The sequence below is a fragment of the Peromyscus maniculatus genome, chromosome 21 (assembly GCF_049852395.1).
Source record: "Peromyscus maniculatus bairdii isolate BWxNUB_F1_BW_parent chromosome 21, HU_Pman_BW_mat_3.1, whole genome shotgun sequence".
Lineage (NCBI taxonomy): Eukaryota > Metazoa > Chordata > Mammalia > Rodentia > Cricetidae > Peromyscus > Peromyscus maniculatus.
Genome location: NC_134872.1, coordinates 41,802,801 through 42,379,516, shown reverse-complemented (window position 1 = coordinate 42,379,516; position 576,716 = coordinate 41,802,801). Strand labels below are relative to the sequence as shown.

The following is a 576,716-nucleotide window of genomic DNA, read 5'->3' as shown; positions in this document are numbered from 1 at the left end:
TCACGGGGCTGTAAGCAAGGACTCCTTACGACATATGCTCTCCTTCTCCAGTTACTGATCAGGGTTATTACTTGCTAGAAATGGGCGACTCTCTTGAGCTAAACGTCTGCATTTGTCTTTGTTTCCTAATATTGTAATATTTGCTGTTTGGTTTTTAAAAGTTTGCCTAATTTTAGGCAAAGTGGAGCCAATGGACGGAATAAAATACAGACTTGTGACTGCTATCGCTAGCACATCAGTTTCTACCAGGGCCTGACTCGTCGGTTCTGTTACCGGGTGTCAGAGCTTTGGTTATTCAGGTATTTAAAAGCTGATTGTTGAGCCGTCCAGAATAGAACTGTGTCCACGATCACATCTGTCTCTACTTTTTTGTTCAAGCCTTTTGATCAGGTTCTTACATTAAAAAGGGATTTGAGCTGGCTGAGTTCCTGGGGGGTGGGGAGTGCGTAAAAAGAAAGAATACCCCCCCCCCAAATTCTTCCAAACATTTGAACAATGGTTCCCTCTTGTGGCCACGATTCAGGACTGCTATTCAGGAGCTTGAGGAATGTGAAAAGTCTCTCTTGATGCTCAGACTTCTGTGCAACCCACTGTTCACCTGCATTTGGAAGCCCTCCTCTGGGCCCAGGCCCCCTGCTCCTATTTACAGCACCGTTTAGGTTTTGTAGACTGGGGAGGCAGTGGAACCTGGCCACTCTGTTTTCACTGTTGCCCTTATGTAGAGAAAATCTTCCTTCTGAGCATGGTGTCCATACTTTAGGAAAAATTTGAAATTGTTAATGAGTAGTTGGAGGAAAGGCTGTCTAGCTTTCATTATAGGGTTCAGAAATGTATTTAAACTCTGCAACTCACAGCATTCATGATATCCTGAGGGAGCATTTCTGGTGTAGAATTAAGTCTAGACTGTGCTTTTTTCATTCAGCACTTTTCTCTTTAGGGGTGAAAGCTTACAACTCTACCAGTTGCTCACAGATGATCCTCCCAAGCACCTTGCATCTATTCTTCCATAGGCTTATTTGAAATTGATTTTTGGAGGTGACGCCACCTCCTTTGTTGGATTACTGGGAGAAAGCTTGTTCTAACACAGCATCTGTCAACAGCCCACATACTGGTCCTCTCAGTGTTGAGCCATGCTCAGAGCAGGGACTGCCAGAAAATGACCCTTTAGTCTTTTTGTTGTCGGTGGTGGGGTTTTGTTATTGTTGTTTTTCTCTCCCTTTAAGATTATATTTAATGTAGAAGTAAACTGTTGTGACATGGACAAGAATCTGCTCTTACATACATGTGACTTTAAATATTGAGGAAAGATTGTAGCTTTCTGTGCAAGACTGGTGCAATATTTTTCTGTGTGTGTTACAACTCTGGGTATTAAAACACCCTCTTTAATGATGTCCTAAGGACCCCATTTAAGGAATGAAAGCACTTGTATTTGTCAAGGCATTTTCAAGCCACAATTTCTATTTATCTCAGGGTTTGTTTGTAAGTTTAATGTGATAAACAATTTTCAGTGTGGAAATAAATGCAACCTCACCTGTCCTGAACCACATGATCAGTTGCCAAGAGTCAAGAATACAGAGCCTTCGTAATTATTATTTCTTGTATTTGTTCTTGTACCTTTGGACATATAATGTGTATGTATGAGGACACATACATGGCATGGTATGCATGCTAAAGTCAGAGAACAACTTCAGGAGTCAATTCTCTCCTTCTATTATATGCATTCCAGGGATTGACACATTATGCAGGCATACTCATGTGTAATTATTTGTGCATTACCTTTTCCTTTGATTCCAAACAAAGCATTCTTATACTCCTTGGCCTACCTTTGGTTCAGGCATCAAAACATGAGGTGTCTCCTTCACTTTATTGCCAACTCTGCTCAGGTACTCTCCACACACTTTACCAATGAGCCTCAATTTTTTTTAAGAAAGGTATATTTTTTGTTACTAAGAAAATGACAGGTGGTAAATTTTTAAGCATCTCCTCCCTGCAGTATGAATCATGTCAAAAGCTCAAATAACAGAAGATCACTAGTAAGTAGAAAATAAGACTACTTCAGTTTAATAGTTATCACAGACTTCAACACTGAAAACAATGACTTTTTTCCTTCAAATAGTGAACTTGAAAACAATACGACTTCCTGTCATTGTTTTTGACAGCTCCTTTCTGTTTTATGCATGCTGGGAGGTGTCCTCTGTGGCCCCTTTGTCAGGTGACACATGTGTGGCCAGAAGCTCTCCAAAGAGTTAATGTCCAATCTCCTCTGATTCCTTGCCCTCTTTGTTCAATAGAAAAACATAAGATTAAATGGAGTCATAGTCCTGACAGTTTTTCCACAAGCACTTGCATATTAGCAGCCTGTGGATATTAAAAAAAATTCATTACCGTCATCTGAGTTTTACATGAAACACACCTTCAAACTCAGTGTCTCTCTATGTTTGCTTGCCCCTCTCTATCTCTGCCCTCTATGTCTCTGTCTCTCTCCCTCTGTCTCTGTCTCTCTTCCTGCCCCAAATGAGATTAGCAATCTAATTCATTTGCACAAGAATAATAACAAACACAAATCCATCTGGCTCTTCATTTTCTTTCTCTTAAGAGATCCACAGAAGCCCTTGAAAGTTAGCAATAAATAAATAGATAGATAAACAAATAAATTAATACAGAAGGAAGAAAAGTGCAACCTGGAGAATCCAAACTTTAGATTTAAGGATCCACTCAAATTTTATTTTATTTTATTTTTTTTTTTTTTTTGGTTTTTCCGAGACAGGGTTTCTGTGTGTAGCTTTGCGCCTTTCCTGGAACTCACTTGGTAGCCCAGGCTGGCCTCGAACTCACAAAGATCCGCCTGCCTCTGCCTCCCGAGTGCTGGGATTAAAGGCGTGCGCCACCACCGCCCGGCTGGATCCACTCAAATTTTAAATGAAGCATTCAGAGTCTAGGACTATTAGATATTTGCAAGCTTTTTATTTTTTTAACTGAAGTTTAGAAACAGTTCAGAAACTGATTGTTTAGTCAATGATTCAATAAAGGACATTTTTAAAATAATTCATTTATTTTTATTTTATGTGAATTAGTGTTTTGCATGCATGCATGTCTGTGTGAGGATGCCAGATCCCCTGGAACTTGAGTTACAGACATGTGAGCTGCCATGTGGGTGCTGAAGATTAAACCCAGGTCCTCTGGAAGAGCAGCCAGTGCTCCTAATACCTGAGCCACCTCTCTAGCCTCCATAAAGGATATTTTTTTAACAACAGAAAAATACATGGAGCAAAACCCCAGGAAGAATATTTTTAAAAAGATCTTTGCCTATTGCCTTCTATGCTTTAGAAAATGGCAGGGACATCTCCATGTGTTGCCCCTTGATGTGATTGGAGCAGCTGAGCGTACCTTTCCCAGCACAAGTTCACTGGAGCTCACCATGGTCTGTCTGTCCTTCAGGTCAGATTCACCTCTTCTAAGAGACTTCCTTGATTTCCCATACAAGCATGAACAGCTCTGTCATTTAAGCTCTCATTAGGCATTGTCTGATTTTCATTTGCTTTATTTTGAATTTGATTGCTTTTTAACATGGCTCTGTCTCCAGGTTGTAGCTCCCATGGAGTTAAGAATTCTTACACTTGTTTGTCTTTTAAGCAGCACTCCACAAATGTCAATTGACCAAACAAACCTAAATCTAACAGAAAGTAGCATGATTAAACAAGAGTTGATTTTTTCTCCTACAGACCAATAATTTCTTATAGCAACAGAGGCAGGATTAGAGGTGCTGAGCGGCGGAGTTGAGCTGCTTCCACCCTGCTGGAGATGAAGGCAGGCCCAGGAGGAAGGCAAAACTCCCCCTGCTCACCCCTCTAAGTTCAATCCCCCATAAAGTTTCCAGAATGCTGATATAAGACCATAATCCTAGATTAATATGAGGAGAAAAACATGTATTTCTTACTAGTATTCTTTTGGCCAGCTACTTCCCTGCTTCCTGCTCTCCTTGGTGAAGGAGGCTCCTGATAGTGTAGTGACCAGAAGACCCTGAAAATCTTTTTTCATTAGCATAGTGCTAAAGCCTTTTGTCTTAACCTTCCCAGTAGAAGAGGGGATCAATTCACAGGAAGATCTAAGACTGTTTTCCCACTCTTCCCCATTCAACTGTTGAAGCCCTAGGAGGAAAATCAGGTGGCAAAGTCCATTCTAAAAGAGGGTTTCAGAGCAACTCTGTTCTTTTCATTTCACCTCAAGAGAGGAAGAAGAAAAGACAAGCAAGTGACTAAAACCAGGAAGGTGACTACAGAAAACCTGGTTGCTGTCAGCTGGCTGTGACCTCGGACACCAAGACTAGGACAGAAAAAAACCTGCCACTAATCTATTCTTGGCAGAAACTGTTCTTTTGGGTGAGTAAGAAGCCGCCTACTAGCCTTTTTTTTTCTTCTCATCTTCTAGATAAAAATGAGTGTTTAAAAACTGTGCTAAAATTTTCAAAAACACCTTAAAAAGATTCCATTACTTAAAGTGATTTGGATAATTGTGTTCAATGGTAGCCATTATTTAAAAATATAATTAGTTGCTGAACTCAGAGAAGGAGGGAAATTTCTGCAGGTGTTTCTCATTATTTGCTATGCATACAAAATATCTGCATAAATTACCATTATTATTCCAATGTATACTAAGAGACAATAAAGCATTAGCAAGCAAAGAAGAATGCTGTTGACCCACAGACTGCGAGGGAGGCCTGGATGCACAGTAATAGTGTGCTGGCCTTCGGCGCTACTGCTGCACATGTGCAGCCATTCAGGATTGAAAGGAACAATTTTGCACCTGTAACAATATTACATATGGAGCATAACTCCATCAGAAAGATATTGAAAACAGGAGAGGGGGGCGGGGACAACAAAACAAGTAGACAGGAGCGATGCAAGCTGCCATTGTTTCTAAGGTTGGCACATGCTGCAGGTAGATGTGGGGAATTTCTTTGAGTATAAAGCCTTCATAGAACACACACCTGATTTTTTTAAGTATATGGTACATTTCACATTTTTTCTCTTATGCTATTTCTGGGTTTGGGTGTCAGTGCTGGTGTTAGTATGGTTCAACAGAGGTTTATGTATAGATGGAAACATTCCATGTCAGCAGCCACCAGCCAGATATGGCTAGTAGAAACTATCAGAGAGCACATGGGAGAGTTAATTCTATTGAATTCCTCTTGTCAGTAAAATTATATTTTTTTTTCAGTACTTACTTCTTACTAGGCACAGGGCTAATATTTCATTGCTATACCAATCCTGAAGTTAGCGCTCTCATGGTGAGATGAGAGGCTGTAGAAATTACATGTTTGGAAGACTAGAAAGATGACTCAGTGGTTACAGGAACATTCTGCTCTTGTAGAGGACCTGAATTCTGTGCCTTGTATCATGTCAAGTGGCTCACAACTGCTTGTAACTTTAGCTGCAGAAGATCTGACATCTTCTGTCTGTCTTGATGTCATCAGGCCAGACTGTAAAGGGTCAGGGTAAAATCTGGGCATTCTCAGTCCTCTTCTTTCCCATGACATTTTTGTGTAGAATGAAGGAACAGCCCTTGAGTTCATTCTGCTTACCCAATATGCGTAGAACTCTGTAGGCCTACAGCATGTGGTAAGTGAATGACTTAAGAAAGCTTCTCATTGGAAGTGAAGAACTGATCCAATGATGGGGGAATGTCTTTCTGCATGCTGTGAAAATATGTTTCTCTGATTGGTTGATAAATAAAGCCGTTTGTCTTATGACAAGGCAGCTTAGAGGCAGGCAGAAAATCCAAAGAGATAGAGAAGGTGAAAGGCAGAACGGAGGAGATGCTGCTAGCCATGAGAAGCAAGATGTAAAGTACCAATAAGCCATGAGCCCCGTGGCAAAGTATAGATTTATAGAAATGGGTTAATTTAAGACATAAGGACATAAGATAACATAAGACATAAGATAACAAGAAGCCTACCATGGCCATGGTTTAAAAATAATATTAGCCTGTGTGTGTTCATTTGGGTATGAGCAGCTGTGGGACCAGCTGGTAAGAGAAATTTGTCCTGACTGCGGGCCAGGCGGTGCTGTAGGATGTTCTGTATGGCAAATGTGTTGCTCTGATTGGTCAATAAATAAAACACTGATTGGCCCGTGGCTAGGCAGGAAGTATAGGCGGGACTAACAGAGAGGAAAAAAGAGAGAACAGGAAGGCAGAAAGAGTCACTGCCAGCCGCCACCATGAAAAGCCACATGTGAAGATGCCGGTAAGCCACGAGCTACGTGGCAAGGTATAGATTTATGGAAATGGATTAATTTAAGCTATAAGATCAGTTAGCAAGAAGCCTGCCACGGCCATACAGTTTGTAAACAATATAAGTCTCTGTGTTTACTTGGTTGGGTCTGAGCAGCTGTGGGACCGGCGGGTAACAAAGATTTGTCCTGACTGTGGGCAAGGCAGGAAAACTCTAGCTACAAGGTGGGACACAGGAAAGCTATCAGCTACAATCCAACTTTTTTTTCAACTTTTGTTTTGGCTATTTTCTTGTTTTTACCTTTTTGGAACAGGATTTTGCTGTGTATTACAGCTTGACCTGGAACAAAAATGCTGCCTTAGCCTCTTGCATGCTGGGATTACAGGTATGCCCAGTCATATTGGACTTGATCAAACTTTTGACAAAAGAAAAACAAAACAAGGTCAAGAGGAGTGGAGTTCAAACATGTGAACACTCAGCAAACTGAGAACCAAAGTCACTGTGCTTATAACTGTGTCAAAAATATCAAAGAACATGTCATAGAACAAACACTCATGAAATGGTATGTCTCCATCCCTGGGGAAATCAAGTGCAGTGTCCAAAAAGGAAGTCATGGTTGATACATGAGAGTCCATGATTTGATGACAAAGAGCAAGTAAAAAAATCTATGCATGGCAAAAATAATGCTTTGTCATCTACTTTCCCCAGACTCTTGCTTCAGCAACCAGCAAGCCCTCTCATTCAAATAAGGAGTGAAGCTAAGGTGTTGGTTAAGGGAACTAGGAAGGCAGAAGATTGCTCAGATCCTGTTTGGGACTTCCATACTGCCACTGGGTGTTAAAAAAGACATGTTTGGGTCTTGCAGCCACAGCCTTAGGTATTTTCTTTGAGATTCTATGCCTGTACATATTTTTTTTAACTAGGAAGAAGACAGAGTTCAGCAAGTAGAAAAAGATTTCCTTTTTGCATGAATTGTGTTCTAGTCCCTTTGTACATATTAAGTAAAGTTGTTCTCTCAAAATTTCAAAAAGGTTCAGTAACTTGTCCAAAGACACATAACTACTCCATTATGAAATCAAGATCTATGCTCAGCTCTATTAAGTGTGAAGAATTGATACTGTACTGCTTAAAACTCTGAAGCTAATCTAGTCTGAATTTTGATGAACAACACATTTTGAGTTTCAAAGACCCAAACTTTTTATTTTCATTTCCTTTGCTGTGCTAAAACACTCTGACAAAAGCAATGCAAGGGGAAAGTGCCTCATTTGGTTCATAGTTCTATGTCACAGTGAAGTCAAAGTAACAGGAACACCGAACAGCCGGTCACATCAGTCAAGAGAAAGTGAATGCATGCTAGTTTGTGCTCAGATAATTCTCTCCACTTTTATACAGTTTAGGATTCCCTTCCTAGGGGATGGTGCCCCCGACAGTAGGTGGTTTTCCCACAACAATTAACATAATCAGGATAACAATAGACATGCTCACAATCCAACCTAATCTAAACAAAATCTCATTGAGCCTCTCTTCCCAAGTGACCCTAGATTGTGTCAAACTGACAATTAAATGAACCACCACACTAACCAACTCATCAGTCTTGTGTAACATGCCTCAAAATCTTTGCTGGCTCTGTTCCTCCAAAGCAAATAAATATACACTCTCTGTCCCTGTTTATAACTCTTCCATTTCCCACAAAACACCCCTCATTTATTATTCCCAACTTCACAGGGGCACTACATCAATAGGCCTAGCCACTCTGCTGTGTTCAAAGCTGTGTACTGCCTCTCAGTCAATTGTCTAGGTGTTTGTGTCCTTTGCCCAGCACCCAAGGGTTCATTCTATTCCTGTTCCTTTTTGTGTTTCCAAAAACTGACAAAACACCTGCACAGTGGGTGCTTATACATTGGTTGAATCTAGAAACACTAGAACCACACAGCAAATTCACATAAATGCTAATAAATCCTACCCTAAACCAAGCTGCATTTTCCTTCACATTGAAAGTACCATGGGGTGTACTTATTAGTTACTTTTGTTGTGAACAAAACACCTGACAGAAACAATTTGAGGAAGAATAAATTTATTTTAACTCACAACCCCAGAAGGTTTATTTCATAGTTGCTTGCCCCTGGGCTTGGATAAGATATCACAGAAGCAGAATCATATGCCCAGGGGCCAGAGGGAATGACAGGATGTCAGTTGACATCCTCAAAGGCCTTCTCTACTGACCTGCTTCTTCTACAAGCTAGATTCTGACTATCAAAATACCAAAAGTAGCTTCTAAAAGTAGCACCATCACCCCCCTATTGAACAAGTGTTCAAATCATGACCGCATAGGGGGCATTTCAGATTCAAATCACAACAGTAACCTGGCAATAATCATGCCATGGCATGATGATAGTGACCTCCTTCTTTACAGTCAAGCCAACTCTATTATTTTTCCCTATGAGACTACGAACCCTTTAAAATAAATGTCTCATTAATATCAAAATGGCATGTATGCCAGAACACAAACTCTGGAACCAGACTGCCTCATTCATGCCCTAAGTTTTACTTCCACTAACTGGAGTTCAAATCTTAACTTACAAAATGGACTGAGTGCTAACACAGAGTTATGACTGCCACTGGAAGGGAAATTTAATGTTACCCTAGAAATGAGAGGTATGGCCTGCCACACAGAACTACAGAAAGAAGATTCCTATACAGTCAAGAGGCAAAACCAGTATTGTAAAGTTGAGCCAGAACTTTCACTGTGGCTTTTATGGCAAAGCCAGTGGAAGCTTAGGGTAAAGGAGTTAAGTTTTGTGGAATATTGTTTTAAGATGTGTGACATTCATTTATGCTGTGGAGTATTTGTTTAATGATGCAAAGATATGTTGCATTCTTTTATGTTGTGTTTGTTTAACTTTGTGAAGCTTTGTTACTTTGCCTGTCTAAAACACCTGATTGGTCTAATAAAGAGCTGAACAGCCAATAGAAAGGCAGGAGAAGGGAGAGACAGAGCTGGCAAGCAGAGAGAAAAAATAGGAGGAGAAATCTGGGAAGAGAAGAGAAAGGAGCAAAAAAAGAAGAAAGAAAAGAAGACATCAAGATCCAGCCACCCAGCTACACAGCAAGCCACAGAGTAAGAAAGGTATATAAAAATTGAAAAACATAAAAGCCCAGAGGCGAGAGGTAGATGGGATAATTTAAGTTAAGAAAAGCTGGCTAGAAACAAGCCAAGCTACAGCCAGGTATTTATAAGAAAGAATAAGCCTCCATGTATGTATTTATTTGGGAGCCGGGTGGTGGGCCCCGCAAAAGAGCCAAAAAAGTAAAACAAAAACCCTACAGTTAAAAAAAAAACCTACAGTTAATAATGGCAAATATGAGAATTTTCAGTGGGCTTTTAGCTGCAGGAGTAGCCTCTATTGTTTCGTGTCTGATTCTGAAGAAGAAATATTACTTAAGGTGTGAGTTAGATAGAAGGGATACTTGGGGGGAACAGTCTAGGGATTAGTTGCATGCAAAAGACACCCCTAGTGCTAACTCTTTGTTAACTCTAAAAATTACTGTCCCTAGAAGGGGCAGTCTTTCTATCAGCAACATTCTTAAGATTCAAAGCATCATAAGGTACATAGAATAAAACACATGGCATTAAACAAACTAGTCAATTTGACTTGCTTTCCTTATCTGTAAACTGGACACAATAATAAGCATGACATCAGAGTTGCTGTGGGGTTAAATTAATTAATATAGAGAGTACACAGAACAGAGTGTGACATGTAGGGAATATGATATTAAAATCATAGATATTTGTCACTGCAGTACTTCGTAATGACTCCCAAAGGGACAAGAATGCTTTGAAAGTTCTGAATGCATGCATGAATGTCAGAATGAGTGTGAGTGCTCTTGTGATTATGTAATGCCTTTCTGTTAAGGAACTTACATTTCTAAATTCTTAGAAAGATAAAATGAATTCTTAAGCTAAATTGGAACCAAAGTAAAGAGGAATCACTCCAGACAAGGAGATTCTCAGGTTCTGCAGCATCTGCTGCTGTCTTCCTACAGGGCTGCTTCCAGGCCGTCTATCTCTGTCCCAAAATTTAAGGCAGACATTTGTCTTTCAGGTTTCTCCTGGCATCATAGAAGTCACCAAATGAAACATAATTTTTCCCATCCATAACCCAGTGAGGTTTAGTTGGACTGAGTAGCATTCTCAGTTTGAAAGAGAAAATTTGCATCTTTAGACATCAGTAACACCGAGAAATAAGTAGGTGTTATTTAGGCCTCTGTTAGCATCTGTGTAATGAAAACGGAAGCAACATCATCGGTCTTTTCTTCTGCTGTTACCGTTCAGTGAAATCTAGCAGGCTCTTCTTGTTATGGACATAGGGCATACCCAGCCTCTACATTTCTGATTGTCTGAGGAAGGCCTTGCTGTGGCTAGAGCTGGCATCAAGCTCATGAGTGTTGCCTGCCTTCACCTCAAGTGCTGGGACTCTATCTGTGTACCACCACACTCACCCCTGGGCTCTACTTCCAACAATTCTGGCATTTTGGATGTAAAGATGCTTAGAGATAAATAAGTGGATAATATTTATTAGTTAGCCCTCCGGGTTCCTAAAGAACAAAACAAATTCCAGGGTCCCACCAGCCATCTCTTATTTATAATCTCTAGAAAACATTCACTTGTATAGATTTAGAACTCCTTGATATCCAGATGAATACAAGCACTTTATTATCAATAATACAAAAGATCCTCATGGAGCAACAGAGCCTGAAGATATCTGTCACCTGTACCTTGATATCAACAGCACAGAAAAGACCATCTATAGATCAGCTGATCTTCCTCTTCACAGGTGTCATAACTATTAACAATAAAAATTCAGTGAAAACCCCAGACTTGCCCACCTCTCCATTTGTGACTTTGAACATAGAATTTAAAATGTTTCTCTATCCTTCTCTGCAGGATGAGAAAGTTAAACCTAATGCTCACAATCTTACATCTCATGGTTTTATGAAGGAAAGTACAATGACTTTACTAACCAGCTACAAGGCACTTTAGCACATCCAACTGATCATGCCATTCCACATGAGCCCAGGATAGAAGGAAACCAGCAGCTTGGTGACCTCATAAAGTCACTCTTCATGACTTTAATCTTTCTAAAAGTTTTCAAGTTATTTCCTATAACAAGAGGCTTAATTTAAAAATGAGTTGAGTTATAGGCCTTTATATAGCATTCATTTCTACACACTTGAAATAGGAAATGTTAGCTATTTAATCAGTCAGGTTTGTAATTTAGTTTGTAAACTCAGAGACCATATCTAGGTTTTACATAATATTGATTACATGATCAGGGCTCATTAAAGGATAATAATTTTAAAATCACATCTAAGTGTTAACATTTTCTAGCTAATTTCCTTTCCATGTGAATGCTTCATATTTTAATATATCACCATTTCTCCTAGTTATTTATTTATTTGCTCTAGAAAACCAGTGAGAATTAATCTAGAATTATGACAAAATTAATGAAAATTTAAATGAAAGTCTAATCTTATTGGAATTTCATTTTTGATGACATAATAATAGGCTTATATAGCACCTTTCATCTATGGACCTCTAAGCACTTTACAAACATTAGTTAATTCCTACAACAATCCTGTGAGGTTGGCAATTATAATCAGCCCATTATGTAAATCAGAGAAGTGCATCACAGGGAGGTTAAGTTCCTCAGGCAATAGGAAAACCAGTGGCAGAGCCAGCATCAGACCACCAGCTCGGTGGGCCTGGCACTTCACACTAAGAGAACCTCATAGGAAGCCTACCGTCCTTGTTGGTAGCCAAGAAAGGCTGCTGTTCAAAAGATATAGGTCTCAAAGGCATATTTATTGCTCTCACCTTATCACCAACCAACATGGATTGTGAAAGACCAGGAAAAGAGCATGGAAGAGAGGAGCCTGCCTTGAGACATGGAGAAAACCAGTTTCCTCGTGCATTTACTCAGCAATGTTTGACTCTACCCAAGGAGGCTATGTGGTGTCTCGCTTTCACCAGCTATATTATCTTGCTTCCTTCAATATAAAGAGAGAAACATTAACCCAAATACTAATGAGGACATTGCTTGTATTGACAGAATTAGTTAGGCAGTGCTTATTGTGTATTGGGAATGATGCACAGTATTTTGCACGTAACCTCATGTAACCTTTATAATATCTCTATATAATATACTAGTCATTGCTGTGTAGCAATTTATCTTAAAACCCAGTGACTTAACACTAAATTTATTCTTGCTTATATGTGCCTGAGTCAAGTGGCTTAAGCTACAGACTGGATCCTGATCTGCCCCAGCAATGTCTACTCCTCTTTAGAGAGTGGGTAGCTGACTCCTGTTTACTTGTAGCCAGCATCACATCTGTAGCTACCCTAGTGGCTACGTAAGTTATGTGGCCAGTCTCAAAGCTGTATCCAAGAGCACTCTGTACTGTATAAGACCAACCAGTTTGAACCACTAAACCCAAGATACATGGTGTAGAAAAGTCAACTCTGTGAATGAAGTTGGTGGGGAAAGAGCGAATACTTTTAATGCTGTTGTCAGTGTTCTTGTTTCTGTTATGTAGATGGAAAAGCAAGCTGGACCAGGACTGATGAGCAAGTTAGGTTTCTGTGTTTCCCAGGCCCAGCTCCACCGCTGCCACTCTTTAAGGGCCACATACATTGTGGGCTGTTTTCTCATTGCTCAGATCAAACACTGTGCAGCTCCCCTTCTTTGCTAGAGACTGACGAAGATCTAAATTACAAGGCCACAGACCTCTCTGTCCTAGTTACAGCTGAAGCAGGACTGAGCAGCCTTTGTTTTATTCCATGCCCACAGTTCCCCGTGGCACCAAGAAGCCCCGAGCCGTCTTCAAGCCTTCATCACCGGTGCATTTAAGCCATTAAAGTAGCCTGCTACATTTCAAACGATGACGCCAATGACTCACAGAAAGTGCTTTAGCTCTGCATGTATGAATTAATCATTCCAGCTAACTAGACATAGAGTTCACCTAGGGTCTCTGACCTACTCCAGATAAATATTAAACGGATCAGCCTTTCTCAGTGGACTCAATGCAAATTACCAACAGTCCCTGGGTCAAAGATCTAAGAGGCGATCAGAAGTTTAAATGAATCAGACCCTAAGGGCGAACAAGAATTTTATTACTGGAGTGAATATTGCACATGGATCCACATGCAGCGCTCTCCTCCAGCGTTGGCAGGGATGACAGGAAGGGTAACATGGACAGTTTCAAACCTTGTGCTTTTTCTGGCTGCTGTAATATTTTGTAGTTACTCTGTAGAACTACGAATGTGAGAAGAGACAAAAATTTGTAACTTTTTATTAGCATAGCTATAACTGGTTTCAAAGGAGATAATAAGGTTTTATTTGGGAAGCTATGAGATGGATGGGAGCTGCAACATCCTCTGTTTGCTTTTCAAATTCCATGCTGTAGAGTGCAAGGATTCCCTGGCAGGGCTACATGAGCAGCTGCAGGGGAAACACAGAGGTGGAGGTACCATGCCCTTGGCCTCCCCTTATTCAACTACAGCAGCTGCATTTTGATCTGCTTGAACAAACGAACACTCAGAACACATGAACACAATCACACTCAGATAAAATATTCTGTTCCTGAAAACCAAAAATGGATTAAAAACCCATTGGTTTGATAATGTCTTCTTCTGATATAGTATTCATATTTTTTAGACCAAGCAACTATATTCATTCTAAATATGACCTGAATATTTATTTATTTAATGTTGGGTTCTTTATATATCAGCAAAGAGTAGGGTACTCATTGCTATGTTGTTTTGGTGGTGGTGTTTTTCTTTTTTCTAAAACATCCCATTTTGTTTTGGTTGCTTTAATCTTAGTGTTCTCATTTCCTTATATTCAGTATCAAAATTGCTATTTTACCCCAGCCTAGGGATGAGCATGTCTGGTATCATTGCAAACAAATAATCTAACTGGGGATAGGAGAGGAAAACAATGCAGTTTCTGAGATTTAGGAATAGGTGTGTTGTACTGAATTTCTGCAGTCTTCTGTATCAAAATCCTTGTAGGTTTTCCTTTGGAAGCCTGATCACTGTCCTTTAGGGGATAGGAATTTCCTAGCACCCACACTAAAGATCAGTAAAACACAAAGGGCTCTTTACAATCATTTCTAATCTTCATCTCTTCTAGGAAGATGCTAGAGAACAGAAGCACAATCTGGTCCTTGGTGTAGGAACTGCTCTGCATCTGTTTGCATGTGGATACTATGAGATCCTGTAGAAAGATAGGGTAGGTCTTCTTGGAGAATTCTTCCACTTTCCCTTTCTATAAAATATTCCAATCCTCTTTCTTCTATCACCATACAAATAATTCCTCACATCATTTACCCTCAGTTTCCTGGTTTTCTGAATTATGCCATCACTGGATCAGAGCAAGGAGGATCAACTATAACCTCTGGTGCTATCAAATTGCTCCCACATCTTTGGTGCCCTAGCTAGTGAAATCTCTGAGATACATAAGATACTGTCTTAATCAGGGTTTGCTACTGATGTGATAAACCATGACTTGCGGAGGAAAGGGTTTATTCCATTCTACAGTTTGTAGTCTATCATACACAAAGCCTGGGAAGAAACTCAAGGCAGGAACTAAAGCAGTGACAATGTCGGAGTAGCTTACTAGCTTGTTCCTTCTGGCTTGCTCAGACTGCTTTCTTATAGTACCAAGGATGACCAGCCCATGGGTGGCTCCACCCACAGTGACCTGGGCTCTCACACTTTAATCATAAATCAAGAAAATGCTCCCATAGGCTTGCCCACAGGCCAATCTTTGACAGTTTCTTGACTGAAGTTCCTTCTTCCTAAATGACTCTAGCTTGTGTCAAGTTGACATAAAACTAGTCAACACAGTTACTGAGGATTCAGATTTTATGAGGATATCAGTGAAACGTCTTACATCTGCTGCCATTTACAAATAAGATTTTGTGATGGCTCAGTAACATTTTAGCAATATTTAACAAAACTAGTTAGACTACGTTTCTAGTGCCTTAAACATGTGGTCTATATTGACTTTTATTAAATAGAATATTTTCACTCTTATGTGACACCAACATAGGTCTAGTTGAGATCCTATTAATTATATGATTTACTTATTCAACTATGAGTCTATGTGAAAGTCTGAAAACTACTAACTCTGAAAACTACTAACTCCTGGACTGATAGGAGTGGGTGTCACCATAACTCCTCATGTCTGTTTGAGCATCACTAGTTTTGAGTACTTAGGGTAGCATCAAGTGATTTATAGTTTCTTTAAGTCTTTAATAATAATATAAATCTATAAGTAGTTTCTATAGAGTCTTTCTCTTATGGCCATGCACCTGTACAATGATACAACAATCAGAAAACAACATGAATAATTCTACTGCTTTGGGGAACAGCCTCTAACCTGTAACTGATAGGATTTGGGGTAAGTACACCCCAGTTCCATCACCCTTTAGGAGGCATAACTCTGAGGTGCATGGTCTGCAGTAGCATCCAGAGTCCTTGCTCTATTACTGTGAGAAAACATCATGACCAAAAGCAACTGAGAGAAGAAATCGTCTACTGGATTTGCAATTCTAAGTTACAGTTCTTTATTGTGCAAATCAGACAAGAACTTCCACATCCACAGTTAAGAGCAGAGACAGGATGACTGCGGGGATCTTTGTTTGCTTGCTTCCTGCTGGAGTTCAGCTTTATTACTACTTCTCCATGACTGCACAATTCATGGAATGGTGCCATTCGCAGTGGGCTGGGTCTTCTTATATAAATGAACATTCAAGACAACCCCTCATCCCCAACACACACGTATACCCACTGGCCAACCTGATCTAGACAATCCTTCATTAAGGCTCTTCCCAGGTGATTCTAGGTTGTACCAAATTGACATTTAAAAGAAACAAGCACAGTCTCCCAAGGGGACAAAACTGCAGCTGCTCACACTGAAAAGACGCATAGTTCTATGTCCTTGCTGTCCTCTTCCTTTCCCTCATTTTCTCCCCACATTTCCTTCTGGCATTTTCTAGGATCAACTCGCAAATAAACTACATGTACTCAGTCCTTGTCTCACAATTTGCTTCTGAGGTCACTCAAACTAGATGCTACTCTAAGTCTCAGGTCCATCCTTGATAAATGGAGGGCAACACTAATTTTCTTCTAGTCTTATCAAGATGAATGAACCACTATCTGTGTCAATCAACAGTACTTACCATTACTATCAGCTCGTGAAGGCACTTCAGAAGACATACTTGCTCATGGCAGGTTCCTATCATCTTGTTTCCAGACCTCAATAATCAGGCTCTCTGTCACTTCATACACCACTCATTTCAAGGAAGGCATGGTCTTGCTCTTTCTCTAATATGCCAAGGGACAGTCCTTACACTATCAGTTTCCTCATGGAGGTATCTACATGGGTTTCCCCACCCCTCCATATATCCTTGCAGAAATATGACCTGACCAATAACCATTTCATTGACCATGCAGGGATCCTTGTTTGTTTCTTTCTGCCAGAGTTCAGCTCAGTTTCTTTCTTTCTTTTTTTAACAAATCAATTAGAATTTTAATGTGTTCTGCCCATAAAAACACAAGAACACAAAAATATACAACATTGGGGGAATATTTTCCAAAAGTGTAACAGATAAAGGGATGGCATCCTAACTGTATGGCACAGTCCCTGGAGGCCATACACCATGGTGAGTCACACCCTCACCCCTGTGTCAGACATCCTGTGGTATGGACAGACATAGTGTACATGTCACTTTCTCATCGTGGCAACAAAATACCCAAGATAAACAGCTTAAGGGTGGGAAGATTCACTTTGGTTCAAGGTCACAGAGGATTTAGCCCATGGTCTGTTGGCTCCTTTGTTGCAGGGCCTACATGAGGCAGAGGAAAACTGCTCACTTTATGATAGCCAGGAAGCAGAGGTAGCAGCAGGAAGGGGCCAGGGACAAGAAAAACCTTCCAAAGACATGTCCTTCAGTGAACTGCTTTCTCTAGGCAGGCTCCATCTCCTAATCATCCATTCAATATGACTCATCATCACTCTTCTAGAGAAGAATTTATTGGTCTCATGATCCTATCACCTTCTGGTTGTATTACTATCAGCTCAGTTTCTATGTCTGTAGGTACCACTGTCTATGAGACCCTGTGTGTCCCCTTCCCTTTTGCTTCACTTCCTTGTTTTCATTATGGTCCTTACTTTCACTAGAGTAAAATGCCCACAAGTGCAAAGTTCATATTCTTGTGTTCCCTTCTTTCTTCCTGATTGAATATACAGAAATTACAGAGAATTTTTTTTAGAGATGTGATCTTATGTGGTTTAAACTGGTCATGTATCAGCACATTCAACTTTACAAAGTATCATTTACTAAGTGAATGGAGGCTTGTTCATCACATACTTTTTGTGCACTCTTAATATTAAAATTTATTGATTCAGTGACTCTTCTCAGATTGTGGCTATAATGGTCTAGAGTCTCAACTGTTCAATGATGGTCCAAGTTGTTAAAGCGCTGTAGTTTGGAACTGGTTGTGATGAAATGTTTACACCATGGTAACTGACAAACACTGGAAATCAAGACCTTTCTCTTTGAGAAGCAGCTTTCTACACACAGAGATGGTAACTTAGAGTCCAGTGTAACCAAGACTGCTTTCAGATGGGCTAGACCTTAACTTTGAAGTGTGAAGAAAGTGAAAATTGAACAATCTATCATCCTTGTCACCAATGGGACTTTATATTGATAGTGAAGGAGTATCCCTGTCTTAGTTAGGGTTTCTATTGCTTTGAAGAGATACTATGACCACAGCAACTCTTATAAAGGGAAACATTTCATTGGAGTATCTTACAGTTCAGAGGTTTAGTCCATTATCATCATGGCAGGACATGGCTGCAGACAGGCAGACATGGTGCTGGAGATGGAACTGAGAGTTCTACATCTTGATCCGCAGGCAACAGGAAGTGAACTGTCTTCCACACTGGATATAGCTTGAGCATAGGAGACCTCCAAGTCCACCCTCACAGTGACACACTTTCTCCAAATAGGCAAAACCCACTCCAACGAAGTCATAATTCCTAATAGTGCCATTGGGAGCCATTTTCTTTCAAACCATCACAATACCCAGACATTTATTATTATTATTAATAACATTCCCTCTGAAGCTATGTTGTCCCATACATACATTTCTGCTATTGCTCACATGACACCAGGTTTTCAATGTTAATACATGAACAGCTCTTTAAGGCAAAGAACAGTTCATCTTTATGATCCCCTGCGCTAACAAAATTTTTCCATGGAGCAGCTGATGGTTGGTTAAAAAGATTGTCTATTGGCTCAGCTGTTAAAGACACCCACTGCCAATGCTGAGGATCCTTATTTATTCCCTGAATCCCACGTGACATAAGGACAAAACTGATTTCCTAATTGTCCTCTGATCACTACAGGCATGCAATGGCATGCACATGCATGTGTATGTGCACACCCACACCTGCACCCATGCACTAAATAAAATGTAAAAAAAAAAAATCATTCTAATGCTGTGGGACGGTCTGTATGTCAAATTGCTCTGATTGGTCAATAAATAAAACACTGATTGGCCGGTGGCCAGGCAGGAAGTAGGTGGGAGAAGGATAGAGGAGAATTGTGGGAAGCAGAAGGCTGAGGCGGAGAGACACTGCAGCCGCCGCCATGACCAGCAGCATGTGAAGACGCCAGCAAGCCACCAGCCACGTGGCAAGGTATAGACTTATGGAAATGGATTAATTTAAGCTATAAGAAGAGTTAGCAAGAAGCCTGCCACGGCCATACAGTTTGTAAGCAATATAAGTCTCTGTGTTTACTTGGTTGGGTCTGAGCGGCTGTGGCGGGTGACAAAGATTTGTCCTGACTATGGGCAAGGCAGGAAAACTCTAGCTACAAATGGCGCCCAACGTGTTGGCAAGAGTTTCCACCTAAAACCTGAGAAAAGATTCTAAAACGGAACTAAACACAGCTTCCTAATTGTCTCTCTCAAATGAGCGGCAGCCTGCTGGTTTGAGCTACTGGCGGGTTCCTAGCATGCAAGCTCGATCTGCAGTATGGCGGGAATGAGGCCTCTGCAAGTGGCACATTAAGCTGCGTGGTGGATTTAGCCTTTGCTAGTACAAAACAAAAAGAGTTTTCTGGGCTACACGCTGCTTGGATAAAAGCATAGACCCACGATGGCTCCCAGAGCTGGCGGAAAACGTACCACTGCCATGTTGCGAAGCTGAAGTGGGCGGAGCCAGCAGCCACAGCGCCATTTCAGGCTTAGAAGGCTGCAGTTTAAAGCAATAGGCTCAAGGTAATATAAAACATAAGCCACATAAAGATGGCTACCACACAGAGAATCTGGATAATGTTCTCTTTGATATTCGTAACTGAAGAGAAACATTTGATTGCAAAAGCTGTTGAGTTATGCCAAAATGTGTGTTTTAAAGGTACCTTAACTTCAAAATTTGGATGTAAGGATATGTTGCTTTGGAAAAGAGGCTCTGCTTTTGTTTCCACAGAAAGCCAGAGGTTATGGATTTGTTCCAGATTAAGATACATCAGGTTTGACCAGCCAAGACCACCTGAAAGGTCTCCGATGACACCATGGCCCAGATGATCCAACATCCAGAATTGTTTCAAGGCAACTGGCTCAGACGATACGATCTCACAGACTACTCCATGATCCTAAAATTTTCTTTGTGTCCCCATAAGATACAGCGCCCCCCTCCAGCAGGAAGTAGTAAGAGAAGCTACGCCCAAATTCCCAAATATACCAAGCTGACTTTGGAGGTGTGTAAAAGTTAAAACCTTCCTTTAAAAAAAAAAAAGAAAGGGGAAGTGCTGTGGGACGGTCTGTATGTCAAATTGCTCTGATTGGTCAATAAATAAAACACTGATTGGCCGGTGGCCAGGCAGGAAGTAGGTGGGAGAAGGATAGAGGAGAATTGTGGGAAGCAGAAGGCTGAGGCGGAGAGACACTGCAGCCGCCGCCATGACCAGCAGCATGTGAAGACGCCAGCAAGCCACCAGCCACGTGGCAAGGTATAGACTTATGGAAATGGATTAATTTAAGCTATAAGAAGAGTTAGCAAGAAGCCTGCCACGGCCATACAGTTTGTAAGCAATATAAGTCTCTGTGTTTACTTGGTTGGGTCTGAGCGGCTGTGGCGGGTGACAAAGATTTGTCCTGACTATGGGCAAGGCAGGAAAACTCTAGCTACATTCTAAAGATTGGTTATAAAGATTAAAGCAAAAAGTAAGTCCCTATATAACTAACTTACCCAAAATTCTTTCATTCATAACAACCTAAATAGTGAATTAAAGTCCAGCCTCACCTTGGGTTTTTAATTACTTCTATAAAAACAACCAAGTACTTAAATGACTACATTGATTCTCTTTGTATAAGTCCTTAGGGCAGGGGTTTTCAAGATAAAAATCTAAGTCAGTTTTAGAACCACTAAGCTATATGATGAAGAATGAAATTTCTAGTGATCTTCCACATCATTAGTACAAGAACAGTTTGGTAGAATTCTGTGGGACACTTTTGTCTTTAGATAAGCATTGAGGGTGTTGTAGTTTGAATGAGAATGCCCCTAGAGGTTCATATGTTTGGATACTTGGTCCACAGTTGAGAGAACTATTTGGGAAGGATTGAGAGGTGTGGCCTTGAGGGGAGGGATGTGTCACTAGGGGCAGGCTTTCAGGTTTCAAAGACTCACCATTTTGAGTGAGCTCTCACTGTCTCCTGCTTGAGGTTTGAGATGTGAGCTCACAACTGCTCCTGCTGCCATACCTTTGCTCTGCCATCATGGACTCTTAAACTCTGTAACTATAAGCACAATTAAAATGCTTTCTTTGATAAATTGCTCTTGTCTTGGTGTTTTATAACAGCACTAAGAAGTAACTAAGACAGTGGGTAAAGTAGGAGAGACAATGTGATAATAAACAAACCTTGAAAATATGATTACAGTAAGTGATTTTCCTATAAGCCTTCATTTAATGCACAGGTGTGGGTCCCTTGGGTAGCCTCCTCCAATCACCATCAATCGACTTCACAGTGGCTGGAACTGACAAATCACTCCATTCAAGTTGCAGGAGAAACTGGAAAAAGGGCATCTTTTAGTGGAACATGGAATAGGAAACCATTCTCATTTACATATGGCAAGTCTCTGCTGCAACATGGTTAAATATCATCAGGGATTCTACATGAGACTTCATTTTATAGGAAACCTCACTGATACAGATCATTGGAAACAATACAACTTTTGTTTTTGTTTCTCATACAGGGTCTCACTCCATGTCCTGGCTCATCTGGAATTTGCTCTGTTGACCAGACTGGCCTCAAACTGACAGAGATCCACTTACCTTTGTGATCTCCCATTACTTTTCATAAGAGTAGAAGTTTGTTTGCAGCCCAACAGATAATCATGTATACCATCACCACTCCTCATTAGGAAAGCCTGCCTCCCTTTCATAGACTGGTTTTCCTAGCATCTAGTAAGCAGCCGTTGGAGCTTCCAAAACAAACCTGATACTGGGCAAGATGTTCCTCACTAGTTGAAAAGAAATAGGTTCATTTTCCTCTGTTAATGAGGAAATATGATCTGTGATCTAGGGTTAGTCCCACAGTCTTGTGTTGGTGAAGTGAGATGCAGAAGCCCTGCTGTGGGACTGAAAAGCACGTGACTGTGGGTGACAATGGAGAGTCATTGCATTCACTCTAGAATCCAGTATCACTCAGCTCATGTGTGAGACAATGAAAATATAAACCTTTGAAGTATATTATCCATTTGTGTGTTTTAAGTTATTTATCCATGCTTTCAACATGCATCTACTAAGAAACTCATTGATGTTAGGTACAGTGTTGACCATAGTCAGACAATTTCTGTGCTTTTCCAGATCTCCTCTATAATTTAATCTCGAATAATGTTGGACACCCTTTCTTGATGTAAACACATGTTCTCTCGTTTTGTAACCTTCCAAGGAAACATGGTGGTAAAAGGCAAGCCTGTGGAAGGCTTCTAGGAAGTATACAAAAACATGGAGTTGGGGGGATTAAATTGTTTTTATAACAAAGAGCCATTTTAAAGGGTTTCCCCATGGCAGATGAAGGGAAAGAGCTCTGGGACCCAGAAAGAAGTGGAGGTAGGACAAGTTTTCCAGAGTGAAACTCCTGATCCCTAGAACAAACATACCAGCAAGTCTGGTACAGAGAAAACAGAGGAGAAGTTGCAGTTGCACTGGAGTCTGACCTGTAAGTTTATGTCATTTTCCCTTTGTAGTTTCTGGTTCATCAAAGGTAGAACCTAGACAGTTGTTGCACAGTTGTTCTACACAGTACAGTTGTGCATTGGTTAGCAAACAAGATCAAGAGTTCACTGAAGCTAGTTTATGACTTAGGTCAGTATGCTCTGCATGTCAGTCACTGAGAGAACAAAGACCAGGATAGAGTCATGGGTAGGATAAACGTGATCCAGACTGAACCAGAGGCAGTGTCCTGAGCAGGAGTAACAAGCAAAATTACCTTTCTTGGAAACATTGAATGACATGAAACAGGACTTTACTCCAGGGACAGAATAAATCAAATAAACCACTTGACCGGTAAAGAAAAGAGGAACCCCAGACACTGGGGAAACAGATACTGGTGATGATAATTTGAATTAAGTTCTATAAGGGTGGTTAAGTGTCACAAAGCAATGTAGGGCATGCTGAAAACATTTGGCATAGCACACTGTCTAAATGCATCATGAAGACAGGGATCCTGCCACGTTCGATTTGAAGTAATTCAGACAGATTAATTCTCTTCTGACATTGACATAAAATGGTGAATTCTGATGAATGTAGTTAATGGTGACTTCAAGTGTTTGCAAAAGAAACTTGGAAATCTGTTTGGGATTATTATAATTCTGATTTTAGCTATCTCTATTAATCTTCTGTAGATCTTTCCTCATCCTCTAGGCCACCCCATCCTCAAATGATCCTTACTGACATCTCTCTTCTTCCTGCCTGGCTTTAAGGACAAGCTTCTCTTCTAACTCAATTCTGCTCAATGTCTTCTAGAGTTGAGAGGTTTGACTCTGGAGATAGTCTAATCACTTTACACGAGACAGTGAGAAAGGGGTGTGATGGCATCTGTCATCAGTGCCAACTGCGTGCCATGGTTTGAGTGTGGAATGTTGCCCGGATGCTTCTGTGTTTGAACATTTAGTTCCCCGCTAGTGCACAGTTAGGAAAGGTTGTGGACACTGTAACAGGTGGAGCCTCATTGGGGGAGGTGGGGTCACTGGAGGGGCCACTTAGTTTCTGTAGTTCAGCCTTACACCCTGTTCACACACTGCTGCCTGACTGTGGACACAGTGTGCCAGCTCCAAGTACTCCTTCGGCCTTGCTGTCCCTATCAGGGTGGTCTGTATTTCTACTTAAATCATGAGCTAAAATAAACCTTTTCTTCCTAAGTTGTTTCTCATCAGGTGCTTGGTCTCAACAACACAAAAATGTAACTTCAACAGTTTAGGATGCACAATGTTGACCACTAGGTTCTTAAGGTCTTCTCTAAGTTTAAGAATACACAAGAAAAATCTTATCCATAGCCACAAGAAAAAACAGACCTCTGTTAATCTTGTTACCCTGGCAGCTTGTCACCCATTCAGGGAAATATCTTGTGTAGCCTTTTCAATGATATTAGAAAAAAAGTTTGTCAATAAAGTTTACTGTTACTGGCTTCAAGTTCTTGTAATGATTGTGAACATGTAAGTGCTCTTTGCCTGCAAGTCACATGTCAACTACTTCCTAGGTCAAAAGACTAACAGAGGCTTTCGACTGGATGAAGTGTCCCGGAGATATTTTACAGTCTCATCAGAGGACCAGCTAAGAGAGATGAGACTCTCTAGTAGATGCTTCCATGTACTCAGAACTGGAGAGACCTGACCAGAGTTTTTAATGATAAATCTTCCAGTCTAAAGTGAGAAGAACAAATTATGAATGAAGATACTGAAAAGCAGAACATGATCTGAGAGGTCAGTGAGACAGCAGGGCAGGCCTCTGGAGAGGTTAGTGACCTCAGAGCAGAGACAGCAGGGCAGTCTCTTGCCAGTGACTAGAATCTGACTGTTTTCTTGAATCTGAGGATGGTTCATGAATATTGTCTCTGGCTTCTTGAACTCTCATTGCATGTTCAGTGAACTTCCCATTATATAAGAACATTGAAGACAGTGTTTCAAAATCAAATAACTAAAAATAAAGCTTCCTCACTCACACCAGTCCTGCAACACAAAAGTCAAGGCACAGGAGCACGTGATCCAAGAGCAGACAGAATACAGAGATGATCTGGAGCATGCGAGCTGAAGTCAGACATCTGTTTCAGTCCTAGCTCTACGGCTCACCACAGTCTAATCTCAACCCAGACTCTGGGACACTGAGAATCACATCTGCAGCCACGATGTAAAGATGAGCTTCTCTCTCATGTTTGGGTTTGACCTGCACACACCCAGGATTCTGTGGGTATCTTGAGGTAGAATCTCCTTCTCTCTTGAAGGAGAACCTTCAACAACGAAATGCCCATGGGAGCTGCAGAGATCACTCAACTGGCAAAGTGCTTGCCATAAAAGCATGAGAACCTGAGTTCGGGTCCCCAGCACCCCTGTAAGTAGGGAAGTGTACACAGGAGGACTCTTGGGCCAGCCAGTCTAGCCAAATCAGTGAGTTACAGGCTTGTGGGGAGATCTGACCTAAGAAAAATTGAGGTGGAGATGACATCAGCCTCCAGCCTCCATATGCTTGCAGACACACACACACACACACACACACACACACACACACACACACACACACACACACTGAATTTTTACCAAGTAGGGAAGCAGAACTATCTGGAACAAGTGGGTCATTCAGGGGGGCCTTGAGATTAAGAGCTTACCATAGTCCCTGTGGTGAGCAGTCACTTAACCATGCCTTCCTTATCACAAGCAGCACACACACACATCACACACAAATGTACTTGGTGGGGTGTGACAAGTATCTTCTGGGTGAAGGGCTAAATTTCTGGCAATGTGGCTCTCACTGTGGTCTTCTGATCTCCACTATACTGAGATAGAACAGGGGAGACCTCCTGGGGTTGAATACAGTCATAAACACCCACTATCTATGAGACAGTGGGCAAGTTGCTTGGTTTTTTTTTTTTTTTTGTATCAGTTTCCCAGCCATAAATTAAGGACAATGGCAATGTCTATGAAATGGAGTGATTAGGGAAATGAATGTAATCCAAAAGAGAAGTACTTAGAATCATGTTTGTTGCATAAGTACTTTCTAACCTTTATGTGAATAAATGTATAAAATCAGCATAACTTTATGATTGCTATTTATCAATGACTCAGCATGATTTTATAAAAATGATATGCTTTTCTTCTAACTACATACTGAGTGTGTGAGAGAGTATATAATTAGCGATGTCTGGAAGTTCACGAAGCCCAACATGTCAGTTACTTTTCTTTTTCCTGTGGCCAACCAGCCAACCCCCACAAAAAACAACTTAATGAGGCTTTTTCCTTGTTCATAGTCCAGGAATATGGTCCGTCATTGCAGGAACAATGTGGCAGAAGCAACTACTCAATTTTGTGTCCACAGTTAGAAAACCTATCAGGTTCATGGCCTACCCCAAGTGGCCTACTTCTTCCAGCAAAGCTCTGCCTGTTAAGAGGCTCTACAACCTCCACAACAGCACTATCAGATGGGAACCAAGTGTTCAAACGTGAACCCATGGCAAACATTTAGTATTCAAAACAATGCCCAGTAATTAAACTAGCATGGACAAGAAACAGTAAAACTTTCTAGAGAAAGCAAAGCAAAGAAAAGGAGGTAAAACGCACAGAAAGTAAATTCAGGACTCTCCATCAGTCCAGGCTGGTCACCGAATCCTGAATATGACACCAACTTCTGTAACCCACTCACTCAGTCACCAGAGCGCCAACTCCTATAGCTCCTACTGGTCAGCAGATACTGAGTATGAAGCAGCTTACATTTTGCACCCAGTTAAGAAGATGAATTCTGAGAGAACTGAGGAAAACTGCACATGGGGCCTGTGTCATATTCCTCTGTTTCTCTTGCCTGGCTGTGCATCTGTTGGGATGGGGAAGGAAGGGCAAGGTGTTCTCTGTGTCCAGCAAGATCTCAATAGAAAGATTTTGGTCCTAACATGACAAAGATTTTGGAAATCCTGCAGAAACTCAGTAGCTAACTGGGCCTGGTGGTATATGTCTGTCATCTAGGTAAACAGGAGGCTGAGACAAAATCACAAGTTTGCAGCTAGCTAGAGCTTCATAGCTAGATCCCTTTTCAGGAGAAAAAAATAAAAAGAGAGAAAAGGGATAACTACTGTGTCTTCACATTTTTGTGCCTGGTGGAGGCTAAAAGCTTTTTCAATAATATCTGTAGAAAGCTAGCTCCATGAAATGCATGTTATTGTGTTGTTTGTGTTCTTATATCTTTCTCCCAACTGTGACGTTTTAATAGCAAATAGCTTTCAAAAGAAGTTCAATTGTCACTGATAGAAGGTAAACACAGAAGTAACCAAAATGGAACAAATGTCTTCTTTGTCTTTTATTTTAAAGTAGTAGATATTACTTATACAGATGGGCTTTATGTTCATAGCTGTATATAACATATTTTGTCATGTCCATACACACACACACACACACACACCCTCATTACACTGTCTTATTCCCTTTCCACTTCCGGTGGTCCCTTTCATCTTCCCAGCTGGTTCCACTAAGGCATGTCTTTGTGTGTAACCCAAATGAGCTGCATTAGGTTGGTTTATAACAGCATGTATGTGGGATTTTACAGGAGCATTTTCTTCACTACTGAAGAAAATCCACCGTCCCTGCAACCCAGCAACCATCACCTGTATATAAATCCCTAGGGAGGTATGGGGGCTCCGGAGTTCCTGCCCTCTCTATAGCAGTGTGTCCTGTCTGCAGACCCAGTTTTAAGCAAGTCCCTTGCAGATAATCCTAACTGCGTGGGGCTCAGGCATGCAATAGCCATCCTCCCTTTACATTCTTGTACCCCCTCTTTTGTTATTCTCTGAGCTTGGGTGGTGTGTGGGGTGTCTAGACGTCTCATTTAGAGCTGAGCACTCAGATGTCACTTATTCTCATACATTGATCAGCTCTGAAATTACCATTGCCCACTGCAAATGGAAGTTTCTGTGACCAAAGCTGACAAGAGCAATGATCTGTGGGTATGAACACAGTTATTAAGACGGTATTCTGACAGGCACATTGCATTTTTATAGAGTTTTACTAATATTTATTAATTGTATGACACGATGGGTTTTTAATGACATCTTACATACACATAACATATTTTAATCTACTCACCCACCTCTCTCCCCCAGTGACAATGCCAGCAGGCACAGGTCATCTTCTGGAGGGAGACACTGCTGTCAGTTCTTGCCAAACATACTTGAGCACAATTGTTACAGCTTCTGTGGGGCACTGTGCAGATGGGCAGGGTCGTTGACAGAAAGGACAGTGGTAACTGTAACAGTGACTGTAACAATGTTTCATTCCTGTGTGATCCAGATGGAGCAGCTCACTAGATTTACATTCTATATTTTTCCACAATGCTTTCTTGCCATAAGTATTAAAAGTTCTACCCTCCCCCAGAAGAAGTAGTGAATGTGGCCATTCTACAGATGAAGAAACAGATTTTTGCAGGGGGTGAATCCTTATGATGCAACATTGAAGACCACCCCCTCCACTACATACCTTATTCTCTCAACAATTCACTTATTAAGAAAATATGTAGCCCTTTGGTCATGTAGTCTTTTAGTAGCCTTACACAGGCTGAACCACCCCTAGGTATGAGTGACATCTGTGGATACATATAGTACCCTGGGGAAACTGGGCAATGCTGTTTCTAAAGACTCAGAAAACAAATACATCTGTAAGGCAACCATAAAACAGACCTTTTAGTATTGATAGACAAAGACTGCTAAGGAGTCAGACCTGGAGCCCTGAAAATCAACATCTGTTGAGGAGGTGACCAATAAGAGCTTTATTGGTGCAAATTCATTGGAGGATGCAAGGCTATAGATCATCACAGCTGTATAATCCTCTAGTGTCCATGAGCTAAAGCCCACAAGCTTTCTAATTTTCAGCTTCCAATTCTGGCAGGCCAAGGAGAGCTGAGTAGAGTGAAGGGGAAGAAACTATGGTGCTAACTGCTTTGACTTCATTCTTTTTGGAGTGCTAAAGGAGAGAGACCTCAGTAATTACTCATGGTCCCACCCAGCACACTGGGATACCAGACAGGGAATTCAGCACAAGCACAAGCACATTTCTCAGAGGAACCAAACCTCTCATCATCCAAGACTCCAACGCTGAAAGGAATACACACAAAGTCTAAATCACAGCTTGCCAGAGAAGAGAATTCTATGCAGGCAGAAGTCAGCTAATCTCATAATGTGTTTTTGTGTGCTAAGTGATATTTCAGCTTGTAAGTTGTCTGAGCCTCATGCACTGGATTGCCACCAGCCTCCAGAATGGTAAGAAAAGAAAATGATCACTTATGTATCTTGGTGGCTTATCGCAGAACACGGAAGAATTAATGTATTTATTCTTTCTTCTGAGATTAAATGTAATTGCTTTAAAAAGATAATCATGCCATTGTTTGAATTGTATGCATTTCTTATGAAGTGCTAAGACATTTTCCTGTAGCCTGACAAAGCGTATAGTCTCTTATCCTCATTTCCCTGTGGATAAATACTTTGTTAATTAATAAAGTATTATGTGAGCACTTAGTGTCTGCATTTAACAGTGTGAGGATTTCATTCAGATTATGATAATAGATTGTTCACATCATTTCTTGCATTAATTACAACTTCTTTCTGTGATTTCATGGCAAACACTCTCTGTGAAAACAGAGGGCTTTTGGATTATATACTCTTGTTAGACTGCAGAAGGACCACTAGAAAAATATTATTATATGGAAGACCTCTCCCTAGGACTTGGATCAAAAGACAGAAATGGAGATTCAATTATTGCAAATCTTAGAGGCAACGCAATTAGTCTGCCCTACTTGAATCAAAACCAAGCAAGTTGGGAATTTTTCTAGAAGCTGATATATCTTAGGAACAATTTATGAAATTGGTATTCTACATCATGATACCTTAGGCATAATTATGAGAGAAAAATTAAAAGGTTTCCTCGTAATTGGAAAATGAGGAATTCAAATGAAGCAAATATGTGGTGTGGGTATAAATCTCAGGCCTCAGGTGTGCAGGAAACTTTACTTTTTTTATTTTCTCAAATCAACTTAAATCTGACTCCTCCTACTATGCTGCTGGTGTAATCATAATTATTATGCCTCACCCCCAGTGTTGAGATCTTAGATAACTGCTAGAAATAAAGAAAACTTGCATCATCACGAGGCAGTACGCAATGCTCAAGACCTCAGATTTGAATATGTTGTATCCATGCTTGGGCTATTTGACATACTGTGGAATGCAGAGAACCTCACATGTGCCTTGCAGGAGTGATCCTCCCAGCTACATCTCCTAAAAGCATTCCCTTGTCACTCTACAGAGGAGAGACCTCTTACACTGCTTCATGCTATCCTGCTCTGCATCTTGCCTGTTGTTAGAAACGTTTCCTTTCTTCCCTGCCTGCTCTTTAACTCTTGAGACTTCTCTTGGTCAAGTGAACAAGTTCCAGGCAATGGAAGACATCTTCCAGGCCAAAACATCTCAGAAGAATGTTTGCAAGAGAATAAATCATGCACATCAAATAAAGTTGAGAGAGTTGAATACAAAGGGCAAGCAGATACAAATGATTATCTTGATAGCAAATCCTAGAACACACATTATTTTCCAAAGACACAAACTTTTTCTAATGTACCATAAATTTTTTTTTGTACCATAAAATTCCACTGTTACTATTCGATGCAAAAAGAGAAATTATTTGTATAAACAAGACTATTACAGGTTCAAAATTTACAAAGGCCTAAAGTTGATGTTTTAGAGTAGCGGTTCTCAAACTGTGGGTCTTGACCCTCAGATAGCACAATCCTTTCATGGAGGTTGCCTAAGGACATCGCATAGCAGATATTTACATTATGATTCTTAACAGTGGAAAATTACTGTTATGAAGTAGCAACAAAAATAATTTTATGTTTGGGGGTCATCACAACATGGGGAACTATATTAAAGGGTTGTAGCATTAGAAAGGTTGAGAACCATTGTTTTACAGGGTCATGCAATAAAAAAATTCATGTGTATTTCATGTGATGAAATTTGTTTACCAAATTGCTGGCATTTGGTTTCATTCCTCCAAATATCCCCATGAGTATAACTTGTGAAATTAAGAAGCATATTTTCCCTACTATTGTATGTCCACCCTTATTACCATTCTTCTTGTTCCTGTTTTTTTTAGAACCCCTCAAGATGGGCCAATGTCAACAGGCAGCTCATGTTACTTGGGTATACCTCTTGTCCATCATGTCTATTCAGCTCCCATATCTGTGCCTATAGATTTTATAAAACAAAAATACAGAAAAGTCTTCTAACATTGAGTGTTGGATAAATGATGAAGAAAGCATTAGTGCTAAGTGTGTCCCAAATATTGCCTGGATCAAACTTGCTTTTAAAAAGACATTAAATGCCGCTCAAAAGCCTGTGTTAAAGGCCTGGTGCCCAGAGTGGTGCTGGTGGGAGGTGGCAGAACCTTCTAAAGGAAAGGCCTTCTGGGATGTCACTAGGCCATAGAGGATGGGGTTGTGAGGCCCAGTTCCCTGTTCCTCATCTCTTCCTGCTTTGGCCACTAGAAAGGCAGTTTCTCTCTACCCTCTGGTCCCTCCATGATGCACTGTTTTATTACAAGCATAGATTTGCCTTGGGAACTGTGAGTCAAAACCAACCTTAAAGAGAAAAAATTTTATTTGAATGTTTTCATCTGCATTTTAAAAATAAACTATGGATTCTACATTCCTGACCACCCTTAACTGACAGCCTTCCTAATATCCTAGGTCACTGCTTCTTTTGTTACTAACCTTTCCTATTTCCCACCACAGAAAACTATGCCACATTTCTGGTCAATGAACATGAAGTATCAATGAAGCACAGGGAATATGTACTGGTGACCTTATAAACCTGCAGCTCATAATACAATAATATCTTATGCAGTTAAAACTTAAGGCAACCATGGAGTACTTTCATAACAACAAAATAAAATTAGAAAAAAAAACTATTGGAGTTAATGTGAAAGAGTCTTCAGAGGAAAGGCATTTGGGCTGAATATCTCAAAATCTCAGAAACATACGTCAACCATACTCTGAGGACCTCAGCCATTTTAGAAGTGGGAAGCTGCTCAGAAGGCAGAATCTGACAGTGTCAGGACTGCACATTCAGGATGCCAGCAGAGTTCAGAGGAGACATTGCTCAGAAGATAGTTCTGGTCAGGTAATAAAAGAGTCTGAAGAGTTTATAAAATAACAGGCATTTCAAGTTGAAGAAATGAAATGAGGACACTTTCCTCAGGGCAGTCAAAGTGTGGTGTGTGTGTGTGTGTGTGGTATGTGTGTTAAACTCAATATTACTAGATGTAATAAGGCAAGAGTATTGAACAGTACTCTACAGAGATTACTCTGCAGATCCATCTGGGACACAGAAGATGCTGTGAAGGAAAGTGTGACTGGGAAAGCAAGCTGTCAACATAAGCAGTTGTGCTTGTTGAGCCATTGACATGGCTAAGATGTTGATTCCATGTAAAGGCTCTTAACTGGCATACACATGGCCCTGGGGTTCAAAAATATGTAAAGTGAAATATCTTTCAGAGAAAAGAAGCAGTATACTGAATATTACACAATCTTTGCTGGTAAAGAGTAATATAAAGAATATAACAATAACAAATTACTGAGGTTGCAGAGAAAGGTGAACCTTGATCTACTATTGGATTGGTGAGATTGTGAACGAGTCCAACCGCTATGGAAATCAATATGGAGGTTCTTCAAAAACCTAAAAACAGAACCATCATGTGATCTAACTCCACCCCTTCTGGAAATACACAGAGACTCTAAGTCAGTACTCAATAGCAATTCTGCAGCACCATTCACAATAACCAAACTATGTATTCAACCTATCAAGGGATGAATTAATAATGAAAATGTGGTGTATACACTCAGTAAAACTTTATATATCTGTAATAAGAAGAAAGTTATGTCACTTGCAGGAAAATTGATACATTATCCTGTTAACTGAAATAAGCTAGTCTCACAAAAACAAACAGGGTATATTTTCTTTCTTATGTGAAATTCAGGCACAATAAAAGGACATGAAAAAGGAAGAATATTTGAGATGTGAAGGGATAAGTGGGGAAAACAGAGCTGGGATGTGGTTCGGCAGTATAAGCACATACTACTCTTGCAAAGGACCTGAGTTTGTTTCCAGAACCCACATTGGGCAACTCAAAACAACCTAAACACGGCAGAAGAAAAAAGAGCCTAGGTAAGGAATGCATAGAATTTTGAACAAGAAAAACAGACTAGTTGCTTTGTTATGGACTGAACAAAACAAAATCAGCAGATTAGAAGCAAAGACATGTGTGAGGGGGCACTGAGGAAGACTTGTGGGGGTGGTTGACATCAACTTCTGCTGAGTTTGAGACCATTCAAAGTTTGTTCTCTCCACATCAATGCCTATATTTAACAGAAGGACAGGCACTGGGTAAGAAGAAGGACAGTAACTCACCCTATAACATACAGTGCACACAGTAGTCAGGTTAACAAAGAAGAAAGCAGAAAATAGTTTTCAAGGGTAGGATTACAGGCCTGTGCAACCATACTCTACTCTCTCTCTCTTTTAAATTGACTCTGAACACCACCCTGCATCACTGGCCTGAGAGATTAAAGGCATGGTGTAAGTGCATTGGGAACTTAGCACACCAGATACTGGGTTGTTAGCTGAACATGTTTGACTTACGCTATTTCTCTGGGGGTCACACAGTTACTCACATAGTGAAAAAATCCTGCATGTACTGCCTTCTTTTTCCTGTCTCAATTCTCTGCAGGAATCATGTGCCCAATAGATTTGCAGTTCATCTTTATGCACAGATATGGTTTTGGGAAATCCAAGCTGAGATACTCACCTTCAGTTGAGGGCTTATCCAACTCCGGTTGAGTCTTTCAGATACATGGAGGTAATAAGGAATGAAAAGTAACAGAGACTTGCTGAGTAGAAGTGGAAGGAAAGCAGGACCTCTCTTCACTCAAGCAGAGATTTCTCCAGCAGTATTGTAGGCAACTTACTCAGACAGGAGGCCTCTGCAGGAAGAATTGGTTCCTAGTCATTTTGCCTCCAGAGCAACCTGCAAAGAATACACTTAGTAACCCAAAATTTCTTGTGCATTGTAAAGTGTGCCACTTGGGGAAAGGATAGCTACTAATGATCTAGACTAATGATATTTGAGTATATGAGGTTTATTTTTATTTTTTAAAAAAGTACATTCGTGGGAGTCCAAGTATCTACTAACTACTTAGAAAAAAAAAATGTCAAGAACTCAGAATTTATCTATTGTTATATACAAATACCCTTTGGTACTTAAAGCATGGAGTGGTTTTAGTATGGCAGCCACACCATCTTGCTTACACTGTGGGCAGAAAGGGAGGGTACCTCTATGAGGAGCTCAATACTTCCCCGAAACCCTAGACATGTTTATGGGCTACGCTTATGTTCCAGTGTCAGCCATAGCTGCAGTTTATGATTTTCAGCTAGGTACATTGCCATCCATAGCAAGGAAGACAGGATGGAACGGTTAATATTAAGTCAACACTGGTCAGACAGTGGTGGCATATGCCTTTAATCCCAGCACTGGGGAGGCAGAGGCAGATGGATCTCTGTGAGTTTGAGGCCATCCCAGTCTACAGAGCTAGTTCCAGGACAACCAGAGCTACACTGAAAAACCCTGTCTCTAAAAAGAAACAACAACAAAAAATGTCAATGCTAGCTGGGCGGTGGTGGCGCACGCCTTTAATCCCAGCACTTGGGAGGCAGAAGCAGGAGGATCTCTGTGAGTTCGAGGCCCGCCTGGGCTACAGAGTGAGTTCCAGGAAAGGCACAAAGCTACACAGAGAAACCCTGTCTCGAAAACAAACAAAATGTCAATGCTTCACTGTCTTCCACATGAGGTATTTCTAAAACCCAATTGCCTCAGAGCTACCTGGAGCACCCTTCAAAGATCATTTGTAGAACAAATTTCTGAATAATAGACCACAGGAATAAGTATGTGGCTCTTCTAGTAACTTTATGCCCTTTAAGGCCAACAACATTGTGTTTGTTTGGTGGGGGAAGGCATCAACAGAAACTAGTATGTGGCTAATATAAAAATAAGAAGACTAAAACTGTCCAATGATATCTTAAGGGATAAAAGGATCTAGAAACAGACAGACAGATGGACAGAAGTAATAGACTTCAAAAAAGTAAGAGAAGCTGTAGAGATAATTTCTAGAGTCCAGTAATGAATGGTGTTTCCACTCACATTCACAGCCTTGAAACTTAATTACAGAAGAAATGCGCTTTCCCACAATCCTCCAGAAGTTCCCATCCATTTTCTAAGAATGAGGCTGTGTGACTTTCAGGACTGAAAATGAAGTTCCTAACTTACAAACTTCCCATTTTAATTGTAGGAAGATTGCACTTGCCATGGCATCCTGCCTGTGCACACATTAGGTATGTGCGTCCATGTTCACATGTGTATGCACATAGGAGGAAACCCACACCTGCCAATGAGTAGCATCCTGTAGGTCAGCCATTCCAGAGCCAGCACTTACTTTCCCCTTTCTATGGAATCAGACATGCCTGACAAACCATTCCCCTGAACGTCCCTCCAAAGTTTACTTCAAAGTAATGAATAACACTCCCACTGAGATATGACATCATTATGCTTCCGATGTTTATACTTTCTGTAATATGTGCAGTAACACTTTGGATCCCCCCATAGACAACAAAATGCCTGTGTTGTGAGTGACTGACTGACTTCTGAGCCAAGCATCCTCCATCTTAGGGAGTTCAGCTGTGTCCTCTTGCAAAGGATGATCCCATCTTTGTTTGTTGACTGTTTACATCCCTTTGTGGAAGGGTACAGAGGGTCACAGAACTCTCTTCTGAGCCTACAGATGTTCCCACCTGTTGTATGCACTTCTGCCTTAACTGCGCATGGCCTGGGGGAAGTGCTAGGTAATGCAGGCCAGGGAAGATTAGGGGAGGGTGGCTGCATCCATGCAGCTGTGGAGAAGCCCTCATCTTTGTTGGATAAAGGCTTTCCAAGTTTGGCCTGCTTAGGGGGAGAAACAGCATATTCCTGTAAGTTAAACTGTCATCTAGACTCTATAATGAAGCCTGATGAACTCATTGATTCCTCAGTGTGAACTTTGACAGAATCATGCCTTGGTTTGTCATTGGGTAGACATGTAGAAGGGTAACTTGGTTTATGCCTCCCCCAAGGGAGGGATTTTAGCAACAGACGGTGACAGAATAATAATTCTTCCTAGATTCCTAACTCTTCTTTTCTCTATATGCATCTGTGTCTCTTCCTACATATACAGCATACACAGGACAATGTTAGAAATACCCACTTTCTATACATAATGAGAAATCAGGGTATCCATTGGGACAATGCTAAGACATGCTTGCCCATACATTACTATTCCAGCTGTAAGGATGGCATTTACATGATATTTATTGCTTCTTCTGATAGGTAGAGGGCATGCACCTCTTTATGTCAGGTGCTTTCAAGAAGAACTGCTTGAGGGCATGCTGATGGCACAAAAAAACTTCCAAACAAATTTCTAGATTTTATTGTCAAAAACTGGTCTGCCCATATTGGTACAGCTTCTCATATTCCAAAATGACAATAGGAGGTATTTCTATAGGCATGTCTAACAGAATACAGTGGTGGTTGCAGACTATGGTAGAGTTTCATTGTGTTACCTCACTGTCTTAAAAGAAAAATAAACCTGAAATGAGGATTTATTGTTGTTTTATTCTGTTCTGCACGGGCACTTCTGGAAGACCTACATTTAAAGTTTACTTCCGGGATGGTTGAGCAGAGTTGCATCAAAGTTTCTGTAGTACTAAGCATGACAACAAATGTTCTAGGTCTCCTGATACATCACCTATATTAACTGTGATCTCACAATCTGACACAAATGCCCATAGGAAAAATCACAGCCTATATCTCTTCTGTATCATGTAATAAGCATTGCTGCAGATATAATATGCATTAGTTAATTGGGTCTAACTATTTCATCTGAGAAATTTTAAATATTTACCTTCTAGTCAAAGCAGCTTCCTAGGCAGAGAGCCCCATAAATGAAGGCTTGATGTTAAGTTGACCATAAGAAATTGTTATTTATGGGCTGGAGAGATGGTTCAGGTGTTAAGAGCATTTGCTGCTTGCTCTTGAAGAGGACAGGAGTCAGATTCCCAGTATCCATGTCAAGCAGCTTACAACCACCTGGAACTTGAGCTCTAGAGAATCCGGTGCTCTCTTCTGGCTTCCACAGGTAACCACACACATGTAAGCGCGTGCACACGCGCGCGCGCGTGCGCACACACACACACACACACACACACACACATTAAATAAATATTTCATTTTAGTTTTTCATTGGAAATAGATTTTTAACTATAACATGTTCTGATTATAATTTCCCCTCCCTCTACTCCTCTCAGTTTCTCCCCAGAACCCTTTCATCCAGATCCACCCCCATTCTGTCTCTCACTAGAAAATCAACAGACATCTAAGGTATAATTATAAAATAAAATATAATATAATAAGATAAAATGAAAACAAACAAATCAGAATAGGAAAAAAACAAACAGAAGGAAGAGAATCCAAGAAAAGGCACAAGAAAAGGATATATAGAGATGCAGAGAATCACTCCTTCACAGAATCTGGAGGCCCCTAAAAACACAAAACTGGGAGCTATAATACATGCAAAGGACCCATAGGATAAAAATTAAAAATAAAATTAAATTTTAAAAAGAGAGAGAAAAGAAGAAAGAAAGAGAGAGAGAAAGAGAGAGAGAGAGAGAGAGAGAGAGAGAGAGAGAGGGAAGGAGGGAGGGAGGGAGGGAGGGAGGGAGGGAGGGAGGGAGGGAGGGAGGGAGGGAGGGAAGGAAGGAAGGAAGGAAGGAAGGAAGGAAGGAAGGAAGGAAGGAAGGAAGGAAGGAAGGAAGGAAGGAAGGAAGGAAGGGAAGGAAGCCCTGACATGACATTATGAGACAAAGAACCTCCAAAGATACCATGGAGTTCATTAAAAAAATGTTTGAGATATTCAGCTTAGCTGAAAAAAAATAAATAAATCTTAAAAGAAACTTTCAATTAAAAAAAATGTCAGAAGTGGGTAAAAAAAATGAAAAAGACTACTTCATTTGTCTCATTTAAATACTTGGCTCTAACTACAAAATAACTTTGGATAAATTTTAACTGCCCCTCGATTTTAACTCAGAAGGGAACCAGGGAAAACACTCAATTTTATAGTTATAGAAAGAGATATAGTATTGCATAGATCTCAGAGAGCTCTAGCTCCCAACTGTGGCTCTTCCACTCCCAGGGTCTTGCATTAGCTCTTCGGAGGAGCCCTGTGGTACTCACTGTGACTTTCATGGATTCTGTGATTCTGAGAACAGATTTTCATGAGAAAGATGAACATGTGTCCGTGTTGCATATGGGTAAACAGGAGCCACCTGTGATTGAATGACTTCCTGTTTTCACCACCTCAGGAGTGGCAGTCTGCAGACCATCAACCTCAAATTGATTTAGCTCTGACTGCCTCAGTCTGGTCTGTGGCTGCTCCCAAGCAAACAAAATGCCAGTCTCCACTCTGCTGTCCCTTTCTTTCTCACCTCGACAGTGGGACAAATAATCATATCTGCTTCATCCAGTTGTCATGGAGATTGAGATAGATTTACATACATGAAGTATTTGGAATACTATGTGTATCAGAAAAACACTACACACATTAGCTATTATTAGAATCTTTACTCAAAAGCTTCCTGTTATGCGAGACACTTTGATGAAGGAGCTTGCACCTGAATTGTATTACAATGAGTTTTTCATACACAAGAAAATAACAGTATGAAAATATAACAAGGGGTGGATGCCGAGTAGGTGTGTAACATCCTGCAGGAAAGGAGGTCTCATGTGCCACCATCCATGGACTCCATCCACATTCCTCTTGCTTTATTGTCTCATGCTGGCCTGAAGAATAATGTTAAAGAATCATGGAAAAGCCAGAATGTTTATCACAGCACCTGGAAGCAAGCATGCTGTGGGCAGGTGCTGAGAATATCCTCTCCATTCCTGGTGCCAGAACACCTCAGCCCTTGCACAGCCACCAAGCTGGACTTGGACCCTACAGTGGTAGCCCCTGCCAACCCAGCATGCCTGTTTGCTGGTGCTGTGTTGTAGGAATGGAGATTATAAAATGAGTACTCTGGCTGCTTACCACAACCTGTGCTTTCTACACAGCCAGTGGATGTGAGCTGCTGATCTCTGAGCTCATACCTCTTGCAGGAGGGCCAGGTATGAAATGCTCAGGCTGTCAGATTTGGTGAGTCAATTACCAACAGACTGTTCCTTCTAAAGATCACAAACGATAACTAAAGAAGATTGCTGTCTGTCCAATGTCCTGTATAAAAGGTCACATGTACTTCACCAGCTACATATCTCACTGTTTTATATGTCAATCACCAAAAACACTTGATTCTCTGGTGACCAACACTTTTCTTCTGGGTTATAACCTTCAAAGTTGAAGCTCTTTCTTTGGGATCCCTGGGAAGCTGGAGAGTCAATCAGATGGTGGATGAGTCATGAAATATCAAACCCAGGGTCAGAGGAAGGGGTCATTTCTATTATTTGCAGCTGTTTGTTCTTAGTCACCCACAGAAATGGAGACCCTCATTGGAAAAGATAGAAAGTTTGCATGAAAAAACAATAAAACATTGGATTATGGTTATGTTGGGTGATAAGATAAAGTGCTGTTTTAAATGGAAAGATTAGTGAGGGTGGATTGAGGAGAAATTCAGAGAACTAGATAAGGCTCAGAACATAAGTTTGCCTAACCTAGAAACTACATCCACACAGGCTGGAAAAGCACAGTGTTTCATTCATAAGACAAGGGTTCAGGAGTTTTTCTTGAATGAATATATAATAATTCCTTAAAGAAATTAATCAAATCAGACATTTTAAGCTTCCATTATTTTCCATAAGAAAAAAATAGTGTAAACATGCATTAGAATAATTTTAACAAATGACACTTAGTCTTAAGTTCATTTTGTGAAATAAAACTGGTATTTTAAAAAGAATAAATGAAAAATAGGGTTAACAATGTAAAATTAATGTATTCATGAGTGAGCAGAACTAATTGGTATGCAGTCCCCTTTTAATATATATATAATATATGTTTTGAATTTATGTCTTTAACATCTATATATATGTGTATATATATATACATATATAATAGAGATGTGTGTGTGTACTTATACACACATATATGTCCTAAGGTTCAAAGAGAAGAATTTTCATGGCCTCTTTGTAACACTTCTCTAGATTTTCTGAAAGTTGGTTGGAATTCCCATTGATGCTTGTTAAGGGATCAGTGTACCTGAAAATTCATTTGTTGGAAAACTAACCCCAATGTGACAAGTATTGAGGGGTGCTAAATGCCTGGGGAATAGATTTGTGATGTAAGGATGTGTTTTGTGTCTCTTCACATCCTCCAGCAACAGACGCTACACAAGTTAGTTCTGTGTTATATATCCAGGTATTGTAGCAGGACATACTTTTTCTCAAACTGTCAGCTAGGCATAGGGTAGAGTCACCTGAGTCTCAACTGAGTGATCGCCCAGATCCTATTGGATTTTGGGCTTGTCTGTGGGAGACTGTCTTGTTTCTTAATTGATATAGGAAGACCCAGGTCACTGTAGGGAGTGCCATCCCCTGGCATTTGGTTCTGGGCTGTATAAGAATGCTAGGTAAGCACAGGTCTGTGAACGAACCAGCAAGCAACATTCCCACTGCTGCTCTTCCTTTGGCTATAAGTGTTTTCTTGCTTGAAAGTTAGGCTGTATAGAATAGCAGCAGACCTGCTTTCAAATTCTTCCTTAAGTTTCTCCCCCGACTTCCCCCAATGAAACTGTAAATAAGCTGAAATAAACTATTTCTTCCAATAAGTTACACATGGTCAGAGTGTTTTATCACTGCAATAGAATGAAATTAGAAAACAGATTAAAACTATACCCAATCCAGGATTGCAGAATTCCCAAGCCTGGAGAACTCAGAATTAAACAGACTTTTTCATTGTTGTGTCTCTTCTCAGAATCTTGAACCAAAAGTCTTACCAGTCTTTGACAGCAACCTGTCATTTGGAAAATTCATTTCCAAATCTGAGAGTACACACCTCTGAAGGGACCACCATGGTTGGAGGAGTGCTAAAAAGAGACCCCAGAGAGTCTCTTCTTTGAATCTTAGGATATACTAATAGACTTCACTGAACAGTAGGTATTGTTTTATATGAAACACTCCAAAATACTGTTTGAAATTTTAGCTGTCATATATGTAAAGCATATTATTGCTTGTAATTATTAAAGAAAAAACTGAAAGTGGTTACAGGCTCCACCCAAAGCTATACAGTCAGTATATTATTCAGATAGATTTTAAACAAACATCTATTTTAATTTGGTGTCTTCTCTGTTATTTTATACAATAAAGGAATCTTCCTGCATAAGTATTATTGGGTGTCCAAGATCCTCACTGTACATATTCTTCTATCCTATAGAATTGAATTAATTAATAACATTAAGGGATATTCCTGACACATTTAATACTTGCTTTTAGAGGCTAGTGTTAAAAGCAGACTGATAAGGAAAACAGTGGAATAAAATAATTCCATACAAGGCAGGAAATAACCAGATTTGGTTGCTGAGTAAGACTTGAAAATTATCTTCCTGACTACATTAAAACCCCAGCTTCTGACTTCCCCTGCATTGTTACCTAGCCAGATTCAGATTTGATTTAACAGGCATCAGCTAAAGAAAAAACATCTACAAACCATCTCTGCAATACTGAAGGCCGCAGACACCTTTTGTACCCAAGTGCCATCTGCACAGGCCTCACTTTGCTATCCTATAAAAGCCTCTGTATCTCTAGTCCTTGAGCTACTACTTGCAAATTACAGTCTAAGCTTATTTTGTGGTGGGAACAGTCCCTACTACTTTACCTTGGCCTTCATTTTTGTATTTACTGGCATGGGTTGCACAAAGCAATGAATTTCGTTTTTCAGCATAATTCTTTTAAGTCATTCATTCATTCATTTATTTGTTTGTTTATTATTTTCAGTGTGTAAGCATGCATAAGTACAGATGCTGGTGGTGGCCATCAGATAGCATCAAAATCCCTGTAGCTGAGTTAGGTTGAGGCACAGGATAATGAGCACACTCTGCTCAACATTCTACTTGTTAGACTTTCATATCAGCATCATCCTTTAGGAAGCCTTCCTTGAGGAGGCTGTAGCCTTTCAGTTTAGATACAATTCGGCACATCCAGCTGCAGTGGGAAGTCAGTAGTGGATGTAATTGATATATGAATCAGTGGGCTTCAGTAAAGGCAGAGCATCTCTGGCAGTGTGTTTGGGTTTTACCTGAACAGTTGAATGCTTGGACAGAAGAAAAGGAATGGATATTCAAAGAAGAGGGTTTCTTCAACATAATACTCTCAGATTCATCTACTCCACTGGGACTCCCGGGGCTCTAGGCTGCTAGCATTTTGATTGGAACTGTACCATAAGCTCTTTTTGGTTTTATTCTGCCAGTCTATACTGCAGATACAGACTTTTCCCTCTATAATTATGTGGGCCAACTTTCCTCGATAGACAGACAGACATAATGTTCATAGAATGTTTTACTGGTTTTGTTCCTCTAGAGAGTCTTGACTAATCCATCAGCCAAAACAGTTTGTGAACCAAGCCCACATGTTTTCTATTTCCAATTATTAAGTATATTAGTTTCAATTCTATACCCATGTGTTAAAAACCAGCCCCAAGGTGTACCTGTAGACACAGTGGGGTCTCTAAGATAGATTTGCAAGTTCCTATTGTATCAAAGGGGTCACGATGCCACTTTGCAGCCATTTGATTTCAGTGCTATCTGTGATTGTATACATAAGAGCCATCAAAAGACCTTAATGTGCTCTCCAGAGTTACTTTGCCAATTAGCCATAAGGCCCTTCAGGGAAAGACTAGGTAAATTGCTACTGTGTGTCCTGGCTGCTGAGTTGCAGGATAGTTCATCAAGGGATTTAGAAAACCCTTTCATTAAAAAATAGAGCTGCTACCTACCTGGTCTAAGAACTGTTCCTGTGTGCAGCAGAATGAAGAATTCTTTCATTTATTTTTCACATAAATCTTCTTGGATATTCACTTTCTTTGAGGTAAGATTTCATGTAGCCCAGGCTAGCTTCACATTCACTATATATCCAAGTTGGTCATCTTCCTGATCCTCTTGCTTTTCCCCCCTCCCCACACCTACTGAGAATGTAGATCTGCATCACCATGCCTGGCTTGACTTTTGATCTTTGATTGTTATAGTAGGCAAACAGGACTCTTATTGGCTGCACACCCACCTTCCTCTTGGGTACACTGCACTATATATACCTTTGTCAGAGATACTGCAGATTGAAGCCATCTGATTCATACTGGCCTTGATTCTCACCTTGTAATTGCATCTAATTTGGTGTTATACTCTCTGTCCTGGTTCCCAATTATCCCCAATGTCATAGACAACTCCACTCCTATAAATAGCAGGAAATCATTCCACTGGGCTTCTCAATGATGCCAGTGTCCCTCTCCAAGGGGTTCCTTACCATGCTTGTGATGGAAATGTCTTCAAGTCTCTTCTGAGGAATAGAGTTAGCTAGAAGGTTTTCTGGTCTGTCAGATTATATTTAATAAATTCACTTTCAGCACAGTTTTCTATACTTCTAAATCCTACTCAGTACATGTGGGTCTCCATGTCTGCCTTATTTAGTCAATTATTTCTAACCTTAAGGAGCCATCCCAGGTCAGGAATGATAAGAACAAGAAAGCCAAGAAGAGAAAGAAATCCTTTCCCATTTTTAATTGATTCTTTGTATTATTCTGTATGCTGCTTGTACAATACAATAGCCACTAAAGCCACATGACAAGTTAGAGTTAAATGAATTTTAATTAAATCAAATTTAAAAGCCAATTTTTCAGTCACACTAGCCTCTTTCTAAGTGCCCAGCAGCCATTTACTACTAACATCCGCCTTATTGGACAGAGAAAAGAGAAGATTTTCTTCACAGAAAATTCTCAGGAAGTACTGCTCTACATCGTTATAAAACTCTGTCAGTCTAACACCATTGTTAGTGATTATTGATTTAGCCATGACACTATTACCAGTTCTTCACAATTCTTTCTAACAATAACTCTCTGAGCAGTACCATCAGTACCACAGAAAGAAATCTCAGCAAATGAAGCCATTTCTCTGATTCCATATTCATGGTGCTCCAAAGGCTCATGGGTAGGAATCTTGGCCCTCACCTTATCAATGCTGAGGTTTTAAGGAACCTCTAAGATGTAGGACTTAAGATAGTTGGATCCTTATGAGCAGTGCCTACAGTACAGAAGGAAAAACTGATATTGATCTTGTAGAGTAAGTTAGCACTCACAAGGGAGACTCATAAAAAGACAAATGTGATCCCTAAAATAACTCTGGTTTCCTGCAGGGCCCAGTGATTCCTCTCACATGCATTTCCACCGTGATACCAAGTATTGTAATGAAGTCAACAAAGCCCCCCACACCTTGACAAAAGAAAAGCAGCTACTTGATTTTGCAATTCTAGCCTCCAAAACTGTGAGCTCTTTTGTGTACATATTACCCAGCTTCAGGCATTTTGGTGTAGCAACAGCAAATGGGCTAATTAGAAAAATAAAATTCCTTGGGTTTACATAGCCAATAGCATTAGCTCTGGAAGGCACATTCAGGTCATTTGTCTCCAAAACCACTCCATTTTGTTGGCCACACACTTTTCTATTGACTCAGATTTCTCTCTTATTACACATATTGATATTACTTCAACTAGAGCACAGCACAAAAAGCTCCTATCACTTCTTACCAGCTCATTAAGTTATGACCCCAGCAATTGATCAATCCCTTAATGAGGTCAGAACTCTTATGACCTTCCAAAGGCTTCACCTTTGACTACTGCTGCATGAGGAACAAAGCCTTTCACCCTTCTGAATACTGCCCCAGGAGGGCCGAGCCTTCCACCCCTCCTAACACTGCCCCAGGAGGGCAGAGCCTTGCACCCCTCCTAACACTGCCCCAGGAGGACAGAGCCTTCCACCCTTCTGAACATTGCTCCAGGAGGGCAGAGCCCAAACACAGGAAATTTGGGAACCACAGCATCAATTAAATGTATTTTTTTTTCTACTAGAAAATTCTAGGACCAGGTGGTTTTACCTGAGAATTGTGCTGGACAGTTAACACCAATATCTCACAAAGAAACTTTCTACCTTATGTACAATGATACTAAGTCCCTGTCACCAAAACTGAAGACATCATTCAGAACAGTACAGATAAGTAACACTTAATACAGATTCAGAAATTCTCAACAGTGTTGTCAATCAAACCTAGGAATACATAAATACTGTGTAATTATAAAAGGTGGAATTTATATCAGGAGGACTAACGTTTCCTCATTTTAAAACTTAGTTCAATGCTAAAGTAATCAGGATTGTGAAGTATTGTGACAGACATACAGACAGACAGATTTTTTTTCTGTACAATATATTATCCATAAATGCTGTCTAAATTTAAACTTTAATTAATTAAATGGGATGTGATTAACAATTCAGTTCTTTACTTAGAGTTAGCACATTTTTAGTTACTGAAAATTTTTATTATATTTTTTAATCTTTAATTAAAATATAAATACACCATTTCGCCCTTCCCTTGCCCCTCTTCAACCCCTCCACCCCATTTCCTTTCAAATTCATGGTATCTTATAGATGTAACAAAAACAATTTAAAATATATTTTTATATAAAATGTACATGCAGCTCACTCAGTCTATTTAGTGTTGCTTGTGTATGATTTTTAGGACTGGATACTTGACATTTAATAACTAATTAGGGGGTTCATCCCTGGGCAGGACTAATTCTTCTCAAAGCAGATATTAATTGCCTATGGCCTCTCAGCTAGGGGTAGGGCCTGGGGAGATTTCCCCGAACCACATTCCACGGCAAACTATGAACTAACTGTCATAGTGTCAGAAGGTGCTATGCAAGATGCCAAAGGAGGAAAGCAGTAAGTACTCCTACCCAGCTGTGGAGCCTGTGAACTCCAACAATGACCAGCATGGTGAAATATCTCTTAAGATACGATAGTAGCTAGCACATATATCTTGGCAGTAACCAACATCTGTCTAATTGGACTTAAGATATGCTTAACAGGAAAAAAATTATGTGTGGTACTGGAAACCTGGCCAGTTACCCCTGACTGGGGAGGTCATGGATCTTAGAGGATTACCTACTAGCGCCAGTTTTTCAAACCAGTACAAGTTCCAATTGCATTCTACTCATCCTTACACCCACACACGAGTGCGGCTCTCACCCTTCGTCAAACAAGCTTCTTTCTGCAGCAGATGGAGTTATCACATTTTAAATTCTCACCATCTACATGTGATAGCAACTGACTCAGTACTGAACACTTCTGCATAGCACATATCCATCATTTCCAAAGTCCTGTGGGGCAGCACTGATAGCTGCAGCTTACATCACATACAGCAATGTTGTATTCCCCAAATCGAGTCTGGTTGAGAACAATTTCTTACCTTGTAGGTTTTTTTATTCTCTCCTGTTTAAATGACTTTGTTGATAAATAATACTTAAAACAAAACAAGTTGATTTCACCTGAAAAAAAGACCACTAATTTATATTAGTGCCCATTTCCCTTTGAAATCTTCTTACAACAGCACTTATGAGACTCTGAAGCTAAGTGCCCTGTGGGCCTTGTGCCCCACTGTGCAAATCCTATAGAGAAAGAGTAGCTTCTGAGAGTGAAGGGTAAAGTAAGACAGAGTTTGGGCAAATTGGTATGTAAATATTGGGCATTAATTTAGAAACAAAGGTGGTTTTGACAGTAAAGTGCCAATATTTCAAGCTCATTTGAGGATAAAACACACAGCTGATTGAATCAAAGGCATTCAAATGGGGGGTTGTTTCCACCACTGTGTCACTAGAGAATAAGAAAAAAGTAAAAGAAAATATTCTATTGATATGTGTTGTCACTAGGGTCTGCTTTTCTGCAGTCATCTCTTTCATGGATTTGATTGTTTTATGTCACCCTGGTGAACAATACTGCAAATGTTAAGACCACTTAGAATTCAAACACAAAGAAGCTAAGGAAAGTCTGGCTTTCTTGTCAATCAGCATCTTCTGCTTAGATTGGAGACTTCAAAATTAACTCAAACAGTGTAAAAAGAAAAAAGTATCAGACACAATGTATCACTGGCAGCTTCATAAAAGGCTTCTTATGGCTCATCAGAGTAAATTTCCTGTCAAAATACTTCCTGCTCTAAGTGAGGTTATCTATTCACATGAACACCTGACTTAGAAAATAAATCGGGGCACAGTAAGAAAGATGCCTGACTTCTGCGGCCATTCACCTTGTCGCTACCATTAACTTCCAAAAATATATTTCATTCTTTCTGGCTGCTCCACATAACTCATTAACATCACAATTGCCAGCAATAATTACCAGAAGTGAATGAAGAAAATCATGAAAGAGTTGAATTACGACTTAATGGAAGAAGAGAGGGATGACAATCTGAATCAACAGTCCAAGATGCTGCCAAGACCCCTCCTTGCCAGAAAAAAAAGAAACATATAGTGATTGTGTTTCCTGGACTCTGTGGTGTTTACAAATGAGAATTCTCAGACAGTAAACTTTCAGAATATTCTGAGCTTAATGGATGCTGTGAATAGGATAAACTTAAGAATATCTTCTCAGCAATCTAAAACTGTGAATTATAAAATGCATTTTCAAAATCATTCTGTGCTAGTTAGAAGACCTAGACACAATGGAACACTTCTTGAAACTTCAAAGGTTTGAGCTCTCTGAGACATATCTGCTCTGCCTGAGGATTTCATGGCTGTTTATTTTAGCAGATGCCTCTTAATTGGAGTTGATTTTCACTTCCGGAGAAAACTGAATATATCCTACACCATACACACCTGGAAAATCTTTAGTGTCACAGCTTAGAGAACAATATCTTGTGGGATAGGTACCTGCAACAAAGAATCATCGACCTAAAAATGTCAGTGAACCAGGGATGAAGAATGATTTATAACAGTGAAAGAACCTGAAAGATTATTATGACAAATATCAGAGCTCTCTTAGATGGGGAGAGGGTGACTCAGTAGTAGAATTCTCACATGGCATGTGCCAAGTCCTGAGTTTGATCCCCAGCACTGCAAGAAACAAAAAGCAGAAGCGTAATAGACACAGCCCTTATTAACAAAAAGAGCAAGAGAACTCTGAACAAGGCTTTAGAAATGAGTGCACTGTTTTATGAGAGAATGATTTCTTTTGCAATTCTGAGAGCAAGCTAAAGACAAGATGTGGAAGTGCTACAAGAGGCGTTACTCCAGCCGTGTTTTACCATGTGCCAAAATACTGACAAACATGAATATTTAGCTAGCTGGGGTCAGAGCTTTGGTTTGCCTTCTCATTGTCACTGTTATTGCTTGAATCTATGACCTGAACTATTACGGAAACAGCAAGTGGACTCTCACATCATCCAGGGGTATATGGATAGGATATAGAAGTAGAGTTCTCAAATGAAAAGTTTCAGGTTTGTGGCTCAAGGGGGGGGGGGGGGCCGACACTGAGGCAGATTATCCTTTGGGGGTAAGAGATTAATTGGTAGACTTATCAACAGCACAGACAAACAGCAGTGTACCAGAGCTGAGGAGAGTTCAGGACCACATGGCAAAGTGTGTGACGTATCTTACAGGTTTCAGAGTATGTGGGGATGCTCTATACCAAGTCATTGATGAGGAGCCCATAGTCAAGCCATCTCTGATTATGCTTAGATATGAGCAGAGAAAGGGCAAGAGTCTAGACAAACAAGTCACTTTAGTTCTTGAAAGCAACATACTACAGTTTTGGGAATTGCCACAATTCATCCAAAATGGAAGAACTTTAAAAAATGGCATGACCCTGGCTGACATTCTACATCAATGGCATCAGTAAGCACCACCTGACAGGTTTGCTAAGAACACCAGCTCACATTCTACCCCATCATTTCTGACTCGGTAAGAGTAGGATGGAGTCTGAGACTCTCTCTCCCTCCCTCCCTCCCTCCCTCCCTCCCTCCCTCCCTCCCTCCCTCCCTCCCTCTTTTCCTCCCTCCCTTCTTCTTTTCCTCCCTCCCTCCCTCCCTCCCTCCGTGTGTGTGTGTGTGTGTGTGTGTGTGTGTGTGTGTGTGTGTGTGTGACTGATAGTTCACAATTCTGAGAGATGGGCTCATAGGTCTTTCTTGAGAAATCTAGAGCAAGAGGAAAGAGCTGGCCAGATGAACAACAGAATGTAAGCCTTGAGTGGCCAGTGTGATAGAATTAATCTGCACTGTTGGAGTTCAGGGGTGAAGATGAATGGGTGAGTCCCAGCATGGTGCAGTTTTAAGTTCTACCCCAAAGGAACCAGCAAGGAAAAAAGAGATATTGGCAGCAGAGGTTACAGGTATTACTAGATTCACAAAGACAAGAGGAAGTAGGAGATTGGCTGTAATAAAAATGTGTTTTCTTCATTAAGGCAGCAACCAGTGACTGAAGAGAACATGGTATTTCCTATGACCCACTTAAGTGATTTCAGAATTTTCATTTTAAAGCACATGCCAAATTTCAAGGGCACTCCCTGGGGAAACATTTCTCCATAGCCCACCTTCCTTCATCACTACTGAAAAAGGTCAGCTATGAGATTTCAAAGAAAAATGTTAAACAAATTAAATCTCTATTTAGTTCAGTTTATTGGAGCACAGAGTGATTCCACCACTCATTGCACACATAGTCCTGTTAGCTAAAGCAATGTGAGCAAGGAAGTTAGAGAGCTTCCCTGGGCAGCTACAGCCCTGACATGGAGACAACCATAACAGCTAATGTTTGAGACAGACATCATCTAACAACCTCAGGTACCAGAGTTACGACTGACTGCACTGCAGCAGCACCATGGGGTTTGTACAATTTTAAATACAATTTACAGAAGACAACAATATGTGTATATAATAGAAATACATAGATTGCATGCTGCCTGTATACATAACAAGAGATCCATAATACATACATCATACAGGTACTATATATACATAAGCAATACACATAATGTGACTCAAAAAAGATTCAGCATCACTGTTTGACAGTGCTTCCGGTAGCTTCACACGTCAAATTTGCTTAATTCATGTAACATCTCTCTTTTAGGCATGGGGCAGGGCCAGGGTCTTCCTATAGCCTAAGCTGTCCTTGCCCTCTTGTTCCTCCCCCTTCACCTCCTGAGTTCTGGGATTACAGCTAAGTACTGCCATGCTTAGTAAACAACTCTCTTTTTATGAGAAGTAACATTAAATTCTTGTGAGATATTTTAGGGGTTCATCTGAAGCCTTTTAAGTTCATTTGAGGTAAAAATATTTTAATTTAGAATTTCATTTTCAAAGGTTGCCAAAAATATGTCTAAAGGCTTCAGACACTTGATTAAAGTAAGATCACAGGTCACCATAAAACAGTCCTTTTAACTAGAATGGTAGCTAACAGGTTTCAAAAACAAAGAAGGTTATAAAGTTGGAGAGTAAAACTTTAGTTTATCTCAGAGTGGATGCCTGTTTCATCAGAGACCTAACAAGAGACAGACTTAAGCATGGACATTATCTTGATAAAAACACCCTGATTTTTTTCTAGGCTTAAAAATATACTTTGAGCCGGGCGTTGGTGGCGCACGCCTTTAATCCCAGCACTTGGGAGGCAGAGCCAGGCGGATCTCTGTGAGTTCGAGGCCAGCCTGGGCTACCAAGTGAGCTCCAGGAAAGGCGCAAAGCTACACAGAGAAACCCTGTCTCGAAAAACCAAATATATATATATATATATATACTTTGAAAGATATATTTTTTAATCTCTCTTTAAAAGCAAATTTATTTATTTATTTATTTATTTATTTTTTTTTTTTTTGTGTGTGTGTGTGTGTGTGATTTATTAGAAATGTTTACAGGCTGTGGTCCAGCTAATCCAATAATGGTGGGCTATGATTAGAAAGTTTGAGAACCTAAAAGTTGCTCAGTCCACAAGGCTGGGTATCTCAGCTGGTCTTCTGTAGATGCTGGGATTCTGAAGAAGTATGCTCTAATTCCAATGAAGGAATGGACTGGCTAGTCAGGTGAGAGTAGGCATGCAAAGAGTAAAAGCTTCCTTCTTCCCTGTCCTTATATAGGCTTCCAGAAGAAGGTGTGTCCTAGATTAAAAGGGTGTTTTTCTGCTTCAAGATCCAAGTCAAGATCCACATCAAAGGTGTGTGTCTTCCTACCTCAAAAGTCCAGACTAGAAGTGGATTCATCAACACAAAAATTATTTCATAGGTGTTCCCTCCATTTTTCGATTTCATAGGTGTGCCCTCCATTTTTTGATTGTAGTTAATTCCACATGTAGTCAAGCTGACAATGAAGAATAACCACCACATTGGAGATAGACCAGTATCAATGAGCCCCAGAAACAAAATCCTTTTATCCCCACCCCACATCAACTGCACTGGGGATACAGACGTGCATAGAGCCATGCACACCAACTGCACTGGGGTTACAGATATGCATATAACCTTGCTCATCTTCTTATGTTGATTTGGGGAAGTTGACTTCATGTCCTCATGAAAAGTAAAATAATGTATTTATTTATTTTTGAAGATTTTATTTTTAAATATGTGTGTATGTGTGTTTGTCTATAAGAGTGCTATGTCCACAGAGGCTAGAAGATAGCATTGGATCACCTGGAACTGGACTTATAGGCAGTTGTGAGTGACGCAATGTGGGTGCTAGAAACTAAACTTGGATCCTTCAGAAGAGCAAAGTGTGCTCTTAACCACAGATGTGCCTTTCTATGCCCCAAAACACAGTTTTCAAGTCTTGTTCTTTGAACAGAGAAGACAGAAGTTGGCTTTTGCATTAGTATACTTTTGATGTCAGTGTTCAATTTAAAACCTCATCAATAATTCCTCTCAAATCTTAGTCAGCCTGAGCATGCAGTTGCTTCCCAAGAAGCCTCGTCCATAAACTTTCACCTTTCTTAAACAGATTGAGTTTGCCTTATACTTTTCTTCTTTCTCATGTGCAACAAGCAGTAATTCTTTTACCATATATATATATATATATATATATATATATATATATATATATATGTGTGTGTGTGTGTGTGTGTGTGTGTGTGTGTGTGTGTGTGTGTATGTTTGTGCCAGCCAATTCTGTTGAAACTGGTCTGTCCTGAGAAAGTTCTGGGAAATGGCTGCTCTGTCACTATTTAGTGTGTGCTTACTGGCCTTTATTTACATGTTTTTCTGAATTCAAACAACTTCCTTGGATCATTGCTTTCTTTGTTACATTCATGTCTAAAGGTACACTGAAACTATCTACAGTATTAAACTGTAGTCCACCCCATTCTTTAAGGTCCTCAAGTCCCACGTCTCCCAGACAGATCTACATAGGTTGACAAAGTTGGCATGCACCTGAATTTCTAGCATCTCTTGCCTTGTGTTTGGGATGTCATGAAGTAAAATGAGTATTATTTGAATACCAGAACTACAGTGTTGTAATAATCCCTATGATTACCTGCATGGCTATTCCTCGACACACAGAAGGGTAGCGTATATAGTGCAGATACATGGGCAAAGGAAAAATTCAAATCTAAGACATGATGAAGGAGACATGGTGATGTATCATCATGTTACTCAGAACAACTTGTAAATTTCTGGAATTTTCCATTTAAAATATCAGGCATGCAGTTAACTGCTGCTGCCTCATGAGAAAGTGAACCCATCAATAAGGGAGGAAGGACTGCCTCACACTGTGATTCTGGAAAGGGTCTCACTATGTAATCAGTGAGAGTTCTACATGAGAAACCGAAATAGTGTGTGTGTGTGTGTGTGTGTGTGTGTGTGTGTGTGTAATATGTAAATGACATGTACGTTTGTACATATGGCATATCTATATTCATGTATATGGTATGCTTATATATAGCATTGATGTGTATTACATATGTGGATATCTGTATATTAAATGCATGAAGATATATAAATTGACTTAAATGGCTGTAGGGCCTGGCTAGACACTGGGGGAGATCATTTAGGAGGCAAGTCTAAAAATGACAGCATGTGAGCTGAGGCTGAAGTTCTCGGGGATTTCTCCTCCAGGAAGCCTCGGTTCTGCTCCTAATGCACTCACTGGTTGGGTCAGGCTCACTTGAATTATTGATAATGGCTTCATTTACTTCACATTGCTAGTTACAGACATTGCCCCACCTATATGTCTAGCACCACCTAGTGTGTTGACATTTAAAATTGAGTATCAGGGCAACATTATCATAGCACTTAAATGTCTTCATACCGCTTGGCACAGGATGTTGGCCCCTGAAATCCATCCTAAAAGAACTATGGAGAGACACAACTTTTTTAAAACAAAACTTAAATCTTTATTTAGTTTCAGTTATAACAATTACAAGTGAACATGATGGAACAAATCTATAATATCAGCACACAGGAGGGTGAGCATAAGGATCATGAGTTCAAGGCTAGATTGGGCCATTATAATAAGACTCTGTCTCAACAATAAAAGTAATATTAATAGATTTTCACTGAGATATTTCTGTTTCTATAGAATGGCATTTATGACTTCCTTCCTTAAACAATGAGGGAAGTCAAAATAATATTTATTTACTTAATTTATTTATTCTTTTATAATTGTATACATGTATATAATATCTTTTGATAAAATCTACGCTTCACTCCCACTCTACTCCGAGTCCTACGCTCTTCATATCCCTCTTCTATCTTCATACCCTCGGCTTCTTTCTTTTCTCTTCTTTCCTCCCTCCCTCCCTCCCTCCCTCCGTCCCTCCCTCCCTCCCTCCCTCTCTCCCTTTCTCTTTGACTAGCCCACTGAGTCCAGTTAGGTGTACAACTTCTGATTCATGTTATGACTTGCGGTGATTATTACAGTGGCCCAGCTCTATTCCTTGTCACAGGCAAGCTCACAGCACCCAGAAAAACTACTTTCTTGGTAGCTTCAAGGCAAAGTCATTTGTGAGTCACTGACTAAGAAGTTGAGATTAATGAAAAGAGAAAAACAGTTACAGGGGTAAATCTGCAGATTGTGGTTATTTACCTCTTTTTGCTACAATATTTCCCAAGAATTCTATGGGAAGCATATATTTTTAAGCACTGAAAAATAAACATTATAATATATATGTTTAAAACAACTGTGAGAAACATTTTAAAGTACCAATAAAAGCAAAAACAACTTTGTAATTAAACTAACTACAGCACTCAAAATATGACAACATAATTTGTATTTATCACCATGTTGTGATGTTAGTTTAGTGAATAACATATCATACAGTGTCTAATATTAGGCCCTCTCAGCTGAGTGTTAGAGATTAAAGGCCTGAGTTCCACTACAGGAAGAACCAGTAAAGACCCAAACAAATACAGCACATACACCCTCCTTAGTAATGGTGGGACTTGGAGAGACATCTACTACTGACATTGTGCTCACCAGGCCCAAGAAAGCTCAATCTGGCTGGATCTGTTCAAAATCACCCAAAGCAGGATAGCTGTTCTCTTGAATCTGGCTTTCTGATGGGAAAAGGATCGCTTCCCCATGAATCCAGAGGAAGCAAAACTGCTTGTCACTCTCCAAAGGTTTCTGTAACTTGGCTTGCAGCCAGGAAAGACCATGCTTAGCTCTAGCTCAGTATGTATCAAACTGTCTTATTTTCAGCCCCAGGCAAGACTGCTCAGTTCAGCGGGACCTTGACTTAACCTTAGTGTTAAGGTGCGACACATGCACAGGGCAAACCAACTGGTCTTTTAAAATTCCTTCTGTATTCCCTGTGGCTGATTAAGTACATTGAATATCTTTTATGGATGAGGCTCTATCTCTTGCTTTTTCCTGGTTCACTCCTTGTCCTCTTCCCCTCCCCTGCCAAATCCCACATTTTAGATTTAAATATGAGAGTAGAGAACAGATAGTTGGGTTTAGAAAATCCCGCTTGGCCTCCAGGGTAGGACCCATTCTTGGGCACTCTCCATGCTTTCCTTACAATGTGCTTTTGGACATTTTCCCAAATATAATGAAGGACCAGTGTATGTGTGGCTGCTGTCTGTTGTGAACACACTTCTTTTTATGAAGTCAAGGGACTTAAAATAATTAACAAGCCAGGATTCAAGCAGCCTCAATTTTCTCACTCTCATTCAGGCATACTTTATTGAATTACATTCAAATCTCCACTTTAACTTTAGTAGGGTTTACAATTGGATGTTCTCTCTTAGTTTTGTCCCACAGGTGTAGGTTACATTGATATTAACCTGCATCACTCATTTTAAAACTGCAGAGAACGACATACTGTATTTGATAGGAATTCCAACCATGCCCCCATGGTTGGGACACTTAGTCATTGGTCATTTCTGGGTCATACGTCCTGCATGACCCATGACCCCGTGGCTGCGTGGTTGTGTAATCAACGTGCTCTATGCACATGTGTAGAATAGCCACATGGGCCTGTGTGCTCAGGTGCAACTTGGCCTTTAAAAGACAGCCCCCATGTTCCCTCACCCTCTTCACATACGTATCCTTTCAGCAGGCCTGATCACATCTATCCTTTCCTCCTCGTCTTAATAAAACTCTTGTTAGTGGATTTTTGTGTGACTTTTCCTCGAAGGGTAAGAGAACCACTAGAAAACATCAGTATTCCTCTCTAAGTTGCAGCTGTTCTGAACACCAAAGGCTTTGCTGTATGGTGATATTTTATTTGTACTGAAATGTGATTTTATTTGTATGTTAATAAATAAAGTTGCCTGGGGGTCAGAGCTAATAGCAAGCCATAGCAGAAGCTGGGCAGTGGTGGTGCACGCCTTTAATCCCAGTACTTGGGAGGCAGAGCTAGGCAGATCTCTGTATGTTCAAGGATACAGCCAACATGGAGAAACACACCTTTAATCTCAATACCAACCATAGAAGACCTGGAGGTCTGTATAGATGGGCAATGATGAAGGAGGTCATGTGGTTGTGTTTACAACCAATGAGAAGGCAGAACAGAAACTCAATAAAAGAACAGACACACAGAAGTAGGTCTCTTTCTGAGGGGAAGGACAACAGCGGCAGCAAAGGGTAAGTAAGGGTTTTTAGCTCTTAGCTACTGCTCTGACCTCTTGGGCTTTTAACTCTGCAATTGGCTCTGTGTTTCTTATTTAATAAGATTGTTCATCTACATTTGGTGCCCAACATGAGGCAAGAGTTTGCACCTAAAACCTGAGAAAAAAGATTCTAAAATGGAGTTAAAAACAGCTTCCTAGTTGTCTCTCTCAAGTTAGTAGCTGACTGGTACCTCCAGCAGGCCTGAGTTGTTCGTAGCACCAGCTTTAAGCAAATAGCTCCAGCTGTGGGTAACCGCTTGTAACTATGGTCAGTCAGGCCTGGGGCCTAGGCCGAGCTGGGCCTGAGCTAGGGAGCCGGGCCTGCTGCCTGGGGGAAACCAGACCCACCGCCAAGCTAAACAGAGCAGTTTTTAATGAATTCTTGCCATGAAAGGATCAATTAATGAACTTACTTTTAAAGAGCAACAACTTGTTTAGAAATGTTTTACATTGCTATGGATTTTAGTTTATTGATACAAATTAAAGTTAATTTTGTTATACTGTATGTATATTTCTACTGTTGTTTGAGGTATTATGTTTATATAACTCATTTAAATTGTAATGGATAATTAAGAAATACAGATTAATAATTAGTCATCTATGATAATCATACCCATAGCCATGTTAGTTAAGTCTTCTAGGTATACATAGATATATTTCAGGTAGATAGGTAATCTTCAAACACTTCAAAGACCTACAGAATATGGCATTTAAAATGTTTTAAAAATTTAGACTTTCTGGACAGTGAGACATGTCTGCTCCTGGCAGCACTGATTTACTTCAGAGAGGAGGATGAGTATCAAAGACACTCTATATGGAGTTTATCTTCACCCTGGCAAAAATAGCCATTTGGGCAAGAAACTGTTCTTGCCTGGACTGCTTGATCGACTGGACATGCAGGAAGGTGACCACTGAACTTCGCTTGGCAAAATGGTCCTTCAGGTTCCTGCTTCGCAGAGGAAACTGCCACACATTCTACAGGGCACTGAGAAAAGTGACTGAGATATTCTAGGCCTGTGGGCTGAAGACAGATGCCACAACTTTACAGAAGAACTTTGGATGACTGCCCAGGCTTCCAGTTGTCTCTGTCCACTCTCACAAGATTCTCAAAAGTTGCTTGCATCCTTCTCCCATTTCTCAGGTAGTATTATATCCTTCTGGGGTCTTTGATGTAGTTGAAGACTAGTTATAATTTTCCTTAGTTATGATAAAAGATAAGTTAGATATGAAACCTTAGACTCACAAATATAGAATAGATAGGATATCTTGTTTAATTTTGGCAAATACAAATAGACTAGTTATTATAAATAGACTAGATATTATAATTGTAATTCTTGCTTGATAATTGTTTTGTTATCTGTAATTTTACTATGTGAAAGTTAAATATTCCTTTTTGAAAAAAAGAAAAGGGGAAGTGCTGTAGGATGTTCTGTATGTCAAATATGTTGCTCTGATTGATTAATAAATAAAACACTGATTGGCCAGTAGCCAGGCAGGAAGTATAGGTGGGACAAGCAGAGAAGAGAATTCTGGGAAGTGGAAGGCTGAGGCAGAGGGACACTGCCAGACACTGCCATGAAAAGTGAGATGTAAGAAACCAGTAAGCCACAAGCCACGTGGCAATTTATAGACTAATAGATATGGGTTAATTTAAGATATAAGAACTAGATAACAAGAAGCCTACCATGGCCATACAGTTTGTAAGTAATATAAGTCTCTGTGTGTTTACTTGGTTGGGTCTGAGCAGCTGTGCGACTGGAGGGTGAGAGAGATTTGTCCTGACCATTGGCCAGGCAGGACCAGGAAAACTCTAGCTACATTTCTGTATGGAGGAGCATAGCCCAGATTAGCCTTGAACTTGAAATCTTCCTGTCTCAGCCTCTGGATTCTGGCTGGTATGTAGCACCATGCCAGCCTCCTGAACTTCTTTATTCATAGTCTTAATCTGAGTTTTTTTAGTCTCCTCTTTGCTAGTCAGGCCCCAATATTTAATAATGAGTCTCCCCAGGAAGGTTTTAGGGAATTCCTTGGCTTTGGTGATTTTTTTTTTTTTGGCCCAGTTTGTATTGAATTCTGTGATATGCAAAGTGATAAGGCAGTTGCCAATATAACTAGATACTGGCGGATACAATCTGCACTGGTCTAATCCCCTCCTCCTGAGGGTGGGTGGGTCTAGGGAGCAGAAAAGGAATCACTCTGTTAGTTTTCATCATAGAACAACAACAACAACAAAAAATCAGTGAATGTTTGTGACTGTAACTAAAGCACAGATAGTTGATTGTAAGAAAACCAAAAATATGCTGGTCCCAAGTGTTAGGATTCTGTCCTTATCACATCATCAGCCTGCAACAACGTCCCAGCCTAAAAAGCGGGCGTGCCCTCCCACAGGCCCTCTTTCCATATTTTCTCTGTCCTCCACGTGGTCTCTCTCTCTCCCTCCCTCCCTCCCTCCCTCCCTCCCTCCCTCTCTCTCTCTCTCTCTCTCTCTCTCTCTCTCTCTCTCCTAATAAAGCTCTAAAAAACGTAACCATGGCTTGTAATTCTTCCACCACCGCAGCATTCAGAGCTCCCTTCTGGCCAACTACTAACCCTTTCACTAAGAAAGCAGGTTAACCTAACTGGGTCTGTTAAGGGGAGCGGTGAGAGGAAGGAGAAAGTGGAGTTATGGATCTTGGAGAAGCACAGTGACATATTGTCAGAGCTGAATGTTCTCTAAAAATTCACGTAACCACTCATCCCATGGCATCTGAAGGAGAATGCAAGCTCTCCTGTGGCACACACCAGTTAGCCTCTACAAGGCACCCTTGTGTATTCCTGAGCAGGTGACCAATTTAAGACATGCACAGGACTGGGAGATGCATCAGCAGATTCATCTGCCGCACAAATGTGAAAACCAGAGACCCTGTCCCCACAGGCTGGGTGTGGCAGCCTGCCTGTAATTTCAGCAAAGGTGGAAGTGGAGACAGCGTTTCTGTAGTAAGCTAGCCAAACCAGCTCAGTGGTTTCCTTCAGCTTCAGGAAGGACTCCTCCATAATGTATGAAAGGGGAACGATACAGGAAGACAATGGACATCAACCTCAGGCATCCACACACTTGAACACATGTGCATGCACACCCCCCCACACACATGTACACACACAAACATCAATATACACAGGAACTCACACAACACATAAAAATAAAGAAGAGGATGAAGATTAGAAGAAGACCTCATCCTCCACAAACGTGAGATAAGTGTTCATGGTGTTTAATTAAAGCTGCTATGTTTATTATGTATTATTCCCACTGTAGGAAGCATGATTTCCCAGGCTGTAACTTAACAGGAAGTACAAACAAAGCCCATGCAAATGGATCTGGGACATTTGTCTTAAAACTAATACTCTTTTCAAAAATTATTATCCACTGTCAGGACAAATGGCTAACTGAGGTACCTATTTAACATACCAAAGCACTCTAGCTGCCAGGCTCTCTCAGCCTCACAAGTGCCTGTTACAGAGTCCTGGCTCCTCTCAGCAAGTCTCACCACTGTCCCCTACCCTAAACCTCCTCAGAGGCTTCCCTTCCCCCTGCTACTGGTTACCATGGAAACTGCTGTTTTGGCCACATGTTTTCTTTATCCGCTTGGTCCTCTGCTCCTGGCTCCTGGTCCCCTCTCTTTGCTCCCTGTCTCTTCTCTGCCTCTCTAACTCAGCCCATCCCCTCTCATGGCCTGGTCCATTCCACTGGCCACGTTCAGCCTGCTACTTTCTCTCTCTGCTCTGTAATCTTCTAAATGCCCCTGGCTGAACTCTTCTTTATACCTTCGTTAAAATTCTTGTCCTCAACCACACCTAGGAGCAGTCATCCCCCATTTTCACTCACCCACTATGTTTCACAAGCCAGTTGTTTTACCTAGGGGCAAAGATGTGACTTTCTACATGGAAGGGCCTTCTGAAAATAAAGCTCTAGATGCATCCCTTGAACAAAGCTGTTTCTCCTGTGCCAAGCTATTCTGGAATACATGCAGCAGGGGAGAAAACATTACTTATAAATGGAGAAATAAATCTTTGAAAGCAAGAGATATCTATCTCCTCTTCAGTTCATCTCTGCAAATATCTTTTTTTCTCATTTTGCTTGTAAAATGGGAAATGATGTCACTATCTTGGTTTCTTTTTGTGACTAACTACATAATCCATCCTTTCAGCATGTAAATCTTTCTCTCTGATCTGCAGTTCCTCATGGCCTCTGTAATAAAACAAGGAAATCAACTCGATGTGTCTCAACTATACCATACTTTTTGATATGCCTGTTCAAAGTCATTTTTCGGCTCCTTGACACTGCAGATTCTTGATATATGCAATAGCACTTTTATAGCGATGAATTATATTTGCTGGATAGACTCTGATGACTTGTATAGTGATTTGTAATACGTGTCTATGAAAGCAACCATACAGGAATAGATTGCATTATAAAAACCATATTTGATGCCTCAATCAACCCATTCATTATCATTTTGAACATCCTACCACATGTAGGTCAGAGCTTCTATGGGTTGGAAAATTATGAGCTTTTGATTATTCTGTAGGCCCAATGAAATAGCAATATCACATAAAAGATTCTTGGCTTTAACTACTATAGTCATATAGGTTGTCTGAGTAGAAATAGATGGATCAGTTCCTTGATGAGAATATTTGCACACGTGATTACTGGAGAAGGCAGCATGTTAAAGGGGTTGGGGCATATTCTGGGGTCAAAATAAATAAAACTGAGTCCTTTCTCTGTTTTCTTTTTAGAGAAGAGTGAGAATGAAAGTGTGGTGATCTACTTTGTTAGTCATTGACAAATATTTATAAAATTGATTAGAGATCAAAGGTATCATAAATTGCCATGAATCCTGCAACAGTAGCAGTTATTCATCAAATATCTCAGATCTCACTGTGTGTTTTGGTGTGTGTATCTACCTATCTTGATTTTAATGTGGTTTTTCCCTCTAGAGGCTCATGTGGTAGATGATTGGTCCTCAGTTTACCAACATAAAGGTGGTGGGACCTCCTACAAGTGAAACCACAGACCTTTTGGGACACTGTACTCAGAAAGGCCAAAAAGGGTGCTCATGGACCCTTGACTTAACTTTCATAAAAGCATGTTGTTTTACAAGCCCATTCCTGGTACTTGAAATCCTCTCTGACTTTCACTGTGGCAGCATAATTTCTTCTTACACATCCTTCTGCTGTGTGGTGCCATATAAGCTAAGCTGATACCAGAGATATGGCTCTCTTATATTTATAAAGTTACCCAGTCCTAAGTATTTCATTATAATAATAAAATGCTCTAACCCCTAGCAAAAATAATTTAAAAGTGGTCAATAGAGCCAAGCTTTAAGAAGTAAAGGAAAAGCATTTACCCTATACTTATCCCTTTTCACTATGATGTGTTAGGGGGTTGCAGGTTTAGTAGAGCTAGAAATGATGACTTTGTCATTCATGTTCTATCCCCAGTTCAACAGTCTGGCACGTGCTAGTGACTGTGATTTAAAGATGGGTAGTTTCATCTCTTCAAGAGGGTAAGCCCCCCAAATGGAGTTGTCCAGAGGTGAAATTTTGAGAGGTAGGACCTAATTGCAGTGTTAGGGTAAGTTTTGTCAATTTGGCATGAAGTAGGATCATCTGGGAAGATCAGCTCAATGAGGAATTGTCTGGATTATGGTAGTCTGTTTATATGTCTGTAATAGATGGTCATAATTACATTGACTAAGTTAGGAAGATCCAACAGTGTGGGCAGCACCATTCCCTAGGCAGGGAATTCTGGACTGTGTAAGCACAAGAACAAGCTCAGAACTAACAGACATGCATTCATTTATTTTCTCTATTCTTTACTGTGGATGGGTAACAAATTCCCCTCTGTTGTGCCCAGATCATGACCCCCAGAAAGGCCACCGAACACAAACATGCCAGAATGCAAAAGCAAGGTTTAATTCAGGATATAAAAGCCTAGGCAGGGACTTCGGCTAATACATCCAACACAGTGAAGGCTAGAGGAAGTGCCCGCCTGTCTGCAAGCTCAGTTTTTAAAGGCAAAAGCCACAAGGTTACATCATTTAGGGGTGCTAGTATGGGTACAATTCTGATTGGCTCGCTTCTAGGGGCTTTTTAGAAATCATGGCTTAATCTTATTTCTAAGGGGGTGGTTGCCCACCATCATTTCTCATTGGCTGCCCTCAGGTGGGGACATTTCTCTTGTCAGTTACTCTGGAAACCAGGGAAAGGACATTCCATAGTCCAGCAGTCATTTCCTTGTGACTGCCTTGTGACTCTGTACTTTTACACTTCCTGGTTTCTGGAATCTGAACTGACTGGTTTCAGTAACTAATGGCCTATTCCTAAAAGGAGAAATCTTAGGCCTTAGTTTTAGGGTCAAAGCATTTTGGTCTTATTTCTAAGATGGCTCATTTTGGTCTCACACCTCAAGTGCCTTGAGGAGATTTCTATCAGGGTCCAGAACAGATGCTACAAGCGGCTAAGGATACTAATCTGAGGGACATCAAATGAATCTAAACACACCGAGTTCTTTAGTCCATTCACTGTATTCTTGTAAGCCAATTCTATCTACACAGTTTCAGCCCTGTCCTCACATTCAGCATCTCGGTGTCCAGTTTTCCTGTCCTTATAGTCCCGTCCCCCCCCCCCCCCCCCCCCCGCTCCCTGTCCTCATAGTTTTAGTAAGCTTTTATGCTTTTGACTTGATCCTCCTCCTCCTCAGTCCCTTCATCCTCCATCTATATCCTTCCTGGCTCCTTACCCCTGACCCTAATAAACTCTACAAGAGATCTGCTTTTCCCTCTTCTCTCAGCCACGTGGTTCTGTGTTGCCTCTGGAATTCCCCTCCAGTCCTTACTGCACCTGGTTATGCAAAAATCCCTATTGTCCTCAGTCAATCTCTCTGCTATGCCCTTAGGCCTGAAGGAAGTGGATGGTCTGAGCTTCATTCATTTGCACAAGAAACAAAGCCTGCTTGTCTCCTAGGCTCAGCAGGGGAGTTAATTTCCTAGAGGTTAAGCAGTTCTGAGGAGCTGAACTGTTCACCAAATGGTCTGGGAATATTTGGGCACACAAGAATTTCATAGCAGAAGACAGCTGAAACAGTAAAAGCTGGATAACACCAAATATTCATAATAACTGACTTGTCTTTTGACAGACGCTTGGCCAGTCAAAGTATAGCTTTAATACACAGCTGACTCTCTCTAATATATTCTTATGGCCAGCAAGAGATGGGATATGACTAGCTACTTCAAGCTCTTGCCTTGAGTTCCTTGTAACATAGAATTGAAAGTCAAAAAACTCTTCTTCCCTAGAGTTGTTTTGTTGGGGTATTTTATCTTATCTACAGCAGAGCAGTAGAAATGAAATTAGAACCCAAAGTCACTTAGGTCACTGAGTGTGTACCTCCCAAACATGTAGTGGAGTCCTCTCCATCCTTTCTTCTCTGAGAAGAGATGTCTGCTTGCTTCTTCATGTGCTCTCACTAGAACATGCCACTGACCATTGCCCTCACCAAAGGCCAAATTAATGGAGCTACACAATGTTAACTTTGGAACAATGAACCAAATAAGCATTCTCATTATTTTCCTAAGATATTGCACTAGAATCATGCAGAATTGACTAATGCATTAGAGCTTACAAGTATATGTGGGATATGTGAATATCTCAGTTTAAAACTGTTTAAAATGAGAACAGTCATTTAAATATGCCACATATATTATTCACGCCTGCCTCATTGCAATTAACTAACTGATAGGGGGAACTTCCTTTTCTGTATTAAGAAACATTTTTTAATTTAATTTACATACCAAAGATCCTCCTCTTCCCTTCTCCTGTCCCTCCAACCTCCCCCTCCCAACCCACCCCCATTCCCTCTACAAGAAGGTAAGGCCTCCCATGAGGAGGTACCCCATGAGAGTCCAAGCCCCTCCAATAGGGGGAACTTCTAAAGAGGAAGAGGTTTGTTTTGTTCATAGTTATGGAGGTCCACTGTCTGCACAGCGCATCACAGTTGAAGTGCTAGGAAGCACCTCTTGATAGTGTCATCTTAAGGGCAATATCAATGGTAGGAATTTAGGATGTGGACAGGTTGGTGCAACAACATTACATCAAAACCAGGGAGCACAAAAAGATGGGTCCTACAGGCCTTTCTAGAACACACTCCTAATGAGCAAAGGACCTCACTTGTCACATCTTTTAAAAGTTCTGTTATCTCACAATGGTACTATGTTGGGGACTAATCATTTAACATATGAAGCTTTGAGAGACCATGAATCACATTCTGACCAGAGAACATATTAACAAATGTTTACCAAAATGTCTCTATCTAGTCTTTAACTAATTATTATGTGGACCTGCAGTAACCATGTTGAAAGAGAAAAAACAGAATTGGTTTTAAAGGCAGGAACAGCAATAATAAAAGACTGATGGGAACACAGACACTACAGAATTAATTTAGGAAAACCAGTGACAAATAAGCATGTTAGGGGACTCTCGTGATGAAGGGTTCACAACACGCCCCCACGGACGCATCTACCAGGCGGACACTTCGGCCTAGCCAGTTCCAGGTCAGGATAGGCATTTCCGGGTCAAGGCGTCTTTCGTGACCAGGATCCATGACGTTTTCATGGCCACGTAAGTGCGCAACGTGGCCATGTGATTTACGCCCATGCATGGAGTAGTGGCATGACCTGGCCACACCCAGCCTTTTAAAAACTGAGTGCCATGTTCCCGGTTCCTTCTTCTTCTCCACGCACGTGTCTCTCCCACAGGCCTGCACACTCTCTATCCCTTTATCTCTAATAAAACTCTTATAAGCAGATTCTGTCGTGTTTCATGACATTTCCTTGCAGGGTAAGAACACAATGCGGCTAAATAACTAACATTTTGGTGCCGAGACCGAGAGGGCGCTTCCGGGGGGCCCTGCACCTGGTAACCCATGAACCGGGGAATCTGCTCTGTACGCGACAGACCGCTCTCCATTCGCCTAAACGGCATCCAAATTGCATCCAACACCGCTTTCTTCGATTGGTGAGTCCCCCCATTTTTTGACCAGCATAAACGGTTTCCTGAATCTGTGAGACCGACCGTTGATCGTCCAGCGCCTCACAAGTATTCTTGAGACCGGGGGAACCCCGACCATGGTCTTCATTGGCTACGGTCAGCCCCTATCGCAGGCCTAAGATTTCTAGCCATCTCCTATGTCTGCAGCCTGAGATATTTCTCACGTTGGGACCACCGCCTTTGGGTGCATCCTGGGAGCCACGTGAGGCCGACACGTCCCAGCTTGACAAAGTGGCAGACGCTGTCTGGATTCCTGGGGAATCCTTTCCTCACCGTGGAGGGGGACCTTGCTTCTGTGGCTGACGAGCCAAGGAGCAGCCTGTGCCTGGCATCCGTCCTTGGCCTTGGGGACACCTGGGGCCTTGGCTCCAGATCACATTTTTTATTTATTTATTTATTTTTCTGCCTCTCCACTGCAGACATGGGAAACAAGGCTTCCAACCCTGTTAGTCCTTCCTCTCTGTTAGGCTATCTTGCTGAAGCTTTAAAACCTCTTAGTTTAATGCCTTGCATAAAGATTTCTAAGCTAACTCATCTATGTTCAAAAAAGTAGCCAAAGTATGCTTTAGAAAATAACAAAAAATGGCTGCCGAGCAGCTCCTTGGATCCCGATATTTTACGGGAGCTATCTAATCACTGTCAGCGTTCAGGCAAACGTAAAGAGTTGCCCTATGCGATAGTGTTTTTTCTTTCTCAGTGCTAAACCGTCTCTTCTAGATTCTTTTTCTCCTGCTCATATGCTGTTAGCTATGCCTAAACCGGAGGATTCTCTGACTCCAGAATCTGTAACTTTAGACCCTGCTAATGAACCTCCACCTATTCGACCTCCGGCTCCAACTCCTAGAACAACTGTTCCTTTCGCTCCCCCTCCAGACTCTTCCTCTTCTAAAGCTGTTTCTTCCTCGGCAGCGGCTGCTTCCAAAGGCCCTACCCTGGCTCCAAACTTCACTCCCCCTACCACCCGCTCTCGAGCTGCTAAATCAGCTGATTGCAGCCATCCAGACCCTTCCACTGTTCTCCCTTTGCGAAAGGTGGCAGGTGTGGATGGACTGATTAAAGTTCATGTTCCATTCTCTCTAGCAGAACTCTCTCAGATAGAAAGTAAGCTGGGTTCTTACACTTCTAATTCTGCTTCCTTTATTAAACCGTTTCACTATATAACTCAATCTTATAGTCTCACCTTTCATGATATATTCATGATACTTTCTAATAATTTACTTCTTGTGGAGCACAGACGGGTATGGGAGCAGGCTAGGACTCATGCAGACGAAATTCATCAAACTAACCTTTCACACCCTCCAGGAACTGAGGTGGTTCCTGACCGAGAACCACACTGGGATATATAACACCTAGGGTGGCTGTCTAGCCAGAGATAGGTTTATTACCTGTCTCCTGACAGGTCTCAGTAAGGCTGCCCTAAAACCAGTAAACTGTGAAAAACTAAAAATGGTAATTCAGGATAAGGACGAAAATCCATCTCACTTCTTAGAGCGGCTCACCAAGGCTCTACTTCAGTTCACCAGCTTAGACCCGGAGAGCCCTGAGGGCAGGCAGCTGCTAATGACCCACGTTGTCTCTCAGAGCTTCCCTGACATTAGAGATAAACTTAAACGTTTGGAGAATGGCCCTCTGACTCCACAGGCAGATATGCTGGCGATAGCATTTAAGGTGCACCATGGTAGAGATGAAAAAGCCCATAAAAGGAGCTGCCAGATGCTGGCAAGCACCGTCCGACCGGCTCCCCAAAAGCCATCTGGTCCCTGTTTCAAGTGCGGGAGAGAAGGCCACTGGGCACGGGCGTGCACCACCGGCTCACAAAGGGCACCAGTAAAGCCCTGTCCAAAATGCTACCAAGAGGGTCACTGGTCAGCTGACTGTCCTAATGTCCCAAGTGACATAGGAACGCCAGACGAAGACAACCACGACCCTCTGGCTGACTTTGTAGGCTTGGCTTACAGCGAGGACTGACGCTGCCTGGTTTCCGCCCCAGCCACTCCCATCTCACACAGGGAACCAAGGGCAATAATTAAAGTGAATGGGCACCCCATCTTGTTCCTTTGGACACCGGAGCTACCTACTCTGTCCTGAGAGTTTTGGGGGCCCACCTCTCCTGCTCGTCTCCCTATTGTCAGGGTTGGGGGACAGCCTTATCTACCTCAGCAGACACCACCACTTAATTGCATTTCAGAGGCATCCCTCTCACACACACATTCTTAGTGGCGCCAAGCTGCCCTGTACCTTTAATGGGGAGGGATCTCTTAGCTAAGGTAGGAGCATCCATTTCTTTCGCTCCACACATTCGCCTCATCCCAGACGTGCCAGCAGCAGCCCCTCTACTCCTCCTCCTAGCCAATAACTCTTCTGACTCTAACAATTTTTTTCCCTTACCAGCTTCTCAGATAGACCCAAAAGTCTGGGATACCCAAAATCCTTCTATTGCTAGACACCATCAGCCTGATGTTATCCAGCTACAAGATCCTGCCAGGTATATCACCCAAGCTCAGTACCCTCTCTCACTCCAGAGCCTGAGAGGACTTAAGCCCATCATTTCTGACCTCCTCAGGAAAAAGCTGCTCTGCCTAACCTCTTCACCTTTTAACACCCCCATACTTGCAGTTAAAAAGTCTAATGGAACCTACCGCCTGGTTCAAGACCTCCGGCTCATTAACTCTGCAGTGGTCCCTCTCCATCCTGTAGTGCCTAACCCTTACACTCTCCTATCCACTATCCCTTCAGGAACCTCTCACTTCTCAGTTTTAGATCTCAAAGACGCCTTCTTTTCTATTCCTCTCAGTCCTGTCTCAAAATATCTTTGCTTTCACCTGGACTGACCCTGACACTCACCGGTCCACACAGCTGACCTGGACTGTTCTGGCACAGGGATTCAGAGACAGTCCACACCTATTTGGTCAGGCTCTGGCCTCTGACCTGCTTTCTCTGTCTCTCCCTGGTTCTAAACTAATACAGTATGTAGATGATATTTTACTCTGTAGCCCATCTTTACAGGTTAGCCAGACTAACACCTCTGCTTTCCTAAATTTCTTATCCAGCCGGGGTTACAGAAAGAAATTTACTTCTAAAGTTCAGCTGTCAACTCCCCAGGTCACCTATTTAGGTCTATCCATTACTCCAACTCACAAGGCTATTACTGTAGACAGAAAACATCTAATCCAGTCCCTCACAGTCCCTTCCACTAAACAGGAGATCCTGTCTTTCCTAGGAATAGCTTGGGTTCCGTCTTTCTCTCTCCTTGCTCGCCCCTTATATGAGGCAGTTCAGGGCTCGCCACATGAGCCCCTTCTTCATCCTGTCACTAAACCTTTCCAAAGGCTCCAGTAGGCTCTTCTTCAGGCTCCCGTGCTCCATCTCCCAGACTTAACTCGTCCCTTCTCCCTTTATGTAGCAGAGAAAGAAGGATTTGCCCTGGGAACTCTAGGGCATCAGCTGGGACCCTCCTTTGCACCTGTAGCCTATCTGTCAAAGAAGCTAGACCTATGGGGCTGGAGAGATGGCTCAGAGGTTAAGAGCACTGACTGTTCTTCCAAAGGTCCTGAGTTCAATTCCCAGCAACCACATGGTGGCTCACAACCATCTGTAATGAGATCTGGCACCCTCTTCTGTATACATAATAAATAAATAAATCTTAAAAAGAAGAAGAAGAAGAAGAAGAAGAAGAAGAAGAAGAAGAAGAAGAAGAAGAAGAAGAAGAAGAAGAAGAAGAAGCTGCTAGACCTTACCAGTCAGGGCTGGGCACCTTGTACCCGTGCCTTAGCAGCTGCAGAGCTCCTTACTCGGGAATCAAAGAAGCTAAGTTTTGGGTCATCCATTACTGTTTTCTCCACCATAATCTGTCCCATCTTTTAACTTATAAAGGCTTACAAACTTTACCTCCTTCCTGAGTTTTTTCTCTCCAGGTGGCATTACTAGAGGATGCCACACTTACTTTCTGGACTTGTCCACCTCTTAATATTTCAAGCCTCCTCCCTCAACCTAACGCTGACTATTCTCCTTCTCATTCCTGCACTGAAACCTTAGAAGAGCTGTTACCTCACACATACAGGAGGGCACATTGCCTCAGGCTACTTATACCTGGTACACAGATGGCAGCTCCTTCCTATATGAAGGGACCCGTAAGGCGGGCTATGCCATAGTGTCAGACACTGAGGTGATAGAAGCACAGGCATTACCCACACACACCACTAACCAACAGACTGAGCTGATAGTTCTCACCCGTGCCTTCCAATTGGCACAGGGACAATCTCTAAATGTTTACACGGACTCCAAATATGCTTTTCATATCCTCCTGTCCCACGCTGCTATTTGGAGGGAGCATGGACTTCTCACAGCAAAAGAAGGATCCATATCTAACTCAGGTCAAATAATGGCCATGTTGGAGGCTTCCCACCTCCCCAGGGCTATAGAAATTGTCCACTGCTGGTCTCATCAGACTGACAGCTCCATCATCTCTAGGGGAAACAACTGGGCTGACCAGGCAGCCAGAACAGCGGCCCTCCAAGGCCACGTCTCACCTTACCCACCACAGGGAATCCATACAGTACAGCCTACACCCTCACAGGAAACTCCAGACACCAGACAAATTCTTTCCTATCTACACCAACTCTTTCATCCCAATAATCTTGCTCTGTCTCAATTCGTAAAATCTCACCTGCAGCCCACCTCTGAGGATTTACAGTTTTTAAGAACTATTACTGCCTCTTGTGAGATCTGCCAAAAAAACAGATCCCAATACCAAGTACAGGAGTCAGCCTTTTCCCACCCACCAGGCTAGAGGTTCCCTTCCAGGGACTGACTGGCAGCTTGATTTTACCCATATGCCCACCATCAGAAAAATTAAATATCTCCTCCTGATGGTGGACTCATTTTCGAACTGGGTGGAGGCATTTCTGGTCTCTAATAAGCGGGCTCAGACAGTTGCAGACCTCCTTCTCTGAGAAATTATTCCTCGGTTTGGAGTCCCTGCTTCTCTCCAGTCTGATAATGGACCAGAGTTCACTTCCCAGATTTCTCAGACACTAGCTAAGGCCCTTAATATCTCATGGAATTTCCATATCCCATACCGCCCCCAATCCTCAGGAAAGGTGGAGTGTACCAACCAGTCTTTAAAAACTATTCTTATTAAGATGTCACAGGAACTTCATCTCAACTTGGTAAGATTATTGCCTCTAGCTCTCCTCAGGCTCAGGGCTCTCCCTAAAAAGCCTCTTTCAATCTCTCCGTTTGAACTAATGTATGGAAGGCCAGTTCTAACACCAGGTCTTTTTTCCAAGCCTCCAACTGTTCCAGATAGCCTGTTAACTCCTCTTTTATGTCACCTAAGGTCTATTCTATGGAGCTATGCAGACTGTTCATTACCTCAGCCGTGTGACAATCCTTGCCCACCTCCAATACACATTGGGGATCAGGTTCTTCTTTCCCCTCTGGGTCAGCGTCTTTCACCTCTTTCCCCTAAGTGGCAGGGACCCTTCAAAGTAACTCTTGTAACCCCCACAGCTGCTAAACTCGAGGGCTTTCCTCACTGGGTCCACCTGTCTCACCTAAAACCTTTTATCTCACCTCCATCCCAGAAAAATCTCTCTTCATATACAACGAATCAAACAGGGCCTCTCACTCTCAAGCTCCAGAGGACATCAGGATCCACTGCCTTGTCACCAATTCCAGAGGAATAAGGTATCACCCCTTCCTTTCCCAACCAGGGCCACACAGAGCCGGAGGCAAAAAGGACCATCAAAAATATCCAGGCAGTAAGGAATAATGTAATACAACAATTTATCATTGTTCAATACTCAGCAACTGATGTGTGTTTCCTAAATGCTAACTTAATAAGGGAAACAGGTGCCTTAAATAAACTATCTCCAGCAAGGCTTGCCTAAGGAAAACAGGTGCCTTAAATAAACTACCTCTAATAAGGCTTGTCTCAGGTAGAAATTAAGCAGAGTACTAAGGCCAGATCTACCTCAGGTAAATGTCACATGCCTCTATCTGGGCAGGCCAGATCTACCTCAGACAAATGCCAACTCCAAAATAAAATAATGATTCTTTCTCTCTAAGCTCTTTCTATGTCAACAGTATCTTGTCAAACAGAAGGTCCCCAGCCACAGCACGGATGGACAGCTGCAGAATGAGGGGATGGCAGAACGTCATTCCAGGACCTCCTCCGTCATCCCAGGACTTCACAAGATACCCCTCATCCCCCCAAGAGCCAACCAATGCCCACTATTCAGCTAGAAGCAGTCTTTGAGAGAAACATCGCCCCCATACCCAGTCAACTACATTTTTTTTTTCTTTTTCAAAAAGAAAAGAGTCAGGGATGAAGGGTTCACAACATGCCCCCACAGACACATATACCAGGTGGACACTTCCACCTAGCCAGTTCCAGGTCAGGATAGGCATTTCTGGGTCAGGACATCTCTCGTAACCAGGATACCCGGCGGACCTGAACACCTCCGCCTAGCCAGTTCCAGGTCAAGATAGCCATTTCCGGGTCAAGGCGTCTCGCGTGACCAGGATCCATGATGTTTTCATGGCCATGTAAGCGCGCAACGTGGCCATGTGATCTACACCCATGTGTGGAGTAGTGACATGACCTGGCCACACCCAGCCTTTTAAAAAAATGAGCGCCATGTTCCTGGTTCCTTCTTCTTCTCCATGCACGTGTCTCTCCCACAGGCCTGCACTCTCTCTATCCCTTTATCTCTAATAAAACTCTTATAAGCAGATTCTGTCGTGTTTCGTGACATTTCCTTGCAGGGTAAGAACACAATGCGGCTAAATAACTAACACATGAGCCTCAACCTGTAGAAGAAGTGGAAATCAAAGCAAGGAATGTGAAATACATCTTAAATGTCCAGTTTTGTGTGTGTGTGTGTGTGTGTGTGTGTGTGTTTTTAAGATTAAGACAAATAAATGGTCCATGCACAGAGAAAAAACTCTGTTGCATCAAAAATTCTCTGAAAGGGAGAGATGTCAGACTTTGCTTGTGAGACAAAAATGAGCCATCTTAGAAATAAGACCAAAATGCTTTCACCCTAAAACTAAGGCCTAAGATTTCTCCTTTTAGGAATAGGCCATTAGTTACTGAAACCAGTCAGTTCAGATTCCAGAAACCAGGAAGTGTAAAAGTACAGAGTCACAAGGCAGTCACAAGGAAATGACTGCTGCACTATGGAATGTCCTCTCCCTGGTTTCCACAGTAACTGACAAGAGAAATGTCCCCACCTGAGGGCAGCCAATGAGAAATGATGGTGGGCAACCACCCCCTTAGAAATAAGATTAAGCCATGATTTCTAGAAAGCCCCTAGAAGTGAGCCAATCAGAATTGTACCCATACTAGCACCCCTAAATGATGTAACCTTGTGGCTTTTGCCTTTAAAAACTGAGCTTGCAGACAGGCAGGCACTTCCTCCAGCCTCCACTGCATTGGATCTGTTGGCCGAAGTCCCTGCCTAGGCTTGTATTGCTTTTGGATATCCAGAATTAAACCTTGCTTTTGCATTCTGGCATGTTCGTCTTTGGTGGTCTCTCTTGGGGTTGCAATCTGGGCACAACATGCTGACAAAGGAAGCCAAAGGCAAGAAAAACTGTGTTCAAAAAATTAGAAGACAGTATGATGCAAGACTTCATTAAGTAGATAACATAAATAGATAGAAATTAACCAAATAATGGCTGGAGAGTTTGCTCAGTTGTTCAAGTCCTTGTTTTTTTTTTTTTTTTTTTTTGAGGATCTGAGCTCAGCCCTCAACACCTGGACCCAGTGGCTCACCCTCACCTGTATCTCCATCTCCAGTGGGTCTGATTCCCTTTTTTTGCCTCCACATGCATCTGCAGACACATGGCATTCACTTGCACAGTCACACATATATTCACATACATAAAAGTGGCCAGGCATGGTGACACAGGCCTTTGAACCCAGCATTTGAAATACAAAGGCAGGCTGATCTCTGTGAATTCAAGGCCATCTTGATCTACATAGTGAGTTCCAGGCAATGTAGGACTACATAGTGAGAATCTGCCTCAATAAATAAATAATAAATAAATAGATAGATAAATAAATAGATAGATACCTATATTAACACAAATGTACAGAATATTAAATCTTCTTTCTTCTCAACTGATTTAAAAGTTGCATGTAACAATAATCATGATACTATATTTGTGGGCTGAGAAGATATAAAGGTATATTGCAGTAATAACACATAAGGTGGAGTGAATAAATCTGTGTGGGACAGTTTCTGTGTTTCATTGCCCTTGAGTGGGGTGGGAACTGAACACACAGTGGTACTGAGGAGCTTATTCTTATCTCTAGGAAACCATCACTTAGGTACTGAATAGGAAAGTCACTGAAGAAAACCTGAGTGAGTTTTGAAAAGAATTGTTAAAACTAAGATACATAGGGAGGAGGGGACTGGACCTGCCTCAATGGAATCTACCAGGCTGGGCTGACTCCCCAGAGGAGACCTTGCCCTGGAGGAGGTGGGAATGGGGGGGGTGGATTCGGGAGGAAGCCTGAGGGGTAGGAGGATGGAGGACAGGGGAATCTGTGGCTGACATGTAAAATTAAATTAATTATAAAATAAAAATATTTAAAAAGAAGAAAGAAATAAGAATCCAGCTTTTTTAAAAAAAAAGATACAAGCAACCAGAAACATTGGTTAAAAGAAAAATTCAAACAGATTGTAAATGAAGGCATAACTGTTCACATGATTGAAAATATTGATATTTTATTATAGATTTACTTAAGATTGTTACTCATGGGCTGGAGAGATGGCTCAGAGGTTAAGAGCACTGGCTGTTCTTCCAGAGGTCATGAGTTCAATTCCCAGCAACCACATGGTGGCTTACAACCATCCATAATGAGATCTGGTGCCCTTTCTGACATGCAGGTGTATATGCAGACAGAACACTGTTTACATAATAAATAAATAAATCTTTTAAAAAAAAGATTGTTACTCATACTAATAGCTAAGTAAAAATTATATCACTGAGAAATGGAGATCAAGAGGTTAAGCCCCAAATCTCCATCCCACCCCATATTAACCAGTAACTATTTTTGAGTATGCCATTAGGGAGCTACATCTTAGCAAGAGGAAATGAACATGGAAAGTGTCACCTGTGGTGAGAATAGATAAAATGCTTTATCTTTATCCATCTAGTACTGCTTCTAACAGTGAAAATGATGAGTTTTAAAGTGTGTTTCATTGTATGTGTGTGTGTATGTGCCTGCATGTGTGCATGCATGAGTGTGTACATGGGGGTGCTCATGGAGGCCAGAGCAAGACCCCCTGGAACTAAAGTGACAGGTAGAATGTCACCTCCAGTCTCCTGCAAGAACTCTTTGCTATCCCAGCCTCTGAGCCATGTCCAGTCCCCTTGAATGACACTTCAATTTGATTTCAATTATATTTTGAAAATGAAGTTAATCTTTGATAATAACTACAAAGACAACTTCTACAGTTTCAGATTTGGCAGTGACTAGGAGAAGAAACCAAAAGAAAAGGATAAAACTATTGTTCCATTGGCAAGATAAGAGAGGTCAGGACTTATACCAGGGTAACCATTTAGCCCTGAGCCTCAGGCCTTGCTCTAATCTTCCATTCTCTACTGGTTGGCTGACAGCTTCATTTTTCTTAGCATCAACAATTATTAAAAAGCTTCCTGAATTTATGAATCTACCTCAAAAATTCAGGCCTTCTTCCTATGGAAAAGATGCTTTTGCTGTATCCATACTCCATCAAGATGACTCCAATAATTATGGTTAAATATCTTGGTCATTTGGACCAAAGGACTATGAAGATTAGTCACTGGGATTTCAATTCCTGAAGCTTCATCCAGTGTGGTTTTCTTATGCAGATAGAAAGGTTGGTTGTGTTACACTGAGCTTTTTTTTTTTTTTTAAGATTGGAAAGATTTAGAGAAATAGACAATTGTTATGAAGGCTGGAGTTTATACAACTGAGTGGAGATAATGCTAGCTTTAATAAAAATAGCAAGCAGTATCACTCCAGCACCAATAATTCAAGAAAATCACTTTCCCATTTCTCCATCCCATTATCTTGTATCATCACTCTTCCTATTCCTTTATCATCCTTTGCTTATATTGAGAAATATTATCTTCTAGTAAGTTGTCTTGGTTATCAGCAGTAGCAGAAGTTACTAGAAAAACTGGCAAGAAGCAAAGTGAATGCCTCTTTTGTTAAATAACTGTAACCCCGCAAAAGAAACCACTGAATGGGGAATAGCAGATGTCAGTATGGATGGTAGCTGTTGACCTGGCACAAGTCTCCAAACACTACTCAGAGATGCTTATAACTGACTCTTTGAGGATGCACTATTTCCCTCATATAACCACATTTTCTTAAGACCCACAAGACAATGGACTTTTACCTATGATAGCTGTACAGGTTGTTCTTGTTACATATAAACTTAAAGCACACGGCATGAGGTTTTGATAACAGAATTGTTTGTTAGATTTATTGTTAATAGTAGCTGTGGTGATAATCTAATTGTACTGAATTATTATTTTGATTGTATGTTAATAAATAAAGTTGTCTGGGAGTCAGAGCTATTAGAGCCATAGCAAGAGTGTGGCGGTGGTGGCACACGCCTTTAATCCCATAGATATCTGTGTGTTCAGGGTCAGAGCTATTAGAGCCATAGCAAGAGTGTGGCGGTGGTGGCACACGCCTTTAATCCCATAAGATCTCTGTGTGTTCAGGGATACAGCCAGCATTGGAGACATATGCCTTTAAGACCTAGGGGGCTGTACATTCAGACAGTGACGAGGCAGTCATGTGTTTGGGTTTACAACCAATGAGAAGGCAGAACAACATACTTTAAAAAAACGAACCGACAGGAAGTAGGTCTCTTTTCGCGAAGCTGGGACAGCAGGAGGAAGGGTGAGATTTTAGCTCTGAGCTCTGACTTCTCGGCTCTCTCTTTTACATTGTTTCTGTGTTTCTTATTTAATAAGACGGTTGGTTACATCTACATCTGGCGCCCAACGTGACAAGAATCCATTAAAAACTGCTTGGCTTGGCAGCAGGTCCGCTTTCCCGCAAGGGCGGCAGGCGGCCCGCGGCGGCGGCGGCGGCAGCGGCGGCAGCGGCGACACACGGCGGCCGGCGGCGATCGGCTTCTTAGTCCGAGCTGCCGGCGTCCTAGTCCGGGTAGCAACTTCTAGCCCGGGCCTAGGTCTGTGAGCAGCTTGCCTAAAGCCGGTGCTACAAACAACTCAGACCTGCCCTGCCGAACAGGGCCCTGCCTGTAAAGCCAACGCACGTGGTCGGAGCTTAAGGAAGCCAGACCCAAGCCTTGACTCGGCACAAGAGGGAACACATGGCTGCATTTAAGCTTTAGCTGGCTACGCTTTCTTGTGCGTTCTCTCTTTCCTCTCTCTCTCTCTCTCTCTCTCTCTCTCTCTCTCTCTCTCTCTCTCTCTCTGGATTTACACCTGGGACACTAGGTGGCTGCTTTGAAAATCCCCTCGGATTTCTACTGTTCTACGCAGATTTGGTAAGTCATAATATATCAGATATTTTAAAGGAAACTATCTAAAAGAGAATTTTTTCCACATTAAAAAACAAATGGGTTTTATGTGTACATTGGAAGAAAATTGGTTTTTGTTCGAAATTTTAGGCAGTCTGGCAATGGAACAACTATATAATATTAGTATTGGTGGAATTATGCACCTTATCACTATAATTATCCACATTTTAATATTTAAAAAGATAGTCAATTTAAGTGCCAGGATAACAGCTTTAGAAGAACTTGTTAAACCTGTAAAAATTCAGACAGAAGAAATCAACAGTGAAGTTGTTTCAAGTCGGGATCATAAGGTTGCAGAAAGAAAGCCTGTTTTCACACAGTCACCCTTAATTTATCCTGTAACTGTACAGCAGATGCCTGATCAAATGGCTACACAAAATACTTGGGCTCCAATTGAAATGTTGGATTTAAAAAGGTTTAAGGAGGCAATAGTATCTTATGGCATGCATTCCCCATATGTAAAGCAAATGTTAAACACTTGGTAAACATATAATAGGATAGTACCACAGGACTGGCGGGACCTCGCACAAGGTGTTCTGGAACCCAGCCAGAGACTTCAATTTCTGACTTGGTTTAAGGAGGAGGCTAAAAACATAGAAAAACAATGGAGGGATAAAGGAATACAAGTTTGCCAGGATCAGCTTATGGGCGAGGGCCAATATGCTTCAGCACAAGCACAATGTTTATATGATGTCCAAACCCTAATTTTATGTCGAACGGCAGCCTTGAATGCATGGGACAAAGTTGAGGAACCAGGAAAAAAATCTGAGTCATTTACAAAGGTGAAGCAAGGCCCAAAAGAGTCTTTTACAGATTTTTTACAAAGACTGGCTTCAGCAGTAAAGAGAATGGACTCGGATTCAGAAGCTGGTAAGGCAATAATTGAATCTTTGGCCTTTGAGAATGCGAATGCAGCATGCAAAAGAATAATCAGGCCATTAAGGGCAAGATCTGCACCTATGGAAGATTGGATTAGAGAAACAATTAATGTTGAAGCTGATGAGCATGATGATACATGGGTAGGAGAAGTAATTTCAAAAGGTTTGAGGAGTGTTAGATGTTTTGGATGTGGAAAGCAAGGACATTTGAAAAGGGACTGTAGACAGGTCATTCCCAGAAACAATGTTTCTTCAAGGAACAATGGCAACAGAATGCCCCTTCCTTCTGGAGTATGCAGAAGGTGTGGTAAAGGAAAACACTGGACCAACGAATGTAGATCAACAAAGGACAGACAGGGTAATCCTTTGCCTCAGTCTTCGGGAAACTCCCAGAGGGGCCTCAGGCAGGCCCCCAGTGCAAATCCAGTTCAAACCTTTCCTGCAGCCATAGAGGAAATGCCTGCTCTGGAGAGCGATTAAATAACCAAATGCCTATTGGAATAAATCATGCTGGTCAGGATGATGAAACAGAGAGAATAGAAAATTCAGGAGAAAACATAAAGAAAATTTTTTGGCAAACTTCTATTAATGAACAAAGACCAAAATTAACAATAAAAATAAATGGTGTTTTGTTGTCTGGTCTGGTAGACACAGGTGCGGACGTTACCATAATTGCACCAGAATTTTGGCATCCAACTTGGCCTCTTCAGGAGGTAAACGTTCAACTGTTAGGAATTGGGACATTATCTCAGGTGAAACAGAGTGCAAGATGGCTCGAATGTATAGGTCCAGAAGGACAGAGAGGAAAATTAAAACCATATGTGGCTAACATAACTATGAACCTGTGGGGTCGAGACTTGTTGCAACAATGGAATACTCAGATTAACATCCCTCCAATCTCAGAAACAAATCATAAACTAGCACATGTTACTGAGAGAAATATTAGAAGATATTGTTCTAATGAGTGGTCACCAGCCATCCACATTATACAAGAACAGGGCACAATAACTGATGATCTTCCAAAGACACCAACAGCTCTACCTTTAAAATGGTTAACAGACAAGCCTGTATGGGTCCAGCAATGGCCTTTAACAACAGAGAAACTCCAGGCTTTAGAAGAGCTGGTAGAAGAACAGTTAAATGCTCAGCATATTGAAGAATCAACCAGCCCTTGGAATTCTCCTGTATTTGTTATTAAAAAGAAATCTGGTAAATGGAGAATGGTAACAGACCTTAGGGCAATTAACAAAGTAATTCAGCCAATGGGTTCTCTACAATCTGGGATGCCTTTGCCTACTCTGTTACCAAAAGGATGGCCTCTCATAGTTATTGATTTAAAAGACTGTTTCTTTTCAATACCCTTACAAGAAAAAGACAAAGAAAGATTTGCTTTTACAGTGCCTACTTATAATAATTCTCAACCGGTTAAAAGATTTCAATGGAGGGTCCTCCCACAGGGAATGTTGAATAGCCCAACTCTGTGCCAATATTTTGTACAACAGCCATTGGAAGTGATACGTAAAAAATTTCCTAAATCTATAATTTATCATTATATGGACGATATTTTACTAGCTGACTCAAATGCAGATACTTTAGAAATAATGTTTGAAGAAGTAAAGAAAATTTTGCCTCGCTGGGGATTACAAATTGCTCCTGAAAAGATACAAAGAGGAGATTCTATTAATTATTTAGGATATAAAATAGAGCTACAAAAAATTAGACCCCAAAAGGTGCAAATTCGGAGAGATAGACTACAGACTCTTAATGACTTTCAAAGATTATTTGGAGATATTTCTCATCTACGAACTATTGTTGGGGTAAAAAATGATGAACTGACTAATTTGTTCAAAACCTTAGAAGGTGACAAGGACTTAAATAGTCCAAGAGAATTATCACCTGAAGCTGAGAAAGAATTAGCCTTGGTAGAAAAGAAAGTGCATGAAGGACACGTGAATCGTATTGATCCAAAGCTGGATTGCATTTTGGTTATCTTACCTTCTAGGCGTTCTCCTACTGGAATATTAATGCAGAGGGAAGATATTATATTGGAATGGATATTTTTACCAAATAAACCAAATAAAAAATTAAAAACTTATGTGGAAAAAATCTCTGACTTGATTTACAAAGGAAAAATGAGACTTCGTCAATTAGCAGGCATAGACCCAGCAGAAATTGTCGTACCATTAACTAAGGAGGACATTGAAAAATTATGGACAGAAAGTGAACCTTGGCAAAGAGCTTGCAGTAATTTTTTGGGAGAAATTAACAGCAAATATCCCAAAAGCAATAGAATTGATCTTATAAAGAGAGCTGATTGGATCTTGCCTCGAATTGTACGGCAAAAACCCATATCTGGAGTTCGTACATTTTATACAGATGCCAACAAAGAAGGAAAGGCAGGTTACAAATCAGAAAATTTAAGTAAAGTGGTTCAAAGTCCGTATAATTCAGTTCAAAAATCAGAATTGTATGCTATTCTGTTGGTATTAATGGATTTTTCAGAACCTCTCAACATAGTAACTGACTCTCAGTATGCTGAAAGAGTGGTGTTACATATTGAGACTGCAGAATTTATCCCTGATGCTTCAGAATTAACTTCACTATTTATTCAATTACAAGATACAATCAGGAAAAGGAATCATCCTTTATATATAACTCACATTCGATCCCATACTGGTCTGCCAGGCCCTCTAGCACAAGGCAATGATGAGATTGATAAATTATTGATAGGAAATGTGCTGGAGGCCTCAGAATTTCATAAAAAACATCACGTTAATAGTAAAGGTTTAAAAAAGGATTTTTCCATAACCTGGCAACAAGCCAAAGAAATAGTAAAGAAATGTCCTACTTGTTCCTTCTACAATCAAACGCCATTACCAGCAGGATGTAACCCAAAGGGTACTCAGAGAAATGAGATCTGGCAGATGGACGTGTTTCACTTCGCAGAATTTGGAAAATTGAAATATGTACACCACACTATCGATACTTATTCAGGATTTCAATGGGCAACTGCTTTGAGTTCTGAAAAAGCTGATTCTGTAATCACTCATTTGCTAGAAGTTATGGCCATCATGGGTATACCTGCACAAATCAAAACTGACAATGCTCCATCATATGTCTCTGTTAAAATGAAACAGTTTTTTGCTTATTACAATATAAAGCATATTACAGGCATACCACATAATCCTACAGGTCAAGCAGTTATAGAAAGATCAAACAGAACTCTAAAGGATATGCTAAATAAACAGAAATGGGTAACAAAAACCCCCAGAAATAGACTGCATAATGCTCTTCTAACTTTGAATTTTCTGAATGCCAATGAGAAAGGAACAACAGCTGCAGAGAGACATTGGATAATAGAAAAAACTACAGAATTAAATCAGCCTATATACTTTAAGGACGTGCTGACCTCAGAATGGAAACCAGGGTATGTATTACATTGGGGACGTGGTTTTGCTTTTGTTTCTACAGGAGAAGATAAGCTGTGGGTACCATCAAAATTGATAAAGGTTCGATTTGAACAAGAGAGACCTCTTAATTAGAGGAGGTGATAGTTCATCAACCAGCACGAACATCCAATTTAAACTAACTTGTATCAATAAAACATGCCTTTTCATTTCATCAGATAATAACTTGCCAAAAAGGAACATCCCCAAAATTAGCCTTGGGGAAAGGTTTTTGTTTTTGTCTTTTAGGAGAATGAAGGTTAAGGAATCTGAAGAACACTGGACAAATGAGACAACTGAAGAAAAGGGACAAATCATCTATCCCAAGAAACAGAGTGAAACGGTGTATGGGTATATATTATCTAAAAAAATTTTTATGTCTTCCTAAATGTTTGTTTCTGCTTTTCTCTAAAAATTTAACACTCTTGGTTTTCTAATAGTCCCAGTTCAATTAAAATTTAAAGCTGACTTTGAAGTTGGAGAATGGCTCTCTCCTTCTTTAAAATCAAGCAGGTTGTTAAAAGGAAAATGCAAACTCCCTGTATCATGCCAGAATAAGAGCCATCTTCTGCTATGGTACAGGACAAAAGCAAAATTAATTAAGGGACTATTCTATTACTAATCTCAACTCTTTGATTCTATTCTGATTCTTTAAACTTTTCTTAAAGTATGAATTTTATATCAAAATTTACAAGATTAACATATAAAGATATATAGATATATATACATTTTAAACTTTGTTAAGATATGAATGGTCACATAGAGTACTAACTAATTCTAGAAAAAAGGCTAGCTGCATATATATGTTTTTGTGTTCGAGTCTCTTATCAGTTTTCTGCAGGAAATCATGGCCAGGCCTAACATCAACTGAAGTCTCCAGAAAGAAGATGGGGCCCCACAACAACAACAATTCCACGTGGACAATAATAATATCATTAAGCTGACAAACATCATCCATAGATTAGCTTTGAACTATAAGATGCTCAGAGCAAATTTGAGATGACTAGCTGAGATGATCCAGTCTCAAAGACTTGAGATAAACCCTAAACTTTGGCATTATACACAGACTGGATAATGAAGGATATAGTTACCTCTCCTAGAATTTGACAATTAACCTAAAATTTTTCTTTCAGGATAAAGAAAACTTCGCCCATACCCAGCAGGAAGCAATTTTAAGAATACGACGCCCACATTCCCAAAGAGGTGGTGTGGGGCGTGTGGTTTTTTGGTCTTTTTAATGGGTTTTGGGTCTGGGATAATTTTCAGTGTTTAGGGGGGTTGGTTACAAGTTATTGTCAAGGGTTAGGAAAAAGGTTAAGCAAAGGAGATTAGATTTAAGGTTCTTGTTTAAAAAAAAAAAGAGAGAAAGAAAGAAAAGAAAAAGACAATTACTAGTTTTAAATACTTTACATTGGATTGAATTGTTTTATATTGTATACAAATTTGAAACTGATATTGTTAGAAAATGCTATATGTATATTTCTAATTGTATTTATTCCATCCATTTAACAATGTAATGCAAATTTCTGATCCTTGAATGTTATTATTATCAACTATTAGGATATAAAGAAATGAAAGCTAGTAGTTAGACATTATCATAGAACTTGTAGTCATATTAGATATGTTTTAAAAATTGAGCAGAGATGTTTTAGACAGGTCATCTTCAAACCCTTCAGAGATCTACAGAATATGGCATTTAAAATGTTTTAATAACTTAGAAAATTTTTCTTTTTTGAGACATGTCGGCTCCTGGCAGTACCAATCTACTTTAGAGAAAATATGGGCATTGAAGAAACTGCATATGGAGTCAACTTTCATTCTGGCAAAAGTTAGCCACTGGACAACAAAGTATCCTCTAATCAACAGGACAAAATGGACAGACAGATCACGAAACAAGGGACTACTGATTCTTGCCAAAACAAGTATGGTTATGGCTTTATCAAAAGGCATCTTCTGAGGCCAGGACAATATGGCCCCATCCCTGAAGTGGCCTTCGCATCCGGAAAAGGTACGGTGCCCTTTTCTTCGAAGGCAGCTTAACAAGCAGAGGGCCGATGGATTCTGTTGTACAATGGAACAGCAGCTGAAAGCTCATGCCTCTCAAAAGTAGACTGGCATTTAATAGAGGGATGTGGAGAAGAAGGGGATGCTGAGATGAAGCCATATATACACAGCCAAGAAGAATGGACAGCTGAATTAAAAAACTGTCAACAATTTCCAGAATTTAAAATCCTGAATCATGACAGGACACTAGTGGAATTCAGGTGTTTCTGGTACGTGGACTGCTCTCACCCAATGTGAGGTTGAACTGTTGACCTTGTGTACATCCTACTTCACAAATGAGTCTGTCAGATACACTAAGCCTATAGGCTGAAGATGATGCCCCAACACTGCGGAGAAACCTCAGGTGACTGCCCAGGCAGCTGGCTGTTTCTGTCAACTCACAAAATTTTTTGGAAGTTGCTTGCATGCACTTCCTGTTTTTATTTTTGTTAGCTAATATTATTCCCTTCTTGGGTCTCTGAGGGAGTTGAAGATTAGTTAGTTATGGTTGAAGATTAGTTAGTTATAGTTGAACATTAATTAGGATAGAAAGTACATTAGATACATCTTGGAATTACCAAAATAGGATAGATAATGGAATTATTTTCTCTGATTTGTCAAATACCTGTTTAGGTATTTATTACTTGTATATATTGTATATAGTTATTGTACTTTTGTATATAGTTTTTCTTTTGTTAGTTATAACCTTTTGCTTTCTTTTTCTTTTTATTAAAATAGAAAAGGGGAAATGTGGTGATAATCTAATTGTACTGAATTATTATTTTGATTGTATGTTAATAAATAAAGTTGTCTGGGAGTCAGAGCTATTAGAGCCATAGCAAGAGTGTGGCAGTGGTGGCACACGCCTTTAATCCCATAGATATCTGTGTGTTCAGGGTCAGAGCTATTAGAGCCATAGCAAGAGTGTGGCGGTGGTGGCACACGCCTTTAATCCCATAAGATCTCTGTGTGTTCAGGGATACAGCCAGCATTGGAGACATATGCCTTTAAGACCTAGGGGGCTGTACATTCAGACAGTGACGAGGCAGTCATGTGTTTGGGTTTACAACCAATGAGAAGGCAGAACAACATACTTTAAAAAAACGAACCGACAGGAAGTAGGTCTCTTTTCGCGAAGCTGGGACAGCAGGAGGAAGGGTGAGATTTTAGCTCTGAGCTCTGACTTCTCGGCTCTCTCTTTTACATTGTTTCTGTGTTTCTTATTTAATAAGACGGTTGGTTACATCTACAAGTAGCTTCTTACCCTACTGAAAAAATTATGACTGGCTCCTCTCAATGGGAGAAGCTAATTTATATTAGTAGGTACTCTGGTTAAAGGACATTACACAGGTATCCCTGACTTATGATCATTCCACTTACAAATTTTGGACTGCACACATGATATGCATTCAGTAAAAGCCATTTTTCAAAGCTGGAAGCCTAATCCTTTCTAGGCTGGTGATATTCAGGGCAACCATCTTCAGATACTGGGCACTGAGCCACAGTTTCCAGACTACTGTGTGACCATGGGGTAAAAAGCTGAGACTCCATATGCTGGTCAGTTTTAGGTCAACTTGACACACACTAGAGTTACTTGGAAAGAGGTAACCTCAACTGAGAAAATGCCTTCATCAGATTAGCCTATAAACAAGCCCTAGTGCCTTTTCTAGACTGATGATAGTTGCGGGGGAGCCCAGTTCACCATGGATGGTGCCAACCTTGGGAAGTTAGTCCTGATGCTATAAGAAAGCAGGCTGAAAGTGCAAAGGAAACTCCCAGGAATCTTCAAGGATGACCCCACTAAGACTGCTAGCAACAGGGGATACATAGCCTGAACTGGCCATCTCCTGTGACCAGATGAGACTTCCAGTGGAGGGACTGGAACAACAACCCAGCCACATAACATTTGAACTACAGTCTGTCCTGCCTATGAGGTATGCTGGGGTAAAAATGTTACAGAGATCGTGAGAGTGGCCAACCAATGATTGTTCCAGCGTGAGACCCATGCCATGAGATTGAGCCCACCCCTGACACTGCCTGGAGTGCCAGGTCCTAGAGGCTGGATAGCTCAGAGTCCTAGAATAGAACCAAACATGATTGGAGAAAATAAAATGCCAATGGAATGATGCCTAATGATATTCTGCTATACTCATAGACTGGTGTGTAGCTCAATTGTCATCAGAGAGGCTTCATCTAGCAACTGGTGGAAAGAGCCACAGAGACCCACAATTAGGCTGAGTGAGCTCCGGAAGTTCTGCTGAAGAGAGGGAGGAAGGTTTATAGGAGCCAGAGGGGTTGAAGACATCACAAGAAAAGCCACAGAATCAACTAATCTGGATTCATAGGAGTTCACAGAGACTGAACCGGCAACCAGGGAGCCTGCATCAACTCACCTAGGGACACTGCATATATGTTACAGTTGTGTAGCTTGGTCTTCTTGTGACTCCTAAAAGTGGGAGCAAGGGCTGTCTCTCTTTTGCTGGCTTTTAGGGTCCTATTTCTCACACTGGTTTCCTTGCCCAGCTTTAATATAAGGTGAAGTAATTAGTCTTACTGCAGCTTGATTTGCCATGTTTTGTTGATACCCATGGGATGCCTGCACCTTTTTGAATAGAAATGGAAGAGGAGTGGACAAGGGAAGGGGCAGAGAGAAGGTGGGAGAGGGGACTGGGAGGAGAAGAGGGAGGGGAAACTGCAGTTGGAATGTAAAATAAATAAATACTAAAAAAGAAAGAGAAAGAAAACAGGATGAACAAGTCAGAATAGCAAGCCAGTAAGCAGCCCTCCTCCATGGCCTCTGCTTCAGTTCCTGCCTCCAGCTTCCTGCCTTGAGTTCCTGACCTGACTTCCCAGGATGGTGGACTTCAAGCTATAAGATAAAATAAACCCTTTTCTCTCCAGGTTGCTTTATTTATGTTGTTCTCTTGCAGTGATAAAAATCCTAGCTGAGACACCCCAGAAAGCCATATGGTTGGGAAGCAATGTTCAATAAGTCAGAAGTATAAAGGCACATTTATTTATTTATTTATTTATTTATTTATTTATTTATTTATTTATTTATTTATTTATTCATTCATTCATTCATTCATTCATTCATTCATTCATTTATTTGTTTTGGTTTTTCGAGACAGTTTCTCTGTGTAGTTTTGGTGCCTGTCCTGGATCTCACTCTATAGACCAGGCTGGCCTCGAACTCAGAGAGGTCCCCCTGGCTCTGTCTCCCGAGTGCTGGGATTAAAGGCATTTGCCACCACTGCCCAGCTAAAGTCACATTTTATTTATGAAAAATTTCAGTTATGATTCTGACATAATGTGGAGTGTTTCAGAATATAACTTCATCATAACTTAGGTGACTGTATTATCACTCAGTTGTATTTTCTTTGTAATCCTATGAAGAAGGCAAAACTACTTTCACCATCCCTACCTATGGCTGAGGGAGCAGTTTATAGCAACGTGAAGTCATGTTCTCAGGTTGATGTAATAGTTGTAGGACAGATACTGATGGAATCCTGGACCGTTTCTTTAGCTACCACTAACACATTACCTAAACACCTAGAAACTGCTGAACATCACTTGAGATTTCTAAGTAGTCTTGGACTGGAGAGCTTTCTTGCTTGCAAAACTAAAGCACTACAATGTCAGTCTCATTCCTGGAGGAAGTGCTAATCATGGTAAAGCAATACTGCCTTTGTCTGACAAGAAACTCACTGTCCCACTTTGGCCAAGTTTGCCAGGACGCAGAGTCCGAGGGGAGTTAGAGGGGACACCATTTTGATTTCTCAGTGCATATTCTTAAGATCAATACATACAGAAGAAAAAGGAAGGACAGGCCAAAGGAGACATGAGATTGTTGTGAGGACTCAGTAAAGGCCTCACCCACTCCAAGTGGAGCCTGAGGCTGGGTCATTCAGAGTCACTGACCAGGTCCTTGTACATGAATATGAACCAGTCACTCTATAACATGTCAGCTGTGCTGTAAGAAGACTATTGCTTTGAAAAAGGATTCCCAAGAGTCATTTCCAAAGACAGCTCAAGGCATTCCACTGTTGGGTCCTCACACCTCTGGGAGAAAGTAACCCTGATTCCTAAGGGACTGGAGGGCATCAGAGCAGTAACAAGTGCATTGACCAGTTGATACTGAAACCGTATGGTGATGTGGGCAGGGGAGAGATGCCCCACTCCCACCCCTCCCCATCTGTGGCAGGTGGGAGAGCTGGCCCTGAGGTCAGAGGAGTGGAAGAGTTGTCCCTGTCCCTGCAGCATTTTTCAGAGTGGCTCCTGCACCTCACCTACCTGGGCAACACAGTAGAGCTGGCCCTGATGGTGTGGGTGTGCAAGAGCTGACCCTGAGGACCTGAAAGTAGGAGAACTGGCCCCACACCTTGCTCATCCCTTCAGGGGGTGAACCAGCCAGGGCAGTGCTGGAGAGCTCACCCTGGTGGTAACGACAAGGGAGAGCTGGCAGGCTGACCAACCCTGCAACTACCCAGGCCCAGAACCAGGGTTATGAGTTAGCCCACCCTAACATCCACCTCATCTGTGATCTGCTGGAGCATGTGAAGTGGCCAGTACTGCAGACCCAAAGCTACAGGATCTCCATGACACAGGAACAACAGGATATCCAAGCGGAGTCCCAGTGAGGGCCCAGCATCCATAGTGTAGCAGAAATCAGAGGCCTTGAACCAGACCAATGACTCTTTGCAATGTACACTCGCAATTAAAGATATATGGATAAAAGGGCTTACCACATGATTCACTGTGTCACATGACAGCTTCTATGATGAGACTGATTTTTTTCCTTTTTGTTTTGTTTTTTTCTTTCTTTCTCTTAAATTTTATTTTATTTCATTTTGGGGTGGGGAAGAACAGAGAGCAGATACAAAGGGACGGGGAAATGAGTGGGGGTGAGATACATGATGTGAAAGACACAAAGAATAAAGTTAAAATAAAATGAAATAAAAATGCAAAAAAAGAAAATTTCCTACAGGCTTTCTTACAGCTAAATCTGATTTAGTCAGTTTCTCAGTTCAGGCTCCCACCTCTCAGATGACTCCAGCTCTGACACAAAACTAGCCAGGACTAGAGTGTTAGCGAAACCAGGTGGCTCTCTCCTAATTACATATTTTAATTAATTGGTCTGATCAGTGCTTGCCATAAAGGCCAGCTACCACTGAGAATGTCATTTTAGTGACCTTTAATGCCATCTGCTGAAGCTGGCTCTGGGAGCTGACCTGACTGCTAGCTAACTTTGTGACTGCTTTGCAGCCTACCTGTCCTGTCTGTATGTCTAGTCTGTCGATTTTATGATTATATTACACAATGAAATGGGCTTCTGTTTCTGTTTTTGTTTTTTTTTTTCAGATTATATTTATAACATGTCTTACTTCCCATTCCTTTCTCCAAACCCTCCCTTCTATGCCTCCTATCTCTCAAATCAACGCCCCCTTTCATTAACTGTTACTACGTGCATATATGTGTAAGTACACACACACACACACACACACTACTAAATACAACCTGCTCAGTCCATATAATGCTACCTGAGTATATGTGCCAGGGCTAACCCTTTGGCACTGGACAACCAACCAGTGTGCTGCTCTTCCACGGGGAGGGCCGTTTCTCCCACTCCTAGTTTTCCGTAGTCACCTGTAGTTCTTTGTCTAGAGTTGAGGCCTCGCTGGCTTTTCCACATCCAGTTTGGCACGTTCATTACTGTCATCAGTTCTGTTCACATTTGGTGGTCATGTCAGTGAGACTGTACAGATAAAACTAGGAGATAAAAATCTCACAGGATTTGGTGGTCATGTTGGTGAGACTGTACGGATATAACTAGGAGATAAAGTTTCACAGGAAACTCTCTGACCCTCTGGCTCTTAAAATCCTCTCTCCCTCTTCTGCAGTGTTCCCTGAGCCTTGGGTAAGGCTGTGTTTTGTAGATGTATCCCCTGGGACTGGGCTCCACAACTTTGCATTTCGATTGGTTACAGTTTTCTGTGGTGGCCTCTGTCTGTTAAAAAGAGAAGTTTCCTTGATGAATATTGAAGACTACACATATCTGTTGGTATAAGGTCAAATGTTTGTAGATTGTTGGTAGGGATTACACTGGTTTACAGAATCATTGTTTGTAGCGTCTCCTACAATAACCATGATTTTGCTAGCACTGAGTAGTTAGCTTAAGTGTCCAGTATCAGGCATAGTATCCTTCTTGTTGAGCTTTAAATCCATTAGGGAGCATTTGGTTACTGCCAAGATATCCTTGCTGTGACTGTACCTGTGGGGTTATTGTGCCACGCTGGTCATTGATGTGGGTCACAGGCACCATATCTGGGTAGAACTGCTGGTTGCCTTCCTCCTTTGGAAACATGCACAATATTTCTGGTACCATAGAGTTTTCAGGTCAGTTCCAGCTCAGTAGTCTCCACTTCCCGTTTCTAAAGTGCACAGTGTCTTCAGAAATGGAAGCTTACCTTTTACCCTGGGGGTGGGGAGGTCCAAGGACAGCAGCAATAGATTGTATGTTCTGAGAATTGCTTAGATAGCCCCGACTCTTGTCTTTTTTTCAATCACTCAGGCAGTTGTAACACTTCCCTTCTGTTTTGGCTCACTGAGTATAACTGGGGAGGGTGGAGTGAGTGGAGCCCCACCAGCAGATGCTTTTCCTCACAAACCATTTGGCAGTGCTCCTGCTGTTTGAAAACTCCTGATAACATTCATTTTTCCCTCTCCCCACTTGTTTTCCTTTCTTGGCCAATTCTCTGTGTTGATCCTTGAAATGCAATTTTTCAGCATAGAAAAGAAAAGTCCGCCTGTTCTGGCTGTGCAAGGAAAAAAAAAATTGACGGGGTGGGTTTTTTTTATTCCTCCTTTTTAACTACAGAATTTGTGGCCTGAATAATGCCTACAGCTTCCTCTGGCTACATAACAAAGGATACAAAAGTTCATTTTCTACACAGTGAAACATACCTCTTTGTATGCCATAGCTCTAGAAAGAGATACTCTCATCTGCAGATGAGGAAGCTGAGGTATGCAGCCCTCCCCATTAACACTCAAAATGTGCACAACAGTCTATGTAGAAGAGCCAGGTCCAAACCAGGTGGACTGGCTATCAATACCTCAGGCTGTTTACCCAGCATTCTATACTGCCTTTTAGCTAAAGCCTAGAGATATTTTGTCAAACCATAATGGAGTCAAATATATCAATATTATTTATGCACAATGTTTATATTTGTTTAGAAATTACTATTAGAGCAAGGGAAGCTTGGTTGATTTGAATCAATGAGTAATCTAATTTCAGTGATTTTCCTTTCTTCCACAAATCAAAGACCAAGGATATGCCTATGTATTTTCTTGCATAATGGTAAGAGCCCCAAGTGAGAGAGCCATGAATGTGAAACAATTTTAGCCACAGTGAGTAAAATGTGATACAAATAGAAACCCTTTCACTGAACTAGTATCTTACATTCACTAGAAACCTCTAACGGAGTTATCAGTAGTGTGTGCTAGCTGCCATTGTTGGAAGTGCTGTGCTGTAAAACTGTAATGAAGGCTTGTGTACACTAGATGGCAGGAGTGTCACATAAGTCCCCAGCCTAAGTGCAGTCTTTAAGAATGAAAGCAAAAGTAATCATGTCAAAGCAGGACACAAGATGTGAGCCCAGAACTGATAATAGATCTACTTCTCTGATTTCTGGTCAGAGGCTAGCACCTATGTTGACCCCATGAAGAAGGACTCACTAGCAACCCCTGAAGGAATTCAGCCCACTAGAGAATACAACTAATAGGAGCTGTTCCCGAAAGATAGCCCTCAAATACCCCTACCCTGACCTGTGCGGTTAGACATCACTTTCTGTTCCTTGAATAGCTGGTATCATTGTGGATAACTCAATAGAAATTCAGGAAAATATACATAGTTTATATGCAATTACACACCAAAGCAGTCAATTTCATATAATCCTAACACTATATGAGTAAATATAACCATATAAATTTTTACAACTATAGATAAATATATAGTAGATACCATGCATTTGTTTTGCTTCATAATAGAAGGGATTATAGTTGTAAAACAACAGCTTTGGGGATGCAAATGAAAATTTGTCTTAATAGACATGTGTTTATTTAATACTAAATGTCCCTGCCTTTTCTCTCCTGTAAGAAATGCATCTTCTGAAATTTGACACATTCAATCCAAGGCAAATGCTCTATAATAAAGTCTTCAGTGAACCAAGCATGGTGACTCAGGCCTTTAACTCCATAACTCAGAAGGCTGAGGCAAGCAGACCATGCCAGCCAAGAGTAGTCTGTGATACATAGTGTGTATCTGTCTTGGAGGAAGAGGAGATGGAGAGAAAAGGAAAACCAAGATTTCAGTGACTCTTTCTTCCTCACTAGAATGGGATTTGAAACAATTGAAAGAAAAATAGTAAGTCTCCATTTTGCAGAATCCAGGAAGACAGATTCAGTCCTGGCATTCCCTGGGGAAATCCCAACTCTATTGCCTTCTACACAAAAGCTATTTCACACACATTAGCCACTGAAAAGCTTTTGTAACGTCATTTTGGCCTGAACTACCATGTATGCACAAGAGCCGGCTTATGGTAATTAAATTCATGGGCAGTGCCAACTGTTCAGATGACTGTACCAGCTCACAGGCTGGGGACCAAAATAGTGTTTATCTCTTTCATTTTCTCTTGGTCTCCTACAGCTTTAACCAGACACTCCAAGACTGCTGGTGCTCCAATTTATCTTGCTACAACTATTCATTAACAAGACAATAATTATGACATGACATAGGCTTACAGGACAATCCTTTTTGTTTATTTCCTTGAAGATGAAGGAAAAAAAGAAAAAGAAAAACATAAAGCTTCTGTGAAACCTTGTACTGACTAGAAACTCTGAGTTAGTGTTCTGGGCAATGTTTGATAAAAAATGATTGATTCTGAAATGTGCTCATAAAACTCTCCTTGAAGAAATAGAAGAAATCTTTAATTCAGAGAACATCATGTTTAAAAGTGGTTCTCTTGCCTTTTAAACAAGTTTATGATTATATACCTCTTATTTACTTTGTAGTTATGCCTTGCTTCCTTCCTCCCTGCATTCTTTACAAAATGATGAGTCCTCTAATGAGTTCCACATCAGTTACTATATAAGGACCATACTAAGGAAGTCAGAAGAAAAGGCAAAGAACTCTTTCCCAGTGATCTAGAGGAGACTGGAAGCACAGGAAAGTGTTCTTCTAGATTGGAGGAGCTGTGGAAACTTACAACATCCCCAGCTTTTTGTTGTCATTATGCTCTACACAACCTTCAGCTTCCAGAAAAGTCTGTGAATTGAGGAACTGAGATGTAAAGATGATGAGGAACTTGTTCAAAACTATGGAGGCTTTTTCTACAGCAAAATACTGTGAAGGATAGCTGCTTTCCGTATGTCGTGACATCTTGAACCAGAGCCACTTGTGGTGACCCTCATGAGACCTGTGCACATTAACATTCCTTCATAGAAAAAGGAGATAAAGTCATGAGATCTTCTGTGAGAGTCTCATTAGCCCTTCCCAATCCCAACATTCCATAAGATGTAAAAACTTGACTGGGTGGCATCTCTGTTTTTGAGTCACCTCTGCTCCTGAACGCAAGCCCCCAAACTCTTGGTTTACCAAGCTAGATTCAGGTGGAATTTCTTCCCTCTCTGTGTGAGAGAACAGTCCATTCTTTATCTATGCCTGGAAAAGTCATGTAAGAGTTTGTATTTAGATGCTTTTCTTTGATGTCTAGTCACAAGAAGATATCTGGACATTGTCCCTATTTTAAAACTAAGTTTTATCAAGCTATTTGCTAACTTCCTAGACCAGACGGCATAATAGACCAGGTAAAACATGTTCTTTTTTATGGTGTTTGGCTTTATATATATGGTGTTTAGTTTATATAAACTTTCTGACTTTTAAAAAGAACTCAAAACCAAAATTGGTATTTTTAAAACTATATGCTTATGAGTAAAGGACTAAAGCAGTCCAGTAGTAGTGTTTAAATTTTTTCTTGAATGCACACACACAAAATAAATTCCATAGACCAAAAAATAGCTACCACAGGTGAGTCCAATATTGTTGGGTTTTTTTTTTTAACTCTTTTGGGGGGCCTCCACCCAACTCCCAAATAAATCACACATGGAGGTTTGTTCTTACTTATGAAGGTCTGGCCTTAGCTTGGCTTAGTTTCTAGTCAGCTTTCCTTAACTTTAATTATCCCATCTACCTTTTGCCTCTGGGCTTTTACTGTTCTCTTACTTCTGTAGCTGGGTGACTGGCCCCTGGTGTCCTCCTCCTTTGGCTGCTCAATCATAGATCTCTCCTCCCAGTTTTCTCCTATGTATTCTCTCTGCCTGCCAGCCCCGCCTATCCTTTCTCCTGCCTTGCTATTGGCCAGTTCTTTATTAAACCATCAGTTGTTTTACATAGGCACAGTAACACAGCTTTGCAGAGTTAAACAAATGCAACATGAACAAAAGTAACACATCTTAAAATATTCTACTACAGGCCAATGAGAGTTTGTGGGCAGAGGGAAGGCACTACCTGTGGTGTGGGAGGATCGGTAAGAAAGGCCTGTTCCCCAGGATCCAAACCAAAGTCCCACAGTAATGTAAGCCTATGGGTCTTGAACATGTTTTGTCTGAAAGTTGAGATTCACCCTTAATCTTGAAGATATGAATAGAGGTAAACATTAATCTGGGACCTCCAAGTACCTCAGTCAGTAGCGGAGATCCAACATAAGCCATTCAGATAAACTTTAACAAGTGCTATGTTCTGGTTTCATAGTGTTTAGGTAATTATGTACAGTGATGAGGGATGAATGGTAGAGATCTGTGCCACCAGTTCTCGTCAGTTGTCCTAGTAGTTACTCCTTAATCCATAACCAGTTATCTCACATATCCTTAAGTAACCAGAGTCCTGAACAACACACATATATTCCTGGTACCCCACAAGCAATGAGGTCATGAAGACAGACATGTCTTATCCCTGCTCCATGATGGCTTTGAGAGTAACTTGGTATCTGGGGTTAGAAATACCTGTTCACTCATCCAGATATCAGGTGATGACAACCCAGGCTATTGCTGATCAGCCAGAACAATTGCACAGAGAGTAATCCATGTGGTCCATGATTCTTCATAAAATGATGTCAGATTCCAAAGAGAACCAAGTAGAAGCTGTCAACTCTTATTAACTGGCCTCAGATTTCATATACTATCAAGTTCTATACAGTAACAAGTTTATTCAGAGCCAAGGGTAAAAGACAGAAGCCCTACCTCTCTATGGAACAAATAAATATTAAAATCACACATATGAAGAACATGAGGGACAAGAAAGAATGTGGTAATCATTGCACTATGAGCTCTGCCTTACCAAGCTCAGGCAATTTCCCAAATCACTCTTAGTCATACACTTTCACACTTCCAAAAGTAAACACTGAATTACTATCACACTAATGTAATTTGTGTTATTATGCTCTTCTGATATTTATTCAGTGTATCTAGAGTTTTTCTGGTCCTGCCTGGCCCACAGTCAGGACAAATCTCTCTCACCCGCCAGTCCCACAGCTACTCAGACGCAACCAAGTGAACACACAGAGACTTATATTATTTATAAACTGCATGGCTGTGGCAGGTTTCTAGCTAGCTGTTCTTATATCTTAAATTAACCCATTTCTATTAATCTATAAATTGCCACGTGGCTCGTGGCTTACCAGTATTTTAACATCTTATGGCGGTGGCTGGCAGCATCTCTCTGCCTCAGCCTTCCACTTCCCAGAATTCTCTTCTCTGCTTGTCACGCCTATACTTCCTGCCTGGCTACTGGCCAATCAGCATTTTATTTATACAGAGCGATATCCACAGCAATTCCAGGTAAACATATCAATAAGAAAAAAAATTTCATTTTGAAAATGGATGTAAAGGCCAGGGAGATGGTTCAGCAGGTAAGAGGACCGGCTGTGCAAGTGTGTAGGTCAGGGCTGAGTCCAGTAGCCAAGTAAAGAGCAAGTGTGACCAGGAGCTTCTGCGGCCTTATGACTAAGAGGGATGAAACACGAGGATTTCTGGGACCTGCTGGCTGCCAGCCTACCTGTGGATTCAGTGAAAGAGCCTGACTCAAAAAGGATAAGGCAGCCAGGCAGTGGTGGTGCATGCCTTTAATCCTAGCACTCGGGAGGCAGAGGCAGGTGGATCTCTGTGAGTTCGAGGCCAGCCTGGTCTACAAAGTGAGTTTCAAGAAAGGCACAAAGCTACACAGAGAAACCCTGTCTCAAAAAACCAAAAAAAAAAAAAAAAAAAGATAAGGCAGAAACTAATTGAGCAAGACACCCTACGTGTTCTTTTGGCCTCTGCACATGTGAGGTCATGTGCATAATACATACATACACACACAAACACACCTGATAAACATACACACACAAACCGGATACTTGTTAATTGATTAACTATAATGTGATCTTAAATCTTGACACATCTGATCATCTGATATTCTTAACATTTCTAGAAGATAATGTTTAGAATATGTCTATTCAGACATTTAGAGAACTTCACTGTAGCCAACCATTAGTATTGTGTAGGAATATGCATTTGAGACATTTTATATTAGGCTGAATGTCTCTTCCTAATGTTTGAACAAGGGAAGAACATTTTGTTGTCCCCCAATGAGCTCTAAGATAAAACACATAAGTACGTAGTGATAAAATCTAACTGGACTACAGGACATCTGTGTGATTTATTATCTCAATGAGTGACTCACGACTTTCTCACTGAACAGTTTTGTTTTGAAGTATAAGATACTATCTTGGACTAAATCAAATCCTAATAAAGGCAAGACTCAAAGTATAATCACTGGTAACACTCAACATTATCGTATTTGACATGAGCAAATGGCCAACCTCCTTTTAGGTGGAGCTTAATTATCAGGGTTGCCAGATAAAACACTCTGAAAGGCACTATTGGCCAAAGACTTTAAAGATAGCTGTGGCAGAACAACAGAAACAGGGATGAAATGAAATGTTCAGGAGATTTTGTCTCAATCACTAAGAAATATAAATGTGTTTATGAAAAGAACATCTTGATATGTGTTTTCTGTATTTATTCTAAATAAGCAATTATTAAATATTGCCATAAAATGGATAATCCGTATAGCTCTATATCTATCAAAGAAATAGTAAGCCTCCAAAGTAGAAGGTTCCAGGCTCATGTGGGTTCACTTATTATTTCAACTGCTGTGGAACAATCTTTTTGCACACTGTGAATATATGTTGCTCTCATTGGTTTAATAAAGGGCTAAATGGCCAATAGCTAGGCATGTAGAGGTTAGGCAGGACAATGGCCAAAGAGAGAGGCTAGGAAGAAGAAGGGTAGAGTCACCAGCAGATGCAGAGGAAGCAGGAGACTTACATGCTGTACTGAAAAAGGGTACTGCCACTTGCTAGAGTATAGATAAGAAATAAGGGTTAATTTAAGTTGTAAGAGCTAGTTGGTAGCAGTCTTAAGCTATCTGCTGAGCATTTATAGTTAATAATAAGTCTCTGTGTGGTAGAGAGCTGGGAGCTGGCTGGCAAGACAGAGCTGACTGGTGGGACAGAAAAACTCCACCTATATTCAACTGAATATTTAAGAAGTTCATGAACTTTATCCTATATCTTCTGATATATAGAAGTAGAGGGAGGGTTTCCTGACTCAAAGCACCTGTCACTTGAATGGAACTGTGCCACAACATGAAAATACACACCACCCTTCTGGCATGTCTGTTCCTTGAATCACAAGAGGCAATGTAAATTAGTTGGTAAATATGGAAGTGTGGCTTAATATCAGTTTTCATTGTTTAGTAAAAGTGTGTTCTATGTTGAGGTGATGGTTTACAGGAAGAAAGATCTTCAAAGGGAAAGCAGGCTGCCAGCTGTTCTTGCAAACAGTGTTTCTACTGAATAGAATTAGGTTTGTGAGTGCATTTGTACTTATGACCTTAAAAACATTATGTTAGAGCAAGCATATCTTATATGCAGATGTTTCATTTTTAAGTATTTTCATTTCAAATATTTCCATAAGTTCACAGATATAAATAACTTTTAAGATCTGTATAGAAAAAGAGGGACATTCCAATATGATTGATTTGGAATCTGGCTGGGTGAGCCACATTCTAGTCTCATTGTCAACTGGCATATTTAGTAGTACTTATTGTTGCCGGGAAATTGCTTCCTTTCTGATGACTAGAGAAGGAGCTGAAGTTTTTTTAGTCTGGATGCAGGAACATGTTAATGTTCTCTTTGAGCATACAAGAATGTGTTTTTCTAAGTTAAATCACCAGACTTCCCTGTGTCAGCTGTCATTTCATGATGGTGTCTTTCTCAAGCTAGCTTTCCTTGACTGTGGGTCCTTGCTTTCAGGGATAACTTTAGCCATAGTTCAGTTCCTCCTTACCCCTAGGAAAAGGGCTAATCTCTGTGCTGGCTGTTTTTCTCATTGCTGCGATGAGATCCCTGAAAGAAGTAAGGCAGGGAGGATTTACTGTGGGCCATGATTCAGGTCCTGACAGGAAAGGTGAGTCAGAGCTCATGAGTGTGGCAGCTGGAGATAACTGCTTACACAGCAGTGAGCCAGGGATCTCAGAGGCCAGGTTAGGGCTGGGGCTAGTCTATAACCCCAAAGGCCTTCCCCTACTGACCCACTTCTTTCAGGGAGGCTTACCTCATAAAATTTCCAGAACCTCCCAAAATATTACAGTCAGCGGGAGCAAGTGTTCAAAATGACCCTGTTGGGGCGCAGCGGGGTTCCTACGCAAACAGCAAAGGCTTATGAAAGGAATATAACTGAAGGTAAAGAATGCTGGGAAAGCCAGTTCATTCCCTCCACCAGGGTTCCCACTTCATTCAGCCTGCAGAATCGCCCAACTGTCTTAACAGCTTGTTTTGTTTTGGTCTACCCTTAAAATCAGTCCCAGTCCTTGAGCATTGTCGCTTTCTATTGACTTTTAAAAACCCTGAGTCATCTCTCTGACTCCCTGTGATCACCTTCCATAGATGACGCCGATACTCACTGTACTATCACAAGTTGTAACAGTACAACTTTACATCTTTACAGGCCTCTGTAAAGATCTTTTCAGGGGAGGACTCAGAGTCTGAGAAATCACAAAGTTTGTCTCAAAGCAATCCAGGAAACAATTTGTAGGCGCAATACAAGAAGGCCGACCAGATTTGTCTGTTGTGCTCAAAGCTCAGATGCCAACATGCATTGAATTCACCTTGAGGAGAGGTAGGTTAGAGCCCCCACTAAGGTCCAGATACAGTTGCTGTGGTCTGGGAACCACACTCTGAGACCCCCTGTTTCAGACCTGGGGGGCACCATGCCCAAGCATGTCACTGTGCTCACCACAGAGCCTCACACCAGACCAGACAGATACCACTAAAAACTGTATGAGAAGGAGAGGGGACTGTTTTCAAAGTGCCCTTAATTCATTCTCTCTCTCTCTCTCTCTCTCTCTCTCTCTCTCTCTCTCTCTCTCTCTCTCTCTCTCTCTCTCTCTCCCTCCCTCCCTCCCTCCCTCCCCCCTCCCTCCCCCCCCTCCCCCTCCATCCCTCTCTCTCTCTCTCTCTCTCTCTCTCTCTCTGAATTCTTGCCAGGAAGCACAAGCTTTCTCTCAATTGTCATCCTGCTATAATGTCCTCAGACAGAAGTGGTGCCAGCCAGACTGTGGGGGAAGGGGACTGGTGGGCTTGTGCTGACTAACTGTATCCCCCAGTGTGGCTGCTCTCTCAGCAGGCTTCCTGCAACTGGCCTCCACAGGAAACTCCAGCCAGACTCTCAGAAGCCATATTTTTAGTAAGAAAATAATCACTGTTGTTAAATGTGTTTGATTTTTGCTTTAGATTTAAATGCAGGCTTATTTGAAAAGGCACCAAGGCCAAAAGAAAAACAAACAGCCCTGCTTGCTGGAGAAATACTGTCTTATTAAAAGAGAGCTTGAGCAGAATTTTAATACTATGTGCCAGCGAATATTTTAACAAACATTCACAAGAATTAATTAATCCATGAGCTTGATTTTACAAGAACCAGTGGAAAAGAATAAGAGTCACACAGGAGGTAGAATGGGAGCCTTAAGTGGGGAGAACGTATTTAAGATAAGAAACTGTTGATAGGAACTGAATGGGAACACACTGTAGAGCCTCTGAGAGCCAGGCAGATCCCAGCCTCTCAGCAAATTTCACAAGACAGGAGGAGATCTGAGTCCATGAAATTCCCAACTAGGCATCCATTACCGTGCTCAGATAGATTTAGAGTCACTAGGCCCAACAGTACCCACTCTTCATTCAGAGGACTACTCCGAAGCCTGGTCCTCAAAACAAGAGCTTAATGGCATATTTTACGTTTTCCCTTTAGGAAGAAAGTACTGATGCCACCATGGCCCAAATGGATGCGTTTTGAGGTTTTGTAATGTTTTTCTTGATGCTTGTAAACAAATTGTTTGTAACATTTTAGGGAAAAAGTGATTTGAGAAGTCAAGTCTTTGTGTTAAAATGACAGGTCTCAGGCTAGAGAGATGGCTCAGTGGTTAAGAGTGCTTCCTGCTCTGTCAGAGAACTGGAGTTTGGTTCCCAGAAACTGCACTGGGTAATTCAGAACTGCCTGTAACTCCAATTTCAGTGTTTCTGATGCCCTCTTCTGGTGTTCACTGTACACACATGCATGCAGCATACCTTCACACAGACACACACACACACAAAGACACACACACACAAAAGTAAAAATAGTCATAAACCTAAAATTAAATGTCTCAGAAAGAAATAAAAATCAATCATTTGAAAAATACTAAAAATAAAAATCTTACAAAGGAAAATCCCAGGAAAAATCTGGTGTTATCAGAACATTTGACCAAAACTTCAAGTCCTACATCACCGGCAGCTCTACCTACTCATTTTGTGATAAAGTATAAAGTGAATACCAAAATCAGGACAGGCTAATGGGAAAGCTGTAAGCCCATCTCAACTATTCACATGCATGGAAAAGCTGTAAGTGATTGATGACTGGGACAATGCCAACAATGTGTGGCAAAATTATCCACTGCCCAGCCTGAGTCTATTCAGGGTGCACAAAGTACATGAAATTAGAAGATCCTTTAGTATGACTCAAGCCAGATGAAAGAGTATGAACATATACAGAGAAGCTTCCAATAGTTTCTTGTCTATTTGTGATTAAAAAACCACATTAACCAGAAGCAGATTGCTGCTCCTTTAGCATGGTGAAGATATTGAGTGCTGCTTCCTACTTATTAGGTGGATCCTCCTTTCTCTTATAATTGGTATCAGTCTAGCCTATAAAACAGTTAGCACATTTCCCATTATGTTGCATTGTGGCTGGTTGTCCAGGAAATGTAGAAGCGGGTGCCCTGGGTGGGGATGTGCTGTTGCTAACCTAAGACAGATCAGGAACTCAGCAAGTATAGGAAGTATAGCAAGTACAGCTAAGGAAATAAACTTCAGGGCCCCTCACTCCAAGATTCTCTCCCAGGTTGCTGTGTAAGAGATTCCACAATGTGTTTTATTGAAATATCAGCTTGTCACTCTACTTTAAGTCACCATCTAAGCAAGCAGACCCTCTCTAAATTGTTCTCTTCTCTGTGTTTGGCACACATCACTTTCTAACCTGTCAGCCTTTGTGTGCACAGCCTTATCAGGTGATGTCAGAGTGACACAGGAGGCGGCCAGCAGCACTGACTCGGTAAGCCATGCATGCTTCAGTAAGCTGTGCGTGCTGAAATGAATCACTGCAGAAAGGAGCATGAGAAACTCAGCCCTGAAATTTCATATAGATTTCTTTCACTTCCCATACCACCTTAGGAGAAATGGGACCTAATGATGTAGTTACGAAGAAAAAAGGAAGTTGGTGAACTAGAGAGGATTAAAAATCAGATCAGTGTTGACAGGAAAGTTGAATCTTCACTCATGCTGAGTTTAAACTGCTTTCCATGTCTTAAATAGCCTGCCTTCTTTTTTATTATTATTATTAAGAGATTTTTTTATTCATTTTACATAGCAACCACAAATTCCCCTCTCTTCCCTCTTCCTCCCCCCAGCTTTCCCCCCAAAACCACCCCCTATTCCCACCTCCTCCAAGGCAAGGTCTCCCATGGGGAGTCAGCAGAGCCTGGTACATTCAGTTGAGGCAGGTCCAAGCCCCTCCTCTCTGCACCAAGGCTACACAAAGTGTCCCACCATAGGCACTGGGCTCCAAAAAGCCGGCTCATGCACCAGGAACGGGTCCTGATCCCACTGCCTGGGGCCCCCCTAAACAGTTCAAGCTAATCAACTGTCTGGCCTCTCCAGAGGGCCTAGTCCAGTACCATGGGGGCTCCTCAGCTAATGGCCCACAGTTCATGTGTTTCCACTAGTTTTAGCCTGCCTTCTTGCTTCATTCAGAAGCTTTGGACCTTAGCACAGACATAAATTGGGCAGGAAACCTTCACCCTTTAAAGGGATCATACGGTAAACCCTCATAAGCCAGACATGGGTGTTTGGGTATAATTGCAAACACTCAGAGTGTCCCAGTGGGAATGGATCTTGATTTTGTTAGACACTCAGGATGCTGCAAAATTTCCTTTTGGCAAGCTGAGGATAATTAGAAAATTACAGCTGTGTGAACTAAACATAACTTTTAAAACTAAATACCAGCAATCCTATTCTGGGAAGATTCCCCTTACATTGTATTGTCTATGGTGGAAATCTATATCCAGTCAGTTAATTTCTATCCTGTCTCTGTTGGGGTTAGGGCCTTGAACTGCCTTTCCCTTGTTTGGGTGTTTGGGTGATGTCTCTTTGCAGACAGTGACTTGAAAAATTGAGTAAATCTTTTTAATGGCCCCTTCTAAGTATTTTCAAAGAAAATGTCAGTTGACACTCACTCACTGATTGAAGCTTATTGATAAAGGAGTAAATGATAACTGAAATTAATCATAAATATATAAATGAATACATCCCCATTTTGGTGTTTTAAAAACTAATAATAATAATATAATATACACTTATTTTATATAATTATGCATGTAAAAATATAATAAAAAGACATAATTATACCTAATGTCACCACTAAAAGAAAATTCATTATTTATAGTTTTATGAAAAGTTTGTCTTTTATAGTTACAGTGATAGGGATAAACAGGGTCTCCACATACAAGGCACATGCTCTACCAATGAGCTGCCTGTCTGCCCTCAGGTTTTTGAGACAGGTCTCACTGTGTGTCCTGGCTTGGCTCCACTCCCATGTCATGCCTGGCACTTCCGCCCTTGCTCAGTCCTCAGCCTCAGTGCTGAGCTGTCCAGATTCACTGCAGCCACATTGTGTCTTCTTTCTATAGCTCTTCCTTAGTGCTAGACTTAGAATTTCTTTGAGACCATGCTTCTAGAGTACATTTTTGTTTGTTTGTATAATAAAATAATATACATTCATTTTGCATAATTAGGACATGTAAAGATATAATAAGAGTATGAGCCATAAGGCTTGAGTTTCTTCCTTGTCTTTTTATTGATCGCTTCTCTTATTTGACAATTTCACACATGTATTTGACACATTTGGTTAGTCTCTCTCACTTGTCCTCTCTTATCTCCCTCTCACCCCTATAAATGTCCCACACCCCAATCAGTCCCTTTGCCCCAGATTCATGACTTTTGGTTTGGTTTTATGATACATTTAGTTTAACCAGGGTCATCTGTGTGAGCATTGGATGGGAACTATCCACTGGAGCCTGGAGGAGTCTGAGTGGCTACACATCTAAATGTAATTATTCTCCCTCTCCTGAATCTGTCAGCAGCAAACAGTATAGCAATGATAGGTAGGGCTCTGTGCCTTCCTCCTCCATGCTAGACTGTCAACGAGCCTATTTTGTGCAGGCTGCAGCTGCTGAGTCTGGACTGCAATGACTATGTCTGTCCAGGAGATGGCATTCCACAGCCCTTCTTCTTTTTATTCCCTCCTTTGCTGTGTTCTCTGAGCTGCAGAGGGATGGTACAAAGATCTTACTTAGGGCTAAGCCCACTGACCACTTATTCTCAGCACCTAATGCAGCCATGAGTAGAGACTGTTCACTGCAAAGAGAAGCTTCCCTGATTAAAACTGAGAGCAGCATCTGCCTATGGCTGTGAAAATATTCAGAAGGGAGTTTGACACTATGTCAGTTCAGCAAAAGAACAGTATTGAGTTCCTATCTCGAACCTGTGATCTTCCCTGCCATGAGTTTTTTTAACAGTTTTACGGTAAATGGTATGGATTCCTTCCTGTGGAGTAGGGAGGGCTCAGATCCAATCAGAGAGCAGTTGGTTACCCTCATAAAAGTAGTATCGTCACTTTTTTTTTTTTTTTTTGCTATTGCATTCATTTCTGTTCCTCTTACACTGGGCAGATCTGCATACAATCCCCTCAGGTAGTCATCTTCAAATTGGACTATGGGGATTACTGAGTTCCTAAGTGGGCACTGATATGTGGACATTTTTGAAAACCAAATTTCAAATGCTCAGTCTCTGTATATGTTAAGGTACTTGAAAATGTTACACACAAATTCACCCTTCTTACTTCCCTTTTAAAAATGTCCTCCAAGTTTAATGGCCCTTCATGCTTTAAGTTGCTTGGTTACATTGTACAGGTTGAAAAGCCTCCATCTACTGCATTCAATAAAGAGCCATTTATTTATATTTATTCATTTCATTTTCCTAATATTTTATTAATTGTTTGAGAACTCCATACAATGTTTTTTTGTATATATTCATTCACCCCTGAATACTCCCATTACCACCCTCTCCACCTTCCCATTCCTTCCCACTTAACTTTGAGATTGCTATTTTTTCTTCTTTCTCTATACAGTCTGGTTGACCAGCTAGCCTTGGGCGTAGGGGCTGCCCTGGTGTATGGCCAGATTATCAGGATAGGTTGCTACACTATTATAGGGAGCGCACCAGAGATGACCACTTCATAGCAAACTGAAAGTCTCTATTCCAGCCAGCTGGAACTGTACTCACGTGTTTAGAGACACAAGTGTAGCCCTGAGCATGAGAACAATAGGTGTTTAAAGGCAAACATTGCATCCTGGTATCTAATTCTGCAGCAGTAGGGGGAGGTTTTGTGCAAACAAAGAAATTTAACAGTACCTAAGATAAGTTAGCTGAGGCAGCTTGACCTAGGCTTCCTAAAATAGAGTTGGGTAATTTTCCATGGGATTCTCCACCAAGGCAATCAAATTCTAGTTAAACCTAAAATGGCCTCAACAAGAATATATGATGGAGGAACCTTTGCACTACCTTTTCCTGCTATGACATCATTAAAGAAAACTGACTCTTCCTCCCAGTCTTAGTTAGGGTTTCTATTGTTGTGAAGAGACACCATGACTACAGCAACTCTTATAAAGGAAGACATTTAACTGAAGTGGTGGTTTACAGTTCAGAGGTTAAGTCCATTATCATCATGGCAGGGAGCATGGTGGTGTGCAAGCAGATATGGTTCTGACTACATCTTGATCAGAAGGCAACAGGGAATGGACTGTGACACTGAGCAAAAGAGACCTCAAACCCTGCCACCACGGTCACACACTTCCTTCAACAAGGCCACACCTGCCCATAGTGCCACTCCCTATGAGCTTATGCGGCCCATTCAAACTATCGCACTCCCCCAGCAGCCATCAAATGCCAGTAGCTCCTCAGCTAGTGGTGGGACTTTGTGCTCATTCTCCCCCCTCTAATCTGGGTTTTTGTCTGCCTTGAGCTTGCAGAGGTCTTGTGCATGATATCACAATCGCTATGAATTCATAAGTACTTCTGTCTTGTTGTGTCTGGAAAACATTGTTTCCTTGATGTCATCTATTACCTTCAGCTCTTGGAATCTTTCCACCCCTCCTTCCAGGAAGATCTCTGAGCCTTGGAGTAGTGATGCAATGTGAATGTCCCGATCAGAACTGAGCACTCCACAGTCTTTTATTCTCTGCTTGTTAAACAGTTTCTAAATGCTAGTCCTGAGAACATTAAGTTTAAGTGAAAAACAGCAACCCCTTTCTCAGAACAGGAATTTCTTCATTCTTTGCTTTACTCTACTTATCTGAGTCCATGCTCCTGTGGGGTCCTATACCAGACATGGAAAATTGGACAATAGTAGAAGATTTCTGGATGTACAATGACTGCCCCCCCCCAAAAAAAAAACAAGACACAACAAACAAAATCTTTCAAAATTGCATGCACAATTAATTGGGTTTCTGGCAGTGCTCAGGCATGATACAGTGGGTCGCCGCAGGCCTGGTTGTGAACAGCTGCACTTTGCATCATGCCCACCCTCACAATGACAGCAGCATTTGAAGAACACCTCAGCTCAGATTTAAGATCATTGTACATTATATAGCAGGATTTTTACTGTACATACAAGTGTTTTCCCTTATGGATACAATTTTTTTAATTTATAAAGCAAAGACCTTAACATTTTCTTACCTGTAGTCATTCATTAGCATGTAATTACTAACTTGGTGTGTCTTTGGAGTCTTTTGTGTTAAAATGTTTAATTTTTAAAACTTGCTGTTTGAATTGCTGACTTGAGTTTCATATAAGTAGTTAAAAGAATATTGGTTTGGGTTGTGACAGAATTTTCAACAACTTCTGGTATAGTCATAAACATGCATCTGTTGTTTGTCCTCGTCTGTGTGGGAAGTGGTGCTCTGTGTACTGACATGAGATGAAGACAGCAGGGCTGAGAAGCACTGGAGATGCTCCTGTCTTAGTAATGTTTCCTCTGTATGATAATCACCACAGGCAAAAGCAATGTCGGAGGAAAGGCTGCTTAAAACCCTCAAGTCACTGAAGGAAGTCAGAGCAGGAACTCAAGGCAGAAACCAGGAGGCAAAAACTAAAGCAGAGACCATGGAGAAATGCTGATGACTATCTTATGGCCCTGGGTTGTTCAGCCTGCTTTCTTAAACCACCCAGGACCACAGCACATGTGTGGGGCCTCCCACATCAACGATTACTTGAGGAAATGGACTAAGACTTGCTCACAGGTAAGCTTTACTTTTACATAAGTAAAGTTTATAGAGACATTGTCTCAACTGACATTCCCTCTTCCTAGATGACTCCAGCTTGTTCTGAGTTGACATAAAATTAACCAACACACTCTCTCACTCTGTGTCATATATTGTTGTGCCCAGGTCATGCAAGACCCCCAAGTAAGACCACCACAGAGCCAATATCCGATGCAAACACACAGAGGTTGTTTAGTAACAAAACAAGCAAGCTTGGTCTGCCATCCAACATCCAACACAGCAGGTGGAGGAGGACGCCCAAGCACTCACTATATGCAGCTTGCAATTGGATGAGGGGTGTAGGGGTGAGGTAGTTCTTTGAAGTTACTGGCTGAACTATAAGCATGAGGTTACTGATGGCTAACAGAATTCAGGGTATCTACAGACACATACATTTTTACTCCATATGTTCTGCTTTATTTGAACCCAGGACATATACATTCAGATTTATTGTTCCAGTCCTACTCTTTTCTGAGTTCAACTTCTGGTCAGTTGACCCATTACTCCTCATATCTTGTTTTTCCAAGTCCAGGATACACAGATTTATTGTCCCAGCCTTATCTTCCCCATAAGTTCAACTTCTGGTCTGTTCTAAAACTACTGGTCAGCAAATACCAGAGAGGAGGTGAGGGGAGTGTCTCTTAAGATGGCTACTGATTTTTCCCTTTCAATATCAAATATTTACCCAAGATTTAATTCTATATATAAAAGTAAATGAACATAACCATCCCATTAGTGTGTAAATTTGCTTTCATTTTAGAAAATGGTCAAATTACATGTGCATGAAAGAATTATTTTGAAAGAGATTTCTTTATGGTTTGCTATTAATAAATCTGATTTGAATATCTACTTCATGTATTTTAATAGCTGGGGTCATGAAACATTTTCACAAGTAAAAAAGTATAACAGTGGAAAAAGCATAAGAAGTTATGGGTTCATTGAGTTTTCAGTAATGTGTTTACAGGTCACTGTCAAATTTTGTTTTCAGGACTTGGCTAACTTACAAAGAACTGTAGGGCATTGCTGGTCACATAACTCATTCCTTGTCTACTATGGCTGCTGGGCACATTTCTAAAGAAAATTCAAATGGGAATCAAGCCAGTCTGAACCCTGTGTTTATGAACTGGTGAGGAAGTTATCACATATTCATGAAAAATTTATCTCTACAGAAAGTATAAAACACTTATATTGATTATTTATCAATATTTATAATGTATATGTCACTTTTTCTGACCATGTACCCATAATTATAAAAGTAATTTGATTTGGATTTTTATATTCTAACGAGGACTATGGGGGTCCAGCCCCTCACTAGTCCCCTCTCAGGGTCCAGGAAGAATCTACAACCATCTGATAATTAATCTTTGATGATATGAAATGAATCTATGTACATGAAACTCCTTAGTCCATATACTTTATTCTTCTGTGTCAGTTCTCTCTATACACAGCTTCTATTCTGCTCTCATGCCTAGTTCCTTTCTTGGCTGATTTCTCTCTACCTTTATCTGTTGTCCCCTCTAAGTTTTATCTTAATTTTCTCATCTTAGTTCTTCCCCATCTAGGTTCTCTTCCATCTAGTTCTTTCCCATCTTAGCTCCTCTCCCATCTCCTTCTTTCTCAACTTGTTCTTCCCCATCTGGCTCTTCCTCATCTTCCATCTTGTTCCTCTGGTACTCTCTGTTAGCCCTTCAATCTAGTCCTTCCCCATCTAGTTTGTTCCTCTCCAGTTCTTACCCATCTAGTTCTTCTGTTCTCTTTTCTCTGTCTCATCCTCAAGTTCTCTAGTCAAAATCCTCCTTCTTTCTCTCAGTCTCCTTATTCTCTCAGTTCTCCCCAAGTCTCTCAGGAATCCAGTTATAAACCCAAGCAATAGCAATCCTCTGGCTGAGCAAGGTCACCAGGCTTGAATTCTACGGGGTCATAAAGGCAGGTAAGAATTTTCCTCAGGCAATGACCATCAGGCTTTCTTTTACAACCCAAAATGGGAATGGTAAAAGAGGAGGTCAACTGAGTGCTAATGACCAGTTAGTATATCAAAAGCAGGATCTATGTGCTCAGTTTGCATTCCTAGTTATTAGGTAAAAAGTTAGGGGTCTATTAGTAAGGTTGTACAAGAAAGGAGGGTCTCACCCTGAATTGCACAAGGAAGCTGCCACTCGGATTAGGGGGTTGCCCAGCCTGCCGCCCTTGCAGGAAACCGGACCTGTCACCAAGCCAAGTGGTTTTTAATGGATTCTTGTCACGTTGGGTGTCAGATGTAGATGTAACCAACCATCTTATTAAATAAGAAACACAGAACCGATGTAAAAGAGAAAGCCGAGAGGTCAGAGCTCAGAGCTAAAATCTTACCCTTCCTTCTGTGTGCTCCTAGCTTCCCGAAAGAGACCTAGTTCCTGTGTGTATGTCTTTTCATAGTCTTTTGTTCTGCCTTCTCATTGGTTGCAAACCCAAACATGTGACTGCCTCGTCACTGTCTGTATGTACAGCCCCTCAGGTCTTAAAGGCATATGTCTCCAATGCTGGCTGTATCCCCGAACACACAGAGATCTACCTAGCTCTTCTACCAAGTGCTGGGATTAAAGGCGTGTGCCACCACCGCCACACTCTTGCTATGGCTCTAATAGCTCTGGCCCCCGGGCAACTTTATTTATTAACATACAATCAAAATCACATTTCAGTACAATTAGAATACCACCACAAAAGCTATTCTCCTTGACCTAGGAGACAGGTGTTGGTTTGTTTGGCCTTGTATGCTAGATAGGTAGTTCAGATAAATACACTGTTAGGAATTCTTGGAAGCACACAAGAAAATCATTTTAGGAACCAGCTAACATATATTTATACAAAAGCTGAAATATCACTTCTTAAGAAAGACTTCTTAAGCCATGGCTTGACTTTTGGAGAAGTCCTTGACTTCTCCAAGTAGTAGCTTTTGTGATAGTAGCTGAATTCCATTACATTTTCCTGTGGCTTGCAGCAATATTCAAAATTAATAAAATATTTAAATTTAATTTTTTTGTTCAGCTATTTGCAGGTATTGTAATGAGTAGTCAGTTGAAACCTTTTAAATATAACTTTTTGTAATTACAATACCTTTTAATTTGTGAAGTGACACTGAAGGCAGAGATGGAGTCCTTATAAAATATTTTACGAATATTAAAAGAATGGTGGTGAAGAGTAACCAAAGCACATCTGTGTGTTTCTGAAGTTCTGTTACTAAAGCCCCATGCGTCTTTCTATGATGAAAGTCAGAATGAGAATGGAATAGAGTAAGAGAACATACATGGCATTTGGTTTTGCTCATTATAAAGTGTAATGTGTATATTAATCAAATTTAAGTAGTGTTTTTCTAATGGGTTTTTTAAAAAACTCACTTGTGATTAAAAAAATTTTATTTATAGGTAAAAATGGGCATTCAAGAAATGTCAAAATAAGACAAATATGGGATTTTTCAATCCTATTTACAGATTAGCAAAGGGATAAAAACTCAACATTGTCTTTTCTGATCTGTTGTGCTCTTACATGAATGTGGGTTATAAAATGTGTTTACTGTAATCCATATTTATTCAAAAGTGTGCCATCCATGAAGAGGATTTCAGCAGAAAAGTAGCAACATCTGGAGTATGCTTATACATATCACTTAATCTGTCCATAATTTCCTAGATGAGAGAGTAAGACGTTGGAGCTTGGTCTCCTCCTTTCTCTACTCTGCATGCCCTGAGACTTTACTACAGCCCTGAATTAAGTTGCCATCTATCACCATGCCTGTAATTTAAAATATGCATCCATACTCCTCCTATCTTGTGATAGTTTTAGTTTTCAACTCAATACAATCTAGAACTATCTGACAAGAGACTGTCATGAGGGACTGTGTGCGTGCGCACACCTGTGTGTGCGCGTGCGTGCATGCGTGAGAGAGAGAGAGAGAGAGAGAGAGAGAGAGAGAGAGAGAGAGAGAGAGAGAGAGAGAGATCTTGTTACATTGATTGAGGTGAGAATGCCTGCTCATTGTATGGCACCATTTTTGATTTGGATCCTGGACTGTGTAAGTAAAGAAGTAAAGAGTGGGGTCTGAACACAAGGAAACCTGTCCACATTCATTTCTCTGCTCTTAATTGTGGATGTGATTGGTTGCTTTCCTGCAATGATGAACTGTGACCTGGAATTGTGAGTTAAAATAAATGCTTTCTCCACTCAGTGGCTTTTTGTCAGAGTACCTTATCACAACAATAGAAATGAAACTAGAACATCTCTCTATGAGCCCTTAAAAAAAAAAAAAAAGAAAATATAGAATTTACATAAGCATATAAGACCCGACAAGAACTATTATCTCTTTTCATATTCTGTATCTTAGTCAGTCCCCTCTCTTCTCACTAGTTGCTTAAGCCAGAGACAAATATAATTTTTTAAAAGATAAAATCCATGGGAGATATGGAATAGGAAATTGATTTTGAAGATTAAAGAGAAAAGCAATACTGACTCTTAAATGTCAAAAATCCTACTTGTGTGTGTTTTATGGACAATAGCACATTGTAGATTTAATTTTCTATATATAAAAGGTATGTCAAATTTTCATATGCCAGCAGTTAGTCTTTGTAATTATTTATATATGATGAGAATTTCTAAGATATCAAGCTTAGTTTTGCAAAGTTAACACTGAAGTTTTACATCAACAATAAACAGCAACAACAAAACCCACTGAAAGCCTCCTGAGACTAGCCCATCTTACCTGTATCTGTGTCTCAGAGGCACATGTTGTCATGACCTTTGCATTTCCTATACCTTAGCCTCCATTTATATACTGTGGAGTAGTGATATTATCTATGCTTCATTTTTTTAAGTCATGAGATACCTCATGTAGATAAAAAATTTAAACTACGAAATGATACAGTTTTTAAATTTTCATGGTTATTTTCATCTTTGAATTTCTTCAATCAAAAACATTCCTTGAATATCCAGTCAGTGACAGGTGTGCCTGTAAATTTTCCAGCACAGGAATGAAATTAAAAGAGGAAGCCCTTACTTTGAAAAATTGTACCTTTTGGTTGCACTAACAGAACACACAGTTAAGCAAATGAACCGTGTACAAGAGCTGTGGCTGCTTTTAGTGTAAGGGAATAATGCAGCCACATTAGCTGCCGAGGAATCCAGTTGACAGTTCTTGGAGACCAGGCCCCAGCTGCCTCTAACATTCCTGCAGAATGTTCTCTTCTCAGTCCCTTTTGTTCCAGGTCAACAGAGCTCTCCCAGGGCCAGCACTGCCCCCTCTACTCCCTCTCAGCAGGATCCACCGTGTCCCTTGTGTTCTGGCCATTGTGACCTCTTTACTGAGCCTTGAACCTGCCAAGCATGTTCCCTCCTTAGAGCGTTGGTGTTGTTTTTTCCTCCGTACTGCTGTCTCTGTGTGGGAATGGACAGCTCCCCTGCCCTTACAATCTTTCCTCCTTGTTAGTCTTGTCAATAAAACCTAATCTGATCACCCTGTTTGAAATATCATACTGTCTTCCTTCTCCAACCTTAAGTTATCAACCTACTTTGCTCTATTTTTTTCCTAAAATAAACTGGTGTACTCTGATTATTTCTACCTGTTCTACAAAGGAAAAGCTCCGAAGGCCTCTGAATCACAGATGCACTGCAGTTCCTAAGGACTGTTGAATTCAGCTGGAATGTTTTCCCAAACAAGACTCTTTGTTTCACTGTTGCCATCTCACTGAACCCCAACCATAAGTAATGCATATATGTATGTAATGTGTACATGTATATGATACGTATGTGTATGTGTGTATATGTATGTAATGCACACATGTATGCATATGTACTGCATAACAAATCACAAACCAAGTGGACTGGGTAATGTTTAGTCTTGACTCTCAATTTGATTGGGTTGAGAAACACCTAGGAGATTAGTAAAGTCAAATCTGGGTTTGTCAGAGAGCATTTCTAGAAACATTATATTATGAAAGTCAAAAATCTAATGAATAGTTTTAATCTACTGATGGGTTCAAAATTTGAAAAGACTTTTTTTGAGACAAGGTTTTCTCTGTGTAGAACTAGCTCTATAGACCAGATTGGCTTCAAGCTCAGATATCCACTTGCCTCTGCCTCTTGAGTGCTGGAAATAAAGGCGGATGCCAACATGACTTCCTAAAACTTGAATACACTATTAGAAAGAGGTAGGACTGCAAGAGGTAGAATGTGAGCTACACTGCCACTCCCACCCTACCCTTGAGGACAGGAACCTGTCTGCTTCCTCTCTTCCATGAGATGAATGGCCTCCTCTTTCGTACGTTCTGCCATGATTTGCTGCTTTGCCATAAACCCAGAAACATGGAGCTCAGCTATTATGGAAGATCATGGAAAACACAGGGTGACAGTAACAGCAGAGTGGAGAAACAGAGGGCAACAGTGCAAAGTGACCACATGGATCTAGTCACGAGTCCAAGGTGGGGCAAGGGGATTCAGAAGCTTCTCCAAAAGAAAATTGAAGAACATGTTAAAATATGGAAAGATTGGGCTGGAGAGATTGTTCAGTGGTTAAGATCACTTGCTGATTTTCCAGAGGACACTAATTCTATTCACAGCACCCACATGGCAGCTCACAACTGTCTGTGACTCAAGTTCCAGGAGATCCAACTTCCTCTTTCCCACTCTATGGTCACCACAGACATGTATGTGGTGCACAGACATACATACAGGCAAAACATTCACATACATCTATATGCAATAAAGTAAGGATTCCCCAGATCACAACTTGACAAAAGTTAATATTGTGAAAATGGCCATGTGAATGTAATCCCAACAAAATCTCAGACATTCTTCACAAAACTAGAGCCAACAACTATAAAATTCCTATGGAAGTGCAAAGACTCCCAGTATCCACAGCAGTCCTGAGATAAAAGGGGAAGTTCTGACGATAATACAATAGCTGTTTGCAAGCTCTACCACAGAGTCACAGCGATAAAACCTGCAGGGCAGAGGCACAAGCAGACACAGAATAGAATAGAGGACCCAGAACAAAGCTATCTGATTTTTAGCAAAACTATGCATTGGAGTAAAGAAAGCCCTTTTACCATTTATACTTGAAAAAATGGATACACTCACAAAAGAATGAAATTGCTGAGATAGCGACTAAGAAATCTATCTTACTCACAATAATTATGAAAACTAAACACCTAGGAATAAATTTGTCCAAGAAAGCACATGACATATGTGATAGAAATTACAAAATATTGATGAGAAAAGCTGAAGAAAAGTGTAAGAATTGGAAACTTCCTGTGTTCACAGATTGGAACAATGACATTGTTAAAATGTCCACACAACAGCTTCAAGCTTCAACTAGCCCTGTCAAAATACCAGGAACTTTCTTCATAGAACCAGAAACAGCAAACCTACAATTCATATAGAAGCACAAAAGATCCAAAAGAGCCAAATTAAGTTTTAGTAAAAAGAAAAAAGCTAGAACATCATATATCTGAGCGGAAGACATACTGCTCAGCTCTAGTAACCAGGACACCATGGGGCTGACAAACAACTGACATAACCCTAGAGAAAATGGAAGCCACTGTCCACAACTACAACCAACTGATTCACAGCACAGGCACCAACAACCATGAAAGGACAAGCTGACGATGCTGGAGAAATTGGGACTTGTATGTAGAAGATTGAAGCTAAACATTTAAACCTCACCACTTGCAAAAAATGAACTCAAAATCAATTCAATACCTGAAATTATAAAACAAATAAACAAAAGACACTTTGAGAAAACATAATAAATATTTCAAGAAACTGGTATACACAAATGGAACCCCAAAAGTACAAGGCAGGTAACAGAAAAATAGAGAAATATGATTATGTCAAACCACAAAGGAGACAATCAACTGGCTGAAGAAAAAGACCTACAGGATGGAGGGAATTAAAGAGGAATTCACCTAATAATATATTAATATGTGGAAAACATTAGGAACTAAAAAAATAGAAACATTTCCAACTAAAAATGGATAGGTGACCTGAATAGATAGCTCTCAGAAGAAGATAAACAGATGAGCAACAGTGACCTAAAAAGGCTCAGTATTACTTGTGATGGCTGCAGTGCAAATCAAAATCATAGTAAGATCTCTTACCCCTTTAAATGGCTATCACCAAAAAAGAAAAACAACAGCTCAAAACCAGCCAGTTCTTACGGCGACATCTTCTCAGTTGAGACTTCCTTGCTCCAATAACTGTCTTGTGTCAAGTTGACATAGAACTAGCCAGCACACATGCCTTCTACTGCCATCTGTTTGCCTTGCAAGAGAGGAGTCAGAGGAAAGAACTCATATACCATGTGATAAAGAAAGTACAGATGTCAGACATCATAGAAAATAATAAGCAAGCTTCTAAAAAATATAAATCTAATGTAGTACAGTAAACCTACTTTTGCATATACATCCAAAGGAAATGACGTCATCACATTAAAGAGACTGCTGAAATCTCACAAGAATGTAGCACTCTTTATTACAGGTAAATGGATAAATAAAATGCACACACACACACACACACACACACACACACACACACACATATATATATATGGAATATTATTCAATGGTTAAAAGGATGAACTCATCTCCTTAAAGGCACATGGATGGAAGTAGAAGGTTTCTGTGTTGGCTAGTTTTATGTCATCTTGATACTAGCAAGAGTTATTAGAGCAAGGGAGCCTCAATTGAGGAAAATGCCTCCATAACATGCAGCTATAAGAAAACCTTAGGGCATTTTTAAAATTAGTGACTAATAGTGGAGGGCCCAGCCCATTTTTGGGTGGGGCCACTCCTAGGCTAGTAGCCCTGGATTTTATAATAAAGCAAGCCATGGGGAACAAGCCAGTGAGCAACACTCCTCTATGGCTCCTGTCTTCAGGTTCTAGTCCTGCTTGAATTCCTGTACTGATTTCATTCAACAACGGATTAAGGTGTGTAAGTCCTTTCCTCCTCAACTTGCTTTTGTTAATGGTGTTTCAACATAGCAATAGTAACCCTAATTAGGACAGCATAATTCCAAGTAAAATATGGCAGGTAGAGAAAGACAAACGCTATATGTTTTCTCTCATCTGTGGAAGTTAAAATTTTCAAAGGTGAACCTATAATAGGAGTAGAGAGGAGTAAGTCCAGCTAGCAGGAGGATGGAGACAAGTTTGGTAAGGTTTACCAAAGCACAGTTGGGTAGGTAGAATTGCTTCTACAATTACATATTCTAGTAATGTAATTACAGATTGAAATTACATATTGTATATTTTATAAATATCTGGGAGAAACGAGTTCCATGCAATGAAATAATGATAAGAGGAATATACAAATTACTTTCATTTGATCATTACACATTGTCTACCTTTTTGAAATAGTATATGTAATTTATCCCATAAGTAAACCAAGAGTTTCTGGAGTCACACTGTCCAAAACCATGACAAACCAAGAGAAAGAGTGAGAGTTCTAAATTGAAAAAAAAAGAAAGAAAGAAAGAAAAAGAAAAAGAAAAGAAAAAGAAAAGAAAAAGAAAAAGAAAAAGAAAAAGAAAAAGAAAAGCCCAGTTCATCTAGAATACTGTCTTTGATTTGTATTTTTAAATGAATTAATGGGAAGGTGACAGAACCAGAGAAATTTGTCACAAAAAACTTACCTGAAGAATGATGGAATCTTTCTGTTGTCTTTAAATTTAGAAGAGAATTTTTTTACAGATGAATCAGTAAAAAATGAGCAAAATTTAAACAGGCACTTTACAGAACAGGATATCTAAGTGGCCAAGAAATACTTTAAAAGATATTCAACCCATTAGCAATCAGTGAACTGCAATTTAAAACCAATCTAAAAATTTTCAGGATATGTTAAATTAAATAACTGATAGTGAAAGTTTCTATAAGGATGTGGAACACTTCTCATAAAATGTTGAAAGGATTATAAATGGATCAATTGTTTTAGAACATAATTTTCATTAGAATTAAATATAAATTCACTAAATGGTCCAATAATTCCAGTGTATGCATCCAAAATAATATGTATCCATATATCTACACAATGTCTTATGAGAAAGAAATTGTAAATTCAGTAATTATAAGTGTGTATCAATACTGTAATGGGTAACTACTGGTAAAATTAGACTGTGATTATCACAGAGTAAAAATGATGCAAGAGATGTCACAGATGAGTCTTATAAGCAAGACTTTAGTGTAAGAAGAGAGATAAACCATTCACGACAGGATTTCATGCATATGGAATTCAGTGTTAGGGCAGACTCCATCTCTTGTAGTCAGGACCTTTGGAGGAGAGTGAGGCGGTGATGAGAGGGGCCGTGCAGGGTACACAGGTGCCTGCTTTTATGGTTGTATGGAAATTACTGCTCCATTCATATTGTCACAATTCCTTGAAAAGTCTGCTTGCAGTGTAGGAACTTCTTATGTGTATTACAATACAATGGTGTGCAATAAAAATAAAGTGCATCAAAATAAAGCATATGTGTTCCAAATTTGAGTAAAAATTTTAAAAATCATAAGACTGTGACTTTTTGTTGTTCACTTGCCCTGAATGTTTCCCTGAGTGAGTAACTGGCAGAGGTCATGCTTGGGACAGGCAGCCCTGTGAAGCCTGAGATTGTATCTGCTCAGGCTACGTTGGGCTTTGAGAGATGAGTGCCCAGAAGGCAGCTCCCCTTTGCCCTTTCTTGGCATCTATTACCTGCTTATTTTATGTTTCTTTCCTGTTGAGAGATCTCTGGCATTAACAACAAATAAACAGGGAGCTGCAGCCTCCACAAACACATACCTCAGGTTATCCCTTTGTGATGGAGCATATGATTTTTTTTATTAATTCTTGTTCTTTTGATTTCAAGGGAAGGCAAAAGGCACTGCTTTGGATACTCCTATTGCTGAAGACTCTGCTGTCAATTTGCCAATGATGGAAGAGCTTGACTTTTCTTAAGTATATGATAATTATAATGATGGCCATGCTCATTTGTCCAACATCTTATGAAACATTCTGTATGCATTATGCACTTGTTCTTCATAGAAGTCCTGTCAAAGAAAGTGGGACAGGGTTTATTATCTCCATTATATTCAAGAGGAAAGAGTTCCAGGGACATCTTGCAGAATAACTGCTTTATCTGAAATGAGTAGGGGACAGGGAAGCTTTAATATCATTGTCTGTTTTGATTTCCCTGGAGGCAGCTTCTTAGCCAAGGACACATCTGCAAAGAATTTTCTTAGGAGAAGAAAATATCAGACAAGGAGTGGAGAAGGGAGAGAGGATAGGGAAGTGTACCACAGAGGGATGAATTATCAAGGCCTACCTCTATAGGTTATATGAATTTCTGCTCTGTATACCAGAATCATTCATGCACTTTGGAATTATCCCACCAAAACAGTAAAAGAGCTAAACCCTGGGTATAGTCTCACTCATGCTAGGGCTCAAACTTTATGGCAGTTATGGCCTGTTGCTTTGATAGACAAAGACTGGTTTGAAGATCAAACATGTTGTCAGGCAGAGATGCAGGTGTTGATAGTTAAAATCCAGAATAAAGACCATTTTCTCTCTCTCTCTCTCTCTCTCTCTCTCTCTCTCTCTCTCTCTCTCTCTCTCTCTCTCTGTGAATGTGTGTATTATGTGTGAGAAATTACCTCTGTGGAACTTGTGAATGAATGTACTTCCTGTTAAAAATGGGTGCCTTCTCTCTGCATGTTCTGTTTCTCCCTCCTTATATAAGATCATCATGGTGAGGGACTTCAGAGGTGCACATGATTATGGTCCAATAAAAGCTATGAGCTTTTTCTGAATTCCTGGGGAAAAATTCCCACTTTATCCTGATGGATGTGAAGGAAGAAGACAGTGTTGTCCATCAGATGCTGGAAGTCATCTTGACCTTAAAAAGACAGCCCATCTGGAGATGAAGCCTATGATGTGGAAGGTGTGACATGCCATAGTTCTTTGGTAGCATTATAAATCCCTGACAAAGGAGAATCTGAATCAGGCTTAAAAAATGGTACTTCTTGGCTAAGGAAAATAATTCTCTTTTGTAGCTAGAGTTTTCCTGCCTTGCCCACAGTCAGGACAAGTCTTTGTCACCCACCTGTCCCACAGCCACTCAGACCCAACCAAGTAATCACAGAGACTTATATTGTTTACAAACTGTATGGTTGTGGCAGGCTTCCTGCTAACTGTTCTTATAGCTTAAATTAATCCATTTCCATAAATCTATATCTGGCCATGTGGCTCGTGGCTTACCAGCATCTTCACATGTGGCTTGTCATGGTGGCGGCTGGCAGTGACTCCTTCTGCCTTCCTGTTCTTTCTTTTCTCTTCTCTGTTAGTCCCGCCTATACTTCCTGCCTAGCCACTGGCCAATCAGTGTTTTATTTATTGACCAGTCAGAGCAACACATTTGCCATATATCCCACAGCACTTTTTAATGTTTGGCAAAACAAATCTTTTGTTTACAAGGGATTGGAAGACAACTGGTAAGAATCAGTTCTCTCCTTCTACCACATGGATCTCAGACACTGAACTCAAAGACCTCTTCACAATAAGCCATCTCTATGGCCCTACTGTGCAGGGATTCTGACAGATCTGAGATGTGTATCATCTGGCAAGGGGCACTTTGCTTTCTTTTATTTTTAATTTTATTTGTTTTTATTTTATGTGCATTAGCGTTTTACCTGCACGCATGTCTTGTGAGGGTGTCAGACACTGGAGTTGCAGACAGTTGTGAGTTGCCATGTGGGTCCTGGGAATTGAACCCAGGTCCTTTGGAAGAGCAGTCAGTGCTCTTAACTGCTGAGCCATCTCTCCAGCCCAGCACCATCTTTTCTAATAGCCATTCTTCTTTACTATGTCACTGGGAAAAATACTTCCAATTACATTAGAATATATTTTACAATCTCTCTTTTTTTTAAAAAAAAATTATACTTAAAAAAAGACAGCTTTTTAGATATAGTTTGTTTTTATAGCATTCATTAGAAATGGCATCTAGTGAGAGTAAATTAAGCTATAACCTATTCTCATTCAGAAATAAGATCTTCTGAAGTCGTTTCACCTATATCATTATAAACTCTAATATACTTTAACCCCAAAACAACTTTAGGAGGAAAAGATTTATTTGGTTCACACATCAAGACACAATCCATAACTGAGAAAAGTCAGGGCAGGACTTGAAGCTGAAAGAATGGAGAAAAGCTCACTGTCTCATGTTCAGCTGCCTTTCTTATCTAGCCCAAGCCTGCCTGTGTAGGGCTAGTGCTGCCCACAGTAGACTGAAGTCCCCTCCTGAGAGTATTACAGGCCAATCTGACTATGTAATTTCTTTAGTTGAGGCTCCCATTCCCAGGTGATTCCAGGTTCTATCAAGTTTAGAATAAAAATAAGACAAACAGAATGAATATTTTAAAAATGTACATAAAAGACTTTATGAGGAAAGTTTGGACTTGAGTGTTATACTGAAAAGAAGGATAGGTAACATGCACAATAATAAAAGTAAGTAATATTTTAAAAGTTCTCAAATTATATAGAGTATGTTTACAAAGCAGTAAGGAAATGTCTTTTAATTTTACATAATAAGATTTTGTAATTAAGGAAGCATAAAAAAGAAATTAAACTGCCATACCAAGAATAAAATGAATGTATTTAACTTGTCACAATCATAATCACACACACACACACACACACACACACACACACACACACACACCCCTTTGAGTAAAGTCCAGGCAATCAAATAATCAAACATGCAAATTATGGTTCTACTAACGAAAAGGACATATATGTTAACAATCATATTAATGGTAGCAAGACTTAATCTCAAAAGTGTATATATCAGTGACTTATTTTTTAATGAACAATATTTTCTAAATACCTAGTAACAGTAAACTGCCAAAAGTTTACATTTTGTAAACATTCATATCCGTATTTACTATGTGAACTACTATATTTATTTGCCTAGATAAGCTATGTTACACTGTAATGAAAGTTTATCCCCAGATTACCGAGTCTGAAACATTAAAGTACAGACATTATTTCTAGTTTGCGTGTCTTGGGTATCAGCTGACTGTCTGGCCCCACAACCTGAAAGGTGACTGAGTAAGGAACCATCTCTACCACCCCCTAACCCTCCGGGAAACACACATTCTCTTGTTGATATCATTCCAACTCAATGAGTAATCCATCTTCTCCCAAAGATAAGCCAGTGTGAACACTGGTTTCCACACCAGCCTCATTGTCAGAGGTGTTCTTCAGTTCCAGCCTTTGACTGGTCCAAATATCCATCAAACAGATAACCAATCTGCTCTAATCTCTCCCCACATCCTAGAGTTGGGAAAGAACTGGGTGACTTCCACAGTCTCCCATGGAGAAGGGAAGAGTTGTGAGCACATTAATGCTCCCATTAACAGCGACTTTGATCTTATGTAGACTGCACTCACTCGCCATGCCCTCATTCAGCTCCCAGGGCCTCAGTCACTCTTGTCTCCCTCTACCAGGTGGGAGATTTCCTTCCTGTTAATGTTCTCTCTGCCATTTTTTAAAGTGGGTTTTCAAGCATCTGCTCTCTTAAGGGCTGCATGGCTCTCCATCTGTCAGCTTGTCCCCTGCCTGTGGAATTTTGGAACCCTAAAGACTGCAATGTTTTAAATAATCACACACACTTTCCTGTCAGATTTGTGCATTTTGTAAAAGTAAATCAGGATTTAAAACTTTTCCTATATTTTCTCTCAGCCTTATTAGTTTCTTTTTTTCTTGATCTGTGGCATTTCTTTACTTTTCTACCCTATATCTTTTGTCCCTAACTGGACAACCAGAGCAATAGTTTTGAGGCATGCACTAAATCTGGGCTTTGTCCTGATTATATTTATCAGCTGTTGGAAAGTGCCTTCTTAACTCTTTTTTCTTGGGGCTTGGTGTCTGGAATCAATAATCTTTTTCACTAATATAAGGCCTTGAATTTCTGTACTTTATTCATTTTTACTTATGGTCCACATAATTCTTTCCAAATCTCACATTGGTCTCATAATGACTTGCTAAATGCAGCCAATGGCCTCATCTCAGGCCACCAAGTATCATGTGCATTTTTGCTATGGTCTGACATATCTTCCTAGATTATGCATACACTTTTATCACTCTCTGATGTCCAAATATTAAATTTACACCACATATTTTAGAGGTTTTGGAAGTTTTTAGACAAGCCCCCGGGAGTACCACCTTCTTTACTGATGTGCCTAGACACTTGAACCAGGGTAGAAAAGAAATCTTCAGATCTCAGAGGGTTTATGTATAAAGATTGATTTTCATGGGTTTGTACAATAGTCTGCTGCTGGTTAGTGACTTTCTTGGTTAGCAGACCTTCATGAACTTACCTCACAGTTCTGGTCTGATGAGGCTCATCGTTTACAGCAGCAGAAAGCTCTGAAGGCTGACAGAAGATGTGGCGAGTGTGAAGGGCTACATGAGTTTAGAGCTCTCTCTGTCAGAATATGTGAGCGCTGAATATACCACCTCCTACAGGCAGAGGCATCTGATATGTTATGAACCTAAATAGTTAAAAGCTAGTCATTGCAGGGCTGGAGAGATGGCTCAGAGGTTAAGAGCACTGGCTGCTCTTCCAGAGGTCCTGAGTTCAATTCCCAGCAACCATATGGTGGCTCACAATCATCTGTAATCATATCTGGTGCCCTCTTCTGGCCTGTAGTCATACACATGCTGTATACATAATAAATAAATAAATCTTAAAAAAAAAAAGCTAGTCATTACAATGAAATTTTGTTCTCTCATTATTCAAACTCTTATTAAAAACAGATTTCCATATTTTGGTTCTGATGGAAATGCCTGTCGTTTTTAGTCTTTTAAATTATTTAGGCTGTTGGGATGGAGAGTTGGTTGGCTCTCACCCCAATTTTTCCCCCAGGGCACTCTTAAGCAGGGAGAAATGAGAAATATTCAGATAGAAATATATATAGAGAGACACAGATAGAAACACAAGATAGCCTCGGGAGGGTCTGGGTCAAAACCCACCAGCTCCTTTTGTCTCTTCTAAAGGGCTATTTATAGAAATGCTAAGGGGTGGAGCAAAAGATCTCCCCCTAGCACAGCCAAGTGCAGACCCTTCCAAACTTATGTGGTCAATCCATCCCCTTATGCAGCCCTTCTGTGTAAAGCAAGCACAGATCTCACTAAAAAACCTCTATGAACCCCAACAGCTCAGCTGTTAAAAACACTGGCTGCTCTTGCAGAGGATCCAGGTTCAATTCCCAGCATTCACACAGCAGCTCACAACACATGCAACTCCAGTTCCAGGGGATACAAATCACTTATCTGACCTTCACAGGGACCAAGCATACACATAGTGCGCACGTGCGCGTACACACACACACACACACACACACACACACACACACACACACACCATGCAGGCAAAAACACTCATACACATAAAATAAATATATATAAAACGTTAGACATTTTAATCAGTATCAAAATGTGGAAATCTGTTTTCTAATAAGTGTTTTCAGATGGTATTAAAGTAAAATAATTGTCACCTTGCTACAAGTAAAATCATTCCAGAAAGAACACATGCCTTAGTGCTCCAGCTATATGCACCGGAACACATATGTCTGTGCTGTATGTCACAGGAGAACATGCCACAGAAAAGTGAAAGATGTTGACTTCAATCAGCGACTTTGAGCTTGGTGACCAGGCTTTGACTTTTCCACGTGATCTGCGTTCTCTGTGCTCATGTCTCGCCTTAGGCCTCCTGATTCACATCACACAGACTTTGAGAATGGAGTCATTACAGCCATGTAAAAAAAAGCAGTGGGTAAATCAAGACGTGCTGTGAGTTTTGTGAGCGAGTGAACAGGCAGCAGCAGGTTAGAGGCTGTTCAAATTTTGTCTCAGTGAACAGTTGTGTGGAGAATAAAGGGTTTGGATCATGAGAAAAGAACATTTCAATGCAGTTTATTATCTTTTAACTCTTTAGGCTCATAATAACATTTCTGCCTTCTTCCTGAATGCCATAAACATAAATGTTAGTTATTCTATAAATATAACATGCTATACATAACTGTTTTCTTTTCTTTTTTCTCTTTTTGGTTTTTCAAGGCAGGGTTTCTCTGTGTAGCCCTGGCAGTTCTGGAACTCACTCTGTGACTAGGCTGGCCTTGAACTCACAGAGATCTGCTTGCCTTTGTCTCCCAGGGTCTGGAATTAAAGGTGTGTGCCACCAACCCACCACTGTTTAAGTAAGAGAGTCTAAAGATTGTGTTAGGAGTGCGAAGGCTCAATGGATAAAGACACTTGCTGCCAAGTGCCATGGCCACAGTCCCATCTCCAGAACCCATAGAGCTTAATGGAAGAAAGACTCTCCAAGTCCTTCTCTGACCTCTGCATGTCTTCCATGGAATGTGCACACACACATCCAACCTTTCCCACACACATACACACACAAAGGAGATTATTATAATATTTTTTAATGCTTAAGGGACGAGAGCATAGCTCAGCGTTAAAAGCATATACTGTCTTGCAGAGGACCAGGGTTCAGTTCCCCAGCACTCACCACAAGTGGCTTACAATTGCCTGTAACTCCAGTTTCAGAAACTCTGGCCTCTGAGGACCCCTGTAACCACATGCATATACTCAACGCACCCATATCCATATTTATATAAATAAAAAGTGATAAACTATCCAGGCATGGTGGCATACACCTTTAATACCAGCACTCAGGAGGCAGAGGCCGGCTGACCTCTGTGAGTTAGAGGCTACCTTACTTCATATAGAAAACTGAAGGCTAGGCAGGGCTATATAGTCAGACTCTTTCTCAAAAAAAAAAAAACATAAAAAATAAAATAAATCTTTAAAATATTTTCCTTTTAATTTATTAAAAATTAATCTATTTTTGTTTTTATTTTTTTAATCTTAAGCTTATCTATTTATTTTATACCCTGACCACAGTTTTTTCCCCCATTCCCTCCCCTGCACTTTCCCTCTCCCCACCACCCCCAATCCACTCCTTCCCTGTTTCTGTTCAAAAAAGGACAGGCCTCCCATGGAAATCAACAAAACATGGCATATCAAACTGCAGTAAGACCAAGCACCTCCTCTCCTATTAAGGCTGGGCAAGGTGACCTAGTATGAGGACTAGGTTCTTAAAAGCCAGAAAAAGATTTAGAGAAGCCCCTACTCTCACTGTTAAGAGTCCCAAAAGAAGAACAAGCTACACACTGTCGCATATATGTAGTGTGCCTAGGTCAGACCATGCAGGCTCCCTGGTTGTTGGTTCAGGCTCTGTGAGCTCCTGTGAGCCCAGGTTAGTTGATTCTGTGGGTTTTCTTGTGATGTTCTGGACACTTCTGGCTCCTCTCTTCAGCAGGATTCCCTGAGCACTGCTTAATATTTTACTCTAGGTCTCTGTGTAATGGGTGGCTGTTTGAGCCATACCCTGAAGCACCGCCCCTAGAGAGGCAACTGTAGCTGTTACACCTGCCTATGACTTTGAGGTACCTGCCCCTGGGGCATGGCCACCGGGGAATCTTAAGACCTGGGATGCAAGTATGTGGTTCTCTCTTGGCTACCTCATGTTTTGGATGCTGAGATCTTGGACCAAGCCGTTCAGCTTGGGACATAGCTCAGCTTTCCTGGACCCTATGATAAATCTCTCGTGATTGTGAGTTAACCCCCAGATAAATTCCTTTAATCATTAAGCTGATTCTCTGTGTTGCTAGGGATTTAATCACATTATCTCTGTATCTGTTTCTGTCAGTTGTTGGGTGAAGTCTCTCTGATGACAATTGGGCTAGGTACCAATCTATGAATATAGAAAATATAGTTAGGCATCATTTCATTGACATTTTTTTTCCATTTGTTTGGTTATATCCTTGTTCTCTGTGCCATGCAGCCTCTGGGTTCTGCCACTCCAGGCAGTGTCAGGGGTGTGCTCTCTTGGCCAATGGGTCTCAGGCTGAACCGATCATTGTCTGACCACGCCCTCAATCTCTGCACCACTCTTACCCCAGCCCATCCCACAGGCTGGACAGACTTTAGGCCAAAAGTTATGTAGATGGGTTGGTGTCCCAGTCCCTCCACTGGAAGTCTTTCCTGGTCACAGGAGATGGCCAGTTCAGGCTACATGTCCACTCTTGTTATAAGTCTTAGCTGGGGTCATTCTTGTAGATACCTGGGAGTTTTCCTTGCACCACGTTTCTACATGACCCTGAAATGACCTCCTTTCCAGTCAGCTCTTTCAGTACTCTCCCTGTCCATATTCCCACAATCCAATCCCTCATGTTCCCATCCCCAACTGCATCGAGTCCACCCATGAAATCAACTTTAATTTCTCCTCCTTAGGGAGATCAGAGCATACCCCTTGAGCCCTCCTTGTTACCTAGCCTCTCTGGGTCTGTGGATTGTAGCATGGTCATCCCTTACTTTACAGCTAATATCCACTTACAAGTAAGGACACACCATGTTTGTCCTTCTGGGTCAGGCCACCTCACCCAGGATGACCCTTTCTATCTCCATCTATTTGCCTGCAAATTTCATGATGTCATTATTTTTAACAGCTGAATAATACTTCCTTGTGTAAATGCACCACACCCTATTCATTCATTCTTTGGTTGAGGGACATCTAGGTTGTTTCCTGGTTTTGGCTATTACAAACAAAGCTGCTAAGAACAGCTGAACAAGTGTCCTTGTGGTATGATTGAGCATTCTTTAGATATAAGCCCAAGAGTGGTATAGCTGGGTTTTGAGGTAGATAGATTCTTTACTTTCTGAGAAACTACCATATTGATTTCCAAAATGACTGTATAAGAATGCACTCCCATCATCAATGGAGTAGTGCTCCCCTTGCCCCCTCAGCATGAGCTGCCACTTGTGTCTTTGATCTCAGCCATTTTGACAGGTGTAAGATGAAACCAGAGAGTCACCCCATCCTCATTTCCATGATGGCCAAAGATGCTGAACACCTCTTCCAGTGTTTCTCAGCCATTTGAGATTACTCCTCTGAGAACTCTGTCTAGATCTATAACCCATTTCTCAATTGGACTACCTGGTTTTCTGATGTCTAGTTCCCCGAGCACTTCACATATCCTGGAAATCAGCAATCTGCCAGATGTGGGGTTGGTGAAGATCCTCTCCCACTCTGTAGGCTTCCAGCCCATCTACCTCCCCTCTTTCCTAGATCCCCTCCTTCTTCATTTCCTCTTCAGAAAAGAGCAGAGCTCCGAGAGGTGACAGCAAACAGAACAAAACAAGTACAATAAGACAAGGCAAAAGTCCCCATATCAAGGCTAGATAAGGCAACCCAATAGGAAGAAAAGAGTCTCAGGACAGGCAAAAGGGTCAGAGATACACCTGCTCCCACTGTTAAGAGTCCCCCCAAAACACCAAGCTAACAGCCATAACATATTCACAGAGAACCTGATGCAGACCCATGCAGGCCCTGTGCTTCAGTCTCTATGAGCCCATATAAGTCCTGCTTAGTTGATTCAGTGGGCCATGTTCTTCTGGTGACCTCCATCCCCTCTGATTCCTATAATCTTACCTTCCTTTGGAGGGGAGGTCCTGATCTCTGAGGGGAGAGGATAAACAGAGACTTCCAATATAGACTCTTTCTTTCTCTGCATAATGTCTGGCTGTGGGTCTCTGTGTCCACTCCCTTCTGGACTGAACAAAAAAAATCATCCTGAGTAAAGTAACCCAGACCCAGAAAGACAAATATGATATGTATTCACTTATAAGTAGATATTAGCTATTAAGTGAAGGATAATCAAGCTACAATCCACAGACTCAACAGGTTAGATTAAGAGGAAGGCTGGGGGGTACACTCATTGAGCTACCTGGGAAGGGGGAGTAGAATAGATGGGAGTGGAAGGGGATAGGAGTGGGAGGGATCAGGTTGTAGGGAGACATGGAGGAAGAGAGTGCTGGGAGAGATAGCTGGAATTGGGAGACATTGGAAGGGTGGTGTGGAAACTTAGTACACTGGAAACTTCCAGGAACCTATGAGGGTGACTCTAATGAGGGCTCCTAGTAATGGAGGACATGGGGTCTGAACTGGCCATCTTTTGTAACCAGGCAAGGCTTCCAGTGGTGGGACTAGGTTGCGTTTGGTTGAATTGTTGGCCAAGGGAGGTCCCATGGAGATCCCTAAATAACTCAGGCTGCTGCTAAGACAAAAGTCCCTCTCTGAAAGCTGACAGCATGGCCTCATTGCCAAGGACAACATCTACACTGCTCATTAAATGTAGAGAGGTTGAGCTCATAGAGCCTTTACCCCTACATTCTAGTTTTGTTGTCATGAGAAGGTACTCTGCAGGCTATGGAAAGAGAAACCTGGACATCAACTGAGCCACGAACCCATCAACATACAGGTGACCCCAAAGCAGTTGTATTGGAAAGTCTTTACCCAGTGTGGAAGATGGCTTCCCTGTACCAGCAAAGAGCCCCAGTCATCTAGTTTTCCCTAGCCTATACATATTATTCTCTCCCCGAGGCTAGGAAGCCATATACAAGTAGGGCAGAATTGAATACAAGTGGCTGAGAGGAGCAGTTGGGATGTCATGTGAGGGACCAATGACCCTCCTGTCCATTCCTACTAGAGCTGATGTTAATAACTCACAGGCTCAATGATAATGGACTCTTGCAAGTAGGCATAGTGATCATAAAGATGACAGCAGCTTGGAGCAGAGGAGAGTGCCTTACAATGAGTAGGGATTTTGCTACACACTGTGAGCAACACTTTGTAAAATGGTGGGGAGCACAAAGAGGAAAATTGGTAGAAAGTCAAGGTAAAAGGCAGTTATACAATAGACCCTAGATCATTTTATAAAGTGTCACTGCAGTTGCATTGCAGCCTGTTAGGTAACATGACATTCTCTATTTCAGCTGAATGTTGTCCATGGAGAATAGGTCTGCAATGTTTAAGAACCATAAGTTGAAACTTTTAGAAAGACCTTTATTATAAATATATCATTGCCCTTTAATATGGAAAAGTTTCCAGAGAATGTGCCTTGTTTATCTTATGACTTCAGAAATAATTTGTCCACATACAATGACTCAACAGATTTGAGAAGCTTTGAAGGTGGTCTACAAAAGATGAGCTGCCATAAATATTTTATCAGAAGACTTAAGTCTCAAAGGAAAAGAATGAAGGTAATCTTTCCAGACTACTTTAGGAATTCAACATCAAGAAGTGTTCATAGTTTAAGAAGTATTGATCCACAAAAGAGCAGAGGTACAAAGGCAGTGTCATAAGGGCATTTGACTTGGACAATTCAGACTGAAGTGTTGCTTTTGAATTAGCTGTTAGGCCTTAGGAAAGTCAGGTCTATTCTGTGTATACCACATTTGCTTTTCCAGGGTGACTGCATCACCTTTATGGTCTTCATCAGCATTGTTGTTCTAAAAGGTACTAGATTTTATATCACTTTACTATGCTCAATTTTGAACTGATATATCACTAGAGTCACATTGGTCCCTTGGTGACTAGCTCACAGGATAACTTTCGGTACATTTGACGCTGCTACATAGGGAAAAAGTCACCATTTATTGAGGTGTTACAAAGTGCCAGCCATTCTATAATCAGCAAATTGAAAAAAATAATGTTCCAGAATCACTTCTTCCAGTTCACATAGAAACAACATTGAGACAGAAAAAACAAAACCTTCAAAAGTTGACTCACTTTAAATTAAAGTGGCTACCAGAGTAGAAAAGAATTAGAAGCAGAAGCCATTCAAAGAAAGTAAATGTTGAGCTACATTTGGGAGAAGCCGAGTGATACAATGAGGAAAGGGAAAAGAGGGGCTGAGTTAAGGATCTAAGCAAAGATACAGCTTCATTGAATCATTTAGAGGGTTGTTATTGAAGAAGTTGGCATTGTGGAACCCCCAGCTATGTTTCTTTCTTCAGTCTTCACTCTCTTAGCAGTCCATCATATTCAGAAAATATGAATGTGTCCAAGCAGTCTATAAAGAGAAGAGAGGTCCATGCTGGATGCCATGAAACATACAAGGCAGCAGTAAAATGCCTGCCTTAAGGACTACTCTGATTTAGAAGGGAATGAAAGCTATGCAATATTTACAAGTAATGAATACTACTTAACAAACTTTTAAAATGTTTATCTTAAATTCTGTTTAATTAAAATGTATGTGTATGGGTGTTTTGCCTGCTTTCATGTTTGTGCATCACTTGCATGGCTGGTGCCTGAGGAGACAAGAAGATGCTGCTGGATCTCCTGGGACTGGAGTTACAGAGGGTTGGGGCCACCACATGGGTGTTGGGAATTGAACCTAGGTTCTCTGCAAGAGCAGAAATTTCTCCTGACAGCTGATTCATCTCTGCAGGCCCCAAGAAAATTACTATTCGTGAGAACAGGCTGAGATTGAAAAAGAAGACATGTATAGATGCTGCATGAAAAACTATCCAACAGAGAATTTGCATAGTACTGCTACAATTCAGGAAGGAGGATTACCAAGCTAGAGGCCTGAACTGAAGGAAAGGAATCATATATCTGATTACCAACACTCAGATTCTATAGTCCCTGTCTCTCCAGCATGGTTGCTCAGCCTCTCTCCCCTATACCCATGTTTTTAGTTCTCTCAGTGATGATGCTATTACCATCCACAGCCGCTCTGGAGATCTGTTCTCGTCTTCTGCTAAAACATTGGGCCTAAGCACATACAAAGGAGCAGCAGGAAACTCTGGAAAGACTTTCTTGTGTGAAAGTCTAAAAACAGAAACCTAGAGTCTAGAGAAGAGAAAGAGGGTGTAAGTATCACTGCCTTCATCTGTACTGCGCTAAAGAAAACACTGAACTGTCTTTCTCTCCAGGGATCAGAAAGAAATGGGTTTTCAGGAGAAACAAAAACATTTTCTAGGGTCCAAGTTTCTTTCATGTGCACAAAAACGCATGTGTGCCATTTGTATAAGTGTGTTAGGGTAGGTACACCTGTGCATATGGGGAGGCCCACGGAAGACACCAGGCCTCTTGCGCTATCAATATATGCCTTGTTCTGTGAAACACTGTCCTGTTTTTGGTTTGTTTGTTTCCATGCTTATGAGTTTGTGGTGTACATCCATGTGGGTATTCATATACCCATGTGTGTGGACTCATATATGTGCAGCTGTGTTCATGTGTGTAGAGGCCTGAGGTTGATGTGGGAGTAATCTATCAATCATTCTTCCATCTTATTCTTTGAGGCAGGATCTTTCAATAGACCCAAAGCTAGCCTATAAGGATAATTTTATTAGCAGCTTGCTCCAGGAATCCTGTCTTCCCCATCTTCCTAGACCAGACTTACATGTGGGCTGCCATGCCCACCTGGCATTTAGCTAGGTTCTGGGGATCCAAACTCTGGTCTTCTTGCTTTCCTGAAGGAGCTTTGACTGCTGTACCATCTCTCCAGTTCCAAAGATGGTTGTTTACCAAACCTGGTACTATGCTGGAGGCTAGCAAGCCCCAGTTATTGTCCTGCCTCCACTCTCCCACAGTGCTATGGTTATACCCTGTGACTATTGTACACATGCGGCTATATCTATTTGACATTTCTTGGTTTTCACATGGGTCCTACTAAGTTGAATACAGGTCCTTCTGTCAGCACAGAAAGTGCAATTACCTGCTGATACCTCTTCCCAGGCCAGGTTCAATTCCTCCAAGACATATTCTAAACCTTATTTTAAAAGTTTATTCTGAACACAGATCACACATATTTAAGCCAAAGGAAATGGAGATCTGAAGGCAGAGGGAGTAAGTATTCATTCAAGGAATTAGACTTAATTTAAAATGGTCTTAGAACACATTTTTATAGTGTATAATATTTTACTACTTCATTAAAACAAAGTGACAGTTTGGCCTTAGAATTTAGTGTCAGAAAAGATTGTCATCTCCTCATCACTCAAATGCTCATTGCTTTTGCAAGGTGGTGTCTCAAAGTCTACTTAAGTCAGAGATTGATTAACTGCTTATAGGACTAGGACATATCCTACCTTTACATAATCCCCAATTTTTGTCATTCTAATGCATTTTGAATCTGATTATTAAAACTATAAATCCAGAAATGTACAACGTCATCAGAAATAATTTGGGAAACATACCAGACTTCATTCTAATAATTGCATCACTTATATTATTTTATATTTGTAAGTTTTAATCCATGTGTAAATAGCTTAAAATGGAAAGATTACTTTATAAATGTGTCGTGGAACAGAGCCTTCACTCATCATTCACTTATCACAACATTCATACATCCAGTAACATGCAGTTCATTTAGGTTAATAGTCATCCCACTGGTGAATAGGGCTTCTCTATTAAACTATTTATATCTTAAGAAAATGAATGCCTGGTCAGACTGGGATGGGACCTTGTGTTCATAGTGAACACTTATAGGTTTATGAAAAATAGTGAAACATACAGTTTTGAAATTTGAAGAATCTAATTTGGACCTGGGGAGATGGTTCAGTTGTAAAGTGTTTATCATACAAGTGTGAGGATCTGCATTTGGATACACAGAACCCACACAGAAAGCCTGCATGGCATTGCATGTCTGTAAATCTCAACACTATGTGTAGGATCACAGAGACAAGAGAACTTCTGGGGCTCACTGACTAGCCAGCTTATCTAAATTAGGAAGCTCCAGGTTCAGTGAGAGGTGGCATCAAAAGACAAGGTGGAGAGCCACTGAAGAGCATACGTGTAGTGCACACATAAAAAGATGAATATGTGCAGAGAAAGATGGGAGAGAGAGAATGTAGTTAATAGCAAACATTTCCTATTAAATAATTTGAAGAAGGGAATCTATGTGGGGGTCTCTACAGACACCAGGGTTGGCATAGTAATGCTTGGTGTGAGGCAAGAAGAAAGTTCTGTTCATCATGACTCAGTATCTGGTGCTGATTCATCCTTCTGGAGTCTGACACTGGCAGTTTGTTTTAGACATATTTAAGTACAGTATGATTTTGGAAAAAAGTTTCCTGGTGACAACTCAATCCCACGTGCAAAATAAAACTTAAGGCATGACTACATCAAAACCCTTTGCAAGGTACATATGACCTCTTCCATAAAGGAGAGTTCTATAAATTGACTAAGAAACACTGCTCAAGATAAAGGTCTAAGAAGAATGATTGAGATAAGCATAAGAGTCTTGGGTAGTCAGGTGTGGCCTGGCTCTATAGGTCTTCAGTCAATTAACTACATCCATTCTGAGCCTTCTGGGTAGAAAGCAGGTTACACATCTCTTTTACTGAGGAGACAACCCTGTTTGTTTAACATTCCTGGATTCCCCAGTGCTTATCTGTGAACACAAGGGCCTTATGCCCTCCACAAATCTGGATCACAACTTCTCTTTACTTTCCCCATTCAAATATAGAGGAAAGTGCTCAAAATATCCCTCTAGTTCCAATTTCAGTGGAAACTAACCGAGAGCCTTTTCCTTCCCCCAACACACCCACATTTAGGACATCTACCAACAAGGGAATCAAGAGACTGGAGAGCAAAGTGAACAGTAATGAATGGGGGATGATGTCAGTGTTGACACTTGCTCCACACAGAGACCTGCCATAGGCTAATTCTATTCATTTGTTCACTCATTTCATCAATCATTGCTTAGTGCTTCCTATGTGCTGCTTAGCTTTCCATGAAGGCTTCATGAAATAAGGCCATAAGCTTTCAAGCTCAGTGGGTTGGGAATTTAGCTTAGTGGTAGAATGCTTGCCTAGTAAGTGCAAGGCCCTGGGTTCAGGCCTCAGCACTGAAGCAGGAGGGTGGGAAGATAAAAAAACAAAGACTCCCCGCAAAAAACTACCAAGGTAACTAGCTTACAAGCTCAAGGTTTCATTTAAAAAAAATAAGGGAGGGATTCTAACCCTCACAGGACTCCGGAGAAACCCCCAACCCCTCGCTGTGCAGCCAAAGGCACCCACCAGGAGCCTGCCCAGTGCCATAGGCACTATAATGATCTCTTTCTGATGAGAAAGCATGGCCCAGCCCAGCACCAGGGTGACGTGAGTAGGACAAGGGGTCTACACACAGGCCTGGGCACTCTACTCCAGGCTTCAAGAAGACAACACAGGCCTACCTGGTTCCTCACAACACCAGCCAGGTGGACACTATTTGTGGACTAATCTTTTACACTGTGTGAATATATGTCACTGCAATTGATTTAATAAAGAAACTGACAGGCCAATAGCTGGACAGGATAAAGTTAGGGGGAGAACCAGACTAAAGACATTGGGAAGAAGAAGGATGGAACTAAAGTAGTCACTAGCCAGACACAGAAAGGAAATAGGATATGCAAGGTGAAAAAGAGGTAGTGCCACATGGCAGAATGTAGATTAATACAAATGGATTAATTTAGGTTGTAAGAGTTAGTAATAAGCCTGAGCTATCAGCCAAATAATTATAATTAATATTAAGTCTCCATATCGATTATTTGGGAACTGGGGGGTAGAAAAGAGAACTCTGACTACAACTAATAGTAAAAACTATTAGTATTTAAAGGAGAGAGAGAGAGAGAGAGAGAGAGAGAGAGAGAGAGAGAGAGAGAGAGAGAGAGAGAGAGATTCAGATCCCGTAGACAGAGAGGAAGGGAATTGGCTGAGATGGAGGAAGCTGACCCCTTGACCAGTGGCAGCACACAGGAAAGCTAGCCCTGCACTTTGTCTGGGCAGCACAGCAGAGATCACCCTGTTGATGAGAGCACAGGTGAGCCAATACTGAGAATGAGGTGAGTCCTAGCCCTCACCCCTCATCTCCACATAGCAGCATGGGCAGGGGAGAGATGCTCCCCACTGCCACCCCTCCCCTGCCAACCCATCAATGCCTAAGGCAGATGGGAGAGCTGACCCTGCTTCCCACAACCTGCAACACTCGGGAGAGCAGACCTTGCACTTCACCAAGGCAGCACAAGAGAGCCAACCCTATTAGAAGAGGTGTGGGTGAGCCAGCCTCAACATTGTGAGCACGGGAGAGCTCTCCCTGCTTTTCTCCAGTCTTGGAGTGGTATAGGTGGGGGAATGATGCCCCCCTCTTGCCCACCAATGCCTGAGGCAGGTGAGAGAGCTGACCCTGTATTCATAAGAGTGGGAGAACTATCCCTGACCACCACCAGCTGCAACATTCAACATTTGGGAGTGCAGGCCCTGAACCTTGCCAGGGCAGCACAATAGAGCCAATCCTGTTTGTGCAGGTGTGGGTGAGCCAGCCCCAAAGCTGTAAGCATGGGAGAGCAGTCCCCATTTCACATGTGGCAGACCAACCCAATAGCTACCCAGGCCCAGACTCAAGGTTATGACTTGGCCTGCCCCATCATCCACCCCATCTATAATCTGCTGGATCATTTGAAGGGACTTGACCTGAAGACCCAAAGCTGCAGGATGTCCACAATACAGGGCAGCAACAGGATATCCAGGAGAAGCACTAGTGAGGGCCCAGCATCAATAGTATACTGGAAACCAAAGGCCTCAACACCGGACCAATGATTCTTTGCAATGAACACTTGCAAGTAAAGACATACGGACAAAAGGGTTTACAGCATGACTCACTGTGTCACACTGCAGTTTCCACAAAAAGATTTTTAAGTTTTTCCCTCATTTCGTTTTATTTTTTTTTCTTTTCCTTTTTCTCTCTTAAATTTTGTTCATTTGGGGAGTGTGCAGGGGTGGAGAGTAGATAATGAAGGGACAGGAAAATGAATGGTATCAAGATATGTGATATAAAAGACATAGAATAAAAATAAATTAATAAGTTGGTGTTGATGGGATAATAATTATGATAACTAATATTTATTTTTTCCATAAAATAATTTTGCCTGTTCATTGCGCTAAGGACTCTGTAAGCTGCCTGGAATACACTGGGGAACAAACAATGTAAATTGAGATAATTACTTTGTTTGCTTAAAGGTGCACAGGTGAGCAGAGCTCAGATGCTATACAACTGAGGGGTGGCCAGTGAGCAAAATAAGCACCAGGAGATGAGGTCACTCTGATCAAACACAGTCACAGAAGAATGCCATATGTGGGGGACTTTTCTAGAAAGTTCCCTGAGCATAAGATTTTGGGGCAGTGAGAAATGAACTGTGGGAGATAGATGAAACCAGAGGCACCATGAGGAGTTACAGAATCCAAGTGGGCAGTGGCTCTGAGCCATCAAATCACTTGGAAGACATTCCATGGAGTCCCTCAGGATGTGGTAGAGAAACCTTGAACCAGGGTTGTAAGCAGATGGAGAAACTTGAGGATATTGCAAATAAATTCAGTAATGACTCAGTCCAGGCAGGTCCATTCCCCCCTCCCAGACCGAGCCAAGTGTCCCTGCATAAGTCCCAGGATTGCCTGGACTGAGTCTACCAGGTCAACCCCGGTCCTCGGGGGAGACCTTGATCTGGAGGAGGTGGGAATGGGGGGTGGGCTGGGGGGAGGGGTGGGCGAGAGGGGGAGAACAGGGGATTCTGTGGCTATTATGTTGAACTGAATGGTGTTGTAAAATAATAATAATAATAATAATAATAAAAAAACCAAAAAAAAAATTCAGTAATGAAACAGAAGCTCAAAGAAAAAGTACAGCTGGGTGCAGTGGCACACACCTGCAATCCCAGCATCGAAGGTGGACACAAGAATCAGAAGTTCAAGCTCTTTCTTAGCTATATTAGAAGCTCAAGGCTAACCTAAGCTGGATGAGACCCTGTTTCAAAAGATAAGGATGGGGAAAAAAAAAACAAAAAATAGACAAATCAAAAACAAGGATTCGATACATATTTAGATCTTAGATACAGACTGGAAGGCTTCTTGGGGTCTAACAAAGGTGACAGATATGAGAGGCAGAGTGACAGCAGACCCACAGCTGGATTCTGGAAGCATGGGAATCTAGAAAGTGCACTCCTGGTGGAGACACTTACAATAACTGAGACAGGGCATTCAGCAGCCCTGTCTGTAGCATCTCTGAACAGGAGAATAGTACCTGAAGGAAGGGGATTAAAAAATGTGGCCAGGAAAGGCTTTTCTGTCCCAAACCAGAAAGTCTGATGTCTTATAAATTTGTGGAGCCAAAAAAATTAAGAAGCAATTAACTGACAGTATTGAGGATAGCACAACCAAAACAATTCAGAAATATTTGAACTGAAATATCTTCATTTGTTTATAAAATTAAGTTATGGGGTGGAGAGATGGCTTAGAAATTAAAAGCACTGTTTGATCTTCCAGAGGTCCCGAGTTCACTTCCCAGCAAGCACATCGGTGGCTCACAACCATCTGTGGTGAGATCTGGTGCCCTCTTATGGCATGCAGGCAGAACACTGTATACATAATAAATAGGTAGATCTTTTTTTAAAAAAAGAAAATTAAGTTATTACTGATTTAAAAGGACACGTCTTGATAGGGTGGTTGAAAAAACAGATCATACATGTCTAATATGGAAAAGGCAGTAATTAAAGACTATAAGATTTACAGTCTCTCTTTTGAGGAAATTTTCATGTGAAGAAAGGATGAAAGTTTGCACCAATCAAGGAAAGGGATTCCTCATGATCATGAGTGTGGGGTGTTATTAGTTTGAAGGAAAGAACCAGCAAAAATGAGGAGTGAAGCTGTAGGATACAAGGGCAAGGAAATTGGGATAGATTCTGAAAGCAACTCATGAAAGTGTGGCTGGCTCTGTGATACTTGCTGTATACAAGGTTTTACTCTATAACTTAGCCTGGGCTTCAATTTATGACCCTCCTGCCTCAGCCTCCCATGTGCTGGGATTACAGGCATGCACTAATACAGAAACAGAGCCATTAATCTGTATCGGGAACAAATCTTTTATGGGATAAAAAGAAAAAAAAATAGGATGGGGAAGCTACAAGGACTGGACAGGATGGGTAGAATTATAAACTCTGAGAGATTAGGAAATTAAGGTTAATTACCATAGAATTCCCATGAGTGCGGGTTTCTAGACATTTTAAAATTACACCTTTTTTAAATTGGCTTTATAAGTCAGGATCCAATTAAGGGATTTCATTATGATATTTTCATACTTAATTAGTATCATACTCCAATTATATTCCCCTCTTACTACACACAAACCCTTCCCATGGCTCCAACTTCTATATGAGAGACCAGAGTAGAGGGTTAAAAACTGAAGAGGTACAGGGGGCATACTATTGAGCTTCTTATGACAGGATAGCTTCACAAGGCCATTATGATGAGACTTAATGCATAAGTGATGGGGCTTAATGACTTTAACTCCTTAAGTAGGCTCAGCATTGTGGAATAGGAGTAAGGCATAGAATGTGACTTGATCCTGTGACTGAACCCTTATGAAAATTGTTCAAGAATCAAGGATGTTATTGGATAAGTTCCTGTACATTCAACAACCCACTACCCAACAATCACCTCAGATTCATTAGCTAGCTTCTTAAGATGTACAAACAAAGCAAAGTAATAGTCTTCTACATTTATTCAGTCCTTATAGCAATTTAGTGACTACTATGTTTGCTTTCACAGTTAACTCACTGACATCACAGAATTATGAGTAGGTGGTTGTTCTGGTTAATGTTGTTGTTCAGGCAGCTTGCTCCTTTTTCCACTTTTGTTCAGTCCTAGACCCCAGCCCATCAAGATGGTGACATTCACATTCAGGATGAGTTTCTCCACACTTGGTTAATCTAGAACTGCACTAATACACACACACACACACACACACACACACACACACACACACACACACACATCCATGACTCACTAGTGGCATTTCTTAAGCTAACTAAGTAGACTAACAAAATTAACTATCACAGTGGTACTATGGTTGTTTTCAAACAGATGAGGTTGGCTGCGACCCAAGTACATGCTTATTTATCCCCTCTTCCCTTTCTCGCCTTCTCCCTCTCTCTGTCCTTCAGGGGTCTTCATCAATAAGCCCTTGAAATAAGTGACACATGTAATTGCTTGGAAGAATCAGAAGAGCAGACAGTTTTTCTGTTTAATGACAGCAATGGAGGCTTCTGTTGAAGCATGTGTAATGAGGGTACCCTGGACACCGGATTGTACTAGTTATTTGATTAAGTTTGAATGGGTCTTTATTTACTATTGCAACATAATCCTACCACCCTGACTATGCAAGAAGTACAAAGCAGGATGCAATAGTGGATCATAGGCGGTAAGTGCCTCCTCATTTTTCCTTTGAAATGCTCAGATGAGTACAAATGTGGCTTTTAGGAACTGGCTGCCAAGTGATGGAAGTCATGTCTTGGACAGTGACCTAAAACCCAAGGATTTTCTGTGACCATGTTAGACATCTGTAGTGGATCTTTAACTCTCTTTCTTGTTGCGCATGAGTGGCCTAAAATTTATTTTCAATATAGAATGACACATAGTTACTATACATTTTTCAGAATTTGAATTCGGTAAGAGAGTTATTCACTGTCCGTGTCATGCACCTTTATGCAAGTCAATTATTGTTTATAACTTTTTGAAATAAGCCATTGGAAATTATAAGCTGATTGACTCCAAATTCACTTTTTTAAAGTGGACAGCCACTCAACACAAGAGTCAGTAATATTTACTGTATTTGAATAACTTTGTATTAGGAATATGTGGAGGTCAATCTTTATTTTCAACTTGGCTGGATTTGGCTTGCCTCTGAGGGTATTACCAGAACATTAACGGAGAAGGGATGCCTGCCCCCACAAATGTCAATGGCATTGTTGTAGATGAACTGTCTTATTAAATAAGAAACACAGAGCCAAATGCAGAGTTAAAAGCCCAAAAGGTCAGAGCAGTAGCTAAGAGCTGAGACTAAAACCCTTTCTTACCCTTTGCTGCAGCTATCGTCCTTCCCCTCAGAAAGAGACCTACTTCCCGTGTATCTGTCTTTTTATTGACTTTCTGTTCTGCCTTCTCATTGGTTGTAAACCCAACCACATGACCTCCTCGTCACTGCCTGTCTGTACAGACCTCCAGGTCTTCTATGGTTGGTACTGAGATTAATGGCATGTGTCTGCATGCTGGCTGTATCCTTGAAAACACAGAGATCTGTCTGTCATGTGATCTGGATTAAAGGTGTGTGTCACCATTGCCCAGCTTCTGCTATGGCTTGCTATTAGCTCTGACTCCCAGGCAACTTTATTTATTAACATACAAATAAAATCACATTTCAGTACAAATAAAATATCACCTTACATCATCACACGGGCTAGGGCCCCCAGATGAAATATCATTGAAAAGGGAGTACTGTATGACTTTTCTTGGGGAGACATACAACAGACCAAAGAAACCATTTTACTCAAGTCTACCTCAGTGAACCAGTGAAAGGACCCACACAGCTGTGTCATTGAGAAGAAGCCTACAGAGTCTTGATAATGAATAACAAAAGCTGTATCTCTGCAGGCATCTTGGTGGTCAAAGCTCAGCTTGCAAGATACTGCAAATATGATTTGTGTTTGAATTCGGCGACATTCTGTGGTACTGTTCTGCAAGTCAATCAGTGAGCTTTACCTGTGTCAGTTTTACCTAGAGCCTTCCAGTTTAACATATCTAACGCTATAGGGATTTTGTGCCTTGTCTTACATTGTAGAGTCCAAAATATGATCCCTTTATAAATATGGCCTCTCCAAAAGGGCTTTAGGTTGTGTTATAGGGTTATGCTATTGCATTGTTTAGGCCACAGAGATCCTTCTCCATTGTGGAGAAGGATTTGCAATAAAATGAGTTGGTGTTCTTTTAGTCCATCAGTGGGAAATTTTCCTTTAAGGAAAAGATGAGGTTTAGGACAGGTGACAAAGAAAACACCTGCCTCTCAGAATGCATTTCTGTTTTGGATTTGAAGATGACAAAATACAGTTAAGAGGGTTCAGAGCGCTTCAACTCCCAAGGTGGTCATGCTCTAATAGTGTACTTTGGTCTCTGGTGCTACAACCACTTAGGAATAGCAATGCGTCTTTGAGCAGAGCTTAGAGATCCTGGAACTCAAGACCAAAGTAATGAATGATATCTTCTTATGAAAGACATCCAGTCAGAAAAAACGAAAGAAGAGGCTTTGTGGGGTTAGGGGTGGGGTCGGGGGGACGGAGATCCAAGGTGAATTTAGGACAAGGATGTTGTGCCTAGCACTAGCCTTGACTTGTTCTGAGCATTGGAGAAAAGATTAAAATATTAAACGGTACATGGTTGACTTCTTTTGCCAAGGAATCTAAACTGCCTTTTGGGTTTCCATTATTAAGCTGCTGTATGGCTTCTTTTCTAGCAAGTGAGGCCAGATCAAAGAGTTTTTGGGTTTTTTTTTCATGCTGAGCGTCAAGCCACTTCCCACGGGCAGAGGCAGCCCGGGTTTTCTTGGGCGCCAGGCACCACTGAAGCAGAAGCAGGGACTCCCCCATCTCTCTCTCCTGGCTACGCCCAAGAGGGAGCCAGCGGAGCTCAGCTGTGCGCGTGCGTGTGTGTGTGTGTGTGGGGGGGGGGGGCACGTAGGGGGTTTCCCTACAAGGAACAACGAGCTCCTGACAGAAGCATTTGCTAGGGTGGAGGGGGTAGGGAGAGTGAGGGTGCACCGCTGGCCAGCAGCGGTAACCCGCAGGAAAAAGGACACGCAGCCAGAGCCTCACGAGGTGGCCACCCACCGGGAATCCCGGGCCCGCCCACCCCCGCGTGTGGCGGGCGGATCTGGAATCTCAACACAAAGGGAATCCTCGGTGGCAGGAAATGCATCACGAAGAACAGAACTAGGGGCGGGAACAAGGAGCCGCCTCCTTTCTCTCTTCACCCCGCCCTCACGGAACCCAGGACCACAGCGAGGAAACCCCTAGAGTCCTTCATCACCCCCAGAATCCCCGGGGATTCTAGCAAAGAGCCCTTGCCAGATGTTTGGGGGCCGCTTACACCTGCTGCCACGCCCGAATGAATCCTGGAGGCGGGGACCCAGAGGTCCCTGCAGTGCCTCAGACACCTGTTCGCGTTTCCCTCCTTCCTTTCCGGGTGCAGTAGCACCTGGGCTTCTGTTTGTTCTTATCTCCTGGGCTCGTAACTTTCCCTTTCCTCTTTGTCAGGGTTTCAGTGGAGCCTGGGCTCGCATGTGTCTTTGCCCTCTCACAGGGATGCACCCCAGATTTGGGTGGCTTTCCTTAGCATAATGTAGGAAAAGAGGGAGTCCCCTCGTGAGCCGGGGGAAAGCGGCAGAGACCGCTTTAGTTTTCTGAGACACCTGCAGTTCCTGGCACTAGGCCAGTGGCGGGGGGTTGGGTGGAGGTGGAGCTTAGAGCCGATACGCTGGGGGTGCGCGTGGGGGGGGGGGGTCGTATTGAAGCTGCTTTTACACTGAAAACTCAACTCTGTTACTTCCATGTATTTTGTAAATCAATAAAAACAGCAAACTTTTCGAGAACCACTCTAAGCATATTTCACAGAAGAGTGGAAAACTATTGCGGATTTAAGCGGATATTTTTTTTTTCTCCTTTTAGTTTGTGTGGGTTGGGGAGAGCACGGAGAATTTGGCCAAGGGAGGGTACCTGAATTCTCTTTTAGAGCTGAGGAAGGAGAGGTCGCAAAACCTCAAGCTTGGGTCGGTTTTCCAGTGCTAGGGAGACCCTGGTGATCGAGGGGTGGTGGTGGTAGGCAGCCAGCTGACTTGGACCTGGGGATGGCAGGTGTACCGGAAGGGGGACACATCCCTCCAAAGCCTCAGGCTGTCTTTGCTACCTAGGACACCACCATGGGGGCCTCCCCCTCCCAAGTTCTAGGCGGAGGCGGGTTACCTGCGGTGACCTATCTCCTCCCCTCCAGGACACCACACCCACGGGACTCTGGTCTCCAGGGAGAGGGACCGAGCGGGAACAAAGGGGTCTTTGTTCCCGGCTCCAGGGGGGCGGGAGTTGGGCTGGCTAGCGTTTTTCCTTTTCTCAGCGTCCCTGGGGTACTCGAGGCTTAGCGCCACGGTTTTCCCAGGTAGGGCGCCGTCCTCCGAGACCCTAGAACTCAGGTCAGGGCGCGGCGCCCAGGGCCACCGTGGGCTTTCGCAGGGTCTACTGAGAGACCCTAGGGGTGTCTGGGGGTGTCGCTGAAGAAGGAGGAAGGGACGGAGCCTGGAAGGAGGCGGGTTCAGAGTGCTGATCCCGGGCTTCTCTGGCCACGGCTCAGCGGCCGGGGAGTACCTCCTTCTGTTGCCATCCACCCCACTTCCTTGCCTGGCCCCATCCTCTGCACGCCTGGCCCCCCGCCCCTGCCGTCATCACGCTCCCGGTGGCTTCTCCCAGCTTGGTACTTTCCTGCAGAGCCATCCTTCTGGACAAACTTTGATGGGGAATTTCACACCGAGCTGGAAAAATGCCGGTTATGAAAGGATTACTGGCTCCTCAGAACACCTTCCTGGACACCATCGCCACCCGTTTCGACGGAACACGTAAGTAGGGCTTGCCCGAGTTGCCAATTTCCCTAGGATGGTTTTTCTCTTGGAGTTTTGCTCCGGCTTCTCTGATTTCATGCGCACAATTCTTTGCCTTCTTTTCTTGCCAGAGTAGCCAGGGGAGGAAAGGAAACAAAATAAAACAAGACCCCCCCCCAAAAAAAAAAATCATAAAAGCATTTGGTATTCTTATAGATGATTCCCTTGATTGCCTAGGTTTGGAACACAAATCTAAAGAATGATGGACAAGGGGTTCGCGGTGGGACCTGTACTGTGTGGTGCCTTGAGGAGCTTGGCGCAGGGGGGGATGCTGTGCACTTTATTTTTTTCTGGAGTTCCGAGGCTGCCCGGGTTAGAGTTTGGAGGCTTTCCAGACTCCTCTGACTTCCCATTCGAGTTTAAGAAATCCTGAGTAATCAGCCTGGTTAGGTGTGAGCTGTCCGGAGACTTTCTGATTACTGGGAGTTTGTCAGAATCTCGCCTCTTAACGCTGAAATTAACACGACACTCGAGGAAAGACTATTGAGGAAGGAGGACTTGGGCGTTGTGAAGACTGACTCCACCACAGGGGAAGTTTCAGAGTTTTGTGAAGATAAATAGTATTGAATATCTGACTTCTTTGGTTGGACTGGAAAAAATGTTCATGCAAATATGGTGTTTTGTGTCTTTCTGGAAATAGCCTGTGATCTTTCAGGACCACGGTCAGATCCTCGCTCCTTTAGGCTCCTTCTGCTGGAGCCTGGGGATCTTGCAGTTGGTTTTTAGCTCTGTCCCTAACAAATGCTGTCAGTAGGGTCCACCAGAATATCCATGTCCTCATTGTAGGCAGCTTCTGTGAGCTCTTGTCCCCTTTCCCGTCTGTTATACAAGACTCATCTCCTGAAGCCTGTATGGAATTTAACATTTACTTCCACTTCCACATGGGCACTCTGGATTCTCGAACCCTTCTAGGGTGGGACACAAGATTTCAACCTTTTGGAAGACTTGAGCAAGTTTTGTATGACAGAAGGGTGAAATACTTTTTAAAATTTGTTTGGCTTTTATTTTTGAAATCCAACCTAATCAAGGCTAATGTGACTCTTTGCTCTTTTTTTTTTTTTTTTTTTTTTTTTTTTTTTTTGCAGCTGTTCTTTTAAAATAACCTTTAGAGTTACCCACTTTTTCCCTTTTCATATTACTTGGTGTTAGGAAGTTTGTATGAATCAGATACTGCTACTAGAGATTTGTGTTTTATTAGGTGACAATAAGAGAAATTATTTGAGGTCAAGTTCAAGTCCTTGGCCAATGCCACCACCAGCAAAAATCGGCACTATTGTCTCTAGCTGCTCTAACCAGGATCCCTGAAGAGCAGTTCTGAGCAGATGGCAGTTCTTAAAGTTGAATATTCCAAACCAAGGTGCTCTAAACATGGGTCCTGCATGCATGTTTTGAAGGTTGAATAGAGTGTGGTGCATACTAAATCATCCCAGCAGAATCCTGGGAACCACTGCAGAGACACATTTGGATTTCATTTGCTAATCAAAAAGGCCATAGTGTGAGGATGTGGCCTCTTTCTGACTCTCATGATGAGCAGGAGTGCACATGTGGAGAGATAGATGTGTGTGTGTGTGTGTGTGTGTGTGTGTGTGTGTGTGTGTGTGTGTGTAGAAAAATTTAAATCCTTATTTGAGAAGCTCATCATATGTCAACATTTAGCACAATTAAAAAAAATTATCTAAAACTATTTGGTGACCATGCCTGCTCTGTGCTCCCAGAATCTTGAGGATTCTTGGAGAGATCCAGTCTGCATGAAATCACAGTATTGCCAACTAGTGAGAAACATGAAGATTGGCAGTGGAAAGATTTTGTTTACAGAATTTAATGGATACCTTTTCTCTCAAGAAACTCCATTACAAAAAAGATTGTTATTTTTTCACTTAATCTTTTTTTTTATTGCAGGATCACTTGAATAATCTGAAATTTAAGTAAATTCTCAGTCACAGAATTTACTAAATTTAGAATTGTGAGACTATCACTTTTCCAGCTAAAGGGTTAGTTTATCTTATTATGACATGTTTTCTTGTTGACACAATTTTATTAAATAGTGCTAGCCTTGAAACTTTTTCCTGTGAACATTCTCCTTTCTCTTGATCCATGCGTTAAAGTCATTTTTTGAAAGACAAGGCTATATGCAAGTTTTAAAGCATCAAAAGTGTCACCTTTGCAATTAAAAACTGCTGAATTATTCATATTGCTACTTTATTCTGTGTATACTGAGTTGACTGTTCATTTCTACTTCATTTCTGGAGTATGTTTTATAGCTATTCTCATGTATGTTTTAGTAGTCTTATTTTAATAAAAATAAAGAGAAAAAACATCCTGGCAAAATTTCCCCTTCTAACCTAAAGAATGCACAGATTTTTATTACCCTTCCTGATTTACTATTGAATTTAAAATGTTATAAGAACTCAGGGCATCATCTACAAGTCTCTCCAGCGGAAAAAAATTATTCCCATCCAGAAATCTACAGCATAGTCCTACAATTTATAGTATGACAGGGCAACAGAAAAGAAATTAGTTGTGTTACTCAATGATGTTCTGCTGATTTGACAATCAAATTTTCTTTCCTTTCATTTTCAAGTATGTAATTTATAAACATTACTGGAAAATAAATATTGCTTATATAAAATTATAACTAAAGTATACATGTTGAAACATCTAGTTTGTTTAACTAGAGTATAATGAGACAGAGAAACCAAGAATCCTTCAGTTGTTGGATCCATATGCTCCATTTATGGAGGAAAAAATTATAATAAATTATTTGATTCATTACATGGACTAACACTTCTAACTTAAATCACACAGGCACATATAACTGTCATCATACCTAATATATAGCTCATGCTTACATAGCTACTTTTATTAATTGTGTTTAGTACATTATAACTTTTCTGAATCAATATTGGCTTTAAGTATGTTAATATTATCAAAATGTTAAAGAGAAAATATAACAACAAAACACTTAAGGACATATTTAGAAAAAATCCCTAGTATTTTAAGTATGAATATTTGTCACTAAGTACCATTTGATGAAAGGTTATTTTTCTTTTTTGGAAGATATAAAGACATGTCCATTTCAAGCATTTATGGTGCATTAGCCTATATTTTCCAGCCTTATCTAAAGTTGGACAGAATGCTTCTTTCTCTTTGTGGTTACTAAGACAAATTGTAACCTGATGTACCCCATCAATGAGGTGGTGCCTAACATCTTCAAAACAAAGGTGAAACTCATTAATATTTGTATATATTTATGTAGTCTTATAAAGCCTGATCAAAAGATCTAAAGAAATTTATTAATGTTGAAATGCTTTCTTTGTGGAGGCAGTTTTCAATGTGGGTTTTATTGTTGTTATTATTATTTTATTTTTTTCATGTTGGAAGTGCAGGAAGAAACACAGTGCACCTAATGCTGGGCAAGGGCACAGTAAGGTAGGACAGAAGCCAGCATAGCTCCTCTGAAGCCTTGCTGCTTTGGAGAATGTCACTTGGAGGCCAATAAAAAGTAGTGCACTTTATTATGTGTGAGCCTGTTGGTAAAGTTTGTGTGAGGGAAACAGCCTGGCACTCTGCTTCCTGAAGTTCACAAAGATTTGTGCTCTTTGGTTTTGCTTTTTTTTTTTTTTTAACCTGTTCTTAATATAGACTCTTGTATTTCTGGTATCTCTGCTTAGGAACCAAGTGTCCTATGTTAGTGTTCTATTTCTGTGTAATAATCATCACAACATAGAAGTTTATCACCTCCCCTTTGTAGTTGTGGTGTCTGTCTAAGCGTGGATCAGCTGAGTCCTCTTCTGGGAGGCCCACAAAGACATAAACAAGTTGTCAGCTGGACCTGTGGTCTCATCTGAGGCCTGAAGTCCCCTTTCAGCCTAAAACAGTGGTTGGCAGACTTGTAACTTTATAAATGAGGTCCTGTTTTTCTTGCCATCTGTCAGCCAGGCACTCCTCTTAACAGGTAGAGCCTGCCCTGCATTACTTCCCCACAGCCTCTCCAATGCATGGTCTCATAAGAGAACAGTTACTTCTTTAAGATCAGCAAGAGAGTCTCTAGAAGAAGTTCCTCTAAGTCTGGACCATTCAAGATAATCTCCTTTCCGATGAACGCAAGACCAGCTCAGTGCTCATCTTAATTATATCCTTAACCTGTGCCTCATCTGCATATTCATGTGTTTGCTGATATTCCAGGGAAGAGATTCCATGGGGTATGTATGTATAAGTCAGACTCTTAGGATCCATGTGGGAATTCCTCCTGCCACAGCTGGTGTCTCTTCACCATTGTACTAGCCTACTGAGCCTCACACCTGCTAGTTCACAAAGCAGGTTTTTGAGCACATTCTGCTAATTCAGTACGTAGGATGCCATGCTGATTTTACATCTGAAACCTTTAGGAACATAAGGTCTAACTTATGGGAAAGTTTGCTCTCACTCTGACTATGGTGTGTGTATGAAGCAGCCTAGGACATGCTGGTATAAGCTGTCTTCCTTCTCCTCTCATGTAGATGCAATGTGGGAGATGGGGAAATGTTCTGAAAATGAGTCTCAAGTCTCCTGGGTATAGGGAGGATGCCCTGAACCCCCTTGAGAGCTGGAGGTACCTGTACTTGAGCCTCCGCGGGATGTAGAAGCAAGAATAAGGCATCTGTAAGGAGCAGCACCCAAGGCCAGTCTGCACAGTTTAAGGTGACTTGACTGTTTTTTTACCATGGTAATGAAGATTCTAACTAAGCTAGTTTCTGTATGAACTCGGTGGAAGGTGCTTTTCTCCCTTCCTCCTACCTCTCTGTTTCATATTCAAGAAACTCTGCAGGGTGCACTCTTGCTTTGAGGGTGGTTGTATTAAACTGAATTATGTTTTTAAATTTAAGCTTTGTTTCACTTTATCAGAGAGTCAGAGGAAGAAAAGGGGAAAGAAGAGGGTGGGGCAGAAGGAGAGAGGAAGGGGAAGAGACTATGCATTCACTCTCTTGGGTTCTTTGCCTTTAAAAGGTTTTAGACAGTCCCATACATTTTCTACAATGTACAGAACATTTGGATTACAAGAAATAGACTTATGTCTTTACCAGAAATGCATTTCTTTTGATAATATATTCAAATAATTAAAAAGTTGTATAGTCTTTAAAGAATGATATCAGATAATTTTATTTTGACAACATTATAACAACACAAAAATTGCATATAATAGGTTAAAAGTAGCATTATGCCCACACTTCCTTTAGGCTTTGAATTTGGCTTTACCTTCAAGCCAACAGTCACAGACAGAGGCATCTTGTCACTGAGTTTAGCTGAGAACAAAGGCCTGTGTGTGAGTGTGTGGATGGTCCTAGGTTACCTGTTCCTGAGATGTCCTAGATTTGACATACTTCTGAGAAGACATATTCTGCATGAAGAAAGGAGTACCTCATCCGTTGTCTTACCTTTCTAATAATGCTTACCTGACATTATTTATATACAAAGCATTGGGATAAATCAAGCTTGTCTTTTTCTCAAAGGGTGCAAAATGGCATAGACACAAACTGTTATAATTTAGGTCAGAAAGGGCTAAGAGTATTAGTTATGCTGAGAAGTCTTTATACAATAACTAACACCTGAATAGGAAAGTTTATAGATCATAACATCCAAACCCATTCCATTGATTGTGCCAATTTCTGAAACACTTGCCACTGACATTTAGATGGATTTTTCAGGGAAAAAAACATACCACCAAGAATAAGAAGGGGCAAGATAGAGGTTGGTGGATGATAGAAACCAGGTAGACCAATTATAGAATGTCTTTAAATCCAGATTACTCTGTCAGAACCTAATTATACTTCTTTGTTTGGTTATGGGCCTCATAGACTGATGTGGTCATTTTCTGAAAGAAATGCCCATTTTCTTCCACACCCACCCAAGGGAGTTAACTTATAGCTAGAAGAAGAAAGTGTTGATTTCTGGTTGCAGCCTTGACTACTCTTCTCCAGGGTAGTTGACACCTGCATTCTACTGTAGAGTTCTCCTGGGATGAAGAAAAGAGATTGCACGTTTGCTGAAATTCAGTCTTGGTGACCCTGATGGCAGGTGTGCTAGCATTCAGTCCCTGGATGCCTGCTGGATGACGTCTACAGCTGAAAGGCACAGAATCATGACGGCCACACACAGTACGCTTCTCCCAGTGTGCATTTGCCAGCAACATTCACACTCTTAAGTTTTTAATCCATTTTGGTTTATTGGAGCCTAGAAACAAAACAGATAAGACCACAGTTTTGCCTATGGCATCATTCAAATTTAACAACTGGAACAACTGAGGAGTTTTCTCAGTCATCTCACTCAGATGTATTTCCTAGCTTGTAAATTCTGTGGAAGACAGATCTTGCATTCTTCTGCTTCTGTTAATGCAGCTATCTGTCTCCCTTAAGCCCTTCAAAGTCACTTGTCCCCAGACAGACTAATAATCTTTTCTAGCTCATCAAGCATATTTGTCTTGTTTTGTTTTCGGGCCCTATTCTTAGCAATACTGTCCACCTGAATGACTCCAGTTTAGAAAATTAAGTTAGCCTTTACTGCCCACATTTGTAGTTGGTTTATAGTTCTTTTATATTTTTGCTACAGGAATATCACAATTTGACCCCTCATGTCCTGTCCTGTGTTAATTTGAGTCCTCCCTTTCTCATCTTTATGGTCATGAACTCACTCTAACTAGACTCCAAGGCCAGTGGTTTCTTCTCCCATTCCTGTCCTGTCAGTTCCCTTATACTCAGAGTGACTTCTATGAGGAGTCACATGACTTGCTTATGTCTGTCCATTGGCTTACTATTACCTCTTGGATGACACCCAAAGATCTCAGTATTAACCAGAGTTGAAGATGATGCTGCAGCACAATTCATCTGCTCATTCAGACCTTGATGACTTGAAACAAAAGATTTCCTGTGAACACCGAGACCTACCCTAAAAGTTTCTCTGAGAGGTTCCCAGAGTACCAGGGGTCTTCCTCTGCTTAAAAATGACCTGCTCATCTCTCTAATCTGCTCTTCTAGGCTTTCATTGTTCAGTATCCACCTATGAACTCTGGGAAGCCCTGACTCTTCCCATTCTTGAACTTACAACAGAGCCTTTGCTCTATACTTACCTAAACAGTAAAAGAATTTGAAGTTCCTTGAAGGCAAGAGTCAGATTTTAGATACTTAACATTTGTCATCAATAGTTAACTAGTATTCTTTTACCTAGGATTCTATGATTACATTAGTTATGAAATGATCCTGTAGGATAGATCCAGAATAAACATATTTATTGTTATATCTACATGGATGCTAAGCAGGTTCCCATCTGTCTATTCTGGCTACAACCCAAAGCCTAGAAGGCATCTCCTTTTTTAGTTAAAGTTGACAAAATGCAAGCTTAGACTTCTACCACATCTCATGAGCCTGTGACCTGTTTGCAGTGTCACACTACCACTGTATGTGTGTGCAGCATCTGGAAACAATGTAAACACTGGGGGCTGCATGATATCATTTCTAGTTTCTTCCCTTTCCAAAAAAGATTGATCCTTTAATTGTAGCCATTTTTCAGCTTATGCTGTTTCCCTTCCTTCTACTGGGTTATGATTTAAGTACTTGTCACTGAAAAAGTCTTTTAAATTGGTATTTAAGACTCACATTTGGACGTAAAATTGTATTCACTGTGCAAAGCAGCTTTACTCATCAAATAAAATCTACTGTCCATGAAAAAGAAATCCACTTTCTTTGAGATTTGATGCTTAGAATTTGCTGATGTGTTGACTTTAGTGTATCCTTGTGATTTTTTTTATTGTGAAGCTAATCTCCTTCTGAAGGTATTTTGAGTCTTATAACTTTATAGTGACATCATTTGTATTTATACCTTGTATGAGTCTTATAAAGGAAAAATTTCTACCTATTTTCAGTTTCCTTTTATGAAAAGAAACTATACTGTCCTGTGTCCAGCACTATTGACATCTCTTAGCAGAAATCCTTTCACTTTTCTCCTCAGTGACTTTACAGGACGAAATGAGCATGCTTGGTTCTCTCGCTCTCAAATGTAATCCAGAGTTTCCTTTGTTCTATTAGGTCTTCTGCACAGACATCTTGACTGTACTTGTCATCCAAATGAGCTTCCTGTTTCAGTTATTGAACTAAAGAAACTGGAGACCAGAGCATGTATCATTCTTGCTGTTTTATTTGATTTTCTAGAGGGATGGATCTATGTAAGAGTTCAGCTGTTGTCAAAGTTTTGAGGATCCAGGTTGATAAGTGGACTGCCCTCCAATTTGTAACTAGGGATATTTCTTCCGTGGAAAGAATAACATAGAAGATAAACTTGGTTATACTTTTAACTTGAACACACAGGTAAATATTTCTGCTGTGAATTTGTGACTGGCAGAAGGGAGTTACGGTCTATAAGACAGAAATCCCATGGTATAACTTAGACTGCCTTGGGTTGAATTACAGCTCCATCATCTGAAAATAATGATCCTATAACTGGTCTTGACAAGCCCATGCTTCTCAATTTTAGGGAACTGATTAGATAAGCAGCCAGTGCTCTTGTCTACATGTACAGTGCTCACATTACCATCAAGAAGCTGTCTTCTTCCATATAAGGTGGCTTATTTGAAGATAATAAGTGTCTAGCACTTCCATAGAATTTGTCTTAAATATTGCTTTTTTATGTTACTAGATCTCTCTCTCTCTCTCTCTCTCTCTCTCTCTCTCTCTCTCTCTCTCTCTCTCTCTCTCTCTCCTTCCCTTATTCTCTCTACCTTTCTTTCTTTCTTACTTTTTTTTGTTTGTTTTGCAGGTTTTCTCTGTGTAGATGTGGCTGTCCCAGAACTCACTTTATAGATCATGCTGGTCTTGAACTCACAGAGATCTATCTGCCTCTGCCTCCTGAGTGCTGGGAGTAAAGCTCTGCAACACCACTGCCTGGCTGTAATTGGATTCTTTACGCTATAAAATACCAAACACTTTCTTGGTACCATGGATTTCGCATCCCTCCCATGTTAATTGATAGTTTGACTGTTATATGGATGGATTAATCAGGTTTTCTGTTAAGCTTTGTAGATTTCTGTGTCACGCTCTGTCCTTTCTCACTCTGAAATCACCTTAAGTATTATTTTATGAATCAAACTTGGCATATTTGACTCTTATCCTCTGTTAGTAAGCTCTGCAATCTCATTTGCTCAGTTTGAGGTTAAGGATTAAAGTATGTTCTTAACAAATTCCTATCCAATTTCCACAACAATTCATCGGATGTCAGGCTCATCACATTTTGTGTTCCTCTGTGTTTTTTAAACTTCTGTTAAAGTTTACCAACTTTTTCTCATATGTTATGTGCTGGTTAGTTTTTCTTCAACTTGACACAAAGTAGAGTCACCTGTGTAGAGGGAAACCTCAATTGAAGAATCACCTCGACAAGACTGGCCTCTAGGCAAGTTTGTGGGACATTTTCTTAATTAATGATTGGTATTCAAGAGCCCAGGCTACTATAGATGGTGCCATCCCTGAGCAGATGGTCCTGGGAGGGTTAAGAAAGCAGGCCCCAAGGAAGCCATGAAGCAGTAAGCAGTTTTCCTCTGTGGTTTCCTCCTCTACTCCTGCTGGATTTCTTGCCTGTACTTCCTTAGATGATGGACTGTCATCAAGATGTGAAAGCCAAGTAAGTGTTTACAGTGCTGAAAATCCTAGCCAAGACCTTTCTGAGTATTTCTATTGTTTTTGGAGAGTTTCAATAAAATTCTTACAAATTTCCTGCTGATTTTATTCCTGGAAATTTGATCTTTGGGGCTGAGCAATGGCTCAGTCAGGGAAGTACTTTCTGTGTGAGTCTGAAGACTTGAATTGTATCCCCAGAATCTACATAAAAAATTGGGCCTGGTGACACACGTGTAATCCCAGCACTTTTGTGGGGATGGGGTGTGGTGGTAGGGGTGGAAACAGACAGTCCCTGGTGCAGGCTAGTCAGCCAGTCTAGTCCAATTGGCAAGTTCCTGATCCCAGTGAGAAACCCTGCCTCAAAACCATGTGAATGACCCCTGAATGATGCGCTAAGCTGACCTCTGTCTTCGTGCACACACACACACACACACACATACACACACACACACACACACACAGAGAAAGTTTTTTTTTGTAATTGCTTCTTGAGCAGAATCTTTTCTTGCATTGTTGTCTTCAAATTAATCATGTTTATTTCTAGAAGGTTATTGATTTCTATACTTTTATTTTTATCTTAACCAGACAGATTAATGATGTTGTAAATTATTGGGAGAGTTATAATTTTGTAGTTTCTTCCTTGGGGTTTCTAAGTTAAAAAACAATACAAACTCAAGTAATATGATATTGAGTTTATATTTTCTGTGTCATAACTCTTCTCCTTTCCCCTAATTTTTCCTATTGCCTAAACAACTGTTTTAAGACACATGTTGAAACATAGTGCCCATAAAGGAAAATTTTCTTGTTCCTAAATTTAATTAAAGCTATTTTACTTTTTAAAAATACATGTTTTCCTACTTTAAAATTTTTTATTTTATATTGATATTTAAGACACTTTGCCCTATTTTCATATTTTGCCAAGTCTTTTCATTAATTGTCTTCTGATTATCTATCAGAGCAATTCTTTTGGTTTCTCTCAAGACAAAAGTGCCACTATCACTCCCTAGGATACACCTTTGCCATGATGGTCGCTGTTGTGCTTCATGAGCTTTACAGTTGAGTGGATCTATTGATTTCTTTTCTCCCTTGGCAGTTTGCATCATACCATCAGCTACTGTGGGAGCTAGTCCTCAGGGAGGAAGCGTTTGGGTTAGCTCCTGTCTAATTCCTCCAAGTCCTGGGTCCAAATTTTGTGGTGTCTTCAATAATAGTCTTACCTTCGAGCGCTGGGAAGCAACTAATATAGTTTTGTGGCTCTCTTGGATTCTCCCAACCAATAACTCTAGGAGAGATTTCCTATGCCTGGCTCTGAGGTTTTGTTAGATAGTGTAAGGATCTTGAGGGGCACATTTTCACCCCATGTGGCATAACTCCATTTAAACTATATATTATATATTTGTTACATGATATATTTATATATTTAAGTAAACATAAAATAATACCTCCCAATGGTTTTTTCAAATATCCTCCTTTCTTTTCTCTCTGTATTATCCTCCCTTAATTTGAATAATTTCAAGCTTCAAAATGGCTGTAGAAAAATAATTCTAAGAATTCATCAATACAATTGCCCAAAATAAAAATATTAGTTTTCATTTTATTTATAATATTATTTTATAATAATATAAATAAAATTCATTTTATTTATAATATAGTATTGTATTATTTTACTACTTAGTTCCTACTTTCATTCTCAAGCCATTCTCTGGTCATTGTATTTTACTTCATAAAGATATTTTCTCAGTCATTTGGACTAAACTTGACTTTTGGCCAAGCTCAAAATTAAACTTCTAAAATAATATTTTTTAAAATTATTTTCAAGGGACATTGATAGGCAAGGGAAAGTTATTCTATACTTTTAGTTGTTAATAAAATATTAAGATGAATATTCAACACATATATAATTCTGATACCTCTTTATTTCTGTTCATGGAATGAGTTGGCCTATTTTATTTTTCTCACTTGGGAGACAAGAAGCCAATGATCCTAGAGAGGAAGTGTCATTTTTTACTAGTTACATTTATTTGTGTGTGTGCGTATGCACATGTCTGTACATGTGTAGGTAATAGGACAATTTGTGGGAGTCATTTCTCTCATATTATTAAGCGGGTTTCAGGGACTGAATTCAGGTCATTAGTCTGTCCTAGGCCTGAGGTTGTGTTTTTAAATGGCAAAACTCATGCTCTTACTTCTCTGCTTTTACTTTCAATAAATTTTTATTTGGATACTGAAGAGGTAGCTCAGTGGCTAACAGTGCTTGCCGATTTTTGAGAAGACAATGCTGTGAATGTGTTGCGCTGATTGGTTGATAAATAAAAAGCTGATTTCCAGTAGCCAGGCAAGAAGTATAGGTGGAGTAAACGAACAAGGAGAATTCTGGGAAGAGGAAGGCTGAGTCAGGACACACCAGTCCGCTGTCCAGAGAGCACCATGTTATGGCACACAGGTAAAGCCATGGAACATGTGGTGACATATAGATTAACAGAAATGGGCTGAGTTTAAATGTAAGAGCTAGTCAGTGGTAGGCCTGAGCTAATGGCCGAACAGTTTCAATTAATATAAGCTTCTGTATGATTATCTTCTAAGTGGCTGCAGGGTCTGTGGGGCTGGGCAGGACTGGAGAAAACTTCAGCTACAAGACGGGAGTTCAATTGCCAGTACCCACTTCAGGTGGCTCAGAACCACCACATGTAAGTCCAACTCCAGGGGACCTGACTCCCTCTTCTGGCCTCTACAGGCACTGTACACACACACACACACACACACACACACACACACACACACACACACACACACAAAAAAAAAAAAAAAAATAAATAAATAAATAAAAATAAATCTTAAAAAAAGAATTGAAATTTGAATCCAGTGCTCTACTTGGTATTTCCATCCACATTTGTTCATTTCATTATCATAAGGTTCCATGCCAGCCTGAGTTGCAGAATGATACCTTCAAAGTCATCAGGGTGAGCTGTTGGCACAGGGTAGCAAGCCCACTCACCACAAGACCTAGTCCTCTAAGCTTGAGTCTCTGCTGAAGGCACACCAGCCATGGAGCCAGCGGCAAGTGGCCAGAGGGTGTATCTGACTTCCACATCTTTCAGATGTTGTAATTCACATGTATAATAATCATGAATGTTCTCTGCTGTGTGTATCTGTTTCATTTGTTCCCCACAGCAACATGAGCTGGGCATGGTTGTTTCACGCTATTGCAGTTGTTCTCAATCTTCCTAATACTGAGACCCTTTAATACACTTCCTCATGTTGTGACCTGCAGCCATAAAATTACTTTTGTTGTTACTTCATAACTGTAACTTTGCTACTGTTGTGAATCATAATGTCAATATCTGCAGAATATCTGATACACAACCTCCATTGGGGTCACAACCCACAGGTTGAGATCCACTGGTCTATTGTATATTCTTGTATTTATCCCCATTCTACAGATGAAGATCCAGAATTAATTGGCTTACATTTACTGAGCAGATGAGTGTCAGGAAGAATTGAGGTAACTTGTCCTCCTTGCTAGACCTGTGGTATTTTTGTTTGTTTTTGTTTTTTATCTGGTTTTCTTCTATTCTTGGTCTGTGGGTTGTCCAGCCTCTGGTTCTTGGCACTCCAGACAATGTCAGGAGTGGACTCCCTCTTGAGGCATGTGTCTCAAGCTGGACTAGTCATTGGTTGGTCACTCCCCCAATTTCTGGCCCACCTTTACCTCACAGCATATCTTGTAGACAGGACAAATTGTAGGTCGAAGGGTTTGTAGCTGGGTTGGTGTCCAAATTTCTCCACTGGAAGTCTTGCCTGGTTACAGGAGATGGCTGGTGCAGGCCCCATATTCTCCCTTACTAGGAATCTTAGGTAGTCCCTTGTAGATTCCTGGGAGTTTCCATTGCACCTGAGATTCCCATCAATTTCATTTGTCTCTCCCAGTACTCTCTCCCTCCATTTTCACTCCATCTGCGCCCTTGCTCCCTCCTGTTCCTATCCACAACCCCCCACACCACAGTCCTCCCGCAATAACTGTTCTATTTCCCCTGCCCAGAAAGACTGAGCCCTCCTTGTTTCTTAGGTTCTCTGGGTCTGTGGACTGTAGCACAATTATCCTTTACAGCTAATGCTCAATTATAAGGGAGTACATACCATGTTTTTCTTTCTGGGGCTGGATTATCTCACTCACTCAGGATGATTTTTTCTAGTTCTATCCATTTGCTTGCAAATTTCATGGTTATTTTTTAATAGCTGAATAGTACTCTATTGTGTAAATGTACCACATTTTCTTTATCCATTCTTTTGTTGAGGGACATCTAAGTTGTTTCTGTTTTCTGAATATTACAAATAAAGCTGCTGTGAACATAGCTGAGCAACTGTTCTTGTGGGAGAATGGAGTGTCCCTTGGGTATATGCCCAGAAGTGGTATAGCTGGAGCTTGAGGTAGATTTATTCCAATTTTTCGGAGAAACCACCATATTGATTTCCATAGTTTCTGTACAAACAGGCATTCCCATCAGCAATGGAAGAGTGTTACCCTTACTCCACATCCTTGACAGTTTGAGTTGTTGCTTGTGTTATGGTTATTAGCCATTCTGACAGGTATAAGATGGAATCTCAGTGTAATTTTAATTTGCATTTCCCTGATGGCTAAGGATGTCTTAATCATTTGAGATTTCTCTGTTAAGAATTCTCTGTTTAGAACTATACCCATCTTTTAAAAAAAAATTGGATTATTTGGTTTGTTGGTGTCTAGTTTCTTGAGTTCTTTATGTATTTTGGAAATTAGCCCTATGTCAGACATGGAATTAGTGAAAATCTTTTCCCACTCTGTAGGCTGCTGTTTTGTACTGTTGATGGTGCCCTTTGCCTTTCAGAAGCTTTTTAGTTTCATGGGGTCTTATTTATTAATTGTTGATCTTGGTGCCTGTGCTGTTGGTGTTCTGTTCAGAAAGTTGTACCCTGAGCCAATGCATTCAAGGCTAGTTCTCATTTTCTCTTCTAACAGGTTCAGTATATCTGGATTTATGCTGAGGTCTTTGATCCACTTGGACTTGAGTTTTGTGCAGAGCAATAGATATGGACCTATTTCCATTCTTGTACATGCCGACATCCAGTTAGTCGAGCAACATTTGTTGAAGATCCTTTCTTTCTTTCTTTTTTTTTTTCATTTTATAATTCTGGCTTCTTTGTAAAAATTTAAGTGTTCATAGATGTGTGAATGTGAGTTTTATTACTACAGCTCTGTGGTACCACTTGAAATCAGGGATGGTTAAAACCTTCAGAAGTTCTTTTATTATACAGGATTGTTTTAGCTATCCTGGGGTTTTTGTTTTTTTTCATATGAAGTTGAATATTGTTCTTTAGAAGCCTGTAAAGAATTTTGTTGGAATTTTGATGGGGATTTTATTGAATTTGTAGATTGCTTTTGGTAAGATGGTCATTTTCCCTATGTTTAAACTACCTATCAATGAGCATAGGAAATCCTTTCCATCTTTTGTTATAGTTTTCAATTTCAAACTTCAAAGCCTTGCAGTTTTTTTTTTATCATAGAGGCCTTTCACTTGCTTTATTAGGGTTAATATTTTATATTTGCAGCTATTGTGTAGGGTATTGTATCCCTGGTTATTGTCTCAGTACATTTGTTGTTTGCATATAGGAGGGCTATTGATTATTCTCTTTTTGAGTTAATCAGCCACTTCACTGAAGATGTTTATCTGCTGTAGGCATTTCCTGGTACAATTTCGGGGTTGCTTATGTATACTATCATATCATCTGCAAATAATGATACCTTAATTTCTTCCTTTTGGATTTGGATCCTCTTGATCTCCTTTAGTGCTCCTATTGCTCTAGCTAGAACTTCAAGTACTATATTGAATAGATATGGTCAGAATGGACAGCCTTGTCTTGTTCCTGATTTTAGTGGAGTTGCTTTGAGTTTCTCTTCATTTAATTTGATGTTGGCTATTGGCTTGCTATAAATTGCCTTTATTATGTTTAGGTATGTTCCCTGTATTTCTGATCTCTCCAAGGCTTATCATAAAGGGATGGTAGATTTTGTCAAAGGCTTTATCAGCATCAAATGAAATCATCATATATTTTTTTTTCTTTCAGTTTGTTTATATGGTTGATTACACTGACAGATTTTTGTATGTTGAGCCATCCCTGAATCTCTGGGATGAAACCTGTTTAATCATGGTGGATGGAATTTTTGATGTGTTCTTGGATATAATTGCAAGTATTTTATTGAGTATTTTTGCATGAGTGTTAATGAGGGAAATTAGTCTGTAATTCTCTTTCTTTCTTGAATCTTTGTGTGATTTGGGTATCAGGGTAACTGAAGCCTCATAAAAGGAACTTAGCAATGTTCCTTCTGTTTCTGCTTTGTAGAATAAATTGAGAAGTATTGGTATTATCTCTTCTTTGAAAGTCTGGTAAAATTCTGTGCTAAAACAGTATGGCCCTGGCCTTTTTTTGGTTGGAAGACTTTTAATGACTACTTCTATTTCCTTAGGGGTTATAGGTCCATTTAAATTGCTTATGTGATCTTGGTTTAACTTGGTATCTATTAAGAAAATTGTCCATTTCTTTTAGGTTTTCCAATTTTGTGGAGTACATGTTTTTGAAGAATGTTGTAGAATAATATTTTAAGAAGTGTTACATTTGTTTATGCTGTGGAATATTTGTTTGATGATGCAAAGATGTATTACATTCTTTTATGTTGTATTTGTTTAACTCTGTGAGGCTGTGTTACTTTGCCTGTCTAAAATACCTGATGGTCTAATAAAGAGCTAAATGGCCAATAGCAGGGCTGGATAAAGGATAGGCGGGGCTGGCAGAGAGAATATATAGAAGGAGAGATCTGGGAGAAAAAGAAGAAAGAGCAAGAGAACAAGGAAAAGAGGATTCTAGGGGTCAGCCACACAGCCACACAGCCAGCCATGGAGTAAGAGTGAAAGTGAGATACACAGAAGTAAGAAAAGGAAAAAGCCCAGAGGCAAAAGGTAGATGGAATAACTTAAAGTTAAGAAAAATTGGCAAAAACAAACCAAGATAAGGCTGGGCATTCATAAGAAAGAATAAGTCTCCCTGTGTGTATTTATTTGGGAGGTAGGTGATCGACCCCCCAAAAAAGCAAAAACAAACAATCGAAGTATGACCTAATGGTTATTTGGACTTCCTTGGTGTCTGTTGTTATGTCTTTTTGTTTCTGATTTTGTTAATTTGGATATTCTCTCTCTTCCTTTTAGTTAGTTTGGATAAGGGTTTACCTATCTTGTTGATTTTCTTAAAGAACCAACTCTTTGTTTTACTGATTCTTTGTATTGTTCTCTTTGTTTCTATTGTATTGATTTCAGCCCTGAGTTTGATTATTTCCTGTTGTCTACTCTCCTTGGGTGTGTTTGCTTCTTTTTGTCCTAGAGATTTTAGGCATGCTGTTAACCTGCTGGTATGAGATCTCTGCAATTTCTTTATGAAGGTACCTAGTGCTGTGAACTTACCTCTTCGTAACCACTTTCATACCCATAAGTTTGGATATGTTGTGCCTTCGTTTTCATTAAATTCTAGGAAGTCTTTAATTTATTTCTTTATTTCTGCCTTTTCCTAACAGTCATTCAGTAGATAGTTGTTCAGTTTCCATGAATTTGTACGCTTTCTGCTGTTTCTGCGATTGTTGAAATCCAGCTTTAATCTGTGGTGGGTCTGATATAATACAACGGGTGTTCTTGTATCTGTTCAGACTTGCTTTGTCACCTAGTATGTTGTCAGTTTTGGAGAAATTTCTGTGAGAAGCTGAGAAGGAAGGTATATTCTTTTGTGTTTGGGTGAAATATTCTATAGATATCTGCTAGATCCACTTGAGTCATAGCATCTGTTACTTCCATGATTTCTCTGTTTAGCTTTCATCTGGATGACCTGTCCAATTGTGAGAGTGGGATATTGAAGTCTCACAAAACTTATATTTCTCTTATAAATGTGGGTGGCCTTGCAGTTGTGGCATAGATGTTTAGGATTGAGACGTCATCTCAGTGGAACTTTTCCTTTGGTGAGTATAAAGTGTCCCTCCCCATGTCTTTTGATTAATTTTGGTTGGATGTCTATTTTATTAGATACTAGAATGACTACGCGAACTTTCTTCTTGTGTACATTTGCTTGGGAATTCTCTTTCTAACTCTTTACTCTGAGGTAATGGCTATCTTTGATGTTGAGGTGTTTTCTTTGTATGCAGCAGAAGGATGGGTCCTGTTTTCAAATCCATTGTTAGCCTGTTTCTTCTTGGATAATTGAGTCCATTTATATGAGAGATATCAATTGAGAGATATCAATGACCAATGATTGTTGATTCTTGTTATTTTGTTGTTGTTGTTAGTTGTGTGTGTGTGTGTGTGTGTGTGTGTGTGTGTGTGTGTGTGTGTGTGTGTGTGTGAATTTTTCTTCTTAGGGTTTTGCTGGTATGAGATTATTTATTTCCTCTGTGTTCATGGGTGTATTTTACTTCCGTGGGTTGAAGTTTTCCTTCTAGTACCTTCTGTAAGGCTGGATTTGTGGATAGATATGTGTTAAATTTGGCTTTGTCATGGAATGTCTTATTTTCTCTATCTTTGGTGATTGAAAGTTTTACTGGGTATACTAGTCTGAGCTGGCATCCGTGGTCTCTCAAGAGTCTGCAAGACATCTGTCCAGACCCTTTTGGCTTTTAGAGTCTCCTTTGAGAAGCCAAGTGTAATTCTAATAGGTCTGACTTCATATGTTAATTGGCCTTTTTCCCTTTCAGCTTTTAATATTTTTTTTTGTTCTGTATGTTTAATGTTTTGATTATTATGTGGTGAGGGGACTTTTTATCTAGTCCAATCTATTTGGTGTTGTATAGGCATCTCCTTATTTAGGTTAGGAAAATTTTCTTCTATGATTTTATTGAAAATACTTTCTGGGCCTTTGAACTAGGAACCTTTTTCTATTCCTATTATTCTTACATTTGTTTTTGTTTTTGTTTTTTTTTTCATGGTGTCCCAGATTTCCTGGATGTTTTCTGTCAGGAACTTTTTAGATTTAACATTTTCTTTGATGGATGTATCAGTTTCTTCTATGCCTGAAATTCTCTCTTCCATCTCTTGTATTCTGTTGGTAATGTTTTCATCTGTACTTCCTGTTTGCTTACTTAGGTTTTCCATCTCTAGAATTCCCTCAGTTTGTGTTTTCTTTATTGCTTCTATTTCTGTTTTCAGGTCTTGAACAGTTTGATTCATTCCTTTTACCTGTTTTTTTTTTTCTTAGCTTTCTTTAAGGGATTTGTTAATTTCCTCCGATTGTTTTGTGTTTTCCCAGATTTCTTTAAGGCATTTATTCATTTTCTCTTCAAGGACTTCTATGATCTTCATAAAGTTGGTTTAAAGGTTATTTTCTTCTGCTTCAGCTGTGTTGGAATTTTCTGGGGTTGCTGTAATAGGATAGCTGGGCTCTTGTGGTGTCAGATTGCCCTGGCTATTGATTGTGTTCTTCTACTGGCATCTAGGTGTCTGGGTTTGAGATAAACATAGGTCCTAGAGCAAATTTCTGAATTTGTGTTTGTTGGATAAGGGTTTTGTTCTTTGGTTTCTGTTTCTTCTTTGGCCTTCTGGTCTTTGTGGTCTGTATTTCTGGTGGCCAGTGTGACCTTTAATCTAGCAGAGGGTCTCCATCAGAGTTGGGGGCTGGACCTCTAGTAGTAGCATGGCTGTTGGTCCATCAGGGGATCTTTGCTCTTCTGACTGGTGTGGTCTACACCTGAGCTGTGGGTATTTGCCTGCATAGGGCGAGAGCATAGCAGCAGGAGCAGGTGGGTGGTAGGTGTAGGTGGGAATGGGTGAGGAGCTATGAGAGGCCTGGATCTTTGGGCTCTGAACTGAGGTAGTGGGATGGTTCAAATGGCAGGTGGGCTACCTGTTCTGGCTGGTGTGTCCTGCACCTGAGAAGTGGATGTCTGCTAGTGTAGTGGCCTGTTCATAGAAGTGGGATTGGGTAGGTGGAGGTAGGGGTGATGCCAGGGCTTTGGGTCTTTGGGCTTGAAACTGAGGTAGTGGGAAGGTTCAGAGTGCAGATGGGTGCTCTTACCTGTTCTGACTGGCCTAGGCCTGTGTTTTTTAAAAATCATATCATATTGTTGCCAGAAAGGGTTGGAGAGGGAAAAATCAAAAGATTCACCCAATCAACCTCATGGGCAAAGGAGCACATTGTTTTTACTAGTGTGTTTGTGTCACAGCTTACTCCACCTAGGCTATAAAACAAGACCTTGACTCAATAAAGCAATAATAATAATGAAATACAATAAACCAGGGAATATGGTTCTACTCTCCTGTCATTATGAGGCATTGCTGCACTGTTGCTTTCATGGCTTTTAATAATTAGTAAGCTCCCATTAATGAAATGTTTAAGGCATGAAAGGTACAAAGTATCCAGGTTCTAGCATTTACTTCTACCTTTATATGGTTATAAGTTCATTTGCATTTGTAAGAAACCATAGAGATGCCATATATTCCTCATCCTATTTCTCTACGTAGTAGTGTCATAACCAGAAAACTATCAAGACTATTTATTTGCATATTTCAGTTTTAATCAATTTATACATGCATATTTGTGTATGTGTATTTAATTTTATACCATTTAATTCTATGTGTATATTCTTAGAATGGCCACCACAGTCAAGCTGCAGAACCATTTCCCCACATAGAGCTCTTGTCCCATTCTTTTATAGCCATAGTAGCCTCCCTTTTAAATCCATGACTGTTACTAGTGTGTGTTCACTCTGTAATTTTGTGATGACACAGCCATACATGGTAAATGCTTTTGAGGTCGCTATTTTACTTCGATATCAATCTTCAGATTCCTACAAGTGGATACATAGTTCATTCCCCCTTATTGCTAGGTAGGAGTCTTCCCATGCAGCTTAGCTCCCCTTTGCCATTTATTATTCATATGCAGTAAGTTGTAAGGACTTGCAGCTCCAGGGGGTTAAGAAGGCTTGGTTTCAAATGTTGAAACACCCTAAAAGAGCCAATAGAACAAGGCAGATGTGTGCAGCTTAACCATTAGAATGATGGAATGTGTGCTTGAACATTGTTCCAGTCACACGTTAGTGATTCTCAAATATGAAAGGTGAGAAGTAACAGCTTTCTGCAAGTGTTCAAAGAAGGTAACTCATTAACAAGTTTCCTCTGGAAAAGTCCTGGACCTACTGAATTCTCATCTTCTAAATGAAAACAGAACAGTTAAGTATAATTAAGAAATCAAAGGGGTTTTTATTATCTCAAGACTGCTTTTAATGCATCTGTCAACACCTTGAGGGGCCTAGCACACACCTCTACCTCTTTGTCCCTCTCTATCCCTCTTCTTTACACATAGTGTTTGCATCAGCTTTCCTTTGATGAATTAGTTTGTGATTGAAAAAAGTCTATAAACATCAGATTTATTGCCTCAACATTGTATAATTGAATGAGAACCTCTCAGCCAAAGTTTATTCAAACTTTTTATGGAAATGGTTCCTTCCTTGTATTTAGATGAACTCTAGGTCCAGTTCCACAGCATTTCTGGTCAATAGAAAGCATTTCTGGTAATAGAAAGATCTTTTAATTTCTATAGTTTTAAAAAAGAAACTGAGTTAGTTAATAGAGACTGTTAGTAAACTGCAAAAGCTCTGGGTTTCGTGTCCCGGGTTTCGGCACCAAAATGTTAGTAAATTGATGGCTGAAACTGCGAGGAGACAGTTCAGCCCTAGAGGGCGAGGTATCCCGGACACCTCAGAGCTACTTAGGACAAGAGCTCTGCCCTGAAGGTGTCCCGGACACCTGAAGCTGTTTAGCACAGCTCTGATGGCTGAGACTGCAAAGGAACAGCCCAAACCTTGGAAAGGAAGATTTTCTGACTTCTCGGGAGAGTCGGGCCTGGAACTGCTTCAGCAAGGAAGGGTATCCTGACTCAGGAAGGTCAGGATATACCTGGTATGATGGCATGATGGGGGATGGTTTCCCCGCAGGACACAGCAATCCTGCTCCTCTCCTGGAGAACCACAATCTCTGGCTCAGTGTTACCAGCTCTTTCTTGCTCAGTCCACTATGGGACGTCCCAGCAAGGTTCTTCTGTTCAGCTCCCCCTTGCTCAATCCACTATGGGACGTCCCAGCAAGGTTCTTCTGTTCAGCTCCCCCTTGCTCAGTCCACTATGCGATGTCCCAGCAAGGTTCTTCTGTTCAGCTGTCAATGAAGGTCTTCACCCAATACTCTTTTGAGAAAGAGGTTTATTTGGGAAGGAGTAGTCCAGGAGAGTAGCTGCCTCTACCAGGGTGGAGAGAACAGCTCACAACTGACCAGGCAGGGCAGTTTATATAGGATGTCTAGGGGGCAGAGTCAACTGTGATTGGTTAGTTTATTTTCTTCCCAGGGATTGGCCAGTTTTGTGAGCAAGGGGCAGAGATGGTCCTGATTTCAGGGCCAAACTGTGTTTCTTTCACTGGCCTTTCTTGGCTTTTTGACACTACCTCTAAGGCCAGGGCACAGTTCTTTCACTGACTCTGATTCTAGGGGCGAAGAGTGATATTTTGGTACTAGTTTCAGAGTCAGGGCATATTTCCTTGGTTCTGGGTTTGGGGATAAAGTGTTCACTTCTCTGGCTCAGGTCCCAAACACAGGCTGTGTTTCTTTCCCTGGTCCTGGGCCCTAGGGCCAGAATTCTACTGTCCTGCTCTGAGATTGGTTGATTTCACAAGTCAGTTGGACAGGGGCAGAGATGGCTCTGATCTGAGCCAAACTGTGTTTCTCTCACTGGCCTTACTTAGCTTTCTGTCACTACCTCTAAGGCCAGGGCACATTTCATTCACTGACTCTGATTCTAGGCGCCAAGAGTGTTTTTTGGTACTGGTTTCAGAGTCAGGGCATGTTTCCTTGGTTCATTTCTCTGGCCCAGGTCCCAAACACAGGCTGTGTTTCTTTCCCTGGTTCTGGGCCCTAGGGCCAGGATTCTACTGTCCTGCTCTGTGATTGGTTGTTTTCATAAGTCAGTTGGACAGGGGCAGAGATGGCTCTGATCTGTGCTAAAACTGTGTTTCTCTCATTGGCTTTATCTGAGCCATCCTTCCCTAATTCTGGGCTCCAGGTTCAGGGTGGGTTTCTCTAGCCAGCCCCCTTTCCCTACAGAGACTCAGTGCCCAGTAGTGTAGTGGTTTCTTCTTGTATTTGCTGTTCAAGTGGTCAGACTGTCCTGGATACCTAGAGTGACATTATCACTAAATGTTAATTACAGAGCTTCAGTTTCATCTGTGATGAACATGGATGCAGGAGAAAAGAGATGGGGCAGCGAGGTTTTTAGTGGAAATGTACTGAAGGTAAGATGTCATTGGCATGCATGCCTCATAAAGCTGACGGGGTCATTCTACTCAACCACTGCTGGATTCTGGTGAGATGGCTGGTGAACCATCTCACTGTTACATCTTTGGAGTATGACATTGTCTTTGGGGTCATGAAAAGTGATTCCACATTTTCTTACGTTCTTAAACTTTATCCTTTACACAGGCATGCAGAGAGACACAGATACAGAGAAACATACAGACACAGACTCACAGATGCATATGCACATCCATACATATACTCACTGCTCCATAGTATTTATTACTTATCTTGTTCCTTTGGCTCGGATGATGATATCCATGTCTAGTTTATGACTCTTTTCACATTATTATTGTTAATTGTCAACTTGATACAGTTCAAAAGTCATCTGAGAGGAAAGCCATGATGAAGAGCATGTCTGTGGAGGACTGTCTTAATATTAATTACTGTACGAGGGCCCATCCCACTGTGAGTGGTACCACCCATACATAGGTAGACCAGGGCTGAATAAGAGAGCTGAAGAAAAGAAAACCCTCAACAAGTGGTGTTCTCTATGGTTTCTGCTTCACATTGCTGCCTTTTTGTTCCTGCCCTGACTTTCCTCAATGATAGGTGTGACCTGGAAATGTAACCTCAAATAAACCCTCTTACCACATCTCGCATGGATTGGTCCTGGAAATCTGACTAGGGTAGTGAGAGCATGAAGAAAGGACAGACACACAGATGGAAGAGCTTGGCTCAGGTGGACTGTACTCAATCTGATGGAGTGGCACCAACTATCCAACAACTGAGAAACTCGGTACTTGTATTATATACAGCAGAGTGAGGAGTTACCTAGTCTTCAAGGGAGGTATCTGTAGGGGACCATCTTAGGTTACAACCATCAGGGAAGAAGCTGTCTTTTTGCACACACTGATCAATCATTTGTAAACTCCTGTACTTGCATACACCATCAACATTTGCCATCCCTCTGAGTCTCATCATAGGGAAAGGCCCTGCCAAATTCTCCTGGGTCTTAGGTATTGGTCCTTGCCAAGGCCATGCTCATGTCAAACTATATATAGTCACTCAGGACTTCATTTGTTCTTTACACATCCACTCAAGGCTTCCTCTGATTCTCACACCCTTTCTTTCTTCTAAGTTGCCATTGGTCAGAGTGTTTTATCACGGTAACAGAAAAATAATTAGAACACAGTCCACTGGACATCCAGACTGCATCTCCAGCTTTTCTAAAGACATCATAGAGGAAGGACCTTTCTGTCACAATCTCTCTTTACATCATTACTGTGTTTCTTGAGTTTAGCAGGCTGACCATAGCCCTGGTTTTCATACTGGCTTCCACAAATTTCCTGAGGGTATTCTTCAAGTGTTTCACTGAAGACATTCTACATGAGCTTGAGACAAGAACTAAGACTCATCTCCCTCTTAAAAACCCAGTCCTTAAATCCTCTTCCCGACCTTTCAGAACATTGGTATCAATGAAGAGCTAAGACTATAAAAATCAGTTTTTTGTTGTTTTAAATTTTTGTAATGATTTATTTTTTTTTATGTGCATTTGTGTTTTGCCTGCATATATGTCAATGTGAGGGTGTCAGATCCCCTGGAACTGGAGTTACAGACAGTTGTGAGCTGCCATGCGGGTGGTGGGAATTAAAACTGGGTCTGCTGGAAGAGCAGCTGGTGCTCTTAACTGCAGAGCCAACTCTTCAGCTCTGAAGACAGGTTTTTGCTTAGTTCATTTGAGTATGTTGTGTTGACTCTTGTCTCCCTGCCCAAGTTAGGTTTCTGTTGCTGTGGTAATGTGCCAAACAAAACCAACTTAGAGGACAAAGCAGTTTATTTGGTTTACAGATACAGTCCATTATTGGAGTAAGTCTAGGCAGGAACATGGAGGCAGGAATGAGGAGACCATCATGGAACTCTGCTTAGTGGATTGCTTTCCAGCCCATATTTTGCCTTCTTATATAGTCAAGGCCTACCTCTTAGGGATGGTTCTGCTCACAGTGCGCTCCTCTGTCAATTAGCAATCAAGAGAATGCACCCACACATGTCCCCAGGCTAATCTGATGGAGTCCATTTTTCAGCTGAGGCTCCCTCTTCCCAGGTGTGTCAAATTGGCATTAAAACTAACTAGTTAAAAATGTGGAGATATCAAAACCTGCTATGATAAAACTTCAACAGAAATGGAACTAGAGTGTATCCATTTTATTACTCTGTTATATTAAAACCTTCTTGAATTTTATTACTGGTGAGATTATAGCAATGTTTCATTATGAAAACATTACATATTTCTCATGTATTTTCCCCAAGTACTCTTACTGACTTGAGAAGGAACCAGATGTGTTCCTGTTTGTGAGCCCGTCAGAAGACTCATATATTCATGTGCTCCAACTTTACAACCTCTGTGGGATACTTTATCTTATAAAGAAACATAAGATTTAAGAAAATCAAATCCCCCTTTTAATTTCTCAGAGACTTCTTTACTGGCTTAGAGTTTTCTGGGTTGAATTATGTCCCTTGAAGAACATAACTCATATTTTGCTGTTAGACATTTATCCTTGATTATCTATTTCTCAATGGTTGGGGATAAAAACTAAAAAAAAAAAATTATGAGAAAAAAATGAATGACCCTTGATTACGATTTATTTTTCATATTGTTGTGTGTTAAGAGTTAATATGGTAAAGATGTGTCAATTTCTCCATTTCCTTAATATGCAAGTATTAGTAGCTTGAATCGATAAATAAATGAACCTATTATGATTCAGATGCTGTGAGTGACAACTCCTCTCCTCTGATTACTAGAGTTACTTAACACATTTCATGTGTGTTTTTAAGTCAGTGCTGTGATATCTTCTGCAGGAAGGAGGGAGGCAGGCTTATTATTTCCACTGAAATATACAATCAACTCACAACACAGAACAGCTAATGGTTCCCCAAAAAACTGTGAAGCTAAGATTTTTGTAAACTAGAAAAAAATCACCTTCCATGTACTTTTGCTAAGTGGGTTTTTCTCTGTGATAAGCTGTTGAAGACCTTCAGCTTGAGTAGGGATAGGGACTTGATAGTGTCTGCACTCAGTATGTGACAGTGTATTAATCTTCTCTGAATATGCTAATTCCCCTTCTAAGTCATGGAGGGAGTAGGCCTCAGGAAGGCTTCTCATCTTTGCAGATAGTTACTGTCAGTGGATTGCTGATTTCTTTCTTAACAAAACCTATTACTTCACAGTAATGGCAATATCACTACTATCTTCCTTAGTTGGGCAACATAAAAATGAAAACTATTTTTGAAATAGCAAAAGGTTTTAGCACCTAGATTAAACTCAAAATTCTACTATCTAGATTAAAATTAAAATTCTAATTTCTATTATCTAGATTAAAATTAAGTTTCTACTATCTAGATTGAAATTAAAATTCTAACACCTAATTGAAAGTTAAAATTCTGTTATTTAGATTAAAATTAAATGTCTACTTCCTAGATAAAATTCTAGTTACTAGGTTAAAATAAAAACGCTCATACCTAGTACTAAATTGTAAACTTACTTTTGGAGCTATGTACAGTTTGGAAAAAGAGCTAGGTCTTGCAGACAATCATTATGAAATAACTTTATTCTTTATTATCTTTTCTTTATTGCCTGTCTTCCTCACCAGCATCCATATACCTTGAAAACAATTTTGTGTTTTTAATGATTGTTCCTTAGATGCCTTAGAAAGCACCGAATCCATAGTAGATATACTAACAACTGTTGAATATTCTTAGCCTGATACATACAAACAGGAATTTTAGGAGATGTTTTTATTCATTTAGCTAGAGGTTTTCAAACTATACAGCCATGTGTGTCAGAATCCGATGCTACCATCTTTATCACTGCTGCCACTGACACCACCCTCACGGCCATCATCTCACTTCTCTCTTACAGACTTCTTACACAACATCAGTCTCTTTTCTAATAATGTTTGATTTATGGTCTCATTAAAACCATACAACAAGCTTACTTGGTATAATCCTCATCTTCTTTACAAACATAGAATTTAAAACAGCAAAACAGAAAAATTTAGGCATTTGTCTCTTCTGAAAAAGAAACACAATTAGACTTGGCTTATTGCACATATGGTCTTTTATTGTGGTTATGGTAGGAAGTGACTCCACACCACATCCATCCTTTTGGTTGTACAAGAAGGATTTTTTTTTTTTTGGAAGGAAGGGTATCCAAGGATTACATCCAAAGCCTTGTGCATATCAAACATATGCTTGCCACAGAGATAACCCAGCATAACAGTTCTATTTGTTTCTATTTTCATTGCTTTCATTCCAATTGCTCAACTACTGGTATCTTTGGAGGTATAAGGTGTTGAAAGGGAAGTAAAATGTTATTTAAGTTAGATTAACCAAGAGAATAAACATACACACCAACATGGAAGCATACCATACCGCACCCCTACATATCACACCACATAACTCACAGACACACCACACACCACACATTCCACACCACACACTTCTCTCACATACTCACCACATCACACACTTAGATATCTCAATATCAATAAACCTAGGAATAGGGATTTATTTCTAATTAGGCAACTCTTCACCCATGCTGCATATCCAGATTGCCCAACTTCCTGCAAACTGCACATTCCCAGGTTCCATCACAGAACTATTAAGTCATAATATCTTAGGAGGGGCCCAGGCATCTGATTAAAGAAAAACAAGTGCCATGTTGTGTTTTTTGTACACAAATTGTTTCAACACTTGATATAGATCTGGGAAGTGGTGACTTGAAGGCCTAGTCTCCTGAGCAGCAGATATCATGTACTCCTTTGGCAGAGCAGATGGAGCTAAAATAATGGCTGCCTGGACAACTCCCATGTTTTCACAGTTGTATGCAGTGGGTATTCATTGAGTATCTAATATTTGTCATAAGGTATGTAAGATCCTACACATCCTCAAATACAGAAATATGGAAATAGCTCCAGCAATAAACCTGTTTTATTTTTTCTTTAAATTGAAATCCCAAAGTAAATACTTTATGTCTACAAAACACTCAGTTGTTCACCTTGTAGTTTTTTGTTCACCATCAAATGTTGCATGAAAGTGAAGGACTGAGAACAGAAGAATAAAAATGTACATGTCACAGATGTGTGAGTTACTCGCCTTTTCTGATTAGTGAGAGTGCTAGTTGGTTTTCTGTCAAGAGTGATCTAGGAAGAGTCAACCTAATTTAGAAAAATGCCTCCATCACATTGGCTGGTAGGCATTTTGTTGATTGATGATTGATATGGGAAGTCCCAGCCTTCTGTAGGTAGTTCCACCCCTTAGCAGATTGTCCTGCATTATATAAGAAAGTAGGCTGAGTTATATAAGAAAGCAGGCTGAGCAAGCCATGAGAAAGCAAACCAGTAAACAGTTGTCTTCATGGATTCTGCTTCAGTTCCTGCCCTGAATTCCCTCAGTGATAAACTGTATTGGGAATCACAAAATGAAACAGCCTCTTTTCTTCCCAAGTTGGTTTTGGTCAGTATTTGTCACAGCAATAGAAAGCAGACTGGAACAGTGAGAAGGCAATGGAATTTGAAAAATCAGTATCTACACGAGTTCACCTAAAAGCAAAGAATTCTGTGCACAGTTATAGTTATTTTTGACTGTTACATTTTACATATTTCCTTACTTATCCTTAAAGAAAACAAACATCTTTCTTTCCCAGGGTTTACTTAAGTGCTAATTCCTGGCATCAGTGTTTGTAAGAGTTTGCATCTGAGCATTTCTACAGGAGTCTTATTCATCTTTCCATCTGTGCTGCCATCTAATATCTCTGTGTTACACAGTCATGCAGCTCCACAATGATGTGGTCAGTGGCCAAGTTCATCTGCAGAGATGGTCCTGTAAAATCAGAAAAGAGCTGAAAAATGTACCATGGCTTACTATTTTGCCTTGCCTATATTTAGATAACTTGGCGTCTCAAATACTTAACCCTGTATTACTATTGCCTGCTGTATTCATGGCATTAGCAGGCTATGAAGGTCTGTGGTTACCTAGAACTAACAGGTATTTCTAGAGCCTAGTAGTTCAGTAGGCAGTACCAGCTACATCTGCATAAATATACACAAGCTTAATGTTGCATGCTCAGAGTATGTACCGGAGGTTAGACAGCATGTGACTCTACTTCTTTTTTTTTTGCCACATCACCATCCCTACCCTACTCATTATTCTGAATATATTTCCCAATTTTCCCTTTTCATACCATCTTATTCTTTCCTCTGATTTCTGGGCTAAACAATTAAGAGAACTGTAAAGAACAGAAACTATCCTGTGGCAGGTAACATTTTCCTTCACTTTCTCTACAGCTTACTTCTTAGCTGCATGAAATAGATCTCCTCCTTGTTTAGAAGTGTTTTAACATCTGATGTCTGTCTTTGGACCTCGGAAAGCAGCTGTGCAAACATATTTGAATAAGATAGCTCTTTACAAAACACAGTGTATTAGCCATTTTTCTGTGGTTGTGATAAAATATCATGACCAAAAACAACTTATAGAAGGAAGAGTTTATTGGGGTATATGGTTCTAGAAAGAGAGTCCATAATGGTGGGGATAGGCATGGTGGCAGGCAGCTGAAGCAGGAGACTGAGAAATCACACCTTCAACTGCAAACAGGAATTAGAGAGAGCAAACTGAAATGTGATGAGGCTATGAACACTTGAAGCTGCCCCAATAATGTGCCTTCTCCAGCAAGGACACACCACCTCCCAAAATAGCCCTGCCAACTGGGGCTGAGTACTCAAATATTGGAGTCTCTGAGGAACATTTATTAGTCAAATTATTACTCACAGATATAATGGCTTCCTCATTACTGTTGCTAAGATCCCACCGAAGGAACATATGAGCATTAGGAATTGTGAATCATCATTTAGCAAGCTCACAAGCCTGAGTCTCCCCTGCCTTTAGGGAAGAGGAATGTAGCATGGAGCCAACCAGGCTAGTATTCATTGAGGATTTCCTTTAAATGTTCTGATTAGGTCCTTCTTTGAAACTTAACTGTCACGTTTCTCATGAGTTTATTTTTCTACCGTGTCTTAGTCTGTGTCCTTGGACTGAAGAGATTGCTCAGTGATTCAGAGTTTTACTGTTCTTAAGGGACCTGAGTTTGGTTCTCAGTACCCACATCAGTGGTTCACAACTGTCTGCAACTCCAGCTCCAGGGAATCTGACATCTTCTGACCCCTATGGGCCCACACGTGATATACATTCTCTCACACACATGCACTTAAATAAAAATGCTTCTAAAAGTCTTGAAGAACACCATATCCCTTATTTGACTCACATTGCTTCTGCCACATGAATTTAGAATATTAGTAAAACGTGTTAACTATTTTCAAGGTGGAGCCTAGCATGTGAAATGGCCTCATTAATAAATACCGGAGATTGTGGTAATGGAGAGATGCATATCACTTACATTATTTTAATGCCTGTGTAGTAAAATATTTCTCCCAGATTTTCTCTCACTTCCTCTTTTGAATAGGAATTTTTAGATCCACCGCAATTGTTTCATTTCTGTTAATTAAAAATTAATATGCTTCTATTAATGAAGAGATAAGTCTCTTAGAAATAGATTTGTGTATTTATTATATAGAGTCTTTCACAATTAGTCAGAATATGTTGTACTTTTGTTGTTGTTATTGTTTTCCTTTTCTCTAATGGTACATTTGGTCTCTTCATTCTGAATGCAATGCTTTGAGTTTTAAAGGACAAATACTTTCTAATCCAAGCCCTGCTAATAATGTCACCACTATGCAATGACTTTTAGAATACTATCTTCACGTTTACTCATTTCTCTAAGAAATCAGTCATTTGAAACATCTCTAATAACTTTTGTAATTTTGTTGGTGATGTTTTCCTGTGTTAATTTTATTTCAAGCTGGTATATAAAATGACAACACATATTTTATACTTTATGTGATGCTAAGTAGTTGACAGGCTATTTTAATGCTTATATTTTTATAAACTCTGCGTAGAACATGAGGACTAATTCTTGTGCAGTTTCTAGTGTGCATTTCTTTACAGCTCCTGTAATGAAAGTTTGTCATCTTGATTCCTCTGGTGAGCATATATTTATCCAACTAACTCAAAGGCTGAATGTAAACTGTGTTCACTAATATTCTCTGTGACATTTGAAAAGGAAAAAAAAATCTGTGAGCTATTTATATTTGTATTTAAATCCAAGTCTAAGTTCTTGTATGGTACTCACACTTAGTATTAGATAGTTTCCTTAACTACTGAATTGTAAGCCACTGTGTGGGAATTTAGGTTCAATTTTGATACAGTATATTCTTTAGAAATAATGCCCTCAAATGATAAAAACTCAAATTATGATGTCAATACTTTCTCTGAACTAGTTTCCTGTGATGATTAGAATTTTCTGAGAAAATGTGTGCGGCTGAGTTTGGGGTGATATATTTGTTCACCTCTGGAACTTTATATTTTCTAGAGTTTTATCTCCAAGTCCACCTAGAATGCCTTTTTGATTTTGATTTTTGTGTAAACATCTGAACAGACCTGAAGTTTACCTTCTATAACTTCTTAAAGGCAAGAAGCCCAATCTTGGAGAGGTACGGCTGACTAGACCCTTGCTTTCTGGCATTTCCTGTGTTTGCTCTGTGGAAGAACACATGGGAGAATGCTTGACTTTGAGGGTCCCATATATTTTGTGTAGATTTTTCATCCATGGGTAGACATTTAAGATTACAGACATCTTAGAAGTATGAAGTTTGCCTTCCTGTACAACAGAGACTAAGAGCTGTCTGCAGTATTTTTTTTTCTTTCTTTGTAAATTACCATTTTGTAAAGTTGAAGTTCTACAAAGGCAGGACAGTGGAAACAGAACGATGAAAAGAACAGCATAAGACATCTTCAGGTTTCACACGGGATTTGGACTCTTCCTGATGTCCTGTGAGTGGCAGCATCTACCTCAGCAAAACATTTCCTAAAATCTAGTCTCCGCATTTTCAGCTAGACATCAATATTCTTGGTGATTGGTTAGGCTTTAAACCTTTATTGAATGTTATGAGGATCCTGTGGGCACCCCTGCTTCTCAAGCTATGGTTTGAGGCAGAAGCCCTGTTTATTATAATCTGTAAAGTCGGGGAGAGTAGTGCTCCTTTTATTTTCACCTTAGCAAGTGGTACAACTTACTGCGTGGGTGTTCTGTCTGGGATTTGGGCTGAGTTTCAATTATCCAGTTCTAGTATCCAAAGTAACAAAAAACAGTCTTCTGTATGTACACTCTACATGAATAAATCTGTTGTTGTTTTGTGGCCAGTTATATCCTGGGGATAGAGTGAAGTTCCTTTCTGGGAGCTTGAGGTTTATCCTGTAATATTCCCAGGACTCCCTGGAACCAGACAATTAATGTAAGCAGAGAACTATTTGTAATCATACCTTATCTGACTGTGATCACCTTTTATATACCATATGGTGTATGAGAGAATGTATACCTTCTTCCTGGTGAAACATGAGAAACTAGTCTATAGCGCTGTTTGAATTCTTCATTTTTGCCAACTCAGAAGTTTGTTTGTTTCTTCCCAACTCAGAGCAATGACATTTATGGAACACATGCTGTAGGCCAGGTGCTGTTCTAGGTACCAGGAATACATTGTGAATAATATGGAAAAAGTTCCTGCCTTTCTGATTTTATTCTGACAACCCTTGGGGATGAGGTTAAAGCACACAAGCAAGATCAGTGCAGGGAGTATGCTCAGCATCAAGGAAACCAAGAGACATGAGTGGAGAAAAGGTTGGCATGGGAGAGTCAGAAAGGGGCTTCTGAGGAAGGCGACATTTAATGAGAACAAGGCAGCAACAGAAATACTGAGGAGACATCTGAAGCAAGAGTGAACAAGGGTGTAGGTGAGAGAAGAAGCTATGGTATCAGGCAAGACCTGAGGATAAGAAAGGCAACCTGAGCAATGCCAGGTTCAGTGATTTAAATCATGATAAGTCCTAAAGACCATACTGCATCTATTATCCCATCAATTAATGATAGGGAAAAACAATGATTGCTTTTTTGTCTTATGGAATTGAACATGGGGCTTACATGCTAGGCAAATGCTGCACCATCGAGCTGCATCCTCTACCTTCTTTCTACACTTTTCTTTGAGATAGAATCTTAGGCTGGGCTAGAACTTACTGTAGCACAGAATATTCTTTTTTTTTTTTTTTTTTTTTTTGGTTTTTCGAGACAGGGTTTCTCTGTGTAGCTTTGCGCCTTTCCTGGAACTCGCTTTGGAGACCAGGCTGGCCTCGAACTCACAGAGATCCGCCTGCCTCTGCCTCCCGAGTGCTGGGATTAAAGGCGTGCGCCACCACCGCCCGGCCTTAAATTTTTAATTTCTTTATTTTGTATACAGCATGTATGACCAGAAGAGGGCACCAGATCTCGTTACAGACGGTTGTGAGCCACCATGTGGTTGCTGGGAATTGAACTCAGGACCTCTGGAGGAGCAGTCAGTACTCTTAACCGCTGAGCCATCTCTCCAGCCCTAGCACAGAATATTCTTGAACTGTGATTCTCCTATCTCAGCCTCTTGACTATCTTGGAAAATAGATGTGCACTGAGCCTGGCTGCATCTCATTTATTTCAACAAAACTTTAGAACATAAATTCATGGGTTTGTTTGGATATTAGGCCTTGTCTTCACCATACACTGTGCTATAGAAAGTGTCTAACTAGACAGTACGGGAACCTGCACATACTTCAATACCACAGTGAACATCCTAGTTGAAGCAAGAACATTACGAGATTGGAAACAATGGAAAGATATGAAAACACTGGTGTTGTGGGTCCTAGTTGCTTCTAATGTACCAGATAAGTTCTATGTTGCTTTTCCCAGATTCTTTTGGGACTGTTTTCTGTCTTTAGGGTCAACGGAGAAGCTGATAGGAAACTATGCTTCTTCCTGACCTTAACATAGGTATTAGGAGTATTGAGGATATTGATGTCATTATTCTTGTCTCTCAGTTGGACTAGAGCAAACTGACTGAGCAGGAAATCCTTCATATCTGATTTTTTGTTAACATTATCTTTTAATTACTTAATTTCATAACTTTATTTCAACCTATCCTATGCCATGTGTCTATTCCTGAATAGTTCTAGTTGGTTCTCATTATTAGGTGGAATTCCAGTTGATCAAGTTCATGAGAACTGAGCTAGGAAACACTGAACCATTTCTTTCAAGGGAGATATGGGGTTTAGCTCCTGCAAGTATCTAGCCTAACAAAAAGTTGCCCATAATTTAGTTTTGTCTATGTTTATAGTTAAAGGGGTGCTAATATTTGTTGTTTATATGTCATTGTTGAACATAAAACTAACAACGTAGTCATCTCAAGCTCATCTGTACATTCATTCCCCTCCTCCCAAAGTGCATTGCATTCTTGTGCTTAGAAACTATAGATAGTGCCTCAATGTTAAACTTGGAGCCCAATTCAATAGCAAATTCGCCATTTAAAGGAACAAAAGAAAAATCCTACTGAATAGACATTGAAATGATACCTATCTCCAGCGAGAGTGGAAAGAAAAAGGCTGATCCTGGCTTCGTTCATCCTAAGATGGGAACACATACACACCAAGTGACTCAGATCTCACTGGGCACGTGTAAGTGACTGCACAATCTCCACACATACTGACTTTGTGGTTACAAAGGTTTCAGTGAGTAGGCACATTTGCAGCTAAGGATCCAGGAATAGTAAAGATTGACTATAAATTGCTCCATCTATGGAGAACATTATTAGGTAAATAAGAGAGCTATTATCTTTTCCCACTCTCTTCAAATTAATGATTTTTTTGAAAAACAGTAGAAAAACTTTATTCAAAGTGAAATGACAGTACAGATAACAAAGGAATACAGTGGGACACATGGGTAAAGGCACTCAGGGGTCCTGATTATTGTTTGAGGCTTCCTTTTGTTAAGCTCAGGAGAAAGACCACCTTTAGAAACCAAATTCATGATTCCTTATGGATATTACTATCCAGTCAGTACTTCCATTTATTGTTAGTCATAGGCAAATAACTCTGTGTAAGATTTACTATCATTTATCAAGCAAAGCATGGCAGTGCACACCTTTAACCCCAGCACTCAGAGGCTGAGGCAGGCCGGTCTCTGTGAAGTCGAGGGCAGCCTGGCTTACAAAGTGAGTGCCAAGATACCCATCACTGTTACACAGAGAAACCCTGTCTCAACCCCCACCCCAAAATTCACTTTTAAAAGTAATGAATATCCTAATTATTCATGTGGTAGTGTGGTTGCCTGCTTAAAAATTCTTTGAAATAAATAAAATTGACTTAAACTTTTTTGTTTACTATCAATTAAAATGAAAAGTGCTCATAATTAATGCTATCTTAACATGGTTTTAAAATGCAGTTAATGGGAGTCATCCATCTTCTGACATAGTTAATTTAGTTCTTGCCACGCTTGTAGCTGCTGAATTTGAATGTCATTATGTATTACAAGAACATGCTTTGCAACACCATTTTCTTTTTCTAAATATCAAAGTTAGTGGGACACTTTCTCAGTATATTCTTAGTTCTTGGTCCATTTATCAGTATTAATTCACTAATTCATGGCATCTAATAGTACTGAATAGCACAGGGAAGTAAATATTGTGCTTGGGTAGCTTATTCCAGGACATTGTGAAGTTGACTGTTAGTAAGACTGAGAAATGATTCTTCTTTAAAATGTTATTGATTTATGTTATATTTTCTTCTTTGGGAATTTTTTATTGATGTATCTGTGGAAAACTGAAACCTATGGCCACTTCAACTGGCCATTTCCTTTCACACGGGAATAGTTAGAAAGAATTGACATTCTTTCAATCTCTTGATCTTTAGCCTCTAACTCAGTGTTTCAGCCATAAGCCTGATAGCTGCTCTTTCAAATCACTGTTACATATTGTTGAAGATGTAGCTGAAATAGAAAGATGTATCTTATGGTGATATTTTATTTGTGCTGAAATGTGATTTTATTTGTATGTTAATAAGTAAAGTTGCCTGGAGATCAGAGGTCAAAGGGAGCCATAAGCAGAGTCAGAGGGTGGTAGCACATGCCCTTAATCTGATCACATGGCAGGCAGAGTCTCAGTGTGGTCAAGGACACAGCCAAATGTGGTAAAAGGAGCCTTTAATCCCAGTACTCACCATAGAGACCTGGAGGTCTGTATAGACAGGCAGTGATGAGGAAGTCATGCCGCTGGGCTTAGAGTCAATGAGAAAGCAGAACAAGAAAGCAAGAAAAGCACAGAATAGGCTGGAAGAGGTCTCTCACTCTGGGGAAGCTACTGCTGGTGGTAACCTAAAGCTAGTCATGGCTCTTGCTCTGATTTCTTTGGCTATTAACTCTTTATTTGGCTCTGTGTTTATTTAATAAGAGTGTTTAGAAGTTAACCTACAGTGTCTTGCTTGTCTTCAAGACATCTATGACATAGGAAGTGAGCTAAGGTTGACATGACTGGGACATAGCTAAGAAGGCCACGTAATACAGAATCTCATTCCAGTGCTATGAATGGACAGATGAAGGGAGCTGCTTTGTAGGAAGAAAGGGTACAGGACCATTTAGACTGCAGCTTGAACCCTGAGTGTGATCTACTAAGTGGAAAGGAAGTGTGTCTCCCAGTTTTATTATAGCAAGGCAAATAATATGGAAGAAAATTTGGGAAGGATGGAATGATAATTTGACCAGGGTGATTCAGACCTTGCATGCCAGGTGGCATAGTGATGTGATAGTGACAGTAATATGAATTCAGTGAATCTGGAGTGCTGAGACACTAGAGGAAAAATAATCGGTTAGGGATTGTGTGTATGGTATAAAGGAGGCAGACGAGCAAATCTAACACAGATGATGAGTGGCAGTGAGGAGCATTATTCAGAAAAGCTGTTTGCAGTGTGATGCTTTTCCTTTAACTGAAAGAGTCTTTGATGCAGGTTCTGGGCTTTTATGTAGTATTTATTTCTGATAAATGGTCAATTTTGTTCTGGTTTTTACTTGTAATGGGAGAATGTCTGCAGAGTTAGTAAGATACAATATATGTAAACATTTTTAAAAATAATAAGGACAAATATTTCCTTAGCTATGAAGCTATGATGGCAATAATTTAGTTTTCCCTGGTCATTTAGAAAGATATTTTGTTAGTATGGATCTGCATGTCAACATCAAGAATATTACTTATCGCACAACTTACATCTCTAACGAGGCTGATTAATCGAATTAAGTGGAAATACACGGTTGTATATTTTACTTCATCAGTAGTTTAACTGATTCAGTAACCAAGTATAGGAGTAAATTTTGAACTGAACATTGCTGCTAGTTCTTTCCCCTCAAGATAAAAGTTAGCTAGGGCAGTCTGGGATGCCCAGTACACATGTAACTTAAAAGTGAAGTTCTTCTTCATCACAGGTGTTTTAGAAGACTGGATAGATGCTTTATGAGCAAATTTAATAAGAGGTGGTCATGAAACATGAAATATCTTTGAATATATTTTTAGGGAAACATGAAATATTTTTGAATAGATTTTTAGTGGATTTAATAATAAAATAATGGTATTAGAAGTAATAGAACCAACCATTCTCCTTATTACTCTTCAAAAATATGATAACATACACTGCTATTTAAACAAAGCTCAAGAGAAACATTGGAATGTTTGTTCAGAGATATGGAAATTCTAGGAAAAGAAGTTTCTATCCATGAAGGTTAGAGTCTATTCTCAATCTGAGACCATAGTGGTGGCTACAGTACAAATGGAAATCAATCTCATTTGTTGTTGAAGTCCATAATCAGGAAATGGGAAGACTTCTAACAGTAGACTTCCCATTAAAAGAAGGATTATTTACCAGACATCCTCACTGTTATTTTACCTTCCTCCCTCCTCTTTCCATATTAATCTTCCTATACTCCCTAATGAAAGCCCACTCCTGATTTTCTCCTCCAAATAACTTGTATCCTGTTACTCCCTTCCTGATTGCTCCTTCCATTGTCTCCCTCTACTTTTCTTGTTTCTCCCGGTTATATACTCACATCTAGAGATGTGTGCTAGGAAATGCAGATGAGAGAGAACATGTGACATTGTTTTTCTGGGTCTCATTTATGATTTTTTTCTAGTTGCTTCCATTTACCTGCAAATTTCATGATTTCATCTTGAAATTGTCATGATTTCATTTTTCTTTACAGGTGCATAATATTCTGGAATGTATATTATCATATTTTTTCATTATCTATTTGACAGTCGAATGACATTTATATATATATATTTTCCATTTCCCAGCAATTGCGAATAACGTGGCAGTGCACATTGCTAAGCCAGTGTCTGTGGAGTGGGATGCCAGTCTACTGGGCGTACATGAAGGAGGGTATAGATGAGTTACATGGTGGACTATTTTTAGCTTTTTGAGAGTTCTCTACACTGACTTCCAAAAAGGCTGGACAAGTTTACAATCTCAGCAGCAGTGAATGAGAATTCCCTTTCCCCCACATCTTCTCCAGCACTTGTTCTTTTGTTGATCTTCTCCTTTCTGTTTGGGGAAAGACAAAAGCTTGAAGTTGTTTTCATTTGTATTTCCCTAATTGCAAAGGACAATGAACACTTTTCTAAGATGTTTCTTAACCATTTTTTATTTCTTATTTGAGAACTCTGTTCACATCTGAAGCCCGTTTTTTTTTTTTTTTTTTTTTTTTTTATGTGTTGTTTTTCTGAGTTCTTTGTAGATTCTGGACAATAATCTTCTGTCAGATGTGTAGATAGCAAAGAGTCTTCAATCTCTGTGGGCTTCCTCTTCAGTCAATTGATTATTTCCTTAGCTGTTAAAAAGCTTTTTAGTGTTTGGAGGTCCCTCTATTCAATTGTTGGCTTTGATGCCTAGGGAAATGGATTCCTATTCAGAAAGTCCTTTCCTACATCTCTATCACATAGGCTATTGCTTGTTTTTTTTTCCCCCTAGAAGGTTTCACAAGGTCTTTGATTCATTTGGAGTTAGTCTATGTGCAAGGTGACAGGTGCAGGTGTATCTTCATTCTTCTGCACGTGGACACTCAGTTTTCCCAGCACCGTTCGTTGTCTTTTCTGTGTATTATTTGTTTACCTAAAACTACATATAACACGTTTAAGTCTGTGTATACATATACCTATATGCTGTAAATGAAAACTTCCCTTGTGGGCTGATAATACTCTCTCCAAGAGCTATAGACCATCTAACAAAAATCCCAACACCAGCCCCGAGAAGCTCCCTTTTGAGTTGTTCGTCAGGGTTGTGCAAGAGACTCCCAAACTATAGGGTATTGCTGTTGCATTTGTTGCCTCACAGATGTTGATGGTAAACTATTGCTGACACCACAGATTTTGGACACAGGACCCAGAGGATCTAAAAAGGATCTGACCTGAAAGCCTCCTCCAAGGACTAGCTTTCACGAGGACGTGCCTCTAGGTTTCCAACAGAGGGAAACAACCAACAGTCCTACTCAGCTGTGAGGCCTATGAACTATAACCAGCATAATGTGATATCCAAGGCTGCCGTAGTAGCCCACGTACCTTGTTGGTAACTGACAGCTCTCTAATTGGAGTTAAGTTCACTCAACAAGAGTGATATCATTCCTAGCTCTGTAAACCTAGCCAACTACCAAGGACTAGTAAAATCATGGATCTTGGAAGAGAACTTAATAACCACTACTTTACTAAATCAGCATAATCCCTAACATGGTCTAAAAACCCATAGACAAGTGTAGTCCTCACCCTTCATCAAGGAAATGTCTCCTTGCAACAGACAATGATTACTATAGAAAACCACAACTGATTAAAATGCAGAGAACAAGTGACCTTGAGGTTCCCATCCTTGACACATTTACCACACAACTCCAGTACCTACTTCTCAGAAAGATTGTAATAGGCAGAGGAACAGGAAGTCTGCTCTGAGATTTCATCCTCTAGGAATGTCAGAGAAGCTGCATGCAGAGAGTCATCAACATGGCTGCATACACAAGGACCATACCAACAGACATGCTAACATGCAGCCATACACAAGGACCATACCAACAGACATGCTAACATGCAGCCATACACAAGGACCATACCAACAGACATGCTAACATGCTTGGGGAAAATCTCATGGGACCTCAACCCAAGACAAAGACAAGCAGGCAGGAAGAGAAATAGTCTTCCTTAGGGAAGAGCCCTGAAATTGCTTAACCAATACCAAATAGTCAGCCTGAAGTCATATATACACAAGTAAAATTATGCAGACTCAGAAAGTAGTATTTACATATTTAGAAATAAATGTATGTAACAGCAATTAATATATAGTGGCCATGAATTTGAGAGAGAGCAGGGAGGGACTGGAGGGAGAAAAGGGAAGTGGGAGAACAGTGTAATTACATCTTAATTCAATAAAATATTAAAAAGAACAATCATTTAATAAAACCTAAAGCATGGGTTAGTTTCTGACAGAAAACTGATGTTTTTATACATGCCCAGAATGAGAGAACAAAGGGTAATCGGTGGCACTCAGTACCACTTTTCTTACATGACATCAACTGCTCAATGTTAAACCCTCAAAATATTTCTAAACCCCACGTGCTGTCCCAGTGCTTGAGAGGTTGAAGCAGCATGCTGTAGCAGGAATCTTAGAGAGCCTTACTAATAAAATCAAGCCTGAGCTAAGTATTGGGGTGAACTGGAAGATCAAAGAACCAGAACAAGCCACAGCTATCTCACCTTGCCAACTTCTCTGCTGGTCTTGTTTCCTCAGACCGGATGCTTCTATGTCCTCATCCCAATGGCTCTCAGCTGAACTGTTGCTCGAAAGCCTGAAGCTTAACCAGCTAAAAGCTTAACCAGCCAAATGCTTCTAGTTTCTAGTCCTCACGCCTTATATACCTTTCTGCTTTCTACCACCACTCCCTGGAATTAAAGGCTTGCTTTCTGGGATTAAAGGCATGATGAGTCACCATGCCTGTCTGTATCCTTGAACACATGGATTTCTGCCTCTGGAATGCTAGGATTAAAGGTGTGTGCTACCACTGCCTATCCTTTATGTTTAATATTGTGGATGCTCTGTCTTTGACCCCAGATAAGTTTATTAGCATGCACAATATTTGGGGGAATCCAATACCACAGCATGCTCACATGTTTGAAGCTGAAAAGGATACGTGATAAGATCCTGTCTCAAAAAAGATTGTTTTTAAAGCTAAAATCAAGTGCTATGCTTCAGAATCAATCTTGTTAATGGAAAAATTCAGAGAAAATATTTGATCAGAGTAGAATAAAAGACTATAAAATTGACTTTATCTTTCCTCTGCCTATTTTCAGAGCTTCTTAAAAGTGATCCAGTATGGCCTGTATTTGCTTATAGAGCCACACAGGCTTTTTCAATTGTGATGAAAGTGTTCTGAAGTGTGTATCACATGTGTTCACAGAGATACTCTTTATTGATGCCATTATCACTAAGTACACCAGAAATTGTCAAAATAGAAACTAGTCTTTTCCCAAGACTATTGCTCTTTTTGAAATTAGCAATCACCAGTGATATCAGAGTAAGAAGCAATGACCAATTTTATGAAGTTCAATCTTTGGAAAAGTGAGTCTCATCTTAGACAGGTTCCTATGTCTTTCCATTTGAATTCAGGCCTCAAAATTGCTCGCGAAACCTTAAAATTATGTTCATTGTACTCACACAGCAAGTTGTGTCAAAAGTTACCAAAAGTTGTTTGTTTTCATTTTGGTTTTTCTTTGTCTTTTAAATCCGCTCAAACATTGCATTATATGGTATGCATAAAGACTTTTTGCAAAATATATTTATATATGATCATACCAAATTGATAATATATATTGCAATGAATACCTATACTTATAAATGATGGCTCTGTACAATTACCTGAACAATAACAGAAGATAATGATACTGGCTAGAGGAAATGCAATATAATAGAAAGCAAATTCTTTTTTTTTTTTTTTAAATTTGAGGACATTTTAGCTGTATATGTAGCAACTGCTTTTAAACATTCAAACAAAATTAGAAAAATGTAATATTTAATAAAGCTGTGTGTGTGTGTGTGTGTGTGAGAGAGAGAGAGAGAGAGAGAGAGAGAGAGAGAGAGAGAGAGAGAGAGAGAGAGAGAGAGAGAGAGAAAGGTGGGGGTAGGAGGGAGAGAGATCATCTCTTGGGCAATGTTAGGCAAACACTTTAGCACTTAGCTACATCCCCAACCTTAGGGCTAGTATAGATGTTTTCTAGATAGTTTAGCTTTGAAGAACTTAATCTAGAATTTATTCTAGTTCGTGCCATAAAATAATCATGGTATCAAGTTTTAAACTGATTTTTATGTTTTTAATTGAAATCTAGTAATGTGTATTCTATGAGAATTTTCTGAGTGTGTGAGTCAATGAAATTTTAGTTAACGTAAAAAGCTTTGATCCTATCACCACAGTTCAGTTTTAAAGCATTTTTGTTTCCCACCACTTTGTGAGAAATTAGCTCATGTTGTAAACCTGGGAAACTTCTGATTTTATTCTTTCTCTATGAATTTGTGATTTGTGGATGTTCACACCAATGAAATCATTGAATGTAGTCTTTTTCATCTAGTTTCTTTCAGTTAATATGTTTTCAGGTTAATTTGTGTAGTAGGATGTATCAATATTCTGTTTCTTTCTGTTGTCAGTCAGCAGTCTGTTACATAGACATGCTGTGATTGGTTTTTCAACACACCAGTTAGCAGTCATTTGAGTTGTTCCCAATTTGGAGCTCTTTTTATTATTTATTTACCACTTGAGTGCATGTCTATGTATGCACACCTGCTTGAATGCATGCACACATGTCATGGCATGCGTGTGGAGGTCAGAACAGCTTGTAGAAGTCAGTTCTCTACATCCCTCATGTGCATCCCAGAGGTTAAACTCAGGTTGTCGGCTTTGGCAACAAGCACCTTTATGAGCCAAGTCATCTTGTTGGCCCCAGTTTGGAAATATAATAAGCAGTACTGCTATGAATTCTCACATCCAAATCTTTGCATTTACCTCAGGCAGTTCCTAGGAGTGGTATTACTGGGTCGTTTGACATTTGTTTATCTTCTTGTACTAACAGGCTGTATTCTAGGTTGGTCATACAATTTTACATTTCTACTATTAAAATAGGAGTACTTCAGTTTGTTTACATTATTGACAAATACTTTATTGTCTGTGTTCAGTTTATATCTATTCAAGTGGATATGTAATGATAGCTGGTGATTTTAATTTGTATTTTCCTAATGAAAAAAAGCTATTGCACACTCTCTGTATACTTATTAGATGTCGATAACTTTTGAAATATTTCAAGTTAGATGAAGATTGTTTGCTGGTCTTTTGCATTATTGCATTATAAGAGATACAAGTCCTTTGCTAGATAAAAGATTTACAGATAACTTCTTTCTATATAAAAGAATGTAAGTTTATGTGATATTTTGTTTTCATGCATAATCTTAATTTGGGAAGAAAGTACCGCTTAGACCGCAACCTGAAAGAGGGTTATTATCTATCACTGGCTATAATTGACAGTCTGTAAGTTGTCATTCCTATGATTTGTTTGCTATTTCTCTTTGAAGGAGACTTGAATCTTATTGAAAACACTGAATCAATATTATTTAAACTCCTATATCCTATTTACTGATGATTCTACCAAAGCAATTATTATGTATTTTCTCATTTATTCTAAAAATGTAACCATTGTTGAAAATATTCTTTGAAGTTTTTCTTTGTATCCTGAACCAGTTTTCAGTGCCCGACCTGTGCAAGCACACACGTGTATGAGTGCACACACACACACACACACACACACACACACACACACACACACACCCCTGAGTGTAATTGTCTTTGCTTCAGAATGTGAGAGTTAGCATTGTGTCAATTGTGGAGCTCACCTTACAGTTGCTAGGCTCACTTTCACTGCTAAGGTGAGTGTCAGGTGGAAAAATAACAATTTAGTGAAAATAAAAATCCAAAACAATGAAATCCATCAGCAAATATGCTTTAAGAAGACAACATGAAGTCTAAAGGTTCTAAAGAACTGGGTGAATCAATATTAACCTGCTGGGATGAGGAATTCCTGAATCATCTTCTCAGGTGATCTGGGGGAAGTGGCTGCTTGGGCACAATCCTCTGGGTGCCTCCTCCCAGTTTCTTTGGGGCAGAGTACTCCTCTTTTCAAATAGAAGAAACAAAAAGTTTTTTGACCTGCCATTGTTAGCGTGAGATGAGTGTCCTTTCTACTTGAATATGCCTTTTGTTTCATTTACAAAAGTCTTTCCTGAAGAAGACCTTGAATGAACACCTGGCATTTCATCAATTATTGTGCTGCTACAGGGTGCTTCTCCTGAGTCTTTTGTTCATGGATTGAAAGGGCAGAGCATAAACAGACCACTTCTCTGTGCCTTGCCTTCACCAGATGTAGATGTGGGGGCAGGGAAAGCAGCACAAATTTGATATTCTGTTGAAGGATAAGCTTTTTAAGAAAAAAAAATATATACCTTTCTTACAGATGTAACATACATTCACACTAAATGTTTTACTTAAGTCACTTTGTAAGGAACTGTGTTGAAGTGAAATTCATAGGAGCATTCAATAAATATCAAATTAATTTGGAGTAATGGAATGTTGAACTGATTGTACAAAGACCTGAGAAAAGATCCTTCTCCTGGGTCTAATCCAATACTTTGAGTCCTCATCCCTCTTAAAGGGAACTTCTTTTTGCAACAAAGAAAGCATTCCAGAAAACCACAACCAGTCAGAATGCAGAATTGTGGGGCCCAGTCCTAAAGTGCATACCTACACTACAGCTGCTGCATCTAAGGCTCGGGGATCATGCTGGAAGAAGAGACAAAAAGGGTTATAAGGACCAGAGAATAGTTCATGGGAACTGCCTCCTGAGCATGTCAGCAGCTACAACTATAAAGTGTCACCAATGTGACTACCTAAACATTTGTTAAACAGGGATGATAGTAGACTAACATGAAGTGGGGAAGCCCATGAAACCTCAGCCCTACACAAAGAATGATGGTCAATTAAGAAATCCTGAGAACAGGCAAGTGTCTTCCCCTGGGGAAAACACACCAATTAGTTACTCTATACCAAGTGGTCAGACATGAAAATATACACACAAGTAATACTATATATACCAGGTAGTTTATGTTTAGGAATAATATTCCTAAATATGTATGCATATGTATATGCATAAACATTTAATAATAATTAATGAAAATAAAAAAAGACCATGAATTAGAAACAGAACAAGAAAGGGGATATGAGAGAATTTTGAGCAAGGAAAGCAAAGGTGTAAATGATGTAATTATAATCTCAAAAAATGACAGAAATAATTTTAAAACATCAAGTTTCTGAGATGAAATCGTGAAAGGTGATGTTGTTCTGTTTGCTGTGAATATGTGTTGCTCTGATTGGTTGATAATAAAGCTGTTTGGCCAATGGTGAGGCAGAATAGGGTTAGGTGGGATATTCTAACTAGAAAGGAGGAAGGAGAAATGCAGAACAGAGCAGATGCTGCTAGCTGCTGTCAGAAAAAACAAGATGTAAAGGTCCTGGTAAGCCACAAGCAACATGACAAAGTGTAGATTTATAGAAATGGGTTAATTTAAGATGTAGGGGCTTGCTACCAAGAAGTCTGCTATGGCTGTATTTTAAAAATAATATAAGCCAGTGTATGTTTATTTGGGTCTGTGGCTGCGGGACTGGTAGGTGAGAGAGATTTGTCCTGACCATGAGCCAGGCAGGACACAGGAAAACTTCTGGCAACAAATGGCACCAAAACATGGGGCAAGAATTTCCACCCAAAACCTGAGGAAGTTTAAAAAAAAAAAAAAAAAAGCTAAAACTCAGCTAAAAACAGCTTCCTAGTTGTGTTTCTCAGGCAAGCCATGAGCTACAGTATGGTGAGTTCGCAGGCATGTGGGCTTGACCTGTAGCATGGCGGGTTCCTGTCTCAGTACACAGAGGTGTCTCCAAACCATGCAGTATGCTGCATAATGGATCTAGCTTTTGTTAGTACACACACACACACACACACACACACACACACACACACACACACACACAAACAGTTTTCTGGGCTACACGCTGCTAGATTAGAGGCATGGACCCACTGCCTCCCAAAGTCAGCAGAGACTATGACTCCCAGAGCTGACGGTAAATTATCTCCACCATGTTGAAAAGCTGAGATGGGCAGAGTCAAAGCTGCCACTTCAGTACTATCCATGCTGTAGTTTAAAGCAATAGATATACAATAAGACAGATTCAAATAAAATAAAACTCTATAAACAGTTTACATTATATGTAAAAATGTATGTAGGCTTGGAAGAGAGAGGAAAAAGAAATATATGCAGTTATATAAATAAATAGTTTTAAAAAGTAAAGTCTTTTAAAAAGACAGTAAAAGTAATATAAAAAATAAGCCGCATAAAGATGGATATTACACAGAGAATCTGGATTGTGTTGTCTTTGGGATTTTTAACTGCAGAAAGACATTTGATTGCAATGGCTGCTGAGTTAAACCAATATGTATGTATATTTTAAAGATATCTTGACTTCAAAATGTGTGTCTAAGGATATGTTGCTTTGGAAAAGAGGTTCTGCTTTTGTTTCCACAGAAGATGAGAACCTGTGGCTAATATTGTTTGATCAGCCAAGACCCCCTGAAAGGTCTCTGATGATACCATGGCCCAGATGATCCAACATCCAAAAACAGCTTCAAGGCAACTGGCTCAAACAATGCAGCCTCACAGACGACTCTAGTCAGGACTTGACCATAATTCCTAACTTTCTCAGGATCCCTCAAATTCCCAAAATATTGTTTAAAAATGTTTATTTCTATTTAAAACAGGTTGATTATAAATGCAATCTCTTTCTAAAGAAGAAAAGGGTTTAGATAATATAGATATGATAGGATGAAAAGGTAGATTAATGAACCTACTTTTAAAGAGCAACACATATTCACAGCATTCGGAACGACATCACCCATCAAAATTGGATTTCCTCTAAGAGGGAGGAAGGGGGATAGTGCATAATTTTTCAGTGGAGACACTCAAGGAATTTTATACACCCGCCCTACATTTCCATCCAACACCATGAAGGTTTGGTTGAACACTTTATGAAGCATAAGAGATAATTCTCCCAGTCAATTCTCCCATTGCTTCATGTGGTGCATGAACAAACTGGCATGGTTGCATTTGAATAAAACTTTAGTTTTGGACAGTGAAGTTGGAATCCAATATCATTTTCCTTTGTCATTAAATAAATATTCATTGTATGTTTTCTGTTTTATAGCAACCTAAAAATAATTAGGGGAAAAAAAAAACTTGTGTTGTAGACTATACAAAAGCAGTCCATGAGTCAAAATTAGCTAACATTTGTTATACAAAGAATAAACTGAAAAACTTAAAACTCAAATTAACACAACTTTTCAAAAATGTAAAGGTAATGGTAATGAATCAACATACATAACAGTTTGATCATGATGTAGGTTCATATATTCATGAGTAGATACTGGTAAATAAAAATGTATAAAATAGTAACAAAACAATAGATTCCTACTATAATAGCAGGGAAGCCATGCTTGGCTAAGGAAACTGATCCTTTTTTTTTTTTTTTTTTTTTTTTTTGATGGCAGTTACTACATCAGAGCGTACTGGCTGCTTTACATATAATACCAACCTCCACATGAAAAGTCAAAACCACCTTTGATGGTGAGGACTGCCAGAGCTTGTCTTTACCAAACTCACAGTAAATGCCCAGAAAGTTTGGTACCAATGATTTCCTGGGTTCTTGAGAAGGAATATCATTTAGAGTTCACCTGTTACCTGCCATTCAGAAGCCTTTTAATACAAGCTGGAGGACACATATAGGGTTTCCTTTGTTACATATTTTTAAATTCCACATGTAATATAATAGTGTTTCAGATTCTTTCAACCCAACCTTTTGAGAACACATTAATTTGCTTGCACCTACTGTGGGTTGAATAAGTTACTGTGAGTCTATATGACAGGCCTACTTATAAAATGACTCACTTATATACTTATCTTTTCTTTATCTTTACAATTATTATTTACTTCCAGGTGCCATTAAATATATATTTTGAATCCAGAGACACAATAATAGGTAAAATTTTATGTTGTATATAAGCTAATAAAATTGGTAATATGTTTTCTATTTTCAATAATTGTTTTTGTCATTATTATTATTTTTTCTTTAATGGGCTTTAGATGATGTTTTAAAGTACAATCTTTACCATAGTATCTGTCTAGGTATACCCATGGCCTCTTATTGTGGAGTATGTAGAAGCTTACAGTGTTTCTGTGAAGTGCTTGATCATAGGTGTGTTGTATGTTGTGACCATATGACATGCATCTCAACTATGGAAACGATGTAGCTAAAGACAGTACATAAGTGAGTGAGTGTGGTTGTGTTCAAGGAAAACATAGAACATATGTTGGTCTCATATGGGCCAGCAGCCCCAGCATCTTTGTTGGTTAGCTCCTGTTCTGTAGTATCTTGTGATTGTCTCAGAACATTTGGCATTTACAGCGAAATTAGGAGCCCATGGTTTTCTTGCAGTATTAACTTATATCAATGCTGTGTGTTGATGAACTAGCGTTTTTAAATTGTTAGGTTTTTTTTATAGTATGTATATTTTTGAAGAAAAGGATTCTGTTATCAGGGAAGTTGGGGCTCCCTCTTTGTGTTGTTAGTCTCATTAATAAAATAATATAATAGTGAACTCAGAAGGAAGTTTAAGGATAATTTCATTAGAGTTTAAAAGAAAAGTCAGGCAAGCTGTAAATTTCAGCTGCCTCGAAGAGGGAGATGGAGAAGAAGAAGAGAGAAAATAATGTTATTTGAATTTAGGGAAGTAGCCATATGGCAACAAGGAGGTAGTTTCAGAGAAAGAATAAAACAGCTCAAACCCCTACAGGAAGCATACTTCTGCTGACTCCAAAGGAAAAGACAGAAGAAAAAGGAGAAGATACACCTTTCTGACTCAGAAAGATAAGGAGACCTAAAAGAGATCGTAGCACAGGAGCAGGCCTTCTGGGAAGAAAGACAACATTATCTCATGAACAGGATAATTAGCCATCGTATTTCTCTATTACAGTTTAAAGTGAATTAGCCTTCCTCTGCCATGTAATCGACAGGCTCAGCTGGATTAGTAGGCTTGGAATGTTAGGTTTCCACCCAAGGCCAAGAAATTCTGTTCTTTGTCTAGATAGAATCACTTTCCTGTACTGGGCCTCAGTAGAGCCCTGACCTGAGCCACTGCTGTAATTCTACATGTTTTCCTTTTTCCATAAAGTATGGATCATGCTTATAACCCAGTATATTTGAGTGACTAGATAAATCATTGTCTCCCTAAATATTGGACCAAGCTTTTTATTCAAAACTTGCAGATTAAAAATTCTAACATGCCAGCCAAACCAAAGGTACTTGGTAGAAGAAACTTCAGTAGTTAAATGCAATGCTGCATTGTTCTGTGTTAGACTGGGAAAAACATTTATAAATCCATATGCTCTATTACCATATGCATAATTATAAATAGTCATTTCTTCCTCAACATACTATTAGATGCTAAATTCTGAGTTGATTAGATTTTCATGAATTAATTTATAAATATAAACTTTTAATTTATTTTTAATATTAAATTATAAATATTTTCTATGAGGCTTATTTAGTTTATAATAGTTTTCTAAACAATTCTTGTATGTCAATTTTCCTTTTTAAAGGGTCACTTTAGTTCTCAGAATATTGATTTTTTAAAATTATTTACAAATTATAAAGCACTTCATATTGTGGACTACCTGAATAAGATTTGATTCTATAATTTCAGCTTTTTGACTTGCTTCTGATTTACTAAATAATTGGTGGGAAGACACCTTTTAGAAGGTTATAATGAATTCAATTTCTTATGGAGAAACGTTTGTTGCTTAATTTTCAGGAATTTGTAATTCATGTCTACAAACCAAAAATTTTGTGTAATTTAGCGTCTCCTGTCTGGTTCATAGGTACCTATAGAAATTTACCTGGCAAGGTTCCATTATCAAGTGTTAATGACTTTGCTGTTAATCACAGAATTATTGCAGCATGCCAGTTAGTGAGCTAATAGTAAAGTAGCTTAAAGTTTAAAAGTATGAAAGGGTGAAATTGGAAAGAATATGAGAGAACTGAAAATATAAAAACACAAAAAAATGGAGGCTGGAAAGGTGGTTAAGAGCATGTACTGCTTTTGTAGAAGACATGAATTCAGTTCCCAGCACCCACCCCAGGGCTTACAACCAACTGTAACTCCAGTTCCAGAAGATCTGAGGTCCTCTTATGGCCATTGTTGGCACTGCACACACAGTACACACACACACACACACACACACACACACACACACACACACACACACACACACACACACAAAAAAAAACACTCATACACATAAAATAAAATAAATTTATTTTAAAAGATAAACCAAGAACAAATTTCATCATATTTGTACTGCTGAAATTTTACATGTTAATTGCCACAAATACAAATAAATACAAAACCAATCTATCAGGTTTGTGAAAGGATATATAGCCACTGACTACAATTTAAAAATACATTAATGAATACCAATTCCTTATAAAAGTTGAATGTGTGAACAGTTCCCAAAGTAGTCTTCACTAAACCTTCTGCAAGGCTGAATAAGTGATTAGAACATCAGTGACTGTGGAGAGTTAGGGATGTTGCAAGGCCAGAGACAGGTAATCTTGGGTCATCCTTATCCCTCTTAATAACCATGTATTACCCTCATCTGTGTCTGACCTGACAGCCTTGTGACCACTGGGTGAATCATTTGGAGTGTACAAAGCACTGGTTTTCCTTTGGAATGTATTAATTTAGCAGACAGCTAGATTCCACCAACTCAAAAACTGAAGCCGACAGCAGAGTTTGCCCAACTTTGCTGTAACCTGCCTCTCTAATGTTTCCAACAATATTTCAGGAAAGTGACATGACTTATGTGTTTTTTTTTTTTTTTGTCCTGTTACTATGAAAACTTCATTAAACAGCTTCCACATTTTAACATTGAATTTAGGGTGACTTTAATTCTTTGTTCCCAGGTCATGGTCATTCATATTTATCTCCAGACTAAACTACCTCTTATCCCTTTTACGGTGAAGGTTGTTTTTGTGTCTATAAATGCTTACTTAGTAAATGCTGATGACTATTTGAGTAATATCTTTTAGGCAGAACTGCCGCAGGGCTAGCCAAGGTAGCCTAGTAAAGGGCAATTATGAACTTCATCTTGGCTGAGTGGAAACCTGAAACAAAATCAACATGTCTGTGAAGTCTGGTTTCAAAGCAAATGTCTTACAACTGACAAGCACCTGATTTTCACTGATTGCCATAACTGTTGGAACTAATCAATGATTTCTTCCCCTTTGTCTGCTGTAGAAATTCTAAGACAGAGTGTGTTTGCTGTCCTCTGTATTTCTAAGCAGCAGTCCCTGTGGGCCACAGTCTCTTTTCCTCGAGCTCCAGGGGAGACCCAGGTACTTAAGAGTGGAAACCGAATAGCAGCTTTGGTGCACACAGCCAGCCTCAGCTAGCCCCAGCCCAGGCGTCGGTAGCCACAGGTAGCCCCAGCCCAGGCATCGGTACTCACAGCCAGCCCCACTTGTAGTTAGCCAGGATGCTTGTCTCTGGTTCTGATGACTGTTGTTTGCTTTGTTTGTGGGTTTCCAAGAGGAAATATTTTAAATAGTGAATAAACAACCCAAGTGAAATTGTTTGACCTCTTACTAGGCGTAAGGCGTAAAATAGATAAATCTGGATGTTATGAGTAGAATTTTCCCCTTGTGAGGTCTATGCATCCCATTCATTTATAGTCAAGGTATTATCAGATGTATGGGCAGGAAGTCCAGAGTCTTTAATGGGAAACGTGGAAGTGGTAATATTTTGGCTTTCAAAACATGTAAGAAATGGCTGAGGATACTGTTGAGCATGGGAAGAGGTTCTCTTCCCTCTTTGAATCCTCACTTATAATCTCCCAAACATGCTTCTCTTAAAAGCAAGGCTAAGTCTACATGTTTATGATCTTACTTTAACTTTCCTATGCTTCATTTATTTACGCATGAGTGTATAGTGTATGTGCATGCATGTGTAGGGTTGTGACCCTTGTTTGTGGGTATTGGAGGTGGGAGTCGGGAGTCATCCTATCGTTCTCTTCCCTATTCCTTGGAGACAAGTCTCCCCCTGACCCTGGAGTTAACTCATTTTCAACTAGATTGGCAACCCACAAGTTCCAGAGACACTCTCGTCTCTGCCTTCCAGAGTTTGTATTGCAGGTACTCAGGAAACCATGATGGTTTGGGATGTAGATGCTGGAATCTGAACTCAGGTCCTAATGGTTTCAAGCAACTGCCCACAGAGAACCCTTCAGCCCTTCTATTTTATTTTTAAAGAATTCAAAGTACAGGCACTCATGGTTTTGAGCTAGATTTCAAAAGTGTTAGTCACATGCCTTGTTTCTAATTTTATTGTTTGTATAATCTGTGTGTTAGATGACTTTTAGGAAGTAGTATGATCATATCCCAAAGTTTTCAAGGGAAAATACATCTTCAAAAAGATGAAAATATATAGACCATTGAAAAATGCTTTTAAATTATAAATTATGAGTACATAAAATTTAAATAGTGCACACATGTAAAACTGAAAAACAGCCTTCCAAATCTGTGAATTTGTGCATGTGCATATGTGTGTCTGCACACACACACACACACACACACACACACACACACACACACACACACGCACACACACCTGCTAATCCCTCTGCAAAAGGACTAGTAAGCATTCCTGAAAGGTTTTCATGATGCTATTGCATTTACACACACAATAAAAATGGCCTCTATCTTCAGTGTGTTGCAGTTTCTTATTTATTGTGGCTGTTTCTATGCTGTCTTAGTCAGTGTTTTAATTGTGATGAAACACCATGCCCAAAAGCAACTTGGAGAAGAAAGAATTTGTTTCATTTAACATGTCCAAGTCACAGTCTATCACTAAGGGAAGTCAGGACAGGATCCTGGAGGCAAGAACTGAAGTGGAAGCCATGGAGGAATGCTGCTTACTGACTTGCTCTCCGTGGCTTGCTTGCTCAGCCTGTTTTCTCATAGGCCTAGGACCACCTGCTCAGGGATGGCACCACCTACAATGTGCTGGGTCCTCCCACACCAATCATTAATTAAAAAAACACCCACAGACTTTCCTACCTGGCAATCTGGTGGAGGACATTTTTTTTTAAGTGAAGTACCCTCTTCCCAAATGTCTCTCGTTTGTGTCAAGTTGACAAAGCACTAGCTAGCATATATGCTAATATATGTGTCGACTTTTTTTTTTTTAACACTTTAATATAGTATCTTATAATAAGGGCAATATGTGCAAATTAGCATAGTTCTTCCACAGTATTACAGAATATTTGATAGAATGAGTGTATGTCGTGGTTTGTAAGAGAACTGTGCCTCCAAATGCTTGTGTTTGAACACTTGGTTTCCATATGGTGGTGCTACTTTGAGGAGATTGTGGAGTCTTGCTGGAACAAGAACCACTCAAGGCAGATGGTGACTTTTTTTTTTTAACAGCATGGCCCCACTTCCTGTTTTTCCTCTCTGCTTCCTGTATGCAGATAAAATGTTATGTTCTTCCTGATACCAGGTTTGCTTCCTTGCCTTCCCACCATAATGGGACATACCCCCTCTGGAATCATAAGCCAACATAACTCTTTCCACCCTAAGTCACTTTGGTTGTAGCATTTATCAGCGTGATAGAAAATAAATCAGAACAGTGTATAATTTGTCAAATTTTGCCTTTTTGTATGTACTAAGGTTTTAGTTTTTATTACTGAAAAATGTTGAAGTAAACCTAACTTTATTTGGAACTTGTGAACATCTATTAAATAGTCCTAAAAATGGCAGTATTAGATTACAGTGTGTTGTTAGTCAATATGCCAGTGGTCTCTTTTTTGTTGTGTTAATTATATGATCCCACTAAAGATCTATGAGACTATTCACTTCCTAATAGGGTGCACACTGTATTTCATAAGCTTTCTAATGTTTGCTACTATTATGAACAAAAAATGACATATGATTTGATGAATCTAATTAATGACATTGAAATTTTGTTTACTATTAATTGACCATTGACGTAATTCCTTCCTACCCGTGTTTTATGTGCAATTGTTTATTTATTTTTTTTGTGGGAGTGAGGTCTTTCAAAGGCTAAGTAAAATACAGATTTCTTTTTTTGATATTCCTTTGTTACCTCCTTCTTGGATTCGTGGTAGAGGAATGTAACCACAGCTTTCAGCTTTTCCCTCTCGCTGGTCAGTGTTTTACTGTTTCCTTATGACTCCTTTCTGCTGCACTCAGCAGGACTGACCCCATGAGCTTAAAATGTCCAAGTCAGAATTCTTACTTTGGTGGAATGGATTCATGTCTGGTTTTGTTCTTCAAAAAAGTAACAAACACAGTAATTATCAGCCCAAAGAGCTAGTATCTCAGAATGGTTACTTCAATGGTCTGTATTTTCTTAAGAATTCCTATATTTTAGGGTTGCCGATGGTTTTCTTTGAAATGATCTTAATTCTGATAGAGTCCTATATTTTACAAGCCAAAGTTGATATCATTAAAAGATTATTTTTATTCCTTATTTGACTCAAAGCTTTAGATTTTCAGACATATGGCATTTTCAAAAATAATAATGAGGGCATCTTTAACTCCAACATGTAATGCATACTTCTTCACAAAACCTGTAATTTAATACTCCACACAGAATATTGTCCTCAAGGAGTGGATACTGATTCGATTAGTCAAGTTTCTGCATCCAGACACTAGTCTAGGCCCATCTGCTGTGTATCTTCAAAGAAATTTATCATTGTCCCAATTACCATTGTTCTTCTGTATTTACATTATTTCTTCATGTGTCTGTTCCAAGGGTACTATCAAGTGCAGAGATGTGCTGTACTGGCCATGCTCCTTCTACAGGTGGTAGGGAGACAGGGCCTCACCCTGTATCTCAAATGGATCTTTAACTCTTCTTCTGCCTTCACTTCTACAGTGCTGGGGTCACAGGTGGGTGATACAGTGTCTGACTCCATTTTCCAACTTGACCCAAGAAGATCATATTTCTCTTATTGCTGACAAAATTTATCTCTGGTTAAACAAATAATGCATTTAGTTGATGTAATTATGATTTTTAAAGTTGTACCTTTCTTATTTTCTAAAGCCTTAGCTTGGATTTGAAGTTTAATTCTTTCTATCTAGCTATCTATCATCTATCTATCTATCTATCTATCTATCTATCTATCTATCTATCTATCTATCTATCTATCTATCATCTATATTCATCCAAATTGATTCTAATGAAAGAGACAATTTGTGTGTTTCAATCTGAAATGCCTGTAGCAGTGTGTTGAGAAATGGTCTATGAACTTGCTAAAGCTTAAGCCAATAAAATATTATTAGAAACAGCATTCATCATGTCTTCCACTGCTCTAAGTGCAGGATTACCAACAACTGCCATAATAAATTTAACACATTCACACAGCCTTCTAGAAAGATCTATTAATAGAGGCACAAAATGTGTTTTATTTTAGAGCTCTGAGAATAAGCATTTTACTTTAAAAGCCAACGTTAGTGTCATTCAAAGATAATTTTTATTCTTTATTTGACTAAAGTTTTAGATTCTCAGATATATACCATTTTCAAAATAACAATGAGGGCATCTTCTGCCTCCAACATGTAATGCACACTTCTTCACAAAACCTGCAATTTAATACTCAGCACAGAGAATGTCTGCAAGGATTGGATACTGATTAAATTATTGAGGTTTCTGTACCTAAACAAATGATAGTTGTCTTTTGTACTTCCTTGGGCTCCAAGCTCTCCTTCCACATGTCCTCTGACTTCCACATGTACACTTTGGCACACATTCACCCATATTCACATACACATACACACACACACACACACACACACACACACACACACACAAATAGAATGATAAGTAGGCAGACTTTTAAATGGGTCACTGTCTATGACCTTCTGCAGTTATTTCTACACATAAGATTTTGTTCTTCAACTACTTTGTGGGCTCTGTTGAGAAATTCAACCAAGTTCTTTGAAATTCTCTATTTTATTTTATTTTATTTATTGGTTTTTCAAGACAGGGTTTCTCTGTGTACTTTTGGTGCCTGTCCTGGATCTCACTCTGTAGACCAGGTTGGCCTCGAACTCACAGAGATCCTCCTGGCTCTGCCTACCAAGTGCTGGGATTAAAGGCATGAGCTACCATCACCCGGCTTGAAATTCTCTATTTTAGACTGGCTAAATTAACACTTCATATTCCACAGACTTAATTTTAATTTAGTGGGAAATAAGAAAGGTGATAAACAGGGTCTATCTTGTCTCATACCAGTTATGAGACGCAACCCACTCAAAAGTCTGGTCTTCCTGTTCCCAGCAACAGGAAGAGATGGCAAGAGAAAAAGGGCCCCAGAGACCCTGAGCTCAAACCTGCAGCAACACACTTCCAAATAGTGAACCGCTTCCCAAAAATAAAAGCTACTTCTGAACACACGCTTTTAGCTGTCATCAACATCAAACAAAAGCCATTTCTTTAGATAGAATTTCAGTTGCTGCAGCATGAGAGGACACATGGCTCGTCCAGTCCTTTCTAGCATCCTTCAGAACAGATCAGACAGGTGATTCTAATGTTTTTAAGGCTCACTCTATTGTTTTGTTCAAGTGTGCACCATATATGCCTAGTTTTATACCATGTCCAAATTGTTTTCTAATGTCTTAAAAATGCCCCTTCACAACAACAGAACTTATTTACAAAGCACTTTATATTTTACAGCAAACTTTATATCTACCACCTCATTTGATTTTTACATAGACAAATACAATCGTAAAAAGTAAGTGTTGTTTCTTAAGGAATGTTCCCAGAGTGTCTTTACCTTTAAAGGTAAAGTAAGATCCCTTCCTTGATAGGCTCCTGTTCAGAGCCTCTTTGTAACACCACCATTTTTTTTTTCCAGTTTAACACTCGGTACCAAAGACAACAGTCTGCAAAGTTTTAGGGCTGTTGTAACAACCTTCTCTGACCAATTTTAGTCAGAGGGGTCAGTGGCTATTTGTTCAATCAGAAGACCTTGTATTCTACCACATTTCTCAAAGAGTTTTCAACTCAGCTATCTCATTTGATCTTTGTACATACATGAAAGTCAAAAAACAAGACACAATCATGTCTTAGCTTATGCAGCCTTGTACCTTTTGGATCTAACACAGTACCTGAGAACTAAGAAATACTACAGAAATGACGTCAGCCTAAAAGAAACAGATAGGACAAGGAAACCAGTGGTGGAAATGGAAGCATGGCGTATTCAGTTGGGAATGGGGCTAAGATTGACCCCTAAGTCTTCCTTGTGTGGGGCACTGACACACTTCCAGCCCTGTCCAACCAAAGTGGGGAGACAGAAAAGAGGATTCCATGTCAGACCTGCTAGAAAGAACCACAAGTCATACTACAAGCTGAGGCATATGGGTACTAAAAATGAGAGGAGATTACTAGTTATCCGATATCTATCTGCCTATAACCAGCCTACTATGAGCCTCATGTTTATACAGAAGAATCATAAAGTTGGGGAACACACTGAAGGCATAGAGAACTGAGGACATTCAAAGCGATTTTACCCTCCTCTCAAATAAGTACTTCACACAGGGTTGCTGTACTTGCTTCATTATGGTGGTATTTTATTTGTACTGAAATGTGATTTTCATTGTATGTTAATAAATAAAGTTGCCTGGCGGTCAGAGCTATTAGAGCCATAGCAAGAGCACGGTGGTGGTGGCGCATGCCTTTAATCCCAGCACTTGGTAGAAGAGCTAGGTAGATCTTTGTGTGTTCAGGGATACAGCCAGCATTGGAGACATACGCCTTTAAGACCTGGAGGGCGGTACTTACAGGCAGTGACGAGACAGTCATGTGTTTGGGTTTACAACCAATGAGAAGGCAGAACAGAAAGACTATTTAAAGACAGACACAGAGGAAGTAGCTCTCTTTCGGGAAGCTAGGAGCATTGCAGGAGGTAAGATTTTAGCTCTGAGCTCTGACCTCTGGGCTTTCTCTTTTACATTGGTTCTGTGTTTCTTATTTTAATAAGACAGTTGGTTACATCTACACTTCATGGCATCCTGCTAATGTACGGAGTCTTACTGCTGCTCGTCACTAATCAAGCTGGTAGAAATAAAGCATGTGTTCAGCTCAGCTTAATTCTCCTTCCCCTCTTTCCCCTGGCAGGGCGCTTTTAGAAGAGTAAGTTCCACAACTGTTAGACACACGTTTTTAATGGATCAGTTCACTGACATTACATAAATGATGAGAAACATGAGAGAAAGGGCCAACTTTTCAATCATACACTAAAAGAATATTCCCCAAATTATAAATGTGTATTCTCAGCTTGGAATGGTAAAAGTTCTTCTAACTGCTGCATACATTCCCACATACATATTAAATGCACGTAGACATATTTTTCAAGTATCACTTGGCAGCATATATCTCACCATTATAAATATTATGAATGATCATCTCTCTTCAGGTATATTCTAATATATCTGAAGTTGTTTAATCACTGAGAGTTTTGTTGAACATGCTAGGTGTGCTACTAATGCCAAGTAATATATGATATATTATAATCCAGTCTATAACATGAGCAACCCTGTCTGTCCAAGAAAGTAAGCATTATTTAGCTGGTTTCCTGATATGACACCACAGTTAAGAATGAGTGGGTTTATAGTAAAGCATTGTTTCTTTAAATTGTCAGACTATGACTTGCCATGTGGTATGTTAGCACAAGTTTTTACATAACAACTCATTCAATGAACCCCTAACCCTAGTAATTAGGGAGAGCCATTTATTCTATACCTCACCCTAGAAACCAGTTCTACCCAGGTTCCAGAGGTAACAACTGATTAAAGATGATTGGCTTTCCACAAGAGAATTTCTCACAGGTACACTGTTAACAATGACTAAAATGCGTATCCAGACTGAGGGTTTGTGCTGGAACCCCAGCCTATGCAGGCTAAGCAACTAACTTCAAAGCTCTGGGACATAGGGAGAGCTGTTCTCAGAAGAGGTATGGGTGAATAATTCATAGTTTACTCATTTTTAGATACCTACTTTTAATGATGATGGAGAAATAACTAACAATTTATTAAATATTTATGTATACTGAAGTTTTATATTAAAAAACAAAGTCAGCACTTCTTCAGATTACTAAAAGCCCTACAGCTCACAACCAAAGTCACAAAACTTTTCTGTGCAGACACTTGGATATCCACTTTTTCTGTATCTGGATGAATGCTTCATTGCAGTTAGTTAATGTGATTTTCAACACATTAAGATTTCTTATTCTACATTTATCTTAGAATATTCAAATTAACTATGGCTTAGTTATGTCTTGATCATATTATTTTTGTTACACACTTGATTTTCACCAATAGGATACACTAGTGCCATCAAACAACTGTACTTTCAGCTGCAAGTTTCTCTAACCTGGAGATGGGAAGTTACATGCTATTTGCACAGCAAGAGTGCAATGGTGAAATTCTGCCCATGGATTCATGCTGTTTGATTAATTTACCCTCAGGTTTGGCAGGAATGTCAGCAAAATGTTTTCAAAGTTGTAAGAAAAATATATTAACAATTATGTGAATGATTATCAATAGTAACAACAAAGGGCACAGCTCAGAAGGATGAGGTGAGGACTGTAGCGAGAGCTGGGGGTAGTAATCAAAATACTTTGTATAAATGTATGAAATTTCCAAGAAATAAATAAAAAATCATAAAAATTACATTAGGTATTCATATACACAGCTAAGAACACCTTTATCCCAACATGTTTATACATTCTTCTTTAATTTCATTTCTACTTAATAAATGTTTAAAATCTAAAATAAATGTTTAAAATCCAAATGATGTTTTTAAACTGGGGCGGGGGGAGGATAATTTTGTGCCTTATGCTATTTATCTCTAAAGCCCTTCTCACCCAAGGATGGTGGTGTTTCTATGCCACAGGTGCCAGCCTTACAGCCAAGGATGGTGGTGGTTCTGTGCCACAGTCGCCAGCATTTTAGCTTAGTATTGCCAAACACCATAGTGAGTGTAAAGTTGAATGCTTGGAATAGAAATATAAACTTGAATGTTTGAAAAAAATATGTAACACTTCCAGATGCTACACAGCAAACTCTGGGTATATCCTTAACGATGTTGCTTTTTTTCAGTGTTATGTCACTAATCCAGGCACCACATCTTAATTCAGTAATTTCTTAGGCAATTGAAGAGCTATCCAGACTGATTTTATCCATCAGAACATCCACCCAAGACAGAATAGGCAAAATGCAAGGTCAATTTATTGTTTGACAGATTCATCACTAATTTAAAAGATAAAACTGGCCATATTATATTAACTTCATAAACATGTTTTCTGAGCCAAATTAGTGAGTCGGGAGATTTGGGTAAAAATAATCTCTCCTCTGAATTAGAAGAGCAAGTGCAAAAGGCTTCATTGAGAGGATGAACATATGTCCTGGTTCGTTTGGGTCCATCTTGTCTTATACCTGTTTTCCTGGCATTCTTTCTGGTTTAGCTTAGCATCTATGAAAACTTTCTAGCTTTTAAGGATAAACTATTATGATTTAGTTAGCAAAATGAGCTGAAGTCGGTTTTATGGACTTTTTGCTTATTGTTTCTGCTAGTCTGGACTGTGCAAGGGGAATTGTCCAGTAACATTTCTCATTTTAATATACAGTTGAATACCAATAACCAAACTATCTGCATTTCCAGGCTTTTCTAAGTCCACCCCCTTTAAAGGAAACAGAGCATGGGTAGTCTCACTCTGTAGAGAGTAGTCTAGACTGTGTTGTAGCTTTGTGACTCAAGTTTGTAGCATATGGCATCATTTGGGGAACTTTTATATTTTGCATTAAATGCTTTAGGTCACAATGACAGAGGGAAATGAATGCTTCATGAAATATTAGATTGGAAAGTTCTTTTAAAAATTGATAAGTAGTAACTTGAAAAAGTTTGTTGACATTTTCCACCTATTATGGGGACTATACACATGCCATTATTCTCTCATCAGCCAGAAGATTCAAACTTGCTGAAAACCAAAAACATCATGTGCGGTTGGAGAAATGTCTCAGTGGTTAAGAGTACTTGCTCCTCTTTCAGAGGACTCAACTTCAGTTCCCACCATCGACCCAGTGGCTCTCAACTGCCTATTCCTTTAGATCCACGTGATAAAATGCCCTCTATTGGTTTTCACAGGCATCTCCAAACACATGTGGCACACACAGAGAGACACAAAGACACACACAAACCTACAGAAACATACATATTTGATAAAATAAAATATTTAAAAAATTAGTGCTTCAAAATTAGTAAGAATTAAAGAACAGAATGGCAAAACCTCATTAAAATTTCAAGTACATAACAAACTGTTATTTTTGCAAACAGTGCTTGCAGGCCAGAACATACAGTTGTGGAGTCTCACCAAAGGACACAGCAGACTAAACAAAGAACACTCCATTAGTGTACGACATTTAACTTGGAATATTGTAATTGCACTTTGAAATATCTCGAATTATGGGGGGTGTTTGCTAGAGCTCCTTATATTAATTGAATATATTTATATATTTTGACATGCTTAAATTTCTAAAAGTTACAATACAGACAAATTGTTGGTGCTTTTTTTGTTTTTAAATCATAGCATATTTTTGTATAGGGAAATTATTCTAAACAAAAATAAAAAACAGTATCCATGAGAAGATTTACATGTTGTAGCCAGAAATTTTCCTGTGTCCTGCCTGGCCTGCAGTTGGGACATATCTCTCCGACTCATGTCCCAAAGCTGCTTAGTCTCGCATAAACACACAGAGGCTTATATTATTTACAAACTTGATGGCCTATGGCTCAAGCTTCTCACTAGCTAGCTCTTATAACTTAACCCATTTCTATTTATCTTTAAGTAGCCACATGGCTTCGTGGCTTACCTGTACTTTCACATCTTACATCACACTGTCTCTTCTACCTCTCCTCTTCCTCTCTCTCCAGTTGGAATGTGCTACCTAACCTTATTCTGCCTCACCATTGGCCAAACAGCTTTATTTATCAACCAATCAGAGCAACACATATTCACAGCATACAGAAAGATATCCCACAGCAACATGTTCAAAATGCTAAAGTTGAAAAATACTCCATGCACCACAATTTGCTTTTTGCTAATCAGGAAACTTAGTCTTCATAGAAAAAAATGCTTTTCATTCATAGACCATACACTGTGTGAGAAGTAAGTTAGAAATGTCTGCAATTCAAATATATATTCCATGCATTGGTAATGTAAAGTAGAAGTACTAAAAACAATTAAAAAATACAAGTTAATGCATTTATAATACAGTAATGCTGACATTTTAGTAGAGGTGAAAACAGCTAAGAAATGTCTAAAACACACAAACATGTTAAGCTTTCTTGCTTGTATTGATACTGAGCTAACTTCAGTAAAAATTTAAAGTACCTCATAATACTATTTTAAGTTCCCTAAATGCTTTAGTATATCTTCTTTTTTTAAAAAACTTGGGGCATCTTTGATTAAAAACAAAATAATGAGATTGTTATATATCTGAATGAATGTTGCCCACGTTGTAGCTACTGTTAACATAAACTTTGGGAAGTGTGTTAAGAGATTAAGAAACAAAATAAAACAATGAAACCAAAACAAACAATCAAAAAGGAAGTATATTGATGTTTACTTACTGTGTTAATTCTAACTTTAGAAAGACTTTTATTTTAGAATATTGAATAGACTATTGTAGTAGTTTACCGATATGTGGTATAAAAATTGTCACTTTTTATTTGCTTTTAAAATTATATAATTAGGTAGGAGAGATGTCCTAGTGAACAAGAGCACACAGTTCTCATACAGAGGACTTGAGCTTGATTTTTAGCATTATGTCAGATGGTCCAGGGGATCCAATGGCCTCTTAGCCACCTGAACTCATGTGTACATACCCATACACAGATACATGTGCATGCATATAGTTATTGCTCCCACATATTGTTAACTACAGATTAAAAGGTGAGCAGATGCCCTCTCTGCTCTAATGGACACAGCCAGAAGAAGTCAGGTTCCACCGTGATGTTCTGATGTTACTGTTTTCTCTTCTGTGATCTTGTTAACAGAACTGAATAGATGGGATCGCTGGAGGAGCTGTCTATTCCACACCAAGGCGTTTTCACATTTGGCTTTCACCCTTTTTTAACCTAAGACATTTTTATGGAATCTTCTTTATAGCATATAAAATGGCATAAAAAAGCAAGCATTTACTGATAATATATCATGAAGAAACTTACTTTAAAACAATTCCTGAGAATATATATAATTTTACTATTGAAAGCAAATTGTATACCAGTAAGATGGATGTTGTTTATTTATATAATATAAATCTTGACTGAATATTTGATACTGCAGGGAAAAGAGCACTTTCAATTTTTTTTTTCAGAATTTGTTGATGCTTTGATTTTACGCTTGCTGAGATGTAAGTGTACATAAGTACATAGTATAAAATTGGCAGGGGTATACTTAGGACTACTTTAGAAATTACTGGAAATTCTGTTCCATCATTAATTCCTTTAATGCTTTTAATCCATTTAAGATTTTCTATGAGAGTCAAGTAAACAACTTAAATAGCAATTTTAAGGTAAGTAAAAAGTCTAACAATACAATTCAAAAACTCGGTAGTTTGATTCCTACATGTTGACTAATGATGTAGGAAAATGTTACAAAGTATCTTTTGCAATTAAAGAATTATGTTTCTGTAAGAGCAGTAAACCTTGTCTATGTAAGTTAAAGCACTGCAGTTTTTAAGGTGCAAGAATATCAAATCTAAGCCTAGGCTTGAGGTGTCCCAGGCAGCAATGATCCTGCTGCACTCTGTGACAACAGGCACAGTGCAGAATTCTCATGGTGTGTTCAGAACCCTGCAGTGAGGTCACACTGAGTCACACGTGACAGCACTGCTACAAACACCTTAGCTTCATTCAGTGTTTGATTGTTAGTTCAATTTGGTCATTGAACATTCAGAAACCTTTTGCTGTTGCCAAAATTTTTACAACCCCTGCATTCAGTTGCAAAACCTCATCTGGTGTTGGGGCCCGCTGTTTGCAATGCTGTTATTCACACCACAGCAGTTTTTGGGGATGGCTATACAGAACCTCTGGAGCTAGCAGCCTCAGCCATTGATGTTCCAAATGATGGCTTCAAGCTTTGGTACCCTTTTTGCGAACAGAGAGAGGAGAGACATCCTGAATGGATTTCAAAAACCTGTTTCTATGTATGGTTATTGGTTTTATTTCCCTTTTAAAAAATCTGTATTTTGAACAAAATAATTTATTTAAACTATTTAAAATATTTTTATTCTATTATTTTATTCTTTAGTGCTAAAGGTCCAATGTAGGGTCCTATACAAGTTTTACATGTGCTCTATCACTGAGGTATGTCCTTCATTCTTAATTAAAACAATTAATTTAAACAAATTCAGAGAAATACTGGGGATGAGGAAGAGAGCTGTAACCTCTTTAATGAGGGCTGAGTAGTTTTTTTTTAATTTTATAATTTAATTTAATTTTACATATAAGCCATGGATTCCCTTGTTCTCCCCCACCCTCCCGCTTCCCCCCAGCCCACGCCCCATTCCCATCTCCTCCAGGGCAAAGACTCCCCTGAGGATTGAGATCAACCTGGTAGATTCAGTCCAGGCAGGTCCAGTCCCCTCCTCCCAGGCTGAGCCAAGTGTCCCTGCATAAGCCCCAGGTTTCAAATAGCCAACTCATGCACTGAGTATAGGACCAGGTCCCACTGCCTGGATGCCTCTCAAACAGATCAAGCTAATCAACTGTCTCACTTATGCAGAGGGCCTGATCCAGTTGGGGGCTCCTCAGCTACTGGTTCATAGTTCATGTGTTTCCATTCATTTGGCTATTTGTCCCTGTGCTTTATTCAACCTTGGTCTCAACAATTCTCACTCATACAAACCCTCCTCTTTCTCGCCAATTGGACTCCTGGAGCTCCACCTGGGGCCTGGCCGTGGATCTCTGCATCCGGTTCCCTCAGTCATTTGATGGGGTTTCTAGCATGACAATTAGGGTGTTTGGCCATCCTATCACCAGAGTAGGTCAGTTCAGGCTGGCTTTCGACCATTGCCAGTAGTCTATTGTGGAGGTATCTTTGTGGATTTCTGTGGACCTCTCTAGCACTTTGCTTCTTCCTAATTTCATATGGTCTTCATTTATCATGGTCTTTTATTCCTTGTTCTCCCTCTCTGTTCTTGATCCAGCTGGGATCTCCTGCTACCCTAAGCTCTCTTTCCCTTGACCCTTGCCCTTCATTACCCCACTCACGTCCATGACGTTCATGTAGATCTCATCCATTTCTCTGTCATTGGGCAATCCCTGTGTCCTTCTTGGGGTGCAGTAAGGAGGCAGAAGTTATGACAGCTAATTTGACAGACATTGGAATGGCAAATACCATGAATACAGGGGAGTTGGGGGGTGGTGGCTAGAAGTCATGAACTGGGTTGTTGAAATGGGAAATCAACTTACCTAAATAACATGTCTTTTTGGGACCATAGACAGTGTAGATCAGCATCTCTCAAACTGTGTCATGACCCCTTTGAGGGGTCAAACAACCTTTTCACAGGGGTTGCCTAAGACAATCAGAAAACATATATATTTACATTATGATTCATAACAGTAGCATAATTACAGTTATGAAGTAGCAATGAAAATAATTTTATGCTTGGAGGTCAGCAACATGAGGAGCTGTATTAAAGGGTCAAAGCATTAATAAGATTGAAAAGCACTGGTCTAGAGTATTAAAATGGAAGTTAAGTAATATCGGTATCATGTCTAAGGAAATATATCATGTTTTTTTCTTAATCATTTTAAGACAATTTAAAAATTTTATGAAGTATTTTGAGATTCTTGGAAATAAGCACTGTAGGGATAGACCTTTGTCAGGCCCTTCCTATAACAATAAACACAAATAGGCAGCTAGACTATGCCAGTAAAAATAAACACACTGGAACTCAGTTACCTCATTTTATTCATGAATGATGGCTTATATTTCCAGCAGTATGCCAAGCTGTGTACAGGAAAGTCAAAGACAGATGTCTCAAACACCATGATTTTTTCATCCAATAGGTGAAAATACAGAGACTGTTCATCACCAAATCTTCATTTTTTATGGGAAATTCAAGATATTCAATGTCCTTAATTCCAATTTGCAATTCTTAAAATTATTGATGATGGAGTTCAGAAATCTCCAGAAGATGCAGTCTTCGTGTGTTTATATGCTAATAATACGTTAAAAAATGTCAATTGCCACATATTGCAGAAATTAATTTTCTAAAATTCTGGTTCAACTTAAAATATTAGTTGTTAATTGTTCTTATAAATATAGCAAGGAAAGAATTATGAATCAATGTCATCAATCAATTTAAAAATGTTCCTGTCAATTTATAAGTAATACCTTATTTTTAGTCACTATAAAGGTATACAGCTAATGTTTCAGATATCATTAATTTTCCTATTGTTGATCTTCAGTGTATAGTAAAATACACAGATGATCTGGTCAGAAAATGTCCGAATATTATTGAAGAATAAATTTGTATCTTCCCCATCACTCCATACATTAATACTCTAATTCTACCTGGATGTATATTTTCAAGGACTTGAGATGTTGAAAATACCTGGGCATGGTCTAGCCCACCTACCTTCCGAGTTCTTATGAAACTAAATGGAAGGATGGTGATTTTATTATCCCATAGAAACCTGTTTTCTAGTGAGCGAAAGAGGGAGTAGATCTGCATGAAAGTGGAGGAGGAGGAGAACTGGAAGGAGCAGAGGGAAGGGAAACTATAATCAGGATATATTATATAAGAAAATTTTTTTCAGTGAATGGGGGTGAGGAGACAAACCCTTTTTGAGAGAAAAAATCCTCTGCAAATCAGGAAGAGTCCACTTGTTAGTGAGAACATGGAGCCCCATGGAGCACAGGCTGTGATAGACAAGTGAGGACATGGAGCACCATGGAGCACAGGCTGTGATGGACAAGTGAGAACATGGAGCCCCATGGAGCACAGGCTGTGATAGACAAGTGAGGACATGGAGCCCCATGGAGCACAGGCTGTTATACAAAAGTAAGGACATGGAGCCCCATGGAGCACAGGCTGTGATGGATAAATGAGGACATGGAGCCCCATGAAGCACAGGCTGTGATGGACAAGTGAGGACATGGAGACCCATGGAGCACTGGCTGTGATGAACAAGTGAGGACTTGGAGACCCATGGAGCACAGGCTGTGATGGACAAGTGAGAACATGGAGCCCCATGGAGCACAGGCTGTGATAGACAAGTGAGGAAGGACATGGAGCCCCATGCAGCACAGGCTGTTATATAAAAGCGAGGACATGGAGCCCCATGGAGCACAGGCTGTGATGGACAAGTGAGGACATGGAGCCCCATGGAGCACAGGCTGTGATGGATAAGTGAGGACATGGAGCCCCATGGAGCATAGGCTGTGATGGACAAGTGAGGACATGGAGCCCCATGGAGCACAGGCTGTTATACAAAAGTGAAGACATGGAGCTCCATGGAGCACAGGCTGTGATGGACAAGTGAGGTCCATGGGTACTAAAGATTTCAAAGGAGGCTTCTTGGCTAACCTGGGCTTTTTCCTTTTTTCAATGATAATAGTCCTGAAGGGAGATTGGTTTCCCCCAGTTTGTATTGTAATCTTCCCATGGATGAGAAGAATATGGAATGAGAACCTGAATTTGACCTTTTGGAAGAATTCAGAGATAAAGACAGGGATCAGGAGAGGTTAGGTCTGTACTTTGCACTCCAAAGGTGCTTTTTCTTATTTCTCTTCTTCACAGACAGTACCACAAGTTCTGACTGGAAAGAACTGTTCTTCATTCAGTCCTGAGACCACAAGTAAGGAAATGAATTTTAAAAAAGTGTGTGTATGTGTGTGTGTGTGCTTGCATGCCTGCTTACTAATAAAAATAAATAATTAAAACACATTTTTTCACTTGGGTGAATAACATATTTCTTACAGCCAATGTTATTTCACTTTCTGAGGATAAAGAAGTGTGATCATTTAGCAATTAATGCTGACCAGTTTAAGAAAGGACTTGGGCCATTTTAAAATAGAATAGAATCTTGCTGGCAAAGCTAATTTAATCTCACAGAGTTTGGTGGGTTACTTAACACCTACCCAGAGAGTGGCTATTACATTTTAAAGCATTCAAACCAGTCATGTGGACTGTTTCAAATTATCCAAGAGATTTGAATTCCCTTGCAGCAGTAAGCAAATGATTGTTTCTTCACATCTGCTCCAAGTAAACAGCAGAGCCCCGTCTGCTGGACCCTGAACACAAAGTGGTTTTGCATATTGGGAGGTGTGTAGTCAATAGGAACATGAAACCCAGGAGAGGCACTGACTCCAGCTGCCATTGTGTGAAGTCAAAGACTTCACCCACATGCTTGTTTAAGACCTGCTAGATTCATGTTTCTGCTGGCAGGTGACTGATGAGTTGTGTGCCCTCTGCTCTCACGATTACTATAACCTGGGCTGAGGAGGAGGGAAAGAAGGCCTCAAATTTTAAGCTCAAAGAAGAAAGTTTTGGAGGAGGTTTTGCATATGCTGAGGCTGCAGGTGGGAAGCAAGCTGCTTGCATACCAGGCCTTCCTTCACTGTGGCTCTCTCTGCCTCTGCTGGCCTTCTCTTTCTTTCTAGAATGTTGACTTTGAAGTGGGCACTCCCTAAGATCACTCCTAGTTCTAATAAAATATCTTGTGGGGATTTCCCTTTTCTCTCCAGGGAAGCCTTTAGCATTCTGTGGGTGAAGAGTCAAACATTCACATTAAAAATGACCAGAGGAGAACAAGAAACAAGAAGGGACACAAGACAGCCCATGGTGGCTTCTCTTCTACTTCTGCTCACTTTTATCCCTCATTATTTGATTTTCTCCCATTATATTTCCCAAATGTGTGAAATGAATCTGTATCTGCTGAGATCCTGTCTAGCCATGAGATAACTAGCATCCTGATGACTGACTCGTCTTCTACCCCCAGGTTGCTCAAGTCCTTGGCTTGTTGCTCCCATTTCATGTAGAGCATGAGATGTGAGGTGATTCATTTACATATTTAGTTTCTTTTGTATGATACTTTTAAAAGTATGTATTTTTTAAAATTTTGTTGTCTTCAAAATTATTATAAATGTATGAGCCCCAATACACTGTAAAATTCATGCTGTGCCGTCATAGGAGATTAAATTTCATAAACCAGTCAAAATCATTAGAGCAATAGCACCATCTCCTAGGTCCAAACCAGAATCATTCACATACCTTAGTAAGTCAAATGAGAATTAGAAGTGAGTGATTCTGGTGAGAATATGATAGCAGGTTCCCCTGACAGCACCACCTAAGCTCTGTTAGTGTTGGACCCCGGGAATGCAGTGAGCTCCTCTCATCTGCACTGGCAGCTCTGTTCACCACCACAGGGAAGCCAGACCATGTCAATGAAATATTTCTGTGGTACTCAGTTCTCAAACAGGTTAGAAAAAGTGTCCTAGTTAGTTAAACTGTCAACTTGACACAGCCTAGATTCACCAGAGAAGGGACTCTCAGTTGGGAGATTAGATTGTCCTATGGGTGTGTCTGTGGGTTATTGCTGTGACTGTTAATTGATTTGGCGAGCCCAGTTTATTGTGGGTAGCAACATCCCTAGGCAGATGGTCCTGGGATGTGTGAGAGAACTAGCTGAACATTAGCTGGGGACTGCACAAGTGAGCTAGCAAGCAAGCAACTTTCCTCCACAGTTTCTGTTTCAAAGTTTTCCTTGAGATCTTTTCCTGACTTCCCCCAGTGATGGACTGTATCCTGTAAGCTGAAAGAAACCCTTTTCTTCCTTAAGTTGCTTTTGATCATCCTGTTTGCCATAGCAGCAGAATGAAACTAGAAGAGTGCTGGACCTGTGCACTTGGTTCACAGTGTTGCTTCTCTTGGAACTGAATTACCACCTTCTTTATCGAGATATGGATAGCTTTGAGGTACTAATTTCCCCTGTGATTGCAGGTATAAATTGTCTCAAATATCATGACCATACTTTTCTTAATAAGTACCCTCAAAGGATGGTCCTAGACCTCGTTTAGAACTGAGTAGCCTTACCAACAACCTATAGCTGCTGGAACTGGTCTTGGAGCCCAGCCCTCTTACCCCTAAAGTCTATTATCATGCCTGGAAAATGCACTCTTTTCCAAGCCCCAACATGAAAACTAATTCTTTCCAACACACCCTGACCTCGTGTTTGGCCTTTTTTGTTGCAAACACTGTACATTCCTGGGTAGTGATTTTCTTCTTTCCCTCTTTTAAACCATCTGACCATCTCTCTGGAAAATCCTGAAACAGACTGTCCACATGTCCCAAGGCATCCATTATGGTATGTTTCTCACAGCTGAGGCTCATATCATTTGACTTGGCCTAATTTTTCTTTTTTTACCTTGGTTTATCACAGACTCAGCACTGAGGAAAAGGACAAGAGGAGTTCTTAGAAAGGTAACTAGAAAGGCTCTGCCAAGCATATAATTAATTCATTTTGAGCAAATCAGCAGTTCACTTATGTCATGTTGGACATTTTATATAGCTGTTTTTGTTTTTGTTGTTGTTGTTAACATTTGAGTTAAATAGCACAACATATTCATTTCTATAGCCTACAAACCACAGACTTTCAGGCCTCCCAAGAAAATCCTCAAGAACATTTCTTCCAACCCCTTTATTTAATCAATGAGAAAATTAAAGGCTAAGGGAGTTCTGAGTTGCTTAAAACCAAAGAGCAATGTCTTTACCTTTTCCTGGTGTCTAGTCTTCTATCTTCTTATCAGTGGCTTTGAGTGTGGAGGCTATGGGTCTTCTTCCTACCTGGATAGGAATCCCTGTAGTATCCCTTTCTGGAGATTGTGCTCCTCATGCACATGGTAGAGAAATCCATCTTCTCTTGAGGCAGCTAATTCTGTGTAAACTAAAAGGAATATTCTCCCTACTGACTGCTGGTGGCCATGTCAGAGGGGCAGCAGATGGCAATTGACTTCCGGGGATCGGCCCACCAGAAAACAAAACTCGGATGGGTGAATCTCAGACAGGCAAGGCCCCGAGAGCCTCAGCCCCAGAATGCTGTTGCTGTGTCTTTGCGTGTTTGCCACTGCCATTTTTCTCTGGTATCTGGCATGGTGTGAATGGGTGTGAGGAAGTTACCATTGTCCTTAATGCAGTATGATCATCTCTTGGAAATATCCCATTCTACTAGGCATTTTTACCTGTGAATTATTATGAAGATGATTTTCTCTTATGCTGCACTGTTTAACTGAAACAATGATTTTATACAATAATAATGTTAATTTAAATAGAATTTGATGATTGGGGTTTTTAAATAAATATAGTTAGGGATTATGATTGTGGTTAGTTTAGTAGAAAAATTAACAGAGGTAAAGATAGGATAAAATATTGCCCCTGCCTCTGATAAAGCAGAGGATAAAAAACAAAACACAGAAGTGTCACAGAGCTAAACACATGAGTTTCTAATGAGGAGCCATATAGAATATGGCTTGGGTTTATAATTAAGAAAAACAGTTGAGACCCAGTAGCCCAGCTAGCTTAAATTCTTTTAATCTTAATGTTGGGAGATGTGTTCACAGGTTTTGGAGTGTATCATAGCTGAAAATAAGCTTTGAAAATGACATAAAGTTAGACTAAGATGTTCTTGTTAAATAACTTTGAGGTAAAAACCCAAGAAGATAAGCTATAGTTTAGAAAGGCACGTAGTTGAGTGAGGAACTCATTAAGGTCAGGGAACAAGAACAATGCCTCCCAATTATTATTAGCTGACTTGCCTTTTTGCTAGGATGGATTGGTGACCAAAGGTGATGATAAATTCCTTGTGTCCATTTGTACCCTCAACTTCCTAATATAAAAAAACAAAACAAAACAAAATCTGTTGATAAGTGGGTATGCACCATAAGGATTTAAAATAGAGTTGACTGGTTCTTTTTCATATATAAAAGTTTAGATTTGTGATTCTTCTAAGATATCTTATAAGATTACCTTTTGAGATAAATAATAAAATGGTCCTTTCTTTGTAATCACAACATGCAGCCTGCCAGCAAAAGAACTACCTGAGAAAAGTATCCTGCTTGCTCACACTCTGTTAATAAGTTGCTTGAACATGAATACACATGGGTTCTTGGGATAACTTATTTTCACCTCTAATACATAAAATGTTTAATCCTGTAAGGAATATGGAAAACATGCTTTTTATAAACTTGTATTTACTGTAATCATTCAATTAAAAAATAGAATGTAACCACATTGTAATATTCATGTTGCTTAAAAGATTTTGCTGGGTTATGTAATCTGGAAGGGAAAAGTAAAGTGAGTTAGAGGGAAAACATCAAGAATGAGAGAAAGAATACACCAGGAAAGATACAGAGAATTGAAACTATAGAAGACTAAAGAGAATACAGAAGGAAACCATCAAGAGAGTGTGTGAGTATCTTTCCCCTTACCCCCACAAGATAAAGAAGTCATAGTATGCTGACTCTGTGGATTCTCTTTGAGCCCTGTGCTTCTGGAGGATGGTCCTCATTGCAGCAGTAACTGACCCTGTAGAGCATAGTAGTGCTGCCCATTACTTAATACAAAGGTGTCTCAGACCCCTCTGTTTGAATATTTCCTCCTTTCTAGCCATTTTAAGTCTGTGAGCCTGTCAATTGCAAGGCTTTAAAGGCATCTACAGACTTTCCACTGTTTACCTCCATAACAGTTTCCTCTGTTTTGAATTCTATAACTTCTTCCTGGATACTTTCCCTTGGGTATAAAACAAGCATCCAACTTAATACCAACAATCAAGTTTTTGATTCTATATTCCCCTGCCCTAGTCTTCTTAATCTCATGAGATTTTACAGGTTGAACACCAAAAGTTATACTCTTGTGGCTTTTTCTCTTTGGTTGCCCATTTAAACCACCAGCCTCATTCTTGGTTCTTTCTTAAAATTCCTTCCGGAAGCCTACAAATTCTTATTCATTTTCTCTGCTTCCATCCTAGCCCAGGCCATTAGTTTTTGCATAGACAGCTTCCCTGCTCCTAACCCATTTGCTGATTGACAGCCTATTCTCTATGGAGCATGTGGGACATAAATCAACCCACATCATTCCATTGCTAACAACATCCAGCAACTTCCTCAATGGGTTCTGGGTGATCCTGAATGAGGGGGTCACCGCTTTCTTTCTGGCTTTATTTCCTATTCCCTTTCATGTTCTGTCTCCTCTCTGTTTGCCCCCTTACTGTCCCTGAAGTATGCCATGTGAATGTCTACCAACAGGCTTCTGCATTCTTGGTTCCTTCTATTTGACACACACTTTCCTCTGAAAAGTCACACTCACTCTCTCAGTTGCTTTCAGCTCTGTTTTCACTTTCTCGGAAAGACATTGCTGACCCTGGTCCCCAGAACACACTTCCCACTTGACAGATTTGTTTCCAAGCATGTCTTACTGCCTGACAATCACAATTGCATTTTCCACAAAAATAAGCTCAAGGAAACCTGGGAGCTTCATCTTATTTTGGATATTTTTTTTGTGGTTTCTGTAGTACTTGTGGCTGCAAAGTGTAGACACTTTTGGTAATTGTTTGTTACTCACTATTCACCCTCAGCTCTTAACTTGTGAATCTTCTTATTCTCTATTCCTTTTGAAGTGAGAGAATTTGCCCTTTATAGTGGTAGTTATTATAATTTTAGTATGGGACATTATGCCAAGTTGATAAGAATCTTCTTAAATATGGATTTTGACATTTGTGCTAATTTATGATGATTCTTTCTATGAGTCATTAACTACCATTTAGTAAACATTTATGTGGCCTTCACTCAGCCACATGTTCTGTGTTACTTCTCCTAATCCTTACTATGACTCTGAGAGTTACTATTAGAAATTCTTCCACTTGTCTTGATGTTACAGAAAGGAAATTGTGCTCAGAATGAGTTAAATATGTTGCAGTGCACCAGTAAGTCCTAGCATAAGCCACACATATGTGTCATCCCTCTAACTACTGTGGTTAGGTTAGTGAGATATGGCTCTGCATAACACTTAGAAGCTGTACCTGTGTGATGCTGATCAAGTTGTTCTCTTCCTCATAACACAGTGAGGATCATATCAAAACAAAAGGCATTGTTAGGCTGTTTAGACAGTACTGGTAGCATGCTCAATGAGTGGTATGATAGTAGAACATAAGAATTAGTAAAACCAAGGCTAGAGAGATGCCTCCAGTGGTTAAGGGCCCTCACTGCTCTTCTGGCTTTGATTTTCAGCACCTGCATTGAATGACTCACAACTGTCTGTAATTTCTAGCTCCAAGAGACTAGACACCTCTGGTTTCCTTTGTGCACATATACATATGTAGACACATACACCTAAATAATTTAAAAAAGAATTAATAGATCTAAAACTTGCATGATTTTTTCAACTATCAAATAATACATATCCTTTGCTCAAGATTGGTATAGCTGGGTCTTGAGGTAGATTGATTTCCAATTTTTTGAGAAACCACCATACTGATTTCCAAAGTGGCTGTACAAGTTTGCACTCCCACCAAGAGTGTAGGCATGTTCCCCTTGCTCCACATCCTCTCTAACATAGGCTATTATTAGCGTTTTTTTTTTTTTTTTTTTTTTTTTTTTTTTAATCTTAGCCATTCTGATAGGTGTAAGATGGTATCTGAGAGTCATTTGATTTGCAATTCCCTGATAGCTAAGGATGCTGAACAATTCTTTAAGTATCTTGGCCAACTGAGATTCTTCTGTTGAGAATTCTCTGTTTAGATCTGTACCTCATGTTTTAGTTGGATTATTTGGTATTTTGATGTCTAGTTTCTTGAATTCTTTATATATTTTGGAGATCAGCCCTCTGTCAGATGTGGGGTCTATGAAGATCTTTTCCCATTCTGTAGGCTCCAATTTTGCCTTATAGAAGCTTTTCAGTTTCAGGAGGTCCCATTTATTAATTGTCAATCTCAGTGTCGGTGCTACTGGTGTTATATTCAGGAAGTAGTCTCCTGTGCCAATATGTTCAAGGCTACTTCCCGCTTTCTCTTCTATCAGGTTCAGTGTACCTGGATTTATGTTGAGATCTTGAGTTTTGTGCAGAGTGATAGATATGGCTCTATTTGCACTCTTTTACATGTGATCATCCAGTTATACTACCACTATTTGTTGAAGATGCTTTTTCTTTTGTCTTGTATAATTTTGGCTTTGTAAAAAAAAAATTAGGTGTTCATAAGTATGTGGATTTATGCCAGGGTCTTTGATTCAATTCCATTGATCCACCTGTCTGTTTTTATGCCAATACCATGATGTTTTTATTACTATAGCTCTATAGTAGAGCTGGAAGTCAGGAATGGTGATACCTCCAGAAGTTCCTTTATTATACAGAATTATTTTAGCTATCTTGGGTTTTTTGTATTTCCATATAAAGCTGAGTATTGTTGTTTCAAGGTCTGTAAAGAATTTTGTTGGAATTTTGATGGGAATTGCATTTAATCTGTAGATTGTGTTTGGTAAGATTGCCATGTTTACTACATTAATCCTACCTATCCATGAGCATGGGGGATCTTTCCATTTTCTGATATCCTCTTCAATTTCTTTCTTCAAAGACTTAAAGTTCTTGTCATACAGGCTTTTTACTTGTTTGGTTAGAGGTACCCTAAGATATTTTATATTATTTGTGGTTATTTAAAGGGTATGGTTTCTCTGGTTCCTTTCTTGGCCCATTTATCATTTGTATAGAGGAGGGCTACTGATTTTTTTAATTAATCTTTTATCCAGCCACATTACTAAAGGTGTTTGTCAGATGTAGGAGTTTCCTGGTAGAATTTTGGGGTCACTCATGTATACATACTATCATATCATCTGCAAGTAGTGAAAGTTTGACTTCTTCCTTCCCAATTTGTATCCCCTTGATATTTTTCCCCTTATTTCTTTAGCTAGACCTTTGAGCACTATATTGAATATATATGGAGAGAGTAAACAGCCTTATCTGGTTCCTGATTTTAGTGGAGTCGCTTTGAGTTTCTCTCCATTTAATTTGACGTTGGCTATCAGCTTGCTGTATATTGCCTTTATTATGTTTTGGTATGTTCCCTGTATCCCTGATCTCTCCAGAAACTTTATCATGACGAGGTGTTGGATTTTTTCAAAGACTTTTTCAGCATTTAATGAGATGATAATGTGGTTTTTCTTTCAGTTTTTTTACATGGTGAATTACATTGAAAGATTTTTGTATGTTGAACCATCCCTATATCTCGGGGATGAAGACTACTTGATTATAATGAATGGTTTCCTTTTAATGCATTCTTGGATTTAGTTGCTTGGCAAAAATTCTTGACAACAAATTCTCTGTATTTACCTTATTATGTACCCCAATTGAATTCATGAATCTCTAGGCCTTTTCCCTAGATGATAGAACTATTGATTTCTTCAAGTACAGCCACACTCTTACTCAGATAAGTACTCTCAGTATATGAGAATTGCTTCACATAGGAGGTCAATAACTTCATTTCCTCTCTTCCCACAATGGACCAGGCCAATTGCTAACCAACTTAAGGATGGGTGAGGAGACATATGGTCAATGTTACAGACAGCACATCCTTTCTCACTTTCCCCTTCTCAACATGCTTCTCTCAACCCCTCCATGGTTTTTTGTAATACTTCCTCAATAAATTGAGTATATCCTTCTCTTTGCCTAAAGGTCTGTCTTCATTGAAAGCTGGGTTGCAACATGTGCCATATAGCTCTGAACATATTGACACTGGTGATGGTAGTAGGGTTAGCCAACCACTTCTTGTATATCCATCAATCACATTTTCATGGCTGAGGTGATTTCCCAACTCCTCCATTCTCTCTCTCCCTCCCTCCCTCCCTCCCTCTCTCCCTCCTTCTCTCTCTCTCTCTCTCCCCCCCCCCCCCCCCGTTATACATGTTGAAGCATCTTGGCCTGGAAGATGATTATTTTGAATTGGACTAACTTGAGTGTGTGGTAATTAGTTCAAATGCCCTAACACCTGAACCCACTGTTGCTAGTGCTCCATGTGCCCATTTTCTCTTGCATGGAGACCTACACTTAATCTGCTCAGGGTCATCTTTCTCTCTGTTTCTCCTCATGATGGACCCAAGATGGATTGGGGTCTCTTACTCTACTCAGCACTACCTGTAGGACCTGCTTCTCATTGCTCATTTGGTAGTAATCATGTAGTAGTTGTACAGCTTTCCTTTCCCTTCCTCTAAAATCAGATTCATAATAAAAGGACTGACATTGCTTTCATTGGGATCCTTTGAGAGAAGCTGTCTCTTCCATCGCCCTCGGCACCGCCCTCAGCACCTCCCTGCCCTCGGCACCGCCCTGCCCTGGGCACTGCCTTCAGTACAACCACTGTTTCTATGAGGCTGAAGTTATCTCATAAGCAGATGAAATTATAAGCAATTCTTACAAAGTGTCAGTAAACTACAAACAAACCTGCTTTTGAAGGCAGCCAGAGCCAAATGGGAACTGCGAAATCAGTAGTAATTTAGAATAAAATGAGCACATTTGTAATGAATCATTTAGGGATTCAGAAACCAGATCCTCTGATAATTAGAATGAACAGTTTTGCTAATAACCCTTCTCCATGTTTCTTGAACCTGCTAGATCTACCTTTCACAAACAGCTTGAATTTTTATCACTTTCCCACCAAGTTTTACGCTTTCTCAATGCTTGTTGACTACTGGAATAGTTTTGCCCACTCTATTATAGCCAGTGAATAGAAGGAAAAAGTAATAAAAACAAAATTAATTTTAGGGTCGGTTGAGGCAGGTTCTCTTTCTGGGATAAATTGTTGATTTTATTCAAGAACTTTGGATGGAACTAATGCTATGTCACATTTACCCCAAATGGAAGATATTCTGCTTTGTGTCTCCTAGTTATGATCTGTCTACTGGTAGACCTTGGGCTCTCTACTTAAAGAAGTCCTATGTATCCTCTCTATCTTTTGGGCCTTAAAAACTAGCAAATTGTACCAGCAGCCCAGAATTTAAGCAAATATTTAGTTATTTTCATCAGTACAAAACCTTCCTTGGCATTTATGTGGTCTTAGCTGTTTTAGCCTCTTCTTCGTTACAGTTCTATGATGGTCTTAGCTGTTTTAGCCTCTTCTTCATTACAGTTCTATGATGATGACATGTGTCCCTCAAGAAAATGTAAGCTGCCTGCTCCCAAGTGTAATTTAGCACCTGTTCCCAAGTGTAGTTTAGCAGTGGTCAGAGTGCTGTTCTCAAGGAAATGAATATCCACAGGATTGATTTTTCTACTTGGCCTCTAGGATTGTACCATGACAACAATCTAGAGGCACTCTGGGAAGGTTAAGCAGTTTGGTAGCATGGCTGGCGGTATTGAAAAACAACAGACTGTCGACTGCTGCTGCTGCTGTCCAGGTAGTAGTCTGGGATAGAGATTGCCTTTAATGTCTCTGGGATCATTTCTTCATCTTTCAGTAGAGAATATTGACAAAAAATAAAACTCATGAGATTATCAAGTGATTAAATGATAAATGGATAGAACAGTATACTCTATGAGGCTAAGATTGTATACATTATTACTTTTGGTAATTAAGTAGAATGAAAACCAATTGCCTGTGTTTGAGAAAAGTCTATTCCAGTTTATTTAGATTTGTGGCTTAAGAAATTTGAATAGTTATAATTAGCACAAACATGACTTTCTGCAAGTACATATTTTTAAGAGCTTTATTTTAATATAATGTGTTGTTTATTTTTTCTTTACATCTGAATAGTTAACCCAGAATCTCCCATGATAACTACATTATTCACTATTACACATTCCTCCCCCAAATCTATATTCTAAGAAAAATGCATACTTTTTTGTGTTTAAGAAATCCTGGTGTAACAAGTTTAAACCAGACAAAACTCTAGCATGGATAAGGGAAAGTGACCAAGAAAACCTACTTGTAATCAAAAGTTGCATGCAATTTGACAGCTACTGGGAGAGGGAACATCACTTTTCTCCAATGGAGTGTCATTGAGTATATCATCCCCCACTTCAGGGCAAGTTCCATACCCAGGAGTAGCTAAGCAACAAAGAACAGACTCCATGATTGCTGTGTGCTTTTGTTGTGTTGTGTTATTTTTTTCATCTTATTGGGTTTTTCTGTTTTGATTTTATTCATTTATTTATTATTAATTAATTAACTAATTAATTAATTAATTTATTTCAAGAGAGAAAACATGATATTGAGCAAGTAGAGAGATTAGGAGGACCTGAGAGAAGTTGAGGGAGGAGAAAGAATATGATCACAATCTATTGCATGAAAAAATTTAAATTACAAAAGAAAGAAATACTTGTGCAATATTTACCGAGTTACAGAAATGTTCCAAGGCTGTTGTAAGCACTGGATCATTTAACCCTTATTACAGCTTTACAAATCAGTGCTATTATCCTTATTTTGCAGTTATGTAAGTTGAAACACAAAATACTTAATTACTCAAACTTCTATAAATTTGAGCTGGATTAACCCAAGTGAGTTGCCTTCAGAGTCTGTGCTTATGGGTATCAGCTATGGGAAGAAAATTTTAAAGCCAGAGTTTGTTTCACCTAAGTTTACCTAAGTTGTGTAGCCAGTCTGGGTTTTTTTGGACTGACACGGTCCCCTCACTACCCTGAGGACCAAGGCATTTAGCAGGACTTCCCTTTGGTGTGTCTTGTTCTTGTTTCTTGCTAAGGAGAGAACCTAGGTAAAGTCATCCTGGATTTCCAGCTGTTCTTCTGCTGGTACTGAGGATTTTTTGATTGAGAGTAAAGGAAGCCCTGTAGGGAGGTAGTGGAAGGCCATGTGCCTCCTAACACCCTCACCTATGGAAATTAAGAGTATTGACATTGACAGAATTAAGTGTTTTGTCAGTAAATATAAATTAGATGTTGATATCGTACCCTTGGCATTCTGAATTCCTTTAAACATCAAGATTCAAAGTGGTTTCACTCAGCATAAATTCACAATCTATAAAGCTCAGGCCAAAGTTTTATCATTTACATTCTTTATTCTTCTTTTGATGGAGAAATTAATTCTTAATTTTAGTAAATTTCTTTTTAAATTATGTATTATTATTGTGTGTGCATTGTGTGTTTGTAGAGGAATACCATGATGCATGTGTGCACATCCAAGGACAACTTTGTTGAGCTAGTTCTTTCCTGGTACTCCTTGGAACTGAATAGAAGTCATCAGGCTTGCACAGCAAGCAGCTTCATCTGATGAACCATCTTGTTGGCCCAATTTTATTACATTGTAAGACTTCATTAATCATAATAAACCACCTAGAATTAAGAGACTTCTTTTTGGGCTTCAAGTGGTTTATCAGTGTTCTTAAAGAAGTTGATGGATTTATTTGTCTTCTCTCTTCAGAGATTACCACTACTCCTTGAATGGGCTTCTGCTCTTAGAATAACCCTAGACAATGGTGGTAGTTTGAAAAGTCCCAGACCTTCCCAGATTGCTGCGGGCCGCAGGAATATCATAAGAACTCAACTGGTTATGGCAAAGTCACTACCTGGAGGGATCAGGGAATTCCTCCAGAGGAAGCCAAATCCCAAGGAGTTTTTGGTGTTACTTGGCTGTCTTCTGTTATGAAAATCATGTGTGCCTTCATAGTTTTCCCAATTGATTTTTCCCTGAGAAGGGCTAACAGTGTGGACTGATCACTCTCTGGACATACACATTCCAGGTATTTGGAGAACAGCCTCAGGAAAGGCTTTCCCTGGAATCAGATATCTCCCTTGGCCACTTTCAAGGACTAGCAGTAATAACAGTCCACATGCAAGTCTCCTGATTTAAGATAAATTCCACAAGGAGACACCACCTAGGTCAGGTGGACGTTAAGTAATAGCTTTACACATTGAGCTTGGACCCTCCTTTCTTACAGCCTTACCAACTTTATAGACCTCTAACTCCTTACCTAACCACTTCTAGGAATATTTAGGTAACCTTCTGTGCTAACAGCTATGCTCAGCCAGAACTCCCAGTTCAAGCCTCCCTGTAATTATCATTATTGGTAGCATCAGGCCAGGTCCATCACCAGATGGAGGAAAGTACCTTATCAGAGATACCTCTGTACTCTCTAAGAACAGACTTAAGCATCCAGGTTACCTGTTTGAGAAGGCCTGGTGGATGTGTCAATTAAGCCTATTCTTATCACCCCTCCATTTGACCCTGGAAGCCTGGCTTTGCACTGCTAAGGAAATACTGCTTGTAAGTTTATATATACCAGAACTCCCAGGGCAGGAGAACACTGAGAAGAGAGAAGAGAATGGAAGAACTAGATGGGTAAGAGGAACAAACTGAGATGGGGAAGAAGTAGATTGAAGGGCTACAGCAGAATACTAGAGGAACGAGATGGAAGATGAGGAAGAGCCAGATGAGAGAGAAGGAGACGGGAGAGGAGATGATATGGGAAGGAACAAGATGGATGAGAACCTAGAAGGGGCAGAACTAGATGAAGGAATTAAGATAGAACCTAGAGGGGATCGCAGACAAGTGTAGAGAGAAATCAGGCTAAAGATGACCTAATTATGAGAGCAGAATATAAGCTTATAACTGTCACAGAATAATAAAGTATATGGACTAAGGAGTTTTGTGTACATAGATTCATTTCTTCTCATCAAAGATTAATTATCAGCTGGTTGTAGATTCTTCCTGGACCCTGGGAGGGGACTATCGAGGGGCTGGACCCCTATAGTCCTCGATACCAGATGGCATTTCTCTGTCACTGGTGGCTCCACCTCTGCTCAGCTCCTTCATTGTGTCTATTTTCTGAGACTTCACCAGGCTGCAGTCAGGAGGCACCAATTCTCCCTCAGGATGCAGTAATGGCTTCTACTCCCATTGAGACCTATTGCCTTCTGCTTCTCTAGCTCTGAGCTGGCTGTTGTAGAGTTTGCTGGGCCTACTATACCCAGTGTCTTAAACATTTATTTTATCTAGAAATCTAAGACAAAGATGTTGGCAGGACCAACCTGCTCTGAAGATTCTAGAGGTTAGAGGCATGTTTCTGGGTTTCTCTCAGCTTCTGTAGGTGCTTTTTAGTGGCAGCATGACTTTAGTCTTCAGATAGCATGCTCCTGGTGTGTGTGTGTGTGTGTGTGTGTGTGTGTGTGTGAATGTCTCCTTGATATAATGATATAAATATGATATAAAGTCATATTGTATTAGATGCCCACCCAATCCCAAGTATGGCATCTTTCTAACTGAATTTTCTATAGGCCATTTCCAAATAAGGTGATATCTGAGTCACCAGGGGTTATTATGCTACAACTTGAATTGGAGATGGGGCACCAACTTCTGCTCATTTTGGAAAGCTACACTGCCTCCCTTACTAAGCCCCAAGTACCTGGAGGTGCCCCAACCTTTGCTAGCATTATCTCCATGAGGAGCATGAGAGTCCCCCTTTTCTTCCACACAGTTGAGTAGCTGCCCCCTGAAGTCTTTTGAGTCTCCCCTCCACGCTGATGTCTCCCCTGATCACATTATTCATGATCACGCTGCTGTCCTTCCTTCAGTCCCCTTCTTCATCATTGTTCCTTTCCCTACTGGACTCAGTAGCTTCTGCTGTACTTCCTAACTTTCCTGCCCCTGCCCCTGGTCTGCAGAAGCTGACTGTGTTGTTTGTGTTTGTCTTGCTCTGGCCCTGACCCTGTGGTGTTGGCCTAGTGAAAGACTTTTTATTTTATTCTTCTGTGTTTCAAACATGCAAAACACTGTTTGAGACTCAGTAGTAGCTCAAAAAAAAAAAAAAAACAACCTGTGCTGATTGTTGTTATGTCAACTTGAGAAAAGCTTGAGTCATCGGGAAGAGGAACACTCAACTGAGAAAATGGCCCCGTCAGATTGGGAAAGCCTGTGGTATATTTTCTTGACTGGTGATTGGTATGGGAGGGCCCAGTTCCCTACGGGTGATGTCACACCACACATGGCATGGTGGTCCTCAGTGCTGTAAAGAAGCAGGATGAACAAGTGACGTGGAACAAACTGGTAAATAGTCTCCCTCCTTGGCCTCTACATCAGCTCCTCCCTCCAAGTTCCTGCCCTTGCCCTGACTTCCTTCCTTCCTTCCTTCACTGATGGAGTGTAATTTGGAACTGTGAACAAAGTAAACCCTTTTGTCTCCAGTTTGCCTTTAGTCATGGTATTTTATTACAGCAAAGCAACCCTAACTAAGACAATCACATCTTTGCTAGCTTAAACATATGGGAGCTGGAAGGTTGGTGGAGGCCAAAACACACCCTGAAATATTTCCTTGATCTCTAGGACTTAGCCTTGGAATTCCTATACCAGGAGTCCAAAGGCCATGTCAGTGGTGACAGCATATCTTGGTGGAACTTTTCATCCCCATCTCCTGGAATCGGCTCCTTCAGGGAAGGCAGGAACCTCATTTGACTGCTTATACTCTTACTTGACACATGAAGAAGTGTCACTGGGACCACAGAGGAACTGGATCTCAGGACTCACTGTGACTTTTCTACTTACATCAGAAGTGAAGAGCTTCTAAAGTGACCACAAAGTGCTGCTAGAGACATTTTTCTGACTTAATTGGAGTGAATGAGGTTAAGACAGTCCTCAGATGTCACATCCAGTTACCTTAATAATCACATCAAGGCCTCTGCTGGGCTCCTGATAGCCTATGTCAGGAGAATTTCCAAGGAGAACCTTGGAGATAGCCCAGCCCCTGTGTGTTTCTTGGTCTTACAACCCACATTGATATATAATGAGCTGTTTGTTATTAGCATCTGTTTTGTAGAATGTGGAGTCTAACAAGAGTAAATACACTTTCTTTATGAATTGCTGTTTTTTTATTCTGGCCTCCTGCAGATATAGACACACAGTAGATATGTGATCAGAACTTGCCAGGTTCCAGGTAAAACTGCAGGGCCATCTGGGAGCACAGCTCGCAAACATCACATAGGCTGCATGAGCACCTTGGTTTCATTGGCACAGAACTCACTCTTCAGTCTCATGATGCCTTACAAAGATCACTGAAAGACTGCTTTAAGCAGTTGACCTATAGGTGAAAAGTTGGTAGCTCATAGAAGTGTTTGGAAGGGGTAATCTGGCCTACAGTGAAGCCTTCAGTGTGGAAATAGTTCATCCACAAATCGACAATGAATGAGACTGCAAAGAAGGAGTGGTTACACAGTTGATACAATGTAGCATCAACTTTCAGCCATGTTCACTCATGGATAGCAATGTTATGCATGACTGGACAGGAAAAGACAGGATGAGTATGGGGAGGGGGGTATCTATTGACCGTGGCAGCACATTTAATCCTTCAGTCCACCATGAGCAATAAACTTGTCTCAGTCCTTGTTTGGCAACCTATCACGTGCTTCCTGAACAATGGTGCCCTCTCCCCAAACCCTGATAGTGCTGCCCACATGAGTCTGTTCAGAGGAAAGTACTGGTCCTCTGATTTTTGATCAGAATGTATTCTCCCACAGTGGAGACATATCAGGGATTCCAAGAAGCCCAAGCTCCAGGACATTGCTGTTACACAGCCTACAATCATCTATGTTTGTAAGATTTTCAAAAGGTCCATGCCAGAAGCCTGGAGTCACAGGTTTCCCCGAGACTGAAATAAGAGGTCTCAAGTTCAAGTTCTGTCTGGAAAAATTAGCAAAAACTCATCTTAGTAAAATTTCTAGCTGTAGATATAGAGCAATAGATCAGTGATAGAACACTTTTCTGGCATTTATGAGCACCTAGGTTTAATCTCTAGATTTTATACATGTATATATGTATATATCTTCCTGCATTCACATACATAGTGGTTTCATGTGATGTTATCCCCCATTCTGTTTCCCTTCTGCCATACTTTCTTGCATGTATGTGCAGGCAGTTTGGAGTCACATCTAAGTAGGGCTTGCATTGAGAACATATATATTTAGTTTATCTTATACTGGCTATACTTACCTAGTTTAAGAAGAAATAAATCAGTACCAAAATCAATGCTCCAAATAGCTGTAGGAGGCATTTAGGATAATATCTACAAAGAATAGTAAAAGACAGTCTCTGCGTTCTGCTTTCTCAGGAAGAAACAGCTACATTTTCAATCCCTATAGAATCAAGTGATGACAGAGGGCACAGTCGTACCCCTCTCCCTCTTTCTTTCTTTAAAGAGCTGGTAGCAGGTACCAGGATGGGTAATTCTGCTATGAAATTAGCAAGTCCAAATGCAGGTTATCAGAATAGAGGCTCACATTACACAACAACTCTATTCTAATACCTTTACCTAAAACTGAATTTTCATTCAGTCAAAATTATCTGCTGCTTCCCTGTGTGATCTACTGCAGGAGGACTTTGCTCCTTGCACCATCGCCATGAGCTCTCCCTCAGCAGGAAGTCATCTCTTGAGCCTCTCCTCTTTAAAAGCTGCCATATTGCTTACTTCCTCAGCACTCTGATAAAACTCAAGGCAGAAGCAACTTAAGAGGTTGATTCGGCTCATGGCTTCAGAGATGATTGACTTTTGAGTGAAGAAAGCGTAGCAGAGTTTATGGGCAACAGAAGCATGTGGCTGAGGAATGGAAAGATTGCATCTAAATCAGGGAACCTGAATTAGAATCAAGTGCTGGTGACACCTTCAGTGCCCATGCAGTAATCTACTTCCAGCAGGTCTTACCTCCAGTGTGGCTACAGCTTCACACATGGCACAAGTCAGGCACTGGACGTTCAAACATAAGATGAGGGTATTGTGGATTCAAACTATAACATACTGATCCTCTTCCCTAAAGGCCAGGGCTACTGCATAATGAAAAGTACACTTAGTCCAACTTCAAGAGGATCTATTATTTTAATATTTCCAATGCTTTTCAAAAGTCCAGAGTTTCTACTGGGACTCAAAGCAGTATCTCTGCTGCAGTACTATAAAATAAAATAAAATGAACCCAAACAACAAAAACAAACCAAAGTAACTTATATGACTCTAATATACAATAGCACAGCACAGGCATTCCCACAGTCTCATTCTAAATGAAGAAACCAAGAGGAAAGAAAAGAAAGACTGGACCAAAGCAAGACTGAAGCCCAGCATGGAAACATTAAGCCTTACAGCTCAAATATGATGTGTAAGTATGAATTAGGATCATCTGCACTCAAAGGTATTTGGAAAGCCCACCCCTGTGGAACTGCAAGTTTTAGCACATATGGTCTTTCTGTTGCAATGACACCATGCCATGTCTGCAGCTTTCCTTAGCAGGTGTTCTGTGTCCCTGGAATCTCTAGCACACTGGGGTCAACATTACACTTGAGCTTTACTTAAAGCCTTATGCACCATATCACCTTGTTATGTGGTCTCTGTGTAGTATCCTGTACTAATTCATATTTTCTAACACCACAGGGTTTTCTCTGGTGCTATGTGCCTGCAAAACATACCATGTGGGTGTTTCTAAGTTCTGCCAACAACTACAGGAAGAGCCAGGACTCCTGGACTGCTGATGTAATCTGAGTAACACTGCAAGTCAACCCAGAAAATCACTCCCCTATATGGCTTCTCTCTAGTGGGCTGCCATTTAGTCTTTCTCATTTAAGTCACTCTTTTCTTAAAGGAAAATCACTCCAGTGCTCTTTCTACATGGCACCTGTGCTGATGTCCCAGCCCAAAGGGAGTGGCTTCTCTTAGTGGTGCCAGACTTTTCAGATCATCTGCTTTTCCACACTCAACCACACTCAACTTCAACTTTAAATGTTGCATACTCAATTTTCAGACCAAACTGCATTGTTTTTATATCATTATGTTATCCTCCCAGCCTCCCAGCCCTCACTGTAAACCTGGCTGAAAGTAGCAGTCAGTAGTCATGCCATAACCCGAATGTTGTGCTCTCTTGGAATCTCTTCCTTCAAACTAGTCAGTCCATTACTTCTGGGTTTAGCCTCACTCCAACTTTCAAAACATGCAAAAACCAGAACCAGATTGTTAGAGTATAACACAGGTGGCTCACTGTTCTTGAGGGACCTTGTTCCATCCCCAAACCTCAGGACACAGCCTCTCCCTACCGTCTGTATTTCCATCAGCTTTCTTGTTTCTGAGCTCCCAGAGGAACTGCCAGTTGAGTTCTGCTTATGCATTCTAGGGCCTCTCTAGCTTGGTAAACTTAGCTACATTCCTCTATAAAACCAGTTCTAACAGCCTGAGAACCATGAGTCAGTTTCATTATAGGCCAAACCCCATTTCTCTGGTACCAGTTTTCTGTATTGGTTGTTTTTTCTTCTTCTTCTTTTTAATTGTTATTAAGAAATTTTCTATTCATTTTACATACCAACCACAGATCCCCCCTCCTCCCTCTTCCTGCTCCCCAGCCTTTCCCCCTCCCCCCAACGCATTCCTCATTCCCACCTCTTCCAAGTCAAGTCTCTCATAGGAAGTCAGCAGAGCTTGGTACATTCGGTTGAGGCAGGTCCAAGCCCCTCTCCACTGCACCAAGGCTGTGAAAGGGGTCACACCTTACACACTGGGCTCCAAAAAGCCCACTCATGCACTAAGGATGGATCTTGATCCCCTGCCTGGGGGCCCCCCAAACAGTTCAAGCTAGACAACTGTCTCATGTATCCAGAGGGCCTAGTACAGTCCCACGGGGGCTCCACAGCTATTGGTCCACAGTTCATGGGTTTCCACTATTGTGGCTGGTCATCTCTGTACATTTTCCCATCATGATCTCCATGCTTGTAGAATCCTTCCTCTCTCTTATTGATTGGACTCCTAAAGCTCAGCCTGGCAGCCAGCCATTGATCTCTTCATCTGCTTCCATCAGCAACTAGATGAAGGTTCTCTGATGACAGGGTATTCACTAATCTGGTTACTGGAGCAGACCAGTTCATGTACCCTCTCAACTATTGCTAGTAGTCTAAGGTGGGATCATCCTTGTAGATTCCTGGGAACTTCCCTAGAACTCTGTTTCTTCCTATTCCCGTGACTTCTTCATTTCTCATTGTATCTCTTTCCTTGCTCTCCCACTCTGTCCCTGTTCTAACTCAAACCTCCCATTTCCTTACCCTCCATTCTTTGCCTTCCATTACCCCCCCGCTCCCAGTTTGCTCTTGTAGATCTCATCTATTTCTCCTTCACTGGGCTATCTATGTGTCTCTCTTAGGGTCCTCCTTGTTAGCTATCTTCTCTGGAGCCATGGGTTATAGTCTGGTTATCCTTTGCTTTACAGCTAGTATCCACTTATGAGTACATACCATGTTTGTCCTTCTGAGTCTCAGTTACCTCACTCAGGATGATATTTTCTAGTTCTATCCATTTGCCTGTAAATTTCATATTATTGCTTTTTACTGCTGAGTAGTACTCTATTGTGTGTATGTACCACAATTTCTTTATTCATTCTTTGGTTGAAGGTCATCTAGGTTGTTTCCAGGTCCTGGCTATTACAAATAATACTGCTACGAACATAGTTGAGCATGTGTCTTTGTTGTATGATTGAGCATTCCTTGGGTATATGCCCAGGAGTGGTATAGCTGGGTCTTGAGGTAGATTGATTCCCAATTTTCTGAGAAACTGCCATACTGATTTCCAAAGTGGCTGTACAAGGTTGCATTCCCACCAACAGTGGAGGAGTGTTCCCCTTGCTCCACATCCTCTCCAACATAAGCTGTCTTTAGCGTTTTTTGATCATAGCCATTCTGACAGATGTAAGATGGGAGCTCAGAGTCATTTTGATTTGCATTTCCCTGATGACTAAGGATGTTGAGCATGTATTGCTTGTTTTTACACGGCTATAACAAAAGCTTAAACTTGACAGATGCTTAAGAAAGGAAGGAATTATTTTGATTTTTGGGGTGTTTCAGTTATTCATACAAGAATGGCACACCAGAGTTCATGGCAGTGGAAGTGTAGAAACACTAGCAGAAACCACTCCCATGGTAGTGGATAAGGAATTAGAGTGCTAGCCTGAAACAGAGGTCCCTATGGCCACTTGGGTCCAACCCTGTAAGGGCTCCACAGCTTCAAAAGAGCCCAACAAACTTAGGGTCAAGTCTTCAAATCATGAACCAATGAACAATTCAGATTCATCCCCAGTCATAATATGTTGAGGTCATACATGTATACACATGTATACATGCATATAATGAATAGAAGTACTAGAAAGAGAGCCAGGGAGAGCCTGACTATGTCTAAAGCTGTAGTCACTGTAAGTGCAATTCTTAAAGCCAAGACCAAACTGATCCAGGGAATGGTTAAGTGTCTCTAAATTTTAAATACTTATTTCCTTTTCTTCTCTCTCAAGTCTTTCTGTATGAGCTTCCACGTTGAATTTGTGCATTAAGTCTGTTTGTTTTGACCTGGATCCTAATAGACAGCTTTTTATATGAAGTTTTAGTGTATACCTCTGCCATTTGTCTCTGCCATTCATTTCTAAATCACAGTGCTGGAGTAGGTTAGGTTTATGATTCATTATCTCTGTCTCTGGTTCTTGCTTTACCAAGTAGAAGTGTGACATCATACCCTAGTCCCTCCGTGGTTCAGTTCTTCAGTGGTTCATCACTTATAATCACTGATCACCTTCTTCAGTTTATTTGAGAATTTTATAAATCAATTTCTGCCTTTTTAAAAGTTGCACCATTATTCCACATTATTAATTTCATCTTAAATATTTTAATGTTTGTTACCTTTTCTGAGATAGAGTCATGCAAAGTGAGGCTTGAGAAAGATGGGAAAAAATAATATATTTGAAACCATATTTGGTATAGAAGAGTAAATGATAGCAGATTAAGATGATATGAGTGACCCACCATGTGTTGACTTTTACTTCCCTCTGGGAGAATGTATGCATCCTTAAAAGATAGGATTTACACTGATGTTAAAATTAGTTGAATTGACTTTATCTTAGTGGTTTCAAAAATCATGTTTTCCCTTTTGTGGAAAATAGCGTGATCTAACCACAACTTTTTCATGAATATTAAATAGACAAATTCTGACACATTCTAATAGTTAGTGAATGATATATTCCTATTTAGAACTTACTTAACCTTATTCTAGCTGTTAGGTTTGTTTGTTTGTTTGTTTGTTTGTTTGTTTGTTTGTTTGTTTGTTTTGAGACACTTGGCAATAGTTCACTGAAAGTTGCTGAGAAACCTACTCACTGATGGCTATTTTGCATACCTGAACCATGTTATTTGAAAAGTTGGCCTATGTTTAAATAAACAGTTCACCATAATCTTTAAATACAGTTGTTTCTTCTATAAAACACTGATTCCCACAAGAATTTTTATGATGAAGACTCACTTTTGGTTTTATCTTTGACTTAGTGACCTTTTGTTTTCTTCCACCGAAGTAGGAATTGCTGGTCATCCCAAAGGAAATGTGTTGCTGGAGGGCTTCTCTCCAGGTTCCCCAAGCCCCGCAGTCCCACAATCCACTTATAAAATAATCATTCAGACGCTTATATCACTTATAAACTGTATGGCCGTGGCAGGCTTCTTGCTAACTGTTCTTTTATCTTAAATTAACCCATTTTTATAAATCTATACTTTGCCACGTGGCTGGTGGCTTCTCAGCGTCTTTACATGCTCTTCTCCTCGCGGTGGCTGCAGTGTCTCTCCTCAGCCTTCCCTTCCCAGAATTCTCCTCTCTCCTTGTCCCACCTACTTCCTGCCTGGCCACTTGCCAACCAGTGTTTTATTTATATATAGAGCAATATCCACAGCACTTCCCCTTTTCTTCTTTTTTTAAAAAGGAAGGTTTTAACTTTAACATGGTAAAATTACATATAACAAGACAATTACCGAGCAAGAATTATAGTTACAATATTAAAGAAGATGTCCTATCTATCTTATATTTGTGAGTTTAAGGTTTTATATCTAACTTATCTTTTATCATAACTGAGGAAATTACAACTATCTAGTTTTCAACCACATCAAAGACCTGAGAAGGAACATAATGGTCCCTGAGAAATGGTAGATGGATGCAAGCAACTTTCGGGAATCTTGCAAGAGTAGACCAAGACAGCTGGCAGCCTGGACAGTCACCTAATGTTTCTCAGCATTGTTGGTGCATTCAAATTGGCTATAGGCCTAGAGTATCTGACAGACCATTTTCAGAAGCAGGATTTCTGAAAGACCATCTTACCCTGTCTTGGCAGAGTACAGTGGTCGCTTTCCTTGTGTCCCGCTTGTCCAGAAAGGACAGCATTGCATTTGTACTGTCAGCCATCAAGGCAAGGGCAGTTCTTTGCCCAGTAGGCCATTTTGTGCCAAGAAGACAAACTTCCCAATGGAAATGTCTTAGAAGCCCAACATTCTCTCGGGATCAAATTGGTGCAGCCAGGAGCAATTGTGTCTCGCGTCAACAGAATTCTAAGTTATTTAAATGCCATATTCTCCAGGTCTATGAAGTGTTTGAAGATTACCTATCTATCTGAAATATATCTATGTATACCTAGAAGACTTAACTAACATGGCTATAAATATGATTATCATAGATGACTAATTATTAATCTATTTTTAATTATCCATTACAATTTTAAATGAGTTACATAAACATAATACCTCAAACAAGAATAGAAACATATATATAGTATAACAAAATTAACTTAAAGTTTGTATCAATAAACCAAAATTTATACCAATGTAAAACATTTTAAACATGAACTAAAATCTATACCAATGTAAGACATTTCAAACAAGTTTTCTTTAAAAGCAGGTTCATTAATCTACCCTTTTATCTCATCATCTCCACATTCTCCTATATATCTATATCATATCCCCTTTTCTTTTTTAGAAAGAGATCACATTTATAATCAACCTGTTTTAAATAAAAATATTGGTTTTTCTCTGTCCCACACCAGAGGGCTCTTCTGATTTGGGACACAAGAATCTCTTAACCAATTTTTTTTTTTTTTTAAGCAATATGTCTGGGTTTAGAGGGGGAGTGAGCCAATTCCACCTCTAAAGCCAGCTTGGTATATTTGGGAATTTGGGCGTAGCATCTCTTACTACTTCCTTTTGGAGGGGGGCGCTGTATCTTATGGGGATGCAAAGAAAATTTTTAGGCCTATGGGGTAGTCCGTGAGGCTGTATTGTGTGAACCAGTTGCCTTGAAACCGCTCTGGATGTTGGATCATCTGGGCCATGGTGTCACCGGAGACCTTTCAGGGGGTCTTGGCTGGTGAAACCTGATGTATCTTAATCTGGAACAAATCCACAGCCTCTGGCTTTCTGTGGAAACAAAAGCAGAATCTCTTTTCCAAAGCAACATATCCTTAAATCCAAATTTTGAAGTGAAGGTACCTTTAAAATATACATTTTGGCATAACTCAACAGCTTTTGTAATGAAATGTTTTTTTTTAGTTACGAATATCAAAGAGAACATAATCCAGATTCTCTGTGTGGTAGCCATCTTTACGTGGCTTATGTTTTATATTACCTCGAGCCTATTGCTTTAAACTGCATCCTTCTGAGCCTGAAACAGCGCTGTGGCTGCTGGCTCCGCCCAGTTCAGCTTCCCAACATGGCAGTGGTACGTTTTCCGCCAGCTCTGGGAGTCATCAAGTCTCAGAAATAGTGGGTCTAAGCTTTTATCAAAGCAGCGTGTAGCCCAGAAACCTTTTTTTTTTTTTTTAAATACTAGTAAAGACTAAATCTACCGCATAGCATAATGTGCCCCTGGCAGATGCCTCATTCCCGCCATAGTGCCGGTCAAACGCACCCGCCAGGAACCCGCCAGTGTTCAAACCCGCGTTTTGCGGCGTCTAGCTGCCTGTATGAGACAAGAAGCAGGAACCTGGTTTTGGCTCTGTTTAGAATTGGTTATTAAATATTCTCAGGTTTAAGGTGGAAACTCGAGCCGTTGGGCGCCATTTGTTGCTGGAGGGCTTCTCTCCAGGTTCCCCAAGCCCCGCAGTCCCACAATCCACTTATAAAATAATCATTCAGACGCTTATATCACTTATAAACTGTATGGCCGTGGCAGGCTTCTTGCTAACTGTTCTTTTATCTTAAATTAACCCATTTTTATAAATCTATACCTTGCCACGTGGCTGGTGGCTTCTCAGCGTCTTTACATGCTCTTCTCCTCGCGGTGGCTGCAGTGTCTCTCCTCAGCCTTCCCTTCCCAGAATTCTCCTCTCTCCTTGTCCCACCTACTTCCTGCCTGGCCACTTGCCAACCAGTGTTTTATTTATATATAGAGCAATATCCACAGCAGAAATGTTTTGGAGAAGGTCTTGCTGGGCACTACATGAATGGTGTCCATTGGCATAGGCCTGGCCTTTGACACCCAAGATCATAGAGCTTATAAAATGATGACACTTGTACAGAACTCTAACACAAGATGGCTCTGAATAACACTAGAAGACAGCGAAAGAAAGTTTCATTGGAGAAAAAGGAAAGAAATAATAAAATAATCCCAAGGTGACCATAATGAAGAACAAGAGAAAGTGGATCCAGATGAGATACTGATGTGGTTTCCAAAATAGAATAAAAGAAAGATGGAAGCCATGTCAAGAGACCTTGGAGACTGTTGACTGCTCCTCTGAGGAATTCTGATAGATTCCAGCATGGGACAAAATTTTGTGCAGACATTGTAGATGTATAGACTGTTAAGTGTTGAAAAGTCTGTAAAGATACAATTCATCAGTTACAGACAAGGAAACTGAAGTGGTGAAGCTTTGATGGCTTGGCAGTGATTCTACATACCATCAGTCACTCAGTGAGCTGAAAATGCTAAAAAGTGTGGCCATTACATCCTCTGTGCTGGGATGTAATGACTGGCCTAGTTGTGATTGGTTTTTAATATGTTTCTCTTGTATCGAAGGGCTTGTCAGATTAAAGGTTTTTCTCTGATTCCTAAATGGTAAGAAATTTGCCTTAAACCCGAAAGGTTCTTTTCAATTCTTGTCTTGTGAAATTGTGCCTTATGGACACTGTGTTTGATTAATGTGGTTTTGATGATTCTTCATTGCTTTTAGATGTTGCAATAGCATTTCTCAATGTTTGGAGAATAGTTATTGTTTCTTGTGTTCCCACATTCATATGGTTGACTTAGACAATTTCTTATTCATTATAGAGATCTGAAGCTAGTACAAAACTCATACATGCCATATACATTCATATACACCATGCATATGAATGCTATTGTCCCTTAGGCATTTTTCTAGTGTATTAGGTAAAAATACATATTTGCTAGTGGCTTTAGAAGTGGGTTTTATTTTGTGGCTATTCATAGGTATTCATTATTAATTCAAGGCTTGTACACTACATCATGAGGACAACAAACACATTTGCTTAATCTTTTGGCATTTTTTTTTCTTGGGTGTATGGAGCTTGCCATAGTCTTAGACTTTCTAGTGACGAAAACATCAAATACTTATTTTCTGAGGTATAATTTGAAAAATATTGAAGGAATATATATTGGGAACACAGATTTTACTGACCAATGCCAGTAATGTTAATAGGATGGCTTTAGGAGAAGAAAGTACCTGCTGTCATTGTATATTTTATGTGAAATTTTATATGAATTCTGTAGTATAAGGTATAAGATATTTAGTGTACTTATATATACACATCTGCATATATACGCATGCAGCAAGGCTCCTGTCACATGTTCAGATGTTGTTCACAAATCTCAATGTGATCTGAATGGTGCCTCCTGAAGCTTGACAGAGCCCTGGAAGAGCAGGACTCCTAAAATGTCCCCAAAGCTTTCCACTACCAGGGAACAGCAACAGCACTCTGACTCTGAAATGCCTACATAGTCCTGGACACACAGAGATCCGTGCTTTTTCATCCCCATCCCTCCACTCCAGCACAGACTTTGGCTTGATTTTCAGAACTATTTCTACTTCTTCTAGGTTCTGCATGGGATCTTTTCCCTTGAACTGGTGGAGCTGCTCCTTTCAACCCCTTGGTCTTTGTAGCTTATGCATAAGCATAAGATGGGGAGCCCCTTTGTTCTTGTAGGGAGCCCGTGTAATCCTTGGCTCCTCAGCCTGGTTTTTCCTCTATTCTTGAAAAAGAAACAAAGCATCTCCATTTCTGATTTTTTCTTTAGTTTCTTTTGTACCCAATTCATCACTGCTCTCATTTCTTCCAACTCAGGCAAAGTTCTATTCTCTACCGTATTATTCAAAAGAAACACACAGTGGTACACATAGATCCTACACAATGCAGCCACAGCAGTGGCTGTGCTCTAGGAGATGAGGAAGAAGTTGAGCAATGAAGCAGCACTAAGGAAAACCTGAAATGATTAGTTGACATGGCAGATCTAGGAAAACACTCAACCTCAGATATAAGCATCATCCATACCTATCCAATGCTGCAGCTCAGTGAGCTCACCAAGGCTCAGAATGAGTGCTCTGATCTGAGTCCAAGCTTGTTTGGCCTCAAAGAAGGTGTGCTGGCTTAGTGGGCAAAGATGTGTGCTGCCAAGCCTGAATTACCTGCATTCAAGCCTTGGGACCTACATGGTGGAAGGAAAGAATTGATTCCTGCAGGCTATCCTTTGACCTTCACACACACACACACACACACACACACACACACACACACACACACACACACACTTAAATAATAAACAATATCAATGGTTATAGAAAGGAAGACATTTAGATGGGAAATGAGTGTCCATTTTGTGTATTTCCCATGTGCAATGCTGTGCACTTTCAGGATTCCTTGTTGGGACTGCATGTTAATTGGGAGTGTTCTGTACGTTTTCTTTCCTGTGTGGACTCCTGAGCAGAGAGGAGATCCATTTTTTTTGCGGGGGCGGGGGGATCACTTCACCACTAAAGGGTAATTCAGCATGGCTCTAGAATAGTGGCATGTGATCCCACAAGCACCATCCAATTCATTCTCTTCATTTGAACAAACAAGCTAAAAACATTAATAGTTAAAAAGGAAAGAAGGATGATGGAACACTTGTTTTATATATTTTAATGTTTTACCTTTGCATATTTTCTGTGGCTTATGCCACGATATAACAGCTGGATGTCAATAAAGATATTCTGTGATATCTTAAAATATTTAGCCTCTAAAGCCAGATATAGCAGTGCACACCTAGAGTCCAAGCTGCTCTGGAAACTGAGGCAGGAGAATGGATTAAGCACAGTGATTCAATACCTGTTTAGGCAATATAGTAAGGCCTCATCTGAAACAAACACAGACAGACAAATATAATGTCTGCTCTTCTGCAGAAAACTTGATTGACCTCAGTTCTGAATTTTAATGCTGTACCTTTATTCACCAGCTCACGCTGTGCCCATATCTAATGCCATTAGAATTTTCAGGATATTTTACATGATGTGGATGTTCTAAAATGAATGTACAAACATGCAGAGCCTTTTGGACGACAGTGGCACATATGTGGAATTTTAGGAGCAGATCAACAAACCATGAAATAAAAGGTATGGGGCATTATGGGAAAACATGATTGGTGTTTTCCTCACACCCTTGTTAGCTCAGTATTTCACTAGGATGAAAAGTATCCCTGTTGACAAATAAAATGCAAGTTTATTCATTAGTTGTAGCACCAATATAGTTTGGTCACTTGTGTTTATTTGGATTTATCAGGTTGTTTTACAAAATAGATAAAAGTTAGAATGTTCACTGGAAAGTTATGAATAAGAGGGCTAGTGGTTCAGTAAATAATGTATGAGAGAGAAGCTGGAAGAGTTTCAATACGAACAAGATTGTATTAGACACTTGATCTGTGCCATGCACTTTAGGGGAGTAGCTCAAAGGAAACTTTAAAAGTAAAACATACACTACCAAATATGCATCTAGTAAGACCTTTAAAGGCATTTGTAATACCAGTTGTATACTTGCTTAAAACTACTCATGAGTTGGATAATGTGATTTAAAAAAAAATATATTTTTCATTAATAGACTTTAAATCTTTTTTCCATTGTTTATTAGTTTTCAAAGGTAGACATGTTACTTGGACTGTTAACATCATTGTATCAAGAATCACTTAGATTAGAGAAGGTCACTTCTGGGTGTCTGTTGAAGGCATTTCCAGAGATGGCCTGAGAAGGAGAGCTCTCACATAAAGAATGGCTCAACAGTAAGGGGAGGGGAGGTTGAGTTAGAGAAAGCAGGATTGCTTGGTATATATATATTTTTTCTATCTTGACCTGAAACCTTCCCCCGTATCATCTTTCTCTACAACCTGTGCACTCTAATGTGAGCTATCCTCTGAAACCACATATTTCCAGTCAAAATTTTTGCCCAAACACATGAGGCCAAGCACCTACAGATGAACACTACTGATGCCCAAACCAAAATAAATCCTTCCTGGCTGTTTCTATCAGATTTTAGGTCATCGCTCTGAGCAAGGTAACTATGCAGTAGGAAAGTAGTTGAGAAAGAGGTTGCCACCCTCCTTGACTCTCATCTTAAAAAAACAGCTTACTAACTGAGATTATCGAAGAGTATCACTCATAAGCTTTGTATGGTTGGAGTGGTGACGTTCACAGTTTCTGATTGTATGACTAATTTTCATTTTGTTTGGTAGTTGTCTTAATTTTATACTTATAAAGGTTTACATAGATGTTTAATGATGTTTAAATAATCAGTGTACCTTTCATGCTTCTGAGAACCTTAATTCATGAAGAGAGGGGTCAGAGGTATGCCATGATGACTTCCTAAAGCATCATGACTTTAGCAGCTCTACTAAGTCATGAGGAAAATAAAAGTTATGTCATTAGCTACATGATACCAAAAATGGCCTTCTTTTTCTCAGATCATTTTTATACCCATCAATCTGAGTCTTTCCCATATTTTTAAAAGTTCCATACATATATACTATGAAATAAGATCACATTCACTCCTCATATCCTCCTCCAACATATACCTGTTCCATACTTTCTCTCTCCAAATGTCACATCATTATGATTATTACTATTGATTATTATTATTATTGATTATTGTACTATTGGTACACTAATTAGACTTATAATCCAATAAGTCTAATTAGTGTACCAATATGTGCATGGGTGTAAGACCATCCACCAGAGCATGGAAGACCTACCTCAAAACTTATTCCGTCTGCCCCAGCATTCATCATCTGTGAGTGATAGCTGCTCCGTAAAGGGTGAAGCCTCAAGATCCCCTCCCACATTTTTATCAGAAATTTACTGGCTTGATCTTGTGCCAGTATTGTGCAGGGTTAACTTTTTTTTTTTTTTTTTTTTTTTTAATTCTTTGCTCTTTCGCTCTTTTGGGGGTCCCACCACCCAGCTCTGAAATAATCACACAGGGGCTTATTCTTTGTTATAAATGCCTAGCCTTAGCATAGCTTATTTCTAACCAGATTTTCTTACCTTAAATTATTCCATCTATCTTTTGCCTCTGGGCTTTTACCTTTCTCTATTTCTGTATATCTTTTCTTTCCTTTTTAGTCTGTGTCTGGTTATGCGGCTGGTGGTGGCCCCTCACATACTTTTCTCCTCCTTTTCTCATTCCTTTATGTGGTGATATTGTGTTCCCCAATACATTGTGCACCTTAATAAACTTATCTGGGGTCAGAGAACAGAACAGCCACAATATTAAGCATAGAGGTTAGGCAGTGGTAGCACATGCCTTTAATCCTAGCATTCCTAAGGCAGAGAGAGATCCATCTGGATTTCTGTGAGTTTAAAGCCACACTGGAAACGGCCAGGCATGGTGACTCATGCCTTTAATCCCAGGAAGTGATGGCAGAAAGCTGAAAGGTATATAAGGCGTGAAAACCAGGAACTAGAGCTGGTTAAGCTTTTAGGCTTTTGAGCTGAGATTCATTCTGGATGAGGACAGAGAGGATTCCAATCTGAGGAAACAGGATCAGCTGAGGAACTGGCAAGGTGAGGTGGCTGTGGCTTGTTCTGCTTCTCTGATCTTCCAGCATTCATCCTAATAACTGGCCTCAAGTTTGATTTTATTAATAAGACCTGTTAAGATTCATGCTACACCTTTATCCAAGATTTCTTCTCTTTTTTATTCTCTCTGACTGCCAGCCCCACCTATCCTTTCTCCTGCCCAGCTATTGGCCGTTCAGCTCTTTATTAGACCAATTGGGTGTTTGGGACTGGCAAAGGAACACAGCTTTACAGAGTTAAACAAATGCAACATAAAAGAATGCAACACATTTTTGCATCATTAAGCAGATGTTCTAGAGCATAAACAAATGTGGCACATCTTAAAATAATATTCCATAACAGTTAACCACTATTGCTGTCAAGCCCAGAGGACAGCATTTCCCAGCTCTTCTCTATAATCTCCAACTCTCACATTCTTTCTGTCTTCCATGATCTTCTCTGAGTCTCGGTAGGGGGTGGGAAGGAAACTGACAAAGATGTCCGTTTAGAGCTGGCACTCAGTCTCCTCAGAGATATGACCAGTGCTTCCATTGTTTTAAATGAAAAACAATTATTATTATCTCTGCATATGTAATGGAAATATGTATTAATTCTTCTCCAGTGTAAAAAGATTATCTGTAAAACTTGCAGATATCTGTAAAAAAATTCAGAAAACTTGCAAATTTTGAAGAAATCAAGGAGGATGTGAAGGCTTCTCTGTGTGCGTTGTGTGTCTGGTAGGTGACTCAGCTCCTGAGGGCCATGTATTTTGCCACAGTGCTTTTATACTTGAGAAGGCTGTTTTGTAACATGTACCAAGAGCTTTAGGAATGTCCTTTCTCTCTGAACCCAAGCTTCCAACATGTAGAATTTGCTTTAAGACAAGCATGAAAGATGTTCTCCGTTATGACAAGGATGAGAATGAAAGAGTTTTAAGTGAAGAACCTGAACAAACAAGCATAAGAAAACAGCTAACAAAGTTTAGGATGTCCAGAGTGTGAGCTGTGGATTGAAAAATGAGCTGGTGCTCATAGAGGAAATATAAATCAAATGAAAGTGAGAAATTGTAATTTTTAAATGTCTGAAGTATTCATCTTCCAATCTCATTGTATTTCCTTTTTTTCTTATGCTGACACCTCCCCCACCCTTGCCATGCAGCTTTCAGGGTAAGGACAGTACTTTAATTATCTGAGAATTCCCTTTGTTGCAAATTATAGATAATCTGCAACTTCTCTTAAAAGGTAAGAAAGATGAAATAAAATTATTTGGTTGTTTATATCATATAATAACTGATCAACTGTGAAATGTTTCTGTACCCCAATATTAAGTCTCTTCACCAACACAGTAAGCCAAATCTAGCCAAATTAAAAAGTATAGGGCCAGGTTTAATCTGAGCAAAGTACTTAAAGGGGATTCTCAGGAAAGAAAGCAGGATAAAAATCACATGGCCGTTCTAAAGGGGGTGGTTTAAAATCCCTATAGGGTGATGACATGTCCCAAGGTAGGTTCATGCTATGGTAAGCTTTTGGGCAGAGTCTTGGACCCCTGCCTAGAGCTGGGCTTTTAGTGGTTTCTCTGAGAGAGTGGGGTTTGGAGGGGGAGGAGTAGGGTGAGCTGTAGGTGGAGAGCAATGATGTGTCCTCTACAAACTGGGTGGAACTAGACTTTTGGCAATTTCTCTGAGAGAGTGGGGTTTGGGGTGGCAGGAATGGGGCTTCCTCAATTGGTGTGAGCTATTCCAGGCATTTTTCAATTTATTTAGTACTTTTTACTATGTTCAGAATAAGAATGTTTTAAAGTAACAGCAAATTTAGCTTCTTGAAAAGAGAGATGGTGGCTGCTTCCCTGGAGCCATGAAATGGTACTTTGTAATCTGACTCTTATTTACATAACCCTTTCTTATTGGGCCAGCCTACAAGAGTCATAGTAGCTTGTCTCCCTCTGTCCCAAGGTATTCTTTTGTAGATTGAAAGTATTCAACAGCAAAATGCTGAGTAGTTACTGGTTGTAATCTGGGGGACCCACCCTTGAAGTAATTCCTGTTTAGGAACTGATTAGGCAAATGGCCCATTCTCCGAGCTGCCTTTCCATCAAAAGGTTTCATTTTTATTTGCAAACATTCCTTTTTTCCTAGAAACACTTCCCATAGTTAGCCCTTGCTAGCTAAGCACAATACTGCCTGAAATATTACATCAACATATCAAATTAATTACAAGGAGTCCAGACCTGACTCCAAAGAGGATTTGTAACACCTGACTCCAGACTGAGGTGATGGTCACATAGCTTCTGAAACTCTTTGAACTGTACACTTGAGACATGTGTTGCTCTAACACAATTGAAATATATTTTTAGCAAGGAAAACTTGTGAGGAATTAATGGTACAATGTTCTTTTTTTTTATTTAAGAAAATACACTTGTCCATAGCAAGGTACCTGAATGATTAGCAAACAAAACACACCTTTGATGTTAATTTACTTCAATCAATAGTTTGAAAATGTTTTAATGTGACTTGGTTGCCAAGTTGGTTACCAAGAAGATAATCTGACTCTGGGTTTTATTTCCCTCCAGACATATCCTTCATTTAGAATCTGTAGCAGACAATATTTCAGCAGCTTCATCAAAGGGATGTTTGATGTCAAAGGATTAGAGTTACGGACAAACCAAAGGTTCAATTTGCCAGAGTAGTTTCCATTCATCACGGAGGCCTGGACTATAATTTCCCTACCCACTTCAGTTTATGCTTCAATTACTCAGGCTCACACAGAATTTAGGAAAGTCTAGTAGCCTATGAAGTGCTATTGTGAAACTTAGAAACAGGTTTAACAGATCAATAAAAAAGCAGTCCTCTTTGGGTAGTCATCATCCTTTACCAGATGATTTATCAGTCCCTTTGTGAAATGCACAGATGCATGACGTGCCTGATCCATACATGTTTGGAATCGGTAGGTTCAAAAACAGTTCTTCACTGCAGTACCATGCCAGCTGATGTAAAATCCAGAGAACATGAGGACCAATCTTATTTTGATGCCTTGCTGATATTTGATCAACAGAAAGTAGTTTTCATGGGTCAGCCTAAGTAGCTCCTTTGTCTACAGAATCTACCATTTTCTTGTGCTTTGATTTAAAGTTCAATTTGTTTCTTAGCCTTGTATCTCATGCCTTTTATATTCCTTCTCCTTATATAAACTGACTTCCTCTCTCAATGGCTGCATCTTTGTCCAGTACTACTGACTCTTGGTAGTGTCGAAAGCAGCTGTAATTTGGTATTATTGCTGCTGTCAGCACACTTGGTAGGGACCAGCTTCAGGATGTAATCACAAGTGAAATAAGTAGCCTGTTTGAAGGCTAAGGGGACTGTAGAAAAATTAGAATTCTCAGAAAAATAGTTCATAAATTACAATGGTTTATAAGTTATAAGGTACTCACAACCCTCAAGATATTCTGCTTCTTCTGTATCTGCACTCTGTTGCTTCGTTTAGGTTCTAGTTTTATTGTTATTGTAATAAATACCATGACCAAAAGTAATTTGGGGAAATAAAAGGTTTATTTCAGCTTACAAGCTACAGTCCATCATGAGGGGTAGCTAGGACTGGAACTCAAACTTGAAGCAGAGAACATGGGGGAATGCTGCTTCCTTGCTTACCCACTGGCTCATGTTTAGTTAGCTTTCTTATACAGACCTAGACCACAATCCCAGAGAATGGCATTGTACACAGCAGTCTGCCTTCCTCTGCATCAACAATCAAGAAATCCCCCAAAGGTAGGCCCATAGGCCAGTTTGATCTAGGCAACCCCTCAACTGAGACTTCCTTCTCAGTGAATTTAGGCTGAGTCAAGTTGACAATTAAAGCTAACTAAGAGAGTTGTTTTTAAATAATCAAATAGGAAGAAGAAGAGGGAAGGAGGAAAGAAGGAAGGGAGGGAGGGAGGATCTCTATAAAAGACTGGACAAATTATAGTGTATATTTACATCTAAGTAGTTGAAATAGAACAGTTTAGTGTATAGTTACCAATAAGAATTCATACAAGAAACAAAATTTACCACCAGTGGAAACACGTTTCAGAATAACCCAAAAAGAATGATGCAATTTGTATAAATTTCATGAGTACATGATACACTTCTATATGCTACTTATATTCAAATGTGATGCAAATATAAGAACAATGGGGAGTTGGATACATGCCTACTACAAATGATGTGTGTGTCTAGAGCATCTATGCAACTTTCCTGAGGAAAGAGAGAGAAACTAGGTTTGAGGGAGGCGTGCCAGCTATCTGTAACCTTATCGAGTTAGAAGCAAACATGGAAGTCTGAATAATATGTATTCTTCATGTTAGGTATCCGGATATTGGTTCTGTTACTATCTTCAATGTTTTATGCATGAATAATGGCAGTCATCTTTTGTGTTAGTGTGTATTAAGTGAGAAAAATATCAAATGAATGGATTTTCTTATAGTTTATGTAAGGAGAAGGAGTATAAAAGGCATGAGATACTGACTTAATTATGCTCATTTGGAAAATAGATACACATTCACTTTATAAAACATTGCAATAGGACCTTATGGTTAGGTAAGTTTTTAAAGCTTACTTCATAAATCTTGGTATTACACATGTAGAAGGGGATGAGAGGTGAGAAAAAGGCAAGTACATTAGATAGCACAGCCCTAGACCTGTGGTGATGTGTGGATATTTATAGCACAGAGGTGGTTCCAGGCTACCCATAGGGAGTTTTCCATTCATCACTTTCCTGAAGTAACCAGGGGGACCTAGGGCTGGCAGGAACTTCATACAAGGTTCAGGTCTCAAAACTCTTCATCTGGCTGTCTTTGGTAAGGTAGTGGGATGTGCGGCTCTCTGGAGCACAGCTGCCACACACATGTATGGCCAGGCCTAACTTCTGCTCATATATCTTTCCAGTGACATTTTTTTAAAAATTTTTGTTGTTTCTTTTTGCTCTTTTTTTTCCCTGAAAATGAAATAGGGTGAACAGGAAACTCTGGTGTGTGCTTTTGTGAGTAGGTGTGCAAGAGAAAGCTGGTTCAAGTTCAACCTATACGAAAGGACTGACTGAAGAAAACTGCAATTTCTGATTTTTATAAAATAAGTTAGAACTGTTTCTTATATACCAAGAGTGTTATCAGTTGAATATCTCTTACTTGCAATGTTTCACATTTTTTTTTTGTTTTGTTTTGTTTTTGTTTTTCGAGACAGGGTTTCTCTGTGTAGCTTTGCGCCTTTCCTGGAACTCACTTGGTAGCCCAGGCTGGCCTCGAACTCACAGAGATCCGCCTGCCTCTGCCTCCCAAGTGCTGGGATTAAAGGCATGCGCCACCACCGCCTGGCTTCACATTTTTGTTTTTTATTTCTCAGATTTTAGAAGTTGTCATTAACAAATGAATGGCTCTAACCTCGGAAGTGTTTCATTATCTGAACTAATTTGATCTCACTGTTGCTGATCAGAATGCTTCAGAGTTTGGAGCACTTTAGTGTTTGGATTTCTAGGATCTAGCAACAAATGAGTTATAAATTTAAGGTGAGACAATGAATACAATTGTTCATTCAAATTATAGCCTTAGAACAGTGTGCTTTCCATTAACACATCTATACAGATCATGGCAACGTGGAATATCTTAGGAAAGTAATAGAAGGCCAATTTAGTAATTTTAAACAAAAATGTCAATACCTATCCCTGACGTCCCATGTACAGTACGTATATATGCAGTTTTCAAAAAACTGACTGGTTTTAAAATTTGATTGAGCCTGATTTCATCATTTTAATTTGTCTTAGTGTAATTTCTGTGGCAGTCATTTGATTTATTGATATTTTAATTTTTTTATATGTGCTACATATAGTGATACAAGAATCAGTATATAAATGTGGCTTTCATGGCCAGTTAAACAACATCCTACCATGTAGCCAAGTGCAGACCAGATTTTCTAAGAGTCTAATACGATTTTGAAAATAGGCAGAAACCCCCTGGAAACAGGACTGGCATTGAAGTCCAGGAAGCACCTTTGGATGGTGAGCAGCTAAGAGTCTTTAGATTTTTAGGCAAACCTTCTCAGCATTGCTAACCCTTTTGGGGGATTAAACGACAGCATCCTTCATGTAGGAGGCATGGTCCAATATTTGAGTGCAAAACTCACATCTGGTTTCAGGCTCTAATTCTGTTCTCATCAGACCTTTAGGTGCACTCTTGTTCAGGATAGGACTTGTTTGATATATGTGGCCATTTTGATTTGCTTCCCTTTAAAAGTCCTAGTAGCATCTTAGTTTTGGTTACTGTTGCTGTAATAAAATACCCTAACCAAAGCAGCCGAGGGAGAAAGGGTTCAGCAGGCCGAGAATTGCAGGTTACAGTCCATGGTGGGAACATCAAGGCAGAAGAAACTTGAAGCGACTGGTCACATTCTGTCTATAGTCAAGAGCTGAGAGTGATGAATTGGTGTATGCATGTTAGTGTCCAGTGATCACTCTGCAGTTCTAGTCTACAGTCTAGAGCCCCTGGTCAGGGAGAAGTACCACCTATATTAGATGGCTCTTCATACCTTGATTAATTTAGTCAAGATAAGAGTCCATGATCATGTTCATAGGAAAACCTATTCTTGGTAATCCATCACTGAAAATTCCTCTTCAGGTGATTCTAGATTGTGTCAAGTTGATAATTAGAACTAACCATCACAGGTGACTTCTAAAAGCTGTCCCTTCATATTAATACAAGAAAAGCTGACCTGATTACTAGAGGCTACCATGGCAGACACATCTACTGGACAGCGATTCACTCACTGAGTTCAGTAATTAATAGGAATCTATACACAAGAAAATATAAATAGATAATTATGGCCCTGTATATTGCGGTGATGAAAAGCTTGTCTTATCTAGATTTAACTTGGAGCTAGTACAAACAAGACAAAGAAGCATAAGCAATTACCATATCAGCTTTGCTAGAGTAAATTCTGTGGACTGTGGGGAACTCACAATAGAATCTAGTACAGTCAGGGTCTCAGAGTAAGAATGAATCTGTATGTGCCCACCTGTTATTTCAAAGCAATTTTCAAGTCAAACGTGTGTTTGGGTAGGAAGAAATATGGTTACTATTGCCCATAAGTATATGATTTTCACACATCTAATCAATTTTACAATGGGATAATGTTCTACTTTTCTTCCTGTTGCTGTGGTAAGCATCATGGCCAAAACCAACTTGGGGAGAGTTAGGGTTTCTTTGGTTTACACTTCCCTCTCGACTGTGAGTCAATCATTGTGGAAAGCCAAGGCAAGCTTTTAAGGCAGGAACTTGAGGACAAGAACTGATGCAGCGGCCATGGAGGAGTGCTGCTAACTGGCTTACTCTCCATGGCTCTCTCTGCCTGCTTTGTTATAATCCAGGCACACTTGTCTAGGGATGACACCACCCACAGTAGGCTGAATCCTCCCACATCAATCATTAATCAAGAAAATGCCCCACACTGGCCCACAGGCTAATCTGATGGAGTATTTCCTCAGCTGAGGTGTCTATTTCCCAGTTTGTATCAGGTTCAGATTGACAAGAACTAACCATCATAGGCACTTAGCAATTAAATTTTAGGGCATGTTAAGAAATAAAGATCTCCAAAATTCAGAACTGGGTTGTAGGATACACATCAAAAATGTGACATTGTCCTTCGTATGGTTTTTTAAATAGCCTTAGACCATTCTAGGCTTGGTTCATACTCATCCAGGTAATGCCTTTTCTGGTGGATCTGTGCTGGCAGCCATCTTCTTATCACCAAACTTAAGGTAGTTAATGGCTTTTAAAGCAGTTTTACCACTAGATAGAATTATATTCATCAAAAGATTGAATGCCTTTTATCTTTCTTTTATCTTGTTCTTTTGTGTGTGTGTGTGTGTGTGTGTGTGTGTGTGTGTGTGTGTGTACTATAAATGCAAGTATGCATACTTGTATATACAGATGTACATATGTAAGTATATACATTTAGGTGTGTGGGTACATGTTGGTGTGTGTATGTGCAGGTGTATGGCATATGTGTTTATGCTTGTGAAGGCTCAAGGTTGACACTGAATCTTCTATAGCTGTTCTCCACTTTGTTCACTGAAGCAGGAACTTTCAGCTGAAGGAGAGCTCAGTGATAAGGCTATTCCACTACCCAGCTTGCTTCAGGGATTATCTCCACCTTCTGAACCCACTTGTATTTACTCACATCTGGAGATCCAGACTCCAGTGCATAGCCAGCACCTCCACCATGGAGCCCTTTACCTAGTCCCATGTTTCCCATTGTTTGTCTGTCTTAGGCCTGCTTCAGTTTCTAAACAAAGTTAGAACAGTACTGACTCATACTTTTTATGTAAGTGCTTCAGACATGTGACCCTGCATCAGCTACCTTTTATCTGGATCAAGGAAATAAATGGTATCTTTTTTGTGATTTAATAATCACATGCTGAAGGAACAAATCTTGTTTTCTAATCTTAGCTGAATAATAGTGTCAGAAAAGCCTTTATGGGGGCATAAGAACCAGTCACCTCACCTCCCTGTCCTTAATATCTGAGTACAACAAAACAGAGAAAACACTGTGGGAAAACATTATCTTCTTATATCCTAGAGGACCCTTCCTTTGATGGATTATTGTTGCCAATTGTAGAATCTGGCTAACGTTTTGCATTAGTTACTTTTCTCAGAGATGCAACTGAAAAAAGGAGGATTTGTTTTGACTGACAGTGTCAGATCATCATCGTGGCGGAAGACATGACAGACGTCATGGAGGTAGCATCACATCTTGGTGGGTCAAGAACCATACAGCTCAAGCTGGAATGAGGGAGCTCAGGCCTGAAACGGGGGTAGATATCACTGTCAAGACCTCTCGGGCAGAGGTGGCTCAGTTGATAAATCACTAGTCCCCCAATTATGAAGACACCAGCACTGATTTAAATGCTAGGTGGGCATAGTGGTGGTCCTCTAAGTCTAGTCCTCAGAAGGTGAAAACAGCGGATCCCAGGAGCGAGAAGGCTCACTAGACTACCTGTATTAGTGAGCTCTGGGTTCAACTAATGGACTCTGTCTCAATAAACAAGCAATCCAGGAAGACACCCAACATCAGCCTCTGACCTGAACATGCACCGTGAGTATGCATGCACCTGTATCCACATGCAGCACATGCACTGTGAGTATGCATGCACCTGTATCCACATGCATACCCACAACTCCACCACACAGACCAAAAGGGAAAAAGACCCCTCACTTCTGTTGGCTTGGTCACAAGTATCAAAAGTTCCACAATCTCCCCAAAGAGCACCAGCATTTGGAAGCAAGTGTGACATTTCACACTCCAACCTCAATGACAGTCCTTTTCATTTCACCAGATGTACGAAATTGCAAGCTTTAATTTTAATGAACACTTGAAACAAACCTAGAAAGTTCCCAGGGTGCCTCTGTTACTCCCAGAATAGGCAACTCTGGATATTGATTATTATCACCAGTTATGAAAGCGGTAATAAATTGGAACATACTCATTCTATTTTATTTTTCATTTAGGAGTGCTTTCAATGTCAAATACCAGAGAACTCAGATAACAGTGGTTTAGGCTAATAGGATTTGTATTTCTTACCTAATAAAAATCTCTGGCTATATGCTTTTTTCTGGCATTGGTTCAACTGCATCATCAAAAATCCAAGCTTTTCTTCTCCAGTCATTGGTCTTGCCATATCCAGGCAAGTCACCTCAAGGTCTCAAGATGACTGGCACAGCTCTGGATACAGTAATTATATTCCAAAGCAGAAATAATGGGTCGAAAAGTGAAAAACCTCCCTGGCCTGAATGATAGCAGCATTTGCCTTATCAAGCTTCTCTTCAATTTGAAGTAAAATACCTCACTGTGTATATTCAAACTGACTTAGTCAAATGTCTCCTTGTGAAGACTTACTAAGCTGGTCAGATGGTAGCAAGTTAAAAAAAATTAGTTCCTCCATTATAAACATGCTGTGATGACAATTTTCTAAAATGAAAAGAAAAAAGTCATAGAAACTAATGTAATGTTTTTTATCAATAGGAGGAAAGTAGAATGGTGGTAACACATACATGATACATATAGTGTGATTATAATGTATTCACATATGTATGTTTTTTCTGGTTCCTTAGTACTTCATAATGTGGCTATATTAGTTTGAGAATTAAAGTAAACACTTGAGATAGAAGTAAATTCATTTGAACTCCAGGCCTTTAGCCTTCTACTTGAAAGGCTGGTGGGTTCTCCAGTATCCACTTGACTTCTGAGCCATGTCTATAAGCTCAGCAAAGCAGAGTCAGGGCAGGAAGCTTGCTGACATCTCACAGTCTTTTTTTTTTTTTTTTTTTTTTTTTTTTTTTTTTTTTTTTTTTTTTTTTTTTTACGTGTACAATGAGACACGTAAGGAGCTTCTCTGGTATTTCAAGTCAAACAGAATAGTATATTGATTTATTGGAAAGTCTATCTTGCAAATCACATTTAGATTTAAATATGCTTAGTATTTACCTAGAAACACTGGTTTCAGGGTCTCCTTGATTCTCTTCGACTTCCTTGGCCACTCGTTCTCATTCCTAGTTGATAGCTTCTTCTGAATTTTATCATCTCTAATCTCTGAGTCTCTTGACTCTAGAACTTGGATATTATTTCTCTTCTGTTTGTCTCACTCCTTAAGCCATCTACTTGCTAACTCCACATTTATTTGTTTGTTTTTAAAATTACATTTATTTATGTACGCATGTCTGTTTATTGTGTGTGTTTGTCCATGCTCACGTGGAGGTCGGAAGGTAACTTGTGGGAGTTGATTCTCTCCTTCTACCATGTGTGTTCTAGGGACTGAGCTCAGGTTCAATCCAAGCACGTGCTTTTACCTGCTGGCACATCTTGCTAGCTCCTAACTCCACATTTATATCACCTGCACAGTTATTACCCTTAACCCTCAGAATAATTTATTCAACTTCCTACTTCTTTGTCTCCTCTTAATAAGCTTCTTGGTATATCTAAGATGTAGCTCTTGAAATCCTCCAAACTTGCAGATCTTCCTTTCTAATCTCACAAAATATGCCTGTGTCTCTCTATTTTGTAAGCCATGAGTAGTGTGTGACCTCATGCCTAAATTCCCTTTTCATCACCCACTGTAGTCCTGTCCCACAGCAATGCAAATCCTCAGCTGCCACTTCTACAGTCTCAGATCTGACCACTCCCACCATGATCCAGGTTTGGTAGTTCATAAGCATTGCTTTTGTCTGTAGACTACTCTGATGGGCTCAGTCTGGCCATCCCAGTTTCTCACGCCCTTGGTACTTTAGATCTCAATAGAACAAGAGAGAAGTCCTGTCAGAGTCAACAGTCACTCTACTACCCAGAACCTCTGTTATGCAAAGTCAAATCCAGAGCTCTTTGAATTCTATGGAGAATGGTATGGAGGTGTCTTCCTTACTGTGCATGACTTCTGAACACACACACACACACACACACACACACACACACACACACACACACACACACCAACCTTTTCCTTGTTCAGTCATCCTGTCCTCTCTTGCTATTCCACAAATATATCTAGCATCTCCTACCTCAGGTTAATTCACCTTTGTTTGATCTGCCTGGAAACTCTTCTGTGCATGTAACACCCCATCATTCCCCTTGTATCTTCCCTCAATTGTTACCCTGCCAGAAAATATTTTACTGAAAATCATTTAAATTCTTGAGAATCATTCTTAGTTCTTCTTGACTTTTGCCTTCACAACATTTGTTTTCATGTGATTTACATTTCCTTTAATTTCATGAGCCATCCATCCTTTTCTTCTGGCCTCCCTGTCTTCCTTCCTTCTTTCCCTGTTTGTCTGTCGGTCTGTATGCTGCCTTTGCTTCTTTTTTTGTTTGCCTTCCTTCATCCCTCATTCATCCTCTCCTTTATCCTCCCATTTCCCCCTTCCCTTCTTCCACGATTTAAACTGGGTGCAGTGTTTTCATGTCATTTATTATAGCATTAGGCTTTAGTTAGTGCCCGCACATCCCCATACCCTAGATAGAAAGGATCTTAATGATCATATGATCCAATTCTTCTTTATAAGTAAGACCCAGAGAAGAGGGGCAGCTTAAGTGGCTTAGGCATCATCACACAGCCTCTACCTATCTATCTACCTATCTATCTGTCTATCTATCTATCTATCTATCTATCTATCTATCTATCTATCTATCATCTATCTATCTATCTACACACATATGAGCTGAAATCCAGCTGCAGTAGATTTTAAGTAAAGACTAGGTGTCTCTAAAGATAGAAAACGAGCACCAGGTATATTTCATTTTCATGAAATACATATATTCATGACTTAGGTCTAAATTATGCCTAATCTAAAATCTAATCATCATCAGAAATGACCTTCCCCATGATCCTGTAAGCTGCAGAGTGGGTGGCTTTCCTGGTGTTAAAATAAAGTACAGGTGTAGAATGGGCAATATTCCCTTTGGAAAATGTGTGTGTGTGTGTGTGTGTGTGTGTGTGTGTGTGTGTGTGTGTGTGTGCAAGAGAGAGAGAAGAGGAGAAAGAGAGGAAAGACAGAAACAGAGACAGACAGACAGAGAGACACACAGAGAGTTTGCACTAATATTCAGGTGGAAAAAACACATACAAAAATGTGTCTGATGATAGGATATAAAATAAGAGGAATCACTTCCCTAGAAATCATACCGTTGAATGAATATTTATTCTTTTGTGTATAGTGGTCTTATTTGTGAGCATATAATACATTGTAAATAACTAAAATACTAATTAATTAGATGGTAGTACTCAAGTTTTTACTTTACTTTTATTTCTTTTTAATTTAAACCTTTCAGCTTTTTGAGAATTTTATTCAGGAAAGCTATATTTACATCATTTCACTCCTCCCTCGCCCCTTCCAACTCCTCCCTTCTCCCTCCCTCAAATTCATGACCTCTTCTTATTGGTTAAAATATTAAGGCAACTCCACAGAGTTAAAAGGGAGGTTTATTTTGTGAGGTAACTTACAAGTGAAGGGATAGGTAACAGGGTCTAGGAAAGGTGTGGCGCAGTCTGGTGGTGTTCTCTGGAGAACTCTGCTTGGTCTACCTCCAGTGCCTAGGGTCCAGGCACCAAGAGAGCCAGCCCATCTGGATCTCAGGTTTTCAGGGGTTCTCTCTCGGCTCTGCCTTGTAGGCATGACAGTTACCGAAGCCTCAATGGGGGTGGTACTTCCAGGTCAAAGCTGGACCAGCTACCCACTACATCTTTAATTGTTATTGCTACATATATACACACATATGTAAATAAAACACCCGCTGAGTCCCTTTAGTGCTGCCTTTATGTACATGTGTTTAGTACTGACCACTTGGGACTAGATAACCTATCAGTAGTCTCATCCCTAGAAAAAACAGTTCTCTTTCTTTCAACAGCCATCGATTGCCTCTAGTTCTTCATCTGGGCGTGGGACCTTGTGACATCACTCACATCCACATTTTCATTATGTAGATCTTTTTTAGGTAGCTATATTGATGATATTTCATGGATGCAGCTTCCCTATCACGTCTAGAAGACACACTCGAGCAACAGACCTCCTGGCCCTCTGGGTCTTAGAACATTTTCCCCTCCCTTTCCTTGAGTTTCTCTGAGCCTTACCTGTAGGGCTTACTTTGTACCAACTGGGACAGGACACTCCAGCATCATTTATTCTCAGCATTTTGACCAATTGTCACTCTCTGTAATAGTCTCCATCTGTTGCAGAAAAAAGTTTTTGTTGATGAAATGTGAGAGCTACATGCAATTACTCAATATTAATGAAAAGAAGCTGTAATGTAATAGAATAACAGAAGCAGCTCCTGATTATATCAGGTGATGATTGAAAGTTTCAATATGCTAGAAGTTTACAGTTAAGTAGAAACTCAAAATGTGGAAAAGAAATTGGGGAACTGTAGTCAAAAGATTTCTCAGGTCCTACTCAGCCCCACCGTCCCTTGTTCAATGTTTGGCAGTCTCCTCTATGAAGCAGAAATCCGAAGGACCATCTCACCTTGTTTTAGGAAAATTTAGTGGTCATTTTTCCATGGGTCCTGCATGCCCAGTTTATATAACATACTGTCAAGCAGTCCAGGCAAGAGCAGTTTCTTGCCCAAATGACTAACTTTTGCCATAAGGAAAGCAAACTTATGGAGTTTCTTTGATGCCCATCATCTTCTTTGAAGTAAATTGGTGCTGCCAGGAGCAGACGTGTCTCACTGTCCAGAAAGTCCAAGTTTTTGAAACATTTTAAATGCAATATTCTGTAGGTCTTTGAAGTGTTTGAAGATTAACCTACTTAATAGAAATATAGCTGTGTATACCTAGGAAACTTAACTAACATAGCTATAAGTGTGGTTATCATAGATGACTAATTATTAATCTGTATTTCTTAATTATACATTAGAATTTTAAATGAGTTGCATAAACATAATACCTTAAACAAGAGTAGAAATATACATACAGTATAATAAAATTAACTTCAAATTTGTATCAATAAACTAAAATCCATAGCAATGTAAAACATTTTAAACAAGTTGTTGTTCTTTAAAATTAGATTCAATAATCTACCCTTTCATCCTATCATATCTATAATATCCCCTTTTCTTCTTTAGAAAGAGATTGCATTTATAATAAACTCCCTTTAAATATAAATAAACATTTATAAACAATATTTTGGAAATTTGGGTATAGTTTCTCATACTACTACTACTGCTTACTGGGGGGCACTGGCAATCTTATGGGGATCCTGAAAAAATTAAAAATTATGTTCAGGTCCTTACTGGAGTAATCTGTGATGCTGCATTATCTGAGCCAGTTGCCTTGAAGCTGTTCTGGATGTTGGAACATCTGAGGACCTCTCAGGGGTTCTTCCTTGATCAAACCATATTAGCTTAGAAGCAATCCATAGGTTCTCATCTTCTGTGGAAACAAAAGCAGAACCTCTTTTCCAAAGCATTGTATCCTTAGACACAAATTTTGAAGTCAAGATACTATATAAATCCCCAAAGTAATATAATCCAGACTCAGTGTGCGATATCCATCTTTACGTGGCTTATTTTTTATATTACTTTTACTATCTCTTTAAAGACTTTATTTTTTAAAACTATTTCTTTATATAACTGTCTATCCTCCTTTTCCTTTCTCTTCCAAGCCTACATGCATTTTTAGACATAATGTAAACCATTTAGAGGTTTATTTCATCTGAATCTGTCATTTTATGAATCTATTGCTTTAAACTGCAGCATGTCTAGGACTGAAAAGGCAGCCTTGGCTGCTGGCTCCACCCACCTCAGCTTCCCAACATGGTGGAGGTAATTCACTGCCAGCTCTGGGAGCCATGGTTTCCAACAACTCTGGGAGGCAGTAGGTCTATGCCTCTATCAAGGAGCATGTAGCCCAGAAATCTTTTTTCTTTTTCTTTTTCTTTTTTTGTCTTTACTAGCAAAAGCTAAATCCACCATGCAGTGTACTAGAGATAGCTCTGTGTACTGCAGCAGGAATCCACCATGCTATAGGTCAAGCCCACATGCTGTGAACCCGCCATACTGTAGCTCACAGCTTGTCTGAGAGACATAACTAGGAAGCTGCTCTTGGCTCCACTTTAGAACCCCTTTTAAAATTCTCTCAGCTTTTGGGTGGAAACTCCTTGCTCCACATTGGACAGCCAAATGTAGCCAGAAGTTTTTCGGGTCCTACCTAGTCCCCCACGGTCCAGACAAATCTCTCTCAACCAAGGTCCCACAGCCACATGGACCCAAGTAAACAAACAGAGGTTTATATTATTTACAATCTATATGGTCCATGGCTTTAGCCGCTTGCTACTTAGCTCTTTCATCTTAAATCAACCCATTTCTATAAATCTATATGTTGCCACATAGCCATGGCATTACTGGTGTGCTGGCATCTCACTGTCCTTTGGCTGTGGCTGGCATCTCTCTCTTCTCCTTTCTTCTCTCCCTATATCTGCTTGGATTTCCTGCCTGCCTCCAAGCTGCCTTGCAGCTTTATTTGTCAACCAATCAGAGCAATACATATTCACAACACACAGAAAGATATCCCACAGCAAGGAACTGCATGGGCAAAGGCATTGAGCCTGGTCAGAGCTGAGAACATGATCAAGTGTAATTGATCTGCCAGGGAAGTCTTAGGCAATACTGTAGGACATGATGCAGGGAGTATGGGTCTCATTCTGAGTGCAACAGAAAACCTTTCAGGATTTAAATCGGAGAGTGGCAGGCATGATTTTCTTTGCAAATATCATTCTTGGTAATAGGACCAAAAGCAGATGTAGGTTGGGTTATCACCCATCAGCATATAGCAAGGAACACACTGACTCAGGCATAGGCTGGGCAATCACACTGTGTAGCCATACAGAAGAGATGAAGATGGTGGCTTGACTTTGTGACCCTCCCAGACTTTGAACTTGTATAGTTCTGGGAACTGTGGTAATTATTAAAAGTCTTTCTAGGAAGCAAAGAAAACCATTAAAACCAAAGAACTATTATTCAGAAGGCAATACCTTCAAGCTTTAAAAATCCAGAAAGAAGATACCTCTGCCAAGATGGTGTCCTCTTCCAGGTGGGACTAAGGAATATGCCCTGATCATTTCCCCTTGGAGTAGATGGTTTTAACTTTTAGCAAAAGGAAATATTTGTTTTTACTTTTAAGTATGTGAATGTTTGTATGTCTGTGTGTAGCTATGTGCACGTGAGCCCAGGTGCAGGTAGAAGTGAGAGGAGGATGCCAGGCGGTGGTGGCGCACGCCTTTAATCCCAGCACTCAGGAGGCAGAGGCAGGCAGATCTCTGTGAGGTCAAGGACAGCCTGGGCTACAGAATGAGTTCCAGGAAAGGAGCAAAGCTACACAGAGAAACCCTGTCTCGAAGGAAAAAAAAAAAGTGAGAGGAGGCCATTGTTTCCCCTGGAGCTGGAGTTAGTGGTCAGGTGAGAACTGAACTCAGGTCCTGTGCAAGAGTGGCAAGCATTCTTAACTGTTCAGCCATCTTTCTACTTCCATGGTCTTAATCAGTCCTTTTAGACTTATTTATTTTTACTTTATGTGTATGAGTGTTTTATCTGTATGTATGTATGTACGTATGTATGTGTGTGTGTGTGTGTGTGTGTGTGTGTGTGTGTGTGTGTGTGTGTGTGTGCATTATATGGGTACAGGAGTTCACAGAAACCAAAAGAGGACATCAGGTTTCTGGAACTGGAGCTATAAGGTTTGTCAGCCACCATGTGGGTGCTGAGAACTGAACCAAGTTCCTCTGCAAGAGCAGCCAGTGCCTATACTCATTGAGCTATCTCTCTTGCCTCTATAGTCTTAGTTTTTGTGGCATGGGCATCATCTAAATTGTCTTGTTTCAGTGGATGGTCCCAGGCCCAGGCTTGAAAAGTCTGGATTAGCAGACATGAGTTAAAGCCTGGGAAGTACAAGTAAAAGAAAGGAACCAGAGCTGCTGCACTGGATAAGGGTGAATGTCATACTTGGACACTGGACTTGGTGACAAGGAACTCCTTGTCGGATCTGACTTAGTTCCCATGTAGCTGTCACCTGCTTAACTTGGAGACATTATACCCACAAAGATAGTTTAACTTGCTATTTACTATTGTTAGGCTATTGAACTTGTCTGAGCCAAGGCCCCTTTGTCTATAAAGACACCTTGAGATACTGTTGGAAGGCCAGAAGTTCAGAATGCATTCTGCTGCCCAGGGTGTCTTGTTTACACAGCTGCTTATTGAATAGTGGCTGCTAGCTGCTTCTCCCTTGTCTGTTTGATTGACTTGGTGCCTCCCACTCCACCTCATTTCATCAGTGTGGAATTAGCACTCACCTCTGGGGGCTTATTTAGTAGAGGTGATTTTCTTCTTACTTCCTCCTTCTCATGAAGTCCTCCAGACCTGTTTTCTTCAGGCTTCCCCTTCATCAGAGTTTGGCACTTTCTCTGCTTTTGTTGTAACTGTAGTAGATGACAGACCTTTATCACAGCTGTCGAATATCTGTAATTACCAAATTAGTGTAGACCCATGCTTCCTGCTACAACTATGTTTTGTAAAGTCACCGTCTTTCCCGTTTAGCTAACATGAGCACCGTGAACCAGAAAAGACTCGCAGTGGACAGATGCAGCTCTGGAAAATGCTGCCAAGATAGGAAAATCATTTGAATATCATTAGTTCTGCAGAATACAATCGAAACTCAAATGAGAAAAAAGCCAATCTTCAAGTGTTCTTTGAACCCTTGTTTGTAAATGTGGGCTGCACAAATTTATATTTAAAGTCCTTTGTAAGTACAAAATAAGTTAAATAACTAACAAGCATATGGCAAATTAATCACTTTTTATCTCTACCAGTATTTGAAATGAGTCTGTCCCCAGTATTTTTAAAATTAAAAAGTAATACTTGTTGAATTAAACATAATTGCCAGCAAGAGCTTGATTGTGTTGCATGAGGACCGAGGGATGAGTTAAATTAAATATTTGAAGAATATGGGTATTCAGTAGTTCACTGGTTTCATTTGCTATATTCCATTTAACTTGTTTTCAGTAGAGTAAATAAGATGGAGAAAAACACACTTGGTTTTCACAGCAAAAATATAATTATGTAAGTGGTCTTAACTGTATTTTTAGGTAAACTCCTAAGTAAATTTTACAAAGGTGTAAAATTTAAATCATTTAGCTACATAGTTGATGATTTATATTTATTTAAAGGAACAAAAAAAAATTACCCTGAATGAGACTTGATCGTTGAAAAACGTGGCCCATCAATTTTACTCCAACTCTCCATCTTCACCTTGTCTGAACTGGGGGAGCTGATGTTTGTACATCATCCAGTTGTGAGACAACTTTCTCCTTCTCTGCCTTTGTATAAGGAGAGAATAAGTTGGGCTTTCTCATGGTGCTCTTCAACAGGGAAGGGCAAGGTGTGCAGATATAAAAGCACAGGAGTGATACATGCAATACAGATGTTTACCTTGTGCTAGTCTTCCTTTAATTGCAACAGGTTGGTCTGCCCTGACTCAGGCAGGTCTCAGGAGCAGCAGCCTGTACTAGAGAGCTCCAAAGTAGACGAATAAATTCTTTCATCACTGGGACAAAATGTTTGGCAGCAAAAATATAAGAGGACAAAGGATTTATTCTAGGTTACAGATTCCACGGGTACAGTCTATCATGGTGGGAAAGGCATGGAGACAGTAATGGCTTTGTCTGTGGCAGTGGAAGCTTGCAGGTAGCATGTTTACATTTTAGCCAGTTAGGAGCAGGCAGCTTGGGTTGAAACCAAGTCAGATTATAAGCCATCTCTAACAGCCTGTCTCCGCCACTAGGACCTACCTTGTTGAGCTTCACAATTTCTCAGAACAGCACCATCCTCTGGAGCCCAAGACTTCAAACTGTGAGGGGTGCTCAAATCACAATTAGCCCATTTAGAACCCCGACAAATCCTCAGTGATGCTAGAATGGTTAATTCATACCCACATGGTAGAATAGCAGTGCTTGGCAACTTCATACATACAGAAGACAGAGCCTTGTTTACCATTATTTAGCTTTCTTATTATGATCAATCTTTTTTCTTTTACTTCTTTTTAATTTTTTTAAGATTTATTTTTATTATTTTGTAATTATGTGTACGTGTGTCTGTGTGGGTATGCATATGTGAGTGTAGTGCCCACAGAGGGCAGAAGAGGGCATCGTATACCATGGAGCTGGAGTTAAAGGAGGTTACAAGCCATCGTGTAGGTGGTGGGACTCAAATCTGGGTCCTCTGAAAGAACAGCCAGTGCTCTTAACCAATGAGCCAACTCTCTAGCCACTCACTATTTTTTTCTGAAAGAAAATAAAGCTGTGTTTTTTCTTGCCAAAGAGATTTCTGAAATCAGTATGTAAGAGGAAAGGTATGGGCACAAAATGAGTTGTACAGGGTATTTCTGATCTTATTTATTATTTAATTTTTATATGATCTGACTGTATGTCTATCTAATAAAGTACCATACACTAACTAATTTCACCATTGGAGTCCTTGTGGGTGCTGGGAACCAAGCAAGGTCCTCTCCAAGAGCATCCAGTGCTCTTAATCTAAGCCAATTCTCTAGCTCCATGATCTTATTTAAAAAGAAAAAGTCTATTATACTTGATTTGTGATTAACAATAAAATAGAGATTCAGACAAAAGCTTTGCACTCTAAATTGTTCTCCTTTCATAGAGACTAGTGTAATTTAAGTTTCATTCATTTGTTCCACATATGTTCATTGCATAGATTCTATATGCTGATAATTTATTATAGTTGTGATTATATTTATAAATGAATTATCCCAGCCCCTATTACTTCAAGTGTACACCCACATGGCAGAATATAAATAGTAAAAACAATTTTAGAAAAGTGAGCAGATGATTGAATATACCATTTTGTTCAAAAGTTTAATTATGAAACAAAACCAGAGAAAAAATGAGCAATATATTGTTATTAATTTTTCTATGTGTGTGTGTGTGTATGTGTGTGTGTGTGTGTGTGTGTGTAGATCAGAGAACCACTCTGTGGAGTCAGTTGTCTCCTTCCACTTTTATGTGGATTCTGAGGATCAAACTGAAGTCATTAGGTTTGTGTCAAGTGCTTTTACCCACTGGTCCATCTCTCTGGCCAGCCACTAGGTTCTTGGCAGCTCTTTTTGATGTTATTCTGAAGGAGTGTCTCAAATGTCTTATGTATGCAATATTTTGTTTTTCAGTAAGGACAAGGCTATAGATTCTGAATTTCTTGAAGGTGTCAGCTCAGGGTGCTGCTCATGAGGGTAGCCTATGGAGGGCATTTTTGTATTTGACTGTGTGTTTGTTGGAAAGAAGGGAGCAATGTATTCTCATAGACAAATATAATTTCTGCTTTCCACTCCATCTCAGCACTCAAGCTCTAGCTGTGATATTTCAGAGTTTTCTTCTAACATTGGTCTTTCTGGAATAATAGTAGTTTTAAATATCAAATTATAAATGAGTGATGAAAGCCAGCGATATGACATTGTGGAAAATGACAGTGGGGAGCAAATAAAGTTTAAGGACTGTGAGAACCCCCTCTACACACACACACACACACACACACACACACACACACACACACACACACATTATAAACTTCTCATCTGCTTTTTAAAAATAATACTAGAAAAACCCTCCAATGTAAGTAACTTCTAGATTTAAGCAGAGGCTATCCTGAGAACTTTGACATGAGGCCTGTATCATTATGTTTGGAAAGGCCACACTCAACCCCCCTGAAGTCAACGCAAAGTGCAAAGATGATTGCAATTTTCTAACATCATAGACATTAATATTCTGTATCCAACAGCGAAGTGGTCTACAGAGATAACTATGTTCACTGTCACCAGGGACACACAATCTGCCTTGATTGAACTCTTATACAAGGCTAATTATTTTTATTTTTGTTTTTTTTCCTACTTGAGACAGTCTTATGTAGCCCAGGCTGACCTCCAACTAACTGTGTAGCTAAGAATCACCTCAAATTTCTGACCTCCTGAGTAGTGAAATTAAAGGCATGCACGCATCATAATGTCCTGTTTTATGCAGCACAGACTTTGAACCCAGGGCTTTCTGCATACTGGAAGAGCATGCTACCAGCTGAACCACTGTGACAGTTACCTTCCTTGTTGCTATGATGAAATACTTGACCCAAAGCTTAAGGAAGGAAAGGCTTGTTTTGTTTATAATTACAAAGGAATTCTATAAGAACAGGGAAGCCATGGCCACGGGAGAGTGAGGTGGTCATAGCACACCTCTAAGTGCTGTTTAGCTAGTTCTCTTTTTAAAGATAATCTTATTAAACCCATCCCATGGAATGATGCCCCAACATTTAAGGTGGGCCTGCCCACCTCATGTAACCTAATCTAGAAAACCCTCATTGACACACCCAGAGGTTTCTTTTCAAGATGAACTTAGACCCTGTCAAGATGGCAATCAATGTGAAGCATCAAAGCATCTACACAGGGTAACTCATGAAGCATGCTGACAACTCAGGAAAGAAAGTTAAATGCCTGTGTTTGCTTGTTGGCCTTTACAGGAAAATGAGGGCTAAAGGATTTGAACCTGTCCATCTTCCTCCTCTGCAAGTTATGTTAATACAAGTACTGGAGGATTACACACAAGGTTTAGCTTTAAAAGATAACCAGCATCAAAGGCATGAGTCAGAGATAAAGATTTGGACAATTAAAGCCTGAATGTTTTGGTAAAAAGCATTAAGGATATACAGATTCCCCTTAATGACATCAGCATCTATCAATGATTCTGTTGCTTTGACTGGCTCTGTGGTGTGCATTTGAGTAGTCATTGCATTAAGTGCTGCTGTTATTATCTTTAAATATTTGAAGCTATAGGGAAAGTTTGATGGATCTGCCTAAACTCCTTGAACATGCTATGTTCTACCTAGACTTGTAACTCTCCAGCCTAGGTTAGGCTGTGTTAAACCAAACAATATTTAGAAAGAGATATAAAACCAACCAGTGCCTCTTCCTCCTGAAGTTTCAGTTGACCTTAAACATTGGCAGGGACATATGAAAATGAAGTTAAAAACCTTTGAATGAGCATAAATATATTAAAGAATATAGTGCAAAATTCTGATGAACTTTTAATATAAGATTGCTAAACAGTATTGAGCTTAAGACAATAATTCTGAGTCCCTTGGAATACACAATTACTGGCTTTTGCCATAAGGAAGGTATTTTTCAGTGGGAACATTTTAGAAGCATTCTGATATACAAGGGAAGTGAATGAGATTGGAAACCAGATCATTTGCATAGCAACAATATTTGTCTGCCTCCTGTGAGACTGTGTAGTTCATCTATGCAAAGTATTTTGGAGCAAAGAAGCAAGTGGCTCCCATAGTTTGGAAATATTGACTTTCTGGAGGATATGACAGAGGCAACTGAAAGACTGAAGTAGGTGATATCACCAATGGATGATGTCTTCAAAAAAGGGCTTTGGGTTCAGAACCTGGGAGAAGAAAACAAAGTTTTCAGCAGTTTATTAATTTCAGTTTGGAAGATGCTCAGTAGTTATTATTTGCTCAAGTATGAGAAAGGGAGTTTGGACCCCCAGAAACAATGTAAGTGCTTCATGGCTCTGGCAACTAGCCTGCAATTCCAGCTTCTGAAGGAGGAGCCAAGGGATTCCTAGAGAAAGTTGTCTAGAGAGAATAGCCATATCAGCGACTTTGAGACATTGCCTCAGTGAATAATGTGGAAAAACACTGGAGGAGGATTCCCAACATCAGTCTCAGATCTCCACTTCAGTGCACACAAATGGCTGTATACACCCATACACATGGACCCCTTCACATGAAAATATGCAGCACACACACACACACACACACACACACACACACACACACACACACACCAAAAAATGGAAAAAGTAATCATTTGATTACTCATTATACCTGGTGGACAGAAAACTGCTTCTTTTCAGTAAAAATTCATGATGTAAAAATAATGTACCACACATATTTCATTCTGATCTTTAGTCTTGGGTGGGGAATGGAAACTTACCATAACTAATTTTTAGGACCTTAAAGTGGAGCAGCTCCATGATAAGTCCACGCAATGCTTGCCTTCTCTGCTTTCCAACTTCTAGTCCTCTGCATTCCTTTTTCAGTTGGGAACAAAGAATTGCCGATCTTTCTTTGAGTGGGGAAGCAGTGTTGCGCTTTGAAGGTCAGACCAAATGTCCTGGGTGTTTAGCTAACACTGGATTCTACCTGCTGCTCTATGAATGCTTTCTGCCAGGAAACAGTCAGAGCTGTAGCCAACTGCCTGGCATGTACATGTGTCCTGTGATTTACTTTCACTTTCAAACCAGAAACACACAAAATGATGACCTAAAACCAGTAGAGAATAGTGTTGTGACATTCAGATGCATATCACATGTGCATAATTGATTCCTTGAAAGGTTAAATACCCTGAGCATAAGTACACATAGTAGTATGGCAGTGATGAGTTCCTAATCACTACGGCCCTGGCTTTGTTTTACATAATTCTAAAGCAAATGCCATCTTTCTTCTTTGGGAATTCCGGGATTGATATTTAGAAAGGCATATGTTTCTGAGTAGATAGCAGGATGAAGGAATGACACTTTCCAAACAGAAGGACCATTCATGTGGCCAGTACACTAAGCTTTCCAAAGCACAGACAGCCACAAATTCTCTTCGGAATTGAAATGCAATTATATATTGAAGACAAGTGCTAAATATAAACAGAGAAGACTAAATATATTCTTTTATTTTGTTTTGTTTTGTGGCATATTTGCAGGAAGAATTAGCTACTCAAATACACTATAATTCTAATTGAAATACACAGATCCAATGGCTTGATAATACTTCATCTTTTTCTGCTCATTAGAACTCTGTAGCACGGTTTTTTTTCTTATATTTGCAAACAGTTGCAAAGATACTATGAGAATTAATTTAAAGAGTATGCCATTAAAAGATATGGGGAGCAAAATAATATTTCATATACCTTAAAATGAGGAAAAGGATGATATGTTTGTCCTAGTTGGCTTCAGTTGCCAACATGACAGTCTAGATTCATCTATTTGAAAGCGCAATCCTTAACTGAGGGATTTTGTTTATCAGATTGGCCTATGGGGAACTGTCTTTGTTCATTGTTCATTGATATCAGAAGGCCAGCTCACTTAAGGCAGCACCATCCCTAGCTAAGCATGAGCCAGAAAGTCAACCAGCATGTTATGGTCTCCCATGGTTTCTGCTTCAGTTCCTGCCTTGATATACCTCAATGACAGATTACCACCTGAAAGTGTAAGCCAAATAAACCCTTTCCTCTCCAAACTGATTTGGTCAAAGTGATTTATCACAGCAACATAAGGGAAACATGAGCAATGTTGCATAAGGGATAACAAATAATAAGCAAGTAGGCAATGAAAATAAAGATTATCATCATAAACATTCAGGTGAGTTTCTTATTTCACTGAGAAAGAAAACATAGCATAATGTATAAACAAGAGGATTTTTTTATAGTTAACCAAAATTAACAGTTGTTAACTTTTTTTAAAAAAAATACAATTTTAGATATGTTTCGCAATTTTAAAAGTTGTAAAGAGAAAAGTCACAAAACACAGTAAAGAGAAAGCACAAGTTAAGGTCATTAAGAAGAAATGTGGTTTAGTAATAATAATGAGTGAGTGTAATAACCTTATGTTGAAGGATTTTTGCTTTACTTTTAAAGCATGTGCCAGGCGGTGGTGGCGCACGCCTTTAATCCCAGCACTCGGGAGGCAGAGGCAGGCAGATCTCTGTGAGTTTGAGGCCAGCCTGGGCTACCAAGTGAGTTCCAGGAAAGGCGTAAAGCTACACAGAGAAACCTTGTCTCGAAAAAAACCAAAAAAAAAAAACCAAAAAAAAAAAAAAAAAAAAAAAAAAGAATGTATATACAGATCATATACAAGAAGCACCTGAATCACAAGTCTCTAGGAGAAAAGAAAGACAGAGAAAGTTTGGCCAAACACAGCAAAGCTGCTGATGTATTGAACTGAAATGCAATTATATATTGAAGTAGTGGGCAAACTTGGCTGCAAGAGAAACGATGGTTTCATCCTCCAGCTCCGTTCCTGTTTCCTCTTTTGCCCACCGACACTTGTACATGTAGGCATGTGTTCCACGCCAGTGCTTCTCACATGCCATCTTTGTCTGTTTTTGTCTTATTCCAAGCTAACCATTTTCAAAGCCTGGGATGTTTACATTCCTAACTCTAGTGATAATTATTAACTATGTACGACTGATTCAGAGCTTAGCATGGCATTAAGTTAATATTTATAGTCATACTTTTCTTTAATTAAATTATAGTATCTTAAAACCAAATCATACACTATTCTTATTCACACATTTCTCCCAAGCTGTCCTTTGCCCTAGTACTTACTGAAGGGTAGAACTGTATCTCCTGGCATTGCCTTCAGAAAGTCAATGAATATGTGTCAGAGATTTATTGAAAAAAAAAATCACTTATAAAGTAACATAAAATGACATTAAAGCTCCTTCAGGATGTTTGACAACTAAGCCAAGCTCTGCTTTTATGTTTTCTAAGCAATCACTTAATCAAATTTTAAAGAGGAGAGGGGAGCATACCAAGGTCAGAAAGTGAAGCAAAGCCCTTGGGCTTAGCGATTCTGTAACTTACCTCCTGTAGACTGAGCTACGAATTCCACACAGCCAGAAGCATGTTATCTTAAGGACAGGGTCACATGCAATTTATTCATTCACACCTTGGACAATGTCCAACATTTAATGGTCAATAAATGATACTGTGAAATGTGAGAGAATTCTCAGTCTAGGATAATCTAATTCACTCTGGTGGCTTCCAAAGAATATGTGATTCAAAAGTCTCCAAATGTTGTTATCCAGCTCTGACTCTAAGAGGAAGAGACTGATTTGGGAATGGATGAACCAAGGAAGCCAATGCAAGATATAAATACTGTTACTATGAATTATACTCTTAGACCAGGACTGCCTGAAGCAAAGCTGACAGTGGACTGTTCTTGGATGCTTATGAAGAGATAGGGACACAATGGCCTGGATGTTCCGAGTTTATCCCACTGGCCATCAAGAAGTTGCCACAGAACCTCCTTTCTATTGGCATGATAGACAGCTGCCTGCTGCAAATCTCTTTGAAACATGGTGTTTCAAAGTAGACAATATATAAAGAATTTTTTATAAATCCAATGGGTACACAGTAGAGTATATGGTAAAATACAGGTGCACTCCTCTGTGCACAAAGCTACTCTCTCTAGAGACAAGCACAGATTCTAGATGTTATATTAACATGTGTATGTCTGTATGTATATGTGTGTAAATATGTATGTATGTACATATATATATTAACATTTCATATTTGGTATATGTATGTATGTTTATATATTTGTATTTGAGACATTAATTCCATGAAACAGGATATTATAATGAATCCTACTTTTTAATTTAACTTCTTATTCATAATTCTTTTCACTTTCAGTTTTATTATATTTAAAGCCTCCACTTCAGATACTTATGGTCAGTGTATAACATTTGTTTCTTGTGTGAATGAATGAATGTGTTTATAAACTGTTTATACTTTACCCTAAATCCTGGTAATCAATTGGCAAGCATTGGAGATGCCTTGTTTTGAAGTCAAGCTCTACCATGTATCACTTTTTCCTATAAATATGTTGTCCATGCTTCAAAGTTCATCTCTAAAAGTTCCTCTTGTCACAACCTGGAATCACCTCCCCCAGACATGACTTGCACTTAAATTCATGCTTCAGGGTCTGCTTTTGAGATCCAAAAAACAATGGGTTCAGAGGTCAACTTGCTCAGGCAGCTCATGGGAGGAGCCACTCTCAGAGGCACACAGAAGGTGAGTGGCTTGGGGCAGGCTGATGGGCACATTGGCCAAGTCAGAGCCTAGCCAGCACTGCTCATCCAAGTCTGGGACTCTTTCAAGGCAGGGCAGAACACCATCTTTAGCACCATGACCTGAGCACATGCCTGAAATTATGGCCTAAAGAAGAGCTTTAAGTGGCTGAATGTCTTCTTGTTTCCTCCAGATAGCAACTTCATCCTGGCCAATGCCCAAGTTGCAAAGGGGTTCCCCATAGTCTACTGTTCCGATGGCTTCTGTGAGCTGGCTGGGTTTGCACGAACTGAAGTCATGCAGAAGAGCTGCAGTTGCAAGTTTTTGTTTGGTGTGGAGACCAACGAGCAACTGATGCTTCAGATAGAAAAATCCTTGGAGGAGAAGATAGAGTTCAAAGGAGAAATTATGTTCTACAAGAAGAACGGTAAGTCGCCTTGCTTTGGCACATGCTGGAGAGGGTAAGGTGTCACCATTTTTCAGTTCATTACCTGTTCTATGTCCATTCTGGCTGAACAGTAAAACTGTGTTTGGGAGAAAATTCACAGATGATGTGGATGATGGCACTGTTTTCATCACTAACGCTTCATAAATTAAATGTAATTTTATATGAAAATTAAAACTGTGTTATATCAGTATATGAGCATATACTGGTTAACATTAACATGTTAAATCAACATGTTAAAACAAACTCTACTATTTCTAATTTATAGTCATTTTAAAAGTGTACACATGCATAATAGTTTCCAATAAATAGCTTTTATCCAGGGATGATTTTCAAAGCTTCATACTTTTAAGAACTACATGTCAATCTTAGTCAATTGAAGCAGAGTTCCTAGGGTTTCCTGTCAGAAAATGAAGTTAATTTAAGGGACATCAGCATGTGCATTCTTTTAATCCTGTTCTCTCCACATAGAGCCTTTCTCACTACTGTCTGAAATTTTAAAGACAAAGCGGGACAGAATAGAGTCAGTTTGCTGGGACTAAAAACTACCAGTGAGGGGAAAAAACAGCCAAGTGTTTTCTCCTGGGTGCAGTTCTGTGAGTCTCTTCTCAAAGAAAGAGGACCTAGAGCTGGGCCTGGCATCTATGGTGCTAACATCCCATAAGAGAGTAGATGCTCATAGCTGACAGGCCCTGTGAAGACTCTGAAAGTTTACATATGGGAAGGATGCTAAGTGGAGGATTAGAAGAGGTTATCATTTCATCTTACTAACAGATGCTCATTAGCTTTAGCTGAGTGTGTAGGTATCAAATGGGAGAATAAATTTCTAGCCTTTTTTGTAATTGGAGAGACATACAACTATGATTTGGGACAATGACACATGAAAAATACTGACTTATAGAATTTCTATGGAAAAATCCCTTAAGATGAAATTTTTTCCCCCTGTAATTTCTCTTTTCTCTTTTCCCTGGTACTATGGACAGAATTATCTTGACAAGAAATCATGTAGTGAAGCCATAACTCCTAATGGGATTGTGTTTTAAGGCATTAAAGAGGCAATTAAGATTTAATGAGGCAATAAAGTGAGACCCTAATCTAATATGACTCCTGTTCTTATAACAGTGAAAAAGGCAGCAGGGATGTGGACTCAGTGGGGAATGACCATGTGAGGACACTCCAACTCAAAGATTCAGGACCTTGTCAGTGTTGACATCTGCAAGTAGTTCTTTGTTCTGGGAGGCTATCCATGCACTGTGGAGCATCAGCAGCACTGTGGCCTCCAGTCCTCAGTATTTGAGGGCACTGAAGTCAATGCTGGTGGAAAAAAAAAAACAGAAAATTCACCCACCTTTAGAAGACACTTGTCCTTGGAGGGCATTCCCTGATCATGTGGCTTTAGGACATACAGTCATCATGACCTTTTGGAGAGCACCCCTCTAGGACAAGATGCCCCAGTTCTTTGGCACTAGAACCATAGTTCAGACCATTGTGTTTTTTCAGTGACAATAGAGAATGCCTAAATAGCAAATATGATCAAATGAAAGGATTCTAGCTCTGTGTAATTATGCCACAGTGAGTGAAAAGAAGCCTGAGAGAAAAGAACATGGGTAAGTCACTGAGGCTGTAGACTGGCAGAGCACTGATAAAGCTGTCATCCCGTGGAACAAAGCAGGAAAGATATCCTTTGTGCAAAATACCCGCTGACTACAGACTCTTCCTTCCTCGGCATGGTGCCTTGTATAGGTCATTCCACATGCAGATAGAGCCTTTGTTTTTATGCTTCTTCAAAATTTCCACAATGCTCCTACTGAGAAAGACTTGGGCCAAGGAGCATAATGTAGGGGAAGAGGAGAGGGTGGAGGCTTTGGAGGTGGTATTGTCTAAAGTAGGAAGCACATTAAAGTGGCACTATCTAAAATATCTGGAAGAATTTCCTGAACCCATTTTCTTAAGTATGCCTATAGCCTTGGACACGTGAGTGGAAATCATTCATGGCTCCAGTTCTCTTTAAGCAATCACCCCAGGAAATTGTCTGACATTCTGAGCAACTAATTGATCAAGTTATAAGTAATTGGGATTGTCATCTACACTGTGCTGCATCAGAGGCCTTCATGTGAGCATCTGTTTCTGCATGCAGCTGGGACTCTAAAAGTATGTACATTAGTGACTGTCCCATTCCCAGAGCCTGGAGTCTTGAGGAACATTTGTCAGCTGGTAGTTCCTTAATGAATGCCCATGGGAAGAAATGGAAATTATTAGGGGAATTTATGGATACATGAAGATATATCTGCATTTCACATTTTTAAAAAAATGCTCATGACATAAAGGGTCTTTCTTTTCTTCCTCAAGGAGCACGTTCCCCTTAATAAGCTCTGGAAATGCCTCCTTCCGGGCAGCTGCTGGCCCATTGACTCTTGACTGATCAGCTGCCCCACTGGGCATTTATAACTGAGTTTTGTGGCTGGAGATGCTCCTCAGATGACCTCACTGTCCTCTGTCTTGTAGGCTCTATAAAGTTTGTATAGTCTTCCTTCTTCCTTCATGAGGACACTGGACAGAGTAGTCAGTGTTTATCCTCTGCTATCTTCTGCCCTTCCAGTGGTAAAGAAACTGATTTATGCACCCCACCCCTCACTCAAAAATAGTGAAGACTTTGAATAAACAGACTTGTTCATTCTTTCATGCTATGGCATTTTCAACAAAAATAGAGTGTGTCCTCCATCTTGGTACAATGTCAGCCTGGCTAGTAGCTTCCCTCCAGTCCCACTGGGACAAGGACAAAGGCGGCTTCAGTGTTCAGTCTTTCCAAGAAGCTGTCCAACCAGTGTAGCATGGTATAGGTGAGACCATCTCTGGCTCGTCCTCAAAATCCCTCAACCCAAGGACAGCAAGCTCAGACACGTTCAGCCTTAGATACTTCGCCCCATTCTAGCTGCTTTGTTATATTTCACAGGCAGTGATTGGTGCTTTCTATATATTACAGAAGGTCCTAATTGAAGCCACCCATCGAAGCCTCTACAGTGCATCAAAATGTATCTTCTCTCTAAAGAAGCTACCTTCCATAGATCCAATAACATCACTTGCCTTCCTGGGGAAAAGAAAAGCATGGTAGCCAGAAATATAAAACGTGTCTTAGGACAAAGATTTATGGAAGAAATGAAAGTTGTATATTGTAACTTTATCAAAATCTAACTTTCTAACTTTTTTATCTAACTAACTTTCTTAGTACGCAAATCTGTTCTGGATCCCGTTCCACTGAGTACTGAAAAAAAAAAAAAAAAAAAAAAACCTGAGCCTTAAGGAGGATGAATTAATTGCTTTATAGTTCTTGAACTTACAAGTCCAAGAATCAGTTATCTAGAGTCTTGGGTCCTTCTGAGGACTGTGAGAAGGTGTCCGTTCTTCATGTCTCCCTGCTTTGGTGGTTCTGTGGCAATCTTTGGCATTGGTTGGCTGAAGGAAGCACCACCCTTATCTCTTTTCTCATCCTTACACAGGGTTTACCTAGTCCGAGTACCTACAATCCAATTCCCCCTTTTAAATTTGTTATTATCTTAATTAAACTTATTTATTTGCTTATTTTTTTATCATATGTATGTTCATGAGCCATGCACACATGTGTAAATTCCATGACAACTTGTTGAAATCATTCTTTCTTTCTACCATGTGGGCCCTAGATATCTAGCTCTGGTTGAAAGATTGAGCCATCTCACTGGCCCAAGGATTGCCTTTTTATGAGGAAGGACCCTAGTCATTTTGTGTTATAGCCTAGTGTGAGAGCTTCCTTTAACTTGATTATCTTTCTAAAGATTCTATCTCCAAATATGGTTATCTAATAGATACTGGGAAATGGACTTCGATACATACTTTTTTGGAGGGGAAGATATTAACCTAAAGTACCGGGTCAAATTCACATTAGGTTAGGAGTTAAGTCACCCACTTACGATAATAAATTAGTAAATAAAAAAAAAAACCCATTACATAGAAGCATTCACTCCAAAGTCCTCGCTCTTAAATGCCTGTGTTATGTGCTAAATTGGAGATGGTACCTCTTTCCAGGGTGCTTAACAAATTTCTGATGAATTTTTCAGTGTCTTAAATCATATTCAACAAGCCTCTCAGACCTTCCAGCAGTAAAATGTTGGTTTCTAATCACCTAGATGCACAAAGTGGTGGTTTCTCACTGAATTTCCAAGAATATAAACTATCCTCTATGAGACAAGACTGGACTTCATTTTGTTCAGATTGTCATCATTTTAGAATATCCACTGACTCACAGCACTACCACTATGCAGCATGCCCACTTGGGTGGAACATCACTAACTCACAGTACTACCACCATGCAGTGTGCCCACTTGGGTGGAACATCACTGACTCACAGTACTACCACCATGCAGTGTGCCCACCTGGGTGGAACATCCCCTTACTCTCTGCACCTGCCACTATGCATGGTGGCAGGTACAGTGATATTGTTTATAATATTCTAAAACTAATGTATGTAGGTAGGCAAGCTTTATTGTTAGGGTAATTTTCTTACTCTCCCTTCTCTTCCTCTTCCCTCTCCTCCCCCTTTTCCTCCTCTTCCTCCCTTTCCTTCCCTTCCCTTCCTCCTCTTCTCCCTCTTCCTTCCTTCCCCCTTCCCTCTCCATCCACACATTTTGCTTCATTTCCTGGCTCTGTGTTTTGTTCCAACCTACTTTGTGTCTCTTTTCATGGCAGCACCATATTGCTTTGCATGCTCTGGTTTTTCAATATAGCATTAAACTAGATGGAGTGATGCCTGCAACATTCCAACTATATTGAGCCTTTGTTATTCATAATTACCTTAACAGTTTTAGCTCTTTCATGTTTCTATCTAATTTTTAGGATTGGCTTTCTCATCTCTTTGAAAAATGCCATTGGGATGTCTATAGTGATTGTATCAGACATATTGTATTTCAAGAAATGGGCACTTCAACAATGTTGATTCTCCAGAGTTATACACATGGGATGTGTTTTTGTTCATTTGTGTCCTCTTCAGTTTCTTTTATCGATGTCTTAAAGTTTTCAGTGTCTCTCTGTTTCATTACTTTTCTTCCTCCTGACACTAAGTTTATGCATAAAACTGGGTGAGTTTTTATGCTCAGTTATTCAACATGATGCTGTGACAGATTTCTGAAATATTTTATTACACCCTGTAGATATTTTAGACTTGAGTTCAGTATAGGAATGTAGGAAAAAATGGGGTTTCAGAATGTCAAATTATTCTCAAAGTTAACATTTTAAATGTGCAGTATGTAGAGCTTCCCCAGTTTGATTCCTGAGAGATGGGTTTGTAGCTAATACTGTGTAACAGCCCAAGGTTCAGAGCAAAGGGTACTGTGTTCATCTGTGCATTATATGAGCCACAAAAATGCACTTTTATTGGAAAACAGTTTCTACAGTGTACCTGATGTGTCTGTGAGGAATCTCAGCCCAGACATAATTAGTAGTTATATAGGAATACAATATTTAGAGACCAGTAAGGCAAGCCATCTGGGATGCATTTCAACAAGAGATTAAGAAACTAGTCTTGATGACAGAAAACAAAGGATACTGTATTCTAAGATTGAGGAACCCTGAAAGAACAAAAAGATTCTTCTTAGCAAGACAAGATGGTTTGCCCACCAGAACCTGGACAAAGAAGAAGGCAGTATAATTGTGATGATACCAGAATAAGGCCATTTAGCTAGATGGAACTGTGGCATCACCAACAACCAAGAGCATCCAGGGAAACCTTCAGGACAGTGTGCTTAGATCTGTACATGGCTGGAATCAAGAAAACTAGACTGCACAAAGATTTCTGTTAAAATTTATAAGTGTTTGTGATGCTCTCCAAGGAGTTTTGTTGTCAAAAAAAAAAAAACCCTGTGAATATAAGACTTTGAAAGCTATTTTCTATGAAATGGTTACAGCTTGCAGATTGATTAAGAGAAAAGGTAGAGTCTGTGCACTGCCCTGATATCCTCCACTGAGTAATATGCCGTTTTGCAGCAGGGTTGCTTAAAGTATCTATTATCATATGTTGCAGTTTTGTGAGTCAGGACTTTGGACTGGCTTGGGCAGTTGCTTTTTCTATGTGGGGTTAGAAGTTACATACTTGATCAGGTTTGTTTCTTGCCAGTTAAAGAATTAAAAGGTGGAAAAATCTCAAGCGCAGGTCAAGCAGGAAGAATCTCAGACATGGCAGACAGAATCAGCCAGTAAAGAAAGGCTGTCATTAGGAGTGAAGAAACACAGAGAACAAGATTCTCTGCAGAGCAGGGGGCGGGGGGTGGGGGGAGCTGGGAGCCTCACATACATTCTTTCCTTGAAGGCTTGGGGTCTTAGGGGTCATTATCCCCCAATTTAGTGTTGCCAGTTTGAATGACAGCAGGTGATCATCATAGGCCTAAGCCTTAGGGTACACATGTCCTTATCAGGCCTTCACCTTTTTGGGCAGATCCATCTGCAGGGGCAGAGAGGGCTGTACTTGTGGAAGAAAATGCCTACCAGGCTTTAGGCCTTTGTTTCCAGTCAGGAGTGTAAGGATAAATGTTTGAATTTGCCATCTTTACTGTGTATTTGTGACTGTTCCCTATTAGTCTATCTATTAGGGGTCTATCTGTCTGTCTGACTCCTAGCCTTTCAGACATTAGCTATGTGAAATGCAATGGGTGAAGCTGTCGTGAACCTACAAAGCAGTGCCCTCAAGTGCAGATGTGATGCTCTTTATGTTTTGGCTCAAGATCCTTATCTTGTAGGCTTTTTGCTTTGGGTGTTTTTTTGACATTGCCTAATTATCAATCGAGGGCTTCTAACCTGTTTCAGTTTCCTGAATATTAGGATTATGGGAATATACCATCATACCTGGCTATCTAAAGACTTCTTTAAAAATGACTTTTCAGTGTATCTACCCAATTTTGATTGGAGATTAGGGTTTTTATATTCTCTCTTGTGTCTTTTGCTTTCCAGAAGTGAATTACAGAAATGCAAATACAGCAAACCCCAAAGTGTTTGTAGCAGGTTGACGAAGAGTTCAGAAGACACACATACATAAGTGCACATGTATGTAAAGGTGCATGTATGTGGGTCTTGTTTTAGTGTGAAATGCCTGAGCTCAGTTCTGGGGCTTGAAATCCCACCAATCCCTGAGATCAAAATCACCCCAATCCCAGAGCTTGCCCCAAGTGCAGGACTTGAAATCCCACCAATCTCTACCCTGGAAAACTCTACCCCCCAAGAGACCCTGTATGAAGCCTTCCCCGCCCCCCTCCCCCATTCAGTTCTCTTCTGCTTCTCTCTCAAGCAGAAGCAGACACTTTCCTGTGTTTTCCCCAATAAAATGCTTGTATGAGTTTTGCTGTGTGGTGTGACTGTGGTCTTCCTTGGATCCCAACTGCCAGGATACTTTTCCTCTCAGAGCCTTGACTCATACATTGATTCAGTGACTTGGATAGGCTCTTCTGGCACCTGCACTCCACCTCGGGGTCTGAGCCTCACTGGGACCCTATCCCTCACCTCTAGCGCTCCTGAGGCAGACTTACCTTCTGGCTCACCAATCAATAGGCATCATATCCACCAATGGTAGTTTGGTAAATTTCCCCTTCAGGCAGAGGTAACCCCAAGACATGATCTTTAAGGCTATGGCTGGCCCTCTTCGCCTGCCCCTGCCCCACACCCCCCTGGAGACTGCGGTCTTGCATTTTCCTTAGTCCCAACTGTGCTATTGTGCCCTTTCCTGCCTTCTCCTCCTGTCCTTGTCCATATTCTTCCTCACCTTCTGGTCATCATGAATTCCACAGTTCCTCTAGGCCCTCCTGGCTTTTGTGACCCTGTTCCTGACCCTTTCCAGTAGATGAGAGGCCCTCCTATAGCTCCAGGCCCATTCTTGCCTTCTGGCCTCCACAAAAGCCCCAAGTCTCCCCTTGGGCTTAGCCTAGCTAAGCCCCTGACCCCTGTTGAGTGCCATGAAGACTCACTGAGTGGTTTGTGTCTTCCTACAGGCCTCCCTGAGTCCTGGGTATACCCTTGGCTACAGCTACAGTGACATTTTTTTTCTCTCTCATCCATGGGAACAGTGTCTTCCATACCCTCTCATTCCCACTTTGGATGCCTCTTAGAAAACCTCCGGCCTCTGCACCTGACACCTGACCTGAAGGGCCCTAAACCTTTTCACTTTTGCTATCAAATTTGTTCTCAATACCCCTTAGATAATCAATACAAATGTTTGCCTAACACCACCCTAGATCCCAATTATCATTTGGGACCTTCACAAATAATGCAAGCAATCAGGGGAATGGAAAGAGATTTCCTGTTCCCTATATTTAAGCTTCCTCTTTTTTCTGCTCCAAGCCCTGTTTGTTTTTTGTTGTTTGTTTGTTTGTTTGTCTGTTTGTTTTTTCTGATGTCCTCCAAACACTGTGTAAATGTCCTGTCTTTTAAGATATGGTTAATGGATCTCTAAGTTTGTTACAAAGAGGGAGCCAGGACCGGGACCTGGAAGGAGGGGGAGAAAGCAAAGGAATAGGTCAGCAGCAGCTTGCACACACCCTGCACACACTCCTCGACTCCTCACATGCTGATGCTTCCCTTAGCTCACATTCCTGTAGCCTACTGTAGTCAGGACTCAAATTTTCCTACATCTAAGCCTTTTCTGCTCTTAGCTCACTGGATTCAGTTTTATAGGGATTCGGGTATCTTTTAGGGATGAGGGGCATTAGACTGTTACCTTATGCTGTCTCACTTCAGTTAAAAAGTGGCTCTGAGTTCAGGTATGGCTCCCCTTCCTCTAAACTCAAGCGTGATTGTTTAAAGGTTTTTTCCAAAATCTCTGTCTCATAACAGGCAAGCCACCTGACTATGTGACAGCCTATGTGACAGCCTGACAGACTATGTGACAGCCTGACAGACTATGTGACAGCCTGACAGCCTATGTGACAGCCTGACTATGTGACAGCCTGACAGCCTATGTGACAGCCTAACAGACTATGTGACAGCCTGACAGACTATGTGACAGCCTAACAGACTATGTGACAGCCTGACTATGTGACGGCCTGACTATGTGACAGCCTGACAGCCTATGTGACGGCCTGACTATGTGACGGCCTGACTATGTGACAGCCTGACTATGTGACGGCCTGACTATGTGACGGCCTGACTATGTGACAGCCTGACAGCCTATGTGACAGCCTGACAGACTATGTGACAGCCTGACAGACTATGTGACGGCCTGACTATGTGACAGCCTGACTATGTGACGGCCTGACTATGTGACGGCCTGACTATGTGACAGCCTGACAGCCTATGTGACAGCCTGACAGACTATGTGACAGCCTGACAGACTATGTGACAGCCTGACTATGTGACGGCCTGACTATGTGATAGCCTGACTATGTGACAGCCTGACTATGTGACGGCCTGACTATGTGATAGCCTGACTATGTGACAGCCTGACTATGTGGCAGAGAAAGGAGAACAAAACAGGACTAAAGGATAGACTTTTTCCCATGGGGACTGCTGCTACTCATTCCATACTCCTTTTGGTTTGGGTTTAACTCTTTAAAACTTTTGCTAACTTATGAATCTTTGTAACACTGTTATGTAAACTTTCTGGACCTCAGTATTTGTAAGTATACAAGTAACTTGTAAGTAACAAGAGGGCTAACTGAAAACTCAAAACAAAGAAGTTGATGGTTAACAGTTACCACAAAGGCAGTTTCCAAGATGAAGCTTGCCACCATCTTAGCTGCTGTCCACCCCCTGCTCCCCCTACTCCCCCTGCTCCCCCTGCTCCCCCTGCTTCCCCTGCTCCCCCCGCTCCCCCTGCTCCCCCTGCTCCCCTGCTCCCCCTGCTCCCCCTACTCCCCCTGCTCCCCCTGCTCCCCCTACTCCCCCTGCTCCCCACCCCCTGCTCCCCCTGCTCCCCTGCTCCCCCTGCTCCCCCTGCTCCCCTGCTCCCCACCCCCTGCTCCCCCTGCTCCCCTGCTCCCCCTGCTCCCCCTGCTCCCCTGCTCCCCTGCTCCCCCTGCTCCCCCTGCTCCCCCTGCTCCCCCTGCTCCCCTGCTCCCCACCCCTGCTCCCCCTGCTCCCCCTGCTCCCCCTGCTCCCCCTGCTCCCCACCCCCTGCTCCCCCTGCTCCCCCTGCTCCCCCTGCTCCCCCTGCTCCCCCTGCTCCCCACCCCCTGCTCCCCCTGCTCCCCCTGCCCCCCTGCTCCCCTGCCCCCCTGCTCCCCCTGCTGCCCCTGCTCTCCCTGCTCCCCACCCCTGCTCCCCCTGCCTCCTGCTCCCCCTGCTCCCCCTGTTCCCCACCCCTGCTCCCCCTACTCCCCCTGCTCCCCCTGCTCCCCACCCCCTGCTCCCCCTGCTCCCCCTGCTCCCCTGCCCCCCCTGCTCCCCCTGCTCCCCCTGCTCCCCCTGCTCCCCTGCTCCCCACCCCTGCTCCCCCTGCTCCCCCTGCTCCCCTGCTCCCCACCCCTGCTCCCCCTGCCCCCCTGCTCCCCCTGCCCCCCTGCTCCCCACCCCTGCTCCCCCTGCCCCCCCTGCTCCCCCTGCTCCCCTGCTCCCCACCCCTGCTCCCCCTGCTCCCCCTGCTCCCCTGCTCCCCACCCCTGCTCCCCTGCTCCCCACCCCTGCTCCCCCTGCCCCCTGCTCCCCCTGCTCCCCCTGCTCCCCACCCCTGCTCCCCCTGCCCCCCTGCTCCCCCTGCTCCCCACCCCCTGCTCCCCCTGCTCCCCCTGCTCCCCTGCCCCCCTGCTCCCCTGCCCCCCTGCTCCCCCTGCTGCCCCTGCTCTCCCTGCTCCCCACCCCTGCTCCCCCTGCCCCCTGCTCCCCCTGCTCCCCCTGTTCCCCACCCCTGCTCCCCCTGCTCCCCCTGCTCCCCACCCCCTGCTCCCCCTGCTCCCCTGCTCCCCCTGCTCCCCCTGCTCCCCTGCCCCCCCTGCTCCCCCTGCTCCCCTGCTCCCCACCCCTGCTCCCCCTGCTCCCCCTGCTGCCCCTGCTCCCCCTGCTCCCCCTGCTCCCCACCCCCTGCTCCCCCTGCTCCCCCTGCTCTCCCTGCTCCCCACCCCCTGCTCCCCCTGCTCCCCCTGCCCCCCTGCTCCCCTGCCCCCCTGCTCCCCCTGCTGCCCCTGCTCTCCCTGCTCCCCACCCCTGCTCCCCCTGCCCCCTGCTCCCCCTGCTCCCCCTGTTCCCCACCCCTGCTCCCCCTACTCCCCCTGCTCCCCCTGCTCCCCCTGCTCCCCCTGCTCCCCCTGCTCCCCTGCCCCCCCTGCTCCCCCTGCTCCCCCTGCTCCCCTGCTCCCCACCCCTGCTCCCCCTGCCCCCCTGCTCCCCACCCCTGCTCCCCCTGCCCCCCTGCTCCCCCTGCTCCCCCTGCTCCCTGGGATGGAAGCAGCCACATGGCTGACAGCCATTTTTGCCAGCTTGGAAAGGATGGCTTTTGCCATCTGACTTCACCCTCATTTTGATTAAAAGTGACCACATGGTTTAAGCCAACCAAAGAAAAAAGCAACTCCTAGTTATGAAGGCCAAACCAGAGCATCCCTCTACTATATCAGCAGCCTCAACCCACAGTCCTTTCTCTCCCTCTCTGGCCTATTCAGTCTCTCTTTCTCCATCCTCCGCAATAGGCTCCCAAGCCAACCCTCTCAGGTGTCCACTTTCAGGCCAATGGCAGCTCTTAGTCCTTCCATTGCTTGCTCCCATGCTGCTGTGAGACCACCTCTACCTCTCCCTACCATCCTAAACCAGCCACAGAGGCTTTGCAGGAGTGCAGGAGGTTGCCAGGGTGGATGGCTTGGTCAGGGTACACATCTCCTACTCATTAATCAAATGCTCTCAAATAGAAAAGGATTGGAATCCTATACGAATCATTCTTCCATTTTTATTAAAGAATTTTAATATATCACCCAATGTTACCACCTTACTTTCTATGACAGGACATTTGTATGATTCCTACCAACAACCTTCTCCCCAGGAGTGCAGACAAGTCTGGGACCAGGCTAGAGCACATGCTGAGGAAGTCTAGACAACTTGCCTCCTGGCCTGTCTCTGTAAGCCTGCCCTTAAAGTGGTATTTCTTCTCCCAGAGTTTCCCTGACATTGAGGTCAAACTTAGAAATCTAGAGAGGGAGCTTCTAACTCCACACACAGAAGTCTTAGCAGTGGCCTTCAAGGTGTACCATGGGATAGATGAAAAATGACTGAAAACAAAATACCTGATGATAGCTAAGGCCTTTCAGTTGGTCATTGCAAGTGTCCAGGCTCCCTTGCCTAATCTCACCACACAATCACCAGAGTCTGAGACTTATTCCTATACTGTTGTTACTTCAGCTTCTCTTAATATGGAGCTTGAATTGTACAAATTCATCTTAACCACTCTCCAGATCTGCCCCCTTAAATCCTCTGTCCTGATTGCCTTAAGACTGTCTTCCTACACTGCAGATACATTGTACCTATGGTAAAGCCGCCAGTGACTCTCTCCTCCCTCACGATAAACACAAACTCTTCAAGCTTGTCTAAAGCCACCCACGAGCTTGTCTCAGTCCATAGCCTGTCTCCTTGTTTATTCTTCCATTCTCTTTCCTCCAGCCTCCACTCCTTATGGTTGTGGTTTAAATGAGAATATCATCTACAGGCTCCTGAGTTTGAATATTTTGTCTCCAGATGGGGGTGTTCTTTTGGAAGACTGAGCAAGCTCTAAGAAATGGAGACCTACTGAAGGAAGTGGTCACTGAGTGTGAGCCTCCAAGCTTTGTAGCCTCACTTTACTTCTTGTCTGCTTCTTGACTGCTGATGCCATAGGACCAGCTAACTCACATTCCTCCTGACATGTCCCTTCCATGATAGACTGTGTTCTATAGAGGATAATGGCCTTGCGAGTTGGAAAAATAGTCTCAAATAAGTGGCCTGAGGGGTAGACAGCTGGACCATATAGGGTGAGATAGGAAGTTCAGGAGAGCACAGCTGTCAGCCTGGCTAATTTGCAGGGACAGATTACAGAGGAGAAGATCATCTACATATTGCACAAGCTAAAAAGAGTAAGCCAGACAGTAGCACCTGGCCAAGTAGATTGTGGCTGTCTCAGGATTCCTGGTGTAGGACAGTCCAAGTACTTGGGAAGAAAGGTGAGTGTACAGGTCAGTCCAAGCAAAGGCAATGGTATTTTGTGACCATTTTGATCTGGGGGTCCAGAGGAATAGAAAAACAGGTATCCTTGGGGTCTAACAAAGATCCCTGAGGAATGGTAGAAGGAAGAGTACAGGAGCTGGGTACTATTGGATGGATATGGACCACTGCAGGGTTAATAAGTCAGAGATTCTGAATCAAGTGGTAGCTTCCATTGGGTTGCTTAACTGCAAGTGTGGGGATTTGAATGGGGAAAGAAATAGGGTGAAGAAGGCCTTTTCTTAATGGGTCAGAGATAAGAGGCTCAAGTCCCCTGAGACTTTGGAGAGAGAGTGGATATTGAGCCTGGGTGATGTAATTTGTAGGGTTTGCAATTGGATGACAGAAGGGAAATGATGTTTGGCTATAGAGAGATTTGGATGTCCTGTACCCAGGGATCCACTTAGGAAGCTGTAAGGAAAGTGTGTGTCAGATTGTGTGATTTGGAAGAGAAGGAGGAAGAGAACGGCCCCAGAGCCAAGAGGATTTGGGAAGTGCAGGAAATAGAGGCTCCCACTCATACTACACCAAGCTTGTTAATAGCTCATACTATTATTAGTCTGTAGGCTTCTATATCATGAGTTGGCAAATCATGGCTAGTTCCTGGCATGCTGCTTGTTTTTGTAAATGAAGATTTATTAGAAAACAACTGTGCACCCAGGTTCCATATTGTCTCTGGTTATTTGAGTAGCTGCAATCAGAATCCAGATGAACTGCATGTATAAATTTTTGACCGTTTGACACACTATACAATATATTTGCTGACCTCCACAGGTGAATAACACCATCCCACCAGAGACCTTTCCACTTTGTACAATTTTTTATTTTCTTTTGTTAATTATATATTGGATTTTTTTTCCTGTGGGAGGAAACCTTAGAATCAATAGAAGATATTATGCATAAAATTATTTCTTACAAAACTCTCTGCTTGGTGTCAGATAATGGGTCTGAAGGCAAGGTCATCAGAGTGCTGCAGATAGAACAAAGCTTTTCTGGACACTGGGTTTTGCTTCCAGTTCTAGTGAAGTGTGTACTGTACTTCTGGAGGGGCTGGAAGTTATGGAAGATCCCTGACTGTTTTGCCATAGTTGCATGCCAAGTTGTGACTCAGGGCAATCTGGCGGGCATTCCCTAGTCTTCACTAGGAATTAAGTTTATACAATGGAGCAAATGTTTAGCGTGTGTGTTGTCAGCATATTCTTGGAAAGTGCTAAATGCCACCTAAAACAGTAATCATATATTTATACAGTGAAGAATCGTCATGTGATTCTTATCCACTTCATGTCAATGATTACTTTCTTTTTTCCAATTCTCATCAGACATCTCTGCTTCTTACAAAGTACTTGTTTTCTGTCTCTCCTACACTGAATTATTGAAGTTTTAAAGCACAGTTTCTAATGACATGTTAGAATTTTACATACACAAGCTTATTTTAATCAATATATCAATAGCAAATGAAATGATAATGTTCCTTTTAGGGTATCAGAAGTAGGTTGTTCATCTTTTGGGTAATTATTCCTTTTGTAGTATACAAAGAAACTCAACTCGCTATGTGTTGATAAATTGTCCATAATATTGAAGGTCATGATTTGAAGTCCAGTCTCAGTCTTTACAGTGACTAACATTTTGACCATGGTCAGCTTACTGCACCACACATACCATGCACACATACACACTACACACATACTGTGTACAGTGAAAAAGAATTACTACACAGTCCTACACACTTTCCCAAATCACACATCTTCCCTTGCCATATTCTTTCTGTTGTAGCATTTAGGACCTTCTAACAAACTATATAATTTGCTTATATATCACATTAGTAATTTTCTTGTACTTCTCTCTGAATTAGAATGTCAGTTCTTTCAGAGCTTGCAGCAAGGGTCTATTCTCTTCCACTAATTGGTATAGCCAAAGAACTAGAAAAGTGTCTGCCACGGGAGACAGTCAGTAAATATCAGATGGATGAATAAATAGCTTTATGTCCAGTTTCTCTCACTGTAATCTCCAAATACTTTGGGGGAAAACAAAGAATCCCAGCCTGTGTTTTCCATGTTGCATTTGTATAAACATTATGTGTGTTTATTGGCCTTGTGCAATTGGGGTGTTAATTTAATCCTCAAATTCTTATTTAAGTTGAATTCTTGCTCAGAGGAACTGCAAGTTTGATGAAACCTTAAATTGTTTTCTTAAAGTCAAGTATCAAGGGAATGAGTCTATCTCAGTGGCTTGTTCTGTTCTGAAACCAAATCTGTAGAGCATTTTCTGTTCACTAATGGTTATCAGTCACATCTGAGGTTTTCTCCAGATCATTACTGAGGAGATAGGCCCATAGCTCCAGTGTGAACTGGAACTTCCTTCCCTCTGTTGCTCCAGTCTTAGGAGTTCAGGGAGTGCTGCTGTATGTCCTATGGACAATGACATTGGTAAGCACAGCAACACTTCTGAAGCTTCTCCAGAGTGGAAGAAGTAGAACTTCAGTGGGAGGTGGGGGTCTAGTCAAGGCCTTGTGGTGATGGATGTTTCACTGCTGAGCTGCATGCCTCTTCTGCATAGGAAGCTACCCTCTGAAACTGCAAGCATGGTACCTGATTCATAGTGCCCTTTCTTGAAGCAGCACCAGCACTGGAAGTTTTTATCCTACTATGTCATCCAATACACAAGTTCAAGCTTTAAAACTGTGTGCACCTTAATGAAGGATGAATTATAACCCAAAACTAAAACAGCAGGAATTTTGTACCAAGAAGCCCTATTCTTTTTGGGGGGTTGAAAGTGGAGTTTTGGTAGTACAGAGCCTTTCCTTTTCCTCTCACAAACACAAAATTTTTAAAAGTGTATGTTTTATCTCAAAGAAAGAATGATGAGATGGAAATGGAAATTTGTTCCTCAAAGTGTTATTCATAAAGTAGAGTCACCAGAAGAACACAATCAAGTAAACTTGGGGAGCCTTGTGTGCAAACTCACATCTTTGGTACTCACTGAATCTGTGACTCCAAGGACTAGCCAACACCTCAAACTCCAAAGCTATAGAGTATGGTTAGACTCAGCTAGAATGACCTGTGAGGAGTTTAGACAGGATTTGTGTAATGCATCTGGTGTACTATCCAGAACGCAGTCCAAGCCTAGCAAGTAACAGTGCTGGGTCCTCCTGTGTGTGATATTCTCAAGATATTTTGATATATTGTGAATTCAAGTTTCCTTGTGATTCAAGGTGAATGCATGGTTAACTGTACATAGAAAATACTGAATTATTAGTATTCATCTTTGGTTTTAAGCAACTGTAAATCTGCTGATCTATAGTTTTGAGAATGTTGTATTGAATGAGGATGCTAGAACTCTTGACTGAAGAAATGTCTTGGGGATTTGTTTTAGATCTCAAGTTCTCCAACTTCTTTTGTTCCTAATCATTAGAATTGCTAAGAGATGGTTACACATCCTCCATGAAGAGGAATAAAGTTTTCATTGTTGCTATTACTTTTTTCTTAAGGACAAAGGAAACTTGAAATAAAACACAAACAAACAAACAAGACCCAAACAAAATAAACCCTTAGCACATTCAAATCAGCTCAACATCACTAGACCTTCCTTCCTTCCTTTTTTCCTTCCTTCCCTATCCTTTTCCCCCCAAATATCCTGAATAAAAGAAACTTTCTCAAAGTTTGATGAGGAATATGTGTTTGGACTTGTAAAACTTCAAAGAGTTTGTTAAGAAATGGCTTTCACATGGACAGTGCCCAATTGTCTTTGTGATCCAGCCTTGAACTTTTTTCATTTCTGGCCTTAACCTCTAAAATGGTCAGAATTTCTCTATATATTCCTTTATTCTTATTCTAGAAAATCCCCCAAACAAAGCTCCTGGAAGGATAAACCAAACCTCACAGTCTACCACTATTAATATTTGATGTGTGTGCTCTAGTCATTTTAAATTAAATTAAAACCCAGGCCTCATGCATGCTAATAGGTGCTCTAGCATCTAACTCACCACCAGACATACTGAGTTTTCAGTGGGGGAAAAAGCCTCAAACACCATTTTATAACAACTCCTCTCAGTTTTCAATAAACATTGAACTGAAGGTTATCTTTAGCCTCTGCTCAGTTCATAGTAGTCTCTAGCTGGTTTGATTTATGTCTAACCCACTTTACTTTCACTGTTTCACAAGTGCCAAAGCCCCTAGTTAATTAGTTTTACTGGCATCCTAGGGCATTTGGAGGGTTGGGCATCTAGCCATGGTAAATTCAGTCACAAGGAATGAAAATTTACACACACACACACCTTCACTAGATATAGGCAGCCCCACAGAAAGGTGAGAATTTACCTGTTGTTTCTCTAAACAGTCATTACTTTCATCTCCACCTCAGTTGTACCATGGGTGGTAGGTATCGAGGGAGGTGCATACGCAGCTAGGGCTTCTCCAGGGACCTTCTCCTCCTTTTCAGTGCCATGCTTTCATCAGCTCTGCTCATTATCCTTACACAGCTCACTCTTGTTCCTCCTTGCAGTTACTGGAAAACAGATCTTACATTTTAAAGGCTGTGAAATGCTACACTGAGGCTGTATACAATCAAGGAATCATTGTGGGTTTGAGGAGGGCCTATGTTCTCAGAGCTTACTGTTGAAGCATGAGAGGAAGACTAGAGTTAGGGAGAATGCTGTAGAGGAAAGAGTGAGAACTACTAAAGCCAGGACAAGGAAAGAGCAATGATAGATTTCTGGGCAAAGCCCAAACGACTCCCATCACTGCCTCCTGCTTTCTGTGAAAGACATGAGGCTCCCACCCCCCCAACTGCCATGGGTAGCAGTTTCTTTGCCTACTTCCACACTGGGCATAACTTCTAAGACTAGTCAATGTCTCACTTCAGCCTTTAGTCAATATGAAATATGTTTTCAGAAAACAGAAAATACTACTCTTGCTGGAGACCTTGTGAGGTCATTTGACAGTGATGCTGTTAACACTCAGTGTAGTTAGAGTTTTCCTGCTGGAGACCTTGTGAGGTCATTTGACAGTGATGCTGTTAACACTCAGTGTAGTTAGAGTTTTCCTGCCTTGCCCACAGTCAGGACAAATCTTTGTCACCCGCTAGTCCCACAGCCACTCAGACCCAACCAAGTAAACACAGAGACTTATATTGCTTATAAACTGTATGGCCATGGCAGGCTTCTTGCTGACTGTTCTTACAGCTTAAATTAATCCATTTTTATAAATCTATACCTTGCCACATGGCTCATGGCTTACTGGCATCTTCACATGCTGCTTGTCATGGCGGTGGCTAGCAGTGACTCCTTCTGCCTTCCTGTTCTTTCTTTTCTCCTCTCTGTTAGTCCCGCCTATACTTCCTGCCCAGCCACTGGCCAATCAGTGTTTTATTTATTGATTAGTCAGAGTAATTTGACATACAGACCATCCCACAGCACACTCAGGATGTTGTATGTATACTTACAATAAAAAACACATATCCATTATTAAACTCTACTCAAGATCATACTTAAAATAAAAACAGAGAATTAAATATTGTCCATAGTCTCCTTAAGGTATTGTGATATATTTGAACTACAATATTCTCTATCATGACAGTGTAGATCAAAGTGAACAAGACCATTCACGACTTAATAGACCTTATTTCATACCTGTGTTGATTAAATGATTAAACCATGGCCTCATGCTTAGTATTTTATCCTTAGTTTTTGCTTTTGCTAAATATTATCTTCTGGAGTATGTCACCTGGATAGGACAAAATGTTTGACCTATTAAACTTCAAGAGAGGAAAAATTCATTTTAGCTCACAGTTTAGAGATTGCTGATTATCTAGGTTCTGGGCTTGTAGAAGCATCATGATGGATAGAGTATGTGAGACAGACTAGTCATCTCATCTGGACCAGAAGCAAAGAGACTATGTATAGCCTTCAAGGACCACCCCCAGTGACCCACTTTCTTTAACTACATCCACCTCCTAAAGTTTCCAGAACCTCACAACATAACACCACCATTAAGGGACCAAATATTAAACACAAGAGCTTCTGATATACATCATATTTAAACCATGATGGAGTATACAAAAGCACACAATGAGTTCTCATGTAACACACTTGTTTTCCAAGATAACTATTTACTCAATTCTAAACTATATTTTCCATAGAAGGTATAAACTACTTTTCTCCGTCAATTGTATTTATCCTTGGAAATTAAAGGTATTATTAACTGAAATCCTGGCAGAGCCTTGTTTATTTTGGTACTTCTGACCTACATGGTAATTACTATTGCTATACACAGCCAAAGTTCAAATTGATACAAGATTTCTGCTCTCTAACTGTATTCTTAAGAATCACTTGCATCTCTGAATTCAAAGGCTGAGTGACTTAGTAACTCCTAGCTTTGGCCTATGAGAGATTTGTGCATCTGGGCCTGCGTCACTTGCTGGAAAGAAGTTGCCCATGTCCATTTTGTCTGTGAGTGAAGGAGGAGAGTCTACACTGTGGAATAGACTTGGGTTACTAGAGCTAGAGGAGATGGAATACACTGTCATAGAGCTATTGCAGACTGCATGCAGAGCCATCATCTCTCTAGTCCCAGACACTATTACTTTCTCTGGGATCTGACGCTATGATCTGATGGCATTTTGTGTTTCTACTGTAGTTAGACCATTGATGAGAAAGACTCCCAACTTGAAACAGTGATATTCTAGTTTGCTTAGTAGAAAAAGCAGTATAGGAAGAAATTAAATACCTATGTGAAATATCAATAAAACATTAAGGAATATAAGCATTATACAAAGCCCATTGAGTTCAATGGCCTTTAATGAGAGTCTTTATGATAGGTTTCTTCTACTCCCAAAGTGGAATGGAATTTGATTATTGTCTGTATTACTTACTTTTTTGTTTCTGTGGTAGAATAGCCTGGAAAAAGGAACTTTGGGGAGCAATTTTGGCTTTCAAGCGTGTGGGGCTTGCCTGGCAGCCAGGAAGCAAAGAGATGACATTTCATCTGCACACTGATGGTACAGGAAGAAGGGAGAGGGAGAAAGGGAGGGGACGGGGAGGGAGGAAGGAGACAAAATGGAGTCAAAACCCCAGCATCATCCTGGGGGTTTCTTCTTCCTGCAAAGTTCTATCCACCACTGGTTCAGAACCTTCCCAAAAGGCACCACAAGCTGGATACCAAGTTTTCCAATACATGATCCTGTGGTGACAGTTCACATAAAACCACAGCATTCCTTTTTAAGATGTATTCTTAGATATAACACATGTGGAAAATAAACCGTATAAAGATTGTTAAATAAAACTTAATCAGGACTGGGCAGTGATGGCATACACCTTTAATTCCAGCACTTGGGAGGCAGAGCCACATGGATCTCTGTGAGTTCAAGGCCAGCCTGTTCTACAGAGCGAGAGCCAAGACAAGCACCAAAACTACACAGAGAAACAATGTCTCAAAAAACCAAAAAACCAAAAATAAATAAATAGATAGATAGATAGATAAATAGATAAATAAACAAATAAATAAATAAATAAATCTTAAATCAGCATGTGAGAGCCCCCTGTGCTGTTTCTTTTTAGTCACTCCTTAAGGATAACCACTTATTTAAACTTTAACCCCATTGTCTTAGTCACTGTTCTTCTGCTGTGAAGAGACACCATGACCAAGGCAACTATTACAAGAGAAAGCCTTTGACTGGGGCCTTGATTACAGTTTCAGAGTTTATCCATTATCGTCATGGAGAGGAGCATGGTAGCTGGCAGGCAGGTGCTGGAGCAGTAGCTGAGAGCTACACCCTGATCTGCAGCCAGAGAGCACAACACTGGGCCTAGTGTGGGCTTTTGAAACCTCAGAGCCCACCCATGGATAACACACTTCTCTAACAAAGCCACAGATTGATTTTTCTCTCAAACTGTGCCACTCTCCGATGACTAAGCATTCAAATATGAGCATTCAAGTATGGACCTATAGGAGCCATTCTTATACAAACCACCAATTGGTTTTGCTAATTTTTTTTACTTATTATAAGTGAATATATATTCACTCTACTTGCTTGTACCTGGCTACTTTGACCCAGCATCATTTCAGAAAAATTCACATAATATAAAAAAGCCACTCATGGTGATTTATAATGCTGTATTATGTATAATATAAATACTCTTGAAGCGTTATTAAAGTAGCAGCATTGGTGTCATTAACATAAAACTACCTGGTTGTGGATGAGAGTATAAATGGCTTGGTGTCATCCCTCAAAGTTGGTGTTTTCCATCTTTTTTTAAATGTTAACCATCCTAATGAACAATCATTGGTTTTAAATTGATCAAGCGTCTAATAAACTCACACCAAGCAAAAGTCTTTATTCAAGAGATTCCATGCACTAGGGAACAGCAGGCCAGCCTCTCACCAAGAAGGATTCTTTGACATCAGGCTCAATGAAGAAGTGTGGTTTGAGTGAACAAGCAGACGTGTGTTAGCACAGACCAGTGTCTATTCTAAATCCTGCCTTATCTTCAAAAAATCATTTAATTTGGGAGCCAAGAGCTATAAGCATAGCTTGATGTTCATGATGTGAAACCTGCCATTCTGATTATGGAGATTGTAGGATAGTGGAAAACTGTATTTTGGTTACCAATTGGACTTTCATAGCTGAAACAGAAGTCTTACTTGTATCTTCTTCACCTTTGCAGGGTCTCCGTTTTGGTGCCTATTGGATATTGTTCCTATAAAGAATGAAAAGGGAGATGTGGTCCTTTTTCTGGCCTCATTCAAAGATATAACAGACACTAAAGTGAAGATTACTTCAGAAGACAAAAAAGAAGGTACGTTTGACTTTCTTAAAACAGACATCTGGCAAAGCATTTTAAAATTGTTCACTCAAATATTTGAAAAAGAAAAAATATCCTTTTTGATAGCAGCAACTGATAACTATTGATAGCTCTTAGTCAATAGTTGGTGTATATTAAACAATTATGGAGATGTGCATTTACATTCTCATTTTTGTAGTGACTACTCACTTGACAGGAACGAGAAGTTCCTGTCACATATCTCTGTGACTCACATGAGGACCAGATAACAACATAATAATGTTTCCCACCTCTTCATTTCATCAGGAAGTAAAGATGCATTGACTAGATGAGTGACATTAAAGTGATGTGTGGTGGGTAGAAGTGCAGTGTGATGGTTGTTTGATGGGATATTACTGACAGCCATGTTCCCTGTACCATATAGCACATACTGTACTGTAAATTCATTAGAAATCACAAACAAGCTTTGCAAACATCTTTAAAAGTCTCTAAGAGCACACACACACACACACACACACACAAAACCTTCTGTCCTTTAGTTGCTTGTTAAAAAATTGCTTGTATTTCATGTTGTGTAATAAAAGTCAACAATGGGAAAAATGCTAATAATGTTATAAACAGAAATGGGATCTAGTAATCAGAGGAAAAGAGACTGTTCTGTGTGGGTTTCTGTATAGTAAGTTGTTTATCAGAACCACTGGCTTGATATTTCGATCCTTTTAGGAGTGGCCTCCACTTTTAAAAATGTGTATGAGTGTTTCCTATATAGTGTCTCGTGGAAGGACAATCTAAGGGAAGAGATACTGAGTTTGGTTTTGGACTTCCACCTTTTGAATCTTTTCAAATGACAGCACTCCTGTGTATTGAAAGATAGAGATAGTGGAAAAAACAAAAAACTCTCAATGAGGTGTGGCCCCACTCAAGCTTATACACCACACTGAAGTCCATCTAAGTGATATAAATTAAGTATGTATTAATTATTTAATTCCTTACAGAAGTTAATTTGATGGACCTGATTTAAAAACTGAAAAGTGTGTGACTTCTGTTTAAACAAATACTTGAATCATTAATTGCTACATTTGCTGGGGTTTTATTTGGAATGAAGGACATCATGCGTTTTTAGAAAGGACTACTGGCTGTGGAATGCGGTAGAGACTTAAAGTCAATTACAGCACTGTGGATTGTTTGTATCTGTGTTTTCAACTAGTGGTCCAGTGTGAGTTTACATCTCATCGTGTGTATGTGTTGGGGGGAGAGGTGGGGTGGTCTCAGCAGAAAGCTTCCATTCAAAAACAAAGTGGAAACTCTAATGTCTTTGTCCATGTCTACAACTCCGTCTCATTTAGCAGGAAATGCTGTTAGTCTTTTTCCTATCTGTAAAGCGTATTTAACATAAAATTTCAGTCTGTATATTAATGAAGTTGAAAACCTAAATTCTTGTGTAGATGTTTGTAGCACTGGCTTTAAGCAAGCAGCTCACAGTCTGGCCTGAGGCCAAGCAGACCTGGGCCGGGGCTAGGGAGCCGGCCCCAAGCAGTTTTTAATGGATTCTTGTCACATTGGGCGCCAGATGTAGATGTAACCAATCTTCTTATTAAAATAAGAAACACAGAGCCAATGTAAAAGAGAAAGCCGAGAGGTCAGAGCTCAGAGATAAAATCTTACCTCCTGCATTGCTCCTAACTTCCCCAAGAGAGAGCTACTTCCTGTTTGTCTGTGTTTAAATAGTCTTTCTGTTCTGCCTTCTCATTGGTTGTAAACCCAACCACATGACTGCCTCATCACTGCCTGTAAGTACCACCCTCCAGGTCTTAAAGGCGTATGTCTCCAATACTGGCTGTATCCCTGAACACACAGAAATCTACCTAGCTCTTCTAACCACCACGCTCTTGCTATGGCTCTAATAGTTCTGACCCCAGGGCAACTTTATTTATTAACATAAAATTAAAATCACATTTCAGTACAAATAAAATATCACCATTCTTGGTGATCTGAAGTCATTCCTCCCAGTTAAATGTCCTGAAAAGAAAATAAAAACATTATTCTGTAAGTAAGTAAGTAAGTAATTATTGTAAGTTAGTAAGTGTTGACAAAGGCTTTCTGATCACAGGATTCTTAAAGGGGTGGAGCAGGATGAATAAAATCTGTTTAGGTTGAAAAATAAGCACTTCTCAATTTAGCAACTGCTGAAACTTTAGCTTTTAAGATTTATTTGGATATAATATTAAATAAATGTAATAAACTAGACTTAATTTTAAAAGTCATGTTTAACATTTAACATAATTGTGGTAAATTAAGAGTGAATTGAATAATTCCACAAATGCCAACTAAGCAGCACCCATCCACAGCAAAGGTAGCATTTGGGATGTCATCATCCATATCTCAGTTCAAATCCTGCAAATCCCGCTGGTGACAAGAGGCATGAAGAGAGAAGCAAGCCTTTGAATCTGTGTGGATTCACAAGGAGGGACCTGTGAAGGGGACAGAGACCATGCACCGAAGAGATGTTGTTGGGAAGTTAAGAAAGATGAAGACAAAGATGTGCTCATGGGAGTGTGTCACAGAAAGATGCTGCTCTACTTCTGTAAAGCAGCCTCCAGAGAGTGATAGAGGGAACACTAGACACTTCTTACATGTGTTTTTACTAACTTTACTAACTCCCTGATGCAAGGCCATTGCATTAAACCAAAGAGACACTGCCATGGTGCTTCATCACATGTTGTTAGCCCATGTGAAGTAGGTTTTAAGTTCAATTATTTAAGCATCAGCTAATAAAGCCTCCCCCCAGCCCCTGCTAGCCCAACTACTTACTTGGTACCATGTCCCTTTAACAGTCTTGAGGCCTCTGGTTAAGCTGCGCTTGCCTGAATACTCTCAGGTAAAGTGTACTCCTTTCTGTCTGCTTCTTCTGGTCCTCAAATTTTCCCACTTGTGTATCTCTGCCGTCACTATTCCCCATAGAAATCCTAGCTCTTTAGTCTGGTTTGAACTTAGCATGCAGTGAGCAACCTTCTATGGACTACCTGTGCGGTGTTGCTCTCTCCTCCCTTTTTCTATTGATGCACACATCCTGGTTATCTCTGTTCACCTCTCTAAGAGAGGTGGGACCTGAGAGAAAGGAGCCCATAAATTAGGTGAATTAAAGTCTATGCAATAGCCAACTGTATTCAAAGCATCAGATAATTTATACTCTGAGGGTTAAGAGGAGTCACATGAGTGAAGTATCCAATCACAAGGGCAAGATGCACATGGTGGACAAGCTGAGTGTGGCAAAAACATGTTTTTTTCATAGAGGCATATAACAAATAACAGTAGCCAGTTGTCATGAATCATCTGAAGTAAACTCACTCCTATCTGCTGCACCTGGGGGAGGCACAAAAGTATAGTTTCTTTAGAAACTGAGGTCATAAGACTCTTGTCTTGGCTTCTTGGATTTTTTCTCAAAAGCATGCAGAAATCTCACATGACTCCATTCTTGAACCACGTTCCTGCCAATCGCATTTTTGCCAAGTCACTGAGGGCTGCTACTGCTTCATATGTCTCAGAATGTCCCATAGTGCCTGGAACACTACAGACACTGAATCAGTTGCTGATTAGCTAGTTTTCCTGGAGGATGTTTGCTTATATATCAGTGTTTTCTAAAATTCCTTTCCTCCCCTCTCATTTATATGTGTTTGGACTTTACAAAATTCTTTTCACAGCAGTTCACTCTTGACACTAATTCAGTTTTTCATTCAAACCAATTGAGCTTAATAACATATGCTGTCTTTTTCCAGGCACAAAGCCCAGTGCCATTATTTTCACTTATTTCTTTTGGTGTGCCCCAGACTTGCTGTGCTATGATGTTATGTGACCACAGTATCATCAATTATCACCAAGTCAGGGAAACCAAATTACAGTTCCTAAGATGGGAATGGAGGGGGCTTCAAATTTATTTTGAGAATCTCTTGGTGCGGGAGGAGCAGAGGGAGGGACGGATGAAGCTTTTAAATTTTTTTCCCATGGTGATACTAACTGGGATTCACATGCAATGTCATTCATAGTCCAACTCTTCCAAGCCCTTGTAATAAGATGACATGGTCAAATACAGTGACTAAAGTCTAATATTGCAACTATACCTGAAGAAATTGCTAAGTGGCTTTGGAAGGAAGATATAATGATGATCATCTTGCTGAATGTTAGCTGTGCATTACATGCAGGTATGAGGTCCTGAAAACCCCAAGACTGCAAGGTTAAGCAGTAAGGCCTTACTCTTGTTTTAGAATGTCGGTGCTGAATAGCTAAAACAGTGGTTCTGGAGAACTTGTGGTGTTCTCTTCTTCTATGCTCTGCATGCTGGTTCAGTTCTATTTGTGAGCTCATTCTTTAAAGATGCCTGTTGCACCCGTGGAAAGCATGGAGGATGAGGAACAAGGCATTCCTCCCATGAGGCTTTGCCTTTCTTGGTGGGAAAGAATGCTCTTGTCTTACCTTCTCCTCCAAGCATTTTGTCACCATACCATTGACCATACTCTGTCTCATGGTCAGTGTCATTTCTAGCTGCAAGATATGCTAGGAAACCAAACTTCTTTGATTTCTGGTTTAACTTTTAGTTAATACTTTAATAAATAAGTATAAGAAAAAATAATCTAGAAATGAGCTTGAGTCAACCAATCAGAGCATTTATGAAACTATTCTGTGTTTATGATTTTATGTCTACCAGTCTGAGTAAGCATCCTGCAGTGTGGAAAGGCAAGAGTCAGAGAGAGCATGTGCACTGACCATGGCCCCAGTGTGTGAAAGGCATAAAAAAGCATAGATGCCCATGGCCATCAGCTCTGACTTCATAACTTCCTACCAGGTCCTAAGGCTTCTTATGAAAGAAACCAAGCAGAGAAAACTGAAGCGAGTTCATCTGGAGGCTGGACTCCTCTGAGCTTCTTTCCCAGCCCTTTGCCACCACAACAGATCATCAGCATAGCCGATATTCCCTGGGATCATTCTTTTCGTCGTCGTTGTTCTCATTTCAAATTTTCAGTTAAAGTCCTTAATACTCAAATATGGTCCAGAGAACCGAATGACATATCAGCTTTTCTGTGTGCTGGTTAGAAATGTAGACTTTCAGGCTCCATATTAGAATTTGCACTTCAGTGAGATCCTAGGGAATCAGGTGCACACCAAGACTGAGGAGCCCTGCCTTCTTCACATAAACCCAAGACAGACGTCTGACCATCCAAACAGAAGTACCTGCTCTGCCTACTCCCCCATAGCACCCCATTCTTTGCTCACCCAGCCTTATGCCTATCTGAAACAACTTACAAACGTTATTTTCCATTGTTAATTACTTCCTCTATTAAAGCTTAAGTTCATCAGGATTCTTTCTCCATGTTTACAGAGTGAGTGCCTCGCATGTAGTAAGTGCTCAATAGATGTTTGATAGATGTCTGAATGATAAATGTGTAAACAAAGTCCAGTTTGAGAAACTGGAATCTTCAGTGCTATACAACTGTATAACATTCTTGCTGCTTTAGAATCCTTGGATCCTAATTTTGAAAGGCACACGTCTCAGGTGTTCAAGCCAATAACCACATGCTTACATTCAACTTGATTTGACCCATAGTTACTCAAGCCCCACTCTCTCTCATAACGTGTTCCTACATCTGGTATCACACGAAACTTTTTGATTTTTGTTCATCTTTCTATATATTACGCAGTTTCTAAGAATATCTATTTGGCCATATTTTGAAAGATAGTTGAAATCATTTGATAAAAAAATTATAAAAGTATTATCCAGAAGGATAAGCATTAAGCCACTGATGAACTATTAACTAAATCTCAGCTGATTTTATGCACTTTGGATATGTTCATTCCTTTTGGACCATCCTTGTTGAAGGATTATTGTTTTATTGCTGTTATCATTTTTGACATAAAGGAAGTAAGCACTTGCAAAGAGTGGTGGCCAGATTAGAGAGCTGTGTAAGAATGGACACTTTATCACAAGAGACAGAGTTCTCCCCAAGAAATCTGAATTGATTCTGTATCCAACACATGCTGAAATCAGAGCAACTATACTGATACCTAAAGGATTCAAATTTATTCTGTTTTTATTGAAGTACATATTTTTTTAAATCCCATACTTTGAGTTTTTGCCATTCAAGATAAAAGGATAATGTGATGAGGAAAATGATCTGGCTCAGTGTCTTTCTCTCTCTCTTTGACTATGGATCAGGATGCAGCTCTCAGGTATGTAGAGAAATTTCTAAACAGTCTTATTAAATAAGAAACACAGAGCCAAATACAGGGGTGCAAGCCATAGAGATCAGAGCAATAGCTGCCAACTAACCTTAGCTCACCACGTCACCGTAGCTTCCCAAGAGAACCTCTTCCTGTCTAGCCTGTGCATTTATTTCCTTCCTGTTATGCCTTCTCATTGGCTCTAAGCCCAGCCACATCACTTCCTCATCACTGCCTATCTATACAGACCTCCAGGTCTCTATGGTTGGTACTGGGATTAAAGGTGTCACCACACTTGGCTGTGTCCTTGAACGCATAGAGACTCTGCCTGCCATGTGATAGGATTAAGGGCATGCGCTACCACTGCCTGACTTCTGTTAATGGCCTGGCTATGACTGATCTCCAGGCAAACTTTATTTATTAACATACAAATAAAATATCACATTTCAGCACAAATAAATATCACCACACAGGTACTTCTCCAGCACCTGCCTGTATACTGCCGAGATCCCCACCATTGATGAAAGTGGACTAAACCTCTGAACTGTAAGCCAGCCTTAGTTAAATGTTCTCTTTTATAAGTGTTGCCATGGTCATGGTGTCTCTTCATAGCAATGGAACACTGACTCAGACACTCATTTTAACCCCAAACCCAGAGAGTTTCGTGTATGTCAGGTTGACTTCTAGTTCCCCATTCTACCTGCAAAGTTCTCAGGCACACATGGGCTTCTCTTGAGGAGGAAGGGATCAGACAGGGTGTAAAATGTCACACATAACCAGTTCCTGGAGGACCTGACAGCGTGTTCTCTTCCGTCAGCCATTTCCTGTTCAACAAGAGGCCAACATGACACAGTGGAAGCTGCAGGCGCACATCAGACTCTAGGGGTCTGCTAGCTAGTCCTTCAGTCACTGTAGCTGTTTTCCAGTTTGGAGATAGAAATTTTATCCATCATCTGCAAGAAAATGTGCTTTGCTGGTGTATTTTGCTGTATTTCTAGAGTGACTATCATACTCATATAATCATTTGTCATTATTAGAGTGAAAATATTTTAGTTTAATGTGTAAAAATAAATGAAAATAGTGAGAAAAACAAATCTGGTGATGCTGGTGAGCTAGATGAGGCTGGCAAATACAAGTTTCTATGTAATCTAATATGACATGTGGGCCTAGAACTGTGAGAGGAAACAACTTTTGAGATACTGTAGTCAGGTACTGAATCCTGTATAGAATCTGATAACTAGAAAGACAGAAGGCAATGGCCATCAACAAGGTAAGTATCTGCCATTCCTGATGCTAATGAAGACATCATTCATTAAGTGTTGGAAAACTGTAGGCCCCAGCTTTCTTTTCTAGGATCAGATCATTAATGCAAGACAATATGACAATATGTGTTAAATGCAAACAGCCCATTCATTAGGGCCTGGAGTTGAGTTCTGAATGATCTCCAATTCCAAAACACCACCTTCAGTGTTGCTTAAAAGTCTTTGACAATCCAGAGGCATACAAAAGACATTCTAACATAAAATTCTCTGGTTGCATTTTTTAAAAAGTTACATTATGAGATGCTAGCACACAAAAAGGGGAAGTGATAATTCAAGGAGCAAAAGGACAGTGCAAATAAAAGGCATAGCTGGAATTAGTTAAGGAAAAGGCACGAGGCACAGACTCTGAGCAGAGTGAGAATTCGACTTACAGACTGTGAGTCTGTAAAAAGTGAGAGATGCCATGTGTGAGTAGATGCAGAGCCAGAGAAGGAGACCTGCTTATTTGAACCTGATTACCAAGTAGCACATTAAAAACACATAAGAGAGCTTCCTCAATAATTCCTTACCATATCCCCAGTCATTTGAGTTTAGGGCCCTAAAACTCAGTTCCCATTGATTACTCAGTAATCTGAGCTGAGATTTCCATTTACAGAATTCTGATCAGGGAGATCTCTGGGCACACAGAACAATAAAGCTAAATATTATTTATTTAACATATTCAAATACAGTCCTAAAATTGTTTTCAAAATTACCAAGAAATATAAGTTTATAATAAACAGTCACCGTACCATAAGATGAATGACCCTGAGCAGAATCACCAGAGAAAAGAACAAATAACTAATGAAATCTTCAGACCTAGCAGACAATGGATTTTCAGGTAAGAATTATTTACACTTAAAGAATTTAAAGGAAATCTATAGTAGTAAAAGTATGATCAAGTCTGTCAAAACCAATGGAGCTGACTTTCAAAAAGAGCCACAGAAAACCTATATAAATGAAAACAGATGAAATTAAAACCATGACATACTATATAAGATAAACATTGCTTACAGAATAAGGAAGAATCAGTTACAAGTGAAAAATGTTACTGTCCTTTGTCACACATGCATTAAAGGTCAATAAAAAAATACAAATTAGAGGGAAAAGATCCAAAATAGTATTAGAATTTCAGAGAAAAAATGCTGGCAAATAAAATATTCAGAATTTTTTTCAGAATATTTAGTATCTAATATTGACATTTTATAAGTCAAAAAATCTGAACAAGGTATGTATGTGCATATATATGTGTATGTATGCATACACACACATATATATATATACATATACACCTGTATATAAATTTAAAATGTTGATCAGAAATTAAAGACCAGTAAATCACTATGTAATCATCATGTAATAAAATCTGAGAATCAACTTTAGAAAACTGACTTTATACAGAAATAAATGTCCTGTCAGCAGAAACCAAACACCTACAATGTTTGATCCAGTTAAATTCTTTAGGGAAAAATGTGGCAAGAGCAGTAGAAATTAAGGAGATCACAGAATTCAGTTTTTATGTCATCATGGAAAATTAAGTAAAATGGAATGTTTGTGGAAAATCTTTTAAAGACTAACTAAGATAGAAAGAAAATTTCAGTTATCCTATAATTATTGAACATACTGAATTGGTTTAAGAACTCATCCCAGGGTGCTAGAGGAGTGGATCAGTGGGTAAGGACACGTGCTGTTCTTGTAGAAAACCTGGGTTAGGTTCCAGCACCCATATGGGGACCCACAACCACCTGTAACTCCAGATTAAGGGGATCTGATGCAGTCCCTCTTCTGATCTCTGCTGGTACCGGCCACACATGGTATTTATATATATACACACAAGCAAACCACTTACACATAAACAAAGCTAAAATTCTGGTAATCATCTAAGATTTTAAGGTCAAATCATGTTCTGTAGGAGTATTCACAAACAAGTACAGAAATTCCAAACTGAAACTAAGCAAACTAAAATGAATTTTCACTATACTTATTTCAACTAGAATCAGTTTCTGCAAATGTGCTGAGCCCACCACTTTAAGGTAGGGCTGTTCTCAGTTTTCACATGATATACTGTAGAGTATGACATGGTGTCTCTGTGGAATGGGCCCTTCAGGCTGAAATCACTCCTCTGAATCATTCTTTGATCCTTAGCACTCTAAGTCAGTGTTATTGCTGGGGAAATATTTTGTCAAGCTTAGATCATTTCATATGACAAGGAACATCTCTGGAAGTATGGCTGTTGCACATGCTCTGTCATAGGTTTGTAGGCTGTTTTAGGTCCATCCTAGAAGTAAATGTAAGCAAATATTTGGGACAAATACTGCAAAGGGCACAAAATGTGTAATTATGTCCTATGTGCTTGGATTGTTAATTTCCATGCTACTCAAAGAGACTCATAGATTCAGTGCAGTCCCCATCAAAATACTAATCCCATTCTTCAAGGAGCTAGATAAAACATTTCTGAACTATATATGGAATCACACATACATACACAAATCAAAATGGCCAAAGATATTGAGCATAAAGAACAAAGCAGGAAGAATTATACTCCTTGACTTTAAATGTATACAAATCTGTACATGTTTTGTTTTACACAATGCTCACACAGAACCAGACAATTTGGCCAATAGAATAGAAGTATCCCTGAAAGTAAGGAGAGCCCATGCAGCTGACCAGTAGAAGTACAAGAAAAAGGTTCTGAGAAAGGATACACTTAATTAAACTATGTAGGGAAATCAAACTAGACCCTTATCTCCCATTGACTATATGAGCTAGTCAAAATGCATTCAGAAACTACAAGAGGGAAATGCAAGGAGATACTTTAGGACACTAGGCTGAGCAGAGAGTACTTGAACAAGACCCCCAAAGTATCTGAAACAAAATCAAATTTGGAAAACTAGTGCTATGTCACTCTGAAAAGCGCCTGCGCTGCAAAGGAAACACTCAAAAGAATGTTGAAATAGCCTTCAGAAAGAATAAGAGATATTTGCATAGGACCAATAATGTACACAGTGATTTTAGGTGATACACAAGTAGCTTTTAAAGGAAAAAGAATACAATTTAAGATGGCTGGTGGTGGCACATGCCTTTAATCCTAGCACTCTGGAGGCAGAAGCAGGTGGATCTCTGTGAGTTCAAGGCCAGCCTAGTCTAGAGTGAGTTCCAGGACAGCCAAGGCTACACAGACAAACCTTGTCTTGAAAAAAGCGAGAGAGAGAGAGAGAGAGAGAGAGAGAGAGAGAGAGAGAGAGAGAGAGAAGGAGGAGGAGGAGGAGGAGGAGGAGGAGGAGGAGGAGGAGGAGGAGGAGAATGCAATTTTAGCATGTGCTAGATTTTATATTATATTATCACTGTATAAGTATTTTTAAAATAATGTCATTTAAAAGAAATCAGATGCTTAGAAGCAAACCAAGTAAGCTGTGTGCAGCTGTCACACACACCTGATAAACTCAGTTTTAAATGACTGTTGCTGAAAATGAGAATTTGACATAGTTAGCTTCTGAAGTTTCCCAAGTTTCTTTAGTTCTTTACCTGTTTTATTACCACTTCTAGGGGGGTGTATACGCTGCTGTGCTCTGTCATAAAACTGTGGTGTATTTCTGTAATTTTGAGGGGGAGGAGATCACTATCATGAGAAAATCTGGCCCCTGAGGAAGTGCTGCCATTTTGAAGTTTAATTTTGAATGCATTTAAGGTTGTAAATTATGTAATGTTTTGAATTTGGGGGAAAGAATTCTTTTAGATGAGAAGACAATTTTTGATTGATGTTTCAAAGATCTGTGGGCTCTATGACCATTATGATCCTCATTTTCCTATGTGTATTGACTGAAAACTACAAATGCACATTGCTGACTTACTTCAGTAACTAACATCTTTTTAACTCTTATCTTTGTTTTAACTACTTTCAACTCTTCTACTTTCTCAAACTTTCTAGTGTACTTTGTGTATACCATCTGGAATGCATTTTGGTATAAAAATAATGTGGAACATTTAGTGAGTAATTACTTCAGTTACTACTTTAAATTATTTCAAAATATTTATCAATTTAATCTTCTCAACAACCCTGCCATTTAGGTAATACTGATGTTATGTTTTGAGACAGTTCTAAGTTTATAGCTTAGGCTGACCTTAAGTTCAAAATCCTCCTGCCTCAGTCTGCAGGGTGATGTGTGTACCACCATGCTCAGTTATTGTCGATATTTTCAAAAGTTAAATGGGGTGGGTTGATAGCTCTAATATACAACATTTGCTTAGCATGTCGAATTCAAAGGTTCTGAATTCAATCTCAAGTGCTTCAAAAACATATATTGCCTACAGTCATATAGCTAGAAAATAGACAGGCTGGAGCCTGAGCCTATGCCCAATTCATCTTCACTGTCTGAAACTCATGATATTGCTATGTTGTGAGATTCAACACTATATAGACAATATAAAAAAACATATACACAGTATTACGTTATAATCAAAAATGCAATTAATTATGAAGGTGTCCTTAGAACAGAACTTCCTGTCCCAATTGATTTGAGTACACCTCTCACCCTGTACATGAGTGCCCCCCGCAACCCCGAAGTTCTCCAAGACCTTCCACTTAGCATTTTTAATGGAGGCTATGTTATCTAGTCATGATTGATTAAACCATTGGCCATTAAGATTGCCTCAGTCTTCAACCTCTCTCTACAGGAAGAGGATAGTGAAAAACTTAAATTCTCTAATCCTACGATCAATTCCTCTGCCAATGATGACCTTCCACCTTCCAAGAGTCACTTCGTCCCTATAAACTCAGCTATCCTGAATGAAATTTAGTATAAACAATAAAATATGCTCCTCTTGCCTCATCTCTCAAGCAAATTCTAAGAGTTTTAGGAGCCCTGTACAGAAACCAGGGAGGAAGTTCAGATGCATCCTCCTCTTACAGTGTTACGATTTCACAGTTCCATTTCTCCTTCTTTTTTTCCTGTGTATCATTTTACAGAAATTTGTGCTGATTAGTTTTAACTGTTGATTTGAACAACCTAGACTCACCCAGGAAAAAAGCCTCTATCGACAAATTATCTAGATCAGGCTGGCCTGTGGGCATGTTTGTGAGCGATTGTCTTGTTAGTTTGTTGTTGTTGTCTTGTTTGTTAGTCCATTTAAGTGCCACCATTCCTTAGGCTGGGCTCTGGACTACGTAACAGTGAAGAGAGCCAGCTGAGCCTAAGCAAGCAAGGACAGACGTTCTTGCTTTGGATGTGATGGGACTAGCCACCTGAACTCCTGCCTCCTTAGTTTTCCTGAAATGATGGGCCTCACCTCGGAATAGTAAGTCAGAGGAGCCTTTCCCTCTTCCTGTGTTGTTTTTTGGTCAGGGTGTTTTATCACAGCAACAGAAAGGAAACTGGGGCAGAATTCTATGGCCATTCTACCCTCCAGGAAATTGACTGACATCAAGGCTAAAGGATTTTACCGTGCATGAATTCTGGTATGAAAGAACACAATTAACATTAACCAAGTGCTTTTATTTATCAGTTACCCAGCTAAATTTTCTCAGGGGAAAAAAAAACAGCCTTCAAAATGTGTAAAAGAACACTTCATTTTCTTTGGTTATTAGAAAAAAAATATCTAACTCCTCTCTTCTAGAGGAGCTGCATGTTCTTCTGCTCACCATCGGGGTTTCTCTCTGCCAGCCTCCTACATCATCGAGTTATTTCTTCTTTAAGCTCCTTTGAACTCTTGAGAATCAGTACATTCTCATGCATATCATGTCTCATAAATAAGGAGTTTGATGAAAGGCTAGCTCGTGCCTGCGTTATAAGTCTTCTGCAGCATCAAGATAACTGCCCCAAGTCATTATGACTGCCATTCAAGGAATGAGCCACTGTGGTACCTGGATTACCCATGTTTTAATATCTACTTAGTTCCTCATATCCCTATAACTGCAAATCCTTTTTTAACTCCACCCACAATGAGCTTCCTTCTGATAGTTCCTGACTACACACTTTCTCAAGAACATATATTTCAAGATACATTTCTTATTCACTCTCTTTTTGTGTTAGTGCAATCTGAATATTTTCGTGATGAAATTTCCTATTCACTATACAATATGGCCTACAAATAAAGATATTTTAAATTCTAGATGTAAACTATGTATCAGGAAACTTGAAATTTAAAATGTTTTCTAAATTTAAATATATTTTCCCCCTTTTCCAAGTCCTTCCTGGTTCTCTACCCCTCCATACCCATCAAACTTTGTTCTTTCTTAAAAAATAAACAAAAACCTAATAAAACAGCAACCTCCTCAAACCAAGATAACATAATAAAACACCCCCCCAAAAAAAAACCACCAAAATGTGACCAAATAAATGTTTTTAAAAAACCAAACCAAACAACTGGTGTCCATTAGGTGTTGGTCAACTACTCCTGGACACAAGGCCTGTCCTGGAGTGGTTGGTATACCCATTGTCACTCCATTGGTGAAAACTGACTTTCCCTTCCCAGCAGGTATAAATGACAGTTCAATTGTTAATCTTTACCCTAGTGGCTAGGTTTTCATTAACTCTTTAATTCATTCATTTATTTTAAAAAATCTAACAAAATAAAATACAATATGATTGAACAAAAACTATTACATCAAGGCTTCACAAGACAAATCACAGAAGGAAAGGAACGCAAGAGAAGGCATAAGGATCAGAGACCGACTCATTTGTACACTCAGGAATCCCATAGACATACTAAACTGGAAGCCATAATGTAAGTGCACCGGACCTCATAGAAACCTTTGCAGGCCCTGTGCATGCTGCTACAGTCTCTGTGAGTTCACATGAGATTTAGGGGACCATGTTTTCTTGGTATCCTCCATCCCCTCTGGCTCTTACACTCTTTCTGCTTCCTCTTCCATGGAATTACCTAAGCTCTGAGGAGAGGAATTTGATAGAGACATCCCATTTAGAGCTGTGTGTTCCAAGGTCTCACTGTGCATAATGTCCTGCTGTGAGTCTCTATATTTGTTCCCATCTGCTGCAGGAGGAAGCTTCTGTGCTGATGGCTGAGCAAGGCACTGATCTGAGTATATGAGTAATGAATGTTGTTAGGAGTCACTTTATTACTACATTTTTTTAAAAAAATATATAAGTAGCATTTGGTTTTACCCTAGGTTCCTGGGATAGTCTCTGGTTCTTGTTCATCTAATCAGTATTGGGTATGGGTTCCATCTCATAGAGTGCACCTTAAGTCAAATTAGCAATTGGTTGGCTGCTCCCACAAGCTTTGTGCCATCACTGCCCTAGCATATATTGCGGGTAACACACCACTGTTAAGTAAAAGGTTTGTGGCTGACTTGGTATTTGTATTTATCTTTTAAGAGTGCAGATTACTTTCCTGAACCAAAGACTTTAGAATGTAGGGGTGAAGGTTCTATTTAGGCATCAGCTCAATGCCTCCATGTTCAGTGAGTATAAGTGTTGTCTTCAGCAATGGGGCCTTGCTGTCAATTTGTGGAGAACAACCTATGGTCTTGACAACAGCCTGGTTTGGTTGGAGCTTCCTGTGGGGCCCCTTTAGCCAACAACTCAATTAGATGTGACTCAATTCCAGTTCTGGAAGCTTCATTTGGTGAAAAGAAATGACCAGTTGGTACTCTGTCTCCCCCATTATTTAGCAATCTTATTTAGATCACCTTCATATATTTTTATACTTTAAGAAGTCTCTACTGTATTAGGTTTCTATACTACCCCTCAAATGTCCCTTAATTTTATCTGTCTCTCTCCATCTTCCCTCCACAACCACCTCTCTCCTCCTCTCTCCATCTTCCCATTCCAGCTGTCTCCTGCTTCCATGTAGATCTCTATATTCTATTTCCCTTTCCTAATGAGATCTATCTGTTTCCTCTAGTTCAGCAGTTCTCAACATGTGGATCATGACTCCCATAGGGGTTGCATATCAGACATTTACATTATGATTCATAACAGTATTGACTTAACATCTAATATCTACATATAAGCCAATATACACCATTTTGTCTTTCTGTGTGTCTGGGAAATTTCAGTCAGGATGATTTTTTTCTCGTTCTCTCCATTTGCCTGCTAATTTGAAACTTATGTATTTCCAAAGCATCAATCAAATGACAGTGAAGAGACTTTAAAAGACACAAGTCCATGGATCAATGATAATCATAATAAAATCAACAAAATTTTCCAAGATGAAAAAATAAATGAATGAGTGTGAATGAGCCTCTGAGACTCTTAAATTCTAAGTGCCAGAGAAAATAGATAAGTCAGGATGCTTTCTACCATAGAGTGCTACAGCAGCTCACAGAGATAAGTAAATAAATAAACAAATGTAATAAGCATATTAACAGAGGGAGGTAGAATGTGTGAAACTAAGAGGGTGAGAAATTAATACATGAAATAGTTGAAATTCCCCAAATCCAAACACCTGAGTTTCCTGACAGTACAAATGAAACAGAAAGTTAACTCTTTGGATTTCAGACAGCACAAAGGATCAAGAACTGGAAAGACCTTTAACTTCCCAGGAGAAATCCTGGAGGCTAGCAAATGGTGAAACACTGTCTTAAAAGTCAAGATGAGCAAACTGTCTAAGGTAGAACAGGCATCCAGCCATTTGCCCATGTAGCTAAGGGTGGAAAAGACAGGTGTATAGTAAGACATAAGGGATCTCTAAACATTTACCTTAGGCTTGCTTTTCCTCAGTGTTCTGTTATGAGCTGTAATGTATCAAACTAACACAAAAGAAGACATTGGCAATTACATAAACAAAGATACAATAAGAGAGGACAGAGAATGTAACAAGGATGGTGAGCAGGGTCACAGGAGAGCTGCACAGATTGTCTCAGTACCTGCCCAGATTAAAGTAGGCATGTATACTAAGACACTTTCAAGTTTAGTTGACATTTCTCTCAACACAACAGATATATTGAGAGACATTTAGTGCATAATTGGTGAATTTACATTTTGTTAATGATAAATATAAAAACAAGACATGATGATTGCTCTTCATTGTTGCCAACACAGGACCTCTGACATATATGTGTGGGTGTTTTAGAGAGAGGCTGAAGGGAAAGACCCACCCTTAATGTAAAAGCATTTTTCCATGGTTGAGGACATGGGCGGAAGTAACAGGGGAAAGTGATCTGAAGTCCAGTACTCACCTCAGGTATAATGTGTCTGGCTGTCTCATACTTTAGCTGTTACAACTTCCTGCCATGATGGACTGGACCCTCAAACTGAGCTAAATCAAACCCTTCTGAAGTTGCCTTTGTTGGACAGTTTGTCATAGCAACAAAAGAAGTAAATAATACACAAAACAAATCAAAAATCCAGAGAGTCATTAAGAAACAAAGAAAAAGTGCTGAAAATAAAACAACAAGTAGCATAGTTCAGGGCCGGAGGAACAGTTGAGAGGAAGCCCAGCATTCAGATTCCAGCATCCCCATTTAGGAAAAATCATCACATATCAAATGTCTCAGCTCCCATGATACTGGGAACACAGGGCACTGAGCTAAGGAAACTACAGCTCACCCTAATTCTCTACACTTGTCTCTCCATGGCCTTAGTCACCCAAGGTAAACCATGACTTAAAATCTTAACACTTGCCTTTAGTTCTTTAAGAGAGAGGAATCTTAGTTACATAATTTTATTAAATTATTTTTCATAATTTTTATTTTCTCATTAGTTTCTTATAATGTTTAATTTTTTAATTGAACTTTATCACAGATGTATGTGAACAGAAGCTAAATAGTATATACATGTCTGGAAATCTTAGAACATATCTGTCATGGGTAAGGAGAGAATATTTTAAGTCTATTCTAGTTTCTGTTGTTCTGAAAAAAAAAAAAACATTCTGATAAAAAGTAGCCAGGGGAAGGATAAGTTTACTCAAGCTCATAGGTTACAGTCTATCATTAAAAGAAGTCAGAGCAGGGACTTAAGTGGAATCTTGGAGGAGAAATTATGGAGAAATGCTGTTTGCTTGCTCTCTCAGGCTTATGCTTAGCTAGTTTTCTTATTCAGCTCAAGACCCCCACTTGCTTAGGGAATGGTGCCATCTACCATGGGCAATTGACAGTTAAGACAATCCTCCACAGATATGCCTATAGCAATCTGATCTAGGCAGTTCCTCAATTGAGAATCCCTTCTCAGATGATGTTAGGCTGGTTAAAGTTGGCATTTAAAGCTAACCAGTATACTCCACTTTTTGCCAACTTGATACTTTAAGCTAAAACCTTTCATTCCTTGTCACTCAATGTTTCATGTTAATATCATAATGTAAAACATAGTTCAACTTTTAAAAGTCCTGCAGTATTTAAAAAACCCCACACTCTAAACATCCAAAGTATTTTTAAAAATCCAAAGTCTTTTCATTGTGGGCATCTGTAAAATAGAAATATTAATTTAAACACTTCTTATTCCAGAAGGGAATAACCAGGTCATTGGAACAATCAGAGCCAAGCAAAACCGAAATCTAACAATGTAAATCCAAATCATGTAGCTGTACATCTGGCATCTAGAATTCCTAGTGTCTTCTGCCTCCACAAGCCCAGTTCCATGTCTGTGCCAACTATAACACATGCACATTGCTCTATAGGCTGAGGCTGGCTCTGTTCACACTTGTTACTGTCATTGGCAGATATCCCATGGCCCCAGGATCTCCAATATACTGGATTTCCAATTGCAACCAAAACTGAACCTTTATTCATTGCTTCTCTTGCCCACCTACCAACCTTGTCATATAGTTTTCCTTTACTAAAGGGGTCCCCATGACCCCTTTAGTTCTGCAGCTTCCATGTTTTCAGTACCAGTGCCACAGGGTGTTCTGCTACACACAGCCGCATGCAGCTTTCTGCTTGAGAGGTAATTGGAGCCCATTGGATCACAGTTTCTGTGGGCTGACTCTGAGGAAATACTTTCTTATTGCTCCAAAGAAGCACAGGAATTTCACCTCAATGATGCTCATCTTTTGTTAACCAGAGCTATTTCTTCACTGCCAGCTGACTTTACTCCAAACTATCATTCTAATGATTTCTGTCATAAGCCTTGAAAGAATGTTTCCCTCTGAAACTTCACAAGCCAGAGTCTGTTGTCTGCATTTCTCTCGGCATGCCTCACTTCCAACCTCTCATCAAGCTCTGAGCGCTCAATGGCTTTCCCAGCTCAACATTCTCAAATCATCCACTATCTTGCAGCATAAAAATCCACACCATCAGGTTCATCACAGCAACACCCCACTCTTGGTGCTAATTTCTATCCTGGTTTCCTCTCTGTTGCTGTCATAAAATATTCCAGTGAAAAGAACATAGGGAAAGAATGGGTTTATTTGGCTTATGCTTCCAGACCACAGTCCATCACTGAGGAAAGTCAGGACAGGAACTCAAGTGGATGCATGAAGCAGAAAATATGCAAGAATGTCGCTCAGGGTTCACTTGCAGGCTCATGCTTGGCTAGCTTTGTTACACATCCCAGATCTACCTGCCTCGGTATGGGCTGCCCGCAGTGGGGTGGGCTACCCCAAATTAATAATCAAAGCAGTTCCCAGACATGCTCACAGGTCAAAGTGATCTAGTCCATCTCTCCATTGTGACTTCCTTTACAGATTACTCTAAGCTGTATCAAGTTGACAGTTAAAGAGGGGAAAAGCGATGGGAAGAGGAAGCCCTTGGTTTGGGGATGGAAGATAATGTGAACTGTGTTACCTGTTACATTGCAAATTGGTACTGTTTTCAACTGGAAAATCAAGGAAATGGCAATTAGTATGGTCATTTGTAAAGTGATTACTAAAAAAAGAAGTCTAGTCTCTAGAAAATTCTTGTTTTTTAAACACAGATAACAGGACCTGGAAACTGATTTCCCAAGGACCCTTGCACCATTTATGCTCATGCATTCATACCCTGCACCTTGTATTTTTAAAAGAATATGCATGCTAAATTAACAACACCAAATGCATTCAAAAATCAACCTTCAGATCAATTGGCACTCATCCAAGTCAGCACTAACTTATCAATAATAATGTGTAAAATATTATTTAAAAATAACACTAAACTGTTCAAAATTAACTTGTTTGTTGAAAGTCCTATAGCTGTTGAGAATGTTATCATCTGGCCTAGGGTGGTGAGAGGCTAATGTTCCATCCTGGGCTGGTGGGTGTTTAACCATCCAGCATAGGCTGTGACAGATGAATGTTCCAACCTAGGCTGACTTTCAAGGCAAATAGAAACACTTCAATATAAAGAATAAGCAAAATCTGAGCTGACTAGGGGTTGAGAAGCAATTTCTATAGGGAACATTGGCCACTGAGATAAAGCAAGAGGCAGGATTTGAAACTGAAATAGTGATTCTTTTCCCTATAAGAGATGTGGTGTGTGTGGGGGGGGGGGGCGGGGCGGGGCGGGGATGTAATCAAGCATTAACTAGTACAATTTTTTGTATCCTTCAGTTATTGATAGTCCCACCAAAACAATAAATAAATAAACTTTAAAAGGCTTTCATATCCTATTCTGTAAAACTCATAAATTTCCTGAAATAGAAATGCAGAATTTTCCTATACTTTTTCTTGAATGATAATTAGAATTGATATGGCCTCAAACCCATTAACTCCTATCTTGCCTATGCATACAACCTTCCAGGGACAGCTTCTCCCCCTGACTCATCCTACCTAACTCCTAATTAGAACATAATCAGTAACCTTGGTAAGAAAGTAATTTCAAGGTTTATTACTCTATAATTTAGCACCTTTTTGCTGATTATACTATAATCTTTACATTGAATAGAATGCGACATTACATTCCATTTTCACTACAGCAGAAGTACCCAAAGAATGAAAAAAATCCAAACCTTACAAGAAATTCCAATGAGCCCGCACAAGAAGACACTGTGTGAATTGCTTTAATATTTAAAGAAGAGCTAGAAGCTCCATGAATTGCTGTTTCACTGGCTGGGAGGATCACATTAAGTTGTGAAGCTTTCCCATTTACATTCAGCAGGAAGTTTGGGCCTTTGGGGGCCTATCAAAAGCTGCATTTCAGTGAAGACATGGGTACCAGTCATTGGTTACACCAAAGCACTTGCCAACATCCAATCACATGTCCTTTTCAAACACATTCCAGCTTTTGTCAGAAAACAAATACTCTGCTTACAAAGAAAAGATTTTACTTCTAAGTTTCTTGTTGAGAATAGCAGAAGTTACCACTTTTGGTTTTAATCTCATTAAAAGAAAGGACACTAGCTAGTGACTTAACTCCACATATGAAAAATTAGAATGTTTTTAATTTTATAAGTGGGCGGTGACTGTCTCACCCCACTAAAGGCCAGTTATAGCCTGTGTAAAACAAAAAAAGCTCAAATCATAAAAATAAAAAATAATAAATTTAAATGTTCCTACACAAAACAAAAACACCTGTTGGCTTGGTGACGCATGTCCCGTGATCCCAGCATTACACAGGCGTGGGCAACAGGGTCATGAGCACAAGGCCAGCTTGAGACCTAGCAATACAAACAAAAAACGAGTCCCAACCAGTTCAAGTTTAGAAAAGTGATAAAAGGAAAGTGCAAGTCAATTATTTGTTGATTCTGAACAATCTTTCCCAATACCATCTCCTCAAACATAAGTTGTTTTTTGTTTTGTTTCATTTTGTTTTGTTTTTTGAGGGAGAAAATTTTTACTTAAGATAGTATATTAGCATATATATATATATATATATTTGTGCGTGTGTGTGTGTGTGTGTGTGTGTGTGTGTGTGTGTGTGTGTGTATGAGGTGTGTGAGTGTGTGAGTTCAGATACCTGCAGAGGCCCGAAGTGACTGTCAGATCTCCTGGAGCTGGAATTACAGGTGACAGTAAATTGTCATATGTGCTGGGAGTCAAACTCAGGTCTTCTGCAAGCCATTCCAGCACTCATGGTAAATGTTTGTTGTCGTAGAATTCAGGAGGCTGAGGCAGGAAATCTGCTATGAATTAGAGGACAAGCCAGGTCACAATAGACATGAGGTCATCCAAGATTACAAAGCAAAGCTGTAGTGATTTTTTTAAAGGTGAAATAGGTACGTTTCAGTGGGCCCTGCCAAGGTATGCCACTAAGTGAACACACCACGTGCAACAGATTTAGTACAAGAGGTTTATTGATGAGGAGGGGATCACTGAAAGCATGAAAGACCATCTCAGAGTCATAACATGAGGCAGCTGGACAGACAGAAGGAATGGGAAAGAGTAGCAAGAGGAAAAAGAGAGTCAGGAAGAGCAGGACTGTGACTCTGACCAGCATCTTTTCCCCCCTTTTTATTTAATTTTTATTTATTTTTCTTATTTAAATTTTTTTCATTTTACATACCAACCACAGACCCACCCTTCTCATCCCTCTTACTGCTCCCCCCAACCCTCACCTTCACAGCCCCCAAACCAATCTCCATTCACTCTTCCAAGATGGAAGTGCTCCCATGGTGGGTAGCAAAGCCTGATACATCCAGGTGAGGCAGGACCAAGCCCCTTCCCCCTGCATCAAGGGTGAGCAAGATGTGCACCCATAGGTAATGGGGTCCCGAGCGCAGCCCATGCACCAGCGCTTTTCAACGGTGAAGTATAGCATTGCTGGTGGTGGATAGTATGGCCCTGGTGGCAGGTGATGATGTGCCCGCCTTAGTGGCTAAGGCAGGCTGCTGTCATGGTGGGAACCAACAAAAACCCTTTCCTAAAAAGAATGATGGAGATTTATTTTTTCAATGTTATTCTGCTGTCAAGATGACTGTGCCATGTTACCTGTTCTGCTTAGGACTGAAGAAGTGCTATTCCAGTTTCTGGAAGGGTTGCTGGCTCTCAGGATTACCTAGGCTGAAAAGGGACCTGTTTGTGGTCACATCCCTTTCCAGTAGACCCCCATGCAGGGGCTTGTCAGATGGGAGACAGAGAAGCATAAGAAGATGAAAATCCAGTTCTCTGTTGTCTTTGGGATTCAGTTGCTGTGATGAAACACCATGACCAAAAAGCAAGCTGGGGAGGAAACTTTGGGACAGCTATAGAGCATCCTCCCAGCCCCAGAGCTGCTTATGGAATTGGTTGCAGTCTTTGTTGAGACTAAGTATGGTTCTGCTTTCTCTCTGACCAGTACTTCATTTCTAGCAGCCAGTGATCTTGAGAGCATACTCTGGAGAGCATGTGCTTTTGCTGGCTTTCTGGAGTACCTAGCTGTTCCTTTGTGTCTCTGTGTATCTCTCTTTCTCTGTCTTTATCACACACACACACACACACACACACACACACACATGGGGGGGGCAGGGAGGAGAGAGAGAGAGAGAGAGAGAGAGAGAGAGAGAGAGAGAGAGAGAGAGAGAGAGAGAGAGAGAGAGAGAGAGAGCGCAAAATGAAAACCAAGCACTATATTAAACCATCTTTCAAGGGATCAAGGCTGATTGTGCTAATGTAAATTCTAGTGATGCTAACAAATGCTAATGAGTACTGTGAGCCTCAGCCTCAAACTGTGAATAACACTCAATCATAGCTCTCTAGCCTTCCAGAAGAGTTGGACTTGACAATAAAATTAAAACTTGACACTAGTCAAATGTGTGTTTCCTTGAATCTCTCTTGGGTAGAGCATGCTTGGTGTCTGCCTTTCTTATGTAACAGGTCAGTGGTTCTCTTTCCAGTAGGCTGCTGTGCTGTGTTTTCCCTCAGGAGACCCAGACTCAGGGGCTGCTGTTACCTAAAACACTCTGGGGTTTCCCTGAAGCCAAGGAGGAATGAATGTTTAGTCAGCGTGCTAGCCAACTTCTATTTTATTTCAGTTTGTGAAGGAGGGGGAAGAGCTGCCTGACGTAACTGTAACTGTGATTTGGTAAAAATATTTGGGGAATTTTGTAAAGTCACACAGGACAGTGTCATGGGTTTTAATGAAATGCTTCAGATTCAGGGAAGTGCTGGCTACGTTCAAAGACTCTTGGATGCACTAATCAACCAGTGGTGATTCACCAAACTTCCAGAACAGAGGATGAAAAAGCATTGTTCACCTTTGCATTAGCAGTGTTTGTTGGGGAGGTACAGAGTCTACACAGTGGCTTACAGTGGTCTGTGCAGTACAGAGTAGGTGTAGACAAAGGGTTTAGGGAGAGTGATAGTGATGAGTAGGAGTGGAGGAAGATGGGGGAAATCATCAAGGGAAGATTTTTTCATAGAACTTGATATCTGTAGAAGGAAAATGCTTGAAAGTAATGGAAGAAGATAAACCAAAGATAACATTACTGAACAAAAACTCACGTTAATGTTCATGGAAACATTAGATGCAGTCTTTATGTGAAAATGCATCACAAATAGTCACACTACAAAGAGAAGAACATGAGTTTTCTCAAGTGGCTGTCACAGGGCTTAGGACACTAATGGATCAAGTTAAGTTAAACTGCCAGGCCCTGCCTTTCTGATAGGATTTCTTGCTGCCAGATTAGCTGCTTTTTTGGATTTTCTGCATGCAGGAAACTTAAAGGAAGAAAAAATAATATATCTGCACCCAGATATATTTAACCATATGTGGCTTACACTCCTAGGCCATAGTCCATCAGTGAGGGAGTCAGGGTAGGAATTCAAGACAGACACTTGGAGTAGAAATCATGGGGAATGCTGCTTGCTGCCATTCTTACAGAAGCATGCTCAGTTAGCCCTTTTATACAAGCCAGGGCTCCCCACTTAGGGACTGATGCTGCCCACAGCAGGTGGGTCCTGTTATATTAATTACCAATCTGGGTAGCTCCCTCAGATATGTCCGCACACCGATATGATCTAGACAATTCCTCAATCGGGCTTTCTTCTCAGATGACTCTAGGCTGTGCCAAGTTGACAAGTAAGGCTTTCTACAATATGTAAGGCAACTCTGTCATTCTAAGTATAGGGGCTGCATATAGAAGTCACCTCTGTACCTGAATGTGAGACAGTCAGCACAGTGTTTGCCAAAGAGTTTGAGATGGAAAAAATTTTCCTTGTTTATTTCTTACATGAATAAATTCCAATGTCCTGAACCACAATTCCAAAGCCTTTCATTGCACCTCTTCATTCCACTTGGAGGAATATCTTTGACTCCTTGTTAAAGAATGATGCTTTCTTACTCATGAAACAACTTACAAAAATAATGAACTTATTTGGTGCAAAATTCTTCTCTTCTAGAAAATTTTTCTGGGTCCTATTTAGAAAAAGAAATAAAATTTTATGAAATATAAACAGATGGATATGGCTTTCTTTTATGTAGTTTGTGGACTTTCTTGAGTATAGTACAACATGGTTTCTATAATGCTATGATCAGAGACAGTGAGCAAGAAGTATTTCAAGGCCTGAAGAGATGAGAACATAGGTAGGCTAGAAACCCTTTCAAATGAGAAAAATTGCCCTTAGATTAACTTTCTATTCCTATTGGCAAGATCAGTTGATGTTCTTGAGTTCAAAGGGGTTGATTGCCACAACTGATTTCTTAATAGAGTAATTACATGAATATATTTTTAAAAACAATGTCATGATCTCTCCTTTTGAAATTACTTTTGGCTGATATATTAAATCAAACAGGGGGTTTAAGATCATTTTTCTAGAATACATGTGTTTAAACTGGAAAAAATTGTTTTCAATGATATTTTAGCATTATAGATGCTAGAAATACCCATAGGAAGCTTAAAAAAAAACTGCCTGACATTTAAGACCCTCTCATGAGTTTCCCTCAAACCGGTTGGTCTGCTGGGGCTTTGGCTTGTCACAATGTCACATTTTGTTGTTTCCATCCCCAATAAGAATGCTTTCTCCTCTGTCTCTGATTTTCATAATCACCCACTCTTACATATTCAGCTCAGGGCCACAATTCATCCTGCCCTCACTCCATTTCAAGAGACCATTGTTTGATAATTCATAACACTTATTGCTGACTCTCACATCTACTATTGAAAGACCCTAACCCTTCAGGCTTACACCCCCCAAGCCCCAGGAGAATGAGGAACTAAAAAGCTAGTTCCAAGGGCAAACTAACTCAGCCATTACTCAACCACTCTTACCACAATGTATAGAGATTTCTGTTAAGATATGTTGCTCATCTGTGACTGGGATAATTGCAAGTGTTCCAGGAAAAACCACTGTAACCTTTGTGTAACTTTCACTTCCGCCCTGATACCCCCCTGAGGTTTCGGGGAAAATTGTGCATGTGGATGTGATTGTACCTACCCTGTGATTAGGCCGTAATCTTGTGAAAGTAGCCCCTAGACATGAACCAACTGGAACAAAATTGCATGGGAATTGTAATCATATAGCTTTTGTAGGTTTTCCTATTCCTTTGAAAGTACCCATGTGGCTACAGTAGGGCTCAACTCTTACTCTTGGGAGGAGAGGAGCCCGACTGTACAGCCACATCAATAAACCTCTTTTGTTTGCATCAACTGGACCAGAGTCTGGGTTCTTGGGGCGCCCACCCAAGAAGATAGTACCCTAGGTCTGGGATCTATCACTATTATTAACAATAGCACCAATGAGCTAGTAGTGTTGACTGAGTAAACCCTATGTGTGACCACCATTTGATGGCTTTTAATTACTTCATTTAATTATCACAAAAATACCATTGACTAGACAAAACTGTAAAATCACCATTTTTCCTTTCTTTCATTTTTCATACATGTATGTGTATGTAAGCAAGGTTTTATATGCACGTATATGGATGCATGTTTGGGATTATGTATGCACATGGAGGCCCAAAGTTGGGAATCATCCTTGATCACTATTCTACCTTATTCATTGTGACAGGATCTCATTCAAACCCAGAGCTCGCTTAGATGACTATCTTTGTTAGTTTGTTCTAGGAATGCCCTATCTCTGCCCCCACTGGGCTGGAATTAAAAGTAGGCCACTACACCTGTATGCTAGTTACATGTATGTCTGGAGCTCCAAGCTCCTGTCCTCACACTTACATGGCAAGTGTTTTAACCACTGAGCCATCTTTCCACCTTTATCACCACCATTTTTAGTGCTGAATAAATTGGCACCTACAGAGAGTAACTTCACTGAAGTCATACAGCTACCACATAATGGTGTGAAGACTTGAGCCTATACTTTCTTGTTCTAGGGTTCAAACTCTCCACTTTGGCCTTTCATTACTTTTTTGCATGTTAGATATCTCTTAAATAATTTCTTGCTCTATATGTAACCTGGGCACTTTCTTGTGTTCATCTCTTCTACTTTCTGTAATGTATTTGGAAAAACTGGGCCACTGTTTTCCACATTTAAATTCTAGTCCTGGCCAAGGTATATCCCTCATAGACTGAGAGTGGTGTCTGATACAGGCTGGGCTGCACACAGCAAGAGGCTCCTCTGACACAGATGTTCCTTTGTAATGGAATTTTTCCAAGGGCCTGCCCTGAGAAAATCACTCCCAGAGTCCTGGGGAAGATGCTGCATCCGGCGTGGGGTTATCTGAGGGAAAAGAATCTATGTACATCATGCTCTTTTGTCCGTTAACTTTATTTCTCCAAGACAAAATTCTATCTATACAGCTTCAGTTCTGTCCTGACATTCAGTTCCTCTCTGTACCTACTTTTTCTGTCTTCTCATAGTCCTAACTAAGCTTCTATGCTTTTGACCTCATCTTCATCCTTTGTTCCTTCACTCTCCATCTTTCCTTCTTTGCTCTCACCCCTGGCCCCTTCTCTTCTCTCCATCCATACAGCTCTGTCTACCATATACAGAAATTCTCCTTGTTCTCTTCTCCACCCACCATGTGGCTCTCTGCCTACTACATACAGAAATTCTCCTTCCTCTGTTCTCCCCTGGTCATGGGTATGTGGCTCTGGAATTCTGCTCCAGTCCTTACTACACCTGGTTATGCAAAAAGCCCTACTGTCCTCAGCCAGTAACTCTGCAATGCTACTAGGCCTTAGGTTAAGAGATTGTCTGAGCTTCATTTGCACAAGAAACAAAGCTATGCATCTACAACAGCCTGTCTCTTAGGCTCTGTAGGGGTGTTAGTTACCTAGTGGATCAGCAGTAGGGTTGAGAAGCTAAACTGTTTGCCAATATGGCCTAGCAATATATGAGCACACAAGAATTTCATAGCAGAAGACAGCTGATATATATATATATATATATATATATATATATATGCTAAATATCACCAAACATTCCTTGATAAATGGCCTCTTCTTAAAGGACACCTTCATCAGTCAATTTATAGCTTATTATATACAGCTGAATCTCTATAATATATTCTTGTGGCTCACTGCACCTTTGGAACCAGCCACATGATGCCATCAGTGCCACACAGATGGGAGGTACAGGCCTGTGACTCTCCAGCTAGATCTGAACCTGAGAGGCAAACTCTGAGGCTTTCTGAGAACCAGTTAGAACCCAGCCCTGGTCAAAAAGCCCTGTCTCCTCATTTGGCCAAATCGAGCAGAATTTTCTGTAAATGGCTGCAAAAAACAAACAAACAAACAAAATACCTCATCCTAATTGATACAATATAGACAGATTCTCCAGGATGAAGTGAGGCATAAGGAATGCCTTTGTGAGGCTATCAGCATGGCTTTGCTTTAAATTCCACACCAACTTATGTTTAACTCTGTGACATGTTCAGTGCAAATGTCTTAACTCGAAATTTTCAATCCCAGAAACCACAAATGTCTATAGATACAATTACTTCTCTCTCTTCTTGCCTCATTTCCAAAGTAAGTAAATCTGAGCTTTATGACCTGTCATCTGCAGGAGATTTTATGCTATAGAAAAGCATCACTAGCAGGAAGTGCACTGGCACACAGGTGGGAAATGTATGCTTGTGTAGAACTTGAGCATACTGTAGACTTGGCCTTGGATCACCTCCTTCCTCTTTAGATATTAGGAATACTGCACTTATTACAAAGGACAAGAACAGTAACTATGTGCTATTTCTGGACCATCAATCATGTTCTGTTGCATTTTGAGGTCCTCAATAGTCAATGAAAGCAGTCATGAGATACTAAAAGGTATTATTCTAGATACAGTCTGGACTAAAGCACAACACATATATGCACCTATTATACATGATGTGTGTGTGTGTGTGTGTGTGTGTGTGTGTGTGTGTGTGTGTGTGTGTGTTACAAGTATTACAATGGATAAAAATAACCTCTGGGATTTTAGGCAGTGTTAAATTAGTCAAGACGTTTGTTTCTCACTGCTCTGATGGATAGTGGGCTCACTAGTTAGATGTACAAGCCTTTTCCAGTTCTAGCTGCCTCTGAAAACATACAGCCATTGACTGAGTAAGCAGAAGAGTTCCTGCTGAACTCTGAGTGCTCCCTTAGATAATGACCTTCCCTTTACTCTTGAAGTCTATTCCTTTGGAACTGGAGAGTTCCTGCATCCTAGGTCCCTAGAGTGCCTATCCCTCCTGATCTGCCCCTGCCTAGTGGAGCTTTACCATGGTCCTTAGCTCATGAGCCACTTTGCAGTTCCAGCAATGCAAGTGGTTATATTAAGGAGTGTGTGCAACCCTGGCCTCCCACTGGAAGCCATGCTAGAGAATCTGCTTTAGTCCTCTCTCATGGTGAGTGAGTCTTCCAGCTCAAGCACATAACCAAAAAGGGGTTGATGTTATTTAGAGTTATTGAAGACTGATGTTGCTGTTTTCTAATCTAGTCTAGAGCAGGTGTGTGACTAGCTCTGTGACAGATGAAAAGGATTCAGAAGTTATAAGTTCAACTATTACCTTTATCATCATTGAGCAATGTGACCTCAGGCCAAGCATTCATTGCATATGTGTGTGGTGATGGGTATGTATGTGTGTGTGTGTGGTGTATGCAAATGTATATGCCTGTGCACACATACACAGAAGCCAGAAGAAGATGGTGGGGGCCTTCCTCCATCACTCTATCCCTAATCCCCTAGGCACAAGGTCTCCTATTAGCCAGCAAGCTACCCATATTCTCCAATACTGAGATTACAGACACAGCAAGGGATGAGTTTTGTGCAGTTTGCTTCCACAGCAAGTGCTCTTACCCACTGAGCCGTTCCCCCAGCATCATAGGCCAAGCATTTTGCCTTCTCACTTGCAGTTTTCAAGCTACAGTTTTGAAAGTTTCAGTGAGAGCATTCCCAAGCCTTCTTTATTCCAAGGATCTGTAACTCAATAACCACACCACATGGTGGGAAATCTTGCAGGTTTCTGCGTTGTGGACTGTATAGATTATGCTGTTGGCTATACCTTCCACTTTAGCTCACCTGAACTGGAGGGCACTCATCATGTTTGCCACAATGTTCCCAGCCATAGGACCTACTGCTCTGGACTACATTTTTTAAAGCAGAAGTGTTCCTGCTTCATTTCTCAAGTTCCCAAAGATGAAGGGACAAGCCCAGTTTTGCTGCTGTGTAAGCCAATGAAGCAGTACCTCCTGAAGAGGCTCATGCTGGGACTCTAGATGATCCCTCTGAAGCTTCCAAAGGCCCCAGCTAACTGAGGGTCCTGAACAAGCAGGAGAAAGATAAAAATAAACTTTGTTTTTCTTATTGAATTTATTAAGAATTTGCATTTCAATGACATCTTTAAGTGATTTGATTCTCATAAAGTCTACATTACATTTTATGGTGTGCTTGGAGTGATATAACAGTGAAATGAATAGATCAGGTAAACATTTGAACTTCAAATGTATTTGCCAAGGTGCCCCGCCACTGCCTACTTACATTAACCTAGGATGAATTACATGAAATTTAATTTCTAAAAGTTTTGATAAAGCTGCATCATTGTACTTTTTCTTTGTTTTGAAAGTCAGCTCTTAAATAGGTTTGTATTTGGAAAAATTACTTGTTAGATTTTCTTAGTCATTTTTGTTCTAGAATCTATAATAGAGCCTGGCAATCATTTTCTATAGAAGATGTGCAGTGATTGAGGCTTTGCTGTGCTCTATCACAACCGCTTGACTTGCCCACCAAAATAAGAAAGCAGCCCCAGATACAATGTAAGCAAGTGGGGCTGTTGCAGACAATTAAACTTTATTCACAAAAAAGGCAATTGTTTGGGGGCTGTGTTCCTTAGTTTCTTTGTTGCTATAACAAAATGCCCAAGAAGAAACAACCTAAGTGAAGAAGGGTTTAATTTCAGTCCATAGCTCAAGGATGTAGTCCATCACAGCAGGAAAGGCATAGCAATAGGAGCGTGAGGCAGCTGGCCCCACTGCATCTGCAGTAAGGATGCAAAAAGAGATGAACATCACTGGTCAGGGAACTTTCTCTTTTCTATTCTTGAGACTTTCATCTGTGGTATGGTGCTGCCCCTATTCAGCATTTGTCTTCCCACTACAAGTAATTCAATCCAGAAACCCCACTATAGATATGCCCAGGGATTTCACTCCTAGGTAAATCTACACCCTGCCAAGATGATGATATTTATCATCACAGGAACCAAAGTTTGCAGATCCTTGATATAATTAACAAGTAATTTCTCCTTCAACCCCTCCCCAGCACTAGGCATTTCTATATTGGAAATATGATTAGGATGAAACAAAGATTGTTAAATTACTAGAGTCCACTCTGCAGCATGCTCAGGGAAGTCTCAACAATATGCATCTTATTTCAGATATCATTGTACTCAAGATGCACGAGCTAACAGAGCATCTGGTTGTTGCTGTGGATGTGTCAACCATCTATAATATTTGTTCTACTTGGTCACAGCAATTTCTGCAGCCTGAAGAAGTACAGCTTTGGTTAAAATTCAGATGAATAGGACTGTATTTCTGATCTGCACTTAAGAGAACAAAGAAAAGATCTCCAGTGTGATTCTGGGAGTAGTCATATTCTAGAATCACAGTGGCTATGGCCCAGGCTTGCGCTCAGTTAAGATTGAAGAGTGAGATACAAAAAATAGCAATAGAGTTTTTGATTCAAGAGGCATGTTTGGGCACTCAGGTCTAAGCACAGAGTCCAAGGACATCATACAGCCCCAACCACAGAGTATCAGGAACCCATGAAAGTGCTGCTTACAACAAAGATCATAGAACTAAGAGCTTCCTGACCTTTCTGCAATTGCTTTGCAAATGCAGATTCAGCTGCTTTCTTATTGTCATTTCTTCTAATGAACCAAACATGTCTACTGGTTCTTCTCTTCAAAGCTATCCCAGAGGCACTTTATGGCACCCAGCACAGAGAAATGACAGTTGAAATAGTAAAATAGTATTGTACTACAGAGCCCCTTTGGTATAACTAAGAAGCTAAACAGGTGACAGATGCTTGCAATCCTAGAATTTGGGGGGCTGAAGTAGGAGAATGGTGAGTTTGAAGTCAGCCTGGGCCATTGTGGAAAGGAAAAGACAGAGGAGACAGAGAGAGAGAGAGAGAGAGAGAGAGAGAGAGAGAGAGAGAGAGAGAGAGAGAGAGAGAGAGAGAGAGAGAACAGAGAGAGAGAACAGAGAGAAACAGAAACAGAGAGAAACAAAGAGACAGAGAAAAACTCTTCTGATAGTTATAAAATTCCTGAGTACATCACAGGGAGCAAAGCCTTGTTTTGGCTTAGTCATGGTTCTGTTTAACATTGTGTTGTATTCATGGTTAGGCAGCATAGATTGGTGAGGAAGACATGGAAGACCTAAGTTGCTTGCATAATAGCAGCCAGAAAGTAAAGACATTCCCAATCTATCCTCCCATGGCACACCGCATGTGACCCAACATCCCCAACTAGGTTTCCTCATAATAATGCTTTTAGCTGTGCACAAAACTTCAAGACATGAGTTCTGGGTGTTACATTAAGATTCAAACAATAATGATTCATGCTGTCTATTAGTTCATTGCCACAAAGATTAGCCAATGAAGAATGTTTCAGCATGTCTCAATAAATAGCTGCATCATGTAGTCAATCTATGTCCCTTTACTGAAGTGAATTGGCTTTTTTATCTTTATTGATGAATCATAAATCACTGAGATGGTTTAGTGAGTAAAAGTACTTTCTCCCAGCTATGAAGATCTGAGTTGGATTCCCCAGCAACCACATAAACCCCTAGTACAGCTGTGTGTGACTGTATCCCCGCACTGGTCAGCAGAAACAGGCAGATCTTGAGAATTCACTGGCCAGCCAGCCTAGCTGAATATGCAAGCTACCAGTGAAGTAAGAGACCCTGCCTGAATGCAGTAAAGAAAGTGCTAGAAGAAGACATGCTGCATCCTACCCTGGCTTCCACATATGGTATCATGGGCACGTGTGCCAACACACTCGTGTGCTCCCCAACCCCAGAATCAAAAATAAAATGTGAGGACATCTTACCATAAGTTTCACTAATGCTATCACAGAGTCATAATTTGTATTTAAGTAAGGATGCTATCATTTTTGTTTTATAAAAAAAAATCAGTATGGGAATTGTGGCCAAGTGGGAGAGTAAAGGCTTACCATTGTGAAAGGCCTAATTCCTAGTACCTCTATAAGAAAAAAGGCAGAAGAAAAAGGAAAAAAGAAAGAAAGAATCCCTCCAGGAGATCATTTTCTATTTTGTCAGCATGTAGTTGAGATTTGTTTCAAGAGAAAAATCTCTCGTCAGATCTTGTGACTTATAATGTTGTTTGGAAAATGACCAATCAGTTGAAGCCAATTGACCCAAATGCCCCCATAGCTGTATTTTTCTAATTATTAATCCATGGCTCACTGATTTAAAATAAACTGAGTCTTATCCAATTCAAGACATTTGACTTCTGATTCTGGAAAATAAACTAACAAGATCATTTCTTATAAGTAGTTTATCTTTTGCATATAATAAATAACATAATTTTGGGTTTTTTTGTTAATTTATATGAAAAGATTTCCAAATTCATGCAAAACTGACACACAATGCATTTTCTCAGTCTTGTCACTGTTGACATTTTAAGGCAGATTACTCAATTTTGTGGGAGATATGTCCTGTGCTTAGGGTTTTTGAACTTCCCTGACCAGTGCCCCATACCAGCTTTAATGATCCAGACTGTCTCTAGACACTTTCAATACTCCTTGAAAGCATGCCTAACCTCACCCCCAGTTGAGAAATTCTGGTATACAAAAACCAAACCTGACCAACATTGACGAATCGAAGAGGGATCTTGTTAAAATATAAATGGGTTAATAGTTGGATCCATCCTATATTAAATGTGATTAACACTCTCAATAATTGTATAGTGCAGTACAAGTTGAGTTTGATACTGAAGTGAATTATCTTGCCTAGTATTTTTAGTATTTATTACACAAGACTTTATAAGGAATGTTTTACATCTTGTTTTTTGAGACAGGGTTTCTCTATGTAGTTTTGGTGCCTATACTGGATCTTGCTCAGTAGACTAGGCTGGCCTTGAACTCACAGAGATCTACCTAGCTCTGCCTCCCAAGCTCTGGAATTAAAGGTGTGTGCCACTACTGCCCGGCTAGGAATGTTATATTTTTAATGAGACAGTTATTATAAAGAAATCTCTCTTTCCTCCCAACTCTTACTTATCACATTGCCAATGACATACTAAAGCTGCTCTTCATCCTGATGTGGCATGCTTAGCAGCAACAGTGGAGCCACATTCAGGGTGAAAAGTGAATTGGGTGATATTATAGGAACCTTATGAATTATAAGGCTCATTTTCAAATTTCTTACCATGAGTAAATCAAATTGTCTGCTTTTCCTTGTGATTCATTTTCCGCATTGCCTCTCAAGGTCTGTAGCTGGCTCAAGGCAAGAAGGTGTTTTATAGCTGGATGAATAGGTTGCATCTGTTTGTTGGTCTTGCAGTACAGGATGGTTGTATGCTTTAAACATCCTTCTCTGTTCTTCCTCCTTTTACTTCTGTCTTGATTTCTTCACAGATACCCTACTCTAGTCCATTCACAGTATGAAAAAGCCAAGACTTTATCACTTTTATAAATCTCAGAGGAGCTCAGAACTAACAAGCACTAAAGAACTTCAGTGTAGGAAACTGGGGACACCAGTGAGAAAAATACCTGTCATTTCAGAGCATGAAGCCATATTAATGAAACCACTGCCCCTATAGATTAGGGTGATTTTTCTAATTCTTATAAATTGGTTTTTCATCTTAAATAATTTTCAATGTATTTAAAACTCCAAACAAGGACCAGTTTCCAGAGAATTTATCTTTCAAACTTACAGAAGGGAAGGCTATGAAAGTGAATGATAAAATCCAAGGGGAAGCCTAAGAGGGAGCCAATACCAATTGTCATGCTTTCCTGCTGGAGGAGGAATCTGTGGACCCTCTGGGCCAGTGTCTCTAAAATGGGTTGATGTCTGCCTCAGAAGGTCACTAAGAGAGTAGGGACAAGGTCTTCTAGAGTGGTATTTGTATAATGGAAGTTGTTGTGAGTGGGCCCTAATGATAATTGTCATAAGTGATTCTAATTGGTGGTAATGTAGAGATGATCTTGGCATTAACTCCACACTTTCAGGTCCAAAGTGTAAGATTTAAGTAGATCTTTAATATCCTGAGCTGTATTGGTGTTCTGTGGCTTGTCAGCCAATCCCTACCAAACACTCCTACTGTGTCTAGGGAGTACTGACATTTTAATAGGTTTGCTCCTCATGTCAGATTTTCCTCGGCATTTTAAGTAGAGACTAGAGCTAAGTTGATGCTGTACTCTGCTCTGCCAATGTTTTCCTAATAATCTGTTCTCTACAGTCTAGGGTCCAAAACTAATTGTACTGATTTTTCTTTTCAGTATAACAAAATTCCCACGACAAGGAAAATTAAACAAAATTCTTTATTTACCATGATTCTATGGGTTCATGCAATGGGCAACTGACATCATGCATATAGCTACCATTGCCTCAGAGCTTGGTTGGGTCTAGAACATGATAGCAGGGCTAGAAAGATTTTGTTCAAATATTAGCTGGCCCAAATTGACTCTTTCCTAAAGGAGGCAGAATGATCGGTATTATCTTATGTATCTACCACCTACCAGCTGCCATCTATCTATTATGTATCCATCCACCTATTCATTATATGTGTGTGTGTGTGTGTGTGTGTGTGTGTGTGTGTGTGTGTGTGTGTGTCTACTATCTAGTATCTGCCACCCAACAACCCACCATGTAGAATATATTTACCCTCCTTCTTTCTTTTCTTCCTTCTTTATTCACTTGAACCTTGCGGCCTTACCTAGTGGTTGGATCCCAACTGGGAAAATATAGAAGCTACATAACTTCTAAAGTCACACATATCCCTTCTGCCATTTTATAATGATCAAAGAAAGTTACAGAACCAGACCAAATTAGTAAGAAGAGAAAACATTCTTGATCTACCAAGAAGAAACGCATGTATGGATATTCATGTGAAGATAAGTTGGTGGATAGACTTATTGTCCACCTTTAACCCTACTTTCTGTCTGTCTTTCTTTATCTTCCCTTTCAAGGTCAGTAAGATTGTTTCCTAAGTGGGATAAGGGAGCAGCTAGTTCTCATTCTCTTTAGGTATATTTATAATAAGACATAAATATTGAGAACATATAGAACTTGAAGTGAATGACAGAAATGCTCTCGAATGTCTGATACTGAGCTCTCTTGCCTTTTTTACTCCAGTCTTCTCATTTATTAACTAAATAGAGGGAGTAAAACTCACCTTAAATCTTTAACCTGGAGTTTGTTTATAGTTTACACATAGAGGTCAAGTGAAACTTAGAACTGCAAAACTAATGCTCCCTTCCTTAATTTCCCCTGTGTTCTCTCACTCTTTCTTCCTCATTGCCCTTTTCTGAAGAAAAAAATTCCAAATATTACAAATAATAGTCACCTTTCTCCTAAGTAAGTCTACTAATGGTGCCCCCCAAAAAAGAGACTTCCTTGGCGACTTTGACAATCGCTCTTCTCTCATCCTGAGAGCACTCTACACATTCCTGCTTTCCGTGTTCTTCCCCTGAGCCTTGGCAACACTTTCCTCTTGTGGATAATCCACTGATGCCCACCATTATATCACTGTGACATCTTTTCTCCTCCAGTGTTATTACCTAGTGATATGGTACCTAAAATTTACAACTGTCTGTTTTAATTCTTTATGTTCCTGAACACTTCCCATCACTTTCATGCTCCATGTGTTTTGGAGGGCATGATATGATTTGTTCACCAATTCTGCAATCCAAATTTCACATGAAATAAGCCACTGAAACTTTTCAGTAGCAGAATGTGCACTTGAATTCTTCCTCTTAAAAAAAGACAGGCATTTAAATTTTGCCTTTAGGGCCACATTATCCATGAAACAGTCCAGAGACAGCATAACATACAGTCTTCATAAATTCTGTTGGGGAGATAATAGAAAATAATAGCAATGGTTAGGGGAAATTGAGTACTTATCATTTTTGAGAAGGCAAAATTGAAGAAAACACATAATTCTTCTTGATTTATGCATTATTTTATATGATTAGATTTCCATAAAACTCTTAACCAAAATGTGACTAAGCATTAAAATAAAATAGAGAACAGGAGACTCTTGCTGTGGCTAGAATATACACAGACATTTTGTCTTTAGCATGGATTGCTAGATAATTTCCTTATTTATATCCTAATAATTTTGCTAGAACCAAGCCCTAAGAGACAGAGTGATTAGAAGAAAGTTCCCATTAAAGTTTTCATAGCTAAGTACTCATCGTTTGTTTTTTATATGTCTCTCCCAAAACCATGGAATGGGGTACACTAATGTATTTTTGTTTAAGCTCTCTCAGTTTTAGATTATCATTCCCCCATGAGTTTGAAAACATGTTTTCTAGATTCAGTCAGAGACCAATTTCTTTTATGCTGTTGTCTTTTTTCTCCCTAGTCAGTTTCTCCCTTACATTCTACAAGTTCTTGGTGTTGAATGTGCTCTGATCCAATCTCAATAATCTCTGACGCTGTCTTTCTAACTAGGAACGGACTTCAGATAGTCAAAACTTGATTTGGCCTGGTGCTAGAAGCATCCTCTGTGTTGATATTTTATTTGTGCTGAAATGTGGTAATATTTTATTTGTATGTTAATAAATAAAGTTTTCCTGGAGAGTAGAGGAAATAGCAAACCATTTTAAGTATATACAAAAGTTAGGCATTTGTAGCACACACCCTTAATCCCATCACTTAGCAGGCAGAGTCTCTGTGTGTTCAAGCCCATACTAGGGAACAGAGACAAGCGTGGTGACACACACCTTTAATCCCAGTACCAACCATAGAGACCTGGAGGTCTGTACACACAGACAGTGACAAGGAAGTGAGGTAGCTGGACTAAGAGTCAATGAGAGGGCAGAACAGCAAGGCAATAAAGGCATGGGTAGACAGGAAGTAGCACACTTTGGAAGTTGCTGCATGGTGAGGTAATGTTAGCCAGTGGCTGTTCCGATTCCTCTGATCTCTGTCAGATTTTCACCACTATTTCTGGCTCCATTTTTTTTTTTATTTAATAAGACCACTTAGAAATTCGTCTACAATCTTCCTTGTGTCAGATTGGGTCATAAGTAATAAGATATAATGATGCTGAGTGTGAGCATACACTGTCATCCTAATACTCAAGAGACTGCACAAGAAGATTTGGATTCTAGCTCAGTTTGAGCTATGTATTAAGTTGGAAGCCAGCAGGGATCATATTGGAAAGCCCTGTTGCAAACACAATCTTAATGAATTCTCACCACTTTTTGTGAGACCGTGTTTTTGAAAGTCATCTACTGTGACACTTAAGTCCAATTAAAGTTCCTTTAATTTGGCAAACATCACAATTATTCCAAGATTAGTGTTAGCCACTCTAGTCTATCATAAATACAAAACTAGAAATAATATTCAAAGGTTAAAACAGGAAATGGAGAGTTGCCAAAATTTTTCTTTAAATATTAGCCACTAATAGTATAATTTTAAGTTTTCTTTTGGTTCCATCTAGTACAAGTAGACTTGGTTATTAGGATAATTTTACCAGAGAAAAGCTGTCATTTCTTCAAATGTGTTCACTTATAGAACAACAGCTACAGGAAGAAAATAACTACATATTTGTGGTGTAGTTGGGTTTATTATGTGCTCACATTCCATCAGACTGGTTTTCCTGTTCTTTCTAATGTCATGTTCTCTGGCGCAGAGGTGAAATGTAAAGCAATGGTGCCTGTCTAGTGCCTGCTAGCTTCCCTGAAGGACGGGCTCACACTGAGCAACAACTGATCCTCTGGAGGCTGGCTCTTGTGTGTATCAGGAGGACTTTTTTAATTTTTAAGCAATTTATTTTCTAATATTGTAGGGAAATTTTGTCTTAGGTTTTTCTTGAAGTCTAGATTTCTGACCACAAGATGTTGGCAAAACTGGTAGGTACATGTTGACTTGGAAGAACTTTAACAGAAGTTTAAAATGGGTTTGCTGACATGACAAGACCAGCTCTAACACAATATGATGAAGTCCTAGGTCTCTGAACTCTTTCACTTTCAAATGTACCCTTAGTGCTTCAGGTCATTAAGGAAGAACACATGAGTGATTATTGCTTCTTAAAATATGTAAGGCCTGCATTTCTAATGCTACTGACATTTTTACATGAATTTCACCTAAACTTCAGAAAAAATCCAGATCTATTTCCTTATAGGCTGAGTTCTCCAATGTTTATCCCAGCTAGCATTAGACATTGCTTTTATTTAAAAAAAGAAAAAAAAAGTAAATAAGCCTCAATCTTCTTAAACAGATGAATGGATTTCAACATATACATTGGAATTTTATTCAGGCATAAAAACATATGAAACTTGAAGTTAAATGCTTAAAACTAGAAAACAATATGTCTGTGAAACATTGGTTTGGAATTGTGATGTGGATTGTATTGAATCTGTGTATTGCTTTTATCATAATGGCTCTTTTTTTTTTTTTTTTTTTTTTTTTGGTTTTTTCGAGACAGGGTTTCTCTGTGTAGCTTTGCGCCTTTCCTGGAACTCACTTGGTAGCCCAGGCTGGCCTTGAATTCACAGAGATCCGCCTCTGCCTCCCGAGTGCTGGGATTAAAGGCATGCGCCACCACCGCCTGGCAATAATGGCTCTTTTAATATGCTGATCCCACTAATCCATGAGCATGGAATATTTTTCCATCTTCTGTTATCGTCTTCAGTGTCTTAAAGTTTTTATCATACAAGTTTTTTGTTTTGTTTTGTTTTTCGAGACAGGGTTTCTCTGTGTAGCTTTGTGCCTTTCCTGTAACTCGCTTTGGAGACCAGGCTGGCCTCGAACTCACAGAGATCCGCCTGCCTCTGCCTCCCGAGTGCTGGGATTAAAGGTGTGCGCCACCACCGCCCAGCAATACAAGTTTTTTACTTGCTTAGTTAGAGTTACTCCAATATGTTTTTATTTGTTTGTCTGTTTGTTTACTCAAGGGGCTTTTTTTAAGGCTATTGTAAAGAGTATTTTTTTTCCTTTATTTCTCTCTCAGTCCATTTGTCATTTGTATATAGGAGGGTTACTGATTTTCTGAGTTAATATTTTATCCAGCTACTTTGCTAAAAGTGTTTATCAGCTGTAAGAGTTTCCTGGTTGAAATTTTTGGGGTGATTTATGTATATAATTACATAATCTGCAAATAGTGATACTTTGACTTCTTCCTTTCCTGTTTGCATCCTCTTGATCTCCTTCAGTTATCTTATTCTTCTAACAAAGAATACAAGTACTACACTGAGTAGGTATGGAGAGTAGGCAGCTTTGTCTTCCTTATTTTAGTGGAAACGCTTTGAGTTTCTCTCCATTTAGGTTGACGCTGACTTGCTATAAATCTTCTCGATCACTTTGAATTATGTCCCTTGTATCTGTAATCTAGTAACCAACCAAATACCTGATTTCATTTAAGGCCACTCCATGAGGTGGAACCTATTCCTAATCCTGCTCAGATGGTCAAAGAAGCTGACACTGGATAGCCCAGGGACCTAGGAGGAAACCAAATGTTACTTTTCTGCTAAAGGACTACAGCAATAAAATAGCTCCTAAGGACATTCTGCTGTGCTCATAGATCAGTGCCTTGCTAAGCCACGACCAGAAAAGCTTCCTCCTGCAGTAGATGAGGACAAATATAGATAACCCACAGCCAATGTACAGAAAGTGAGAGAACATGGAATACTCAATCCTAAATGGAATGTCTTCACCTTTTATGGCTCAGGGAGCCCTGTGGAAAGGAAGCAAAAAGATTGTAAGAGCCAGAGGAAATGGAGAGCACGAAGGAAACAAGGCCTTCTAAACACAATAGGACAACACATCTGAGCTCACAGAGCTGTGGCAGCATGCACAGGGCCTGCATGGATCTGTATCATATGGGGTCCCAGCACTGAGAAGAGAAGTAGACAGAAGCTCTCTCCAGTTGATAACCACTCACAAATGAAAAATTTCTTCTCTCCAATGGAGTCTCACTGGGGCTGCAAAGCACTTTTAAGGGCACATGACGTGCCCAACAGTAGATAGCCAACACAAAATGAATTCAATGGCCATCTTTGGAGGTTATTTGTTTTGTAATGTTTTGTCAGGGCTCTTCATTTTATTTTATTTTTTACCTTATAGGTCCTTTGGGTATATTATGCCACCTCTGCCCCAACCAGATTTGGTGTTTTTATGGAATTCTTGCAAGTCTCTGTGTCTATATGTGTTTGGTGTACTTTTTCTTTGGCTCTTCTGTTTGTTTGTTTTGTCTTATTCCAAGTTGTTTTTATTTTATTTTATTATTTAGATGCCTGTTTGTTACCTAAGGAGAAATAGAAAGGATGTGTGTTCACATGTGAGAAGAGGTTAGGAAGATCATGAAGGAGTGGGGTTGGGGAAACTATGATCAGAATATATTATACAAAAAAGTCTATTTTCAATAAAATGAAACCAGGGAGGGGGAGGAAAACAATGTATTAAGTGTATAAGCCTCAGAAAGACAAATGCCTCATGTTCCCTCTAATGTGTGCATCCTATCTTTCTATTAAATTTTTTTTAAAAATTATCTGCTACATGTGTCAATTCCCATGTGTGTAAGTCCAAGTGTCTGTGTACTTGTATGGCAGCCAGAAACCCAGCATTGGATGCTTCCTTTGTGTCTCTTCATTTAACTTTTGGAGGCAATGTCTTTCACTAAACAAAAACCTCACCAGCTGAGTGACAGGTCCCAGGATCTGCCTGTGTCTGGCTTCCAGCATTGGGATTATGGGATGTGTCAGCACACCCAGCTTTTTTGTTTGTTCACATGGGTTTTGAGAACAGAACTCAGGTCCTTATCTTGTGCAGCAAGCACTTTGCCTATCGAGACATCGCCTCAGCCCTCTAAGTTCATATGTGTGCATTTGTGTGTGTACTGATACTTACAAACTAGAAAGGAGTCCATGAGAAGAGGAGAGAAAGAGGCTTTAAGTATGGGGTAGGAGGTGTTAGAACACGTGCAATATATAGGTGGAGGGGAACACTGGGGCAGAAGAGGACAGGTTGAGGAGAGGTCAGGGAGACAGTGGAAGGAAAACTGATGCATTGTACACTAATTAAAAAATAAAGAAAATCAATAAAGGAAATAAGGATAACTAAAAATAGATAAGGGCAATGTATGTGGCAAAAGAAAATTAACTGAACTAAATATTTGTTTTAAAGTACTGATCAATATATTTTTAAATGAGGAGAATTTAAATTAATACAATTTCAAATAAAAGAGCACAATAGCTGTAGGTGTAGTAAAGTATACTTAAAAATAAAAATGTAATAAATTGGTTCACTTAACTGTATGTTAAAGCAGAGGTCAGAGGCTAAAGTTTTATAGAAAATACAGACACTGACAGCTAGTAGGTTTATCAAAAAATATTAAGAGGTCTAGACTTTTAAATATCTTAATTCTGATTGAAACCTGGAGTCTTAAGAATTTTGACATTGTTGATGAATTCTTTTTGAAGTAGCCGGGGTTTAGTAACTGGAAAATGGAAGCTTAGGCATCCAGTTTAGAGATGTGATTTGGTGGAAGGGTGCAGAAGCCAGAGGAACTTCACCCATTGTCAGCAGAGCTGTGACTGACTCTGGTGGTCAGCCACTGTGATCTCAGTTATCTCTATGTCACATGAATCAACTCAACTGAATCCTCTCTACTAACCAACTGTAAATTAAATGCAGGAAATGCACCTTTCCACAGCAGGCAAGTGAGAGTCACCATCGGTGTAGAGAAGCATATGGAGTTTTATCAGGTGTCTAGTCATGTATGTAATACAACCACCAATACATATGTATATTGTAGCTATATATGTAGCTGGAGAGTTTTCTCTCCAGGTCCTGCCAAGCCCCAGCAGTCCGACAGCCCACTTATAAAATAAACACACAGACACTTATATTATTTAAACTGTTTGGCGTAATGGCTCAGGCTTCTAGCTATCTAGTTCTTACATCTTAAATTAATTAAATTAATCCATTTCTATAAATCTATACCTTGCCACGTGGTTCGTGGCTTATCGGCATCTTCACATGCTGCTTGTCATGGTGACGGCTGGCAATGTCTCCCTCCGCCTTCCTGTTCTCTCAATTCTCCTCTCTGTTAGTCCCGCCTATACTTCCTGCCTGGCTACTGGCCAATCAGTGTTTTATTTATTGACCAATCAGAGCAACACATTTGACATACAGACCATGCCACAGCATATATATGTGTGTGTATATATTATAAATATATGTGCATATACACATGTGTATGTACTCAGAATCATTCATCAAAATATCAGCATTAGTATGAAAATTTTCAACAATCCAATTTGCCTAACATTATTAAGAAGCACAGATTTTATAAAAATAGAAAACTTGGGAGGCTGATCATGCTAGTCCATCCCTATAAACTTAAAAATCAGGAGGGTAAGGCCAGGCAGTGATGGCGCACGCCTGTAATCCCAGCACTCAGGAGGCAGAGCCAGGCAGATCTCTGTGAGTTTGAGGCCAGCCTGAGCTACAGAGCTAGTCCAGGACAGGCTCCAAAGCTACAGAGAGACCCTGTCTAGAAAAAAAAAAAAAAAAAAAGCAGGGTGAAGCAGGAAGATTGTGAATTCAAACCTGAATTGGACTTCATAGTGACACTGTGTCTCAATTATAACAGTACTACTAAAAATTAATATAAATAAGAAAAACAGTGTTCCAGTTACATCTTCTTCTCTGTTAACTTCTCAATAATTTATTTTTATTTTAAATTTTAAGCATTTTATTTTGTAAGAATAGGAAGAAGTCTTTTTAAATCCTCAGATAGCTAATGGTTTCCATATTGATTAACAACTTCCAATCTTACTGTCTGTTAATCTTTTTTCTGTTTTCTGTATGAGACAATGTATGCTAGTACATGTCTATAATCCTAAGAAGCAAGATCCTGTGTAGAAGGATTGTAAATCTGAGGTCAATCTGGACTTTATTATAAAATTTGTTAACCCAAGTGTAAAAATCTGGGAGGATAACAATGACATCATGGCACACCTGTTTCCTTGTTCTGTGATTAATATCATTTAAAAACGGAAGAATATAAATGTACTCTAAGAATCAATGAAGTGAATAGCCCTTCAGAGTCACTTTGCAATTAATCATTTTTAGGTTGTACAAAAGAAATTCATTGCTTTGTGTGGCTATTTAAGCTACATTTTTCTTCATGCCAAGAGTGCATCATAATAGCTAATTCTTTAAAGTTAAATTATGGGTCAGAGTATTAGCTTATCTTACTTCAGTTAATTCCTACTTGGATACTGCATTTAGAACTATGAAAAACCCTTTTGCTTCCTGTTCTCAAGGAAAAGGGCTTGCTCTTGTAATGATTACTCCAGCGTTCTCCTGAGTTCTTCTATCTCAGTGATAGGCCTCCTATTCAAAGCAAAGTTGATGTCTAGTCATTGAATTCTAAAGCAATTGCCTTTCTATTTTTTCCCCCAGTTTGCCTCTAACAACTCCTTCCTAACTTCTGTAGTCAGATAAATTCTTCTCAGAGAACAATTAAACTCAGTAATCCTCTGCATGGATAAAGAGCCTGATTATGGAGTTCTCTGCACCAGTCTTCGTCTCTTTCCCTGTGCTAAGCCCTCTGTTACAAGTGGTTTAGACACTGTCCAGACCCCGTCATCTGTGAGGCTGATATACCCACTGAATCTCCAATTGCTCTGCTTCTTCCCTATTTCTTCTGATTTTCAGTTGATATTTGAAATATTCCATGATAATCAGTTTGGTAGAGGTAAGGCAGATAGTGTCAGCCAAACTCAGGGTTTGGTCCAGGTATTACAATATAGAGAAATGGGAAACTGTCTACCTCAAAGAAGACTCTGATATCAGAATGTTTTAGACTGTGGGTTCTACATTCAAAGTATGTTTTATGTCTTTCTCTCAAAAGTTAAATCCTTAGCCATGTTTTTAGTTTGCTTCCAGTGGGCAAATAGATTTGGGTATATGTGTATAGAGTCAATGAGCCTCTACTGACTGCAGCAATTGAGAGCACATGTCGTCTCATCAATATAAAGCTGATGTGGGGAGTGAAAAGATACCTTATTTTGATGCCAGAAAGCATATGAGACATAATCCTATTGATATATTATCCCATATATCCCATTATATACTTTAAACAATATAATTCTAATTTTTGGAAAACACAGTATTTCAGATTTAAGTTGATTTTGACAAGGATTTTTATTTTCCTTCTAAGATTTTTTTCTTTTGGTTTTTAGTTTTTTATTTTTTCAAGATAGGGTCTCTCTGTGCATTCCTGGTTGTCCTAGAACTTGCTCTGTAGACCTGGCTTGTCTCAACCTCAGAGATTTGCCTGCCTCTGCCTCCTGAGTGCCCAGCTCCTTCTACGTTTTTAATGATAAAGAAAAAACAAATAAGAGAAAAACTCTTAAGCATATTAAGCTGAGTCTTGTTGCTTACCTGCAAAGTAGGATGGATGGGGAACAGCTGCCTACTTACAGTGAAGCAAATCTGGGCCCCCGAGGAGAAGCCCAATGCGCTCTGCACATTCCTATCATAGTCAAAATCCAAACTAACTAGAGTGAGCAGTTTTTATTTGCTTATTGTTCCTGCATATATACTAAAAATATTCCCCAAAAATAGGAGTAAGTAAATCAAAAATAATTATGGAGGCTGTATAAAACATATACAATATATATACAAAAATATATAATTAAGCCATATGCATAGCTTCCTGTATCCCCTCTCTAGAGAGATGGAAATGGTGATGGTAAGTGAATTCTTGTCAGACTGCTAAGAACCCTCAGAAATTCAAATGCTGATGCCACACACAACCTCACAGGGAGGATTTTCTTTTTATTTGTTGTTTACATTGAAAAAATTTAACAAATCTGTGAATAGTCAGTGTGGGTTTTAAATATTAGGAATATGATAATAACCTTTGTGCATTTGCACATGGGTGGTAGATAAAAAATATATACACATTTACTATATACATATATAAGTTGTAGCACGATTTCTAATTGGTCTTAATAATAAAAACCCACAGTCAGATATCAGGGGGGAAATGCTGTGGGATAATGCCTTTGTACAGCGTAAAGAATTGTGTTTTGAATTGGTTTAATAAATGCTGACTACCCAGTAGCCAGGCCGGAAGTATGATGGGACAGCCAGACTAGGAGAATTCTGGGAAGAAGAAGGGTGGAGTCAGGAGTCGCCAGCCAGACTCAGAGGAAGCAAGATGAGAATGCCACACTGAGAAAACGTACCAAACTATGTGGCTAAACAGAGATAAGAATTATGGGTTCATTTAAGTTAAGAGCTAGTTAGTAATAAGCCTGAGCTACCAGCACAAGCATTTATAAGTAATATTAAGCCTCCAAGTCAATTATATGGGAAGCAGCTGCTGGGGTTTCAGGAGCAGGCAGGTAGGAGAGAGAAACTTCAGCCTACAATAAGTGCATGTTTTATGATATATTTTATGGCATGAGACATTGAAGTTGATTTGTAAACTCAGAGTTGATTTTCTTTTTTTTCTTTTTTTTTTTTTTTTGGTTTTTCGAGACAGGGTTTCTCTGCGTAGCTTTGCGCCTTTCCTGGAGCTCACTTGGTAGCCCAGGCTGGCCTCGAACTCACAGAGATCCGCCTGGCTCTGCCTCCCGAGTGCTGGGATTAAAGGCGTGCGCCACCACCACCCGGCAGAGTTGATTTTCTAATAAGACCAATTCATTGTGATATTTTGTAACAGCTGAGAGTATAGGATGGGAAGGGGCTGAGAGAAGGAAATAGATGAATAGTTTAAAAATTGCATATAAGTATGACAGTGGCAGAATTAAATAAAAATAATGTTTAAACTGGCCAAACAGTTCTAGAGATTCTGATTCAGTGGCAATGCAGCACAGATGTCGCTTCCCCATCCTGAGTGATGCTGGTGCTGTCTGCTCACCTCAAGCTCCTGCAGTAGGTGTGTGGTCTTCCTGTGGTATCCAGGTTCATATCCCCAAGGTTCGTGGAAATGTCTCAGGTCTCATGCTTAGTTTCCAATTATACTGTTTTTTTTTCATGTTCAGTTTTTAGAGTTTTTCATATATATTGAAAGTTTTTGTCACATGAGAGAAAAATACTGTGTCCCAGCATGTAATTTGTAGCATACATGGCACTTTGAAGTTTACATACACTATTAAAATCTGGTAGTAACCATGGCTATTGTTTTAATTTAAACTAACAAAATATTTTTTGTTGTTTAGAATTGCCAGAAAATAGTAGTAAGAAAAAGCTGGCCAAATACAATATGATTAATGATTGTTTTGAAATTTCCACTGATAAATTTTGTGACATTATCAGACTTGCAAGACTTAATAATCTTACTTATGGAGAATCATGAAATTCATTCATCATATAACTCTCCCTAAATTATTACAGAAATAGCTCAGAATTATAACTTTAAAAGTATGGAAGATAACCATTTGTCTTTCTGTAACCACTTTAATTCAGTTCACAATTTAGTTCACAGAGTAAATTAGTCCCTTTGTCAAGGCCCTCCAACATTCCTTCTTATTTTTTCTCCTGGCTCTCTCTGTGGGAGCACATTATTTTTCTGGGGAATATTCTCTACTCCATAGTCTATACAGTGACTAGCATACTCCACATGCCCACTCACAGCACTAGTTGTCTGTGTATTTGTACAGAGAGCATGCATTAAGATGTGATGCTGTGGTACATGTCATTCATGTAATCAGCTTGGGGTGGTGACTTCAGAGACTTTAATGCGGAGAGCTCTTGGAAGCCCTGGTGGAGAAACAGGCTGGGCTGCAATGCAGTTCCAAGAAGATTATTTGCTGACTCCACGTCCATTCACCACCAGCTACAACTGAGTAGCTTTGGAGTCATTTATTTATTTATTTATTTATTTATTTATTTATTTATTTATTTATTTATTTATTTATTTATGTCAAGTCTGTAACACTCTCGTGTGGAATTCAGGATGTCCTGAAAAGGAAATGTGGCCCTTTTCAGGATGATATTCTTCCACTGAGTTCAGTTTGAACTGAGGGTTGAGGGATGAGGACTGTGGACAAGCCCAGTGTGATCTGAGCACCCATTTGCTAGTGCTCTGGCCATCTAAACAGAGTGGCTTAAGAGGTACCATGCCTTTGCCAGCTGTCATAGGATGTTCTTTATGCTTTAAGAAATGTTTATTTTTATTTATATGTAGTATATAGGTTCTATGTGTGTGATGGTGACTTCAGAAGCCTGAGAGGATGTTGGATGCCCCAGAGCATGAGGTTGTGAGTGACCCATGTCAGTGCTGGGAACTGAGCTCAGATCCTCTGGAAGAGCAGCAAACTCTCAACCACTGAGCCATCTGTCTATATCTACAGGGCCATCTGTCCATAACCACTGAGCCATTTGTCCATATCTATTGGGCCATCTGTCCATATCCACTGAGCTATCTGTCCATATCCACGAGGCAATCTGTCCATAACCACTGGGTCATCTGTCCATAACCACTGAGCCATCTGTCCATGACCACTGGGTCGTCTGTCCATAACCACTGAGCCATCTGTCCATAACCACTGAGCCATCTGTCCATAACCACTGGGTCATCTGTCCATATCCACTGAGCCATCTGTCTATAACCACTGGGTCATCTGTCCATAACCACTGGGCCATCTGTCCATAACCACTGAGCCATCTGTCAATATCCACTAGGCAATCTGTCCATATCCACTGAGCCATTTGTCCATAACCACTGGGTCATCTGTCCATAACCACTAGGTCGTCTGTCCATAACCACTGGGTCGTCTGTCCATAACCACTGAGCCATCTGTCCATAACCACTGGGCCATGTGTCCATATCCACTGAACCATCCACCTACCTCAGTCACAGGCTTTCCATCCCCTTCCCAAAACCAGATTACTGGGTCATTTGGGAATAAAATATAAAATTTATATTGAACTAATTCAGTCTTATGCTTTTTATCAGGTTTATTGCAGTGGCATGTTTCCCTTATAAACTGTCTTTATATCTGTGATCTGTGATTGTTCTCATGTTGAGTATTTTATGTGAGGTTAGAAATTTAAAAAAATGTTCAAGAAAAAAATAAAAATCATCAAAATGTGTAGTTATGTCTGAGAAACAGCATTAGAGAATTCATTTCCTGTTTCACACTATGGATATTTATATCAATGGTGAAATGTATTATTTCAATATTCTTGGAACTAACATTCACACTCATGCCATCCTAACTCAGTTCAGAGTGAATAAATGCAAAAAAAAAATGAGGAAATGCATGGAATTGTGTATTGAGGGAACCTAGCATTCTTTACCTTGAATTTTTGTGTTTTCATGATTTTCCATAATGACTTTTTTCATTTCAATATTTTGTTTTTGTCTTTAGTAAACCACAAAAATTGTCTTATATGATTGTGTTCTTGACTAATAGTAGATATCCTACTGGGTCAGAGATAATTACTGTACTTTTTGATTGTCAAGGCTTTTTAAAAGAAATATTAATAGCTTTTCCACGACCATATTTCATGGAATGATCATTTGACCTCTGTATTCCCTGAGGTAGGACCATCCTTGTCAAAAGCCTGAAGGAGTTTGGTATAATTGTACATTAATTTTATATTCAATTTGCTAATGATTTATTTAGGGTCTTCTCTGCATCCGTGAAGACGGTGGTACATGGTTTTCCTGTTGTATTTGCTTTTCTAGTTTGGACACAGTACATTTTCAGAGTTGTTCTCAGAAAGCTATCACTAGAACTCTTTGTTCCTAAGCTAGCTGACACTCACCATATAAACTCAATGGTCAGGAGCTGGAAACAGGAACACTAGAATGTTAAGGCCAGCCTAAGTGATGTGAGGCCTTATTCCCTGAAAAATAACCAAAAAAGAATGATCTGTTACCTCAAAGTTCATACCATGGTCCTTAGATATGTCTGACAGGCCACTGATGGGATGATAGGAAACGTGAACAGCACGGTCTTTCCTCTTCTTCACTGTAGCAAGTGTCTTCATGATTTTTATTACATTTTAATGTTCTTTTAATCTAGAGCAGCCTTTCTCAGCCTGCGCATCACTGCTCCCAGGTTGGGAACTGCTGACTTAGAACCAGGAAGCAGATTCCCACATAGCTTCAAAAGTGCAAGGTGCCCTGCAGACTTCTGCATGCCTCACGACTCCCTGTAACTCCTCTCTGTCCTCAGAGATGCTGAGCTTTCTCTTCTCAAGACTATCACAGTTTGTATTAACCTTATGGTTAATGGCCACACCTCTTATGTCCCTTCTCGTCCAGTATTCATTCTTCAGATTTCAACCCCAAGTCTTCTATCTCAGTCACACTACCACTCTAAAGAATTGAATCTGACCCGCTGCTGAGTGGGTGGTGGGTTTTCTTGCAAAATACTTCAAAATTAAAATGTAATATATATGTACTATAAACTTTTTTTCTAACCAGCATACACCCCACATCCACTTTGAGCAGTGGAATTTGACAAGCATCAGCACCACTTAGTAAGAGGTATAATAGACCAGCAAGAGATGGCATTTCTGAATTGCTTTGGCTCTTTACTAGCATTGTGGTAGCATATCATTTTACATCACTTATATTTTATATGCTGTTAATTTTGAATTCATGTAAATGCAATTAAAAGTCTTGCCATGGTGTCTCTGATGTTTTTCTGTTGTTTGTGTTTCCAATAGTGTACATAAGATATTTCTATATTAATAGACAGGATTTCTTTTATTTTACGTTTAATTCACATGAGTCCAGATAATTGGGATTATAATACTCTGTCATACCTGGATGGCAATTTATAGCACTTATTTTTGGACATTTGACTGATTTGCAGTTATTCACACAACTACACACCTGTATTATGTGTGTATGTATCTACTGATGTGTCCAGGCATATATGTTATAAGTACCTCTGAAGTAAATATTTTGTATGTATATTGTTATAGAAGAATGAGTTGCTTTGTAAATTATTTGAATTTCAAATTTTGTTTGTTTTTTTGGCTAGGAAGCAAAAGGAGATTTTAGGTCCTGTAAGGGGAGTGGTTTTTCACAGCCAGTCTTGGGCAAGGGCTTAGTTGTAATGACAGATTTCAGGGAATATATTTTGCTTCTACTTAGAGCCAAGACTAAGACAAACATGTTTCTTTGACATTCCCCTTTGAGGGCCTTTCTTCTAAGATGATGAAATTACTGATGTTTAATTTGGACAATCTCAGCTATTAATTAGATTTTCCCATGAGAAGGAAACTAACTGACTGTCATAAATATCAGCTCAGGTCCATTTCTTAGTAGCATTATAATTCTGCTTGTCATTTTGCAACCAACTAACATTTCATAAACATCCTGCTGGTCTTACCACATTCCTATAGACATTGTCACAAAACTCAGGGTGTTTGTAGATTGAAATATGCTTAAGTTACTCTTACTCTACTAATAATTATGTTTTAAGTGGAATATGCAAGATGCTAAGTAAATAAAAAGTTAACACATGAAGACCTTATCTGAACATTTAACAATTTCAATAATATAAATAATGTAAGTGTTTTTATTTTGTGGGTTTTAATCTTTAATAGTTATTTGAATCTATGGTAATGTAGTATATTTTATTTTAAAAAGTCAAGTTCTGGAATAAAAAGATGAATACATCAGAAGAAACATGCATACATATTAAAAAATTATTTTTCTGTGAAAAAATTTTAGTTCTTCAAGATAATAATGTCTAGTCACCAGAAGCAGGTGAATGAAGAAGCCTGACAACATAAAAAAAAAAACTTAGCTACATAAAGAACAAAATCAAGTAATAAAATTTCAGGCATAAATATGACAAGAAATTGAAGAAACTAAGTTGGTACTCTCCATGAAGCTCCATCAATGCTACTTAGCTTTCATAATACTACTGTGCAGGTTTCTGTGGGGAAAAGGTCATCAGCAGTCCCACCCAGCTTCAAACCCTGTGAACTACAAGAATAACCATCGTGACAAGATAAACCCTTGGATGCAAGGGTGACATGAATAAGGGAACCAATGACTTTCTGACTGCAAAGAACCTGCTCCAAGTCTATCCAGGAACTCAGGGCCGGCAAGTTCACAGTCCCCAAGGGTGAACCTACTACTATTATTTTGCCTCATTTAGGACATAGTATTAAATTGTCTTCAAAGTTCATATATCACTAACTGTAGATTAGTGCAGCTCTCACACCTCATCAGAAGAATTTCTTTGTGTAGTGGACAGTGTTTAATGCAGAAACTCATAACTCATCAAATTGCAGAGAAGGCTAATGGAGTGCTCAGCCACAAACCAGATATCATACCTACTCCCAAGGTCTAGGGACCATCGATGAGGAGGGGAGCAGAAGTTAAGAAGAAGGGGCAGAGAGACCTTTAAGAGAGAGAGGTTGGTGAGGGCCAGAGTAAAACAGTGCCTTCTGGGCATGACAGGACCACTGCGCACTCATCATTATCACAGCAGCTGTGGATGCCTGCGTAAGACTCACCCAGGATCAAGCCAGTCACCATCCTAGCATGGAGCCAGAAGCAGTTCATGAACCTTCACCCTAGCTGAGGAGCTATGGATGCTGACAGCTTCTGACAGAGGAAGAGTCACTTTTCTCTACAGGTGTGGCTCCTGGTAGGTTGACTACACTCCAGTGGAGGGCCCCACACCCAGAAGTATATGGACAAGACAAATTGAATTCAATGGCTTATGAAATAAAACAAATAAAAGAGGACATGAAATTGGGGGTCAGAAAGATGGGGACAAGTCTGGTGGGAGTTAAGGAGAGGAGCTGGGGATGAATCTGATCAAAATAAATCATATGACTTCTCAAAGAATCAATTAATTTTTTAAATTCAAAATGGAAAAATAGTAAAATGTACAAGGCTGTGTCAAGTTGACAGTTAATGCTAACTAGAAAACTGTATAAACAATTTTATTATAAACTTTCTATTAATACAAAGAAATATAATTTAAATGTGATTTCTACATTTGCATTGGAAATTATCTAGCAGGGGAAGCTTTCTAAGTGTTAAGTAGAGTTAGCAATAGGAGTGTGATAGAGCAGGGTGGAAGCAGAATCCTGTGCTCACTGAACTTCTCATGGTCTTTCTTTCTCATGTATATTTTACTTTAATGTTTAAGTAACAATGCAGTTAGTATAATGATGAAAAACAAGTAAATAATATTGTACCAAAATTAAAATAAATGTCAACAGATAATTTCAAGTGTTTGAAAATACATAAAATACTGTATGCTCTTGCAATGACCCGTCAGAACTTGACATCTGTGAGATGAAATGTTGCATTCTCTGTTGTCTGATGAGTCTTATTTCCCTCCAGACAGAGCCAAAGGAAGATCAAGAGCGGGGACCCACTTTGACTCAGCCCGGAGACGAAGTCGAGCCGTCCTGTATCACATTTCAGGACACCTGCAAAGAAGAGAAAAGAACAAATTGAAAATAAATAATGTAGGTGGTGTGTGTACATTGTGGACACCAGTTCCCCTGGAGAGCAATGTTTGATACACTAAGGAAAGGTTCCAGTTACTCATTTATTACACTTTTCAGCTTTCTTTTTCCCACTTTGGCTTGCATTTGCCTGTAAAGAACAAATAGGAAAGGCCAGCGTCATGAGGCATTTCTGTGAAACATATGCAATCATAGTGTTAGGACAGCACAGAGATTACAGTTCTGCCAGAGTGCAGAGTGCTGAGGGGCAAACCAGACAGACTGTGGATTGAGACACAGGACAGTGGAGCAGGTCACATGTATAGTTAGTGACTACTTTATAAACTTAATTTCAGTGTCAATGTTACTCTCTACCCCATTCCCCTTTGTGCCTTAACTAGGGAACCATGGGCCAATACAGGTCATCACTCCAGTTAAGACTTCACTCTGTACAAAACAGATGAAACTTTCAGACAGTGAGTTGAATCGCATTACATTGGAATCACAAGCTATCCTGATTAGGTTATAGAGTTTTACTTTTAGTGAATTACAGTAAGGGTTGCTTGTTGCAAGCACACTCCTGAACCAGTGTGCTCACCTCTCAAGGGCCATTGTGCCAGTAAAAGCTGCTTGTTTTGTTTTCATAGAGTTTTAATCACACATCACACCCTCAAGAAATTTACACTTACCTGGTTTTTAACACAAAGGAACTTCACCTGTGTGGAGAAAACCAGAACACCTTCAAACACAGCTTTTCAGTGTGCAGTCATTAGACTCTGTGCAGGCCTGTGGGGTGACTATGCATGGAAAATGAACATTCAGTCTAACTTGCCAGTGGATTCAGGAACAGTAGTATTTAGGATTCAGAACCCCTTTGGAAATTTGGTCCAGATGTCCTGGGAGCTGAGGACACAAGATGCTTTACAGCCCTACTTCGCAATCGGCACTATGGAGAGCCTTACAGCCAGAGTCCTGATGAAACAAGCCTTGCTTCTGCTGTTCAAAGTATCGATTTCTGTGCTTATTGCAAACAAAGAAAGGTGTCTAAACCCAGGGTGTGGCGAGCTACTTGAATACGCTACAAATGTGATTTGGCTTTAATGCGGTTCCTTTCTGGAAGTCACAGTCAGTGTTCTGGTCCACTCATGCTCCTGGGGTCATCCAACAAGCCTTGGCTGTTCTGCCATTCCCTCCTGTGGAAAGTCCAACACACTTGGTGGTGGGTGGAAGTTTGTTTTTTTGTTCTGACTTACTATGATAGATTTCTCTTTTGTTTTAGTGTGTGTGTGTGTGTGTGTGTGTGTGTGTGTGTGCCACTGATATTCATATATGCAGAGATTTGGTTATGCTGGAAGCCCACAGTCTTCTTGCTTTAGTTGAGAAGCATTTGCTTGAGATTCACTGAAACACTGCGTCTCGGTGAGATTAAACAGCATTTGTTGAGCCTTGCTATTTTCCCCTCTACATTTAACAAACTCTAAAGTGTTACTCAAAAATATGTATGAAAAAAGTTATAACTCCCAGTCCTTAGTGACTTGCTTAATTGCTGCTGTTCATTTCAGAAGTATAAACCCCAGAGGGGAGGGTAGTAACTGAGAATGCCTAGTCAGCCCAGGGACACTGATAGCACAGGTGCCCTGACTTCTGAAGCCAGGTGTGAAGTCTGCACTGGCCTCCAGCACTGTCTCCTTTTCAGTAGGATAGAAAGCCCCTAATGGTCAGACAGCAGGAAGAGAGAAGGAAGGCAGAAAGGCCCTGCACTTAGTGGGAAACAATCTTAGGGCAATTCTAGCTGCAGTAGCCCATGCACACAAAAATGACCTCTAACATTCGATCACACTAGCTATTTAAAATTTCCTTCCTTACATTCTTTTATTCAATTCTCAACGCAGGCTAGTACTATGTATTGTTTTTATTAGCTGCATCTTAACAAAGTGGGGGGGGGGACCAACTTTTGGGTTTTTTTTTTAAACTCTCTAAAGGGCTCAGACCTTAATTTTCTGCCTCAAATCACTGCCATATTGTTGAGTAGCTTTTCCCTATAGAAGATCCTATACTGCAATCACAGACAAAGGAACTCCTTAGGCCTGTGTCCAGGCTTGGGGATGGGAGGTAATACCTTTAACTTAAGCTCTAAGTTTGCCTGGAAGCTGTTGGGAAAAGACCTTAATTCCTTTTGATTTTGATTATTTACTCTATGAAATGAGAAGAGAATGAAGCTGGTCTACCCAGCAGAAATAAATGTTGTACAGGTTATAGGAGAGAGCCCCTCAGGAGTTTGAGAGAAATGCTAGCCGTGCCCAATATCATAAGCAGGAAGCCTTCCTCATTAGTACATCATCAAAGTCAGGCCTGTGTCAGGTGCACCCAGTGTTGCGACTGTAAGAAGATTTTTCTGCCCCCTTGTGCATTCAGAGGCCAGTTTCAAAGAAATATTGAAAAATACTTTAGAAAACCAACATCTTAATTGGGCTTTGGAGTTAACTAATACATTTGGATCGTTCATAGGATAAAAATTAACCAACTCAAGCATTATTGGTTCTAAAGCATGCCCCTCAAAATTAAGAAATAACAGCTGCTCAAAATCTATTATTTTTTGTTTAATACCTTGTTTTAGTCCTTGGACAAGCCCCATATGTTTGAGGATTATAAACACTGTGATGTTTCTTCCCTGTTTCCATGGATTCCATAATTTTGTGTACATGCATATCGTTTATGGTTCTAAGAATTGACTTGATTGTTAGAGACTCTGGTAGAGTCTTTCCACTCAGGTGACTGTGTAATGATGTATGCAGAAATGAATTATTGACCCTTCAAAAGCTAAGTCAAACCTGAGATGGATTGACTCCTAAGTATAGTTTTTAAATACGTGCTGTAACAATAATTTGACAATAACTTTAACTTACGTTCTTGAGGTAGTCTATGAAACTGACACCTTGCTGTTCACATTGAGAGATGTTCACATCTTGCTCAGCTTTTGTCTCAGCATTGCAGAGTTAAATGGAATCAATGTGACACAGAGTACACCTTTCCATGAGTGCCCAGTCCTCACTCTAGGCCTTCTTCTCTCACACTAGGTACAATCTGAGGCACTGCAACAAAATGGTAAAGATAGTAGCTATTTAGATAGAAGCATAAAGTACTCCTGCTAAATCCTGATAATTTCCCTTTATAAATGTTTAGGAATAAAGTTATAACTCAATCTACCATGTATAGGACTAGAAAGATGGCTCATCAACTAGGTACTTACTAGTCTTAAAGAGGACCTGGGTTTGGTTCCCAGTACCCAGATGGTAGATTAAAACTGCCTGTAACTCCTTTTCCAGGGAATTTGATACCCCTTTCTGGCCTCTATAAGCACCAGGTATGCATGTAATGCACAGGCACCCATGCAGATAAAAGTAGTCACACACATAAAACAAAATAAATAAACTTTAAAGAAAAGAATTTATTATATGCTATTATAACTTCAAAGTACCTTATCAACATTGGGAAGATGAATGTTTATGGACCCCAGCTCTCCTTTCTGTGCTCTTACATGAGCTTTACCACTCCCCACACACATAGCCCACAAACACACAAAGTATTTCATTGTCTCGGTTTTATGGCAAAGTCCAGGTTTGGAACTCACCCTCAACTACCAGGTGGGTAGTTGGATGGAACACAGGCAGTGGCACCAATTAACCATCTGGAAGTGAAACAGTGGCCCACTGTGGGGCGTGAGCATGACATGCTTGTGTCTACTTCCATGACTAGCAGGAAGTAGACACGTGCTGGGAACCCCTACCCTCAGACAAGGGGCGGAACCAATAATTCCAAGTCCTATCTCTGTTAATGGCCCTGGAATCCTCTGCTCGGAGGCTTCCTGAACACACAATATTTATCTGCCTTTCCCTCAGTGACTGAGACAAGGAAACAACACTGCAGCCCACAAGTACTATATATCCAAAACTTCTTTCTGTTCATTCGAGTTAAATTTCAAATCTAAATTCTCATTATTTTTCTTGCATTTTTCATTAATTACAGTCAAAGCAAAGTCTATAAGTACCTGGCCGCATGCTTGTGGAATTTCCACACTTGCTGTTGTTGAGGCTCCTTTTGTCTCATAGCAACAAGGAAACTGTTCATGGGTTTGAACTGCTTTCAAAGCAAAGTGCTTCAGCAGCCTTCAAAAGCTCTAGCTAGTCTTTGTTAATCGGCTGTGTGGCGAACATTACCTTCCTCCCCTAAGTAGCTGCTTCTCTCCTTCTTACTGGGTGGTCCATTGCTGAATATATTATCCATATTAATCAAAGTAATTAGGTTTTGGTTCCAATAAAAAAATGTCACCAATACCCACAATGCACAAAAGCATGTGCCACCTAGTATATTTTTAGAGGAAAGCAAGCAGATGTTTACAACTGAATGCTGGTCATCTCTACCTTTGGGGAGATGGGGGTGGAGGACGGGAAGATATCTTTGCTGACATCAGCAGAATCTCAGGTCAGAGATGACTGTCATCTGAAATCCACCCATCTGCAGACAGTGCTCATACTAAGGAAGATGCAAATATGCCTTCGTTGTTCCATTATGTATAGGATGACACTTGCAACTGGATGCTATTAGATGACATTTGAGATAACTGTCTTTTTGTTTTTTAATGACCAAAATCTAGATTACTCACATAAGTCACAATCTTCAGAATACTGTGCATATAGCAAAGATCACTGTTTAATTTTAGTCCAGTAACAAGTAGGACATGCTCTAAGAAGTGTGTTATTAGGGTAGTTTTGGTTTTATAGGAACCCCATAGAGGGTGCCAATAAAAATCTACATCGTGTGTATTTGGGCTAGAGATGGCTTAGAGTTTAAGATGACTCAGAACATATACTGCTTCTACAGAGGAGCTGAGCTCGGTCTCCATTCCCCATGTCAGGTGTCCCCCAAATGCTTGTAGCTCCATTTTCAAGAAATTCAACAAACTCCTTTGCTTTTTTGGGCATCTGCATTTATGTGTATAAACCAATAGATTTCCTGGCCAATCACTCAATGTGTAAATAAGCAATGAGTTCAGCAGATGATGTATGAGCCTGTAGCTTATATACTAAATGCTGACAGTGAGCTTTTTAAATGTATAGGAACACACTCTGAACCAGTAGTAAGATTACATTACAAACACATAAAGCAGGAACATATATCTATTACTAAGATCAATAATATGTACTATGCATAATTATCAATGAGATTCAGTATTTTCCTGTAGAGCAGCATCACAGATAGGTCATGGTGTTACAGTGGCCTGCATCTTCCCTGAGTGACAGGATTTTCATCTTACTTGGAATCTTGTGGAACCAGCATCACAATGAAGCCTGTAGTGGACTGCGGCACAGTTGGGTAGAACAGGACAGTAGACTCATGTTTGATTTTACAAGTCACTTGTAAGGTATTTGATGTTGAGTGTGTGGGTGGTCCTAGCTCCTGCAGTGTGCATTTAGGGCTGTTCAGTCTCCATTTCTAATCATATGCCTCTTTGTTCCTTCTCTTCTTTGTGTCTTTATCTACAGAATGTGTTTGTAGATAAACCAGCATTTCCAGAATACAAGGTTTCTGATGCAAAAAAATCCAAGTTCATCCTGTTGCATTTCAGCACTTTCAAAGCTGGCTGGGACTGGCTCATTCTGCTGGCAACATTTTATGTAGCTGTGACAGTACCTTACAACGTGTGCTTCATTGGCAATGAGGACCTGTCCACAACTCGGAGCACAACAGTCAGTGACATTGCAGTGGAGATTCTTTTCATTATAGGTAAGATCCAGTAACTTCTCATCTGAGAGATTTGCAGGTGGGAAGCAAGTATGTTCCAGAATTTTCTGTGGAAAATTTGAACTGAGGTTCATTTTCCAGGGTGTGTCTCAGCCCGTAATGCAAATTTTGGAGACTCACATGCTTGTATTTCTGAAAATTGCTTCTTCCAGTTTTCCTGATGTTCCTGTGTTGAAACATGTAAGCTAATACCCCATGTTTCTATATTTATTTTATTAAAAAAATGGCTCAAAGGAAGATGTAGTGTCTGTTGTTTGGATTCTGACATCCTTGGAGATAGTATGCAAAGTCAGAGATGAGTTTAGCAAAAACCCACAAGTAGAATCAGAGAATGGTTCAGGATATCCTAAGTGTGTGGTTATTTCACAGTGTTTCAAATGGACTCAGCAAGTGACCTGCCTACAGAAGCAAAGAGAAAGCAGAGGGCTTAGTTACCTAAGATAATCAAGAGAGGTAGTATCTGATTTTACCTAAGGAGACCCCAAGGGATGATTGCTCCCAGTATTTACTTCTAGAAGCCTGACAATTTCAGTAGACTGATATTGGCTTGACTGTATAGACCTTTTTCTGTGACTGAATGTTAGTATGTGTTTGCTCTAGACAGGTGTGCCTGCTCTCCCCATGAATCCTGCCCCAGTTATCACTGCATCTGTGAGCCCTGCTTGTTAGGACCCTAGCTCACACCCCCAAAGTGGTCACTGTAGTGTGTTAGACCACTAGATGGCAATGATGTCTAGTTGCATACCTGGGGAAAGCTATAAAATCAATTTAATTTTTTTCAATTAAATACATTAATTATGAAGAAATTATAAGAATAAAGAAATCTGTTTGATCATGATGAAACAACATATTGTACTATTACAGCTTGAATTTAAAATAAAGTCATAGACATATTGGATGTGCCAATTTCCCAGTCCACTTGGTTTTGTATCCTCTTAGTTTGATGTTTCCTTGTATGGATTTGTGACTAACACAATGATACTGTCATCACCCTGGAAACATTCTCAATATCAAAGTCAAAGTTCTGAAGGAATCGGGCTTTTGTTGCAGATCTGAGCCTAGTTTCCTTCTATGTAATAAGTTCACAAAGTCTCATCAAGCACCAGGTCCGAGTGTCTGTTAAGCTCACATGCTATCATCTTTCTCATGTGCCCATTTACAGTTCCTTCATCTCAGCAAAGCTGTTTCTTGACTTTTCTTGGCCATATTGTCCTGGTATTTGTTTGAAAACTCATGGAGTCAGGAATCTGTTCTGAGACTGGCAGAGGATGGCCTGTTTGTTCATGAGAACTCATACTCTGAGAAAGATTTATTTGTTTGGGGTATGTTTTCCTGTGGAAGACTGATGGAGACTGGTTTGTTCCTCTGATTCTGCTCTCAGTTCTTCTGTGTTCTTCCTGTAATTTCTGTGGATTAGGTAGCAAATCAATTCTCACAGTTCCCAGCACCCACCACCACTAACTAATCTCTTGCTGTTTTTACCCAGTTGTGTTTATGCAACGACTGCCTTACAGCTGGCGACACGGCTCTGCCAGCACTATGAAACCCTGCCTTGAAACTCTGGCTGACTGACTTAATGTCACAGGCAGTAGGGATTTGCTTGCAATTTTCTGCTGTTGCTACCTTGCTATTTTAAATTAGTTTAAGCACGTGGACAACTTATAACACATTTGAAAATGGTCTTTAGTACAATTTCTCCTGCTATGTTTACCCTGGCTTTTATCATGTGCATCTTTTCTTAAAGGTGGCCAAGTTATGACACATGGAGTAATAACAGGTCATGGCACCACACACCTGTAATTCTACCACTCCACAGGCAGAAGCAGGAAGACCCAGAGTTGAAGGCCAGATGGGGCTACACATTGAAACTTTATGTTCAAAGCCCGAGATAATAAAACTAATACTATGAATAAAAATACATTCTACCTATAGTACTAGATCGTCACAATACTAAGTATTTGTGCCACTTTTATTAGTTTTCACTTGGAGGCTTCTAAGCCTCACTATTGAACTGTTCAGTCCATCCAGGTCCATAAAAGAGGGCTTGGAAAGTACAAGTTTCATTGTGCCTGAATGATGATGTTTAAAAAAAAGTTATGTTTTATTATTTGCGCTATTGCCAGTGTTAGACAATATGTGTCCTTTTCAAATGGGGAATAATTAAATGTTACATGCAGAAAAGTTTCTTAGTCAGAATTAAAGATGGGAGATGATAAATTTCTTTGGGGGATTTATAATACATTTTAGCACTGTAAATCCTCAAAGAAATCCTATGCTGAACAAACCTATTTAAATGTGATTTACAAGCATCTTGCTGGATTTACTTTACCCCAGAACTCATCCTCCTCAGATCAGTTAGCAATGCTCTTTTGGCATGATTGAAAAATGCCATGCCTAGCTTTATTCATCAGGAGGAAAACATCTGACTACAGAGTTAGTCAAGGCGACTTGAAACTCCTAGCTGCCCTCTCAGTCTCATCGTGTAAGCCACATTTGCTCAAGATGACAGAGACTCTCCCTGTAAATTCCTGTATTCATGGAAAGAAGACAGGAAGTTGAACCTTCACTTTTTTACTTTCTGCCCCATTGTTATGAACAAAGGAACAAAGTTGAGTGGAGTGTTTCATAAGGCAGGCTCACGTTGACTAAACCTGCCATAGCACTGGAGACTTGATGTTACCATTGTATGGCTTTTTACCTTGCTATGAAGGTACCTTACTACTTTCTGTAGCATTTGAATAAGTAGCCATTTTAAAAATGATAATTTTCATCAATGGTGCTTTATTTCCAAACCTTATAACATAGCCATGCTTTGAACATTACAAATTGTGTCACACAAGTTGGCTCAGCAGGTGTCTACTCTGTTCCCATTCTAAAAATTCCAAAGAGCCCAGGGGTGTGCATGAAGCAGTGTGCATAGTCCTGGGAGTGAGCTGTGAATTGTCTCAGTTTGCTGGTGTCTGGTGTAGGAACAAAGAGGTTACTAATTACTCTAACAGGCTTAACTTTGGAGGCTACTTTGTAAGACTATAGCACCCAACTTGGTCTCTTCAGAGACATCTGAGAAAGTTGAACACCATAGGAAAGAAGGAAAAACAGGGCCATGGCACTGTTAGGTACTGTATGGTCATCTTAGCCTTGAGTCACTGAACTCTTTACAACGACTCTGGAACAACACAATAAAAAGACAAATGGGAGGTGCCTAAATGCAGTGTTAAGAGCAAAGGATTTTAAGAATGGAAAGAATATGTGAAATGTAAAATGCATAGGTAATCCCAGATACTACATGGAATAAATAAAACGGTCCTCATTTCTGAACACAGCACAGTAACAGTGTGATTTCTGAAGAGTTAAAAGGGAAATCTTCAAAGACCCTAGAGAAAGAAGACAATTGATCTATTTACACAGATACTAACTAGGCTGAAATGTGACTTCACACAGTAGGGGTGGAAGGTGATAGGCTGTAACTGACTCACTAGAGAAGCATCAGCTCCTCCTCCTCTCTCCTTCCTCCCACCCTTTCCATCCCTCAACCCCTCCTTTCCCTGTTCTTTCCTCTTCCTTTCTTTTCTTTGTCTCCTGGCCATCTTTTTTCTTTCCATCCCTCCTCTTTTCTACAGTCCCTCCAGAAGAGCAGACACAACGAAAACATTTCCACAAAACAAAGCTGTCGTGTCCCTCACAGTTTCTCATTCAAGGGACTATTTAAATGTTGGGGGGATTCTCATTTCGTTCTACCCAAAATGGAAGTAACCCCCCAAAAAGGAGCAAATTTAAGGTAAGAAAAGAAAGCTTAGCTAGGTGGTGATGGCGCACGCCTTTAATCCCAGCACTCAGAAGGCAGAGCCAGGGGGATCTCTGTGAGTTTGAGGCCAGCCTGGTTTACAGAGTGAGATCCAGGATGGGTACCAAAACTACACAGAGAAATCCTGTCTCCAAAAACAAAAAAACAAAGAGAGAGAGAGAAAGAAAAAAGAAAACTTAAGAAGAAAATTGAACAAATAAGTTAATAAATTAACAGTCAGAGGGAAAAAATGGTATTATACTAGTGGAACAAAAAAGAAATCAAGTTACAATGGACCTGCTGATAAAAATGCTAGTGGACTTAACTAAATGCTGGTGTGTTTTATGTTTTCTTAAGTGGGCAGAAGATAAAGATTTTTAAACCATGATGACCAAAGGAAAAGATACCAGGTAGATACATTTTGGAATGCTCAAAGTAAGTGCAAAAAACTTGAACCTTAAATGTATGCAATGAATTGTATATATGTAAAAAAGTAAAATCAGAATATCATCATCAGACCACTGATTCTAAAACAAGGAAGAAAAAGAAAATATCAAATATGATGAATCCAAAGAAAAATGATGAGTAAAACCACACAAGGAAGGACTAGGCCAACATGATACGATGAATGAAGTAACAGGCAGTTAAAATAGATAAGTGATTTTTTTTTTAAGCTAAAGCATTTGATGGGGGTCAATTCACGCTTTAAAGAGGCAGTAGTCCAATGGATTTTTAAAATACGCTGATTAGAGATCTTATACAAAACACTCAGAAAATAAGAACTAAGGGAATGTGAGGGTCTTCTGTGTACACAGATGTGAAATGAGCCAGGTGTGGTGCCGCATGCATGGTCAGAGGACAAAATTTAGGCATCCACAGTGTGAGCCCTGGAATCAACCTCAGGTGGTCAGGATTGGCAGCAGGCACCTCTCTTGTAAAGGCATCTCACTGGCTTCTCAGTATTTTATTAAGCTATAAAGAAAAGTGAGGGCTGGGAATGGTGGTGCACTTCTTAAACCCCAGCACCCAGGAAACACATGCAGTTAGATCTCTGTGAATTCTAGGCCAGCCTGTTTTACATGGTGAGTTCCAAGCCAGTGAAGGCTCCATAGGAGGAAAGAGAGAAAAGGAAGAGAGGAAGATGAAGAGAGAGGAGGGAGGAAGGAAGGAAGGTGGAATGGCTTACCTCATCAGATAGTGTGCAGCACATGTTCCAGCTGTCACTAGAGACAGAAGAACATTACATGTCAATAAGAGAAAGATGCTGTTTGAAGATTAAACATTATGAATATATGCACATATATACATATGCTCATATGAAATAATATTGCCTGAAAATACACAAAAATCTTATGACAGATTATATGTAATTATCTTAAAAAGAAAAAGAAAAAAGGGCTCTATTCACATGGTATTAACTTCTGAAACTACCACAGCAATGTTTAGACTTGGGGACTTGGAAAGCACAGTTGACTGGATGTTTCAGTATCACACTAGGAAGTTTTCAAAGCCTTCATTGGTGACCAATTCTCTGCTGTGCAGACCCCCGACCCCTTTGATACCAGCAGTACCCACTGTCCATTGGTGATAACCAGCAGTACCCACTGTCCATTGGTGACAACCAGCAGTACCCACTGTCCATTGGTGACAACCAGCAGTACCTGCTGTCCATTGGTGACAACCAGCAGTACCTGCTATCCATTAGTGACAACCAGCAGTACCTGTTGTCCATTGGTAACAATCAGCAGTACCTGCTGTCCATTGGTGACAACCAGAAGTACCTACTGTCTATTGGTGATAATCAGTAGTACCTGCTGTCCATTGATAACAACCAGCAGTACCCCCTGTCCATTGGTGACAATCAGTTGTCTCCAGTATATGCAGTTATTTCCATTTCCAGGACACATTATCAAATAAAGCAAGCAGAATCTGCCAGGTGACTTGCAGCATGCTGCCATTTATATAAAAGTCGTGAGAGCATCTTCAAGGTAAATTTACCTGAAAATGCTTCCATTTCCTTTGGAGAATTATATTAGAAATGAATGTGCTTATCTGTGTCTCAGGGATAGGGTCTTGAGAATAGTGATAAGATAGACTGTAGCTAGAGTTTTCCTGCCTAGCCACAGTCAGGACAAATCTGTTTCACCCTCCAGTCTCACAGCCGCTCAGACCCAACCGAATAAACACACAGAGACTTATATTGCTTATAAACTGTATGACTGTGACAGGCTTCTAGCTAGCTATTCTTATATCTTAAATTAACCCATTTCTATTAGTCTATAAGTTGCCACATGGCTTGTGGCTTACCGGTATCTTTACATTTTGCTTGTCATGGCGGTGGCTGGCAGCGTCTCCCTCACTCAGCCTTCTACTTCCCAGAATTCTTCTCTCTGCTTGTCCCACCTATACTTCCTGCTTGGCTACTGGCCAATCAGTGTTTTATTTATTAACCAATCAGAGCAATGCATTTGACATACAGAACATCCCACAGCAATAGACTATTATTTATCTTGGTGCAAGTGCCTTAATTTTGAGAAGTAATTTTTTATTGCTGAGTAAAAAAAGTTAATGAGATTAATATTTAAAACAAAATTTAAATTTAAATCCTAGATGTCAGCTAAATAATTGCTACTCAATTTGAAAAAGAATGAGAAACATAAACAAACAAATAAAAAAGGTAGCCTAGTGCTGTGCCATACATCTGTCATCTCCAGCACTCAGGACGCTGTGTTGGAAGGACTGTGAATTTGATGTCAGCCTGGGCTATAGAGCTGGGGGAAGGGGAAGGAGGAAAAAGGGAGGGCAGTGAAGGAGTAAAGGTAAGATTAGAAATTAATGTTGTAGGTAACAAAGAGAATCGAAAACAATTTGGTAAGATCTGATGAGGTGGAAAATGAGCATATAACAAAATTCAGTCCTCTGTCTAGATGGGGAATTGCTTTCAGATGCATGCAAGGAAACGTGGAGGTTTACTGGGACTTACTATTTATAGAAGCGACACAATTTAAAAAAAAAAAAAGCAGACTTCCATCAGCAAGCATGGACTCTGGTGCTCAGTGCATCCAATGAGAAAAGGAATCTAGCATGAAAATGAGCAAAGGAAACTTTTGTGAGTAACGTTCATTTCTGTGTTAGGGTGGTTGCATCCTTTCCTGTTAGTCCAGGCTACTACTTTCACACTGCATCATCAGTTTAACTAATTGTGTGTGACAGAGGCTAAACATCCAACAAAACAACGTTTTACAGTTAAGCCTTCACAGAAATAGAAATGCTATCTGATCTAAAGCACTGGCCTCTCATCAACACCCCCTTTCGCAATACATATTATGTAATGTCTTCTTAAACACTACAACACTGTAATCGTAATATGGGGCAGAGTACAAAATAAGCCATTCATGGTATTTCTTCTATATTTCAATTTTTAATGTCTGTAGTATGACAGCACCCAAAGACAGAAAAAGTCAAAATTTCCACATTATTTTAATAAATTAACTTGGAATTATGAACATTTGTTGAAGGTTGGGCAATAAGAACTGCTTGGCTAAGTATCCATAAGAGCAGACACATTGTACATGATAACATAGACTAAGAAGTAGGTAATTCAAGTAGGGAGAGGGGGCCAAGATGAGCACCAGACCTTGAGTGAGGAAGTGACAAAATACAGTGGAGGTCCAGCTCACTAGGGCAGTTGTTATGTGAGACCATCCTGCCCAGGACTGAACATGAGCACCTTTGCCCACTGACCCCATGACCATTGTCACAATCCAGACATCCTGTACCTGCTTGAGAAGCACATTGTTCCCTTTATCATGAGTTAAATTAGCTTCCTGTGTTGACTTAGGAACTCTTAGTTTACTGAGTCTCAGAGGGGTTTTGACACACAAGTACAGGGAACAGTTTACATTCAGCCATCAAGACTATGTCATTTGGTATTGATTTAATTACAACTTACATATTCACAAATGATTTTACTCAAAAAATATGAACAGGTTTATCATAACCACAGTATTTCTTTAATACAATAAAAAGTAAAAGATACTTTTATTCTATCTGATTATTTTATTTATTCTTATTTTTGTTAATAACATTTTTATTAACCAATGTTTCTGTTGACTTATAAAAGCCCACATTTTGCTGTGTTGGAATCTGCTTTTTATATCACCTAATTTTTATTATAACCTTCTGGGTGTAATTAACACAGGCATATCTGTTGCTACAGCAAAACCAAGCAGTTTATGCACAGCTGGTTCATTACTCTCAAGCCAGACTAGAACCTGAAAGCCTTCATTTGGAAAACAGATAGTCATGTGGATCTCTAGCACTGTTATATTGGGAAGCCTCACTCACTATTCAACTGCTGAGAGAAGCATCCTCTGCCGAAATATCCATTAACACAAGACAGGAAAAGTGTGGCAAGTTTTGTTCCAGATTTTATTTATATGCAGGGGTCCTCAAAAAAGAAAAGGAAGAGCCCAAAAAAACTGTTAGGCTGAAGCTGATTTATCTATCTATTTGCTTTGTATGTATGTACTCTCATACGTGTGTGCAGGGCCACTCAGTGGAGCATGTGAACGTTCAGGCCAGGGGTCAACATTAGTGTTTTCTTCAGTGCTGTTCACTTCATTTTCTGAAATGGGGTCTCTCCCCGAGCTCAGATTTCATTGTTTGTTTAGACTGACTGGCCAGCAAGCTCTAAGGGAAGCTGGTGTTCCTCTAGCGCTGGAATTAACAGGCACGTGCCACCATGCCCAGCTTCATATACTGGTGCTGAGGGTGACAGCTCAGGTCCTAGCGCCTGCCTAGTGATTGAGCCATCACCCAGCCCCACATACTTTTAAAACAAAGAACAGTATGTAGTGATAAAGCAACAACAACAGAGAAGCCTTGGGCTGGGGGTGGTAATTTTGGTGATAGTGTGTGGGAAAGATACTGTGGGCTTAGTAGAAGATAAGCAGCATTTTGATATGTACACTGCTGCAGCTCCATTTTCAGCATCACCGCTGTCTTCCACATTAAAAATGGTCTCCAGACACAGAGAATGAGGAACTTTAGGACTTACTGACAGGCAGAAAAGGGACAACAAAGGACGTTCCCTGCTTTGTCTTTTATGCCTTCAGCTCAAAGCAGAATGCGAAGTGGTGCCTCTTGGGGTGGCACAGTCTAAACCCATCAATGCTCTTAATACCATATCTTCTGTTCATTTTAATAACATAATTTTCAAGAAAGAAAAACATGGAGTTCATTTGTACATGTTGAATAAAGCAGATAATTCTAAGCCTGAGGAACACTAGGACATTTCCCACCCACAGCTTTCAGGAGCAACGTACCTGGGGTCTCATTTACTAATACACAGTCTACTCAGCGTCCTTTGTGAAAAATAGAATACAAGGTCCCTCAAATGCTATCATCTCATATCTAAATCCCGACAAGCTTCCTTCACCTGTGCTGTGACACAAGGCTGGTGTGCATAGAATGACCCCAATGTCCAACATCTGAGGCATTCAATCCAGAGCACCCTCATCCTGTTTCCCATCAGCACATCTAAGAACAAGAGAAAGATTTCGCCCCAGTTCTTTTCACCCTGCTCAGTCTGATGAGATCTGAAAGTATGAGCTGGGCTTCCTGTAATGTAGTCTAGAAGACATCATAATCTAAAAGCTTAATCACCAACTTTAGAATAGCTAGGACTTGTTTACTTAATAACTTCATCCTCTGTGAAATCTGAATTGATTCCTAGTAGAACTGGACCCACAGGTCATTCTTCAATGACATGACAGTGAGAGGGGAAGACCAGAAGATGAGAAGATACCAATAGCTGAGGAGCCCCCAGCTGGATCAGGCCCTCTGGATAAGTGAGACAATTGATTAGTTTGATCTGTTTGGGAGGCATCCAGGCACTGGGACCAGGACCTGTCCTCAGTGCATGAGCTGGCTGTTTGGAACCTGGGGCTTATACAGGGACACCTGGCTCAGCCTGGGAGGAGGAGACTGGACCTGCCTGGACTGAATCTACCAGGTTGAACTCAATCCCCAGGGGAGTCTTTGCCCTGGAGGAGATGGGAATGGGGGGTGGGCTAGGGATAAGGTGGGGTGGAGCAGGGAGAACAAGGGAATCCATGGCTGATATGTAAAATTAAATTAAATTATAAAATTAAAAATATAAATAAATAAATAAATGAAAAAAAGAAATACAGTGCTACAGGAAAAAGAAGAACAAGAAGAAGAAAAGAAGAAGAGGAGAAGAAGAAGAAAAGAAGAAGAAGAGAAGAAGAAAGAAGAAGAGAAGAAGAAAGAAGAAGGAGGAGGAGGAAGAGGAGGAGGAGGAGGAGGAGAAGGAGAAGGAGAAGGAGAAGGAGAAGGAGAAGGAGAAGGAGAAGGAGAAGGAGAAGGAGAAGGAGAAGGAGAAGGAGAAGGAGAAGGAGAAGGAGAAGGAGAAGGAGAAGGAGAAGGAGAAGGAGAAGGAGAAGGAGAAGGAAGAAGAAGAAGAAGAAGAAGAAGAAGAAGAAGAAGAAGAAGAAGAAGAAGAAGAAGAAGAAGAAGAAGAAGAAGAAGAAGAAGAAGAAGAAAAGCTGGGACTAAGATGTTTTACACAAGCCATGCCCTGTACCAAGGAAGTTTACTAAGAAGTACAGCATTTTATATACTATTTATGGGGGTAAATGGGACAGTCAGCGGAAAGCTATACCAATGGGATGAAGTCATCCAGAAGCTAATCAAGGACTGCTGTGTAAGGGGAACACAGGATGTCTCCCGGGCATCAGAGACCAAGCACATAGTGGACTTGGACCGATAACCATAGTCCATTAAGTTGGGAGGAGTTAGACTCTCAGGATCTGAAGCTGGGGCTCCCCCAAGGCCCTAGCCCCTGGCTATTGTTGCTCTATCAAGCACATATGAAGCACATTTCTCCATGTATCAGGGCCTCAGGGAAAGACGTGGTTCAACCTGGCCCTCAACACCTAGTAGTACACACAAGTGCATGCTTGTTTATAACCTCCTCTCCCCACATTGTGCTCTTTATTGTAAGTCTTTATAACTTTGCTGTTCCTACCTCATGTGGGACTGTTTATGTTATCCAACTCCTGTCAGGGCTGTGGTCCCTATTGGAACCTGAATCTTAAAGAGGGAGTACATTTCTACCAGGAACATCATGTGTCCTTTCTTTCTCTCCTTTTTTCAAATCTCAAAAGGACCTGAAAGAAAATAGGTGTTCTAGAGTCATTCCTTTGCATATAGTCATTTTCCTGAAATATACAAAGATACGTTGCTTTTCCCCTTAGTTAAAGAACTAAAATTAATGATGCTGACTTAGACACTGGAAGAACATGTATGTTACAATAAAGTCAAATTTTCATAGTAATAAAAGAATTCAGTTTTATCTTAAATGACTTGATTATACATTCTGAATCAACCAAAGTATTTTGAATCTAAGGAGCAGCAGCGAGGTGTCCCATGTCACAGTCTTCAGGAACACAAGTGCCTGGGGATCATTTACCATTGAAAGGGTCAGAGACCAAGGCAGTTAGAAATGTTGATTGTCTAGCATTCATTATCTTTTGTGGTTTCGGGACCTCATACCCACCTCTCTCCTTTTTCAGTCCCATCATTCCTCCTCTTCACATTTTCTACCTGTTTTATACTCAGACAGGGTAGTAACAAGGCCTACACCTGAATGCAGTCCAGTATACACATTTGAACCCTGAGCAGGTGTAGGAGACTCTTCCCAGCACTTTGTACATCCTTTCATAGTGAACCTTTTGTTGACTAATCATCTTTTACCAACTCAAAGAACTGTTCATAGTCAGGGCTTACAGTTGAATTTGACCCCAATTGTGGCTGTAACTCTTAGAATATCAATACTTCCATATTCCAAGATCATATATATCTTGAAAACTGATATATGAGTAAATCATGCTGAGCATACCTTAATTTCTGACCAGAAATGAAGCAATGCTTACTGGACTACTAAAGAACTATTTCCTTTTGAATCCAGGAATAAGTCCTCAAAACCCAGAAAACAACCTCACTACTTCAGATTCCTATCAAAGTGTAACACAGTGCCCTATATCAAAAGGGGGAGAGAATGTATCAGAATACCTACAGGAAACAGGACATCATTAAGAAAACTACTATTTCCATGTTTTTTTTTAAGCTGCCAAATAAGTTACCTTAAAAACACCTGTTCAAGCACTTCTTCAAACAGAATATTTATTTTGTAATCATAATGTTCAAACATGGTTCAAGTATTACCTCCTTGACCTTTCTAGAACCTTCATCGCTATGGGCAGATGAAGTGCTATGGTGAGTGAGCTATCAATATTTGTGACCTGATGGGGCTTCTTAACTGTGTGAAACTGCAAGGCAGTGTTTTCTTTAACTGACCTAAGTTTTAGCAAATGATATTTTTCTTGAGCAAAGCATAAGTGGTTCATTTTTGCCTTTAAAAAGTATTTTATTTGCCTTGTTCCTATTAGTCAGACCCATGAACTTTTGACGTCATCCCCAGCATTCTTTGCTATAAACAAAATCATACTCATTAGCGGTGTTCTGAACAATTTTTTTTTTCAGAGCTGGGATTCTAACTTGGAGCCTTTGCCCATGTTAAACAAACATTCTTCTGCTGAGCTATATCCCTAGGTCTTGGTATTGTTTTATTTTGCTTGTTTTTTGAGACAAACCCTTATATTGTGGCCAAGGTTTGTCTTCAGCCTATGAGCCCCTGCCTCTAGAATGATAGGATTACAAGCTTGTACCAGCATACACAAGGGCAGTATCATGTTTTGATTTATTTAAATTGACATCTGTTCACATATTATTCTAGTTCTATAAGCTTTAAAATAGAAAAGACAAAGCAAAACAAACAAATGGTCCTTAGTCATCCTTTCCAAGCATCTGTGACCCCTGATACGTCTTCCTGGAAGTTACGTCTTATACTCCCCTCAATGTATTGTCACCATGGTATGTGCTCATTTGGAAATGGTTTCTCATAACATTTTAATAGGAATATTTTCCCATTCTATGAACATTTCTAAAAACCTCTTATAAATGTAGAATATTGTATCATGGTATATAATTGCCTATTTACCTATATCTTAATTTTAAAAATCCAAGATGACTTTTTGCCACTCAAGTAAAAAATTATAATAAACATTGCTCTGAAAACATATTTGTTCACTCACTAAATAAATCTATAGTAAGTTCTTGTTATTTTTCAAATACTGTCTTGGATATGAGCTGGAAGACCAGGGCAAACAGACAAGACCCTTGACCTTCTAGAATTTACTCCCTAATAGGAAACAAGCAGGAAACAAAAAAATGAAAACTTATACCAAGCCAGACAGTGGTGAATTGATGCAGAAATATAAAGCAGAAAAATAGGAACATGTGGTGATATATTGTGTACCCTAATAAAGCTTGCCTGAGGATCAGAGAACAGAGCCAGTCACTAGATAGAGGGCAGACAGTGGTGGCACATACCTTAATCCTATCACTAGGGAGGCAGAGATCCATCTGGATCTCTGTGAGTTCAAGGCCACAATGGAAACAGAGCCAGGCAGTGGTGGCACAGACCTTTAATCCAAGTACTGGGAAGCATGCACACCATTAATCCCAGGAAGTGATGGCAAGACGGAGAAAGGAGTATAAGGCATGAGGAAACAGGAACTAAAGTAGTTGAGCTGAGACCTTTCCTGGTGAAGACTCAGAGGATTTCAGTGAGAGGATTTGTGGAGTTGGTGAGGTAATAGGTGGTAGCTGTGACTTACTCTGCTTCTCTAATCTTTTAGCTTTTACTCCAATATCTGGTACTTGGTTTTTTATTATAAGACGATTTAAGATTTCAGCAACAGAATGAATAGACTGCAATTTTGAGGAATGGCTATGGAAAGTGTTATAGAGAATTTGATACTTAAATAAAGGAGCAAGGAAATGAAATAACTTGCTTATGATTGAAGGGATAAGAGTTTATGCAAGGGGAACAACAAGTGCAGAAGACTTTGTATAGAGTGATTTTTCAGAAGGAACCCAACAAAATTATTAGGCAGGAATGTTGGTTATATATACATACACACATACATATAAAACATTCTTCAAAAGTTGTTCTCCATCAAATTATTCTAAGTGGTGTTTCTTGGTTAATAAAGCTCTAGTCAAAATGCAATCTGTCCCTGATAGTATTTATTATGGTGATAACTATATTGAGAAATTCTAGGTGGCATTGTTGCTTTCTGATTTTTTTACAGTACTTTAAAGTGACTTCACTTAACAGAACAGTTTACTTAAAATAGTATCAATATTTTTGTATATTATTATTTATGCCCAGAGTTGTATTTGTCTGACAAACACAAAGCTAACCTCACAATGCACACAAATGCCCGGATCTAACATGTGTGAGATGCCCAGCATCCCCAGCGGTGCTCACCCCTAATGCACCTGTAACTATAAATACGAAGGGACACGTGCTCATAAAATATGAAAACATTTGCTGCTTGTTTTGAAAGAGGCAGGGATATGAAGAGTGGAATGTTACTAAGTTTAGAAACCCAGAAGAAACTTGTGACTTCTTGATTTAGAGGCATCTCAGAGGAGTGAGAGGTTTGTTCCACTTGGCTATTACTTGCTATGTCCTTCTCTCCTCTTCCTGCTCTTTCCAGCACAGCTAAAACATACTGTTCTCTGAGTAAAAATGGCATTATTAAGATGACTGATGTTTCTCAGTCCAACCCTTGAAGTTAGCAATTGCCATTAAAGTAACCTCATCTCTCCTAATCACCCCAGGAGGTTTTATTTTATTTTGAAAAATGGAAGTTAAATATATTGCATATCTACAATGTAACAAATTCAGAAACTATAGTCTCATGTTTTTAACAAAGTAAAATAAATAATATAAAACAAAAACTATAATATCAAAGTTGGATAAGGCAAACCAACAGAAGGAAAAGAGCCTGAAGAGAAGGCAAAAGAATCAGAAACACCTCAGGAGTCCTATAAAAACACTAAACCCAAAGCTATGACAAATATGCAGAGGACCTGGTGCAGACCTGTGCAGGCCTCTGCTTGCTGCTTTTGTTCATTTATTTTTGGTTGGGAGACTTTTAGTTGCTACTTCTATTTCAGTAAGGGTTATAGTTCTGTTTAAATTTCTTTTTTTTTTAATGCAATACTGTTTATTTAACTTCAAAAACATTTCAGCATTCTAAACATAAAAAAATAACAGAATGTTGCAAATTGCATTTAGGTACAGAGGGTTCTTGAACTTTTATTGATGCAGTAGTTCCTTGCTTTGCTGACAAGATGATGAGTTCTACAGTTTGTTTAAAAAGAGTTTAATATCTATGGCACTTAACTGAAGAAAAAAATCCAAACACTTCTCATGCCAGCTGACCCCTCCCCCCTTTTCCACAACTAAGAATGTCAGCAGAATGCTACGTCACTATATACAAAAACAAGACAACCTGAAGCAAAATGGATGCCCCACCACAGTATCAACAGGTCCAGCCTCACAGTGCACGCCCTGAGCTATGGCCCCCTCCAAAAGTCATCTTCCCCGAATAACCTTCATGCCAATCAAGGAGCATCAGGAATCTGTCTGGGTTGTTTTGTTCTCTTTACAAACTATAGATATGTACACCTGACAACTCAGGGTTTCTAGCCAATAACCAACCATATAGTTAACACTACCTTACGAGTTGAAAACATCTTCAAATGTCTTTTCGCACCAACAGCAAAGTGCACAGAGTGAGGAGAACATGAGAGTGCCTTTTCATTTTAAAAATGTTTGGAGCTATGTACAACTTTGATACAGTTTCAGGGCACTCCGGACACCCATGGCCACTTCATGTAAACCACTGACACTTTGAGAAAGTACAATATGATCATGATCAAATCTTGTAATTAAACCTAACAAGGGCAATAGACACAGCTCAAATAGAGATGTGTCAATCATGGCACTCTCCTACTCTAAGTTATTCACAAGGAGACAAGAGTTTTTATTCATCTTCCTCCTCCTCCTCTTCCTCTTCTTCCTCATCCTCCTTCTCTTCCTCTTCCACCTTTTTCCAGGCAACTTTAGCAGGACCCTTGGCGCCATCAAATTTCCCATTAGACTTATAGTCAGCAACATCCTTCTCATACTTCTCCTTCAGTTTTGTAGCCTTGGTAATATAAGGCTGCTTTTCACTGTCACTTAGGTTATTCCACAACTCACCAAGCTTTTTTGCCACATCTCCAATGGAGATGCCAGGATTTGTAGATATCATCTTGGGGCAGAATTCAGAGCAGAATAAGAAAAATCCAGACGGTGGTCTTTTGGGGGCATTGGGGTCCTTCTTCTTCTTGCCTCCTGTAGCTGGTCCATAATCTTTCATTTCCTGATCATAGCGTACTTTATCCGCTTTTGCCATTTCATCAAACTTCGATTTCTCTTTGCCAGACATTGTCTTCCACCTCTCAGAGCACTTCTTGGAAAACTCTGCAAAATTGACTGCGACCTCTGGGTTTTTCTTCTTATGTTCTTCCCTGCATGACTGCATGAAGAAGGCATAAGTAGATACCTTGCCCTTTGGTTTCTTGGGGTCACCTTTAGCCATCCTGACTGTATTGTTCGCTAGTCTGGGCAGCACAGGGCACAGCTCTCAGCAATCCCCAGCCTCGCACGACAGCCGCCCTGTTTAAATTTCTTAATCTGATCTTGATTTAACTTTGGTAGATGGTACCTATTAAGAAAATTAGTTTCCATAAGGGTTTGTCTATCTTATTGATTTCTTAAGGAACCAATTCTTTGTTTAATTGATTCTTTGCATTGTTCTCTTTGTCTCTGTTTTATTAATTTAAACCCTGAGTCTGATTATTTCATGCCATCTACTCCTTTTGGGTATGACTTCTTTTTGTTCCAGAGCTTTCAGGTATGCTGTTAAGTTGCTGGTATGAGGTACCTCCAATTTTGTTATGTAGGCATTTAATGCTATGAACTTGCCTTTCAGAACTGCTTTCATTGTGTCCCATAAGTTTAGGTATGTTATATATTCATTTTTATTCAATTCTAGAAAGTCTTTGATTTCTTAATTTCTGTCTTGACCCATTTTTTATTCAGTAGAGAGTTGTTCAGTTTCCATGAGTTTATAAGCTTTCTGTTGTTTCTGTTGTTGATATTCAGCTATAATTCATGTTGGTCTAACAGGACTCAGGATGCTATTTCAATTTTTTTTGTGTGTTGCTTGAGACTTGCTTTGTATCTGAGTATGAGGTCAGTTTTGGAGAAAGTTCCATGAGGTACAAAGAAGTGAACTTTGGGAAAATATATGTTAGGTCCACTTGGTTTATGATATCTGTTAACTTCAGCATTTCTCTTACTTAGTCTTTGTCTGGATGAGCTGTCTGTTGGTGAGAGTGAGGAATTACAGACTGCCACTATTGATGTATGAGGGTCAATATGTGATTTAAGCTGTAGTGGTGTTTCTTTTACAAACATGGGTGCTTTTTTGTTTGGAGCATAGATGTTAAGAATTGAAATGTCTTTTTGGTGGCTTTTTTTTTCCTTTGATGAATATTTTGTTTCTTTCTCTATCTTTTCTGATTAGTGTTGGTTTAAAGTCATTTTGCCTGATATTAAAATGGTTACACCAGCTTGCTTCTTAGGTCCATTTGCTTGGATTTTCTTTAATGTATATCCTTGATGCCGAGCTGTGTTTCCTGGATGTAGTAGAAGGATGGATCCTGTGTTCATATATATTCTGTTAGTCTGTGTCTTTTTATTGAGGGATTTAGATCATTTATATTGAGAGACCAATAACCAATGATTGTTGATTCCTATTTCTGTTATTTTGTTTTTGGTGGTGGTGGTGGTGGTTGTAGTGATGATAGTGGTGGTGGGAATGGATGGGTGGGTGGATGTGGTTCCCTTCTTTTGATTTGCTAGTCTGAAATTATTTATTTTCTTGGTTATGGTTATAGCCTCCTTAGGTTGGAGTTTTCCTTCTAGCACTTACCTACCAATTGTAGGTAAGTATTGTTTAAATTTGGTTTTGCCATGGGATATCTAATTTTATCCATCTATGGCAATTGAAAGTTTTGTTGGGTGTAATAGTCTGGTCTGGAATCTTTAATATCTTAGAGTACATCCAAGTACTTTTGGCTTTTAGAGTCTTCATTGAGAAGACAGGTATAATCCTTATAGGTCTGCCTTTATTATTTGGTCTCTTTCCCTTGCAGCTTTTAATATCTTTCTTTGTTCTGTACAATTAGTGTTTTGATTATTATGTGCAAACGGAACTTTCTCTTTTGGTGTAATCTATTTGGTGTTCTGTAGTGATGTATTGTGTACCCCAATAAAACTTATCTGGGAATCAGAGGACAGAGCCAGCCACTAGATTGGACATAGAGGCCGGACAGTAGTGGCACACACCTTTAATCCTAGTACTGGGAAGCACACAAGCCTTTAATCCCAGGAAGTAATATGACAGGACACAGAAATGTATATAAGGCATGAGAAAACAGGAACTCGCTCTCTTGAGGCTGAGGATTTCATAAAGGTAAGAATGTGGCTGGCTTGTACTGTTTCTCTGATCTTTCAGCTTTTACCCCAATACCTGACTCTGGGTTTTTGTTTTTTGTTTTTTTTATTAATAAGGCCTTTTAAAATTCATGTTACAGTGTTCTGCATGTTTCTTGTACCTTTATACTCATCTTCTTAAGTTAGGCAAATTTTCTTTGTTGAATATATTTTCTGAGCCTTTGAGCGGAGTTTCGTCTCTGTCCTCTCTTCCTCTTAGTCTTAGATTTGGTCTTTTGACAGTGTGCCTGACTTCTTCTATGTTTTGTATCAGGAGTTTTTTAGATTTAACAATTTCTTTGACTATTTATCCATTTCTTCTATCACTTCTTCAGTGCCTGAGATTCTTTCTTCTCTGTCTTGTATTATGTTAGTGAAGCTTACCTCTGCAGCTCCTGTTTGAATTCCTAAATTTTTCATTTCCAGAATTTCTTCAGTTTGCATTTTTTTTGTTGATTCTCTTTCCATTTCCATTTCATATTGAATAGTTTTATTTGTTTCCTTCCACCGTTTGTTTGTGTCTTCCTGGATTTATTTAAGGTTTTATTCATTTCCTCTTTAGAGACTCCTATGATCTCCACACAGGCTGTTTTAAGGTCTTTTCCTTGTACTTCAGCTATGGATGAATATTCAGGGCCTGCTGCGGTAGAATTGCTGGGCTCTAGTGAAGACATATTGTTCTGGCTGTTATTGATTTTGTTTTTATGCTGGTGTCTAGGCATCTGGGATTGGGATGATTACAGGTATAAGTGCTGATTTCTGGGTTTGTGTTTGTTGGGGTATTTTTGTTCCTTGGTTTCTGTTTCTTCTCTGGATTTCCAGAGTGTGTGATATCTGTGTGTTGCTTTGTAGGAAATTTCTATAGCTCTGATTCCCTGGCCTGCTCAGACTGTGTGTTCCCAAGGAATGCCTGCTAATGTTGGGGGCTGGGAAAATGAAATGAGTTTGGGGAAGGAAAGTTGGAGGAGAACATCTTTGTGATCAGTTGGAAATAGAGTCAGAAGGGAAAAAAGAGATCACAGTAGGTGTTCTGCTACAGACTGGGGCATTTAGTGTGGGGAAGCAGAGGGAGAAGGGAAGATCTACAGTCAGCCTACCTGGTTCCCCTGAAGCAGAAGCCTGTGGAGTAGTAGAGAGTGCATGCTGGAGTTGGGGCTGAGATAAAGCAACTAGTCAGGACAGAGAGGTAGGAGCAGAAAGTCTTTGGGATCCACGTGAGATATGGGCAGGTTGGGAAGGAAGGCTGCAGCAGATGTTCTGTTGCAGAGCTAGGAATGAGACTGGGGATTGGAGTTTGAGGAGAGGAGGGAGCTGTGAAGGTCTTCAGTTCGCTTGCCTGCTTTCTGGCCTGCTCACCTGGTGTGTTCCCATGGAATGCCTGCTGGTGTTGGAGGATGAGATAATGGAAGGAGTTGGAGGAAGGCAGGTTGGAGAAGATCTTTGTGATCCACTGGGGACAGAGTCAGAGAGTAAAGGGAGATGACTGCCAAAGAGCTAGAGATGAGACTAGGGATCTGCATCTGGAGGAGCAGGAGGATAGTCGAGGATCTGTCACCCCATGGGTTAAATAAACATAGAAATAGTAGTGACATTTTAAAATAAATGTGTTTTGAATACAGGAAATTTTTGTTTAAAGACATTTAGATGACAGAAAACATTATGGCCCCTGGGTGGACCTAGAAAGTCATCATTTATTGTTCAACTTTTTAAAATATTTGCTGGGGCTATCAAGATGTTATACAGGTGAGTGGATATAGGGATTCCTTAGCACAATGTAGAACACACTCATGGTCTGGACATAGTTCTTTATATTTATAGACAGACAAAGAGAATAATGATATCCATGGGAATAAAGAATGGGAGAGGGAAATCATTTCATCCATGTGTGAGGGAAATCTAAAAGCCTGTCTTTCCTCCCTCATCACCATGAATCCATTCTTATGATTATCTAGTTCTAACAACTAATATTTTCTGTTTAAAATATATTAGTCACTAAGCAGATGTTTACCTACCCATCACATTGTTCATATATAAAACATGAAATATACTTATTGAGGTGAGTAACCACCTTATTACTCAAAGTAGGTATGCATCATTTCCTTTAGATGATGGGTCTTTATTTTTAGACTGTTGAGAGCACACATTAGAATCTCAGGTTCTTGAATCAAGTACCACAAAGTAAATGGCAGGTGTCTTGAGAATTCTTCCAAATGACACGTTAGAGACAGCATGAGGAATTCTAGCAGCTCTAAATGGTAAATATGAGGACATCATCTTTCTGTGACGACAGCCCCAGAATAAAGACTTCTGGATACCCAAGTGATCAAGAAAAAGTGGTGGCTCCAACAGAGCAGGACACAATGGCTACCACAAAATTAAGCATATTTTTAAATTAACAAGAATTATTTATTCATTAATAGATGGCTTAATTTAATCGCATGAGGCCTGACAAACCTGGTCCCATGCTTTGGGTATTTAAAAAGTACACCAATGAAAAAGCCACTTAGGGGAGAAAGGGTGTATTTTAATCCACAATTCCAGATTATAGTCCATCACTTTAGAGAAGTCAAGGTAAGAACGTCAAACAGCTAGTCACATGATATGCATAGCAAGAGCAGAGATGAATGAAAGCACACATGCCTAGTACTCAGCAGCTTCTTCTATACATAGTCCAGGGTCCCAAACCAGACAGTAGTGTAATCTACTTTTATGCTTGTTCTTCCCACATCAGTCAGCAGAGTCAAGGCAATCCCACGTAGATCTGCCCATGGCCCAGCCCAATCTAACAATCCCTCCTTGAGATTTTCTTCCAGGTAGTTCTAGTTTGTGGTAAGTTGACAATTAAAACCAACATTAACAAAAGATAGGCTGAAGAAACCAAAAATGTTATATAGTTGAAAGGTAGAAGAAATTACGTAGAAGAAATTTGTCACAGCATGGAATTGCTTAGCAGAAAGTAAAAGAGCAATGACTGCCTTGTTCCAAGTTGTGAAGGCATTTGTGGTACATCTTGAATTACAGGTGAAGCTGCTCCATATTTGTCATTGACTTTGAAGGCATGATCAGAGAAGAAAGCTGATGAATGTAGAGTCCACGCCATGGGGAGGAATTTTTCTGGTGGCAACAGGAAGAATTTAGGTGTGTCGTTCCTCAGCGTCCACCAACCCCCAGCTCATCCTTGCAGGACAAAAGCAATGCATCTCTGGTATAGGAAGGTTTGAGAGAGCTTCTACAAATAAAAGCGTCTTACTTAGAATCAGGGCTGAGTGTAAATGTACTGGATTCTCGGTAGCTTATATTTGATATTTTCAGTAAATTGATACTGAGTGTTTAAAAGTGGATATTTCTGAGAATGGATCCTGGTGGTAAGTAAAATTGCTTTGCCGAACTCAATTTTTTATTATTAACATGTTAAATTAAATATTGACATAAATAAAAATATGTGCTCGGCAAAAGAAAGACAAGATGTTGGATATGCTTTCATACTTTGTGGTATGGTATGCCCCAAATTTATTTAAAGTATGCCCACTTTAAGCACGCAGAGGTCCTCCCAAAAGACTGACCTCTTTCTTGTTTTGTCTCCTATAAGTGACAGCTAAGCTGGGTCATTTCAAGTTATAGATTAAAAAGCAAGACTAAAGCTCAGACAGTTTAAACTATTTCATTTAAAAAAAGTAAATGTGAAGGGCGATAAGGTAGAAACATTAATTGAAGAGAAATCTTATGTGCTGACTTAAGTTGAGCATTTGGGCACTGATTATTTCGTTTATTGGGTGTTATTAGAATAAAGAAGAGTTTTTAATCACCCATAACCCCTCTGTCAAATGATCTTGTTTGATTTATATGAGGATCCCTTTCCTGGTTTCCATTCTATACTGTGTCCTCCCAAATATTATTCTCCTTCCTGGTGGTTTTCTGCAATGAATTCTTCCCCCTTTCCTTGTATAGTCCATGACACCTCTCCCCCCAGGTTTTATCCTTGGCTTTCTCTCTGTTCTTTCCACCAGGTCATTCACATGGCTAGTGATTACACTGGCTCCTATTGTAACCATGTTGATTGCTCTCAAAACAATATCTTGAACCTGATTCTGCCCCCACGTACATATCCATGAACTGGTTGGTGGCCATTACCTTGGCTGTTTCCTACAACTTCTCAATTCCTTCTTTGCATGCACTCTTGGTATCTGCTTACCATGCTATTTTCAGAGCTTTCTTGTCTTTGTTTTAATAGAGGGTGTAGCTGGTCATGTCATGGCTCTGCTTAAGTCCTGTCACATATTATTCTTGACCTTTAAATAAATATACAACTGTTGCCCCCACCTTGCTCATCATTACCTAATCATGGTCCTTGTCACCCATTTATCTCTAGTTTGTCTTGTGAATCTGTGTGAACTATCCCTTTGTTGTATTTCTTAAACATTCATCAAATGACTTTGTACTTCCTGGCCTATTCACCTGTATCTGCTATTGAAGTGTAATTTCTTTGAATGAAGGAACAGAGTATTCATCATGCTGTGTTCTAAGACTCTAGCATAGCTAGTCAGAGAGATGAACAGGTACACAGATAGATACTTGATGAATATTGATAAGTAGATGAAGGGCAAACATTTCTAGTTCTGCTTTACTTGAATGAAAATTTCTACTTAGAAAAAATAATTAACTTTCCAAATGATATTTTGTCACATTGTGGTAGAGCTAGAGATAAAACCCATACATATTCTTATTATAAATCCATTTTTGATCCCACAGGAATGTGACATTTTATCATATGACCACATATAGCTGAAATAACATATTATAATTTTAAATAACAACATACAAAGGATATATGCACATTTGAAAATTGATAACATTGGGCTGACAGCATCATCATTTTGATTTCCATAGAAACCAGTATTTCTTTAGTATTCCTGTGCAGAAACTTTGAAACATAGTGTTTTCATTGGCAAATCAAGAAGAAACTGTCATTCACTTTTTATTTAGCCAGTAGCAATATCTAAGTTAGTGACTTAAAAAAATAGGTGTGAGAACATCTAGTCCATCTAAAGATAAAGGGCATTGATGTAAACAGACAAGGTGATCAACCTGAGTGCATAACCAAGGAAGTGCATGGAAAAAGGTAGGGGTGATTTTTACTTCATGATAGTACAATGGAGAATCTAAACTACACTGAAAAGCTAGATCATAAATAAAATAAAAGATGCACCAGGCAATGACAAATTGGCAAGAAATAGGGAAATTACTGATTGTAACAGCTGACAAATGAATCTTTTTCAAAGAACTAAAACTAGAGATACCAATGGCAGGGAGGCAAGTAAGAGACAGTATTTCGTGTGTGTGACTTGGGAACATGTTGCTTCACCGTAAGGCACATCCATGTCATGTGATGATCCACACTTTCATGCCATTGAATGATTCACACATCCACATCATATAATGATCTACTTGCTCCTATCATACAATGATAAAAACATCCACTTCTTTATACCATGGGATCACACACATGTACATAAACACACATGTGATTACTCAAATACCCAGCTATATACATATACACACATATACAAACAAACATATTTTCGGTTTCTGATTTGGATATTATGTGTATTCTTGCATATGTTTGAGGGAGACACCATCAAGACACAGTTCTTACATCAACAGAAATAAACATTTATTCTCGAGCCAAATTTGAGTGATCGTGGCCTGGAAAACATGGAGCTAGGTTACTACCGGTGCCCTATTCCCACATGGAAAGAGTGTTGTGAAGTTTTACAGTAGCAAAACACAGAAAATCTTAAATCAATTTAAAGATACCTTGGTGAATGCATCAGAAAGGCAGTTATAGCAAGATGTGGGAAGTACTCCTAGAGGCCTCAGATGCTATCCAATGACGTTCTTAGCTTCTGTGTCAGTGGAGGCTAGTGATCTGTTCTGTTAATAAATTCCAAAAAAGGTTTTTATCTATTAGTCACAGGATATTAGTTCTGACATAGAGGTGGCCAGGGAATGTGTACTTAGGGGACTAGACCAAGCCCAAGATAAAGTATAAAGTTAGCTCAAGATACACTGTGGACCTGCATCATTCAAACCTCTGCATATCACTGCAGTTCTAACAGCCAGCCAGGCTTTTTGAAGCTTCTTTGCAGGAGTTATTGTTCATTATACAAGTTCAGTTTCAGGTCATCTCACTATAGTTCAAGGGTCTGAAAATGGGTGTAGTAATATAATGATATTTTCTTTTGTATGAGATAGACATATGCTAATAAAGTATCCCTCCTTCATCTGAGAATCAAAATACATACGTGTCCTGTGTGTGGCTGCATTGCCTTGGTTTACCAAGCAGCACCAGGACAGCTGCAGAAATGACCTGTGCTGTGATGACACTGCTCACCATGTGATAAAGAATTGCAAAGGAAGACTGCTAAGGATTAGGAGCTCAGAACTGGGTCGGTCCCCTCTCCTGATGGTCAAAGAACAATGAGATGTGTGGGTGTGAGGAAAGGCTGCCACAGGGTTGGTGGGATAAAGAGGCCAATTCACATCCAATGATCTGGGCAGAGGTGGGAGGTGGAGGTGAGGAGTAGGCTGTGTGAGGTTGGGAAGGGAGGAGGAGGAGAGAGAAATCTTACACAATAATTTATAGTTGAGGCTGACTGCTGATATACCATCTTGGATGGGTTGCTTCTAAAGTCACTTCATCTGTCTTTGCTCCCATCAGCAACAAAAAACAGCAAGCCAAAAGAGCATGGAAAAGCAAATGGCACACTGCAAACTTGTCACATACTGCTTCCAGTGCAACAATCCAGACATGAAACCACATCTACTGCAAGGGGGGTTGGGTAGCATCATCCTAGCTACAATCCTATTACTCTGGAAAAAAGGAGCCAACTATTTTTGGACATAGTTCTTATCAAATTTTAGAGTCACATTATAAGGCTTTTAGACAGAAGGAAAGAAAAGAAAAGCAATTTTAAATATTAGATGCAATTTTCCTCATCTTTGAACTAAAGAAGAATATGTAATAAGAACTGAAATAAGTGACCATATTCTGAGGTGCTCTGAGTTTATCTTCTTTAACATTTCCTGTAGAATAGGAAGATTATTAATTTGAATTAATTGATTGATTGATTGATTGATTGATTGATTGTACTGGTGCTTAAATCTAAGGCCACACAGGCTGTGCAAGCTCTGTACCATTGATCTAGATTCTACTCCTGCTTTTTCTTAAAAATTTAAAGTCACATTTATTTGTTTAATTGTGAGTGTGGGTGCTGTGCACATGCTGGGCATGTGGAGGTTAATGAGATAGTGTCTAAAATCAGGAGCTAACACAGAGATGTCTCAAAGCAAAGATTCAATTATGGCCAGACCAAGCGGTGACACATGGATCTCCCAGGGAAAGGGAAATAGAGGAGATCTCCTGGTTGGACTGGGGGCAGGTGGGCATGGGAACTTGAGGGATCAGGTTTGGGGGGGAAGCGGTGGAGAGGGGGTAGACAGTGAGAGTGATGAGAAAGATGGACAGGGGGGCTTTATGCAGTAAGTAGAAGCCTGAACAAGGGAAACAAGGATGGCTGCAGCTAAGCCTCCAGGCAGCAGTGGACGCATAGCCTGAACTGGCCATTTCCTGTGATTGGATTGGTGACTACCTCGGTTGTCACGGGAGAGCCTACATAAAGTGACTGATGGAGGCAGACTCAGATGGCCAAGCCAAACACTGGGCCAAGCTCCAGGAGTCCTGCTGAGGAGAGGGAGAAGGGATTGGAGGAGGTGGGGTGCTTGGGGACATAAGAGGGAAAACACAGAAAAGGTTAGCATGGTTCATGGTCTGACCCAACAACCAGGGAACCTGCAGGGGACCAACCTAGGCCCTCTGCATACATGTGACAGTTGTGTAGCTTGGTCTGTTTGTGCTACTCCTGGCAATGGGAGCAAGGCTGTCCCTGGTGTGTTGGATGGCTCTTGGGAACCTATTCCTCATGCTGGATTGCTTTGCCCAGTCTGAATACAGGGGGAGAGGCTTGGTCTTTATGGCAGCTTGATATGCCATGCTTTGCTGATGTCTATGGGATGCCTGCTCCTTTTAAGCAAATATGGAAGAGGGGTGAATTGAGGGGGTGGAGGGGAATGGGAAGAGAGGAGGTAGAGGAAGCTGTGATCCGAATGTAGAATAAATAAACAGATTTAAAAAAATTAATGGCCAGGCCATATTTTCAGTTTTCCGTAGTAGGAGAATGAAAATGGTTGAGATTAAAGGCATAGAAAGGCATAGTGGTTTCTTTATACCAAGTGAGCAAGTGATTAAAAGTGGAATTTTACAGTTACTTTGTGGGTTTATAAGTTCAGACAGTTAACATACCACAAAACACCTTATGGTCAGTCAATTCTCAGAACAATGGAAACAATTTATGATATGTAATTCACAATATTATTGAGAAAGAATCAGTCAAAAAAGATGACCTCTAGCTAAGGACATGATCAAAATCTAACATAGTTTAACTAAAAAGAAAATGCAGTCAGCTGCCCCTTAGCATTAGAAAACACCTGTAGGATTGGTTTTCTCCTTCCATGTGGTTCTGGGGGTTGAACTCTGGTCGTCAGGCTTGGCCACAAGCATGCTTAGCCACTAAGCCATTTCACTGGACCCCTGTCTGGGCCTTTGCTTTCTAAGATGAGTGTCACTAAGAATGAGCATTGAAATGCTGAGGAAGCAATATACGTTAGCTTGAGTAGTAAGATTTATCAAAGCCACACTCGGTCAAACCACGTGGGAGGAAGGGTGAGGGCCTTAGTTGCACTTCAGTGGCTAAAATGAAGCCTTAGCCTGATAGTTTGTGGCCATCTTCAGTCCTGAGTACTGAACTGTGTATGTTATATGTCTGCCTAATAAAGATTGTGCACATTTATCCACAAGGCATGCAGCTGTGAGGCTATTTCATTGTGATTAAAAAAAAATATAATGTGTAGGTAACATCTTTTCTGAACACATGAGCAGAACATTTTTAATGAATAACTGTGTTTCTTCCAAAATTTGGTAATTTATCTTTACATTTTGATAATCTGTACCCTGTGAACCACACAAGTATATTTGTATATTTTGAATGCTATGTTTGTTAAAACAATTCTGAAAAACTCTAGAAACTACTTTTTTATATGAACAGGTAGCTATTCTTCCATTCTCTCTAGAAATAGTATCTAACAAGGGGACAAACTTTCTCAAAAATAGCTACATGACTTTCTCAAGGACATGGAATCAACACTTGACCTCGACTTTGACTCAAGAACCCAAAGAAGAGTAAAGTGATTTATTGGGGTTCCTTATAACAGGTAGAAAACCAGGGCCATATGCAGACCTCTGAGCTTGATGTTTCCTCTCTACATACCATTGCCTGTCCTCTATGACTCTTAGTCTACAAGAGATGAGGAAATTCTGGGTTTCAGAGTTCTGCCTAGTGTTCCAGTGCAGAAGTGACTGCAGGCTCAGTAGTTTGCTACAAGATAGAGTTGATCTGGCTAGGGTTTGGAGAGAATTCTTAGATGCAAAAAAGGAATAGATAAAAGTATCTTACAACTTCAGGTTCCTTTAAGACTCCATCTGGAGTTAGGAACACTGTGTTTCTAACTCACCATGACTGGCATTATGACCTGATATTCAAAAATCTGTCAACTCTTGAATGCTGGCCTTCTCTGCCCCTACTGTTCCTGCAACTATTTGGACTTTGGATTTTGCTTGGCCTGTGACTGCCTGCCCTGGAGTGATCTTCTAGTGCAGCTCCTAAATACCCAGAGATACCAGCTTGGCTTGACACTAGGCGACTCTCTCTTCTCAGACAATGGAGGAACAGTTAATGAAAAATAGAGACCACTTTGCTTCTCAAGTTGTCTATTTATGTCAGTTGGGTTAAGATGCAACTAGAATTTTAGATTCCAGCTCTAGGGTGGGTGGGTGGTGCTGCTCGTAAATTACAGCAATTGAGTGTGTGTGGCTTGAACTGTGTGTTGGCACTATGTACAGTGCCTGAGAATAGATTGAATTATGGAAACTACAAGCTCCCACAACTATAGCATAGCACTAAAATATGAAAAATTTCCACTGATAGCATTTATATGCATAGCCCATGAAGTCACAATAGGCTTAAGCAAGAATATTTTTTCTCTTAATCAAGTTTCACCATTTCAAAAACTAAATTTTAACTTTTTACTTTTAATAAAATACTTCATATTTTTATTAAATCATACTTGAATTTTCTTCAAGAGTCGAATGTATTAGCTATATTGTAAATACTCTTGTGAGTCCCAAATTCTGGTGACACATTTGCCTCTGCCTGTGCTAGGAGGGTGGAGATCAATCGGGTATCCAACAAATACAGAAGCAGAACTGTACATGTGCAGCCATATGTTTAATACATGTAACCACAGTGTACAGCAGAACTACAACCAAGATGTTTTCAGGAAATGATGTTTTCAAAAATTGTCCTGGATCAACTGGATATCCATTTAGAAAATATAAATCATGACTCCCTTTTCACGCTGTATAAAATCAATTGCTGATAAGATGTAAATAATTACAAGTATTAAAAGGATAGAAAGACATCAGAGTTGGGGTCTTAATGACCTTTGAATCGACATAATCTCCCAAACAGAACACAATTGATGCAAGAATGCACAGCCCCTCTGAGGCAGAACAGAAGGGGAGGAAAGGGTGACTTCCATTGGAAAGACATCCTGACTGGCACCTCACAGGAAGGGGTGTGCAGATGTAGTTGGAGTACTCAGCATCACAAATCACCAGGAAAATGAAAGTTACTTTACCACCAGAAAAATATCTTTAAAATCATCATTGGAAGGAAGGGAAAAAATAGAAATTATTATGAATTCAGGAAAGATATGGATTAACTTAAATGATCAAATACTCCATGGAGGACTATTAATAAGTGTGTTCTTTCTATTAAATTCATTAGCAGTCTCTATTAACGTAGATGCATACTTGGTGGCCTAGAAAGGTGGACTTAAAATCAATGATCATCCTACATATATACAAGGAAAATATGTGTGTGTATGTTTGATTATACATAATATATACATACATACATACATACACATATATGCATGTATTATGTATGTATGTCTACATGGGTGTTTCTCAGAGAACTAACACTAATGTCCCACTTTCAAAAGATCCCATATTCCACCACAATGAAATTAAAAGATGGACGTCTGCGTAGTAAGACATTGGAACATTATTCAGTAATTAAAAATACTTCATTTCCAAGCAAAGGCTTCTATATCCAAAAGTAAATACTATATTGTTTCCATTATATTATGTTTGTAACTGATTCAAGCATAATTAGTGTATGATAATGAGGACACTGATTACTTTGGGGAAGGTAACAATCAGTGTGGCTCATAAAGAATTCTGCTTCTACTTGTAGCTCTGACTGTGGGTATTAACAGGGACAGCTAGCCTTGGAAAATTTATTCAACTGTTTCCTTAATGTTAGTTAATTTTAAGTATATATGCCATTCTTAAGCTATATTTTTAAAAATTGAATATTCTTATATGTAGCAATCTATGATTGAAATGCTAAATATTACTTTTACCATTCTAAAACTTACTTTCATTCCGTAAAACCTCATAGACATCACTAGAAGATTTCCCTTCACACTATGATGGAAGGAGACAAGGGCACCAAGCATGAAATCTTGCCCTGCCACTGTAAGTGATCTTTACAGATGACCTGAGCTTAGAACGCATTGTTAGAAGGCAACACCACTGGCTTTACAGTGACCTCATGAGGCTAAAAACAGTGAATGCACATTAAACAGCTCTGTCACAGAATAATGCTGTAATAAATGCTGAATATTATTAGTGTTTTATTGGCATGGCAGCAAGACTGAATGGTGTATTCCAGGTCTGTAAAGTAGAAACAGAAATGACAGTGAGTGAGCTAGGCAACTCTGACAAGTCATTCCTAGATCCCGTGTCTTGGTTTGGAAGCTTGTAAGTGCAGCAGCAGTAATGGTGAATGCTTGTCCTGCTGTCTACAGCACAAGGAATTGGACTCCTCTTTCTATATTGTCAGCCACTCTGCTGTGTGGTCATTAAGAAATTCTTTGGGCGGTGGTGGCACACGCCTTAATCCCAGCACTCGGGAGGCAGAGCCAGGCGGATCTCTGTGAGTTCGAGGCCAGCCTGGGCTACCAAGTGAGTTCCAGGAAAGGTGCAAAGCTACACAGAGAAACCCTGTCTCCGTGGAGGGTGGGGGGAGGAACGCCGGACGGTGGTGGCTCACGCCTTTAATCCCAGCACTCAGGAGGCAGAGCCAGGCGAATCTCTGTGAGTTCGAGGCCAGCCTGGGCTACCAAATGAGCTCCAAGAAAGGCGCAAAGCTACACAGAGAAACCCTGTCTCGAAAAACCAAAAAAAAGAAAAAAGAAAAAGAAATTCTTAGCAGCCCAGATGTGCTAGAGTCTGCTCTGTAACAAGCACAGTCAGTGTCTCACTGGGATATAATGGAAGATTTATGTCTCAAGCATCTTCACAATCGGTCAGTCATGGTCTCTGTCATGTGGGTGCTGAGAGTTGAACATGGGTCTTCTGGAAGGACAGCCAGTGCTCTTAACTGCTAGGCCACCTCTCTAATGCCTATTAAAGTATTTTTAAATTAAACCTCAACATCTAATTTGGATTTAAACATCACTGAAAAAGTTAACAATTTATAGAGAACCCAAATCAGTAGTTTTGTGCATGATACACAGAAGTCTTTTGAGATGGCATAGTGCACAATAAAGTGACAGCCATGTACAGGGTCAGTCTAATACAAATGAAAAGTTTTAGATAGTAAGGGAAGAATTTCAATGGTGATGTACTAGGTATTTTTAACATTTACTTTTCATTGTGCATATAAGGATGTACTAGCATAAGATCATGAGACTTTGAAAGCCTGTGGTAAAACAAAGGTATGCTTATTTTAGGTGACTTGCTTTTCTTTGAGTTCCAAGGACTCCATGTAGGGTAGAAAATCATGGACTCTCCATAGCAGTATTTAATATGTTAGAACACTAAAGGAATCATTTCAATTGGAAGGTTGTGGGGTAACTTGTGGTGGTATTGTGTTCCCCAAAATATTGTGAACACAAATTCAGCCAATGGGCTCTCTACAATCTGGAATTCCTTTGCCTACTCTGTTACCAAAAGGATGGCCTCTCATAGTTATTGATTTAAAAGACTGTTTCTTTTCAATACCTTTACAAGAAAAAGACAGAGAAAGATTTGCTTTCACAGTGCCTACTTATAATAATTCTCAACCGGTTAAAAGATTTCAGTGGAGGGTCTTCCCACAGGGAATGTTGAATAGCCCAACCCTGTGCCAATATTTTGTACAACAGCCATTGGAAGTGATACATAAAAAATTTCCTAAATCTATAATTTATCATTATATGGATGATGTTTTACTAGCTGACTCAAATGCAGATATTTTGGAAAGAATGTTTGAAGAAGTAAAGAAAATTTTGCCTTGCTGGGGATTACAAATTGCTCCAGAAAAGATACAAAGAGGAGATTCTATTAATTATTTAGGATATAAAATAGAGCTACAAAAATTAGACCCCAAAAGGTGCACAATATTTTGGGGAACACAATACCACCACAGTAACTGGATTCTAAGAATGTCAGTGGAAGGACACTGATGTCCTGGTGTCCCATGCTGGGATGGTCAGTTGAACTCTTAGTACTTCACCTCTAAAGGAATAGTAATTACCTTCAAGAGTGATCTTCTTTACTATGTTAAGATATTTAACCTTTTTTCTAAATATAAAAATAGAGGAAGCTTGGTACCTAGAGTGAAGCAAAAGACATGAAAGAGACCGTTGATTCCCACATCCCTTTTCCCATGGTACTTTGCTGTGAAACTCACCAGACTAGACACTGGATATTTTATGCCTTGTAAAGAGGAAACTGATCATTATCAGTGAGTCACAGTTGAACAAAATGAAGGTCCTCAGTCCAGGGAATGGAGAGCTAAGTTTGACAACTGTGGTAGTTTGAAAAAGTTGTCTCCTATAGTCTTAAGCATTTGAATGCTTGGTCCCTAGTTGGTGGTACTGTTTGTGAAGACTTAGGGGGTATGGCCTTTTCTGAGGAAGTATGTCCCTGTAGGGGGCCTTTTAGAGATTAAAGACTCAGGCAGATTTGAATTCACTCTCTGCTTTGTGCTTGTGGTTCAATATATGAGCTCTCAGCTTCTGCTGAGTCAACACTACCTCTACTCCTCCATCATGCACTCTAACCTTCTGGAACCACAAGCCCAAATAAGCTTTCTTCTGTACTGTGCCATGGTTCTAGTGTTGTATCACAGCAACAGAAAAGTGGCTACAACTGTAAATATTTACAGGGAGGACCATTTGGTGGGCAAGGATAGTGTGCTCTGTGCTGCTGATGAAAGTAAAACTAGATCCAAGGAATTCATGAGTAAACCAAGCACTCTGACTTGAAGAAAGGACTACCTTATTGATTACTCAGGGGTCCTGGGGATTTTGCTATGTCCAGTGTGGGATATCTGAGGAAAAAAATCTACGTGCACTATGCTTTTATGTATATTAACTTTATTCCTCTAAGACAAAATTCTATCAATACAGCTATAGCTCCATAAGGCATTCAGGGCAGGAATAACTCTAGACATACCAAGCTCTTTATCCATCTACTTTATTTCTCTGGTTTGAAATCCTGTCTTCATAGCTTCAGTTCCATCTGTTTTCCTCTCATAGTCCTGCTAATGACTAAGCTCTTATGCTTCCAGCCTCATCTTGGTCCTCTGAATTCTCTTTCTCCATCTCTGCTAATCTCCACTCCTCCTGGCACTGATGGACTCTACAAGAGTTCTGCCTTACCATCTACAAAACCTTTGTCTTCCTCTCTTCTCTCTAGCCAAGCCATTCTGTCTGCTCTACAGAAAAATGCCTGTCTTCTCTCTCCAGCCATGTAGTTCTCTGCCTCCTCAGGTATGTTCCTCTACCCTACCTTCCTCCTTGATATGTAAAAACCTCTTTTGTTCTCAGTCAGTTGCTCTGGAGAGCCACTAAGCCTCAAGGTGAGGAAATGGTCAGCTTGTCTCCTAGGCTCAGCAGGGGAGTTAGTTACCTAGAAGTTCAGCAGGCCTGGAAATATTTGGGTATGTAAGAATTTCATAGCAGAAGACAGCTGAAATATTAAGAGCTTCATAACACCAAATATTCATAATACATGGCTTGCCTTTTGACAGACCCTTGGCAGGTCAAAGTATAGCTTTAATACACAGCTGAATCTCTATGATAGATTCTTGTGGCTCACCATACTGCCTCATGGTAGGCAGGAGGGATAGGGGTAGATAGGAGGGAAACAGACATGGTGACACAGGCTTTCTATCCTAGCATGGGAGAGACTAAGGCAAGAGGATCATCAGGGCAACCCTGAACTACATAGCTGGGCCCTGTCTCAAAGCCAAAACAAAACAAAAACTCCAGAGGGCGCACCATTGCTAAAGATTACTTAGATGGTGAATTAGTCCCTTTTTGTTGCTAAGATAAAATACACTAACAGAAAGCTTTTCATAGAAAAAAGAGTTTAATTTAACTTACAGTTCCAGTGGACATGAGATTGCCCATCATGGAGGGCATGGAGGCAGGAGCACCAGGCCTGTCCGGTAGTCAGCAAGCAGAGAAGCCACATTTCATCTCCATAAAAGGAGTGGAGAGCAACAAGAAGGAAGGGGGACAAGGCTCTAAGCCCTCCGAAGCCCAGCCCCAGTGCAATACTTCTTTGTAAGGCTCCACCTCCTTAAGGTTCTATCTGTAGTCTCCCCAAATGGTGCCACCATCTTGGAATTATTTTTAAATTATTTCAAACATATCAGCTGAAAAGGGATATTTATCATTAAAAGCACAATATATGGTGGCATTCTTACATAAAGCAAACCACTAGGATACAGGACTTCTAGGTCCCTTCCCTTCAATATGAGCAATATGTCAAGGGTGATGGAAGGTACCATGATATGTATGAATCCCTGTGACAGCAGTGATGCCACTGACAGAACAGAAATAAGCATCAGCATGGGTCCACCTCATTTCATCTGACCTTTTCTCCCCCTAGTCTTCTTGTTGTGAGTTCCATTGTTCTTGCATGCTGCTGTCTCCCACTGGATCTATTGCTCTTTCTTTTGCATAAATCTTTCATTTTAGAGTAAAAAAGCAAGATGAATGCTGATATACTGAGCAGGGGTCAGATGATAGGAAATTTTGTACCTAACACCAACGGTTCATTCTAATTCTTGTTAGGATTATCCTCACCCCCAGCTTCTTAATCAATCTCCTCTCTATTCATTTTCCCCACACTCTCTGGCCCAAATGTGCTGTGACATGGTGCTAGGCTAAAATGGACTGCCTCACAAGCAATGGAAACACCAAGAGTATCTCTAAATCATCAGCTGGAGCTTGTTTAGTTAAATGTCCCTCCACCCATGCTGTACCACATCAATTAATTTTTAAAGAAATGGCTAAATGAAGTTAGTAATTATTTATAATGTAGAGCACATGCTCTTGCACACACCATTATATTTTAATTTACATTTTAACAAGTAAGCCAATATGATTTTTAAATTATTTCCCTCCTGACATGAAGTCTAATAAAAAAAATCTACTAATTTATGCTGTATCAAATTAACCTGTCCTTTCCTTTTATTTAGAACTGTGGATATTCTAATGACATTGCTCTACAGGAAATCAAACTCGGGAAAGTGCATTGAACTTCTTAGCTTTTCAGCTCACACACATAGCAAGTTAGTGGGAGGAAAAAGAAATACTTTTGGAAATCTGAAAACAATAACATATCCAGTTATTTCTCTATTATTTGTCTTTAATTGTACTATACAAAACATGAAGACAACAAGGCACATTATCTCAGAATATAATTACCTGTGATCTGCATCAGCAGAGAATTCAATTATATCTTCATTTTGGTGCAGTGGATTATGACCAGCCCTTTGTAAAGGCTGTAAACCACAGAATTGCCATAACTTTCTGTCCTTCTGCTAATGGCTCATTACATAGGACCCACATATCATGGACCACAGTGAATGATGTATCAGATGTCAACACATGGGGACATAAAAAATTTTGAGGAGGAAAACTCCTTTTAGTTAATTTGCTTTGGATCTGACAGTGTTTTTCCTGGATCAAATATGTGTGTTTGCTACACTTGCATTGCCGTGAATGGAAGTCAAAAGGACTACTTCATGGGTGAATTTTTGGCTCCTAGGTTTGGAAGTTTAGTTCATCATAGTTGGGAAGGTATAACAGAGCAGAGTTGTTCACATGATGGCAGAAAGTATGCAGAGACTGGTCTGCAACCACACTGCGCTCTGCATGCCAATCACTGATGTAAGGAGCCCAACAGGATCAGGCCTGGTTAGTACTTTGATGGGGAGAATGAGACACAAAAGGTTCAGGGAAAATCTGCTCCTAATGACCTGTTTCTTTTTGAGCATTTTTGTTGCGCCAACCTAAGGTAATTCTCTGCAAGAAAAATCCACTGGTGCAACAATCTCTTCTTTTAGATTATAGGAAAAAAATGAGACTAAGTGTGAAAAGATACCCACCCCCCATGATTATATCTGCAGGACTTCATTGTGCAATTCTACAACTTTGGTAAATTGGGAATGATGTCAGTCTGCTACTATCAGGGTAGATGTACAAACAGACAAATGTGAAGACTTGTAGATATTCCAGAACTACATCTTTTATTATGATTGACAAAAAGTATTTTGTTGTTTTCAAGCTGGTTACTTGAAAATGACACTAGTTATTTAGATCAATTACTGTACCATTTTACCATTGTCCGAGAAAAGTGCAATCTTTAGATTATAATTAGGTGGGTTTACCCTTTGAAAATAAACAGTATTCAAGTTTCAAAGGCAGGCTAATAAAAATAGATCCTTAAGTATTTCTGTTAGTGTCGTCACTATCTGTTCATATAAGTTTATGATTGCTTCCTTTTCAGGTTAGAACAAGCAGGTCAATTTTCATCGAGTAAATTCAATTGATTAACAATTGTCTTATAAAAAGCTTTCTAAATTAGTACTTCGTAATGACTCATCCATTACCTGTTCTATTAAGAAGTCTAAACTTCTGGTTTTTGTCTACCACATAAGCACATAGCCTGAAAAAGTGCTGCTGTGTCAATTAAGTAACTATTCACTTTATTCATGTTTCTTGTTTGTTTGTTTTTGACATTAGTAAAAATATGCCACTATGTGAATTAACACAACAGGCTTTCTATAAAATTTGTGATAGACATAATAAGTTAGTAAGCATTAAAGAAATTATCATTGCATTTGTTTTTATCTTAAATTTTTCCTTACATGCACATGTCTATTTTTTTAGTACATATGCTTGTGTGGGCCATGGCGTATGTGTGGAGATTCTAGAACAACTTGGTGAAATCAGTTCTCTCTTTCCATCACATTGTTTCAGGAATCAAACTCAGTTCATCAGCCTTGGCATCAAGTATCCTTACCCACTGAGCCATCTCTGTAGGTTCATCACTTCAATTTAATGTATATCTACTTTTTAATTGACACACAGTAAATGCACATATACATGGAGTTCAGTGTGATGCTTTCGTTTATGCATACAATGTATAATGGCTGCATAGGGATAGCTGGCATATCTTGAATATTCATCACATCCTTGTTTGAAGAACAAGCAGTTGTACTAGCTATTTTGAAATATTTAATTAATTTCATCAACTCCAGTCACTTCTTGTGCCATATAACATTGACAGCCATTCCTTCTTTCTAGTTATACAGTCCTTTGAACTTTATGGTAAACTCTCACACTAACCTCAACCTGTACCATGGGCACCAAACTTTACCATGGGTTTGATAGCTAACACTGTTTCTCTAGAACTGAATTACTTAGCCTGAGCTTCCTTGCAGTCCCACTGAAATGGCAATGCCTGCTTTCATTCCAAAGTGGTGACTGCACATGTTACATTGCTCACGCTGCAGAAATCTGTGAGCTTAGAAAGATGAAGAGAAGGCATACAAAGTCCACAACACTCAAAGGTCTGGTGGCATTCTCTCTCCTCCTCTGCCCACTGTGGCCAGGCTTGGTGCTGCAGCGATACTGGGTCACCACAGTATCTTACCCTGTGGTGGAGACCACCTGGGTACCTCCGTCTTGTGTGAGCATTCCTTTTCTTTCAGCATCACCCTTTCATGTTCTCAACAGTAACAATGCAGATGTCTAAATGTATTTACATCTGATAAAATGTGATGTTTAATAGTAACAGTAATGGGATTGAGGGTCCCTGAGACCATGATTCCAGACTACTGATGTGACTGGTCTCTACCAAGGCACAAAACCCAAAGTTCTGAATTGGAACTCAGAAGTGTGGAGTTCACCTCCTCCTATGTTAGTCAGTTGTGGAATTTAAGTATGTATGCACTATTGTCATCTGTGTGATTCTGGGCAAGTTACTTCATCTCTTTTATCACTGTTTCCCTACTTGTAAAGGGGAATAAAGAAAATGTACACATCTTAGTATTGTTTTCATGAGTCAATGAGATGATGATTCTAAAGATTAAAACATCATTGTGCACTACTGAGTTATTTATAACTACAAACATAGTCTGTTGTAAGTCCTCTATCACGTTGTCTCACCCTGGATGAGTGACAAATGACATGGCAGATGCTATTGACAACGTTGTTACTGATGCATGGCAAGTAACCACAGATGTTCAGTATAAAGCAATGTTTGTTGACCGTCTCACTGTCCGAATAACACCAGAAACCCAGGCAGAGCTTAGCTGCATGTCCGCCACACAGACATTCACATGGCTGAAGTGCAAACTCCAGCATTCCAGCGCAGTGTGGTCTCTTCTGGACCTTACATTTTCTCCATAAACCTGTATGGTCATTGGGAGAATTTGTATCTTTGTAGTTTTATAACTCAAGTCCCCGTTTTCTCTTTCTTTTTTCCTTCCTCCCTTCCTTCCTTCCTTCCTTCCTTCCTTCCTTCCTTCCTTCCTTCCTTCCTTCCTTTCTTTCTTCCTTTCTTTCTTTTTCTTCCTTCCTTCCTTCCTTTGGAACATTTTTTTAATAATTTATCTATTTTTATTTTATGAGCATTGGTGTTTTGTCTGCATGTATGTCTGTGTGAGGTATTGGATCCTGGAGTTATATGGAGTTGTGAGCTGCCGAGTAGGTTCTGGGAATTAAACCTGGGTTCTCTGGAAGTTAAGAGACAGTACTCTTAACAGCTGAGTCATCTTTCCAGCCCTTGAACATTTTTTTCTTAATGATTCTGTTTTCATATTACAGTTCTTGGTGCAATTTTGTATTTTTTATTCCTTGAAAGTTCCATACATGGTCATTATGAATTCTATTATTTTATCTCCCATCTCTCTCTTATTCATCTTCCCTCTCCTGGTCAGACCTTTTTTTTTTTTTTTTTTTTTTTAATTGACTTTTGTTCAGGGTGAAGTTAGAATCTAGCTAGCTTTAGTCTCCCCATGGGAATATCTCCCTTCCTGCACTGTTTGTTGAAGAGGTTTTGTTTTGTTTTGTTTTCTCCCAATGTATGTTTTTGGCACCCATATTGAAAATCAGTTTCCTGAACACTGGGGTGTTTATCTCTGGATATTCTATTCTATTCCATGTCTGCTTTGAGCCAATGCCATGGTGGCTTTGTCACTATGTTTGTGGTAGAATTTAAGATTGCAATATTTTAGGATGAAAGAAAATAATAAATAGAAAACAAAAACAAAAAATATTCAAAAAGTAGACAGGGATTAATCAAACAAAAGGTATGAAGTGAAGGCCATAATTATGTTAAAACAGAAAAAGGATGTATATGAAGAGAATAAAAGAGATTAACTATTAGAGGAAGAGAAAAAGAGGGAAGAGCAACAAACAAAGAAATCAATAATAGGACTAAAAGGGGACTACATATGGCTGTCCATGTACAAACCAACTTAGAAAATAGGAAAAAAAGAGGAGTGGGGGTGAGAGACCATGTATTATCTTGCTGGGATGTGGCATGTGGCACGTGGCATGGCTGAACCCTCCCTGCCAGGTTGTACACTTCTTTCCTGGTCTGCTTGGGCTCTGCAGCCCTGGAGAAGGCAGTGGTTAAGGGATATTCACTCTTCTCTTTTTTGTGTGATGCCCGCTTTGGATCAAGAATTGTTCAGGACCAGAGCTGGATGGAACAGCTTCACTTTTCTTGTCACTAGTGAGTGCGTGGTAGCATGGAAGAAAGTTCTTTCAGAGAGAGTGTGTGGGGATAGATGGGATCTGTGCACTTGTAACTCCTCTTTCCATCCAGATCTCAGACATTCCACAGAGAGGGTCAAACCACAGACTGGGCTGGGTGAAGAATGCATGACAGGATCTATGCTGTTCCTCTTAAGACAGCTCTGGTTCACAAGGCCAAGTCAACTGTATGGATCATGTACTTCTGCTCAGTCCACTGAGACTCCTTAGGGGACCCGCTGACCCATCCTCTTAAGAATGAGCTTCATTCCTTGTTTACAACTGGAATCAGCTGCCTATGTTTTCTAGTGTGCTTGCTGCACCATGTCTTATCACACAGTAGGTGCTGTGCAGACAGTGTAGACGTATTTGCTGTGAATTCTATGAGAATAAAGCAGGGACAGTCTCCAAAGCAACATACATTTCATCACAGCCTTCTAAATGGGCTTTACTTGAGAAACAAGGATGCTCCTTGTGGTCAATTCAGATGGTCCTTCAGTTCTATGTCAGCTTTTAGGTGATATTCTCCTCTGCTTGTCTTCCACAGTTCCATACCCCACCCCTACTGAGGAGCTGTGCTATGATTTTGGCTTCTGAGACAGAGAAACTGGAAGTGCTTCTAGCTTCTACCCACCATCATGGATCCTCCATAATAGACATTTACTTAGCAATCAGTCTTGGGTTTCACATAGTACCTAGAAGCCACCTATTGACCCTGTTGTGTAGCTCGCTTCATGATATGGTTGTTATTTGTTATTAACTTTTAATTCCCTGTCACTTGAGCTGAAGAAAAGTCTCTTCAGAGGGCCTGCCACTGGAGGCCCTTCAGCACAGCCCACCTTCTGCTTTAAAGTATAGCCTGACAATGGACCCATATTACTATGTACATAGATTCTACCAGCAAATATCTGGGTGCAGAAGGGAGGCCATGAATGCTTAGTCTATTACAGAAGGATGAGTGAAAAATGAAAATCAAAATGAAATTCAAGTTAATAATGAACATAACCATGAAATTTTTAATTTTGTTTTGTACATTTTAACAGTTTTAAATATTTTTCTCTATTCTTGAGAATTTCATAAATAGATTCAATGAAATGTGATCATATCCACCTTTATCTCCCCATCTAATCCCCTAACAAAACTTGGTATCTTCTTGGCTGTTTTTGTTATTGTTGTTGTTGTTTTGCTGGGGTTTAACCAATGAGCAGGTTTCAGCAGTCAACATTGTGATCATGGGGTCATTCATGTGATCATGAATATATCTTTCACCTCACAGAACACTGTTATTATTTTCAATCATTTAAATTAGCCACAGAGTATGCCAATTCATCTGATAATGCTGATCCATTCTATAACTCAGAGTTTTTATTGTTTTGGAATTACCTCAATTCCTAGTTTCAACAACTGAGATACTGATTTCACCATGTATCCTGATTTGATTTGTGAGTTGAACCAGTCTATTACCCCAAAATAAGGCTCATGGAGTAATATCTTTGGGGAGTCAGCTGCCCACATGTGCCATTCTTTTATGTGTGTAACCATCCTGAAATTCACTGTGACCTGCATGCCTTTGGTCTTAAAGAAAACATACATCTTAATTTTACTTAATCCAGAAAGCAAGATATCAACCTGTGAAATGCTCATCTTTACAAAGAGGACTTCAAACTTAAGAAAGCATGATTGGTTGTGGGTTTGTCCTTTGGCTAGCACCTATGAGGGTATTATATGTAGTAAAAGACTCAATAAACACTTAACAAAACAGTTATATAGGGAAAGTTTTAAAATAATTACCTAAAATGCAAGAAGAGAATGAGAAAGATTAAGCTATAGAGCCAATTTAGTAACTGCTGGACTTGATAAGAGACATGCCTTCAAGTCAAGGGTAAATTTCCTGTCCACACAGTGATCTGCTAAACTTTGTGCATGGAATTAAGTAATGTTACGCACATGACAGCTGTTAGCTACAATGATATGGATGAATTTGTTTCTACCTCTATAATGGGGATGGAACAATCACCAGACGAGCTCTAGAATATTGCATGTTGGGCACTTGGTAATGTTGCTACTGTTCTGATGGCTATAATTGTTCAGTCATTTGAACATAGTGTCCCACGTGTCCTTTGCCCTTCTTTAGTATTTTCTCATTAATTTACAACGAATCCATGAGGACACTAATCTGAAATAGCTTAAAATTACTTTTTGCTTGATTTTGTATAGTTTTATACACATTTCTTCCCCCTTCTTCTCTAATTGCTTGCCTCCTGGATTCTCCCCTTCCTTTATTCTCTTCTCCATTATTTCTCACTCTTTCTTTTCCTTCTCCTTTTCCCTCTATTTTTTCCTAATTATCTTTTTCCCCTAACAGATATTATTCTAAATTTCCGAACAACTTATGTCAGCAAGTCTGGCCAAGTTATCTTTGAAGCCAGATCTATTTGCATCCACTACGTCACGACTTGGTTCATCATTGATTTGATTGCTGCCCTGCCCTTTGACCTCCTATATGCTTTCAATGTCACAGTGGTGAGTAGAGACATCTTCCATGTGACCTTTAAATGTTGTGTTTGATTTTCATATGTTTGGTATTAAATGTCGTTGGCAGTGTGTGCTCACTAGGATTTGTGGCCTCTGTAATAAGGTTCTGAGTTGTCCAGTGACACACAGGCCAGATTCACACTTGAGGCCGTGAATTCTTTCTAATTCTTTCCTTCAATCTCAGAACCAGATATAGCATATGCAGAAAGAAAGCCTGAATTTATCATAAATTTCTACTCACTAAACAAATCCTTTGATACCAAACCACCTCTAAGGATAGAAGTTTCACTTTAGATTCCTAAAAGGAAATCAGCTGGAGAATTTGGTGGGGAATTGCAAAACACTTTTTTTTTTTTTTTTTTTTTTTTTTTTTCGAGACAGGGTTTCTCTGTGTAGCCTTGCGCCTTTCCTGGGACTCACTTGGCAGCCCAGGCTGGCCTCGAACTCACAGAGATCCGCCTGGCTCTGCCTCCCGAGTGCTGGGATTAAAGGCGTGTGCCACCACCGCCCGGCGCAAAACACTTCTTTAACTCTGTATCTGTTTATTATTTCAAGTTATTCATTAGCAAAGCTAATAGAAGGCTGATCAGACAAAGAGGACTGCTAGCATTAGAGTACAGGAATTCACCCCCTTAGATGGCACAACCTCAACATAAATCTTGAGGTTCTTGAGATGATTGACACTGGTACTCCCTCTTCTTTCCACTGTCACCTTGTCTCCTCACAAGGAAGAAAGTGCTCCATTTGCAGTAGTAACTGTTTTTACAATCAGTGATGACATTTTTAAAACCATCAATTGCTTCTTTACAACCAGAGACATGTTTAGGAAGACCAATTTTGATTTGGCACATGGTTTTTGCTGTGGTAACCAACTTTAGCCTGTAAAAACAAATGTACTAAACATTAGTTCAAATTAAACAAATTTCCTTCTCAGTTGATACCCCCTCATAGAAATTATATCCTTTTTGAAGAATTTATGTAGCAAAGTGATCAGAATTTCAAATGCAGACATCATTGGCTTCAACATGAACATACAACTTCTATCCCAACTGCTTAGTGCAGGCTTACATATTTGCATATGTGTTAATTGCTTGTGCCATGAGAATTTGATTAGTCCTTTTTTTTTTTTTTTTGAGTTGAGAGCTTGAGGGTGACATCATTAGGAGGAAAGCTAACAAGAGAGAAAGTTAGCTTGTGATATCCATCCCAATGACACTGAAGAGTTACCTATGTTTTCTAAAGCACATTTTGAGATTGAATTTGTCTAGATAAGTACCTAATGAAAATGCAATGACTTAAAACAAGGATTTTTCAAAGCTGCAAAATAATCTAAAAGTAGTATATAAGTTAAAAAAGTTTATTAAAGTATTCTGAGTTCTCTGGCGAAATGGCCAAATAAATGCTGCTTAACACAGTTTGGTTTTAAATTAATTTGTTGCTTTTCTACTAAATATTAATAGGATTTTTATGGTCTGTTTTTCTTGGGTACTGAAATAAGATAATTTTAAATATGTATATGCAATATAGAATGATAAATATATACAAGAGATATTCAGTGTGTTTTTCTATACAATTAGCCTCATTGTTGTCTAAATTAACAGGGGAGATCCTCATATTTGGTGACAACTTCACTGGCCTCCCCCCTTGCTCAGTGTATTAGGAATCTTGGATAAACGCTTTGTGAATGCTGTAAGTCAGAAAGAAAAACAAGAGAGAGAAGGAGGAGCTTTCTACCAAGGACACTGCTCCTACTTTTCACAGGCCTGGTCATTTAAAGAGCAGTACAAGTCTGCTGTCCTTAACTAAGTTAATAATTTAAAAAAATGTCTTATTTGAACAGAAAAGCTTTTTCAAGATATTCTGTTCCCTTTCCAACAAAACATGTGATGAGAACAACTTATAAGAAATGTTCTTAGACATGGAAGCTAAAATAAGCCTGCTCCTAACATATTTTAAATATGTCCAGTGAAAACATTTCCATAGAAGAAATTCAAAATGTAGTACAGCCATCACAAAGTGCTCTGTAGGCTTTGGCTCTGCCTGCTCCTAATTGCCCTTGTTTTCAATCCATTCATGTATTCACCTACTGAAATCTACTATGCATCTGACTGTGAAAGGTTCTGTGAGAGACAAATACAGTGGAAACGCCAGGGTATAGATCACTTACCATCTGAGGAAATACCAAAACTTCACAAAATGGGCACAAAAAAATTCCTAAAGTTCTTGAGCAACTTAAAAATAAAACATGTCTATCAAATACTTTGCCTAATTTCTGGCATCAGGAGATCTTTTAATCCCATCCCTCTTTCACACATACTTCTGCTTCCCCAGTCAGGAAGATGACCATGTCCAGTTAGTAAAAGTGGAAACTGCTACCAATTTGGACAGACACACCTGTCCACAAGTCGCTCTTTCATGACAAATTCAGGATAGCCATCCCAAAAGGAATAAGAATCATGATCTCCCCCATTCATCAAAAGCCTGAGTCCTCATTCACAGCAGGAAGCTGGTGTGAGCAAGTTTAGCAATATTTTTGTCTGTTTGAAATGTCCCAGTCTATCACCAGGATGTCCTCCTGAATCAGAGTTGGCATTCCCTGCTTGTAGTGGAAATGGCACTTAAGGAAAGCTCCATATTCTTTCCTGAACCATCCCATCGGAGGCCAGGTCAAGGAGTCCATCAAACTGTTTCTACTTGTGTTGATACTCTGTGTTTTAAACTCTAGAATGTTCTCTGAAGTTCTGTGAAGGTGGCTAGAGAGCATGTATTAGGTGCACCTCTCATTAACACTAATTCTGACCATGCCTGGGTTCACCAATGGCTTGTATCTTTCAATTTATGCCTGAATTCGGGAAAGTATCCCTTGAGTCAGAAGTCTATAATTTAACTATAGGAAAAGATAGGGAATAGGAGATGCACCAAAATTTTTCATTCCACTTGATTTTGGTTTCCAAACACTCTGTAGAGAAGCTCCAGGTCTGAATGCCTCACTGAGTGTTTTCTCTGTTCATTGATAGTGGTAGGAACAAAGTAATTTAGCCAATAGCACAGAAGGTGCCACTGGTGCTTGAGTGTGAAATACTTACTCAAGTTTTTGGATCAGCTGACTTAAAGAAATGAATCTTTCCAGGTTAGCATGGAGTTAATGAAAACCTAGCCTCAGAAAAGGAATACCAAAAAAAAAATCTTAAATTAAAATTACCTTTATTATGACTTTCTAAGATTTTGTTCATTATGTATGAATTACTTACAACACAAATCTATTCTCTGTAGAGGGAAAGCAGACTTGACAGAAAATGTGTCCAATGTGAGAGAGACATCTTACACTCAGTGTGTCTTAGTTGCAGAGCATTATATTAAAAATTGTATACCATCAGGCAAAAAAAAAGTCAATTATAATGCATAAAGTCAAGTGTTTGCAGGAAAAATTAAATTACAACCTTTAGTCTAACTTACTTCATCCTTTCGTCTTTTGATATGGTATCTGAGGAGCAGAAACACTCTCAGTAGGGCCACAGGGTGAAACCAGCATCGTTCTCCATTCAGAAACTTCCCGCCTTGGGCGTGGGTTACATGAAACACTGTGTCCAGCCACGGCTCTCCTTCCCCACTGCAGGTGTCCCTTGTGCATCTCCTGAAGACTGTCCGGCTGCTGCGTCTTTTGCGCCTCCTGCAGAAACTGGACCGTTATTCTCAGCACAGCACAATCGTCCTCACCCTGCTCATGTCCATGTTTGCTCTCCTTGCACACTGGATGGCATGTATCTGGTATGTCATTGGAAAAATGGAGAGGGAGGACAACAGCCTTCTCAAGTGGGAAGTCGGTAAGGGCTTGTCTAAAAGTTTCCACTTTTAGTTAAAAGGGAATGTTGTGTAGAGTATGAGGGAAGTGAAAGGTGTTTGTGAATCTCTTCTAGTCATTTATTTATTAATTTTTTTTACTATACCGGGATGTGTAGACTATTTTCATCTGTATATAATGTACTCTCAGTGCATTTTCAATTCTCCTCCATTCTCCGTTTCCATGCCCTCCCCCATCCTGCCAATCCTCTTTTCCCTATATGGTTTTATGAATACATTCCTTCTCACTGATTTTTTTTTTTCATTTTAAAATACAAGGGACAAAAGTTTCCTTCAGGAGCCTTGCATTGTTATCAAAATTTATAAGGCTCAACCTTTAGGCTAAAGAAACTTGAAAAAGATCTAAGTTGTTCAAAATGTCCAGCAAGGCTATGGAAGCATTGGGATGAATGTGCAGTCTTGCCTTGCACTGTCCAGTGTAGAGCTAGTAGCAGGAAATTGTGGGAAACTGTTCCAAGGTCCTTCACTAAGTTGTTGAACCACAAGAAAACAATGGTTAATGTCTGAGTTTGTCTTCTAATGAAGAAGATGAGCCTCTCTCTTTCTCATTAGAAAAGTGAACTGCCAAAAGGACATATCATACTCAGGGGATCAGTAATGTAACAGAAGACAGGATTATTACAAATATTTCAAACATTTAGTAGTTCCACAATCCATAAAATGTTGGAGTTTCTCTTTCAAGTGTTACATAATTTAGCATAAATGAATATGTAAAGACAAGCACAGGAACACATTTTAATCTATGGATTTTTACAGAGAATGAAAATTCTCAAGAGGTAGATACCCTTTTACACTGAAGCAACCACCATCTTTTCTGCACTATCTAAAATTGCCACAGTACCGTCTATTGGAGGGCTGTTGTTTTCACTTTTGTTTTGACATTTAATCAAAAGCATCTATCTTAGTTGGCTGAAATTTCTTCACTTATCCTCTCCATCAAAAATCAATTTTGAACTTTTGGAGGAAGCTCAGCCCTTTTCAGAGGACTAAACCACAGGAGACTCTCAGCAAGAGAAGTGCCCAATATGGGCAGCTTGTGCTTGGAGCATCCTGTGTTTTATCCTAAATGTCACTCTCTCACCACAGAGCATGTACAAAACCTTCACAGGGCATCCCTAAACACAAGCTGGAGATCTTGAGGAAGTAGGCTGAAGAAAGTTAATTTTCTTACCAGGTCCTCAACAAAACAAAATAGCCTTATTCTTCTCAACTGAGCTCCACAAAGTGACTGATGTGTTATGATGATTTTCTTCTCAGAAGGGCTTCTGTTCTTCCTTTTTTTTTTTATAACATAGCATGTTTTAAATATCTTGCTATGGTTCTGAATTCTCAGAATGAATGAAAGACATAACTAAAACTGCAGCATGGAAGCAAAGGTGTCCTAGATTAAAAAAAAATGAGTTCCAACTGGAGAAAAAGGGAGAGGGAGAGGGAAGGAGATGGATGGGAGAGTCGGGGTCTGACTTTGCTGACACCGCTGGCCTCCCTGGGATGCTCTGGTGTTGTCTTAACAGTTTTCAGTGAGTTGCAGGATTTGAACTGACTTTTGTTTTCAGTCCATATTAAAATTCTGTTTTGTGGTCCACATCTGATTCTATCTTAGGCCTGGTCTGATTTCCTTCAGGCTCCAGACCTGTAAGTAAGGTTTGTCATCTGAGAGTCTCCAGCAGGGAAATTCAGCTTTCTCACACTCTAAAATTCGAGTTAGATGAGGAATGCTTTTCGTTGCCCTTCTACTGTGTAATCTATGCTACAGAGATGCCATTTAGCTCTGTTTTACTTCCCACAAATATGCAGAGCTGTTTTCATATTTTAAGAGGGAGACAGCAACCGAAAGTGTACCATATTAGCCCCAACCTTGACCGTGGTGTTAGAGTTCACTATAACAGGAAGGTTGTAAGCTGGACTCATCCTGGCAAAGGCAGAATGGCATACCACAGTGGTGGGAAGGCATGGGGCTCACATCTGTAAACCTCTTCTGCCCTCCCTAACCAACTCTTAGATTTTCACTAATTTAGTTCAGCTATCTGGACCACAGTTCCCTTGTCTGCAATGTAAGAACTCCACTAAATAACTGAAAATCTTTTTCTGGATTCCATGATACATGATTCTCATGAAAACACAAATTCAAAACTGTGTGCTTCCTAAGAATATATGATATATATATATATATATATATATATATATATATATATATATCATATATTCTTATCACAGGCTAGTGTCCATCCACCATCTGCTGCAGACACCCAAAATCAGCTAGTTTGAGGGTATATCTGGAGGTTTTGTTAAGATCATGGCTTATCACAGAATCATTATTTTTACTCAGATGAGGTAAAAGTAATCTCTTTGGAGATTAGATTTCCTGTCTAAATAGTTCTTGTGATGTGATTAGAAAGGAGTCATGCTCATCATGCCTGTAAATATGTTTGGATAAGGACTTGCCTTTCCTCTAAAATTACTTGTATCATTTGTGTACTTATTAAATTGTTTCCTAGCTAAGATTTGTCTGCATATTAAATAATTGGAGCTTTTCTACCTGTTAGTTTATTTTTACTGTATAATTTCTTTCTGGTAGTGGTAAGTTTTATCCTTTTCTCCTCCAATTACCATAAACCAAAAAATTCAGCACATAAATAAAATCCTGTTAGAGAACACATTGTTCTTTACTTTTGTGGCTAACACATAGAACAGGTTCTTCTGTCCGAAGGACAAATTTCTTTTTAATCATTGTCAATTATCCAATTACTCTCTTTTTGTCCTTGGCAAGTTCAATACTGACAGCTGAAGTGCTTTAGCATTTTGTTTCAAAACAAACAGAAGTTCATCTTTAAACCTGGTCAATGCCAGTTTTTATAAGATGTCATTTTTTTTAGAATGAAGACTGTATTTTTTGGATTATTTTATTAGAAACTTGTTGTGACATGATGTGCCTATATTTCAGTTCATATTTTCATATATATGAACCTATTATTTAGGTGATTTTGAGGTTTGTCTAGGTGTTTTTATTAGACTAAGGAGGACCCAAATCCAACTTATTTTATCAAATGAGAAAAATCTAGCTGTAGGTTATGCAAGCTCTATATGTGTTGATTTATTCTCTACATGATTACTCTTTGGGATACAACTCTTGGCATGGTTGAATAGATTCATAGTCAGCATCATTTGTGACTAAATGGCATTCATGGTTCAGGAACCTAGACTCCCAAACTTGTCTAGAAATCTCTCTATAGTCTTGACTGTTAGGAAGATTACAAGGAAAGACTGTTTGGAAAACTTTTCTGGCTAAGACAGAGAGAACAAACAGGCTGATCACTATGGGTTTGCTCATTTATCTGAAAATAACATTGTTCATTGCATACTTGGTTCTTTCTACCAAAACTAGTATGTTGGATGTCATGGAGCAAATCCTTAGATTTTGCCTTTAGATATTGCCTCTACAGCTTGTGCTTTGTACTAAGGCAGAACAGGTCAGAGGGTTCTTTTAGAAGCTGAGGTCCTTTAATATAGAATAGCAGGAAACCATTAACTTTGCTTCCTCTCCAATGTCTGTAAAATGGCAATAATGCTCTAAGTCTCTTTGAGGTTGTCATTATTAAGTTACCAAACATAATATGTGAAGCATATTGGAAGCTGGCTCGGTGCTTGCTGTGCAAGTGTGGGATCCTGTGTTTAGATCTCCCTGTAAAAGCAAGATGTGGTATAGAGGACCAACAAGCAAGGCTGTCATTGGTGCATTCACACTCACATACATGCACATGCATACTTTCCCACATATATATACATCACACACACATGCAAAGATGGAAAAATGGAAAGCGAAGCTCTATAAAGTCATTAGCACTGTAGCTAGCACCTAGTCACTGTCAATAAATCTTACCTGCTATAGCTGTCATAATGATAGTATTATGACAACTACTCTTATGAAAGAAACCAATGAATATCATTTTGCATAGGAAGGTTATTTAGAAGATCATTGTAAAGTATTGCCATTTGATTTGGGTATTGTGCTCAACAAGTCATATGCATTACCTATAGGATGTTTTGTTCTGAGTGTTAACAGAGTTAAAATTAACATAATTGGTAGGTCCAACACCCATCCTGAACTCCTGCTAAGGTGTGACAGTTTTTATGGAATGTGGATAAAGAGTGTTAAGGGTTATATTTAACTCTACATTGAAGAAATGTATCACAAGTAAATTTGAGAGTATTTTTTAAAGTTGAATATTTATTTGGTTGCAAGAAAATGTTTTTATTGGCCTCTTTTAGAGAGCTGCTTTGTTTGTTTCCTATAAGAAACTTCAATACAGGCAAGCTATGTGACAAGGTCTTGGAGTATTACTCAGCACTTACTAATTATGCAAGAGGCACTGGATCCACCCTCAGTGCTGCAAAAATGACAGGTGTGAGATTTCTCAGGCTTCCATATGTCTCAGTTAATAAGTGTGCATTTTGTTGTAATTATTATCATTTCTAGAATTCAATTAATGGCAGCTGTAAAGTTCAGGTAATGACATTGAAATTGTTTTTAAAGCACCCTCCTGGGATCTTAATTAGGAAGAATTCAGTTTCAAGCTGCTACAATTAAGATTTGAATCCACCTCAAGGATTTGCTAGGTCTGTGACCCCAGTTGTGGCATGACCTGAGTGAGTCTGGTTTCCTCATCTGTAGCAGGTGTGGATGTACAGCTCTTCCCAGAAGCTCCCTCACACAGTATCTGGTGCATTAGGTGCTTCTGCTCCTGGCTTCTACCATTGCCACTTCTGTTCTTATCAGGAAATAAGGCCATCTTCAAATTCTCTGACCTCCATACCCCAGTGAACAGTGCCAGAGAAAAACAACAGCTCTATCCACATTTAGTGAGGACATGAGTCTTGTTCTTCATTCACATTCTGAATTATAGAAATAAAAAAGACATCAGTGGGCAGGACCCATGGACTCATTGGTTCTTAGAACAAATCTTGAGAAACGAGCTATAGGGACACAGTAAAAATGACAAGAAACTCAACAGCTGTTCTACATATGTTGGAGTCGGATTTCCTGTTATCTCACCCTATGCTTCCTGGTCCCTGAAGAGTGAATACATAATGACTACATATTAGTCACATGCCAAAAAATATCTAATATCATCAGACTGCCAAGACAAAAAAGAGACTTGGTTTTAGTTTCATTTCTGTTTTTGTGAGAAAATGTCCTGATGAAAAGCATCTTAAAGGAGAAGGATTTTATTCAGCTTATAATTCCAGGTTATAGTCCATGATTAAGGGGAAGTCAAGATGAACTCAAGCAGCTAGTCACATCATATCCATAGTCAAGAGTAGAGAGAAATGAATTATGCAGGCTTATTTGCTTGGTTGATTGCTCCCCACCACCCAAACTGATCAGGACTCCTCATCAAGGTAATAGTGCTACCCACAATGGGCTTGATCTTCCTACATCAATTAACAATCAAGACCATCCCCCATAAACATGTCCACAGACCAGTCTGATCAAGATAATTCCTAAGACTATCTCAGCAGGTGATTCTAAGTTATGGCATCTTAACGGTTAAAACTAACCAGTATAGACTCCTTTCCTCTTATTCAGCCTCTGTAGTACATATGTAGTAGAGAAATTTCCCCCTTAAGTTGTATATTAGCCAGCTGGCCAAAAATAATAAAAGAAAGGCAAAAAAAAAAAGGACAAATAGCTAACATATTTAATCTTATACTTAAAAGCTTCAGAAAAGTTGATAAAATATTTATTAAAAGCCTTCTTTGAATCATCACACCCTTCACCAACGTCATGGGGTGAAATTGAATTGGCTGAACTGCAGGGATTGGGTAAAGTTCTGTACATCTTGCTTGCGATAGCACAGTTTGCACTCCTTATGCAGGCACAATAGTGAACTCCTCAGTGTTCAATTCCCTAGCTAAGCTGATCCAAGTCAGTAGGTCCATCTTCTATTTATTACACATATATATATATAATATATAACATAATATATATAAATATACCATATTATTTTATGTTCTTTCTCAAATTTTTCAATTTAAGATTATAACAGGCTGAACTTTAAAATAGATGATCTACCAAGGGATAGAAGGTAGTTGATAACACAAGAGTTAGTTTGTCTCTTAATTCTCACATTGGAATAGGCTTATCTTGTGTAGACATACAAAATGCATCTATGTCAATCATAGACAAACACACCAGAAGAACCTAGAAAAGGAGAAAAATTACTTTGTATATGACTTAGGATGTTTCATTGATAATTTTAGTCCTGAGACACCTGTATCTCACTGGATAAAGCATTATAAATCTGATAGATTTGGAGGCTCTCTAAATTATTAACTGCTAAGTGTATATGCCTCATGTAACAGAGGGAAAACTGACCAGACTTCTGTATGATAGCCTGATTACATCACTAAGTGAATCACATTTCCCTGGAGCAGACAGGATTTATTGGCACGCTACCTTACAAGTTTTACAGTAAGGATTATAAAAACTCTTCAAGATGAGGCTTTTCCATAAGATTCACATTGTGAGGACCCATGAAATAAAGAAGGGGGTGGATTGAAAATGTTGTGGGTAGGACTGGAGAAATAGTTTATCCAGCTAAAGCATTTACTGCTTGTGGCAATTTGAATGAGATGTCCCTCATAGTTCTTGAGCATTTGAACACTTGGTCTCAAGTTTGTGGAACTGTTTGGGAAGGATTAGTGTAGCTGGAGTTTTTTCTCCGGGTCCCACCGAGCCCCCGAGGCCCAGCAGTCCAACAGCCCACTTATAAAATAAACATACAGACACTTACATTATTTACAAACTATATGGCCATGGCAGGCTTCTTGCTAACTGTTCTTATATCTTAAATTAACCCATTTCTATAAATCTATACCTTGCCACGTGGCTTGTGGCTTACCGGCATCTTCACATGCTGCTTGTCATGGTAGTGGGTGGCAGTGTCTCCCTCTGCCTTCCTGTTCTCTCAATTCACCTCTCTGTTAGTCCCACCTATACTTCCTGCCTGGCCACTGGCCAATCAGTGTTTTATTTATTGACCAATCAGAGCAATTTGACATACAGACCATCCCACAGCAGATTAGGATACATGGACTAGTCAGAGGTGTATCACTGAGAGTGGGCTTTGAACTTTCAAAAGCTTCTTGCCATCCCAAATGTGATCTCTGCTCCCTGTTCATGGTTGAGGTTGTGAAATCTCAGCAGTTACTCCAGCACCATACCTGCCTGCCTGTGTGCTGTGGTGCTGTCCACCATGACTGGGATGGACTCCTATTGCTCTGGAACTAGAAGCCCCAAATAAAGCCTTCTATAAATTGCCTGCGGATTCCTGAGAGCCTCCCAAGCACCATGCCTCTTCCTATTTCCATGATGTCCTCATCTATCATGGTACCTTCCTCCCTGCCCTCTCACTCTGTCCCTGTTCCATCTTGACCCTCCCATTTCCCTATGTTCTCATCCCCCACTCCTCACCCTCTGCCACCCCTCCACACCTAGTCCACTCATGTAGATCTCATCCACTTCTCCTTCACAGGGTCATCCATGTGTCCCTCCTAGGGTCTTTCCCTGTTAGCTAGTGTCTCTGGAGTTGTGGGTGGCAGTCTGGCCATGCCTTCCTTCACATTTAGTATCCACTTATGTGTGAGTACATACTATGTTTGTCTTTCTGAGTATGGGTTACCTCACTCAAGATGATATTTTCTAGTTCCATCCATTTGCCTGCAATTTTCATGATATCATTGTTTTTTACTGCCGAGTAGAACTCCATTGCGTATATATGCCATATTTTCTTTATCCATTCTTCAGTTGAGAGGCATCTAGGTTGTTTCCAGGTTCTTCCTATTATGAATAATACTGATATGAACATAGCTGAGCATGTGTCCATGCGGTAAGATTGAGCATTCCTTGGGTATATGCCCAAGAGTGGTATAACTGGGTCTTGAGGAAGACTTATTCCCAATTTTCTGAGAAACTACCATACTGATTTCCAGAGTGGCTGTACAAGTTTGCATTCCTACCAACAGTGGGGGAATGTTCCACTTGCACCACATCCTCTCTAACATAAGCTGTCTTCAGTGTTTTTGATCTTAGCCATTTTGACAGTGTAAGATGGTATCTCAGAGTTGTTTTGATTTGCATTTCCCTGTTGACTAAGTATGTTGAGCAATTCCTTAAATGCCTTTTAGCCATTTGAGATTCTCTTGTTGAGAATTCTGTTAAGCTCTGTAGGTTATTTTTTTAATTGGATTTTTCTGTATTTTGAATTCTAGCTTTTTGAGTTCTTAATATATGTTGGAGATCAGCCCTTTATCAGATGTGGGGTTGGTGAAGATCTTTTTCCATTCTGTAGGCTGTTGTTTGGTCTTATTGACCATGTCCTTTGCTCTACAAAAGCTTCTCAGTTTCAGGAGGTCTCATTTAGTAATTGTTGCTCTCAGAGTCTGTGCTACTGGTATTATATTTAGGAAGTGGTCTCCTCTGCCAGTTTGTTCCAGACTACTTCCTACTTTCTCTTCTATCAGGTTCAGTGTAACTGGATTTGAGTTAAGGTCTTTGATCCATTTGGACTTGAGTTTTGTGCATGGTGACAGATATGGATCTATTTGCAGTCTTCTGCATGTTGACATCCAGTTATGCCAGCACCATTTGTTGAAGATAATTTCTTTATCACAATAGAAAAGTAATTAATACACTACTCTTGGCAAGGATTCACTTTCAGTTCCCAACAATAACACTGAGTGGCTCTCGTGTGACTCCCAACCACCTGTAACTCCAGCTCCATAGAATCAGGCTTCCTCTTCTGACCTCTGTGGTCACATGCATGCAATGCACATAACCCTACACACACACACTTAAAAATAAATGTTGAAGAAGGAAGATCATAGAGAACATACAAATATGTCTCCCAGAGATTGAAGTAAGCACTTCCAGGCCTCTGAGAATTACCTGGCTTTGTTTTTTCCTGAGACAGTGCCGTACTAGGTAGCCTAGGCTGCCCTCAAAGTCATGATCGTTGTGCCTTAGCCCTCTGAGTTCTGGGATTGTAGGTGCTGACAGCACTCCTAGCTTCTAACTGTTAAAATGGTGCCTTTGACTTTAAAGTCTCACTAGGGCCACCACAGATCTCAAAATACAGGTCAGTAGGTCTTTGGTGTAGCTCAGTCCCTTTCCTTGCACCAAGCTCCAAAGAAACCTGGGTGTTGCCAGTTCATCTCTCTGTACTTTGAGTAGAAATGCTGTGGAAGTACTGAGGTTGGAGGGATCATATGCAGCCAGTAATAGAGCTCTAATCTGAAGCAGCTCAGTGTTTCCTTCCTTCTTCCTCAGCCTCTTCCAGTCCCCAGCTTGTCAACACATTTCTTTGTTCCCAATAGATTGTGGAGGTCCACTAGAAAATAACAACCATCAGTGCTAAAACAGTTAAACACAGCTCTGAAGGTCGTCATCAGGAACTGTTCCTGTGATTGTTAGTGATGGGAATTGAAAATCAAGCACTGCATCATTATTGGAAAAAGTCTCTAATTCTCTATTCAGCTTCGGAAGGAAGCTTCTGGAAAACAGAAAATAGTTCCAGCTTTTTGACTCAAGTTTTTATTCTCTTTTGCCACAGAGAGTAAATTGTTTGTTTAAAAAACTCGGACTCCCTTATTATTTTGAGTAGTATACAACACATTTTCCTCATAGATACTGGAGAAATGGAAGAAATAGAAATGTCCATTCATCATTGCTGCAATCTGATCTTATGTTTAAACTTATTTGAGCATTTTGAGATAATGAAGCAAAAAAGAAAAAAAGAGTTTTCAATGACATGTGTCAGTCCTTTCTAAAAAGACTTCTGTGTATCAGATAGTAGGCAGGCAGCTGATAAGATTCCAGGTCACCAGGACTTCTGAAGACAAAGACAAAGACACACCCAGAGAACACTGGTTTCAATGCATAGACTCTTTGCCCCAGAGTTCCTGCATATCCTCACACGTTAGAACACAAGCTGCCAGCCACAAAGCTTCTATTGTCACAGAGGCTTGAGAAAAGTGACCCATTTTTACCCCTGTCCTGAAGGACTTGAAGGCACAGTGTAATCTACAAAACCCTGAAGAATGTGCTATCGCTGTATTTTACCAAATCTTTGGTGCATATTATTAGTTTCTGCTGACAAATTAACAGCTTGTAAAATTGGGGTTAAAAAATGCCATGGGAAATGTTTTTAAACTCCATATTATAATAGGGAAGAAAACCATTGTTTTTATTTTTTTTATAATAAAGAACACTACACATATTATCTCATAGTAAATCTATACTAGAAAAAGATTATCATCATCTATAAAATAGAAACAATAAATAATATCTATCTGGAGAGTCTCAAACGAGCTTAAATAAGACCATGTAAAATGGCTTGCAAACATAGGAATGCCATGGGATTACAGAGTGGGATTGTGTTATAATTAGCAGTATACACACAAGTATATATGAATACAGATACATGTGTGAAGAGACATATATGGATCATCTTTATACCACAAACACCTGCATGTACCTCTCTGATCCAGACTGATCAAGGTGAATGTAGAATATCTCCTGATGAGTCATTCCATGTATACTACTAATAGGGGAAGAATTTCTAAAAATCAGTCCTTGTTAAGTGCTTGGAAATAATCCCACCTATATTTTTCTATATTTCTTAATGATACCTCATTATTTGTACAGTTAAAAGGCAGCATATTAATTACTCTTGTGGTTAAAAGTGAACTGCTAGGAAGTACAGGCAATGAAAGCAAAAAATGTCAGACTCTGGGATTCTGTTGCTGTTAAATTGTGATTTTGTTCTGGGGACTTTTGCTGTGCAATTTTTTAATTTCTTCAGTATTAAATACCACTTAAAGGAGGAGTTGGTTTGTTTCTCTCATGGAACCAGGTAGTCATTACAGTAAGTACAGATATAGTTAAGTGTTCATATATATCAGTATTAAGCCATTTTGCTTTTCTGGTTCATAAAACATTGTCCAGGTTATTGCACCGTCCAGGTTATTGCACTGTTATCTGCATTGTAACACCATAACCTGGTTCATGCCCCTTTTGAATATTTACCTGTGACCTTTTAATATTTTAAATATTTTATTAAAATTTTATAGAATATATTTTTGAATGAAAAAAGTATTTTTGATAAAAAGAAAAATATATTTTATCATATTCTTTCACCTCCCCCAAAGCCTTTCAGATTCCACCTCCCTACCCACTCATTTATGTTCTTTTTCTCCCTCAAAAAAAGACAAAATATCTAAAAAAAAAAAAGTCAAAAGCAAGCAAACAAAAATACCAAAACAAACAAAAAAATTGAGTCTGTTTTTTGTTAGCCAACTACTCCTGGGCATGTGACCTGACCTGGAGTGTGGTTGATCTATTCAGAGACACTGTATTGGAGAAAATGGATATTTTTCCATTTCCCAGCAGGTATCAATAGCAAATAGTTTCTGTGTGAGGGGTAGGACTTGGTGCCCACATTTTCCTTCTCAATCTGAGATTTTGTCTGGTTAGCATTAATAAAGGTCTTATGCATGCTTCATTGTCTCTCTGGAATCATATGTACAACATCCCTGTTGTGTCTGGAAGATCTTGATACCTTAGAGTCATCCACCACCTATGTATGGCTCTTACAATATGTAACCAACCGTCTTATTAAATAAGAAACACAGAACCAATGTAAAAGAGAAAGTCGAGAGGTCAGAGCTCAGAGCTAAAATCTTACCCTTCCTCCTGCATGCTCCTAGCTTCCCAAAAGAGACCTATTTCCTGTGTGTCTATCTTTAAATAATCTTTCTGTTCTGCCTTCTCATTGGTTGTAAACCCAAACACATGACTGCCTCATCACTGCCTGTAAGTACAGCCCTCTAGGTCTTAAAGGCGTGTGTCTCCAATGCTGGCTGTATCCCTGAACACACAGAGATCTACCTAGCTCTTCAACCAAGTGCTGGGATTAAAGGTGTGCACCACCACCGCTACACTCTTGCTATGGCTCTAATAGCTCTGACCCCCAGGAAACTTTATTTATTAACATACAATCAAAATCACATTTCAGTACAATTAGAATACCACCACAACAATATTTCTGCCTCTTCTTGAGGGGAGGGGTTTGATGAAGACATCCCATTTAGGACTGATTGCTCTAAAATCTCTCTGGACATAGTCCAGTTGTAGGTCTGCATGTTAATTACAATCTATTGCTAGAAGCTTCTCTGATGAGGGTTGAATGATGTTCTGATCTGAGTCGTAGTCTGGTATAACTGTGGGTCCCTAGGAGAGAATGGTTTTGGGGGTTGAAGGAGTCACAAATGTTTGGAGATGGGATGGAATGGAAGGCTGAATGGGGCAACAGGGAAGAACTAGGGGGAGGTCCTGAGTCTTCACCAAAAGGCAGAGTCCCGAGAGGATGAAGGTGGTCTGGGCTGACCTCTTCTCTCAATCAACTTGGATTCCAGCCAATGCATTCCTCAGACCTTCTGACAACAATTGCTTACTTACTTTTTTTAAACTTTATTTTATGTGCATTGATGTTTTGCCATGGGTGTCAGGTCCCCTGGAACTGGAGTTACAGACAGTTGTGAGCTGCCATGTGGGTGCTGGGAATTGAATCTAGGTCCTCTGGAAGAGCAGGCGGTGCTCTTAACCACTGAGCCATCTCTCCAACCTCCAACTGCTTACTTTCAACTGTTTATCTCCCACTTAATTTGAATTATAACTGGTTTTTCATTTATTAATTTAAGTTGTTAGGAAGTTTATATATGTAACAAGTCTTTTGTTTATGATCTCGGTAAAGAAAAATTGTCAGTCATTATTCCAGTCAAGGAAGAATGCATTGAAAGTTCTAAAGTTATTGATGTATTTATAATTTATTGTGAAAATTAATTCTTAGAGTAAAAGACTATGAGCACTGACTACCTCTATGTTCAGGCTAAGTTGCTGATTTAAAATTTAAGGATGGAATTTCAAAACATTTCCAGGAAACGCTGGAGTGGTTAAGATGGCTCAGTGGTTAAGAATGCTTGCTTGCTGCTCTTGCAGAGAAATGGAGTTCAGTTCCCAGCACCCATGATGGGTAGCTCACAACCATATGTAAGGCCAGCTTCAGGAAATCTGATGCCCTCTCTAGGGCTCTGTAGGCATCCACACTATTTGCACAAAACAAACACATACAAGCATGCATATACATAAATAAAAATGCTATATATGTGTACATATATATACATACATATGTATATATTTTTAAAATGCTTCCAGTCTTTGTATCATTCACACTAATACGCTTTACCCAAACAGTTTAGATGGATAAACTTTAGTGGTAGAACTAAACTCTAGAACCTTCATGTCATCTTCCTGGGGATAAAAGATTCTTGAGAATATAAGATTTGTGATTCAGACTAATTATTACTATCTAGCGATGGTATTGTCACTTGAGCGGTATTAAAATGTGTATATTTTATTAAAATTCTTATATTATCTCTCATTATGCCTCCTATGAAAATTTAAAATGTTGATTTTAGAGATGTGATTCCTTAATGTCTTTATATTTTTATATTGCACTAAATTTGTCTATTGCTATTATAATTTTTATTAATTAAATTTGTTCTTAGACTTTGCATATATACATATTATATACTGACCACTCTCACTATCTATCTCCCTACCTCCTCTAATTCTTCCCCTCCACTCCACAAATCTCTCTCACATTCATGTCTATTCATTTTTTTGAGATTAACCAGGGTCATCTGTGTTACCATGAGTTTGGCATTATTCACTAAAATCTGGTAGGCTTGGCAATGAGTATATAACTAAAGAGAGTGATCAATTACACCTTTCCTAGAATCTAGTTCAGAGGTAAAGAGTAGGGGCCTGTGACTCCCCCTTCCTTGAATGATTGGCGGATGCTCTTGTGTGGGAATGGTACAGGTAGTTGTGAGTCAGTGAGCGCAAGGGTTGGATATAAAGAATGCCATTTTGCAGCCCTCCACCCTATTGTCTACCTCTTACATAATTTCATACTATGTGGTCACATTGAGGCAGAAAATTACAAGCAATGGTTTCAACCATGTGTGACTTTAACCTTACCAGGAATAAGAGGGTGCTGATGATTTAAGCCCCCTCTTTGCTCCCTATCTTGTTTTGCCACTCTTTTGTATTTCCTGTTAGAGTAAATACCAAACATGGGTCCATCTTCAAACAGCAGTTAAGTTTTGATTGGCAGTGTTCATAGCTCTTCAATGCAGAGCTCTCACCCATAGATACCTCTTGTTCTTCAGTCTACAAAGACTGCTCTTGGATCTTAAACATCTTTCACACTGCTGCAATTTCAGACTTGGAAGTATATTCTCTATAGTCTGGCTTCCTATGCCATCCCTAAAAGAGTCTATAGTGTCAGTCCTGGGAAATGTTATTCCTTCTGGCCTCATCCCTTCTATACGCTGGTGTTTTCCTGTGTGAATCAACTGGTAGGATCACCAGTGATGCTGTCAAACTTGAGATATGTCACACAGAAAATGCTACCTTTACAGTGGCCCCAAAGGCAAGGAGAGCATTTGAAGAATTCAGTTTGGTTTGGGGGGAGAGGTTAAAGGTGAGTCAGGTCTAGTTGATTTGAGGCTTGGTTATAACTGGTTAATTAATTAATTGATTTTTAAATGCCCACCCAGTTTCCAAATATAATTTTTGGAGTAGTTCATTCATTCGTATTAATTAAATGTGGCATTTTAATCATATTTAATTATGATTTATTACATTATTAGACTTCATTCTCCCATCAAGTCTAATTTTGCACTATTATTTCAGCATTTAATTATTGTGCTGTTTAAAACTTGGTAGAGTAAGCAGAGTGGGAACCATTCAAATCTGTCTTTTTATTTAAATCAATATTATAAGAAAATTACTTTCATCAAAATCCAAATGGGATTTTATTTGGAGTTCATTTTAGAAACAAGATTGAGAATAATTCTTTTGTAACACTGAGATACTTTTGGCAGAAGGTTATGGTATTCAGTCTCCATTTATTTAAAATATTCTCTTATAATTAAGTAAAATTATGCATTTCCTTCATACAAGTTGCATATTATTCTTAAGTTTGTTTCTAATTATTTTACATTTTTGTTCTTTTATGAGTGGAATCCATTTTACAGCAATTTTGTTATAATTATGACTGAATAAAAAGTTGGTGGCTTTTAAATAATATTTCATAAAAATTTCAAGTAATACATATCTAATGTGCTTCATAAGCTTTTATTAGTTCCTTGTAGTTTCAAAAGATAATCAGTTCATCTACAAATACTAACAAATTTCACTTGTCTATTAGCTTGAGAAAGTTATTTACTTAATTAACTACTAAGAGATTTACTGAAAATGGTTTAAATACCAACATATTATCATCATTATTATTATTGTTGCTTGATGATTCAGAAGAGTTTGGTTCTTTGTAAGAGAAAAGTTTATTATATTCATTTATTTCTTTGTGGCATACATGTCATAAGACAACTGTAAAGAGCAGTGTCTCTTCTTTGACCATGTGGGTCCAAGAAATTAAAATCATGTCATCAGACTTGACTACAAAAGCCTTTACCTGCTGAATCATCTTCCACAAGCAAGGAATTCCCTGATTGGCTATCTAATATCAAGTATTTAGCCCTGAAATAATGTACATACAAGTAACATTATATGGATTGAGCAAGTTTTAGTTATATATTGAAGAATACACACACAAATACATACACACACACACACACACACACACACACACACACACACCAATAATTAAAGGAAAAGAGGCTATGTATTACTTGAGAGAAAGCAAGGGGGTGTATGTGGGAGCAGTTGTAAGGAGGAAAGAGAAGGGTGAAAAATAATGCAATTATATATTAATTTCAAAAATGAAAAATAATTATAAAATAATATGTATATATTTCTTAGAAGAACAAAGAATGATGGGCAAATTCTTTGCCTGGAGGTTGACTTCTAGCCAAATCCTTCCACTAATTAGCTCTATAGCCTTAGACTTTCCATTCCTTCAAACCATATTGTTTCTCAAAATTAGATGTTTAGTTAATTATTAGTGAATATGACTCTTTTTGGGGTCATAAACCCTTTAGAAAAATGAGTGAGAACTGGAGATCATCTCTAATGACAAATTTATCTACCCACATATAAATAATACTTTACATGACGTCAGAAGTCGCCTGTCTATTCTATTGGAGTTAGAAATTGCCTGCCTATTCCATTATGTTCTTTCATGGGATCCTTATAAGCAAATAAAATAAAAATACTCTAGAAGTAGTTGGCCTCTCAGATTGTTTTCAACTTAAAGATTTGACCTTAAAAAAAATTGTCTTTCACCTGAGTCTTAAGTTCTTATCTGTGTGGAACATTGATACCAGAGGTTTGCATGTATTTCGTTAATAGTAAATCTGGTGTCATGGAGTCTGTCCTCCTGTAGACTTTTAGATATAGCAGCATGCTTTCATTTGTGTGACACAAAGGTGCAACCCACAGCTTCACCTTGTATGTAACTTTGAGAGATAGGGTTATTTCTTAAACTGAGAGAAAACAATTTTGGGCATCCAGGTCACTTGTGACTCAAATGTTCCAGACTTTCTGATTCGGTCTCTCAAGTATATCCAGAAGCAGTGAAGGACTCCCATGTCATCTGATTCTGGCATTTGAAAGCATTCCCTCCTCTCTCGAGGGTAGTTGAGATCCTGCCTATCAGCCCTTCACTTAGGGGATGATTTCAGCCTGTGCTCAATAAATTCATAGAACTGAGTTGTCTCCGCTTCAACCACTCTTTCTCTTAGACCAAGCTTGATTCACACATTCAATGGCTGCTGGTGTCAAAGGGATCTTAGATATGAGATATTCTAAACCTTGGATTTATTTATTTTTTGCCTTTTTATCATAAAATTTCATTCTGAAAAGAATGTCTGGAAATGAAAGGTCTCATCCTGGTTCAAGAATTTGTCTCCTCTCTGTATGATTAGATGACCACTATATGCCAGTGCAAAGTGAGAGTGCTGGCAACATAACTCGCTGGGGAAATGGACTTGCTGCCAAGTGTACCCACTTTCTTCTCATCCTTCTAAAATTGGTGTCAAAATTTTTCTTAGATGCTACATGTAAAAGTAAAGTATATTATGAAACTAATATATGCTACTTGTCCAACAATATCTATGTTAATAATCATGAATGTAAAAAGCCATAGTGGTAATAATAATAACATTTATTATTAACATATAATTCATACATACAGGCCTTGTTTTGCACCAAGTACATTAGGTACTGTATATAAATTAACTCATTTAGTTGTGAAATAATTCTTTGAGCCAATATTTTTTTATTAAACTTTCTTTTTATTTATTCTTTGTGTCTTTCACATCATGCATCTGGATCCCATTCACTTCCCATCCCTTCATATCCATCCTCTGCCCTTGCAACCTCCTCCTCCCCAACCTCCCCCCAAAAAATAAAATAAAATTTAAGAGAAAAAAGGAAAAATCTCATCATGGAAGCTGTAGTGCGTCACAGTGAGTCACACAGTATACTCATTTGTCCATATATCTTTACTTGTAAGTATTCATTGTGAAGAATCATTGGTCTGGTTCAAGGCCTCTGGTTTCTGTTGCATTATCAATGCTGAACCCTCAATGGGATGCCTCTTGGATATCTTGTTGCTGTCCTGTGTCATGGAGATCCTGCATCTTTGGGTCTGCAGCACTGGCCCCTTTACATGGTCCACCAGATCACAGATGGGGTGGATGTTGGGATGGGCCAACTCATAACCCTGGTTCTGGGCCTGGGTAGTTGCAGGGTTGGTCAGCCAGCCAGCTTTCCCATCTTCACCACCAAAGTGAGCCTTCCAGCATTGCCCTGGCTAGTTCATCCCTTGCATCAATGAGCAAAGGGAGGGCTTAGTTCTCCTGCTTTCAGGCCCTCATAGTTGGCTCTCCCATACCTACACCTTCAGGGCCAGCTCTACTGTGTTGTCCAGGCAAGATGGGGGGGGGGAGGGGCCACTCTCCTGAGTGCTATGGCAGATGAGGGGCAGGGACAGCTATTCCATCCACTCTTATGACCTCAGGGCCAACTCTCTCACCTTCACAGGCATTGGGGAGGGAGGATCTCTCCCCTGCCCACACTGCCATATGGCATACAAGGGGTGGGGCCAGATCCCCCATGCCCACATTCGCAGAACCAGCTCACCTGTGTCCCAATCAGCCAGGTCCTCACCCAGGCCATCACACAGCAGATGGGAGACATGACCTGCTCTCCCGTGCTCATGCCCTCAGGGCCAGCTTACCCATGCCTCTGCAAACAGTCATTCCTATTGTGCTTCCCAGGTGAGGTTAGGACTGTCTCTCCTGAGTGTTTCAGCCATTGAGGGCCAGGTCCAGTTCTCCCCAATGTTGCAACTAGGGAAGGGCTGGACCAACTCTGTACAGCCCTATGCTCTCTGCCTCCATCTGTATCAGGTGCCATAGACATCAACACAGACAGGGGCAGCATGAGGGCCATGAATCCAGACAAGGGCCACAGCAGCAGCCCAGACCTAGACATCACCATGGCCCTGGATGGCAATCAAGCCACCCGCCTCAGCCAGCTGCTCACTGCTTTTTCATCTTCAGCTATGCCTCTCTCCACAGGACATGAACCATTCTGTCTCTCTCTTTCCCATAACATGCCAGACATTTGCTCAACATAATAGCGCTACCTTACAATGATGCAAGGAACCAGGTGGGATGGTGTTTTCTCCTGGAAGCCTGGAGCTGTCATCCCCAGGCCTGCATGTGGGTCTCTGCCTCAGTCCATCATGGTACTGGGCAGGAACATGCTTCCTCCTTGGAGCCTGGGGCAATCAGAGACAAATATTATTAATACCTCTGTATATACTAGAAAACAGACACATGTTGATGGACTAACTTCTCTGAGATCAGACAGGCTGTACGTCCCCGAGCTGGGGCTTTTGTCTTCTTTTCTTAGCTTTTTACTTCCTCTCTCTGATTTGTCCTGATTCTCCTGGTGGATTTGTTCTCCCTCCACTGAGAGAATATCAGGTTGTTTTTTTTCCCCCTCATATTACACAGATAGTGATCAATGAGCAATAAGTATAAGTTTTCTTAAACACACACAGCTTTCTTGGGTAAACATGCACAGGTGTACATGCTGTGCATCTATTGATGTCACATCTATTGCTAGTTCCTCTCTGAAATAGCCCATAATATTCCATTATCTTTACTCATTTTTTTTCCTCAGTGCTTTTCAGGGTGTGGAATTCCAGGAATATTAAATAGCACAACAATGGGTTTGAATTTCTTTTCCCTGGATGGACCACCTTTTATGCATTGTTTTGGCTAGTTCTGTTTCTTTTGAGAATTTAGACACTGGGCTAACTGATGTTCATTTTCCCTCCTTTTCTAGATAATACACTTAATGTTGTCCATTTTAAGCAAATAAAACTTTAGAAATTATTATCCAAGTTACATAACTTTGACAACACATTGTTACTAAGTTCTAACTATGCTCATTAGTATCAGTGATCTTAGTCTATTTGGTAGTCATTCTTTAATACTTGTTGAGATAATTTCTATAATTTTTAGTTCAAAGTTTTATAGTTACTTTTCTGTTGTTGTGATAAAATACCATGACCAAGTCAACTAAAGGAAGAAAATGCTTATTTGAGCTTTCTTACCGTTACGAAGGGATACGAGTCCATTGCGTATGGCGGCACGAACAGGATGCTGAGAGCTCACATCTTCAAGGGCAAACATAAAACAGAACAAACTGGGAGTGATGCTAGGCTTCTAATTCCAAAGCCCACCCCCAATGGAGTATTTCCTCTATAAAGCCTGGACCTAAACCTCTGCAAACAGCACCTCCAACTGAGGATCATGAGTTTAAATGTGTGGGCCCATGGGGAACATTCTTATTCAAGCCACTGCATGTATCTGTCTATTATCCAAGTTCTGGATTTAGTTATATACTTACTGAAGATCCTTATAACAATTTAAAATCAAGTATGTAGATTCTATCTGAAATTTTTTCAGATCTCCTTATGTCCCTTAGTATGTAGTCTACTTTGAAAGTTTCCAGCATTTCCTTTAGGTCGAATTCCTGAATGGAATTTGAAATTTTAAAGAACCCATTATATTTCCCTGTTTTTATTTTTTTTTACTACTAATTCATGGAACACAAATTCCTAAATGGTCTTAATTAAAAACCCAGAGCCAGAATATTGGGGTAAATACTGAAAGATCAGAAAGATAAAGGAACAAGCCGTAGCCACCACCTCTTACCTCACCAACTCCTCAGCCTGAAAAAAAACCCTAGTTCCTGTTTTTCATGCCTTATATAACTTTCTCCACCCAGCCATCACTTACTGGGATTAAAGGAGTGTGTGCTTCCCAAGTACTGGAATTAAAGATGTGTGCCACCACTGCCTGGCTCTATTTCTCTCCTAGACTGAGTCACTCTCATGTATTCCAGGGTAGCTTTGAACCCAGAGACCCAGACAGATCACTGCCTCCCAAGTGCTAGGATTAAAGGTGTGTGCTACCACTGCCTGACCACTATGTTTAATCTAGTGGCCTTTTCTGTTCTCTGATCTTCAGGCAAAGTTTATTAGGGTACACAATATATCAATGTGGTGATATATTGTGTGCCCTAATAAAGAAGGTTATAACCAATATAAGAAAAACTACATACAGTAAGTATATACAAAATATATAGTCAAGAATTACATTAACAATGTCCAGTCCACTAACATTTGACAAATTCAGAGAAAATACTCCATTATTTATCCTATTTTGGTGAGTCTGAAATGTGGTACCTAATTCACTTTTTATCCTAATTTGTGTTACCAACAAAAAACTATCTTTTGATGTCTTTCAAACTTCTACACTTTACAACTCTTTAGTGAGTTTTTCTAAATTTGTTAGCAAGGAAAACTATAACTATCTAGTCTTCAACTCCCTCAGAGACCTGAGAAGGAAATAGTATTAATTGAGTAATCAGGAAGTGCAAACAAGCAACTTCCAAAAAATGTGAGAAATGACAGAAACAACTGACTGCCTGGACAGTCATCCAAGTTTCCTCTGCAACATTGGGGCACCCATCCTACAGGCCTAGCATATCTGACAGACTTATCTGTGATGCAGAATTTTTAAATGGCCTTCCTACCTTGTCTTGGCAAGGTTCAGCAGTCCTTTCTTTTGTGTCCTACCTGTCCATTTCAGTGTTTTCTTTAGTGTCTCTTCCACAGCCTAGAAAACCCATAGTTTTTTTGCCAGTAACTAGCTGTCCATCTGTCCATCTTTGTCCTCCCTGTGGCATCAAAAGGTGATAGACCTCTTGCTTCTCAATTTTGCATATGAACATTTCCCTTCTCTTTTTAGACCAATGCAAGCATGCCTGTGCATATACACATATACACACACACACACACATACACACACACACACACACACACACACACACACACACACACACACACTTGCTAGTGTTTATATGGGGTGGCCTAGCATACATATATCCTATAAGCTCATGATCTTTCTAGAACAATGGTGTCAGTTTATTCCCAAATAATCTTATATAGATTCTGTCATAACTTTTGTTGACAATTTTTTTCTGACATATAGAAATGAAGTTACATAAATAGCAGTTAATTATTCTAAAATGTATTCCCACTTGGATTACATTTGTGGGGAAAGCATTTAAACTTAAGACATTAAATCTCTAATCCTTCAAACAAAATTTCCTGTTACCAGGAACATAAATAATGCTGGTGTCTTGACAGGAGAGCCTCAAAAGGTTTTCTGTAAAATCATTTCTTCAGCTACTGCATTCACCAGAGCAACCCTTATGGAATGTATGAAAATTCACATAGTTCATGTTATGTTTCTGAGAGAATAATTACAGAGAAAATAGAGTACAGGGGCAGAGGAGAAGTTTTTGAGATTGTTGCAATCAAACTCTGCCAGATTTCCCAGATTTCCTATGAAATGCATATTGTTGACTTTCTCAAGAGAATATGGTGCTATTGACAGTGAACATTATTAAAAATTAAAAAACAGACTGCACAAAATGTACACACACCAAGAACTTTTTAAAAAATTAAAAGAGCAAAAATGTAAGGGCTAGGGATACAGCTTGTGATAGAGCACAAGCTTAGTCCTAGGTGGCATCCTCAGCACCCAAAAGGGGTGGGAAACAAACATACAAACAAGACAAAAAATCAATTTTCCTATGTATTTGTATGTATAAAAACTTATGTAAAGGATCAGAAAAGACTGGAGGTAGTTCCAGTATAATCCAAAGGCAACACCTGAATGGAGCCATTTGAGGATTCATTAGGAACCATTCAGGTGAGAGGCTGAGTGTGAGGAAAGTACAGACGCAGGAACTCCCACAGCATGCTAAAGTGATTGTCGCAAGGATTCATTTTTTTAGTGTAGAGAACAGCTGCAGTGACAACATGCAATGTCTGGCAGAGAAAGTGACACTTACGTCAAAACAGGCTGAGATTAAACTATAGGTTGAGGAAACAATGTTCTGGGAGAAGTGGAGTAATGTGGGGGGTTAACAAGGCAACTCCATGTAGTTAAAAGAAGGTTTATTTTGGGGTAACTTACAGCTGGTAAAGGGGTTGGTTACAGGATCTAGGAGAGGTGAGGTGCAGTTCACAGTTCCCTGAAGAACTCTGACTCAGTCTGCCATCCAGCATGCAGGATCATGAGGAGCCAAGAGGGCCAGCCCAGACGGATCTTGGATCTCGGGTCTTACGGGTTCCCATCTCAGCCATGCCCCAGGGGCATGTCATAGGTAGGCATGGCAGTTACTGGCTGCCTTACTGAGGCAGTGCTTCAAGGTCAAAGCTGAAACAGCTACGCACTACAGTGGAGAGTGCTAACTCCCATCAAGGGAACTTGCCAAAGTCTCCAGCATCACAGTACTGTTCTGTGGCTACACTGGACTGTTTTCTGGGGGAAATCTGGGGATTCAACTATGCTAATAAATCTCTAATAGTTAAAAATAAAACAGTGGCAAATAAATAAAAAATGAAAAGCATAGCACAAGCACTGAAGATTGGGAAACAGGATCATGACCATTGGTCACTCTTCTAGTCCCGGAGAAAAACTAAGTAAACAGATGACTGAAACCACCATAATGGGCTGTGGATTGAGCTGCAATGTGCAGCTCAACCCTAGGAAAGCAGAATCAGAGAGAGGGGCTTGGCTGATTAAATAAGACATTAGGAATTTAATCTAAAGTCAAGAGAGAAAGAAATGTAGGGAGAGCTGACCTTGAGTGTCCCCCTAAACACCTCATATGGCTGCCCCCACCATGAACTCGTACACAGATGTTGTCTGAGGTTCATGATCTTACACTTTGCCCTTGAACTTAGGAAGAACTTTCTTGACATCCTAATTGTGGGAATGCTTATATGAATAAAGCATTTCCACTGCAGTCCTTCCCCAGTATGAAATTTTAACAAAATTGAATATAATGCATAGACACATGATAGAAAACAAAAAATAATTGTTTCATCTGAACTAATTAGACATCTGGCATACAATCCTCTGTTCCTCTTCTCTCCTTTCTTGTCATGTGCCAGTGTTGCAAATCTCTTTGCACTTAAGAGATTTATTTTCCAAGTACCCTCTCAAAGGAGGAATAATTAAAACAGATTTCACAGTCTTCAGCTCTAAGGAAATAAATGCCAAAATCTCCTGCTTGACATGACCTTTACATAGACCTAATATATTTGAGGAAAAGTTATTTCTTTTTGCTTTCCTGCTGAGATTAGTTAGAAATAAATAGATGAAACTCAAGTCAAATTCCTCGGAAACTTCAGAGCCCAGAATCCCACCCAGATCTAAGAGCGTACCTTTCCATTACTGGTTGATTCGAGTCCTGTGATGCTTGTCTACCACCTACTCATTATGTATGAGGAAACAGAGAGCCTATTGAGACGGTAAAGGCTAATGCACCAGTCATTTCACATCTAGCTCCATGTAGCTTTCAGTAGTGCATCAAACTCTATTCAGGTGTGACTTATAGCTGACCTTTGACCATGAAATCCTCTGTGAATTCAGGACTGATACCTGTGAAAAATCTTCCAGCATGCTTGTTTTTAAGAATGTGCATTTAAAATTCATACTTTAAAATCTCACTTCTTCATTTTCTATATGCAAATATGAGTGCTATATGTCTAAAGCAAAGATTATAAAATAAAGATATTAGTGACATCATTGCCTTAAGTGATACAGAAGGGGTCACTGACCACCCAGTCTGTGTTCAGGACTACTGCTGCCCTTATTGGTATTGACCTGGTGGGATTTTGTTGATTCTGACAGCTAGACTTGCTTCATATGAAGCTCTGCACAATTTGTTAGCATATTCAAGTCAATGGCCCAAACTTCTGGAAGTCTGCACTAACAACCTGCTGGCAATGGTCAAGGATTACGGACTTATTTTTAGCAAATTTTCAAGACTGAAATGGAATTCAATCAAGGTTGGCTTTTTTGAGCATGACACACAGAAGGGCAGTACTTCTAATTTTATCATCTGGCCATAAAATCATGTTTTAGTGCTAGCTAATTTCATTGATTTTTAAAGTGTACTTGTCTAGGTTTACAGTTAGTGAGACTGTTCTGTGGCTGAAACAGTGTATTTTGGGATATGTGGAGACTCTTTGTGACACACTGGAGAATGATTCAGAGAACTGTTCCAAAAGTCAATTAGCAAGTGTGTCTTATCAAGATCCTTTCATGAGAGTACATAATACCACACTCCAAGAGGTGGCACTACAGGTGTCAGGATGTCACACTCCAATTGTGGGAGGGGGGCTCTACTGGTGTCATACAAAAATGTTTGTGCACAACAACACAGATATATGACTATCCAAAGCATAATGTGTTTGAATTTAGAAAAGTTAGAGATAAAAATGATTATGCCAGTGTTATTAACTCAAGTTAATATGCCAACTGAAAACAGATGATGCTCTGTAATTTCTCTGCTGTCAATATATGTAGTGACTGGTAGAAACAAGTGATGGCATATTGGTGAAATTATTAAGGCCACTCCACATAGTTAAAAGGGAGGTTTATTTTGCGGGATAACTTACAAGTAAAGGGATAGGTAACAGGATCTTGGAAAGGTGTGGTGCAGTCCGGCAGTGTTCTCTGGAGCACTCTGCTGGGTCTGCCTTCAGCATCCAGGGTCCAGGAACCAAGAGAGATGGTGCATCTGGATCTTGGGTCTTCAGGGTCTTCTTTTGGCCCCACCTTGTAGGTGTGACAGTTACTGAAGCCTCAATGGGGGTTGGAACTTCCAGATCAAAGCTGGAATGGCTACCCACTACAATGGCATGGTAGTCATCTGTTACAGAGATTAGGGCCAGTGTGTGTGTGTGTGTGTGTGTGTGTTGAAGCCGATGCAGGGGCAGGGAGGAGCAGTGAGTGAGAGGAGTTAATTACCCACTTATATAATTAGTAAAAATTTTATTCTTTTGAGACAGGCTTTCACTAAGTATCCTGAGCTTGAATACCTGATCCTCCTGCCTCAGCCTCCAGAGTGCTGGGATCACAGGTATGCCACCAGGCCTGACTGGACTGACAAAAATGAATATTTTCTCTTTGAGTAACATGCCTTATAAAATTATTTTTGTGTAATTCTCTGTTTTCTGTGAGTCTCTAATTCAAAAAGTATTTGTTGGACAGCTGAACAATCTCTGATCAAGTACTGAATTGATTTTGGTTAAGTGTAAACATGACTCTCTAACACTGAAGCCCTCACTTTAACCTGTGTGCAGTGTCTGTGGTCTTTTGATCCTGAAGCACATTTCCTGGTGTGCACTAATTCAGGCATTTTCATTTGCATGGCAGCTCAGTTAAGACCTCTTACCTACAAAGAACTTTCCAGAATTTGATCAAGCTAATCTAACTTTTAGATTACATATCTGTAGAAGGTTTGTTTTTATCATCATCTTTTCAATTCTGTTTGTATTTATTAGAGTGACTTTTTGCCTGTGATAACTTTATAGTAAAGATTTAACCCATAGCATTTTAAATCTCCCATTTCAGCTTCAATGCAGCTTTTTTTCATGATACTTTTTGAAATCTAATTTTCTCAATTAAAGTTTTAGAAAATTTATTATTCCATCAATAAGTGATTATTTTCTCTATAGTTTTAATCACTGGGAATTTTACTTTTGGATAATTGTGCCTCCTGGGTAAGATCAGTCAGGATTCTATCTCCAGTGCTCCTAGGGATGTCTGGCAAGGTCTCCATGGAGACTGAGCACAACCGCTAAGGGAATGAATGACGTGTGGGTAATAGGACAGTTTCCATAGGAGACTGAAACTTGAGATGACAAAACTCTTTTAAATAAGATCACATCACATAAAACAATTTACAGCATCTTGAAGTAGCCTCAAAATGTGTATAATTATTGCATCATAGCAATGATTTGTAATTAGAAGTTTCTATCTAGAATCCAGCATGAGGGTTCAGTCCCAGCAATTTGGAAGGTTTCTGGAGGCTGAAGGGTGTCTTGTGCTGTGTTGGCTTTTCTGTGCACATGAGCACCAACAACAAACACAAAGCACTTCCCCACAGCTTCCCACGTTTCAGTGCTATTCGCCTTATTATCTACTGGATACTTCTAAGTTTCCTAAGTTGAAAAACAAAATGTACCTTTAGTTTTTTGGTAATTATCCTCAAGGTAAAACACAATAAACTCCTTGGCACGAGGGAGAATTATGCTAACCTCCCACATTATTCTCTCTCTCTCTCTCTCTCTCTCTCTCTCTCTCTCTCTCCTTTTCTCTCTCTCTCCCACTTGTGTATGCACACACACACTCACTTACACATACACAGGAGAGCATTACTTCACCATTTTTCCTGCTACTTTTCTTCAAAGTTTTTTTGTAGGGTGTCAGCCATTATACTGAGCATCTGTCTTTGCTATAGCAGTTTAAATCCATATTTTCCTGTAGCTTCTGATTTTGATACCTTTGAAGGAAATGAGACTATTTTTAAACTTGAGAACTTGAGTGTTAAATATATTTGACACAACTTCTTGCACCACACTACTTTGGCTCAACAGTCCTTGAGAACCAGCTGCCAATGACAGAAGGTGTTGATGATGAACTAAAGACACAGACAAATCCAGGATTGCATAAAGTATGCTTTACCAGGGATGTATGGACATAAGTGTGTCCTGGATGGCAGCAAGACAGGGTTATCCCTGCACCTGTACTCTCAGAAACTTTAGCATGCAAAGCGTGGTGAAGAACATGGTTTATGCTCAAACTAACTAGGGGATGCAGAAATTGGACAGAGGAAACACTAAGTTAAAATTTCACTTTTCCTGGGTAAAGGAAATAGATCAGAAGTAACCAGAGGAAAAGCAAACAGAGTTGATGTGACTGTCAGTTGGCTGGGAACCCAAGGTAAGAACAGAGAATTCAGAAACTAGTCTTGTCATGAAGGAACAGTTGCTGCCAAGGCCCTAAACAACAATGTAAACAAACCTGAACAAACAAAACAAAGAGAAAACAGACCACCATTGCCAGAGACAAAGCACCAAGAAGGACTTTGACAGGCTACATAATTTCAGAATGCTCAAAGAGGGAAACCCTAGTGTAGAAGCAGCCTCATAGGATTTTTTTAAAATGACCTCAGAGGGAGATGGGCTCTGGTTGCTCTGAAGGATGTTCCACCATTTTAGTCAGCACTACTTTCAAAGGCTATTGTTGACCCTGATCAGACTTCTAATTAAATAATGTGCTTCCTTGGGTTACACTGTGAGTTAAACCAGCATTTGTGTGCCAGGATGGGGATTAAAACACTTTCTCACTATCCTATCTTCTCTTTAAAGAGGCATTATACATGGCCATATACAGATCTATAGTCAAATAGTTGGTAACCGTGGCTGAAAATAGAAGTCAAATACTTCTATTATTAACTAACTATTAAATAACTTCTATTATTAATATTTCTATTATTAACAGGTGATTTGGAAGGCCTAGTTTATCTAATAATTTTAATATTGTCAAAGAAATTACATGAAAAGCTGAGCAGGGATGACACATGCCTTAATCCCAGTACTCGGGAGGCAGAGACAGGTAGATCTCTGTAAGTTCAAGGCCTAGTCTACAGAGAGAGTTCCAGGACATTTAAGGCTACACAAAGAAATCCTATCTTGAAATCCACCTCCCCCCAAAAAAAAATTACATGAAGCAGTAGATTCTCATAAGAAAAATATAGTCCTGCAGTGTAGATCTGACCTATATAAAATCTCTTGCAAAGTTGGTAAGAGAGTAACTGAAGTCTATTCCTGGAAAATGGAGCATCAAGAAGAAGCTGGAGTTCAATCTGTGGTTCCAAAAAGCTCTTCTATTACCCACGACTGCCTACACAGAACATTAACACATCACTTTCTACCCTTGGAAAAAAGCTAGGGCTCCCAAGGGAAGGAGGGAGAGAGACCTCACAAAACTTTCCATCCACATAAAGAACACAAAGGCCACAAGCTATATGCCTTTGTATGATGACAGTAAGCAGAGGGGAGAGGGCATATGAGACAGACATTCCTATCTGCAGGGAGAAGAGGACATTGATACCAGAGAAAAACTGACAAGGGTCACCATTTCTGTGAAAGAGATAGAGTTAATCAGGCAACTGTGAATATCAAAATCTTGACAGACAAAAAAGATGGGGACATAGAACAGCATACCAAACAGCATAATGACTTTCAGTTTTGACGAGTCCAGATCCACACCTGATTGGTCTCTCCAACACATAGCTACCCTTGGTTGTATTCTGTTTCAACCTTCTTAATATTTATATTGGGGACTATAACCCTTTGCTCTTACAATTCCAAGAAATTGAATTATATGGTATAGGATTAAATAAAACAGTCTATAATTACCTTATGTGATCAGTGCATCATGAATATACAAAAGAAAATATTTCAACACATAACATTTATCTTTGTGTGTTGAGGAGCAGCAAAGCAAACTGATAACAGAAAATTTCTTTATGTCTTGTTCATTTTTTTTTTTTTGTGATAGAAGCTGCCATTTGTAAATGTAGCTGACAAGCCCTTGACTCCCAAGAGTGAAGCAAATGTATATGTTATTTTCTTCTTATCAGAATACTGGCTTTATATTTCATAAGTTTTCAACAATGGAGCCTATTTTAAGTCTATATGTGTCTTAGTCCAACAAAACCTCTGTCTCTTTAAAGCAATAGCCTGTTGTCTGCTGTGTATGCTTCCAAACGCATTACTCCAGGCACAGCCTGTTGTCTGCTGTGTATGCCTCCACACGCATTTCTCTGGGCACTTTGCAGGAGTGGTGTCACTTAACCTCAAAACAGCCTGTGACATGAGCTGCTGTCATCGCCATCTAGAGTGAAGGAGACTAAGAGAATATCAGCTAGTAAGCGCAGACTGGGAAATGAAAACTATAGACAGCATCCTTCCAACACAGCTCTCCCATGTTCATCCATCTGTGGTACTCTTGTCCTGGGCTCGTCGTAAAGCACCTTGACATTCATGCTTCTCTTCTATCTTTCCTGTATTTCTTGCTTTTCTGCATGGTGTCCATTCCTCAGCACTGTGTATGTCATTTAGAAGTTTTCTATCAGACCTTCAAATCTCTTCAGTGCTCCCATTGCCATGTTTACTTCCAGGACAGCCACTTAGTCAGTCATGGCTAAGAACATTTTAGAATGTACTTAAGCAAACTCTCACTATTTATTGTATTCCGTAAGCCATCAAGTCTTGAGAGTTGTTTTCAGAGTCAGAATATACCCTTTTAAAGGAGACTAAAGACTGACATTTCAGAGATTTTGACATTTCCTAGAAACTTGAAGAAAAGGCCTTGGGGAGAGTAATGACACCAAACTATGATAAAGAACATCCAATAGACCGTTAGTACAACATTCAAGTGTGTTGCATGGTGTGGTATGCTTTGGAGTACCTCTTGTTATGGTGCAATGTGCCTCTCTCTAATCACTTGAAAGAAATATTATCAGAACTTTAACTTTTGCCCACAAGAGTAACTTAAGACACCTTTTCAACAGATAACAGAGTTTTTAAGTTAAATGGCTGCCATACAACTAGACACATCAGCTGAAAACTGTTCACACCTTGGAAACATGTCACTGAACTTTTCTTCTCTAGTTTTTTGTCATTCTCAACTCTTGGGGAAAGGGAACATCAAGAGGAAAACTGTTAGCAGATAATGGACCCTTTAGTGCATCAATAATGAAATAAAGTGATGTGGCTGGATTACGTTAGGTTTATTCTAATCTGTATTCCTCATGCAGATTTTTTGGCCCAATGCAAGCACCAAGTACCAAGTGTTTTAGATTAAGCTATCTCTGAGTGAGAACTCATCTTTGGAAATAATACTCCAAGCTCTGCCAGGCGGTGGTGGCACACGCCTTTAATCCCAGCACTCAGGAGGCAGAGCCAGGCAGATCTCTGTTGAGTTCGAGGCCAGCCTGGGCTACCAAGTGAGCTCCAGGAAAGGCGCAAAGCTATGCAGAGAAACCCTGTCTCGAAAGAAAAAAAAAAAAAAAAACTCCAAGCTCAATCATGGATGCATATCCCAGAAACCAATTAAGCCACAAGAGCAACTAACCTAAGGAAGATATGTCCATGTTGGGGTGCAGCTCTGAAAGTACTGCTAACTGCACATGTTTTACGTAAGAAGGCTGAAGCAAGCAGTCCACAGTCTGTGCTCTGCCAACTTATCCATGAACCTAATCTTTGTTACAATTTCCTCTATTTTTAGTTGAGATTTGGAAAGCATCTGGAAGTGCCCTAGTTAGCTAGAAACATATGGTATGCTGTGCTTCTTTGCGTGTTCAATCAGGAAACTCCACAGTAACTGTTGAACTGTGCTTTCAGATCATCTCATGCTTCTCATTCCTGCTAGGGTTGTTTATGTTTGGGGAGGTTGTTAGTGGTAGCAGTGTGTGTGTGTGTGTGTGTGTGTGTGTGTGTGTGTGTGTGTGTGTGTGTGTATGTGTGTTTCATGATGACCTATTTTGGCATTGTAATCCTTAAAATTAGTGACTTTTCCTAATGCTATGATAAAATAGTCTAACACAAGTAATTAAGGAATCAAGGGTTTATTTGGGTCCACAGTCTGAGGGCACAGTCCATCATGGCAGGGAAGTCATGGCAGCAGCAGCTGGTGGCATCTCATCATATTGCTTTTGCAGTCAGGAAGCAAAGAAGTGCTCATCTCACTTTCTCCCTTGTATTCAGCTCAGGACCCCAGTCTGTGGAATAGTGCAGCTCCCTTCAGGTAATCTAAATGGAGAAAATCCCTCACAGGTCTTTTCAGAGGATTGTCTTCTGGGTGTTTGCAGGAGACAGCAGTAGCCATCACACAGTGCTTAACTGAAGGGCACCCCCAATCAACATTCAGAGCTTTTTTTATTGTGCAAAATTTTTCAAGTTCTCAGTAGACCACAGAGACTGGCAAATACAGGAGTCATTTTAGCATAAGTAGTCGGTTGTTCTTGATTATTCTAAGAGCACAGATGATCCTTTGGTCTGAAGGATTGGTTAGCCATGGAAATGGGGTAGAAGTATCATGTGCTCCATAGTATAATAGTCTTCATCTTTATCTCAGCAGTAGCTGCTGATGAGCCTTCATCATTGAAAAAAATATGTTAGCTTTTCAAATACCAGCCTCTCGTGGGAACTGGATTCCTGTCACTACTGTCACTACTGCACAACTTACCTCACACATTGAGGGTAAACAATATAGACTTCTTTTACTGCCTCTACACTGTCATCTTTCCCTCTTTGAAGTTATGACATTGTCATTATCTGGCCTTACATTATCCAATTTCTATTTATTTTATGATAGAATGGTCACAAAACCTAGACTTTGTTTTGCCCTCTGGTTGGCACATGATGACCATAAACAAAACATGGGTTAAACAATGGATGAACACAATTATCTGGGTTTAGGATTCTGTTATAAGAATCACAATTGTTTTGTATTGAGAAAAATGTCATTCTTTAGACATGCAATACTTAATAATCTATAATAATAGCTTAATTAAGGAATTGGGCTATCTTTATTTCCCTTTGCATCTCATTTCAAGTCCACCCTAGTTGATGATATACTATTATGAAACAAAGGTTACAGTGAAAGTGTTCATTGTAAAACTGAAAGATGAAGTCATAATCATACCAGCATTTGGCCTTTAACAGTATTAACCATTTGTGAAGAAACATTACAGCAACTTATTTCATAAGATCTTAGGTGTGAAACAGAACCTAAAGATTTCTCAATGTTGTTTCACCTCACATCCAAGTCTGACAAAAGATACAAAAAGCTTGTGGTGCATAAAGAATTGCCATAGACAGGACTCACAGAACAGTCTCCATTATGTTACAATAAATTATTTTTGTTTCAGTAGTTTGCCTCAAAAGAAAATTTTGTCCCTTAAAAATGTGACAATCAAAGTGAATTAGTGGCACCCACAAGTAAGGACTGCTTCCCTGTCACCTGAAATCACTGATCCTTCCCTTAGCTATCAGCCCAGTATTACAGCCAAGACATAGTGCCTTCCAGTGTTGAAGGCTAAGTCTGTGAACAAACTCTAGTTTAAATTAAAATACGAAGACTCTTCAGCTTAGTTAATAAGGTACCAGTACTAATTGCACACTTTTTGACAAACGTACATGATAATATAGAATAGCAAAATTGGGGAAATTGGGTAAAAAGTATAGGATACATAAGGAACTCTATGCTCTAATTCTTTTTTATTGTTATTATTTGAAATAGGGACTCTCGGTGTAGCACTGGCTGGTCTGGAACTCCCTGTGCTGACCAGGATGGTATTGAGCTTGGAGTGATCCTCCTGCCTCTATCTCCTAAGTGCTGAGATTACAGTTGTGTACAGCTAAACTATATAAAAATTTAAGGGGTTCTTAAAGAAAAAAATAACTTAGTGGCAGGCACCTGGGTGATGCCTGATGTGTTTCTTCTATACTCCATGCGACAGGGCCGTACGAGACAGACAATGAAGACGAAATGTTACTCATGGTGTTCACTCTTCTTTGTCCTTTTGAAATAGATTTTTATAGCTGTTGTTGTTTTACTCTTCCTGTTTTGGCTCTTTACTCTTTGGGGCCTGCCACCCAGCTCCCAAGTAAACACAGGGAGGCTTATTCTTTCTTGTGAATGCCCAGCCTTAGCTTGGCTTGTTTCTATCCAGCTTTTCTTAACTTAAATTAGCCCATCTACCTTTTGCCTCTGGGCTTTTACCTTTTCCTATTTCTGTATATCTTTCTTTTCCTTTTACTCCATGTCTGGCTCAGTGGCTGTGTAGCTGGGTGGCTGGCCCCTTATGTCCTTCTCCTTTTTCTCTTGTTCCTCTATCTCTCTCTCCCCAAATTTCTCCTCCTATTTATTCTCTCTGTTTGCCAGAATCACCTATCCTTTCTCCTGCCTCACTATTGGCTGTTCAGTTCTTTATTAGACCATCAGGTGTTTTAGACAGACACAGTAATACAGCTTCACAGAGTTAAGCAAATGCAACATAAAAGAATGCAACACATCTTTGTATCATTAAGCAAATGTTCCACAGCATACACAGATGTAACACATCTTAAAATAATATTCCACAACAGATTTTTTTTTCATATAATACACCCTGACTGCAGTTTGCCCTTCCTCTAGTCCACTTCCTTTCCTCCTCTGCTCCCATACAGATCAACCCCCTTTCTGTCTCTCAGTAGAAAACAAACAGGCTTCAAAGGGATAGTAATAAAATAAGATAAAACAAAATCAAACAAATCAGAATAGGACAAATAGAAAGAAAAGAGCCCAAGAAAAGGCATGAGAAATAGATATAGATGCAGAGACTCACTTGTTTGCATACTCAGGATACCCCTAAAAACCCTAAACTGGAAGCTATATTATATACCCAAAGGACCTGTAAGGTAAAAAGAATGAAAAATATAAATTAAATAAAGATAAAATATAAGATAAAAAAATTTAAAGGCCCTGACTATGAGACAAGGAACCCCCAAAGATGCTAGTTTGTCTTCTGTTGGCCATCTATTGCTGGACATGCAGCCTGTCCTTAAGAGTAGTTTGTTTCCCCAGTGAGACTCCCTTGAAGAAAACTAAGTTTTCCTTTGCAAGTAGTTATCAATTATTTCTGGGTTAGAGATGGGGGCCTGTGTCCACTCCTCCTTTCAGCTCTAGGACCCCAACTGGTACAGCTGCTTGCAGGTTCAGAGTATGCTGCCTTCATTCTGTGAGTTTGTATGTATATCTATCCTGTTGGTTTAGAGGGCCCTATTCCATGTCATTTACTCTTGAGCATTACATCTTTGGCCACTGCGGTTGTGGGTACGGCCCAGTGGTAGTGTTTGCTTCCTATTCCCAAGGACCTGCATTCAGTCTCAAACACTGCCCCAAAGGAGAGGAAAAAAGTTATCTTCAGCAGAAAATATAACACTCCTCTAATGCTTTTGATTTCAGCTATACCTCCTCCCTCATACATACACATATACATATGAAAACTTGCGTGCACTTGAGTGTTGGACTCTTCTCACTATGTCCCTCACTCACCTCTGAATTCTGAATGGTCTCTGCCTGGCCTCAGCCCCTTGATAGGAAGGCTAAGATGGTGACAGCCCCCATGGTGCACACAGCCATTGCTCCAGTACCAGTCCTTTGTCAGCCAGTAACCTGACATCTTTCCAGTCACAAGGATCACAGTGCTTTTCCGCTTCTACTAAAGAGATACAAGGGGAGTTAGTGGGCCTTCAGAAGGAAGAAGGGGAACATGTAAATGGAGGCTTTTCTCTGTCCCAACTCTGTCCCACAGCTGCTTCTCAAATTATCACACAGAACCTTATATTAATTATAAATGCTTGGCCAGTGGCTCAGGCTTATTACTAACTAGCTCTTACATTTAAATTAACCCATTTGTATTAATCTATGCATCGCCACACGGCCTATGGCTTACTGGTCCTTTGGCATCCTGCTCTTTTGGCAGCTGGCTTGCATCCCTCCTGACTCCACCTTTCTTTTTCCTGTATCTCATTTGACTGTCCCATCCAGCCTTATTCTGCCTGGCTATGGACCAAATCAGCTTTTATTATCAACCAATGAGAGTAACATACATTCACAGCATACAGAAGAGTTCTCCCACAGCAGGGGCAAGTATGAACTATGGTGCTGGGTTTTTTTTTATTCTTAGTACATTTTATTTGAAACAGTTTGACCATTTTTACAGTAGGATTCAAATTCTAAATATCAAGGTATGTACATATGCCAGGTTCATACTGTTGTTTGCATTTTGATAAATAATCCATTTCAAGTATGACATTAAGCTCTGGGAACACATTTTTTTATTTTCAGAACAGTGGGCACTAAAAGTGCAAATTTATTCAAAATATTTCATCACAGCACAATTGTAAATGATAATTGGAGATCACGTAGTATAGGGAATGAGCATTTTAGCTGATGATGTGAATGATATAGTCAAAGATAACGGAATTAATGTAAGCATGTAAATTTGAAAATTCTGAAGGCTAATCTTAAAAGTTCTCACCTCTAAAAATGATGTGACTGTGGGTTCATAGATATGCTAATCATCTTCATTTTGGTACTCATTTCACAATGTATACATTATGTCAAACTGCTATACTGTTTATCAAAGATTATATATAAATATATGTGTGTATTTATACATATGTATGTATATATGTACTTATACATATATATATATATATACACACATATGTTTGTTAACTGTATCTCAATGTCATGGAAGTAAAGAATCAAAGCAGACTGGGGAAAAAATACAGATGAAGTGATTACCTTTTCTTCTGGGGTAACAAAAAGAACAGGGTTACTTAAGTCAGAAAGTTATTGGTTTGCCTCTCAGAATTAATTCTTTCTTTATAAAGAGATAAAACTGATAATTCATCTCTTGAGACCCATCCAAAAGCCAAAAAGTTAGTTATTATGAAAGCTGAAGTTCTGCACTTAGCATTCAAACAGTGCCTGCTAGAAGACATCTATGCATCATCCAGGGTCCCTCCACTAGGTGATTCCCACATGTAGATAGACTTCACCCATAGGCTAGCTGTCCAAACGGAGGAAGTCTCTTTTGTTCTCATTCACTAGTGGAGATACAGTGCCCAGTACAGCCTCCACTGGTGAGGCCACCTTATAATTACAAGATGCACTCACTAATTGACCTATACTATCCAGTCAGTGTCTGTTCTATCTGCAGATTCTTCCACTGGGACTGAGTTCCAGATGTGTACATTACCAACTTTGCTGAGTGTGCTTGTCTCATTGCCTTCCCTGCTCTGAGTCCCTTCCTTACTACCATGTGGTTGCTGGGAATTGAACTCAGGACCTTTGGAAGAGCAAGCAGTGCTATTAACCTCTGAGCCATCTCTCCATCTGAACTTTATTTTAATTGGGGCTCAATTTAAGTTAAATGTAATTTTTTGTAAGAGCTGAAGTATTTGTAGTGAATGTCAAAATGTCCAGCAGGCCGAATTATATTTATAACTAAATGTCCCTTTGTCATTCTTTATGAACTAAATATGAAAAAACAGACAAAAAAAAAAGAACCATTCTGTCTAGATCCACCACCTGCTTATTTCAGAAATCTCTTCTCTGCTCTTCAGCTACTCTATTTTAGCAGCAAGATTATTGTAAATCTTTTGTTTTTGTCATATGACAGTGTGTTCCATATATTTTATGTCTTTCTGCATATGCTTGTTTCTTTCCACCATTCTTTAGGAGAAGGAAGTCCTGAGCAGAGGCAGCAGACTGGTCTTCCCTTAGAAATACAAGTTTCCTGGGTGTAAAAAAAAAAAAGACTGGAGTCAAGATTGGCTAAATAATGTCTTCTGCCGAGAACTGTCTCACTATAGAACATGAGTGCTCATTTCAGACAAGCTGTTCTGTGAAGTTTTATTTAGTCCAGAACCAGTCTCCAGATTTGTGGGTGGGACCTCCCTTCAAACTACCAGGGCTCTTCCCCCTCATCATTACCACCACTGCTTCTGCTCTGTCAGTTACAGCAATTTGAAGCAACCCTTTACAAAAACAAAATGTTTCTCAAAATAGATGGAACAGTTGGCTAGACTGAAAAGAGATACAGTATCAACAAAAGTAGGTCTGTTCTCTTGTGTGTTGTTTGCGCAAATGTAATCTCACACGTGTAAAAGACTAGGCAGGGAATGAAAATATAGTCGGTGTGTGTCCTAACAAACTACCATTTTTGCTGCAGAAACATAAATGTTTCACTCTCGTTCAAATTAAGGCATGTAAGTAAAGAAAGGTATTAGACACCTTGTCCACTTATTTTTAATGAGAAAGCTGAGTTCTGAGCTCTGCAAGTTAGTAGCTACTCTAATCAACTAAAGTCAGCAGAAGGTTCTAGTGCCTAGTCTGACTACAGGACTTGCACAGTATGTGGAGGTTTCAGTGTGGCAACTTTTCCTCCTTTTGCTTTGACTAAAACCAAAAAGTAGGTCGAGCAATATTTATTCTCTGGGCAGGGACATCTTTCCACCTTCCTGTGGTTAGCAAGGAAGACCAAAGAGCAGCAAAGGGACTCACTTCTCCAATCAAGTCTCTGTCAAGCAAAGATGAAGTGATGCTCCCTTGGAGCACAGCTTGAAGGAGTCCTGAGGGAGCGCCTGGCCTTGGCTACTCAGCCTCCCACTGCTATCCTCAGAGAGCCAAATTCTGCAGAGGGCCCCATCCTGAAAGTGATGCATACAGATGCAGACTCTGCTCCTACTTCACTGCTGTGTCCTGCCTCTTCCTAGAGCACACCAGGATCTGCTGTCCCTGTTGTATTGTTTGTTTCACTCTGAGCACTCTTGAGAGAGCAGCCTCATTGTTGTATAATGCCTTCTTTCTACACATGCACTTCCATTGCTTTTTAAAAAATATTTTATGTATACTATGTATTCTGATCAGATCCACCACCTAGTCACCTTTCCAAAAAAACTCTCCTAAACCTACCAACATCACATCTCCCTCCCAACTTTCTCCTCTTCCTCTTTTTCTTTGTAACTCACTGAACCCAATTAGCACTACTCATACACATATGGTTATATGGTTGTTTACTAGAGTATGAGCACTCTCATGGGTCACACCCCTGAAGAACAGTGACTCTCCCTCCCCTAGCAGTCATCAACTGCCAATAGCTCCTAAGCTGAGGGTGGGACATAAATACACATTTGGTTTTTTGCATTTGTGTTATCTCTTACTGTTTAATAAATTGTCTTTATTTCTAAGCCTTGTTTCACAAGGCAGTTAACCAAATTTTATCAAATCATCTTTTATCAGCTCTTCCCCAATTCCTCCACTTAAAATTCTAGAGCAGATTTTTTAATCCGGGCTCTTGGATGGAGCATATATAAAAATGTATAAGAACCCATACGCTACAGAAGGATGTGCAAAAGTTGTATGTATGTCTCCACTTGCACACAGTTCTGATGAAAAGGTCCTGTGCCTCCTTTAGATATATAAATGGATGCATAACTCTCCAAATATTAAGAACTGTTGTTCCTTGGGTTTTTTCTTCTCCAAGTCCTGTATTTAGGAAATGATAAAATATACCATCTGTTCTCCCGGGTTTTACCAGTAAATTTTACCACTTCTTCTCTTTTTCATTCTAGTTCATAGCTACTCATATTTTTCTCATACTTTTCTGAATTTCTGCACCTTTTGTGTCTCAGTTTAGGTAACAGTGTCAGTGGCGATGACAGAGACACCTATCCCCTCAGCAGTCGGGGTCTAATCTCTTACAGGCTTTGGTCAAAGTGGGATTTTCTGCTTTGACTCAGGAAAGAATTCCAGGCCTATCTTCTTCAAAGAGAACTTGCATATTTTGTTAAAGATAATGTTAATATAGGCCTAAAGATGAGGACTGAGATAAAAAGAGGATGTCGAGGAATGAAAGAACACTTTGAGCATAGGCAAGGGTTTCTCTAAGAGACTCATGAAAAGTAAAGCATACTCAAGTGAAGGATGGACTTCTCAAGGGCAAGTCTCAGTTAATTGTGTTGTATTAGCCATGCATACCATTTGGTGGCTCTTAAATTTCAAAACTTGTAGGAAACTTTAATTTTTCTTCTCTCTTTTGAGAAGCTAAATCATAGAATGACTCTGCAAAGCCTTGGATGGAATTATAGTCTGATAAAATAAAACCAGAAGCCACTGGAGTTGCACAAGGGGTTGGAGCACATTTCCCTGTAAATGTGGTTTGCCTGTGATGCACACCTTTAACCTCAGCACTCAGGAGGCAGAGGCAAGTGGAACTCTGTGGGTTTGAGACTCTGCCTCACAGAAAGAGACAGAGACAGAGAAGAAAATTGCAAGTTCAACAACTGAGAAGGATGAAAGGTCTTGAGCAGTTGTTAAATATTTTGAAGTTCTTGCTCCTCTGCAGACAGAAGGCTTCAAACAAGAATCCCAGATGAGGGGGTTCCTGCCAGTTTTGTTCCTATAATTCCCTCTGTCTTTTCTTCCTGCCTGAAGAAAAGAAAAAGGGGAAAATGAGAAGTAAAGCAGTTGTTATGTGACATCTTATTTAATGTCACTGTAATCCCACAGGTTAGACCAACGTTTAAAATGAGAAATGTAGTGCCCGCACTACTACCCATTCACTATGTCTGAGCAAGGGCCTGAGGATTAAAAGAGAGACAAGACAAGTCATTCATCTCAGTAGAATGCCATTTATTGAAGGAGGGAGGAGGCCTTAAATACAGGTTTGCAGCACAGTGGGAGAACCCTGGAGGGCAGAAGTTCACTACATACTTGCATCCTGGCTGTTTACACCAATGTACAGGATACACAAACAAGGACCCTCCGGTAAGCTGTTTAGGAGGAAGGAAACCAGCAGGGAATTAGCATAGGGAGGACATCTGATCAAGGTCAGCAAGCAAGGCAACAGCTACCCAAGGAACAGGGGTCAGGGCCCAACAGAAAAATTAAAGGGATTAGCTGTTTCCACATCATATAAATATCAGAGTCCAGTTTTAGGTCTGTGTTTCAACCTAGGAACATTCCTTCCATGAAGTTTTTCTAGACAGAGTGAGTGGCCATCTCTTAGCAATGTCATACTTACATCCTGTTGCTTTTCTTTCATCAAAAAAATACTTTCATTGCTCTTCATGTAGAAACATAACACAGATTCCCAAATGTCCATGCATTGTTATGTCCACAGTAATATTGTCCTTGGTTTCTTATTAGCATAAAAATGATAACTGGCTATTCATTTATTAATGAGTCACTCTATAAACCGAACTTCATTAAATCTTGCTTTTGTCAGGACCTTGCTGAGGTTTAAAATGTGGTGTCTCCAAGCCCAGTTCTCACTTTAGATCCCACTAGGAACATTTAAAATCCTCCTGCAGCTGTTCTGATTCAGTTAATGCAGGTAGAACTTGGGTGGGCTATGTAGTTCTGTGAAGCTTTCCCAGCAGTAGCTGGTCTTAAGAGCCCTCATTGGAAGTGTAGTCCAGAAACAGCTGGGACCTTTACAAAGGCAGTTCCTCTGCCCTCCTCCACCTGCTTAACAGCAAATGCTGAGCTAGGATAGGAGGGGGACTGCCAGCAAGTCATTGCTAGACACTTCCTAGACCTTTCTGATAAAAGCTGCAGGCTAGGAAAAACTTCTCTGGTGACAAGGACACCAGCAATGATGCTCTCACCAAGCTTCTCCCTGGCTGTCAAGGAATCCTCAGCTCTTCCTAATTTGAGCTTTAATTACCCAACCCAGTTATACAAACTATAACTTATAACTACTTTTAAAAAGCTTAACAAAAATTCCATCTTTTCCTGGCAGCCATTAAATAAAGTGCATATTGTTTGTGAATAGTATCCCAAAGTCATATGAAGCCTGCATGCTTATCACAGAGAGAATTCTAAAATAGAAAATCTTAAATGGCAAATGTTTTAAATAAAATATCTTATGCTTCCTGAATTGTTTAATTTACTTAATTGTGATGATAAGAAATGTGATTTTAAAAGACATTTTCTGTTTTTGTATTTTTTTCATTTTTTTGAGATTATAATTAAACAATTTTCCCTTTACCTTTCCTCCCTCGAAATCCTCCCATATACTCCTCCTCACTCTGTTTCAAATTCTTTTTTTCTTTAACTGCTGTTACATGTATCTACATTCTTAGAGACATAAATTCAACCTGCTCGGTCTGTATAACATTACTTATATGCATGTGTTTTCAGGGCTGACCCTTTAGACTTGGATAACCCTTTGGTGTTATTTTCCCTGAGGAAGCCTAGTTCTCCTACTCAGCATTGCTTAGTTGCTCATTTTCCTTTGTGTAGGACTGAGGCCTTCTGGGCTTCACTCATCCACTTTGGCTAGAGAGTTCTTTGTGTAGGACTGAGAACTCATGGGCTTCCCTCATCCACTTTGGTTATAGAGTTCTTTGTCTAGGACTGAGGCCCAGTGGGCTGCTTTGGTTATAGAGTTCTTTGTGTAGGAATGAGGCCTCGTGGGCTTCCCTCATCCATGTTGGTTATGCCAATTGTTGTCCTTGTCCTGCTCATATTTTGGCAGTCTCACAGCAAACTTTCCCATCCTCTGGATCTTACAATTTTTCTGCCCTCTTTTCTGCAATGATCCCTGAGACTTACATGAAGGCATTGTATTGTAAATGTATTTATTGGGACGAGGCTCCATAACTGCATATTGATTGATTTCGTTTTCTGTAAGGCTCTACATCTGTTGCAAAGAGAAGTTTCCTTGAGGAAGGACGAGGACTACACTTGCTGTAGATATAAGGACAAATACTTAGAATGCAGTTGGGGTTATGCTGGATTAGTAAAGTGGTGGTTATAAGTTCTCCTCCAAGATCCATAACTTCAGATCTATAACTTCACTAGCCCTGGGTAGTGACCTAGGTCAATAAAATATTTTTAAATGGTCTTGTGTTGTGTTTCCATTGAGATGATACCAGCATTATACATACTATTCTCTCAGTTTTGTTAATAAAGTTTTATAATTCCATGACAATATAATTGAGTTATAATAACTAGACATATTTAAAACATCTCCCTTGATAATGTTACACTGTATCCTAAAACCATTGTTTTAGTACCACTTAATACTTCCAGGTTCCCTGCTCTCTAGACCCTAACAAAGAGTGACATTTTGGAGAGATCTGCTGAGTAAAACAAGGAGGCCTAAGGTAAACAGATGGGGCTTAGAAGGTAACCAAGTATCACTGAATTTAAAAAATGGAGAGGGTTTTACCAAACTGGAGTAAAGGCCCTTTGTGTGAAGTTGTTTATCATGTAGGGTTTAAAGTATGTACTCAGGAATGGGGTGTAGCTTAAGCGGTGGAGTACTCTCTAGGTAGGCAAGGCTCTTTCTATTTCAGCACCAAACAGACAAACAAATAAAGTAAAACACAACACCATCCTTCCCTTATGCTCCTTTAAAACAGCAGGTGAGTTTCATGGACATGTGTGCCACTCACAGTTGCTAAGCTCTCTATTTCATCTTCTGCAGCCACTAACCACTTTGATCATCAAATTATTGTATTTTGTATTGCAATGAATAAAAATGATATTTCTGATTTTATAGCAACAATATATAATGTGCCTTTAATTTCCTCTTAACTCTGTTTCCCCTTAATCAATCACACTATCAATTGTTCATATGTAGAAATCCACATGAGCTAAACTGGGACTTAGTTCTCCATCCTAAACCTATCCCTTTTCCTCCATTGCAGGCTGGCTTCACGAGCTGGGAAAGAGACTGGAATCTCCGTACTATGGCAACAACACGATGGGGGGCCCATCCATCCGAAGTGCCTACATTGCTGCCCTGTACTTCACTCTCAGCAGCCTCACCAGCGTTGGATTTGGGAATGTGTCTGCTAACACGGATGCAGAGAAGATCTTCTCCATCTGTACAATGCTGATTGGAGGTGAGGAACCTTATTCTGGAGCAAGAAAAGGAACTGAGTCTCCAGAAGCCCTAATGTTTTGCTTGGGTCTGAAACACAATAGCAATACACTGCTCCATACTGGACTAGAACTTAACCAGAAGCACTACATAGGAAGTAAGTGACAGGCAATTTAATGTACACACGTAAGTTAGCAGAGACCATGGTGGTGTTGATGAGTCCATATATCATTTATCTCATGGGAATTCCCTGAGTCTGAATTGTAGGCATATGCTAGAAACTCCCACAAAAGTTAGTGTTACCAAATTTTACTCATACTAGTGTGGTAAACTTTGGATGCTTAATATATTATTGTTCAAAAAAACTCCAAGGAGCAAGTAATTTGCATGTTTTCATAATTTTAAATGTCCCATCTCTTGTTCTGAGTGCTTTGGTGCAATACTGGGGTAATTATTGAGGCATGTCTGTGGGGTCAGCATTATTACAACCAGCATGTTATTGCACCATTTTTCATAAGCCCTAAACTCCTTCTGATACTCTGCTATGAAAATCTGCGGTGTGACTCCACAAACCTTTCTACTTTGGCAGCCAACTTCATTTCTACTGGTAGGGGGAACCAGTGAGAGACTGATAGACAGGAAGATGGGCAAGGTTTGCCTGCTTCTGGGGTGCAGTAGCTTTCAGTTTACAGTCTCCAGACACTCCCCAGAGATCTCTGTATTCTGGGGCTGCCACCACACCTCAAGTCACAGTTAATCTGCCTACGCCTCTTCACCTACTTCATACAGCTCCAGCACCTCCCTTAAATATGTCCAGTGACCTCCACACTTCAGCTTTGCTCCTTCAGCCCTCTGCCACCAGAAAAACCATGAAATATTTAGCGTAATTTCTCTTTTCTGAACCTCCTGAATTGACCCATGATTGATAATACTGTTGCTGACCTATCAAATCTAAAGCTAGATTTAGCTAAATCTAAAGCTAAAGTTAACACATCCATCCGGGTGAAGTAAGCATGCTTAGACCAGACATTGTTTGCATTTCCCCAAAGCCTATCTTACTATATTCACTTACTGCCCTCAATCCCAAATATTAGTAGAAAGTGTATCAGTTAGTGTCACGGGAGATAGGATGTAGAAAGTACGCAGCACTTACAGAGATCTTCGTCCCCACAGTGAAATCAGCATCTTAACACAAGGCTTACTTGGTGAACTTATAACCTGGCTTACAGGGGGAAGCTGGAATTTATGAAGAGTTTGAACAGCACCAAGCAGGGGATCCTTAGTGCCAAATCAGTGAGGAAGCTGAGAAGCAGTCAGCAAGGAGGGCCAGCATCTGCAGTCTTCCTTGGAAAGAATGCTGAAGCAGTGTGCTGGGACTGTAGCGATTTTAAAAGGCTCCTGGTTGATGCCAAATGCTTATAGCCTAGAGAGCAGAGAACAAGAATTCTCATCTCTAAAGAGCTACAACTCACCAGAACCCATGGTGGCTTGTTCACATCTAGTGTTAGGATTCACATAATTCCACTTTCCTCAGTGGCCCATTTTTTTCCCTGCCTAACAAAATGGGAAGCACTTTGCAAGTACACAGAGTCTATACTTATTGAAGGTTGCCCAGCTGGGCAGCAGTGGTGCATGCCTTTAATTCCAGCACTCGGGAGGCAGAGGCAGGTAGATCTCTGTGAGTTTGAGGCCAGCCTAGGCTACAGAGTGAGTTCCAGGACAGGTGCAAAGCTACACAGAGAAACCCTATCTCAAAAAACCAAAAAGAAAAAAAAAAAAAAAAAAAGGTTGCCCATGTTTCTTCTTCCCCTGTTGAAAATGTTATGAAATGCTCAATGCTAAAGCTTACTAATTTGTCCATTTGAGAAATCTGTTAGACAACTGGGCATACTGTTTTGACCAACCTACCTTAGTGAGTGATCCTTGACCAGAAATTGTAAATGTATAATCTATTCCCCACTTCTCACTGAACACGGGAACTATACTGGTCACAAACCCAAAATATACGGGATATAATTTGATAATGTCACTTTGTTAAATTAATTTTCATCAAATTTCCTGTTGCAAAAACAGTGTGTAAGTAGCATTGGGACTTCAGGTGTCCAAACAGCAGGTGGAAATGTAGATTACTCTCGTGCAAAATGACCTAAGTGGGTTGAATTTCTTGAGGTTTTTCCATTTGTGTTTGTGGGAATAACTTTTTATTATTTTGAAACTACCTTAGGCTAAAAGAAATGAAGCCCAAATTTTAATATCTCCTAATTAACAAATTACTTACACATCATTGTGAACTAATTATAAAAAATTCACAATATAGTACACTTTATTCATGTAATCCTCATAGCACTAAGAAACAGATAATATTAATCCTAAGTTAGACTAAAAGCCACAAAAGACTAAATATGGATGCCAAGACTCACTAAGACCTGACAGTTTTTTTGGTAAAGCATCCACTGTATCATATTACATGAATTAATTTTATTTACTTAAGTTTTATAAATATATACAAATGAATTTTTAAAAAGAAAAAAAGGTAAAACTTAAAATTTAAAGTGTATATTACTATGGACTTAAACCTAGGGTATCTTATTAGGAATCCCTAGTCCCATACAAAGCTGCTGAAGCTGGTAACAGTAGAAATGGTTACTATTATAGTAAACAACAGCAATGTTAGAGGACAAAGGGAGTAGCAAACCCAGATGACCACCTAAGACAGAGCTACACCAATGCTGAGTGAAGGTGAACCCACCTAGGAAGACGCAAAACCCCCTGCTCCAAAATCTCTTCAGAGCTTCACATGTTTTATAATTTGCACATGGATAGAATTATATATTAAGAGGCTGGAGAGACAGCTCAGCTGTTAAGAGCACCTGCTCTTCTTGTAAAGGACCTGTGTTTGATTCCCACCAAGCACATGGTGGTTCACAACAATCTATAACTCCAGTTCCAAGGGATCCAATGACATCTTCTGACCTCTGTGGGCACCAGGCATGCATATGGTACCACAGACATGCACAATAGCAAAACATTCATGCATATAAAATAAAAATAAATGAATCAACATTTCCCATGTTGATATCCACATATATGTATATTCTATAAGTATCTGTAATTATGGAATGTAAACATAAATGATATATAGGAAAATATTTTAAAGTGCACAGTAAAGAAATTAAGCAAAATTATTTAAAATTTCATACATAGAAAAACCTACAAGAACCTTGAAAATATTCAGTATATAAGTAATTCAAAAGGTTCAGATAGTTTGTAAGTTCATTGTAAAGGCACCAAAACTACACAAAGAAACCCTGTCTTGAAAAACAAACAAAAAAATCAATTGTATGCATATCTACTAGTAACATTTAATCACAATATAGATTAAAAACAATACAGAAACTTCAACTATGGAAGAAGTTTTTAACTAGAATTCTGCAGAAGTACACAGAAAACTACAAAACATTAGTGAGAAATTTTACAAATGGTTTGAGATTGTTGGAGGGTATACAAAGTGATGAGTTTAATGTTGTAATGATACCAGTTTTACCCCGTTAACTTAAAATTCCCATATGATCTCTATAACAAAAGTCTAAGCAGTCATGTATCTGTGTGCATGTATGTCTGCAAACTGATAGGTGTTTTTAAAAGCAGTGGGAATCAGAGCTGAAAAGAGCCAAAACAACAAAACATGAATGGACACAAAATCAAAAGATCTGCATTCCAAGTAACAATGCATATTGGGAAGTTACAGTCGTTAAGAAAATATGATGTGGGGTGAAAAGCTCACCAGTGAGCTGATGACATTGAAGGGAGTTTAGAATAAAGCCCACATCTATATGATCACTTCAGATATGACATGACTGACTCTAGACTATAGTTGAAGGAAGATTGATGGTCAATGAGTGTTATTGGGAACCAAAGGTGCTTGCTGCCAAGGCTGAAAACTTGATTTAATCCTTGAAACACACATGGTGGATGGAGAAAACTGACTCCCACAAAATGTTCTCTGACATTTATTCATGTACTATGGTACATTCACACTCATATCCACACCCAAATATACATACAAATACTTACACACAGAGAGATAGATAGATGATAGATAGATAGATAGATAGATGATAGATAGATAGATAGATAGATAGATAGATAGATAGATAGATAGATAGATAGATAGATAGGCAAACAGACAGACAGACAGACAAATGAAGTAATAAAGATGTTTTTTAAAGGAAGTGTTGCTGTGTCCAGTGTATAAATATATTGTTAACGCTAACTTGGACCCCTGCTAAACAACATGAAAATTAGTTACAAATGGGATTGTGAGAATGAACTTGAAAGGATAAGAAGACAGCATGAGAACGCATTCTCATGAACTCAAATTTCCCAAGTGTTTCTAAAATATGCCATAGATGCCTCATTGTCTTTACAAAAAACTATAAATTGAACTGCAGCATCTCTCCTTATCAGAATACATCACTAAAAGCTTGAAGAGTAAACTACAAGAGTTTAGGTATTTGCACATATTTACCATGCAAAAGGCTGCTTTCTGATATATTTTCTTAAAAGTATACTAATCCATATGGGAACATTAAAACACATTTGAAAAACTGTTTCAAGGAAAGATTTTTAACATTTGTCTGAGATGTAAACCAGAAGCAGACACATGTTGCACTCACAAGAACTGCATGCTTGAAAACTCTGGAGCCCTCTGTGCTTTGAGAGAGAATCCATGCTTTGGCCTTTCTGTGCTGTTAGTGGGCATTTCTATCCAGTCAGCAATCATGTTATCAACATCCATCAAATATGAATACACCTGTACTCTGTGACCCAATGATGCCCTTCCATGTATATAGCCAGTAGAAGTGTGTGTGTGTGTGTGTGTGTGTGTGTGTGTGTATGTGTGTGTGTATGCCTAAGCATGAATTGTGTGCATATGTGGATGTATATTCTTTGCATCTTGGTTTCTTAGGTTTCAATACATTGTCATCAATTCCACTACTTTGGATCAATGAGTCAAAACATCATGGTGCCAAGATCCTGTGGAGGAGGAGGAGAGAATGGAGGGAGGGAATCATGGAGGGAATGGGGAATGAAAGAAGAGAAGATGAGGTAGGAGGAAGAGAGTTCTCTATAGAAGAGTAATTGTCAGAATATCCAGCAGGAAATGCCATTAACAGAATAAATGAGTAACTTATAAGACAGTTAAAATACTAAGAACTATATCAGAATGAAGATGAACTGTTCTGCAAAGGTATGGATGAATCACAAACTCATTGCTGAGCAGAGAAGCTAGATTACATCCTGTATGATTTTGGGTAGAGAAAATTCAAAATTTGATCAGTTTCTTGGTTGCAATTTGTTTTGTGAGTGTAGCTACCTTTAGTGAGAAGTGTGGTTGATGGCTTTGAAAGACATGAGCCTTACAGAATGTGTTACCGATCTGAAAGCCATTCCATCAGATATGAAATCTCATTGAGTTTTGCATTCAGCATTGTGTATCTTTCTCTGTGTGTTTGTATGTGCATGTGTGCGTGTGCATCCATGTGCGTGTGTGTGTGTGACTTTAGTTTTACCTTGTAAACTTAGGGCAGACAAGCTAAAAATAATGTAGCTATCAAGTGAGGATGAGAGCTCGGGAACAGAGCCAAATTCTTATTTTTCATATGAGGTTGTTTTTAGTTTTTATTAACAGAGATGATCCAAATGATTGAAGAAAGTCATTTTGTCTAACATGTGGATGATAACCACAAGGACCTAAGATTTCAAAAGGCTGCCATTTTCAAGGGAAGTGGGCATGAATTTTCTGAACCAGTTATCATAAAATTTTTAGCTTTTTGTTTACAGTTATAAAACTATTGATGACACTACTGAGTTGCAGCTGATTCATTTAGCTCAATAAAAACTTATGCTATGTGGTAAGGATGCCAAGCAGGCTAGATGGTTGGAAACAGAGATGTCTGTGGACAAATGCTGCCCTTCAAGGTCACAGTTTATTGACAATACGGGTGTTCACTCAGATCAGAGACCTGTTACCTGGCTTCTCTAGCATATTTCCTATTGTAATACACATTTAGAAAAATTAGTAGTACACAGAAATTGAGAATTATGCATAATGCATGACCAAAATGTAGTTTTGTTTTTTTTTTTTTTTTTTTTTTTTGGTTTTTCGAGACAGGGTTTCTCTGTGTAGCTTTGCGCCTTTCCTGGAGCTCACTTGGTAGCCCAGGCTGGCCTCGAACTCACAGAGATCCGCCTGGCTCTGCCTCCCGAGTGCTGGGATTAAAGGCGTGCGCCACCAACGCCCGGCCCAAAATGTAGTTTTTAATGTATCTTTTTTTCTGAAATAATTAACAAAGCTCCTTATATTATTGTTGACACTAAACAGATGATTTTTTTTCATATTTTTGAAAATCTTTCTTTAAAAACTAAGTATTAACTGACTAGAGTTAACTGATAAGTTTGCTTGATCAGTTCGGCCTTGATGGCTGGACAGAGCTTCCTGTGAAGATGGCTCACAATTGTGACATACCTAGTTCCAATGGAGCATTATTTTCACACTTCTTTTTGATCTGGCAACACAACACTCCCTGTCATGATTTTATTGAACTTGAATTCATGCCATTCTTAAGATGTCTTTGAAACATTTAAATTCAACTTTCAAGAAATCATTCTCATTTTGTTTCCTCTATTTTCTGGCATCTACAACTCAGTATTAACCCAGGACAGTTAGTTGAGAATGGAAAATTCCAGGTAGATGAAAAGGAGGGAGAAAAGACAGGAAACAACAAGGTCATCTGAAAGCTGAGCTCTCTGGACTCCTTTCCTATAAAGAGAAAGGAGGCCCTGTACAGACTATGCAGTCACAGCAAAATAGCTGTTAAAAGCATCAGCAATAATATTGTGCATGGGAAAGCATTGGTGCCCAAGTTCAAGGAAGGAACGAGAATAGTGGAAGAGAAAGGAGAAGAAAGAAAAGACAAAAGTCAGTGCCAGACTTTGGTGGTTTTTGTTTCCTCTGAGACCTATTTACCTTTTCCTGAAACCACAGTTGGGAAGGTTCTTTCAAAGACCTGATACTGAGATAAAATTTTACAAAATGCATTTCATGTAAAACTCCCACACAAAGGAAAAGAGCCTCCAATATACTCAGCAAGTGTAGCACTCAAGAATTATATATATCAAGTTTTCTGAGAGAGGAGAAAGCAATTGATAATTTCCAAACTGACCTGGATACAGAAGTTTTTGAATCAAACTTTCAGAGCAGATGGAAAGATTTTGCCTGACACTTAACACACACACTATCTGTCAAGACAGAATGACGAGTGAGCCTCAGTGGCCCAAAAGGCCATAATAACTATGAGAGCTGGGGTTTTATTTTTTGAATTCTTAATTTAGAAGTGTTCCTATGCAAAAATAAGACTTTGAAATTGTGGTGACTCAGACAGATGATATCCTTCCAACAACATTTATGAATGCTACAATTAATCCAGTAATTTATTTCATTGATAGTGTACAATTAGGATGTTAAATGGTCTGAACATATTACTTCTCTGAGTTAAGCACTTTACACATTATAATTAAGCAAAGCAAAGTTAAAATCATACAGGTAATTAAGAAGAGCAGTGTTAAAATAAATGAAATAGGCTTATTCTCTGCACTTGATTTATTCTCTGGAAGACTACTACACACAGTTAAAGATAGCAGAGTGTCCAAGCCTTGCCCAAGCTCATTAGCAGAGCCTGGATCTATGTCTTATTTCTTTGACTTGGAGCATAATCAGTTCTTTTCTTCAGTAATTTTTTTTTGCAAGTAAATATCTTTTCTTCCAAGTAAAATATTTAAGCTGCTGAGCTGTTGTGCTTAGAATCCACAAAGCCACACACCAGAAAGTTGTTAAGGACTATTCGTCTTCCTTTAGATGTTTTGGACATTTGGGAAGCATTCTGCTTTTGTATTCTTATGTGTGCCTGCACTAGTTAAATACTTCTTGAATTCTTTCATCAAGAAATGATTTCTACCAAGAGTGAGGTAACTCTTGAAGAGTTCCCAGCAAAATCTAAAATCCTTTCCCCAAATCTTACTCCCTGAGTGCACTGACATTTTTAATATTTTGTACTTTCAAGTAAAAGGCTAACATAAACAACTCCTGCTTCATACATGTATTAGATACTTCTACACAGACTGGGGTACTCCATGGTTTATAGCTCAGAATAGCCCTATACTTAAGATAATAGCCTATCTACTTAATGTATAAAAGAAATGGGGCCACATCAGATTTTTTTTAAATGAAGACATTTTTATTTTTGAATGTTTACTTAGTATGTCTACATATGTGTGTATGCTTATATTGCAGCATGTGTGTAAAGATCAGGTGACAAATTTGTGCAATTGGTTCTCTGCTTACGGTTTGTAAGGGTTTCTGTATCAAACATGAGATGAAAGGCTTCCATGGCAAGCAATAGCCATCTTAAGAAGAGCCCTACTCCAATTTTTTATCATTTTAAAAAGAGATTTAACTTGGTACATTCACACAATTAGGAAAATGAGAGGTAAGATTCAGATCTAGATTTGTCTGATTGCACAACCTCTATTCTCTCAGCTGTATTACATTGCCTCCTGGATAGAAGTCCCTAATTTAACTCTATTCAAGTAACTTTTGCAAAATGCTAAGATTTTGTCATTAAAATGTGACTTTATAGGCATAGTAGCCATTATTTTATAAAAAAAATATGATATATAACTTGCTGCAGAATTTTAGTCCAAATGTTAGATTAGAATGGAGTTTATACATTGGCGTTTGGCAATTTCTGGTGACTATGAGGGAATAATAAACTGGGGCTGTCCTAAAATATTTAGGAGGATAGGTTTGTTCATGTCTTTACATGTTTACAGAGCATACACTTTGGTGACAGGAAACTTCTACTGCCATTCCTTCCATACTGACATTATGGTACCAGGACCATTTGATAGGCCCTCACAGATATGCTATTATTTTTGTAGTCCCCTTTTAAGGCAAAAATGACCTGTGCTTCTTACCTCATCTGTGTTCTATTCCAGGGTAGGGACCAGGGATCAAATCTAGTGTCACTGTGAACTGATCTGCCTGTGAATATAAGAACTCAGGCTCTCTTCTGTCTTCTATTTTTGTAGCCCTAGGTAAAGCTGAGCCTTCTTGAGTCATCTACTGGTATCTACACAAACTATTCTCATTCCATTCTGCCAATCACTATGAGATGCAAAATCCAACAGTGTCTTTTCTGCTTTGTTGCCAGCTACTTCCAAAAACAGGAAAACTCCTGGAAGGCAAACTCAGTCCTCTAACTGTGATTCTCTCTACAAGAAACAACCCTCTCCATCCCTTCCCATTCACCCCATAGTTCTGGTGAACAAACACGTGTATCTTGCCAAATTCTAGTAGTAGTTTTAGACATAGATTGACTTATCTGCCAGAATCCCCTGGGAAAAGAGTCTCAGAGAGGAATTGTCTAGATCTGGTTGGATTGTGAACACATGTTAGGAGGATTTGTTAATCAGTATGGGAAGACCCAGCCCACTGTGAATGGTACCACTCCCTAGGCAAGAGGAACTGAACTCCCTATGAGTGCTGAAATCAAGCATACAAGCAATCATGTATGCATTCATTACTCTCTGCTCTTGACTACGGATGTGATGTAACAAGCTCTTTGAAGTCCCTGATTGATCTCCCCACAATGATGGACTGTAGTTTGTAATTGTAAGTGAGGTGAATTCCTTTCTCCCTTTTGTTGCTCTTAGACAGGGTATTTCACCGTAGCAGGAGAAATGAAAGCAAAACAAGTACCAGCTGAGTGACCAGCCTCATTGAAACAAGGATCCCTGTGTACTTAGGTGGGCTGGTTACCAGGACAGTGACAGCACCCTACATCAAGTGTCTGTGCTTGAGTACACTATTTTGTAACTTTCATGGTCTCAGATTTTGAGCTTTCTCCCTTAAGATTAAAGTACTTGCAAAGCTGAAGTGAGGATGAGAATTGAACTCATAATCACCTCAGTTTCCCACTTATCAGGGAATCCTTACATTTATAACAACTGTCTTAATATTAACAGTAATGTGAATACACCAGTTTTAATATTCTGTTATTATTTTTATTTACTTACTTATTTTGTGGTTCATAGATTCAAACCCTGGCCATACATGAATTAAGTGAGTGCTATGCCACTTAGCTATATCCCGAGACTTTAAAGTAATGATTTTGGCCTGTGAGACTAAAATTACAAAAATCGCTATCCAGTTCTTAGAGTAGACTTGTCTTTTAAGCAGATCTGTTTGTGAAACACAGTAATTAACTGTAAGTTTAAAGCTTATCCTTTGAAAGTATTGATAGAATTGTATCATAGCTATTAGACTATGTGTAACTACTGAAATAATATGCTGATAGAATTCAAAGTAAAAGTTTTCAGATCCACATGACAGCTAAGAGACTGCATGTGTGTCAAAGGGTCTACTTCATGTATTATTAATTATTATTATTATTATTATTATTATTATTATTATTATTATTATTATCTTTAAAGCTATTTTTACTTGGATCAAGCCATGGGAAGGGAAAACAACTGCTTGGGGATTGAGTGATCTTACGACAGAGTGGCTGTGCCCATAACTTCCTAAGCAAAGCAATCATATCAGTATGGCCACATAAGCATGTTTTACTCTAACCCATCTGTAAACTAGACTTATATGTACAAGGAGCCTTTGTCTTACTATCCTGTGTTCTGTTGTGCTCTCTAGCTCTGATGCATGCCTTGGTGTTTGGAAATGTGACTGCCATTATACAGAGAATGTACTCCAGGTGGAGTCTGTATCACACTAGAACCAAGGACCTAAAGGATTTCATCCGCGTGCATCACCTGCCTCAGCAGCTCAAGCAGAGGATGCTTGAGTACTTTCAGACAACCTGGTCAGTCAACAATGGAATAGATTCAAATGAGGTATTGTGCCTTTCTTATTTTGACATTTTCAGGCAGAAATCACATATTGTCAAGTAAAGGGAAGGTATTCTAATGTAGGCATAAGAGAGGGACACATTTACCAGCCTTTTTATCTCTTTGTCTTTGCCATCATGGACCTACATCCTACCATCCTTTATGCATTAGGACTGATGTTTTTACAATGCCACTCTGTGATGACAGTTTCATAACATTTTACTAGTTTATTCAATCAAATGAATTTATTTTCTTTCTCATTGTGTTTTTTGAAAGTATTCATCCTTAAGACAATTTAATGTCATAATGTTCAGTGATTACTCAATGTAAACTTGCTACCATGATCTAAAGTTAAAAAAGAAACAAGTTATAGGCAAATATGGTTATCTGTAGAATTCAAGAAACAGCCCCAAACAATAACTAGTCCACCAACACATCAACCAACCCAATATTCTTTTAGTTAATTTATAAAATAACCCAGCTTTATACATGCTATATTTTTATTTACTGCTTTCTCAACCCCTCAAGGAAGAGGGATGGGAGTCCTTTCCTGATGGTTCCTTTTTGGGCCCCACTAAACCCTCTGCTTTCATGCCACATGTAGTCCACAATCCTCTCTTTTCCCCTCCTAGCCCTCCCTTAAGATCCCCTCTTCCTCTATGATGGTCCCCTTTCTACTTTCATAGCTACTCCCATACATAAAAATTATGTCATTTTCAGGGCACAAATGGATAGAACTAGAGATTAATATGTTTAATGAAGTAAGCCAAACACTGAAAGGCAAATACCACATTTTCTCTCATATTTGAAACTTAGTGGCAAGTATTTTAATATTTGATCTCTGTATATGATGATGACACATTGAGAAAGGACAGTGGGTCCAAACCCCTGTATCTATCCGCAATAGGACTCTTGACAGAAGTGTCACAAGCCTTCCTACCAGGATACTTTAGAATTTTTAAAAATTTCTCCAGGTTTATTATCAACAATAACAATTATTATTATTATTATTATTATTATTATTATTATTATTTACAATATTATTATCAGGTTTATTATTTATTATTTGGTAATACATAATTAAGGTCATTGTCACTATATAGCCCTGGAGATTGTACAGAGGAATCTCAAAGAATACATCAACCTCCTCTTATATAGTGCAGTTGACCCAAGTACGAAGAGCACCATTGGTGTCTTGCAAAATCACTGACTAGCCCCAACTTACACTTTTCTTTCTCCCCAACAGCTTTTGAAAGACTTTCCAGATGAGCTGCGCTCTGACATCACAATGCATCTAAACAAGGAGATCTTACAGCTGTCCCTGTTTGAATGTGCCAGCCGGGGCTGCCTTAGATCTCTGTCTCTCCACATCAAAACATCATTCTGTGCTCCAGGAGAGTATCTGCTGCGCCAGGGAGATGCTCTGCAGGCCATCTACTTTGTGTGCTCAGGCTCCATGGAAGTTCTTAAAGACAGCATGGTATTGGCTATTCTAGGTAGGTTTGGGCTGAAAACTCTGAAATTTTACTCTGGAGTATGAGGAATACAAAGTAGGGAAAAGGCAATGCTAATAAGAGTTGGCAAATTACAGACACATGTATGGACCCCTTATGGTGTTCAATTGACTTAAGTGTTATATATACACCATATCATTATTTTTATATAAACAAAGTTCAGGCAGTAAATTTCATCTTCATTTTACAAGTGAGTAAATGTCCCCTTAGCTAACTGTACCCAGATTCCATGTATAGTAAAGTCTTCCTGATTTCTAATCACAATGCATACAGCCTCCTATGGAATAGCAGCTCATTTTGTGTGGAGAATTTCTATATTTTGTGGAGAGCCAGTCCCAAGAACATTAGAATTTTTATCTGTGCCAGAAATAGCGCAAAAAAATGATTTAACTTTGAGAACAAATTTCATCACTGCCATTAACCTAATACTGCTAGGGTTACACAAGCTCCTTTTAGTTCTTCAAAGAAAACTCATAACTGTGAAAACTCTGTGCCATGACGTTGACTTCAAATACTAGACATAATTGTTTTTCATTGAAATATAAAAGGCAGCTGGCAGAAAATGCTATGTGGGCTAATCTGGAAAAAATCATCTCTCAACTTGATGAGTTTTTTTTTAATTCACTCTCATTTGTTTATTGTTTATTTACTGAGGATGGCAGTGAACTGGACAGTGGTCTGAGCACTAAGAATGTGGATTACAGAAATTGCTAGAAGTTTTGCCCTTATTGGGTTTAAATTCAAGAGAAGGACAAGATGGAAAATTTGCTCAGGGATGTGGGGAGGTTGAGCATCAGATGAATCCCAGGTACCTTTTAAACTGTGATGTAATACAACAATGTCTAAAATCATGTCAGCAAATGGTTAACACAGCACTTTTTGTTCTAATTTTCTAAGAAACTGATTTGTGAACAATGCTTTACAAAGTACTTCAGCACATGAGACGTTTAAACCTTCACAGAATGTAGACACAGATAGAGAAGCATGTTCTGATTCTGTATGGTAGGCCACTGCCCCTTCCTTATCTAAAGAATACATATCATCTTATGTCAGCTCTGTCGGTCTGCTACTGAGGTGGTGAGCTTCCAGACAGATTATATTTTAGAAGAGAGAAGTGATAATTCTTGAGGCCCAAATATAAACCAGTGCCTTAGGTCCATTATCAAGTCCTAAAATCTTGTCAAATCTGAATGTGTTTTCCAAATTCATCTCCTGAAACTCAGTCCTTGGCAAGATGAAATTAGGATGTGGGAACCTAGAACATGATTAGTTCCTTCCAAAGTGGAAGCTTCAGAGAAGCACTTGGCTTTTTCTGCCACGATATCACAATAAGTCAGTGGGTAAGAAAGAGAAAGTTGGCCTTTATTATACACTAAACCTGCCAAAGCCTTCACCTTGGACTTTTCAGCTCCAGAACCATGAGAAATAAATCATACCTTAGCTTCATTGTGCTATAGCATAGCCAATAGACTATGACATTGTGACAGCATCAACTAAAAGGGACTGCTGGTGACTGAGTGCTGTCAGAACCTTGTGACTGCAGCTTTCACTGCTTCCTGTGAACTTCAGTTTCACTAACAGCAGAAAGGTGGGGCTTGCCCTTCAAGATTTGACTCAGTTTTTATTAGCCTTCTGTGAGGTTCTCCTCTGTGTAAGTGCAGAAGATGCTAAAACAGTCCCTCCATCTTTTTCTTTTTATTATCTCTTTTGTGTTAAAATTTTTTTCATTTTACATACCAACCCCAGTTCACTCTCCTTCCCCTTCTCTGGACCCCACCTCCCCCCAATTCCACCCCCCATCCAGTCCTCAAAGAGAGTACGGCCTCCCTTGGGTAGTTAACAAAGTCTGGCATACCAAGTTGAGGCGGGACGTAGCCCCTGCTCCCTGCATCAAGACTGAACAAGGTATTCCACCATAAGGAAGGGGCTCCAAAAAGCCAGCTTATGCACCTGGGATAAGTCCTGATCCCACTGCCAGGGGCCCTACAAACAGATCAAGCCACACAGCTGTCACCCACATTCACAGCTGGGGAACCTACATGGAACTCTCCCTCTTCTTGACTTGTAAAGTTGAAGAACAATCATTCTACCATTTTGTGATTCTGGCTTAGAATTGACAATGATTTCTAATTTGCTTCCAAAACATTGTTTAAATCATATTTCCCCATGGGTTTCCCTAGTGCCACTGAAATTTTTATAGCCTGCTGATTTTCCTCTTGACACAGCCTACTTTTGAGAGCATCTGGCCATTTTTTCAGATATGACATACATGCAAGCAGATATAACACACCATTTAAAAATAGCCAAGCTTTTCTTTTAATTCTTATCCATTTTTAAATTTGGTGACTAGCAACAGTTTTAGGGATGGAAAAATGAAGGTATCCATGACATTAGAGCAAAAAGGTGCAAATTTAATGGCTTCTATGTCACTGCTATAGCTTATAAAACATGATCCAATAGTACTTGTTGCTGAAAGATTTGCTCCATTGCTCTTTTGCTCCATGCTCCAAATTTCTCCATAAATTGTGATTTTATGATGGTATTTCACTGCTCTGCTCCCACCATGTATATACCCAAACTGATGTAAGTTCAGCTTGTCCCATGATCATTCTAAACTCTGATATGATGCCATAGACAAGTGAAGATCCAAGGTTAACATGTTAATGGAATGTTGTAACTTTCTTCATCTTAATATTATTTCATGCAGCTCATTCAACCTACACTGCATTATCCCACAGCACATACAGCTTCATCTTTGGTCTCTAATTACTTAACAAGAGTTCATTCTATCACTGAAATGAATTAGCAGTCTTGTGAGAAGGAGTGTTTATATAAGAGCTAAAGCAACACCATCTTCCAATCGGCACACAGAAGCATTTCCAGATCTGATGCCTGGAGAGACTTGTCCCAGGAATTTCTCATGAAGGCAGAAAATAGCAATGAGTGATAAACAGTGTCCTGGCAGATGATATTTATCTTCCTCTATGTAATTAATATCCCTTTTTGTTACTGTTGTTGATCCTCAAAGACCAGCTCTGAAAAGATGGAGACTACCCATAACCCACAGCCACCAGAGAAATAACTCTTTTCTTTCGGAAATAAGGATACTAAGACCTGGAGTAGTTAAGACAATAGTTCCGGAATCTCAAAATAAAAGCAGGGGGGAATCTACAGAGCAGTTACTGAGACAAGGAAGCCTAGCCAGAACTCAGTGTGAGACTCAACCCATTATTCATGCTCCATGAACAACTCACCAAGTCAAAAACAAAACTGGAATTCTTTCCAAGGTGCCAAATTTAGCTAAGTGTTTGCAGAATTCTGCTTATAGTCATACCACAGCAACCATAAATATGAAAGTATGGTAGCCTTAACATTGCTCCAAATGTCCCTGGCATAACAGAATCTCCTACATGACACTGTCCTGGTAATCATCCTCAAATAGACAAATGTAGAGTCGCTGTGCTGATTATTCCCTGTCTATGATTGTATCTTACGTCCATCCTCTACTTTACGTTGTTAAGCGACTGTGTAGATTTTTCAGAAAAACATAATTTCAATTTTAGCAATATTAGTGACAACAATAAATCAGGCTTGAATTTTTCCAAAGGTGACCAGAAACTAAAAATATAAACTATAATATGCTTTGTTTTCTTCTGCCAAAGTAGACTTAATTTCAATGTTTAAATCTAATATTAATTTGAAGTTAATATTTGATAGAATTTGATAACTTACCTTCAATTTTTTATTTCATACACAATCTGAATATATCAAGCATATGTGATTAATTTCATGTTTCCTTTTGCTAATAAATAGAATGGGCTTTTATGAGTTTCTGGTCAGGAATTTTGTTTCAAAAATGTTGAATACAATAAAATATAAACATTTAGAAATTAGATGGAGGAGCTGTGGCCACCACTGCCACCACCAGAACTCAAGCCGGAGCCAGAGCGCTGCCAGGTGAGGAACATGACTTGGAATTTTGTCTATTATAAATAATGTGGCATTAGCTGCCAGTACCCACAGGGCCTCAGAGCCGCTCTGAGGAACCTCAAAGATCCACGGAGGCTTCTATGAACAACTAAAAGAAGGCAGGTATTATGGGAAGATGCTTTTAAAAAGTGATTTCATGGAATTGGGGGCAGGGCGAAGATGGCATAATGGAGCAGCAATCACAGCAGAGAGAAGCCAAACTAGAGATGTGAAGTCGGAGGCAGGTATGGCCATGTGGTAGTGGTGGGAAAAGACCACGTCGTCCTGAGTAATATTGGTCCTTGAGCCACCCAGAGTCGCAGGCTACCACTGGGCTTGCCTTGGCCTTTTGTCACACACCATGCCGGTGCTGCTGCTCCATCTGCAGACCTGACCCACAGCATAGAGCCTCTCTGCTGTAACTGCCGCCCCTAGCGTGGCTCTCCTTGCTGCGGGGAGGAGAGCTTGAGGCCACTGTCCAAGGACTACTGACACGATGGCTATGCCCGGGGTGGCCAGCACCAAGGGCAGGGTGGAATACAATGTCCTGGCACTCGAGCAGATCCTGCCAGCAGACTCACTGCCCAGCCACAAGATCGCCCTGACTCTGAGCAGCAAGATACCAGAGATGAAGAATAGTTCATTTTCTGGATTAAGTTTACTCAAAAGACTTCCATGGTCCACACTGCCACCAGAGTCCAAGTTGATATCTGTGATCCCTGATGCTGCTGGGGACCAGGTAGAAACCATGTGGAAGTTCATGATCTGTCCTGCCACCGCCTGCTGTTGGCAGCTTCTTTTGCAGCAGTATCAATGACTGCAGACTCATAACTGAAAATGAGAGACATTGAAGGCTTCTGTGACAACCCCCCACCCCCCAAAAAAAGAAACAGTCCAGGCAGGAAGCTATTGAAGACAGTCCTCAAAAACTGTTATAAAGATGCTGATGTGTAGCTCATCACAGTTGATGGTTTCTGGCAGGAGGTAGGGGCGGGGATGAGGGGGTGGGTGGGGGTTGTACTCAATTTTCTTTAAGAGGCTCGCCACTGGGAGTTTGACCACGCTACAAAGAGTATGTGGGCAACACAAATTGGATTTGGTGGGTTTTTTGGTTCTGGTTTTTGGTTTTTTTTTTGGGGGGGGGGAAGGCGCAAGGGTGGGAGGGTAGATCTGGGGGGAATGGGAATCAAGTGTGATTGGGGTGCACTGTATGAAATTCCCAAATAATGAATTAATATATTATAATGAGGAAAATGATAAATTAAAGAAAATAATGGAATATGGACGTGGGGCAATTTACTTGATAACATTCCCTTTTAAAAAAGAGATTTATTTATTTATGTATCTTATGTATTTGAGTGCTCAGTCTGCATAGCATTCGGATCCCATTATAGTTGGTTGTGAGCCACCATGGGGTTGCTGCATGTGGTTGAAGGGAATTGAACTCAGGACCTCTAGAAGAACAGCCAGTGATCATAACTGCTGAGCCATCTCTCCAGCCCACTTGATAATATTTTAGTGGCATGGCCTCCTTAGTATTGAGGACTGTGCAGCTGTTGATTACAAGATAGCAAAAAGACTGTTTAGATAATCATAGTTAATCCCTGGGAACAGTGTTCTTTGTGAAGACTCGCTAGAAACCCAGGTTAACACCAGTGTCTAATGATCTCTGTGAAATACTCCTGCTCCTCCAGCCTTCAGCCCAAGTTTGAATTAAAGGTCTATTCATGTCTTTTGTGTGGCTTCTGGGTGACTTTGTGGCTGTGTCTAAAGTTCAGCAGAAGTTAAATTCAGTAATATCTTGGCCCTGGAGGCTGTTTCTCCTTTCTGATACTTTCAAATCTTGAAATCACTTAAAAGATTTAAAAGATGAAATTGTCCAATATTAGCTCATCAACAAACAAGGAAGTTAGCTCCCAGAAGGCATCTGAATTATTGTAGACAGCAGTATTGCTTGCTGCTAGATAAGGGGAATTGGGGTACATTGGACCCATGAGTAGTCATCATGTGAGACCCTAGTTTTTGGTCTGTTGACTTCCTGTCTAAGTGGAGAAAGACATTCTTTCACTGTCACAAAACATGACAACTGAGAGGCATCCTCTGATGTTACATATGCAAACCATGGCCCGAAATGTTCAACCCCTACCCCTGACTCAGAAAAGGGATGGAGATTTTCTCCTTGCAGTTCACCCCCCTGTCCATCTTGGAGACATGGTCACAAGTAAATGAAAGAACCTTAGTCTGTTGAATATCACACTTCTGTTACTACCAAAAGTTAGAATCTAGACAATAGGTTTCCTGATGCACTGACCTGAGAAGCTCAGAGCCATTTTTCCACCTAGGAAAATTAGTTATTACTACCCCCTGAATGGTTAAAGTGACTGACAAATTGACTGGTCCAAAGTCATTTTCCAAATTCTTTCAGAGAGCTGCTTAGAACCCATGGATGATCTAGGATACCTGAATCATCCACCCATGTCCTCTAGACCAGTGTTCATAACCAGTGACTGTTTTATCCACACAGGACATTTGACAACGTTTGAAGGTATTAACATCTTGCATACCACAGCAAAAAAGCAATGGAGCCCCAACTCTCAGTACTGCTGAAATTGAGTATCTTTGTTCACAGTGATCTTCTCTTTCTTGTACAATTGAGAGAAGTGGAGTCTGTAAGGCAAATGAAGGGACTGGGCCCCAGTTGCTCTGCCTTTTTTCAAAACAATATGGTTCTTTTTCTTTTCACTCTTCCTAGGGAAGGGGGATTTAATTGGAGCAAATCTATCAATTAAAGACCAAGTGATCAAGACCAATGCTGACGTGAAGGCTCTGACTTACTGTGATCTTCAGTGTATCATCCTTAAAGGTCTCTTTGAGGTCCTGGGCCTTTACCCTGAGTACGCACACAAATTTGTAGAAGACATCCAGCACGACCTCACATACAACCTTCGAGAAGGTCATGAGAGCGATGTAAGTCCCCTTTCTAATTAGCACGTGGCACTGGGGATCAGATATAACAGAGACAAATGTCATAGCCTCTTTGTAAAGGGCTCTACAGGTAAAGTATTCAGCCCCTGGCTAACTGATGGATTCACTAGAACCTGCGATCCTTGCTAACATGCAAGGAAAGGACTATTTGTAGGCAGTTTCTTGCTTGCTCATCTTCATGTGCTCATGTCTAATTGCAGTTTCAGTGATACACAGTACTTATCTGGAAATAGGTAACGCCTCCAGCATTTGAAGATTTCAGGAGAAAGTATGTGGGTCAGAGTTTGCTGCGTGTTCAGCCCTTCAACTGCTAGACAGGAAATTGCAAGAAACTAATCTTTTTGTTAAAATGGTACCCCAAACAATCTATTTCAGAGTGTCCAAATTTTCCTAAATGGATTCAAGCCAAAGACTGTCACACTTAAAGCATAATGAACATTTTGTGCAATTATATATTTGCTTCATGTTTCAGTTTATACAAACAGCTTTCCTGTCAAAATATGTACTATACTGTGCCTTGTGTTTAAGCTGATTGTGAGCATGACTTCGTTAGATGTGTCAGTGATAATGACTTAATAGGCATGATTGTTGAAAGGCAAGCCAGAACATGCAGCTCATTGTGTAACAGTCAGTGTCTTGTCTCAGATATTTGCAGCACTCAGAGCTTTAAGAAACTGTAGTTATGACTAATCCACAATATGCAGATATTTTGGGTAATCATTAGCATTCTCTCTTTTGAAAAACAGATAGAAAATGGGTATTGTATATTCTTTCATCTAGGTTTGGGGTATAAGTGATGTTAGATAAATACATGCTATCCCATCCTCTCCACTGGTAATAGAAAATGAGGGTCAATATTTATTGGCTACCTATTACTCTAAGCAATCTTCCTATATAAAGCATTTTATTAATTAAAATACCCTTTAAGATAAGTGTCAATTCATTTCTGTAGCAGAACAGACAGATTCAGAGTGGCTGTGGTCATGCAGACTTGCAGGTGGCTAGGTCAGTATGTGAGAACAAAACCCAGGTTTAAAGTCTACTCTTGAGTAACAAAGGTCCTGCCTTTTCCTTAAATAACTCCCATGCATCTCATGCAATAGACTGAATCTTAAAATTCAAGGTGCAGTTTGTGTTCTCCATGACAGTATAAAAATCACAGTTTTAAGAAATATACAATGTTTTGAAATGTGCATACATTATTAAATACATAAATCATGCTAATTATTATGTTTCTTACATTCATATTCATTCATTATGACAACATTCAAATGCTCTCAGCAGTAGTCAAGTGGACAACATGTCATTGTTAATGATAGTCATCATGCTGAAATAGAGATGAAATTTTGTGTCTTTGGACCAATATCTCCTATCTGCCTCAAGTAACTGCCATCCTATTCTCAGCTTCTTTGATTCCAGCTTTCTCCAGATTCCACATAAAGGTGAAATCATACAGGATCACACGAGGCTTATTTCACTAAGCATAGCCCCCTCCCAAGTTCACCAATGTTGTAAATGATAGAACTTCCTTCTCCATCGAGAGTGAATAAATACTGTGTTTTCTTTATTCATCTGTTCATTGATAGACATTCAAGTTGATCCATATCTTGAATATTGGGAAGAATGTGGCAATGAGCATGAACACACACGTATCTCTGACACATACTGGTCTCAGCATATTTGCATACATAGCCAGTAGTAGAATTGTTGGATCAGTGGTAGCTATACTTCAATGTCTGCTGTGTGTTCCCACCCACAGTATGTGAGGAGTCCCTCTTCTCATCTCCACCAATAGTCACGTCTCAGCTCTGTGACAGCAGTCATTCCAGCTGCTGTGAGATGATAGCTCATTGCAGTTTTATTTTGCCTTTCCTTTTTTTTTTTTTTTTGAGACAGGGTCTACCATGTAGCCCTGGCTGTCCTGGAATTTAGCATGTGTAGACCAGGCTAGTTTATTTTGCATTTCCATGATTAGGAATGATGCCCAACTCTTTTTGAATATCTTCTTTGAAAGAATGTCTATACTGCTCTTTTGTCCATTTTTAATCAGTCTATTTGTCTTCTTGCCATTGGTTTCTTTGAGTTCCCCACATATTTTGAATATCAACCTCTATCAGTTAGCTGACATTCTGCAGTTTTTCCTACTCCATTGGTTGTTTCCCTTTCTGTGAACTTTTAAATTTGACATAATTTAATTAGTACTTCCTTACTGGTGTGTTAGAGTCACATTCAAAAGAAAAGTCATTAGCCAGATCAATGTCAAGAAGGTCTTACATTTAAGTCTCTTATTTGAGTTGATTTTTAAATATAATGTGACATTAAGATCTAATTTCATCCAATGTATTATTGATTCTTCTTTTCCTCTCCTCCCTCTCTCCTCTCCTTCTTTCCTCACTATCATTCACTCCTTTTTAAAGCAGTGTCACCTATGAAAGCTTCTCCACATCATTTTCCTCTCCATGGGATAAGGCTTCTTCTTCTGATGGAACATTAGCAGGTCACCTCTGTCATGTTCACAATCATCTTGGACTTGTGAGACTCTTCAGTTTGCCCTTAGTCTTGAAGTGTTTCCCTCCCTCTTGAAATGATTTCTCTGAACTCTGCTAATACCTCAATGTGTTTCAAGTCTTTTGCTCTTGGTCCAACTTGGCTTCAAATTCCAGGTCCTCAGGCCAATGTGACTGTGAAATTCATGTTCTGCAACCCAGCCTCCTCACAGACATCCTTGCATTTAAGGTTCTTGGTGTGCTAGGCCCTGCATATGCCAGTTAGGTGTTGGCTAATACTCAGACCCTGGCAATGATGAAGCTACCCCCACCCTGGGGAATATACACCCCAAATCCTACACAGGATGGCTCCTCTGATCTTTATCCTAACTCTTTGCCCTGCAAAACTTCCCCTTTCTAGTTGGCTGTTTTGTCTGTCAAAGCAACAGTGGACAGTCCCCCTTTGCCCACCCTGAAAAGCACCCCAACATGGTGCTCAGGGTGTTGTCTTTTCCTTTTCCCAGAGATCACAGTCACTGAAATCTTTACTCCATCAGTGCATTATGTCCAGCTTTATAGTGCCTTTTGACCACAGTGTTTTTCAGTGAAGGCTATATCATTGTGGCTGGAACCCTAAAGCTTTGCTTCTTTGTAAGGAGTGTCCCTAGTACAGAACGGGAGCCTGAGGAGACACACCAGGAAAGAAGGATGAATGCAACGGTGGGAACCATACTGCTGCTCTGGGCCTAGGCAGGTAACTGTCCCTCCCTGAGCTAATGTCACCAAGTACTTAGGACAGGACAGACTGCTACTTGGTGACAGGGACCCAGTGACTGAGGTGAAAATACAACAAAGAGATAGCCTTTATAAAGCATAGCCAATAGTGTTTTGAGAGGGCTTAAAAGAAATATAAGAAACACCACATATATATCTCCAAAATCTTGGGATACAGTTCCATGGCTGGATAAGTTTGGACCTGTCTTCTGTGTAATCCATAACCCCATGGAAAGCCTTCCTACTGCTCCAGTGTTTATTGACTTTCAGGAAAAGCTACATCCTGACACCAGTCTGTGCATAAAGAGTCCTGTTGCTCCATCTACTATGTTTCTCTGTTGTCAACAAGTTTGGACTCAAATACTATTCCTTAATTCTCCCCCACACACAGAACTAACCAATCACAAGGGTTTCTGGCAGAGCAATGGTACTGTAACAGACATGGAAACAGAATAAATGTAACTACCTAAAGTCACTTATTCTGAAAAATTGAGTGGCTACTTGTACAAAATAACTCAAACTATCAGATGTCCACAGGGTCTCATCACATAGTGGATGAAACTGTCTAACTATAAACAATAAAAACAAAATAATGAAAACAAGACTGACATCAGCCCATTTGGAAATAAAGCAGAAGCAGGAAGGAGCTGTCTACAGATGGTGGAGCTATGGCACACTGGGATGCGGCTCCTGCAGCTCCATTGAACTGCAGAGCTTTAGAAGAAACTCTTAACTCATTCTCACAGGAAAGTTAAAGTATATAAAATGTTTGTTAACTTTGTTGAAAAACTACCTATTGCTATTTTGACCTTATGCTGATTATGTATCTTATGTTATTGGCATATTTTCCGTACTGGCCCCGTTTGTAGCTCCTGGTGGCCCACAGTGATTGGTTAATTCAGCCATTTCTGTCTACGCAGATTACTTGCTTCACCATTTGTTATGGTAAGCTTTATAAATTGATTTTAACACAAATTCATCTGTTTTTGAGAAATCTAGTTTTCCTTCACATACAGAGATTGGAACTTGAGATAAACAAACAAAATGATTGGAGAGCATCCAAAATAACTGTTTTCAAAAATGAAGAAGGCTAAAACTCAGATGTTCATGTAACCACACATAAATATTATATTGCTGTGCACGGTGGGTGCTGATTGGCTATTGATGGCATGGTGGCTGTGCAGCAATAAATGCCAACAATGGGGTAAATTCTTCAATCCTATCACACCGGGAAGTTTCTAATGATGACTAGAACCTATTAACATTACAAATGTGTTTGTCATCTCATCTCTTCTTTAATTTCCACTCACAATATATTATCTGAGGAGCATAAAATGCTAAGCTACCTCTTTCTGTCTCCCTGCTTCTTTAGTTAAAATGGGAAGAGGTCCTGAGATTTAGTGTCTTCCAGTCTTCACTGTGATGTCCTTTGAGCTGCTATTTACAGGAAACACAAGCAGTAACCCCAACAGTCTGAGAGAGACTCTGGATTGAAAGCAAGGGTGTGTGTGAGAAACACTCACCCTCAGCATCTTCTAATGGCACTTGGGTGGTTCCTGCTGCCAACTCACAGTGGCTACAAATCTGACAACTCATCACAATGCCTAAGTCCTCCCACTGTTCTGAACATAAGCACCATCATTTTGTGATGCACTTGCAAAACTGAATACACCAGAGTTCTGTTTTGCTTTTGCCCAGAATAATTGCACACTCCTGCAATCCCAGCTACTCTTGAGACTGAGGCAGGAGGATTAGAAGTTTAAGGCCAACCTGAGCAAATATGAAGGAGCCTGAATCAAAAATAAAAGACTTTGGGGATGGTGGGGCGATATAGCTTAGTAGTAAACTATTCACCTAGCGTTGTGAAGCACAAGTTTCATTTCCCAGTACTGAACACACACACACACACACACACACACACACACACGTTTCAGCATAGTCTCATGTATTGAGTGGAGAGTCAAGATGCTACATGCAATACTATTTTTAAAATGACAAAAAGTAAGCAAATGTAAGCAATATATGTAATATATATGTTTTGTGAAACATATATATTAAATGTAACTATTTCTTTTACAAAATAAGAGTATTACAGGGCTCTTGGCTCCATGCTTTTGTCTCTTTGGGACTCTGCTCCATATATCAAACTGCTGAGGACAGGCCTTTAGGACTTAGTATGTTCAAAGCACACTATCTTCCTCTACAAACTTGGCCTGTTCTTTCTTCTCCCTTTCCTCATCAAACCCAGTGCCACACCCAAACTCATTTCATGGTCTTGCTTGTTTTTGTCTGTGTGAACTCTCCCTTAGTGTCTGATATTTGTTTCAGGGCTTTCACCCATGTATGCATATGTGAAGGTCAGAGGTCAATGCCAGGTGTCTCCCTCCCTCAGTCTTCATCTTGTTTGTTTGTTTGTTTGTTTGAGACAGAGTCACTTAGTGAACTCAGAGCTTACTCTTTCAGCCAATGCCCCACCATGAGGGGGTTAGGGACACACATGATGTTCAAATGGCAGCACATGCCATGTTGCAAGGCTCCCTCCACTGGAGTCAACATTGCTTCCAAGATTGACCCATACTCTTACAAATAGCCGTTTCTCCCTCACTACCACAGCTATCTAAAACATCCATTGTGTGAATATGCAAACATTTAGTACCATATAATACATAGATGATATTACTTTAATAAGTTGAGCTTGTATATTTTCTTCTAAGGCTAATTTAATCTATATCTTATTTTTAAAAAATGATTCTACAACATGAGGCCATAAAGATATTTGATTTTATTTCCTTCTGTTATTTTAATGTTTGTTTGCCCTTTTACCTTTCTTTAAGCTATCCAGAATTGTTTTGTTAATGGTATGAGGTAAAATCTTACTTATTTTTTCTGTATACTTATTGAATTTTCTCAGCATCATAATTGAATGAGGCCTTACTTTCCATATTTACCTCTATGCCATGTCTATTACATGCTAGTTCATATAAGTGCACTGATTTCTAAGATTGCTCCAAATATCACTCTCTAGTGTCCTTCATCTGTGTTTGCACAACAGCAACCAGTGTTTATTATTTCACACTTGTAATAATGTTCAGCTTCTAGGGAAGCAGGAATCCATCTCTGACTTTTCTTCATGCTTATGAATTTCCTTTTTTTTTTTCTCTCATTTCTTCAAAGTTACCAATCTGCATTTCTCCATCATGTTGAGAAATTTTTACCAGTCTAATTGCTGCTCTTTGAAGTAACTTGCCATCACTTCCTCCATGGCTATTTTAGTGTCTTTTTGTCTTTAGCGTTCTTCTGTTCACTATCATATGTCTAGGTCCTCTCTCCCTCTCCTCCCTACCTCAGTCTCTCTCTCTCTCTCTCTCTCTCTCTCTCTCTCTCTCTCTCCTCCTCCTCCTCCTCCTCCTCCTCCTCCTCCTCTTCCTTTTCTTCCTTTCTCCCTCTTAACTATCATTTATAAATCTACCTATCAATCATCAATCCTTAGTCCATACACTTTATTATTCTGTCAGTTCTCTCTCTACAAGCTTATACTCTGCTCTCATTTTAAGCTCCTTTCTTGCCCAATTTCTCTATACATTTATCTGTTGTCCCCTCTAGGTTCTATCTAAATTCCTTCATCTTACTTCTTCCCCTTCTAGGTTCTCATCCATCTAGTTCTTTCCCATATCAGCTCCTCTCCCATCTCCTTCTCTCTCATCTTGTTCTTCCTCATCTTGTTCTTCCCCATCTGGCTCTTCCTCATCTTCCATCTCGTTCCTCTAGTACTCTCTTCTAGCCCTTCAATCTAGTTCTTCCCCATCTCAGTTTGTTCCTCTCAAGTTCTTACCCATCTAGTTCTTTCATTCTCTTTTCTCCTCTCTGTCCTGGTATATATACAATCACAAGCAGTATTCCCTTTGCAGTGTAAAATCAGGCTTCCAGGGTCAAACAGAGGGGTGATAAGAACCACATAGAGAGGCAATAACTGTTAATTATCATTTGCAACCCCAAAAGGAAGTGATCAATGGGGAAATGAATTAACTAAAGGCTAAATTCAGGTAATATCTAAGAAAAGGCATCTTATATGTTTAACTATAGTCTTAAACGTGATTAGTAGAAAATGTTAAGAATCTACAAGTTGCTAGGTCAATGGGGAAAATAAAACTGTCTTTTTTTTCCTGTGGCTCATATCTGTCCAAGCTATCTGCCATTTTTTTCTGCAGGGTGGGGGAAAGTGTGCTCAGTCGCTAGGCAACCTGTATACAGATAGATGCCTCTGGTGATAGTTAAAGGGAGATCTGGAACTAGAGGTAAGGTTTGGGAAAGGAATAAGTAAAGCTTAATTGGCACATCTGCCAGGCCTTCTCAAACAGGTAGTCTGGATGATTAAATCTGTTCTTAGAGAGTACAGAGGTATCTCTGATAAGGTTCTTTCCTCCATCTGGGGATGGACCTGGATGGATACTGCCAATGATGATAATTACAGGGAGGCTTGAACTGGGGTTCTGACTGAGCATAGCTGTCAGCACAGAAAATTAAGTGGTTAGGTAAGGAGTTAAAGGTCTATAAAGTTAGTAAGGCTGTAAGAAAGGAGGGTCCGAGCTAAATTGTGTAAAGCTATTTACTTAACATCTACCTGACCTAGGTGGTGTCTCCTTGTGGAATTTGTCTTAAATCAGGAGATTTGCATGTGGACTGTTATTACTGCTAGTTCTTAAAAGTGGCCAAGGGAGATATCTGATTCCAGAGAAAGCCTTTCCTGAGGCTATTCTCCAAATACCTTAAATGTGTATGTCCAGAGAGTGATCAGTCCACACTGTTAGTCCTTCTTAGGGAAAAATCAACTGGGAAAACTATGAAGGCACACATGATTTTCATCAGAAGACAGCTGATATATAACAAGCCAAGTAACACCAAAAGCTCCTTGGAATTTGGCTTCCTCTGGAGGAAATCCTTGATCCCTCCAGGGATCTTTGCCAAGGACTTTGCCATAACCAGCTGAGTTTTTATGATATATTCCTGTGGCCCGCAGCATTTTATATCAACTTGACACAAGCTAGAGTCATTTTGGAATAGAGAATCTCAACTGAGACAATGCCCCCACCAGATGACCCTGTGGACGAGCCTGTAGTGCATTCTCTTCATTGATTATTGATGTGGGAAAGCCAAACTCACTGTAACCTGTGTCACCTCTGGGATGGTCATCCTAGATGCTGAAAGAAAATGGACTAAGCAAGCCAAGGGAAACAAGCCAGTAAGCAGCACTCCTCAGTGGCCTATGCATCAGTTCCTGGCCTGTTTGAGTTCCTGCTCTGACTTTCTTTAGTAATTGACTGTGATATAGATTTGTAAGCTAAAACAAACCCTTTATTCCTCAAGTTGCTTTGGGTCATTGTGTTTTAATACAACAATAAAAACCCTAAGCTATATACATCTTTATTATCCAGTTTTACTTCAGTGGTCTATCATATGTCACAAACTACTTGTGTGTAGCAGGCTTTCTCTTGGGCCTCCAACCAGCTCCCAAATCATGACACGAGACTTATTATTAGTTATGAATGCTTGGATTTATCTTATGCTTGTCCCAGTAGCTCTTATAACTTATTTTAAGCTGTATTTCTCTTCATCTATGTTTTGCCTTGGGGCTTTTTACCTTTCTTTCATTCTGTATGTCCTACTCTGTGTCTAGTTGGCTGGTGGCTGTCTGGCATCTCCCTCTCTTTTTCCTTCCTTTTCTCTTCCTCTTCTCATCTTCTCTCCTCATATTTATTTTCTCTGCTCGCCAGCTCTGCCTATTCCCTCCTGCCTAGTTATTGTCCATTCAGCTTTTTATTAGACCAGTCAGGTGCCTCAGGCAGGCAAAGCAACACATCTTTACTTAACTAAAAAATGTAGCATAAACAAAAGCAGCACACCTTTACATAATTAAACAAATTCAGCATAAACAAATGTCACACATTTTTATACATTTTATACATCTTTATATATTTAACAATTATTCTATTCCACAACAAGTGTCTGAAAAAAAATCTGTGAACCTATGAAATACATGAATATGATATACCATAATATTATACTACACTTTCAGGGTCTCACTAGGACCCCCCAAACACATATGGATCACAGGCAATCCTATAGGTAGAGACAATTACAGAAAACCACGACCGATCAAATTGCAGTTTCAGAATTGAGTCCTAACTTACACATTAACAATACAACTCCTGATCAGAGATCATGAAAGAAGAGAGGATGGAAAAATTGTAAGATCTAGACACTCAGACAGTTTGCTGTGAGATTGTATCTCCTAGTAATGTCAGAAGCTACACCCATAAAAGTCTCACCAGCATCACCCCAAAGCATGAGCTGAACAAAAACAACAGGTGGACAGGTGCAACCTAAGGAGGCCTCAACCCTGCACAAAGAACTAGCAAATCCAGACTTCTTACCATAACTGTCAAGTCCTATGCCTTCCTTCCCTGCCTGCCTTCCCAGGCCACCTGGTGCATGTGGTGTTGGCAGGAATCCAGCCTGTCTTGCCTCACTCAATCCTGCATTTCAGGGCTCCTGGTTTATGCACCTCCTCACCTGTTCCCCCACATGAAGTGCTGCTACTCTTGCCTTACATAACCACATGCTGGCATTGGTCCCTCCCACATTCCTGTCACATCGTCTTAAGGTTTGCCAAGCATTTAACAGGTTGCAAAATTGTTTGGATTGTATGTGTTCTTATTCATGATCAGTGTGTCCTAATAGAATGCTTACTCTATGAAGTTTCTTATATCCTACACTCTATCCCACGTGGCCAAACGTACTGCTGACACAAGGTGCTCTGCTGAGATTAGGGTCTGATTGGCTATAGAGCCAGGGCAGTGTCTAAAGTGCAATGCTATGGGAAGTTAGGCTTGCGCCCCTCAGAAGCCATAAGCCAGAGAGAATGTCAGTACGTTCAAAAGAAATACAATGAAATAAAAACCAGTTTCACTGAAAAACAACAGGTTTTCCCTTACCTGAAGTTTAGAACATAGGGTTTTCAAGAGCCCTGTGGGGACTTTAACTGAATAATGGAAACAAGAGCTTGCAGTATGAATGATATAAGTCCTCCAAGTGGAGGATGAAAGAATATCTGTCTTTGAATTCTAGCAAACATACCATGTTCTATAGAAATGGGTCAACCCATAAAACACTGCTGCCCCAGAGATCAAAGAAGTAGAACTGTTATCCACCAATCACTCTTTGTGTTGCCTGGGCCACAACACAGTCATTTGAGGGTACCATCAAATCTCTTCCTGCCAGGCTAAGGAAACAGGGAAGAAGGGACAGAAAATTGAAAAAAAAAAAAAAAAAGCCAGAGACTGAGGAGTACAGCTGCAAAACAGTGTCAGGCGCAACAAGCAGTTGCTGCATGAACTCTCAGAGCTTTGGTTGCTGGTCCAAGATTTGCACAAGCTAATCTAGTTGATATTCTAGCATGGGTATTTGAGGAGGGTGTGGATTACAAGGCCCCACTCCTTGTTTGAGAAGCTATAGGCAATTAATGGCTGGTTGGAGAAAGTTTTCTTAAGAGGTGGTGCTTCTAGTAGATTTCTTACACTATAGTGGACTCATGTGTACAAATACTGCATGAAATCTTAGTTGGACTCAGAAGGGGTGTGTGTGTGTGTATGTGTATGTGTGTGTGGTGTGTATATGTGATGTGTGTATGGTTTGTATGTGTGTGGTGTGCATGCATGTGTGTGTGTCTGTGTCTCTGTGTGTATCTGTCTGCATGTGTGTGTGTTTGTGTGTGTGTGTGTGTGTGTGTGTGTGTGTGTGTGTGTGTGTGTGTGTATTCTTTAAAAAAGACTGTGAAGGTGAGAGGAATGATTTGGGGGAAGGACCCAGAATCAGTTGGAGTGAGGGGTGGATTTGGATCAAAATAATGCATTCACATATGAAGAAAAAGATAAAACAATTCATTAAAAAAACATTTTGAAAGGAGAAATGAATTTAAACTGACAAACCCAAGCTTCTAGAAAAGGTGACTTACCTGTGGTTAAAAAATAATTCACCAGTGTGTAATCCATCCATATGCTGCCATCAATGATGAGCTGTGGGAAACAGATCTGCAGTGCAGGTGATGAAATCTGTCCAGTCTTCCTCCTCACATCCCTCCTTGGTGTTAGCTTGAGGTATCAAAGTGGGAATGCATATTTCTATCCAGGTCTGAACCCTAGGTCTCTAACACACAAAAGTTAAGCTTTATCTCCATTTTTCCTTTTTCTGTTTTCATTATTTTATTTAGTGTGTGTGTGCAGTTGTATATGTATTCAAGCGTGATGGTATCTATGCATGTGTGCAGGTACATGTGATTATATGTGCACATGTATATGTGCATGGAAACCAGAGATCAACTTTAAGTTCTTTTCTTCAGAAACTGTCCATCTTGATTTTTGGGAAAGTCTCTTGTTGCAATTTAGGGCTTGCTGACCTGACTAGATTGGTTGGCTGGAAAGCCTCAGGGATGCCCTGGCTCCTCCTTCCCAGCACAAGTTCACAGCAACACACTCAGATGTTTTTATGGAGGCTGGGAATTGAATTCAGGTCCCCATGTACTTTGCTGACTGAACTATCTCCCCAGGCCCTAGTTTTGTATTTTTATGGCAGACTTGTTACTGGAGAAAGCATTGAGTTTTTTGTGCTGTTGAGCTGCATTTGGTCTAGGCAACTTCTTCTGTGACTAAGCTTTCCTAAATCTATGGTATTCAGTTCCATGCTTCCTAGAATGGAGACTGACTAGATCCTTTAGGTGAAAGCTTTGATTTGCAGTCATCTTATACTGTTGGTGTGACTATATTATGATGTAATTCATTTCAAGACTATATGGGGAGAGGGAAGGCACTTGGTTTAAATTTAGTCCCTGTTTCAATGTGAAACAAAATCAGGCTGCTTGGAAGCAATTTTCTTTTAAGATTATTTACAAAATAGTAATAATTTTACAAATCACATCTGACGTCTAGATTCTTAGTTCTCCAAGAGTAGCCTGTGTATAGGTACACATCTGCTAGCACAGATTTGGGTAGTAAGAGAACATAGTTAATACTGTCCAATTCTGAGAGAAGTATTCTCAGAAAATTGACATTGAAGGACTCACATGTCACTTTATCATGTCAACTTTTCCTGCCATTTGTGGCCCAGCAAGATGTCTTGGTTTTTCAGTTGTCTCTCTTGAAATTTCCTCCTTTAGGAAACAAAAATAAAAAGTCTTTAAATTTTCCTGTAGTCAGCCTTTCACCTACAAACCTTAAGAGCATCAAGCAGGGAGAGTCAGTGAGTAACAATCTGGACATGGTCCTTGTATCCAAATTTATGTTTGGAAACTTCTCATATTGGAGTTTTTAGGTGGTTTCAGAAGGAATTGAAGCAAACATGGTACCTTGAAGGCAAAAATGTCTCATTTAGCATCTCCAGAGGCCAGGGTTGTGTTGATGCTCATGATGTTGAATGAACAGGTGAGCTTCTCAGAGTGGACACTGCCTACCACTGACCACAGCAAAGTGGCCCAGTGCCTCTTTCTATTCTTTTTAACAGTGTGTGTGTGTGTGTGTGTGTGTGTGTGTGTGTGTGTGTGTGTGTATGTACACATGCATGTGCTTGTGCATGTGTGTAGGTTAGAGGACAACTTTCAAGAGTTTGCTCTCTCCTTTTACATTGTTTCCAGGAATTGAACTTGGGTCATTGGATTTGTTTGGCAAGCACTCTTACCTGCTGAGCCATCTCAAGGGTACCACCTAGCCCAGTTTTTCTTAATGATAACTCAGGCTCTCTGCTTTATCCTCTGCGATATGATTGGCCTCACCCACTTCTACAATTAAAGATCTCAGTGAAGACTGGCTCAGTGGACTCTACTGACCTCTGAATGCATATTGATTTCTAACCCTGATGTTTTGCTTCTCCTGCCTAGACCTCTGCTTCAGCAAGATGAGCTTATAATCCAAAAGTTATCAAAGGCAGGAAGTTATTCTCATCTCTTCTCAAGGTACAGGCGGCTCTTTGAAGAGAACTTATGTTAGAATTAGAGGTAGTATAAGGACATTGACAAAATCATTCTAAGACTCTTAATGAATGTTGGGGTGATTCACAGTGAGGCTACTGACTGAAAACAACCCAAATGGAGTAGTAAGAAAGGTGAGTCACTATTTACAATGACATATAGACACAGACACACATACAGTATACACACACACATACGCATGCGCACACACACACACACACACACACACACACACACACACACACACACACACCACATACATCCTAGATCTTAGAAACTTAATCTTCAGCATCTCAAAACTCTGGTGGAATTTTCTTTCAATTTTTTACTTTAACTTTTCTCTGTATCATATCCCTATTCTTGTATTCCTACACTCACCATTTTTCTTTACTCATCTAAACAGAAGAAATGGGTTGTTGACTAATTCTAGAATTCTAGACTAATTCTGGAATAGAAACACTAGGTGGTAAAGCTTGGGTCAAATGGCCACCTTCATCAATCATTGTGTGTGGGAGGGGGGCATGAAATAGGGAAAGGACACACTATACAGGTTCATGGCTTCCATGGAAACCCTGTGGCATGAAGACTTGAGATAAGTGAGGTGATGCAGAGAAAGGCTGGTGGGCAGAGTTGTTGCTGGATAAAGAAAGCAGAGCAGGTAATGGTGAGGAGGGGTCTCTTCTGTGTATTTGCATCACTGGAGGTTCCCATGAAAATGTATCTCAGCGGCATTCCCACAGCACCTAAATACCACTTAGACATACATACATACATGCAAAGTTTTAAGCCATCCTGTAGTGACTCATTCTGTTGGTAAGCTCTCTGCTTCTGTTACAAAACATGTGAGAAAATCAACTTAAGTAAGAAAGGTTACTTTTAGCTGAAGGCATCAGAGATTTCAGTCCACAGTTGTCTGACTTGGGCTCTTGCTGTTTCTGGGCTGTGGTGAACAGAGTAAACAGTGGAAAGCTGTGGTAGTGCAAATAGTGGTGGCAAGGGAGAGGAGAGAGGACGGGTCTACTCTCCAAGGGCAAACCCTAGTGAACTGCCTTCTTCAATGGGGCCTGCCACCTTCCAACAGCCCACTGATTTATAAACAGTTGGGTTAACCCATCTGTCAGGTCTTAGCCCTCATAGTCTTCATTCAGTTACTGAAAACCTCACCTGTGCACAAGAATCCAAGCCCTCAACACCTGAGCATATGAGGGACATTGACGATCTGCTGGATTTTTCTCCTGTGCATCCCCTTGCTGTCAACAAAGACAGCACCTACCCTACAAAAATAATCACTCATGTTTGGTGCCATCTGAGTATTTTAAGCTGTGCTTGCAGAGTGAGACCCGAGAAGTTAGATTTGAGCTCCTTCAGAGGATGGGGAAGTAAGTTGGGCTGGGAAAGGTAGAGGAAGAAAGGTCACCTGCTATTCCATAAACAATACCCAAAAAACATCTTTCCTTCCCTGTTTTTTTCCATCCTGTAGGGAACAGCAGACGTTTAGCCTGAAATAAAGAGTGTCAGATTTGCATATGAACACACATACTCACCAACAGGCTTGGCTCTGTGTATTTAGACCTTCAGAATGAAAAACTGTCTAGTTTATCTGCCAGGAATTCTCAGACTCACCCCCACTGAGATGCAGAATGTGGGAGGGAGGCTCCCCTACCACAAATATGCTCTGGGTGGTGGTTTAGGGTTTAGAAGTGCACAAATGCCCTCTCTGGAGTTGCCCCATAGCTAGTACAGCACAGCCCTACCTTCACCTTGACCTATAGTAGTAGGTCCATGAGCCCAGCTCTGTGCCAAGCGCTTTGCAAACCTTAAGTTATTTTAGCCCTTCAAAAACTTATATAAATAAGTTACATGTCACATTAGTTATTTCTATCATCACTGACATAAAATACATGACAGATACAGCTTAAGGGAAGAGTATATTCTGGCTCCCAGGTTCTGGGGATTTCAGTCCATGCTGGTAGGGAAGACATGGTGGGCATCTTAGGGAGATCTCTGTGAGTTCAAGGCCAGCCTGGGCTACAGAGTGAGTTCCAGAAAAGGCGCAAAGCTACACAGCGAAACCCTGTCTCGGAAAACCAAAAAAAAAAAAAAAAAAAAAAAAAAATAGCCAAGACTAGAAGTCTGGGTCATGTACCTCAAAGGTCTGCCCCCAGTAGTGCACTAGGTAGTCTTCATGTTCAAAGTTATCACAACCACCCAGAACCATGCCACCTGCTTAAGCATTCAAATAATTGAGCCTGTAGGGTGCAGTGCATGTTATAATAAGTGGGTTTATATTCCAGCTAAGACAGCTGGCTAAGGATCAGAGAAGCTAAAATTGTCCAGAGTTCTTCAGCAAGTAGGCAAGGGAGATGAGAAACTTGAACTTCAAGCAGAAATCATTCCACCTGAAACCCATTTGGAACTTAGTATATATTTAAAATGAAGTTGCAAATGCTTGCTCAGTCCTTTAATCTTAAAAGCATGGGGTACCAACCACACATTAAAATTTTCCACCAACCCCCAAGATCCAGCTATACCACTCTTGGGCATATACCCAAAGAATGCTCAAATATACCACAAGGACACATGCTCAGCTATGTTCATATCAGCATTGTTTGTAATAGCCAGAACCTGGAAGCAACCTAGATGCCCTTAAGCTGAAGAATGGATAAATAAAATGTGGTACATATACACAATGGAATACTACTCAGCAGAGAAAATCAATGACATGAGGTTTGCAGGCAAATGAATGGATCTAGAAAAATCATCCTGAGTGAGGTAACCCAGACTCAGAAAGACAAACATGGTATGTACTCACTCATAGGAAGATACTAGATGTAGAACAAGGATGACTGGACTGCTACTCACATCACCAGGGAGGCTACCTGGAAAACAGGACCCCAAGAAAGACACGGGGATCGCCCAATGATGGAGAAATGGATGAGATCTACATGAACAGACTGGACATGAGTTGGGGTAATGAAGGGTGAGGGTCAAGGGAAAGAGAGCTTGGGGGAGCGGGAGATCCCAGCTGGATCAAGAACAGAGAGGGAGGACAAGGAATAGGAGACCATGGTAAATGAAGACCACATGAGAATAGGAAGAAACAAAGTGCTAGAGAGGCCCACAGAAATCCACAAAAATACCCCCACAATAGACTGCTGGCAATGGTCAAGACACAGCCGGAACTGACCTACTCTGGTGATAGGATGGCCAAACACCCTAATTGTCATGCTAGAAACCCCATCCAATGACTGAGGGAACTGGATGCAGAGATCCACACCTAGGCCCCGGGTGGAGCTCTGGGAGTCCAATTAGCGAGAAAGAGGAGGGTTTATATGAGCGAGAATTTTTGAGACCAAGGTTGGATAAAGCACAGGGACAAATAGCCAAATGAATGGAAACACATGAACTATGAACAAATGGCTGAGGGGCCCCCAACCGGATCAGGCCCTCTGAATAGGTGAGACAGTTGATTGGCTTCGTCTGTTTGGGACGCATCCAGGCAGCGGGACCGGGTCCTGTGCTCAGTGCATGAGTTGGCTGTTTGAAACCTGGGGCTTATGCAGGGACGCTTGGCTCACTCAGCCTGGGAGGAGGGGACTGAACCTGTCTGGACTGAGTCTACCAGGTTGATCTCAATCCTCTGGAGAGGCTTTGCCCTGGAGGAGGTGGGAATGGGGGGTGGGCTGGTGGAAAGGGGAGGGAGGCGGGAGTGGGGAGAACAAGGGAATCCGTGGCTGATATGTAGAACTAAATTATATTGTAAAGTAAAATAAAATAAATTTTTTTTAAAAAAAATTCCACCAATAAAGCTTTATAAAATCAAACACATAGGTATAGGAACCATGGCGCTTTTTGACAGTAATCAAGATATATGCTTTTTATAGATATATGGTATATATAGATAAATGACTGATAAATAGATCATAGATAAAAGATATATGATAGATCAATAGATAAAAGATATATGATGTATTGATAGATAATAGGTGATTGATAGATAAGAGACAGATGATATATAGGTAGGTAGGTAGATAGATAGATAGATAGATAGATAGATGATAGATAGATAGATAGATAGATAGATAGATAGATAGATAGATAGATAGATAGAAATATAGATAGAGATCAATTTCACTTTCTACAGAATAATAGAAACTTAGAATGTAAGGGTTCTTATGTACAATTTCATAAAAATGTTTTTTGTTTGATCACTGGTGCCATTAACCCACTCAAACTAGCTTAAAGAGAAGCAGCAATTTTTTACTCATAGAACTAGAAACCAGTCTTTGGTTAGATTTCTGACCTGAGTGGGTTATGCATCAAAGAGGAATTGCTCACTTGAATAAATTCTCCCATGAACCACACCAAGTATATGTTTCAAAAAGAGTAAATCTCACCATATTTTATTTTCTTCTGCCAAATGAACATTTAGTAGCACGTATAGTAGTAACACATAAAGGAAAAGATGCCAATATCTACTAACTGTATATTATATGTGATTTGTTACATTAGATCATTTAATTTATTTTTTAATCTCTGGGAGTTTGGATCATGCTCATAGACATGGCAACTGAGTGTCTGGTGCACTCTCTGAGATTTCAGAATTAGTGAAGGATTCAAACCTAATCAAATTCTAGTCTTCTGAATAAAACCTGATAGATTTGTCTATGAATACCTTCCACCTCAAAAGAGAAAGGCCCTTGTCTACTCTAGACATGATTCAGTCAGAAGCTGTAGTCAGCATCCAAATTCATTCACTTCAACCTTTTTAGCCTGAATTCTATTTCTTGTCTTAGCCCATAAAAAGTCCAGTGCAAGCAAGTATTTCAGGAAATGTATCTCACAACCAGAAGGAAAGAAACATGGTGGCATTATTATGTCTTGGTCATTTATCTAATTCTCTCCCTGTAGTGTATGTGTTCCTATTTGTTTGCAGACATCCATTCATTAGTAGTTCTAGGACTGTGGTCTCACTCTGGGAGAATTTCTTCCCACTCAAGAATGTGCTTTTCAGAGTGCTATGTACATTGCTGTCCTTTCTTCCCTCCCTTACCTCACCCCGTTTTTAAAGAGGAAACATGTAAATTCTCCAGTCTACTGTCATTTCAAGTATACCAAATAGTATTCTAATTCTTTTATGGTCTCTGATATATTCCAGTAAGAAATTTAAAGTCTTAATTAAACTGAATAAACATCTCTTAAAGTACTCTTTAAATGTGAGTACATCACATTTGCCAACAAATAATCCATTCTCAGTACTTTTTAGAGATACCCACACACTTGTGCACATATGTTTGTGTTGAAGGATTGAGTCTGTAAATGAACAAAGCACTGTTTTTAGTTTATATTTTGTTCACACTTCTCAATCAAATTGCAAATACTTTACCTGTGAGTATATTAGAAAGTTCATAAAACAAAATTTTTATTGTGTTATTTGTCCTAGAATTTACTTTCATAGGAATCCTGAATGTTTTGCTGCAACCAACATTTTCATTGCATGGAGCTTTGTGAGTCTAGGAATGCTTCACAGGTCCTCCTTGGTCACCTGGAACATTTCCTGTTAGGTCCCTAATCTCTCAAAACCTGAGTCAGCTGTTACAGCATAAGGTAGTGGGTGGCATGATTAAAGCAGTTGTAAGTGAACTAAGTTGGTAGACATAAAATTAAAATTAAAAACAAATTATAAAATCCCAGGATAAACAGCTTTAATAGTACTTTTTCCATGAAGTTCTTCAAAAGGATGGAGGCAGCAGAAAGAACAGCATATGGCAGAGACAGCCTGCTTACAATACAGCAGACTGTGCTCAGCAGGCAGATCTTGCAGTCTACACTCTGATAGATTCAAGATATCTGATTTGTTCACCATTTAAACCCAGTATTCTGGGACCAAAAGAATGGTAGCTTTGAGTAGGAGAAACAGCAGCCAAGAAGTCAGAAACATGACTCAAACAAGATGTTGAGTCTGAGGGAAAGTTGTAGTTCCTTAAAATGATGAGCCAGAAAACCAGCTTGGGGCGGGGAGGGGGGGGTAAGAAGGTGCTTTTCAACAAGTGAATGAGATTTAAAAGCTTTGGCTCCATGTCATTGAGAAAAATGATTAAGAAAACCTCTAAGATAAACATCTGCAAGATGTTAAGCTTTTCATGATGTGGTAATCCCACTTACATTTTCTTCTGCTAAGATTAGAGTCCCTGAAAGCAGAGCATATGGTGACTGTTCTGTGTCACTGTATTTTCTCTCATAAATACTTCCAGATCCGGATGGCCAAATGAAATATTTTCATATCCTAGATTATACAGTTTACATTTTTCTTTAAGCCTACTAGCCACATTTCCCTCCTGGTGATTAATAACAAATGCTGGCATTGTATATGGAAGAAAACCAAACAGAATCCTGTCAGGGAGCCATGGATGAAGATCTGTAAGCCTTAAGCATTAGACCTATAATTAGGGTTAGGGTTGGATTAGGATTAATACTCATAGTTCTAAAGCCAGAGTCATTCCTTCAAAAAATGAAATGTTGCAAACCCTAAAGAAACAGGCTAGCAAGTGGTCAGGTGCAATAGGTTCAAAGGCTAAATAACTGAAATTAAAGAGCATAGGTTTCTGAAAATACTCATGCATGTATCTTCCCCATTAGAGCAGATTGTCCCTGTTCAGTACCATGGACATAAGCTTAGAAAACAAAAAAACTAGAAAAGCTCTTTTAAAAAGAACTACACACACACACACACACACACACACACACACACACACACACCACACCACACACACACACACACACACACACACACACCACATACACACACCACACACACACAAAAACAGCAATCATTTTGTAGGAGTATATACATAGTTGGATTAGGTCATGTTATTTTTTTCCTCTTGTGCTCTTTTGGGTGGGTGGGGATCCTGCCACCCAGCTCCCAGATAAATCACACATGGAGGCTTATTTTTAATTCTAAATGCATGGCCTTAGCTTGGTATGTTGCTTGCCAGCTTTCCTTGACTTATCCCATTAATCTCTTGCCTCTGGGTTTTTTGCATTCTCTTACTTTTTTACTCTTACTTCCTGGCTTGCTGTGTAGCTGGCCCCTGGAGTTCTCCTCCTTCTCTGGCTGCTGCTTTTTTCTCACCCCAGATTTCTCCTTGTATTTATCCTCCCTGCCTGCCAGCCCCACCTATCCTTTCTCCTGCTTTGCTATTGGCCATTCAGTTCTTTATTAGACCATCAAGTGTTTTAGATAGGCAAAATAACACAGCTTCAGAGTTAAATAAATGCAACATAAACAAAAGTAACATACCTTCAAGTAATATTCTACAACATCCCCCCCCCTTTTGTCTAAACAAAAAAAAGTTTTTAACTTAAACATAGTAAGACTATCTGCAATGTCAATTACCAAGTAAGGATTACATTCACAATATTCTCTCCATTTGCAGTTACCATATTCAGAGAAAAATTCATTATCTATCCCATCTTAGTAAATCCAAAGTTTTACACCTAACTTACTTTCTATCATAACAAAAGAAAACTTCAGTATCTAGTCTTCAACTCCATCAAAGACCCAGAAGGATGTAATATTATTTAACAACAGAGATATTTGGCTACCTGGACAGTCACCCAAAGTTCCTCTGCAACATTGAGGCATTCATCTTCACCCTACAGGCCCAGAGTACCTGACAAACTTTTCAGTGAAGCAGGAAGTTTGAAGGACTATCCTGCCTTGCTTTGGTAAAGCTCAGCAGTCACTTTCTTGTGTGTCCTGCAGAATATCTGGCAAACTCTTCTGTGAAGCAGGAATTTTGAAGGACTGTCCTGCCTTGTTTTGGCAAAGTTCAATAGTCTTTTTCCTGTGTGTCCTGCATGTCCAGTCTGCTCAGCACATTGACAGCAGTCAACAGCAAGAGCAGTTTCTGTGACCAATGGCTAACCTTGCCACAAATGAAAGCAAACTCCATCAGGAGTTTCTTCAATGCCCATCATCTTCTCTGAAGTAAATTGGTGCTACCAGGAGCAGATGTGTCTCATTGTCATGAAAAATTTTATATAAATAAAACATTTTTTTTTCCAGACAGGGTTACTCTGTGTAGCTTTGCACCTTTCCTGGGACTCACTTGGTAGTCCAGGCTGGCCTCGAACTCACAGAGATCCGCCTGCCTCTGCCTCCCGAGTGCTGGGATTAAAGGCGTGCGCCACTACCGCCCGGCATTAATAAAACATTTTAAATACCACATTCTATAGGTCTTTGAAAGGTTTGAAGACCATCTATCTATCTAAAATAGATCTCTATATGATCTGGAAAGCATACCTAACATATGTACAAATTTGATTGTTATAAATGATAACTGCTAACCTATGTTTCCTGATTATCCTATATAGTTCATAATAGTAGCTTTTAAAAACTAGAACTTTACCTTACATTTTTAAATGAACTGCATAGGTATAATACCTTAAACAAGAGTATAAACACATATACAATATGTGGTAACAAAAACAACCATAAATTTGCATCAATATAGAAAAAGCCTTTAGACAAGAATCAAAACCTATATACAGTGTATAAAATTAACTTTAAATTTGTATCAATATACCAAAATCCATGCCAATATAAAATATCTGAGATTAATAGTTGTCTTTTATCCTATATTCCTATGTTCCCCTAAATATAACAAACATCCATGACCCACCAAATAACCAAAGACAACGTACCCCTGTATGTGGGCATAGTATTCTGAAAACTGCTTTCTGCTGTCTGTGGGTGAAGTATTTTTAGGGTCTCAGAAAGAAAATTTTGAGATAATGATCAAGTCCCAGGAAGACCAACAGTAACGTTTGCTGATAGATATCACCTGTCAAGTTTCAGGAGGTCTTGCCTGATCAAACCTGATCTATATTAACCCTGGAAGAATCCACAGCCTATCGTCTCCTGTAGGAACAAAACTCCAAAGCATTTTTTATTTCCACTTGACAAATACATTTTTTTGACTTTTTAAAAGTTAAGGCATTCCTAAAGTTTATAGGCTGATTTATTTCAACAGTTCCTCTTTCAATTCCAGGGCTCTTTGCATCTATCCTTTACTTTTTAACCATCAAAAAATTCAAAATCAACACAATAACATACAGAATCTAGACTCCATGTGTATCTCTCATCTCTACGTGGCTTATACTTTTTTATATTTCTTTACTTCTCTCTTTAAAGACTTTACTATTTTTAAACTATTTCTTTCTTTGACTCTCCATACCCTTTTTCTTTCTTTCTTAAGCCTACACACATTGCAAAACACACTGGAATCTTGTTAGAGGTTTTTCCATCTGGACTTCTTTTACTTCATATCTCTAGTCATTTTTGACTGCATGAGCAAACTTTAAACTGCTAACCCTCTGCACGTGGCTCTTGGCTGGCACTGCCCACTTCTCGGGTTATGAAAACCAAGTGTGAAACTCATGGTCAGTTGGAAGTTTGTCTGACAAGGAACTGCATTCAACCTTCCTGGAGTTCTAAAATGCTGATTCTTGCACTGTGGCAGGCATTTTTACTTAGTTTTTTGTTCCTACTTAACATGCTGGCTGTTCAAGGGCTTACTTTAAGGCAGAAACTCTTAAAGGAGCTGTATCTTTTTGTTTTCCTCAGCTATCTCAGGCCCTACATGGAAATATGGCCCCACATTGGGTGTCAAAATGTTGTTGATGGTTTTTTATTATTTTGAGGGACCAGCCACCTAGCTACACAGCCAGCCATGGAGTAAGAAGTAAGATAATGAGAAAAGCCCAGAGGCAAAAGGTAGGCAGGATAATTTAAAGTTAAGGAAAGTTGGCAAGAAACAAGTTGAACTAAGGCTGGGCATTCCTAATTAAAAATAAGCCTCCATATGTGATTTATTTGGGAGCTGGATGGCAGGCCTCCCAAAAGAGTAAAAAACAAACAACAACAACAACCATTTTAAGAATGACTTACTATAAATGTTTTATACTCATTTATAACTGACTTGCCCCATCTTTTTCCTACATTGATAAGAGGAGGCCACTTCACTGGGTGTCAACTGTGATTCTCCTTATACTTCAGATGTGACTTTGTCACTAGGTTTCTTTCTTAGAGTGTCCTTTCCATTTTATGTGACAGAAGCAACTTAGGAGAGAAATGGTTTATTTTAGTTCATAATTCCATGCTGTAGTCCACCATTGTGGAAAAGTCAGGGGTATAGGAACTTGAAGAAGCTGGTCAGTCATACCCACAGTCACCAGCAAAGAGAGAATGGATGCTTGAATGCTTAGTGCTCAGCTAGCTTCCTCCTGACATCTCCACAGGCCAACCTGATCTACACAATCTCTCATTGAGACTCTCTTCTTGGGTGGTTCTAGAGTGTCAAGTTCAAAGTTAAAACCAGTCATTACACTTCTCATATGATAACTCTAACTTGTCCATATAGTACAGTTCAGGGAAGGGGCCATTGCTCACTCTTCTTCCAAGAAACCTCTTCCTTAGATTCTTCACCATTTATTTTAAGACATTTAGGCAATGTCTAACTTCTAATTAAAATCCCAAGTCATAATATAAAATTGCATAAGAAAAGAAATAGAAACACACATTCATGTGTACATAACTGGATAATGACTTTTTTCCCATAAAGAAAGTAGTTTGTGTGGAGATATTAGAAAGAGACCTAGGGTGAAAATTGGAGATATGTCAGGTGTATTTTACCATACAATTTTTTATTCTGTCAACATCCATCTTTGAGCCCCAGTAGGGATGTATAAATACGACTGCAGACATGAGTCATCCTAAATTTCATTGTCTGATAATTTCATTGAAAATTTTCACAGACATGCATTTTTAACCAAATATTTAGTCAATAATACTTTCCATATAGTGCATGTGTGTCACTGTCCTGAGTATAACAACATTAATCTTAGAAACCTTACATCATACTGACTGTGAGCAGCCATTGAATATTTGGTAAAAGTGTGAAGGACATGATGAACACCTTCTCAGGCTAAAATTTCAGAGATTTTCTTAAGCAAATGTACATGTGCATTTGGCCATGTAGAGCTTGCCTGTTACTTTCTGTGGTAACTTTCTTATGGCTAGGTGAGCTTTACTAAGTCTACATAAGCAAAGTGCCCCCATTTCAGTCTGCTGACTACAACAGTATTCAACACAAGAACTGTTCAGTGCTCCCAGTCACTGTGGAATTGGTTTCCTAGGCAGCATACTATGTTTTATGTTTTACATTAGTATTGAGATACCCACTGGAGTTGGGATGTATGATTTTTTCACACCAAATCCAAGCATCTTATTTAATTGACATGGTTCAGAAGGTAACTGATCAGAGGGTATCCCGAATGTCTTCTAAACCCCGCTCTTGTGCTTTCTTACCATGCCAGTGTCTGATCTTACAGACTAAAGTGGAGCCAATGTAGCATGATTGGAAACAGATCACAAGGATGCGGGATTCAGTTGAATATAGTTATTTTAAGCAGTGTAAATTCTTTTGGTCAGGTTACTCTGACCAAATCAGGAATTGACTTCAAATTGACTTCAAATCAGGAACAGTTGGAACTGGGAAATGAATCTCCCCACCACCTTTTCCCTCTCCTGACTTCATGTTAGTTATCTTTTTAGTATATAACTTCATGGTTATCTTTTTAGTATATAACCCACTAAGTCCAATTAGTGCTGCCTAGTATGCACTTGAGCGTGGGATCATCCATGGAAGCAAAGGCAACCTGTGGAGGGACTATATGCCTGAAGAAAACTGACTCTCCCCACTCAGCAGCCATCAAATGACAATAGCTCTTCAGCTATGGATGGGTTCTCATGAGGCCCTTCTTTATCGATGCTGAAATGGATTGGGTCTACCTTGTGCAGGTCTTCTAACCTAACCTGGACTGGGTTGTTATACTCCACCCAGTACTAACTGAAAGAGATTTCTACTAGAGTTAGCATGTTAGAGTCTGATTTGTTAAAGACATTTTCTCAAGTTCTTAAGGTGTTCTGTTACCAAGTAGGTGTGGAACACATTGTGCCAGAAGCTGTTGGGTCAAGTTTAGTTGTAAATTCCTGGGTTTCCATTACATGAGCTAGCTTAGCATGAAGTGTTAGTTACAAGAATGAATGTATCATGGTACTTTTTAAACGTGAGCATTTAATATCATATGTAAATAAATTTATTTATTCAATATTGAGAGCCACTGGTAGCAAAAGTCCATGAGAGTATACAGCAATGACAAATAGTGTTCAGAAGGTTAACCTATCAGAACTAAGGGTTCTGTTAGAGGAATCATCATGCAAGGTGTTATGGAATTACTGCCTTTTGAATGATCTGGCTGTCTCTTGTTATTTTTGTGCAATAACAGCTATGATTCTCCCCATTTAATGTGCATTGCCATGTTATGTGTACATGTAATCTTATGATTGGATCTCAATCTTATGGGCACACATAATTGTGGATAATCTAGAAGGTGGTTTCTTGTTTAACTGTACAATTTTTATGAATAGAAACATACTAAAATAGGCTTCATAACTAGATCTATTGTTCCATGTGGACTGTAGACACTTAGAAGTCTTGTTCTCCATCTTTAGCCAATGACACAGTAAATATCGGCCAGACAAAGTGTCCTCATAGAACTTTCACAGAGCAGAATTGCAGGTGCCTGGCTTTGCTGTATCAAAACACTTCAGAAGAATTATAGAGAACCAGAAGTGATAGTGCAGGTGTCTGGCCTTGATATATTTTAGTCCTTCAAGAGATCAATAGCACCTATGTTGCCCTAAGCTTCCTCCACTGGTACCTCCCCACTCTGATTCAAATAACAATTAACACTTTGTATTTAATTCCACACCAGTTTTTAATGTAATATTTTTGGCTCAGTAGACTAATTATATAGGTCCTGAGATTCAGGTGACTAACAGAAAAAGACTATTAACTGACTAACCATATCTAGATATTATTAATCACATAAAATAGTACACGTATTCTTTGCCTTTTCCTTAAATCTCTCATTGGTTTAATTTCTTTCCTTGTAACCTTTGTAGCTATCCCTTTAAGAGATAGCCAGAACTTTTTACAACCTACAGCTGTTGTCAATCACCAAATAAGCTAAGTCTTTGCCAAGTGTGACTCTTATCAATATTTGTCCCTGAGAGTTTGTTTTGCAGTTTTTACTGACAAGTTGTTAATGAATGGAGATATATATGCTTGGGGGAACAAAGAGAGAGAAGATGGAAAAGACCTTGACAGTTATGAGAGAAAAGCAAGAAAATAATTGATTGAGAACAACAGAGATGAGGATGGAGATGGAAAGAACTAGGTAGAATGATGAGAGAACAGCAGGAGAGACTGAGAGGAGCTAAGTAAGAGAACAGAAAAGAAACTGTGCAGATAGATAGACTTGACTTAGAAGAATAAAGTGAATGGACTAGAGAACTCAGTGTGCTTAGATCCATTGAATATCCCTCAGATTAGAATCCTCAGCTGGTTGTTAGACTCTTCCACAGACCCTGGGAGCAAACAATATAGGTTGGACCTATTATTGTTTGCATTAATTCAAAGAATCTATGCTGGAAATTTACCAAGTACAAATGCACATATATAGTATGTGAACTACATATATGTATATATGTGTGTGTGTTATAGTATATAATTAACCCGGCTTCACTCTAGACCATGGATGAGTCCAGTAAGAGATGACATAAGGCCATGTTTGTTTATCAAGGACAACAAAAAAGTAAATAAATAGAAATACATCCCATACAAGTCATATTTGAAAATATGGTTGGACGTCTAAACAAATAATTACAGGCAACTAAGGCATGTTGAGAACAAGAAAAGTAGTCTTCCCCCATGGGGGAATACTCTAATTGGTTATCCAGTATCAAGTGGTCACTCCTGAAATCATGCACATGCAACACTGGACAAACTCAGCAAGTTATATCTATATATTTGTGCATTAATATGTTAGATACCTGCAACAATAGCAAGAAGGGAGGAGGAGGCCAGTAGTTTGGTAGGTATTGATGTGGGGAGCCATGGTGGGCGTTGTTGGAAGAAGGGAAGGAAATAGGAGGAAATGCTTTAGTGATATTTTAATAGAAGTATTAACAATAATAAAACTTCAAAAAGTAAAATAAAAATGTGTGCTCATGTTTGCTCCCTGTAGCTGCCTAACATGCTCTCACTTCCCAGCTCCTAATCTGTTGCTGGCTTGAAACCTTGAGAAAGTTTTTATATTATCTAGTAATTTTATCTCCTGTTTAGCAATATAGATATTTTAAAGTTTATATCTAACACCTACCTTAAAGGATCACAATGAGAGTAAACAGGCATAATGCTGGAAACCACTGCCAAGGTGTTTTCAAATCAAATGCTGAATTCTTAATTGGCAGGCAAAGAATGATGTATCCATAGTGCTTTGCCCTCAGATTTATTTGCTCATGGTCAGCAGCATCAATAACACCTAGAAATGTGCTGCAAACATGCACTCTCAAACCCAGCTCAAACCTGCTGCATCATAACATATCTTCTAATGAGATCCCGTGTTGACTCGTAGACACGGGGATGCCTGAGAGGCACTAATAGAGAAAGTTCACCTGAGACTCAGACGTAAATCAACCTTAAGTTGGGAGACTTGGATGGAGTTGGGTGCTTACCTACATCCCAGGACTTTAAGTTCACCATCTCTCTCATCCTTTCACAGACATCTGTAACAAGGGGGTATTAAAACTTCCTAGATATCATTGTTCTTTCTTTAGCCCAAGCTGTAACTAACAGGATTTTTTGAAGCACATTTTCATGTCTACCATAATATCAAGAGCACTGTAATTTTGTCTTGTTTTTCACATTTTTAATTATTCAGCTGTCTTATTTGTCACTGTTTGGGGAATTATTGCAAACTTATGTCTAAAACGCTTCTGATTAATGCATATTTAGGCAACTAAGCAGATGCAGAATGGGCTGACTACTTTCATAAAATTAAACATTGATGAAACATGTATTTGCACAGCAATAATGATGCCACATGTGCATAAATAATGACAGATCTTCTTCCCTAATCATCTCAGGGTGAAAATAATGAATGGGAGACAGATTTAGAAAACATGTCTGGCTCACCATGTGAACTATTTTCAAGTGTATTTGCACATGTGAATAAAATTATGTTAATTTATAGCTTCTATTAGCACATAAAAATAAAAGAATTTGTAATTAGGTTTAAAAGATATGGGTTATATCAGATATGTCAGGATATGTCATAATTTCTAGGGCTTTTTATAAATCATAGAAAATATGTGTTTTAGGGTAATCTTTTGCAGTTCTGCAGATTAATTTTATACAAGGTATGTTCTGAGGTCATAAGTTATTCTAAGGTATATCTTTACATGTCGAGGATTGAAATCTATCTTGTGTTTGATAGCATGTCTCAATTTGATTGGCAGGACTTTTTTTTCTTTTTTGTGAGTAACGTGATCTTAAATTCAGTTGTTGAAGACTGTGATCCCTGAGACTTTATCCCAAAAAGAACACCTCAGTGAGTGAAACAGATCTCATCTCTTGCCAACAGTCAAGCAAGAAGGGAGGCAGATGGTGAAGAAGTCAAATCAAGGAGGACATCGGCTTTCACAGAGCTGAAGGGAAAACAAGAGAACTCTGCATGAGAGATTAGGAAAGCCCAGTGGGGGGGGACCCCGCCTGCTGTGTCTGTAGGTAGACATTCAACTTGGGTTGTAGTCCATGGTGGGCTTCAGCTTGGTGCTGTGGTTAATGGTATGTCCGGTGAGAGCCAATCAACTTGCCATTTCTATTATGATGCACATTGATCAGTAGAGGTCTGAGAGGGTGGGACCTTTTAGAAGCACCTTTTAGCAAACTCTTCTCTTCTACAGGAACACACGCTTCTTGAAATGTATATTCCATTGAAAAGGTTTAAATGGTTGTTAAACAGTCTGTTTGTTCTTTTAGGTAATATCAAGATTATCAAACAAATCAGCAGTCTCACAGGTATGGCTGGCTTTTGTTTTATATTTTTATTTTTGTTTTTGCTTTACTATGTGGCCAAGGCTGACCTAGAACTCAACCATGGTTCTGAATGTTTTGTTCTTATCTAGTTCTGGTATCATGATAAGACAGGCCTCATAGAATGAGGTTTGGTAGTGTTCTTTCTCTTTCCATTTTACAGAGCATTTTGAGGAATGTTGCTGTTAGATCTTCCTTAAAGGTTTAATAGAATTCAGCAGTGAGTCCAGCCCTGAGGTTTTCTTTGTAGAGAAGCAAAGATAACTCTTCAAGCCCTATTTCTTGCTTACATTGTTTATATCATGCAAGAGCATAATGTCTAGGATTATATCCATTTCTTCTATATTTTTTTTAAAAATAAAGTTTCTGAAGTATTTGTTTTCAATCCTTTGGATTTCTTTTGAATTATTTCTAATTTTATTAATTTGGATTTTGTTTTACTTTTGGTTCCTCTGAATAAGGGTTGCCAATTTGCTTTGTTATTTCAAAATGTTAATTTTTGTTTGATTGAGTCTATGCATGGTACTTTGCTCTCCATTTCATCAGTTACTTCCCTGGTCTTTATCATTCCTTAATGCCAACTGCTTTGCACTAGGTTTGTTGTGGTGATGCCACATTAAAGAAATGAATCTTCTGATTGGTGTCACTTCAAGCCTGATCTGATCTGTTTGCTTCTCTCCATGTGGCCTGTCTGTCTGTCTGTGTCACATCAGCCACACAGATAGCACTGCTCCTTATTTTTAAACATCACATAAAACATGGTATGAGAAAAGAATGAGAAATCTTTGTCTAAAATTTTTACCAGAGTTTTACAAGAGAAGTGCTTTTCTGACCCAAATAACACAAAGATGTTATCCATCTGTATCCATATGTTGCTTCCAACATTTAGTGTGGCTAAATCATTGTTTTTAATGTCCACTGCTTTCAGCAATGATATCAATGATATTATATTTAGCCACTTCTCTCTCTCTCCCTCTCTCCTCCTCTCTCTCTCCCTCTCTCCCCCTCTCTCTCTCCCTCCCTCCCTCTCTCTCTCTCTCTCTCTCTCTCTCTCTCTCTCTCTCTCTCTCTCTCTCACACACACACACACACACACACACACACACACACACACACACACTATTCTGTCAGTGGCATGAAAGGGTCATAGTTTAAAATTAAAGCATTGCATTCAGTGTACCAGGCTTAATTATTTTAGGTCACCAACCTGCTCAAATCATGATATGGAGACTTCTTATTAGTTATGAATGTTCTGCATTATCTTAGCACTTATTTAAATCTGTTTCTATTTATCTACATTTTGCCTTGGGGCTTTTTACCTTTCTTTCTTTGTGTATATCTTACTTTTGGGCTTCCTCCAGTATCTGACTGCCTGACCTGGCCCTGGGCATGTCCCTCTCTTTTTCCTGATTCTCTCCTCCTTCCTCTCTCTCCTGAGCCTAGATTTCTCCTCCTACTTATTTTCTCTGCCTGCCAGCCATGCCTATTCCTCTCTGCCTAGCTATTGGCCATTCAGGTGTTTATTAGACCAATCAGGTGCCTTAGGCAGGCAACATGAAACAAATGCAACACATCTTTACATAATTAAGGAAATGCACCATAAATAAATGTAACACATCTTTACATAGTTAAAATAATATTCCACAATAATTTAGTTTAACTTGTAAATGCTAAGCACATGAATAATAGTAGTCACACGCTACTGATATATGAGAACATATGTGAGCTTTTAGGCCCATTAATATTCACTTTATGAAATTAGGAGTTGTAATTTTGATGCATTTATATTTATAATTGCTGTATCTTTTGTTCCTTTTGTTAATATGCCCTAGCCTTTTTTCGTCCCTTCTAGTTTTGGCTTGTAGTCTTCTTTATTAGAGATCAGAATAGTCAAGACAGCTTGTTTTGGCCTACCATTCCCTTAACATAGAGACTTTCTTCTTGTAGGCACTGTCTGCCTATCAGTGTCTTTGCCAATATTTTGTGGAGACAAAAGATAGCCAGAAATAATTTTTTAATCTAGAAAATCAGTCTAATTTTCTTTTTTTGGTGAATTGAGGCTATTTATATTTAAGGTTTTTATTGAGAGGTATTTATCAAGTACTGTGATTTTATTATTTGTCTTCCTGGTTGATTAGATCATTGTGTATATTCTTTCTTCTCTTAATATTAGGGATTTTCTGGTTTACATTTTGGACATTGTGGATTTTTTCTCAGCTTTCCTTTTTTCCTCTCTCTTCTCATAAAGTGTTTTCTTTCCTGTGCTCCCAGGAGACTTTTCTCTTCCTTTAACTGCCTTCTCTAATGTTGGCATTGCTGTCCTGGAGCACCTAGTTTTTGCTAATCTTAAAATATTCTCATTTACCATCAATTTTAAAAGACAGCTTTATGGTGTGTACAATTTTGATTGACAGTTACTTAATTTCATGACTTAATACATGTCATTCCCTCTTCCATGGCTTTTATGGTTGCAGATTTGGATGTTATTCTGATATGTTTGTCTTTGTAAGGTGAGTTGGAATTTACCCCTAAATATTGGTTCTTGCTTTGTGTTTCTGACATCTTAGCTCTATTTTATTACTTTTCTGCCCATGTCCATTTGGGGTACTAAATACATTTTGCATTCTGATGTCCATTTCTTTCTCTAAGTTAGGGAAATTTTTACTATCATTCCATTGTCTGGATTCTCTACTACTTCAGTTTTTAATCTCTGTTTACTCTTATATACTGTAGATTCTTAAGTTTGAACTTTTGATTATATTAAGAATTCTTGGATATTGGAGTTATGTTCATTTATTTTTCTCCCTAATTGATATTTAATTATAGTATTTCCTCCATATTGTGTCCCAACCCTGGTAGTCTCTTCTGTTTTATCAAATCTACTGATGATGATTGCCACTGTGTTTTTTTTTTTATTTAGTTCACTAAGCTTTCCATTTGACATTTTAATTTCTTTCAAAATTTAAGTGTTCTTGTTGAGTTTCTCTTCCATGTTGCTGACTTCTGCTTCCACATTGCTGATTGCCCCATCTGTTTTTCTAACTTTTTCCTTGTGTTGCTAACTTTCCTCTATACAGCCTAGACTGGATTGATCTGCTTTTTTGTCTTTTGTGGGGATTTTCACTAGTACACTTTGGGAATCTTTATCTGAAGGACTGTGGAGATGGTTCAAGGGGTAAAACACTTGTATAGCATAAGATCCCCAGAACCCACATCAAAGCCAAGCATGATAGCATGTGTGTGCAGCCCTAGTGCTGAGAAGGATCCCAGGAGTTTTCTGACTCTCCATTTTAGCTGTCTTTATTTTAGAAGTTTCCCTTCTGTGTACAGTAGGGTTCTCATTAGCCACATGGAAGCTTAGGGGGCTGGGCTCTCACATTCCCAAGACTCACTGCTTGGAGTGGATAAGGGTCAAAATGGAGGTGTGTTCCCTACCTGTGTTGGTAAAAATGGGAAGCAATTGTAATACTGAGATCTGTATGGGTACATGGTCTGATTTGTACTTCTGATTTAGATATTTCTTCACTGAAGGCTTTGCTCTGATGACTCTGGGCTGTATCAAGTTGACAATTAAAGCTACCTAGGACATTCTGTTGCCAATAGTCCCAGGGATTGCTACCAACCTTTTAAGTAAGACAGAGGAAAGCTTGTATAAGAAGGAGTAACCAGCCTCTACCCTGGTGTAGACGCCATTTTCATCATCATCACTGTCCTGGTTCATTTCTATTGCTATCCTAAAATTCTCTGTCAAAAAAACAACGTAAGAACTGGGCAGTGGTGGCGCATGCCTTTACACCCAGCACTTGGGAGACAGAGGCAGAGGATCTCTGTGAGTTCGAGGCCAGTGTGATCTACAAAGTGAATTCCAGAACAGACAAGACTGTTCACATTGAAACCTTGTCTTGAAAAAACAAAAGAAAAAAAATACTTAAGGGAGAAAAAGATTATTTTAGATCAAAATTCCAGGTTACAGTTCCTAATGTTTTAAATATTGAGCACTTAATTGTATATTATTTAATATCTAATTTATATAATCTAATGTTCAATGTTTAATATTCTCTTCACTCTGTTCCTAATTTGAAGATAAGGAAGCCATGATTCATAAGGATTATGTTCCTACCAAGGTTATAGCTAGAAAGTAAGGCCTAGGACTTCAGGAATATGTGTAACCATACACTTAGCACAAGACTTTGTCCTGCCTTTTAGACCATTTGACCAGACATTTGTGAGTCTGAGGCAGCAGTTCTAGCAGAACACCAAGAAGCCAATTTGAGATTCAAATTTGACTATCAAAATCCCAGTGCAGCCTCATGAAAGCATTTGACAGTCAGTGAAGAAAAGTACCGCAGTGAAAGGAGAGCTCTGTAGTAGAACTTCTTGGCAGTGTATACGAGTATTGCAGCAACATGGAGAAGCAGGTGCTCCACACAGATGCCCTGAAGAAAGTAACTAGTTGCTTTAGTTACTTTTCCATTGCTGTGATTAAAACACCATGGCCACGACAAACCATAGAAGGAGGAGTTTATTTGGTCTACAGTTGCAGAGAGATGAGGGCCATCATGACAGGGAGCATGACCACAGGCAGGCATGGTGACCAGTGCATGAAGCTGAAAGATCACATCTCAGCCACAAACACTAAACGGAGAGAGCAAACTGGAACTAGGGCGAAACTATGAACTCACCCCCACTAATGTACTTCCTCCAGCAGGCTGCATCACCTCCCCAAGCAAGCCACAAACTGGGAGCCAGGTGTTCAAACATCTGAAACCATCAGGAACATTTTTCATTTGAACTACACACCAGTTCTCCTAAACAGAGGCTAATGACAGGCTAGCTATCTAATAATAGCACACGTTTAGGTTTTGTCTACAATAATGCTTGTAGGAGAATGAATTCTTGGTATAAGTAGTATCTGTCATCTTAATCGTAAAAGTCAGTTTCCCAGAAACTTTCTCAAGGCACCAAGACTCTTTGACAAAGTGTAATTATAAGACTTAAATGAACTCGCATAAGTACAAACATTTTGTAAGTTATCAGTCAGAGGATTCTATTAGAACCAATGGAGACTTCTTCAAATAAAGGAATGAATAAATTGTCAATGCCAGTGTAAACAGACCTAATTAGAGATTGTACTCAGGTTTTTTATTTCTTTGATAAGTTTGCCCTGTTGTGTCTTTAGCAGGGCAAGCTAATTTTTCTGTTTTACAATAAAAGTACACAGTGATCCTGTATAATTCCATGAGGGTCCAATTTTTGTTAAAGTACAAAGTTTTAAATGGTATTAAAAACAGAATAAACAAAGAAAAGCAGCACCATGACTTTACAGTAAAGAATGCATAGCTTCAATGTTAATTAGAATAATTATATGTAGCTAGAAAAAATATGTAGCTAGGAACATTATTTTATTCAAAAATTTTTATGTATTAAGATTAACAAAAAAATTGAATGAACTAATGGTTTATTGGATTTAGTGGCTAACACCTAAACTAAATGAGCTAGGGACTCAAAGCCACCACAGTATTTTGTTTTGTTTTGTTTTATTGTAACTATTATAGATACCACATATCGAAATACACCAATAAACCAAGTACTTGTTGCATAATCACCATGGCAGATCATGAAACTTCAATAATAATCCTAGGTGTTTTCAGTGTTAACTATTATTTTCATTAGGAACTATTGTTTAGTGTATATACACAATTGGATTTTGAAAGGAAACTGAAGCACAGTATAATGAGTTTATTTTCTGATAATAAACTGACTAGTGAACATGTCGAGAGATCATGTCTGGGTCTAAGCAAGAAACATTGCAATAATTCAGAGGGGTTAGCCTCTTCTACCTGCTGCTCAGCTACTCTGCCTTTACTTCAGTTATTATAGTTGAGAGGGGCTAGCCTCTTCCACCCATGTTCTCACTTTATATCAGTTATTTCTCTCCTATCATTTCTTATTTGACTGATGAGATTGAATGTCTTGGTTCACAGCATGGTGCTCTTGAGATGGATTCTGGTAAGACTGTTTTTCCTACATATCTCAAGGTTCTCCAAAGGAGCAGGAATTTGCTCTATATCTTGTTAGTGACTTATAAAAACAAGGGGAGCTAGAAGCAAGGAAGCCACAGATGCTTCATGTTTCCATGAAGTCCAATATAGAGACTTATATTCTCAAGTGTGGGTTCCTCTTAAAGACATTGCAGCCTTAAATCCTACAACCCAAGACCCTGCAATAAAATTAAAATGTCCATATTCCTAAAAGAGTGTCATCTATTATGATTATGAGTGGGTAGCTGAGTAAATCTAGGTGTGAAGCATGTACAATACATCTTCACACAGCTCTCCACCCAAATATTTTTAAGGCCTAAGTGAATGATTGGGAGCTAAAACCAGGAAAGCAGAAAAGGTAAACCCGGGGATGAAAACTAGGGAACCTTTTAAAACTTGGAAAGTAATAACACAATGTGCAAAGGTTTACTAGTCTCTAAGGAATTCGATCTTTTTCAGTAGAACCTCTGGTATGAGTGATGTGCCTCTTGGCAATCTGTGCTAATCTGTACTGTCCACTGATCTAGGCAGAGCCCAAGGGGAATGGAAGCATCAACAAGAGACTGCCAGCCATTGTGGAAGATGAGGAAGAAGAGGAGGAGGTGGAGGAAGAGGAGACCACCTCCCTCTCTCCTATATACACAAGGGGACCCTCTGCTTCACGCCACAAGAAGACTGTAGGCAACAAGAGCTACCTAGGATTAAGCCTAAAGCAACTAGCCTCAGGGACAGTACCTTTCCACTCACCCATCAGAGTCTCTGCTGCTAACTCCCCAAAAGCCAAGCAAGAGGCTGAGCCACCTCACCATGGCCGAAGGAAAGAGAAGAACCTGAGAGTGCAGCTTTGCAGTCTGAATAGTGCTGGAACCCCAGAGCTCAGTCCAAGGTAAGAGTTCACCAGCACAGCAGTCTCCCAGGGGACAACCCACACTTCTGCATGTGCTTACATACATGCCTAATAAATTATTTGGCCTTCTGAGACTTTCTGTCCCATAAGTTCACAACCTCAGTTGTTCAGTTTTCCTGAACCATGTGTGAATTTTTTAACCATATATACTCAGATTTCTGTGTATTGTGTGCTATGAAAATTGTACAATAATTTAAATGGGTTCCAGTAAATATTCATCACTTCTTCTTTTGTACTAATTTATCTCTACTTAATATAATGCAATTTATAATTGAATTCACAATAAAAATTGAAGAGAGCAAGATCCTTCAGTGTTACCCCTTAACCCCCAAGTCTTTATGGAACAACAGGTTGATATGATGAATGATTGCAGGCTGTTGTCCTTTCATGATATTCAGCTTGTTACTGTGCATAACTGAAGCTAGTTTTATTTCTGTTCTTTTTAGTAAAGCTAGTTTTATTTGCACTGAAAATAAAGTCACTTTAGAATCAACTACAGGATATTAAGATGGTAGAAAACCCGTGCTGTGGTTCCAGGAAGGCAATGAGAACCATTAGAACCCCACCAGCTGAGCACCCACGTGAGGAAAATATCCTGAATGCTTCCTAGGTTCCATGCACCTTGTGAGGTGATTTTCTATTCATTTTTGTACCTAGTCTTCCTGGAGTCTGGAGAAGTCATTTATGTTATTTCTTCCTATAATGTTGTAAAAATAAACTTAAGACTTAAAAATTCTGTCAAAGACCTCAGCAACAGTAAGGACTGGAAGCTGGATACAAATTCTTTCTCCACTTGTAAACCAAATGATGGCTCTAATATACTAGTTCTTTATCCACTTGCAGAAAAGACACTACAGCATCTGTGTATTGCACATTAGGCTGAACGTGAAGAAAGCATGACAACTTTTAGTTAGAAAAGTCTCAGAGCTGGAAGAGAAGGGACACAAGGATCGCACGCTGGTCCCATGAGTTGGTGTTCTTTTCGATGAAGAGCATTACAAGGACACTTGCCAAAATGTTTATAGCTGCAGTAAATGACTGGGGACTTTCACTTTTGAATTGTGTTGTCTTTCTGTATACATTTTCTACAACATACTTATATTCAGCAGTGAGCAAACTAGATACCATTTACCAAGGAAAAAGACTCAACTACTCTCAGTGATTTAAACACTCAGGCTGGGGCTGGAGCTAGGTGGAACATATTTGCCTGGCACTCATGATGCCCTAGCTTCAGTGTCCAGAATAACAACAACAAACACATTGAGAAAATAAATGAAATTCTTTAACACTCAAATAGGTAGTTTTAGGTCTTTGTCTAGAGGTATCATTGAACTTGTTTTCTGTGATGTTTCAGTCATTAAGTTAAAGTGTTTTCTCTTAGATGGAGGTAAAATTGTGTGTGTGTGTGTGTATGTGTGTGTGTGTGTGTGTGTGTGTGTATTAGCCTGATTTTTAAATCTTAGAATAAATAAATCTAATTTCTATAGCAACAATGTCCAACAAAAATAAAATGTAAGCTAAAATGTGAGCCACATATATAATTTTAAAGTTCCTAATTGCCACATTTTAAAGTGAATAAACCCTAAATGCAATTAACTTTGGTATTATATTTTATGTCATACCATATGTCCCAAATATTATAATTTTAGTTATAAAAAATACAGTAATCCTTAAATGGCTTATGCTTCCTTCTAAAACTTGTTTTCAAACTCTGAAGTGCATGTTATACATACAGAACTAGTAGTCAGGCCCCCAAGAGTCATCTCAAAAACCGGTTACTATGGGGCTGGCATAACTTTGTAGCACCCAGAATTTAGAAATTGAACACGAAATGTCTTAGAGGTCTTATATAAGTTCTGGAACTCATAAATGTAAGTGCACAGCTGACTGATTTCCTGTACTTGACCCAGGATTGTTGATGGAATTGAAGATGGTGATAGCAATGAGGAAACTCAGACTTTTGAATTTGGCTCTGAACAAATCAGGCCAGAGCCCAGAATTTCTCCTCCACTCAGAGGTAAGCACCTGTTAGTCGTCTTCAAGAGTGATGTTCTCTGTAATGTGTGCTGTCTGGCACTGTTGCCTGCTGATCTCCTGGGGTTCTTCATGGCACTCAGTGATTTGACTGGCATCTGTGCCACTTCTAGCTACTAAGGTCATTGCTTGTAATTGTCCTCTGATCGGGCCCCCTACCCTGCCATTTACCATCCCTGGCCAACAGAGTATCCAGTTTCTGGTATTCATCAGAGGGTGTCCCTATTTTCCTATTATAAATCCAGATAAATTCACAAAAACATTACCTAGAAGAAATACCATGCTGGTTGTGTGCTCTGAAAACATTGGTAATACTTAAACATTTATTTGGTGAGAGGTTATATACTTATAGACTGTCAGAATAAATAACTTTGCAATGATGTAGGACAATTGAATATGAAACACCAACCTGTAAGGATAGTGAATTAGTATAAAGATATCACCAACTCAAGCCCAATTTGATCTCTTCCCCCCTCTGTCAACCTCACAAAAAGGATCTGTCAATATGATCAAGACCAGAAATGACAAATAAGGAAAACATACCTTCAGTTAATAAAGATGGGACACTGAATAGTTGTTAAATGCTTGTAGATAAAACAAAATGAATAAAACTGGTATGCAAGACCAGCACTCCCTGGCCATATCGTTCTCACTTCTGAGCAAATGCTAACATCCTTGTGTTCCATTGTCCTGCCAACTAGTAGGCACCTGTATAAGCCCAAACCCATGAAAGATATTGAATGGGTAGTTTTGTCAACAGGGATGAGGCTCTACTGTTTAGTAAATTCAGCATTTTATTGGCAATTAGCAATCCTTCCTAGCACTCATTGCCTTCTGGGAAAACAGAGGGTCCACATAAGACTTGATGCAAATGGAGAAAGAGTAGAGTCTTAATTCATTAGCTCAACTAAACTATGTATATTGAATTTACTTTGGAAATAATAGTCACATCAAACTGCTGTGTTTGCCACAAAAGCTAATAATGAATCTCTGCAGCAACGTTTTCCTTGTGGTTCCCTGGGGGCAATGAAGAGCCTTGCCCTTTTCACCCACTCATTTCTTGGCTTCCTCCTTTCCCTTGTCCCACCATTAATATTCAAATATTTAAGCAACAATTTCTCTTTTCTGCCTTGGAAGTGACTCTCAGTTCTGCCTAGACCTGTCCTTCTACGGCCACACTTACACCTTGCTTTCGTTGCCACCAAATTTCTTCCCTGAGTTCACATTGCTTTTTAATGCAGAGAGAACATTTTTAAAATATAAGTATACTTGTATGGCTCAACTTCAGGTGCTTAAAACCTGAGTGTTTTATACCAGCCTTTAGCATGAAATCCAAACCCACTGCCTAATTGCCTTTAAATGTCTCTTCCCTTTGCTGGGCTCTTTATTCACTGCCATTTCCTATCAAGGGGTATTGGCCTATTGTATATGATGGGAATGGTTTGTTGAGTGACTGCAAGACATCTATGTAAAATTGGCTCTTATGACTACTCTGATCTGTTTTGAGTGATTTTTCTTCCCCCACAAACAAGTGTTCTACTCACAGCTGATCAGGGACAGGCTAATTCTGTCCCATCAAATCTTTTCTTTCACAAAGACATAATTTATCTGTGCTTCTTACCCTGGATAGAGAAGAGAACTAAAAAACAAGAGCAAGGGAGTGGTACAGTAAAAGATATGAAGCAAAAGAGATTAGCCCCTGAAACAGGCATGGAAGTGTTCTCATGGGCACAGCAAATCCCTTTTCCAACAGAAAAGGGAAGCATGGTCAGTGTGTGTGGCATGGGGAGTGACAGTGAGAATGAGAAGAGACAAGAGTATGATGTTGGAACATGCTGACTGTGTGGGAACCCATGCAGCCAGTGTGGTCACCAACCACTGTGCTGTGAGACTGCCCCCTGAGAGTACAGCAGGTGCTGCCCAAAAATTGAACAAAGGTTTGTCTGGTCCTGGGGAGGAAGAACCCACGAGCTCAGGCGGCAGGGACATTGAGGTGACAGCCTTCCTTCCACACTGCAGCCATCCCAAAGTTTGAATACACACAGTGTATTCCTAAAGGACTCACTTTGTGTGTGTCACTTTTCAGACCCGGAGGTCGGAGCCGCTGTTCTGTTCATCAAGGCTGAGGAAACAAAGCAGCAAATAAACAAGCTCAACAGTGAGGTATGGAGGGGAGAAGGAGATCAGAATTCTACCTACAGCAGAAGTGGTGTGACAGGATAACCAGCTGTGCCCCTGGAGAGAAACTGCCTGAGCCTCAAAGGGCCCTGGGACTTTTTCCCTATCCTGTAACTCAGCAAGCTCCATTTCCCCGTGCATAAGTAGGGAGATAGTTATGCATGCCCTTTGACCCATTGTCCAAGACAGATACAGCAGATATATAACAAAGTGCAGTCACTTGAGACCCTTATAACACCCAGCAAAGACACGTGGAATAACCACAGAGGGAAAAGAAGCAGAAGCACCATCATGGCACTGGTGCTTACAACATTCAGCAGAAAGGCACTAAGGAAGCCCTGATAAGCAGCGTGATGATGTTCCCCACTTAGGGACCTGTGCAAAGCAGAGAGGTCTCTCCATGGGCCAACATCTGGCTTCCTATTCCCACTGTAGATGTTTTTATAATAGCAACCTCTATTAGAAATGGTTTATCTTCTAGCTGTTCTCAAGGGTGTATTTTAAATCTCTTTGTCTTTTTGCTGTTTTCTCCTCTTTCTGTCATAGGCTGAGGGGCCAGTCTGCCCCAGGACAGGGACTTTTAGAGGACACTTGACCTGAATGTGATGGAGTGTGATACTACACAGGGCCTCTTTGCTGTTAGAGTGTGCTTTCTCCAACCTACAGCACGTGGCAACTTTTTTCAATATAACCTATATTTTGAGCAGATGTTTTATTTAACTGATGTCCCTCAGTTTTCAATGAGTTAAAGCAAGATTGTTAGTCCATGGGAGAATGTAATTTCTCAGAGTCATTTTTGCCTAAGTTCTGCTTTTTACCCAACACTTGTTTGCTATGTAGCATTGGAACTTTACCTCTCTGAACCTTAGGGTTGTCCATGTAAAATAAAGTATTCTCAACAACTTTATTAAGATGTATTTAGATATCATAAAACTCATCTATTTTAAAATATGTGATTAAGTAAGTTTTAGTTTTTTATTCATTTAACCATCATCAAGAGTTAACTCTAGAATATGCTTTGTCTCCCCAGTGATGCCTCTCATTCAGATGTGTACTCAATCTAGGAGACCATGCCTTGGGGAATGATGGGCCTACTCTCTGTTTTGATGAGATTCACCTTTCTGTCCATTTACATAGAATAAGGTAGCTTCTTGGTTGCTGCCTCGGTTTTAATTGCTTTCCCCAAATGACAGCAGTTTAAAACACATTCTGGGACATTTTAGATGCAAATAATTATTTTGGAAGTGGCCAATGAAGCATGCTGGAAAAACAACAGAAAAGCTTGAAGGTGAAAAGTAAATGTGTGTTAATGAGTTAACCTGTGGGTAATTGGAACTCAGGCCTGCTGGGGACCTCTGAGAGATTGCAGGGGACAACTCAAACATGTTCATCCCAGAAACAAGGAAAAGAAGGGCTGAGGCTCTTTACAGGCCGAGCTACAGAGCAGTCTAGAGAAACTTTCACAGGAAAAATTCAAGAAGCTTTGGGATTCTTTTGGACCACAGGAAGGACGTGTGGAGAGGTAGAGGGTAAAAGAGTCCCCTTCCAGATTGAAGTTAGAACTCACATGCTATCATCTTAGGTAGGATCACCATGTACTGATACTGAGAATTTTATAAGTGAAATTCATGTGGTCACACCAACTTGCAATGATCTGTAGTAACACAGTAGTGCCGCTGGCATAGCCCAGGTCTCTCTTATTGAAGATTTACACTCAGCTGCACCATCTCCTTCCATCCTGTTGTTTCTGAAGTGAGACAATGACTAAGAGGGGAAGTACCAGGAGAAGAACAGAAATGACAGTATTAGAGAACTCCCTAACTGGACTGACAGTTCTTAAATCATAGTGACTAGTCCAAACTGTATGGGGATTACCCAAATAACCTCCCACTGAAAACTACAGAGGGGGCTGGAGAGATGGCTCTGGGGTTAGGAGCACCAGCTGCTCTTGCAGAGGACCCAGGTTTGGTTCCTAGCATCCACAGGTGCAGCTTTCACCAGCCTACAAGTGCACTTCTGACAGATCCAGGGCCTCTTCCAGCCTCTGTGGGCACCAGGCACGCATAGTACATAGACATACATGCAGACCAGATATCTAAGATTTTAAAATAAAGTAGCTTTTTTAAGCAGGAGGGGACAAAAAAACAGCTAGAGATCTTGTTGGCAATCTGCACATCATTTTTCCTTTGAGCAGTTTCTCTTCAGACATTGCCCTGGCTAAAACCACCCATAATGCCATTGAAGTTCTTCCCATTCCCATTTGACACAAACATGTAAGAGTTCTAAGTGATCTACTTCTTAACTGAATCTTAGAGTCAGCTGTTCTTGGAAAAGGAGGTTTATTTCTTCTGAGTGTGGTCACTGCCCAAGTCAGGCTAAAGAAGTGATCACTGTATTATTGCTCTTTGATAATGTGGCCCAGCAGTCTGTGTAAACAGAGATCCATTTGGAAAACAAAGGAGCCTTGCAATTCGATATATTCATCATTGTTTCTCTGTTGAGAAATATTCATCAAAGTAAGAAGGCCAAGATAAAATTATTAGTAGACCAATCACCTGCTTCTAAAGATTAGATTTTTCCTTAGAGTAAAATATCTGATTTCCTCACGGTTGTATCTTAAGCAAAACAAAAAACAAATAAACAACTTTGATCTTTACGCACAATTTAATTTATATAGCCTTGACCCTGTGTGTAGTATATTAAAAGCCACCAAGCCAGGTACAGTAAAAAATACAAAGTGGCTTCAGAATGTGCAGTTACTCCTTTCAACCTCCTACGTGTGTTTTCCTCACATCTGCTACAAAGTCATATTGTTGACATAGAAAATAATCAAGTCGAAGCCTAACACTCTGCTTTGTGTAAGTCCTACTTTTTGTAGATGGGATCAGCTGATTGCTTTACTCTTACTTTATACTTTATTTGGTTACTATTAAGGAAGACATACATTGGTAGTAAATGTGAAATCTACTGCATGACCCTGAAGTCTGTTACCAAAACGCCAGACAGCGGAAGAGCAGAGATTGTAGTGCACACTGTAGGCACCAAGTGCACTGCCGGAGCACTGATGAATCTGAACTCTGATATCTGCTCAAAGATTTAACATACAGAGTCTGGAACAATGGCTCAGTGGTTAAGAGCACTTATACTCTTCCAGAGGACCCGGGTTCAGTTCCCAGCCCCCACATCAGGGTGCTCATGCCCTCATAGCCTCCTGTAACTGTAGCTCCAGAAGATTGGAGCCTCTTCTAGCCTCTTTGGGTACCTGCATGTGCACTTGCAGACACACACATACATATACACATATATACATGCATGCACACACAAAATATGAATAAGTTATGTATTTATGTATATAATTCAAATATATGGAATTGTTCCATGCTATGTAGACATCATAATTAACTAGTTAAATACATTTTAAATGTCAGAAAAGGCATAATATTGCTCTTAACCTACATTCCCAGAACACATAAGGGAATTTTAAAGCTGTAAGGCAGGCACCAGTATTAGCCTGCTTTAGATACAGTATCCACGCTTTATAGCTCAGTGAAGCTGTGACTCTGAGAAAGTCTTTGACAATAATAAAAGTCACTTCAGGGGCTGTGGACTCTGAGAGTCAAACGCTACATTTCTGAAGAGGTTTGTAGGTAAATGCTACATGTGCTCTAGTTTCTCAAATCTGGCTGACCCAGAAAGACATGGCGAAGTGTTTAAGGAAAAAGTGCTTTGGCATAGTGAGCACAAAACATAAACCACTGCTGAAAAGGAAAAGCTGCCCTGGAGGGAAACAATAGCTAAGGTTCACATTCAGTTACTTCAGCAAGGTGTTTGTCTTCCCAGATCTTATACTGTTCTTCTATTAGCAGGTAAGAAAATCTGCACTAGGAGTTCCAGTGTGAACTTAGGACTGTATGGAGTATGTAAACACCAAATGTGAAGTATGGTGGCCCCTTTAATCCTGAGAACTAGACTCTGCCTCCTTCTGTGTTAGAGCTCCCTACAGTTGCTCACACTCTGTACCTTTGCCGGTGTTTTGGTCATTGATCTTCTTTGCAGAACTGTTCCTTTCCATTCTTTTCCCATTTTCAATTGGGTTGTCTTTTGATTATTAACTCTTAAGTGTTCCTTACATTTTACAGAACCAAGTTCCTTAGGAAACACATGAGTTTCTCCTCTTTTTGTAGATCTAAGTTTGACTTCCTTGATGGTATCCCTTGAAGCACATGAGTATTGATTGTAGAGACAGCTAATCTGTCTTCATTTCTTTTCTTGTTCTTTGGGGGTCATATTTGTGAGAAATCCAGTGTAATGAATATTTATTCCTCTGTTTTCTTCTTCTCTGTTTTATACTGTAATCACTTGTGTTTGTGCCTTTGATCTATTTTGGATTAAGTTGTACGTATTGTATGAGTTGTGCATTTAGCTTTATTTGTATCTCAATTTTCATAGCCCCATTGGTTAAAACACTCTTTCCAGTTGAGAGGTCTGAAAGCGATGTTTATAAATCAGTGGAATGTGAATGTGAAGACTAATGCATGTGTTACTGTTCTTGTTGCCATAACCAAATGTCTGACAAGAAATATGCTAGGAAGAAAGATTTGTTTGGTTTGCAGTTCAAGGGGAAGGAGGGTGGCAGCAGGGGAGGTGACTGTCACACTGCATCCACAGTCAGGAGGCTCTGAAAAGTTAATGCTGGCACTCAGCTCACTTCTCCTTGTATCACTCAAGGGACTACAAGCCATAGGACAGTGACACCACATGTAGCATGGGTCTTTCCTCTTCAATTAAACATTTTTAGAAATATCCTCATAGACACACAAAAGGATTGTTTCTGGGGCAATTCTAAATCCAGTGATGCTACCAATTTAGGTTAACCATTGCAGTTTACTTCTAACCTTAAATTTTTTACTTAGAGTTTTTCTCAGCATAGCCTCAAACTTGTGATCTTCCTGCTTCAGCCCCCTGAGAGGAGTGCAGGTGTGCACCACCATACCTCCCTGTTTCTGGACTCAAAATTGTATTCTGCTGACTAGTCTATTTGTGTCCCAGTTCTCTGCTGTCTTTATTGCTTTGCATTGTAGCAAGTTCCAAAATGGAAAGATAAGTGTCCTCCCTCTTCAGTTTCCTCTTTCAAGATAGCTTCAGCTGTCTGGGGCTTTGTGCCAACTTTAGAAACACTTATTTAATAGGAAAGCATGCTTTCTTTTAATATTTTTAGTTATTATTTTAAATTTCATGTATGTATACAATGTATCTTGATCATATCGATCTCAACTGATCTCAGAATGACTGACCATATCTTCTTATCTCCCTCCCAACTTCATGCATACCATTATTTATTTACTTACTTACCTCTGAGTCCAGTTAATGTTGCCCATGTACTCATATGATTGTGGTGTCATCCTACCAGTGGCCACACTCCCAAAAAGCAGTGACTCTCTCTCCTTCAGCAGCCATCAACTGCTAACAGTTCCTCAGATGGGATGGAGCTGTGTGAGCTCCTCTGCACTCCATGCTGAAATTTAAAAAATATTTTTATTAATTCTTTGAGAATTTCAGACAATGTATTTTGAAAATATTCACCCTACTCTTCCTCCTAACTTCTCCTAGATCCACTTCTACCTCCTATTGTAGCTAGAGTTTTCCTGCCTTGCCCACAGTCAGGACAAATCTTTGTCACCCGCCAGTCCCACAGCTGCTCAGACCCAACCAAGTAAACACAGAGACTTATGTTGCTTCAAACTGTATGGCTGTGGCAGGCTTCTTGCTAACTGTTCTTATAGCATAAATTAATCCATTTCTACAAATCTATACCCTGCCACGTAGCTTGTGGCTTACCGGCATTCTCACATGAGCTTATCCTGGCGGCAGCTGGCAGTGACTCCTTCTGCCTTCCTGTTCTTTCTTTTCTCCTCTCTGTTAGTCCCGCCTATACTTCTTGCCTAGCCACTGGCCAATCAGGTTTTATTTATTGACCAATCAGAGCAATTTGATATACAGACCATTCCCCAGCACAGCCAAGTGCACACCATCTCAGATACCTGCACTCAGGCCCACAGTCCTAATCATCCTCTATGCGGACCTGCTGGGTAAAGCCATGAGGAACCCAAGAACGGGCTCCCACAGGACATACAGAACATCCCACAGCATCCTACCTCCTACATATGTTCTCTTTTTTTATTTCATCACCCTTCAACTCTAATTTATGCTGCCCATAAATTGCCTGGTTATGGGGACATCCATTGGTCCATCTACCAGTAGCCATACCCTTAAATATACCTGACCCTCCCTTCCCTAGAGGTTATCAACTGCCCACAGCTCCCCAGTTGGGAGGGTTCTTGTCAACATCTTCCTGCTCCACACTAGAATGTCGAATGACTTGATCTTGTGCTGGTCTTATGCAGGCACCCACAGCTGCTGTTAGTTTATTAGTGTGAAGGCCCCATCATGTCATAAAGACATGCTTTTTCTTGAGTCCTCTCTGACCTCTGGCTATTACAATCTCTTCCATGATGGCCCCTGAGCTTTGAGAGGGGATGTAATACAGATGTCCCATTTGTGACTGAGCACTCTGCTGATGTTTATTCTCTGCACTTTGGCCAGTTGTGAGTTTCTGTGTTAATCACCATCCACTACCCAAAGAAACTTAATCTCATGAGGTCTGAGATCTGTACTATTTTATAGGTAGAGAGGCAAATTTAGAGGGCAGATTGATGCAATATCCATTTAGCAGAATAATAATAGTGGGTTCACCTTGATCTTGGGTGTTCATATGTAAAATAGCCATGTCAAACCAAGAAGACATTTGATAGCGCTTCTCTCTATCCTACAACCCTTACCTACTTCCTGCCTCTTCTTTTGTGATGTTCCCTTGATTTCTGCCTATGAACCATGGTTAGGAATACTGCCATGTGAAGATATTCTGATTCATGAACTAAGGATTTCAGTATGTGTCTAGGGTTTTTCCAAGCAATATTTTATAATTTTCAGTTCCCAGCTTCACACCTATTTGTTTGTATCTATTTCCAAGTATTCCATTCCTTTGGTTCTACTATAAATGAAACTGTATTCTTAATCGTTGATTTTGCAGCTTGTCATGTATGTCTGTTTAATGTATTTCCCATTCTTAGTAGTTTGGGGGTGGGTTTCTGGACCTTAAAAGTCCCTCGGACCTCTATTCAATGGATTTCTTATAAAAGATTCACATGAAGAGGTGAGCAGACTCCTCATTGGACCTTGAGGCAGCTATACTCTGTGAAGGATACAGTAGCATATTGTTTGGGCATCTTTTCCTGAGAAGACAAACAGGTCTATTCACATCAAATAAGGCACCAACAACAGACCAAAGCAATGACCCTACCTAACTCTTTCCATGTGAACCACTGAATTCAGTTAGGATTATTTAGAGGGGTAAAGATAAGGAGTTACCCTCAGGAGCATGGGTTACTTACAGGGGTGTAGGTGAGCACAGCCGAGATTACCTATAGGACTGTGGGCAACTTGAAGAGCAACTCTGAACAGCTGTTAGCTGTCCCTGCATATCCTCAGGGAAAGGCAAACCCTTGTGAGTCTCTCCCCAATTCATGACTGAACATTAGTGAGCCCAGCAGTGTACCAGTCTACAGATAATCACAACATATGCATACTTGTCAAACATGAGTTTCAGTGGAAATAATAAATATAGTGGATACAATGTTAATATCCTATATTTGTGATTTTTTTTCTAATATTTATCAATAAGCAACCAATTGATTACTTTCAGGGGGCAACAGATAAGCTTTTTTAAACATTGATTTGGGAGAAAGGAAAAAACCAAACGTTTTCCTTTCTTTTCTGTATTGACTGGGGAAGCCAGATAACCTGTAAGGAAACATCTCTTTGTAAAATTATTTCAGCTACATGAAACTGTGTGGTTGAATATAATCAGACTTGAGTCCCACTGCACTTCTGATCTCTCCCTTCAAGGCCATGCCTGCCAACAGTATCGTAAGAAAGCTGCCAAGAGCCATGTGCACACAGCTCAATACTACCTAGAGATTCACCAACATGACAGAAAACAAAAGAGGGCCACATGCTTGCTGACAGCTCGGGGTGTGAGGGCTTAACCAAAGGACGTAATTCTGTGAGAACTGGGAATGAACTGGAGAGACTGAGAGCAGACTGGGGCTACCAGGAACTGTGAGGACTGGGTGGTAGGCAAAGGACACAAGGTCCAGTTTGACAAAGGAAGATGCTCAGGAGACGCACTGTTTGTTTATAGCTGAGCATGTGTTATATATTGATACATTGCTAAGAACACACGTTTTAAATTTCCTAACAATGAAAAATGCTAAGTATGGTCCATTAATTAGCTTGAGATAGTTATTGCACAGTGAATACACATCAGTCACCACCATGTTTTTCACTGTAAATATATGTGACTTTTTGCAGTACTGAGGATGGAACCCAAGTCTTTGCACATGTGGTCAGGGGCTCTGCAGTCACTGAGATAAAACTCCAGGATTTTTTTATTTTAAGACAAGTTCTTGATAAGATACTGAGGCTAACCTCAAACTCATGAGCCTCCTGCCTCAACTTTCAGAGTAGCTGGGAAATAGGCGTGTGCTACCACACTTAGGCAGTATACAGTTTCGTTACAAATAAAGATGACAAAGAATTCAGTGAAAGATCACTTAATTATTAGAATCAGCCTATAAAAATGTGTGTGCATATGTGTGTGTGTGCACGTCTCTCTCTGTGTGTGTGTGTGTGTGTATGTGTGTGTGTGTGTGTGTTGCAGTTAGTACCCCTGAATTTAAGAAAATGGTGTCCAGCAGGAAAATATGCACATTTGGCAAACATTGAGGCAGGTCACGAACTCTTCATACCAAGAGGATTACGTCACCAGATGCATCCCCATCTGCTTACTTATTTCATTTCATGAAAATGAAAATACCATGTTTTTCTCTGACTACCAAGTTCCAGAGTTCATGGGTTATAGTGATAGTGATAGGATTCAGAAAGAGAAAATGTACAGAAGAAGGAGAGCTATTTCACAAGAAACAAACAGCATAGCTAAGGATGTGTTTTGACTTACACTCCTATTCCCAAAACACATGCCATAAACACAACAAAACAGCAAATCTCAGTCTCCACCAAAAGCCACAATACAATGTATGACAGTGTCTGCAGTTACTGTGAAAAATAGTGGTCATCCTCACAGATGAACCATGTAAATAATAAATTACGTGCTCCAAAATCTCTCAGTTTTAAGCAGTAGAAACTCTGATAAGATATTCAGACCATATGAAGCATTCTTTCCTGCTAGAAGCTTGGTGATAATTATTTCTGTCCTTGCAAGTTTAAATCAGTAGGAAAAATATTTAAATTTAGTAACAAAAATAGAAACACATGTTAAATTCACCATACAATTTACTCGTAATTAAACTACCCATCTACCAAAACAAAGTTTAGAGTGTGTGCTATATGGCAATATTTGTACAGAAACTTGAGCTACTTAAAAAAACTAGTAAAGTCCCTGACCTCCCTGCACTTAGCCCATACAGGTCCTTGTTCAGTTCTGATCAACACCAACTTGGACATCCTTACATTTTATCTCACAGTCAGAGAATCCCCAACTTGTCTGACTGCAATTATTCAAACTTTAACCTGGCAAAATAGAATCTTAAAGCACAGTTTCCAATAGCCCCAACTATTGCACTACCACAGGAATCCATGCCAGACCATGCTAAAATTCAAGGAGCTTCTGATATTAACAGTGTTAACAGAGCAAAGGAAGACTGTGGTTGCCCTTTCCTCCGGACTGTCCTCCGGATTAGTATTCTCTGCCATGCAGAAATTCTCAATTGAGCTTAGTTTCTGTATCCATTACCAAATCCAGCCACATGGGATGCTGACATAAAACCAATTATATAGGGACTAAAGTTTACATCTATGTTATTTAAGCCATACACCACAGTCCTTATGGGAAAATGACTCAGTGGAGAGAGGGAGACAAGTAAAAATATATCAGTAGAGCTGATTAAACACAACAGCAGTAAACAAGGTACTCTGGAAATGTAGGCCAATAAGGACACAGAAGTTCTAAGGAATCCTGGATGTGGGAGAAATAAGGAAGTGTGGTAAGTTAGTGGTTCCCTTCTTAAACACGTGTCAAGGTCAGTGCAGTGTGTGGGATTATCACTGCTGGCAAGTTTATTGTGTGTGACAAGAGGTGATGTCTACTAATAGTACAGGCATTTCCAATACAACTGCTTGGCCCTGGTGAACTGAGACCTCAATGTATGATCCTTCCACAAAAATAAAAGAGGGGAGTCTTAGGATGCTCTGGTGTCAGGACCAGAGAAGGGAGTCACTTGGAAGCACAAAGAGTGTTTTCCTTGCTCCCCTTTCTGGCAGGACTTGGGACAAGAGGAAATGTTGGGTGTGAGCAGTTTGCTGGCACGTGGTAAAGGTAAAACTGGTTTGGCCAACAGTTTTAAATCCAGACTGCTGGGTTTTCATCCATAGGAGAAGGGAGATGAGAGGGGACAAAGAAAAGGGAGGAAGAGAAAGAATGAAAAAGAGAGATGAAGGAAGAAAAAAAAATGAATGCATGAAAAGCAATCTACAAGTGGAGAATACATATCAAATAATGTTCCTTGTATCCATTCTCTCTACCTTGAATCAGAAGTCCACATCAATATAGCCTCCCGTGTGCAAAGTTTCTAGAAACAAACAAACAAAAAATGATAGAAAAGAGGTGGGTCTTGGGAAGACTCATGTTTTCTAATATGAGTGGCAGAAATATGTAAGGATTTTAGGTTGCTGTTGGGCAAGAAGAAAGCTTCCCTTTTTTGGTCTGGATGGTTCTGCTTGGCTATATTGCTTCACTTCACAGTCTCCGGCACTAAGTTTCATGTTGACTCTGTAACTGGACAGTCCTAGACTGAAAGCAGCCTCAACAATCTTCACTGACAATTCTATTTGTTTGTTTGTTTTTAAGAAGGTGGAGGCTTGAATTCTACCACCCTCAAAAAGTAAACTCTTTGTTTCTCATACTTAATCAGGACTAGTCTTTCCTATCTTAGAATAGACTCTGTCAGCAAACCCAGCAGGAACCAGCACACACCACTGCATTCAAACCCACAGTGTCTCCTGTGGAAGTCCCTGTCCCCATCAATGTCACCATCGTTTCCGCCTTCAGGAGATGCTGTCTCTCTTTGTGGCAACCGACCTTGTCCTTGCAAAGGATTAATTCCCTCGTGGAACTTTAATAGGGTGCAGGGGCGTGTCCCCAGGAGCACAATGATGGAAATCTTCCCTCACATCACTTAAGAACTCTATTTTCTTGACTCCTATGTTGTTTTTAGTCCCAGTTAAGATAGTAATTTGCCTTTTGGAACAGTTAATATGTGTTTATATTCCTGGATCCAGGGCAGTCCATGGGTTCCCATTCAGAGTTCATGGCCCAAAAGTTATGGTGATTGTACAGTTTAAGTTAGATGTCAAGAACATGGCTCTAAATAAAGGGAAAATTTTTATTTTGAAAGCTAGAAATGCATTTATTCTGAATTATGGTGTTTACCCTGTAGCAAATCTTTTGTTGTTGTTGTTCATATAATTTGCTTTGAAGAGAATTTACTGTTTAATCAGTCTGGAATTGTTTTCTGAGATTACACTATTTACTTATCTGATGTTGAATTGACAGTCTATATAACTCTTATCCATGAGGCAATGGTTTATGTCACTGTGTTCTGTAGAGATTCTAAACACATTAGCAAGCATCTCCTAACTCCTTCAGAATCAATGTGAAAACATATTACAGCAAAAGATAAGGCCTGAATTTTGATGTCTTTCATGAAATAAGCAATCTTTAAAAAATACCATTTGGGGGCTGAAGAGGTGGTTCAGCAACTAAGAAACCACATTACACTTGCAATGGGTAGGAGTTCCATTCCCAGCACCCATGTCAGGGGCTCATAAACACCCATAACTCCAGCTCCAGGGGATCTGATGCTTTCTTCTGGCCTCTGAGGGCACCACACTCATGTGCATACACACACACACACACACACACACACACACTTTTCATTTTTAAAATAAAACATCATTTCACTTTTGGGACTCAGTATTAGGTTTCACATACTGAACCTTGCTTGTCTTTGGTTTATTTGATCATTAAAATGTTGTATCATTATAGATTTGTTAAAACTCTCACTGAATACTATAATTCTTAATATACCTAAAGTTCAAATTCAGTCCTCCAGTGCTCTATCTTTATCCAGTTCTGAATGAAAGGTTAGGGTTTATGGTGCTATGAAGAGACTCCAGGACCATAGCAACTCTTATAAAGAAAAACATTTAACTGGGGTGGCTCACTTACAGTCCATTATTATCATGGAGGGAAGCAAGGCAGCATGCAGGCAAATATGTTACTGGAGAAGTAGCCAGGTATCCTACACCTTGACTTGTAGACAACAAGAAGTGCTGGGTCTCATTGGGCATGGCTTGAGCATTACATGAGACCTCAAAGCCCATCTCCACAATGACACACTTCCTACAACAAGACCACACCTACTCCAACAAAGCCACACCTCCTGATAGTACCACTCCCTTTGGGGGCCATTTTCTTTCAAACCACCACATGGGGGCATCCTGACTGAAAGCTCAGCTAATCCACCAACCCAGGTGAATTTGATTCAGGAATGGGCTCACTGTGCCCACAGAGAGAGCCATGCAGATGTGATTTCTATCATCTCATTTGGTGGCAGAACATAACTTGAAATGCTGATAATGGAGCTAAGGAGTCTATAGAACCATCAGCATGTATGAGTGGGTGTGATCAACACATGCAGAATTGGCGAAATTACTGATTTCTTCATACTCACTCTTCCACTCCATCATGAGATGGAGAGGCATGTTCTGCTTCCAGTAGTTGCAGATCCACTGAAAATAAGCCAAACAAGCATCCATTTGGTTCCCTTCAGTTCCACACCAGCACAAAGAGTTTTGTTCTTAAAATTTGAGTGAATGTGTTAACAGTTGGTGGCCTGAACCACAGAATGACTTCCTTCTAGACTTTTCTAAATGCCTGAATTTGAGCAGGGCCACTTCCTGTTGGGGCTGCAAAGAATTACTTTCAGTAGTGGAAACATATGAACTGTGGACCAATAGCTGAGGAGCCCCCACGGTACTGGACTAGGCCTTCTGGATAAGTGACTGTCTGGGTAAGACAGTTGTTTAGCTTGAACTGTTTGGGGGCCCCCAGGCAGTGGGACTGGGACCTGCCCCTAGTGCATGAGCTGGCTTTTTGGAACCTAGTGCCTATGGTGAGACACTTTGCACAGGCTTAGTGCAGGGAGGAGGGGCTTGGACTTGGCCCAACTGAATGTACCAGGCTCTGCTGACTCCCCATGGGAGACCTTGCCTTGGAGGTGGGAATGGGGGGTGGGAGGAAGGAGGACAGGGAATCTGAGGTTGATATGTAAAATAAATAGATAAATCTCTTAATAACAAAAAATAAATTTAAAAAAAGAATTAGTTTCAGAATGTTCTCACAGAAAGTGGGGTGGATGAACTAGGAATGTCTAGACAATGAAAGTAAAGCTGTCCAGGGAAACAAAGGGACTGGCTGGGGAGAGAAGAGGGAGAGTGGAGGACTTAAAGGGCATACTCATCATAATGTATACATTTGTACAAAAACTGGATACATAGATATGTTTTAAATGTGTGTGTGAGAGAGAGATAAAGAAGCCTGGCAGCCTGCCCCAGACAGTAGTTTTGGTTTTGGTATCATGATGTTGAGACTGCTCTGTTTGGATCTTGATGGTATTTATTTGGGGCTTCAGCTGCTTCCATTGGAACCTTTGTGGGTTGTGATAGTAAAATCAATTCACAGCAACACCATCATAAGATATGATGTATTAAAATAGAGATGGCAAAGCATTACAACATTGTGTTAGTGCTGGGTAACCCAAGAAGTGGAAATTTGTGTGTGTCCTGTTTGAGGGGATGCAGACTTCCTTCAGAAAGCACAGATTGGAGCCACATTCAGTCTTCTAGTGGACTCTGTGGGGTTTTGTTGTTGTTGTCTTAATCTAAATCTAATGTTAGGAATACAACCTTTCAGTGGATTTTATTATTGTTTTAAATGAATACTTTTCTGTGGTTCTTGTGTTTAGGGACTGTGTCTCTTTGAGAATCTGATAAATGCTAAATATTCACCTCTACAGCAAGTGAAGCAGTATGGTGATATTTTATTTGTACTGAAATGTGATTTTAATTGTTTGTTAATAAATAAAGTTGCCCTGGGGTCAGAGCTATTAGAGCCCTAGCAAGAGCGTGGTGGTTAGAAGAGCTAGGTAGATTTCTATGTGTTCAGGGATACAGCCAGCATTGGAGACATATACCTTTAAGACCTGGAGGGTGGTACTTACAGGCAGTGACGAGGAAGCCATGTGTTTGGGTTTACAACCAATGAGAAAGCAGAACAGAAAGACTATTTAAAGACAGACACACAAGAAGTAGCTCTCTTTCGGGGAAGCTAGGAGCACTGCAGGAGGTAAGATTTTAGCTCTGAGCTCTGACCTCTGACCTCTCGGCTTTCTCTTTTACATTGTTTCTGTGTTTCTTATTTTAATAAGATGGTTGGTTACATCTACAAAGCAGATACAATACAATCTGAGCTACAACTAAAGGACCTTCTGGTTATCTGGTAGACCCCAGGGCACTTGGGTGCTCATACTGCTTGCCTCTAGTTAACCACTTCGCAGTCTCTTTCTCCCAAGAACTCTCTTGCTAGAAAATCTGGTAAGAGTTCTCACCACCCTCTCCTTCTTGAAGGTCCCTTTGGTTCTGGATCTGTTGTCAGAAGACCTCCCCTAGGAAATGTTAAGCTAGAGAGCTGCTGTTCAGTCAAGGCTCAGTGTGTCTGGTACTTTGCACATGGTATCTGCCCCTTCAGGCACTGAGTGACATCTGTGTACCTATCTGCATCCCATCCACTCTTAGGAAGTGAAAGCTGTCATTGATGTTCAAAGCCACTAATTCCTTGCAATGATACCCCAGTCACTGATTAAAACCCCTAATCACACTCATCTCTCCAAAGTGGGTGTGTCTTTAGATCAGGAATACATCCATCTATATGCCCAGCCTACTCACTCACCTTGAGCTTGGTTAGCTCTGAGTTGGAGTGGCCTTCTTATTAAGAAATCTCACTTCCTGTCTTCAGTGCTCACTTCCTGTCCACTCTGTGTACCTGTGACCATTGTTGTTGGCTCTGCTCTCTCCACACAGGTAACAACATTGACTCAGGAGGTCTCGCAACTAGGGAAAGATATGAGGAACATCATGCAACTTCTAGAAAACATCTTGTCACCTGAGCAGCCATCAAGGTTTTGTTCTCTGCATCCCGCTCCAATGTGTCCTTCCAGAGAAAGCCTACAGACCAGGGTGAGCTGGAGTGCTCACCAGCCTTGCCTACATTTTCAGGCAGGTGGAGCGCAGCTTTATCATGGTAATGTCACCTCTGACATCTGGAGTGTGGATCCCTCCTCTTTGGGCAGCAGCCCTCAACGAACTGAAGCTCATGAGCAAAACCCAGCAGACAGAGAACTGCATCATTCTCCAAACCTTGATTATTCCCCCTCCCACTGCCAGGTTATCCAGGAAGGTCACTTGCAGTTCCTAAGGTGCATCTCCCCCCATTCTGATACCACACTGACACCTTTGCAGTCCATCTCAGCCACTCTCTCATCCTCCATCTGCTCCTCATCAGAAACATCCTTGCACCTGGTTCTCCCAAGTAGATCAGAAGAGGGCAGTACCACCCATGGACCTGTGAGTTCCTTCAGTTTGGAAAACTTACCAGGCTCTTGGGACCAAGAAGCAATGATGTCAGCCTCTACAGAACCCTTGGAGAACTTTCCAGAAGTTGTCACAAGTACAGCAGATGCAAAGGACAGCAAAGCCATAAATGTATGATATCAGCACATAAGGGCAGCTTCCAATGCCAAACTGCTGCTGCATGACAGCTCTAGTCGGCCTCTGGGGCCTCTAGTAGGCATGGCGCCCAAGCATTGTTGGGAATTCTGCAGAAAAGAGGGCAAGGGGCCAGAGAAAGGCAGATCCACTTCTTTACTGTAGCAAACAATTTCTAGATCTTGAAAAGCATCAACCCTTCTTATGTACAGGTATTAACTTACTGGTCTGTTTGGCAGACTTTGGTAACCATCCAATGACCCTGAGGGTCTGAGTAGATAGACACCCCAGACAAAGAGTTTGGGGATGAGTTTTGTCATAGTGCATTTGTGAAGTGCAGCAAAGGTCTTTCCTGAGTGCCTGATTGTCATTCCTGAACAATATCTATAGCATTGTTGGCCTCGGGGGTGCATGGCTCCCACTGATCTATTTTCCTTTTTGTGAAGGTAGAGGGACAATTATTACTGCATGTCATCTCCTAGACAATCAGTAAAATAGAGCTGGTAGCCAGTGGTTAGCTAGCCACGTGTTATTTGCCATGTAAATGAAAATGTCTTTATTTATTGAAAAAAGAAGCTATTTTTATAACGTTGGTATGAAATATGTATTTAAACTATTTATAAAATATGAATGTTTTCTTTTCATTTTGGTAAAAAAAAGCTAGCTGTTTTAATAAGAAATGCACTACTGTTATGTATAGTAAATCAAAAATTATTTATCATTAGAAGGTTGTAGTTTCTAAAGGAATCCTCTTTTATCTGCATGCAATTTAGAAAACAGAAAAAAAAGTGAACCCTCACATTTCTGGGCTACCAAAATATGACAGTGGGGTCATATTTTATTAATGAAATAAAAACATGGACTCAGTGTGAACTCCATGAGGATTGGCCTGGTAATGGAGAGGGCTCCTCATCTCTGCTGACTTGTGCAATGCTGTGGAGCCAGCAGCAGATGTAACAGTCCTCTGAGCAGTGTATTCTGTGGTTTAAGAGCCTAAAATTTGTGTGTATAATATGTGATCATAACCTACACTGAGCCACTTTGGGTTCAAAACTATGAATGTGTCCTACCCTAGTTCCCCATTTTAGGCAAGGCCATGGAGCAACATACATCTCCAAATGAGGCCAAGACTTGTGGACTATGACTGCTGGGCACAGTACCCATTTAAGACTGCCCATGATACTCGATTAACTTAGGGCAGCATTGAACCTTTGAAGTTAAAGCTCCCCATGGGGCTGACAGCTACACAGTAGATGTCATGTGTGTGGCAAGAGAAGGGAAACTTGGGATTACATGGCTAGGATGCTCACAGCTAGAACCCAAAATGTTTCCAGTACTTCACACACACCAACATGCAAATTCCAATGCTATGTTTGGCAGTGATGTAAACACATTCATTTAAGCTGCATATTGTGTTTAAGGACATTTAGGCCTTCATCTTCTCCAGTTTCCCAATTAGTCCATATTCTGGAGCTCTTCTGGCCTTATATCCACTACAGAGGATAAACAATGCAGAATTTCATCATTAAAAAATATCAAAACAAGCTGAGGTTTCTGGTGTTGTGATTTGTACACCCTAACCTGGCTGGAGCAGCAGAACCAGAAAAGAACTCTTAAGGAAACAACACAGGATTAGGCAACCTACCCAAAGGCTGAGGCAGTCTATTCTTCATACTTTCAACCTTTAGTCTTTTCTTAAGTTTGGGGGAAACTGAGGAAAGAGCAACGGTCTAGATTTCATGTGTTCATTTGCATCCCCCTTTCTTCTTTATGTTTGACTTATTTTAAGTGCTACTCAAAGAGAGTTCATTGAACCAACAGGTTCATGAAGTTCCACATGACGAACCAGCAGGACTATTACTGATGCCAAGTACAGAGACTCACATTCTATTCTCTGGTATTGACTGTATAGCAAGAGATGTTTGGAAATTACATGTATTAGTCTCTCTCATATAACCACCAAATTATAGTAATAGTCATCATTGTTCCTATTTTAAAAATAAACAATTGGGATTTTTTTTTTAAATTTTCCTCATCATATTGTTTTAAATTTTAGAACATATACACAAATTGCCACTAATGATGCTTCATAGCCACACACATCCTTCGCTGCCTTTTAAAATTCATAAGTAATTAACTTTCTTCTAAATAAATGAATAAATACTTGCTTCTGCTTTTTTACGTAGGTGATTAAGTAGGAAGTTAGACAGCATCTTCTCTTCTCTCAGTTGATTTTAGTGGCTTAAGAACCAGCTGGATAAAAGCAAACCAAACCTCAGAAATGGCAGGACTCCCAAGGTCCCTTATTTGAGAGTGCCTTCCTCTTCAGAACCAACCTCACCTCCACCGTGACACACAAGATTCTTCCACATCTGAGGCAGCACTTGATTGATCTAGGCGATGCGAGCCATGATGTTGCTATAGGAGATGAGAAATCGTATCTTTTTCTTGTGTGAGGTTCTCTGATGGCTACCCAGCAAAGAACATAGCTGCCCATCTTCTCATCACAGGTGCAGTTTGGGATTCCAGCATTTCCCCCTCACCCACCGACTGCTGAGGAACAAATTCCAGATCCATAAGGAACATAAATAGTTATTTTCTTTACAAGTTCACTTCCTTAAAAATACCATTCAGAAAAAAAAATTTAAAAAATGAAAGGGGGCTCCTAAGAACACTTGCTGCTCTTTCAGATGACCCGAGTTCAATTACCATGATCTATACCAGGTAGCTCACCTGCAACTCCAGCTCCAAGGAATACCATACTCTCTTCCAGCTTCCTCAGGCATCCACATGCATGTACACACACACACACACACACACACACACACACACACACACACACACACAAACTTTAAAAATAAAATGTAATAATATTATTTAAATCTTCTATATGTAGTTCTGTTTAAGTAAACCAGGCAGATTATGTGAAATCTGTTTGTTCAATGTTAAGAGGAATTTTCTCATAATTGAAGCTAATTATAAATACAGCTTGTTATTATTACCTTGCTATTAATAGGCAAGTGTCCTCTCAAATATTGGCTATTGGACAGAATGATACTGTTCTGAATGTTCTAGACTATCAGATGTGAGCTAGTGTGTTTGAAACATTGAACATCTGGCTCTAAGCCAGTGCCTAGTCTGAGGAACTTACCACTTGGTGAGCTTCCTGGTGACTAACATATAGTAAAAATTAAAAATACTGGTCTAAACTCTCCTGAAATACAAGTTTACATTTTATTGATGTGTATATAAATGGACCAGCATCTAAAACCCATAAAAGAGAGCCATGAGTCTGTAGTCACATGTTCATAAGCTTGCTTAACCCCAAAGTTAAGTTAGTCTCCAACTTTCATTCAAATCATGCATTTCACAGAGGATCTTAAGAAGGTAGACATTCAGAACTCTGACTTCAAGATATAGTCTGGATGGTCCTTGCTGCGTGACCTCAGGCAGTTAGTTATTTGACACCTCTGAGTTTCAGTTTATTCATCTAAACTTAGGGCTTACACCACATCTAACTTGCAGCACCTCAGAGAATTACAGAAGCAGTTTAAGTGAGAGCCCACTGCCTGGCACGTACAAGGAATACTAAGCAAATGCCAATGTATCCCCCTGGCCTTCACCTCCAGGTCCTCTCCCACTTCCCTTCCCTTCATGCTCTCAGTTTCTTCCTCCCCACACCCTTCTACTCTTCCTTACCTCCAGCAGCCTCCGCCCCAGCTCTTTTTTCTCCCCTGACCTTCCTTCTCTTTTCCCTTTCCCTCTGCCCTCCTCCTGTCCTCTCTTATTCTCTGTTCCTTGTCTTAGGCTAGTGTTTGAAACATGAGACCAAAACATGTCTTTTCTTCACAGATCAGAACACAACTTTCAACACATCACAGGCCCTTACAGTGCCGGGACCCAGGTCAGCACTCACCTGTAATAAAGAAATTTGTAACGGAGGCAACAAAGATAGAAAAAAATCTATTGTACTTGCTCCCAGCCTCTTTAGCCCCAAACCATGTGGCCTTGGGTTTATTTGAGCAAGCTGTATTTTGCAAACCTCTTTACAATTACATAGACTCATGGAATTTACTCATTAAGAGGAATGGGTTCCATAAACACATGCCATTTTTTTAAACCTGTATAGATTAAGAAAGTCCTTAGGAGTTTCTCAGTGGTAAGTGGTTGTGACCCTCAGAGCTGATGAAACACTCAGCAGTTCACAGGAAAGCCTTCAAAGCTCCCCCTGAAACCCCAGGAAGCCAGTGGGTACCTCCAGAAGGAATGAGTAAAATGTCACTCCCTGCAGCTAGTGTCCTGAAAGAACTTGTCCCCTGGGTTCCATCTTTCAACAGAGCTGAATAAATAGCTCTTGAAAGATGTTAAGGCAGGCCAACAAGGCAGAGACACCCTACATCCACACCTGTTCTTTCTAGCAATTAATATGCTATACATTCTAAAAAGAAAGAAAAAAAGACAGGTAAGCAAAATATAGCTTGAAGGTAAAGCATTTTCCTCTTGGGCTGTTTCCTTCTGGCTTAGGTTTCTCCATTTGGAGAGAAGAGCCTGGGACTAGAGGGAATAGAGGGAATTTTATGCTAAAGTTGATTAAGTCTCTAGTCTCTCTCTCTCTCTCTCTCTCTCTCTCTCTCTCTCTCTCTCTCTCTCTCTCCCTAGTTGTCTTGAAAAAGTAAAATGTGTATGATGCATATGGGCACAACAAAGAATAAATTGGGAGAAAATGAGACTTAAAAGTGTGTCCATGCTTTTTATTCTTGAGAACAAAATTAATTGGAAAGAACTGGGTTTTTTATTTTATTTTATTTAGGAATTCCCTTTAGGGGGAAGAGTATCATATCCCCCTTGGTATTACCCCTGAACTCAAGATATAGCTCTCTTTTACACTGAGGTTTATTGTCCCAAGGGAGAAAAATCCTAGAACTCAACAGACAGGTCATGGCCTGAATAGTGCTGAGGGGTACATATCTGACTGTCCTATTCAGAGAACTGCCTGTGGTCACTGCAGCCACATGGCTAGTGTTCCCTGGGTCTATTAGGACCCCTTACTAACATTTGCAGTGCTATTCAGGAGTTGAAATCTCCATTCCTGAATGTTGCCTTGGTAACCTGTTGCCCTGAATAAGCGACATTGTCTCTTCCTACTCTAATCAGAGAGCCCGTAGAGTCAAATCAAATAGTCACCACTATCTTCTGATAGCCAAGCAGAACTTGAACTCTGGATATGAACCACCACTCTATCTAGACAGGAGATGTCAACTGAGGGGGATGTTAGGCAGGAGGAGTTGTGTGCATGGTAATGGTGTCTCTATCACAAGATGCTCACCAATTTCTTCCTGGAGACTCATCACTTTCTCTTTGAACTATTCCCCGTTTTAAACTGTGCTGAGAGATGGGCATGTGTTCCAATTAGAATCGACCTCTGACACACCATCTGTCCTATTTCTGAGGTGTAGGCCATGGACATGTTTATGAAAATGCTGTCTTAAGATGGCTAATGAGGCTGAGATTAAGAGAAAAATGGTTACAGACTATAACAGAGGCTCACAACTCTAGAACTTGTGACATCAAGTCCCCAAGCCTGAAGATATTCGTTCCAAGGCTTCATTCATGTTTATTTCAAATAATTGTTTTACTCAGACACCAGAGCTTCAGGTTTCAATGAACAATTATGCCACTATTAGCCATAACAGAACTATCATTCATAACAACAACACCATGATATTTTGACCACACTCACAGAAAATAATGTGCCATCTAGGATCTGATTAGAGATAGTACCCCTTGATGGCATATCATACAGAAAAGTATTCTTCTGTCATTAAAAATTATTTCTTACTTTAATGTTACTTAGGTCCCTGCCATGAAAAAAACTTTACAGGGTGTAATGACTAATCTTGGTTTTCAACTTGACACACCAAGTGAAGAGTGAACCTCATTGTCCCCATCAGATTGCCCTACGGAGAATTCCTTGATTGTTCATTGACATAGGAGGACCCCAGCCCACTGCGGGCAGTGCCATTCCTTGGCAGGGTAACGTGTGTGTGTGTGTGTGTGTGTGTGTGTGTGTGTGTGTGTGTGTATGTGTGTATGTGTGTGTGTGTAGCAGGGAAGACCAGTAAGCAGCATTCCTCAATGGTTTCTGCTTCAAGCTTCTGTCTTGAGTTCCTGCCTTTGTTTCCCTTGATGATGGCCTGTGACCTGTAAAATGAAATAAACCCTTTCTTCCCCAAGTCAAGAAACCAGAACACAGAGATTCACTATTTTGCTTTTGAGTTTTAAGACAAGCTCTCATTTTTCAGCCCAGTCTGCCCTCCAACATGTGGCAATCTTCCTTCCCTTGCTCCCTGGGTGTGGGAGTTACAGGGTTGCACTACAGAGCCACCATGCATAAGAGAGATCACATTTAATCAAGTTAATTTTGTTTTTCTCTGTGGAACATACGTAGTGCTTATATGTTTAGAATAGGCCTACTAGGTCTTCATCTCTCGAATGCATAATAAAATTATCTTTATAAAGCTGGTTCCTGAAGGAACATAAAGAGAAATGGGCAGAGATGGAGTAAGTGCTTAACTCTACTGCTTGACTATTTGGTTTCTTAGATACTTTCTTCGTTCATCTCTGAGGCTGAGGCATAGTTTGTGTTCCCCTAGAAGCATGTCTGGAGATTTTAGTGAATGATTTAGGGGATGACATCAGAAAACCTTGGTTGGAAAGTGGGGAGAAATGCAGGCAAGGAAAGACCCAATGAGTGATTTTATCACTGTAGAAGATCACTCAATACCCTGTGGAGTTTGGGGTATCATAGAGCAGGACTGACTGAATTAGTGTGGCTCTCAGACCTCTTGAGAGAACTATTGCTGCAGAAGACAGGAGCTAATGCAGGAACTCACAACTGCTCAGTCAGTGGAGTGTTTAGAAGTAGGGGGTGAATAAAATACATTGTATCTAAGTATGAAATTCTAAATGAAAATATATTTTTTAAAAGGACTATGACCATGTAATGAAGCAGAAGTCAGATTATTCATCATCCAACTTCCATCTGTCAGGGATCTGAAGGCTGCTTTCATGACTTGAACTCCACCATATTCCTGGCTTGCCTCATCTATATGATAAGCCAACGCCTGAGGAGAGAGTTCCAGGTGCTTGTATGGAATGTGCTGGCCATGACATGAAATGGTGTGCATATCATAGATATGGGCAAGGTTAATAGCATCTGCTACTTAATACAAACAGGCCCAGTAAAAAGACAGAAGCCATGTAATAGTTTGAAAAGGGAATGCTTAATGTAAAGGAACATTAATTATTAATAGGGGATCAGATCCTAAGAAAGGATAAAAGAGAACGGTAAAGGACATCCTGTGATGGAAGAAGGGTACCAATGACAGGGCATATTTGGAACAGGGCCTTCAAGGGATGGGTCCAGACTTTGTTGGTAAAGATATAGATGTTGCCACAAAGACATCTTCTGGGTTGCCTCCATAAGATTGGCAGGCAGGCAGTGGAAGGGCTGAGGAGGGAAGGTAGGAATAAAGCTTGGGGGAGGAAAGTGAACAAGGTAAGTTCAAGAAAGAACACAGAAGGAGCTGAAGCAGAGAGTGCCTCAGATATTACTGGGCACCTCTGAGATGTAGTAACCACCCACACAGCAATGCAGTGCACCAAGGGAAGGAGCCCTCTCTGCAGCACCTCTCCAGCACCCTCTACAGGCAATGTGGGAATACTACAAGTTCCAGTCCAGAATCAAGCAGGGCACAATGCAAGGTGACAACTGACAACAGATGACCCCATTTACATAAAATCCTACTGTGTAAAGTAACTAGAACAATGAAGATTTCAATTAGCTTTGAATTTTTAAAATACTCCTTGACAGTCATTTTAAATAAAAACTATCACTCAAAAGCTCATTGGATTTACTGCTTACAAAAGGATCATATTTCTTATCAACATCATTATTTTATTAGTTTAATTTACTAGTTTTTAAATCATAGAGTCTTTCTAAAAGGGTTTATATTCTCTGTGAAAATGTAACTAATGTATCTCCCACCTGGTCCATAGACATCTTTTGTTACCAAAAGTAAGTTTAATGAAGACCCAAGGGTTTCTTCTGCAATCGATGACAAATACAACATACCCATTTGAATTCATAGAGAAGACACTCCCACATTTCCTTATCTCTTTTACAGGAGGTTTTGATAAGCAAAGGGGAAAATGAGGAAGATAGGTGGGTATGAAGAGGATTAACAACTGCCAAGCAGATGAGAAGCTGGTGCTCAGTTCTCAAAGACTTTCAGGGAACCATATCTGTGTCTCTTACCTTCTGTGATGTCAAGTCTTGATTGTCAGCTTGGCACACTAGGAAGAAGAAACCTCAGTTGAAAAATCACTTCCATCAAACGAACCTGTGGAAAACACTATGAAAGTAGTTCTCAACCTGTGGGTCGTGACCCTTTGGGGTTGCCTATCAGATATTTACATTACATTTTGTCACTAGCAAAATTACAGTTATGACATAGCAGTAAAATAATGTTAAGGTTGGGAGTCACCAAAAGGTGAGAAACTGTATTAAAGGTTAACAGCATTAATAAGGTTGAAAACCACTGCTCTATGGGGACATTTTCTTGGTAGTTAATTGATACAGGAAGGCCCAGTCTACTCCAGGTGGTCTCATCCCTAGGAAGGTGGTCATGGGTTATATAAGAAAGGTAAATAAGCAAACGAAGGGAATAGGTCAGTGAGCAGCATTTCTTGGTAATCTCTACTTCAATCATCTGCCTTGCTTTGCTTTCCTTGATATGGACTGAAACTCATAAGAAAGAAAAAAAGCTTTTCCTCCTGTAACTTGGTTTCGTCAGTGTTTTATCATAGCAATAGAGAAGTAAACTGGATATATTTGCTAGCAGAGTCCAAAGCTAGGTGAAATCTGATGTAGCATGCTTTTCTCCCTTAACTTCCTCACTAGTGATATAACTATCAATTAAAACATCTACTTATGATGTCTTTGTCATATATTCATCCAATTAATTAAACTTTCTCTCAAATTAATTAATCTCTTGACCCATCAGTATGTTTCTGATTATTAACTTACTGCTTCCTTCCACTCAAGTTCATAGTCATCTACAAACCAATAACCATTTGTCTTAGAGGCTGTTGATAATCAAAACATGTTTCTTCTTCCTTCTTGCTTCCAGGTTTCCCTTAAATCCACACTCATCCCTTTTAGATTCCAAAGGTTACACTCCACACAGTTCCATACTGAAGCTCCCAGACTCTCCTGGATGTTCATAAGTATATACTTGACATTGTCCTGAACCTAAATTTGGAAGAGAAACCTTAGCTAGGGTATAGTGGCAGACTTCTATAATTCCATACTGGGGGCACAGAGACAGAAAGCTGATGCTTTTACTTTAATGCCGGCCCTACCAATATAATGACATCCTACCTCAGGACAACATCAAGAGAAACCACAAAAGCACATCGATTTGTAAAACCCTTTCTAAGTGTAAGTCTGCAAGTGCTCAGAGCATGTAATATGAAGTTTATTATATAGATGAAGATATTGGAGCCAAAATAGAATAATGAGCCTGAACTTTTAAGGAATTATAAAAGTAGTTAAGACTTAATATGCCAAGACAGGGTGGCAGGTGCTAGTGCTACGACCAAAACTTCATATGTCAATTCATGTTATCCTAACAATCTTATCAGATATTTACTCTCATCATCATTTCATAGTTAATGAAACTGAGGGGGAAACAAAAGAGACAGACATATGCCTAGTGTGGCCGGTCTAGGTTTTGAGTCAAGTTATGGCTAAGGCTTTCCATAACAGATGAAATCAGTCTGCAGGCATGTATTTCATGCTCAACAACCATGTGACCTAGGCAAAGGTCATTGTCCATGTGGAGACTAATAAGATCTGTCATTGTACACTTCCTCAGTACCAAATTAGCATTCACATCAGGCTCTTTGAAAGACATGCTTTCTTTGTGCATCTAATTCTACATCAAATGGGAGTAAAGACTGAGTGGAGACAGGACTTTGATATCTCAACTTTGAACTGTAGTTCTCAGGGACTCCACACAGCATTTTTCAGATACTGTCTTCAGCATCACTAACCTGTTCCCTGAGCATAGTCCCTTTGAGGGATTTTTACTATCTAGAAAATAAATGACCTACATGCATAGCATTTCATTCTTATTTCTCAAAAATTACAAGTCAAAGGAGTTGACTCCTTTTCCTAATGTGTAAAGGTCCTCCAATAGCTTGCCATTTATAGCTTAGTTCCTGCTGTGGGACAACAGGATGGAATGCATACAAGACTTCTCCTTTTTCCAAAATAAAATGGCATGCCCTTGACACTCACATGCAAACACCCAAAATGGGCAAACAACTTTTTCCTCATTCTCTCATTAAAATATAAGTTAAATGTGAGTCTTCCTGTCCTAATTTAACTATTCTGGAATAAACATGATTTTTTTTGAGGGGGGGATTCTAAATTCTCAGGTATGTTGCCAGAATCTCCTTTTTAAAAGAATGAAATCATTGTTAAGTGTTGAGAGTTAATGAAGGTTCTTTATCCTCCCCCATCCTGTCCTCATTAAATCCCTATCCTGTAAGTTGAAATATCAACACAAGAAAGTCAGCACAAATGTGAGATAAAATATTTCCATCATCTGCTCAGAGACCTCTGCCAAATATCAAAGTTGTTGACCTAAATGGAGTGTAAATATACTTTGAAAACCATATATCGAGGGACCTCACTTCCTTTATTCACTAGGGCCTGTTTAAAAGTAGGTTACTCAAGGAGAGGGCCATGTTAGAGGCCACAGTAGACACACGGGGGCTTTTGTGTAGCTGTCTTTTTATTGCTCTAAATGAAATCAGGAGTGATTCACTTGAAATAACTCATGTATTGAAAGCGAAGAACTCCATTTTTCATTATAGAGGGTTTTCAATACAGTACAGGAGTGCCTTCATTTTTTAGGTAATTAGCTGTGTTCATTTTCAATCATCATGATGGGCTCCTATCTCTGACATAACAATCTGCAGGAAGAGAATGTACTGAATCCAACTGCTGAGAGGCTCAGAGATGCTTGCCTCCTGGTGCTTACTCCTTCCTATGACCCCTTCCTCTTGACTTTGGGCTGGACTTAATGAATTCTTCCAGCAAATAAAAAAAAAGTCAAATGATGTCACCTCAACTGTGACATAACAAAGGAGTGTGACCTTTCTTGCTAGTATTTCATTTGGGGAACTTACTGAGGTCAGAGTCTGCTAAAATCTGACAAGGGACTGAAGTCTTTGCAAGTTGCAAACAATCCCGTCTTAATCCTGGAGACCCTTGAACTGGACATTAGCTCTTGTGATGGCTACAACAATAACAGCTATGATGAACACACTGCATAGCATCCCAGCCTGTGTTTTCAATGCAGTCTTGTGTGAGACTGAGACTCTGACACAAGGCTTAGCCAACCTACCTTCCAATTCCCAATGCAATGGAGTTCTTTCATGACATTACCCTCTGGGATAAACTGTTGCACAGCAAGTGATAACTTATGCACTCAAAATGGGACAGTTTGTTTTTCAGTTGAGCAGAAGCCAATTTCTCCTTGAAAGAGTTACGAAGCAAAACAAAATGAAATAAACACAGAATACTAACTCACTTCAAGGTGGATTGCTTGGGAAGTATGGCATAAAGTAAAATGGAATCCTCATCTGGAATTGAAAACTTATGCTCTCTCTTTGGACAAGATAGGGGCCTGTTAGCTTCTGTTTTCCTGTTTTGTTTTGTTTTTTAAACTGTCCAGTTACAGTATAGCCAATTAGAACTCAGCTTCTTGTATTTGTCCCTCCAGTGTTCATAACCCTCTCACTTCATCAATTAGCTAACATGGTCTCCAAGTTTCATGTAGATCTGTCCACTGAGATACCTGTTTACATCATAGCCTTATCCAATTAACTACAGAATTATCAGCTCCATTTATATACATGGGAATCTGAAAGAGATCATATTCAGCATGTGTGGAAGAACTGAAGTGAAAGTCCAGTCTCAAGGGCTTGTCCCTCAGCTTCTCAATTACGGATGGTCTCTGCAGAAATTTAGAAAGCAGTTCAAGACATGTGAATGGCATTGTTCTCACAGCCCTGTTTAGTGGAAAACCCCATCCCTAAGCCAACTTTCAGTTACCTGACAATAGCAGGACTCATCATCAGAGCCAAGATGCAACACATTTCTACTGTTGTCATGAGTCCCAGATCCTCCCTATGTCTTAAGCTAGATCCCTTATAAAAAGCAAGTGCCATTATGCCCTGCTTTCTTTCCCTTTCCACCCTGTCTTAAAGTTATCCTCTGCATACCTTCCTCTCCATCAATAAAATTCACATGAGATCTGTTGCATAGTATGACTTTTGTAGAAATAACCATCTTATTAAATAAGAAACACAGAGCTAATGCAAAGATGAAAGCCCAAGAGGTCAGAGCTAAGAGCCTTACCCTTCACTGCTGCAGCTGTCCTCTCCAGCCAAGAGAACTACTTCCTGTGTGTTATATAGACTTTCTGTTCTGCCTTCTCATTGGTTGTAAACCCAACCACATGACTGCCTCATCACTGCCTGTCTCTACAGACCTCCAGATCTTCTATGGTTGGTATTGAGATTAAAGGCATGTGTCTCCATGCTGGCTGTATCCTTGAACACACAGAGATCCCCCTAGCTCTGCCTCCCAAGAGCTGGGATTAAAGGCGTGCACCACTACCGCCCAGCTTCTGCGATGGCTTGCTATTAGCTCTGATCCCCAGGCAACTTTATTTATTAACATACAAATAAAATCACATTTCAGTACAAATGAAATATCACCATAGACTTTATGTTGTTCCTTGGCTTCAGTTCACTAAGGTGCTATCTGTTGCTTAAATCATAACATTTGTGCCAAGCCTCAGTAGGATATCCTGGTGCATATGCCGTCCCTTCTCAGGGGTCTGAGCCATACCAGGACCATTTGCAACAGGCTCATTTTCCCACTAACCAATCTCTGTGCATCCCATCCAACACCATCAATTGGTAAATTCCCCTCCCAGTTGGCAAAAAAAAAAAAAGCTTCCCTGAGTCTGAGGAAGTAACTATTGAGTGTTGGGCACCCCTCTGGTATTCTTGGAGGTGGAGGTACCCCAAGCCACAGTCTTTAAGGCTATAGTTAATCCTCTTAATCCTAAGGTCCCCACCACTGACCATTTTCCTTGGGTCAGGCTTAATTTTTGAACATGGTTTTTGTCCTTCGACTTAATTCAAAAGGCTTGGTACCAGCCAGCCATCTACATCTTCTTGGGCTCCTTAGTCTTTGCCCTTGAACTGTGAGGTGACAACCCACTGTTTGACTTGTGCCTTCATTCAGTTCCCCCTGAGTCCTTCAGAAACCTCAGACTTCAGGCTCTGGACCTCCTCTCCACATCACCTATGGGAACTGCATCACAGTCTGTACCTCCAGGTTCTCCTTTGGGATGCCTTTTGGAGAACCTCAGCCAGCTACACCTAGCACCTGAGTTAAGGGCCTCTAACTTTATCTGCCTTTGCAGTTGAATATGACCTCAATACCCCTTAGATAACCATCCAAATGGCAGCCTAATGACACCCTAGATTCCAGTATTATACAGGACCTTTACAACTATTGCCAGCAATTGGGTAAATGGAGAGAGGTTCCCTATGTCAAAGTTTTCTCTTATCTTCACTCCAAGCCTTCCTTCTGTTCTTCCTGTTCCCCTACTCAGCTCCTTCTAGCTGTAAAGTCTGAACCAGAGGAAACCTCCACCATTATTGATTCTGCTAACAAGTACCCTCCCCCCAATCAGCTCCAACACAGAGCTTCTTTTTCTTCTCTGGCTCCTTTGGTCTTCTCTTCCCGATCTCCTACAATGTCCTACCCTAACAATCTCATTCCATCACCCACTTTCACCCCACCAGCAGCCTTCAGTCCCCCTCCCACTATTCACCCCACTCTGCAGTTTGACCTCCTCCTTTCTCCCTTTGTGAGAGGTTACCAGGGTGGATGGCCTGGTCAAGTACATATTCCCTTTTCATTAAGTGAACTCTCTCAAATAGAAAAAACAAAACAAAACTGGGGTTTTCCCCTCTAACTCCTCTACTTTCATTAAAGAATTCCAATTTATCATCCAATCCTATAATCTCACCTTACACACACACACACACACACACACACACACACACACACACACACGATTCTAACAAACAACCTACTTCCCAAGGAGTGCAAGTGAGTTTGGGATCAGGCTAGAGCACATGCAGATGAAATCCACCAAACTCACACAGCACACCCAGGTGGGGCTGAGGCAGTCCCCAACTGAGATGCCCAATGGTACTACAGTACCCTAGAGGGCATTCTAGGTGGAGATCTGTTTACAACTTGCCTCCTGGTTGGTCTTGTAAAGTTGCCCTTAAATCAGTGAACTATAAGAAACTCAAAGAGGTCATGACCTATTTCATTTCCCAGAGTTTCCCTGACATTAGGGCCAAGCTTAAGCGTCTGGAGAGAGGACTCCTAACCCTGCAGGCTTAAGTCTTAGTGCTGTCCTTTCAAGTCTACCATGTGAGAGATAAAAAGCCCACAAACAGAAATACAAAATGTTGGCCAAGGCCATTCAACCAGCTTCAGAGACTGCTCTGGCTCCTGTGCCTCCTAAGGGTCGAGGATCACCAGGTCCCTGACTCAAATGTGGTCAAGAGGATCACTAGGCCCAGGCTTGCCCTAATCCCCAAAGGCTACCCTGGCCATGTCCAAGGTGCCATCAAGAGGGATATTGGGCTGTTGACTGCCTCTGTGTCCCTTGTAGCACAAGGACATCAGACCCAGATTACCAATCTTTAAGGCCCAGCCATGGACTACTAAAGGGGTCCCAGGCTCTCTTGGCCTGACCACTGTCATTTCCTACAAGGATCCCCAGGTAGTCATTATGGTATCAGAGTGACCCATCTCCTTCCTCTTAGATACCAGGACCACTTACTCAGTCCTGAAGGAATTTTGGGGAGCCCCCTCTCCTCATTTGCCTATTGCTGGCTTAAGGGGACAAATTTACCAATCTCAACAGACCCCACCATTCAATTGCATTTTCAGGGGCATTCCTCTCACTCATTCTTTCCTGGTGGTGTCAACCTGTTCTATCCCTTTACTGGGAAGGCATCTTCTAGTCAAAGTGGGAGCCTCTATTTCCTTTGCTCTCTCATTTAACTAGCCCCAGATTCACCAGGAACTCCTTTCCTCCTTCTCCTAGTTCCCCAACATAGAGGTTCCAACCTGTGATTTCTTTTGCCAGCCTCCCAGGTAGACCCCCAAGTCTTGGATATCCAAGACTCCTCTGTTGCCAAACACCATTCCCCCTATCATCACCAATGACAGGAACTGGGTACTGGGCTTTGATGAGGCGTTCTGATGTTGCCAGGTTACTGAAAGTTGGCTTAGGGATGGGATTTTCCACCAAAAAGAGCTATGAGAACAATGCCCTTCTCAAACCTTCTTCCCCAGTCAAACACAGATTACTCCTCTTCTCATTCTTGTGTTGAAACCTTAGAGGAACTACTGTCCCATCCCTCATGCACACATTGTCTCAGGCTGTCTATGCCTAGTACACAGACAGCAGCTCCTTTTTACACAAGGGTACCCAAAAAGAGAGCTATGCGCTATTGTGTCAGGTGCTGAGGTCATTAAGGCATAAACCTTCCCTGCCCACACCACTAATCAACAGGCTGAACTAATAACTCTCACCTGTGCCTTCCAAGTGTCACAAAGACAATCCCTAAATGTCTACACAGACTCTAAATATGCCTTTCCCACCCTCCTTGCCATCTAGAAAGAGCTCAGACTAGTTACAACAAAAGGAGGATCAACAACCAACTCCGACAAAAGCATGGCCATACAAAAAGCCATTTTCCCATGGCTAAAGGAATTGTCCACCTGCCAGTCCCACCAGACCTACAAGTCCATCATCTCAGAGGAAAATAACTAAGCCAAAGAGGCAGCTAGAGCTGCAGCCTATAACAGAACATCCTTGCTTTACAACCCACATCCCCACTATCACCCCTTGACACTTGACAAATTCTGTCCTATTTATACTTGCTTTCATCCTGATAGCCAAGCCTTATTTCACTTAGTTAAGGCTCACCTACAGCCTATCCCTAAGGATTTGCATTTCTTAAGGGCTGTTACTGCATCGTGTAAAATCTGTCATATGTCAGACCCCAACTCTAGTTTTTACAGCTTTCCTTTTCATACTTACTAGGCCAGAGGCACTCTCCCTAGAACTGACTGGCAATTTGACTTTACCCACATGCCCACAATCTGATGCATTAAGTACCTCCTAGTCTTGGTGGACACATTTTCAGGGTGGATAGAGGCATCCCAATCACTAACAAATGGGCTCAGTCTCTGACCTCCTCCTCCTGGAGATTGTTCCCCAGTTTGGAATCTCTGCCTCCCTCCAGTTGCGCATTGGCCCTGAATTCACTTCCCAGACTTCCCAAACCCTATTCAAAGCCCCCAATATCCCTTCACATTTCCATAACCCATGCTATCCCCACTCCTCAGAAGAGACAGAACAAACTAACTGCTCTTTAAAAAATATCCTTGTCAATCTGTAACTAGAATGTCACCTTGATTGGATAAAGCTCCTGCTGCTGGCCCTTCTCAGAGTACAGGCTCTCCCCAAATGACCTCTTCCCACCTCATTGTTTTGAGTACATGTACAGACAGCCAGTTCTGACTCTTGGTCTTTCACCCAAGCCCTCATGTCTCTCTGATCACCTACTCACTCTCTTATTCTGTCATCTCCATTCTGTCCTATGGAACTTTACTGACCACTGACTAACCTGGACATATGCCAACTCCTTTTCATCCCCAATCAGCATTGGGGACCAGGTACTTCTCTCTCCTCTAGACCAACATCCCTTCCCCTTTCTCCTAAATAGCAGGGACCCTCCAGGGTGATTCTTATAACCACCACAGCTGCTAAACTTAAGAGTCTTCCTCATTGGATTAACCTATTTCACCTCAAGCCCTTTACTCATCTGTCTCAAGATAACTTCCCTTCCTACACATCAAACCCAACAGGACACTGTTCCCTTAAGTTTCTAAAGACACAAAAGTCAACGGCCTTGTCCCTCATTCCAGAAGAAGGAGGCTTCAGCCTGACAGCCATGCTTGACTCCACTGGATTGGATATAGACTTTTCCTCCTTTGCCTCTTGACCATTTCTGTCCAGGGCAACTCTTACATGTGGAGATTTGAGGTTCAAGAAACCCTCACTTATAACAGTCCCTCCAAATAGGATTAGGAAATTGTTCCATAGCAGGCTGTTAGGCGCCAATTAAAATCCCCATTACCTTATATCCATTCCTCCTTCATTTATTGACCTTTTTGTCTGCTTTCACTATGACCAGACACAAGGCTATTGCAAAGAGTGGCTTGCCAGTAACCAGTAGCCATGTCAGAGGAACAGCAGGCAACAATTGAAGTTCAGGTGTCAGTCCACCAAAAGGAAAACTCTGATGGATATATCTCATTCAAGTAAGGCTTATGAGAAAACAGACTCCAGAATGAATGTCTTTCACCTCTGTTGTACCTTTAGTATCTGATATAATGTATATGTATGTGGGGAGTCCCCCACTGCCTGTATCAAAGTGTGTTTATCTCATGAAAACAACTCAATCTTCTGTTCATTTATATCTGTGGATTGTCAGGAAGATGCTGTATAATTTTGACACACTGAGGGCCTACTGAGTTCCACTAAGAAGCTGTTCCTGATCATAGCTCTAATTAATCATAAACTAGGAGCCAGAGTGGCTCAAATTCCTCTAATTTTATGGCTGAGAACTATAAGCTGATACAAAGCTTCAAATGCGCTTTAGATTAGACCAGAAGCCTTGCTAACGGTTTTTTAGATAAATATTTCTGATTTTTAATTCACAAGGACACACAGCTGTACTATCTGGCTAGGTTGTAAATACAAAGACAGCCCAATTATTGCTAGTTGGCAAATGATTAAGTCCTTGCACCCATTCCTGACCTCAATTTGTGAAAATAAATTCTGACCAGTCAAGGTTACAGAAAATAATTTGACTCTTTAGCCCCAAATGAGGATTGCAGGTATTCATGGATAATTAGAACTCTTATATTGCCTGAAAAAGTTTGTTGGGACATACAAACTGTAAAAAGACATGATAGGATGGAGATATGTAATAAAGCAACGAGAGAACACAACATAAGGTAACAACAGAGTAGTGCAACATAAGAGACAACAGCATAATAAAAGGATGAGAGAATAAAGAAATGAAACCATCAAGAGAGTGTGTGTGATTATTTTTCCCTAACCCCTTCAGACAGAAAAAGTCTTTGATATACTGTAGACTTTCCATTTGAGCCCTGTCTGCAGAATGGAAGCTGTTCTTCTTGGGCTGCAATAGTGGCCAAACAGATATGGAGACTGCCCATACTAGTCTTGCCAATATCATTTGTATATACACATCCTCATTCCAATTCTATCAACAAGATGGGGCTCTCTACCTCCTATATCATGAGCCCATGGGATCCCAGGTGGGGAATGGATGATATTAGTAAGCTCTACCATTTCCTCAACTCCTGGCACACAGAGAGCACAATTAAAATCCAGAGAAAATATATCCTGATTACTGAACCCCTGGATATTGGGGAGGCAGGAAGGGGACTCAACACTCTTCTAGGGTCATAACCTCTTCAACTTCCCCTCTCCCAAATAATACAAGCCTGTCATTTCTTTGCCTTCTGAAGACTCTGACCTTGGCCTACTGGCTCCTTAATGTCACACAATCTGCTTGCTTTGGGGATTACTGTCTGTGTGCTTCTCCTGGGACTGGCTCACAACTGCCACTTACAGCTTTTCTTTGTCAAATAATCTTACCTCTCTATTTACCAACTGCTTCAAGTGCAGTGTTGCCACAACTGGCTACCTTTTTTATATCACCCTCTTTGGTGTGGCAAATTGCTTTAAGGCATCTGGGCCACATTTTGTAGGAGCATTAAATCCCCTAGAATGCAACAAAACAGTAAACCTTGACACACACACCCCCTCAGCTCAGTGCCCTAGTGTCCAAACACCTCGATTATTTTTAGTATTTAAGTCTACCATTGCCTAACTGCTAGTCAGTCAGGAGTTTGAGTGCTAATATTTCTCTTCCCCTAGTTGTGGGTGTAGGGTAAAAGGACCATCAAAAGAAACCTACCCTGACCCTGAAACCAGAGCCAGTGAAAGAAACCCACCCTGACCCTGAAACCAGAGCCAGTGAAAGAAATCTACCCTGTACCTGAAACCAGAACCAGTGAAAGAAATCCAAATTTAGCCCTGAACACAGAACCTAAGAAACACACTCTAACCCTGAAACCAGAGCCAAAGAAACACACTTTGGCCCTGGAACCAGAGCCAACTCTGCCCCTGATTCTAATAGTGGACTCAATAGCTGCCTGACATAATAAAACTGTGGTTCAAATCGTGCTCTTGTGGCTGCTGCAGGAATAACTGTAGGTGTTGCCACTGGGACAGAAGGACTAACCGTCTCCCTGGCCTCATATCATCATTTTCCCCTAGTTCATCCAGTACCTCTAGCAAGTGGCCTAAACCACGCTCATCCTTCAAGGACAAATTGACTTTTTGGTAGCAGTGGTACTCCAAAATCAATAGGGACTAGATCTTCTTACAGCTAAAAAAAAAAGTCTGGGAGTGATTCAAGATGGCGGAGACAAGCAGACGCAGGTAGGCCTGTGGCAGCGGCCCGTGGAGGTGGACGGGCCCGGCGGCAGTGGCCGACAGGGACATTTAGGCCCGGCGGCAGCTGGCGGAGACATTCAGGCCCAGCAGCGGCCCACGGTGGTGGACGGGCCCTGCGGTGGAGATAAGCGGACGGAGGTGGACGGGCCGGCGGCGGCCAACAGAGATGTTCATGCCCGGCAGCGGCCCACAGAAGTAGACAGGCCACACGGCGGAGACAGGCAGACACAGGTCAGTGACCTGCGGAGGTGGATGGGCCCGGTGGCAGCGGCCGACAGGGACATACAGGCCCAGCGGCAACCAGCAGAGACATACAGGCCCGGTGGCAGCCCGCGGAGGTGGATGGGCCCGGCGGCAGTGACAAGCAGAGGTAGGTAGGCCCGCGGTGGCAGCCGGCAGAGACATACAGGCCCGTTGGTGGCCCGCAGAGGCAGATAGACCCAGCGGCAGTTGACAGGGACATACAGGCCCAGCTGCAGAGACAAGTGGACACAGGTGGGCCTGTGGCAGCGGGCCACAGGGGCGGACAGGCCCGGGGACAGAGAGGGGCGGACGCAGCTTGGAACGGCCCCAACACCTGGGGAAGAGGCTATCTCCGTGGGTCAGAACCAGGGCAAGTCTGGGCACTCTGTCTGGGGACAACCCAGGGCCCAGATGCTGATCCTGTGAAACCCAACAACTTGGAGGTGTTGGCGAGACTACCCTGCTCAGCTGAAACCCATCTGGGAGAGGATTCAGATGCCTACAGTTTGAAGTCTGAAGAAACAAGATCAGCTGAGGAGTTGACAAATGAACAAAACGTGACCTGGGAACACAGAAGAAGGTGCTACCCAGCCACTAAACCAGATCACCAGAATCATAAGTATATAATTCACCGACTGAAATCAGCTGTCCCTGAAGAAACAGCCCAATAGCACCAATTTAACCAAGAACCCCTACTAAACCAAGACTAAAAATTAGAACAAGAGAGGCACTCTCAGACACAGACACCACCTGCAACGCACAGAGGAAAAGATGAGTAGACGCCAGTGCAAAAATACAGGCAACAACATAAAGACCTATATGGCAACATCAGAACCTAGTGATTCTACACCTGCAAGACCTAAACATACCATGACAGAAGAAACAGAAGAAATCAACCCTAAAAATGACTTTAAGAAGATGATAGAGGCCCTTAAAGAAGAAATAAAACATTCCCTCAAAGAGGAAATAAAAACTTTCCTTAAAGAGGAAATGAAAAACTACCTTAAAGAGGAAATAAAAACTTTCCTTAAAGAGGAAATGAAAAACTCTCTTAAAGAGGAAATAAAAACTCCATTGAAGAGGAAATAAAAAACTCCCTTAAAAAAATGGAAGAAAAAACGAACAAAAAATGGGAAGAAATCAAATCAAGCCAAGAAAAAGCAATTAAACAGATGAAAGAAACATTCCAAGATCTGAAAAATGAATTTGAGACAATAAAGAAAACACATGCTGAGGGAATGCTGGAAATAGAAATCCTGACAAAACAAACAGGAACTACAGAAACGAGCATAACCAACCGATTGCAAGAGATGGAACAGAGAATCTCTGACACTGAAGACGTGATAGAAAAAAGAGATTCGTCAGTCAAAGAAAACACTAAAGACAAAAACGTCATAACACAAAACGTCCAGGAAATTTGGGACACCATGAAAAGACCAAACCTAAGAATAATAGGGATAGAAGAAGGAGAAGAATACCAACTCAAAGGCACAGAAAATATATTCAACAAAATTATAGAAGAAAACTTTCCTAACCTAAAGAAAGAAATACCTATGAAGATACAAGAAGCTTACAGAACACCGAATAGGCTGGATCCAAAAAAAAAGTCCCCTCGCCACATAATAATCAAAACACTAAACACACAGAACAAAGAAAAAATATTAAGAGCCGCAAAGGAAAAAGACCAAGTAACATATAAAGGTAAACCCATCAGAATAACACCAGACTACTCAATAGAGACTATGAAAGCTAGAAGATCATGGACAAATCTCATGCAGACACTAAGAGACCACGGATGCCAACCTAGACTATTATACCCAGCAAAACTCTTAATCACCATAGGCGGAGTAAACAAAATATTCCAGGATAAAACCAGATTTAATCAATACCTGTCTACAAACCCAGCCCTACAGAAAGCACTAGAAGGGAAAATTCAACCCAAAGAAGCTAAACACATCCATGAAAAATCAAGCAATAGATAATCCCACACCAACATACACCACAGAAGAAACAAGCTGGTGTAGCTATCCTAATATCTAGAGAAAAAGGATGTTTCAAAAGAGAAGAAGTCTTGTGGCAATGCCTCAGTGGTCCAGGTAACTACCAGAACTCAGAAAAGTTGGTTGAATTTGGGATTGACTGGGAGGCCAAAGATTTAAAAAGCAGAAGATTCTCTCAAGACACAAGTTGTGTGATAATAGTGTGTTTTGTGTGTGTGAATGAGAATTTGTAAATGTTGAATTCTAGGCTTCGACAATCATTGTCAGTGCAGATTAAGCTGCAAGTATTTATGCTTTAAAACTTAAATTATAAAGCTAGTTACGTCTTTCTAACAACTAGTTTTAATGTTTATGAGCATATTTTACCTACATTACCTTTTCAGGATGTTGAGAAAGATGCATCACAAGCAAAGGCTGGAGGCTGGGGGCTAGATGGTTTTGAGGAAGAGGTCTTGGTGGACTCTTTCATAGAGCAAAGGGAAGCAATGCCTTCTGGGAAATGAGCTAAACTTTAATCTAGTCTTTAGGATTAGAAGTCAAAAACAAAAATATTAAGGAAATGAAAACCTAATTGATCTTTGAAGTATTGTTATATGGAATTGAGTGGGACTTTTGAGGCCTTTCTTCCAGAAAACAAGGACTTGGTTGTCAGGCCTATATTAGGCCTAAACCTTGGTGCCATGTAGTTGTACTTAAATCATTTCAATGGAAAGTGTCTTAGTGATTGGAACTTCTAGGGCAGTTTGGAGTTCTTCCATTTGAAAAATGTGATATTTGCATGGGATTGTTTGAATCTTGTTCTCTAGTCCCTCCCCATTACCACCCTCATAGTCTGAAGGTAGATTTTTCTCTTGATAAAGGAACAAAAAAGGTGAACATCTTGTTTGTAAATAGGTATCTAGTAACTAGTGGTAAACTTGAAATGGTAGAATTCTTTAAAGCCTAATTCTAGATAGCCTTAAGAAAATATATCTTAATTACTTTTGAACCTGTATTCACCTTGTTTTTTTCAAATATCTTAAGTTATATTTTGTTTTTCAGAGCTGCTTCTTATTTGGGGCTACTTTTTTTTTTTTTAATTGAGGCGTAATTCATAAAAGGGTATATTGTTTTGATGAGACTTTTTACAACTGTGGCTGGATGTCTTTCTTTAGTCTTCCAAGAAGGGCCATTTTACTTTTTTAGAGTTACTTTTTAAAGTCATGAGGTCAACAACTTGGACTACTATGCATGTAAGTGCTAATGCAAATTAAAACCCAAGTTGACCTCCAGCAGCAGTTCATTCTATGTTGACAGTGAGAGAACACTTTGCCTGTTAGGATACTGTTACTCGTGGACTGAAATGCTGAAGAAACCCCTCCCCCTATTTTGTTTTTTGCAAAAATCAAGGTATATTCTAGGGTTTCCTGGTTGACCTCAACAGATAAACTGAGATGATAGTCTTAGTTCAGAAATGATCTGAATGTAGATTTACAGTCTACCTGTACAGCTGGCTAAGTGAGATCACTTTCACAGTTCTGCATGTATCCCATCGGCTCCCCATTAGTCACTGATCTCTTAAAACTGGTATTGTAACATTATCACAATGTTTTGCGCCAATTTTATAAACTTTACAGTGCAATATGTGTTCCTTTTCTGAGGCAAACCAAAGGTATATTTCTCAAGGTTCTGCTGCTAACAGCAGTGTTGATGGAGGATTTTTTATACATTTGTAATAGATAGAAATAAACCAGAAAAAAAAAGAAGAAAAAAAAAAGTGGTGGAGGAAAAGGTGAACACTGCAAGAATACTCAAAAGGGCTGAGAGTTGCAAACGCCAAGAATGGCTTTGCATAGTAAATGGAATAGAACAGCTCTGAACTATAGCTTACTTTTCCTGGTTTGGTCTGACAGAATGATTGAATGCTTTTGTACAAAAATCAGAGCCTTAAAAACAAGGATTTGGTGAGATTGTAAAATGGTGTGCCACTTTGGCAAAACAGTTTGGTGGTTGGTCAAAATGCAAAACATTGTTACTCTGTTACTCAACAATTCTACCCTTAGGAATATGTCCTCAAACTACTGAAAATGTGCACCTATGAAACATGTACATGAAAGTTTACAGCAGTGTGTTGCTAATAGTAAAAAAGTTAAAACAAGTCAAATAGCTGTCAAATACTGGAGAGAAATAAAATGTGGCTTATTCATAAAAAAAAAAAATGCATCGTTAGCATCAGGAAGCTTCCACCTGACGTGTAAAGTAAAAATCCTTAACAAATTTCTTAATCTCTGAAAAAATGAAGCCTGCAGGTTCTAAGAACTTGAGTGCATCAGCAGTAATTTTAATGAATGCCCAGATTGAATTATAACCTCTATACAGACACAGAATGATGCCATTATTGTAGTGCACTGTTCAACCACCTCTGTGCATAGTTCACTGTTGTTCAGCCACCTCTGTGCATAGTTCACTGTTGTTCAGCCACCTCTGTGCATAGTTCACTGTTGTTCAACCACCTCTGTGCATAGTTCACTATTATTCAACCACCTCTGTGCATAGTTCACTATTACTCAACCACCTCTGTGCATAGTTCACTATTATTCTGTTAAAACCTCAGATTAACATGTCTGTATTTTTGAAGTTTTCATAAAAAAAAAGGGGGAAGAGTATACTGCAAGCTGCTTTGTATTTGGCTTCTTTATATCCAGTAAAGACATTCCTGCACAAATTTCAATAAAAATGTGAAAAAGTGAAAAAAAAAAAAGTCTGTTCTTCCAAAATGCTGCTTCTATGTCAACTAACAAGGTACAGCAGAAAACAAAAATCTAACAACTTCAAACAGACTTATAAAAATGTAAGGAACAACTTGATGCATCCAGCTCCTGGGCCCTTGAGTACCCATATGGAAGTAGATATGTCCCTTCCTGACCCCTCTCCTTTTACTAATCACACCCTGATTTAGCAATTTCTTCTCTGCATCCCTCCAATGACAAATCAAAATAAAGCTCTAATCAAACAATTAATCAGCTATTGTTACAGGACTACCACCTGGTAGCCACAGAGCCAGAAGCTCATGACTACCAAATATGCCCTGACAATGAGGATCAACGATGCCCTAAGATGTTGATGGCCCTAGACAACAGGAAGTAGTCTAAAGAGCATGGTGTCCCATCCCTGCTTCACCAGTCACACCTAAATATTTCCTCACCTTTTATAATAAGTAAGAGGGAGCAATGTTGATAAGCCCACCCCTAAGCCTGATTTCAGTAACCTAGCAACAACAGGACATGTCATCATCAGCCACCAAGATGTGACACATTTCCACTGTCTCCATGAGTCTTGTATCCTCCCTGTGAGCATGTGCTATATCCCCTTATCAAAAGCAAGTACCTTCTCTCTCAGCTCTCTTTCTATTTCCACCCTCACTCAGAGGCATCATCCGCATACTCCCGTCACCCAATTAACCTCTCTCGTGAGATCTGTTGCATGGTATGACTTTAAGGCATTCCTTGGCTTCAATCCACCAAGCTATTGTCTGCTACTTAAATCACAATACTGTCACTACCTGTGTCTGAACTCACACCCTGTGTTTGCCGCCATCCTTTTACCTTCTTGGGTAATGCATCTCCTGGCTCAGCTTGTTCTTCCCAAAAGTTAATTCTGACTTCGTATCTAGGCTCTTAGACACTTACAATGCAGAGTCTTAGTATTCTGTTTTGCCTCTTTGAAAAGCTTAGAACACTCACAGATTTTAATCTAACATTCCTGAGTTCTGATTCAGATCCTACCTTTCAATCATTTAGTAAGCCTAACACATACAAAACAAGGTAAGAATAATATGTATTTTGATAGTAATGAGGTGCTATGATGGTTTGAAAGAAAATATCTCCCACCAAACGGAGTGGCACTATTAAGAGATTGTTGGAATAAGTGTGGACTTATTGGAGGAAGTATGTCACTGTGGGGGTGGGACTTGAAGTCTCCTATTCTTAAGCTATGCCCAGTGTCTCAGACCACTTCTGCTGCCTGCTGTCAATATGTAGGACTCTCAGCTCTTTCTCTACCACCATGTCTGCCTGTAAGCTGCCATGTCTCACCATGATGATAATGGACTAAACCTCTAAAACTATAAGCCACCCAATTAAATGTTTTTTTTTTTAGTAAGAGTTGCTGTGGTCATGGTGTCTCTTCACAGCAATAGAAACCCTAACTAAAACAGAAATCAAATTCAAAATGCCAGCATAGGGTCTATAGCTTTCAATATAACCAATCACTCTCAGCTATCTTATCAGTCACTATAACTGCTGTTACCTCTTTCATGGTCTTTGCAACATGAAATGACAAAGCAGGTCTTTTTTTCCTAGGACAACTCATTCTTTCTGTACCATGGCAAAGCCCAATACTGAGTACATGTTTAGTGTTCTAAATAGATGAATTCTTTCAACATTAATTTCTGTAATATTGTTTCTAAGGTTTGTTTGTTTGTTTGTTTGTTTTACCACTCCCAAAAGCTGGGCAGTGGTGGCACATGCCTTTAATCTCAGCACTCAGGAGGCAGAAGCAGGTAGATCTCTGTGAGCTCAGGGCCAGCCTGGCCTACAGAATGATTTCTAGGACAGCCAGGACTCTTTCACAGAGAAACCTTGTCTTGAAGGGAAAAAAAAAAAAAAAAAAAAAAAGGAATGGCTCCTGAAGGTTCATGTATTTGTTATGGGTGACATTGGAGATTGGCACTATTTGAGAGGATTAGAATGATTAGGAGGTGTGGCCTTGTTGGAGGAAGTATGTAACTGGTGGTAGGCTTTAAGGTTTCAAAAGCCCCCAATACCTTTCTCTCTCTGCCTACTGTTGGCTAATACAGATGTAAAGCTCTCACCTACTGCTCTAGCACTATGCCTGTCTGCTTCCCACTAAAATAATCATGGACTAACCATTTAAAACAAAACAAACCCCCAAGTAAATGCTTTCTTTTATAAGATTGTATGACTTGAAGTTTCCAAAGCCCATGCCAGACCTAGGGTCACTTTTTCCACCTATGGATTTGGATGTAGCTCTCTGCTACTACTCCAGCACCATGTTTCCAGCCCAAATGTTACATTTTAAGGCTTACATTCTTATACCACTATGATATTTCCTGACATAGAATATTCAGTTTAAATGTAGGGTACTCACTTGATTAATACTCTCTTCACCTGATTATAAACTTTTAGATACTCTGTCTATTCTATACACACACACACACACACACACACACACACACGCACAGAAAGAGAGAGAACACAGAAGCTACTAGTCATGTGCTCAAATGAGCGAATGAAAAGAATGAATAAATGAATAAAAATTCAAAAATAGACTTCTTATGTTTTTTATGTCAATAGAAGTTGTGTCTTTCAGAAATGTTTGTGAAAGGGTTAAGGACATATTTTCTTCACACACACACACACACACACACACACACACACACACACACACACACACAAAGCCCTCATTTGGAACCCTACTTCTAAGAGCAACAACAGCAACAAGACTCTCAAATGGTAGAACCAAAAAGAACAAAACAGAGGGCCTTGGGTGTAGCTCAGCAGAAGATCAGACACTATCACTCTCGTGCTTATGATGCACAGGGCCCTAGGTTCAACCCCTGCACCAAAAATTAAGAGAAATATTGTTGACACAAAGCTAATCTCATAATCATGTCCTCTACTAGGTTCATTGCTTCACAGAACACTGAGTGCTCCAGCAGAACTTAGGAATGGCTGAATCTGCAAGACCACAGGGAACCTGTGGCACGTGACTGCTCACCCCAACTCAGCAGAATGGAATAAGGGACCATTAATAACATCCAGAATGTCTAAGCTTCTTCTCCAAAGAGCATGAAACAGACTGCACATAATCAAAGGCTTTTCCCCATCCAAAAGGAGTTTTAGACCCAGCACTTAGCCATATTTGAATACAGAGGAAGAAAGTGGAGACAGAGAGAAATAAGTAGAGAGAAAGGCAACAAAAGAGAGTGCAGATGTTTTTCTTAAGAATATATTTTATTTTTAAAGATAATTTTATTTTATGTGTACAAGTGTTTGGCTTGCACATACTTACTGCAATGTATGTGTGTTTGGTGACTTCAGAAGTCAGAAGAGGGTATTGGGTCATGTAAAACTAGAGTTACAAACAGTTGAAAGTCATTGTTTGATTGCTGGAAACTAAACCCCTGTCCTCTGCAAGTATGGCAAGTGCTCTTAACCACTAAGCCATCTCTTCAGCCCCTAAAAGGGAAGCTGAAGAAACCTCTATGGGTTCTAGGAACAGAATTACATCCTTTTAAATGTGAGTACAAACCTTTAATTAGTGAGCTATCTCTAGACTTATTTTGTTTTTAATTATATATATATATATATGAATTTAGGTGCCCCTGGATACAGGAAGAGGGCATCCAATCCTCAGTTGTGAGCTACCAGAGGTGGGCTGAGTATCAAACTCAGTACCTCTAGAAAATCAGCAAGTCCTCTTAACCAGTGAGCCAGCTCGCTAACTCCAAGAGAGTGCATAATTTTAGAGGCACAATCTCTGGAAATGGAGAACACAATAAATCTTTTTTAACTAGTTATATAGCTATACAATTACCAAAGAATTAGGGCACTTTTCTCAAAATTTAGGGATTTTAGTTGGTCAATGCAGGTTTGAACTGGATATATTCTCCTATAACTGAAGATGTTGCTACTGGGAACATACTAAGATACCTGTTGTTTATATTTAATATCAGTTTCTGTCTTTATTCTATCAGGGGAAATTGGATAAGAACACTGTGGTTCAGAATAACAAAAAATTTCTTAGCTATCTCAGTATGCAAATATAATTAGAGGTGGGAATGGAAGTTCCTGCCCTGGGAATTCTGTCTTTATTGATAGTAAATCCTCTGCACAGAGGTTGGGTCTGAGGTCTGGGATCACACGTTTTATCTCCCCTTCTATTCTGTTTCCATATCTGGTGCTGGTAGATTTTGTCTAAGAATAAAATTGTCAGGGGTAAGTGGCATCTGTTACCATAGAAGCCAAAATGTTCAGTTCTTCCTTCCTTCAAAGGGGCTTTGATGTGTTCAGAACCTTGCTTGGTGTTAGAATGTAAGTTAAGAACCAGACTAGGATAAGCTTTAGATATTCTCTCAACCAGATACACAAATTCTTTGACTTTTCACATTACAAATCTCTGTCACTTCATTTGCACCTTGAAAAGACACATGCATATTATTGACTTACGGTTTTGTATTATCATTTGCCTTGGGCTCTCATGAGTTTTATGGATAAAAAAAAATGGACACTAATTGAGTTTGAACTTTCTGTGGCTTAGGAAGTTAGTTATATCTCCACTTAGATTCACGTTTGGTTCTTTGCAGTATAATTGAGCATGCAAATATCTCACAGAGACTGGCCTTCTTGCTTGGATCAAAATAATCACTGGCTTGTACTTCCATGTTCTCATGCCCTTTCCAAACTCTTGTTTCCTCTGTGGAACCACTGTCTACCAGGTCAGCTGAGAGGATTAGATCCTAACTGAAAGAGAAATGAGGTTCTTTGAAGTGGTTGTTCTACCTGTGAAACAGAACTAAAAGAAGCTCCACTAATATTCCAGAAAACTAAAGGCTCTGCAAGCATTAATAAGTAGGGAAGCCTTTCCTTTCCAGCCTGTCTTCTGACTCATGCCTGAAATAGAGTTAGGAAACTTAAGCAGATAGTGGGAGGCTGGTGTCTGAGGGCTCCTTCTCAGCCTACTAGACCACTTCCATCTTTGGGCCTGCTTTTTCCTTTATCAATCACCTGACTATTTCTGTTCCACACCTAACTTAAAAGTCATGGCTTTTCCTCCACCTCTCCTCTGAGAAGCTGCTGGGATTTTCAGGTAACTATGTATTGTAGAATATTATTTTAAGATGTGTTAAATTAGTTTATGCTCTGGAACATTTTTTTAATGATGCAAATGTGTGTTTCATTCTTTTATGTTGCATTTGTCTAACTATGTGAAGCTGTGTTACTTTGCCTGTCTAAAACACCTGATGTTCTAATAAAGAGTTGAATGGCCAATAGTGAGGCAGGAAAAAGGATAGGCAAGGCTGGCAGGCAGCAAGAAGAAATAGAAAGAGAAATCTGAGAGAAACAAGAAGAAAGATCAAAGAACAAGAGAGGAAGAGGAGGATGTCAGGGACCAGCCACTCAGCGAGCCAGACACACAGTAAGAAGGAAAGAAAAGGTATACAGTAATAGTGAAAGATAAAAGCCCTGAGGACAAAGATAGACAGGATAATTTAAGTTAATAGTAGCTGGCAAAAAAACAAACCAAGAATTCTGGGAAATGGAAGGCTGAGACAGAGAGACGCTGCCAGACGCTGCCAGACGCTGCCATGAAAAGCAAGATATAAGATACCGGAGCTGCTCTGTCTGGAAACCTGACATTTATGGTGGGAGGAGTTGAAGATGAATTTGCTGCTCCCAAAGAGTTGCTGGAGTGCATGGGCTCCAATGTGATGTACTGTGGAGCTTTTGGGACTGGGCAGTCTGCAAAGATCTGCAACAACATGCTGTTGGCTATAAGCATGGTTGGAACCACTGAAGATATGAATCTTGGAATCATGTCAGGGCTTGACCCAAAATTGTTGGCTAAGATCCTGAATATGAGCTCTGGACAATGTTGGTCCAGTGATATTTACAATCCTGTGCCTGGGGTGATGAATGGAGTCCCCTCATCTAATAACTACCAAGGTGGATTTGGAACAACACTCATGGCTAAGGATCTGGGATTGGCTCAAGACTCTGCCACCAGCACCAAGACCCCAATTCTTCTAGGAAACCTGGCCCACCAAATATACAGGATGATGTATGCCAAAGGCTACTCAAAGAAAGACTTCTCATCTGTGTTCCAGTATCTGTGGGAGGAGGAGACCTTCTGATGTGCCCTCTGGACATAGACCCTTGGGAATCAGGCTCTGTCCTGAGCCTTCTCCTAGCTCACCCTCTGATGGGTTTAATAAAAGATCATCTGCCTTTTTTTGATTGTCTACATTACAGTAATCTCTGGAATTTCTCACCCAGTTTTAAATGATGCTGCTTTTATTTGTTTAGCAAACATACCTGATGGTTTCTGCTAACTAGCTCAGCTGACCTTTTTAAAAAGTCTGATCCTTGAGCACCTTCAACAAAATTGAACACTCTGATCAGGATATTTTATCTACTCCACTTTGCAAATAAAACCAAATGTTTTGTCAACAAGATGGAACCCATGGTAAAAGGAAAGAAATCAGTTACAAAGACAAACAAGAGGAAAGTTTGTCCTGTTAACCAAGTGAGGTTATTCCTTCATTCCAGGTTGCTGACTTCCTGTCTGGGATTGACAGCACTAATTTACTTCAGAGAGGAGGATAGGCATCAAAGACACTCCATATGGAATTTATCTTCACCTTGGCAAAATAGCCATTTGAGCAAGAAACTGTTCTTGCCTGGACTGCCTGAAAAAATGTATCGACTGGACATGCAGGACCCATAGGAAGGTGACCACTGAACTTTGCCTGGCAAAATGGTCCTTTAGGTTCCTGCTTCACAGAGGAAACTGCCAGACATTCTACAGGACACAGAGAAAAGTGACTGAGAGACTCTAGGCCTGTGGGCTGAAGATAGATGCCCCAACTTTACAAAAGAACTTTGGATAGCTGTCCAGGCTGACAGCTGTCTCTGTCTACTCTCGCAAGACTCCTGAAAGTTGTTTGCATCTGTCTCCCATTTCTCAGTTGGAAATTGCCCAAGGAAGACTACTGTGGGCAGGCTCCCCCACCAAAAGCCCCCATCAGACCATGCAGTCTAACAGACCCATGCCCTAATCCAAACTTATTTAACCCCCTGGGACTCTAGTGGCTTCCTAAAACACAGAATCTGTGAGCTCTCATTAAACCAAGAGAGACTTCCTGAGACACAGAATGTGCCAGCTCTGATTGGACCAAGAGCCCCGATAAGACCAAAGCAGTCCCCTGAGCCACAGAATCAGCTAGCTTGGATTGGACCAAGAGCAGCTCCCTGAGATACAGTATCTGCCAGCTCCAAATAGAGCAAGAGCTAAGATTAAACCCAGAGTGGCCCCCTGAGACACAGGCACAACAAGCACAGATTGGACCATTAGCAGCTCGCTCAGACACAGTCACTTCTTGCACCAATTGGAGGAAGAGATGGGTAGATGCTAGTGCAAAATACATATAAAAACATAAAGAGCAATATGGCATCACCAAAACCTAGTTCTTCTACAACTGCAAGACCTGAACATCACAATGAAGAAGAGGCAGAAGAAAGCAACCTTAAAAATAACTTCATGAAGATGCTAGAGGTCTTTAAAGAAGAAATGAAAAATTCCCTTAAAGAAATTGAGGAAAATTGGAAGAAAATTGGAAGAAATCAATAAATCCCTTAAAGAACATGCTGTGGGATGTTCTGTATACTGTAAATAAATGTCGCTATGATTGATTGATAAATAAAATGCTGATTGGCCAGTAGCCAGGCAGGAAGGATAGTGTAGGCAGGACAAGGAGGAGGAGAATTCTGGGAGGTACAAGGCTGAGGCAGGGAAAGGCTGCCAGCCACCATGAGGAGAAGCATGATGTAAGATACTGGTAAGCCACAAGCCACGTGGCAAGGTATAGATTTATAGAAATAGGTTCATTTAAGATATAAGAACAGATAACAAGCAGCCTGTCATGGCCATACAGTTTATAAGTAATATAAGTCTCTGTGTGTTTACTTGGGAGACTCGAATGGGAGAGATTTGTCCTAACCATGGACCAGGCATGAGCAGAAAAACTTCAGCTACAAAAACTCCAAAAAAAACCATGAAGCAATTAAACATGTGCAGGAAACAGTTCAAGACCTGAAAAGTGAAATAAAAACAATGAAGAAGACACAAACTTGAAATAGATAATGTGAGCAAGTGAACAGGAACTCAAGATGCAAGCATAACCAACAGGATACAAGAGATGGAAGAGAGAATCTCTGGTGTAGAGGATACAATAGAGGAAATAGATTCATCAGTCAAAGAAAACACCAAAGCCAAAAAAGTCATAACACAAAATGTCCAGGAAATCTGGGACACTATGAAAAGGCCAAACCTCAAAGGCACAGAAAATATATTCAACAAAATCATGGAAGAGAACTTTCCCAACTTAAAGAAAAAAATACCTATGAAAATAACAAGAAACTTATAAAACACCAAATAGACTACCCCCCCCAAAAGTTCCCTTGCCACATAATAATTAAACCACTAAACATACAGAATAAAGAAAGCATATTAAGAGCAGCAAAGGAAAAAGGCCAAGTGACCTATAAAGGCAGACTAATCAGAATAACACCCGATTTCTCAATGGAGACTTTGAAATCCAGAAGGTCCTGGACAGATGTAATGTAGACACTAAGAGACTATGGATGCCAGCCTAGACCAATACACCCAGCAAAACTTTCAGTCACCATGAACGGAGTGATTAAGACATTCCAAGACAAAACCAGATTTAAACAATACCTATCCACAAATCCAGCCCTACAGAAAACACTAGAAGGAAAACTCCAACCTAAGGAAGTCACATGCACCCACAAAAACACAGGCAATAGATAACACCACAGCAGTAAATCCCAAAGAAGAGAAATACACACACTACCACCAAAAGATAACAAGAATTAACAATCATGTTCACTAATATCCTTTAATATCAGTGGACTCAATTCACCTATAAAAAGACACAGGCTAACAGAATGGATATAAAATCAGGATCCATCTTTCTGCTGCATACAAGAAACATACCTCAACTGCAAAGACAGACATTACCTCAGAGTAAAAGGCTGGGAAAGAAAAGACTTTCCAATCAAATGGACTTAAGAAGCAAGCTGGTGTAGCTAACCTAATATCTAACAAAATAGACTTCAAACTAAAATCAATCAAAAGAAATTGGGAAGGACACTACATACTCATCACAGGAAAGATCCACCAAGATGAAGTCTCAATTCTGAATATTTATGCCCCAAATACAAGGGCACCCACACATGTAAAAGAAACATTACTAAAGCTTAAATCACAATCAAACCCCACGCACTAGTAGTGGGAGACTTCAACACCCCACTCTCACCAATGGACAGATCTGCCAGATTGAAACTTAACAGAGAAATAAGGGACCTAACAAATGTTATGACTCAAATGGACTTAATGGATAGCTACAGAACATTCCACCCTAACACAAAAGAACATAACTTCTTCTCAGCACCCCATGGAACCTTCTCTAAAATTGACCACATGCTTGATCACAAAACAAATCTCAACAGATTAAAAAAAAAATGGAATAACCTCCTGTATTCTATCAGACCACCATGGCTTAAAGCTAGGTTTCAATAACAACATAGATTTCAATAACAACAAAAATTATAGAAAGCCTACAATCTCATGGAAAATGAATAATAATCAACTTCTAAGTATTTTTTTTAAGATTTATTTATTTATTATGTATACAGAAGAGGGCGCCAGATCTCCTTAGAGATATTTGTGAGCCACCATGTGGGAATTGAACTCAGGACCTCTGGAAGAGCAGTCGGTGCTCTTAACCTGCCTACTCTGTTACCAAAAGGATGGCCTCTCATAGTTATTGATTTAAAAGACTGTTTCTTTTCAATACCCTTACAAGAAAAAGACAAAGAAAGATTTGCTTTTACAGTACCTACTTATAATAATTCTCAACCAGTTAAAAGATTTCAATGGAGGGTCCTCCCACAGGGAATGTTGAATAGCCCAACTCTGTGCCAATATTTTGTACAACAGCCATTGGAAGTGATACGTAAAAAATTTCCTAAATCTATAATTTATCATTATATGGACGATATTTTACTAGCTGACTCAAATGCAGATACTTTAGAAATAATGTTTGAAGAAGTAAAGAAAATTTTGCCTTGCTGGGGATTACAAATTGCTCCTGAAAAGATACAAAGAGGAGATTCTATTAATTATTTAGGATATAAAATAGAGCTACAAAAAATTAGACCCCAAAAGGTGCAAATTCGGAGAGATAGACTACAGACTCTTAATGACTTTCAAAGATTATTTGGAGATATTTCTCATCTACGAACTATTGTTGGGGTAAAAAATGATGAACTGACTAATTTGTTCAAAACCTTAGAAGGTGCCAAGGATTTAAATAGTCCAAGAGAATTATCACCTGAAGCTGAGAAAGAATTAGCCTTGGTAGAAAAGAAAGTGCATGAAGGACACGTGAATCGTATTGATCCAAAGCTGGATTGCATTTTGGTTATTTTACCTTCTAGGCATTCTCCTACTGGAATATTAATGCAGAGGGAAGATATTATATTGGAATGGATATTTTTACCAAATAAACCAAATAAAAAATTAAAAACTTATGTGGAAAAAATCTCTGACTTGATTTACAAAGGAAAACTGAGACTTCGTCAATTAGCAGGCATAGACCCAGCAGAAATTGTCGTACCATTAACTAAGGAGGACATTGAAAAATTATGGACAGAAAGTGAACCTTGGCAAAGAGCTTGCAGTAATTTTTTGGGAGAAATTAACAGCAAATATCCCAAAAGCAATAGAATTGATCTTATAAAGAGAGCTGATTGGATCTTGCCTCGAATTGTACGGCAAAAACCCATATCTGGAGTTCGTACATTTTATACAGATGCCAACAAAGAAGGAAAGGCAGGTTACAAATCAGAAAATTTAAGTAAAGTGGTTCAAAGTCCGTATAATTCAGTTCAAAAATCAGAATTGTATGCTATTCTGTTGGTATTAATGGATTTTTCAGAACCTCTCAACATAGTAACTGACTCTCAGTATGCTGAAAGAGTGGTGTTACATATTGAGACTGCAGAATTTATCCCTGATGCTTCAGAATTAACTTCACTATTTATTCAATTACAAGATACAATCAGGAAAAGGAATCATCCTTTATATATAACTCACATTCGATCCCATACTGGTCTGCCAGGCCCTCTAGCACAAGGCAATGATGAGATTGATAAATTATTGATAGGAAATGTGCTGGAGGCCTCAGAATTTCATAAAAAACATCACGTCAATAGTAAAGGTTTAAAAAAGGATTTTTCCATAACCTGGCAACAAGCCAAAGAAATAGTAAAGAAATGTCCTACTTGTTCCTTCTACAATCAGACGCCATTCCCAGCAACCACATGGTGGCTGGTAGTCCTCAGGCTAGCCTGTGCTCTGTTTCACGGCACACAGAGACCAACATCCTGCCCAAATGGGAAAGCAGTTTCGACACTAATTATATTTTAAAATGCCAAAGCGCCTCTTCCCCTGGCCATAGCTCCGTAAGTCAAGCAAAGGGGAAGAGCACAGAAAGATAAAAGTAGCATGGGATTAATTTCCCTCACACCTCAGTTTCGAGATTCAACATTCCCCTCATAAATAATTTACAACAATAAAAATGAGCTAAGGCCATGTTTGTGTAGGACTGTAGATGTAACCAACCATCTTATTAAGTAAGAAACACAGAAACAATGTAAAAGAGAAAGCCGAGAAGTCAGAGCTCAGAGCTAAAATCTCACCCTTCCTCCTGCTGTCCCAGCTTCGCGAAAAAAAAGACCTACTTCCTGTCGGTTCGTTTTTTTATAGTATGTTGTTCTGCCTTCTCATTGGTTGTAAACCCAAACACATGACTGCCTCATCACTGTCTGAATGTACAGCCCCCTAGGTCTTAAAGGCATATGTCTCCAATGCTGACTGTATCCCTGAACACACAGAGATCTTATGGGATTAAAGGCGTGTGCCACCACCGCCACACTCTTGCTATGGCTCTAATAGCTCTGACCCTGAACACACAGTTATCTATGGGATTAAAGGCGTGTGCCACCACCGCCACACTCTTGCTATGGCTCTAATAGCTCTGACCCCCAGACAACTTTATTTATTAACATACAATCAAAATAATATTTCAGTACAATTAGATTACCACCACAATCAACTGAATCACAAATGGGTCAAGGAAGAAATAAAGAAAGAAATTAAAGATTTCCTAAAATTCAATGAAAGTGAAAGTACAACATACCCAAACTTATGGGACACCATGAAAGCAGTGCTAAGAGGAAAATTCATAGCACTAAATGCCTACATAAAGAAGTTGGATAAATTTCACACTAGTCACTTAACAGCATACCTAAAAGCTCTAAACAAAAAAGAAGGAAAGTCATGTAGGAGGAATAGATGCCAGGAAATACTCAAATTGAGAGCTGAAATCAATGAAATAGAAACAAAGAAAACAATACAAAGAATCAATGAAACAAAGGGTTGGCTCTTTGAGAAAATCAACAAGATAGACAAGCCCTTATCTAAATTAACCAAAAGGCAGAGAGAGAGAGCATCCAAATCAACAAAATCAGAAATGAAAAGGGAGACATAACAATAGACAATGAGGAAATCCAGAGAATCATTGGGTTATACTTCAAAAACCTGTACTCTACAAAACTGGAAAATCTTAAAGAAATGTGCGCTGGGCGGTGGTGGCGCACACCTTTAATCCCAGCACTTGGGAGGCAGAGGCAGGCAGATCTCTGTGAGTTCGAGGCCACCCTGGGCTACCAAGTGAGTTCCAGGATAAAGGCGCAAAGCTACACAGAGAAACCCTGTCTCAGGAAAAAAAAAAAAAAAAAAAAAAAAAAAAAAAAAAAAAAAAAAAAAAAAAAAAAAAAAAAAAAAAAAAACCAGCAAAATTAAAAAAAAAAAAAAAAAAAGAAATGTGCAATTTTCTGCATAGGTACCACATGCCACATGCCAAAGTTAAATCAAGACTATTTTTTAAGGGTTTATTAATTTATTATGTATACAGTATTCTGCCTGCATGTGTCCCTACAGGCCGGAAGAGGGTACCAGATCTCATTACAGGTGGCTGTGATCCACCATGTGGTTGCTGGGAATTGAACTCAGGACCTCTGGAAGAGCAGTCGGTGCCCTTAACCACTGAGCCATCTCTCCGGCCCCAGATAAACTATTTAAATAGACCAATAACCCCTAAGGAAATAGAAACAGTCATTAAAAGTCTTCCAACAACAACAACAAAAAGCCCAGGACCAGATGGTATTAGTGCAGAATTCTACCAGATTTTCAAAGAAGAGCTAAGCTAATACCAATACTCTTCATGTTGTTCCACACAATAGAAATAGAAGGAACATTACCAAACTCCTTTTATAAGGCTACAGTTACTCTGATACCCAAACCACACAAAGATGCAACAAAGAAAGAGAATTACAGACCAATCTCCCTCGTGAACATTGATGCAAAAATACTCAATAAAATATTGGCAAAGCAAATGCAAGAACACATCAAAAAAATTATCCACCATGGTCAAGTAGGCTTCATCCTAGAGATACAAGGATGGTTCAACATACAAAAATCACTCAATATAATACACCATATAAATAAACTGATGTAAAGCAAAGGATAACCAGACTACAACCTACAGCTTCAGAGAAGCTAGCTAACAAGGAGGACCCAAAGAAAGATGCATGGATTTCCCCAGAAAGGGGAAATAGAGAAGATCTCCATGAGTAAACTGGGGATGAGGGTTGGGCAATGGAGAGTAGGGGATGGGGGATTAGAACATAAGGTAACAGGATGATCGAGCTGGAACAGGGACGGAGTGAGAGAGCAATGAAAGAGATACCATGATAGAGGGAGACATCATGGGGATAGAGAGAAACCAGGTGCTAAGGAAGTTCCCAGGAATCACTAAGGATGACTCCAGCTTAGACTACTAGAAATAGTAGAGACAGTGCATGAACTTAACTGGCTTACCCTAGTGATCAGATTGATGAATATCCTAACTGGTATCATAGAGCCTCTCTCCATTAACAGATGGAAGCAAATGCAGAGATCCACAGCCAAACTCCAGGCCTAGTTCCAAGAGTCCAGTCGAAGAGAGAGAAGAAGGATGCTATGAGTAAGGGCAACAAGATCATGATGGGGAAACCTGCAGAGATAACCAAACCAAACTAGTGGGAACTCATGAAATTTGGATCAATAGCTGTGGAGCCTGCATGGGACTGGGCTAAGCCCTCTGCATAGCGAGACAGTTGTGTAGCTTGATTGCTTAAGAGGCCCCCTGGCAGTAGAATCAGAATCCATCTCTGGTGCATGAGCAGGCCTTTTGGAGCCTACTACCTATGATGGGACACCTCACACAGCCTTGAGGTAGGGGGAGGGGCTTGGGCTTGCCTTTACTAAATGTACCTCCCCATGGGAAGCCATACCTTCTTGTAAGAGGAATGGGGGGTGGGTTGGGAGGGAGAGGCTGGAGGGGAGGAAGGAGGGAAGAGGGGGATCTTTGATTGGTATGTAAAATGAATAAAAATTTTCTTTATAAGATAAAAAAAAAACAAGCCAAACTAAGGCTGGGCATCCATAAAAAAAGAATTAAGTCTTCATGTATTTATTTGGGAGCTAGGTAGTGGGCCCCCAAAGAGCCAAAAGACCAAGAGACAAAAGAGCAAAAACAATTACAACTATGGGTACTGTTTTATCTTATAATCTCATCTTTGATTTTCTTTATAAGCCAATTTTGAATTCTTTTATTAATGAAACTGTGAACCTCAAGCAGTTTCCCTGAAAACACTTGAACACTTGTTGCTAACTCTTCCACATCTATTCAAGGTTCAGCTCTCTGGTGCTATAGGAAACCAAACAAAGACACAGATTCTAAGGAAAGTAATCAAAAGAGCAAATGTAAGCACCCATGTACACACATACCACACATGTACATACACCACACACACACACACACACACACACACACACACATGCACATCCCACACACAACATATGCCAATGCTCAGAGTAGCTTTATTCATGAAAGTCTCTAAATGGAAACTTCTAGAACTTCTATCAATAAGGGAGTGGATGAACAAATGTATTCAGCAGTGAAAAGAATAATCTTACAACAGTGTGAGCAACTCTAAAGAGGATTATATAGATGGAGGAGGTACATTGTTGTAGGAGATTTGTTCGAATTGTCACTCTGAGTGTGCCAATAAAGTTAAACGTGAATCAGAGGGCTGAGTTCAGGTTTGGCTGTCTAGAGTAAGCCATGTAGTTCTTGAAGGACTCGGATTAGGATAGAGAGACATAGGAATAAGGATAAGGCTTAGAAAAGTTACTCAGGCTCTTTGATTGACAAAATGTGGAGAGTAGGGTCAGTGGATTGTTCCTGTTCTGTGGATTTATGGGGGTTTTATCCCAATATCTGACTCCTGACTTTTTAGTAATACTAGAACAATTAAGGTAAATGCATTATGTGTTATCCAACATGGAGCCCAAATCCACAACCCTGAGATTAAGGATCTCCCAACTGAGCTAGTCAGGCTTTCTAGAACACCTGCCACTCTGGATCTCATACTTATGATGATACTTAGAGAGAAGTGATATTTAAAAGTTGCAAGAAATATCAAAAAGTCAGATTTTTTTTTTTTTTTTTTTTTTTTTTGGTTTTTCCGAGACAGGGTTTCTCTGTGTAGCTTTGCGCCTTTCCTGGAACTCACTTGGTAGCCCAGGCTGGCCTCGAACTCACAGAGATCCGCCTGCCTCTGCCTCCCGAGTGCTGGGATTAAAGGCGTGCGCCACCTTGTGGTAAACAAGGTCATTTAAGAAGGCGTTGTAGGCAAGATGTTCCAATAAACAATGTTTTTTTCTAGAGATAATTCAAACAGAAGGACTCAGCATAAGGTGTGGTGAAGATGGGCACTGAACTAATGAATGCAGATCAACAAGGGATAGGCAAGGTAAACCTTTCCCGTTAGGAAATGCCTTAAGGGGCCTCTTCCAGGCCCCAACATCAAATTTGGTTCAATCATTCCCTGTCAGCATAGGGAAAACTCATTCACAGTGCAATTAAAAGACTTAATATCTGTTGTTAAAAGCCATACTGCCTGGATGACAGAACAGCTTCAGTAGATAAAACAAAATTTTTAGGAGAGACCATAAAACAAGTATTTTGGCAAACATCCATAACTGATCAAAGACCAAAGCTAAATATACAAATAAATGGCATTGTAATTGAAAGTTTACTACACATAGGCATGAATATAACAATAATTTCACCAATATTGTGACATCTAGATTGGCCTCCTCAGAGGTAAATGTTCATCTTCTAGGGATTGGAACTTTATCTCAGGTAAAACAAAGTACAAAGTGGGTTAAGTGTATAGGGACAGAGGACAGATAGGGAAATTAAGGCCATATGTGTCTAACATACCAATGGTTTTATGGGGACATGATTTGTTACAATGGAAAACCCAGATTAACATTCGTCCAATCTTCAAAACAAACTGTAAAATAAAGAATGCCTCTGAGAGGAATATCAAAAGATATTATCAAGAACAGTCAATGACCAGATTGTACCTAAACAAGGCAGAACAGCTGTTGATCTTTCAAAGGTACAAACAGCCCTACCTTTAAAATGGTTAACTGACAAACTTTTATGGGTGGAATGATGGCCTTTGACATCAGAAAAAAATTACAGACCTTAGAACAGCTGGTACAGGAGCAGCTAAATGCTCAACATATTAAAGAATAGACTAAGTCCTTGGAATTCTCCTATATTTGTCATTAAAAAGAAATCTAGAAAATGAAGAATGACAACAGATCTAAAAGCTATCAATAAGGTGATCTAGCCAATGGGCTCTTTACAGCCTAGAATTCCCCTGCCTTCCTAAATGATGGTCTATGCTTTTTTACTATACATTTATATGAACAGGATAGAGAAAAATTTGCCTTCACACTGCCTACTTATAATAATTCCCAGCCTGTTAAAAGGTATCAATGGAAAATTCTCCCACAAGGGATGTTAAACAGCCCACCTGTGTCAACACTTTGTACAATAGCCATTGGAAATAATCCATAAACAACGTCATCAGTCAATAATTTACCATTATATGGATGATATCTTACTAGCTGTTTCAGACATAGATACCTTAAAAATGTTTAAAGAAGTAAAAGAAATTTTGCCTTGTTGGGGATTACAAATTGTTCCTAAAAAACACAAATAGGAGATTCTATTAATTATCTAGGATATAAGATAGGTTTACAAAAATTCAACCACATAAAGTTCAATTGCAAACTCTTAATGATTTTCAAAAATTGCATCTGAAGAAAAAGGATGAATCATCCAGAAAAAAATGTCCCAACCAAAAGAGTAAATTGGCCTAATGGTATAGTATACTTCCAACAGGATAAAATCTCTTAAATCTTCCCAAATGTTTGTTTCTGTTGTTCTCTATAGGCATATAAGGCAAATGGTCTCTTTGGAGTTATAGTGTGGCTCTCTCATTCTGTACACCTCAGAATGCTTGTTAAATGAAAGTCTGAAATCTCTGTCTCATGTCAGAAGAACTACCTGGTATGGGACAGAAGAAAAACCAAAGGGATTTTCTTCTTAAGGGATTATTCTATTTCCACTAATCTTGTAATCCTTTGGCTCTATTTTGACTCAAATACTTTTCTTAAGGTATAAATATTACCTCAAAATTTATAAGATTGCATATATATATATATATATATATGTATACTTTCTGTCATGATATTAATAGTCATATAGAGTAATAATTAATTCTAGAAGTAGGCTTCATCTAGCTTCTCATACATGATTTTGGGCTTGAGTCTGAAGCAGGCAACTAGAAATTAAGCTTGTGTACCCTGGATGTATTTAATACAATGTGGTCCTTTAACCTGTCTGAGATGTGCTGCATATGACATTTAAAATGTTTAAGTTTTCTGCAGTGAACTATGACCATTCCTAATAGTGACCTTTGAAGTCTCCAAAAGAATGATGGAGCTCCACAATGATGATTCCACCCAGATTGTGATAATGAGCTTAGAAATACCACCCAAAGTTCAGCTTTGGACTATAAACTCCTCAGGGCAATTTCAAGGTGGTTAGCTCAGATGGTCCAACTTCTACTACTCCAGCACTTTACCATCACACATTGGACAACAGCTAGCTCTCCCAGGACTTAATCATTATCTCAGTTTTCTTAGGTTGTTGCCCCCAGACAACAGGAAATAATTTTAAGATCACAATGACCATGTTCCCAAGAGATGGGGTGGGTGCTTTCTGGTTGTTAAGTGGATGTTTGTCATCAAGCGTTAGTTGCAAGTTGTTGTTGGTCATGGTCAGGGAGGAAACTAAGCAAAGGAGATTAGACTCAGACCTTGTTCTAAAAAGAAAAAAGAGGGTATAGAAAAGGGTAGATTATTGAATCTACTTTTAAAATAGGAATGATAAGATGAAAGGGTAGGTTATTGAATGTACTTTTAAACTTAAAAAAGCAACTACTAGTCTTGAATATTTTACATTGGTATGGATTTTTGTATATTGCTACAAATTAAAGGTTATTTTTGCTGTACTGTATATGTTTCTACTCTTGTTTAATGTATTATACTTATGCAGCTTATTTAACAATACAATGTAAATTTCCAGTCCTTAAAATTTATTATTACAAACTAATAGGGATAATTAAGAAATAAAGATTAGTAGTCATCTAACAATCAAATTTGTGGCCATGTTAGCATGTTTTCAAGGTCAGAGATATATTTTTGATAGACAGATGGTCTTCAAACACTTCAGAGACCTACAGAATATGGCATTTGAGATGTTTGAATAACATACGACTTTTCATGACAGTAAGATACATCTTCTCCTGGCAGCACCAATCTACTTCAAAAAAGGATTAGGGGCATTGAAGAACCTCTATATGGAGCTTGCTTTCACTGTGGCAAGGCACAGGGCAAGAAACTGCCTTTGCCTTGACAGAAAACAGTGTGCTGTCCAAATTGGATAAACAGGACACAAAAGAAAGCAACTGCCTGCCGAACTTTGCCAAGACAGGAAAGAGAGTTCTTTAAAAATTCTTGCTTCACAAAAAAGTCTGTCAGATATTTTAGGCCTGTAGGCCAAAGATGGATGCCTCCAATGTTGCAGAGAAACCTTGTGTGACTGTCCAGGCAGCCAGATGACTCTGTCATTTCTTAGTTTTGGAAGTTGTTTGTTCTGCACTTGAGGTTTACTTAATTAATACGTCTTTCTTGGGTCCTTGATGAGGTTGAAGACTAGATAGTTATAGTTACAGTTTTCTTTGTTACCAAATTCAGAAAAGAAACTCACAAAAGAAGTGTAAAGTGTATAATGTTGAGAAACATTAAAACTTAAATATTTATCTAAGAAAAATAACTTCAGGTCTAAAAAGATACTTTTGGGTTGGTAATATAAGTTAGGATAGAAAGTGAATTAGGTACAAAACTCTGGTCTCACCAAGATAGGATAGATAATAGTTTGTCTGAATTTGCCCAAAGCAAATGGACTTACAATTGTGAATGTAATGCTTCTTGGTATTTGTTCTTGTTCCTGGTTTTAGTGGAATTGCTTTGAGTTTCTCTCCATTGATTTGGATATTGGCTGTCAGCTTGCTGTAAATTGCCTTTATTATGTTTAGGTACGTTTCTTGTGTTCCTGATCTCTCTAGAACCTTTATCATGAAGGGGTGTTGGATTTTGTCAAAGACTTTTTCAGCAGCTAATGAGATGATCAGGTGGGGTATTTTTCTTTCTGTTTGTTTATATGGTGGATTACATGGACAGATTTTCATATATTGAACCATCCTTGCATCCCTGGGATGAAGCCTACTTGGTCATGGTGGATAATTTTTTTGATGTGTTCTTGGATTCAGTTTGCCAATATTTTATTGAATATTTTTGCATCACTGTTCATGAGGGAGATTGGTCTGTAATTCTCTTTCTTTGTTGCATCTTTGTGTGGTTTGGGTATCAAGGTAACTGTAGCCTCATAAAAAGAGTTTGGCAATGTTGCTTCTGAATAGATTGTGTGGAACAGTTTGAAGAGTATTGGTGTTAGCTCTTCTTTGAAATTCTGGTAGAATTCTGCACTGAAACTATCTGGTCCTGGGCTTTTTTTTTTTTTTTTTTTTTTTTTTTTTGGTTGGGAGACTTTTAATGACTGTTTCTATTTCCTTAGGGGTTATTGGTCTATTTAAATAGTATATCTGAGGCTGGGCGGTGGTGGTGCATGCCTTTAATCCCAGCACTCAGGAGGCAGAGGCAGGCGGATCTCTGTGAGTTTGAGGCCAGCCTGGCCTACCAAGTGAGCTCCAGGAAAAGGCGCAAAGCTACACAGAGAAACCCTGTCTCGAAAAACCAATAAATAAATAAATAAATAGATAGATAGATAGATAGATAGATAGATAGATAGATAGATAGGTAGGTAGGTAGGTAGGTAGATAGATAAATAGTACATCTGGTCTTGATTTAACTTTGTTATGGGGTACCTATCCAGAAAATTGTCAATTTCTTTCAGATTTTCCAATTTTGTGGAGTACATATTTTTGAAGTATGACCTGATGATTCTCTAGATTTCATCATTGTCTGTTGTTATGTCTCCCTTTTCATTTCTGATTTTGTTAATTTGGATACTCTCTCTGTGTTTTTTGGTTAATGTGGATAAGGGCTTATCTATCTTGTTGATTTTCTCAAAGAACCAACTCTTTGTTTCATTGATTCTTTGTATTGTTCTCTTTGTTTCTATTTTATTGATTTCAGCCACCAATTTGATTGTTTCCTGACATCTCTTCTTCCTGGGTGAGTTTGCTTCTTTTTGTTCTAGAGTTTTCAGGTGTGCTGTTAAGTCACTAGTGTGAGATTTCTCCATCTTCTTCATGTGGGCATTTAGTATTATGAATTTTTCTCTTGGCACTGCTTTCTTTCTTTATTTCTTCCTTGACTCATTGGTGATTTAGTTGGGCACTATTCAGTTTCCATGAGGCTTTCTGTAATTTTTGTTGTTTTTGAAATCTAACTTTAAGACATGGTGGTCCAATAAAGTACAAGAGGTTATTCCATTTTTTTTTTAAGATTTATTTATTATGTATACAGTGTTCTGCCTGCATGTATGTCTGCAGGACAGAAGAGAGCACCAGATCTCATTATAGATGGTTGTAAGCCATCATGTGGTTGCTGGGAATTGAACTCAGGACCTCTGGAAGAGCAGTCAGTGCTCTTAACCTCTGAGCCATCTCTCCGGTCCTCCAATTTTTTTTTATATCTGTTGAGATTTGCTTTGTAACCACGCATGTGGTCAATTTTAGAGAAGGTTCCATGGGGTACTGAGAATAAGTTATATTCTTTTTTGTTAGGGTGGAATGTTCTGCAGATATCTATTAAGTCCATTTGAGTCATAACATTTGTTAGATCCCTTATTTCTCCATTAAGTTTCTGTCTGGCAGATCTGTCTGTTGGTGAGAGAGGGATGTTGAAGTCTCCCACTACTAGTATGTGGATTTTGATTTAAGTTTTAGTAATATTTCTTTTACATATGTGGGTGCCCTTGTATTTGGGGCATAAATTTTCACAATTGAGACTTCATCTTGGTGAATTTTTCCTGTGATGAATATGTAATGTCCATCCTGGTCTCTTTTGATTGATTTTAGTTTGAAGTCTATTTTGTTTGATATTAGGATAGCTACACCAGTTTGCTTCTTGAGTCAATTTGATTGGAAAGTCATTTCCAGCCTTTTACACTGAGGTAGTGTCTGTCTTTGAAGTTGAGGTATGTTTCTTGTATGCAGTAGAAGGATGGATCCTGTTTTCATATCCATTCTGTTAGCCTGTGTCTTTTTATAGGTGAATTGAGACCATTAATATTAATGACCAGTGATAGTTAATTCCTGTTATATTTTGGTGATAGTGTTCTATGTTTCCCTTCTTTGGTATTTGTTGGTGTGGGATTATCTATTGCCTGTGTTTCAATAGGTATATCTAACTTTCTTAAGTTGTATTTTCCTTCTAGTGCTTTCTGTAGGGCTGGATTTGTGGATAGGTATTGTTTAAATCTGATTTTGTCATGGAATATTTTGTTTATTCTGTCTATGGTAATTGAGAGTTTTGCTGGTTATAATAGTCTGAGTTGGCATCCATGGTCTCTAGTATCTGCATAACATCTGTCCAGGACCTTCTGGTTTTCAGAGTCTCCATTGAGAAGTCAGGTGTTATTCTGATGGGTCTGCCTTTATATGTTACTTGGCCTTTTTCCTTTGCACCTCTTAATATTTTTTTCTTTATTCTGTATGTTTAGTGATTTGATTTTTATGTGGCAAGGGGGCTTTCTTGGGTGGTCTAGTCTATTTGGTGTTCTGTAAACTTCTTGTATTTTCATAGGCATTTCCTTCTTTAGATTGGAAAAGTTTTCTTCTATGATTTTGTTGAATATATTTCTGTGCCTTTGAGTTGGTATTCTTCTCCTTCTTTTATCCCTATTATTCTTAGGTTGGTCTTTTCTTGGTATCCCAAATTTCCTGGATTTTTTGTGTTATGACTTTGTTGGCTTTAGTGGTTTCTTTGACTGACAAATCTATTTCCTCTATTGTATCTTCAATGCCTGAGATTCTTTCTTCCATTTCTTGCATTTTGTTGGTTATAGTTGTATCTGTAGTTCCTGTTTGTTTACTCAGATTTTCCATTTCCAGCATTCCCTCAGATTGTGTCTTTTTTACTGCCTCTATTTCAGTTTTTAAAACTTGAACTGTTTCCTTCACCTGTTTAATTGCTTTTTCCTGGCTTTTTGTATTTAAGGGATTTATTGATTTCTTCCAATTTTTTGTTTGTTTTCCCCTTGATTTCCTTAGGGGAATTCATTTCCTCTTTAAAGTCCTCTATCATCTTCTTAAAGTTATTTTTAAGGTCAATTTGTTCTGCTTCTTTTGAGTTGGGATATTCAGGTCTTGCTGATGTAGAGCCACTAGATTCTGATGGTACCATATTGGTATATATGTTGTTGACGATATTTTTGCACTAGTGTCTACCCATCTCTTCCTCCACTAGGTGCAAGCAGTGTCTGTGTCTAAGGGAGTCTCTCTTGGTCTTATTGATACTCTTGGTCCCATGGGAGCTCTTTCTCTAATCAGGGCTTTTGGTCCAATCAGTGCTGATGGACTCTGTGTCTAGGGAGCAGCTCTTAGTCCAATCAGCACTGATGGGTTCTGTCTCGGGGAACAGCTATTCCTAATTGGTGCAGGGTGGGTTTATGGCTCCGGTGGTCACTGGTGCCACAGGGGATGGTTGGTTTGGTGAGTAAGGTGGGGGAAGAATCTGTTGTCCGTTCTTTGGGGCTTTACTGGCTGGGAGGTAGGGGCACAGAATGTGCCCCTGTGGCCTAGTGGTTAGAGAACTCCTTTGAAGTGTGTGGGTTAACACCAACAGTTCAGCTCTTTGTGCTAGTGTTCTTCTCTTGATGGGTTGAGCAGCTGAGGGACTGACGGGCAAAGGGTCTTAGAGACTGGGGCGTTTGAGGGTGCAAAGGGGATGAAAGGATAAGGGACTGAGGGACTGCAACCATACTGTCTTGTCTAAGGTGACAACTGTGGCCCTGGCATACCTGATTTCATCTTGAACAAAACTGTCCTAATCAGCATACAGTACCTTTTTCTCTTCTCTTAATGGGACATCTGTTAGGTCAGGCCAGACCACATCAGTCACTTTCAGAAAGTGTGGAGAGTGGGTGGAAGCTCCTGGTCTGCCAACCTCTGACCAGAGTGGAGGTTGCAGCAGACACAGCTGAAGAGACAGCAGTAGCTGGGGCCAGGGACCTGCCTGAGATGGGATCTATGTCCACCTTTCACTGTGGCCAGTAGTGCTCCCTCATTGTCAGTGCCTACTTGGATGAGCTGAGCTGTAATCTTCTGCAGGCTAAAGCCAGAGAAGCCAGGACCTCTTCCCTCAAAGTTAACACTGGGGGACCCTGACTGCACCTATCTGGTTTGTAGAATCTGATGACCCTAACATGGCTGGTGTCTTGGAAAGGCTTTGGTGGGTTGTCATCTAGAAGCAAGCTAGCTGGGTTGATGGCTGAAGATTTACAGAACTGTATTATTTCCGTGTTGTACATCCATCTCTCTGGTTTCCCCCTCAGGAGGGCTACTACATTGTAGGGGTGGTTAGGAACAGTTCTTGGCCCAGAGACAGTTTGTCAGCTTATTTTACTAATACGGCTGTAGTGGCAACTGCCTGCAAAAAAAGCCATCCATCCAGTGGAAGTGTGATCAACTTGGACAGACAAGCCACTGGCTTCTTCCAAGGTGACAATGCCTGGACTAGAGCCCCCTTTACAGGACAGTTTCCTTCCTTCTTCCCCCTCTGGAATTTCCTTTATCGTGTGTGTGTGTGTGTGTGTGTGTGTGTGTGTGTGTGTGTATTGTAATCCTTTTGAGCAATCTCCAATACTTGAGATGTATTTATAATCTCAAACCTTCTAATTTTTGAAGATTTTTTTCTAATATCTGGGACCAACTACATAACAAAAGCATTATTTTTTACCACCTGTCTTTAATCTTTCTTTTTAAAAAATAGGAAGGGATTGGTAAAAATTGTCCAAAGCCTTCTTATCTTGGTCAGTGTTGGACAGAAAGGAAAATTCTATCTGGGTTACATTGTCAGGCAGCAATCCCCCCTGCCTGGCCCAGAAGCAGCTTTTCTATTCTTTTCAGAGAATGGTAGGTGTTTAGTTTTAAAAGTATGCAGGTCATTGGTTGAAAAGGTGACATAAACCATGAAAGAGGAAGCTTTCTCTGAAAGAAAGAGGAAAGTTCCTCATGAAAGAGGAAAGTTCTCTGGGTCTGAACAGGGTAGGGGTGGGGCTGCCTCCTCCTTCCCCAGATGCAATGCAGCTGCTTAGAGCAGAGAGCTAGGAAGGGGTGGAGGGAGCAAGCAGCTCAGGGAACAATTTTCTCCTCCCTGTGCACACTCTGCTTAGAGAGCTGGGCCCTGGATAACAGTTTGGATTCCTCCTCACCTCTACACAAGGAAGGGGACCGGGACCTCAGGAACATAAGCAGAAGTGAAAAACCAGCCACAAAGCACTTAAAGCCTGAAGTCAGTGCTCAGGGCACAGTCAGTCTGGGCATAGACCTGGGGAGATGAATTTCCTCATTGTGGCTAACATAATAGACAGAGGATTTGAGTTTATCTGAGCCACCTGGCCTAGCCAAAAGAATCCAGATCCCCATCAAGAGGGCACAGGTCTTAAAGTGTGTGTGTGTGTGTGTGTGTGTGTGTGTGTGTGTGTGTGTGTGTGTGTCTGTGTCTGTAAGAAAGAGAGAGAGAGAGAGAGAGAGAGAGAGAGAGAGAGAGAGAGAGAGAGAGAGAGAAAGAGGGTGGATCTCACACCAGAGAGAGGCACTGATCAACACAGGGAAATTGATTGGGCAGTCACTGTGTTCTAGATAGTCAAAATCATCACTGGACCATCCAACTCCAAAAAAGAACCAATAAATTTTGCAGGTCTGGAGATTTCTGCTCTCATATACAAAACTCCCTTTGGGCCAGGGCAGCCCAGCACCCACTGTTAGCACCAGCATCACCATAGCAACATCAGCAGCTGCCACTGCAGTGGCCACCAGAACTGTGGGGGCCAGGAAGGGACTCCACACAAAAAAGGCAGCCTGACAGAGCCCGTGATCCTGCCAGAAAGGAAATCTTCCTGAGTAGCAGCTGTTATACCTCAGTAAAAACCCCCACTCTATCCCCTACTGACAAAGAGAAGCTTAAACCAGAAAGAACTTAGAGCCCTTTTCCCCAGGTGGCTGTATCTGCTACAGGGACTTTGGAAAACACAGTCAGGATATTCGACCAAAAGACTAAAAAGGGAGGCAGGTTAAAATAAATTATATGGTCTGTGCCTCTAAGAACTAGCCTCACAAAGAAAGGGGAGTGCTCCATCCAACCTTCCTGCTGTGAGTGAGAGATTTTGAAGAGCCTCCCTGGAGGCTTGTAAACTTAGAAAACACCTTACTTTTGCATTCTGTACCTAAAGTCTCCAGTGGCAGCTTTGGGGACATGATCTAGGCACAACAAGGCCCTCACTCTATTGTCTCAAAAAGGGGGCCTTAGACAAAGATATCTCAATATAGATAGACCCAGGCCAGTTTCAAGTCCCCAGAAATGATGGTGCCAGCCCCAGGAACAAAAGAACAGAGTCAGGATGTCTGATGGTAACCAATCAACCATGAGATGCCCCTCTCCGGAGATAACATGACCAGACCCGGGAGAGGAAATGTAAAACTCCTGACAGGGCAAACAGATAAGCTAGAATAAGATAAAGTCCAGGCCCGGAAAAAACTGGACCAATCAAGGATGGACCCGTACTAACCCCCTCCCCTCTAAGAAATTTTATGGGTTTTGCCTATAAAAACTAACTTCCCCAAGAAAGAATAACTCTTCTCTGCCTCACTTGAGATGGCTTGAGTTGAGTTCCCTGTCATGACTTGTAACAGATAAACCTTGCTTTTGCATTCTGGTATGCTCATCCTTGGTGGTCTCTCTGGGGGTTACGATCTGGGCACATCAGCAGCCATAGTTCCAGGATGCATCACTCTCCTTTCCATTTTAGATCTGTTTTCCAGATCTGACATAATTAAACACAGAGACACATAGTAAAGACAATCATACAACCTGAACAGACAAGGGGAGTCTGCTGCCATCTCCTATGGATCCCAGACACTGGACCAGTGTCCATGACAGTCCTAACTTTCCTTTGTGTCCTAAACAGAAGGCACCTTAATCAGACTTATCTCCAGAGGTGACAGACTGATTGATCAGTCTTGGGGCCCTGAAACATATCATGTTACCCACCCCCAGAAGTCTCTTGACTACTACACTCTTCCTCACTCCAAGAGGCTCCAAGACCCCTAATGTCTCAAGGTCTGGTCTCTAGGAATCTCACTGGGACCTTCAGAAATGTTATGAGGTTATCAACCAGAGAAGAGTCCTTAGACATGGGTTTAAAACAATAGGAAGTCTTTGTTAGCCAGTAAGCAACTACACTGGCTATTTAGGACCTGAGTGAGTGCAGTCCCAAGATGTTATGAGGTTGATAAGTCCAAAAATCATATCCTGGGTTCACACACCTCAGTTAGCAAGAACAGTTAGTCAGAAGCAGAACAACAGAAGTCAAAAAGCAAAGTTAGTACATTTAGAGACCTTCACAGAATTATGGACTTTGATGGAGTAGGTCTTTGTTCTCATTTTGGGAGGTGGTGCTGCCTACATGCTGTTTTCTAGTTGTGCTAAAGTCTGGGGGCCTGTTAATGTCTAGGGGGCTGTAACAACTGCTCCTAGATGGACTCATCATCCTCACCCCAGCTCTTTTGCTATTAATGTCTTCAGTGTGGTACAGCTGGTGCTGTTGATGAACCAACATTGATGCAATGGCGTCTACAGTCGAGCCTTCCCTCAGAGCCACAGTTGCCCAGATTCTAACAAATGCAAACTCATTCATCATCCTACTTCACACGGAGTGGATTCACCACCCATAGTGTGTTCTGTAGTCCAAATATTCTTCTTACCCTGCTTCCCACTCCTCTTACTCCTGGCAACAATACATATTTTTTGTTGTCTACATAATTTCCCCCCTTTCCACAGAACTGTGCTTTTTCAGATTGGCTCCCATAAATTTCCATGAATAAGATTTTTACCCAGTAGCTTTCCTTTTCACTCTTTATATTTTCAAAGGTAATTCTTCTTTTTTTTTTTTTTCTAATCTAGTTTGAGGCAGGTTTTGCATCCCTTTCTTATGTCCCTTTATATGCATTGTACTAGTAAGTAAGAAACAGGGTAGTGAAAAAACTGTTTTGTTGTTTAACTTAAAAGTATGTCTATACTGTAACCACACACAAATGCTGGCTTGGCACTCATATACAGTAATTGGACTTCAGGTTTCTCTATACTTTACATAATTCAAACAGTTAAAAAAAAAAACTATGTTGAAAATATGGAGATCCATCCAGGAATTAGCTTTCTCTTTTTTTTTTAAATCTGCAAAAAGGTCTTACTTACTGTTTTTCCTGGAGATGCAGATCAAACCCTGACATTGTAGACAATGTTCTAACACTAAGGCACACCCACAGTCTTACTTTAAAAATAAAAATAAAAAAGATTTATTTGTATTTTAGGTGTATATTCGTACTTGCTTATCTGTATGTGCACCACATGCATGCATGTGCCCAAGGAGTCCAGAGGAGGGTATCAGATCCCCCTAGAACTGGAGTTATAAGTGTTTGTGAATTTTCATATGTAAGTGCTGGGAACCAAGCCTGGGTCCTCAGAAAGAACAGCCAGTGTTTTTAATCACTGAGTATCTCCCCAGCATCCTGCCAAGTCCTTACTTTTTAAACACTCAATAGACTAAGATAGATAAGTTAAACACTCAATAGACTACATAAAATTTAAATTTAGTTATTTGAACCTTATGATTTTCTGTACTATTTTACATATTTTTCCTGAAGATCTTGGAGGCTGATCAGAACAAGTTATAGAAACACACTTTAATATGTTTTATATCACAACTGTGACAAATAACTTATTGTCATTGTTTGAACTTCTGATTGTGTCTCTGTATATACTTCTCTGTGTGTATTACACCTATTTTCTCAGAACATTTTTCTTGTTTTCTAAAGTTTTTCACTAAGTCTTGACAGTGTCCTCCTCTTTTAATTTTCTATGGTATTTAATCTGGTTAGGAACCTAATAACATATTTTCTGTAGAAAATATGCTTGAAGCACTTTCAGATTTCAAACTAAGACATGTCACTTTAAATCCTAGGAATGCTATCTTGATTTTGAGCCATCCAAAATGTCTACGGGTTATATGTATGTTGAATATATGGACACTCCCCTTTAGGAATGGCAGTAACAAAGACAACAGTGAAGGAAAAATTTTTTCTATATACAAATATCCTAAAGGCATCTCTCTATGGTTCCAAATCTCAGTCATGCACTTGCTTGCCTTGACATCAATGCATGAATTACAGAGGCAATTGGCTGCACCCCACATCCAGCTTTGTAAAGTTATAGAACCACAGAGAGGCTATCCCAAGTTAAAACTGCCAACTTCTTCCCAAATTATACAGTCGAGGCAACAAAACACCTACTTGACTATTTCAGCTGTCCATCATATATGTAAATGAATAAGAACATTCAAAACACTACCAACACCTTTCTGCCACCACATGGATACCTAAGTGGATTGAATAAGGCAAGAATAACATTGCTAAGCATTTAAATTTAATTTCTCCTGTTATAAATATATTGTTTTATCATGATCTCTACAGAAATATTCAAACTAGTAAGCATGTAAGGTTTCAGCTATCATGTAGATGAATATGTTATTGATATGGAAAATAATTGTCCTTGATCTTATTCATTGATTAGCCACTGGGAGATGGTGAGTCACTGTGCAGGACAACAAACATTATAATATTTATGATAAGGCTAAAATACATATGGGAGAAATTTCTTCAAGGACTCCAGATTACATAGGAGGGTCCTGTCTGCATCCCAGAACTGCAGTTTACCCTCCATCCTCACCTCCAAGTCTTTCCCCCAACCTTCCCTCTGCTGACTCCCCTCTACTTCTTCTCAGTTTCATTCCAGAAGTGGTTAGGCCTCCTATGAATATCAACCAACCACAGCATATCAAGGTGCAAGACTAGGCACCTCCCTTCATACTAAGGCAGAACAAGGCAACACAATATGAGGAAAAGTGTCCCAAATGCAGGCAAAAGATAACCCTTGAGTTTGTTGTTTGTGTATAGGAGGGCTACTGATTTTTTTTTTTTAATCTTGTATCCAGCCTATTTGCTGGAGATGTTCATCAGCTGTATGAACTCCCAGGTAGAATTTCAGGGTTGCTTGTGTATAGTATCAAACCATCTGCAAATAAAGATACGTTGACTTCTTCCTTTCCAATTTGTATCCCCTTGATCTCCTTAGTTGTCTTATTGCTCTAGCTAGAACTTCAAGTACTACATAGAGTAGGTACAAAAAGAGTCAACAGTCTTGTCTTGTTCCTGATTTTAGTGGAATTGCTTTTGAGTTTCTCTCCATTTAATTTGATGTTGGCTATAGGCTTACTATAAATTGCCTTTATTATGTTTATATATGTTTCTTGTATCTATGATCTCTCCAAAACTTTTATATGAAGAGGTGTTGGATTTTGTTAAAGGTTTTTTCAGCATCTAATGAAATAATCATGTGAATTTTTTTTCTTTTAGTTTGTTTATATGGTGGATTAAATTGACAGATTTTTGTGTGTTGAACTTCTGGGATGAAGCCTACTCAATCATGGTGGATGATCTTTTTGATATGTTATTGGATTTGGCTTGCCAGTATTATATTGAGTGTTTTTGCATCAACTTTCATGAGGGAAATTGGTCTGTGATTCTCTTTGTTGAGTCTTTGTGTGGTTTGGGTATCAGGGTGACCGTGGCTTCATAGAATTTGACAATGTTCCCTCTGTTTCTATTTTGTGGAATAATTTTGCTGCAAGTTGCAGGAAAATGTAATGGAATCCAGCTTCTATCATAAAAGCTTCTACTTGGAAAGGTCAAGGACTTTTCCAAAAGTCAAGCCATGGCTTAAGAAGTCTTGGTGATATTTTAGCTTTTGTATATATATTAACTGGTTCCTACAATGATTTTTCTTGTATGCTATGTGTGCTTCCAAGAACTCCTAAGAGTGTATTTATCTAAAATACTATCAAGTATCCAAGGCCAAACGATCTCCTGAACTAAGGTAACACCCTTATGCAAACAACACCTGTCTCTTAGGTCAGGCGGATAGCTTTATTTCTTATACAATTTAAGCTGAGACCCTCCTTTCTTAAACAGCCTTACATTGCTTCTCGGCCTTTTGGCTAAGATCAAGTGTAGTATCTTATACAGCCTTACTAAAATTAAAGACTCATAACATTTTTACCTAACCACTTCTAGGAATGTTGTTTGAGCACATAAATTCCCTTTTTCTGATATATTAACCGATTTTAGCACTCAGTTGACCTCCTCCCTTACCACTCCCTTTTTGGGTTGTAAAAGCCTGATGGTTACTGCCTGAGGAAAACTCTTGTCTGCCTTTATGACCCTGTAAGAACTCAAGCCTGGTGACCTTGCTTTAGCTAGAGCCCTGCTATTGCATAGGTATGTAACTGCAAACCTTAGAGACTTAGAGAGGATTTTTGAGGATTTGGACTAGAGAACTAGAAGAATGAGACAGAAGATAAGGAAGAACCAGATGAGGCAGAACAAGGTGGGTAAGAAAGAGGTGAGAAAGACCAAGATGGGTCAGAACTAAGATGAGAGAATTAAGATAGAACTTAGAGGAGACAGTAGATAAAGGTAGAGAGAAATCAGCCAAGAAAGGAGCCAGGCTTGAGAACAGACTGAACCTGTACAGAAAGGACTTTATCCCAGAGGAATAATGTAGACGGACAAAGAGCATGGTGTACTTGGATTCTTTTCCTGAAAATAATTCGCACCGTTAGTAGCTTCTTTTTTGGGCCCTTGGGAAGAAGATTATTAAGGAGTATTGGTATTAGCTCTTCTTTGAAAGTCCGATAGATTCTGTGGTAAGGCCATCTGGCCCTGAGCTATTTTCTTTTCTATTCTTTTTCTTTTTCTCTTTTTCTTTCTTTTTTGGGGGGCAGGAGGCTTTGGAAGAGTTTTAATGATTGTTTCTATTTCCTTAGGTGTTATAGGTTTATTTAAATTGTTTATCTAATCTTGATTTAAATTATCTATCAGGAAATTTGTCCATTTATTTTTCCAATTTTGTAGAGTACAGGTTTTTGAAGTATGACCTAATGATTCTTTGGATTTCCTTGGTGTCTGCTGTTATGTTCCCTTTTCCTTTCTGATATTGTTAGTTTGGATATTATCCTTTTGCCTTTTAGTTAGTTTGGATAAGGGTTTATCTATTTTGTTGATTTTCTCAAAGAACCAATTCTTTGGTTCATTGATTCTTTGTTTTGTTTCCTTTATTTCTACTTCATTAATTTCAGCCCTTAGTTTGATTATTTGCTGCCATCTATTCCTCTTGTGTGTGTTTACTTCTAGAACATTCAGGTGTGCTATTAAGCCACTAGTATGAGATCTCTCCAATTTATTTATAAAAGCCCTTAGTATTATGAACTTTCCCTCTAGCACCACTTTCATTGTGTCCTATAAGTTTGGGTATGTTATGCATTCATTTTCATTGAATTCTAAGAAGTCCTTAATTTCTATCTTTATTTCTTTCTTGACACAGTGGTCATTCAGAGTTGTTCAGTTTCTATGAGTTTGTAGAGTTTCTCTTGTTGTTAGTAGATAGTCTTAATCCATGGTGGTCTGATCGGATACAAGGGGTTATTTCAGTTTTCTTGTATCTTGAGATTTGCACTGTGACTATGTGGCCAATTTTGGAGAATTCCATGAGATGCTGAGAAAAAAGTGTATACTTTTGTATTTGGGTGAAATGTTCTATAAATATCTGTTAGGTCCATTTGGTTCATAATGTTTGTTAGGTTCATTATTTCTCTGTTTAGTTTTTGTTGGGATAATGTGTCCATCGGTGAGGTCTCCTACTATCAGCATGTGAGAATTGATGTGTGATTTAGGCTTTAGTAGAGTTTCCTTTGTAAACGTGGGTGCCCTTGGGTTTGGTGCATAGATGTTAAGAATTGAAAAATCTTCTTGATGGACTTTTCCTGTAATTAGTATGAAATATCCTTCTCTGTCTCTTTTGATTAACTTTGGTTTGAAGTCCATTTTGTTAGATATTAGAATGGCTACAGCAGCTTGTTTCTTAGGTTCATTTTCTTAGAAAATCTTATTTCAACTGTTTACTCTGAGGAAATGTTTATCTTTGATGTTAGGGTGTGTTTCTTGGATGCAGCAGAATGGTAGATCTTTTTTTTTTTTCATCTATTCTGTTAGTCTGTGTCTTTTTGTTGAAGAATTGAGACCACTGATGTTGAGAAATATCAATGAACAATGACTGTTACTTCCTGTTAGTATAGTGGTGGTGACAGAGAGTGTGTATGTGTGAATGTGTGTGTGTGTGTGTGTGTGTGTGTGTGTGTGTGTGTGTGTGTGTTTCTCCTCTTAGGGTGTTGCTATTGTAAGATTAATTATTGCCTGTATTTTCATGGGTAGAGTAAACCTCCTTGGGTTGGAGTTTTCCTTCTAGCACCTTCTACAGGGTTGGATTTGTGGACTGGTATTGTTTAAAACTGACTTTGTCATGAAATAGCTTGTTTTTCCCATCTATGGCGATTGAAGGTTTTGCTGGGTATAGTAATCTGGGCTGATATCTGTGTTCTGTTAGAGTCTGCAGGATATCTGTCCAGGACTTCCTGCCTTTTAGAGTCTCCACTGAAAACTTGGGTGTAATTCTAATAGGTCTGCATTTATATGTTACTTGGCCTTTTTTCTTTGAGGCTTTCAATATTCTTTCTTTTTTCCTGTGTATTTTGTGTTTTGATTATTATTTGGAACATGGAATTTTTTTTCTGGTATAATTTATTTGGTGTTCTGTAAATTTCTTATATCTCTATAGGCATGTTGTTCTCTAGGTAAGAAAAAATTTTTTCTATAATTTTGCTAAAAATATTTTCTTTGAGCTGTAATTCTTCTCCTCTATTCCTATTATTTGTAGGTTTCATCTTTTCATAGTGCCTCAGATTTCCTGGATGTTTTGTGTCAGGGATTTTTTTTTTTTAGATTAACATTTTCTTTGACCAATGTATCTATTTCTTCTATTGTATCTTCAACACCTGAGATTCTTCCATCTCTTGTATTCTGTTTGGTAATACTTGTATCTGTATTTCTTGTTCACTTACCTCGGTTTTCCATTTCCAGAATTTCCTCAGTTTATATTCTCTTTATCGCTTCTATTTCCATTTTAATGTCTTGAACTGTTCCCTTCAACTGTTTGTGTTTTCCTGGATTTCCTTAAGGGATTTGTTCATTTCAGGTCTTAAACTGTTTCCTTCAACTGTTTGTTTTTCCTTGGCTTTAAGGGATTTGTTCATTTCCCCTTTAAGGGCCTCTGTCATCTTTATAAAGGAGGTCTCAGGTCGTTTTCTTGTGCTCCAGCTATGTTGGAATATTCACAGCTTGCTGCAGTAGGATAGCTGGGCTCTGGTGGTGACACGTTGCACTGGCTGTTGTTGATTATCTTCTTACACTGATGTCTAGGCATTTGGTTTTGAGATGATTATAGGTCTAGGAGCCAATTTCTGAGTTTGTCTTTGGTGGATGGGTGTTTTGTTCTTTGGTTTCTGTTTCTTCACTGGTCTTCCTGTTGGAGTGGCCTGTGGCCACTGGTGGAGTAGGGAGTTTTGGTTGAGTTGGGGAGCTGAAGATCTGACAGAGTGGCCTCTGGTTTAGTCAGGGGTCCACTGGGATTCTGGGTGTCAAGTGGCCTCTGGGAATCTTGGTGCTGGCTTGACCTCTAGTGGAGCTAGGGCAGCATAGAGTTATGGGGAGAGGAAAGGATAGGGTGGTGGCACAGCCTCTGATGGAGCAGGAGGCTTGTGGAGGTGTGGGTAGGATAGGGTGATTTTTTAGAATAGGAAGAAGGAAAAACCAGAGTCTCTGGTTATATCATAGTCTCATTGACTTCTAAGATTTTTAAAAATGATTTATTATTATTATCATCATTATTATTACTTATATCTCAACATAGTTTCCCCTTCCTCCTATCCTTTAAGTCCCTTCCCTCCACCTTCAATCTGCCTCCCTTTCACTCCTCCTCCATTTCTATTCAGAAAAGCGCAGGCCTCGAATGTATATCAACCAAACATGGCATGTCAAGTTGTAGTAAGACTGAGCAATGCAACTAGGTATGAGGAATAGGGTCCCAAAAGTCAGCAAAAGAGTCAGAGACAGCCCCTGTTCCCACTGTTAGGAATCTCACACGATGACCAAGTTATACCACTGTTACATATATGCACTGGGCCTATGTCAGTTCCATGCAGGCTCCCTGACTGTTGGTTCAGTTGTGAGTCCCTATGAGCCCTGGTTAGGGGATTCTGTGGGTTTTCTTGTGATGTCCTTCAGCCCTCTGGCTCCTATAATCCCTTCCCTTCTTCTGTAGGATTCCCCAAGCTCAGCTTAATGTTTGTCTGTGGTCTCTGCATCTGTTTCCATCAGTTACTGGATGAAGCCTCTCTGATGACAGTTGGGCTAAGCACCAATCAATGAGTACAGCAGAATGCCATTAGGTATCATTACATTGACATTATTTGTTTTCCTCCCATTGTGTTTGGTTTTATCCTAGGTCTCTGGGTCATCCAGACTGTAGGTCCTGGTGGTCCAGTCAGTGTCAGAGGTGGAATCCCTCTCATGACATGGGTCTCAGACTATAACAGTCATTAATTGGCCACTCCCACAATCTGTGTACCCCAGCACATCTTGTAGGCAGAACAAATTATAGGTCAAAGGTTATGTGGCTGGATTGGTGTCCCAATCCCTCCACTCGAAGTCTTGCCTGACTACAGGAGATAGCCAGTTCAGGGTATGTATCCCTGTTGGTAAGAGTCCTAGCTGTGGTCACCCTTTTAGATTCCTGGGGGTTTCAATTGCACTAGGTTTCTACCTCACTACAGCACTTTCACTCCCTCTCTTTCAGCACTTTCACCCCGCATTGTCTCACCTGATCCCTCCAGTTCCCATCCCCACAAGCCCCCAGACAACCCACAAAAACAAGTCCATTTTACCTTCCCAGGGAGATCTGAGCATCCCCCTCGAGTCCTCCTTGTTAATTAGCTTCTCTGAGTCTGTGGATTGTAACACGATTATCCTTTACAGTTAATAGCTACTTATAGAAATAGGGTTTTTTTTGTTTGTTTTGGTTTTGTTGTTATTGTTGTTGTTTGGTTTTTGAGATAGGGTTTCTCTGTGTAATATCCCTGAATGAACTCGTAGACCAGGCTGGCCTTGAACTCACAGAGATCCACTTGCCTCTGCCTCCAGAGTGCTGGTATTAAAGGCATGTGCCACTACTGCCCAGCATCAATAGCTACTTATAAGTGAGCATATACCATGTTTTTCTTTTGGAGTCTGGGTTACCTCACTTGGGATGATTTTTTTTCTAGTTCCATTTATTTGCTTGCAAATTTCATATTTTTTTCTGTAGGATAATGCTCTTGCCCTGGTTTAATAAAACACTAGCCAGTAGTCAGGCAGGAAGTATAGTAGACATTAGCAGACTAGGAGAATGTTGGGAAGAGGATGGGTGGACTGAGGAGTTGCCAGCCAGACACAGAGAAAGCAAAAGAAAAGGCAGAATGGAGAAAAGGTACCAAGCCACATGGCTAAATATAGATAAGAATTATGTGTCAATTTAAGTGTAAGAACTAGTCAGTAATAAGCCTGAACTAATGGCCAAGCAGTTATAAGTAATATTAAGCCTCTGAGTGATTATTTTATAAGCACCTGTGGGACTGCAGGACAAGAGAAAACTATCTACCACAATTATTTTTTTTAACAGCTGAGTAATACTGAGTAATACATTGTGTAAATGTGCCACATTTTCATTATCCATTCTTCATTTGAGGGACATCTAGGCTGTTTCTAGATTCTGGTTATTATAAATAAAGCTGCTATGAACATAATTGAGCAAGTGTACTTGTGGTATGATAGAGCATTAGTTGGCCATATGCCCAAGAGTGATATAGCTGGGTTTTGAGGTAGACCAATTCCCAAGTTATTGAGAAACCACCATATTGATTTCTAAAGTAGCTGTGCAAGTTTG

General features: G+C 39.9%; 1 protein-coding gene and 3 pseudogenes across 2 annotated transcripts; 3 read left to right on the top strand and 1 right to left on the bottom strand.

Annotated features, from left to right (window-relative positions):
* The first annotated feature begins 142,006 nt into the window (after positions 1–142,006).
* Positions 142,007–515,230, top strand: Kcnh8 (potassium voltage-gated channel subfamily H member 8). Of its 2 annotated transcripts, none has more exons than XM_076557538.1 (16): positions 142,007–142,226; positions 268,943–269,176; positions 291,018–291,149; positions 344,288–344,415; positions 349,938–350,178; positions 392,182–392,339; positions 395,968–396,175; positions 439,034–439,231; positions 449,978–450,177; positions 451,418–451,667; positions 458,407–458,621; positions 487,868–487,906; positions 494,490–494,848; positions 496,780–496,886; positions 498,990–499,066; positions 514,358–515,230. In XM_076557538.1, exons 1-16 carry the CDS (start codon positions 142,151–142,153, stop codon positions 515,042–515,044), a joined length of 3,309 nt encoding a protein of 1,102 aa, XP_076413653.1. In that variant the 5' UTR covers positions 142,007–142,150; the 3' UTR covers positions 515,045–515,230. The 2 variants fall into 2 exon arrangements, with proteins under 2 accessions (XP_076413653.1, XP_076413654.1); XM_076557539.1 differs by lacking the exon at positions 142,007–142,226 and adding an exon at positions 164,921–165,245.
* Positions 365,968–366,573, bottom strand: LOC143270031 (high mobility group protein B3 pseudogene; annotated as a pseudogene).
* Positions 515,231–529,675: 14,445 nt separating the features above from the next.
* LOC121824663 (3-hydroxyisobutyrate dehydrogenase, mitochondrial pseudogene) lies at positions 529,676–546,063 on the top strand (annotated as a pseudogene).
* A 24,757-nt stretch (positions 546,064–570,820) lies between these two features.
* Positions 570,821–570,912, top strand: LOC121824907 (U2 spliceosomal RNA; annotated as a pseudogene).
* The last annotated feature ends 5,804 nt before the right edge of the window (positions 570,913–576,716 follow it).

What these genes read in the sequence shown, in the direction of transcription:
- Kcnh8 (XM_076557538.1), top strand. Translation starts at nt 142,151, where the DNA reads ATGCCGGTTATGAAAGGATTACTGGCTCCTCAGAACACCTTCCTGGAC. An exon ending in ACAAATTGAAAATAAATAAT is followed by an intron (nt 344,416 to 349,937) that starts GTAGGTGGTGTG and finishes CTTTATCTACAG; the next exon opens with AATGTGTTTGTAGATAAACC. An exon ending in GAGAAGGTCATGAGAGCGAT is followed by an intron (nt 458,622 to 487,867) that starts GTAAGTCCCCTT and finishes TTGTTCTTTTAG; the next exon opens with GTAATATCAAGATTATCAAA.